The following is a 552187-nucleotide window of genomic DNA, read 5'->3' on the forward strand; positions in this document are numbered from 1 at the left end:
CAAGCCTGATCCACAAGGCCCCCAATACCAATATCCTGTTCCCAGACACCACAGGTCACCCTCAGAAGGCCCATGTCCATTCTCTGATGAGTCCCAACTGTTTTGGAGGCACAAGGGAGACCTACACAAGATTAGGAAAGGGGTCACAATGTTATACCTGGTTGGTGTAATTTAAAGACCTGGAGGAGGGAAGGGTCTGGTGGTCATCAAGCGACACACATAGCACTGCCTTGAGCATTTATGGCTTTCTTTTGTTAAAAGGGACTCAACTACTCAGAAAAGGAACTAATCATTGAGCTAGTTAACATTTTTCTTACCCAACTATTTGTTTTTGCTGCAACAGTCATCATTAACAAAAGGGCAATGCACCACTTTGAAGTGTAAATGAAAAACACCAGGTCAATATTCATTAGTTTTCCTGACGTAGTCATCTTTAATATCCTGAAATCATGAACATTTGTCCCATTGTCTCTTCCCTGCTTGTACTTTTATTTGACCCTAAGCGTACTAAACTTACTCTCATCGCGTTGAAACATGCTTAAGTTCATCAAAATGTACAAATAATCGATGAAAAAGACACAGACACGATGATATTTAAATATATAGATTTTATATACATATATTCATGTGGATTGCTAGAAATGAAAACACTATATTCTTACAAAGGAATGCTTCGGCACAGTCGTATTCCTAAGTTAAATAGTAATTTGATACAAAATTACTATAATAAATAAAACTCCTCTCATTGTTTTTATTTTATTCACACATACCAGTTGTACAAACAATAAATTACAAGTTCAGTGCTGTGTTTCTGTCGTTCAGCGAGAAGCAGGTTTCCTCCCGCTGGAAGAGTCAGAGGTTGAATGTGTGTGTCTGTGGAGTGTCTGAAATAGGCAATAGCTATGTAAATGATGGATTGTTTTCAATGTGTACATTTCTGAATAAATATGGTTGAATACTAACACATATATGGAAGGTCTATTCATTTTTACAAACATGTCTACATTGTGTAAATAAGTCTGAACGTGTGAGGGGAGGGGGGATGGACGTTATGAGAGTGGTACGACGTCACGGAGTCTGAAGGGTTTCTCACACTAGATGGGTGAGGTTTGCCACACAGGAATATGAACACAATTCCAGGAAGGTATTTTCAAGTCCGTTATGATTGCAATTAAGTTTACTTCCTGAGCTGAGGTAATGTCTTCAGTGAAATTCATTTGGAAAGAGAAGCCTTGTCTCGAAGCAGATGCGCATTATCAATATCCTTGATTAAATTACCAAATTAAAGGTGATACCAGAACAAAAAAGTCAAATACTGCTATCTAGTCAAAGCAGTTGCTTGCCAGGTGCCCTTTATCATCATTTGCTGTGGCACACTGGGTTTGCATTTGACTCCATGTTAGAGGCTATGACATTGTAATGTTCTTGCCAGTGTTGCTCCTTTTCAGGCATTTGGTCTATTTAAACCCCCCAAATCATAATCTGTTTGCTTACTTAATGTAACAGTGAGTGGACAACAAAACTTAAGACAAAACATAACATGAAACATAATGGTCCCACATGGCATATGTATGTCACGGCACTGACACAAAAGGATGTGACTCTCCGAGACGCCGGTGACTTAGAAATGGCAGTTTTTGAGAAAATACATTAGTTAGCGTGGATTTAAAAAAAAAAATAAAAAAATTCTAAAATGTGCTTTTTTTTTTTTTTTGCTTAAGGAACTAGTTCAACATTCATAGAAATGCACAGATTTGACTTCTTGCTCAGCGTGAGTAGAGAAGATTGGATACCTCACTCGTATATATGCCCGGAGGTAGCAGCTTGTTAGCTTAGCTTAGCATTAAGACAAGAAATACGGGTAAACTGTGGTCCATTTTAAAACTCTGATTGTAGTGGAAAACAAATAAGAAATAATGCTTTAATTAGTGAACTTTAGAGGTGTTGCAAGACAAGCTAGTTTTGTGCTAAGTTTATCAAACTGTATCTCATCATTAACATGTATTTAGGATTGTATTTAGGGGGTCAATCGTATTGGCCAAGAAAGCAAATACATGCATTTCCAAAAATGTTATTTTTTTTCTTCATTCAACAGCAACATTAGTTCCTATAATCAGAGGTCCCCTACTGATGGTCGGGCCTCTTGATTGTCCAAAAGCACAAAGATTTAAATAAACGAAATTTAATTTGTCCAAACAAAGGAAACACATTTTTTGTTGAGGGACTTGACCTTTACCAGAGTTAACAATATTCCTAATGAACCATCTAGTGGCACAGTGACAATGTTTGTATTGTGGCTAACCCAACCCATCAGTGTACGAAGAACATTTGAAAGCATGGGATGCAGAATAAGGAAGGGAACAAGTGATGACAAGAAGGAAAGGGATGAATTGCAAAGGGACAATGACTGAATTTGTATCTCTCTTGCTGTCGTTGCGAGTATCCAGGGCACACATTGTCATATTAGCATTGTTTCCTAAACTGAGAAACAAACAGATATTAACAAACACACACACACACGCACGCACACTCACAAAAAAAAATGTTTTCCTAGCACCAGCATAATGATTGATATAAGTGGAACTAAGAGAACAAAAATCACATGCACACAAAGACACGCTTACACACTACACAGGCGTAAAAATCAAGCATTGCCCCAAACCTGTGAGTCATCATTAACCTCCGTAAATGTTAAGGAGTGTCCCGGTTACGTCGAAACTTTGTCGGTTTCCAATAATGCCGTGCTGCTTTTTCTACACTGAGCACGTGATTATCAAATTCAGTAGAATCGATATTTGTGTCTTTGGGGTAAACTTTCTTCCCGAGCTGTTTCGGAGAGGAGGAAGAGCGCAAACACACAAAACTCTTAAAGTCGAGGCAGATAGGTAGCCCTGATCCAGAGTCATTACATACGTAGTTTCATGGTGACCTGGACATCTCAATCATATGTCTTCGGGAAGCTGATTGGGACTCAGATGGTAGGCAACCACCATTTAATGGAATGAAATTTAAAGGAGACACTTTTTGGTCAGAGTAGCTTTTTTTGTTACTTTGCCATTGCTACTAAGATTGGTTTGGGCCATCTAGTGACTCAGTGTTTCCAACTAATTTTATGAGCCACTCTGTGACTGAATTGTCAGAGATACAGGAGATCATCCAGGATTATGAAGTGTACAATGACGGCTGTGGCACAGGGCTACTGCACGGGCAGAAACAATGGCAAGATCAACAACGAGTGCTTCCCGTGGTTGGGGCTCTTGTCTCGGACACACTCATGACAAAAAATTTACTTGACTTTCAAATCCCCACAGTGATTAGAACACATGGAAGCACGAAAAGACACAAAACGCATGCCGTTACAGGGCAACACACTCCAGGCCTCCAATGTTTGGAGACTGAAGAGAGGACAATCAGTTATTGTCCACATAGAAATGACATGCAACTTAAGTCCTTAGCTTTGTCAGGGCGATACTCGCCACGTTCATATAGAAACTGTACTCCGTTCTACTTGTGTTCTGCATAGCTACTATGATCCCAAGTCATTCCTCTGGCATATAGTCAAGTACGTCCATGCCAATCTGTCTCTCAGTCTCTTTGTGTCTGGTCCTAGCGCTATCCACAAACATTCATAGTCCGCTTTAAGGTTCTACGTCTTTCCATTGGTCATCAGTTCATAGTTCTATATCCAGCACTTGAGACCATTATCAGATGTACAGACGACAACTCCTTCCTACAAATTGATCACTTCCTCTCCTGCCACCTCAACATTTCTTCACCAGGCAGTGTTTGAAGGCAGAGGGGCGGGCGCTCAGCGTACACCCTTTAGATAGTTTCCCATTCTGGTCCTTACACTGCACTGTCCGGCTCTGCCAGCCAGTGTCACAAGTCCTGGAGCAGGTCATCCAGGGCCCCGTTACCCACTGAGGACCTGGGGTTGGGGTTGAGGGACCTGGAGCTGTAGGTGGGCCTGGGACCAGAACATGGGGAGCGGAGGAAGATGTAGTAGTGCTACTGGTAGTGGTGGTTGTGGTGGTTCTCGTTGTGGTTGACACTGTTGTAGTGCTCTGCAAAGGGGTCAGCTTTGAATTGGAGATGACTTGAACTGACGGCTGCTGCTGAGCTGTTGCACGGGGCATGAAGAAGCTATAGCGGACATCCAGGGGCTTTTTAGCGTCTGTAGCTAGGATCTGGATCACCAGTGCTTCATGGAGAGCCCCGGGGCCCATGCTGTGGAGCCACTCGTCCCTCTGACTCCAGCCGCTGTAGTTGAGCACCGAACCGTTGAGCGGGATGATTGTCTCAGAGGTGGATATCATGAACTTGCCGTTCAGGAGGTACTCGCCGCTGGGCCGTCGGAGGGCCAGGTAGGCGGTGTAGCGGGTCTGGTCCTTGGCCTTGTGCTGACGAACCTTGATGTGAGTGGAGCCTGAGGGGATCTTCACTACGTCAGTGTAACCCTTACTATTTGTCAGAAGAGATAAAAATAAAAGGAGGTCAGATGAATACATAACAAATGATAAAAGATAAAATTAGCACTAAAGTTAGCTAACTGGTGACACAGTGTTAGCAAATTTAGACGAAAAGGAAAAGCTGCTAAATATAAACTGTCTCTGAGAAGCAAAATATGGAAAGCTTTTAGATTCAGCGCTGTTAAGTATGAATAAAAGGCCTTCTGCGGTCGTATTTTCAGAAATGCAGCACGGGAAATGCACAGGAAATGCACAAAGAATGCAGCACAGGAGCTTTACCACAACTTTACCACAACTTCAAAAGCCCCATAATCAGATTGAACAGTCACTTCATTTTCCTAAACTCCCTAACAAATCAACAATCTGGGCTGCGGTTCAGAGGTGTGGGACTAAGCTGTCGTATTAACTTGTTACACAAGCGACAAAGCTGGGGCTCTGTGAGCAAAAAGACAACAACCTCAACATACAAGGCCAAGACAGACAGTGAATAGTCGAATAGAGAAATATTCATGTGAATCAATTATTGTTCAGGCAAGCCTAAAAAGAAAAAAGAAGAGTTAAAGTAGGCTACGTCTCTTCATCCAGTGGGAGTAAAGGCTGCCAAAGAGCATGACACGTTGGATCAAGCCAGAGTTTTGGGAGCTTTAACTGTTCTTTCCACTCTACAGACATGATGTGAATGTGGCACTCGCACAAAGTCATAATATCTCTAAATATGATCCAATTAGTTTTTCATAAATCCTTTGCATGTCCACTCTGATGCAACCATACCTCTTCTTAGTGAAGTTTCCCACCACGCGCACGCATCCCGTGCTGTCGCCTCCACATATGCCACACTTGTCAAACTGGAGCTTGGAGCCGATGATGCCGTCGCAGCCCGTCCGCAAACATTTCCCCTTCACGCACACCGAGCTGCTGTAAGGACGACACTCCGTCCCGTCCACCACCTGAAATGGGACATTCACTACATCATCTCCTGCGTATTTTTCTCCACCAAATGCACCTTTGATGTGTAGCACACTCACCCTTTGGGAGAACACCACGTAGTACCCCGTTCCTTTGGCTCTGCAAGTTAACTTGCACACGTCTTTAGGGAGAACTCCTGCGTACTTAGGCACCCACTCAACGTAGGTCTTCACCCCTTTAGGGTCTGTCTGGGGGCCGTTGCGTACCTCACACTGCTCCTGGCGGAAACTCTTATCTGGAGAGAGGTCCCGTTAAAAGACATTTTAAATAAATAAACTTATCAAACCTATCATGATCTAGTGTGCATTCTTACGCGGTCACACTCACTTGACGCTGGGCATGGCGTGACGCTGCAAGACCGATAGATGGCTCTCTTCCCGGTGCAGTAGCGGCCGTTGTTCCGAGGCGGCGGGTTGTTGCACAAACGCTGGGCAAACTGCACCCCGCCTCCGCAGGTTCTGGAGCACGCGCCCCAAGAACCCCAAGAGCTCCAGCTGCCGTGGTTGGACGCCTGGAGGAGCGGAGAGAAGAGGGAAGATGAAAGAGGATATAAGCGTTGGTGGAGAGAGAGAGAGATCAGAGGGCAGAGAGGAGATGGAGAGAAAGGAAAAGAGATGAGAGAGAACAATTAGCGCTTATAAAACACTATGCTGAGCGGTTGCTGGATGAGCCACGTGTCACAGGAAAATCCCTTTGGAGAGAGGGAGATCTGTGATAAATAAAAACGTGGTATTCATTGCGGCGTGGAAGAAGGAGACTCCTCTCATGTGATAATAACTAAAGTCTGTTTAAGGCTCTCATTACGCCAGCATAGAAGGATTTGCGGTCTAACAACTCACATCCCCTTGAGCCTGAATGAAATTCTTCAGGTAGCATACTTATTTTTGAGTTTTTCCAACCACCCGTACACGAGTCATTAGTGATAAATATGACTGAATAAGTAACATTTAACTTTTTATGAGACAAAGTTGATTTTGTAATCCTCAAGTTCTGCAAACTGTCTTTGGAAACACAGTCTTTTCCATTTGGCTCTTTACAGCACTTGCACAGATGCTTTCCGCAATAAAACCCACTTAATCTGCAATCATGCCGCAAGAAATATAGAGAGGCTAAAAGACTGTGAAGTTTAAATTGGTGTGTTCAAGGCTGCTACGAGCGAGAAAAAAAAAAAAAAACTGGTCGTCACACGAGGCGGCGAAAATGGAGGGAGTCAGAAACTGGGACGGGTCCATGTGTGCGGCCGGCCGCCAAGGACGGATCGAGGCTCGTCATGTGACAAATAAACACAAAGAAAATATTCTTTCCTGACGTTCACTCCCTTTTCCTCCCCTCGCTACACACACACAGAGTGTCGACAGCCTGCCAAGAACTGAATTCGGGCCTTTAACTCATGAAGGCCAAATTCAATTTAGATCTGTTTGAGTAAGGTCGAGAGAACAAATAGCTCAGATCAGCAGAGGCATAAATAAGGCAGGCCACACGGTGAAGTCACATAAACAGTACGTCTTTGTCTCTCTTAATAAGACGTGTGTAGCTATTTGTCAAGAATCCATCCTTCTCACCGAGTAGTGCTTCTTGCGGGTCTTGTCCACGCACTTTCCCTGCAGGCAGATGCGCCCCTTCCCACACGGCGTCCCCTCCACGGCCGGCAGCTTCTTGGTCAGACACACCATCTGTCCGTGGCGAATCACGGCGCACCACAGCCTCGCGCACACGTCCATGCCCGGGCAGACCGTGTACTCGGGGCCGAAGGCGAGGCGGCACTGGCGGACGGCGTCGTAGCTCTGACCCGGGAGCTCCTCGGGGCCCAGGAGGGGCTGGCGGGGCAAGTCGAGGAGACACTCAGCTGTAGGAAAAAAAAGGAGGAGGAAGAAATATGAAGTAACCTGCATGCTCTCGGTGCTCTGCACAAACTAGGCCTGCATGACATATCACTCAATAAAAGTGCTGGAGAAGCAATAGATACTGTCAATCCTGAAATGACGCCGTTGATACATGAATTACGCCGCAAGGCATGGAATTGCTGAGGGGAAAATGTCAACAGCAGTGTTTTATGGCTGTCATGAATGAAACTGGAAAGCAAAGTATGCCTCATCCTGATCTCTGGCGGCAATTCAACTGCCCCAGTTAATAGGGGCAGTTGAATTAATAGGGTTAATAGCTTTGTTTGGTAGTAAACAGCTCTAAAAGCTGTAAATGACAGGTATCAACGATCAAATTCACATGGCTGCAATCTCTGCTGGCCGGGAAAAGTTCTCACCATTAGAAACTTTTACAGACGTTCCCCCCGAAAACCACAAGAACATTTATTGCTTTCTACACTTTCTCCCACGCTCACCGTTGCCGTCGTCGAAGAAGTCGGTGATGGTCGCGGAGGTGCAGCGGCTCCAGGGCTTGGAGGCGTCGATGGAGGTGAGTATGGAGGACATGAGGCGCTTGTCGCTGTTCACGCCGAAGCGCTCCTCGCAGAACTTGGAGTCGTCGTGGGACAGGCCGAGGAGGTGCCCTGGAGCGTAGGAATTAGCGGTAACGTGAGGATTGATGGGACTTGTCTCAGATTTGCATATGCAGCCAGAATAAGAACATAAACAGGTTCATAGGTGTATGACATCAGACATTACCCAAGTGATGCTTATCAGCGAGACAGTTGCGCTGACAGATGTGCATGCCCAAGCGTGTGTTTGTGTTGTGTGTGTGTATGTGTGTATCCATGCCTACCTATCTCGTGAGCGACGGTGAACGCGGCGTGAAGCCCGTCGTCCTCGATGACGGCGCAGCTTCTCTCCGGAGAGCAGATGGTGCCGACGTCCGCCATGCCCAGGGTGTCGCAGGAGTGGTGGCCGCAGAGGTCCTGGGCAAAGACAATACTGCAGGTTTAGCCTGTTTTAGGACTTATTTTGGTTGTTTTCTTGAAAGAAGCGACTTTGAGCTCCACCCTAGGATGAAATCACTCATAATTTATTAGTTTATTAGTCTAAAAGACACTGTAAATACATAACATCCCTCCAGATTCTTCATTACAGCTATACCTCCCAAGCAAAATGAATGCATTTCAAGTACTTTCTCTAAAGCTGTGCCATGTTTTTAGCTGTTCCACTCATTTCATGCAGTGAACCATCAAGAGCCAGATTTAAGCTTTGCCACTGCCCTGCCTTTCCCCCCTGCTGCATCTTTTTAATCAGCACTGGATGGTGATGCAGCTGAATTGATTTGGATTTTGATACCCGCTTCCTTCCTCTGCCTCCACCGTCCCTCCCCGCCTGCCTCACAACGTGCCCGGGTGCATATTGATCTCTGTTTTGATTCCCACACATGTCCATGCAGATGAGGCCTCTGGGTCTGCATAGCCTGTCCCCGCCGAGCCCACGGATCGATCGGCTAATCATACAGCCGGTGGACAAGCGCACGAGCCTGTGTGCGTAAAGACTAAAAAATGCACCAGGACGTGGTTTAGATGGAGTGTCTGTGTGCGGGGATAAACATCCATGCACGCCCGGGCCGCCATACGTGCACATACACACTCACGTCCCGCGGAGAGGATGAATCGCCGCGTTAAGTGGTGCTGACAGGCCTGCTGGGTCGAGTGTGAGAGGCTCTGTGGGGAGGGTGTTTACCCGTTCCGGGCCGATCGGTTTGGAACAAACTGCCTTGTGTTCTGCACTCTACACACACATGACTGCCTGGGTGGGACCATCTCTCATGCACTCAGACAACTAAAGGAATGTACATTTTTAAGCCGATTCCATACAATTGACAGCCATTCAGAGTGCAGGAAGACAGTGCACGCTTTCTGCCAATTGACTGCTGGATAACAAGCAGAGAAGAAAGGCCGAGACTGACTGCATGGATGGCTGCTGAGAGCCGTGCAGTGCTGAAGTTTCACTGCACAAGAAAGCCAGCAAGAAAGTTTATTTTTATCAAAATCTGAGCACATATCCAGAGGTTTGCCCTCAGATTTACTCAGTTTCTCCTTTCCAGTTTCCCATACTCTCTCACCCTCTTTACACCTCTCCCCGTTTCATTTATTTATCCGTTAATCCCCTCCCCAGACTCTAGTGTGAGAGCTGTTTTCGTTCCACTCTATCTTGTGTACACTGAATTCATTGCAACAACATGGTGTAATAGGAAACATGCGTGTGAAAAAAAAACTGGAACACCTGTTAGATTTTGACTAGTGACGTCTAGTGAAAATAACCCCGAAACTCGCCTTCTTTTTCCCACTGGTTAAGCTTTCATCCAGAACTGTTATGGACATGGAATGAAAGAGAAGGGAGGGAGGGAAAGAGAAATACATTCAGGAATCAGACGCCGGGAGGGGGAACGTAGGATTGGCGGAAATTAAAGAAAAGAACGGAGAGAACAAGGAGTTACAGTAATATTGGCAGGAATAACAGGAGAACAGGTGGCAAGCTGGCTGCAGAGGTCAGGAGACGATCAGGCCTGTGCTTATGTGTGTGTGTGTGTGTGTGTGTGAGGTATGAGACCACTTGCAATCTAAGCCAAGGCTCGAGTTAAACAAACAGCCAGCCAGACGCAGACACATAGAGAAGTCCCTGTGGCAGAGAGAGTTTCGCTGTGAAAACCTCTGCAGGCTGTGATTCCAGCGAAGCTAATGGAAAGCAGCCACTGCCTGGACAGCACAATAATGACTGACAGACAGCTGAACGATGACAGGCTACACATATTTATCCAGTGGTAGTTTTGGGCAGTTTGATGCAGAGAATAATATGTAAGATTTGTACAGTCGCATCACATAAGCAGATTTATTCTTCCTGCTGCTGAGACCTTGAGATGGTGACCTCAATGATCCGCCCAGCACTTTGATCCAGATGATATATGTAGTAGTGATGGAATCGAAATTTGGTACAGACCCAAAGGCTTCCCATCAGGATGAACTGAACAAACTTTCAAAATAGTGCCATCGCCAGGACAGAATATTCATTTCTCCAAACACTTTTGAATTAAAGTGTCTTCCAGCGTCTGTCTTGTGTTTAGTGCGAAGTAGCAGATGTTTGAACTAAGCTGTTCGGCCTGTTAAACATCAGTTTGTTGGCAACATTACCACTGATTCTTGCTAGCCTAGCAGTGATTACTTTCACTGTATTCTTCTGAAGATAAAGTGACCAAGTGGCAGCACGTACGCGCAGAACAAACGCGGCCCCAGTGATGATCCCTGGGGAACACCGAAGAACAGGAAGATGCAGTATTATACGCAACATGTTTGCCACTCGCACGTGAGCATAATGAGAAAAAAGCCATCTTTTAAGTGATCAGACATGGCTGATTGGATTGTACATACAAAGGAAAAAATGACTTTTCACTGGACAAAGAAAATAAGGCAAACACTAGCACATGTAGCAGTCGCAAGCAAGCACTCAAAGGACGTCAAACCATGATTGCAAACAGAAGTGTGCCTTAAATTCACTCATGCGTCACAGCGCGAGGAGTGAGGCTCATGTGTTGTTACAGAGCAGGCTGAACCCTCTGGCCAGTTGTCGACAGACCTCGAGGCCCGGGGTCGAGGACTTGGGATCCAAGAGCTGTCTGCAGGTTGTCAACATATGGCAGACGAGGTGTAGCAATGTGCGAAATGTCAAGGACATTTTAAACAAATTGAAGGACGAGCTGGGGCGGGGACGAGAGATGGGAAATGTCAGGAGAGGAGTCCAAACTGTAACCATGATACAACCACATGGAGGAAACGGACTAAGGTACATATTGATATTTAGCCTACATCTGAGAGCATTACATACTGTAAGTGCCGTTGACCTCTGTTACACTTTCCCATCGTTTGTTCATTTTTTGGCAGAAGCATTTTAATTTGCATTTCTGTAAATGTGCCACGTGTTCGCAATCGGGCTAAACTTCGACTGCAGGCCCTTTTAAAAATGTTCTGAAACTAATTTGGTGCACTAATCCACCTTCAATCCTCTTTTATCGTGTTTGGAATCACAAATAAAACCCCTTTATTTTCCTATTTATTCACATTTAATCTTCTCCGCTCTTTCGCTGTTTATAATCAGGCTTCTTTCTCTAATGAACCGAGCGTGATCTGAACCCACTCTGTTAATATTTACGAAGCTCAACACTTCACATGTATTCGTACACTTATGACCAAAACACAACCCGAGTTGAAAAGGTCAGGTGGTATCGCAAGTACCTGACAGTAGTGTCTGCACAAATATATGAAGCAAATGTAAAGGGGGAAAAAAAAAAAAAAATCAAATAGCAGCATGAACACACACATGTATGTCTCCAGAAGGTCTATAGAAGGGCTTTGTCTGCTGTCCAGAAATGTCCCCTCAATGTCTCCGTTGTTTTGTTCCGGTGCTGGTATGTGTGGAACTGGGTGACACCGCCACACGGGTCAGCTCACTGTAAGCACGGGGTGCTGGAGTAATTGGACCCGACCACAAAGAGGCGAGATCCCTCCAACTCGGTGCACTCCTGCCCTCCCATCTGGTGGGACAATGGTCTGTTCTAACTCCACGGTCACTATGAGCTGTGCTTCAGCGGACCTCAACAATCGGCCTCACAGTCGCTCCAAATCCACACATGAAAGAAGAGTCATTTTCACTTCTAAACTACTCCCTGGTTATTTGCTGACATCAAGAGCGACGGAATACTTGGCAGACCGTCTTCTTGTACACATTTGAACTGAGTCTACATCGAAGCTTGTCTTTCCACTGGAATAAAAAACTTTCCGAGAAAATAGTTAACACCTGCCTTGTTTATACACGTCTTTTTTAACTCAGAGTGCAGCAAGGTATGAGGTACCTGTGCCAAGCTGAGTTCTTTCTTAGCTGGCGTTCTGTCAGTGGAAACACTAACAGCTGCATTTGTTGGTAAAAGGACTTACTTCGCGCAGCTCTTAACATCGTCTGGGGATCTTTACTGACTGCAGCTCCGCAACAAAGCGAGTTGTCAGCATCTTTACGTTCCTGCATCCACGTGTTTTTGTTTTCGAACACATCTGCGAGGCTTGACGGAGCGGCAGCCATTCGTGCACTCGCTGATAATGGCCTTTAACAGCCGACGGGGTCAGAGGTCAAAGTTAAAGTGGAGGCTGCTCTCTTTGGCTTATTAAGATCATGACCCCCAAAGCCAGGTCACGCATTACCTGTGTGTTTATTCTGCATGCCGGCCAGATTAAGATGTAATTAGGCTACATTTGTCTCACAGAAATGCCACAGATATGGAGTAGAGTAGTTTTAGAGTAGTGTCGCCCGGAGGTCTGTACTGTGTTACAGACTGCACCCTCCGTTGACAGGTTAAATCGACAGCATGGCCTCCAGGTTCAATAGCAAAGCTGAGACGTGTGTGAAAGAATGCCTGGAGACAGGTTTATGAATAATAAATGCAGCGACAGGCGAGACGCAAAGATTGTCCTGCTGATGTGACTTTTGTCTAAAATGGTGCAGAAACTAGACTGGTTATGCCAAGGTAGTTCCTGTACAATGGAGTTGCATTACAGGTTCCAGAACAATAGCTAACATGTCTCACAGTTGATTCATGTCCAAATTAAAGCTGCATCGGTATCTGGATTTCTGTTTCCATGCCCGTCTGACCCTGCCCAACCTGCCAAACCCAACCACACGAGGATGCCACTTCCTTGTGCCTGCAGTCACACCCGTGCAGGTGCGGCAGCAATGGGGGTTACCGAGGAGCTGGCACACAGAATCTGTGCCACTCTGCCAGCGTGCCAACCTCAGGTATTCACTACCGGCTGCCCTGCCAATGCACAACGGTGCCAACTATCCACAAGTGCAGGAGATCCGATGTAACATCGGTGCTTGCTCCTTCTGCCATGACAAGACCTTGCATGACTTGAGCCCACCGCAATCCAAGGCGAAGCTATCCGACACGTCAACTGGAGCAAACCGCCATAAAGCCACACCCGGAGCGGTGAAAAATGCACGCGGATCTGCTGCTGCTGTTGCTGCTGCCCTGCGGCTTTGGACCAGGCAGTTACGGAAAGAGGAGGAAGAAGGAGGGGAGAGAAAGGGATGGTGAAAGAAGGGATGGATGAGTGTGGTCTCGGGTAAACGTATGGCTTCTCACAGGGTGGATGTGTTTGTTTTTCTGACAGCTCCCAGCCCCAGCTGACAGACACTGGAAAAGTAACTGGGAAAAAATGTGCAGACTGGAGTGATGAGAGAGAGAAAGTAGGAGAGAGGGGGGAGTGAAATACTTTGATGAGTACCTAATTAAATAGTATTTGAGGGGAGTTTTAGGGATATTTCTGCAGCAGCTGATTTTCAAACCTCATACCCCGGGAAGAATGTGCGTGCGCGGCCTCGGGCACGCGCCTCAGATCACAGACTCCGAGGCTTTGGCGCTGTCAGGGGACTGGGAGGGGGAGGCTGGAGACAGAAGAGCCTGCCTAGAAAAACACCAGGCGCAGGAAATACAGTTTTTATGGCCGTTTCACTAACGCAGCGCTGCATTACGCACGCAAGATTCAGCAGAAAGAAGGTGAGGAGAAAGAACATAAGGAGAAAGAAAGCAAATACTAAAAGGGGTGGGTATAACCAGAGGCATGTGGGAAGCGGTTTGTGCGTTCTTCACTTCTAATTGAGAATGATTCAAATAAGGAAATGGCTCAGAGTTTGGTAAAATGATCACTTTATGTGTCACTTACCTGCCGGCTCAAATGGAAACAACCTGGGCTATTACTGATAATATAGTGTGTCAGCTGTTTTCATTTCGCCTTGTGTTTATGCGCAGTGAGCCACCCAAGACGCAATACGGCATGTGCTTAGAAACAGTGAATCAGCTGCCACTGTTAAAATGAAAACAAACCGTGGCGTCACTCCGCTGCCTTGGCATCACACCGGGGCGCTAAGCTGCCTCTCCTCCTCTGCGTGGGAAGACAGACGGACCCGGCGCCTCGGCGAGAGCGCACGGTGATAGCAGAGGACAGGTGGAGGCGCGCAAAGCGAGGAGGGTTTGTTTACCTGCCTGGTGAAGAAGATGGCGACGTCGTGGTGGTGCAGGTGGTCGTCGTCCAGCGGGTTTTGCTGGTTCTGCCACTTGCAGAAGCTCTTCAGCGTCGCCGCCGCGTTCTTGGTGACCTCCAGACCCTTCTCCTTCTCGCTGACCGTGGTCACTTTCACCACCGACAGCCGGATGGGGTTCTCGATGCTGGCGTGCCCGTACAACTTGGAGGCGATGGAGGCCAGTGTGAGCAAATAGTGGTTCAAGTCCTTGCCGTATTTCTTGATCATGGTGTCATCCGCCACCAGGAGCAGCTCCACGTGCCGGGCGCGCGAGACTGACCTCTTGCGCCGTGCGCCAGGCTCTGGAGCTGGCGCTATGGCGAGCCGGCTCCACCATCTCCGCCCTTGCGCGCCGTGATCATCTTTGCTTTCTCCCTCTATGTCTCTTATCCCCTTCCCGCGACCTCCGTGCCGGCGTTTCCCAGCCGCATGCCTGCGTCCTCTGCGCCCGTCGCGCGTCCCACAGCTCTCTCGCCCCTCGCTCATCGCCTCGAAGCTGAAACTTTCGCGCGTGAACACGTGGAGCGCGCTATCCGCGTCCTTATCCTGCAGGGCGCGCACGTCGTGCTCGTGTCCCTTTGCCCTGATGATAGGAGTGATTATGTAGCGCGCGTGGTCCACCGCGAAGAAGCCCTCGAGACCCCCTCCACAGAGGTTGAAGACGGCCAGAGACTCCGGGTTGGAGTTCACTGTCCCGCGGTACGCGCACTCCCGCTGCAAAGGCGCAGGGCTCTGCCCCATCACTGCGAGCACATACTGGGGGCTGAAGTGATGCGACATCACCGACTCATCTCGCTCCATGTCCAGCTGAAACCGGCTCCCATTGAGGTACACCAGGTAGCCAACCTTTCCTCCTCCGTGGTAAATCCGGTCAATGGTCCGGACCACCCCGTCTGTCCTCCGGGCAGGTGTGAGGAGCGACCCGCTCGCAGGTGGAAGATAGAAACCCTGGAAAGTAGAAAGCCCGGCTCCCAGCTCCACGACGCACAGCAACAGTAGCCGAAACCAGAGCATGCCACCGGCCAGAGCACCAAGGAGCCGCACCATTGTTCATTCCAACCCGAACAACATGTATCCACTAAAACAAACCCGCACCAGGCGAAGAGAGAACTCTGAGTTTCTGCTCCTCCAAAAAGCGCATCCTCTTGGTGTCCAGATCCCCCATGCAAAAACACACAGTAGTAACCAACAGGGAAAGCAACAAAACCACTGAGTGAAGAAAAAAAAAATGGAAAAGAAAAAGAGCAGCAGAGAGGAACTGCGTGCAGGCTGGAGAGCACTGAGCTGAACTTGGAGAACAAAAACACAAAGTTTGCTCTTAATAGGACCCGGAGAGAAAAAGTCCTGCCCCCTTTGCGCTCAATCACCACTCCTCCACCCCCCTCTTCCCTCTGTCTCTCCCTCTCCCTCTCTTCCTCAAATCAGAGTAAAGTCAAGTGCTGGAGGAGAGAAACCTCAACAATGCTCTCAGCGGAGAGTTTCCCACTGGCTCAGCAAAGGAAAGAAGAGTCTGCTTGTGTCTGCAAGGTGAATCCCCTTCAGATGCAAAAGAGATCCGAGTACAGAACTGAGCCTCTAACTTCACAAAACATCACCAAAAACAAGTTCCTAAACAGCCACACAGGACCAACAGCGTTTATCTCCAGTCAGAAATGTCTCCATTGAACACCAGCCTGTTTTTTCTGCACTTTCTCCACTGTGACTCCTTTAATAATTGAAGGCTAAGAGTCTGACAGGATTTGGCTGGAGAGTTTCAGCAAACTAAAGGGGAATAGATAATTTATGGCCATTCCCGAATAAGAACTCTGGGAGTTCACCGTTCCCGACATTTAATGGTGTGTGTGAGAGCAGGAGGAGGAGATGGAGGAAATCTGTGAGTGTGCATACAGTAGGCGCTGTATTACTCCACTCCACGAAAAAAAAAAAAAAAAAGTGTGTGACTGTGCAGGTGTGTGACTTTGCCTGGAACTGCCCTGGGAGCTGTCTCGGTTATTTATTGTACCTTAAGGGAAGTGAGTGTGGTGGTGCCAACGGGATGTCATACTTGTGTGCTGAGAGGGACTTAGCCATGCATACTTCACTGATGGTGAAGTCACCGTGTCCCACTCATGCACAAACACAGAGGGCAGCCAACAGGAGAGAGGCTTTTTAAAAAAAAAAAAAAAAAAAGTCTTCAAAGACACTGCTCATTTGCTGAGTCACCTAGCAGCTATTACCTTCGCACAACACAGAGGGGGTTTTGGTGTACCTGCATGCCAAGGGGAAGGCCTCTCTTTGTTGACACGCAGAACCCGAGAACAGATATTATGTTTCAGCTTCGCCGGGAGACCATGTCGGCTCCCTTAAAGCGCTAATCCGAAAGCCTGAGTGGTGTGGGCAGCGCGTCGCACGGATGCAGAGGGGAGTGGGCGGGCGGGTTGGTTGGTTGGAAGAGCAGCCAAAAATGGGAACGCGGTGTGCTGCCACCGTAAGCCTCGGCACCCCTGTCAAATCCCACCGTGGTACGGCCCACTCACAAAACATCCCAAAGTCTGCTTTCAAACAAGCCTCCGGAAAAAAATGTCATTTAGCGGTTCCTCAACTGGGTGCACGCTGTCTTTTTGGATTTCACTTTCTGCAACCGATACTCGCCACAATTAGACACAAATAAAATGTTTGAGCCAAGTGTCGCAAAGTTGCATTGGCGGGGGGGGGGGGGGGGGGAGGGGGGCTTCACCTCATGACCTCGGTGTCCATAAAATCAAAGCTACGGCCCTGTTCCTCAATACTTTACAACACATTTAACACACAGCTGAAGAAAGTCACCACTGCATGGTGGATCCTCTATCAAGCTGAACTTCTCTCAAATCACCGATTCACCCAGCTGTTATGCAACGCATCTCCCAGCCCCACTGCTCGTCTCCTTTTCCCTCCCTGTCCTCAAGTCTCAACACCTCCCCCCCCCACGACTGCTTCTCCTTTACACCCAACTGTCAAGTGTATCGCCTGCAGCGAGGAGGCGGCCGTAAAGGCAGAGCAAAGCAGAGCTGTGTGTGAGAGAGGATGTTTGATCAGGACAGTTTGATGAGAACGTGGTTAAGAAGACAATCTGCCACCGGTATCTTTGAAATATATGTGTTGGAGAAATGTGTTTTTCCCTGGAGTTAATGAGACACAAGGCCAAATATGTCTCGGCAAAAAATAATAAAAAAAAAGGATTGTGATGAAAAGTGCTGCAGCTGCAAGCTAGTGGCACAGGGCCCGGGGAGATGTTAACTCTCCACAACATCTTTGAGAGCCACAACAACACGGAGATACACGCACGCTCTGGCTCCCATCCCTGCAACGTCCTCTCATCCCTCCCTCTTCCTCTTTCCTCTTTGAATCTCACACACCCAGCCCGCTTGGATCCTCTTTAATCCCCATCATCTGAAACCAAGATGTGTGCCAAAGCAACCATATGGACATAAACCGCCCCCGTTATCCACTCACACACACACACACAATCGCACAGTAACCCGGATCACACGTGCAAAGCATGCAGGGTTGCGCGTCACCAAAACAAGTGTGTGGACCCCGCGTGCCGAGCCACGTGTGCTGGGGGTCCGGCCCACTTTCCTACGGCGGCTGGGAGGGGAGGGAATCCAATACGGTTAATTGACGAGCCGAGCCTTTTACATAACCACCAGGCTGTGTCCAAGTAGTGGTGTTAGAATTCCCCTCGGCGTTATCTCCATGACTCCCTCTCTCCCTCTCTCTCGCTCTCTCTCACACTCTCACACACACACTCTCATCCATCCTCTTCTATCCCTTCATGGATGTTAAACCAGTAATTCCCATCAGGATGAAAACGCTTCACATGAAGAGAGCGGCAATCACGGCGCTTGTTCTCTGTTTAAAAGCTTTTTTTTTTCCCCCTCTCGCCCTTTTCATAGAAACCAGGTGCGCTCTCAGCATCTGTAACCACCACAGAGGGAGAGAGAGCAGCGTCTCCAGGGTGAACACAGGTATACCCCACACACACCTTCTCATTCAAACACGAAATGAACACAGGCACGGGCTGTTTTATCCACAATGTGTATGTATTCGTTTAGAAAAGAGATCGACAAACGAGAAATCTATTTTAAAACAAAGAGGCACATGTATACACGTGTAAACAGATGATAACACATTTGAATCCGAACTAAAAACTCTGTTCGAAAGACACGACAGGGGTTCAGTTTCTTAAATTAATCTCAAAGGAGCGTTTGAAGAGGATCTGCGTGGCAGCAGTTTCAAGTTTGCATAAGGAACTTCTAACATAATAAACACATCACACTTGCTTGAGACATGTTCTTCGTCGAGATGGATTTACACAGGCGCTCCCAGTTTAAAGTACATTCTGTCCTAAAGCAGTTAATTTCGTATCGCAAGCTAAACCCCACAGAGACCCTGAAAAAAATTTTAATAAAATTAAAAAAAAGCACATCATAATGAAAGCAGTTTGTAAATTATTAAAGCATCCTCTCGTCCAACACTGTAGTCTAATTGAGATTATGTTACCATTTTGTTTTATTTGTTTAAAGCTTTTTGCATCAATGGGGGAAAAAAAAAAAAAAGAGAGATTCATCACTTTTAAAAACTGTCTTAAAAAGCTACGGCATTTAAATGTTACAGTTCAAGAGAATCACAACGGAGTGGTTTTAACGTTTTAACTCAGGTGTACAGGATATATATATACACATATATGTGTGTGTGTATGCTGTCATAATTCTTTAGCAGCAATATTGCAAAATGCTGTTTCAGATTGTGTGATTGCATGTTTCCCAGCTTGATGAATTACAGTGCAAAGATGCAAAACTAATGCCTCGGGTTTTTGTAAAAACGCCACAGAATACGTCTACACCTGCAGCCGCCGAGCACCGAAACACGAACCAGTTACCGCGCGTTCCAGTCAGTTTGTTAAGTGTAGACTTCTGTCAGTAAATAAAAATAAATGTACATTTGGTAATGCAACTCATGCATCAGCTCCACTTGGTCTGGATGTAAGGCATGTTAGGAACCATTCGACCTCCGTGACATGACGATCACGGAGCACATACAAAAAAAAAATAATAATCCAGATAAAACACTTTGCATAAACGTCTAACTCATGGAGTCATTTCAGATGATAAATGCATACCAAATAAATCAACACACATGTTAAGTGGAGAATCAAAAGCTAAACGGACATGCTAACATGAGCGGAGATCTCTCAATCTCTCATAGAGAGTATACAGAACTGCTGGCAAACCAAGGGAACATGAGCTACGTGTTTAGCTGCACCCTGCGCAATCGATAGCCTATCGAGGCTGTAATCATGTGGTCCTCAAGCGCAGTGACTAAACCACTAAACAAAGAAGAGGCTAAAGATGTAAAGTAATGAAGTTAAATGGTTAAGATCTGGGAGTGTGTGCTATGTTGCAACTCTGGGAGCCGGGAACAGGGTGCGCCGCCGGTCTGAAAGGTTAATTAGCTAAACTGTGTCCCAGTTCAGGTCTGGACCCTCTTAGGAAGCATTTAAGGCCTCTTCACGACAAAGCAAGACAAATGGTGCATTCAGGCAGCCCTGGTTAAGATTACCAGTCAAGATATCTCAGTTCATGATATGAGTAGAGCCCGACTGATATATCTGGATATCTGGAGCTGATGCAGATACCAAATTATAACCAGGAATATATAAAGATGCAGATATACCGTCCGTTAATATTACAAGTAGAACCAGACTGATACCAGATCTGATATTGCAAGCTTCAATGACGTGGTAAGAGGGTTTTGTTAAATTAAAAAGGGAAAATGATGGGGTCATTGATTCTTTTTTTTGTATTTATTAATTTTCCAGCAACATATCACTGTGAAGGCACAGTTTGCTGAGAGGATTGTCAACAATGGCACCGCAAATAGATAGTATTCCAGGTTGCCAGTAAATGTATTTTTGCCCATTTGTTTTTGGTCATGTATAAAATAAACAAATGTATCTAAATATCTGGTAAAAACAGTACGATGAATTTATGTGGATCACCTGAAGTCTCCGTTAAATGGCAGTCCAGAGTCAGTTGATCATGGCCACATTAGATGGACCCATAAATCAAGCAGCTATAACATATTTAGTCTATTAATTTAACGAGAATCCAGACCCTCTACTGGGAGGCAGCAGAATCAACTCTAACCTCGACCCTGTTCAGCACCGACACTGACTGACTGACAGAGCGGCATCCAGTGTTACATTCTTGTTGATCATTATCAGGTCTTCTGGTCTTGGACGATCCTCACGATCGGCTCTTTCGTTTTCTCGGTGAGCAGCAGCGCAGGGCTGTAGGTGAGCGCTGAACCATTCAGCTGGAAGGTCAGCGACGAGTTCTTGGCAGGGCTGCACAGACGCTGGAAACGCTGCGGGGGATAAAAGGTTGCACTTAGCCGACTGTACGTTATAAAATCCTCCGCACATCCAAGGGTCAATTGTAGATTATAGGCAGAACATGTGCTGGTTTCACCTGTGGCAGGGTTCCAGGGGTGGTGACCAGGGCGTAGATTGCCCAGATGGGAAGCAGGGAAACGGATGAGAGGGTAAGAATCCAGCCAAGAGTGGTGGCCCAAACTGGAGCAACCAGTCCTTTCACAAGGTTCAGCGGAGACCAACGCACCAGGGAAAAAATAAAGGTAGCCTTAAGAAGAAGAAAAAAAAATGTCACTAATTAGAAGTTTTACATCATTTTTATTATGCCTTTAAAAATCAGGTATAAAAAATACAGAGTGTCTGTGTGTCTGTGTATTCAGCAAGCAGACGGTGAACAGCGTGAAAGCAGGTCAGCGGGGAGAGGTTACTCACAGTGCACACAGCGGGGGTCAAGTACTTCCAGCACAGCTGGAAGACAGGCAGGGGGCTGTGGCCGGTCATATCCTGGATGTTGGCACTGAAGCGCTCGGCTCCTGTGGCCAAAACAAGAGCACATTGGTCAAGGTTTGGTTGCGGTTCGGTTTGGCACCACGAATTTGGTGGCGGCGGCCAGCTTCAGTTAGAAAACATTATTTTTTTACCCCTGGTTTCACCACTATAGTGGAAAATACACGAAAAACCGAAAAACCCTGACAGAAGGTGTTTGCAGTAGTAACGGACAAAAAGTTGACAAGGAATGCAGCAAGCAGATTTAAAAACAGGTTTAAATTTCCGCTTGTTGAAGAGATAAAATATGTGTTCAGTACTTAGATCAAAGTCAATCTGATGATAAAAGTATCATGTGATGGAGTTGAAAGCTGCAAATCAAGACCCAGATCGTAAGGAATATATATTTTCTTAACGATAACTAATAAATATGAAGCCGTGCCGGAGGTGGTTCCTCTCTCAGCAGGAACAGAAAAGGAGCATGGGACTTTCACTGTCTGCTTTAATCATTACACAGAATGTGATTGATAAGTTTGTGGCCAAAGAAAAGAGTAACGCGGGTCCTTGAGTTCAGCTCTTTGAGTGATTTTGCAGGAAGTTTGAAGTTATCTTATGTGCTATTTCCATTGAGAGTAACAGAAAATTGCAACTCAGCACTGTCTGAGGAAACAGACATCGGACTTTGCACAATGATCCGCTACCTCCGTCTCGACTGATGGAGGTCAACACGGACGTGAGGGGTAACTCCAGTGGAGGGCGTTCCATGCATTATCACTATTGTTTGAAACACGACGCATAATTAAGTCCAAATGAAGCGCTGCCAGGCTCCTATTACGCAAGGCTCTCCGCTTGTAAACGTTTTTTTTTTTTTTTTTTTACACTTCCTGTTTGCAGGAGTTTTCACACATTCCTCCTTGCACAAGTCTTAGGACGCGTTGCGTGGCGCCCTCTTGCCCCATCTACTCATTTTTGACGCGGTCAGGTGACTGTGAGGGCACGCAGTTGCGGCACTTCTCCACCTCTATTTCACACCAGCTTCAGAGCCGTCTCCTCCAGGAGCCCGTAACCAGCGGCCCGGCAGTGTTACTTGTTGTCAAACTGTAAATTCCCACAGTCATAAAAAGGGGAAAAGGTGTAGTGAAGTCCTGACCGCTGCGTTACCCAGTCCATTTAAGGCTCCTCAGCTCCACGGCTGCCCCCGCCTTCTGCTGGGGGAACCATAAAAGCTGCCCGTCTTGGTTTTCATATGTACCCACACACACTCTCTGCATCTCTTCCCATTATATTTCTGGCTCTTAATTCTTTACAAGATATAAAGTTAATTGTCTAAATGTATGCGACCCGTTCCCACCCATCTCACATTTAAACAAATTGCATTTTTGCAGTATAGAGCCCAGTGTCTGGGCTGGGATAGGGGCTCCCTGGGGCCGCCAGCCTGAGACATGGAGGCGACGGGGCCCGGGGGCTGATTTAGGGCCTGCAGGAGACAGGCAGGGGCCTGGCTAGGAGCCAGTCTCCTTCCAACAGTGGGTAGCTGCAGCCATGTTAATATACTGTCTACCAAGCCCAAGAAGAATGCAGGAGGAGGGGAGGGAGGGCATAGGACTCAAGGAATTACATTCATTGACACTGAATTATTTTTTTAATATATTCGATATGAAATTACATAGGGATATTTTCTGATTAATACTAATAATAATACTGTCTGAGCTCCAAATAACTTCAGCTAAATTTAGAGAGTGGAACTGAAGAAGAAGAAGAGGGGTTCGTACCGTAGACCCAGCCGATGGCCAGAGACTGGAAGATGGAGAGGAGCAGCAGGCTGGTTCCACTGCAGGAGAAATGATCATAGATCTGGAACACATACAGGCCGCCCTGCACGGGTGGAGACAAACACAAACTCCATTATTCCTTTAAAGTAAAAACCATCTATCGTTCCATCCATCTATCTATTCTGACTGACCGGCGTGACCATGACCAGTCCGACCAGGAAGCAGACGACGCAGACAAATAGCAGCAGCAGCTCTCTGCGGTGGCCTCGTCTGATCACTTGAGGGTACAGGTCAGCCACCGACGTCATCAGGGCCTCCAGGCTCACGAACTGCGAGACAGGGCGAGTTATGCATGGCGCTACACGCAATACATCATTGCCATTTAAAGCGATTCGTCAAAGTCGTCCGCCGTCTACCTGCGTGTCCAGCCCCAGCATGATGATCATGAGGAAGAAGCAGACGGACCAGAGCTGGGGTAGAGGCATCATGGATACGGCCCTGGGGTAGGCGATGAAGGCAAGGCCCGGCCCTGAGAAGACAAGCGCGGCGTAACTCAAAACAGGAGTAAACCGTGGATTTGTTGGGGACTATTTTCAGTGGAGGATTAATACACAATCTGTTCTCTAGTGAGTTTAATGGAGTGTACACACGAGGCTGTTTGTGTGTGGGACGGACTTAAAATAAATCACAGTGCTTGTGTACTTTTAGTTTTTGGTGCTTTACGGAAAGTCTCGCCTATGGGCGTCTTTAAAAGTGCGTGTGAAAAAAAAAATTGGATCATCTGGCAACATGCTAACTACGTAGCTGGCTACACTGCTGCCTTCTCAAATGGCTTCCATGGACCAATTCCCAAGGTGCTCTGAACAACAAACCATCTGGTGCATCAGGTTACCAGTTACCAGACATGAGAGCATCTATCAGCTACAAATATACAAATTCATACTCAGCTACACCTAGTTTTTATAGGGAAGGAGCTCAAGGAAATTCTTGTTTCAAATGGAAACCCTGTTTTACCCGATTGGGCCACGGTGGCTATGTCCACGCCCTGCTCCTCGGCCATGAAGCCCAGCACCGAGAAGATGGCGAACCCCGCCAGGAAACTGGTGGCGCTGTTCAGGAGGCACAGCATGAAAGAGTCCCTGGAAGCGAACCCAAAAACAATACACGTGTTTCAGTTAAGCAGGACACAGCTCGGATTAAAAACATTTATCGCGGCGGTGTGGAGCTCTGCGCGGCTAATGTAAGCCAAGAGTCAAGCGCTTGGCTCTCCCTGCGAGTGCGTGGGAGTCCAAGAGTGTGGGAAACATGGCAGCGAGGGCTTTTCTTTAAGGTGTGGCTGTATCAGTGTGTTTTCTCTGTCCATTCCAGCCATTCCTTCTGGAAGCCATCTGACCAGTGGGAGCTCGCATCTAATATTTCACGTACGGAGTACGGTTAGTATGAGGCGAAGAGGAAGGAGCGGCTGTGTGGTTGCGTGTGTGACAAAGGGTCTCACTTATAGCAGTCATTGTTGTATTTATTGTAACTGCCCAGGGCGGTGAGGCTTCCCAGGCAGATCCCGTAAGAGAAAAATATCTGGGTGCCTGCATCCATCCATACCTACAGAAACAGAGAGAGAAAGAGAGGAACAGAGCGAGAGGAAAAAATTAAAGGACAGATTAGAGGCAACAGGAGCTAAATGACCTCCTTTATCAGTCTGCTCTTTAGGGGTAAAGGTTAGTCTTGCAAGCTGTTCAGTATTTACACGCTTGACAGAAAACCTGACACTTAATTGTGTGTCCTTTATCAGCAAGTTTACCTTGCAAACAAAACAAGGATTACCAGGTGGCACGGTAGCTTTCAAAGCTCCTAAGGCTGCAACCTGTTGTGTTTCCACTTAGGTGATATCTGGTGATAGATGGTTTAAAGTGTCTCCCTTTATTAAACAGTTTCCAAACAGGACTCTCGGACTCACCTGACAGCGTGGCCCCTCCCTACCTACAGGAGCATCCGTACCACCTGCAAGAACGACTAGAAGAGCTCCCGTAGCCTTTTAAACGTTTAGCCGTCTAAATATTTCTGTGTACCTGGGGGTCTGCCAGACGCGTGTGGTTGGGTTTGAGGTAGTAGACGATGCCCTGGACGGCTCCGGGCAGGGTGGCACCGCGCACCAGCAGCACAAACAGCATGACGTACGGGAAGGTGGCCGTCAGGTACACCACCTAGAAGGTACACACACACACGGAGCGCGGAGGGATGTGGTCACAGGAAGGAAGCGACTGTGATGTTCTTAAGACCTGTTGCTGGACGGAGGCAGTGGCACAGCAAACAAAAACGACAGCAGAGCCCAGACACTTGTTTCAAGTAGATTTATGTTTTGTTTCCGAGTGTACCACGCCTCAGGGTTTTGTTGCTTCAGAAGACGGAGTCCAAATAAAAAATGCATGTCACTGCTACAGGATACGGCCTAGCTTATTCATTATTAATAAGGGGTCTCTGCTTATTTTATGCTATGGTGAATGCTGTTTAGATCCATCAAATGATGTATAAGCCATTCGATTTAATATTAGAAATTCTTCAACTGCAACAACTTCACCAGGAATCTTTTTAGGATCCCCCAGAGCTAGTAAGTTAGCAAGCATCTGCGGCGTTGAATGTTCTTTAGTAAGATACTGTGAGAGATCCAGGAACATGGAAACACACCTCCACAGCTGCCCTCGGGCTACAATTCTAATTATTGCACATTATATTTTAAGTTGACACAGAATGCTAACCTCAGACGAAGACAGAAAACTAAAAGCTCTAGAAGAATGGCTCGGGCTTTTTCTTAAGGATGTCCTGATCAGTATCAGGAGATGGGTATCGTGGCACATCCAGGTATTTTTAAAACAAGCGGATCAGTATCAGCTGATCACCTAGGGAAAAGAAAAGCAGCAAAGTCATGCTTGCGCGCTTCCCGCTCACCTTTCCCGTCGACTTGACTCCCTTCCAGACGCAGAAGTAGCAGACGAGCCAGACGACGGCCAGACACAGAGCCAGCTTCCAGTTGATGGGACCCAGCTCATCTAAAGTGTTGGACAGACGGAGCACTTCTCGCCTAGAACACACATGCTGCTGTTAATGCCAAACTCCAAGCGGTATTCCCAAGAAGGCTTCATCAACGCCTCCATCAGTACTCTGAAGGGGCCACACTCACTCCCAAAACTCCATGACAGGGGAAGTGGCGTTCTCAGCCAGGCTGCTCGCGTTGGCCGTCTGGTTGTGGTGGTCGAACAAGACACACGACTCTGCGGGAGAACGCACACGGGATACAAGCTTTCAATTCCCATACAAAACTCCCAAATATTGCTCAAGCAGCAGCTTCTAATTTTCTCTGACCAGTGTTCCACGTGTTGTTGCAGTGCGACCACGGCAGCTCCGCCTGGAAGCTATACGACAGGTAAAAGAGAGCCCACGCCAGAATGACTATGTAGTACACACAGCCATGCAGGATCATCACCTGGCTGGCGTAGCCCAGACCTGCAAAGAGACACAAGGAGATGCAGGGAGATAAAAGGGCGTGATGAGTTATCACAAGCAGATCATATCTTAATCAGATATATACATAAACACATATAAATGAGCTTCAAAGCATCCATGCACACAGACTGTTGTATCAGATCCAAGTCACTTGAGTGTCTCGTGAATGGACGCTTTCATCTGTCACTCGACTGCCAGCCCACACCTAGTATATCTTTGTTGGGAATGAATGATAACCTCACGAGGCCCTGAGTGGGCTACAAAGTATAGGCTGTTTGTCCAGACAAATAGCTGCTTGTGGCGTCCGCTAATGACATTCAAGCCTTTATCTGATGGTGGCGTCCCAAATGCGAGGAATTCCCACAGAAGCATTTCTTTGTTTGTGCACAGTTATATCGAGCCCGAACACACGTGCGCCTGGGGAAGAGCTTGGTATTCTCAGTATGGGGCGCGGAAGTGGAGTTTGCGCCCGTGCTGAACCAGTTGCCTTCAAATAACCGGCTGTCGTAGAAAAGAGTGTGTGCATCTGGAGGCCATATGTACCGAGGGGTCGGGAAGAACATGCTGGCACGCTCATAATTTTTCATTGAACAAGAGGAAAACCATAGCTCCACACACACTCGTATATATTCTATTTACAGTGTGTTTGGCAGGCGGTCCAGCTAGCATGCTACTAGCCTTTCAGAGATCATTTTCTTCAGGGTAGCAAATTAAATTGCTCGCCAGCTATGAGTAATGTCCAGCTCTACCTTCAGTAACCAGCGTGGCAGGCTGACAAATTGTTAATGTCTTTTTAAGGAATAAGTACAACTTGCTGAAGTGCCTTTGAGCAAGCAAACACCGAAACAGTATCAGAGTTGTTTGAGGCTGCCAGAAAAGTGACTAACTGCTCTGTCCCAACCTTCTCGCCGCAAGGTCCCTTTGCGCAACACGTCTGTGTCGTCGACGCCATCTCGCTGCTCTACGTGCGAACGATAAACCTCGAGAGTCAGCTTTTAAACCAACATGGGTGAGAAGTCACAAAGAGATAGGAAAAAATCTAGACGGCGTGTTGAGAGTGAACTGAAATTGATCCAACGTATATCTTGTGTTGTCTTGTCGGCTTGTGAACCAAAATTAATCTTGCCTTTACAAAAAAGATTCAAAGCTATAGTGTGGGGCTTTGTCATAGGCAGGGTTTAACATCAACGAGGCATGTCTTTTTTTTTTTTTTTTTTTTTTCCACAACGATGCTTGTCTAATCACTCTCACTCCCACAACCCGGGCACAAAAGGTCCATACTGTTGATTTAATGTGTTTGGTTAGGGAAGGTTCTGAGTTATGGCTTCGTCAACCAATCACAGCTGCTGCTATTAAACATAAGGTTTAGAATTAGAGTCTCTGTGTATGCAACGCTGAATTTAAGAAAAGCCGTTTGTGTTCGACCTATTCTGTTGTGCCTATAAATAAATAGGCCAGGCAGAATGAAAGATCAAAGTCCTCTACAGTGCTTTAAGTGAAAGGGTGCATTAGGTTCATATCCAGTCAGTGCAGGACTATGGCACAGGTCTAATTTCCTTGATAGCTCAATGCATTCCTTCCCTCCCAATGTTTAATTGTCTAAAGCAGCTTCCATTCCTGAATGGTTTGGATTATCTGGGATCATGTGTACAACTTAAATAACTTCACACAGAGTTTAATTTCTCATAAAAAGGCATTGCACTGATCGCAGTGGGTTCTGTTTCACCGGCCGTAATTGCGTGTTAAGTTAATGCTTAACCGTGACCCCTTGTTTGGACGGCAACATACCATGAAAAACAAGACACTCGACCTCAGCCGTGTGTTTTTCTTGGCAGCCGAGGGGGCGTCTTGCCTCCTGCACTCTTAAATTGTTTTGATACACGGGCTGAGATTCAATATGAACTCCACATGCATTCGGCCGGCAGGGACTGCCAAATCTTCTGATTGCAGACACTCTGTTTATAGAGGTTTACATTGATGTGGACAGAGGAATGCTTTGAATGCTTGCGCCAATGTAGAAAAGGATTAGGAAAAAGACAAGGGAAAGTAGGGGAGAAAGGCAAAATCAGCAAAAAGAGAGTCCTGTAAAACTCCCCTGTCTCGCTTTACGTTTGAGTCTTCAAATCAGCATGAACATATTGCATTGATGAGAGAATGAAACAAGCTGACCTCCAAATAATGGGCAAATAGTCCTCCAGGCGCTGACCCCTCCCAGGCTGGTGTACTGTCCCAGTGAGGTCTCCAGGAGGAAGAGGGGGATGCCACATAACACCAGGAACAGCAGGTAAGGGACAAAGAACACACCTTGACACGAACACAAAAGGTGACAGTTAATAGATGCAAGAGGAAGAAAAAGCTAACAGAAGGCAAATAATGAGTTTTTCTCTTTACCTCCTCCATTTTTGTAGCAGAGGTAGGGGAACCTCCAGACGTTGCCCAAGCCGATGATTTGTCCAGCCACGGCCAGGAGGAACTCGGCCTTGCTGGCCCACTGTCCCCTGGCGTGCAGCCCGTCTTTGGCGGTTACTTTCCCACTGGGGAGGCTCCCTTGGGGGAACTTGGTTAGCAGAGAGTCGGCCTGGTGTGGAGGCAGTTGGTCGGCCATCACTGGTTCTGGCATGGGTACACACACACCCCTAAGGAAGGGGGTAGAAAAAGTAAACAAGGGCACGCTGAAAAGGATGGCACCAAGTGTATGAATCCATGGAGCGAGCTAGAAGCAGGAAAAAGTCAAAAGGAGAGAAAGTAAAAGAGCGCAAAACACGCACATATTCTCAGCGAGGTCTCGATAACATGAAGGCGAGCTTTTTTTCGGGCCGTTGGTTTTGCTACCTCACTTATCTTGGATGTGAGGCTCAAGGACGAGGTTGTGTGGGTGGGTGTTCTTTATCTGTTCTCTGCAGGACACTTAATTTGTCATTTTTAGCATGTGCATAGGGCAGTGTGTGTGTTGTCTCAAGAAGGTTCTTTCGTAAAAGTAGGCGTTTTTGTTCAATTGTTCAAAGCTTGAACTCCAGTATGTAAAAGAAATGTATACAGTGTACAGTGTTTTTACTATTTACTAATATTTTGGTCAGAAGTGGCTGAATTTACTGATAAAGCCGCTATAATGTATCTTAAATAACTAATTTAAAATATTTTAAAGATCACTTTTATTTCTTGTTATGTCGAAATGATTGAAATCATGATGCCATCTTTTCATTTTTATTTTTATTTCATGTTTTACCGTGATTTGGAGTTTCTATCATAAACAAAGCCTCACTGGAAGTCGGTTTTATAATTTCCCATCTTTAATGACAGAAAAGGAGTCCTGCCGGGGGCGGGGGGGTAAGACTTCCGGGTGTTACATATCTGAGAGACTTCTTGTTCTTTGCTGTAAACGTCGCGTAACCTCAGTCCCACTCGTCTTTTCCCTCCACACTGTCCCCTGCTGAGCCATGTGATCACATAATGCTGATATAACAACACACACCACCCTCTCTGACTCAGCATTCACTGTCCCTAGGTAAGCATAAGACAATTTAAAATAATACAAAAAATAGCGAAGAAGGGGACAAAGACAATGTAACGGCACACGTGCTACCTTGCTGGCTCCGTTACGAAATGTATGCGACTAATGTAACGACTTCACGTAACATTATCGGTGCGGAATTGAACAGCAGAGGCGTGATTAAGTCTCAGGATGCTCTGTAAATGATGCCGGAAAAAGATTTCGCTGAGACTGTACAGTAATAACCGCTTGACATGTCGTTTTAAAGGATACATTGAGGATAATTCAACATTACATCGCCTACCTCTGCGTTTCCTGTAGTTCTGAACACGGCGACCACCCCTCTGAGTGGGAAGGCAAATGGTTTAATCCAGGCATTGGGAGCTGCTACCCGGCACAGCTCCACAATCCAAATTTATACAGGGACTATGTTTGGGTCGAGTCTGGCGAATGGATGTTAACCGGCAATAAACAGGTTACAAAATGAGCCACAAGGCATCATGGGTACTGAGTTTTTTTTCTTTGTTGATGTTACGAAACTAAATTTTCTCACTGAAACACCTGCACCCCCCACTTCCTTATTATCCCCTTACAATATAAATTCATATATATTTAACAACTTTTCGCCAATCATTCCCCAAATGTGGGTTAGTGTGACTCCCAACCTGTTTACCTACTTTGGCCTTACCTATAACCGACTTTCCTGCCTGTCTTATCACCATTTCCTCTGATAAAAGTTCACAACCATCCCACTTGTTTGTCTGTGGTATTTCTGTCGCCGGTGTGCCAAAAGAAATAAAAGTCACCACACTTCCATTGATAGAAACAGTAACTCCACCATGCGGAAAAAAGGGCGTTGCAGGTCTAGCACTGCGCCTTTGGTGTTTGAATAACTTAATCCAGATCTAAATTAATTTGTTAGCACAGCAAATGCATACAATAATACACACAGTGATTGCAGCAGCAGACCAACTCACACATTACGAGGTAAAATTACTGTTTTTGTGAATGGAGTCTGGTTGTTTTTTTTGTTTTGTTTTTTATGTCGGCCTATTTTTAAGGAACTAAAATAAAATTTGCTGCTAACATAGAACACAGCGGTTCATATGCCACATACAACCACATTTCAAAGAAACCAGACCGTCAGTTTAAACAACACTGTATTGCAATATTTCTACATAGTCCACTAATACCATAAAAGACGAAAACGCGTACCTCAGCTTACATTCCTCTTTATCTACAGAAGTTGCTGAAGTTTGGTTGTTGAAATTTGAGGCGAACACCATAATTCAGCTCCATATTTTGACCTTGTTTTGGCGTCTGAACAATTCAGGCCGCCCAAAGCATGCAGCTCGCAGCGTGTTTTTTAACGGGGCTGTAGCATTACCTGCGTCTATTCAGCTGAGCAATTATAGCCACAGTAAAAAGATTAAAAAAAATCTGGACTTCATTCATAAAAATTCAACTCCACCGCCTAGACGTATTAGGTGGCATTACCAGGTGAATAAATCACATGCAGAATTAAAGGAGTGGAGGATTATGCAGCATGCATTGTTTCTCGAAAGAAATAGAAAACTGATTGGAACCACAATTTATGCAACAACAATAAGAAGCTATTTATTCACAAGATGCATGCATGCTCTCTGCTTTGTCTGAAATATAAACAGCTCTCACAACTTTCACTTTCACTCCTCGGACAAAGTCCTCTCCACCAATGTTTGTCTTGATTCATATCATGTCTGCAGTGTTGCTGTTGATTGCAGTTCATCTAAGGATTTCCAGAACAGTACTGTACATGTTGTCCTGTTTATAACGTCTGACTGTATGTGCTATCTGCTGACAAAGGTTTACGATTAGATAGTGCTAGCCGTATCACAAGCTGAGATTATAGGGGGGAAAAACAAAGATTTACAACACGTTTGAATGCATATACAAAAACACTGAATTGTCATTAGTTTTTGTCATTAAGCTCAAAAACATTCTTCTGGAGCACTGAATATATAAATGAAAATAAGCATTACCAAAGAATGTATTTGAGACGCCCACACCTGTACATACAAAACCCATCCCACAGACAAGCCCCACACACAAACATACATATCTCACTATGCAGAAATGCTAATATTGGCATGGAGACGTGGATATACACACCCAACAGCCATGTGTTTCCAAGTTTCTACCACAATTCAAGCCAACCTTTACCATTCACTAGCTTTATTTAACTCAAACAACTACTTCTGTTGTGTATTATACTGTTTCTTCCATATAAATGAAGCAGACATGTACCGCTTAAAAATTTCTACATGAATTTATGTCACAACTTACTTCGGTCCCTCTCATTAGTCAGGGAAATTCCACAAAGAAAATTAAAAAGTCAAGGGTCAAGAGCCAGGAAGTGCTAAAAAAAAGTCTTGCAAGCATTTACAATGTATGAATTCCTGATCGTCGTGCGCACTCCACACACACGGGCTCCGCTTTGCTTCCCAGGGGCCAAATAAAACCCCAGCGCTAAGGGGTCCTTCAATACAGTCCCCATTGTTCTATCCTGACAAACCTGCAGACTTCTGTAAATGTGGTGCCATGGCGTGTAACTCAGACCAGGCATGGCTGTGCGCAATTTCTAGATGCTTTATGGTTATTTTTATTGCTGTCTGGCATCCAGGGCAGTGGGTTAATGGTATACAGTGGTAAACATTGTGAAACACCAGCCTCCATCCTCAGTTACAACCACAAGGTTTTCAAAACTTTTAACAGGAAGAATCACTGAGGCAGGTTAAAGAGAGCGACGTAATACCAAATCCGGGTGCTCATACTCACAGAGTCACTGAGCAATGCAAATGCAAACACTCATAGAGGTAAGCGGCGGGTCAAATTACAGCAGAGGCAAGGGATTCATTCACAATCAAAAAGCTTTTGAATAGAAACCAAGAGTTTGTAAGCAAGACCATGCCTTTTGTAGTTTAAATAATGGAATCATTGAAGTCTTTTTTTTGCAAGTGTGTGAAACTGATGTACGTTTTGGCATTGGTTACAGAGATCATCTGGCAAGCTGAAGGACTCAGGTTCGCGACAGCATTCAGGAGTGACGTCTCCGGATAGATATCTCATACACGCCTACACAGTGAGCCAATCTGGTTGCTAGCCACTTGCTGAGCTGTAATGTTGGCTTCCAGAAATGGCTACAAGGGTGCAGGTTGAGATCAGTTGAAGACATGATGATTTCTATTCGATATTGTGGAACTACATGTAAATATCATGCCGCTTTAGGCAAATGCTGCAAAAATTTAACACTGAAAGTTTTATTTTACTGCCTTATGGAACATCCTGGTTGGTTACACAACAAGTGCACTGAGAGCCTGTGGCATGGTTTGGTTCGATGGTTATTTTTGTCTGATAAAGAGATTGGCTGATGTTCTAAACAAATTTCTGTTTGCGTATGGATTAAACAACCAAGATAAGGCAGGTTACTTTGTCGGCATAGCCAGCCACCATTCCTTTAACATACCGTGTCCTTCTGCTTTATTGGCTGCCAACAAAAGTTGAAGCCAAACCTGTAATCCTTGGCTTTCTTAATGAAAGCCCAATGCAGACAAAGTTTGACAGCTAACAAAGTATTTAATGATTTGTTGATTTTATGAAATAATCGCATGGTACCTGACAGGTTTTTATTCACAACCGATCAATTCCTGCAGTACGAATGTTTGACAACACAAGGCCAACAATCGGACAAGAATGAAATTGAATATTTGGAGGACAGTTCTGTTTTTGTTGTTGTTTCGTTTTGTATGTGCAACCTTCATGTCAGACCCACTGGGAGAAGCTAAAGTGGCCTCCTTCCCTCGCCTGAACCCTTTAAAAGCTGAGTGGAAAGCGGTCGACGTTGAATTCCTGAAACTCCTTCCTTGACTCTTATGTCCTAAATAGGTAAACATGCCTGTGGCTTCACCCCCTTCCCCTTCGACCTTCGAAAAAAAATATACCTTGTAAAAGAGGAGTCATTTAAGTGTAACATATGGCCTTACGTCCACACTGTACATGGCTCCACTGAGGTATGTGGTTTGCCAGATATTTGGTGCCGATAATGCTTCCTTTTAGATTTTATGGGAATGTTTTGAGTGGCAGTTCCTTCCACAAGTCTTTTAATCACAATGGGCAGTTTGAGGACTGTTCTCACCAGTTGTTACATTACTTTGGCAAATATAAAGTGTTTATTAGTATTTCTTTGCCACGGTTAAATCTGTTATTACACCTGCCAAGAATCTGACCTGGGATTAAAGCTGCAGGCCATTTCACATTATTTCTCCAGGCTCCATATGCTGGACCACTTACCTCAGCCATTCTCCAGTCAAGTTATTTTTACGTTGACTGAACAGTTTTTTGGTTTTTTTTGTAGCAACCGAATCAGTGCAATCAGTCAAATTATCTAAACACAGATTGCGAAGGAGTAAGCACCAGGTGGCGGACCCTTAAAAACGACGTCACACACGTTTGAAAGCTGTCCATCATAAGAATGGATGGGGGCTGGAGGTGGGGCGCAATACTGTTTGAAACCGGGGATAACAGCGTACATTTTTATAAAGACGTGGAGTGTGCAATGTGTTTGACGTAAAAAGAGCATCAGATAGTCAAGTATTTTGCAATAGAGCAATTTGTCAGTCACACCGTGTCAGCAAAGTGGGTGCAAATGTCATGGGTATGGAAATTTTTACAAAAGTACCTAAACACACCTTAACTGACATTCTGTCTAAACTGGAGACTGGACTTGAGTTTGAGAGATCTCCCTACCTAGGCTACCACATTAGACAAGCCACTTTTAAGTCTAAACATTCATCATATGTTTATTCCTGAAACTGGGTCTAAAGCAGTCCGACAGATGTATATGGATTTCTATGAACAAAGTTATATTATCACGCATTACAGTTAAAGGCCATTATCTGATAAAATAGTAGATAAAGTCTCTCAGGAGGTCATCCAATGTATCTCCTCGTCCTGTACTCACCTCGGTTTGTGGATGCAGATGCTCACTAAGCCTTCGAAGGTGGTGCTTTAATGAGCTGGATTAATTAAGACCCTGCTCGTCCGGATCATTTTACAGAGAGGTGAGCTTCGACCCTGTCTCTCCCTCAACCATCCAGCGTGTGCCTGCGACGGACCGGGCTCTCGGGCAAGTCTTTGGAGAGCAAAACAAACCCAGATTCTTGTGGTTCACTGATCCCGAAGCCGGCGGCTAAATCATCATATCATGGGACTTTTACAAGTCAGGACGTTGGACTCATGAGGAATTATTTTTACTTTAAACAACTTCAATGCTCAGGCAACATGAACAGTAGAGTATTTGTGAACAACTTGCGTTTCCAGAGTTATAGCAAAAACGTTGAATCCAACACCACTGGAAGAAACATGCAACATCCATTACATTTTACAATATATGATGCTGGATGCTAGCCTGATATCTGACGCATTTTATACTTTCAAATTTGTAACAAGTAAGTGGAGCAGTATAAACTCAAAAGTTGGTTACACTGATTCTGCAAAATGAGGATAAATCAAGCCTTTAGCCGGTAAGCCCGCTATTCAGTAATTAATCCATCTAATCTGGCCGCGGCTCACAGACCTTCACACTCCGAGCTTAGGCAGCCCCGGGAAGGAATGCAGCGTTGGATTATCTCAAAACATCAAATAATAAGCCCCCCTCCTGCCACCACTGACAGCTAATAGAAAGGCTCCTGTTTTCATCCCCGAAGGAGAATTAAAGAGCACAAAACTCTGTAGGAATCTGACTTTGAAGGCGCTGTTACGCCCCGGTCTAGGGGTTCAGGGAGGTAACATAAAGAGAAGGCGAGGAACGACATGTGTAGAAAACGTGAACAGTTTTATTAACACCCCGACGCACGACTAGTAGCAAGTGAGTTATATAAGTGCCACCAGCGTCAGGGTGAACCCAGGCCAAACCAACAAACAAAACACAAGCTATCTTGTTCTCGAACTACTAACTAAACCCCGCGTGCAAAACAAAACTAAGTTTAATAACCGTAACTCCCTAAACTAGCAAAAAGCAGGAGAAAACAGTGACGGAACAAAAACGGCAGGTCACCCCTGCTGCTTCGTGCAATTTCTCAAGATATTAATAAACTTACAAGGAAAACAACCAACCGGCTAACACTATGAGACACACTCAATTAACAAGACATATTAGGCAAAGTGGCAAACTTTCGACCGTTGACAGATGGACCGTTCAAATGGACGAGCCCTCCAGAGACCTCCGGGAAACCGCCACCTACCAAAGAAGATGTTCAAGAAATTGAAAAAAAGGATAACAAGAAGAAGACTAATTAGTAAAAACAAAAATGGAGAATATGCAAATAAGTCAACGAGGCTTGACTAGCACGTTGTAGCATGCATTCTGGTAAGTGTGTGGTGAAAGCTATGGGTATGTACACCAACAGGGGTGAATTAATAATAAGTAAGCTGGTGGAAAGTAAAACAGGAAATAACTAAATGAGTTCCCAAAAAAAACCCCAGAACGCTGAAATTTAAAATAACACGATGAGACCGTTTAAATGGACGAGCCCCCCAGAGCCCTCCGGGAAATCGGCACCTGTGAAAGGTCCTTAGAACTAGAGAGGTCTTACTTGTGAGCCCAAAACGGTTACCACGCGAGCAGGCATGTTCGCAATGGATTAAAGCTGATATTCAGAGTCAGCAAAAACAAAAAATCCGATTAATTAATAGTGACTGGCGCCCCACATACCTCCATTGTTGTGCACCTGACAAAGTCGTGGGGTACCTGGGAAGTAATTATATCATTACGGGTCATTGCTTCCATTATAAGCCGATTTGCCTTTTTCGTTACTGTGCTTTTGCTGACTTTGCAGCTCTGGCCAACGTGGTTTGGAATTCCGTAGACGGCCGGGTCACACACTTGGAGACAGAGACTCAATTGAGGTTAAGCACCACAGTCGGGGGCGTCTTAAGAATCTGGGATCTCTTTTATATTCTGCAACTAAACCTAAATGACATGGGATGATCTGATTCTGACATCTATACAATTCTTTGGTGTGATTGTTTTAGGCCAAATTCCCTCAACACCTTCCTGATATATTTGCAAGAATGGTATGCATATAAGCTCACAGTAACCTTGACCTATGACCTTTGACCACCTGAAAGAACCCAACTGGAAATCTGAAAGTTTTCTGAGATACTGGCCACGATCGATGGTTTAGTTATAAAAAAAACAAAAAAGCTTGGGCTGGGAATCTGAAGTCTTGATTTCTAACATCTTGGCCTGACTAAAATAGAGCTAATGACTGTTTTTCTGTGATGCTGTTGTTTGTTCTTCTTTCCAGATAGTACAGGGAAACTATAATAGGTCTGATCATTGTACAGATAATCAAAAAGGTATGATGACAACACCTAGCTACGGTAAAAAGTGTCTCTGGCACACATTCTCATAGATCTACTTCCGTCATAGGGAAATGACTGAGAACAATCAACCCTCTGTGAGTTTAACCCCCCTCCCCCCCAGCCTCCTGCAGCTACATACAGTTCATATAAACATCATAGCAGGTTTGCCCTATTGACACGCAGAGGATGTTGCTGATTGTTCAGTGCTGATGTGGGGAAACCAGGTCCAGCATTACTGGTTTCAGCGGCTCCTTTTAATTTTTCCTGCCAAAAAGCCATCAGAAAAAGGGGGCGAGATTGTTCAACGCGAGCCAAACTCCCGCCGCACGGCGATGACAGTATTGCGGCATTCGCCAGATCCGAGTAGCTGCCTCAGCACTGCGGTCGGATCACAAGAAAGAGTTGGAAACGTTCGCGGTCACCTTTGGCAGGCGTTTACAGAGAACGTGCGGCTAAATACGGACTGTAAATAAAACACATGTGCTGCAACACAAATAACATCCCTCTATAGTAGCACAGAGGAGGGAAGTAGGCCTATAAGTGAATAAATAACTGGCTTTATGTCAGTACAACAACCAACTGTTTCTACTTTCTTTGGGGCTTTGGTGCCAGGATTGCGTGACTTGGGTCATATCTAAACCTGTTATCGCCTGCATTGATTGTATGAGTGACTGAGTGTAAGATTATCTGGAAAATCAGCTTGTTGGAAATTTAGCAAAGACATGCATTTTCTTTTTTTTTTTTTTTGCTAACATATTGAGCATTAGATCTTGTTGTTTCTTCTTTAAAAAGCCTCATAGCATGGAAGGACGCAGTGAAACAGACGCCATCTTGATGACACTGCAAAATGCATTTGATCAGACTGCGTATGATGAATTGGAACAGCATTTAGGCAGCAAGAGATTATGATTCACAAGAACAGACAAGAACTCATATTTATATCCGCCCAACGAGCTACGCGTAGGCTGCAACCTGAAGGCAAAAAAAAAAAAGGCCAAAGGAGATGTTCAAGAAATTGAAGAAAGACTAAACAGAAAAGACAATATACAAATAAGTCAACTAGGTTCGACTAGCATGTTTGCATTCCAGCAAGTGTGTGGTGGAACGGTATGGGTATGTACACCAGCATGGATGAATTAACAATAAGTCACAGGTGCAGAAAGCTGGTGGAAAATAGAACAGGAAATAACTAAATGAGTTCACAACAAAACCCCAGAGCGCTGACTTTTCAAATCTATCTAACCATGACCACAACATGTTGAGGATTTCAGTTTTGCATGATGCTATCCTATTACTGCTGCTGTCACCATGACATGCAATAACTCCCATGTTGCTGTGTCATGTGGGCGTGGCATTGTGGTTACCGAGCTTCAGGAAGTTTTCCAACAACGCCAGCCAGGCCCGAGACAAAAGAAAGTAAAATGCACGTGAGGGTAAACAAACTGGCAAAGTATGAAATGCTTCTTCACACTAGTGTCATAACACGGTACATTTCATAATGATATGAAATTCCTTGGTGCCGTGAATGACAGCTGCTTCCACAAGCCGGTCTTTGTTCAAAGTGTGACACTGGAAACAGGTTTTAATTTGCTGTTACAAACTAGCTCACTGTGTTTGCATTTAAACCAGAAATTTTGCATCTAGAATATTAATCACGCCTTTAACAAATAACTTGCACCTATTATGCTGTTATATTCGTACACATCGAGTTTTTATAAGTGATAAACAGAGGACTTGAGATGAAACTTGACTCTCAGCCAACACCACATGCCACGATATCCATCGCGTTTCATACCACTTGTTTAAACACCTTGCACCCAAAAGCAGCAACTTGACTCTGTCTCTTCAGAAGTCTCAACAGGCGAAAGCAGCTCATCTTAACTGTGCATACGCGAATGAAAAAAAACAAAAAAAAGGGCTCACGGAGAGAAAACAAACGCCCGTAACTCACCTTTTGTGTCAGCAGGGCTCCTAGCGACGACTGACCCAAGGGCACTGAGGAGATCACAGGTGTATTGCGTGAAGGAGGAGGAGCAGCTGATGAGGAGCTTGTCCTTGTGGAGGCAGGCGGATTGGAACGGCTCGGGGCTGTTCAGCTCATTAATCTCTACAGTGACGGGCTGTGGATGACAAAGGCATTTTTCAGATGCACAGAGATTTTACACGTGCTTATCAGGAGGATTCAGTACTTTTTCAAAGTTACAGTACGCGCCGGACTGATAAGGCGAAGCTTTGATATAAAGAACAAAAAAAATAATAATCTGCTTTAAGGTGTGTCATCCTTTTGTAGTATCAGCCTCTTTGTTTTATGTGTATAAACATGTGTGGAGGTGTGGAGGAGCGTTGCCTCACTGTGTTGACGGAAAAATCCAGCGTTACATTTCACCCTTATCACACACGATATCTGTGATATCTTTGATATCTGCAAAGCGGCTGCATATATGGATTATTCACAGAAGATGGGTTTAAGGAAGTAGCATTTTATTGCAAAGAAACCTCCTCCTAAATTCCTAAATTCAAGTTTTAGACCTGCCGTGTTGCTTCTCTGTCAGGAGCGCACCTTAGCTTTTGGCAAATTTGTCAATGACAACAATGAACGCCCCGGAAACATAACACTGTCAGTCAGATATACCCCTTAATATTCCTACAATTACATTTTGTAAAGGGATTGCAATATATGTGTACATTCAAAAACTTTTTTGGGATCCAGGCCACAAAAATTGAGGGTTTGTTTCTCCTTCTGACCAGAAATGTCAGCTTTGCTTTTAGGCACGCATCTGTACTCCAGCCAAGCTGTTGGCTTGTTAATTTGTGTACAACGCACGGAGCAGGCCATAAATAGGAAAGAGTGTGTCAGAAAGAGTGGTAAACAACGCTCCTAAAACTAATTCCCCAGTGGCTCTTCTGGCAAGAGCATCATTTCCGATTAGAAAAACCACTTCAAAATACTCTACAACATATTTCAGATGTACTTACTTCTCTACCTTACTGAGGTAGCATTGCCTCTATGAGTATCCCTCGCCTGGTTGGCTGAATTCAGATGTTACTCTGCCAGACATGTAATTATCTCTTATATAGGTCAGTTGGCTAGCCCGAGCCACAACTAGATGGAGATTTTTACGTCATGTTAATGTGCTGCTGTCTGGCACTCAGAGAGGGAACCTGTCATTTAGGGCAGCCGGGACCTCAGAGCACCTATGTCAGGGAACAGTGAGTCACGGTGCTGTTTTTTGGAGGACGGAGACACCAAGTGAAGCCTGGGAGCTATATTTTAAAATTCCACGCTCTTTCTATATGAAACATCCACATTAGCCTGCGTGGTTGGCTCCCTGTCATTTATAGGCCTGTCATCCCGGTCTATTGAGGCATGTTGATGACCCCCCTACAGCTTCATAATCTCAATGTACACAGGCTGTCTGTGCTCACGTAAACACAGGTTTGTTATTTCACTGAGCGCCTCAAGCTTCAGGTGGAACACAAAGCTGGAGACTGTGTGTAGCAATCCTGAAAGAAAATGTCCCGATCCTGGATTAGCTTCTGCTGGCTGCACGAGCCGTCCTGGAACGTATAAATCACGGTGATGAGCAAGTGTTGGAAATCAGTCCGTCTGTCTGCTAGCGCTGCCTAAACCCTTTGGCTTCTCAGGCTGGAGTGAAGTGTGGAACTGTGTGTGCATGCGTGCCGCACACTGTGTATGGGATTGTAAAAGCCCAATTAGGCCTGTAGCTGTTTCACCTCGGTGGTTTTCTGGAAACACCCAAAAGAAAGAGAGAGATGGCGACTGATAGAAGCCAAAGCGGTCTGTCATTAAGAGCGCAGTTCAGGGAAATGTACTGCAGATCAACTACCAGACACGCTGTATGTTTTAAATATCGCTATAACAACAGTAAGCCATTTGGTGCACACGGTGCAGAACATTTAGTCTATTCCCGCCGCCTTTTCTTAATTATTTAAACTTTTCCATCCATTCCTGTATACAACATGAGGATGTTTGGAGTGTAGGCTGCCACGGCTTATCCGCACAGATAGACAGACAGTCCTGCTATTGGCTGCATGGAGCTGCATGTTACCTCGCTCACATGCTCAGGGACGACAGTGGGGAATAAGATACGCTATCATACTTTGGTCTGTTACCATGCTAACTTGTGCTAGTACTAAAAGTAGTGAAATCTTGACTATAAATCATTCAAATTCAACCAAAGGCGCATTCTCCGTGAATGAATCCCTGAATATAATTTCATGAAAATCCATTTAATTCGTTACAATAGTTCAATCTGAACCAAACTGGAGAATGGGAATGGAGATGTCTCGACTGTTAGCATGGCTAAAGCCGACTTTCTGGGCAGCAAAGACCTCAGAAGAATTAGGTCTTCCTCCGTCTGCTCTTCACGTCTTCCCCTCATTCCTGCTTGGCCACATAACGTGCCCTCTACTCTACCAAGTTGTATCGTCTGTTGATTTTGTCTCGGCATCAAATTATTTGGGACATTCCCAGCCACTGAGCCAGAGGTTAAGCTTTTGTGCAACGCGGGCTGTTGTTCTTGAGAAAGGTATTTTCCTAAACTTGCCCAAGGAGCTCAAATTTTTCACATGACGACAGTGAAAGGTTGCGGGTGGAAGAACCCTTTGAGTATGCGATAGATAATTCCTCTAATCTGCTTGAGCTGTGATACTTGAAACTGTAATTTGTGCTCGTATTGGGCTGCCTTATTTAACAGCTGTTTTTAGACACCCGCTATGTTTTTATATACCACAGTTGACCCATATTTGCCATATGGCCATACTTTCATAAGTAGCAAATGACTGATCTGAAAGCTCTTGACATTAATAAAAAACAAAGTGCAGTATGTAAGCCTTTATACTCAAGGTTTGGGGTTTTTGATCCCATTGAAATCTGCAGCAGCATTTATTTTATTTTGTCTGGCTGTCTGGTTGTTTAGGGTCACAGAGCTGGAGTCAGGACGGACAGACGGTGATGCAAATTACCGTCATGCCATGCGCTGCTGTAAAAGAACAAGAAAAACTAATGAAAAATATGTAGAGAAACTGGGTTGGTCAATAAAAAGGCAAAGAGGAAAACGGTGGTGAATGTGTGGTTTAGGTTGTTTGCTTCACACAGTGGCAAGAAAAGCTGTCGCTGTCAAATATGTGTTGAAGGATCTGTTTGAAATCAGTGTCGGTCCCAAACAAAGTACCGGCGAGCCCTGTGACGCCACAACAAGCGACTGCCAACCCATAATTTCCAATCTGGAGCTCTGAAATTATGAATTATTCTTCTCGTTTCAGATGAAATACAGGATTTTCCCCCGAAGAAAGACAACACAAGGGCCTCTGAATAATCAATATGTTTGTCATCTTGTTTTAATCATGTTCAGCGACCTCCCTTCCCATACACAGCTTCCAAAATCTTTAAAAGTCGGCCCAGGGATCGATAACTCATTTCACACTCAGGCATGTGGACCAAATTATCAACAAAGTGTGCAGTTGTGAAAGCACAAACAGGGATAAGACACATCATTTTAAGTTTCCCTAAAATTTGATTAGTGGCGTTCATGATGTCATGTACTAAACTTGTTTTATTTCCAGTTCCTAGACGGTCCAAATAATATTTAACAAGGAATGGAAAAGAAAAAGAGACACAGTGTTGGAGGATACATGTTATTTAAGTGAGATTCTGTCATTTTTGGTGTAATTACACCCACGCCCTTTTCCCTTCTGACAAGAGGCATTCCAGGCATCTTTGCTCCAAGCGTTTACTACAGTCCGACATGCTGTCACATTTCTCCCTATCTGATGGTTTGGTCTGACGCTGTCGGGCAGAGCCGGGAGCAAACAAGAACTCCCGAGGCCTGCAGGTGCTTTTTTGAGTTACAACTTCAGTCCAACGCACGCACAGCTGCACGTGCAGATGCAACACCGGAAAAGACAAACTGCCGAAAGACTTCAGATAAGAGATTAGTATGCCAGCGGGTCAACGACCAATGGAACTGTCTGATACAGATGACTGACATATGATGCAAATGCACGATTCCCCAAACATTTACCTAAAGGAAACGACTTTTGGGAGGTACAACCACCAAAGTCACCATCCTGACAGTGGGATTTGGGGTGGGAAATAAATCTGCAGAACATTAGGTCACATTAGGTTAGCTTTTATTGCAGGAACACTGATATTGCCTGTTTCACATTAATTGGATGACTAGTTTGCTGGACCCTCTACTAGCTATCTTTCTCATTTCCAGTGGCTAAGAAAAGAAGGCTTTGATCACGACGCATTTTGTTTTGTGTATAGTTTTCAGGTTTGTTTAAAGTTACAATACACTGCACGTGCATGAGTTTATAATTTCGGAATCCCTTGTTATTTCGTAAAAAGTGAGTGCTTCATTTTGGAAAGATCTCTGATTGGATGGAACTGTTGACGCTAGCTAACCAAGCTAAGACGGCAGCACAGGTCGGTTGAAATCAACTGCAGCTCAGTTGATCGTCATCATGCACAATGCACAGGCCTTGTGCTGCATTCCACAGCTAATGAGCCCCTTCAACCATTGAGTTAAGGGGCATAAATATATACTTGGACCACCAACACAGGAGTCAGATTTCTGTTTCATTCTCTTACCGTTTTAGGATTTATCAAATCACCCTGAGGTATTTGTTGGAACAACATGTCTTGATTAAATCTCAACTGCTCTGTTTTTAAGAGCGCTATAAATCAGTCGCTCTTCTTCTGTTGTTGCTTGAGTTTGCTGCCCCCGATGTTTGCTGGTGTCACCAACCAGGACTTGAACTCTTTTGATGACTCTAATTCATTTGTTGCTATGATGAAGTGAAAATCGGTGTACAAACTAGCTAGGACGGGCCCAGAAGTCATTTGCTCAGGGTGAAATTTTTTCTTAAGCCCTTGTCTTTAGAAGCAAAAGCTGAGATTCCTTCATTACGCCCTCCACCTTTCAACAACCACTTATTTAATAGAGCGGGCGGAGGAGAGGAATCTGACAGCGTATAGAGTTCCCGTGAGGAGAGGAGCCTCGTCTTGTAATGACACATTTGGATTCCTCAGCAGTAAACAAAAGAGCTGTGATCAACAACTGCCGTCCTGCTGCCAGAACACGACTCCAGTGTGTTAACATTCTTCAGGAAAATCTGCGGACTGTAAGAGGAGCCGAGGAGAGAGAGAGGGGTGGGCGCTGGTGTCATGGAATGAGGCATGTGTTTATGGTTTTTTTGGCGAAGGGTGAAGCCGACTTTTCGGACTGTGTGTGTTTTCAATCCCTCGCATATTTCACTGACTTTGTTGTGGAAAAGTTCTCTGAAGAAAAATGGGATTTGTGACCCAAGATGTGTTCATAGTGTGTCAAAGCAGCGAACTGTCAGAGGGCCGAAGGGAGGGTCCACTGCTCTGGACCAAATCTAGGCACATAACCTCATCATCCTCTGCTGGGACCTGTTTTATAAGAACCTTTGTGTGGTTTATTTTTGCCTTAATCCAAGCCAGAGTTGTGATTCATGAAAAGACTGAGGGTTTCATTTCAAGCGGAGCTGCGCAATAAAACAGTAACCTCCGTGCACGCTGTCCGCATTATAAAACTCTTTGTTCCCGAAACAATGTCTCTCTGGGCACATTTTCATCAGTATTTCTCTATAAAGGCAAAGTCTCTTTAGACTGAGTCAGACGGAGGACACATCATCACACCCGAAGAGTTCACTGTTCATTACAAAAAGATCAAACCCTCAAAACCACAGCACATAATCATCCAGTAAGGTAACATATGATTAATTGTCATAGGATAGCCAAGCGACACACAAACTTAAAGGGATAGTTTGGTATCTTAAAGGGGAACTACTGTTTTTTACAACCTGGACCTTATTTCTTGCATAAAATACGATCGTTTACTCACCCATATAACTTTTGTGTCATTTGCACTTCTTCAAGAGACCTACACACCCCGGATGATGTCTTCTGCTTTGTCTCTGTGCCCCAGTCACTCCTGCTGTATGGGTATACGCTGATCTAATTATCTCCTGAACGAGTGCAAATGACACAAAAGTTATATGGGTGAGTAAACGATCGTATTTTATGCTAGAAATAAGGTCCAGGTTGTAAAAAATAGTAGTTCCCCTTTAAGAAGACCAGCAACTCCAGTGTTCTGCAAGGTAAAAATATAGTTTTTATCAATTGAGTCTGGTGTCTTTGAATAGAGGGATATAAAGACATTAGTTCCTTGTCAAAAAAGTCTGTTTAACTGCGAGGTAAATATTCTAAATAAACTGTACGAGATTATTTTAAGTTGGTAAAATATGACCCAATCCGTCGCTTGGGCTACACGTCAGTACTCCTCGTGGCTTCCCCAAACTGGAGGTATGGACAAACAAGAAACCGCAAAGAAACCGAACCGTCACTTTAAAGGTACCCTGTGAAGTTTTTGACCACCGGTGGCGCCACTGAGCAATGTCCTTACAAAGAACTTGCACCTGAATGCACGTACACAAGTACATAATCATCATGCTTGTCTACTGATGGACTTTTTCTAGCTCAGACCAAATATAACCAGGACAGAATTTATATATATCATTCTGAATATTGTATTTGTACATTGGATTGTATATTTGGACATTTCTACCTCATTATACTTTATCTTTTTTTGTTTATTGTAGTCAAGTCATGCTGATTTGTCATTCCTCCTCTCTATGTGTACTGATGCTACTGGATACTGACGTTCCCCCCGGGATCAATAACGTATCCATCCATCCATTAAAAGACAAGACGTTTTTTGTAAAACACACTCAATAATTTCAACAAGGGACCCTTAAAGAAGTCAAGATAATAACAAAAGAATCAGACTGTTGAAATGTGCACACACTCTCTGCCACGTACTTTGATGGACAGGCACATCCGCGTTGAGTTAGTCCTCTGGCCCGCAGGCCACTGGAGCTTGGATAGATTTACAGCCGCCCCTCATGTCCCCTCCAGCATTTTCATTACCTTCCCCCTTTGTGATGAATTGCTCCAAGACACAATAGGCACCCGCTGTCCTTTGACGTGCTTCTCTCGCCAAAGTGATGGCACCCTTCAAGGCCGGGGGGAAATGGGAAATTCTGGGAATGCAGTGTTCAGTGTGCAGGTTGACATTTGGCAGGCTCTTTCTCAGATCTTTTGGATTCCATTTGATGCCGTAAATCTATCAAAGACCAGAGTCCCCGTAAGCTGCTTTGTCTCTGCTTTTCTTGAGAAAACAGAGCGACTGGCTTCGCCGGGGAAAAAATAAAGCAATACTTTAAGAAAATGATTGCTATAGTTTGCTCACCATCAGATTGACCTCACATGACGTCTCCTCAAAGAATCGGAGCAAATCTTGATTTTTCTTTTCATGGACGTAAGGGCCTCCTTCCTATCTAAGCTCTTAATAGCCAGTCAAATAGCATTCCTCCACATTAGCACTTCATAAAACCGAAAACGGCTTTTCTTGTGACTATGTGCTTGGTGGTGTTACCACTACAGCCCACATATGAAGACTTTGCTTCTAAATGGAGCTTATAATTACAGCAATTATATTGTGATCGGAGGCTTCGCAGCTTCAAAACTCTTTTATTCTTTCTCATCATGCATCACATCACCTCATAAAACCTATATATAGCTGCTTTGAAAACATGCATTATGTTTCCCTCATTTAGTGGCTGAAGCAAGTCATCTCGCCTGTTTGCTGCAAGCAGTGATTTGCGGTATGCTGCACTTAAAGGCTGAAAGAAAGGAGTGACGGATAGAGAGAGAGAGAAAAAAACTACAAAATCTGTGGATGTAAGGAGATCTGTCTGGAATGCCGTGTGAGAGAATGCATGACCGAAAACCGCGGAGGCAAACTCTGCCTCTGCCCTGCGCCTCGTCTGGCCCGCTCCCAAAACAACAAGAGCTTAGGAGACAGAGAACCAGACAGCGGTAGGAGATAGTGGATGCATACCCCTCAAAAATGCTGCTTAACCCTGGCAGCAACAAAAACAGCTTCAAACCCAAGAAAACATCCAGAGACTCCTCAGGTTATCAGCTATGAGTGTGCGGTGAAATGTTATCTGACAATTTGGACGGGTGGAATATGAGCCGTGGAAAATACAACATTGTGGATTTGCCTGAAGGGAGAAATTTAGCATTCTTCTTTAGAAAAACAAGGGTAATTTAATATGGTATTGGCCTTTTATTTGACGCTGTTTGTCTGCTGACATCCTACAGATTTCAGTCTTTTTAAATGCAGTGTTTCTTCCTCTTTCTCAAAGGGTGTGGTGGAAAGTTTTTGTGTCACAAAGTGCATCTATTTCAGTGCAACCCCCACTTTATGTTTAAACATACAGTTACAAGAAAACCTGATTTCATCACTTGTGTCCGTGCAGATAGTTTTGGTTTTGTTCATCCAAACAGTCATTCCAAAATTACCCGTGTAAGTGGGTTAAGTCTGAGACTGTCCTCCTAAGAAAAATGACTACTTGACTTCGGCAACACAGATGTGTCATGCGACCGCGTCGGAAGTGTTTACAGCTCAAAAGGAGGATGACGGCGAACATTTTCAGTCATTTCTGGAAAGCGCACATCATGTTTCAATTGGCTGGGTGTACTAAAAAAAAAAAAAAAAGAGACAGAAGTTGTTGTTGTGTCACGACTGATTGAAGAAGGAGGTAAGTTCGAACTTCAGCTGCCTTCTCACCCCCGAGCAGCTGGCAAATGATGCCATAAGGTGGGTGTTAATGGCAGATTTCTGGTTTTGGAAAGTTGGACAAATGGTCCAAAGCTGATCAACGATCCAGGCATTTAGTACGGAGGAAAGGGATTTGGACGCTTGACTCTTGTCTTCAAGTGTTAGAACAGGGTTATATGCTGACCACAGACTTTGCATAAGTTGCCTAAACTTACACAAATCCCAACCGCAGAAGCGCAACGCCAGTTTGTGACAGTTGTAAGAAATCCATCCATCCTGCTGGTACAATATGGTTAATTTCAGAGGAAGAAAGGGATTAAAGGACTATCTTAAAAACTGGACAAATGAAACCAAAACCAACTGCTTGGAGAGAGGTTAGGGGGAAATGTGTAGCAGAGCTAGAACCTCATGAACATAGGCTCCAAAGTCTGAGCTTTCCTGTGAGAAAGATCAGATGCTGTTGAAGTTAAATAATGTTTAGAAAGTCCTGTTGTTTCTCTCCCACTGTGGGTTTTGTCTCTAATGTTCTGGCGCTCCTTTCCTCTGGGAGGATGTTTGACAGGAAATGGAACTGGCCTGAATCCCATGCGGGCGTTCAGGCAGCCGCTTCCTGTGCCAACCCATGCCGAGCCGTGCCAGCTTACGGCTCGGCCCAGACCACCGTGAGAAAAGCAGCCTTGAACGTCCTCTGGGAAACGGGGACTTCTGGGCCTTCCCATCCCCCTGCCGCTGTCCCAAAATCAGTCTGCTGCGTCTTCATACATGTCCGTGTGAGTCTGTCTAGCAATAGCTGACTTTAAAATATTTAGACAGGTAAAGAGTTGAGGTCAGTGGGTGCATACAGCTTGAGGAGGAGGTATGACAGATAGATTAAAGATGTGGAAAACTGAAAAAGGATAGGGGGATGAGGAATGAAGGTGGCTGGTTTTAATCTTCTGTGACGTTTAATTAACATTTGTTGAAAGACAAAAGCGGAAAAAAGTGCTAGAAACCTGACAAACAAGACGGGGAGAACTGATAAAAAGGTGGAAGAGGCAGAAAGGTGACAGCGGGGGAGGCGAAGGGGAACAGATGGAGGACCGGAGGGGAAGAAGGCCAGCTGTGGAGGAGGAGGAGGAGGAGGAGGAGGAGAGCAGGAGCAGAGGAGGAAGAAGGGAGGTTTGGCGGTGAGGGTTTCCCTGATGAAGCACAGCTGACGGTGCGAACCTACAGCGCTCTCCTGACAGGCCTCACCACATCAACCCGTTGACATTATTATTCAGCTGTCCAGGGCCCGGGCCCACACACACACTCCTGACCTGCTGCACTGCACTGCACTGCGCCGCCAGCGTGTGTGATCCCCGATTCAAAGGCGGTGGAGGACATGCACGAAATGTTTACTCATCCCCCTGCAAACAGGTATCCACTCAAACACGCTGGCTGCTGCTGTCAACTGTCTTGGAATGAAGTCACACATGTAATCCGAAGCATGTGCATGAAGGTAGCCTTGTTATACCTTGAGCTTGGCATCGAGCAGCAAAAGGGAAGTGTTGCTATTATCTCGGCTGCCAGGCCTCATCCACTCAATTCCAAATGCGATGCCACCCTCGGTGTTTTGAGTTCTGGCGAAATTGAAATTACAAGAGAACCACACGGCGGTCGGCTAACATCAGCAGCTCTGCCTTTCCTCAAAACACCCTTTCTCATTTTGTCATTTCGTATTATTTAGCAATCAAGACGCCATAAATATATCTTCTCATCTTCTCAACACGCCCTTTTCAGCATAATGTTATAAATGTCCCGGCCTTGCCAATCAAGGAACATAGCTGTCTGTGGGGATAAGGGTCCCTAGTGTTTCTCGGAGAGTCTGGAAGTGAGCCACGATTGGGCAATCCGCATCCCTCTTAGTGTTAGATTCGCTAAAACACTTGGCCAAAAGCATTAGAAAAGGGTTGTGGTTTTGCGTTGACTTTTTCTAGTATTTAACCACAACCCCAAGTGCTTTGAGCTGCCTAAACAGAACTAGAACACATTAATCATCCTTCAGTTGCCGGGAGCGGATAACATACGGGGGGAAAAAAATGAAATACATTTGCAGATATGTTTAATATAAACATTTCACTGTGCTAAACAAAATAGTGAAATTCCGTTCACTATGAAACATATTGCAGATGCCGATTCCAGATGGCCGCAAACCAATCAGGAGGCGGGACTAGGAATGAGGTCTTCATCGTCCTGATGAAGGAAAAACAGTGACATGAAAAATGACGTGAAGCAGATGAGGCTTTTGCAACTCTGACAAATTCAGTCAGCGGCGTTCGACTCAAATTAGAGGGACTGATTTTCACACTACGCTCGCTAGCTCGCGAGCTAATCAGAACAAATGCTTGCGCTGCATTGCAGTTTAAGAGCCCTGTGTCTGAGGGTGGCAGCCATTGTGTGAACACTAGGTATGTAATGCAACAAACAGTTTTAATGGTTTGCAACATGGCAACGTCAATGTGCACTTGAGCAACACTTAACTGCGACTTTGCTGGGTCGCCTCATAACGTCGTGTCTCGTAGCGTGAACAAAGCACAAGACCTTTGCAGATTTATCATCAAGTTTCTGGAAGGTGATGCTGCTTTTGAGTTGTTCTTGCGTTACGCGAGCGTTTCTGCGAGATTAATTCCCGCTTGTGTTTCCACCACGAGGTCTGGGCCCAGTCGCGGAGTCCAAAACAGTCTGGTGCTGCGCCGCAGGTAGCCGGCAACATACATCACCTGACGAGCCATGTGAACAGTCAGCCCCCTTGGTAAACACTGGAGACACACACACACGCACACACAGATCACTCATCAGTCCTCCTGTCTGAAGACAAGACGGTTCAAGGGGAAGTTTTGTCTCAGATCAGCAGGGGGTTTGTCCTGTTTTGCCGCCCACTGCTGTCACAAGTGTCTGCGTGCGATGATGTGTGCGTGCCCGACCTCTGACCTCAGACCGTCTTTGTGTATAGAAGTTAGTTAGTGTCAGGCTGGAGGGCTGATAGAATGATGGATGGAGGCAAGCAGGCTGTTTTTCTATTTTGGTGCCGTAATGGAACACAGATGCACACACATTAAAAATAATTGATAAAAATGCACAGTTGCAAGTGAGGTATTACATTATATTCCTGGAATTTTCTGCACATAAACCTTTCAGTTAATGCTACATAAAAAAAAGAATGAACGTGCAATGTGTGTGGAGTACGTAAAACAGAGAGAAAATACAGTTTGTCCTTGGTGTCCATGGGCGTTAAGGGTGGAATGTTAAGCGTCTGTACTTCCCACAGCCTGGAACACACACACGCACCCTTCACACATACACATGTACGTATACACACACACACACATGCAATACCCTATAGGTGGCAAGTGTGGTGTGAAAGAGCAGAGGTGAAGGTCTCGCATTGCTTCTTCCCCCTCTTTGGGGTTTTCTGAAAAATACACACAATACTGCGAACCATCCATCAGTCCGCAGCCACCTACGTTTCAGCTCCGGCCACCTTTGAAAACACAAATCGGTCGCTGAGTAGTTTTGTGGTCGACGTTTGCGTGCAGCAAAAGGTCTGTCCAAATGCAGATAATGACTTCCTCTTCAGCGCATATTAGCTCATTTTGGAAAATTGTAAGCAAATCTCGGATGGGAAGCGGTGCGCCAAGACGTCAAGCTTAACGAGCTGAAAGAATGCATTAGATGAGTCAGCAATCGTGCACGAACACACGGACTATGAGGTCATATGCATATTTATTTAGAGGAAACATTTACGTCACTGCAGGTCAGTGTGAACAATAAGAAGGGCCGAGGGTTAATGAGCGTCCACGCGAGCGCACACAGGCTCCAAACACACACCGCTAATTTAGCTAGCTCAACGCTTGCCTTGGCTCTCGGAAGAACCATGACGGGATGACGCAAGAGAGCAATCAACAACTTCTGCCCATCGCTAGGCGACAGAACCGGTGAGGCCTGGTGGAGGTCTGGAGGGTGTGGGGCGAGGAAGCGGAAAGCTTGGAAGGGAGGGTCCCCCCCTCTGAAGGATCCTTTTAGCCGCAGCCAAGGAGATCCTTCTGCGGTCACACACACACACACACATACACGCATATATATGGAAACACACACACACACTGCACACATCGCTCTTCTCCCTCGGTGACAGCAGCAGCTTCCTCTTTCACACACACGTCCAGCCAATATCAATACGCCCATATTGTGTTTGATCTGCGTCAGGTCCACAGGAGAAAGGAAACTGGGAGCCCTCACCCTTTCAGAGGAATCGGCTCTAAATTTGTTAACAGACGTATTGCTCGTCACGCCTCATGAAAAGCCGCTCCCTTTGCTCTAGAAATCACAAAGCTGATTTCAAGCATTTCAACGTTTAAATTTAAATATCCTGACTTGAATAAACCGGAGCGCATTAAGCCATAGGTTTGAACGCATAAGAATAACATGCCATTCAGCATTCGTATTTTCCAATGAGTTGGGACAGCTCAGGCCTGAGACAGTCATCAATTAAAACCACACAGTTTCACTCTGAAAGCTGACGAAGGGGATGAAGCTGACATTTTACCTTATTACATTCCGTGTCAATCAAGGCTACATGACACCTACAGGAATGTTTAAGTTTGACCCGCAGCGTAGATGACAGTGAAAAATGTAGGTGTTTTTGGAAGGTCGTTCCAAACCTTCAACGGGGTGCTTTCTTAGAAAAACTCCGCCATGTGGTTCTGGTTTCGTCTTCTGGGAAGTGGCTGAAAACTATGCCGAGCGGGGTGTTCACTGGTGCTGACTGGTGGACTGTCGCGGACGCCAGGGAATGTCTCGGCGCTTTGAGATGCCAGCGATGATGCTGGCGATGATGGCCGCGCAGATGTCGCCCACGGTGGTGTTAGGTCGGTTCCAGGGTTTGGTCATCGGGGCAGAGATGCGAGATGGTGTGACCGATGTAATAAGGAACAGGTGGAAGGTGGGCTGTGTTGAACGTTCGAGAGCGTGCAACAAACTGGACGGATTATACGAGACAGAGGCAGAGGAGAAGAAGAAGAGGAGACGTTTTAATTGCGCAGGATGTGTCTTTGGATTAGTTCGCACCGCTGCTGGCCTCATTGGGTCAAGCAACCAAAGCCAGATCTGAAATGATGTAGTGAGGAGCTCAGGGTGGATGGATGGGTTGACAATGGACTGGACTTTTACAGGGGCACAGGCTGGCTCGAATCTAATCCAAAATAACTTTTAGCCATTTGATTAAACTGTTGTTTATACAAATAAGACATTTTAATTGTAACAGGGGATCCCTGCCTGCCTAAAGCTACTCTCACTTAGATTTCCATAAGATTCTCATTCTAGTGATAGATACAGTGATATGTGACAGCAGTCTGTTCTCTTCTCTTTCTTCTCCTCTGATTTCAACCTTTCTCCTCTCGTCTCTGCTTCTAATAAGAGTCAGAAGCAACACCACATCAGTCAAAAGGAGGGACAAAATGTTTTCCAGATGACGTTCGGCTGGCAGGTTGTCCGTCTTCTCATCTCTGTCTCTCGCTCTCTTTCTGCTCGTCTCGCCACGTCAGAGACGAAAAGAATGAAGCCGGCCCGTCTTCGGCTTCTGTCTGTTCCTGCTCCCCATCTGCCCGCTGGAAAACATCCGGCCCCCATTACCCACGTGCCTCGTCTTTATTTCAACCATTCATCATTTCTTCCCAGCTCCACGGGGTTGTCAGTCCTCCTGTCTGTTTTTTTTTTTGTGTTTTTGTTTTTTGCCGGCATGAACCACTTTTTTGATGCAACCCATCAGTCGGTACGGACTAACAGCTGGAGCGCGTTACGGCTCTTTATTGAGCTCCACAAACCATGCTGATCCAATAATGAAAACAAAACTCCAATTGAGTCTTGTATGCATTTTCTAAAAAGTTTCTCCATGCACTGATACCTCACATCCACAAACAAATGGCTTGTGTTGTCCAGTAGCACCTGTTGCTTCCCTTAGTCAACTAGTATTTCCATTCAAGTGTGTTTGCCCGTTACTAAGAGGAAGTTTGATACTTCCTTTCCGTTTTTTTTTCTTCCTGTGCGTCTGATCCTCTTTACGTCAAGTCCATGAGAAAAAGGGCTGAGCTGTTGGAATCGTAGGTCACATGACAAGAGCTAACCCGCGAGGACTAATTACATTGCATTACACAGGCATTACATGTAACACACTGCCCTTAATTTGTTTTACTGATGGGATTTCTTCAACTATACATGTGATCTTTGCTACAATTCATATGGCCAAGGCATTAAGGACGGGGTATTAAAAGGCTGCGTGTACTACGATGATTTAAAACACTGACTATTAGACAGAACATCTACCAAATTCCATTTAAATTCCACCATTTTTCATCCTTGCTTAACAGACAAATTGCTGCCTAACAAGACAAAGAAGGTGCACCAAATGTTTCCTGCCGGTCGAGGAGGCGCAGCTGTGCAGCAGCTCGGCCCTGCGCGGACTGCGGTTTCGTCTGGCAGACTGTTTTTGTAGGAATCTGAAAGGGCCAACGAGGTCTCTGGGTCTTTGAAAACTGGCGACCATTTGTAATCGCGCTTAATAGGAGGGAGTCTGACACGGGCAGAGAGAGAGAGAGAGAGAACAGTCATGCCGGTGTTTAAAGGAGAGCTCTGGGAGAGGCCATTGTCTCCCGTCGAGATAGGATCTGTGAGAACCTCCCTGCGATGGTAGCCGGCTGGTCGCAGAGATAACCCTCCACCCTGACCTCTGCATGGTGTTCGTCAACCGCAGGTTTTAACGCCTGGGCCGTAAACTACAATTCTGCTACGTCGAATTGGTTTTGGAGTCTGGTCCATTAGCAAACGTGGCATGAGCACATGCAAATTTAATGTATGTTCATCTAATATTTAGAAGACGGTTGCTCCGGCTGTCTATAGATCTGCTTCTTATTTCATGTCTAATGGTTGGGTGTGACTATGGCTTCCTCTGGTTTCAGGGTTTCCCAAATCCATCCTATTTGCAAATACAAGGTGTTGTGTTTGGTTTCAGAGGCCCTGAAAACAAATTTTACATATGAGAACTGAAGATCGCATATATGTGTGTGTAAGATCATATATGTTGAAAAAAAGGTCTGATGAAGATCCCATAGGATCGAAACGTTGCCTGTTTAAAATAAATAAATTGCACTTGGAGCATACACAGTGTGCAGACCTTTTTTTCAATATATATCCTTTTTGTCTAGCACCTGAACTATTTTATTTGGATGTGCGCACCCGGATCCACTTTAAGATGATATATGCACAAGAATATGTATACGAGTCGGTTAAGCTGAAACTTAGTACTGAACATTTAAGGGTGTGAGTCAAATTTTGGAGCAGACGTGCATACCTCTTCTAAAGATACAAGCCCTTACAAAACTTCTAATCAAAAGAGGCCATCTCAAAAAATAAATATGTCAGCGGTAATGCAACATGTGGTTCTTCTTCTGGACTTCTTCCACAGTTGGATTACATCGATGTGAATGTGCGCGTGTAACCTTTAATTCACACAGACAACCACGAGCCCCATCACCTGATGCAGCTTTACTCTGCCGCCATTGTTACCCTATTTTTGTCTCTCTCCAATTAGACATCTGGAGACGATCTGCACCCTGTGTGTGTTTGTGTCTGGCTAAATGCTGACGGCGGGGTTTTCAGCCGAGGGCAGACGGGGTTGAAGAGTGGGATGCTGTTAACAGGGCGACAGAGAGAGCAGAGAGAGGGCTTTCCATCCTTAGCGGTTTCGAGATGAGTCAGGTTGGTTGCTTTGGTCGTGTTTGAAGAAAATGATGAAAAATGGTTGAAAGGCTTTGATAGTCCGTGGTTAGCTGAAGGTGATTTACGTCGTCCCCCCCCCCCCCCCCCCCCCAATAATGGCCTCCTGTCTTTGAGGTATGCGTGTTTGCAGTTTTCGGCTGACAGTATACTTGCTTAATCACACAAATTCTTTTTTGATTGCATTAGCGTGTGGCAATGTCGGCCGCGCGCGCCAAACCAGCGTTCCCACAGCGTTACGCGGGGGTTGTGTAAGTGCAGCGGCGAGGGCCAGAGGACGAGGTCAGCGGCTGCAGCTGCTCGCATGTCCTCATCTCGAAGGCAAACATGACTTCACCACGAGTTCCGCCTCGCTTCGAGAATGAACTCTGAACTTCGCAGTTTAACGCTCAGATCTACCGAAATGTTTCGTGTGATGCGTCGTCTTGGAATTTTTTTTCTTTTTTCAGTGCCGTTCCTCTGGCTTTGCAAGGCTTGGACACACTCTTAATGAGGTGTTGGGTCATTTAAATTGCGAAATTGATTACAAGTTTTTCTGTGCCAGATGATGACTCCATTCCTTCAAGCTAAATTGGCTTCTAAATTAATTCTTCTTGCATAAGTAGCCTGGTCTGTAATTCCATTATCACCCCCAGTGTACGTACGTCCTCCCCACTGTCACGTTATCATTAGAGAGACACTCAATTTTACGTCCACCATAACCTTTCAGGCCTCGCCTCGTTTCCCTTCCTCCACCCTGAACTTGCAGTGATACTGTCCAGAGGCTGCTCTCTGTTTTTCCTCACCTCCCTTTAATGGCTTCTGATGCTCCCCAGCTTCCAGGATCGTGTTCCCACCCCGCTAATACCCCCTGGACGAATGGCAGGATTAACCAAACACGCCCGTTTGGACTTCCTCTTGGACAGCCACCCAAAATTGTAACGCTGAAACATTCTACTCCAATTAAGCATGGTAAATGTTCCCTTGTGTCACTGCATCAGCCTTGAAACTCAATATATTTTTCCGAAATCTTCACTCCGGGATGTTTTGGGTGTACTCCCACGCGTGGATCAACCCGTCAACTCCCAGGCATCCTCTCCATCAGTGCAGCGTGTCACCCCTTGACTTTGACTGTTTATTTTTGCTTTAAGTGGTAATTCCTTTTACGGACTTGGCTTGTCTACTTAAAGGAATGTTATTGGGCTTGCAGGTCAAAAGTTGTTTCTGCGTTTGACATTCATCAAGTGCAGTCGGGCGCTGTGAGGGTCTGGTTGTGTTTGTTCAAGCATTCTTTGCAAATTCAAAGGGAAATGATGCTAAAGCTGAAGATTTGAATTTTTCTGCACCTGGGTGAGGGGGGTGAATTGGGTGACTGTGTCATTTATGTCGTGCCGTGGTCTCTTGCGTGCAGGATCAGCGTCTGTAGGCCTGATTTAGCCGAGAGGGGGAAAAAAAGGCACTTCCTGTTGTTGTGTGTCTGGGTCTCACGGTCAGTGACCTCGGGGTCAGAGGTTGATTTCCTGCGACGGCCCTGTCTGGCTGGATGACAGTACAGTAGAGTGTGGAGGACTGGGCTGAGCGAGGACACTATTAACACATTTTTTATTAACAGAGTGGCTACTTTGCCGCATCCGTCAACGCGCTTACTCGGTGTGTGTCCGTGCAACAAAGACTGACGACAGGAAGAAATGTCAGCCAAAAACGGCCCGCTGCACTCTGACACACTGACACACTGACAGACTGGCACACTCACAGATAAAACGAGCTCCATGCACGCTCCGGTCACAGATAAATCATTGAGAGAGGACTAAAAGGACGATGAGCTTTTGGGGAAGTGGGTCAGTCCCCCGGGCAGGGCAGGGCAGGGCAGGGCAGGCGGACAGTCTGCCAGTGTAGCATCATAATCACCAGAACAGCCCAAACATCGGTCAGAAAGCAATCAGTAAAGTACATCATGAGATGTCTTAAGATGTGCGAAGAATATTGCATCCGATTATTCCAAATCTACGACTGCAGCAACATTTCAGTCAAGAGTGAAATGACATCCCGTCGCTACTTTTATCGAGTGTCTGGAGTTAGCTATCACAGCTTTCTGAGTTACTCTGGGTCATATTTTGACTTTGCTGACAAACGGATGTCTGTTTGAACGAATGGCACACACACACACACTCACTATCAATATCTCAGTGCCACTCTGTACTGCACAGAAGCATGCACGGTGACCCAGAACTGCAATCACTATCTCATTACAGTTCAAAGCAAACATCAGAGCGGCAACATGGCCGACGTCAGCCAGACATTTAACATCAACAACACCGCCGACTGTGTATAAGTGAAGGTCATGTGCACATGTCTTCATCTTTCGGCTCTTTAACATGTCAGAACGCATTTGAGGACGCAGACGAGACAAAGTCCCGTCTTTTGAGCTCAGCAGCCGAAAGAATTTGTCCTGATGACGCGCTGGTGGTTGCGGGCGAGAGGCGACGCGTTTGCTTACAGGAGCCGCTCAGTAGATCACTACGGCCTGCAAGGCGAGTGCCAACAGATCTCGTCATATGAAGCCAGGTCACAGATAATAGCTGCAGGCGTAGTTAACAGGGATAAATAAAGGCCAGCTACCTACATAACGTGGGCCGGGCACTAAACGGGGGTGAATAAACTCTCGGAACCCCGTCATATCCAGCAATCTACAAACACAATGTTTATTTCTTCAGTGTAATCATTCTGTTGCTTTGGATTACTCATCTAAATAATCACTGTCCTGTTTCAGTCACTGTGGGTGTACTGCATACATGCTTTGTCATCATGTAAACAAACACATGTTGTTGTATATTGTAGCCTATGCCTGCGAGTGTTTCACAAATGTTACAGTGAAAATGTTCGGTTGGATAACCTTGGGTCCCGGCATTCACATGGATGTTACTTTGGTAAGTACCACTCATGTAAATATTATTGCAGACCAAGCCACCGTCCTCTGGCCTCCCTCTACGGGGACAATGCGCCCGGCCACACTGCAAAAACTGCTCAGGAGCGACAAAGAGCCCGTTGATCCGGAAGTGTCCAGATCCCATCAAGGGATGCACCGGAACAAGCCTAATCCGCAGAGTCTCCACCCCGCTACCCACGGTTCCCAGTGCCAAACAACTCTACAAAACATCACCAGAGGTCCCGAGTCCAGACCTCAGCCATTTTGGGAGCACGAGGGAGACCTACACGATAATAGGCATTGTGGTTTAGATGTTGTCGCTGATTGGTTACAGATCTTCACTCTGCTGAAAAGATCTGACTGGAAAAATATCAACCACTGCAATATGTCTGTAGTAAAAGGCGCCAGCTTCATAAATCAGTCCCTTATGAAAAGGTCTCACTGTGCCATTCTTCAAATAGCATGTGTAGTTTATTAGATTAGAGGACTGTAATACATACTTCCATGGTCAGCCGGTAGTACACATGGCCGCAGATTAGCTTGTTAGCTGTAGGGCAAGACTGGAAGTTGGTTTACGGGGCCGTTATCAATCACTGTGTTATTAAAAGATACTAACTACTGACTAATAACCACGCTGAAGCTCTGTGCATACAGTATGTTTAAGGGACTCGACCTGTAGCAACAGGAAACAGATGCATTAACAGAGGTTTCTAGGATGATACCTGGACACATACATGATATATACCCTAATACAGATCTCTAACTGGTCAAAGTACGTATGTATAAACAAGTATATCGTACAGTATAGTATAGTAAGACCCATGTACACACACAGAGACCCTCCCTGCAGATGGAAAACTAGGAGTTCACCACATGCTGTTGAATCCTAAGTATTTGAATGCCAGGAAAAAAAAAAAAAAAAAACAGTGCGTTATGAAATCTGTCACCCACCGCGGAATCAAATCCATCATGTGTGGATTCTCTGAAGCAAACAGCAGGTAGTCACTTCTGCTCGGGATTCTGACGCCGGAGTGATTTATTTAAACATTAGGGTATCTGCTAAAGTGAAAACAAAATGAAATCAACCTGTTAAAGATTTCCTCCTTTCCTCCCTTTATGTTCTTGACCTGTCTGCTTGTTCTCCTCTCCTTTTTTTAAAATTTTTATTTCTTTGCACTAAAGCACACATACTTTCTCCTCTCCTCCTTCCTCCATCTGCTTTCTCGGAGATCGTATTAATGTTCTCAGGTTGGAATGTGTTTTTGTGACCCGCGGTCTTCGACAGAAAGTGTGCGCAAGTCAAACAAAAAGAGCAACGCAGCTGACTGGCCCACATACCGCGTGGTGTGTGCGCTCCCCAAAACCCTCCTTCCTCCTTCCCTCTCTCTTTTCCCCTCCACCTTCATCCTTTTGACCTGCTCTCTTCCAGCGCCATATTTCTGTCAATTTTCCTCCGCAGCAGGAAATCTAATCAAGCAGGGAGTGTCCTGACAGACCGTGGAGGGTGAGAGGTTAGTTGTGGCTGGCACTAGTAAAACGTCATGAGGTGGAAAGGGTTTGGAATGGAAGAGGTGAGAATGTGTGCCTCATATCAATAAAACTCTGCTACAGTTGTTAAAAGAAGTATTCAGATTTCTTTTTCCACAGTTTGAGGCCCATGTTCCTTGTCTATCAGTTCAGTGTCAACATATCGACTTATTCTCACTTAATGAGGAATTACAACCATTATTCTTTCCAATTTAGTGGTTTAGACCAGTCTGTGCAGGAATTTTGCCTAAATCTCAAGGGGTTTTCTGTGCAAAATAACAGTTTGAGCCTTGAAATAATGTTCAACATGCAGACACGCGGGATGTAACAAGAGAGAGCAAGTGTACGACTCTTTTAAAGTGGCACACCACCTCTTTTACATGCTGTATGAAAATCAGCCGTCACTAGGAATACACCACGCTCTATGGAAAACACAGGGTCCTCTGTGGTGGTGGTGAAGCTTTGTCAAGTCATCACAAACACCAACGGTTTAAAAAGACAGGGAGGATAATATACTGTATATATTAAAATAAATAAATAAATGAATGCGCATGTGCATTATGGGAAATGTAGGATTCAGCATTTTTATAGTTTGGCCTACATACAATCCTGGGAGTGCTTCTGTAATTAGCAAAAAGTTGGGATCTGCCATAGCTTGATTGCTCTGGTCTGAATCAGTTGATGAGTTTGTAGATTTGCTTTCCCATGCCTTTCGTTTCAGTTTCTAAAGGATCCCAATCTGCATCGCTGCAAAGGATGTGCGAACGTTCACTCTGCTTATTATATAGTCATACAAGTAAAAGCATGTATCGCTAAGAAAAACATGGCCGAATAGGCATCGATTGAGCAAAACGAAGGAGCTAATGGGTGAACCATTTCGCAAAAGTCGTAGAGGTCGGAGGGTCCTTGGGTCCCCACAAACACAAACGCCTCCAGAGTCTATCTGACAGTTTTGATCCAAACAAACTAAGGCTCAGTCCAGGCCAACTATATGCTGCAGATGATAAAGTAAAACTGTCCGTCCTGTTGCATCTGACTACATCGTTTGTCATTGCAGCCAGTTGAACCAAAACTAGACCAGGGACAGAAGAAATGCCTTGCTGACGTCTGCCTTATCAGTGTCTAATGCATGTGTACATTAATCACAAGCCTCTATCTGTGTCCGTCTTGTTTTTCTAACATATGTGCGGGTGTTTTTGGTCTCTGTCCTCCTCCTCCTCCCTCTTTGGCCCTGACAGAGATTCCTCCCTGTCTGTCAGCAAAGCCCCATTAATTCACACGAATTACTCCTGCACACACATGCACACACACACACACTCCCTTTCTGTGTGTGTCCCGCTCAAACACACATGTAAACTCCTCCATCAGCACCTTTGATTAAGGCTTACATGTTTGTTGGCCGACACTGATTTAAATGTCCTAGAAGTACATCCAAGTCAAACATGAACTTCAATGGATGTTTCTTTAAAAAACAAGCCACGGAGTGAAAAGGACACATTGTTACATCCTGGTTAAAACCATGTCGGTTAAACACTGCAATGAAAGGATGGCCAAGGTTATAACCCTTACAACGCTTCAAGTACAAAGTGGTGTAACTTCTGGAAGATTTTTGGTGGAAGCAGCAGATCTATGTCTCTTGGTTCTACGTTCAATCTGATCTGTTCGGCTGGTCCCGATCAAAACAAAGCGCGGAGCCAGACAGGCAGTCGGAGAGGTCAGCGCTCGCAGTGCGAAAACTTGCAGCCAGACACTGTATACCTCCCCCGAGCAGTAGTCGCTACATGACTTAGATTAGATGTTTGCGTTGAGTGACGGAGTTTCGGGTGAGGATAACACATGAAGAAGACAGGAAAAGAAAAAAAGAAAAAAAAACGATATGCACACATGTGACCTCTTTCTGCTAGCTCCACACTCTCTGCTTCTAATCTGTTCTCCAGACACGTCAAAAGGGAAAACAGGGAGCTGGAGAGAGGAAAAGTCAGACAACTGGAGGGAGATAGAGGTCCCCCGACTGAAATTATAGCTCATTTGATGACAGTGCTGAAAACATGTGAGCATATACTGTCAAAAATAATGTGGAACTGTACACTTAGCATAACATAAAATGGAATAAAATAGAATAAATTATGCTTTATGACCATAGTCTGTGTTCAAATGTTTCAGGCCACAAACTTCAGAGGTTTCCCAGTGATGTGAGCATGGCAAAGTAAATTCCAACTGCATACTGATCTCTCAAAACCTGGATGAAAACAACAAAAGATCAAGTGAAATAATCAGATTTTTTGTAATTAGATTGTATAAAGTGAGACCGTGTGATCTGAAGAACAGTGACATATGTGGCCACAAGTGGTATTACACCACAAAGGCACTTGAGTTAATTTCCGAGAATTTCTCCTTTACTTGCTGCCTTTCCCACTAATTCCTTAATTGTACATGGAGGCTAGTTTTCCATTGCAACTCGCTCTTTTTCCATTGAGTCAGTTTGGACTTTGTTCAATTCTGATGTGACTCACAGGATAAGCAACCTTTCCAATAACAGGTGGCCCCCACGACCTTCTCCTTAACGAGAAAACCGACACGAATATGCACAAAAATGTCCTGCACATACAAGCAGGTCTGCAGAAACATTAGCAACCACTCGTACAGTTTATATACTGTGGCCATGACTGGCACCAGATGATGTCAGCATGTGTGTGTGTGAGTGGGAAACACCAGACTAATCCTGTGGGAATAGCTGTCTGTCTCAATGTGTAACATGAGTGATGTCAGACTACTGCTGTATTCCCGCTAAAGGCTGGGAAAAGTGTGTGTTCTAGTGCAAAAAAGGTGTTTTCCTGTCTGTGTGTATGTGTTCAGGGTGGTGTGGGGGTTTGAGAAGACCTCTCATCAGCCTGTCTGCTGGCTGCAGGGAAATACCTTTTCACATTTAGGGAGTCTAAAGACACAACAAAGGTTCAGACTGACAACTTGCTGAATGCTCTTTTGGGTTTTACGTATTCGCTCCAGTGTATGTGTGTTTTCCACCGTGGGACGTGAAGCTTTAACCGTGTCCATTAGCTCAAAAATTTACTCGAGCAAAAAGCTGGGGCCTGCCTACAAAACATGTTTACAACTACTAATTTGCTTTGCCGTTTTGTGGGAAAGGTAATGCACCAAAGCCCAACAGCCACTGGCGAAAGCCAAAAATAACTTTAATAGGGAGTTTGTGTGTATAGCCAACACTAACTGCAGTATACCATCACAGCTTACTCTACTAAACTGGCTGTAATCTGAAGTTGTGGCAAGGAGTGATGTTTACCTGCTACAACACTGAGGCAATACTCAAGTAGAAGATGCTACTAACATGTGATGAAAAGTAAAAGACATTAAAAAGTCCAGTCCATGTTTTTAACCACCATGGCAACAGTTAATATAGAGAGAGTTTCCTTGCAAGCTGGAGGGTTGTAGTCATGGTAGCCTGCCAGCCACGGCTCTTGTTCATTGCTTTGTGGGACATTCATTTCAGATTGAAAACTGCAATATTTGCCTGGAAACAACATTCTCTTCACGCACTACTGGTTTAGGACGTCCTAAATAAAAGTCACATGCTGCTTTAGCGTACCAAAGGCCAGGCTACTGAACGTAGCTTGCACTGGTGCAAGTTGCTCTGTAAAAACGCCACCCAAACGTTAGTCGGCGCTGTGTCTTTTTTGCCAGTCGGGTTCATTTTTGTTTCCACTTTCAACAACAACTGAAACACCCTAACCCTAACATCAGAGAAATGACAAATGCAGTCAATTTTTGAACCGCAAAAGAATAAAAAGCAAGCTATCTAAATATAGCTCGACAGTACCCAACATGGATACACATAGCTGGTACCCCCGTCCAACCTTCTTCCATTAAAGGCTTTGGAAAGATTGTGCTTCTGGTCAAATATTAAGCCAATGCTGACATGAAGCATGAGACAAAATGTGTTTCTTTCTTTTCCTACTTACTTAACCAATCCAACATTTTATACAACGCATATTGGATAAAGGAGAGTTGTTCAGACCGTCTATCAGGTTTGTTTCATGCTGTATTTTTTTCCCACTTGTTAGGTATGATTCCTGCTTCCTCTGGCCTCGAGTGTGGAAACCTTGACAGTTTAATAGACAGCCACAGTATTAATCAGCGGAAAGATTTCTGCTCATTGATGGACTGTCTGGAGGCCACGAGCTAGCGCGCGGCTAACGCTACACTGGAGGAGTTTGGGGGATTCCAGGGGAGTAGCTTGCTTTCAGTTCTGCAGCTGCTCACTTACTCAACTCCGTCTGATCTCCCGGTGGACATGCAAACCAAGAAGTCTCTCCCAGCTCTTTGGCTCAGCTCATGGCATCTCTTTAGCATTTGTCTATAATCTTTCTGGCTATGTCTCATTTACTTTCGGTGGCTCTAAGTTGGTCAAATAAAAGCCAAGAAAATAAAAATGAATCTCTTGCTTGGTTTTGCTCTGTCATCTCTACTGCTGTTTTTACTTTTTTCTTTCTTTGCTTCCGACTTATTTTGGCTCCAAACCGCTGAGCCATATGTCTTTTGTGCTGGGTGTTGAGCTGCAGATCCCCTTCGATGTGGGTGAGTAGAGATTCCGTCCTTCTAGCTTTCCCAGAACACACCAAACCATATGTTTACTCCGTACTGGCAGTGGTGCACAGCAACATCTCACTGATTATAGTTTTATATACATTCTATGCACATATTGTTTATTTTATACATCTGGAATGGAGACAAGATTGTGACCTAATTTTTAACTGTAATTTTTCAAACATATGACTACAAACGGTGCTTTAATTGGCATCGCTGCAGTGCATTGATTGAATTTCCAGCTTCCTCCAGCTTTTTTTTTTTCGTTCACCTCCAGTTAGATAGCCAGGTCAGGAGCAGAAATCTCCGTCCAAGACTCTGAACCAGCAGCTGGATAAACACGACATCACAGCCGCGGTCTGTGGGGTGAGAGTAGGAGTGATCTTGCCCTTGATTGATGGCTCCTCTGTTAGCGGATCCCTTAATCAGCACGCGGCTGACTCACTCGCCTGCGTAGGACACGCTGTCAGTGTCTTCATTAGCTGCACCCACACTGTTGGAACTAACGCAAAGTGCACATCAACTTGTTTGAATAAGCAGAGATGTTTTCTGGCAGGATGCTGCTGCTGCAGCTCCCAACATTAATTGCTGTTGACTGTGTTTGAGCCTTAAAGTGGTGTAGCATGGAAAAAATGAAAATCAGTTGGAGAAACTATGTTTCAAGCATCATTTTATTACATGTGAGGAAGGATTACCAACTAAGCAAAGCATGCAAATGTCTATGGGACTTAAAGCTGAAGGTGCTATGGAGGTCCAAGCTTGTTAATTTAGTTTTCCAATAATGTAATTTGATGTCATTCTGAATATGCACAACGCAATGCATCTGGTCCACAGAATTCAGTAAAACCCGGGATTTTTTATTTTTAATTCTTAGTTCATGCACTACCTTCACATGGAACCATCATATGGTTAAGGTTAGTGAAAGATCTGAATTATTGCAAATAAACAATGATCAAGAAGGTACTTTCTGTCCTGGCAAAGGATGCTGGGATTTTGGACTTAATCACTAGAAAACTGAGCCATTTTCGAGCTAACTTTGTTATGTATAATTTCCAAGTATGCTTTAGAAATGCTGCAAATAAAAAAACAAAGAAAGCGTAAGCTGCTGATGTTCGTCAGAGGGAAGTATCATGTATGCTGCATTATGTGTCATTGTGAACAAGTAAATAGCAGAAGTAGAGGTTGCAAACCAAAACCCGGACAACGCTTTGAGGAAGCATAAACAAAATCAGTCATTTTAGTCATAATGACAGAGTACTGCATCACATGCACTAAAAAAAATCCCTATTTCATTCTTTCATGTCAGCTAGTATTAACCACGTTTATGAAGTCCAGAGACAAAGAGATGCAATGATATTTTTAAAGCACAAAGCCAAGACCACAGTAAGAACAAGGGCATCATAAACATAGTAGAAGTGGTTTTTCTTCTCTAGAAGTTAAATCTTTGCTATGTCAGACCAAAACCACCTCAAGCGAGAACTGGATAGTCGGACAACCAGTCAGAGCCCCTTTGTTTAAACAAATTCAACTCAACGGTGCTCGGATGATGTGAATGGCTATGTTACTCTGCTGCTTGATTCGATTCACATGCATACAGTCCAAACATACTGTCCAGAAACAATCGAATTATCACTTCTCAACCGATAACTTTCCGCAGCGACTCCAGACCAACTTTCCCTGACGACAAAAGATTTGTGGCTTTCAGGTTAGGAAATATGGCTACAGTCTCAAAGAGTATTTTTCCATACTTGTAGGCATTCTTGTCACCACATCACGTCCATTTCCAAACGTAAAACATCAACAATACCAATGAAAGGCTGATAGTAGATGATCATCAGGTGGCGACTGGGGCAGGAAGACTCTCAGGGCATTTAATAAACTACAATTAAGTTTTAGACAATTGGCAAAGTTGATGTATTGTGCATTTAATGGAGCTAATTAATTTGGGCCTGTACTTGTGGGACAGCAACTATTTATGATTATAGCATATTTACATTTTGCAGTAAGCTACTTTAAATGAATTATGGATATTGGCGATTTCCCCTAAAAAGCTTCCAGGAATTTTATGAGCTGCTAATATATAATAGCTGAGGCTCATTTGGGATAGTATTTGTGTGGAAATACTCCCACCCCAGCATCAGGTTAACCTGAGACACAGATGGGATCTTCGAACTGAGCCCGGCCCCCGTGTTTTAAACGACACAAATCTCCCCATTAAAAACCACCTCCTTGGCTTTGTGTGAATCGCTCCACTGTTACCGCTTTCACTTTTTCCTCCGGAAAGCCGCTTGTCCTTTGCCCTCCTTGAAACGTCGTAAAAGAATTCCGAAAGGGCATAAATTCATTCATTATTATGCAAGTTTCCGTGGCCTGCCCTAAACGGTTTGTTTAAACAGATATGCTCCTTTGGTAAACCTGAAGTCTTGACTACTGTACACAAGGCGGACATCCTTCTGGTGCTACAGTTTGCTACATACCCCCTACGTCTTATGTGAGTGAGCATTTTCTGCTAATTTTTACAGCGTGTTTACAGCGGGACTCCTGCGGCAGACGGGCAGCTGAGGAATGCGGTGTTTATAAGATGCTTCGCGAGCCAGGAGCTGTCGTATTTGACAGTTAGCTACCACTGCGTCGCATGTGTGTGCGAATATGCAGTCGACCTTGAGCGCTGCACAGTCGAAGGCGGCGCCTGGACCAACACTCGCCGGTGTGGACTTTCCATTCTCTCCCACTGGTATTACGGTACAGACAATTAACAGGGTAAGCAAGGAAGGCAGTACACATGAGGACAAATACAAGCTGAAATATTGAGCACCAACTTGACTTCCCATTAAACATCCATTTAGCAACAGCACAGACTGTTTACATGAACTTGAGCTAATCTCTAGGCATTTCCTTATAGCACTCAGGTGTCCGGGTATACATTACTCATATATGCTCTACAATGTTTAGTAGGCATGTAGAGATTTCCTGACATGAAGGCTTTTGGTGGGAGTGGGGGGCTGGCTGCTCCTACCTAGTGAGTCTCCTGTGCCCAGGACCCTCTTAAGCCACATCCTGTGAGACAGGACGTCCACTCTGCACAGGAAATGACCCTGAGTGATTGTTCGCTGTTCACAGAAAAGCGAAACAGTCGGCGGGAGCTGGAGGAAGTGGCGGGCGAAAACGAGGCAATTTACACAAAGGGTGTTAGAGGGTGGGTTGTGTTGTACATTTCTCAAGTGAATGTTTGCATTGGTGCAGGCATGGGACTGTGCCACTAATGTTAGCCTAGCTTGAAAACATTTTACTGCGGGACAATAGAACAGCCTATATCTGCACCTCTCGTATTTACTTTTGTCTCTCCGTGTTTATTCAATCAGATTTGTGAAGCCCTCAAATACATTTTTCAACTCTCACACACTTTATCCAGATCAAGTTTCCAAGACATTAGCAAACTAGCCTCTAATTGCATCTTTCTATTGGTTTTACAAGCAATCACTCTGTGTGGTCGGGTATTTATTGGCCATGCAGCTTGTGCCATGACAGATTGTCCTCCGTATACAAATCACAGTCAGAGACAACTAATCCAGCTGCCCAGCGCTCATTTGTTCGCATTAGAAGTGGGGCCTAATTCACACAAATGCAACATCTAGTGAGTGAAGGACTTAATCACAAATTCTTTATCTTAGGTAAAAGTCTGCAATCACGTTCTATTTGATGGTCCACTTGGGTTCATGGCATTTCCAGTTGAATCAGACAGTAAAAGGTCTTACAGCGGGCCAGCAGATGAATCCAACTATTAGCCAGTAGTTCAAAGGTCTGTAACAGATCTCCAAATGTCATCGTTTGTCTGATTTATTCTCTCACGGCTCCTCTGAGTGAGTCATTGGGGTTACAGCAAAGCTTCGCGCTTCGTCCCGGACACTGCTTCTTTTTTCCATCACTGCGCCCGCGAGCATCCAGGACCACTCTGAGAACTGAAAACGATACGTCGGTGACTAATGACTGAAAATCACAAGTGTGAGCGGGAGGGTGTGTAATCTAATCTGGTCTAATGGGAACCCTCCCATGGGACAAAGCCAAAATCAGCAGGTGTGTAAAACAGAAAAACAGAAATGTTTATCCCATTAGACCCTGATGGCTGAGTGACTTTGAATTCACTAAGGAGGCAATTAATGATGGGAAAAAAAAAGATTTTGTTACGCTGTTGTTCTCTCTTGTGTGTTTCTCCTTGTTGGTCCACAAGATTTCACATTATTTAATAATCTTTCAGTGTCACTATTTCTATTGACCCAGCTTCACCATAACTGACAGTGGAAGTAGTAAAACACAACCTATACAGCTGGAATAGACTAGAGCAAAGCAAAGTCTGTGCTAAATACACACTCATGTTAAGAGGTTGAGCTCAACAGATAAGCCAATGTTGACTTAACCCTTTCTCTGTGATTGCTTATATTGACATTGCCTCTGGCTTCTTTTGGTAGGATATTCCAGAAAGACTAGCTAGAGCTATGTCAAGAGCTAATAAGGATCCATGTGAATAAGCCTCAGTCTTCAAGCTGTCTGGTGTCTGATCTCGACGTTAAACCTGACATTGACATTTGACCTCCGATCTTTACTGTTCGGCTGGAGCTGGCCGGACGGCATCCTGGCTCTGTGACGCGGCCTTCCTTTTTAAAAGCCGTTTGTTGGCGGAGATGGGGTGTTATTAACGGCAGGAAGCTAAGGGGAACAAAGCAAAGTGATTGGACACGGTCTACTGGCACTTGTGATAAATAAATACCCCAGCGTGGCCTCTTCAAAGGGACAGCTCATCATAGTCACAGAGCTGATATGCAGGGTGATATGTGCACTTCCCTCTTGGATCTTTCTTGGTTTAACATAATTATACAGTATGTTTGAGCTGTATGCATGAGTTGCATGTGAATCTGACATCAGGTGGGTGAGGAATATCGACCTCGCTTTTGCATATCCCCTGGGACGGCCCACACAGCGTAGACACAGCATTAATCTTGCGGCGCATACGTGTAAGAAAGTTTGTCCCGCTGCTGCTGCTGCTCCTGGTGCATCAACTTAAGGATGATCTCACTCTTGGTGCGCGGCTTTGAAACACCCCGCTTCTAAGTCAGTACTGATGTGGAAAATGGAGGTGTCGGGGCCTTTAACACGCCATTAAATGGGCACCGGCTGAAATGTCAACGGTAAGGATTTCACTCGCACTCGCCTTCAGGTTGTTGTCTGCGCAGATTTAATTTGCACTGTGAAATAAAGCTCTAATTATTATGCAGGTCAATTAAATGGCTCTAAAGGGGATCATTTATGCCAGGAAAAAGAAATGAAATAGCCACGATTAAACATGATTGAAAAAAATAGTCATGGAAAGTAAAAATAATTATTTAAATTATTACACACGAATAAAACTATGAATAAAAACTACTTTGAAGCAAAGTTTGGGACTCCATTTGTCATATTTTACATAAAAATGTCAATTTTTAAAATAAAAAGGTGTACAAATTGAATAATATTATGAAAACAATGAACAGTAGGTTACAAATTAGAGACATCATATCAGACATATCAATTATGATATTCCTCTATTACAAAGATTCCAGCTAAAAATAATTTGCAGATTTTTCTGTGAATGTCAGTGTCTCTTTTGTGCATTTGTTTCTGAGACAGCTTTTCTGAGACCTCCCATTTTTCTTGACCATCTGCAGTATCCACTATTGCTTCCATTTGTTTTTCTCTTTTATTGCACTTTCTAAGTACTTCTATAAACCAGGAGGACACAGTTTCGCTCATGCTTTTTCCATTTGTTCTACGTTTCCCTTTCTAGGAACTGTGGGAATATGCCTTCGGGGCATCTTCATGCTGAAAGGGTGCTGATAACCCGTGATGTATTGCAAAAATAGTCCCATCTGTCAACTCCCAATCTGGCGCTGAAAACCTATCCCGCTGCACAATCCATACTTCTAATGAAAACTTAAATCTTTCCCAGGGTTCTCTGCGTACTGGAGACATACTCCCCCAAAACACAGCCCAGTACCACTCTATGGTATATGAACATTAATAGAGAAAACAAAATACAAACCATGTGCTTAAGGTACATATCCCAGTCCTCATGAGGCCACAGGTTGCTGTAACAGGCTAATGGAAGACAGACAGACAGGCTCAGTGGTACAATCTGAACCAAACAGCTGTATGTGCACTGAAGGAGCCAGTACCACCCTGTACCAAATGCTAACACTGCCCTGTAGGTCTTAATAAACTGTTGGAGAAATAAACTAAAACAAACACTCACTATGGAGAATTTCAAACAACTTAACGCCTTCCAAATCCAGCACATGTTATAATCTATATCCACCAACACACACACGCCATCTGTTTGCTTCAAATTGGCCTTACTGGAAACGCATCAAACAAACAACAAAACCCTCAAACTGAGTTTTGTTTAGTTTTGTTTTTTTGCGAACGTACAGGTTCCAGTTATTTTTATGAATATTCACACATCTGTGTTTCAGATGTGAGGGCTTTAAAGTAGCACAGAGAGAGAGATATCTGGAGAAAAGGTTAGCATCAGTGTCCACTGAGCGTCTGTTTAAGGCAAGTTAGAAAATGCGAGCATGAGATCAGACAAACCAAGATGGTTAATGTGGTAAATATTCCACTTGTCGTTGCAGCATTCTGATGCAAGTAAATGGCTTTAAATGGAACTTATGAAGTTGTGATTACAACATGGGAAGATGTGTAAAGAAATGTTTGGTATTCAGGTGGTAAACAGTCAACTCGAAGCCGCCGAGGCTAATAATTCATCACGCTAACGAGCCCGGAGACGTATGGCAAATGAAAAGGCGCGATGAAAAGACCAGTCTTTGATGTGAACGAGTTCAACTCAAAGGTACTCGGATGACATGTGAGAATATCTGTCCATCACCACGTGAAGCCCACCCAAACTATTTGATTGATCTGGAGCGACTCCAAACCAACATTCCCCTAAAAATCATGAACACGGAAAACGCGACTCGAGCTGAAGACGCCACGTCTCGCGCAGTGTTTCCCCCCTCTTCCGTTTTTGTCATCCAGCCAAAGCACTACAGCGCCACTGAGCATGATATAGTGCAGGGCACACACAGATGTTTTACACTTTAGCTCATGACTGATGAATGTCTATATGAAAACTGGATGTTAAAGTTTAGAGCACTTCAGTCTGTAATTTGGGATAAATTTGGTAATAATTATCTCATTCATCTTCCATTCCAAGGTAAAGCAGAAGTACGACTATAAATGTAACAAATGGGAGACTAAAACCTTGGCTTGGACTAGAGGATGGGTGGGGAAGTATCAGACCTGCTCTCAGTCGGTCCTCCTGCTCTCACAATTATAACCTATTACCTTCCCGTCCTCTCTCTGTTCCATTATGCCGTGAAACCTTCACCTGCACCACAGGCTCAGAACATTTCTGAGGTTTATGTCTGACATCCACAGGACATTCCCTGGCAGTGAGAAGCTGGCTCATCTGTGGGGAAATTACACCCAGTGGTTTGTTGTGTTAATAGATCTCGTAGCCCGGTTTCTCGGGGCGCAAACTGTGTGGTCCGTCGTTTCAGCTCCTCGGTCAGGTGTGGGCTGTGGCGTTATTTGTTAACTTTTCTAACTCCTTTGTGCTCATGTTTCGTTCGGGAATGCGGCAGTTTGTCTGTGACTGCGATTGTGAGAAATATTCCCATAATGAGTGCCGTACATTTAAATTGCAATTACTGCAACTAATGACATCAGCCACTCCCATGTTCTCTGGGATTCTTCTCCTTCAGCATATACCTTTAATTTAAGGCGTTTAACAAAGCTGCTCTGCTGTAAGAAGTGCCAGTGAAAATAAATCAGATTATACTATAGACAAAACATACCATGCACATAAGTCATGAAATGAAGATGCCATAAAAGTGAGTACACTTGCGTTGTCCTTTGTCCTTTGGATTGCTGATGTTAGCATTTAGCCCTACAGTGCCAATGTAAAGCCTTGCAAAACCACATGAAACAAACATGGCTTTACAAATCTTAGTTCTACAGGAAAATGTATGATCATAATTGTTCAAATTTAAGTAAGAATTCAAAATGGATTAAAGAGTTTTAAGATCACATCAATATATGATGCAGTGGCAAAAGTCCTGATGGGTTCCAGTGTCTGTTGGCGCAACATAAAGGTGGCTCTGTGAGTCTGGCTTGTTTTTAAGCTGCGGCACCGTGGCAGCGGTGACATGTTTAACCCTGGAGGACTGAAATAAACCTCTCTTTCAGGATGACATTTCAACCATAGTTGAGAAGTCTTTTTTTAGTTAATTTGCTTTCCTTTCAGAAGGCCAGACTAAATATGCCGTTATGTCATTTTGCATATTTCACAGCTTAATCACTCAGGTGCAACTCCTGGACCTTAATTTCTGTGTAGGTATTTTGGGTCTTGTAAGCTTCATGAAGGGGTGATTCTCAGGGTTTAAATACTCTGTGGACGTAGCCCACCCCAGTGAAAAAGATGCATAAAAGTGGAAACGGTGCTGCGTAAAAATCTAAAGATTCCGGTGTCTGCACATGACAAACATATCTTAAAGGTGTTTCCATTTGGCCCTGTGGTGTCACAATTTAATGTGAGACTGTGATTGTCTGACGGGGGGGTTTGCACGGAAGTACCAGGAGGAGCCATTAGACTTTTATGAGAGGAACTGAATTTGCAGTCGCCACGTTATTATCTGACACATTTCGTGGGAGCCGACTCTCAGAGGACAAAAAAAGCTGTTCAATAAGGGAGAGACACACAAGCAGAGAGAGGGACAATGTGGCTCTACACAGTGTGTATCCTGCACACAGGAAGAGCCCTCTTATAGAGTTAATGCACCCTGTAAATAATCTGAATAAGCAGCCTGTTTTACAGGGTCCCGATTGGCCTCCGAGCGGCTGCAAAACTTTTCCACAGTGAGAGCTTGTAAACTACATCATTAACTAGCCAGGCAGCTAACATGGACAGCATTGTTGTCTGTCAGGTAGAGAATATTTTTATCCTGGCCAAGGCCCTTGCAAATGGAGTTGCGACCTTGCTCGGGTGTTTCCCAGCCTTTTGTCCAATGCATGCTGGGAAACGGCTGCCACGGCACTGAAGGGGAATAAGCAGAAACTGAATGAATGGCGCATGGATGGAAAGTGTTTACTAGAGCTGATATTGATCATCCTTCCAGGAAGAAATTACTTCTCATTTAATCTACAGATACACTTCCTGCAGCAGGAAGAGGACCATAAAAGTGTGTAGTGTTTGAACTCAGGGCGCTCCACAAAGAGACATTTACATAAAGTGCCACATAAACCGTCATCAGACAGCGTCTTGTTTGCCTGTTCTCAAAGCCGAACCCTGCTCCGAGGCCAGCTAAGACTCAAGCTACCGCTCGGATCCGTTTGTGTCATCAGTGGGAGACATCTGCTGAGCATACAGAAAAGAGGCAGTGGGAGCAGAGTTCACCGTTACAGCAGGAGAAGCTTTTTACCCTCCTGCCAGCAGTGTGCCTCGGAGACAGCGCTTTCAGGCCATTCAGGCCTTCCTGTGAGCTTATGTTTTCACGATCATGATCTTAAGCTGCGTTCATAAACATACCTCCCCAAAGTGTTTTCCCTCATGCCCCTGACACAGCTTTCATCTTTGTTTTATCTGCTTTCTTCTCTTTTTTTTTGTTCCCCCTCACTCTGCTCAACTGGGTTAGCCAAGCGTTAACTATAATATGCATATAGATTATTATTTATGGTATACAATTCATAGGTGATAGATGAAGATAGAACAGATGTAAACTAATGTTTTTCTTAAAATCTCTTTTTGTTTGTTTGACACGTCCGCAAACTAGTATTAGTGTTATCATGTCAGAAGAAAATAGAGTGAATTAAGCTCAAAAGCTCTAGTTTTTAAGCACAGAAATGATCAGAGTTTATTTTGAATGGTGAAAATCTAAAAGCAATACATATCTGTCCCTGCAAAGAAAATAGCAGGGGACCCAGTCATGATCCTTGTGGTTTTTAAAATTATATGCATGTTTCTCAATATTCTGAATGCCTAACATGTGACCTTATATATATTATAGGACAGAGACCAGAGCATCATCTAATACTGTAATTAGCATAAGCGATTGGAATGATCTGTGTGGATAACTTGCAAGAGTGGGCTGGACATATAATTAGATCCAAAAACCTGAAACTGTCCTTTAACAAACCAACATACCAGTGGTAGAGTATGGAAATATTTGCTGAATTCAGAATCTTTTCATGCAGCTACAACTACAAGAGGAAACTTTTTCTGTGTTTTAAAATAGAAACCAACAAGAACTCAGCATTCATTCTGAAAACATTTTTAAACAGATTCTGGCGGTAAAATGCTAGTGAACTCATAAGGTGAGTAAAGCGAGGAGGACTAGATGATATCATTTCCCCAACTGCAGCTGTCCAGAAGAAGGCCTATTTACTGTAAACCCGACCTTGACAAACGACTGTCTAGATAATAATGCAAGCTCAAGTTATGTGTCCCAATAAATCTCCATACACTGAATATTTTCTTTCTTCCCTTACATGTCTACATCTACAGCGCTACCACTGTGACCTCAAATTACAGCAACACTCGAGCTTCAGACTCTAGTTTATTTATGCAGTGCTGCCATGACCACAGTAAACGGCACACTGTGCCTCTGCCTCTCAGCGGCTGACGGCTTTCTCAACAGGCATCTCGACAATCCAGCTATGTTTCACCGAACGTGAAGACAAGATGCCGTGATGCTTTTGGGAAGCCCAGCAAGCCGCCGTAGTCTGTAAGCTGAGGCCAAGGCCAGATCGCAGGCTGCCAGAGGCGGGGGCGTGGATTGCCGCCCCTGGCCGTGCTTGCGGCTTGCTGCACTAGCTGACCCTGTGCATGTGTGTGCATATAGCGATAATGACATATGCAGTCGTTTTGGTGCATTGTGTTGGGAGCCAGGAGGCAGCTGCTGATGAATGTGTTTATTAAGGCGGCACACAAGCTCAGTATGACACAAGAAAGTCTTGGCGGGTGAGAACATGTTTTTAGAGCATATGGACGGCCGTGCATGTGTGTGTCTGTGTGGACACAGTGTGCTGTACGTCTAGCAGCTCCCCCTTGGACTACTAGACACTGTTATTGCAGCTGCGACTAGCCCTCCTCCTCCTCGTCTTCCTCCCCTGACTAACACTTCAGGTGCTTTCCAGTCTTGGCTCTCCTCTTTTACTTCCTTCTTCTTCTTCTCTTTTCTTAATTTTGCTTTCTCAGGCTGCCCACCGTTGTTTTACCCCCCTCAATCCCACTTGACCAGACAGTCTACTGACTCCCTCATTAACCCCCTGCTCCCATTGGTCGTTACCAAGGCAACGGTCAGATTGAGTGGGCTTACCTACTTCCTGTGCGTTAAGCCAAGCAGTAATTTGAGGGTGCGTTTTGTAGGTATGACCCTGAGTATGTGCATGGGTGGGTTTTTTGCACGCATAGTCACATTTATATCCAATGTATGTTTTCTGTGAATGAGTGCTGTCATGGAAAGTGGAAAGCCACAATATTAAAACATGGCATTCCTCTTCTATTTTTTGCATTCAGCTTTAGTTTACCAAACTCCTTGGAAATAGTCTATCTTGAGCTTAAACTCAGTAGCAATTAACTTGGAATGTCAAAAGTGGAGGTTTTCCAGCTAAATGTTGGATTTTGGATAAAGCCTAAATGAGGCAAAGGGTTTGGCATCATGAATTAAAGAGAGGACATGAAAACTGAGATTCTCGCTGAGATGCAACCTTTAGTCTGGCAGTTTAGGTCAGCCGAGGATGCATATTTCCAATCACAGCCTGAATCATTTGGGAATTTTTGACTGGATGTCTTCTAGAGAAGCGAGGAAGTTACTCAACAACTTCCAAAGCACAGATTTTTTCCAGTCGCTCACATGCCTGCAATGTCTCTGACCTCTAAAAGTGCCGAAAACCACATGGCAGTGATTGACGAAACCAGAGGAATTTGAAAACTATCATTTTCCAAGTTGGGCATCCAAAGTAGGACAAAATGAAAAGAGGGCAAAGGACCAGTCTATTGCACTTAGTTTATCTTCATTTTGTTTGTTCTTATGATGTTGAAAACTAATTGCAATACCCAAAGTGCAGAAAACCCTATCAGGTGGATCACAGAAAACAAAACACTCCACTGAAACAAAGTCTTTAAATAAGATTTGTGCTGGAACTAAGTACAATTCTCTCACCTCATTTTGATTTTTTCCACTTGCTTCAAACAGAGCAATCTCTGAAAACCAAATATGAGATTAAGTGGCTTGTTAAAATCAGGCTCAGCGTATCTCCCTTTTTCCGCCTACCCTTCTATTCATTCGTCAGCAGGTTCAGGCCAGATTCCCAGGCTCTATCTTGCGGCCCTCAGGCTGTTTTTTCGGGCTTGGATGGAGCATTTAAAGCCCTTGACCTGGTGTCTAGTGGTGTGGCTGACCTGCTGGTGACCAGAGCCGGCGGTGAGGAGCTGCAGGGAGGCTTCGCCCTCGGTTTACCCTGACTAGGCCTGGGTGGGGCTCAGCTGGGGAGCACATGAAGGAAGAGTAGGTAGGATGGATTTTATGCACAAAAGCGTCCAAAAACCACAATATTTATGGTTGACTACGCATTATGGGAGTCTACAACTTATTATGAAGTCAGCGGTCACACATGCAGCTAAAGTTGGCATTACATTAAAAAAAGTAAAAGCGTCAAAGAGAGATAAAATGTGGGTGAAACAGCTGAGCTCCTTGGCCGTGGTCAGCTCGTGACTGAAAGTATGTCTGAGATGCAGCTGTTTCCGTTCAGCACATCTGGAAAGCACTACACACACACACACTCGCAAACACACACCTCTCTTGTGATAATTTGTAAGATATTGAATTGGCTCGCGCTTAAATGGCTCAGTTAATCAGCCAGAAACATAAAAGTGTCAAAGAGGCACGAGCCATTCTTCCATTGCCTCAGAAGAGCCTCCACAAGTTAAAGCATCGCCCTGTGTCATATGCAAAAGAATGTCATTGGCTTCAGAGTGGGTTGAGGTAATAACTTATATCCCAAGGCCTATAGAGGTAATTTGCCAGCCTTTGATCGGCTGAGGGAACTGTTTGTTTGTAGTTTCGTAGTAGTTTAGAGGGAGGAGACAGAAGAGAGAGAAAAAATGCCCAGAAGGCACCACACCTCTTCCATGAACAATCAAGCTTAAGTTGTGGGTGTTCACACATTTTAAGCTAACATCAACATTGGGCAATTTGTTTTCACTCACTGTGTATGGTCTTTCTGTTGACACACTTCAGCATGAGCTTCTGAGGCAGATTTATTACAATAATGAATTTAACTTTTCCTTTGTAAGTGGAATAACGTGATAAAAAGGCTCCTTTCAAGTACAGCAGATGAAAATCAGAAAGGGACAATTTAATTCAGAAGGAATGTTGGAACTAATTTATCACCGCCCTCAACTCCATCTTACTTTTTGTCGCCAAGCTTCATAGCTCTGCTTTTTCGCATGTTCCCGTTTCCTCGGCTTCAACAAACGTGACCAGCTCCTTATGTGTCTGGAGCCAATCGGGTAGCTTCAGGGATCAGTTCACATAAAGCACTACGATGAAGATTGTAGCAAAACTATCTGCAAATGTGTATTTAAATCCGTGTGTGTAACTAGATTTGGAAATGTGTAAAAAAAAATCTGTGTAACCAGATTTGCAAATGTGTAAAAAAAAAATCTGCAAATGCGTACACTGATCTGTATGCGTAGACAGATCTGTAAATGTGTGATCTGTAAATATCTGGCCTCTCCATTGGATGTGTTCTTACACGTGACTTTTGCTACACTTCTGCCGCGTCAGATCCGCAAATGCGCGCAGTGATTTGCAAATGCGTGTGGAGATTTGTCTGTGTGCTTCCGTAGCTATACAGCTACATACCACCAGAGGGCGCTAGGCTAGGAGGTGTTTCGGAAACCTGGAAAATGGACGAATCTTCTATCGACCCATGGGCAAGTAACATTTACATTTGCGTCTTTTAATTTTAAATAAACGCAAGAACAAAAATTTGTAATAATAAGACAATGTTAACACAAATAGTACTATATCATCACTGAAGGGGCCGCAAAAATGTAGGCAGCTCCTGCTATTTAGATACCATATTCAGCAAACACACTTAACACACAGCAAACGCTGTCAGTTGACACAAAATCAGCCCCTTTTATCAAGACATTTCTGCTAATTTCACAGAATTGAGAGACTTTGGAGAGATGTGTACATGGCAGTGACAAATGTCTTCCAAAGTGTTCTTCACACCTTAGAAGATGAAGGACATCTTGATCTGTCCAGTGAACTACAATTGTTCTGTTACCACTATGTCTTCATTCCACGGCTCCAGGCCTCCCTTGATGTCCTCCGTGAAGGGTGGGACAACCATTCATTGAAATCAGAGCAGAACATGTCACCCAACCAACTGTGGGAATTAGGACAACTGCAGTGTCCACTACCAGACCCTGATGTCCCAAACGTATGTAAAATTATATAATTCCTTTGCACTACAAACACATGAAATATTGGTTTGGAGTTAAGAGATTATTACCATAGGAGCTGCACATACCAGAAATCGAGTGGGAGTCCGGTGGCATTCACACTGACCAGAGACCTGGTATCCACGTGCCGGTCCTTGTGAGCCCATTGGATGAACAGGAAATGGAGTACCTCAAAAGATCAATAGATCCGTGTGCCCCCTCTGATTGTCATGGAATGGACATTTACATCACCACAGTTGAATGTGTGCAGGGTATGTTTAACACCAGATGAAGTTTCTCTGTTCTTTAACAGTCAGTCGTAAGAGAACTCTGGCATAACCATGCCATTGCTTAATCAGACCGGTATTCTTTACATGAAGTTATACCGTTTGCCTTTACATTTTTGTCTTGTTTGCATTGCGAGTCCATTTCTCTTGCTGAGAAAATAATTGTCACCGGGAAAATGGGAAATCTGGGCTTGGGCGAAGAGAGCTATATCTTTCCTTCCTTAACCTTCACTGATATAGCTTCTCGTTTAGTTACAACACTAAACTCAACAGAGGACCACGTAGATATCAATATATATTTTTAATTTAAGATCATTTTAAAAATCTTTGGTCCAATAAGTCAGACTAAAAGCGGTTAGTGCGCAACCGCAGACAGTACCAGGACCCCTGACTAGTTCCTCTGAAGTGAGTATGTTAAAAAAAAAATGAAATTTAAATGTAAATAATACAAACTAATACTGTGTCAAAAGCTCTGCGATAATGTTTTGGATAGATGGCAGTATCTAATGCGCTGCTGATTCCATTTATGGGTAAATGTAACGACTATCAATGCTAACGTTAATTATGTTATCTCACAGTTAATATAGAGCTACTATGTAGATCTGTAAGAAAATGTTTAGTACTTTGTCTCGTACAGAAGGTGAGAACTGACATGGATTTTTTTAATGAACTGTTATATCGTGATAACGACTTATTAATTCGTTATCTCGAGAAAACAAACTATGTGATTTGTGAATTTGCAAAACAATCACACACGTTCAGATAGGTCGGTACGCATTTGTGACCCCCAAAAGTCACACACAAATCGTTGTACACACACAGAAATCGTTGTACACATTTGTGAATGTCATGTTTCACGTGTGGATCATGGAACACGCATTTGTGACCATTTTGAGACTAATATCACTCCATACATTTGCAGATAGTTTTGCTACAATAATGGCCCCATAATAAACCATATAGGAGGACATGTATAAAGGCACGCGGATATCAAAATGGTTGCATATGGAAGTTCATCCAGTCCTCTTTTGAAGCCTCGTGGCACAGCAGAGTTTAGTTTAATAAAAGCAGCTGATATGAATACAAGCAGTGACCGCAGCTCGTTTCATTTACGGGGAGATTAAGACATGACGCTAAATTTGACGTTGTTGAAAAAAGGGAGCTGGGGTCAGTTCTGACGCATGTGGATACACTCAGAAATGGTGTACATAACCCACTGGGCATTATTCAAGCTCTTTGTCAGCATCTCTGGGCCGTGTTGTTTTAAACCTTTTGGCAAACGTGCGGAGATTTATGCCCTTTCAAGTGTTCCTTCCTTTGTTTCCGTCTCTGACAGGCTTTCTTTACGGTGGAAGGACTTATTTTTCCAAAGGCAGGACGTTATTTTCTTAAGAAGAGACACTGTATTATGAAAAGTCAACATTCCTGTAAGGAGACATTATTTTTTCCAGCATGAAAACGCCAAATAAGAGGCTGTTTTTTATTTAATAGAAGGGGGTTTCACAGAAGAGGAGACGATATTGCACAAAGGAAATGTCTCGATGATTCAGGGCAGTCACACGTCCACCTCCATATAATTTTTTCCCATGTGACATGTGGTGTTTAGTCAGTGACCACACGACAATACGGTCGAACCACAGTCCGACACATAAAAACCACAGCTACAAGGCTCATGTTGAAAAATGCCTTATATCAGGCGGTATGTCATCACTCGTCCTCCTTCATCACCACTGCTGCCGCTGCTCTCGACTCCCTAATTGTATGCGAATATCTTATTGCGTGACCTCCATGGAAAGTTTTGCTGTAAATGAATACACCGCACAGTTGCCAAAGAGGCACAAGGGACTGGCTGCTAACGGTGTCAGCTTACTATGCTGCTGCAGAATCAGATGTCCGGGAGTATTTCTCAAGCTACATGCGATACTGCGTGGCCTAATGTGGAATGTGTATGAAAGCCCTTAGACAATATCTCATAAAATGTATTTTAAAGCAGCAGCATATGATGTGTATAGTGGTCGGAGGGGGGGTTAATGTCAGTTTTAGTAGGTGGCTGTTTTTATGGATGTATGTCGAATAGTTGCTTTTGCTACTTCCTATCATGCAGCCCAATGAAAAAAACCCCATTAAAAGCACTGCCAACTGTGCAATCATCCATTCCCTGTATCCTGCTGGATACCAGATCCCCGGTGGGGTTATAGATCAAAATAAAACTGAAATCCAGACAAACACACACACACACCATTGTCCTACTAACCCACTCTGCAGCCTCCGTGCGCGTGCAGTCTGGGGAATGTGACTGCACAGCAGATCAGAGCCGACAGGCCTCGCAGCAGAACGGGCTCCAAGCTGCGAGGCCACAGTGAAAGACACGGGCCAGACTCAGACTGAGGAACTCTGACCAGGTTTAACCGTATAAAAAGACATATGTAGCGACCTCGCATCACTTTCTTTTTCCTTGGCTGCAAATTTAATGCAGTCACTGTAAGTCCAGCTTGAGAAATCGTTTCTCATGTGGCATGTCCATGTGTCAGTACAGTATGGTAAAAGTATTATAAAAACATAAAGATCATGCAGTGTGTCCATCCTTACCTATAACAGGCATGTGTTTCCCATCAGCTGAGGTATATATATGCACGTGAAGACATTCCTGCTTTGTCTTTGCCCCCCCCCAAAAAAAAAACGTCACGTGTTTGTGAGCATTGAATGAACCGGGTCGCCTCAAAGATTGCAAACAGTAGACGTGGCGTATTTGCTTGCTTGCGCTCTGACCAAAACAAATGCCATTCAGTAGACAAAGCACAGACCTGAGGAATTAAAGCAAATTTGGGTTGCGTTGAACGTGTTTGTCTCCTCAGCCTGTTTCTCATTTGCTCACATGCACGCACGCGACCTCTCTCAGAGCTCTGCCTCACATGTGGTTTTGTGATTATGTCCTGCAAGTATGTGTGATGGCACATATCAGGCTATGGACATCCAAAGGTTGCCTGAATGCCCTGTGTCTGGAGGTCACTTGCACTACCTGTTGATGTTGGATTAAAAAAACAAAACAAAATATAACTTTAAATGGGCATTTAAGTAAATCTAGGATAGGTGTAGGAATCTTTTAAACCGTTTTGGACTTTTGAGGTCCCACAGAAAAAGGGGCTTTCTCAAATGGATCACATCCCGTTCAACCAGATTGACAAAGATTTGACAAAAATCCAAATTGCAAAAACAGCCAGTCCTCTGATTTATTCTTGTCAAAGTTCAAACTGTTTTCCCTTGATTGACTGTCACCACAGACATGCAAACTCACATTAAAGCAATTACTCAAGGCCTGGAAAAATCATTCTTAATTCATTGATTGTGTCAACTCCTTTGCCAAAAGCGGGACAATTTCTGCACTTTGTGTTTTGGGTTACAAGAATATACGGGCTAACAGGTTCTTCAGCAACAAGTGCTTATTTACACATCAAACATATACAACATTAGCATTAATTTAGAGTTTGTTTAGTGGACGCAAAACAAACTTTCACTTTTAGCTCTGTTTTGGTCTCCACCAGCTCAAAGTATCGGCCTCTTTAGCTGCTAAATGCTAACTTGTATTATTTTTAGAGATATGTGTCTAAATGTCTTTTTAGCCACTGTTTGGGCTGTAAGCTAAGCAGGTGGGTCGGATGTTTTAGCTGAAAACACAATAGACTACGGTCGGCGACCAAAACCGAAACAATGAGCTAAAAACTAGACAAAGCACCTCTAAGACAAACTTTGTTCATACAAGTATTGCTTTTATCTAATTAATTCTGTCTTTTATTTTGATAAAACATATATTCCAAATAGCCAGAGGAAGGTGAGGTTGTTGATGTTTCCTAGAAACAGTGCATCAGAACATGCTGAGCTTGAAAAAGTCGCAGTAGAAAACATCTCTCCTCTCATGTCTCGCCAGCATGAGTCAAACCAAGAAACCCTGCCTGAGCCTGCAATAACACTGAAAAAAAAAATACCTTCAGCGCAGCAACGGAGGAAGGTGACGACCTTCACGGTGAAGAAAAATACTCTCATTCTCACTTCGCTCTTTTCCATTTCTTTTACCACGTCGTGTTAACGGTCGCGGGGGAAGAGCAGGGGGGCCGCTCCAAAACCAATAAACTGCAGCGTCTTCAGAAGTGTCCTGGAAACACGTCTTTCCAGAAAGCGAGAGAGCGGGACGACGCGAGAAGACGAAGTGTCCGCGCAGTGTAAACACAGACACGCGCCGTCTTCAGGTTTTTATTTACAAGGCTGTGTCCTGAAAGACAAACTACCTGCACTTTGGTGTTGAAAGAGACATATTTTAGCTTTTTGACTTGCATGAGTAGCATGAAAACAGACACATGCAGGGGCATACAAACACCTTTACACATAAACACCACCCACAGCCATTAGGTTTGCAGTCATACTTTCCCCTGAGCATACTTTCCATATTTTTTTCTGATGACATAAACCAGCTCAAAGGTGCATGTGTTTTTTTCATAACAACCCATAAGTCTTTATAATGTCATTACCCACCTATGTCCTTACACAAACAGAACCTCTAAATGTAACCCATTTCAAATGCATAACACTCTGACAGGAAAAAACACAAATCCCTTTCTGAACACACATCAAACTTCTCCTCATCAGTGACCACCTGGCCACTATAAGAGCCTCAAACCGAGGCGGTAATATTATTCTGTTCGCAAATCTTTCAGGAATTTTTTTTCCAACCTCGCTGTGGTCGCAAAAGTTATCTCGTAATCCTGCTCTTGTCCTGTCCAAGACTTCAGTCATCATTGTGGAAAAGCTTTTAGTCACAAAACCACTCTGTCAACCTGGAAAAGTAAACAAGACAATTAGTAGCTAAAATTCCCAGAAAGCTTCGCACCAAAACAGGCTTTGGCCCGACTCTGACCTGTGTGCAGTCAGACGATGACTGTGTGTATTTGTGGATATGTACGGCTGTTTTTGTATTCTGACGGGTGGCTCCGTGGGGGAACTGGTGACACACTGAAGAGCAGTTAGATCTCACATGGGGTCTTAGCAGAGAGACAGTTTCTGTGGTCTGAATCCCCAAGGCCCCAGTGCTGCTTGGTTCTTCCACTTGCATCTTCAGCTTTGACAAGCAAGGATTTATTCTGCATAATAACACACGGAGAAGTACCGTGACTTGTGACTTTTAAAGTTGCACAAAAACTCTTAGGGAGGAGGTCAGGGTGGATGGTTGGGAGTACAAAGCCTCTGAGTCGAGGTTTTCTGACCAACAAAAAACAAATGTTGGCAACAGATGTGGCAGATCATGGGTCTTTCCAGTTTGTAATCACATTAAAACCACTATAAAACACTATATGTACTAGCTACACATTATAAAAACAGTCTGCAATCTCCACCAAAACACTACAGAGGCCAATAAGGGTCAAACCACAGACAACAGTCTCTACAAGTAAAATTTCCTCCTCCATCCCCAGAGTGCTTATACTAAGGTTAAAAAGCCATTCCTTACTCCTCGCTCAGTCACAGCTGCAGCACTTGGACTCTCTCCAACGCTGCCCTCACGTTTGACAAATTGATACATCGCAGCGGAATCAAAACAAAAAAAAAAAAAGCTGGATGAGGGGGCCGCGGATTGCGGATCGCGGTTCCTGCGTGCATCTGATAAACGGCTCCCCACAGAAACGTACCTAGAAACACTTGTTACCACATCAACCGCTACGCCTTGGTTTTTTTTTTTTTTTGCTTTCGCAGCAGTTTTTCCTAAGCGCAGGGGCAACGACACATTGGGGCTTGCTGATCGGGCGTGACTGGCCTGTCATCTGTAGTAATCACAACCTTCTGGATCAGAAGGCTGTGCACATGGAAAGGATGGGAAAGTAGAGAAAAACACATGGTTTGTTCCTCTTTAATATTTCTTTACCATAATGTACTATAATATCTTGCAACCGCAGCCCCCCTCCCGACCCTCTGCCCAACTTGGCACGCATACATACAAAATACATACAGTAAAATATGAGCTTGAGGCAGTTCCTGAGACAGGGCAGGAAAGGTTGTGAGAGAAAGAAACAAAGAAAAGTCCAAACACGCACACAAGCAGAAACCCGAAACACATGACCTGTCAATTGTAGATGCGGTCGTTTTCTGTGGCATCATGCCAGATCTTAGAAAGCACAAACAGAATATGGTTTCTGTGACCCTGCACTGACTGACTGACTGACTGACCTGATGAACCGACTGTCTAAGCAGCTGCTGCAGGCAGAAAAAGTCCCATTTGTCACAGACCAGACATAAAGACAGAAACAATATATACCCAGACATACAGTACAACCATGCATAATGCAGACATGCACACAAACAAGGGACTCTCCTTGATGTGACACAATCAACAAAGCACCATCTGACCTCCAACTAAGGTAAAAGCTGTAATTATTGACATTACTGTCATTCAAGCCTTCACAGTTCAGAGACATTTCTCCAAACCTGCGGTTTGTCAGCGGTGACAGCTCGGGGTCCATTACATCTGTCTGTCTCCAAGATGGAGAGGACTGATGCCTGGACGACCTGCGACGGCTGTCATCTTGTCTGACCTCCGTGTCTTTCATCCTTCCTTTATTTTTCTTTCATGTGTCTTTGTGCTTTTTTCTTTTCACACAGCAATTTTGGGTTTGGGCCAACGGCTGAGTCACAAATAGTGATTGGTCAGGTACTCCTACAACTTTTCCACTTTTTAAAAAAAAGCTAAAATGCTAAAACCATTGTAGCTTTGTCAGTAAAGAATTCAAATGCATGTGTGGTTAGCGTAAGAAGCTAGCTAACAAACATCACTACCAAACCGAAGCACCATGTAAAACCAAGTCTCTGACAGAAACGTGAAGGCCTGGAATGGATAATCCAGGGTCACTGAGTGAGGTCCCTTCCCCCAAACGCTAGCGGCTCCCATCAGGTCTTAGTTTTTATGCTGACAGATTGACGTGCCAGACGTCCTCTTAGCATGCAGCTGGAAACACAGAACAACTCCCTTTCGCCCTCAAGCCCGGGGCAGGAAAACACACCATCGACTACTCTCCTGCCACGGGCACACACTAGAACACACAGTCTAAAAAGACCCCGATTCAAAAAGGAGAGCAGTGCTGTGGTGAAAGATTTGTAGAGGATGGGACATAATGCAAGACACTTGAAACATGAAAAGGTGAAAGCGGTTAAGAATGAAAGGGAGAAAAGAGAAAGGACGAGCCGGATGAAGTCCTCAAAGGTGACTGGGGGAATGTGGAAAGATGAGCCATGCAACAACAAATACACTGCATGTTTGAGGAAATAAAAGGGAGGGAAAAGCAATATCATCGAGACGAAGGGGAGAAACTAAAATAGGTCAACATGTTTCATCCTTTTATTTCACAGCAGGCTGTTTTGTTTCACCCCAGCTGAACCGAGAAAATGGTTTGGCTGCCTGTCAAACTCATTTAAACCCGAGGGTTAAACATCGTGCCTTAGGGGCAACTTAGGTGATAGGTTCACTATAATTCATTCACCTTTTCCTGGTAGATTTTTATGATTCAAGCATCTTCATTAAATAGTTTCCAGATTGTGTAGCCTACAGCTGAAAGATAAGTTGGTGCAAGCTCTCAAATCTTCTCTTTCCGATGTTAATTAAAACTAATTGCTCATGTTCTTTGACACTTCACATTTAGTAACTAAATGGTATTTGTCTACCTGTGCATAAACTCTTAAATGCAAATGAATGTGTCAGGTTTGTGTCAGGCTGAGCCATGTGTTTGGAGCCTAGAACAGAAAGCAAATACCTCCGAGAGCATTTTTTCTCATTTAGTGTCTTTATCAAGTCACAGCAGGCTCCTAAGTTGGAGGCGCAGCAGCAGAACTCAAAGAATTCTGCAGCGGACGTATTTTTCGACTGTCAAGCACAGCGAAAGGAGGATGATTTGTTTTGACGTTTATTAATAGCCGCCAGGGGTGGAAAAGAGGCGAGGCCGCGGCTGTATTTCTGTCAGGGCGCTGGAAAACGTCCGCCCACTCTCTAGTAAAGGTCGCGAGGTCAACCGCTCGGGCCTCGTGAACGGCCGTGAGGGATGTGCCGCGGAGTGGATGAAGAAGGCTGGGGGCAGTCTTATCGGCTCGTGTGAACAGAACGCAGGTCTGTTTGACGATTTCCATGAGGCAGATTTCAAGGGGGCTTAAGAGAGATTTGTGAGGACAAAGTCAGGTACAAGTCAGGCAAAAACATCAGCGTCCTAAACTTTATGACGCTCCATCTCCTAGGTGAGCTAACTGCCTAAAAATACTGATTATACAAATTCCTGACTCTAATATAACCTTAGATAGTTTAAGATATAGTCCAATTACAAATGTATCACGCACATGCAGTTCCAAGGACTGACTGAAGGGGCAGCAACAACCACCAAGAAACCCAGCACATGCCAACAATGGCAGCAAAGAAGATGACTGCTAGCTAGACATTTCATTGATTAGTTAAAGATTAAAAAGCGCCAATTTGTTCATCCAATATCGCAAAAGAAAAAAACTCTTGGGTGTAAATGTGTCACCAATGTCTAAGCGTTTTTGAGTTTTGTAACACTATAATGAGGAAGCAAGCGTTACACCTTACCAAACCCTGCTAGGGTGGATTCACCGGAATGCAGACCTATTTCACACTGGTTTATCAGCCAAATAAAACAATGCTCAGCCTCTGAACTTAACTCCAGTCAGCAGTCAGTCAGTCTGGAATCATCTGATATTCGCTAACATCAACTAATGGCATGGAAAATATGATGCAGCGAGCCAGAGTGGCTTCTTGCAGTTTGGGAAAAGGGGTTTTAGCTGCACATCTAAAGGGGGGAGAAAAAAAAGGTGTGAGAATGAGAACATATGAGCTCTGGACCCTTATATTTCTTCCTTCCAACCTCCCACCTGTTCTTGCATAGCGCACACACACACTACTACACACACTTCCCTTCCTGGACCCTAGAGCTTTGATCCTGAGCCTGTCTGCTGGTATGACTTGGCACATCTGGCACGGTGCCCCTTCTGCCCTCCACTGTGTTTTCCCCGTTAGAGGAGGGGAGGAATGGAGAGATGGAGGAAACGAGGGAGGAAGGCGAAGAAGGGGAGGGCTATAACTTTGCACCTGCAGCGCTCGAGAGCTGTCCGGAGGCCAAACTGTTGATCGCAATGCGGAGAATTTACGTGGAATTCACCATATTTCTCTCTCTGTCTCTTCTTCTTCCCAGGAGAGATGTGGCCTCGTTGGCTCCTCGTGATTTTTATGTGTCTGACTCACACACACATGCACTCGGTTCAGCTTTAAATCCCTCTCTCTGGGCTGCCATAAAGCCCACACTTCAAAGTGGCCTTGCTACCCACAGTCCCTTGCCGCTCTGACATCACTTGGTGCCTGTTTTCGCAGCTGCTGCTCCCAGTGCCAAGGCAGCCCACTCCTCACACTGCAGCTCTCTTCCGCTTCAGTGTGTGACTGAGGTGTGTGTGTGTGTGTGGAGGGATGTTTATGTCTGAGGGCCATGTCTCATGTATATGAAGGTGTATGTGTTGGCATGGTCACAGACGGACAGACTTCACATGCCAGGATGTTTTACAGAACATGCCCTTCAAAATAAAACGCGGTTCACCATCTTGGATGCAGCATTCATAGATTGTGCATGCATATGTATGTGTGTGTGTGTGCAGGCTTTCTTCATAAACACAGTGCCTGAACTTTGGGATTTTGGGGTTTTTCTCTTATAGTGACAGTTTCTCTTTCACATGATCCTCACAACAGAGCAAGATATAAACTTTAATGTCATGCAATTCTCTCAGGGAGTTTCCTTTTCCTCCACATGCTCACACCATGTGTAATCTAGGTTTCCAAAGCAGTAAACATAACAACAAACCATCTTGAGACCAGCTAGAAACAACTGTAGCTTCAGTTTGACCGGTTTTAACACAACCTGTTTAGGAAGGATCCAAACATTAAAAGGGACCTAAGGCAGATTCATGCTTCTGTGTCTGACGTGTACCACGCCAGAGATGTCACTACACTTTGCGGTGATGCAGACCGCAACAGTTGCGACTGATCTGAAAATACTTTCTCTTCTCTGTCTCTCTACAGCTGAACGTGCACAGAAAACTCATCCTTCTTCTAGCTCCAAAGACCCAAAGGAGAAGCCCAAATCTAGCTTCAACTTCGCAAACGTGAGAACACGTCATCGCGTTTCCAGTGACTCCTCCTCTTTTGCTGGCAACCAGATAGCCAGTGTTTTTTAAAGACAAGAAGAAAAAGCCATTAGACAAGACCGGAAGCCCTGTCAAACGCTGACATACAGCCACTAAAGTGGCTCCTCTTCTTCTGACTCCTTAAAATATAAACAGAAACAAACAAATACCAAACTGTTCTAAATATCTCGTAACGCTCTTCCCACTTCGACAGCATCATGACAACAAAAATGGAATCGCACTCCTCCGCTCCTTCCCTGCAGCCTGATGTCAGCGTGTGGACCATCCAGTCCTGTCATGATGGGGATTCCCATTATGTCACTGGTGCCTCGGGAGGGGAAGGAGGGAGAAAGGGTGTCGTCACCCCCCCCTCCATCAGATAATAGACCCCCAGAGGCGTCTGTCACATTGGAGATGCTGGCGTGACTTAGTGAGGAATGGCTGTCAGTTTGGCTCCTTACATCACTACAGTGGACGGTTACAGTGTTACAGCGAGGCTACGTCAGCGTGATGGACTGTGAGACAAGGCATTATGCTGAAGTCTGAGTGGTGCGCTCAGCGTTGAGGCATCTTTTGGCTCAATGCACAATGACAAGCTTTCATGACTCTTAGTGTAAAACAATAGTGACCCTATAAGAGTCTCTCTATGGGATGCTGTGGCTAAGATGAGGCAGAGCTCAATTATACCAGGGCATCCATTGTGGGTGATGAGTGAGGTCAAAAATGACGGACCAAAGGAAGTGTCCACGTGTAATATATCATTTCATTTAAGCTTTCTTCCCTTCTGCTTGTCTTCTTCACCATTTCTCAATGTGTCAGTATGTTAACATCTCCCCCTAAAGGCCAGTCATCCAAAAACCTTTTACTTTTTGATCAGATTCAAAGCTGATACGTGTGCAGGAAACACCGACAGACAGGCTTAAAGTGGCGGGAGTTCAACTTAAATGGTGGTAGGGGTCTGCTGCTCGGCTTTAGCTTGAGTGTGTGCATGTACTGGCAAGCACAGCCCAGTGGAAAATGCACACCAAAGTCTGCAGATTGTAAGTCTGTCAGTAGGCCAGTGAGGCAGCAGTCACAGGAAGCCCACTGGGCCAAGATTAAACCTCTCTTCTGTTTGCATGACTCCACAAAAAAGAATCCCAGAAGTGGATTCATGCAATTCATGCAATCCCGCTGCAAACACACTCGATGAACCCGTTCATTCCTTAAATAAATCAAAGTGCGCGGCCGTATGTCTCACAAAGTGCGTGCCGTTCACATACTGCAGCTGTCAGCAGATCTGGGAGGATCTATCTTGCAGGGAGCTCGCTGGCTTTGTCTGATGCCAGACCCATCGGCAGACTAGGTCGCCCACTTATTTACACATATTTACACAGCAATACATGTGGCATCTAAAAACGGTTTGGTTTGGTATACGTATTTTCCATCTTCCAGTCGTTTTTGTGGTTCATGGATCGGTTGGTAGGCTGCGCACAAAGTGAGCAAGCCTAAGTGACTGTTGGCTGGTGACTGTTGGATACAGTGTTATTGTTTTGCGGAGCTTGAATGCCTCGATTGAATTTATGTCTGTCATACGAAACATGACAAAATGAGCTGGAAATGCGACTGGCTGCCAAGATGTCCTCATGCAACTCACACTAGGAGGTCACATTAGGACACAAACAGACATGCTTTTGAACACAGCTTACTGGAAAGAGAAAGAAATCTCATAATTCATATTTTTAGAGACGCCATTAAGTCATCTGTTTGACCATGTGTCTTCAGTTGTCAAATGTGCGGCGTGACGTGGAGAAGCTAAACGGCACTTGCAGCTAGACGCGAGTGCAAACGTGAGACAGGGTTTACGGTCAGGTTCAGAGCGAAAGCAGACATCTCAGGAGATAGGAGTGGAGGAAGAGGAGCAGATAAGAGTACAGAGGAGTTCACACAGGAAGCCGCTCTGGATTTGGGGAGGATGGAAGGAAGGAAGGTCACGGAGTTAGCAACAGGCAGGCTGAGAATGACCAGGAATCAGAGATATGAAAGAAGAGGAAGGGGCTGACTAGAAAAGTAGATAGTAGGGTCTGTGCAGGGAGCAAGAGTCTACTGCTACTGTCTTACCATACTGTAGCAGTAAAAAGTATGGCTGCAAGTTATATTAAAAGTCATATATAAGCATAAGTCCAATGACAAGTCACCTATAAAACTGGTTAGAGTTGGTGTGAAATGTTTTCAGTCGTAGAGCAACTTTTACGTTGGTGTTTTGATGCATAAAAAAAGAATTAAGAAGGGAGTTTCTTTTAGTGACGGACTTTAAACAAAGATGACAGCTGGAGCTGCTTAGCACTGCCTCGTGTCATTAGGTTTACTCGCATTGTTTGCTGTCTGCAGTGTTGTGTGCAGCTGTGTGTGGCCTTAACTCCACTCACACACGCTGGAACCCTCCTTAAAATCAACGCGCACACGAATACACAAACTATAGTTGTTTTGTTTATCGACATTATCAAACACACATGTATTTTGTCTCATCATATCACGCTCTAGTTTTTTAGATCAAGGTGTGCTATTGCAGTGAAGCTGGCGCAAACTGCTGACTAACTTCCACCTGCAGCCAGACAGCTCCACCTGCCGCCCACCCTCCACACACTACCCTCCAGCTGAATGCAGCAACTTTTAGCTAACGCTGCCTCCTGCAGGTCAATCGAGGAACTGCAGATTCCTGCTTAGTCCAGTGCAAATGAACGCTGCTGTACAGGTGAGCAAACACCAGGGGGCAAAAGGGAGCTCGATGCCCAAAAGTAGGGCAGCCAGTGGTAAAAACTTTGTCCAGAGGCCTTACTTCACTTTGCTTTCAACACTTAATCTGATTGTGTGTGTTTCTCCTCTCTGATCATCTGTGACTGATGTCAAAGCTTTGCACAGCTGGATGCTTAGGGTTGTAAGTAGCGCCTAATGCTAGAGCTCTCTTTCCCCTTCTTAAAATATGTCATGGTAATTGATCTTAAGCCACAATGTAGCATGTAAGCACATCATTTCACATCATATCTGCACACTCTTCTCATCTCCCAGCTTTCGCCCCGGGGCTTTTCTGCCTCCATATCCTCAGGAATGTCTAACTGTGCAACCCACCTGTAGCACAGACACACACTCATGTAATAGAGATGCCATTGTCTTCTGTGCGATGCACATATAATCACACGGTATGACGCATTGCTCGAGGAAACGATATTGTGACAGGGCTTCTCTTCATTTGCTGGGCTCGATTCCAGCCTTCAGAATTCAAACTTTTGACGAGTGGCTGCAGCTCCGCGGGTCCCAAACATTCTTCGTCTCGTGCACATACACGCGAGCGCCCACGCTCGCAGCTTCTCACTCATATTCGAATGAGATAAAATTTTAATGACCGTTCTGGGAAAGCCGGGCATATTCCCACACACGCCGAGGCCAAAATACACACACACACGGCGGTGGCAGGTGGATGTTTGGCCTGAAAAGGACGGTTTGGGTGGGTGAGGCTTTAATGACTTAAGCAGGACAGATTGGAAAACCACACCCAGCAGGGACAGGAAAGGAAGGCCAGGGCAGCTGAAAAAGAAAAAAAAAAAATGGAGCCTCAAATGGAAGAAACAGGTGAGTTGCTGTGCGGATTCTTTTTGTGCAAGGTAATGACTGGCTAAAGGAGAAATGCTGGCTTAAAGGCACTAATAAAAAAGAAGGGAAAGAGGCTAATGAGAGGTCAACAGGATGTCACTGTTTTATATCTTCTCCTCTCCTTCACCTATCAGCTCATCAGTGCAGCTTTAACCTGCTGCAGCTGAAAGAAAAGGGGCTGTGCTTCCAAAATAAAAGCATATATACGCCTCTACAGGGCATATAGGGATGATTATATACCCAAATATACACACACTTATACACACAGTAGCATACATGCTATCAAAGCCCCTCATTGTTTCCCCCCTTATCACTTTCCTCTCTGCTGTTTTTCCCCTTCCTGCACTCTCTTACCTGCCCTTATCTCCTCTCCCTTTCATCTCGAGAGAGGCCTCCGAGCAAAGACAAAGAGAACAGAGGAGGAGGAAAGAAGGAGCAGCAGCAAGAGGGCATGAGAAGAGAGAGGAGACGAGGGGAGAAGGAGAAGGAGAGCAGGCCGCCTTATCTGAGATGACACACACACACGTATGTGCGCACACACAGGGGCCATTGTCTGGTGGTTTTGCTGCGGGGCCCTGTGATCACACAGGCTGAGACTGATGAACGTGTGGCCCCTCTTTTTTCCTCACTTCTCCTTTCATCTCCTCCCTGACCCGTCTCTTGACGCTCAAAAAGGAGCCCTCTTCCTCCGTGTCTCTCTGAGCTGCTTTAGTCCCTCATCAACAGGAGATTTCCATGTGAAAGGAAACAAAACATAAAATGGCATTAGCGGACGCCGGTCCCTGCTTCCAGCACTATTAGTGCGCATATTTGTAGCGGGGATGGCTCCAGTGGGAATCAAGGGCCTTGCTTTGATTTTGTTAGGGTCGGGGTTTGGGGTCTAGGTAACAAACAGCAATTAGTGACCAGACTGTAATTATGCTCACTAAAATCTGGAGATCTGGTAAAAACTCAAACAAAGAGAGCAAATACAGTTTGGGATCTAGTGAATTTGGAGGCCAGGTCAACACCTTATGCTGTTTTTCATGTTTTTTTTAGTTGTTCCTAAAGCGTTTTTGTGTGCGTGCCTCTGTCAGGCTGCATCCTGCTGGGGATGAACTAGCCTGGTTCTGATTGCCTCCGAGTTCTGCAATAAATGCAGAACAAGTATTAAGTGTTCATTGTATCATCAGTATTATGTAGATTAGTTACCAAACAGTCACATTAAATGCAACTTTTGTTACGCCAACCTCTCGGTATTCCCAGGGCTCACGTTACCTCACAAAACGCCGCCAGTCAGTTCAACGCTGAATGGATCGGACAGTAATGGATCTCATTCTGGATCCCTGAGAGTTAAAAGAAAGCCGCGGGAGATTGAAACAATGTTGGCTTGTGTGAATTCCACACAATGCTCCAGTTTGAAAGGAGTCCACAGGCAAAAAAAAAAAAATGGCACCCAACGCTTCAGTGTTTTGACGTCCGCTTACCCCGTTGCCATGAAGACGGCAGCACCTCCTTTGTCCACATTCCCAACGTCTACCGTGATGGACAGGAAGTGGCGCGGGAGGAATGTGCGAAGAGTAGTAGCGCCGAGATGTCCGGCAGCGGTTTGCGCCGTCCCATTTCCCAGCAGCTCCTGACCCCTGGGCTGCAAAACTGTAACCTTTCAACTCTGTTCTGACAGGTAGAGAGGGAGCCGTTTTAAATATGAAGGTGGAAAGGTGCTATGGATGAGGAGATGTGGAGGAGGAGGAAGATCTTGGGTCAAGGTGTCTGGATTTTTGAGGTGTAGATGAGATAATGAGCTCGAGTCTGTGTTGCTCCCATCAGTGTGTGCACCCCATCCATCTGCAAATCATCTAACTCTCATTCCAAACTGGTGCATACACTACAGGATGGGGAATAAATGCAAAATCTGTCTCATCATCAAACATGAACCACTCCACATTCTTCCTATTTCTCTCCGTCATTTCTCCACCTCCACTCCTCCGATTGGCGCGAGGAATGTGGCAGGAATCTCGGCAGAATGTTTTGGTATGCTTAGCCGACAAATGCCGGCGTTGCCATGGTGAGACGGGCCCCTTCCAAGCTCGTCGTTGTCGGGGAGCGCTGTGGTACCGCTGGTAGCGTGGAGGTAGCACCACTGCTTTAACAAGGCACTTGGAAAGTATGTGCGATCGTATGCTGTATGCACGAGACACACCGTCACCATGGAGACCGCAAAATGTTATGTGTGTGTGTGTGTGTATTGGAAGGTGGAAGGAACTGTCTAAGATTATGTAATCAAGTAATCTGACCTCTGACCTTTGACCTAAGCAAACTGGAACTTGTAATTTGGCAAATGGGCTGCATGGTACTTAGATGTATACCTGGGAAGTCCCATTTGACCCTTTGACCCCAAAAAGGTTGTATACACAAGCAGACACAGAGCACGACTGTGATGTCATTGCACCAGGTAAAGCCGTGTGAAGTGTCAAAGTTGCTCGGCAGCCTCTTACTTCCTTAAAGATTTGTGCTTTTCCCGAGAAGCATCTGGTATGTGCCTGCAATACTGCGCATTAGGCCCAGGATCCCCGCACTATCTGAGGTCAAAAGAGTAAATCCTGGATATCCCAAAGCTTGGCCAGGTTAGCGGTGTGCTTCTGCACGCTTGCACAATAAAGATAAAGCTGAAACTTGGCTGCTGATTAAGAGTTCCCTTTGAAAGCCAGGCCAAAAATATGCTCTGAGCGGGGATAAGCCTGTGACATATAGTTTTTGAAAGCCTCATCCTGCATTTAAAATCTAACCTGTGCATTACAGGTATTATAATATTAAGCGATAGCAGTTGAAGAATTAATTAAAGCACTCAGCTCCAGACCAGAAAGTTGCAGCAGAAGAATTTCTTGTGCCACCGGTAGGCCACTTTGTACAGTAGCACACAAATAAGACTGTAAACATGGTGCCTGCTCCCCTGCAACATGCTAAGAGTAGCTCAGTGTCATGCAAAGACAAAAACATGAACCCGTGCATAGAGATCCATCCATGTATGGTTGCACTGTGAGATAGATTGCATCTGTATGGCTACATGCACTGAACACACAGAGCCTACACTCCAGGTCCACCCCTTCCCAGAAACCGCTGTCCGTTGACCAGTGGCCCTTTGGAGTCTTCACACAACTCAAGCACCAGCGCTCGGACACAAACAGAAGAGGCAGGCAGAGAATGCTGCTTCTTGTATTCTTTTTGAGCCATGTTGACGATTCTCATGACAAAGTGCTAAAGTTGGCGCTGCTCAAACAGCCTGCTGTCCAAGGTAAATCTGCAACTGCCAATTGAAAGGCGAGGAGTGTTTGTTTTCAATGAGGCACCTAGATATGACTTGAGGGGTTTTTGCGGCACCGAAACGCGCATATATATGTCAACAGGGCTCGCACGTGCACCAGTATGGGCACACATGTCTGCGCATGTTCATGTGGGAACACAATACGTGGGGTTATTAGTAAGGAATGAACCGCTGGGAACCCTCTTCAGCGCCGGCTTCCACTTAAAGCCATCCTCAACAGAGAGGCCTCAGAGTCGCTGTCAGCCTCTTTCCTTCTGCGTTACCTGGATACCAGACTACTGTTTGTCTAACACTCCTCTCCTATAGGCTCCTCAGTGCTCCGCTCCACACAGGGGTCAGCTGGATTAGTTCTCGCTTATAGTACCTGTGTGTGATCTGAAATGCCTGAGCAAAGGTTTTTAGTCCGCTCTTTGTTCTAGCGCTGTTGATTCGAACCATCTTTAGCACACAGAGCTCCACAATACATACATTAACGACAGGGGAAAGTGTGCAAATGTACTTGTGTGCTGCAGTGATAGAGGTCTTCATTTACCTCTGCTGACGAGGCCTTCATTTGAAGCGCACTTCCATCAGAGGCAGGCCTTTATTTCTAATGACCTCTGTTTGAGAAGTATTTTTCCTATTCTTATTACAAGCATCAAACCTTCTTGTAACAATCTAATCTTGTACTGAAAACAAACCAGTTATTTCTACCAGGGCTTTTATTGTGAAACATTTGCAGGCGCACCATAACCAACAACAGCTGGACGGATTAAAGGACAACAAAGCACCCACATCCATCCATCCATCATCTAATCCTACTTCAGATGAGAAATCCAGAAGTGTTGAAAATAGCATAAATATATCGTTCAATTCATTCAATTGAATTAAACTGGAGGCAGCGTTCGGCACCAAGAATTAATCCAGCCTTGTTTATCCCTGGCCTGCTCTTGGGGGGGCCTGTATTAATTTGTTTGGTTTGCAAAATACGTAAAAAAAAGTTTTAGTTTAGCTTTCAATCGAGTGGAGTTACACAACTTTCCTGAGTGCTTTGATGAAAGGCAAACGTCAGAAGAATGAAACTTGAGCACATGTCAAACAATGCATAAAAAATGTGATAAAAATCAAGTTATACATATTAAAAAAAAAGAAAACTGTACCTGGAATAACCTTAGCCATGCTGGATTTTATGTATGTGGCTAACTTTAACTCTCTCCCTGTGTGATGTTAACAGATGTGGGTGAGACTGATCTCCAGCAGGTAGCTATGCCCTGGATGTGCCTCCTTTGTCTAAACCCTAAATGATCCCTCCTGCGAGCTGGCTGGTGCACCTGGCTGCAAGGCTGGTATGTTTCGGGGGCCTGCGTGCACAAATCCCAGGCCCCTGTGCTTTCTGGCCCGACACGCCCACTTGGGCAGCGGCGGCTATTTTTACTCGAACCCAAACACACCCGCACGCACACTTCAAACGGACTCGCCTCACATTCCACACCAACAAGCGAGCACTTTGAACGTGGCGCCACGGTGCGTCCTCGAGTGCTGGGAAGTCTATACGGACATCATCGCGACCCTCCGCGCCACTCTGACCGCGTCTGAAGCCGGCCCTGTCGACCTGCTGTCAAATGCCCGTCAGCACATCAAAGGGGACGGAAAATAGAGGGAGGGCCAAACTGGTGGAATCTGGATTTTCGAGAATTCTCTGGATTGAAAAGATAAATTCTCTGCCAAACCAAAGGGAGGCCTTTTTTTTTTTTGCATCTGCTTGTTGTGCAATGCATGATTAAAGCACAATTATATTTTACTCGGAAACATTTCAGTATTGCTGCTAACAGCCTGGCCAAATGACATAAATTGCACGTCACTAAAAGAACCCGTGTCGTAAAGATAATGACTCATTCCTTTTGGGTGATGGTCGCTTCTTATCTTTACCAGACTGTACATCCAAATCTACACCACGCATCCCGTCACTGGCTGTAGTGGCGTGTGTAATTTGTTTATTCTGGCATCGACAACCTCGGCTCTCGCAATGATTACTTTAAATGCATGTGCGTGTGTGTCTTGGCTCGCAGGTTTTCTATGAACGCCAATCAGTGAATTTCCAGTCTACCATCTAGACCCCAAGCATTCTGGTGATTTCAGATAATGGAGGTGACGCAAGCCCTTAGGCAGTGAGCGGTCTCAAGGAAACGGGCTCAATTAGGAATTCAGACCCTCAGCGTGAGAGGTTTATTACGAGACACGGAACTTCTCATGGTTTGTTCTAGTGAGAAAAACAACCCGAGATTGCTGAAGATCACTAAAATATGAAAAAAAAAAAACATACCATGATCACAAATGTCTGCTTTTTCATAGCATATCTCTTTCCTGTTGGTGCGGACATGTTTTGAGGGCGGCCTATCTGTCTTAACATTAAAACCTCGCTTTCTCATCTCCACATCCTTCAGACAGCCAGGGTGGAGCTCTTCGACCTCCTTTAGCTACGTTTTGGATTCTTTGTGTGCATTTCTGACTCTGAATTAATCTTGCTCTCCTTGGTCCTCAGATTCTCTACCCTTTTCATCTGTCTGCTCGCCTTGCCAACCACTAATCAGCCCCACACTCGGCTCAGCTCTGCCTTTCTGGCCACCAGCTTCACCCACCACTGTATGGTGTCCACTTACTTCCATCTTGCATTTGGAACACTTTGAATAAATCTGTTCCTATCTTTGGCTACAGTCTTTGGGCATTTGCACATTCTCCTCGTTAACTGTAAAATGAAGACGTTCTGCAACTTCATATGTTCTTGGTGAAGTGAGGTTTGATTTGAACAGTTACTGCTCAGAAAAGATAAAGCACCAACAATAAAGCAACCTGCCAAACTACTTGATAGAATCACAAAGCCAACACCCCTAGTTATTGTCTAACCCATAGACTGAACATAAACGTTTTGCCACTTCCTTGCATTGGACAAACTGACGCTCGTTTACTGGGGACATGGGTGGCGCCATCTTGCGTGTTTTGAGTCCACGCAGTACGGTCTGAGAGTGGAGCCACGCGGAGCTGCGATATCAATGACCTGACCACACTTCCTCCAGTCCTATGGAACTGCTTTACGGAGTGGTTGACATGGCAGATGGTGGTCGCCTTTATTTGCTTTGTCTTCACTTTTGAGGAGCTGCTCCGCCGTCCATCTTTATGCTGCCTATGATATAACCCCAAATCAGCTGGGTGGTTCCAACTTCAAGTGGACAACAACCAATATTTTGTCCTTCCCACAATGCTGCTGGCTTTGGGATTTGCCACATTGCCATTTCCAGTCTGAGAACCAATTCAGTTACATCATAGGACTCCAATATGCTGCGTAGCTCTCTGTGTTATATCACACATAGCAAACTGGGACATCTCCTGTTTCTTTTTAGTCAACGGACCTATCTGCTAAACACGTCTTAATCAGAATCACATTGAGGATTTTCTTCAATCCGAAATAACTTTCTGAAGTTACAACATTTTAACAACTAACATACATCTCCCATAAACGCATGGCATCAGGCCGCCGCATGCACCACAACCTGTAGGTATTTGTCCTTAAGCTATGGTGTAAATTGCTGCCATGTTACCTGACCGGTGACCCGAGATGGCCGACCCTGTCCCTAGCAGCCTCGACGTGTAGCTGCAGAACCTGATCTGGGGGAAAACTGTACGCTCGGGACTAATGCTTGCCCCAAGATGGAAGTGGAGATTGTGAGAATTACGACACATTTCCCCCAGATAATCCTACATCTGGATTAAGTCTCCATGCTAGATTAGTAACGCTCCAGTATAAATAAATACAGCGGGGGGGATGACAAGGGGCAAATCAACACTGAAAACACGTGACTGCAAACGGGAACCCACGACGCTGCAGTTGATTATTTTCTGGTTAGTCAATACATAAATATTGTAAAAATCACAATATTTATTTCATTAGCTCAATTAATAAATGTGTAATGGATTTATTGCCATGACAATTTTGATTCTGTTTCAAAAAGCTGTATCCCTATTGTTACCTTCCAGTAAACTGAATCATCTAAATAATTAGAAGCACGAGGACAGTAAAAGAAAATATTTGACTCCCTCCGTTCAGATCTCCTCCTCTCCCTGCCGTTTATTCTCTCCCCTCTTGGATCACAAGACTCTTTTCCACTCCATTTAAACTTCAGATTTAACCCCGATAACTGTTCTTGTTTAACGCGTCATTGGCGGTTGGCGGCACGGAGCTCCTTCTAAAAGCAGGAACAACAGAGTGGGTCGTCGGGAGTTGGGATGAGGCCCTTGCTGGCGCTCGGCCCCGCGGTTATGCGTTTTGGTGCGTGTTTGTACTCTGCGTGCTTTGTTCCGGCGTCAACTGGCACATTATGCGAAAAGCCGTATTTGATGATGTTCTCGTCTTTGTCATTTGTTTTGTTGTGTACCATCCCCTTGAGGCCTCCTTCCTGTCAGCCACTTCAGTATTCCCAAATAGGATCCGATTATTCCCGTGACACCACCGCGACTTGCACAATCAGCAACATCACAACAAATACAAGCCACTCAAAAACAGGAAACCCTGTGTTTTAATTGCCATCTGCCACAAAAGCTCAGAGGAGAGAAAACACCATTATAAATCAATCTGCCCTTTCCCAGCAGTTCGCCGTCGAGCCGCAGCTTTATACGTCCACGTCACCAAATTATGTCACGTCGTCTCCTAATGTTACTCCACTGCGCCGCAATCATTTACACGCGTGTGAGATCGTGACTAACCTTGTGTCAAGTCGGACACGAAAGCTGCGGCTGACCTTCGGCTGCCTGGCCCCCGGTCGGCCGCCTCATATCTGGAGGCGATGCGGCACGTTGTTTTCACCCGTCTGACTCCGACATGTGGTTGCGTTCGGGTGTGTTTTGGCACCGCTCGTCTCCTTGTTATGTCTCGGATGAGTTCAGCGCCTGCGTTTCAGACGTGTTCTTGGACATGTAACGTACGACGGCATGTGCTCTGGTCAGGCCTTGCTCAACACCACATGTCTCCTACATCTGCGTGGCTTTAAATTTTCCTCTTCCATTGCTTTCTTTTCTGCTCTCTTTTTTCCATCCTTATTATAATCCGTCCTCTCTCTGAGAGAGAGATTCTCCAAACAACTTTTTCTCAGTTCTTTAGCCCGAATATTTTATATTTAGCCTACTGTAGTACCCCTTGTTGTCTTTTTCTTCTCTCTTCTTACAGTTGTGAGTACAGCTTGAACTTGTTCTAGTTTGTAGTAAACATGTTATCACTCCCAGTCCCAGGCATCCCTCAGCCCCTTCCGCCGTCCTCGGGCTAGCAATCCATCTACGTCAAGGAAGTCACTGAGTGGCGCGTATGTGTGTGTGTAAGAGAAGGTTATGAAATGTGGAGAGGGTACGCATGGACTGTTTGTGGAGTGGAGGGAAGATGTAATAATTTATCGATGAGGAACAGCTTGGAGTGACTCTCTGTCCGCTCTGCTACAGACTGTACGTATTCTTCTTCTAAGCTTCAGCTGACTCACTGCCCCTGCACTCTGTCAGTTTGCGACCAAAAACATGTTTTGACTTTGAAGGAACATCTCTGTGTCTGCATGGGTTCGCACTGCCTCTTTAAATGCACCCTTAAAGGAAAGCTGTGGCCCTACTTTAATCCATTAAGGTGGCTATTGGCAGTTATGTAAGTCAAGTTTTAAAGAACGAGAAGAAAAACTGATTTACAGTCGGCCCCTAGCTCCTAGCTCACTGTATTCATATTTTATAAATTTGTCTTGCAGCAAGACGTCATCTTGAGATAATGTGTTTTATGTTTTTTTTTTTTTTTAAGTGCAGCTTAGTTTGTATTTCTGGTACAAAATGCGGTCTGAACAGACTCAACACTCGGTACTCAACGGCAGACACCTCCACCCGCCTGCTTATTTTAAATGATGCAAATCGGCTGCGTGGAGACGCTCCAGGAGATGGGGGAAGTCAGACAGCCGCCGCCAGTCGACGCAACTCTAAGTCCAGACATACGGACGTCATTCGTCAAAAGGTGAAAATCCATGTAAAAGTTAAGGAATGCATGTTGGAAAGCAACGAACATACAACATCGTGAAAACGTAACTCCTCTGTTCCAGTGAGTCTTTAAACGCCAGGTAAGGGGACACGCAAATCCGTACTGCACAGCTGTTAGTGTGACCTAGCTGCACAGGTAAAATAAACACAGCTCCATTAGTTTCTTCATAAGTTTGTTATTCAAACCTTTATCCTTTGCGAGTGACAATTACAAGACCATCTGCTAAAACATTGCTGCATACAAGCAGAACGAGTGGAGAAGAATCACACGGAAATATTGGACTCATATTCACGAGCAACCACAAGCTAATGCTGCTGTGTATTTTATTGCTTATAAAGTACACATTTTATTTCTAAGGGTAACAATGGGTTATTTCCTCTTCTATAACTCACTTAGTCTCCCCTAAAAATGGAATTTATATGCAGTTTAAATTCATTGACATGTTAGCTCAGCTATACTGAGTCTATTGTAAACTTTTCCATCTTGTGCATAGTCTTCCACGCTCATGAATGCTGCACAGTCTCAGCTAATGGCGACATTAGTTTTATATTCCGGTTCACACCCACTACCCTCTCTGGCTTCCATTTAGGGCCTCTTAATGGAAAGCGGCCACTACAGAGTGGCCGTGGGGTCTGCAACGAGGGGAGAAGGAGAAATGGAATGACGGTTTCCCGTACGCACTGCAGGCCATGCAGGTGTGACGCACCTGTCCTCTGAGACAACATTCCTCCCTGGAGCCTGCAGTCCTGCTGACGCACCGAAATGTTATTCCACAGAGGGGTGGACGCGTGCTTTTTTGTGTATGCTTGGGGGGGAGATTGGATGGCAGAGAGGGTGAGAGGGTGGGTGAGAGGGTAGGTAAGGGGTCTGGGGCTTTCCCATCTTTGAGGAATCCCATTTCCATAGCAACGATGGAAAACAGCAACAATGAGCTGGCTGAAGCCGGGTTGCCCCCATCAACCAAAACCCCCAAAATTCCCCCCGTTGTCAGCCTCCACATCATGCCCTGAACATGAGCTTGTAAAGCCTTGACCCCCTTTTATATTGTCCATGACATTATTGGATAGTGCATGTACAATGGAGCATCTGACTCACTGAGAGGCCGCGTACCGATCGCCAGAAAGATTGAGGTGTACCTGGTTGTGGTCCTGGTTCCCCTGGCAACCCTGTCCCAGGGGGCCCCGGAGTGTTTGCACTGCACACAGCTGTGTGACTTGGAGGAGCTGGTGTGAGGAGGGAGGCGGGGAGATGGGCACAAATGTCAACAACTTCACACAGGCTCCTTCTTCGACCAGTCACAGAGATAAAGACGGAGAAACAGCCTGCAGCAGAGCAGAGGTGCAACCCACATGCAACACTTCAGCATTTTTTGCTCCAAACACAGTACAGTGTACATTTGCTAAAAGCTCTGCTGATATTTATGCTTACTGCGCAAATAGCCTGGAGAAATAAATGGATGGGCTCAAGCTAGACCAAAGAAGTCAAATATTTGTAAAGCAAATTCAATTTAAAAGCTGTAAAGCTCCTAGCCTACTGACACAGATTTTGCAAAAGGCGTGACAAATGCACAAGAGACATAATGGAAACGTCGAAAGGCTTGGAAATAATGGTTATTTCTTCTTGACTATTTGACAAGAAGCACGCTCTCCGTCACACAATAAGCTAGCGGTGTACCGGGAATCGGTAACGCTGAGCTCATCACTTTGCAGAAACTTCATCCAATAAAACAATTTATGGTTTTCTGCTGATGTACAGCTGGCAGCCTGATTGCTAATGGGTTTAAAATGTGCCGTCTCTGGCCCGCAGAGGCTGAGAGAAGAAGAAGAAGAAAAAAAAAAAAGGGCTGAAGTTAGCGAGGAGCGAGAGAGTGAGAGGGAATTCTGATTTATGATCGCACCTTCGTCTCCAAATTTCAGCAGAGCTTTTAGCTCCTCTCAAGCCTCAAAGTGGTGTGATGTTGCAATGTGTCCAGATATTTTGACATCATTGCTTTCTTTGTGAAACCGAGGCCAGAGCTTCTGAAGTTCAGGGCTGATCTGTGCCAGTGTGATGAGCGGTGGGCCAAACACCAGCTGACTGATAGAAGCCTTTGATGTTAGCGAAGCGTTCAGAATGCCTCGGGACTTTTCTAATGGTAAGTGATGCTGAACCTATAGGCCACCCAGAGAGGGATACGCCTACGGGAGAAACTGATTTTTAAATGCATATGATCTTTTATTGTCCATATAATTGGCTTACAAACTCATTCTTTTGAGTTTAAGCAAATATTCAATGACGACGTTAATCTGTTAATGTGCAGCCAACGTTCCTTGGACAAACTGTCGAATAAGCATAAAGTATATGCGTCATTAAAGGTAGTCAGTTGGTTTTCCATAACTGCATTGTAGTTTGCATAAACATCTAAATACATTGATTACATTGATCTGTGTTGTAAATAGTTACCTGAGGCCCTAAATTATACACTTGCACACCTGCAGAAATGATCAAGGTACTCACTTTTTCACCCCCTTTGTCGCGTCTGCTGCTACGTTGGCGAGTTGCTACGACAGTGGAGCTCCCCGTGACTCATCACGGCGCGCTCTGTTTACATTCTGCCGCTCACGGCCTGTGACGGAACACAAAGATTTCTGGAAAATGAGGTAAATGGGAGCGGTTCGGGTGGGCGGGCGGATTGAGCTTTTACAGAAGGTCAAGCTGTATGTAGGTTGAGGGCTGCCATTGTTTATACTGTCAATCTCTTTGGTTATTCATTTTTACGAGGAGGCGTGTTGGCGTTGATGGGAGACACGTTGAAATTTTGAAATTGTGAAATGAGGGCGCCATCGTATGATCTTGGACTTTCCTACTCTTATTTTCTAACTTGCTTGCCGTTTGCCAGACGTAGTCCATCTCAACCTGGACAGTTGGAAGGAGTTGTCTTCTCGTGCTGTCAGGGTTTTAGATTTGGGTCATCAGTCATTAAAGTGGTTGTGTGCCGGTGAGAAGGAGGGCATGCATTTGTGGCCACTAACCTGTTAACCCTCGTGTTTACAAGGGCAGACAGATTTCCCACAGCCCACATCATCACGACCTTTGCCCTCAAGATTACGTTGTCAAGCTGTGACCTCACTAGTACAGAAAAACAATGGGTCAGTTGATTTGCTATATCTATATCTATATATGTATTTAAAAAAACAAAGACTGATCAAATACAGTTTCACTAGGACAGTCCGAGTCAGAGCCTGGTAAAGTTTGCCGTGGCAGTGCACTTAAAATACAGGAAACGATGACTTATTAGCTTGATGACACTACTTCTTAGGGCCTCAGGAAGTTTTTCCAATTACCCCAAATCTGTTTTACTTGTTACTGTTGTAGCAAATTGACCCTGAATGCCACAAGCATTATTACCGTTTCTGCTAAAGTAGTTTGTGGGAGCCTCGCAGAACTACGCACTGGAGAAAACGCTGATTTTCACACTACTTTTAAACTATGTGGCTGGCAAAATACTGTATTTTACTTGCCTGATACTAAAAAAAGGCCAAAAACTTTTATTACTGTGAGAATCATTGTAGCTTAGACTGATTGGTCCCAAAAAACACCATGGTGCTGCACTAAATACTCACTAGCACTTGAAAGAAGCTTGAAACAGTTCTCTACAAAAACATCATTACTGTTTAGATAATTCTGGCTAAAAACTACAAATTCCCATATAGCAAAAGCTATATTTGTCGTTCAAAAGTGGAAACTGAAAGTACTTCTGTTACCTGAGAGGCTAGGAAGCTACGAAGAGCTGTAAATCATCACACAGAGTTGGCATCTCCCGAATCAGTCGCATCAGTTTGGTCTTGGGTTTATTCATTCTAGATAATCGTTGGCATCGTTGGAAAAACATTTGTGAAAGAAAATTTGAATGTCGCTCCCTCCAACATGCTGAATTGGCTGAAAACTTGTCGACAGGAGAGCAGTGAGTGGCCGCTCACCAATGGCCCCGACAATGGAAAAAAGCCAACCTTTGGTTTGTTGTGTAGCTTCATATTACAGCGTGGCATCAACCTACTCTTATGCTCTTATTTGCTGCAAAAATGCCAGTGGAATTCCCAATATGTCAAACCCGGGACATGTTTTGTTCACATTTTGTGATTCAGTCGAGCAAACTTCCCTAAAACTATGAATCAGCATAAAGGCTTCTACATAATGTTCCCTATTTATGGCGTACAATGAATGTGGGCATGTTCTGCAGTAGCCTCACATAGCTTCTGGTAAAAATGGTATACAACGTTTCATTTAATTTCTATGTTAACACAAATCCCAAACCATCCCTCTGCGGTTGCGGTCAACATATATCTTTAAGAGTGAACCTTCCCTGCAGCCGGCTGTGCAGCTCTCGTGCAGGAGGGTGCAGGGGTCTGTAGCCTCTCCTGTGTCTGTGTGCCATTAAGATGTCGCCACTCTGGCCTACAAAGCCGCTAATAGCAGGGTCCTGAAGGAGGCTACTTTACACAGTGGGAATCTGTGGCCACAACAAGGTCACTCGTGGGTTTGGATGGAAAACACAGAGGTCTGCGTACCATTTCTGACGCCGCCTCTCACGTTCCAGTATATACCCCAGAAGAACGTGCAGCTAACCGCTGCAGGTAAACGTTCGTGATCGCCGATACTTTATGTGGTTTTAGTTATCTGTGTACGTGCGAGAGCGTGTACCTGAAGTTTGTGTTTCTGCTTGGATTACAGACAGCACGGAGAGGGCCTCACATCTGGCAGGCTGGCTGTCAGCCCACCCTAGCGATGGGCTCCAGTTGTGGCACTAGGCAACTGTTGTCAAGGGGAGGGGCCAACTGGAGCAGGACCAGCTGGTAATGTATCATCCCTCTGTCCCGGAGGGAAGCGCATCGAGCGAGCACGAGCAAAAGCTGATGAAACTTTCTATCACAACTGTTAATATTATGAGAGCTCCACCCGATATCCAACAGTTTTTCATGGCGCCGAGAATAAAAGTGGATTTTTAAACCACAAAAATAGACAACTAATACTTTTTTTTAAAAAATGTAAGATTAGTGAGAGTACCAGCTAAAGTCCTTGAAAGCAACGCTCAGTTGAGATTTCGGGAAATCCCTTCTCTTTGTCAAGACTGGTCTCTTAAATCCCAATTATGGAAATGAAAAGATACAAAGCTGCTGATGTGCTGGTGAGTCTGAGTGGCTGTGGCTGTTATCTAGACTTAATCCCTGGAAACAACAAAGGAACACTGTGTCTCCTCAGTCTGGCACCTAAGACCTACCTGGATGGGTTGAAGGAAGGGGGAGGAGAAGAGGTAGCCTCTAGCAGGAAGGGGTGGGAGAGAATTAAACAAAAAAAAAAGAGGAAAAAGAAGAGAGACTGGCAACAGAGAAAGTGAGAGACAAAGCAAAAGAGGAGAGCTGGGTTCAAATCGAGTCAGCACATGCTGGGAGATAGGAGACAGGCTGGCTGTGAGAGATTATTGTCACGTTAAAAGGACCGTAAAAATGAAAGAAACGGGTCCAACGGAGCTCATGGGTTCACGGCCGGGTTTACCTGGAGAGGAGGGATAGAGAGAATAGAGTTGGTGGAGAGTATGCTCGTGGGCCTCATAGCGGAGCTGTGTATCATTTGGAGTCGGCCTTTGTTTCCTTTTGCTCTGGAAAATGTATATATCTTCTGTCAAGTGTTCCGTGAGTTGCTGCTCTCTCCCATCCAGGTCACACTGTGATGCACGCATGCACAGGCACCCATAAACGCAATGATGTATGCACATCCCAGTCCTGCCAAGATACATAATCAAACTACTCTGCATAGACGTTCTTATGTTTTAGTCTTGTGGAGAGATTAAAGGAGAGAGGATAGCAGGCTGATAACAGCAGTGGAGAAGACATACACATAAATGTGCATTTATGCCGATTTTCAACCACAACCGTACTTCAAATACTCAAATACAGAGTTATATCAGTCCATATTTGCAATTTTGATTAACTGTTGCTTTATAAAATGTAAAAAGTTTGCCCTGTTCGCATGCCTAAAGCCCATCTTCATCTACTCATTTGTTGATTTTTATTTTTTCTCTTGGTTTCCTCTGGGTTTTTGTTGCTTTTGGCATCTTCTATTACTGGCAGTGTGGTTTCTGTCTGCAGGCCGTGAGCTTGGTTGTAAAAACCGCAGCATTTTTCTCAACCCCGATGCACCAGGAAGGCTCGCCCTGTTGCATGCTATCACCGTCAACCACATTAAATACACAACCGCTCACCTGTCAGTCCTCGTCCCAAAAAATCTGAGTAAACTATCCAAACGTGACGTTCAGTTTTGATTGGGATAGACAGTAAGGATGCATAACTCGTGCAGCCCACACCCAGCATGTGCTTGGACCAACAAACAGCCACACGCAACCGTCATTTCAAATCATACGGTTTTAGGCGCATAAACACGATTTAGCCCGCTAATTCAAACACAAACTGAAAAATGTTCCACCAAACCCCAAACCTGACTTGCACTCAAAGCCATGTTTACATGCAAAGGCGACATGAAATGTAGGTCAAACCAGAAAAGACCAAAAGAAGAGCCGCACGGCCCGACCCGCTCGCTCTGCAGGACTGATTTCGCCCCACGAGGAAGGGAAAGCTCCCAATTTTAAGATTGAACCGTCAGATTTTCTATATCAGTGAATGCGTTTCCAATGATGACTCACAACTTTTTTCCAATTGTACGTGGCAGAGAACATATCGCATTTTGTTAAATAACCGAAAGAAAAGGGAAGAAAGGAGGCTGACAAATTGGAGGCATGTGTGGGTTTCTGTGGAACTGGATTATGAAATTTCCAGACATTATTCACCTCCTAAATCTTAGTTTTACATACTTCGGTCAATTGGCAATTATAATAAAACCGTGGTCGTTGCAGTCAGTAGGCTAGACCGTTTTAATATGACCATTATTTTAAGGCCCTATAAGCAAATCTAATGGTATCAGACCAGCAATGATCTGTGTTATTTTTGCTTAGATATTCATTCATTAACAGAATATATTTATTAGTGGATAAGAGGACCAATGTAGCAGTGAAGAACAACCGAATAATCATGTAAGTAAAAGACCATATAATCATACTGACTTGCAGCGCTCCAAATATTTGACCAGATGCGGCTTGGCGATATTTTGTCTTTAATCATTATACCGCTGTCAAACTGTTTCCTCCATCTTCCTGCCTGTCTTGCTCGCTACATCTGGGTTTGTCTTTTCCTTGCTATCTGTAAAACCACTGGTGCCAGACAGGTCAGAGGGATTTGCAACCAGGAAAATCCTTAAAGACCTGATTTGTCTATAATTGTGAGTGATTCCTGGGCTTTAGTTTCATGGTGTTTACGTGGATGTGTGAGTTCAAATAAACAGGCTGTGTGAACTTTCTAGAAGTAAAATTTTTACACTGATAATCTGCGACAAAGAGAAATCTCATGCGCACGTTCTCTTGACGCAATGAGGAAACGCTTTTAATTAAAAACGCTCATGCCTCGCAATCGCTAAAGCACGCTTCGAGTGTCAGCGGTGACTCAAAGCACACGGCCTCCGCTGACTAATCTGCGCAGAGCGCTGCAGATGATTACGCTCGCCACTTGCAAATGCCATTAGATCTCTTCTGTGTCCGTGCCAGGAGGCAGGAAGCGGAGCCAGGCGAGTTCAGATGGAGATACCGGGGCCAAGAGGCACAAACATCAAGCCGCTGAAGTCGCTGAAGCAGGTCAACACTGAACGCCGTGTGCTTCTGCCTCTGGAGGTTAATATACAGTTTCGCTCCGTGGCTGTCTTTTCTCTTTTGACTGTCTCTCTCATCTGTTTCACACACAGAACGCGGTTACGCAACTCATTGGGTCATTGATACTTAGAGAGGGGCTTCAGTAGTTAAAGCCTTATGTAACATATAAGCACACAGAGGGATCACTTCTTAAAAGTGTCTCTAACAACTTGTACTTCTCCTATTTCTTGTAATAAGAAAAGAAATAAACAATAATTCCTCACAGAATCATGTGACCTTCCATTTCGCAGGATATCTTGGTTTGAATAGTCTGAACTCATCCTGCAGGGTGGTGGTATGGGAGCATATTAGTAGTAATGGTTGCAATAAAGCTGCAATGAAACTTTTTCCATGCAACATTTCAGCAGTGGTTTAGAAAAGGAGACGCAATAAATCAGCTACCATTTTTGCCTCAAACATTGCATCCACTTTCTTGTATCTACTTGTGCGTTTGTCTATCGCTTCAATTAGGCTCCATCAAAAAAATGAATAAAAAAATCTTGGGGTAAAAAGCCCAAGTGGCACACAAAGTGACACAAATATTTTCTCACCCATTAAAATAAAAAATTAGCTCAATTGAGCAGGAAACCACACCATCTGGCAGCGCTGTTCTCGCCTCCAGTCTTCCAGCTTGTTTCAGTTCTCACCATCCTCTTCCTGCACCCACCCCCTTCACTCATTTAACAATCCACAGCCAACATCCATCATCAAACCTCGCTCCATCAATCTTCCCCGACGCCTCCCATCCCTTCATCGTCCACCTAATCTGAGTAAACGTCTCATTCTGAAGTGGGTGTTGTCTTTGTTAATGGAATTAGCATGCTAGCCAAGAGGCGTGTGAACTCACTACAAAGGGTTCTCAAGTTCAAATGGTGGTAAATTCAGGGTTATCGATGTTAAACTGCGACTTCACATGCGCACATATAGATTGCGCTTTCATGCAGCTGGATTTCAATATCACATTTGCCTCTGCTCGAGGTCTAGAATCAACAGAGACATTTGCAGATTTCGCCATCACCGTCCTTGGCAGGCCTGCAGGGTCACCGGTGGACATACGACTCCGCTGGGCGTCCCAGTCCACCTGTAATACCAGACACTCCTGAATGCTCCAAGTCAGACGTTGAGTAAGATATCAATCCCATCCCTCCTTCCGCCGCGGCCCGGCCTGATAGCTTTAAATCATTTCCTGGCTGTAATGACTCCTCGGTGTAGCCCTAGGACCACTCGCACCTGTAATCCCGTGCACGTGTGTGTGTGTGACACAGAATGGCCACTCAAAAACTGAGGCAGTTTCGCATGAAGGTCAGTACTGCTGCATAGATTAACTGGAGGCATTTCATTTCATACATATATACAAGCCCCTTAAGGTCACAATGAAAATACAATAAAACACATGAGGGATGAGGAATGTGTGAGTGAATAAATGCAGATGACGTGGCATGTGCATGTGCATACGTGGTTTTGCAGATGTGTCTCAACACATAATGTTATATATTCTATAGCTTTCCAAGTTTGGTTGCTCTCCACGGGGGGGAAGCAGGCACGGAGGTGTTACATAGCAGCTCATAAGTTATAAAAAGCAATCATTTCTGCTAATGAATATCATTTTATGGTGTGAAAACTAGTGCGTGTCGATATGTGTGTGTGTGTGCTGATAATGCCTGCCGGCCCACAGTGTTCTGGCGCCAGTGTCAACATGTGCTTTGTAAGCAAGTGTTGAATTTGGAAACATGCATTGTTACTTTCAGCAGGGATTTGATTATGATGTGGTGTACGTATGAATGAGGAGAGAAACCGTGTCAAAGCCAGTTAAAGCTTTATGTCACTCTGCCATGTGCTTCGTGTTAAAGCCTTGTTTTATATTTTGTGGCTTTGTGGGATGGTAGACAGCTGATTCTGACTCCTCAGCTTGTTTTTAATGGAGTGTCGCTGGCTCACATGTCAGTTATTAGAGATTCGAAGCTGTTACAGGGTAGCTTTGATTATTGGGAACTGCGCTGAGTGACAGCACGTACTGTATGATGTGTCGAATGTGATGTACGTTAAAGAGCATCTTGTCACAATCCCGCAAATGATTCTGTGATTGTCATTGGAAGCATTTGAGTCTGGCTTTGGTGAGAAAGTTGTGTAATGCCATGTTTTAAGTCTGTTATCCCAGGTTGTAAATGTGCCAAAGGAAGTCAGACGCTATGCAACTTTCAAATATGGAAACTTTATCTGTAATTTTCTCACTTTTCCTGACTGAAATAACAAAACAGAGCAAAATCAGCCTGTTTCATGTACAGCAACAGTATAAGTATGGGCTCAACATAAAAAAAACTTGGTTCCCACATGCTCACCAACAGCCTGACACTGGCATCAGCCAACCCTTGGTTTGGCAGCCTTACTAACGGGGTCAAGCTGTGTGCCTGAAATATCAGAAAGATATTTCTTTTGTAATGAAATATATCAAATTATTAGAAATACATTTGTAGGACCCGTCTTCGGCGAATTTCGGCGAAAGTTTCAACAAAAGTTTCAGTTGCCATGGTTGAAAGTGAAGCACGAAGTAGAAACAATAATGAACCCGTACTGGCAAATAAGACACAGCGCCGACTAGCATTTGGGTGACAGACTGACGAGCGCACAATGGCTCTCACCAGTGTAGGTTATGGCACCTAGGTCCTCCAGTACTCTTAAAGAGCCTTAAAGCCCAATGACTTCTTTGTGATTGCATTAAAAAAAAAAACTTCTGTGGCTTCCTTTGTCTACACTAGGGCAGAAAAGTTTCTCCTCAAAGCAAGAAGATGTTCCTTGAACAATACCCAGCTAGCTTTTAATAAATCTCTCTCTGTTCTCTATTCAAAGAACACAACCACATGTAAGTTAAACATAGTAGCACTGACAGTAAAAGGACATTGTCAGCATTTGCGTAGTAGTGACGCCGTGGTCTGTTGCTCTTTGGCCGCTGCAAAGTCTTTATGACGCCAGTATTAAAACAGCCAAAGAGCTCATCAAAATGAAGTGCTTCCTGAGCTAATCTGACAGTTCTGCCATGCAGCTAGCACACTCAGATTCATCTCCTCATCCCATATGGTGGACAACTTCAAAGCTCTCCTTTTGAAGTGTGCCCTGACAAGCCTAAAGGCTCGTAAGTCTTAAAGAGGCTATTGCGAAGGAAAGCAAAGCAAAGAACACACTGAATGTACGAAACTGACTGGCGACGTAAATCTTGGTTGCGTTTTAAAACGAGAGCACTGTATGACCTCAGAAACACCTCTTTCCTATTATGACCTTATGTCATAATAGCGCTGCGAGGGAGAGAAAACGAGGGAGAAAAACAGGTCAGACTCTGCCAAAGCTTTATGTAAGACTAATGCTCACTGTGCATGTTCTTGCAAATTCCTACTCTGAGATATCAAACATATTACCTGAAAATGTAAACCTCTGCGTGTAATACATCACACCTGCTGAAGCCTTGCGCCTGAATATTCTGAGGCCTGTCAGAAACGGTGAATATCCGACGGTGTTTGACAGTTTGACCTGGAACCAGCTTGAAAAATGAGCTAAACACTGAGATATAAGGTTGCTGCGGCGGTGGCGCTTTGCCTACCTCGAGGTAACGAAGAATCCCATGATAATCACACATTCCTGGATTGATAATACCGCCATTGTGCTGCAAGACTTACATTAACACCCCCAGCTCATGTTGTCTTTTCATCTGCTCTCCCCACGCTGCTGCTGGACAATGGAATACTGTTATTAATCCTTCTGCCCTGGGAGACGCGCTTAATGAGCGGGTTTCTGCCATCGCCGCTGCCACCAAAACAGATCGGGGTTGGTAGGGAAACAAGACAGTAGTCAGGAGAGCTTTTTGTGGCGTTTACTCCCCTCAGGGCTGTTGAGTGAGGGTTTCCCCCGAGTGTCAGGCTGCGGTGAATGAAGTGAAGAAAACAGAAGTAAACACATAACACTTAAATCGTACACAAATCTGCAACTGCACAGCAAACACTTGACGTTGCACCGCGCAACCGCGTATGTAGCAAGCAGATGAGCTGTGCCGTTGATGAGCTTCTCCAGCCGACACGATGCAACCTACACCTGACGCTGCAACGCTGCCTGACAGCCTCTTCACCTCATTATCTCCAACAGGGAGTCTTGTGTGCATACGCTTTTTTTTGTGTGTGTGCAGAAAGTGCATACGCTGACAAAAAAATAAAGTGAGCCGACATTTGACAGGCAGCTTACATGATGCGACATGCGATGTGCAGACTGACGTCGCTGTAGGCGGCTATAAAGCTGCAGCTCCCACCGTTCATTCTGAAAGAACCTCCCAGTTTTTTTTCGGTAGCATCCATTGGTGAGCTGATAAAAATGTTTGCAAGTTAAGTACTGCAGACCTGCATGTGTCGTAGACTGTTTAAGACTTGTGCCTCTAGATTTAGACTAAAAAGATTCACAAAAAGTCCGATTTTACTTTGTTGAAAAGCAGTTATGTACAGATCCTGTCCTATTTATACGCCATTTGCAAGAAACAGATTCAGTTGCTAATGTGAAGTACAACATAAAGTATATACACTATGGAGGTTAAGAATAATTTATGAATGTACACAGACCAAATGACCATCCAGATCGGCTCAGTGTGCACAAATTCAGCCCCACAAGTTTTGAGACCGGGGCATTGGCTGATGTCTCCACTGATTTGATTGGTCACTATTTGAAAACCACACTCTCGGAGTTCTGTTATCTGTTATCATATGATCCACTTTTTGTTGGCTAATAAAAATCACACAGGAATAAAAAAAAAGCAAAGGGAGGATCGCCCACCCCTGCAAGGCCCTTAACACACAAGTAAATTGAATGGAGTGTCAGAAATGATCGGCACAGCCTACTGGACAACAAATGCTACACAAAAATGTACTGTATGTGGAGCTTGCACATTACTGAGCAGCCTGAATTGAGATATACTATTTTAGAACACTCCTGGTCCTTTATCATGCTTCCATTTGCTTGAGGGAGACCAAGTTTGATCAAAACACTTCCTTGTTTTTATCCGGTGTGAGTGTACACCCGACTCAATCTTCAGATTTGACATTATTCAAGATTAAAACAGCACACTAATGGAAAAAAAAAGTCACACGATGTGCCTGTTTACAACACTGAATTGGAACTTGCTAGCCAGCCCCGGCAGGCTAGTGCTCGTCGGTCCCAGAACTTTCTATTTTCCCCCACTGCTTCTCATTATGTTGAGAAGCCAGGCGATGACAAGCAGATATAAAATTTACGGCCGACTGAGAGCTCCAGTAAAACAACGTAAATATATTTTTGTGATCTTAAAAAAATACAGCTTAGACGTGTCTCAGTCCCAGCAACTTTTAGCCGACATATTTAGAAGTCCTTAGCACGGGAAATCTCAACGCAAAACATGTTTACAAGTCACCTTCAAAGTCGTGCTACCTGCCGTGTGCACGCATGCACGCGTATGTAAATGCATATAATCTGCTCATCTCTAGCATGGTCTGTTTTGGCTCGTCGGTTCACCTGCTCTCAGGCTCTTCTGTTAGTTTAAGATCCCTTATCTGCATGAGAACCGGCTCACACACATGCACCAGCGACTAGTTCTTCCATGAATGCACATGCGGCTTTCACTTAAGGTATAACAGAGTGTAGAAGGAAGGGTGGAAGATGGTAGGCTTAAGAGAAGGGGATAAAGAGGGGACGTTGTGGGGGTGGAGTATCCATCAAGCCATCAGCAGTGAGTGGGTTGAGGGAGCACCAGACCAACAGATTGTCTTGATGGATGGGCTCATATGTTCCTTGATAGGGGTAGAGATATGAACACACACATATAATGGCAAGACTCAAGCACAGAGGATGCAGACACTCAAGGTTAGGATGGGAAAGTTCTCACCATGCTTAAGCAGAAGGTTACGTAATGTAACACAGAATCTCTACGTGGACTCTTCACATTCACAACCTTAATCCTCCTCTCACCGCTGCTTCATAAATGCAAAAGCTGCAGAACAAAAAAAGACCTCTGTAGCTTCAGTAATGGGCCATAGAATGGGAAGAAGCTAAGAGAAGCTTCTATCTGTTCTGTGTGGTGTACAGGTGGTAACCTGGTTTATATAAATCTAATCCTCTTCATAAAATTTCAGCACAACAGTAGTAAAAACTTTCTAACATGCTGTTAAAAACTGTTGCGCTGCAGCTCAGTGGGTGGGCCGTGTATACACGTTACCGGTCAACCAAAACAGAAACCAGAAAGCTCAGAAGCTAATGAGCCTGAACGTATCAACTTTATAACCTGTTTATCTTTATGATACTCGTTAAGCTGTGAAAATAAGAACAGATAATTAGCTGAATATAATGGGAAGCTGTGAGGTTGCAGAAAGCTTTATAAACAGGAAATTGAACCTCTGTTTACTAGGTTTCACTTTCATGCACATGGGAATCAAGGTTTGCAGAAACCACAGTAGAATTTAAAGGAATAATGCTGCGTTCGAGACCATAGAACTGCTGTTTCGCAGTCTTTAAAATGCGTCACATATTCTTTTGCCTGTCCAACCCAATGCAACAGCTTTTGCTTAATAAATTAGTAAAACGTTAGTTACGTAACCTCGTCATTCCACCGCTATAAAACACTCGGCACTGCTGTGTGTGTAACATCAATAAAACCCTTTTTAATAGCACTCAAATGCAGGAAAACCTTCTGCTCAGACATATGATCTTATGAGGAGCAGCTAAACGCCGCACACACCCCACATTTACAGCGCACTGATTTATATACTGTCCTGAGGTGAGGTTGTGTAGTCCTGAAGCCGCTAACAGTTGGAGGTTGCCGCCATGCCTATATAAGGACAAACTCTGCTCCTGTAAAAGCCACTGCTGCGCTGGCAGGTTAATTGCATGTTCTGTTTAAAGTTTAAAAGTGCTTCTTTTGTGGTTAGTTTCTCAGAAAGGGAATTCACTCCGTCTTTTAAAGATATTTTTGCAAGCTTAAACAATAATACTGGTTTTGCGCTTTAAAATACTGGTGCGGTTCTAATTAGATCTAATCCAGACTCAGGAAGAAGTTTTTTTTAACCGCTGGTAATGCTCCCTTGTGTTTAAGAACATGATGAACCATTGTTTTTTCAGCTTTAACGCATTGCAACGTGTCGTATGATTTATGGTCACATGGCCTTCGGAGACGGTACACACACTGTGAATATATGTTCAACCTTTCACCGCCTATTCAAACTATCCCACCTCATTTGAGGACACTGAACATTGTTCTGTTTGTGTGTTACTAATTTGAGCCGAGAATGAGCTTGGGCTCCACAGAAAGCTCGTGGATGGGATGGGAGTCATTAATCACGATTCTGGCATTAGTCTGACAGCCAGGTGTGCCAGATTTAGTCATGTGTTGGACTCGGCAACAGTAGATACCTGTGAACCTGCATGAAGACGGGAACTGCGCTGCAAAAAGCGCTGATCATGTGCAAAGGGCTGCAGCCGCTCATTTGACAAACATCGCCTTGCATGCATTAGCCCTGAGCTAACCGCTTCCTGCGAAAACGGTGACAACTGCAATCCACCACTTGTTAGTTTTGGATTTCACACTCGTTTCACGGGCTCTGTGTGAAATGAGCCGCCGCATGTGCCGCCAAGTTTGCGGCCAAAAGTGCTCCATCAATCACCGATGGGCCCGTCCGTCCATGCATGTGAAAACAATACACAATAGAGCCTGTGTGCATGTGCTAAGCCACGCCCTCTCTTCGCTCAAGTGGTGTGATGAGACAGGTACCTAATGCCCCTATTGTCTTCCTCCCCACACACACACACATGCACACCTTAAAGGAAACGTGAGTCCCTGAGGAATTTCCTCTGTCAAAGCTGAGAGGTGATGAGCTGTCGGACCCAGGTGATTTTAAGGTGTGATTATGTAGGCAGGTAGAGGGAAAAGGAGCGGCGTGCACGTCTTCTTCTGCTCCGCAGCCCTGTGTGGTCCAACACACACACAACCACAAAACCCCCATCACAATGAGGCTATTGTCTGTCACGGACAAGCCTGAAACAGTAAGTGGAGAGCGTGAAACAATGTGAGGGGATGAGGGATAGGGTTGGGAAATAAATGACAAATGAAAGAAAGGTTGACAAAAGAAAAAAGAAAAAAATTACGCCTGCAGCGTGGAATAAAGTAGAAAGATTAAGGGCTGGGATGGAGACAGAGGTGGGATTATGACAGCATGGACAGTTTATTTAGCAGCTGCTCTTGAACGCTTTGTATAGACTGTACCGACTGAGTGTACATTTGGCTTGCAGACAGAGCTAATTGATAATGACATTCTGTAAATAAGGATTATACTGTACAAGCAGTTTGAACCGTGAAGCCTGTTTGCTTAGAAGACGTGTTCCAACCGCTGAAAAATGGAAATCATTGAGGCGGCTTTTTTTTTTGTTGCTTTCAGCGCACACAAAGACGAGAGCTTTTGCTTTCTTCATTCTTAAGTGCGCTCAAAAATCCTCCGGTAACCATGACATCATACCTGAGAAGATGCTCTTCACAAAGACGGAAGGTTTTTGCCGCATTAGCGTTCAGCTGCATCACCGCTGCACCCATAACAACATCAAAGATCGCCGATTTTTCTTTATTTGATATAAAACACTACGCTTTGGAAAATCTCAGCTGGCGTCAGCACAGAACGGTCAACAAGTCCAACCTGGCTACGCGGCATCCTACACATTCAAGGCTAAGCATGAATACTCCACGTGACGGTGGTGCTCTGTCATTATGATACTTCAAATGAAAAATTCCATTCATATATCACTCAATGAGGAAGTAATTCTTTATAATGACTGTGTTTAGTTGCTCTGCTTTAGGGTCTCAAAGCCAAAACAGTGCAAACAAAGCAATTGCCCATTAAATAGGAAGAGATAATGTTTTATTACCTGGTTTAATTACAATGGATGAAGGCAGGAAATCCCCCAGAAACCATGATTACAAAGCGTTCATCTTTCAGTAAGAGTTAATGGAAATAGCTCGGGTTGGGACGGCCGCATTCTCACAAATATATCACAACCACATGAATCGCTCCCAGACGCCATGGTCTCGACGTTGAGTTTTTCACTGCATTGCACGACTTTGATTTCATTTATTTTTTATTTTTTTTTGGCGCTTAAAAGCTTCTGTAACACTAGCAGATACAAATATCCAACAGATTGTTAAGTCTGCATCTGGTGTGCATGCAAATAGTTTGCTGCTGGCTGTAGTTTGCTGCTTAGCATACATATTCTCTCTAGTATCATGCAGGGTTTTGTACTGTACTTCTGACATGCGTGACTCTAGTTTAAGGTAAACCTCAGTTCCTTTGTTGGAACTATTATTACTTTATGCAGAAGAAGAAATGTCGACTGACTTTTTTGTAGTGATGCAAGCACCATAAATTTAATTATTCACGTCCAGCGCATTTGGAGAAAGGCATCAATCTCGGGACCAAATAAAACCAAAACCATCTGCACGGCTAGATACTACCGAGTCAAACACGCATAGCCCTCGTAGTTATGCCGTGCCCTAAATCATATCCAGCTAAAGTACTGCCCCCCCTCCGGAAAGCCACAGCTACATGAAGCTATGTTTGACTTTTCTTTTCGGATTTTCAGAGGCTACTCCAGCCAAGACTTTTTGCAAGAATATATATCTTGCCAAAGTTTGTCAAGATCAGGACTGCACTGTCGGGACAGGCTAACTAAGGAACTGTTTTGAGCTCAAAAAGAGGGGGTTGTCCAGATAGCTACCAGTGACAACCATAAACCCCCTTAAACCTATGCAGGCCTTACAGTTCATTAACAATACTCTGTAACTCCCCTTCTGTTTACCCTATGACAGATTTCACTAGTTTAGACTTGGGAGACAGCACACCTACGTCTGTACCTGGACACTGATCCTGAAGTCCTGAGAACATGACTGATTTTTTATTTTCTTTCATAGCTCATGTGTGCATATTGCCAGCCACTGTTCAGGATCAACTGGTAGACTGACCTGGTAACAACCCACGGCTCCTTTATGAGCAGATCAAACGCCCCTCCTTCCTCTTGACATCTTCTCAGTGCTGGATGAACCCGACATCCTTTTCTTTTTCCGGCTAAGACATTACATGCAAAGATCTTTAATCTTCACTGCAGCTCGTTTGCTCACTGCCCTCACTGTGGGATACAGTATTGATATAGGATTGGGGGAAGCTATTCGATTTAGTAAAGAGGCCATGCAAGCCTCTGACTCACTCTCACTAAAGAACCGTGCGGCCATTTGTCTAAGTTATCAACAGGCGAAATCCAACGCTGAGGTATGAATTGCACACTAATCCGGATAACCCGACCTTTTAAAGTGTCTGCTTCAGGTGGATTTATTTTGGTTGGCAGAGTTTCCCTTCATGCTGTCAGAGTAGTGACTTCATGCAGTGTGTTTTGAATAATGACTACATTCGGGGATAAGAAAACAACTAAAGTTCAAGCCTGTTCAGATCGTAGCAGTGAGCTAATAGCATCAAAAATAGATAATACAGCTAGGATGATCATTTTAAAATGGGCAACATCTGCACACTAACACCAAATTTAAACATCAGACGACTGAAGAAATTGATAAAATGTAAATTAACATGAAACTGAGGAACTACTTTCTGGTTACTTTCTTCAAATAGAAGGTGCTAAAATTAAAATCTGCCCTCGGCCGCTCACACTGCGATGAGGAAAACAGACTGATCACAGCATTAGAGGCCAGACACGTACAAAGCTGCACAATGCCAAGCAGCATTGGTCACACCTGAGAGCAAAAACCACACACGCACGCACACACACACACCCACACACACATTAACACACAAACAGACACAAACACAGACATAGACATAAATACACAGACACGCACGCGCAGCAGCCTCGTACACCAATGTGGGCACACAAAAAGCCATAGCTGACCAAAATACACAGACAGACACACACACACACACTCACTCATTCATAAACACAGACAGATATTCACACAGAGACAACTAGAGATGCAGACATGGACACGCTGAGCCCTCGGGGCATTCACTGTTATTTTTTCTGCCACATCGCTGCTCCAACTGTTTGAGAAATGAAGTCAGAGCGTCGCACCACCAAGAGCCAATTTAACTGTCCAGTCAGGCTTTTTCATTGTGATGGTCAGCAGTGGGCGGCGACCGCGGGCCGTGTGCCGACCAGCATGAAAGCATCCCGTTAGATCGACGTTAGCCGGAGAAGGAGAAGTCGCCGTAGCCGACACACAGGCCGGTTTAGACATGCTCCACTCTGCGGGCATAAATCAAGCTTAAGTAAACTTTAAGTCAAGAGGAGAATGAGTTAAAGATTTTCAGTGAAGGAAGATGCATCACATGTCTGTGGGCGAGCAAGAGGGACACGCGAACCCTTCGTCAGACTTGACCTATTTCAGCATGTTTTCATTCGGTTTAAGCTGTTTAGTTTATTCAGCCACCTGTCAGCGGGCGATTTTAGGCTTGATTTGTGGAGCTTCTTGTCCAGAGCTATTTTGCTACTTTGTTAAATTTAAAAGCGAAATGTTATGGGCCTGATGCTGGGAATACAAAACATCCGGAGGGATATGGGCGAATGCAGTCAACACAGTTTGATTCAGTGCAAACTTTCCTGGCTAATTGGATGCTTTAGGCCTGAGCGCATGCCAGAGTTAACTTGGAAGTTTCGATGTTACCAAATATGTATTTTTGACCCTACAGAGGAGCTAATGAAAGCGTTGCTAAAAGGACAATCCATAATGCCTTCTTTGAGGAGTCTGATCATGAAATAAGCATCAAAATACAATGTAAGAATCACAACATTTGCCCTAAAATGCTCTGGATACGTGTTACCTTTTGGTCACCAACACCACAAACTATGATGTAACCAACATAACAGTGTGACCCCATAGAAAGGACGGACAGAGATACACAAGGAAGGAGTTAGGAGAGCTTGACCTCAACCGCCGGCCACCCGTGACCTCCTGTGCCACGCTTGCTATCGCACACACAAGAACACACAGAGAAGACCATGGTAACTGTTGCTGTTTGGCTTTTTTTATTCCACACAGAGCCCACCACCACCGCCACCACCTCCAGCCAACCTTTGCTCCAGCGACTTCACTTGGTAACACATTTAACTTGATTTGATTTGATTAAATCATAATCGCCCTTTTCTTTTTCATTCAATCCTACACACAAGCGATCCATTACCTGCACTTTCTCTGAGCCTGTGTGCATACCATGCATGCATGCGTGTGTGTGGTTGCAGGCAGGCCCGAACCCTGATGAAATCACAGTAATCCCCGGGGCCGATAAAGCCCTGTTGGTGGCAATCCGGGAGGCCCCCAGCACCTCGCCACCCGGCCCAGCCAGGACCAGGCAGGGACCAGGAGCTGTAAGCTGCTTTCCCTGTGTCAGCCTCCACATGTCGCACCAAGACACAGCCAGCTCTGGTGGTAGCAGGCGGCAGAGGGCATGAACACAAACAGACTGAGGCACATGCATAGAGATACCGCGACAATAAGAACAGAGATGCAATTGAAACTACAGAATACAGTTCAGAATTCCGACGAAACTTTTAATGTTTGGGCCACTGTGTTATTCATTTTGCTTTGCAAGTTTTTTACTCAGGTTCAACCCTCACAAACCACCTTAAGAACAAGACCCTCCTCTCGGCACCTGAGCCTGTCTGGAGAGGATTTTATCACAGCCCAACAGTGACACCAGCAGGCAGAAATGAAGAACTGCAGGCGAAAATCTCTTAAGGTGGACCAGCATAGATTAAACAGGCTCCACAGAAAAAAAAGATATTGTATTTAGTGCTGAGGTGATACATTTCTCCACATAAAATAAATAAATATGAGGTTGACTTGACTTGATTTAATTATTTTTAACATTGCACTTTTAACAAATGTGACTGTGGTGTGTAATTTCTCCAAAAGAGGGAGGGAGCACCCTCAGAGGTGGTCGGGAAAGACAGTCAGTTTCAGTGGTCTCAATAATCCTCACACACAAACATTCACAAGTCCAATGGCCACAGGGGACGCGAGCCAAGCCGAACGTTAGCCAAAGCAAAGCATAAATATAAATGTATCAGCACACAGCACGCCGCCCCCTCAGAGTCAACACCACCCCCACAAGGTGAGGGGTGAGGAGCTACTAGGTCAGGTTGACATTAACCGGTCAACCTGAAGACACACTATGGGTGTAGGAGCAGGAAAAGTTCAAGTTCGAGACTCGAGGGTAATAATTAAATGGAAGATCAAGTATGTTAAAGAAGAGATCGCACAGAGGAAGAGCTGCAGGTTTACAGCCATACATGGCAAAGTCAGCATGAAGGAAAACCTAAAATAGGCACGATCCTAGCTTGTTTTTCCCATCTATGTACAGGGATGAAAGACCAAGATCAAGCACATCAGACTAATAACCTGAGGGGCCTGCGGGTGAGAGACAGAGAGAGGTAAAGAGAGCAGATTAGATAAAGCAGAGAAGTTTGGGGACACAATAGCCAGACGAGAGAGACGAGAGATAAGGGGATCAGCGAGACACACCGCAGGACCGGCGCTTTGACAGGAGAGGGGAACCTGCAGGGGAGTTTGGGGCACGTGCAAACATCAGATAATCCTACAACATAGACACACACAGTGCATGTAGAGTGCAAACAGAGAAGTGCTCCACACGCTACACTGCAACTTTCCATAAGTATTTAATGAAGGAAAATCATTACATTACACACGTTTAGGCTTATTTCTTCAGTGTATGCCACTGCAGAGTCTTCACCATGGCAAGCGTACAGCAGTAGACACACAAACTTCACTACATCGTTTGAAACAACACAAACATTTCTCTCCAGCAGTGCAGCACGCTCCACTGCCAGGTCTCAGCAGAAATATTAGCAGCAATTCATTTAGACAACACTGCAAACACAAAACACCAGGCCCCATCGGATGAGCTGCAACATTTACAGCCTGGAGCTTATTATTTCCATAATAACAAGCAATAAAATGAAACACAGACTCACCCTTAGAAGATCTGGTTTTCTTGGCAGCGTCGTTTCTGATTAATCCAGGCGCGGCAGTCGTTTCTGAGCTGGCGTCCACTCCAGGTGGGGCCGGGTTTTTGGCCTTCTTCAGGTGGAGCTAACATGCTAACATGTGCCTCAACAGAGTCACAGTGCTCTCACTTTGTCCTGCCACTTAATGTTTCCAGCCTTTTCAAAGAAAGGTCTTCTTTCTTTCTCTGTAACTAATGTTACACACAACATGCATGAAACGTTTCCAGGGTATTTATTATGTGAGATCTGAGATCATACTGATAAAAAGTCCAAAAGTTTATTTGACAGTTTATTAAACAACACGTCATTTCACTTTATGGCTCTTATTTCTTGACTGGTCAATATATTTTGGGCCTGTTATCATTATCTATAGAAAATGAACCAGAGGGATCGCTGCAGTGAGGCTGAAGTCAGTCATTGCAGCCTGTGAGTCTGTGCGAGGGAAGCATCTGTTGTCCTTTACTGCATATTTCTCTGTCTTTATGTGTGGTTAATGGATGACTGCTTGGCAGAGAACTGTTGTGTTTTGTCTCCCTTTCGCTCCGTTTAAGTGGGATCAAAACCAAAACAACTTAACTCAGCGAATCCTCTCGTCTCTACCAGCAACAATGCATTGTCTTTGTCCTCTTTCATATTTGACACAGATTAAAGTACTCTGGCTATGAAAAATGCTTCTCCTCCTCCGGGGAGACATGAGCCTAATGAAAACAGAGTGCAGGAGTGGAAAGATGAAGCGCGGGCCAAGATTTCAAATCTAAAGAAAAAGCTTGAACAACAAAAACTGATTGCAGTGCGATCACAGGGTCTGTTTGGGGTAGACCGATGGCTTATCGTGAATTTTAAAACAACAAGCAGCATAAATACAAGGTCGTACTTGGGAAAACTTTGTTTTCACACAGAACACAGCTGATTCATGTGATGACGGAGCTTCACTTCCGGCCAACGTCACTCCTCTCTTTCCCTCTTACCGGAAAAAGTCAAGTGATTCACAGATCACACCACTTCTGGACGGAGTTCGGGACATTCTGATTGGCCGTCAACCAGCGTCAAATCAGCATTTTGCTAACGTCACAACAAATCCGAGCCATCGAGTGTCTTTTGGACCAGAAAGCCAAATCCAGCGGCCAAGTTAAGCGGCTAAGATAAACAAGGATGAGAACTGACATCTTTCGAGAAATGGAATAGACGCGCAGCTGGAAGCCCCTGACCTCTTTCTGGTACTGTTTGGGTTTGAACATTGCGCCGTCTTCGAAACGGGGAGGTTTGATGACTATTATTGTTTCTCATAAAGTCCTTCGGGAGAATCAGGAGTGGGTCAGTGCCAATGAATGAAAACTTCACAGCAACTAATTTTCCCACTTCCATGCATGTCTGAGTCAAATCTTCCATGGCAGATTTCACTTAATGCATTAATCACTTGGGACAAAGCGGTAGGCCACGGCACAATTTTCAAAATGAAATTCCCAGTCACTTCAGAGTCTTTACCAGAACAACTTTGGGGCTTTCCTCAGAAATTCTGCTCATATGTTTTGCTTTGTCCAGCACCAGCATCGGAAGTTGTTTGTGAAGTAACTACTTTCTGTATTGACACTGGTATGGAGGTCAGGGTGGTAGATGGACTTGTAGTCCATATGAGTTTCAAGCAGGAGAATGCAGCCTGCCTCCCATCACAATTATTAGTAAATGTTCGTTTAGTTGCCTAAAATATGGCCTGAAATTATTTTAGAAAGACACATTTAAAAGTTCATGTATTTATCCTTAAAAAAAAAAGAAATTAGGATGGATGGTTTGGTCTCCAGAGATGAAAGAAAAGCTGTATCCTCTGCATCCTTAATCCTCATGACCGGCCAAGGCTTTAATTTAGCCAACTCGAATTTCTGCTACTGTTAGCTGGCTGGATGAATAAGCTGCAATTTAATACACCATCAATTACTAAAACTGCAGACACCCAACATAGTGAAGTCTAGGAATATCAATACGTACTTCAGATTTACCGGTAAACACATGGACATGATGTTCACCCTCCTTTCCTCTCCTTCGACATCCTCACTGACCACCAGCCTCCAGATGAGGAGATTTGTCTGCCACCGGGGTAAACAACCCTTCGTCTTCACAGTCTTTTCGAGAACAACTTTGTGAAACCGCGGACGTGTCAGCCCGTACTTCACCACACACACAACGCTGACCAAGCCGCGCTGTTTTTTCCAGACAACAACCTGAAGTGATTCGGAGAAAAAGATTTTGTATTCAGATGTTCGCAGCTGGTGTAAGCATTCAGAAAACCGCCGGGGTCAGAGGCCCGGCTAAGATCCTCAAGGGAACCATTTCTCTATGTGTGATTTATTCCATAACATAAAACAGCATGTTACTGAATACATCAATTCCATTTATGTGTCTTCTCTTTTTCAGTTGTTTACAGTGGCTAGCCCTTGTTGTACACTTATCCCGTACGCTGCCAGGCCATCACATGTACATGCAGGGTGTCTTAATGGGAGCGGAGCATAACAGTTTATGTTGGCCGGACTCGTCTTCATCTGCTCGCTTCCTTCTCGTGTCGAATTATTATTGGCCCTGTCAGCTCTCTTCCTCGTCCATCTCCCCCGCTTTCCTTGCTTTCTTTGCCCTCACGTTTTTCAACCCCATCTCAAATTCTTCATCTCTCTCTCTCTCAGCCAGAACTTTCCTTGATTTCATCTTCCTGTTTTAGCCCACGGATCCACAATGTCAACCACGCGGGACCATTAACCTCCAGAGCATGTGACTGTTCTATCAACAAGGCCAGCTGGGAGGAAGTCCTGAAGTGACTCTTCAGACTGTCAACGTTGTCTCTTGAAGTTAAATGCACACACGTTCAAGAGCCGTACATCCGATGTAAAGCCGAAGAGGCTTTAAAATGAAGGTCGTTATGCAACGAGGTCCACTGGGGTGAACTCTTACTGTAAAAACAGCCTCAAGTTCTGTGGAGTTGTAGGTGGAAGTGTGCCTGAGGTCAATATAATACAAAAAGGAAGTGAAACACATGGCTTCCAGAAAGAGAAGATGAAACAAGAGGGTGAAAAAGAAAGGAGGAGGATGGAGTGGGCACGCATGTGTGCGCTTTATCTTCTCCACTCGCGTGCACGCAGTGGCTCATTGTGGCTCTGTGCTGAGTGTGTTCTCTCGTCGTGTCCTCTCTCCCTGTGTCCATTATGGCGATAAGGTTTTCATTGAAGTGCAGCCAGCCCACAGATAAAGAGCCACAGAGGAACTTTCTGTGAACATGCCGCTCCTGCAGACCCCCACCACCCCGCCCCGCCCCGCCGGTGCCAGACTCCCATCAACATCCCCCCTGAAAAAAGAACAAAAAAAAGTCCTCCCCATCCCTCCAGTTTACATTTCTTTTTTTCATCACCTTGTATTCCTCATATTAGTTCCTTTGAGCCAAGCACAAGTACATTCTTACACTTCTGCAAAACTTCTTAGAAAGGAATTTAAACATTGCCTTTGGTCCTTGAATTAGGTTACATTCTTTCTTCATTCAATAAGCCACATTTTTTAGGTTTCAGGTCTAAAATTATTTTTCGCAGAGGCTTGCGATATTCAGCCTGGAGGCAAACCCTGCTTGGAGAAGACAAGTTCTAAAGTTTGTTTGATTTGGACTTGACATATGTCTGAATTAGACTAATTAGACCAATTTTTTTGGCTGCAAAATGCATTTTATGGTAGCAATCATTCTTAAAAGTTGATTGTTTTACTTCCTATGAAGCAGAGAGAGGTCTGATTTCTGCCTTCAGGGCCTCTTTTTGAAAAAATCATTTTCTACACTCGACGATACACACATGCTCCTGAGCGCGTTTAACGTTTGCATGACTAAAAGGTGTGCTTGGTAAAAGAAAAAGAAATTGCTATCGATTAGTCCTCTGTTGTCTATCTACTGTCTATAGATCTGAGAGGTGACCACGCTTGGGTAAACCCTCACAAACACTTTACACATCACACGTTTTCTTGTCTCAGTTGCCCGCACACTCACTCTTCACTCACCCGTGCTCATGCGGGCTGATAAGCACATGGTGCATTCACTCAGGCAATGAACCCGCCACACACACACACACACTAGAGTCTATCGGAGTCAGACGCATGTGTGTGTGTGAGAAGGTAAGAACTTTGAAGTGGTGCCTGGTGGGTTGAAGCCACACATTGAGGGCGCAGCGGGGAGGCTGTCGTGCCATGCAGGTCCTCCTCCATGCCTGTTTCCTCAAAGGACCCCAGAGAGCATTCCCTCTGGTGCTGTTTACCGAGGCCTGCCAACAATAAGCCTTATTAAAGCACTTAAGGCGGCACAAGAGCTGGACTTAATGTCACACACGCAGCAGGGGAACTTGATGTTTCTGTAGCCTCCATGTATATGGGTGTTTCTCATTTTCAGGAACAATGCTCTACAGAACGATAAGCGACGCTCTTCATCTTTGGAGAGGAAAGATGGCAACACTGGAAGCGTGTTGCTGAAAAGAGAGGTTGGGGTGGATGGTTGGGTCAACACTGCTCTCTATTAACCCCAGAAGAGGTCACACACATGTCTTGATCTTTGAGTAACCCTTTCACTTTGTTCTGTTGCCTAAAGAGAATTAAACTATATCAAGCTGGCAGATCACAGAGTCAGAGTCAGCATCCTTTTTAAGAGCGACCTAAATACAAGAAGCTGAGCGTCAGCGAGTCAGTAATTATCTGACATACATATACAGTCTATAAGATACGTGACAGGACAGCGGAAATCACTGACGCACATGGAAATCAAAATAAATCTAGAAAGGCTGCGGAGGTGTGATTCATGGCCAAGAAAGGCACCCACTCTGAATACGGGCCATCATGGAACCTATTAAAGCAAAGTGCAAAACAAAATTAAATCCACCAATTTAATTTTGCTCCAAAATCAACTTTATTCATGACTGGATTACAACTATTATGCCCCGGGAGAGGATTCGGTCTCATTCTGTCTCCTGACCACCAGAGACACAGTCCATAACGGGACAATATCTCCGCAGCCTGGGACTCATTCCCCGCTTTCATTGTTACTTAAAACTGTGACAACGAGCAGAAGTGTTGCTGGAACAGAAAACCTTCTCACATATGAGAGCTGGAGGAGTTTCATTCCAGCAACCCCTGACCCCCTTTATACACAGAATTACTCCTGGCAGGAACCAGCGCGGAAAGTTTCGGATACACAAGAGCGTTGTGAAACTTTATGTTATCGTCCACGGCATCGCACGTGTTTTAACTAAGCTCTTCCTGGGTGATATTAAAAAAAACAAAAAAAAAACTGATAAAACAAAAGGAGTTGTGACCCAGTTAGGAGTCTGCCAGCGCCGAGGGTTTGCTCTGGTTTTTATGTGTGTGGGATTCTCCGGACCAACGGGGAGCAGACGGAGAGAAAATCTGTGAAAGGGTCTGCTGGAAGAAATGAGGATCACCGTCCTCTGTGTTTGTCAACAAAGTTTCCCCTCCAGCTGTGATGCTGGTGTTAGCAGATTTTTCCACAGCTGTGCACCATAGCAGCACATAGTGGCGGCCAAAATCTTACCGTGCATCCGTGTCCATTTGCTAAATATATATAAATTCCATGTGTGACATCCTCAGTTTGGATTCATTACAATTTCTGACGTGTTTAGTGTGGAGGTCAGAGAGGTGAAGGGATCTTCTCCTAAAAATTAATCATGTTATAGTTGCAGCATGCACATGTACAGAGATAGATGTCGCTTCACGGTTCTGCAGGATTATCCAGCACCAATGTTCTTGTCAGGTGAGTTGGGTTTAAATACCATTATTGTGACCTTTCATTCATTCATTTTCTACAACTGCTTCTCCTCTGGAGGGTCGCGGGGGGTCTGGAGCCTATCCCAGCTGTCTATTATTGTGACCATTTGCAGATATCATCAGTCCAAACAGTTTGCACAAACGGTAAACAGGCACGCGCTCGGATATATCTCTGTTATCCATAAATCCATTAACTCGGTGCACATGCTCAGGCGGCGGACTCAAGCTCAGCGGAGATCTTTATTGTGCAAAGTGATCTCCCACTGGAAAGTTTGTAATCTGTTAACCAGATATTGCATTAACGGCGCAATGATTAGAATAATGGCTTCTCCGATTTTCTCTGGCGAATCGCACAAATTCGCGCAGCGCCAATATCTGACTAGCAAGTTTGCCAGTTCTCCCTGAAGGTAACGCAGGAACACTCAGATGTTTGGATTATTTGGTTTAGAAGTGGAGTAAACTTCCATTATTTTTGGACTAAATACATACAAACAAGGCCCAAGCAGATCCAAAATAACACCCTAAGAGTAACACAGCATGTTGTTTGTGTTCCTGAGAACTACCTATAATAACACCTGGACCTATCTTTAGTTTAGTCCACGGATTTACAGATCACATCATTTCCGTACTCGTAATCAGTCATACCAGGAAATTTAGAAGATCTACGTCAATGACGACAAGGTACGCTGGGAAAACGTGGGCACTCCGAAACATTCCCACCATGTCTCCATCACAAAGTAGCATCCAGAAAGCGCCGAGAGCAACGGAGTGATGATGCTAGAGACAGCCCGTGGGTGTTTTTTCCCCTTGTTAAAGTCACGCTCAAGTGAGGGGAGGGTAACTCTTCAAAAGTGGTTTTGTCATTTCTGTGGTCCGTTGCGCTCCGCTTTATTTGTTTCCCGTCTGAGCTCTTCCTGGCAAAGCGCGTAGGCTGCAAAGCCGTGGCCGCCGCGTGAACGCTGGTGGAGATCAGCAAACAATAATCAATATTTTTGCGTAAATAAATAACCTGATTCTCTTGGTGCTAGTTTGAAGTTTGCAACATACCGTTTCTCTGTTTACCGCCAAGGAATGGGACGGCCCGCATGGAAAAATCGTCAAAATTCTTCCAGTTAATCAAATTAGACAAATACAAATAACCTCCTCCTTTATTTAGATTCACTAAGTACGGTAAAGCCACCGTGATTGCATGAAATCTTCAAAGGGAGGCATATTTTTCCATGCTCGCCGGTGTCTTTGGCGGATTGCGTCGAGCCCTGCGCTCAGAAGAGATCCAAAATCTGAAAAAAAAATCCATGTGAATTATACCTGATGCTCTCTGCAAGCGTGAAAGGTGCACGGGCAGCTGCCTGCCATAATGTGTCCTCAGAAAAAAAAGCTGGGGTCAAATAGTGTTGGCTTTTGTTTTAACGTGGATGGAGCTCAAGAATGGAGGAATTTGCAGTAAAAAAAAAAAAGAAAAGACAGAAAAATATTGTTGACCTCTTGTCACTGCTATTTCCCACCTCCATTCACACCTAATCTTTAAAACTAAATAAATAGAGATCACCTACATGCGCCGTGAAACGTGAGAATATGAACATCCATAAATGGTAGCCATCCTATCAGAGCCAGTTTGTGGTGATGAAACAGGACGAATGTTGGATCCACAAACTGAAAGGGGGGGGATGGACCCTGAAGCATTTTAAGCTAGTCTGGTGCATATGGCAGCTATCTGGCTTAATTGCTAGGGATTTCCATTGCTTCTTAGCAGTTTAATCATCTCTCGTCGATTTTTGTGGGCCATCTGGAAATGATATGCTCTCAATTAAGTCTCCTCTTCCCTGTTCAAGGTTTTAAGACTTTCTACCACTTTGAAGTCGCTTCCAGGCCTACAGCAGACCGTGGGCTTTGCCTCAGCTTCACCTACGCGCGCAACGCTAAAACCCCGTCGGAGACGCAGGAGCTGCTGCGGCTACCACACATCACTTATCTGCCGGCCTAATTTTTCCTGCTCTCTCGCCCGGTCGCACTTTGTCTCGCGAAACCTGGTCCTCGTTACCCCTGAAAGTGGAAAATGGCGAATGATCGAATGACTGCTGGGTGAAATAAGGAGAGGGGCATTTTTTTCATTCATTGAGACTGACGGGCAGTGACGTTTCTTACAAATAAGAAGACGTCAGGGCTTTAGTCTGTTGCAGCAGCAGCCCTGGTTCTGTTGAGACCCTTATTTTTGCTCTATTTATTTTTTTTATTGATGTGATCACCTCTAAATCCCCTACGCAACCGATAAATCTTTATTTCGCTGTCATGCCAGCCAGTGTACGCTCATGAAAGTCTTTGAGAAAGTGTTTTGTTTTACACTTTCTAAGCCAATATGCCTCCAGTGTAAATAAAGGTGAAAAATGAGCATATTCCAATCTGCCACCCTGGAATAAGAAAATGAGACCAAACAACAAAACCCTCATAAAAATTAATTAACTTCACAAGCATGGAAAAAGTGATGGATGCTTTGCTTCGTTGCTTTTTAGTCTCCGGATCCTCGCCAGGGCTATAATTTGCATCCTAGCAGTGATGTTTATTTAGGAGCAGATGTGTGTTGTTGAAATCTGGGGCAATGCAAAGCTTCTATCCATGCGGTCTTCAAATCAATCGAGCCGGCGGCCTTGTTTTCCTTCTAAATAAATGAAAGTGTGCATCTGATGGCTTTAGCCTGTGCGCCTGTATGTATACACTTGAAGCACATGTGTGGGATGTTTGGGAATGTGGGAAATCAGACTTTTGGGTATGAAGTCACATGGCGAGCTGCTAGCTTGGTGATGGCGGAGGGCCAGTTTTCCAGCGTCTGATGAGAACCATGTATCTGGTGCAACACGTGCGGTGCGGAGGAAGGTGTGTTGTCAGAGAATACCAGCGCTGCTGCATCATCCCAGCCACTCTTCAACCACCTCATCCATCCCTGATCCTGTGGCTTTCTCCTCTTGCTTTATCTCTGTCACCTCTTCCTTCTTTATTTTCCCTCTCTCCGTACATTGCCTGGTGGGCTCCTGTGCATGTGTGTGTCCATATGTGAAGCTGAAAGCAGGTCAGGGAGAATCTGGGTAGGCTTTGTTTATGCATAGAGGTGAGCATGTCACAACAGGATTGAATGCTTCCCGTGGTCCTTGACACTCCGTAGGGCCCCCTGTTCCCTCAGCCCTCTGTTTGGATAAAGGGCCTCCCGTCCTCCTTTCCAGGGGCCCCCAAGCACTTACAGCTGAGATGCAGGCTGGAGTGATTATTTGGACGGGGAGACGTACACGTGCGCACCCCTCCCCTCACTTCCCCCCCAAAAAGTTTTATGCTTGCAAACTCACCAGCTCAGCAGTGTGTGTCCCCAGTCCTGGGGCCAGTTTCTTTTCTCTGTTTAGATGCAACAGACAAGTTATTGTTTATTTACTACAGGATTTATTGCTGCATAAAGAATTAATGAAGCTGTGGGATTACCTGAGTGAGTTGTAAACGTAAAGAAAAACGATCCCGTCGGGTTTAAGGCCCCAACACTTCTATGAGGTGTTTAATTCTCACCTTTTTTCATGTTATTTATAGCACTTACAGCTGTTTAAAGGTACAAGCTTCAACTGTGGCTCTGACTAACTGAGAGAAAACTTAAATAACCCGAGATAAATAGCAGGCTTCATTATATAGGAAAACAGGAGCCTATATATTTCACACTATAATTTATATATTATGATTGCAAGAAGAGCAATATATTTCTTTTATAGTTTCTGTTTTTCATTGAGGAGCTGAACTCAGCTGAAAACTTTCAGAAGCATCTACATGTATAAGTCTGCAGAACCAAACATATGCAAATACAAACCGTTGACTTAACATTACACTAAGCAGCAGGGCAGAGGAACGAGTAGAAACATAAAAGTAACATTACACTTGCTTTGTCCTGTGCTCGTTAAATCTCATAGGATCAACATTAAGACTCTACAGGACTGCTGCCAGGGCCTCGGAGTAACAGACAATCAAGAGGAAATCTTTTGTCTTTGCAGCGTGTTCCCACCACCAAGACTGATGTAATTCTACTTTAAGCCTTGTCTGGAGTATAAGGCTGGTCTGATTCGACCAGACAGTGGTACAACGGTTGAACTAAAATAAACCCTTAAATGATTACCGTTCAATTTAAATCAGTGCATTTATGTCAGCTGAAGATAGACATTTACTTTTTTGTTCTCTAACGGAGAGATAGGCCTACCCACAAAGCTTCATGTCCTTATGCTAAGCTAAGCTAAGCTAGGCTAACTCTCCTGGGTCTAAATTATATGTACATGCATGGTATCAATCTTTTCGGCTAACTCTCAGCAAGACACATTCATTTAGCTTACTCTTTATAATGACACTCACAGAAGTACATTATTTAAAGCAGGAGCTGGAGTAGCAATTAGTTCACTTTAAATGCTAAACTTCCTCTGTTTCTGCTTAGCAAAATAACACTTACAAGAAGTGGTTAGACTAGTTTCCCCTGAGCTCATACAACAAAGGGGTTACATTTTCATTTACGCATGCAGGCAAATTTCCACTCCAAAGTGAATATTTGTTGTGGCTGAACAGAGGAGCCATTTCCACACCACAAATAGTAAACAGTTGTTGAGAAAGTCCACTCCACACTGGAGTTTCACAAATCCTGGAGCGCTTTCAATCAGAATGAGTCTGAGGGTTAATCCTCAACAACACTTTGCACAAAGATGGATGAAATCTGGGTATCTGAACCAGCTTTTAGAATCATCAAGATGCAATAAATATTGAAAACAGGATCTTAAAACCAACAGCACTGATTTTAGATCAGGATTTTTGAAGTATTATGATATTATAATACTGAAAGAAAGCTACTTTTTCCTGAGTGACCCTGAAATACTACTGGGTGTCATTAAACAGGGAACAGAAAAAGTCCACCTGAGCCACTGTGAAAAGCCAACACGTTCCACAGATTCCTGCCTCGTTAAACAGAAAAAGAAAAAAAAAAAAGAGAAAAGAAAAGAAAAAGAAAAGATCTTTTGTGGATAATTGCTACCACATTTTCAAGACACACTCCAGGTCTTGGATGACCAAAGAGATCAGACAAAGAAAGAGTGACGGGTGAAAGAAAGGTAAAGCAACTTCTTTTTCCTATCGGTAATTAAAAAGCTTTAAACTTCAAGAGATTTATTGCCTGCAGAAGAAGATGTGAGTTTTATTCCTCTTATCTTCCAGCATCGTTGTGTTCTTTTCTTATCTTTGTCTCTCTGTTATGTGTCAGGTAAATGAAGGGATGTCCCATTTCAGACACTTAATGTAGTAGCCATCTGGCATCAATGAAACGGTTGCTTTGTGAGCTGGATGTCGCCTGACACGTCACGAGTCCGCCGCGTTTGAATCATGTTTACTGTCTGTAGAAAAGGCCAGTCAGCATAAGATGACTGCATCCTAAATCTAATTTCAAACAATGAAATCCTGAAGGGATTACGAGCAACTGTAAACACTGTCTCGGCGACGATGAGGTTGCAGCTTTGATGGACGACTTGCCAAGAAATATGACTTTGCAAAAGCAGCTGGGATGAGGAGCATTTCTGCATGTTTTAACAAATGTTTATTTTAAAGCTACACTGTAGAACTTTTGTCTCCCCCATCTGGCAGTGGGAGTAATTGCACAAACTCCGTAGATGCATAAGCATTATGTATGCATGTCTCTTCTCTTTCAGGGCTGTCTTTTTAATACGGAGCCTGCTAGGTTCAAAAACATTCTCCATAGATGAAGTTGCTGAAGGCTACTTCATCTATTTTGCTACAGCGCAGCTTTAAAAATGCTTAAGTAAAATGCACCAATACATCTTTCCTTCAAGTTGTACAGACACCTTTAAAAGCTTTTTCTGTGACACAACTTCAATGAAAGAAGATCGGTTTAAAAGTTGTTGCAGGTCTCCAAGTCTCCAAACCTATTGTGTATAAAATATAGATGATGTGAAAACATACACAAAGAATACAAACACACGTGAGCACAAAAACAGGATCCAGGTGCTTTTAATGCTGTCAGGTTTTCTGTATTGGTCGTGGTTATAGTCATCACTCTCACATGGGCTCAGAGGTCCTTGAGCAAATACCTCACAAAACCAGAAACTCCTCCACAGTCCATGTGGATGCAATTCTTTGGTATTTAGAGCGGAAAGTCTCCACAGGGCTACTGGAGAGAAGTTGAAATTAAAGCCCGTAGCGCGCACACACACACACAGCACATCTCCCGTGCTAATTAGCGGGTTACAAGTCCCTTGTGTCTACTCTTTGACGGCGGATAGTAAACAGAGGCGCTCTTTGTCGATTGATCTGCGCTTATTGTCCGTCAGCTGGGACGTGGGGTGTCTCTGGACATGTGGGAATACAAATTTGTCCTCTCTCGGCGCTTCAAAGTGCCCCCATTCATTCTGCCCCTCGCTGGTGGAGAACAGCGAGCCATAAACGAGGTTATATTCAGAAGATCAAACCCAGAGACAAAGGGAAGAAAAATAAAGGACGCAGGCACGTTGTGTCCATGAGCTACACTGAAATGTCCCTGAACTCTGGAGGACCTTGCTTTGATCCTATTTGTGCGAGCAGTCACCTGTCTGTGACCTTCTGACCTTTGCTCACAAACAGCTGTTTAGTTGTCAGAGCCCAGTCAATTTCTGTCTGTTCACCTAATCTATACCAGGCCTCTCCCTTGATCCCAGAGTCCACGGGATAGTCTGAGAAAACACAGAGCCGCTTCGCTGTGTCCTGCTTTGTCCTATTTACAAGAAGCCGCGAAAGGCATCCATCCATCGGCCCTGCCATCGGCCCCATAACTCAGCACATGGCCGGGGCGTCCAGTTCACTCCCGCCCCTCCGTGCCTCGACTTTGGCCATGTGCTGCCTTGTCCTCTGTCCCGTTTGGATCTCATGCATTCATGCCTCGCTCCCCTCTTTCATCTCGTCTCTTTCTCCTTACCCATTCTTCCATCCTGTTCACGCTGGCGGACATTTTGTCTGTTGTCAGATTCATATTCCAACCTAGATCCGGGTTTCCCCCGAGGAGCTTGCCCCCTTTTTCTCAATTTCTTTCCATCCGTGCATCTTGAGGGAATTCTTTTTTTTTTGTGTTATTTTCCTCACAAACAGATTCAGGGAGAGTCATTAAAACACTAGTAAATATTTTCCACTCCATAAAAAGAAATGAAGTTTTCATCTACAGTTTCTTTCCTGCAGGGGAGGGGAACGCAGTCTGATGATGCTTAACTCATGAGCGGCTCTTCATTTGGTGTGTGGCTGGAGACAGAGGTACCTGCCATGAATGAATGAACCACACAGAGCAGTCCTTGTTCCTGTAAGTCTGTGCATCAGCTATTTTTCTTTTTTTTCTTTTTAACTCATATTCCTGTCAGGGGCCTCCCATATGTGCTGCGCAATGTGTGCTTTGTCAAGGAGGAAAGAGGCCGAAAGAAAAAGAGATAGATCGTTTGGGAAGGTGCAAGCTCTCTCTTTTCACAATGCTGAGCCTGCATATTTCCCCCTCCGCTCGGGTTGTAATGGAAAGTGTCTGGATGGAGCTGTAATGGAACCTCAACAAATCTGACACATAAGTCGAGCCACTAATTGAAGGAATGCAGTCAAGGCAGAGCGGCGGCATTGTTTTTGACACTGAATTCAAGCACAGAATGGCTACTGCTACTTTAGCAATTAAGATAGCGTAAACCTTGGCAACAATAGACTGAGTAAAGGGATTAACCCGGACTGTTAGATAATGTTGCTCTCTGTTTAAAGTCATCCGCTGCGTGTTATACCTGCTGCCTTTGTGTTGAAATCGTGACTTTAGAGGAATGGGTGTTGGAGCGGTGTAACGGTTTCTCTGCCAAGCTCCACTTTGAGTTCAGAAACTTTCGCATTCCACCGTCTCTGCAAAACCCGGTGATCAGCCGTCCTCCAGCACTCACAAAAAAAAGAAAAAAAAGAAAAACGTGAGCTCTTTCTATTGATTTTACTTCGATCTGGAAGGTTATTTCTCTTCCCGGCATCCTTCATCGTGTAAAGATGTTGGCTCTCGGGGTGCCCAGCCGGAGCACACAGCCAAAGCTACGGGTCAATTTGTCTGTCAGTCAGGATAATAATAACTGCAGCAAAACTAAACATTGCTCCATTTATGGAGCGATCCGAGGCCGTGCTGTACATCCTCCCAGCTTGCTGAGACATTTCAGATGATTTCAGGAAGCTCTCATGTTACTAAACGTGTGACACTAACTTGTTGGGGTTTCAAATGAGGCCTCATTTTGGATCGAAAATTACTGCCCGAGTGGCGGTTAATGCAAGGCTTATAGTGCTACTCAGTGTCATGCAAACTTTCTGTGCTGTTACTTTAGGGATTCTCGAGGCAGTCTAAGAACGGGAACGTTCCCCGTTCCAACAGCAGCCCCTGATTATTGATCTTTGTCTAACCTTTGACCTCAGCTTTAGAGAAAATTAAAGGCTCCGAGCACCACTCAGAACAAGTGCTCATGTCTCCAAAGGATTAGAATCAATATCAGCACTAAGGTTCACAGACTCCAACGTAACGGAGTTATGTAAAAACTGAACAATCACCTTTTAATGGAGCAGTCCATTTCAAGGCATTATCTGATTTGCTGTCTTTTTGCATCATATATTAGATTAATACACAGCTGCATCCAGTTCTGCAGGCGAATGCACATTAAACAGAAATAATTCTTGACATTACTTTGCAATTAATTAAGATTGCATGCAGCATTACCTTGATTAAAACTACAGTCGTCCTGTTTTTGTTTGGTATAAATGTAATAATGCACTCTGATAATGATACGCAAAAATAGCTGGAGAAGAATGGACATCAGCCACAATCGTTAATGTCTATGACTTCTTAAGGTTGCGCAAAGGGCAAGATTAGAGTTGCATAAGATGTCGTGTAAAGTCTTCACAGTGGTCGCCGATTAAGATGTTGTATAACGTATCAAACATATTTGAACTAATGCTGATGCTTTGACGTTGTGGAAATGACGGTTCCAATTCTGCTGAGGAAAACAAGCGGGCCCATATGACTCCGGTTATTGCAGATTCTTGGTTCATGAAAGGAGAACTTTTGTTTCGCATTCTTGAACATGTTGGGTTTATTTCAACCCGCTCTCAGAGAAAATACACAGTAGGAGCCACGTTTCGGACAAGGGCCTCTGCTCTCTCGCAAAAGAAGACGTTGGCCAGCTTCTTGGTTTCTGTGCATGCGCCAGTTTTTGGGAAACATAACAAACTGGGAACTAGGAACTTGTAAATCAGTTCCACTTTTTCTACTGGTGTGCATGAGCAGTTTGAAAGTGACACAACTAAATCGAGTCCCTGGACCATCATGTCTAAAGGCATTTTCCCCATGTTTCCTGTATTACATCATTACATATCACAATTAAATTACTTTTTAATTGCTGTTAAGGTGCAGCATGACCTTGACACTGACCTGGAGTTAGGCCTGGAGCCAGAAACTGACAAAACTTCAGAGATTGCCACCAGGGGAGAATGATCTGTAAGACATTAGTCAATGGCTTAGACACTGTAACCGCGACATGAATCATTGACAGCAAAAGTGGGAAACAGATTATACATCATTACTGTATCTTAGTGTTGATTTGTATTTGCTGTTTTACAAGTCTAATAAACTTGTGTCTGGCAGACTGAGGTGCTCAGCTGGACAATATTTACCGTACATGCGGTCACTAGGAGACTCGGGGTGTTTCACATCCACCTCCGGAAAGTGTGAAACAATGACTGGAAGAGTCATACTGCCCTTTCTCATTGACCAAGGAGTTGAGACACTCTGAGCGGCTGGATGTTACTCAGCCCTCATTGCTTCCTCTTTTGTTTCCTGATGAGCCACATCATGCCTAATGAGCTTCACCAAAAAAGCCCCTTTCTCGTTCCGCGCTGCAGCCCCCGTCTTTTAGCCAGTACCGCCCACGGGGACAGTGGGCGATATCAGAGGGGAAGTTGTAGTTGGGCAGACAAGGCACTTTGTGGGCAGGGGAGAGGTATTTCCCTCAGGGTATGCCAAGTTCAGAGATGATGCAGAGATGATTTCACTGGGGGAAGTAACAGATTGGTCAGTCTAAGGAGGATTTCCCCTTTTTCTCTGTTTTCTCTGTATATTTTTTATCAAGAACCGAAATTTGAATTTGGATTCCATTTAAAGGCAACGTCGGCAGCAGCTGCATTAGCTGTGACTTGCACTGTGTGTAGTCATTCATTCCCAAAAACCCAGTCTGAGCAGTGTAAAGTCAAAAACATGGCTTTGATAAAAAACTGCAGCTCTTAATTACTTCAAGAAATACTACAGCAACCACTATAAAACTCTCTCCCCACTCTCTCTATCTCTCTGTCTCTCGCTCTGTCTGTCTCTAAAGGGTACAGCGGTTAGGTGACTCCATTAGTATTCTGACTTTCCCTGGGAAATAGTCTCATAAACAGCTGGGAGCCACAGCAGGGACCGGGAACACAATGCACAATGCGTGCGTGTGTGTGTTAAACTTTGATTTCATGTGCCACGACAAACCAGAGGCTTACTCCTTCATTACGCACCAACCAACGTACGTGCACACCAGACAGGCTCATGCCAAGTCACCTTTATTAACTGGTAATGTGTGAATGCTTGCGTTAATGTTATTTTCATGATGAGGCTCCCAGGGGTGCGCAGCAGGGCATCTAGTGTCATGGAGCACAACTTATGACGTAGTTAGGCAAAAGGCCTGCATGAATGGGTTTGAGTCACAAAAAAAAAAAAAAAAGAATGTCATAAAAAACGATGTGACATTTCCCTTCCAAATACCCACGTCATTTAAGTAATCATCTACTAGAAGAACTATTGGGTGCCCGGTTTACCGCTTCCTGTGTTCCGTGCCCCCGGGCAGGATGTGTGGGAATATTAGGCAACAAAATTATGGACCAAATTTCTTGGTAGGATTTAAGAAAGGTGAAATGAACATGGGAAAACCTATTACTCAGGATGTATTGGCAATACTTTCTTTGTCGTGTTGGCTATTTGCCACATGCAGACCCTGCAGAGTTGAATGATTCAAAATGTTCAGCATTGAGAAAATGGGAAAGTTGCATTAAAAATGATGTTCAGTGTCAATAAAAGAGGTATTTTGTCCTTTTCAACTGCGTATAAAAGATGGAACCAAGTTAAAAAGCGTCAAATTATCATTTTCTATTCTTCTGATCAAGCATTAATGATCCTTTTAAAAATAATTCCATAATTAAATGGATTTCAGGCCTTAAAGAGACTGATAGCAGTGTCCACCCCTCGCTCCACCCCATCTCCTCCTAAGTTAAATTGGCTTGAGGATTCACCGCAGTCTATTTCATGCTATGGGCGTCATGTTTCAACAGCGCTCTACAGCGACCATTGCCATTTACAACTTGGCGATATACGATATACGTTTCTTTGAAAACCAACTTTAGGAACAAAATGTTTGGGGTTAAAAAGAAGTTGAGGATTTATGGTGCCAAGTGTTCATTCAGACGGAGTCTAAGTGGGGATGAGTGGTGACAGCTTGCCCCTTGACTTGGCATCCCTGGTTCATGGATGTTTTGCCAGGTTCAACAGCAAGTTCTCTCGTAGGCCATTTGAGACATGGCTGCTTCTTATGTAACAGGCTGTTTTGAACCAAGCGGCTCCTGTTTGGCCTTACGGCTGGAACACAGCAGATCCTCTGGCTGATAAAGAGCGCAGCTTGAAAAGCCACAACATGATTTAAATGTCCTAAACGATACCCAGAAAAATACAGTTCAAAGAAAACAGCAAGGGTGTTTAGTGCACGTGTTTATGTGCAACCTTGAAGAGCATGCATCAGATATAGACAGTGACAGGTGGCAGGAACCTTAAATCATGATGGAGCTGCTCAGCTCATCTTCAGACACACGAAGCGCCCTGTTCTGAAAGGTCTGATGGACTCACTGCAGGTTTCACATTCCTCTGTCTTTTCCCAAAGTGGCCAATGCCTCAGGCCGCGGCAGCGGCCGCAGTTACATAACCACCACTAAAGCTGTATATCTTCTGACATATTTACCTGAAACAGCATGACCTCTGCTTCTGCTAGCGACAGCAGCAGCCGATGCCTGGTTTTCGTGAAAACATCCCTGCAATAAGAGCCTCTCATACAAATATGCGTTACCGGAGTTTTGGAAAAATAGCTTTTAGACACATTTTATTTCATTAATAAAACATCCCTGAGCTGTGCGGAGGGATGTTTATTCAGCTTTTAGGCACTCGACACTGAGCCTGTTGAGGTCTTAACGCAACACTGGTTCAGTTAATCAGGGGCCAGCAGCGCCCACTGACAGCTACACTCAGTTTGGGTTTACTACCTTCACACATACCAGGAGGACACAACTGACCCCTGCTAGTCTGCTGGGCACAATAACTCTGAATGCTATATGAACTTCTCCCTCGCTGATCCAGCTTGTCATCATTTAACCACGAAATATTCAATCCTGAGAAAGACAGACCACTCCTCTTGTAAAGTGCACGCTTAATTGTATTTTTTAAGTTGTTTTCAGAGGAGGATCATTATGATAGATATGTTTTGCTGTGCGAGATGCAGCTCTGGGCAGAACTCCGCATTCTTTCGCATGCTTCGAATTATGTGCGGTATTTGGAAAAAGGGAGCTAAAATATGTCCCCAGTGGTTCCAAGAGCGCGCAAGGGTATAAACTCTCACTTAGGAAAAACACTGAGGATATGTCAGTAAAAATCAGAAAGGAAGCACAACACATGGGGAGAGACAGCCTCGCAAGTTATTACCGAGAGGGAGGACGCCAAGTTAACCGACTCCGTAACTCACTCGGCCCTTGTCTCTCTTCTGAAGGGACGTCTGTGATCTGGTCTGGATGGAACCGCTGGGTCTATGAGATGTTTTCAAACATATAACACACTACCATCTGCATGGAGCCTGAGAATGTCTTCTCGTGAGCACGTTTGGTGATCCTCCTCTACGTCATCAGCCCACGCGCCGTGTCCCAGAGAATGCATACTTATATAATTGCTGTGTAAATCATGCCAATCAATTACCGCAGTGAGGGAGGTAAGGAAAACAGTCTGATGAGGCCCTCGGTGGAAAACAAGTCTGGTGGCACATATGCACATCCATGAATTTCACACTGGCACTCGCACGCCCCCGACTCACGCCAAAGCTCATGTGCAGACATGAGGCAGCATCACTCATCCTCGGCTCAGGACGTCCAGCCGGGTGTACGCTGACGTTAAAGTGTCTCCTTTTAATGCTGTTATGAATGGGGGTCGCCCCTTGAAGACACAAGGTTAAGCGGCTTGGGCGGTTCAGCGCGAGAACTATAATTTTTGTTTATTTGTCAGTGTTTTCGAGAGCATGCGTAACATTTAAGAGCACCATTACACATTTCTGTCAAACAGTGTTTGGACCTACGCAAGCAAGTGGGTACATGACATCAGCTCGCTTGCATAATTCTGAAACCACTCCCCCTACGTTACGCTACCGTCCCCTGCTGGGTCCCGAAGAGCGCTCCTATTCTCCTGCGTGTGAACTGCGTTATGTAATTGTACCGCCGCAGAAGATAAATGGTCAGAGGTAACGATGGGAATCTCTTGACAGTGTACGTCAGCAGAGAGTGAGAAACCCCAGATAGAGATATATGTGTGTGTGTGATGGAGGCAGCGAGAGAGGGAATGAAAACAGGAATGAGAGATGGAGCAGCTGTGTGGGCCAAAGAGGACAACAATGCATTAAAAACCACAGACTGAGATAAAGTAAATGAGCCGTAGCGAAACCAGGGACTTGTGTCTTTTTGACCAAGCGCAATCGACGTCATTGACAAAGCAGCGGGCTCAGAGAAAGGATTATCCACGTTTCGCTTGTCTACGATTAATTCCTCTCCTCTGCTCCGGGTTTCGTTGCGGTGTACCTTGATTGTCTGTACATTCTGGAGGTATCACACACTCCGCGAGACGTGCGCGCCGGAGCTAACGGGGAGTTGGCTCCCGGTTGGGGTTGTTGCACACACTCAGCACATCTCCTGCGAGCAGTCCAAGCCACGCATTTAATCTTGGCGAAGGGAGGTCTTTCCAAGAATGAGGAGTTATTGCTCTCTTCTGATGCAAAGGTTGACCCTTTTGACTCCGCAGCTTTCAACAATCAGTAAATCAGAGGTGAAACAAAGCAGGGATGGTTTTGTGTACGTACTACCGACATCCAAAGAGTTTTCTGCATCTTGATGGGATTTTACGCTCACATGCAAAGTTGCGCTGGTCCACTGGGTTTAAGAATATGCATGCAAGATTGAATTATGGCAAGGGTTAAGATTAGAGCTGGTATTCTGGGCTATGGGCTACATTTTTAAATCAGTTTCTTCCATTTTATACACTAAAAAGACAACTGAAGTGAGCAAAACCCCTTTTTAATGCCCTGCACTAGTTTGCTCTCTATAGCCCTTATTTGATCTGCTATTAAAATTTCTGGGGTTTCCGATAATAAACAACCGAATTCAAATGGTTGCACTCAGTCATGAGAGCAGATCTATAATAAATTGTTCCTCGCGACTGGCTTTGCACACAAGGCTCCCGGAATAACACATTTGAAATTTCCTCCCCACACGCTAGCGGCGCACCGGCAGCGAGTCACTGTCGAAGGGGCGAGCTTCCGATCCTGGAACGCCGGGCCTTAACACCCGGCCCAAGAATGCAAGGTGCAAGAGCAGCAATTTCCCCCGCTCGGCAGGCTGTCTTAACACGCCACACACACAGGCCATCATTACGGCTGCAGCACACTCCCACTGAGCTTGGCTCCAATGAACTGTCGAGCACGAGGAAGGAGCGGTGGAATGAAATAAACTGAAGATATTTGGTATCTTTTCTACTATTAGAGGGGGATGTGCATACAGCGTGGCCTTGGGTTTAATGCTCGTGAGCTGCATGAGGACAGAGTTACACTACAATATGTATCCAAACGTGATTTTCACATTGCTGTATTTGTCCAGGTGCGTAGCAGCAGTCTACTGGGCTTCACTGAAGGGGTTTATGGGGGGTCTCGTTTCTAAGATAACACGAAAACACAATTAACCCCCCGTGACACACGAGAAGCACTTCCTGAGCCCCAGCTAAAGCAGCAGTTTCTGCCAGCCAGCGCTAGTGAGGGGGTCTATTGTAAAAAGGTGTGTTTGCTTTGGCCTGTGCTCACCTTTTTGGCATGACCTCTCTCCCTCCTCTCGCTGCACACATGCGAACACGCTGGAGATTTTGCAGATGAAATCCAACCCCTATTGCAAATTACCTTTCTCTGCAAAAAAAAAAAAAAAAAAGAAGAAAAAAGGCCTTCCACCTCGTCACGCCCATCCCCTCTCCGAGAAGCCAAATGTTATTTTGCCGAATTTCATTGGCAATTTTTGGTTAATGCCCGCCCACCCCCCAACAAACCCTCCTCACACACACACACACACACACACACATTCCTGGCAAAGTGCTGTAAAATAAACGGCAGGCCACTAAATTTCAACGAGCCGAGATGGAGCGGGCGAGAGAGAAAACAAGCACGCGGCAGGCAGAAAATGGGCAACCGGTAGAACACAGGGCTCCGCTATTTGTTGTCACAGATGGCCGCGCTCTTAGTGGTTGATTTTCATCGCGGGAGAGCCGAGTGAAAAGTGAAATAAAAGAATCAATTGTGAAACTTGAGAGAGGTCTTGTGCTGAAAACACTGGAGGACTTGTCGGGGCATTAATGACAACACACGCAGATACCGTAGTTTGAAGGTTTCTACAAGCAGTACACAACTGATGACAGGTTAGGTTTCTCTTTCTTGTGTTTATCCCAAAGCGGCATCCTAACAAAGTGCCACTCTCCGAGTTTGCGCGTTTAAGCTGTTTTATGATCGGTGCACATCAAGGCGTCGGTGCCGAAAGCCGGGTGCTGCAGGTTTACAGTGAAGAAAGTGATGATCCAAACCATCCTCGGACCATGATTACATGTGACTGAAGCTCTCCTTTTGCTCAGGACTGCACTATAAATACCATATACTAACACAAAAAACCCTGTACTTGTGGTTGTCTGTGCTGTACAATCTGTAATCAAAGATCGGCCCTGCGGAAGTCGTAAATGCACACAAACACACGTGCATGCTTAATCTGGCATGTGTACAAGCGTACAAAAGTGGATGTTAGTTTGCTTTTCTTTTTTTTTTTTTCCACAAGAAGGATGGACGGGGAGGTGAGGCAATAGCCAAACAGCTGGCTGTGGCTCTTGCTAGCCTGGATGCTTCGACGGCACATCGCAGCAGACAACAGCTGGAGTTGTCACCACTCGGATACGCCACCTTCAGAGTCCAGCCACCTGGTGGGAAGCGAGAAGCTGGGGGTGGGGACAGGAGTGGGAGGGAAAGAGCCAAGTCCAGTCGAACCAAATTAATGTTTCATGCAAAAACACATTTAAATCAGTTATAAAGAAGGACATTTTTTAAACTGCAAAAGAGAAAAGAAGAAGTTAAAACACTGACTTCATATTTGTGCAACATGTCCAGATCATGAGGACAAATATTAAGAAAGAAGAGCAGACTCTAAATATGGACAATCCTGATCACGAGGAAATGACAGTGAGGATGATTCAAGAAGCAAGGGACAGCACCAACTTCATCATAGTGAAAAGCAGAGAAATCGTAAAAAGGCCTCCAGACTGAAGTTCAAGCTCCCCTCCTCTCGGCTCTGTGGTTACAATTTCCCCTTCTTTAGTGTAACCCAAGCCCAGGCATCTCGTATGAAAACACTCTATCTGTGGGCTTGGAGCACACTTTGACGTCAAAAGGGTTTTCCCGTGAGGCCGCGGGGACCCTTCTCAACAGCGGCGGCCCACGTCAACAGAGGTGAGCGCGCCAAATCGCTCCGGTCTGATTGCCAAATTACTCTTACGCTCAGGACGTCCCTCTCCTCGGTCCTTCGGGATGGAGGCTTTTGTTGCCAGGCACCGGTTCAGTGATGTAGGCCTGTGTGATTGTTATTTCCAAATCAAACATGGACCTCTCTGTGGTAGTGATCAGCTGTAGGATCTGTGTTTTATTACTGCAGCAGACCTTCATTTTATATTTTTTTTTCCTGCTGCTGTTCTGACTGAACACAGAATCAGTTTCTGTTGCAGATTTACAAAACTATAACCAGATTAAGTCACTTTTATTTTATACATGTGATCGTACAATCATAATACCGGCTGACCCCATGTTCTGATTGGTTTCTCAGAGCTGAAAAGATGCCTGTTGCTGGGTGAATATACTTTTAGGACATGCTGATCTCAGTGAAGATCCCCATTATCTCTGTTTTCTGCTGCTGCTACTGCCCGCACCTTCAAGCGTTCAAACTTTGATCACTGAAAAGTTGCCGTCACTGAATTCTCTTAACAGCGTGAAGAGGTCAGTAGGGGAACCCAGTGTCAGGCTGCTGGAGATTCACTACCCACCGAGACGAGAAACAGGCCGAGGAGAACATCAGAGGGCTGAGATGAAACGCTCCAAGCCCTCCTCGGTTGCTGTAACTCACTGATACATAATCTTGTGTTCTGGAGCCCGGGCCTATAAAGGTCAAGCAAGCGGTACAGGTAACACCTGTCCAAAAAGCAACAACATCAGCAAAACAACAACAACAAACCCTCATCCTCAGCAGCCCTCTCATCACCCCTTCATGCGGGGCTTCTTCACAAGTTGGTTGCGAATGTGGGAGGGCCGGTGCCGCTCTGTAATCATCACTGTTCCCTCCTAACAGACAGCTGCGTAACCAGGTGAGTTTCGGGGCTTTCATCCTAATGACAACCCCTGGCTGACTGCTGTCAACGAGGCTAAAGGGGCTTAGGGCCAACTGCAGCGAGGATTAGGAGCAGAACCTGGAACGGCAATAGGTTTTCCATGCAGCTTTTGGCTTCGTTACATAACAAAATCTGCCCTTTCAGAAGGGATAATTCTGCTGTAGCCACCGCCGCCGCTGCTGGCGACCAGTTTCGTAGTGATATAATCAGAAACGTCGAGGTATTTTCACGCCAGATGGACACAGGACCAGGTGCGCCTTGTGGAAACACGACGGCGAGGTGACTGACATCGAAAAACATACACAGCTGAATGTCAATATAAGCCCAGCCACGTGTACCCCATGTCCACACTCCTGCTATGGGCTTTCACATGTGGACGGAGAAGGAGTTAATAACCGAGCGGACGCACAAAAGGTCCAACACGTACACTGACAAAATCTGCAGGTGGACACAGGAAATTTCAGGAGTTTGCAAGTACATCCGTGCAGGTGTTATACAAGTGTGGTGGGTTTTGTTTCTCATACAGGTCACAGCATTCTCACAGCATCGTCATTGCTGAAGATTAAAATGAGGATCGCGTATCATGAACGTAATTAAATTCGTAGCAGAGTCCTCAGCAGCCCCGCTCTGTCCGATCAGTTCTGAACTGACAGTGGAACTTTTGCTTTGCTTGCTAATTTTTATTTTCTCGGCCCCTCTGCTGCTGACACTTTTAGGGGCTGCGGCTCACCGATCTTGACATTGACATTGTCCATGTGTCAGCTTAGTCCTCCCCCTCCTCCTCCTCCTCTACACACACACACACACACACACACTCCTCCTTCTCTGTCCAATTCTTGGAAGAGGCGCTGGGGGAACTGTGGACAGAGCGTAGGCCTCTCATTCACCGCCACTGCCCAACCTCTCCTGCAATTTTAACTCTCTGAGCTGATGTGCTGAACATCTTGAAGGCTAACTCCTACTTTTAGTTTATCCGTTACTCCGATTGAGAGACTATACACAAGATATGACCAATTTCCGAGTGATTATAGAAGTCCCACATCCCCCAGAATGCATTTCACCTTTCGAAATTGAGTGAAGAAGCACCTGGACTTGCTTTTAGCTCTTAATTCACAGAGCTACTACATTACATACAATGCTCCTAAGGTCACTTTCAATTGCTTTACCCAAAATGCATCATGTCAGACTTTTGGTTGTTTTGCATTCTGGTCAACTGAGGCTAGAAATCTATAATTCGTGAATACTTATCCACAGTCCTCGTCCCACTTAAATATACGCTGCGTTTAGAATATTATCACCACTTTACCTTTTCCAACAGGAGCGTTTTTATCACACTCTTCAAAGCCGCCAGACTCCATTGACAAAAACAGTAATTTAACCTCACAGAACACAGGAGATGCTGGTCTGCTGCTGTGTGACTCTGGAGTTTTAACATGTTAATGAAACGTTAACACATCAAAGTCACACAAAAGCAGCAGAGCAACGACTCCTGTGTCCTGCAAGCTAAAATGCAGGCAACCCCGAATGCGAAGAGGTCACGAGGAATTCTGAAAAATATATCTATAAATATACTATTTATGATTTATATAGTAACATTGTAGTCACTGTCCACACTCACACTGCTTTAGCAGCTGTTTGAACTCATCCTGACACGGTGAGGTGCCTTCCAGTAACTTTAGCTGTCCAAGCAGAAGGTCCAGAAGCAGCAGCCACATCCACCTGCTGATGAATCCATTGGAGCAGAGTCACAAGAGCATGTGGCCCTGTAGGGGGAAAAAAATCTGCTCTGGGGTGCAGACAAGGCTTAAAACTTCAAATTAATGTCGCTCGGCCTCAGCCAAACATTCACTCTGAAATCTGTGTTTAGTTTAATTGAGGATTTTTTAAACTTCATGGATATTTTCACATATGTGCACTGTAATCTTGATATTAGTTGCTTAACTCTGGCATTTTGGCATAAACAGCGGGGCCCGGCTCTCAAAAAGAACAGTCTGCTGCAAAAGCAAGACCTCAGTCTTTGTGATAAAAGAGCCGCTCCACACACCTCCATGCAGAAGAGATGAAACCATACTGCCCCCTAGAGACAAAAAGGAGAACTATTCTACAGCATGTTGGAGTCACACTAAATATCTTGTCAACTTTTGTTGAGTTTAGATTTTTTTTTGCATGCAAGGATAGAAAATGCCAAATTTTAGGTGTAAATATTGCTAAAGTAGCACCAAAGATTTTCTTTTTGAACAAACTTCAGTCAAGCAATCACGGAAGAATTCTTTCGCTCCTGCCTGCTGAACCTTAATTAAGATTCCAACACTCGTGGACATTCACAACATCCTCTGTCAAGCTGAGAAAACCCATCAAAGCATCAAGCAGCACGTTCTGATGACTCCTTCCAACTGCAGTCGTGTTTTACAAGGTATGCCGTGTGAAGAGCCTCTGCAGAGACTTTGTCATTGTGTTCCAAGCTTTTTTATCAACTTACTTTACTCCTGTAACAAAAGAGCCCGGTTCCATCCAACTTCATTTGCTATCCTTGCCCTCAACTGCGGCATTTCTTTAAAAAACATTTAAGGAGAGGAATGCAGTCTGTCTGAGGGCATAATTCTGTTGCATAATTACGTCTCGGCAAAGGATGCGGCGGCTTCCAGGGCAAAAGGCCGCGACAAAGCAACCGCCAGACTGAGGTTTATGACGCTTAGACTTGCTAATTAACTGACTTGTAGCTGCACGCTCAATGTCACACCATTCAGCCACATGTGGACTGAAGCTCAATGACGAGCAGAGTCATTTGTGGAGTCCATATAGTCAGGTTTCTTAAATTGAACCAGGCTGTATATAAATAACCATTAATGCACTGCCATGAAACTGGCAATAGTGCCCATAAAATCTCAAAACATGTTTTACTGTTCTAATAAATGCCCATCATGGCTACCACACACACTCACACGCATGCAAAAGCTTAGCTTAGCTTAGCTTCGCATGAAGACTGAAACCACAGCTGCATTTTTAACACTTACCACTTTATGTATCAGTTAATAAAACAAAACAAGGTATTGGTAGGCAGAGCCGGCCAACTCTTTGCCCTTGATTCCACTCTTGATGCCAAGCTAAGCTAATTAGCTGCAGGGGCTTTTCCTAAAGAAGGTAACTGCACGGATCTGCAGAATGAGGGCCTTTTCTTTTTTAACAGTATCATCAATATATCCCAAGCACAGCCATCCAGAGTTCATTACAGACGCATCAAATCATAACCGTACTCCAGCTGCTTCCATTGAAGGTTAAGGGGCCTGCATTTTGCAGTAGAACTGTTTACCAGTACCACCACAATAACCACGATTAACTACCATGAAAGCTCAAAACATGTTTTATACCCCTAATAAAGGGTCATGCGTAGCTGCCACACACACACTCTGTTCCGTGCAAAAGTCTAAATTGCTTCATTCAAAACTTGACGCCGACAGGCAATATAAAACAAAGATGCATAAAAACTTTTATAGCTGGCCATTAGCTGGAAACACATTGGCTGCAATAAGGGATGCTTCATTTTATTGCAAATTGGTGGAGCGCTCCATTGTTTGAGCAGCTTGCTGCAACTTCAGGCCCCTTTTGATTTTAAACTGAAATGAACATTTTTACAATTAGAAGAAGACGTCAAGCAAGTGGCAGCATCAGTTAGCTCAGGTTGAGAGGCAAACTGCAGCTGAAAGGTGCAACTGAGCAAAGCAGTAACCTCTCGCAGTGTAATGTCATGCATGTGGGAAAGGAAAATCTGCTTTTATAATCTTTTTCCTGGAGAGTCAGGAATCTAAAAGGAGAGGAAAGGTTTTTCTGAAGGTTCATCCAAAACTGCAGGAATCAAGTGGGCCATTCAAGCTAAAATTGCAGTTCCTTCTCCTCTTTGATCTGTCGTCAACTCTTCTGAGAGTCACACTTGGATGCCCCTACTTCATATACGCCTCGGCCTCGTTTTTATTACCAGCTCTTGTTTGTATCGGTTATCCTTTCGTCGATCTGTCCCTCCGAATCTTTCGTTCCATCTTTCTCCTCTTCTCTGCATTTCTGCACCTCTTCCCATGGGGTGAGTGGGTAGGATGTGACTGTTAGAGTCATAACAAGCCGGGGGAAACGAGTCAGACATGGGAGCCGGCAGAGGAGCCCTGCTGCTTCGCCCACCTTCTGATGACTTTACAACGTGACAAAAGCACTCATCCTTGTTTTACCTTGTTTTACTGAAGGAGTGTGCCAACATGCTGAGAAGCACCTAACAGGAAGTTAGGCAATTTGGTGAGGGGCTGGAAAAGAGAACTGAGTTGCAGCGGGTTTGCATCTGAACTTGTGCACGTGCTGCTCACCAAAATGTCCACGAAGCCTAACAACGCATCAAACTTCCTTCCTTTGGGAAAACTCAACATCCCACTGACTCACTGACGAGCTCAGCAGGCATCAGGAGCCTCCTGAGCCACAATTTATCTAGCTTTCTGCCTTTGTATGTAATAAGATATCTGTTAGCTTGTTAGAGCTATCTTGCCACCTGTCAGTTAAATTAGTGAACTATTAACACCAAAAGAAAAAAATGAAAGGCTGTCAGTTGCAAACATGCTCCTAAATTGGACCAAGGATAAAGAAACAGGTCCTGCAGCGGAGCAAGTTCTTTCCCCAACCATAAAAGATTTTTGGAAATACTTTCAACAAACAGATCCAATTGGGCTAGAAAAAAAAACTCTTAAATAAACACACTGAAATGCATACACAGTGCAACAAGAGCTTCTCCAGCGAGAGTCTGCTCACACTCTGCCCTCTGCAGGGGTCCTGCTGTGGTCAAGCCGGCAGCAGGAATGCAGACTGGTATCCCAAGGGCAGTGGGTTAAGAATCTCTCTGTCTGCCTCTTTTCTTCATTTTTCTTTTTTCTCTTAGTGCAGGGCCTTGGGATGGTGTTAAAACAACAAGGCTCTCTTAAATTAGCCCAGTGCGAAACTCCAATTCAGCGTTTCCTTCATGCTTCAAGAAAAGCTCTCCCTCTCTCCTTCCTTGGCCATGCGGGGGTCTTCTGAGGGCCGCAGCTATGTAAACCCAATCCCTTCAGCCGGGTGATGGAGATGGAGGCCTGACTGAGCTTGACTTTGATGGCAGTCGGCCAGCTGACCCACTTTCCATCCGAGTCCTTTGAGAGCTAATTTCTAGGTACAGGTTGCTAACTTAGTGTTACTTTAAACAATACTTTCAAGCTGTAGTCGGTTTAGCTGCTTTCCATTCACCATTAAACCTAACAGATGGCAGGATGTCTGTTGTTTTGGTTGTATTCATCCAGACTTTATGAACCCAATGCCCGGTTCTTGGAGCGATGCTAAGCATATTGTCAACCCATCAAAGAGAGAGCAAACCACTGGATCTGCGATTCTCTCTGCTCTTGCGAGTCTCCTGCCGTCTGTGCCATACTGATGAAGATTGATTTATCTGCATACCGTGACTGGGCTAAAACAGGACGCTTTTCAGGCTGATTTGCTTTACATAAAGGATTGATCCAGCAGCGTGCATGTGCGCACTGGTTTCCTCTTGGGTCTGTCTTTCTTTGTCTCTCACACAGTCGGATGCTGGCTCAGACTGCTCCAACTTTTTCCCAAGCCAAACTGCCTTTGTGGCTTCTGTATTATTGCCAGTCACCCACAGGCTTCTGACCTACTGACCGCGAGTCCCGTTGGGCTCACCATCATCCCCACTAATGACAGAAAGAGGTTGTGACCTTGACATCCAAATCCAAAGAGGGCAGATGCAACGATCTAGAGTTTTCCCAGAGTTCCTCCAAGACTTCTGATTCATGCTGGACGCCTTCCCTTTCCTGTTCCATCGCCCGCCCTATCTCGCCATCTCCAGGCCAGATACCTCTCTCCAGAGCCCTTATGTCGGGGTGAAACAGATACATTAAAATATACCGGGCGGTGTAATTTTCCAAGTTTGACTTCCCGGGCGTGGGCGCGACATTAATGCAAAGGGGGGACTGTGAATCAATCTCCACGGCCTGTCTCCTTGCTCTGACACAGAATTCTCATATTGCCAAGGCTCATTACAGGCTAAAGTAGAGGCAGCAGATCAAGGGAACTCCCCGGCAGGTTAATTTCCTCAACTAACTAAATCTCCTACAGCAAATGGATCGTCTTTCACTCCACCTAAGCTCTGGAGCTCTGAAGTCTGCTACTGAAACTCGGAGGACCTCCAACTTTTGCTTTGAAGTCTTAGAAATCAAAGTAAATGTCATTTGAGAAAGAATACCTTAAAAAGGCATTTATAAGGAAGATAAGCTTATCAAATGGACTGCAATTTCCTTATGAAAGATACATTCCACTATAATCTTGAAAGACCTTAGATTCTGAATGATCCCCCCTGTACTGTTTTAAATTGGAGCATTTCTCCATCACCGTAGCCCGTTTTGCTGCGTCACAGTGTGGTGCCCGTATTTCCTGGAAGCACTTTCAGCTATTGTGATGGACTTCCTGACCTCCCTCCCATATATTTTATGGCAACTCCGTAAAGTTTCATTTCCCGGTTCCTGACACACGCCCATGCCCTTTCACAACTGGTCGCGGTAATGCTGGGAATAATCAAGGTCAGCTCGGCCTCCACCTGGCGCCCCACATCTGCAAGGCTTTACACGGCTCGCACCGTCCCGTCTGGGCGTCCCAGAACAACAACCTTCCTGCATCACGAGCTGAGGCGGGGGTTAGTCATTCACATGTGAGATAAGGGAGGAAGTCAGGGCGTGCACAAGGGAAGGATAACGTCTAACTTCCTTACACAGTGAGGCAAGGTAACGTGCTGTTCTCACACATCATTATGAAGGTATGACAACTCTTCCTTCCTTACTGTCCACAAGTGAGTAATGACTGATGGGACAATAAAACAAAAATATAAAAGAACAGAATAAAAATAGAACACAAATGAATACAATAGGCTTCCAGAAGTCCGAGCAGGAGAGTTAACGTGAGGTAAATTGAACCGAATGGGCCATTCAGAGCGATTTGCACTGAAGGTGCTGAAAGCTTCTCTGATTTGCAGTTTAGCTCTCAGTCCAGAGAAACATCAGCAGCAGTAGCAGCAGGCAGTAACCCCAGGGTCTTAAAAAAAAAAAAAAGAGGTCAGCCTTCTGTTTGGATAAAAGCTTGCTCCAGCTGATCAATGCTCTTGGAGTAGATGGCAGAAGTGTGGAGATCAAAAGGCATCCGTTGCAAAAAAAAAAAAAAAAAAGACTGAAATCTGTAACATCTGAGATGTTCTTTTGAAATCGTATAACTTTCAGGCTTTATCAAAAGTGAAAGGACTGGCAAGTCTTTTTAAGAGTTTGAAAACAGCCAGAGAACAATTTCAAAGGCATGTGAGGAAGAGTTTTAAAGAAACTCCAGATTCTGCACTGCTAATGATTAGCATAAAAATATCTCTTAGCTGCAATTTTAGTCCAAATCACAGACAAGCCGAGAGAGCCACAAATTTAGCCCGGTGCCATCCATTCAACACATTTGGCATACTGTTAGTGCCTTCAAATATAACTTTCATAACGCTTATTGGTTGGGCCCGTGTGCAAGAGAAGCCAAGAGTCAAAGACGGCCAAAGTTCTTGGCTGGAGAGCAAATTCTAATTAATAATGCTAGTGGGACCTTTTTGACTCGTTCCAAAAGCAACTGATGACCCTCTGGCACCTTTTAAATATATTTGTCCTCATTTATTTCTTAAATAGAGGTGATTTTCCACATGACTTACACAAGAGGAAGATGAGGGGATAACCCATCTTACAAATTAACCGAAAAGGGAAATTTAAAAATTGCTAAATGTTTCTTGGCCTGGAGGAGTTTAAGAACTGTAATAATAACCCATGACCTTTTCTCAATGCTACCATCATGATGACGGCTTTCTCACACTGTTTACAACCACAAGCCATGTGCTTAACAGCAGATGTATCATGGTACATGTGGTTGCAAACATTCCCCTACATTGTTCAGCACTCCTGCATGGTGCTGAAAATGAACACAATCTAGATAGACAGAAATAGCTTCCATGTGTGGCTTATCTGTGCTACAACAAAACAGTGGAGCCAGGCCAGCTCTACTAGACTGAGATTATTGCTGACAATAACATCAGTGCAGTAGGTAACCAGGTTAATCACAATGGCCTATGTTTAAACTCCAGCAATCTGGCACATGACTGATGACTTAATGCTTCAAGAAGTTTGTGCACAGCCACTTAATCACTCCTCAAGCGGCACCGAAAGATAAAACGCCAGCAAATATTTGGGTTCTCAAACTGTACCTCTGCTGTGCCACACGCTGCCTAGCCACAACAGCCAAGGCGTTGACAGTCTTCCACCTAAATGCCATGTACTTCTTGGCATTGGACGCTAAGTAGCCCCCTATGCCAGCCCCTTGCTCTAAGCCTACTGGAAGAGAGCGCCCAGTCCGGTAAATGATGTCAGAGAAAGTGGCACCACCGGAAAGCAACAGTGAAACAACCGGGAAACTGACAGAGTCACCTGTTTCTCAACGTCACTCAACTGACTAATGCACTAATCACTTGACTCCGTACCATGTGGTCGATCACTTTAGATAGAGAGTGACGGTATTGTGGAGCCGAGTGTGCAGCCTCAGCATTTCACTTGGTACAACTCACATCCCACAAAGTTTTTCTGTTCTGGCAGCGCTCTTTATTTTCTGCAAATCCACAACCGACTGCCAAGGAGCCAAGACAAGAGAACCATCCATGCAAGTTCACATTTACTTAAGTCCTCTTAAGTAGCACAAATTTAAAACAGAGGGATTGAAGCACTTTAAAGTTTGGAGAGGTTGAGATCAAGGAGTCTCCTGTGTGGTGTAATTCAAAACTTAAAACTGTGACAGGAAATACAGTTATAGCTCCACCGCGACAATCAATGGGGCTGTAATTACCCTTGATGCAGCCCAGGAGTCGAGTAGCTGGCGGAAATGAAGATGATATAGGATACAGACTACGCACATGCACACACACTTCCTGAAAATAAGCTACGCCACACACGCATACGGACCGGAATCAGGCCCCCTCTACCAGGAACATCCTTCACTTGACTGGACAGCAGGTCAAGGAGCTCAGGTTTGATCTGTTTTGGTGACATGGTGGAGAAAGATGGAGAAAGAAAGAAGAGAGAGAGTGGCAGAAACAGAAAGGAGTGAGGGAAGGGCAATGAGAGGAACAGCTGTCTGGAGCTTCCTTTTTGGCTCTACAAATCCACCCCCACCCCCACATACATACAGTCATGCTCATCTTAACTCCATTGCTATGTCGAAAGACCTGCATTGTCCAGGGTGGGGTGACGATGGAAGGTAATTGCAATGACCCTTCGCTCGCGGACATCCTGCAGCTCTCAACAATCTGCGCCTTCCTGCTTTTTCATCTATCTCTACCCACCGCCACCCTTCACTCCAGCCCGTTTAGCGCAGGGGTGCCCTTCCATCAAACGGCTTCCTGACACATTTGTCGGTGGTAGAGGGTGGGAGTGCTGCACAGGGAGGATGCACTGGGCGTGTGGACACTGGAGGCATAGGGAGAGGGAGAGAGTAGGGTACTATAGCTCTATTTTGGCAACGGATGCCAAGGCCCTTTTGCTTTTTTTCCTCTCCTTCCTGTGGTTTTATGGCCTACTTACTGGTAGCAGACTTTCATCTGGCTATGAGAGGGGATCTCTGGCAGATCTGTTGCAGAGATTTTGACAGGGGCTCCAGGCGGAAAGAGATCTCCAGCAGGGTCTCTGGGATGGACCGGATGGCCCTGGGGGGCTTGCTAGTTCAGGGGGGGATTTAACACCCCTGGGTGGCCGATCAGGGCGTGAATATTAGGTAGGCCTGGTTGTGCAGAAAATACTGTGCACCAATTGCTTGAGGACAAATTTTTCACTGGAGTGTTGGACAATCTCTGTAGTTTCCTGTCGCTCAAAGAATCTTTGCCTTTATCTCTTTAGGTCTTTGGTAAAGGTATGCCTCCATGGGAGATGATTGCTACCTGGACAGCGTCTTGCTTCCAGGAGTGACCATCTCATGGCCCCTTTTGGGATTCAACATTTGGAGGACCAGACTCACCAGAATCTTTCAAAAACATGGCTGCTAAAGGACATAGGTATGATGGTGGTGGCAGTGAAGACCTACTATTCAATGTTGTGGAATGTTTTTCACATTCCTGAAGTCAGCTGACACTTTCCAGTTTGACATTTGACCTTCATTTTCACATATAATGCTGTCTGGACATGGGAATTTTTCCAACTCTTCTACCACTCAGAGACCACAAATCCTATATGCACTACACATGATCATAAACACAGGACGTGGATAGCATATCGTAAAGAAGGAAAGCAGGCAGTAACAGCTGGCCTGGCTCTGTCCAAACAGCAGCAGAAATCCAGCTACAAGCACCTCTTAAGCTCGCTAATTAACTCATTCACTTGTTTGTCTAATTCCTTTACGCAGTTCCAGGCGAGTTGTTTCCTAACTATATCAAACAGTGAGTTTTTGGCTTAGTACTCTTATTCCCAATGCAAAATAAAGCTTTTATGAGAGCTAAAAAACTTTATTTTGCCATGTATGGTATCATGTTTCTTTCAGGGTTTGGACAAAAACTCAGCTACAAGGAGAATAAACATTAGACTTAACGTTTACGAGGTGAGCAGAGACACGGCCCCAAATGAACGCAAACTTTGCTCTCAGTTGCTGGACGTGTAATTATTTTGCTGACACATATTAGCCAAAACAGCTTCATAAGGTGTATCAGATGTTGTTTTCGTAGCTTGTTGCCACGGCCCCCAAGTGGCCACTGAAATACTTTACCCTTTAACTGTATATTTTCCTACGTTCGCCCCGTTCTCATGCGCTGTATTCAACGCTCGGCAGAATCACAGAGGGGATGGCAACAGTCAACATCCAACCTTGAGCAAACTCCCAGAGAGCTTATAAAGTGCAAGTTAGTCGCGTAGGGCACCTGAAATGAATTAAGCAATTAGCTAAGCAGGGAGGAGGCTATTAAGAAGTTTGAAAGCATGCACTGAGTAAAAGCACCACACACGTCGAGCGGCTTCACCGAGAGGAAAGCTCTCAAGATGGCGTTTATTGCAAGGTTGCAGTTTTAGCTTTTTAACAGAAAAGCACACACTGGCACTTGTGCTTACTCAAGGCTCATAGGCCATGGACATGGGGGGGGGGGGGGGGGGGGGCATGAGCCTGCGACCCTTCAAACCACTATGCCACAACTCCCCCAAAGATGTATTCCTTTTTTCCTTCTCCTCTTTCTTGTCCCTGTGTGTACGAACGTACGGACGTCTACGAAGAACCCTGCCCTCCACAAGCAACACCTGCTTTGCACACATGGAACATGTTTTCCAACCTTGCTGAATTAAACCCGATGTGGAATATTCAAATATGCTCAAGTGCTCAGAAAATATCATCCAAAATAATGAAGGCGTCTATTATCGAGCGGTTCGCATGAAACAGCTGCAAAAATGGCTCCCATTGTAGTCAGCATGAGTTTCAGTCATCAGCGGAGGATGGGTTTCATTACAGAGCTGGGCCACCCAGATGCCAAACTGCAAGATCATGGAGTTTTGGACACAGACACGTATATGTTCTACAGTTTATTGTGCTATGATGTTATATCTACGATGACGTGTTGATGGCAGAATCTCTATCATCACCTCGGCTTATGTTCTCCATTTGCCAATCACGACAAGCTGATGGATGTGGGCGGCTAAGAGAAAAGAGGAAACAAAATCATGAGTTATTCGTGTGAATTGAACGGGCAGTTCTACATTTTTAAACTTAACTCACGAAAGGTTTAAATGACCGAAAGATCACGTGTGAGCCGAGCGCTGGTCAGGTCGGGGAGGGGGAGAAAAAAATGATAAGCCTTGTGTTTCTAATTTTGTGGAGTGAATATGTAAAGGTTCAAACCTGGGAGGTTGTGTGAGAGAACCTCTCTGTAGTCCCAGAGCCTGAGGCGAAAAAGTCAAGCGTGACCCATTAAGCACCGTGATCTGGATCACCTGAGAGAAAATGTGTGTGAAGACACGAGCCGATACGGGGAGAGGGAAAAGAAAGTCAAAGATAGACGGAAAGAGTCTGGTCCATGCTCTGAAAATCACACTGGGTTTGTTGTCAAAACATCACCGGGTCTCCATGTGTCTCTTGTGAGTCAGAGAAGGGGGAGAGTATTTTAGATGTCATATCTGTGCCGGTGTTTTCTCTTTGTCAACGTTCTATCGGTAAAATGTGCCGTTCTGCAGGCTCTCGCTTCGGGAACGGTTCGGGGTTTTTGACATTGATTAGCCGCAGCGTCTGGACCGAATAAGAGCACAGTGTGTTCGTGCAGTGATCCACCGCTACCTTTCTATGCTGGAATCAAAGAGGACGTAAATCATGATTTATGGTTAGCGGGGAAAGGGATCCAAGAAAAGCCAGAGAGGAGACATTTTGTTTTGGTTTGTGCAGCGTATAAAAGAGGACGATGACTTGATTCGCTGCAAGATGCTTACGTGGATGCATTTCACTGGTCGCATGGGTTCCTTTTTGGCAGATGGGAGACTATAATTGTTATGAAAGCATACAAAAAGTCTTTTAAGCAGTTGTTTCTACTTGCGTCTGATCTTTACCATTTATCAAAGTAAAGAGACAGAGATGGAGCTTAAAATGAGACGACCACCATCCAGTTAATATGCCGATAACTTGGAAATGCAGCTAACTTCGTCCAAAACTACTTCCCTCAAGCGCAGGAAAGGACAGAAAACAACAAATATATTACCTTCCAACAGCCGTTATTAATATAGCTGGTGGATGTGTTTTACGTTTTAAAAAACCCACTCATTTTTCTACATGTTGGTTTACACATTTCTGAGCCAAGGTGACACCAAAGACCTCGGCTTGATTTACAGGGGCACAGACAGGGCATTTTGGCCCAGGTTGTAGCACCTCGGCAGCTCAAGTTTCCCCCGTGGATGTCCAAAATAAACCGACGCTAAATTGTGATTTAGTGTCGTATTTACACAGGGTTTGACACACATTTAGTCAGAACCTTGTCAAAGACATCGTATCCTGCAAATCCCGCGCCATTCTTTTTTTTTTTTGTTCCCCCGTGATAAATCCACATCTTTCAAACCCCGTGCCACCAGTTTTTTTAATGACATGTAAAATTGGTTCAGAAAGCTATATTTACTAGCATTTTCCTGAGCATCCAACCTCATGTCAAAAAATCTTTCCAGTTAGCTCGACTGCGTAATGTATCATTAAAAACACACTTTTTTTTTTGTTCACTTTTCCATTTGACAGGTGTTTGCTTTAGACCTTGCGTCTCATAGACGTTTGGTTTGTGGTGAGCCCCTCTACCTCTTTGCCACTCGTTTCAACATATCCCCTGCTGGTATACAGAGTATAAACATTTAGAATTCATTGGGTAATTTTCCTGTCAAAGAGAGATTATGTGTCTGCTCCCCAACTCCCCCCGCTCTCCTCGGAGAAGTGTGTCACCAAAAGTGGATCCGAACAGAAACTAGATCACTTTTGTTTTTCTCAGCAGTGCAAATATTTTGGGAGTGGGGAGATTGGATTACTTTTTTTTTACTCTTTCTTTCTTTTTTTATTTAACCACCCATCGTTCCAAATTGTCGTATTGGAAAAACTCCTCCATGTGGAGTCTGAGCCAGGAAAGTTTTCCCCCCGAGCTGCAGGCTCGGTCTGTTTTTATGGTGCGCTGAGAGGCTAATTGGCTTTGCAGACGGCCTTTCCCCACACTGACCCACGGTGCTAATGGCTTCAGTGCTCATCCAGCAGTGACAGCTTCACTTTAGCTTGCTGACTGGCCTGGGAAAATGAGCGGGGTCAGAATTACTTAAAGCCTCGGATGTGTGTGTGCGCGGTCTGCTTTGTGTGCGTGCGTTCGTGCCTTGGAGTGGGCAGACAGGTGAGGAGCTTCTACAGTGACTCACCAGGAGACACTGGATCCAGAAATCTGCCTCAGCAGCTTCTGGAAAAACGTCGGATCACGTTTCGACCTGATGCACTTGCGAAGGAAAGGCCAAGCGGGATCAGAGTGATGTTTTGTTAAGCCCTTTTCGTATTTCACTTGTCACTTTTGCATGTCTTTGGCTTTCTGCACTGATAGAAATGGATTAGTGTGTTTCGGGTTCCTGACAGATTTGAAAACAAATCATTTCCAAACCACCTACGTGCAACTGAATCACCCCTCAAGAGACAGACCTTTACGGTTGGGGAAGGAGCTCATTTTTATTTTATTTCTTTTTGTTTCATTTAACCTACTCCCACCTGCATGGCAGAGTACTTACATGGTGGTATTTAACATTAATCCTGAGTGGGAGTCAAAGCTGGGCCAAATCACATAGCATCAGCAAGGCCCTGTTCACACTTGGCAATAAAATGCATCTTGGGTGATCACAAGTGGACAGCTCTAAGAACATCCGTTCACACTTCATGCAGTGGGCATTAGGATCCATCAGTGGAGTGGACACATTAGCGTTAGTGATATGCAAACCAGACCAGCTCCAAGTGGGTTCTGGGTAATCAGCTCATATTTCTTAGGGCTGTCCATTTATGATCAGATCACCCAAGAAGCGCAGGACCGTAGTGCTGATGCCACAAAATGCGATTACTAAAACCTGCCATTATCTAAATTAGCATGCCCCACTGAGTGTGATGGTTGGGTGGGAGAACACGTGAGAATGCCTGTGACTCCCTCCCCACCAAAACACTGCAGTGGGCAGAGAGTGGGAATCAAAGATGGCCTCCGCAAATGAGCTGTGACCTGAGGCCGCAGCAAGGTGGGAGTCCCATGAGGCAGCGTGGGCCAAACGAGGGCAGGGGGAGGTAACTTGAGACGGTTGATGGGCGGGCGTGCGGATGCAACGGACTGAGGACCACTGGGGTTTACACAGAGATCCAACGCAGGGCAGACAGAGAGAGAAAATGTGTGTGTGTGTGTGTGTGTGTGTGGGTGTGGGTGTGTGTGTGTGTGTGTTAATCCAGCCTGTCTGCTCTCAGACGCTCTTGTCTCTGGCTGTGATCGCGTAAAAGTAGGTCACGTTTTTATTGCGTTTGATTTTGTTTTGTCAAAGCCAGAGGGTTTTGGTTACCCAGGAGGCTTTAGGGGATGGACGGCGAGGAGTCCCCGGCACAAGACTGTGAAGAGTACATAAACAAAACACATGCGAGAAACTCAGTGATGGTCCACTTGTGCAGGAGATGTACTCAAATAAACTTTGCATACCAGAAAGAGTCATTCTCAGTTTTGAAGCTAGTGAGGAATTATATATTTAGCTTTCCAGATGTCTAAATTTACACCCTTGAACAAACAAATGAAGCCCGTTTGTTATTTTTTCCCATAAGAAATTAGCTAAATTAGCTTTTTACATAGAGCTCAGCACAATCTATTGATGCAATGCACTTATGCAATTTGTGAAAAATTCAAGAAAACACCCACACGCTCGGCTAAGGTCATAATTCTGCCACAGCAGATTTTGGAAATATGCTCGTAATCTTCTCAAATAATTTTTCTTTTTTACACAATCGCTTGATTGTGAGCTTCGCCCGCAAACCTAAAAATGGAAAGATTATAAACTTAGCCTGCACGTCAACACGCTCCTGGGGCTCTTTCTGCAGCTCTGTGGATACGCTCCTTTCTAATCGGCCCAGTCGGTGACTCCCACCAAGGTGTTTACATGAGCGCAACATAAAATGATCAGATGATGAGTTGCGTTTGCACTCAGCACCGCAGTAAATGTTTCGCAAAGATGAAGTTTGACACTTTGATTGGTTTAGTGTTGTGGTTTCACACTGAAGCAACAGGATGTAAAAGGATATACACAGATAATATTGAAAGATAGTTGTCCTGAAAAGATTAGGTTTTTGGAAAACAGATATTATTTGACTATAAATATATGTCAGGAGTACGTACTGTAAGTACATACAGCTGTGCTTTGGACCAAATGCTAATATCTTGATCCAAATGCTAACACTGATAATGCTAACCATTTTAGCTATCAAAATATACATCTGTTCACATGATTGTGGTGCACATGGGTAAAGTTAAGGGTTCTCCAAAAGGTATTACAACCAGATTTCATGCCAATCCATTTTATAGTAGTTATAAGCTTGGTTGTTTTTTTAATTTTAAGCCTTTATTTTGATAGCTGCTGGTGGAGACAGACAGGAAGTAATGGGGTGGGAGAGAGGGGACGACATGGAGCAGAGTGGGCTGGCTGGAATCAAACCTGCACCAATAACAGTGAGTGGCTTTCGCCTTAGTGTTACGGGGCGCCCACTCAGCCAGGTGAGCTGTTGAGTCAAGGGGTGATGAATTTGTTAATTAGTTGTTCAGATAATGTAGCTAGTGGACGACAACCCAATGAATCAAACTGAATGATATCTCCAGACATGCAAGCTATCGATACTGTACATGCATGCACCTGCACACACTTGCAAAGAGTCGTACAGTATGTGAGGCACCGGGTCAGTGTTCACTCCGAATCCCTCACTTTTTCCTGAGCAGTGCAACCAGCAGCACTCATCATCAACACCAGAGCTTTTCTACACTATTTTCCCTCATGATCACCCCAGTATTGCTTCACTGTGTGTTTACCAGGCCTGCAGACGTCCTTTCCAGACAAAAACCTCCGTTTCCCAAACATTCTATTTGTATATTTTACTAACAGATGTGTTTTATGACTTTACCTCCTCTCACTATCTGATATGTTGAAATTTCCTCCTCTTGTTTTATCTGTTTACCCGACAGCAAGAGAAGGAGAAATTAATTTCTGACATGGTTCCACGTGTCCTGTGAAGCGGCGTGTCAGTGTCACGTTTCAAGCAATATCGTCTGAACAAGACGTCGTGTTCCGGTGCACGCCGCCGTCAACTAAGAGGAAGAGGTGGTTTATTTGGCTTGGGCACATATATCCACATTTACACGGTTGCAGAGACCCACACATGACTAACAACACTGCAGCAGAGCTGTGGTAACACTTCCTCAACTTCTATGGGGGAGAAATTGTTCCTAACAGGCCGATACACGCGGGTCTCTCTATTTGGGTCATCTGGATGTGTGCACTGATGCTCAGGTGCACTCAGATCCCTTCTGACAGTGTCTGTTTCTGATCACATCTCTTGTGAAAAATTAAAAGAAAAAGGTAACATATACACTTAAGGGTGCTGGTATGTTTTCCATCGGTCCTCTTTGATTCGTGAGAGTGATTTGTGTGAAGTTTTTATGGACATTTCAACATGAAACTGTAATGAGAACAGAACAAGGAGGCATGTAGCGATAGCAACAACGCAACCGGCTGACGAATGCATCTGGACTACTTTATAGTTTTATTTCAAAATTAAGTACTTTTGTAAGAGTTGTCAAATATCCCACTCAGCCACGAGCAATTCATAATGGAAAACACGTGTTTTGAGCACAAAGCATGTTAGATTGACATCAAGCGGACTCATTGGTCATTTCTAAAGTCTGGGTTTGGGGTGCGTTCAAAGATAAGCCTGACACGTTTGGTAGTCTGCAAAGAATTTGAGATCTTGTATTGTTAATAATCGTGGAGAGTGGGAGTTAAACTGATATGTATCTTTCCGCTTTAATTCTGTTTTGGTATTCATGAATTTGCTGCTGTCGCCTCACTGTTCGGACCAATCCAGCAGGCACCTAATCGGATTTTAAGCATTGTTAGCTGCATGGCCACTCGAACTCAAACAATGCTTATGTTATTATATTTTAAAAAATTAGGACATGCTCTTTTTTTCCCCCCACCCCAAATCTCTAAGCCTGAACTTTAACTAAATGCCAGATTATTGTGTAATGTGAGCAGTTTAAGAGACGATAATAACGCATGTGTGCCCATACTGTATGTGTGCGTCGCTTATGTCCACTCACGTGCATAGGGGCGCCCGGGAATATGAAGCAGCACTGTAGTTTAGTTCGTGCAGACGTGGCCCTGACCACCTCTGAAGCCCCAGAAACTGTCCAGCTGCTTCACACTGCTCCACATCTGGGACGAGTCTGTTAGCGGTTAAGATGTGAGCACGTGCACAGTCATAGTCCCACACACTCCCAGGCACACAGTAAATCCTCTTACACATCCATACATACAGGAGGCATTTCCCAAAAAAAAAAAAAAAAAAAAGCCTACCTCAGCGATTTGCAATTGTTTTTCTACCGCGGCCTTGTTGTGGCCCGTGACCTCCTTTTTCAATTCTGTAAAACGTGAACAGATTTCAAGTGGAATGGGGGTGAATAAACACAGCCTCTCTTCTTCTCTCTCTTTCCCTTCACCTCTTTCTTCTTATACAGCTCCATTAGTGTTTGTCTCCAGTAAGACTGACCCACTTGGCAGGGAATCAACAGTGTGGTTAGAGCAGGATAAACACAGAATCCCTAACCCACACACATGCCTTTCGCAGATTGCCATCGGGAGCTTTCAAATTTAAAAATTCATATTAAATGACATTTGTTCCTGAACCAGCAGTTCCCCTGCGCTAGTAAACACACTCACATCAGACGCGCATACATATCTCCTATGAGTTTGGAGCAGTAGTTCCATCAAATAGCAAATAGCAAATTTAGCCTCTTTAGAGCGTTTATTTGATTTTCCAAGAGGTCAAATGAGGTCAAAGCTGGATCACAACATGGTTTAAAAGGGTTGCACATCTCTGCTAAAATTGCTAACAGTTAGCAACGCAATGACTGTAGTACAGCTAATGAGTGTAGCACTAGGGTTCTGGCTAGTTAGCATATCCTGGCTGGCCAGCGTGCTAGTGTTATTTATTATTGTATTTTAGTTTTCTTTGTTTGTTTTAGTATTTAAAGTAAGTGTCAAAGGTCAAAGGTCACCATAAAGTGAGACTACCACTATGCAGTGCCTTTGTTTTCCTCTCTTGCCTCTTCAACAGCCTTTGGTGTACATAAAGCATGACTATCATCTTTTATAAAGCATATCAATACATACACACATAATATAAAGTGTTAAAGGCTAAATAGTCATAAAAAAGTAGTCCTCTCAGGTTTTGACGTTGTGTTTTGAGTGCGTGAAGCTCTAAAAAAAACACAGTGCAGACACAAATCCACTGCGCTGTTATCCACATGGCTGCATTCTAGTCTTGTCTAGACAAACACACACACGAAGACACGCTCGGTTGCACAGACAGACACCGACACTGACTCGCTGCTAACTGGATGCACAAGCGCACGTGAATAAATTGATACGTGCGCACACACCGCCGCCGCCGCCGAGCTGCACTCGCTCACCCTCTCATCTGAAGCACGGGGCGCCCTGTCAGCGTGTGAAATGAGCTGGAAAAGAGCAAAAACAAGAAGAGTATAAACGGTGGAGAGGAATTCATCAAAAATCTCCCAAAACGGGCAAATCCCTGCCCTACAAAACCGCCCCGCGGCGGCGCACAGCCAGAGGCAAGCTCGCCTTGCAGGAACGCAAATACTTCTGAAAATGATCAATGTGGGCACTTTGGGGTGAACTTGTCTTCCTGAAGGCTTGACAGCTGACTCATAACTGCGAGCGGGTTGTTGGCCTAATTACAGTGACTTGCCATATGCTTGGAGACGGGGGAACGATACATCATCATTGGACATATGAATACAAACATCCATGTGCACGTGCGAGCATGCACACCGAGGCCAGAGCTGTGCCACACTGATAAATCTAAATCCACAAGGTGCGTTGCAGGAGGTTTTCTTGCCTGTCACATAACATTCAGCTAAGTCTGTATGCAAATATCTGGCTTCATAGGAAACACTGTGTGAGTGTGTGGGATTTTTGGGCCTATAGGGTTGTTTTTATTCTAGTTTACAGCCAGATGGGTGCAGCTTTACTCAAAGGACAACACAATGAATCCCAGAGAAGTTTCAGCACTCCCCAAAAAACTCATTTGCAAGTAATTTTAGGAAAACTTTTTTGTCTGAATCTGGTGCTGGAATCAGGTCAAAACTAAGCAAGAAGTGACTAAGTGTGGATGAATTAATGAATGAATGAAGCCGTTATATTTCCGCTATTCTGGACGTTGTGTGTTCGCACAGGAGTCGCAGCCGTCCACCGCCGGGCCCCCGTTCCTCCTTCAGTTACACTCACGCAGCGGGGTTTTGTTGACTTTGGTCGGTCTGACGTTGTCGCACAGCGGGAGCGCTGCGCCTCGTTCGCGCTCATTTCGGGGTGGAAAGTCACTGCCGTCTTCCTTCTTGAGAAAGGAGCCAAACAGGAATAGGTGATCCCTGCTGCCAGAGACTCAAACCTAGGTTCCCCTCAAAGCCAACCCATCACTGAGGACAGCTCTGTTCTCCTGTAAGTCAGCGAGGGCATTTGAATTTCATCCTATAATCCAGCAGAGTAAAGCTCTCAGTTACATTTTTAAGAGCTCCAAACCCCAAAACCTTGATTTGCTGGGATTTAGTGATTGGAGATGGATGCTGGCATGTAAACACCATAATCTGTTCCCAATTAGTTGTGTATCTGTAGTCTCATTCAAACCATTCTCTTGATATGTATTGGAGACTTGTGGCTACCTCTGCGAAGGGGATGTGATCAAAATGAAAAGCTAGAATGAGATCGAAACCTGTAATATAGAATGGTGAATTATTTATGACGGAGCAACCTGTGGCGAGGCCCTCATTTCCATCTCTTAGAGTAGGTCACATTCACAGGGCGCGTAAATTTCACACACATTTGTAGGTCAGTTATGTAGGCATGGAAAGGAGCGAAAGAAAAACAGCCCACATGAGGCGGCCATGTGCCAATCTTGTAGAAAAGCCACACCGTCCTGACTGGAAATTCCCAACTTGAACTTTCCATGGAGGGTGTGCGGCGAAGCACTGGTGCTCTTGGTCTTCACCTTAAATTGGTTTACGCTAACAATATTAGACAAAACCGCCAGTTAAGCGTGCCAAAGTGTAACCTTTTTTTTTTAAACGGCAGCGTATCATTGTCAAATTAACGGTAAGGCCTTGGTGAAATTTCCGTTAACAGACAAAATGTGAAGCCCCCTTTTTCATGCTGGTGACTGTGCTGGTGCGAGCATTCCTTAAAGGAAAGCCTAATTTCTCATACTGTTAACGCTGCTTGTTTTTCTTTCTGCTTTACTTTCTTTCACCCTCTTTTAGGAGATACAGCAAATAAGCAGTGCCGTGCATCTGCAGCTGCCTTGGTCCATCTGTGGTATTTCAAAAATATGGGATTTGTGACATGTGGGTTATTAACATCTTACTGTGCACTCACATGCTCCTTGGAGGGTTTAATTTCTTGAGTTGGGATGTTTTTTTGGTGTCTTCATGTAATTTTAAGTCAGAATGTGGAAACAACATGGACGCTACAAACAAGATGTGTTCATTTTTTTGCGTTTCCAGTATTTGTGTAACGAGGATATCAGAAGCCATGACATTCGATTAATCTCATAGACTGTATAAAGTAGAACTCCCCCTGGTGGCTGGCTGCAGTATAGGTCATAAGCTCCACCCCCTCCATGTTAGCGGATGGGACTTGGGCCGAACTAAAACACTAAAATACATGTCAAACTAGTTTTTTTCAAGGATTATTTCTGTCATTTTAGGTAGTTAAAATAATGTTGATGCATGTTCAAGTGTCAGTTTGGATAAGTTTCAGTTAGTTATTTGACACTATAGAATGGTGACTACCAGTTGCCATCCTCATCGCACCATAAAGCATCTCGTTGGACCGTATAATCCAACATTTCTTTGTAAATTGGTGGAGGTAGAGCAGAGCGCAGTATTGATTAAACTGCGGCTCCACGTGTCTCCACTCTCGGAGACTCTGGCTCCAAACATGCACGATGGCGCCACCTGTATCCCCAGGAAAATAGCATCAGTTTAGCCAACGCAAGGAAGTGGCGACACGTTGTCCATATTTATATACAGTCTATGATTCATCTCAAATATGTGGATGTTAATCATGAAATATAGTTTTGGTGTAGTATTATTCCAAGGTCACATGAACTCACCCTTGGTTCAGTGTGTTAGCATGCTACCACTTGGTAGTCATTAGCACGGCTGGAGATCCATCTGAGCAATGATACAGCATCTGTAGAAAGATTTTTAAAAAGGCTGAAACAACATACTGGTAAAATAAATAAATAAATGGTAAAACTTGACATAGAAGCTAAGTTTTACATTGAATTTATGGAGAAATTAATATGTTTCTATCAACAAAATATTATTTTCAGATGTAAAATTGGCTTATACAATAGTTTAAAAAAAGTTTTGTCTTGAGTCTAGCACGAATGGAAAGTTGGACGTTCATAACACAATGATTATCGTTTTGGCAGCATGAATGCACTCATTGAATTTCCTAGCAGTCTCTCTATTAGATTATAAGATATTTTATATGCGATGTAGACACAAGTTCAGGGGGGTCAGCGAAAACCATTCTTGAGCCCGGGAATATCCAAAGAAAGTGGTCGTCATGCTCTGAAATTTGGGCAAAAAAACAAAACCGTGAACATGACAGAAATCAGTGTTATTAAAAATGACATTTTCAAAAGAAACTCTAGAAGAATAGAAAATGTCCAGCTGCAAGAGGAAGAGAAAGATCAAGCCATGACCTCTGATCTTAAACCTTTGATGTTTCCGTTATTGTGTTACTGGATCGTACCTGTATATGATATCCATAAAGGGCCTCAGAAGCCTGACAGAATGATAGTCATGCAAATAATGATAAAAAGGCAGACAGAAAGGAGGGGCGGGGGAGTTGGGTGAACTGTTCACACCAATTAAGCTGCTAAGCTGGTCTGAAACCGTAGACAACACTATATGGTTCAAGTTTATCTCTTTCCACATCAAGACGTATTCCTTCATGGGGTGAGGAAAATGAAGAGGACAAGCCGATCTGACCCAGTTGTAGAGAACAGAACATCACATCCTGACTGTTTCTGACCTCAAACATTCGCTCGTGCTCTCCTCCCTGGAAAAAAAAAAAAGAAACGTTTCAGCTACAGAGGCAAAGCGATCAGTCTTAGTTTGAAGCTGGTTGGAGTAGGAGATGGCTGTAGCCAAATTCAAAGTGATAGAGTAAGATTTTACTCCTCTGGTTGGTTTGCGCATGCAGACAGCTGCAGACACACTTACAGGCTTCCACGTATTCTCATTACCCAGGCGCAAAAACAAACCTAGTGGTTTGGTTAAAAAGTATAAATCAAAAACGACGTCAAGGCACTTCATCCGCACGTGTTTAACCGTAGCCGTAGCAATTAGTTACAGCCAAAACACATAAAGGCCGATTACTGGTGAGAAGATTCATCAGACCTGACGGGAAAACCGTTGGGACAAAAGTGATAATGGAGCAGAGAGTGTGCGGAGAAGCATGAGGGTATGATTAAGAGGGAGCCATTGTTTTTATTGGTGTGCTGCTGAATGTAGGCCAAGTACTGGCTTTATGAGATCCCATCACGCACACACCGTCAGTATCCTAATGACCCCTCACCTCCCCCACCCTCTCCTCCTATCAGTCTGCTAAGGCGAAGGCTGACCCTAACAGTCTGCAGCTGTTTGAGCCTGTGAGCCCAAAACAATGAGATGAGCCTCACATGACAAGTTTAACTGCACAGAAATCTAGGCGAATAAACACACGCACATAAATACAGATGTACAGAATGATGCTGACAACTGACTCCTGCCAATCAAAGATATGGGGATAGCATGTCTGTATTAAAATGATTAGGCTGGAAGCCACACAGATGATGAATGTACCAAGCAATGATGCAGCCTATGCCAATATCACAGTGCAAAGGTGCTTAATAATCTGGACTAACATACAGAAGCCCTGGGGCCTTATGGACGATGGCCTCATCTACAGTCTGAACTATTTGGCTGGGGAGGTTCTTGTGTTTCAGAGGTGGAGGATGTTTGTCTGCAGATTAAGAGTTGATCCTACTGAGGTTCTGTCTGAGATTTGAGCACAACAATATTAATTTCCTGAAGGATCACAGGTGTCATTCCTTTTGTATTATTCCAATTATTCCATTTCCATCTTAAATCAGCCAAAAAATACCAGACAGCCTTATTTTTAGCTTTAGCTTTATTTTCATCCAAACCAGATGAGACAAAATGCTGGATATTTCATGACAAGCGTGGATTAACCTGCAATGTCGACTAAAATTCTGGTTCATTATTGGCTGAATTCACCCGATATCACACATCTGGGGCAAACATCAAATGACGCTGCATCCTTCCAGTTTTCTCTTTTATGCTTTCTTTCACGAGGGGATTTTGAGCCCATGCTCTTTTGATGGAAACATGTTTTGTCTTTGTTTTGTGTCCGTTCAGTCTGCCACATTACGAGAAAAGCTTGGGTTTTATGACTGTGGGTTTGCAGTCAAGTTGAGGTTAGAGGCCTACGGCTCTGAGGCTCTCGCCTCGGTCGCCTCTTTTCATGGTTGACTTTTATAGGAGGCTTATTAGATTGCCCTGGGACGCTAACTGGCCACAGACTGACACCATGACTGGTCTGCTATTCGCCAGGCCCGAGTTAAACAACTGAACAAAATTCTTAGCGTTTGTTTTAATCCGCTTTGAGTAGCAGATGGGTGGGGCTTGCCACATTAAGACAGTTAATTGAGACTTGCATTCTTTTCTGAGGAATAACTCTCCAGAATTTCTTGCGTTTTCCTACAAGCCAACACCCAGAAACATACAGAGGATATATCAGCAAGTCTGGTATGTATTCAGTTCATTTGAAAAGTAAGTTGTAAGTTGTGATGCAAACAAACCAAAGGAGCATTTAAGGGTACTGATGGACACCTGACTACCCCTTCTGACAGGGAAAGTGCCATTGGAACTAGGCTATTTGCAGGAGTCTGAGTCTCTTAATCAAATATGCAGTTAGTAAAACAGTGATGTTTGTGATGTGAGTTTGAGTGACAGAATGCATGAATAGAAAAACACAAGGTGCAGTACAACCAAACCAGCCCAAACCAAACCAAACCAAAAAAAACCTAACCCAACCCAAACCCAAGCCAAACCAAACCAAACCAGAGAATGTGTTCAGACACCTGTAGATATAGGTTAGCAATCACATCAACCCAGGTGTCAGCCATCACTCCTAATGAACCAGTTCCCTACCACCAACAAATGAGGACGCTGGTTTTTAGGCCTGGAAGATGTCACACTTCTCAAACTGCTAAAATATGTACTTATATGCAACCACTTGTAACATAAAATTGCAAACTTGCAACTTACCGTCCTTTCTTTTAAATTTTTATTTGCTGGAAAAGCTGTTAATAACTTATATATATATATATAGACTGCAGCAAAGAGAATGAACTCTCAGTGACTCTTGCTGGTGCCTTTTATGGTAGAATTGGAAAAATGATTAATATGGTAAAAGTGATTGGGCTAAAACCTTCCACCAAGCCGCTGTGTGTTTGCCCATCAAAGGAGAAAACCAGCAGTCTATTACAAAATGTGATGCTGAATGAGTTTTCTTTTTTAATTAACTTAGCTCAGTTATTGATGTGTCTGCGTTGAGGCAGCAGCAGAGTGGAAGAGTAGAAGTGGTCCCCAGTGGAGGAGCCCACAGGCTAACAATATGAGATTGAGGCTGAACCAAGCAGCCACCAGGTGTGAATATGGATGCGGGTGCAGCTTCTCCCCCATGCTCTACCTGTCAATAACAGCGTCCTCTCATGTAAAACACACAGGTTAAAGAGAATAAACAAACATGCTTACAGCTGAACTAGTGCACATGTTTACTCTCGGCTTGCATGAATCAGCAAGTTTCAACCATCTGCAAAGTTTGACTCATGTAACGATGATACAAGCTGAAAAAAATCTTGCAGTCCAGATGACCCTTTGTGGTCCAGAAACTGACACTAAAATAAATTTACTGCAGCAGGACGAGGATTCGCTGAGGCTTTTGCTGTACTTGTGGTGATAAAATCAGTTGCTGACTTGCCATTTTCTTTGCTCTTGATATTCATCACTCATAAAGATGCCACTCTGACATCTGAGAAAAGCAATTAAAGTCGGGCGGGCGAGGAACTAAACATCCCAGTACGATCAGTCTCCATCAGCGTCAGTGTCGAAGGAAGCTGGGAGGACTGCAAATCCTCTTGGCCCTGGAGCTCGTATGCCTGGTGTGAATTAAAGTGACTGATCTCGTTGCTAGTAAAACTCAAGAATGACATTCACAGTAACGAAGCCCCAAGTGTGACCTACAGTCACCACAAAAACACACCAAAAAACAGCATCTTCTGTTCTGTGTCTGACTTAAGTGGCTCAGTATGCAAAGTAAGGACCATGTGTTTGTGGTTTGGCGTCTCTGCTTTTACCTTCACTGCTGGTTTGCTTTTGGGCAGCATCTGCAGGGAGTTTGTTTAGTATGATTATGTGTGAAGAGCAGGGGCTCGATCTCAGAAGGACAAAACAGAGGTTGAGGAAAAGGATGGTTGTGAAGATTTACACTGCCCTCCAGTGGAAGAGGGTGGAAATATGTTGGGGAAATACAGTAAAGGGGAATGAAATTTCCTTACTGACACTACTGAAATATAACTTTAAAAAGTTCAGCATTTTCAGCAGCTTTTGATTTTATTGTTTTCTTATGAGCCAGGCTAGTAGCACATGCTAGGCTAACGTGAAGGCAAACGTTAGCAGGCTAACATGCTAAACCAGGATGGACTAGCTGAGCCTGAAATAATTATAGCTATTATACTTATTGTTTTTAATTTACTTTATGTTATGTATATATTTACATTTAGTGTCTTTAGTGTTTAGTCTTTAGTGAGCAGTTACTATTCAGTATATAATTCTCAAAAAGGACCCAAACAGTTGAGTTAATTCTATGTCGTACTCAGTGTTTGTGCTAACAATCCCTCAGCGTGTTGCTACTCAACACCTGTAAGTGAGGGTGCAGATATTACAGTTGTTATAAGTGGCCAACATTTTATTTCACTGTTGACTTCATAGCTATATAGTAAACTACTTAATTTATACATGGGGTAATAAGTGAATGATGAATAAGGAAGTGATTCCTAGCATGCAAGATAGCCTACTCACGTTAGCATTTAGCTCCATGCACAAGCTAAATGCAGCACACAGCTGCTACTATGGCTGTAGCAACAATACTAGCTATCCACCAGTGTAGAAGGCTATGTGTCAATAATATCTGTGCTAAACTAATAAGAGATTAGCCTCATGAGTTAGATGTAATTGCTAAGCATGGTGCATATACGTCAATTAAGTGTAATTAGTCCTGTTTTGCTGCTCCTTTTAAGTTGAAATGTGGCACATTCATTTCAATAAATGGAGATTTTTCTTAATTTCCTCTCTGGACACTAGAGGGAGGCATTACCCCTTAAATCTGCATGAGTGGTCATTTTTGCTCCCAGCTCTGTACATTCACTGTTTAAATTTGTGAGCCTGAAAGCCAGCAGACCTGGCTCAAATAGGCTAAGTACCAAATGTTCATCTTAAGATATATTTATGAGTTGCTTTGTGTTTTCCAGATCCTGATGATGTAATACATAGTTTTTCATATGGATATCTGCCTGAATAAAGTGCATGTTCATCTTTTCCTCTCTTTGGCAGGCTCCTTTCAAATGGTGCCACAAGCACAGTAAAGCAAACACCTCTAATTATTTGCACACAGTGTTTGCTCTCCGTCTGAGTGCTGTGCTGCAGTCTTTAAACTGCACAGTAACAACCTTGGCAGGATCACGAGGAGCTGCTGTAATTTTCAAATTTCTCCACCTGGGGGAAGTAGAGAACAGCAAGAAAAGTAAGAACCGATAACTCACAATAAAAGAACAAAAGCGGAAAATATATGTGCTGGTTTTATCAAGGTTTTTCTGGTAATTTTCCATTACAGGTGTTGAACACAAACAAAATGCAGAAGATGGCAGACTGGACAACAGATGTGTAAGTTACACGCCCGTTTTTGTGGTTGCTGCATTCTGATTTGTAAGTGGCATGTGGTGTGCTCCTTCACACACAGAGAGATGTTGTGTCTTGATTCTTTACATGCACATTCCTAATGCTGCACAAGTCATCGTGTGTACTGTCACATGCAGCATGTGACAATAAGGATCGCATCTGGGAAAACTTGGCAGGGGAAGTGAATGAATAAATCTCCTATCATAGTGGAAATGACATTTTTCCTCCCAGTAAGCCTGAATGAAAAGTCTTCTTTAGCTTGACCAGCTGAATTTATCGATTGCTATTCCCTCCAGGTTAAAAGTCTTATTGGTGTAACCTCCTTTAAGTCTTCCGTCTTTCTGTTTATTTGGCGTGTTTGTTCTGTCTGGCACTCAGGTCTCATCCAGTTCTGGGTGTTTGTTTTGCACTCCATAGATCACATGTCAATCAAATAGTTAGAGTTTTATGTAATCAGGTTTGGTAGCTATTGGCGATGTCCTTCATCGCACCGACGCCTCCGTATTCGCTGTGTGCCTTGTGTGTGCAGCTTCTATCAAACTAAACACTCACTTCATTTAGTTCTATTCAAACTTGTCAAGTAGTGTAATGTTCTGCTATTGTCCATTAGAGAAAGGTGTTTTCCCTAAAATTAAGCCACTTTAAACTCAACAGTCAAATAGCCTATTAGTCAGTAGCCACACATTCCCATGGTGACGAGCTCAGCTCAACTGGCTGTTTGTGGGCAGTACAATAGGCTCTGATTGCATATTTGTAACCATCCACAGCTACGCTATTTTGACCATTTTAAGTTCGTCATATACTTTTTGCTCTCTTTGCTTTTCATTACAGTAAAGTACAGTACACAAAGCACCTGGACAGCAGTTGATGTCATATTGCAGCGCTCAAGGATTTTCAGTCCTGCAGCTCATCTGCAGGCGAGATTATCAAGCCTCATTAGTAAGAGTTATATGTGTAGGAGCAACCTCCGGAGACAATGCCTTCTAAAATATGAGTTACGGTGTGAATATAAAGCGCAACTGAAGCTCCTCTTTGCTTGACTGACCTTCACTGGTTTTATAGTGTGTTCCATTCAAAGTTGGAAGTCAGAATTTCCCTGTTAAAGTTTCTAATCTCCTTACTTTCCAGGTGCGCTACGCCAAACATTAACCGAAACCCTGGCTGGCCGTGACAAGGCTTTTGGCCGGTGATACACAATTAATACATAGATGCATATAAGAAACAGATGAAGAAAAATGGTGCATTTTATGTTCTTCTACTTTGCTGTCTTTTAATTGCTGGTTTATTCTTAATGTGTACACCTTTGTGGGGGCGCTGTAAGGTAAGATGAAGCACGACACCGGTTTGAGTGGTGTGCCGCTGCAGTATTTTGTGTACAAGGTTGGAAAATCTCAACTTCCGAGATGACTGGAATTCAGAAAGCTGACCACACCCAATCAGTGATGCTAGGTGTTGTTAGAGCTTAAACAAGACTGAAGCAATTCATTATACAGGTGATTTCTACAGGTTTCTAAACATCTAAACTCTTGCATCTAGTGCTATCATGAAGATGGCACCATCTGGAGCTTGTGAAATCTGCCTGACCAAGAGTGACAAGCGCGACTGTGACTTGGTGAGTTACAGTCCAGTTTCTTTTATCTAAAACAGAGCAAGTCTGATTAAGGATGCAAACATTCTTCGTGCGTGTTTACTCCTGTATCCCTTCAAGCAAGAGTTGTGGAGAATTTAAATTTTTCCAACAACGCTTGGAAAAACTAGAATCTGAAACTTTTCTCCAATAACTGTCGGCAGTGACTATGTCAGCAGTGTACAACATTTATTCTCAAGCTCACTGCACTGACCACCCACACATCAGCTGAGTTTCCCCGGTCACTTAGCTCTATAGGACAGGCATGGACTCCTGGTGACTTTTGTTGTGTTTTGCCTGCAGTGCCTCTGCAGAGAAACAGCTATAACTAATTGAATTATGGTATGTATTTTGACCCGGGATGGTTCAAAGTCTGCTTTCATCCGTCCTGGGAACAAATCACAATTTCCTCCAACCACCCTTACATGTGACGGGGGAAGGAATTCCACAAATCAACTCCTCCAATGTCCTCACAGCGTACTTAAATTACGTTCACATGATAATAGAAACTTCATTGTTCATATGTGTGAAACCTCTTAAAGGCAATCCTCCTCTTGGACTACTGTAAGCGAATTAAAGGGAATTGACCCCAGCCCTGCATGGTACTGCTGTTATCTTGTGATAAGCCCTGATACAAGCACTGTTTCCCCTCCTCAGCCTGCGTGGAGGTGTGAGAGGGGGGCCCGATAAACCCCTCTCTATTTGCTTTCCCCTCAAAGGGACTATGTGAGGAATGCCGGGAATTTAACTGATCCTAAAGTGTCCCGGTATGGCTCCCAGCGCTCCTGCCCGCTCACGTTCTGGGAACAGCCGAGCTACCTGAAACTGGACACCGGTTGACCACCCTGCTGTGGGAAAGCGGGCAGAACGTAAATACATTCAAGAAAATGTCTCGAATAGATTCCCAGACCCACTCGTGGAGTGGTTAAGATCACAGTAAATATCACTCGGCTCACCTTGGAATTCAGTATACTGACAATATTGAATAAAGCATAACTTGGAATTTATTTTCTGGCATCCTCTCTTGAGAAACACAATACGCCGGCTCTAAGAGCACAGCACAATAAACTAAAGCATGTGTTTCTCAGTCATATACTTAGCCTGTGGCATAGATTTCTTTTTTTAAAATGGGGAATATATCCATCTCCAGACCAATATCAAGTCCCGAACAAAATTAGTTTGGAGAAAGCCGACACCCACCCACTACTGAATAAAAAAAAAAAACACTTAAGTTGAACACAAAGCCACAGATGATGAAAACTGGGCACCACATTATTCCTGCAATGCTATGCGGTAATGTAATGGAGGCTCAGTTCAATAGAAAACCTCAAGGCTGCGCAGTAGTTTGGATTTTCCTTGAGTAGCCTGCATAATAGCTGAAATAATAGTTTGAAGATATGCCTCAATGACGACTGAGAGAATAGGTTTTATCCAATGTTCATCGATCAGATAGGTTAACTATTTTGCATCTAAACATGAGAGTGAAACATAAACGGCAAACTACTGCTACAGGAATTAGATTCTCCTGCCCACTGCTCCAAGCTTGCTCGCTACTATCTGTGTGTACAAACTGGATGTGTATGCAAATAAAGCTTTCAATCTATAATGAAGAATCCATCTATGGGGGTCATTAATGTGTGCCCTGAGTGGTCATAAAATCTAATCCAGCAGCTGCAGAGACACTAAATATGAACCTCATATTGGTGGGAAAAGAAGAAGAGCCATGGGAAATTTTGGAGGCTTAACCCTCTGTGGGTCGTGAATGTCTTGTACAAGATTTCATACCTTTCTCTGAATGCTGTTTCCTTTTTATTTGAAGCATCAAAAAGCTTTTCTTAGACACTTCCTAGATTCAATTCTTCAGAGTTGGTGAATTCATAGAATCTTTGTTGCACCTTCGCTGCTCCTAGTTGCTATAACTTATAGGTGGTTTATGCTTCTGCGTCAATTTGATGGCGTAGCTACGGCGACAGCGCAGAACATATGCAGACCCCACCTCGCCAGAAATGTGACTACGCACCGCGGCGACGCAGACCGCAAGAGCAGTGATTGGTCCGCTTGGTGGTAGCGTGTTTCCACTTTGGTATTTCCAGCTGTTTCTCCGCCTCTGCAATTTTCGAATTGATTGTTTTTGATCAGTAAAGGCAGAGTACATCAGGGAAAGGTTAACTGAGGAATTTTGCAAAATTTCTGCGAAAGTTTCACTCGCCGTTGTTGAAAGTGAAACAGGAAGTAGAAACAAAAATGAACCCGACTGACAAAAAAGACACAGTGTCGACTAGCGTCTGGGTGGTGTTAGTAGGTTAGGTGCGTAGGTTACGGCGCCTCGGTCCCGCAGTACCCTGAATTAGCCATTACTCCATTCTGTGGCAGCATTTGCTCCCCTCTTCAGCCCTGGTTAAACAATCATTGCCCATTGATGTAAAACACATCTTTGCCCATTTACCAGCACTTTAATGTCACGTCATAGAAACCAGATTTAAAACCCTGGTACTGGGTAATACAGAGAGATTTACAGGCATTGTGTGTAATCATTTGGCAAGAGGTTTAACTTTACGTAACTTTAATTCACCTGTAAAAAGTCCCACTCTGTAGCTTTAAGAGCAAGCTCTGGTGCTTTAAGATTTTGTTCTTTGGATTCACAGTTGGTGCTCTCAGCTTGTTCACATGCTTTGAACCTACTTTTCTCCAACCCTCTCTCAGTTCCCTTCCTAATCATTCCTTCTTGCTTCCTTTCTAAAGTTACGCTCCTGTCACACTCCTGTCAAATGAGATTATCGCTCCATCTTGGCCTAAACAACAAAAAAACTTTTTCACGCACCTCCACCTCCTTTTTGACCTGCGCACCAGCCTCCTCATCGGGTCACGCTTGCACAGGGATGGGTGGGGGTCGTCGTAGCAGCACAGGAGAAAAGGATTGTGGGAAACTGTGGAGAGGCCAATAAGAGCCCTCCAGACGGATCGCTGCCGGGCATCGCAACCCACCTATGACTGCTCTTCAGCCGTTGCCTTGGCAACAGCAGCGCTTGAAGAGAGAAGATCCTGATTTTCTAGCGGAGAAGTGTGAGTGCCAAACTCCTCACTGTTGACCTTGAGACTTCACAAAGGGGAAGAAGCACATGTCATGACCTCGAAGTTAGATAAAGTTAGGAAACAAACAAAACAAATCTGTACTGGCGCAGATGCTATATTGATTTTTTTTTATTATTATTCTACTCTGGCTTACATTTTAAAATAATCTTGGAAAAACCAACAGTTCATATGTGTGTGTGTACATGTAGGAAAGGTGAGAGTTAGTGTGTTAGGGTTTTCTATTCTGTGTGTGTGCATGAGAGAGAGAAAGGAGTGTATGTACTGACATGTTTATGTGTATTAAAGAGAGGTAATGCGGAGGGATCGGCGTGGGTGGAGCTTGTTCATGTTTATTCATAGCAGTGTTGATCTCTTCACAGGTTTGGCTATCATTTGCTGTTTTCTCCCATCTCTGCCTCTCTGTCTGTTGCTCCCTCTGTGTTGTTTTTTATTTTATTTATTTTTTATTATGTCACATCCTTTTATTTCTCTCCGCTGCTCTGCAAAGCGTCGGAAAATTATCTCTCTTTTTTCAAACACTCTGACTCTGCTGTTTTTTTTTCTCACACAGGTGTGGGTTGCTCAATAGGGGGGAGAGTTGTACAGAGCCTACACACACATGCACACATTTAGAAGTGAGTCGTGACCAGCGTGGAGTTGACTCTGCAAGACAACTGAGGGCTTAAATGATCTCGGACTCTGGTTTAGAGCGAGTACAACATACAAAATGTCACAGACGAATCATTACAGGTGATTAAGTCATTTAGATAATTAATATAACGTCACACTGACATCCCTTTCTCTATTTTTCCTGCCTGATTTATAAGGTGTTCTGCAGTTGTGGCACAAAAAACAAGTGTTATTTTAAAGCAGCACTGTGCTACATATACTGAGCAGTGGCAACAGCGGCCTCTGTGGCCACAAGTGGTAATTACAGGGCACTGGTGCATGAAATTAAATTAATTCTACATTCAAGCAGTTAAATGGACTGGAACGCAGCCTGTTTGTTGTTAGTTTAAGAAAAAATAGTTGCTTTACATCTGTTCCTATGATGGATGGGGTATGAACGCTACTAGTATGTTTCTGTGCTCTTCAGTAGCACCAGATTCTGGTGAACATGGAGAGATTATTGGAATTATTGGAAAAGTAGTCCATGTAAAGACAAGGAAAATGAGCAAAATGGCAGTTTATAATATATTGTGTGGAGCAGCTTCTGATTTTTAGAATAACTTAACTGTTTATCTGTCATTATCTCTCACAGTATTTTTGCATAACTATTTATTCATGGCTGCCTCCTTTAACCGTTTATCCTTTCCTGCTCATAGTGATCTAAAATGTATGGATCTCAATCAACGCTTGACACGGTAAGGGTTTGAACCCATTCATGTGCTAGACGTCTAAATGGAAACGTCAAATTTGTGCCATCGTTCTGCACAAATCGCCTCCCTAAGTTGGACTCTTTCTCCAGTACTTTGTCAGTGTTGATCCTGTAAATTCACTCGGCTTTCCGACATTTCGCCGACTTTTCCGACTTATTCATTTTTCTGTCATTTGCATAACAAAGTCAGCCGTTCATTCACCCGATATGCGGGCTCTCACTGATTGTTAGGTAATGTGCCACAGCCTCAACGCCCCGGCTTCAAACCTGATCTGAAAGCAGCCTTTTCTTCTCCATCACCTGCCTCCTCCTCCTCCTCCTCCTCCACCACCACCTCCTCGTCCTCCTCCTCCTCCTCTTTACCACTTCCACCCACGCTCAGCTTTTGTGGACTCTTGTCCTAAGTGAGTGTGTTCGTGAGCGTGTGTTTGTGTGCCATTTTATTATGACATTTTCATGTTTTTTTTTTTTTCTATGTATTCCTTTGACATATTTTGCTGAAAGAAAAAAGAGGAGCCCTTCAGCCTTGAGCTGCACAGGTAGAGGAGGAGATTTTTTATTTTATTTTACAGTTTGCCCACAGAAGAAAAACAAACATGTTAATTATCATCCCTAAAGAAACAAGAGCTTAGATTTGATTTACCAGCTTTCCAAAAAAACACATAATTTTGATGCAAATATACCTTCTGAGTGGGCGTATATCTCCTCACCCTCATCCAAACAAAGAGATATTGGCAAGGTTTGAAAGTTTAAATCACGCGGACTTTCATATGATATTTTTTGTATTTCTCGCGTTTAGTCTTAACATCATAACTGGCTGCAATCGAGTGGTTTAATTCTCTGGCTAAGGCGACAGTGGACTGCGTTTTCTCTGCAACAGACTCCATGCAGGAGAATTAACCAACCAATTTCTGTACAGCACAAACACACTCGTCTCATCAACGGGATTCACACTTGACTGTTGCCATGGCTCTGCGAATCTGCCAGTGTCTATCCGTCAAGGCCAGAGTGTTTGACAAAGATATTGTCTGGAACGATGATTCACTTTGCACTCAATAGGTGGGATTTGTGTGTATCGCTGCCTGCCTGCCTGTGGGTGTGTGTGTGTGTGCGCCAGAGTGCAGACTGTTTGAATTGGTGTCTGTCCCCCCTATCAAGGGAAACAAGTATATGAAAGTTCAACACGATGTCGTTCTCGACAAGCAGGAGCTCCAATAAAAGAGGATTAGCCAAGGATTTGGCCTTCGAAGTTCTACTGTTCAGCGAGGTTACCGCTCAATACACATAATTCACCCAATAACACATATATATATCTCGGCACGGCGGACACATTTCTATGAAGTGTTAAAAGTCTCAACAAATCAGTAGTTTTTTCAAATTTCTGTACATCGTTGAAAACCAAAAAGGAACGTTTCCCCGTTTTCCTCACCAACAAATTCACCAGACATCAGATTGACTTAGTAACAGATTCATGACATTCTCGGCTCCACGCTGAGAATCTTAACTGGCAGATATGAAATGTAGCGTTTCTTGCCTTTGTTGTAAAGGAGGCAACGTGGCTGTTCGTTGCCAGAAGACGCCCACGCGGCCCATGTGTTCGTGTTCGCCTTCTCTTGTACACAAGGCACACATAAACGCTTCGATATACATAAAATTCATAGCCTGCTCAGAAATGAATCCATCTCCACAGTGGGAGGTGGTGATAAAAGGACGCAGTAAAAGCACACATTATCTATCTATCTATCTATCTATCTATCTATCTATCTATCTGTGGGCATAAACTGTATAACAGATACAGTTGCTTCCAATACAGTTCTTGTCAGAGGGTTGAGCAGAATCTGAAATAACCAACAACAACTCTGTTCTAACTGTATTACAAAAAAAAAAAAAACTGCAGAGGTTGACATTGCTTCTTGCAAAAAAAAAAACCCTGCAGAAAAACCTTCTGCCCAAGGTTTAAACCATGAAAAAAAAGTTTTATCCATCACTGAAAAACAGAACAAAAGCCTATGAAACAGGATTTTCAGTTTGTCTTTAAAGTCTCCGTGAAACAACTAGCAGATTAACGCGCTTCCCGTTACCACAGAGCTACGGAGCCCGCCTCCCAAGGCCTAACCTGCTGTGATTGGTCGGCTTCAGTTGACTGACAGGGCCCCGCCCGTACATTTTCGAATGTAGGGGCATGGAGCTGAACCCAGGGGAAAGAAGTGATGCAGGGGGGGATTAGTAACCACCCCGTTGTGCAGGATGAGTCATCAACATTTTCAATTCATAAATGAATATCCAAAATACCATAAATAATACTCTTTTTTTTTGTCATCTTATAATAACTCTTAAACATTGCTCTCAAACTTTCAATCAATCTGCATCAGCTGAAAATGAGGAATGGCACAACTTATAATAGAGGATTTTGTTAGATGGTAACTAGTTTCAGTCCTTGACTGAGCAGGCAATAAAGACAACATCCCTCACAATTTCGCTGCATAAACTTGAGGTCATGAACTACCGCTCAAGTAGCTTTGGAATAAACTCTTCACTGGCTCTGCATTGAAGCTGTTTTTCGTCAATAATTATTCCTGCTCGTGTGGAGTGTTTTCAAAGCCGTTCAGACTCTTTGCTAAGTGCCTGTGTCCTCCCAGCCTATCACCGCTGCTGATCTAAATTGTTTGCTGCTTTTCAATTAACTTGCATTTATGCATGTTTTTCATTTTAGACACTTAAATCCAATTAAAAGGCATAATTTCCCTACCTGTATCTCAGCAATAGGGCCTGGAGCTGATGGTAAATTCCAGTATGTTTGTGCCCAGTCTGAACAGCACAGGTTGATGCGTCTGATCCTGGTTAATGTTTAATGCTTTGACTCTCACTTAGCCCCTCTTTTCTGACTCTGCCCATGAGGCTTCGTATCAATAATAATATATGCTTCATTTAAAGCTATAACACCAGATGCTGCACAGGTTTGCATAATAATGAAGAATAACTGATTCCACTTCTTGTAGAGCTCACTAAAACAAAACTAAAACTTAATTGTTTTTACATATATGAATATTCCTCGCAAAATCTTGGAAAACAAACTATCTTGGTGCTGACTTCTTGCACAGAACAGATGGCATACTGTAAAAAAAAAATAAAAATACTGTTTGTTGAATAAATATACACAAAATGTACAGATTTACATAAAACTGCTTTTCCTCTTTCCGCTTTCAGACGAGGCACCGCGGTTAGAAAAAAATGAGGCGAGAAAAGGTGACGCAAAGAAACTATTGTGGTCGTAAACTGTAAATCCTAATTTATAGCTGACGAGATTATTTTGGATGTGCAACTGTTGCACCTACAGCAACCCAGTGCTAAACCTTTTGTGCCTGTCTGCTGGTCCACAGTAAATAAATATATTTTTTTTGCTGCTAAATTCTACATTATTTATGAAAGTTGCAAAACAAGTGTAAGAGCCTAGAGTCATGCTAGCAGCTCTGTAAGGCTGCACATAGGCGCAGCAGTTATACTGCATGCACTTCCATCTAACAGCCTGTCATTAGCATGCTGAAAGCATATCAACACTATTTTCCATGCAGTTTGGCAGGTATTTGAGCAAAGTATTGGATACATAGAGTTCATAGCATTACAAATCAGTTGGGACCAAAGTGGCGGACCAGTCACCCTTACCCAATGCTTCAACCATTTGAAGGCAACATGAAGTCATTACCAGAATTTATTATTTTTTTCTGTACATTGGTTGTCATATGCTGCCACTGCTTTCTGTACATCCTCTCTCTTCCTGCTTCTTTAAGCACTGATTGGTTAGAGGAAGCTTATGAAGCCACAAGGGGCGGCGTGACCGTCTCTCTCCACCAGCACCAACTTAAATCTTAAATCTGTGTCTGTAATTATTACTGGAGTTTGGAGGCACCAGCAATTCCGTTTAGTTCATTACTTTGGGGGCTCCCATCTCTTATTTCCCCGTGTGTGTGTGTATGTTTTGTAAGTATTACATTTCATATTATTAAGCTTAAACTGCAGCAGGCCACGGGCCATCTCATATGTTGCGTTCGACTGGGACAAAGTTTTTAATGCACTTGGTTAAATCCCAGCGAGTGGAAGTCGTTAAAGGCATCGCGCTCTGATTTCTGGCATGCCATAATTTGCAAAGTTTAGCTGCATTAGTCTGTTTGAGCTTCATCTGACCCTCAAACCGCCTACAACTGACTTGCAATGCTTTCGTGTTCTGCTGTTTCACTCTGTAGCATGCGGGGTGGCAAATGCACAGAGCATTACTAAGGCTACAAGAGCCTAGAAGTTTAAATTACATTGTATTTGTGTGAGCATGTGTGCATGCTGCTGTATTTACTTGCTTCAAGTCTGTTACCTGCATTTTATACACAGAATGATAGTGATTGCATGTTGGGTTTTGAATGCTTCCGAAGCGCAGGTGACTTGCAGCTCAGACCTACTATACCTGAGCACTGTGCACAACGCACAGCAGCCATTGCATGTTAATTTGAGCTATACTCCACCCTCATTATCAGCATGTGAGCTTACACAACCTTCTGATTGGTTTCCCCATTAAGCAAAAGAAGCGGCTCACCTGTTTCATCTTGGAAGACTAACACCACCACGTCTGTGATCTGTCACTGATTCCAACGGCCCCGTCGATAAACTCAGGTGATGATGAAACGGTGGAAACAGAGGAGGAGATTTTAAAGCTTTAGGGTGCAATCAAAGACAAAGTCCTCCGCACAGAACAAAGAAAAGTTCGATCTTATTTATTTACCTGAGCACTCGTGTTTGAAACTGCTTCCTCCGAGGTCAGTGATCACCTATTCACCGTGACTCATTTGCCTAAAGCACACATTCCTTGAAAGTATGAACTCCCGTTAAAATGAATGTTCCTGCTCTCACACTCGCACCCACACAGTCCTGCCTGCCCACACACACAAACACGCATACAAGGGCGTGCTTGCACGTGTGAGTACATACACCGCACATGCTCGCACACCTACAAAAACACGCACTTGCAGACTTGTGTGTGGAAGCGAATGCTGTTCATGCATGTCTAGTAGAGTTGAGCTATGTGGAGAGGATCTTTGATCTCAGCAAGGCAGCCTACCAGCTTCTCCACTATTTGCATTTAGTCTCCTGGGTCTGTTGCCTTCTTGGCCCCTCACCAGCTTCAGATGCAGGTTACAGAGGTAGCCAGAGGGAGATTCCCACACATTCCTCTTTGCGAGAGTGTGTGTTTAAGGTTGCGTTTGTGTGATTTTGTGCGTGCACCAGCCTGTGTTGTTGTAGGCTAAGAATATAGCCGTGCTGTGTGTGCGTAAGAGAGAGAGAATGAAGAAAGCGGCCAAGCGAGCATACCTGGGCCAGCACCACATCAAAGTGCAGCAGCCTGACAGAGCGAAAGAGTGAGTGAGAGACTGAAAGAGAAAAGCGAGAGAGAGGAGGGGGGGGGGCAAGCTTTGAATAGAGGAAGAGAGAAGGAAAAAGATACAAATAGGGAGAGAGAGTGCGGACAAATAGAGTGAGAGGAGAGGGAGAAAAGAGAGCGAGGCCTCTCCAGGAGGTCACTGAGTTTCTGGATCTCCGCTCCTTTTGTCCCACACCACATTCCATAGCAACAATCTGACCAGTCAGCCAGGGAGCCGCAAAAATGAAAAGAAATATAGAGGACAGAAAAAAAAAAAAAAAAAAGCCCACCTCGGACTGGTATAGAAACATTTGCTACTGGGTGGTTTGCTGTGCAGTGCGAAGTCGGTTTTTTTTTTTTTTTTTTTTTTATTGGTTTATTTAAGACAGGGACCATGTACAAGGTTCATTAATTACGCGAAGTAAAAAGATGGCTTGTACCAGATTATAGCTAGGAGCTAATTTCCATCTGCAGTCCCTGGGCAGGTAAGAAGAATAATATAAGGTAAAATGGAATAGGAATAACAGGCATGCACACACGCGCACACACACAGACACACACACACACTCAATCAATTAAAAGTATACAGAATAATGATTAGTGCTGACAAGACTGATTACTTAAAATCCATTTTTTCACTTCATGTGAGAAAGTACGGAAATCTGTAACACTTTTTAGATAACTGGGGAGAGTGTTCCAGGCTTTAGTCGCTTTAAAAGAGAAAGCTGATTGCGCAAATGCAGTTTTGTAGCCCACTTCCCAAAAGTCATAATCATTTTACAAGTGGAATTTAGATTAATAATTTTATGAATTACTTGTATCTCCCGGTGCATTTAAGGGAAAAAAGATGTATAATATTACCTCAGGTGTTTAAGTTGGAGAGCTTCATCATATGAGCCCTTAAACCAATTATGATCTTGGGCATATTGCCATATTTAAATGGCCAGTAGGAGAAATAAATAAGCCTGGTGCAAAAAACTGAAATGCATGGAATGTAAATATAACTATCTCTGCATGAACCTTTAATTCATTGCAGTGAACATATTACCCCACAGAGACCATTTCCTACACCAGTCAAACAAATCAACTAGGTCCCACTAGGAGACTCTTTATTCTGAAATAATTAAACTGCATGCGTTCCATTACGTGTAAAATCTCTGGTGCGGCTTCAAACTTGAACCTCACACACTCTCAAAATCACTCAAAGTCCACGTGAAGCACGGCGCATGGTTTAGGGAACTACCAGACGCGAGATGCAAAATAAATCTGATTTGTTGTTGAGTGAAGTGGTCCTTTAAGCTGGTATTTTCAGCTATGCAAATCAGCACGGCCTAAACACAGGAATCCTAGAAATTACCTATTGCTCACTGATTTCAACACTCTTAATGCATTTCCCCGCTCACCAAAGTCAGGGAGTTCGCTCTTGTTCCCGTCGGTAATTTGAAATGTAATTACCCATCATTTCAGAGTGCTTCAGGATCCTGACACCTACATCTCCCTTTCTGCCTCTCTGTCTTTCTTCTCTCTCCCTCTCTCTTCCTGCCTGTTTTTATATGCTGGTGGAGGATTGTGTATTTTCCACCCCCGCACATTTTTTTGAGCACTACCCCTACCATTACCTATGTAAATGATTCGGGCTCAGACAGGCGGTTTACACAACCACCTCTCCTACAGCATGACTAAATGAGTGCTTTTACATGCAGACAGGATACCGGATCGTGTCCCTGTCGAGGTTATGTTCAGGAAAATCTGTTTACGTGCATCTTTCTATCAGCAAACATCCATGTGTGCGTGAATGAGCGCGCAGCAGACGCGTAGCTTCTGTGCTATTAGTAAAATAAGCTATATTTCTTTTGAAAGTTACCACTTATTACTTCGTAAAAGTTGTAAACGTCTTTATTAATGGCTCCATTACTTTTACAGTTTAGATTAACTGGATTTTGAAATGAAGCTTGAAGGAGACATATGTAATATGCAAATGTGACATGATGTTGTGTTGCATTATGGGAAATGTATGTCTTGGAGCACGTCCCAGCTTACTGGGGAGTAAAGTGAGGATATCTCTAGCTTCTCCCGCTTGGATTTTGGCAATTATTATTTTTATATTAATCTGTTTCCCAAAGGTTCCAGTATTTTACAGAGTAGTGCTTTTAAACTTTGGGGCTTCACGTTTGTGAATATTTCTTTTGACTAGTGCTCATTCATTCTGCTCAGAAATAGGGCATTTATAATGAACTGTCTCACTTTCTAACTCCATTTGCTTGCATCTAAAATAAAATCCAGTAGCTTGAAAGAAAAAGGGGCGATGGTGTGGTTAGTTAATGGAGTATCAGTGGGTGGCTGTGTGTTATAATATCACTGTTTCAGGAGAGTCTGCTGCTGAGGCTGGAGTGAATTTACTGTGGATTTTGTGCTGGAGGAGGGAAATGCGTAAGTAATATTCAATGTTTTTACACTCCAGCCTCATTTTCAACAACTGCGTGGTATTATGCATATCATGCTTCGCAAAAACCAACCTTTATCTTCACACACTCGGCTTTCAAGATGAGATATTAGTCTGGAGAGCGTCCACTGAGAACTCCAGATCTGGTTTACTAATGAAGCCGGTCCAGGGTCCGCAGCCCTGTGGGGTAGCCGGGGGCAGAGCTGAGGCCAATATTACAAGTGTCCTCGCTGCGAAAAATCACCAGCCGCTTTAATTCAGTACCTAACACTACCTGAACCAACATGACCTCTCTGAGTGCCTGGCAGTGATCTTAATCACAGCAGAAATTGAATATCAGCTTCCTGTGAGCGTGGCTGCAATCCGGTCACTTCTGGCTTTGATCAGAGAAACTGTTCGTTTTTATTTGGGTACACTTTGTCAAGCATATTTAAAAAGAAATATAGTATCAAAGGGAATACTTGGGTACACTTTGTCAAGTATATTTAAAAGGAAATATAGAATCAAAGGAGGTGCATACCTTCCCATTCATGTTATGATTTATAGATGTATTGTCACGATAAAGCGAATGTGTATCTCTTTTGTGCCCCATTCATCAGACCAACACCTGGCAACAAACCAGCATACAAGATACAGTTTAAATCCGCGATCTCCAGCAGCGCGCGGCGTTAAATTGTTTTCAGCTTTAAAAGGCACGCATGAGTCACCGACAACCTGCAGACTGTGTGCTTTTCAAAGCGTCCTTGCTTTTATTTACGCGTTTGCATTCACCTGCCTAATGCGTGGACACTAAACAGTGACAAAATGCGACGCTGTCAGTCAAGTCCAGCAGCCACATTTGTCTTTTTCATGGTAATAAACAACATGACAGAGACAATTATACTCCAATTAATCTATATTTGAGACTGAAACTAATCAACTAGTTAAATTAAAATGTCAAATTCTATTAGATAAGAGTAAAGGGGTGAAAGATTTACATTTATTTTGAATTATATCGAAACCACAAGTTGTTCTGATTATCCAGTTTGATATTTAAACCCTAATAAATGTCCCCAAAATACCAAAAACACAAAGTGATTTTATAACAGGCTCATATGGTATGTTTGTTTTTTAGCTTTGTGCATATGCAGCAGCCAAGCTAGCTTTATGGACTTGAGTTCTCTCTCATTTTATAAAATTTTATTTAGGTTTTTCGTGGATCTGAAAGCGCTTAGTAAAGATTAAAATGCTTATGATTCCATTTCTGGTTGTTTTGGCGTCTCTGCTAAGGACCTTAGACATTCAGAGGATACTTGGCATAAAGCTGCAGCTTCTTTTTTTATCGGAAGGTGCCATTTGAAATGGGTTGAGCGTCCGGTGACAAAGCCTCCAGAGCGCCTCACTTTGGAGGTTTATAGACAGCAAGGTGGAGACCCTGAGGTAGATATACATCCACTGGAGGTGGACAATATAACTCATCTGGCTTAGGATCCCTCATGAGAAACAGGGAAGCATTGCTACTGTCGAGAAAGTGGCCATAAATGGATGGATGTAGGGTGGATTTGGCGACACCTGTGGTCACTGTGTTAATGTCACCTATTTGTCCAATAACTTGGAGCACGCAAGTGAATCTGAATAGAAACTTTTGCATCTGTTTACATCTCGTGATAAAAATGTGAAGAATAACACATATAGAGGTAAATACTGAGTTTAAATTAAAGTAAAATCCGCCAAAGAATAAATGACAGCAGAAAATCAAGAAGCCTAACCCATGCTGCATGGACTTTTTCAGTTTGCATCCGAAACCAACCCTTCCCTCTGCTTAACCCAGAGCTGAAATGGCCCACATCTTAACAGCAGTTCGGAACATGATGCAAAACCCCTGTCTACGGAGTCATAGTCCCGTGTCTTGTGTACTGACCTGTCCACCAGAACCCCATCCGACACGATTCACATCCTCATTTCATGGTTTAAAATTAAAAAAATATAAATAAAAAATGCCATGCAGGCTGGAATTGTGTGTTATCTCTATGTAAAGGTAAATTGTAGGACTCGTGGCATCATTCAGCCTCCGCACAATTACAGGGCTGCGCATTTCAAACTGTCCTTTGTAGCGCTGGCAAATGTGCATAAGACTGTAATTAAAACTAAAGTAGCTCCAAGTTCATTCCCCCCGCTTTTTAGTATTACCTCCGTATTTGCTTGTGAGCGCTCATTATTATATTGTTTTTGAATGGCGTCTGTCACCTGTCAGTCAGCCTCCCTTACCTGTTCAGCCATGATGCAATGCTGCTCATTATCCAGCTCCTATATACGCTGCGTCTGCAGGAAACACAGAACAAAAAAGCACTTATTTAATTATTTTTTTTAAAACGTAACAAATAGTTTTTTAATATAATAATAAGATTTTAAAGCTGTGGGTGCTTGTTTGTCTTTGGCTGCTCACACTGGGTCAACGTGTAGCACTTTGGGGCCTCAAACCGGTAATTTCTCCGCCGTAATTAGATTTAACCCCTCGTGATGCTGCCTGCTGAATCGCCTGCATTTATTCTCATCTGATGGCTTCTCCGCCTCACACAGCAGCCAGCACAGGATGGATTTAGATCCCCTATTTATAACCCTGTTGCAGTGCAGGTTGTTCGGATTCTCTTAATTTAAAATTAGCTTGAGCTGCTGATGCATTCAAACCCAAGTGTTGAGCCGGTTCCTTGAGATCTGCGTGTGCCGTGTCATGCCACAAAAGAAAAGGAGCAAAAGTGAGCATTGCTGTTGCGCTGGCAACATTGCAACAAGATTAGCTGTGCAGAAAAGTTGCCGGATAGCCTGTAGCTGCCTCCTCAACCGCAAAGCCACCTGGTTATGCATGTAATGGATGTAACTACATCCAATTATGTGCTGCGCTGTGGGAAACGAGATGAGTCACAGGTGTTCAGAGCTCTTTGCTGAGGATGCTTTGCTGCCCTTCTTAAGACACCCCCCCCCCCCAAAAAAAAAAAAAAAAACTCCAGGTGACACTGAAATGTGGACTTTGCCCTTAATGGCTCTACTGTGTGTAGGTGTGTTCGCACACATGCTCACAATTGATGCGTAGGGGTGTGGAGTGGTCAACTGATGAGGCACTGTGGAGGCTGAGAGCTCTGGAGAGTGGTTGTGTGGGTTGGAAGCCTCCTCTCCTCGCAGCGAAACGCACACATACACGCACACACACACAAAGCCGGGGGAGGTGGAGGCAGCTCGAGCTTGCTTCTGCCGGCTGTCCATTGATCAGTGGGGAGGTTTGGTAGACTTAAAAGATCAGTGTAGAGACCGGTGGAGAGCAGAGAGAGGGGATGGAGAGGAGAATGCTGGGAATACAGCAGAGACAGAGAGAAAATGTGAGAAGAGGGAGGGAAACAGCTTTAAAGGCAGAAAGAAGCAAAGTGAGTGAAGAGACAAGAGGTGAGGGTGAAGGGGAGGGAGGGGATAAAGAGGCACATCACGGCGTCTGGGGTCGCCCTGGCTTTTAACAGTCTGGATCTTATTGGTAAGCACTTGATGTTTCTGTGTTTCTATATGTGATGTATGTTCACATACCGCCTCGGTGCCCATTTGTATGCCTGCCCGTGTCTCGTGTTGCCCATGCTTCGGTGTTGAGCCACTGCAGAGAGAAAGAGAGAGAGAGAGATGTCAGGCGTTTGTCTTAACAGTGCAGCAGCAGCAGCAGCAGCAGGAGTACAAATCTTCCTTCCACTGCAGACAAAACCATTCAGTCTGTTATCTATTCAATTAAAAACAGCAGTGCGCTCCTAAGTGGCGTTTCTGCTGCTGCTGCAGGATCCATTCAGACCGTGCGCATGGGTTTGGAAAAAAATATATATATTTATCGCACACGGACTTGCTTTCATTTTCAAGTTCTATTCCCCAGATGCAGCTCGCAGCTGATTGATGTCACGTAGCAGTGACTGATTCGTTTCATCGCATCCACACATTCCTATTAAATCACGTCGCACAACGCACACATCCCTTGTGCTTGCAGGTCATTCTGAACAAAAGAAATCAGTGTAGTCACTCGGGCACAGTGATTTCCTCCTGTTCACAGTGATTCATATAATGTAGCTAGAACTGCGGTTAGAAGTGATGCAGTCGGTGTTATAAACACAGGTTAAGCCGTGAACTGTCAGATGACCCCGAGAGACTCACCCTTCAGGACTCCGACACAGTTCTGTTTTTCATTTTCGGTATCATTTAAGTTGCATTTTGAGCATCCTATTGAGAATACCGAGAAATGCACACTTCTCCTGCTTGTTTCTGATTGGCTGAGCTACTGTTAAATATCCAATAAATGCACATGTGCAACTGCAAAAAAAAACCCAAAAAACTAAAATGCACCAACCAGAGAGATCAGTGCTGATGATGCCAATTTTTTGTGAGGCTTAAAATCCTTTTCAGATAATGTTGTTTTAATCAATAGTTTATTTTAATGTCTTTTCGTTCTCATACCTTTCTATTCAATTGCCTCATCTTCCTGGATTTTTTTCAGTGACTTCAATAATAGCCTATTAGGTGGAGACTTTAATGGAGTGACAGTGATTTCATGCAACATTACCTCTGAGATCTGAACATCTATTTAAGCCACTTGTAGCTTGTGGCACTCTAAACTATTCCCACTGTTCTTACATCGGGGCCCAAGAGAGGTCCCCGGACCCCAGCTTGTGCACCACTGAGCCAGGCAGCAGCTGAAGAATCCCCCTTATGATATGGAGGCAACACGCGTTGACGTGTCGCGCTGCGCTTCCGACCACTAGTATCGGTATGCGTCTTGTGCACACACGCACAACGCTCTCGTGGGGACATGCGGCCAGCAGACGCAGCCACGGTAAGTGGAGCCAGTTTTCATACGGCACTTTATCTCTAAGGGAGGGAATAGCAACTTTCTCCAGCCTCGGTCTGTCCTTGTTGTTGTTGCCCGTGTTGGAGAAAGGGAAGTTTAACAGACTTTTTCTCGTTCGTCGGAACCACTCGCGCCGTTCGCAGCTTATCCATGCAGATTGCGCAACGCGGCGTGTGATCGGTCCGAAAAACGTGAAAACAATTCAGTACTATTGTTTTTATTTAACACCAGTGTCGTTACGGAACGCTTACTTTTACCAAACTCCACCTCATCATCTTGGTTATGCTTTGCTTTGGCCATGCGGGGCTTCTCCAGAGAGCACATTTCAGTCCCTCCACTTGGTTAAAAAAAGGGAGATTTTCACGCACCAAGTGTCGTTTTTTTTTTTAAACCCAAAGCCACATCTACAGCGCGGCTGCGCGTCCACTCGTGTTTTTCTTTTTCTCAACTTCACTGTTTCTCTTCTTTAAGGACCAAATGTGGTGTTTGGTCCCGTGTGTGTGGGGGGGCAATGCGCAAAGTGTGTGGTCTCCAAGCTCTCCACCCCCGCAGAGACGCACGGCTTGCGCGCACACACACACACAAATACATGCGCGTAAATGCACACGCGGGCGCGCTCACACGCACACAAGTTCTGTCTGCCTTGGATCGGGCATGGATGTCTCTGGGTCTCAGGAATGCGCCCGGCGTTTTCTCTGTATTTTTCACATTAGGAGCAGTTTGGGAACCGCTCTCAAAGCTGCTCTCAGAACCGCTGCCACCAGAGTCGGCAGTGTGCGGCAATAACGCGCAGACATCCGGTCACAGCTTTCATAATAAGAGTCGGAGTAACTCGCAATAGTAACGCAAAGTAAACCCAGTTTTCATTTTGTGGCACACACATATCGCATCCATATAATTTATTAATAATTTAAAATACGTCCGTGTGTTGGGTTTTCTCAGAGCGCTGAATTATTGTTGAACCTGCATCACGTCTGATCCAAATGTTCGACCAATTTTAACACTGACTCAGGTTATTTTCATCATTAGAGATGCTGAAATAGAATAATTGGTGTTTTAACTTATCCTTTCAGCCCTAATATTGGTTATAAGCAATGACAGTTAGTATTTTAATATTATATGATCATTTACGTATAAGTAGGTTTTTCTGCATATTTTAATTGCTCATCAACAAATGTGCACAACTTTAGGTATTCTGTATTTAGTTTATTGGATGACTTTGGTTCAGTTTTTAAGATTCAACAGAGCAGACTGCTTTTATTCTAAATTCAAATGGCATCCAGCTTCCGGTTTGTTCCTAGTGAACTTCTGGTGGCTTAATGCTATGGAGGAAGGGGGGGGGGTAGCCCCTGCCTGGAGAGGATAGAGGGGGAAATTCTTGTGTTTTTGGTATGCGATTACCCAGCGGAGAACCCATGACTGAAGGGGAGGAGGAGGAGAAGGAGGGGGGGAAGGAGGGGGAGGAGGAGGACTGGGGTTGAGTTTAGGATACATTCCTTGCTTTCCTCTTTAAGGTAACCACATTATTGGAACTGCTGACATGTTGCCTCCTCACATGACGCCCATAAGCTCCCAGCTGATGCATTACAGCCGGACCAAGTGGTCAGATGACCTCAGCACCGAATCACACACGGATAGCGCAGGAAGACTACAAATCCCAATCAGAGACACGACAGTCAAAGGTCAAATGATTGCCACCGTAAACCGAATATTTGATTGAAAACAGAGCATGATCTGAAGTAAATAAATCCTCCCTTGTGCTAGTTCTTCATTGCAACTTATGTCTACTCAATCTTAATGGGTGGGATGTGCAGCTGAAACTTTTATCTGGCGTTTTCACATTAATAAAACCTCTCTGTTTAGGTTAGCCCAATTTACTGCATTTCATTTTCCAGTAGTTGCTGCGAAGAACAAGCTCTCCGCCTCCAAACAGACGCATGATTTATTCCCACACAATATACTCTGAAAACTTGATTTTATTGTAAATATCCAAAGGAAACAATGAGATAAGATACACGACGAGGGAAATTTAGCAGGACTCCATAGCCCTCCTCCCTTCTCTGACCCTAACCCTCTCTAATAACTTGTGTGCAATCCCTTAAAAGAAGTCAAATAAAAGTTGACTGCATTCAATTCATTACGTCTATCAAATTCCTTTTACTGTTAACAACATCTGCCTACAAGCCCTCAGGTGGTCACACACACACACTCACTTTCCCCGGCCCGACGAAGCCGTCAGAAATTCTGAAATTACATCTGACATATTAAATGGGGCTTGCCAGATTTGCATAAAACCAGCGGAGCTCTGCCTGTTCTTCAGCATCTCTGTCGAAGCCATAATCGCCCACTCACTAACGACAATTACTATAATGGACTGATTGTTGGATTATACCACCAAAGTGGTTTTAGCGCACATCTGCATAATTGTTCTTAGCATATACGCGCTCGTGGGCTCTGAGCTGCCATTAGCCGGGAGTGATTGAGGAGTAGTTTGACGCTTGAAGAACAGCGGTAAATTGTGTACCAACTGCGTGGGTGCTTTGAGCGTCTGCCGAGTCTGTGCTGGATGGAAAGGCTCTAAAGCATTGTCTTATTAAAGAGCAGATCTGTTGTAGAGATCGAGCAGCTTTATGAGGGGGTGAATCGCGGTGCAGGGTTTAATCTCAGGGGTCAACTTGTGGGCACTTGCGCGAGGTACTAAACCTACAATGTGCAGTGCTTCTATACTGTAAAGGTGAAAGATGAAACTGCAACTGAAGGTTATCCAGGTAAACATTTAAATGTTGTAAATAAGCCAAGGGCCAATCACTGGTTAGATGCTTATCAATGCTGCTACTGTCTTTCCAAGTTTGAAACTACATTTATACACCTGAAAATGCATCAGCCCTCTTATTTTTACTAGTATCATCTGTTTTTACAAATGAATCCATTAAACTGTTGGTAAAGTAATCACTTTAAATCAAAATATCAATACTTTTACGTATTGGAAAACATATGCCGTCATTAAATATCAAATATTACTCATATATATACATATATATGTGATTTATTGGACAAGAAAAGCAGGGACACAATATCGAGATGCGTTCCTTTGTTCAGCTTTTGTTAAAAATCACATTAGTGAAACTAGCGTCACATGACCAACAGATGGACAGACACATCCGTAGTACATGGGGGACTGTAGCAGCGTGAGCCAGATCAACAGCTGAACCCAGCTTTCCACTCACAGTCTCTGTATAAACATGCGGCGAGGCTTTGGGAGGGGGGCCCAATAGGAGCAGCAGCGAGGAAGTCTGTCCGACTCTTCCCTCCAGCAAAAAAAACAAAACAAAAAAAAAAAACTGCTAATTTCTTAATCAGATTCAGTGGTGAAGGACTGAGGCGGCGCGGGGGAAGTTATTGTCTGTGCCCAAATGTGTGTAGCGACACCTGAAACCTGCACTGTTACTTCGTGTCCTTGTGTCTCATTTCTCATCTCCTGAAAGCTGGCCAACATCCCACACACACACACAAAAAAAAAATCACAAACCCGTTTCCTCTCTCCTTCTCTCTGAACAGCACTCTGTGCTAATTACTCCCCGTTGCCATGGCGATGGGTAGCACCTCATTTTTTTTTTTTATTTTTTTTTTTGGTTATCTTGGATAGCCCATCACAAACATGCCTCACATCACATCATTCGATGCAGGCAATGGGCCTTGATTTGGTGGAGGATTAGGATTTATTTGGACGTACAAGTAAGAAGAAACAAATCTTTTATTTTGGAAATAATTCACCTTTTTCATTTTCATAATTAGTTACTGAACACTCATCACTCATGACTTGCTATATGCAACATTTCCCAGAATTCTTTTTGTCAATTGAATATATGTAAGTGAATAGACATAAAGCAAAAGTCTTGCATTACTTACATGTCTGCAGTTAAAATAGACCTTAAACTATTTTTTAAACAGAATTAAAGATCTTACAAACCTGTTTTCTCCAGCGAGCTCAGTCATTATGGGTCCATCGTGGCACAATTTTCATCATGAACAGTTTCCGCGTTTTAGTTTTCATCCAGCCTTCAGGTTGTAAATATGTGACATCTATTTTTTTGGCCTTAAGCTCTCGACAACCAATTACCCATAGCTGTGTTTCCTCAATGATAACTTGGATTTAACAGAACGGGCCATTCAGTTAAAAAATATTCTAGGTTTGAAAGCAAATTTTCAGGGACTAGTTATATCCCAAACAGGTAAAATCATGTCGTAGTGATTTTAAATTTGTCTTGAAGAAACAAATGTAATATGTGGTTACTGCAAACTATTAATGATTAACTGTTCAGGGAAAGGCTATGGAGGTCCAGTGCCGTAATAAAAAACAAATGGTTAAAAAAATAAATTATACTTTATAAAATGCTCCAGAGATAATATTAAAAAATAAATGCAGGATTTAATTAGCTTCTGTATTTATTCCCATTTTTCTTTTACTTTCTCGTTTCCTTGTCTGTTTTATTTATTTGCCGCTTTTTCAATTAACTTCATTTTGTATTCATTGAATTTTTATATTCACAAACATATTTATTTCTTTTTACACTTCACTTTGCAAAAGATTGTCACAGAGTCAACTTTTTATCTACGTTTGCACTCGTTTTTATATTTTTGTGCATTTAATGGAATATAAATTCTATATAGCTGACACCTTTGATCCTCCATAAGAGGTAGGATGTTAACGAATGAGTCCCCCCCCCCTTTCCTCCCTCTCCAGAGCTATAGGCCTGCGTTCTGGATGTCACACATTAGGCTCCACATAAGTGAGTTGCTTTAACACAGTCGCACTTTTCTATATATAGACGTGTAAGCCACGACCGGGGGGGGGGCTAACTTTGAAACGGGTCCAAAAACTAGCAGGGGTGGTAATTGCAGGGGAAGAAACAACAATGGACTGCCTTTGAATAAAACCTGGGAGAGAGGGATGTAGGGGCCGAGAGAGTGATAGCCTGAGAAAACAAAAAAAAAGGGGGGGGGGGCGTGGATTATCACAGTCCGAGTGGCCCTCGGTTCATTACTTATTAAACACACAGGAATGCGATGTCTCTGTGGCAGGATGAAAGGGACGGGACTCTAAAGGAAATTGAATTTGACTCGCAGCTGCACAAATTTAAGAAAGAGACTTCGTGGAAGTGATTAACATCACTGGAGATTAAGTTACCAATGTGCAGAAATATCAGCAATAAAACAGTGAAAAGCATCAGTTTGATGTTTTTGGGAGTGACATCAGTTTGTAGCGTCAAAATGTGGTGAAGATGTGTCGCGCTCAATAAAACGTGGGCTTACACCCCTCCTCTTTGCGCATGCCTTAATACCACATTATCCTCAATGACCCTGGGTTTTATGAATGGGCAGCAGGAAGCCCTGCCATTGGCTTGGAGCAGCAGCCAATCGGGGGGGGGGGGGGGGATCATTTGCAACAGAGGTGGGAGTGGATGAATGGACAAGTCAGACATTTTTAGAGGTCAGGGTCCGGTGTGTGTTTGTAGGTGTGTGTGTGTGTGTGTGTGTGTGAGTTTCACATACTGACCTACTTGGTTTATTGCAGGCGTCTATACATAGCTGTGGGAAACGTAGGCAGACAATCGGCCTGGTTAAAATTAGCAGTCAGGGCCACCTGTCTGCTTCTCACAAAGGCGGAAACGGCAGGCGGATGGAGGGATGTAGGGGACATCAAGGCAGGAAAAAGGGGGATGAGGAGGTAGGGATGGAGGGCATTGATCACTCTACTGGTTTAACTCCTTCTCACTTGTGCTTTCTCTTCTTTTTTTCCCCCCACTGCAACACAGGGAGACATTGTTAGGCGGCTGGGATTTGAGGAAAGCGGATGGGGAGCAGGAGAAGGGAGGGTGGGGGGGTTAGTTGGTGGTCCGGGCCAAGCGGAGTTCACATACCACACTGTTGGAGCACTGCCAGACTTCACAGAGCATATAGGTGGAATATATGGAGTTAACTATTCCAGCTTCTCTGGGCCTTGATCTCATTGAACACCTTGTGTGATGACAGAGTTCTGGCCGTGGATCGCTCTGCTCTGCATGGCGTGCATGCCAAGATTGAACCATACTGTATGTTAAAGAAAACAGAACAATGATGAATGGAGGCAAAGTAGAAGGGGGGGAAAAAAAAAGACACTACTTTGCAAATAATTACACATCCACTCCTCCCCGTGAACACTTCCTTCCCCTCCTCCCTTTCAGCGTGTCACACTGCTGTTAGTGTATCGCAAAAGTCAAGTTTCCTGCCTTTGTCGTTTAAGACAGCCAACAGGAAGTCTTCGTCTTCTTGACTGACGTTCACATTAAAACTGGCATCTCGTTTCCTAGAATCACGATTTCTCAGCCCACACTCGGTTTTGTTCCTGAGAAAAAGAAAGTTTGTGGGTGGGCAGTGGAAAGTGTTTCAAAAAAACGCAATTGCACAACAGCAGAAGTAAAAACATACAATATCATAGGCCTGCAGCGCAACATCAGCACTGATTTATGACCTAAGAATTGTTAAGTTCTCACCTTAGTCTATTTCTTTTCCAGATCTCCACCCAGAAGAGTGAACAGAAGATCAGGAGAGGTGGAGGAAAAGTCCTCCAGCGTCCATCTGTAGCAGGCAAGATGGACGCCAGCGACCAGACTCAGTCGGCCATCTTGTTTTCAGCGTGGGAGCAGAAGGACTGCGAAAGGGAGAAATGTGGAGTGAAATTTAGCCCCTTCCCCACCATGCACCCAAACAAATAAATGTTGTGTACGAGGTTGCATGAGCAGAGCTGTGCTAGCAGTTCTGTGAGGCTGTATTCAGACACAGCAATGCTTAAAGCTAAACACTAACAACAGCATGCTAACACTCTTTTGGCAGGCAGGCTACTGTTCACCGCTAGTGTTAGCATGTTAGCGTCTGGTAATTTGCGCTAAATAGAAACACTTTATGAGCATGCCATTAGCTTAGCATAAATATAAATGTAAATAGTGAAATGTTAGCATGCTGACATTTGCTAATTGGCACTAAACATAAAGCCACTTAGCATGTCTTAGTGAAGTTATCCTGAAAACTAAAATTGACTGTAAGACGTCAGAGCTTATTCATATTCTCACAAATTTATGTACTAACAACATCCTTTTACAATTATTAGTCTGGCTTAAATAGTCCTGGAGCAAAAATAGTCAGTTAGCATCTTTGCAGTGACTATGTCCTAGTGGAGTTTTCCCACTTTGAGGCTTTGTTATGTGAAAACCAATAACTACATCCTCACCCTTGATGTCGCAGGAAGTGTGAAAAGGCTTGATTAAGTCCTGCTAAAGGGGAAAATTGACTCCAACAAACAACCTTTTTACACATGTTGCAGACAAAGGAAATTGGCAGGACATTTATGAGTGAAGGTGCAAGTGGGAAAAGGGCTTCTGTGTGCTGTATTGTTACTGTTAGCTCTTCCTCGTACGTCTGTTTAAGTGCATTCATTTCATTTTGAATCAGAGCAGTTACAGTGTCGTATTTTAAGCTCGCCAAGGAGGATGCCACTTCACATTAACATCCTCACCTGCACCGGTACCAGCGGCGGCCTCGGCGTGAAGTTGTTTTCCCTCCTCGTCATTTCCGATCTCGGCTGGATTGCGGCAGCTGGGCCGCAGTTTTTGGCTCCAACCTGAGCTGCAGAGCCATACGGCGCCCAGCGGTTGCTCAGTAGTCAGTGTAGATCCTGTGGGGCTGGCAGCAGCTACATCTGGCTACTGGGTCTCTGCTGACAGCCATGTTATTGACACAGACTATGAAAACTGTTTCAGGTTTTATTCCTTTTAGGATATCATTAATTTCCTATTAGTCTTTTCTGTATTTTTCAAACCTACCCTTGTGAGCCTCTCTCCCTCTGCTGCTTTTAAATGTCTAAGAAATGAATCAAATTGTCAACAGCTGTGAAGAGAAAAGCCTCCAGTGACATTTCAAATAAAAAGAAATCCATTTTCTCAGAAACTCGGTAAGACCTGGACCTGGCATACAGTGTAGGATTCTGTGTGTGTCAGTCTACAGCTACATTGTCTGCTGGGTTTCAGGCCTTTACCCAATTACTGCTTTTTCTTTTTACCGTTCAAAAAGTCACAGATGAACGCGGTGAGAGCACTGCGGTGTGTGTTCGAGGAATCAGAAAGCGTGGATAATTTGACAACTTTGTGTTTATTGACTCATCATAAAACATTCTTCAAACAATAAAACAATTTTAAATGTCCGTTTCTGTACAATGCTTGCTAAGCAATTTTATTTATATATAGAAAATGTAAGAGGAGTCGTGTTAAAATGACAAAACTCCTTCAAATTTAATGGCAGGTACTCTGGAAAAAATAACAGCATTCCATCAACAAATATTTTCAAGCAATAAATATGTATTTATAAATAGTGTAAATTTACATCAAGATTAGAAACGAAACAAAAAAAAAAAATCACAAATTAAACTTAATTTCATAAGTCTATGTGCAACCCATTTTCTTTGTGACTTGGCTAGTAAGTAGTTTTTTTTTTTTTACTATTTTTTAGATTTTTTTTTTTTTACCTAAGAAACAAAAAAGTCATAGTTTCGAAAAGAACAAGACAAAAACGTAAAAGCTGTAAAAAAAAAAAAAAAAATTAAAAGAAAGAAAGAGAGAAAAGAAAAATCACCTAAACTCTTCACATTACAAATTTTTTTGGGAGATTTTGCTGTCCAAAGAGTCTTAAAATTACTATCTACCATAGAAAAACAGAGGCTAGTGCTCCTTAGAAGGAAAAAAACAAAGAAATCTATAAATCAAAGCCAACATTTCATCCTGTTACCAGAATAAAAAGTGAGAAAAAGAGAGAGAGAGAGAAGAGAAGAGAAGAGAAAGGGGGAAAGGGTTGTCAAGTCAGTAGTCTTTTACGGGTGGTGTTGCCAGTTGTGACAGTTAACAAGTATCTACAAAACATTTTCATCATTAAGAATCCCACTCCTCCCCCTCGTCCCCCCCTGTTCCCAACCCTATTTGATTGAGTCCTCCATTAAAACAGGGCTGAACCATTGTCTGCAGAGGGGGCTGGGAGGGGGGAGAAGGGAAAAGAGAGAAAAACGAGAGTCCTGTTACTGAGCTAGGTTGGCGCCCCCTTCTGGAAGGGCCCCAGCGCGTCAAACAGGTTGCATAGACAGACACACTCGGCCGCCTCAGCCTCCAGCCGTCGCTATGGAGACCAGCCATACGAGAGGGGAGCGGTGGTGGGCGACGGCGTGGGAGACGGCCTTGGCTTTCCTGAATATCAGAAATGGTCCGTGTATGTAGATGTGTGTTTGTTTGTTTGTTTGTCCGTTTTTTTTTTTAATACAAGTTCCTGTTAATGGGCTTCATGGCTCCACAGCAGAAGAAGAAGAAGAGAGAGGGGTCACCTAATGTCAAGATGAAGATGAATGAAGAGGAGGGGCCTGAGGGGAAGAGATGGCACAAGAGGATCAGCAAGGACCTTGAGTTGATCAGCACGGGCCTCTGCACCGATTTAAAGTGTTTTTATTTTCACTCTAAATACATAAATATAGCTTTTATTTTTATGTATGTACTGCAGGTATGTAGTTTATTGGGATTAAATGATAGGAAAAAAAGCTTTTAATAAATGTCCGGTATGTCAAACTCTCTGTTTCGGTATCATGTCAAGAAAAACACCCCTTTCACCACCTTACATACGTAGTGTAAGATTTTCTGACACAGATAATACCGGTACTGAGCATTGGTCCGATGCCATTTTACGTCAATGTGAGGATGACCTCTTATTAGCTGGAGGAGTAGCAATAGCTGCATATTGGAAGTACTTTAGGATGAGAGACGATATCGGCACGTAGCCAGACATCAGTCTTTTGGTTTGACATGCCATTTAAACCGGAAAGCAGTTCAACAGAAGTGATAGGAAACCTGGTCTTAATAAGTGAAGACAAGTGGCCTGTGATCATTTATGAAAGTTCAAACGATTCCCGCTATTAAAACACTGCTATTTTCTTTCAAATTTCGAATCGATAAACGAGCCCCGTGAGGCGCATCTCTTCTCTCCCTCAGCGTGAAGACTTACTAATGTGAACTGGTCGTAGACCTGCATCAGGTCCTCCATCCTATGCTGCTCCAGCACCACAAAGTCGTCCAGCGTGGCGCTGCCTTTCCTGGCGCAGTCCTGGCAGTGGACCACGCACTGCTTCTTGGACAGGAGCTCGCGGCGCACAAACAGCAGGTTGAACACCTCCACCTGCAGTGTACACACGCACATATATATATACACTGATTAGGTACAGTTGTGACTCATCAGAGAATGGACATGGTCCTTCTGAGGGTGTCTGTAACAGTGGGGTACCTTGGGTTAACCCCAACCCAAACCCTAACCCTGCATCCTGCTGGGGATGGCTGCTGCCATCAAGGAGTGTCATTGCTATTGGGTGGGGGTGCCTGGTCTGCTTTAAGTGGGTGCTACTTGTCTAAGTAACATCCACATGAATGAATGCCAGGTCCAAACGTTTCCCAGCAGAACACTGAATTGCCACAGGATGGTCAATGTTATTCTCTTCTCCTGTCTGTGGTTTTAATAATCTATTATACTGCGGCAGACACATGCTGCGGCAATAATGTCATCTAGAGACGGCTCCTGGAACAACTGGCCGCAGACGTTTAATGAGCTGTGGATTATTTTCTATAAAACAGCTGAAAGCCCTGCATTCAAAAAAAGCCATTAGCAGACCCGTTAATTAACTGAAACAAAAACTGAAAGCAACAGGCAATGATGCAGTAAAAAAAAATATCAAGAGGACGGCAAAGTTGCTTTTAACTCGAGACTTTAGTTAAACTAGATTAATAGGTAAAATGTCAAGGCTCACAGTTTGAGGGTGAAATACAGGTTAAAAAAAAATCTAAAAAATAATGCAGCCAGGTGTCTCATCGCTGAAAGGCAGCATCCGTTTTTTGTTTTTGTGAACCCTAAATTGCCAATTATTGGACTGAAACCAGCAGAAAAACAAAATCAAGGGACAAATGGATCTGGCTCTCGTCCAACCCGTGGGGTGTAGTAATATTCCGGTTGTGAGCGGAAACACAGGAGACAATTATTTTCTTGAAAAGAAGTGTGAGCTGCCAAGCAAGAAATGTGAAATCCTGTTAAAATTCGCACCCCCCGACGCCGAAATGTTCCCGGTGCGTTCACTGACCTCACAGATGGTGCAGTAGTGGGCCGGCTCGTCCCTCGTCCTCGGCCTCAGCACCGTTTCCTTGCCGGCCGACGCCAAGGCTTCCTTCACCCACTGGCACTGCTTCAACGTCCGCAGCAAGCAGTACCTGAGACACACACACACACACACACACACACACACACACACACGTATCAGATAAAAAAAAAAAAAAAAAAGGCGAGACAAACTAAAACAATCAGCAAGGAGTTATAATCCCGTGACTCACTTGATCATCTCAAACAGCTTGTGGTCGGACACTTTAATGTTGCGTGCCATGTTCCAGGAGAGGTGCACCATGGGAACCATGGACTTGACGCTCTGGAGCTTGTTCCACTCGTAACGCTCCACAGCCAGCTTGTACTGGTGGGCTAGAAGAGCAGTTTAAAGATTAAAGATAACCACTCTGCAACGCATACCTGATTACCAATCATTTAAAACGTCACAGCAAACCTCAGCTCATCGGACAGACTATTTATTAAATAAATATGCATGCTTTTCTAGTTATATGCGCATACATTTGTCCTTTTGCTGCATTAAAGCAACATTACGTAACAGTTTTACCTTCAAATAAACAGAAATTTTAAATAAACAGTCGTACGAGCAGCGAGGAAAATGGACGTAATTAAAAAGCCCCGCAGCAAGGGACTGCTTTAACAAGAAGGAGACGGTGTGGATGAGAGCAGAGGAAGGATAAAGAAGACTGATAACCAGGCTGGAGGCTCGGGTAGAACAGGATAAAAGACTATTCTTTCATTTTGAGCAGCTCCACTCTGATGCCTAAACACGGATCTTTAATCTCTTCGATCTGAATTTCTTCTAATTAGTGATGAAAATGTGCATTTTAGAGAGTGTCATTAAGGCTATTATTTTCACCCACGTGCAAGCAGCAAAAATATGCATGCACGCACATTTCACCCACCTGACCTACTGTTATATCTCAGAGGGATTTGCATTAGACAATATTCAGATAACTTTACTCTGAAGAAGTCTGGGTTTAAATAAATTAACTTAAAACTTTTTATGGTAATACTCTGAACACAGGCAGCTTTATTCCTCCAAACTGAAACATAAATGTCTGCTAATTGGTGCCTGATGAAAACTCGCATTTAAGAGATTAGCTAGCTTTTTCCTCAATGATTTTTTTATGACCTGGCCTGACCTATCCTTGCATATAACTGATAATCAGAATTGGCTCACTACAAAAATTTAAAAGTTTAAAGACAAAAGAAAACGTACCGGTGAGAGGCCCTACGTTCCAGGCGATGTTGTTGCACCAGCCGATAGCCTGCACCCAGTGGACGGTGCCCGTGTTGAGCCACACCAAGTCACCTGGACGCTGAATGAACCGATAGACGGGCACGTCGGCCTCGTACAGGTCCTCCAGGTTGGGCCACCACGAGCCCATCAGGAAGTTGATGTTGTTCCTAGTAGGGCAAAGACGTGTGATGAATATATGAACGGAAGGAAGAGAAGGGATCAGACCTTAAAAAAAGATACTCACTTTTCACAGAAGTTGCTCATCACTCCCCAGTAGGGCTCTGGCACAGCAAACCATTCACAGTCTCCCGGTCCGATGTTGATGTTGACGGCGCAGAAGTTGTTGTGCTCCTGGTGGCCTGGTATCCTGCTCCCAGGCACCTTCATGTACAGCTGGACCGTGTTCATGCCCAGGATGGTGTGGCCAACGTGACTGAGCAGGTTGCCGGCGGAGACGACCCGAGCGAACGCCGGCAGTTTGCTGAGCTCCTGGAGCTGCTGCTTCCACCTGAGACACGGTGGACACGACGAGACGCGTGAGCACAAACGTTTCGAAGTGTCTTTAAAACGAAACATTTCAAAATAAAATAGATGGCGTGGTGATTAAACCTGTACTCACTTCCTCTCGTCCGACACGTCGATGTTGGTTCCGAACTTGATGTGTTTCAAGGGTCCTCTTCGTTTGCGAGCAGCACTTAAAACACACAAAGAGTTTACAGTCATTCACGTGCATTAGAATGACTGCATTTATAATAAAAATGCATAATTTTGCACGATATTCAGCAAAAATTTCAGTATGTACCTCTCTGCTGACGCTGGCTCTGCATCCGAGGGCTCCTTTAATGCCTTCTTTTCGTTCTCCTCCTGAAAAACAAAACGTACGTACGTTCAGCCAACTTCACACCACTGCTGAGCCTTTCCGCTCCATCAACAGATATCCCTAGCTCTCTTGCACATTCTCCCTCAAAGACAAAGCCTAACTAACCCGCAGGGATTCCTGGAAGGAGGCAGCCTGGTACTGGGCGTATTTGGCGATGGTGGTGTGGGCGCGGGCGCTCTCGCAGCGCCACATCTTCTTGGTGCCGGTCGGATCCCAGTTCTCGTCGGCGGGCTGAGAGAGCTGCGTCCAGACCTCCACCAGGTGCTCCGGGTTGGCCTCCACCAAGGTCTTCGTGGAGAACAGACCCAGGTCTACACAAACAGAGAGGGGAACAATTTGAATATTTATATTTCTGTGATTGATAGACATTTAAAAAAAGGAACTGTAAGCAAAGCATTTACCCAGTTTGAGTGCTCCAGCCAGGCCTCTGATGACGGTGACGGGGTTGGAAGGGTTTGTGCAGAACTGGTGCAGAGGGGGGAAGAACGCGTCCCTCTTGTTCTCCAGCTGGTCCACACAAGAAACAGGAAGTTGACGGTTATCAGTTCAAACTATCACCACCTGCTCTTATTTGCAAATGTGCAAATTAACAGCAGCTTTCTTTCTTTCAGGTACTTACATAGATGCTGGGCGTGGGAGGGTTGAGCTTGTCTTTGGGCAGGGCTGGTGAGGGTGGAGGGGGCAGCCGGGGCGGGGGGCACTTATCAAGGAGGATGCTGCTGTTGGACAGACCGTTCTTCCCCAAGTTTCTGCACAAACAGAACGCAGAACATGTTTTTTTTTTTTTAGTCATGGCAGCAATGCAGAGTATAAACCACCAACGGCACGGCTGGCGGAGAAATAATAGGCAATCGAGCAAATGGATGAATTTATACGGGTGGTTTCTGCATGGCAACAAGACTGCCCAGTAGCCTTCAGTGTTGTTCACCGTTACATAATCATTTTTTGCTCTGGTTGTGTAGTTGCGCCGCTATTCCACCGGGAGGAGACATGTTCAAAGCAAACTGCACACTTCAACTGATCAAGTAAACTCAGCTACAATTTAGGAAAACACTATTTAGACGTATTTCTATCAGTTATTAAGACAACTTTAAATGCACAATATAGTCATTTATGTCCCAACCTTACATGCAGCATGTGACTGACAACAGCCCATTTCTATTAATCTAACCTATTTCCATTTGTACCTCAAACAAGCTTTTTAATTCATTAGTCGTTGCCAGAATCAACTTGAGCCATTCATGAGTCCACTGGAAGTTACAAAGTGACTCAGAGAATTTGCCTCATGCCAGAAATCTGCTGTAATACTGATGAACTTAAAGCTCCATCATGGCCTGACTGCGTGTCATTGTGCCTTTGTCAACAAAACAATTTCCCTGCCAGGAAGAATTAAACAGGACCAGCAGGGCACCGCCTGATCTGCAGGACACTGCGATGCCAGTGGAAAACAACACGGCATTTCAATCTCACCTGCAGGCCTTCAGCACGTCTGTGGAGCTGGGGTAGATGGATATCGACGATGAGGCTGAGGATGAGGAGCTGTGTCCGTGCGGAGGCGTAGCTTTGAGACTGGTGACGGCAGGTGGCTCAGCCTTCAGCGGGCTTTGAGAGTCCTCAGAGATGCCTCCTTTGCCGTTACCATTGACGGCGGGTGCAGCAGACGTGGCGGTGGCGGGACTGTGAGCGCCTGTTTGGGTGTGTTCTGAGGATTTGGGTGAGGGTGTGGCGGTGGATATGGCAGAGATGGGCGAGGAGGCAGCTGAGCTGCCCTGTGCGTGGGGGGTTGGGGGAAGGACGGCCGGGTGGATGTTGTTGACTTTCTTATGGGAGTCGGGCGTGGCGGATGAAGTCCCTTGTGACGGCCCCTCGCTCTCCTCTGGGCCCTTCCCCCCTGCCAGCAGGGCAGATAGCCTAGGATTGTCTGCGCTAAGGCTCGGCTTCTCGCCGCCTTCTTCCACCTTGCCGCCCTCCCCCGAGTGGACGTGATTGGCTAGGCCATCTGCCTGCGCCATTTTGCCATCAGCTGACGGCAGTGGCGATGGTGTTTTACCCTCGGAGGCACCATTGCCGAGGGATGCGGCTGCCGTGTTGCCATCTTTGGTAGCGGACGCACCGGGTCCTGCTCCACCTGAGGTAGAGGAGTGGGGGAGGGAGGGAGGGGACGGGAGGTGGTTATGAGGCTGCTGCTGTGGCGATGGGGCATTAGTGGAATGTCCAACCTGATTGTTGGGGTGCACAGGGGCAGAGGAGTTGGGGGTTTGAGGGTGAGAGGGGGTCCCCTCACTGCTGGAGCCTGTCGCATGTGGAACAGACCCCTTCTGAGGCCCCTGAGGAAAAAAGAGTGCAACTGTTATATAGCAGAAACACGTGGAGTGTGTAGATACCGAAAACTGTTGTGACTTGTATGTGTATATGTTTTGGCTCTGTGCCATTAGAGATGTGTGTAATGCTTCCTGTACACTTTCATTTTCAGACGTCACGAGAAAGACTTCACAACTCACTTCGTGACTTTTCTCAATGGTTTCAGTAAATATACAACAGAGCCAAGTAGGTCAGAAGGATAAAAGAGAATTATATTAATTACCTCTGAGCAACAGAGAACTTGCCAGAGGAGATTAAATGTGTGCATGTTCTGTGACAGATGAGCTGTGTGTCTAACCTGAGAGGAGTTTAGGTGCAGGGCCTGGCGCGGCGTGGCGTCCTGTGTTTGCGTGCTTGTGCAGGTGTGAGGTAGCAGTGCTGCGTCGCCGCTGCCGGCAGGTTGCAGGTAAGGCACGTCTCCGTTGGGTCCTGTGGCCGCGGGCCCTGGCTGATTATTACTACTACTGTTACTAGTACTGTTACTATTTTCACCCACAGGGAGCGAGTCCGAGTGTCCGTGTGTCCCGGGGCCTACAAGCCCGTTGGCCAGCGGCTGAGGCGGGCAAAGGGGGCGGTGGGGTCCGAGGTTGGGCCGCGTGGGGTGGAGGCTGGGGTTGGGGGAAGGGAGGGAGTTGGCGGTGGGGCCGTTGGGAAGAGAAGGGCGCACCTGACCTCCTGAGGCATTCTGTCTCATCTGTAAAAAACAAATGGGAAAAAATTTAACCTTTATTTCAATTTCATATTTAAGAGTCTGTGAATTATTTCATGTTAGGGTGACAGATGGTTGCGCTGAACCGCCAAAACACTAAAACACGTTCACATTCTCACCTGTCATGCTGAAAGTTCTCCGCACTTTCTTGTGGTTTACCACGTGACGCAACAATTTAACGCCTCCGCGCGCCTCGACACACTATGAAAGGGTTTCGAGAAGTCTAGGCCTGGTCTTCATAATACCGTGGCCTCATAAATCATGCAGTGTTTACACACTCTGGATTAGCGAGTTTATTTATTCTCACTTGCCGCTTTAAGCCTTCAACTACCCCGTGCGCACGTTTATAGAATCTCCACAGACAATGCATGAGGAACAGAAGCATGGATCTATAGGCACACATGTCTGTGAAAAGAGAGTGCGCATCTCTACGTAAAATATTAATGCCCTGTATAGTGCAGTAAATTGATTTTAAATGATTTAAATCCTTGACTATGAATCATTCAAAAGGTATTTCTCTGTGTGAATACATACAAATTAATCAGACCTAACCCAAACAGATGTATGACGGTTTGGTTGAATCTTAACCACGCACCACAACTCTGAGGTGTTTGCTCTAGATTAGATTTTTGATTTTGATTTTTCGTACCTGGTGCTGGTGCTGCTGCATTATGGCGAGCTGAGCCTCCAGCTGCTCCAGCATCTGTAGCTGTGGTGGCTTCAGGTTGGCCCGGTTACTCCGCAACTGTTCCAGCGCCTGAAAGGGTACGGTGTAATGGTGTGTATGGTGACCTCTGCTCAGATCACACATGACATAAGCTGAATAATATTACCAACCTGTAACTTCTGCGGGGAGAGGTACCAGTTGGGGACTGGCTGCTGTGCTGGATTACTGGCCCAAGGTTCAGCCTGAGTGGCGAAAAAACACATTATGATGACTGAAAAGTCAAAAAACGAATCAAATGCAAACATGTAATGCCGCTTACTATAAAGTGGAACAGCTTTACTTGCACTAATAATCAGAGCAGACAGGCCTGATTGGTTCGGTACAAGAAGATAAAAGATTCTTTCTACGTGTCTGCTTCATATGAGGTACAAATCAGGTGAATATTTTACAGGAGGGACAGAATGATGGAGGGAGGAAGTGTGAGAAAACATGAATTACGTCTTCTACTATTAAATAAATTCTGTGTTGTCTTCTTTGTCTGTTTAATTCAGGCAGATTAGGCTCTCCACAGCAGCAGATCCACTTCATGCATGTCAAAATAAGTCATATTTTGATTGATTTGTTGGGGCAATCCGAGTCATTTATCGTCCATTTAAGAGCGTCACAGTTACCTTGGCGGGACTGGAGGCTCTCCTCCTCTTGGCTGGGCAGGACTGGTCCTCCGCTTGGCCCAGGGAGCCCGCGTGAGGGGGCAGAGACTGACCTGAGCCCCCGCCCTCTGCACTGTGGTTGGGCTTACAAGCCTGGAAGGGAGGGGACGGAGGGAAGCGCAGGCAAGAGGAAGCAAAGCAAAACAAAAATGAAAAATAAATGGGGAAAAAAAGCCAAAGAAGAGAAAAAGGCATAAAAAAAGAGAGGAAAACGGTAATGGGGGGGAAAAAAGTATTTATCAGGAGGTAAAGCGGCAAAGGGAGAAAATAAAGCACGGCAAGAGGGAGGAGTCATGAAGACAGGAGAAGAGAGAAAACAGAGCAGAGAAATGCTGTGATACTGTGTTGTAGCTTGTAAGACACATAGAGCAAAACATTCCTGTGTATCTGAAGGTGTCGCATCAACAACCGCCCCTGGGGCGTTTCTCCTGTCGTAGAGGAATGCTGGTTAAAATCCCTCCCACCTCCCACCCCACTTACAGCCTCTAATCTGCAAACGTAATGCTCGTGTCATACGGCCGAATTCGCTGTCTCCCTTTGTGCACCGTCAGACAACGCGAGCCAGGAGCGCAACCTTTACAGCAAAAGGTCACAGCACACCGACCCGACAGCCTTACTGTGAGCGAGGGCATGAGTCAGATGTGACTGCTTGGAAATTCAGTTTGACTGGAACTCACCTGTTTGCCGGTCACGCTTTTCTTTGTGTTATCAAATTTGAAATTGTTAAAAGTCACATCTGAGCCATGGAGATCATCCATAACCGTTTTCCAAATCATTCGCGCCGGAACTGACTCACCAGGTCAGAGGTCTTACATGAATATATTCCAATGAATATCGATTAATAACACGACAATGATCACACACAAACATGGACACAGCAGAGCTACTGAATGGTGAGCATGGTTGAATGGAGTGGCGGTGAAACACTAGGGGGCAGCGGCTGCGGACGACTAAGGTCAGCTACTCAAGAGGGGAGGAGGAGGGGGGAGGAAGATGGACAGAGCCGATGGGAAGCCTGGGTAATCGCTACGGCAGCACGACCTCACCGATCACACTGGTGCGGGGTCAAAGGCCGAGGAAAAGGCAGAAACAAGTCAGCGAGTGTGAGAATTAAAAAAATAAACTCTTGACTTGGGAGTAATCTCATCAGAAGTCTGAACAAAAGCAGATTAAGAGCGGCGTGGCGCAGGTTCAACAACCTTGCCGCCTTAAACTAGATTTGTTAATTAACTGTAGAGAGAGAGAGAGAGAGAGAGAGAGAGAGAGAGAGAGAGAGGGGTAATCCTGAATACCACATTAGATTAAAAAAGGAGGATTAAGAGAAAGAATAATTGAATAGGTAAGAATTAACAAATGCCTTTGTTGATTTTTTTTGTTTTGAGCGTGATGGGTGAAGTCGAGTGTGCTGTGGGAAAGAGAGGGAGTGCAGGACTGGGTAACACTTGGCCGGACCTCTGCTCGTTCAAATCGGATGCCGCGGAGCAGCCCGACAATATCATAGTCGCCCAATTGAATTAAAGCACGGTGAATGGCTTGCCTTCTCCGTCTGTCACGGTGAAGCAGGAACTGTCAAAAGTCTCCAATCTGAGTTTTTTTTTTTTTCTTTTACCGTCGGCCTCTCTTGACATCTGTGTCAGGCAGTGTGGGAGTTAAAGCTCAAGCGTTACCCATCGCTACGTTCAACAGTGCATGCGCGTGTGTAGACCTGCAGGTATGTCCATGTGTGCATTGCGTGTTTGAGTGCCCTGTGTGTCTGAGTGTGCACTCAGTCAAAGGGGGAGGGAGGGAGGAGGTGAGGAGGAAAAGGAGGGGGAGGAGGAGGAGGAGGAGGAGGAGAAGGGGGGTGTAAATTGCTCTATCTGGTCTCTCACCTGCTGTGGTGCACTGCTCAGGCCTCCCTGCCTGGAGGTTAGCTCAGCTGGGATTGGTAGACTCCATGCCTCCTCAATAAGAGGGAGCATTTTACTTTTACCCTGTAGGCTACTGAGCTGGGGGTTACTCAACTGAGCCTAGGGGAATGGAAAACGACGTGAAAAAAAAAAAAAAAGAAAAAAAAAATACGATGACCTCAAAACAAGGAAATGATCAGCAATGGTAAATAGGTAGAGGTTATAACACAAGTGAGGCTAAGTCGGAGAGTGATGTGTGTCTTTTCCAATTACTTTGGCTGCATGGTCTGGCTTTTTATCAATCAGCCACACAAGGAGGCACTTGAAATGACATTCAGCAAACAGTAATCCCAAACACAGTCACAGTGCCATTAAAACAAGCCGCTGAGCTTGTCTTAATGCCGTGAAACTTTTGCTAACATCACTGGTGGAAATGTAACATTCCTTACATGCATGTGTAAAGGAAAATGCATCGGACAAAAATATAGATGAATAAGTCAACGCATGAGATACGGGGCCTGTTAAAACCCCAGTTTTTGCATCTGCGGGAGGGTAAGGGCAACTGTTCTCAACTATCATTAGCCTCAACTTGAATCACTCTCTCTTGTAAGGACGAATTAATTAATTCTCAAGGGCGCTACTCTGTTTGTTCTTCCTCTTCCCCTTATATTATATGCACAGGACCTTTACCCAAACAGCTAGGCCTGAGGTAAGGTCTCAAGAGAATAGGAGGTGTAAAGGTATCCTCGGGCACCTCAAGGGATTGGATTTTGGATTCAATTTCTCCCTTTTGGTTCCTCTGAATTCAGAAGTCTCCTATGTGATTTGCTCTAATCACATCCCAGAAGAATAAATACATGGGCTAATTTATTGCTGCCTCGCGGGGACATCAATAAAGAACAGCAAGAGGCAAAAGTAGTAGTACAGAAGAAACCTCATAAGACCCCATGCTTTTTCTGGCTATGAAAGTTAAAAAGGGAGTTTTAAGCCACATTTCCACCTGCAGGAACTTTTCCCAGGAACCAGGAACATTTGGTGGTACTCGGTGAGTCTCCACTGCTCGGATCAGGGTCTAAATTAAGTTGTGGTGAGTAATTATTTCACCCTAGAAAAGGGTCCCAGCTCAAGGGCTTGGACTTTTTGACAGCACAGGAACTTTGGGGGCGGGGCTTGCTGAGTATTTGCAAGAATTCGTCTACAAGATAGCTCGTAGAATCCATTATTTCAAGGATTTCACGCGTTTTAAATCGTCTTTTCTACTACTGCTCGACTCTTTTCCAGCACTGACTCAATGAGCCCCAGTTGCGAAGTGTTACATAATGTTATTGTTGCCTACCGAATTACCGCCACCTACTGGACTGGAGTGGAGCAGGCGTGCTGCGTTTACAATGCACGTGTAAAAATAGACACCTTTTCAAACATCAGCAAAATATTTGAAGGTCTTCAGACTGTGGTGGAAACAACCAAAAGTCTGAAGGAACCTTTTCGTTCCTTGAAAAAAAATAATAAAAGTTCCTGGGACTAAATGCACATTGGGTGGAAACGTGACTTTAGGTTTAGGAAGGTTCAGAAAAGGGAGAGGCTGCTAATGTCGAGGGAACGGACTAACACCTTACACTGATCAAACTTTGTTGAATTGCATTTTCTTTGCTGCATCATTCGCTGCCCACAAAGCACATGATAACACACTAAAACGGCTTTTGGGGAGGCTCTGTGAACAATCAGTCCCCAGCTGATCCAGGTACTTCCAATGGATTTGTGTCTCCTACATAAATTCTGATACCTTCTCAAGTTTGTTTAGGTATTTGAGCTGTCAAATACGTCAAATTGAGCTGATCCACAGAGTGCGTAATAAAAAAACAGCAGCCAAAGTATCAGTTAATGATACCTGTTCTCCTCTTAGACTTTACATAGAAATTACACAATGTAAAAATATAAGTTAGCTGTGGTGAAGGTCAAATAGCCTTGCTTCTAAGCTGGCAACAAACTATCTAAGGCACATCCCTACTTTTAACTCATATCCACACTGTTTTGACCTTCTGTATCTAACATTTTCTTCTTTTAAGTGGTCCAAGTGAAGCTGCATCCATCCACACAGCCTTCGCATGGACGACTCCTGCCTGAAATTCCTCTCTCCACCCACCTGCAGGCATTTGATGCGGTGGGTTAGCGCGGCGGTGTTGGTGCAGCCCTTGCTGCGTGTGGCGTTGATGTAGCACTTGATGGCGTCGTGCGGCTGGTTGCAGGACTCGTACAGCGTGCCCAGGTCCATCCAGGCGGCGGCGTGGCTGTGGTCCAGCTGCACGGCGCAGATGTAGGCCTGCAGAGCGTCCATGGGCTGGTTCTGCTGCTGGTACAACACACTGAGAGGGGTACGCACAGAGGAGGGAGTGGAAGGCACCAGAGAAGACAACGAAAATATACAGAAAGAGGGATGAATCAGAGGAGAACAAGGTTAATTGGAAGCGAGGGGCAATCAAAGAAAAGCTGACGTTAACTTTCACGAAGGATTCTTACCCTATAGAGCACCAGGTATCTGCACTGGCCTCAGATTTGTCTATGGATTGCCGATAGGAGATGAAGGCGTCCTGGACCTTCCCAATACTTGAGTAGCACCTGTAGGAGACACAAGCTGTCAAGTTGGGCTACAAGCATGGAAAACATAAAAAAAATAAAATAAATAAAAAAAAAAAAAAGAGAGAAAGAAGAAATTAGATCTCCTCTCTACACTGCACTATTCTTCTTGCCAATTTGCACCAATGTGCTCACAAGGTGGTGTGTGCAACATACCTGCCAAGGAAGTACCAGGACTGTCCAGAGTTGGGATCGGCCTCCAGAGATTTCTGCAGACACTGGATGGCATAGCTGTCCCTGCTCGATCTGTCCCCGAGCTGTTCCACCGTGTGATGCATCCAGCCTGGAGGAAGTCGAACACATCAATCATTACATTCGGAGTCGGAGTTTGAGATTTCACAAGTGCAGTTTACACCCAAGCGACTGTGCTGATAATATCTCTGGTGAAGCAGAAGAGAAACTGCGGTGATATTTCTCGGTTTCGCAGGAATAGAAAGTTCCCCTAAAAACTTTATGTTTTCGACGAGGACAACTTTCACGCTTTCGATTGTTTTCGGGCAAATCTTACCTAGCTGCTGCAGGGTAGTGGCCTTCACCTGTGCAGGAAGATCCTCCGTCTGCAGAAGGCTTTCGTAAGCCTCCTTGGAAGCCCGGTATCTCTTCTTGATATGGGAAGTAGTTGGGGGCAAAAGAGAGTGATGGAGGATGAAGGGTGCCAAGAATTGAAAAGAGTGGGGGAAGGTAATGAGGAGACGGAGGAAAAAAAGATTAGAAATTATTGCAGTTTTTGCCAGATGATATATTTTTTCCATCACTTCAATGTGCAGCATACCAAGATATGAATGCCCAAGTACTCATATTTTGCACGTAAAGATTTGCTGGTCAGTGGCTGCACACGTTATAAGGCGACCACTGCAGCTGACACAGCATCAAAAACAAACAGATAAAAAAAAAAACGCAACACATTAGTCGTGAAGCGCTGCCGCTGCTGCTGCTGCTCCCCGTGCTGGCGAGAGCTACTGTACCTCTCCACATAAAGAGAGAGAGAGAGACCACCAGCATACAAAAGAGGGGGAAGACAGACTTTCTTGTTTCCGTGGCAACCCCGTCGATCGGCTGAGAGTAATCTCCTATCCCCTCCCGCGCACCACCCACTCACGCACCCTCCTCAATTTGTTAGCACCTAGTTCTAAATAAATAAATAAATAAAATAAATAACAGGGCTATCCCCGGCGTTTAGACGCGCTGTGATTTTACAGTCCTCGCCGAGCTTTTGGCCGCACATTCAATCAACATGCGGCACTTACTCTCACATTACACGAGACAAAAACATATGTGCCCTTGGGAGCAAGCGCAACTGAAGCACAGGTTAAGGAAAAAAAAAATAATTTAAATAAAAGAGCAAGCACTTACCTGAATCTCATATAAATGAGCAATGTGGAACTGAACTGTAAAAAAAAAAAACAGAAAAAAAAGGAGAGAAGAGGAAATGTGTTAGAGGTTATTTCACGTTTAAGACAGGTTTCACCACTTCATCTCAGAGTCTGTCCTTCCTCATTGTCTTTTTAAAGTCTTTGGAAAAGTAGTGCTGTGAAAAGATAGGTGTCAGAAACCCAAGGTTGCCTGTCTGCGTTAAGTGTAACAGACCAGATAGGTAGCTGTGCTCCTGGCGGCACCTTCCTTTGTCTGGAGCGCTGCAGTGTCTGATCTAAGCTGCCTGAGTGACTCTCAGCAGATGGAGGGAGAGAGAGAGAGAGAGAGAGAGAGAGAGAGAGAGAGAGAGAGAGAGAGAGGAGGGAGAGAGATAGAGAGAAAAAGAGAGAGAGTGAGAGGAAGAGAGAAAGGAGGGGGGGAAAGATGGGGGCTGCCCTTGCTACGTATGTGTGTTGAGTGAGAGCGGGAATGAGGGGGGACACAATGAGGCAAAGGCAAACAGCGAGAGGCTGGGCAAAAAAATGGATATTGCTGTCGCCAAGGTAACAGGTACCGGGGCGGGAGACATGAGATGGCAGCAGCATATTAAATAATACCAGTAGTCTACCTAGACTGAACCGAAAGCGGCTCAGCACGCACTCAGAGCAGAGGACATCAGGAGAGGTTGTTTAGGGAGAACAATGCAGATGACTTTTCCTTTTAAAGATGAACTGGTATTTTGCAGTTGCTTTTGTCTTTAATTAAATATGCAACTGGCATACCACAATTATAGAAACCACAGCGCTAATCATTTGTGCTTAAATAAATGCAAATATTGTGCAAAATAAATAGTAAAGGTGCTTACTTTCAGCTTTGGACAAAGTGCAGGGGTTGGAGTCAATCAAAGCCAGCTGAAAATGCTGAGAAAGAACACGAGTCGAAATCATTAAAAAAAAACAACAAAGAATGAGTAATTTTCTCACGGCTGGCTGAATTTACAGCAGCACATTAATCCCTTCAACACACACAATAACGCTCCATTCATCAGCAGCAGTTCAGTCAGTGAATAGAAGCCCCGTCGTTTTTTATGTCCTGGCTAACCTTGATGCACAAAGCTACTTCCTCCATCATTAGCAGGGCTCAGCAGTGGCGCTGAGCAAAGAGAGTGCTTTGAGCGAGGACGCACCTTTAGGCTTGACTCGTAGTCTGTGTTGACCTTGAACATGAGACCCAGGCGTAGGTGGATCTCCTTGGCCCGGGAGAAGCCCGGGTCGATGTACAGCACCTCCTGGAATGCTTTGATCGCCCTGCGAGGCACATGAAGGAATCGATGAAGGAAAAAAAAATAAAAATACCTCCACATTCAAATTAAAAACATAAGCAGCACATCCTGTTAGAGGTTAGGGATCATGCTGGTGATGCTGCATGGGTGCAACCTTGAACTGAATACTAAATATAGGAAGTATCCGGTACGTCATCAGCCTGCTTGCTTCACAATCACAAGTTATGGTGCAATAAAAAAAAAATAAAAAATGAGTGGCAGAAGTGAAGTGAAATGCAGAAGTGCTGCTATTAGAAACGCAGCTATCAGAATCCAAACAGAGCCTTTGATATTTTAATAAATGTTTATGGACGTGCCTCTCGAAAATAATTTACGACTGGAGTTTGTCTGCAGCCAGAGCGCAGCGGCGTTTTGCTGATGCTTGCACCTCTGCTCTTTATCTGGCCAGAGTTATGAGCCGATTCTTATTGGCAATTCAGCCACAGCCGAGACTCCTCCGGTTGTGGGGTTACTATGGAAACAAACGCAGGACGGCTACCCTTCAAAGCCTTTCTGGGAACAACACGCACGTAAACATACACAGATTACAACTGAGCCATGTAATCCCCGACTTCGCTTTCGCAGATGCATCGTAAAGTGTGTGCATTACAACCGGGGCTGCTTTATTGTTGCATTAAAATGCAGTCGCCATTCATGACGTATTCAGGTTCTGTGTGGTATCAACAACAGGCTCATCTGAATCCAGCTGGAAATGTGCACCACACGTTGTCACCTTTCTTTTACTGCAGGAATATTTCATCCGTGCATAACACCGCTCGCCGTCTACTCGGTTGTAACTAAGCTCCAATTTCTCCTCTGCTTTGTGAAAATCCAGACCTTCCTTTGCAAATAACCAACGTGTAAAAATCCCTGGTTTTGGTGAGCAGGTTGCCTGGCAACTGCTCCCAGGAAAGACACGGTGAAGCAACGGAAAAATGGTTGTCAACGGTTTTTGGCACAAAACAAACAAATAGATTTATATATATAAGCTTCTTCTTGAGAATTGCCACGCTAGCTTTTTCCACTCTATGCTAAGCTAACACGAGAAAGTAACTGATGGCGTCAATGAAGTAAACCATTTTGTGTCAGCCGAGGACACATCACAAGATTTCTTTTCCAGATTTCACCCATAATTCACAGTTGGGCAAAGTCTGCACCAGTCTGCAGTAGTTGGGGACAGTCGGCATGGCTCGTCGGTACAAAAATCTGTAAGTATGTGAGGGGGTGAGGATGCAAACCTGCAAGTGTGTTAAGACTCTTTTAAAGTACTATGGGACATAGACGTTGTAACCTACTAAGCCATTTATACTTATGCACTCATCAGTCTGACTTGCTCTTCAAAAATGCCATCCAATGCTAGTTGGTGCTGTGTCTGTTTTGCCAGTTGGGTTCATTTTTGTTTCCACTTCCTGCTTCACTTTCAACAATGGCGACTGAAACTTTTGCCGAAATTTCGCCAAAGACAAGTCCTACAGACGTTTGCATCTCCGAACCTCCTCAGTTAACCTGTCCACGATCTGTCCCATTTTTATTGATCAAAAACAATCAATTCGAAAATTGTGGAGATGGAGAAGCAGTCGGAAATACTGAAGTGGAAATACGCTACTACCAAGTGGACCAATCACAGCTTCAGTTGCTTTTCTGCGGGTCTGCGCAGCTTCTGCATCAACTTACTGCATAAGTCTGAACCACCTATTAGGATAACAGACCTGAACTTCGTCGCAGTCGATCAAACATGTTTGAATTTTTTGAGCCAAATCTGGAAGCATGGGGGAGTGTGAACTGATCACCGACCCAGCTGCAAACAAGTGTGGCCAGCAGCCAATGAAAAAGAGAGGGTGGGACACAGGAAAGCAGCAGCGATATCAAAACAACAACGGCGAACAATGAGAGAGGGAGAGTGGCGACAAAGCGAACCTGGACCACGGAAGCGGGAAAGAGATTAATTGACGTGCGGCAGGAGACGTGGTTGCGGTGCACGCTGCAGCTGGCGACGTCGCGAGAGTTTGCACAGGAGTCCAGCTGTGAGAAATATGTGAAATGAAGAAGGTTGGTACTCACCACTGAAAGGCATTATAGTGGAAGTAGACCATCCCGAGGCCATACAGAAAGGCAGCATTCTGGGTGAGACGGAAATCAAAAAGATTCATAAGTTCTGCAAAGTTTTCCGAGATCCGAGATCACACAACCCCTCCGACTAGTAATAAATCTCACCTCCAAGTGTCAACTTAACAGAAAACAAGTTCAAAATGACGCACATGACACCTTAAACCACATGTTACATAGCCTTTTACCCAACTGAGACCATACATGCTTCCTGTGTATGAGCGAGTGGACTTACAGGGAAAAATGACAGATTGCGTGCAACTGACTGGAGGTGAGAGTATCACTACGAGAATGAGAGCAGTGGGCATGTGCGTCTTACCTTCCAGTAGTCCGACTGTAAACTGTAGTACCTCTGGTATGCTGATAATGCTGTAATTAAAATGAGAGGAAAGCAGGGAATTAATTAAAAGCCAGTGCATACATTTAAAAGGAGTTCGTTCAACCAAAGACCCTCTGAACAAAAGCGTGCGAGCGAAGGACAATTGTGCAAAACCACTTGAGTGCAGGTGAAGAGGGGAGAGATGACTCACCTTTCGGATAATCCTCCAAGAGGAGGTTGAAGTGGCCGAGCTGGCAGAATAACTCCGGCTCCACTTTGCCCTCGGCCTTAAGGATGAGCGAATCGTAGCAGCGAACAGCCTGCGGAGGACACAAAAATAACACAGGCTCAACTCTGTGTCACACATGCGTACGAAAAGGGGAAAATAAAAGAGCCACGCAACCAGCCGTACACTGCAAATAAGCTGCAGCGGTGGGAGAGAGGAAAGTCGGAGGAGAACCAGGCAGGAAGACAGCAATGTCACACAGAACTTTTCAAAGTCACAGCAGTGGCTGACGTCAGCCCCCGAGTTCTGGCCAAGCCGACTCAGATTCTTTTCAGCAGATAAATATCAGGCCAGGAATAAAGCTCGCCGTAGATAAGGACTTCTCCTTGCAAGGTTTTTTTTTTTGTTTTTCAGTCTATTACAGATCTTCCTGTCCTGATAAAGCACAAATATAAAAAGCAGCTGGTTCCTCTGAGCTGGAAACACAATCAGAGCTAAAAGGACCACCTCAGTGTTTCATTTAAAAAAAAAACAAAAAAAACACACATTTAACCCAAGTCTGGTGCATTCACTGAGCCTCGGCAGAGACGCCCATCAACGTTCATCCCTACTGCCCAAAGACTCCATTAGGCTTTCTCTTTGTTGACATGGCATGCAATTTCCAAAAACAACTAAATCACAATATCGCTACTGATTTCCTGAATCTATTCGAAACTCCATACCATTTCATCTCATTGTACGGACTTACAGCAAGATTTCTAACAGGAGGCTGCAGGAAAGGACGCGTCCTTTTAAAAGATCGATCTAAGGACTTTATGTCTCCGTACTGGATCTTCTGAATCAAGATGGATTTGATACGGATGACTGATTATTCAAAGCCAGGCCTAGTCATCTTCCGCTACACCAGGGGTGGGCGGTATACGAGTGCTTTCATTGTGACAGATTTTGCAATATGGCCAGAAAACCCTTTTGTCGTAACATGCTTGAGGCACATCTACTTCTCGCAAGACTTCATAAAGTCACTCTCCCTGGTTACACACAGGTTATGTTACCCACAAGGTCACTCTTGTTAAAGGAGGTCAAGTTAAGGAGCCACAAAACCACAATCCATCAGCGAAACTGAGTGGGGCGTCTAAACCGAACGCTACCAGACATAAAAAGAGTTTCTTTAGTTATAATCACTGCATATCTGAAGGGTAGCAGAGGGGGCACTGAGCAGCACTGGTTGCGGCATGGGCAGGTTTTTTTTGTGGAGAATTTCAGACGCAACTGTCAAATCAGCTGTTCCGTCTTTCATACATGCCTCAGATCAAAGAGGGCGGCTCAAGTGATGGGGCCGCCGCTGAGCTGAGCCTATACCAGAGGAGTCAAAGTTGAAATGGAGCACATGCTGGCGTTATCGCTTTCTGCGCGAGGGGCAAACAAACACGAGCGTGACCGGCCGCCGGCGCTCAAGTTACCCTGCAGCCGCGCCGAGATCGCATCAAAGACGCCGCAGCTGGTCGGCAGCGTCGAGCGGCGCTCCGCCGTCCGACGCCGACGAGAGGCAGCTGCACGAGTAAGCGAAACTGAGAAATGACGTCTGAGATCACACAGAGGCGGGTAACGTTTCATCTCTCACGTTTTTACTGACAGTCAAACCCAGACCACCGCTTTTAAATGGAGGGGAAAAAACATGCCATTTCCAAGAAGGCATTACGTAACCAAACACATTTATTTAACATGATATTTAATATACTGTACTTAGAAACCTTTTCAAGGACTTGGGTTGGCACGTCAACAGGTTAACATAGTCAATTAAAAGTTAATATATACACATAAACAATCAATCACATGTTGACAGAGACTGGAGAATAAATGTACTTTCACAATGTGCTGACTGGTTCAGCTCTACACATGGAAGAGGAGGCGTGCCGTCTCATTCTTGCTGAATAGTAGACCATCACCGTGTTTACATTCTTCCATTCATCCTGAGCGGGTTCGCAGCGGAGGTGGGCTTGTTCCTGGGCGCGTTGGAGAGAACCAGCAGGCTCATGCTTGCTTCCCCACCATAGCACAGACGCATAGCTTTATTTCTGAGTAGAAAACTGCATGTTGGTGCATCCACAAAATATGGATATGCTGATTTAACATAAAAAGGATGGACTACAGCCACCTAGGCAATAACAGGCGTGGAGATTTTGCAGGTGTGTGGTAAAACTGAGGCGTACAAGTGAACGTTTGCCTATAACAATGTCTGCGTTGGCGACAACGGTTCAGTACACGTTCTTCCACGTGGAAGTAAAAACAGCAACACCTTCAGAGTTTCGCTCGGTCATCACAACAGTAATTTGCTTTACCAAGCGTGCATTCAGGCTCTGTGGGAAAACTGCATCCACTTTCAGCCTCGACGCCTCGCGCCAGTTTCTGCACCGGCCCAACAAAAATGCCACACCCTTGTCCAAGCTTCTCGTTGAAGGCAGGACTTCAGCGAATGTAGGCCAGCCTAGAAAATAAACATCTTTTCAGACGTGGACCGAGACAAATCCTGTCAACACTGCGACTGACATTACCGGCAACGGCACGTCCTCATGAAGAGTTCAGAACTGGGTCAAACACAGTCTACCTCGGCTGTGTTATGCAAGGAACTGAAGCCATTACTAAAGGGGTATGATTCAACCTTGCACGTGTAATCATGTGTAGTTTACATCTCATTGACATATTTTGGCCTATACTATAGTTTCTGTTGTATCCCATTCATATATGTTGGTGTTTAGGACAATTGCACTTGTAGCAGCAAACTCCTGTGTCAAAAACTGTCCCGTGCAAATGACCTTTCTTGATTATTTTGGAGCTGCAGTGGTGAGGAGTGCTCCTAATTCCTAGCATACATGTCTTTTGGTGTGCGCTGCACGACCTGGAGGCAAAACCCAAGCATACGTGAAAAGAACATGCAAACTCCACTCAAAAAAATCAATTAAAACGCAGAGACGTGCTGCTAAAACACTCCAAGGAAATAAAAACAACAAGACACCCACGCCGAAAGCTTCTCTTCCATCGAGTTAATTCAGCTTTGACTCACTGCTACCTAGTTACCGGTTGTGATACAGTGACCCAGTTCTGTCAACGCACCCCGTATCCGCGACCAGACAGAGCAACAGTGCAGCGACGCGGCCATTACAAAGTGCCAGACAGGGCTACCGCTCAAAGCTAACGAGATGCGACTGGCAGTGGGAGACGCAAAAGAAACACGTCAACGCCTTAAAATGTTTACGTGAAGAATGTGACAACGGGAGCTCATGTGAGCTGAGAGCTTTAAATGATTCTCAGGAGACTCAAGCAGGGAACACTGGCGAGGTTATTAGCTTGTGAGGACGAAGTTGTTTTCAAGCGCCGTTCTCAGGTGAGACCACAAGAGAACAAATGTGATTCAATGGGTGACAAATGCAAACTCTTCACTTTAATGAAGCCAAAAAGAGACATTAATAACATATGATACATTCCTTTTTATCTGCAGAGCAAGAATTACATACGACTATAATTTCTTGAGGAATAACTTTGTGTTCTGTATCATTTTATCGTCTATTATGCATTTACATTGCCCCCTGAATATCCTAATTATGTGTATTTGCATATTGGGTATGCTTTCTATATTTTTTTCTTTTGTAACCTTACCTGCAGCTGAAACAAGATCATCTCAGTGGTTTTCATTTTGTCAATACTAATTCAAGACACTAAAAAAAGAACTAATTACATTTCTCCAATATGTGACACTTTAGTAAGACAAATGACGACTGATACATGCACACAAGAAGTGTGCATCACCGCAAAAGAATCCACTGTCTCTGCTTGGTATTATGAGGTCAGTAATTAGAGGACTTCTTGTGTTGATGCAATACTGAAGGTCAAGACGTTGCTCGTTGATGTACCCATATTATATCAAGTCTGGAGCTGTGGGGTCAACAGACTAGAGCTGCTAAAACCTCAACATCGATGTGATCTCTGGTACTGACTGCATAAATATTTGTGTGGGATATGTCGCAATGTTTACATTCATCCCCAATTATGCTGAATCCAGCAGCGAAGCGTGCTGCAAATGAGACCCCGGCTATCAAAAAGTGCAGGTATTCTTTAAACTGAGACTTAATGGAATGGACGGCACGCGGCACAACTGCCACGTACGAGCAAGAGAAACCGTTGAGACAGCAGCGTATCTGGACTATGACGTTCCTCTGATTCTTCTTCTTATCAGCACTAGCCATTGACGTAAAATCATTCTCAACATTATGTATGATAAATAATAGAAACATATAACAAACAGCACCTTTCCTAATTAGACCCGCATTGTATAAACACTTGCTTTTATACAGAATGGTATCATTATGTACATGTCGATTTGAAATCTCCATTCACAGGTTTCATGTCAAAATATGTCATTATAAGAAAATGTTTCAATAAGAATTAATGGTCGTTATTTAGCAGAGTAAAGTTAATGAACTGCTCAGAGACCTATAGGAGCTGTGCGCATGTACTACACCAATCGGACTGTGACAGGAAATTCGGGCAGCAGATGTCTTCTGCGGATCAAGGCCTGACTTATGACACTGTCAAATTGCACTGCCGGCATAACCCGCCATCGGCAACGCATTCAAAGGCATAAATCAGCCTGCGTAACCAGTGGCACCAAAGAAACTGCACAGGATACGTGACAGAACAGACCCAAAGCGGAGAGGGTGGCTGTGTCGAGAGGCTTTTTTTTTTTTTTTTTTTTTTTTTACGACCGTGTACCAAAACAAAGCATGCGATTGCACCAGTGTAAAATCCAACTACAGAGCAGCATACACTCATTTGCAAATTCACTAGGTAGACCAGTGAAAACAAACGCTATCCAGTATAACAATCCTGCACTAAACCACCCCTTCATGACTGCAGTGTCAGAAAGGTGGTAATTCAACAGTTTGATCATTTTATGGTGCTGTTAAAAACAAAAGCGTTTGTTATTTAGCCTATCCCACTGACTAAAATGGGGTTGCTAAAATAATAAGGAACATGTGTACTACAAATCACCACACAGCTCAATCAACTACTCTCTCAGTTATTTTAAACAAATGCTGAACAACATAACAGACATGAAGCTAGTGCATGGCTGTTAAATTAGAACGCATGTGTACCTAATAAATTGGCATGAGAGGGTATGCACCAAGCTCTACTTTAAAACACAGGTGCAACACTGATTGCATTTGCACGTATGCCTTAGCAGGTGCTTTCTGCTGCTCCTGTGCAGCTACACGAGTAGTTAACACTTCCTAGGTATCCCACACCACCTAGCGAGCAGATTCGTGGACGGGCCCCTAAAACCACGAGCTGTCAAAACAGCACCATCTTCTCCACACCATCCACAGTGCACGATGCATTGACAGGATTTGTGTGTGTGTGTGGGGGGGGGGGTTGCTCTTTGTTAGCACGGCGATGGGTTTATGTTCAGGTGGGCTGTTTGGCTCTCTAGTCCGAGAGCACATGCAGAGCCAAACAGGGGCGAAGGAAACTGTAAACAAAGGACCGTGACACCACCTAGGCCAGAGACGGGAACACATCTTTGCAAAGGCTCAAGAGGACACTCGACGCGCACTTTAGCCAAACAATTCGGAGAAATGTGGTCACATCAGATCGGTTCTATAGCCGTCGGTGTCACTCCGCCATGTCCCGCCATCTTGGACAGGCAGCCAGCCATTAACGTTACTTGTAACGTTTGTCAACTCGTTCAAACGGACCCCAGTGAGCAGAACACGTCCCAAAAGGGGGTCGATTTGACCGATGCATTGGCTCAAAACAGCCCGTGAGAGTGTGGCTAGGATCGGATCACTGCAAACGCCACCGAGCACTAGCTCACCAAATAACGTCAAGCTGTATTTGGTGCACCCCGAAGACAACGTTACTCCCACCAACGTTATATATCAGCCATGGCCAGATGAGGGTGTATTTAAGGTTAGATGGGACAGTCCGATGGTTACGATTACATAATCACACAATGACATAAAACTTTCCTCATTAAAAGTGCAATGTTTCCAGTATGTGCAACACAAAAACCGTGACGACGTTATGTTGTTGGAGGTACACAAGGATACGCTGTATGGAATAAGCTATCCTGCTAACAGGGAAGGGCGGTTGCCTCACAACATTAACATATGGTGAAGTTATCGGGGTAGTTACACGAAGGAAACCACAGCTATCTACACATGCAAACGACACGGGGTAACAGTTAGCCGCAGGTGCAGGGGTCGCCGTTCATCTGATGAGGGTAGCTAACTAGCAAGCTAGCTGAGAGGCTAACAGAGGGGCTGCGGCTAGCTGGCCTTGGTCTCCATAGCGAGTGGGCCACTTGCATTCAGACTGGCTTGCGACTTGGAGAGCAAATTCACTGCCGTGCATGATTGTCGGCGGGTTTACGTGAGTTCCGTGAATCGGGGCGCTGCTCGATTGTAAAATACACCCATGTTAGATGTGTTACCTTCATCAACAGGGCCTTCGTTCTGGCGCCATCTTCATGAAGCTTCTGAAATCCAAACAGTGAGCTGCAAGCAAGAAGACAACATAGGCGGCTCAGTATCACTTGCAGAGCGGCTCGGGGACATTTTCGACATGCAAGGGGAGAAAACAATTAATTTGCAAACTGTGCGCTTGTGTGAGTGCACGGGGTTGCTATTCCGACCTGTCGATCCCGACCAAATTGTCCCTCTCCTGGGCTGTCAGTGTCGGATAGTCCTCCTCTGTTTCACTCGCTTTTCCCGCCGCCATTTTCTTTCCCTCATCACCACTAGAAGAAGCCGAGCCGAGACTCCGAGCAGCAGCGCAGGCAGCAACGGCGACAGACACACCGCACGATTGCATGGAAAATCGCGACGCGGGGACAAGCGGGTTGCTCCGCCGAATCAAAGAAGGAAAACTGAAGAAAACAAAACGATCAAAAACTTTTTCCCAGGATGAAAAGATGCGATTCGATATAGTAAATCCTTTCGGGGGGGACAGAAGCGCTCTCCGGGTAGCTCCTCAAACGTCACATTTTTCATCACAAAGTGATATTGTTCCGCTGTTTGTATGTGAATAACTGACTACAATATCTAAGATGTGAGTATTTCACAATAAAATGCGTTTCGGCCGCGAAGATAAAGTTGTTACAATTGTGTCACCCAGCGAACCCACGCGCCGCTCTAGCCACGCCCTCTCCTCCCTCTTCAGCCAATAGGAGCGCCGCTATCCCACCATATGACTTCCCTGCTATATCATTATTTTATCCTAAATATTCATATTTTCATATATCTCTTACACCCAATCTATCCGAGAATCATATTCAAAATATGTAGTATCTCCCAAACACATTAACTAAAGCTTTATTTTTCTAAAGAATTACATAATTGCCACGGTAACGCGTCAACTCATATTCAGTAATCTATATTGACATATTAAATTGTGTGTCAGTTTTCTCTTATTGACTGGTTAAAGGGTGACTGCAGTGCACCGGTCCTCACGAGCCTTTCCCACCACGCAAGCTATTTGCATGCAAATACGATATCTTCCTCATACGCAGAGAAAGTTGCAGCGTTTTGGCAATAATGCTGCCAAGTTGCTGAGCCTAATCAAGTGAGATGAAGCATTTTCAACTGACGTGGCAGAGCATCATAAAGTGGGCGTGGCCTAGCATTGTCAACATCCTGGTGACATAACTAGCTTTTTCCAAAATGGCGACGGCGGACCAGAGGGAAGGTTAGTGATTTTGTTTGTTAGAAATACCGGGTGATATTACCCTAATTAAAACCTGAGGTATATTTTTTGCACCGCCGGTATTTAAAGTAAGGGATGGTCTTGAATTCAACGCTCATAAAACTCTATTAAGGGGATTTTGGTGTGCATGATATGGGATGGGGAGCCATTTGACGCTAGCGTGCTAATATTAGCATCCTTTCTCATTTGCATAGAATTAAGATCATATGAGCCAAATAGATAGGTTTGAAGAGTTGCTGTGAAATTTAGTGGTATAAATATTAAAATATAGGGTTCCTACAGAAACTGAGTTACGGTTTAAGGGTTTTTATTGTCCTTCCAAAACGAAACGAAACGAAAGTACTGAGGTTCAGTCACAGCACAATAGACAGACAAGAAGGTAAATGATAAATCAAGCAGAGATCAATAAAAGAAACTAAACTATCTCAAAGCAATGATAAAAACAGCAGTGCAAGTAGCGTAAAGTGGGTATCAATACATAAATATGTGTGTAATTGTACAGATATTGCACATGATAGCATTATTGCACCTGGAACACCTATGAGTCTTAACAGCTTTTGGAAAGAAGTGAGTCTGATGGTTCTGTACCTGATTCTGTGCAGCCTTCATCCTGAGGAATGGGTGGTAAACAGTACACGAGCGGCGGTGGAAAGAGTCTTAAATGAAATGCATCCATAATGTTTGCGTTTTTTTCAGCGCAACGGCAAAATTAGGGTGTTGGTGTCCCTTTATGAGCTTCCTCCTCACTCACAGCAGGTCAGGACGACCCAGAGAGTGAAGATGAGGTCTATGAGATTGTGGACCTGACAGAGTACGCCCGGAGGCACCAGTGGTGGAGCAGGGTGTTTGGGAGCAACTCTGGCCCGATCGCTGAGAAGTATTCCGTGGCCACGCAGCTCATGATGGGAGGGGTGACTGGATGGTAAGTACACATCTTTTATTTGGTAACACTTATGGATCAAATGAGATTATAAGATAATCTCACATATTGCTGCTCTTTCAACAATTATTATATTAATACATTGAAGATATTAATAGTAGAGTACACTACTAGATGGGCTGTCAAAGCCAAAATGTGACTCAGTTCTTATGATGTGAAAAGGTAGCGTTTTTTAAGGAGGCACCCTTTGTCTCAATGCACACAGGTGTGCTGGTTACGTCTTCCAGAGAGTTGGGAAGATAGCAGCCACTGCTATTGGTGGAGGATTCCTTCTTTTACAGGTGAGAACAATAATAATGTGTTCATGAAAGATAAGACAATCATTTATTGATCCAGCAGTGGGGAAATGTAGTGTTACTGTGACAGAGGGCATAGAATCGTTAACGAACAAGATCAGTTCATAAAACGATAGTTGTCCGATTGTGCATTGTTGAACTCGTAGGTGGAACCCATCAGTAAAAGCAATCATTCTGAATGGCTGTTCAGCTTAGTGAACCAATGCTTGAGAAGAGAGTCATACTCCCCCTCACTCAGGCACACAACATGTGTGGCAGTTAGTAGCGGTGGTAGTCTTTGTGTTCAGACACAGGTGACGTAAGGAAACGCCATAGTCCTCTTTCTTCGCTGTTCCCTCTCCCTGATGTGGGTTTGGGTCTTTAATTTACATTTTGTCAGCTTCACTGAGACCCGAAGATGCCAACTACACAGCGTGGTGCTCAGCTGGTCCCCTCTCTACAGCAGAAAGACCAGCATTGTGTGTCAGCTGGCACTACATGGACACAAGCCATCTGGCTGCTTATGGGGCATTGCAAACCCATCAGTGTGTTATTTTAACATTCTGTTTAATTGTGACAGCCATATGACTTGATTCATAGACTGGACACGTAATATATAGTCGAGTTCATTTGTGAGCAATCGAGAAATGTGAATAGTGCCAATAGCTTGAGCTTGTTTCAAGGTTTCATTTGTTGAACCATTACTTGATTTTTGCACCCTGAAAGAAATTTAACCATTACCTTTTTATGCAGTCAGGGTCTCAGACAGAAGGGTTCGTATGAGAATCTATGTAGGTTCTGATGTCTTCGTCCCCTTTCCCTACAGTTCGCCAATCACAGCGGCTATGTGCAAGTGGACTGGAAGAAGGTGGAAAAGGACGTAAACAAAGCAAAGAAGCACCTAAAGAAGAAAGCAAACAAAGCAGCCCCTGAAATAAACACATACATTGAGGAGGTAAAGGTACCTGTAACAAAGCTTGCTTTTTCTTCATGCTTTGGCTTATGTTTGACTGAAAATAGCAAAATTTAAATCTTCCTGAGTTGCATGTATGCTTTCTTTACATTGCAAAATATATATTTATGTGCAGTTCATTGCACAATGAAGATTAAAAAAAAAAAAGATAAAAATATATTATAAGTCTTTATTAATAAACTAATAATAAATGTATATATTAATGTTAGGGTGGGGAGGTGTATTTCTTATCCATAATCCAACAGGCCCCTCTAGTGTGCAGTTTGTGATACTACACCCAGTAACTGTGACATAAGCTAGCTCAGTTGAGATGATCGATTTGAAAACCTGTGCAGATGTTTTTTGGTGCATGGAGGTACTAATCTTGAATATCCTCCTTCAGCCAGTTAAAATAAAAATAATGCTGGTTTTAATCACATTCCTTTTCTACGCAGGCCACAGATTTTATAAAGAGGAACATCGTCTTGTCCAGCGGGTTCGTCGGTGGCTTCTTCCTGGGACTGGCCTCCTGAAGCTGCTGCACTCACAGCGCATGCAGTCTCCACTTACTGTGAATCACATCCCTACATAGGTCACTTTGCTCTCCATGGCTTACCTCTTGGCCCAGTGTGTCTGTTGCTTCATTTAACGAAGTGAGCAAGGGGGGGTTTATGTTGGGCATTAAGGCATGATCTGTTGTGACAGTGATATTAACTGTGTTAACATTATTCTACTCCCCCCTGTTGTAAGTCGATCATTATTTCCATTTGAGTGCACATTCTGAAGAGTGAATGGTTTGGTGGTTGAGGAGTTAACCTTGATTATGTTGTGAAGATCTGAGGGACTCATTGGCTATGTTTACATGGACTTGAATATTCCACTAACAATAGAGTCCACAATAGAGTCTGTGGAAAGAAAATAATCTGTTGTACTTCCTGTCACTGGCAGAAATACTTTTGCATTTTAAAGCAAGGCATCATTTTATTTAGCGTCCATGTAAACAGTTGAGTTGGAATCGTTATCAGAGTGATTACAGTCAGGCTGAAGAAATATTGTCCAGGTATACGTAGCCATTCAGGGTCCTTTTCAGACTGCCGAATACGTCAAGCTGCCACAAGTTAGCACAGATTCCTCTTTGCTCTGCCAAAGTCTGGATGGTCCCGTGTGTTTGCCTGCTGGATCTCAGAAAAAAGTTGGCGCGTGTGCAACCATTGTAAATATATATATATCCAACCCCTTTCTCTTCAGAGCTGTAAATACACACAAGAGTAAATAATATACAAACAACAAGAGAGTGGGAAGTTAACACCAACCCCCGGTCTAGTGCCAAGAGGTATTTCTTTTTGTGTAGCTGTGAAGTTAGTTGGGTTTACATGCTGTTTAAAGCCTGCAAACACAATTCAGCTTTGGTCACACTGGCTGGGGGATATATAGAAGGTTTCCTCTCTGAACAAGAGTACTGATTGATATCCATCTCATGAACAAGTTGATGTTAAATCTGAATATATTTTATGCATCACAAGGAGTGTTGCATAAAGATCCTTTATTCTCATAATCTCCAGCTCCACAATGCTGTTTAATGGCAGGATGAGCATCTGCTGAACACTAATTACCATCATCACAAGCTGCACACCAAAAGAGACACCAGTCCAGCCATTAAAGAGCATAATGGAGCAGCGATTGTGACTCCTACACCCTCACTATTGTCATTGCGCATTTAATAGTGTCAGTGTAGCAAAAACAAAACAGCAGTGCTGCAGCATCTTTAATTATCTACATAGGACTTCCTCTCACAGGATCACAAGTTGCTTACTTTGATTTAATTTGCCTTTTTCTATCAGTGCAATATACAGAAATATTTTGAGTGTAATTTTTCTTTGAAGACCTTGTCTCCTACTGTTGTTTTGTATTCTCATGCCTCATGTTTATTTTGATAAGCTTATCTGAGCTGTTGGAATTTGTGTCTTTTTGCAATAAAGTTGCCTGATTTTGTTCCGTAACAAAAAAGTGGGATGATTATTATTACTATTATTACTAAAATTAGAAAGAAGTTAGAAAACTAATGGACTGACTATATATTCTGACATTTAAGCTACTGGTAAGACAAAGCCTCACAACTAAACTGATTATTATTGATGCCATATTGTGCTTCAGTCGTCAGCCTTTTCAAACTTTTATTTACAGCTGAATGACAAAAATATATACATGCACAGGTAAATATATATCAATTTTTATATTAAGTATTTACAAAAGGACGTGGCCTCTACACAGTGGAGAAAATGCTTAAAGAGAAAAACTAGGCTTTTCCTCCACACTCATAATAACACAACCTCCTAGGTTGTGTTGATGTAAAAGTTCTACTATGAAATGAGAAAAAAGCTCTGAAAAGAGGTTTAAAAATGTTTGCTTTGTTGGTGTAAAGTCATTTTAAAAAATTAAAATCCACGTCTGGTATTTCCTGCTGCTGAAGAGTCCGTTCTGTCAAACTCAGATAGGCATTTTGAGGAGAGCACACTCTGTCAGTAGTGTCAGGGTAGTGATCACATATCTGCTGTTGGACATCTGAAACAAAATGAAACAAACATTAGTAGTGTCCTCTGTGTTTGTTTGTTTTTTAAATCATGATAAGAGCTGTGAGCACCTTAATCTTGCCGCTGAACTTTGCTGATCCCAGTGCTGTGGCGACCTGGTTAAGACTTCCCGCAGACAGATCCAGCCTGAAGTGTCTGTAAAAGTGGCTCTTCAGCCCCTGCATCAACCTCATCACCTCCTCAATGTCAATACTACTCGCCTCCTCCGCTCCCTCACTCGCCTCCGTCGAATTCTTTCTCACGCTGCTCCACAGCTCCCACACGTCGTTAGGGTTAACCGCGTATGTGACTTGGAGTGGTGGCACAGACGGAAGGGTCCAAATCATTTTGAGGTGCTGGATGTTGGACTCCATGTGGCAGTTAGTCCATAATGCCACTAGCCATTGAAGGCTAGTGTGGCTGATTTCTAAGGGGCCAAAGCAGCAATCAAATGTCTGCTTGAACCAGGATTTGACCGAAGAGGTGAGACTTTCAGACCCACTGCTACCAAACAGAGGTAGACAGGTGAATTCCTTGGGAAGGGATTGCAAGTATTCAGGGTTGCCATTGATGCAAGAGAACCAGCCGCTCCAAACTGACTTCTGTGGTTCATCCTGCTTTGCAAACAATGGCTTTGAAAGGATCTGCGATTGGAAAGAAAACAGATCACATTGTTAATGAGCTCTCCTTTGTCCAATCAATGATGTGGATATAATTAATACAGTCAAAATATACCTGTATGAAGATTGTTTCAGGATCATTATCTGTCGCTGCCATCCCTCGTACCACTGAGAAGGACACCCTGAAGTTGCTCTGCAGACCCTCCACCTCCACTGCCAAGCCTTGCTGCTTTTCTGCAGCAATAAACGCAGAGAGCTGCCTCGAGTAGCTCTTGAGCTGGGTGTGTCTGAAGTGGCAGAGAGGAGTAACGTATGACAGCTGCCACTCCGTTTTCACCAGCAAGGCCAGGTGCTCTGGGTTCACCTTCTCCTTTAACAAGGAAAGGACATGATAGCAAAGTGGAAAATGAGCATGCAGGTTTTGATCAGTTTAATGAAATAAAAAATACAGGCAGCAATTGACTGGCATGACTCACATTGATGCTGTGTTTCTTTGGGGCCCTACGCTTGGTGTTGAGCCTTCTTGCTGTGAATCCTGGAGTCAGACCGAGCCTTGAAGCAGCACCTAAGCTGTGGTATGACTGCCGGTAGCTCTTACTTTTGCTCCTCCGCTGAACTGCAACGCTGGTGGAGGGAGTCCTTGTCTCACTGAAAAATCCACACAGAACATCAGTTTCCTTTACTCTTCAACACCTTTCCACTGCTCTAGACACTACTGCACATTGTGCTTTGTAAAATCTTTCTCACAAGCTCAAATCTCATACTTTTATGGACTCATGTTCTAATTTATCTTTTGAATATAGCAACTGCAGCAACAAGCACGTAAACATTAGAGCCCTGCTAACAGGCTAACTGCTAACAGAACATAATAATTTTATAATTCATAGATATTTAAAACAAAACAGCAAATAAAATCACACGTAGTCCGGAGTAGTAAATAAAAAACAGATTCAGTGTGCATTCCCTTTTGTTTTATTTTGGAGGAAGACCATTATGAAAACGGAAGAACAGTACGCTTTTAGGTAAATAATGTCTGGCCGAATCAAGCATTGGAAGCCTACAATTCTTAAAATGTCTTAAATAACATTATATCAGAGTCGTACATTTCATAAAAAACAAAACACCTTAAACTACTTGATAAGTAAATGTTATTTGGCTTGACGGACTATTCACATGGACGAGAAGAGTACATTTGAGCCCTAGTGGCGCCGTAACACAATGCTGACAAGATTATGCTATATTTGCAATCGCAAATGCAAACATACTGCAGAAAAAGAGTACCTTTAATATTAAATAACATTAAAAATAAAGAGTTCTACCTGTTGGGAGGTAGCTCCATGTTTGCCGTACCGACCGAAGCTGAAAGAAACCGGAAACAAATTTGAACATCGCGCTTTCCCAGGAGTCTGCGCGGTTGAATTCAGCCAATCACATGCATCCAAACAGGAAGTGGGAGTTTTTGATTTATTTCGTTCAACTAAAAAACAATTATTTTCCACAATTAACAAAGTGTTGAACGTAAAAACACTGTATTTTATTTTTGGAAAGTTTTGCACTAAATTAATTTAAAAATACAAATTTAAAAAAGTTAGAACCATCCTCCATAAATAAATAATATTTAGATTTTGGAAGGGGCAATCTTGTATTTAGCAAAATAAAATGTATTGCAATATCAAACTTTCATGTAACCAGCAAACCCCCACACATAAAACACTGTTTAGTAAATAAAATACTATTTGCTCCATTGCATTTTATGCTTTGACCATTTTGAGTATTCTGAAACAAATCCACTTCTTGATTTCAGTGAATGGACACTTATCATTGCACTAATAATACATTTTTATTGTTGCATGTCTGATTAAATATAATTTTAAAAAGAAAGAAAAAAATGACTGGCACTTAAAAGAACAACACCTAAAAGTCACTTTGTGTCTTGTGTCTCTTGTAGATTATTTTTCTCAAGGGAAGAAAGCCTGACACCACATAGCAGTCTGAGTACCTGCTGCTCCAAACGCTGTTCAAACTATACCGAGAATGAGGTAATTAATAACACAATATCAATTTATGGCAGAGGGGAAAAATCTGTCTGACAGACTGTGTATCCCCCTATAACTTTTGCTATGATTGAAGAAGATCCTCCATAATGCCCAGAGTTATTATACATTAACAGAAATATGTCAAAACTAAAACACCTAATTATATGCTTTTGGTAATAAGGAGGGGATACAATTTATGGCAGAGGAGAAAAATCAATCTGACATAATCTCTATGTTTGATCACTACAGACTGAAGATAAACATTGAATTATAAGATTTTTTTAAAAATAAGGTCACAGAGGGGTTAGCTGTGAGGTTAAGTGGTGAGAGTTTGTGTAAGTCTGAGTAATTCTTGTAAGTCGGCGTGACCTCCTCTTCTGTAACAAACATAAGCGTGTGTGTGTGTGAGTGCATATTTCGATAGCTACTCGTTTCACATGCAACCACTAAAACCATTCCCCTCCCTGTTACCATGGAAACAGAGCTCTTTTCTTTTTTCTACGCATGCTTTCTATTTTTTTTTTCATTTCATTTCCTCTTTTTCTTTTTTTCTACCATACACGTTTGCTCATGCTTACTGTTTATACTCACGTTTATTCTAATGCCGTGTGTGTGAGTTTCTGTGTCTGTACGTGCATTTGTATGCTTTGCATGTAACCGTGTGTTTTGCATGGAGGGCCGTTCGATAGCAGACAGTATGATGACCACATCAGCAGCCAATCGGATGATCAGTAGCTGCTGGTGGGCTTCAACCAATGGGGGGAATCTTGCAGATGATGAGCGAGAAGGGGGGGTGGGGGTGCGGCGCCATGGAAACTGCAGAGAGCGCCTCGAGAGAACAGCGCGCTCTAGTGGAACCAGAAGCCTTTGTTTATCTTCATCTGCATGGATTGTGATGGATTGTGCTATTATTTACCTGACTCCCGAGTCAATATTTTAGTTACTTTGTGTCTCTCATCAGCGATGGAGATCTACACGATCTGTCTTCAGTTCTCATATTTTACCAAATACATAGGGCCTTCTTTTAAAAGGCATTTCACACTGCTAGATCAACTATAACTTGGCATTAGAATTTAGGTTTTTATAAAAATACAAGAATACATTTTTTACCACCTCAATAATGCAAATACTGTTTGTCTTCGTTTTTTTGTTTTTGTTTTTACACATTTAAAATTCTTGCCTACATATAGTATGTTTGTGTGAAAAGCTGAATTCCTCAACTAGAAAAATAATATGGGTCGTGGTCATACTCTATGAAATAACACCGAAAATTAATAGTATACTTTGAAAAAATAATGTGAATAATATATTTAGGTTACTGATGATGACAAACAGGGTAACATTAAAGTTATACTATTCCAAAAATATTGCATACACATTATAAATTCTGCTTTGTTTTGCAAATATATTAATATAGAAATTAATTAGATATCAAAATCTAATTTGGATGTTTTATTTAAATTTTTGGTTAAATTTGTGGTAAAATGTGTTTCGCGTCCTTCGAGTACAGTCAAAATGGAGTAATGGGAGATGTACGATTCCTGTCATCACCTCTAGGGGGCATCGCCGACACATCCCCGCTTGTTTTTCCACACCTGAGGAAATTCCACCTGTGTCTCTGCACCTGCCACCTGCACCGAAGAAAATCCTGCAGCTGCAGAAAGATTACATTAAAAAAAAAAAAAATACTTAATCCTAATATCACTGCACACTAATCGTCTTTATCGCAGTTCTCAAGAGGGTGACAAAATGTTGCCTATTTCCAAACAGAAAAGGGGTTAGATTTGCTAGACAATACATTATATGCAAATTCCTTTGAGTGTAATATACACACATGAACCTTTCTGTCAAATTAATGAAATAATATAAAGCTGAGGAACCTCCCTAAGGGCCCATAGGAATTTGGGAACCAGAGAAAATTGCTGTACTCCATCTTTATACTCTGAAATATATCAGTTTATTGGTGTGGCTGGCGGCCAATATGTGGTGAATAAGTTATTATAATTTAGAGAGGAATAACCTGCATGTTAATGTGATGGAGATAAGAAGGAGAAAAGGCTGACGTAAGGTGATGAGGTTTGTCTGGTTGACGCCTGCGCGGGATTCACTGGATGCAACCGTTGGAGGGGATTAGGAAACTGTTCCTAAATCGGACCCCCACCTCCGTACGCCATCTTGGCTCGAGCGACGCTAAGGCTAGAATCTGGTTCCACTCTCCCTGGCCATTTCGGTTCTGCTCGGACCAGTTTCCTGGACGATAGAGGGAGGAGCCTGGCATTTCTGGAAGTCGGAGAAACAGCCAGTCAAAGCCAGCCAGCATCTGAGCCAGCGTAAGAACTGGAGCAACGGTGGAAGCGAAGGGGTCGGCTGTGTAGGAATATAATTGAAATATTCCCAGGCACGGACGGTGTATGCAACAGAGCAGTTGTGGACATGACGGTCTTCCATTTGGGCTCGGGGAGCTGAAGCATACTGCAGCCAGGTCACATTACCGTTTTTTTCTTCGGTGGGATAAGCCATCTGTGATACACTGGGTGTGCACAGCGCAATAACGGCGCGAGCCAACCGGTGATTCCATCGACAGCTAGCTCCGTATTAACCCAGCTAGCCAACCGTTTTTCGAGAGCCCCCGTTAGCTTGCGGTGAAGGGAGCATCTTTGTTGGTGCGGGAAGTGTCCACGGATGCTGCTGAGGGGAGTCGTGTACCAGGGAATATTCGCCAGACAGATACAAAACCGAGGCATGCAAAGAGGGGTGTTTTTCAGCAAACGAGCGAGGAAATCTCCACGCCCTGGGGTCTGGTCTGTGGCTACTATTTAGCTAGCTCGCTGGCTAGCCAGCCTACCAGGAGAGTAGCTCAGGAGAAGGTGGGGCCGCGGAGTGACAGCTTCGGACGCCAGCTAATGTGGCTAGCCGGCTAACTTGGACTCTCGAGAGGCTGCTGGTTTTTCCTGTCTTTGACATTGGGGGGTTTAAATTGCCAGGAGTGTGCAGTGTGGCACAGTAGTAACCGAATTTAGCGAGCCCAAGTCGCTGCCATTAATCTTTTCCAAACCCGTGTGGGTGGGAAATCTTGTGTAGAGCATCCCCGTTTACCTGTATGACCATGGCGGACGACGACGTGCTTTTCGAGGATGTCTACGAGTTGTGTGAGGTGATTGGCAAGTAAGTATTGACATTTAACACTGTTATTGTTTGTTTTATTGTCGGGGTTTTAATTTTGGGATGTTGTACATTGTCCCTGCATTTTGCTCCTCACAGCACAGCTGCAAGGGCCATGCTTAATTAGGCTGGGTGTTCCCATGTGTAGGACCGTCGTTTTTTAATTTTGTTTTTTCAAGGGGAAAGTTCAGTATGTGACAGGTGCTATTTAATTGCACAAAGGGTTTAATAACACATAATGTCATATCAGGCATTTTGTTTCAACAACTATAACATACAGTTTTTTTCTGTATGTGTGCACCAGTTACATTTAGATCAGAATGAGTATACAATTATTTACTAACAGATTGAGTCTGAAACAGTACATGTGGAGTAATCACCTCGCCTGCAGACACGATAGGATAGGATATTCCTGCCCCATAATCCCCCTGTTTGACTCCTGCCACACCTGCATATAATTAAGGGCAGACTGGCTTGCCAAGCTCTTGGTGAACGGGTCACAGCTATGGCTCACTTTTCAGTGTCACAAAACAGGAGCCTGGCCGGAGCACAGTTTAAAAACGAGCAAGGGCAAAGGTTTAAGGTGCTGTGAAAATTGAAAATTACATGTGCATGTTTGTTCTGTGTGGTTAGACATGGCGGGAAGGCTGACATGCCTGGGCTACCAGTTAGTCCCCTCCCCCCTGCATGCTACCCTCACTGGAGGTCTGAGGGTCCATTAAGTTTGTTGAAGGGAAAAGAGGCACATGCTCTTAAGACCCTCAGGCCTAGTTTTTTCTTTTTTATATATATATATATATTTAGAGTTGTTGCCTTGGTTACTAATAGATGCTTGGTCAAGGACCTTGAAGTCCTAGAAACGGATACAAGGAGCTGCTGGTGATTGCAAACCATACATTTGCATTGTTTTGTCGTTTGACAGTGGAAGTTAGTACAGGAAAGTGGGAAGAAGAGCCTCATTTTCATTTAATGTTACTGTCCAGACTTGGGTGAAGCATTTTTATAATGTATTTAATAGATGATGTGCAAAATGTGCTTGTGTCAGCCTACTTTTCAGTGCCTGTGCAGTCTGTGTCACAAAATAAAAAGCTAAATATAGTTTTTAGTAACCTCAACCGCCGCAAACACTGAATGAGTGCATTGCATATTTGTTCAGGTATGGTCACACGGTCTAGATGGGCCGGTCAAAGAGTAAGACATAACATTAGTGTTAAAGCTTTGGTTAAGAAGTGCAAGGCCACATTTATATTCCAGAAAAGACCAGAAAATCCCTCTCATCCAGGCAAGTCTTTTGTGAAACTACAGTTGATGGATCAAGTGTGTTGAGTCCTGGTGTCTTGGGATGTGTTGCGGGAAGAGGAGGAGGAGGAGGAGGAGGAGGGGCGTGGGGGGTCATTTTTCCTCAGCCTCGAGGTGGGAGTGGAAGGGAGGCTGAGGCAGATCAATGGAGACAAGTGGAGTTGGGAATGTGATGGCCCTGAGGCTAAGGGTATAAATAATGCCAGCAGACATTGACTGCAGCACTCTGCCATCTCCCACTTTGTTTTTAACCTCATGTTTTATTGTCAGCTGTACCTTAGGTAGTGGACAGCGTGGCAAATAGCTGAAACACAATGAGTGGATATTGCTCCCTTATTTGTGCATTGGTGTAACATAAGCCAGGCCGTTTAGTCACATTATATAATAGATTTATCGGATGTTAATTTGGCAGCTCTTTATGTTAAATGTATTGATAATATGTTGTCAATGAAGGCCTCCTCTATGCTTTCGTTGCGTTTTATTTCCACCTCATATGTGACCGCAGGACTGAAACTGATAGTTATGCATTCGTTCTGAACAGCCAGCCATCATTAAAATATTAAATTATTTATCTGTTTTGTTTTTAAACCTGACACTGAAGGGTTTCATCAGCTGTGACTGATCAGGGCCCACTAATTAAAATAATTTGTGAGTGGGTGAGACAGACTTAAACTTTGTAGTTATTAGTTTGTGCTCTACGAGTTGTCATGGTGATTTATTTCACATTATTGGATGGTCCTTGTGCTGTTGTACACACACACATGTCTCCCACTAACCTTTCACCTCTGCTCCTTTCAAACCTGTACATAAACCCTTTTATACTGTCCATCGCTCCCTCAGACTGCTATTGTTGTCCTTAGAAGCCGTCTATTGTTGTCCCTGATCGGATTGTGTTGAAGGACAGCCCGGCTGGATGGGATTGGGAGCGCTGGAAACTCCATCACTGTCCAGTAATCTTCTCCCGTGAATGCAGGTTTTATTATTCATGTTCAGGGAGGTTTCTACTGAAAGACGAGTCTTTTTTCTGTGTGTGACTGTGAATTTAGGTGTGATTTCTTTATTTTATCTTCTCGATTAGCTTTTATTAAGTTGTGTCTTGTCTCTGTGATGGCATGGTCTTTAGAGCCAAAGTCAAAATATCTGAACTTTTATTAAGTCAGACCTCTGATCCATCAGGGTTTACAGTTGCATGGCAACAGTAACAGCTGCATATGACTGTGTAGCATTGCCATATGTACATATATATATGAGTTGTTTTTGATTTTTCATGTGTATGTTCATTCAACTCTCCTGTGGGTTACACTAGCCCTGTTTCTGTGGAGAAATATCAGACGGGTCAGGTGTCAGTTGAACTCCTGACTAGATTAACTCTGGTGAAAGGTGACACTTGCGTAGGTGGCTCCACGCTGCTGTTGACGTGCTCATTGTAGTTTACATAGTTAACCTGTCATAAACGCACTGCAGTATCCACAGGCCTGTTTTTTTTTTTTTTGGGAGATTTCAGCTATAGTCAGAGTGTTGGCAAAGCACCGAGGCAGTTTAATCCGTTTCTGTCTGTAATGATTCTGTTTGAATAGGACTTAGGTTGTTGAGTAGCTCTATTGGAGTCACAGTGCTCTTTATTTCGGCCCTGGGGTGCTCATTAGAGCCAAGGATATTGGGATGTGCGACTCACTCCGAACCAATGAAGTGATCAGTCCTCTGGCTTGTTCTGAGCTGGATAATTAAATTGCTTGGGCAACATTTAGATTTTAAATTTTCATTGATTGTTTTATAGTTTTTAGTGCTCTAATGATTCCCTTTTCCCCAAACAGATGCAACATTTAGCATATAAATCTGAGACAAAATACTTTGCTGCAGGAAGGCCAAATTGTTTAGCTACTAGAACCATTTGCCTTAGATGCTTTTAACTTAATGTAATTAATATAATAGTTTTAACTTGTCAGTGTTAACTTTGCTTTAAGAACTTTAATTGGGTTTAACTAAGAAAAACTATCAAATAAATAAAAATAGGTACATTTCCTGATAATCAGTACATTTTAGAGTTTCAAGGTTCAATAATAAAAAAATATCTTTACATAGTCTAAATCATATATGCTTTTCTATGATAATTTTCACACGAGAACACAATTCCCTGTGTTTTCCAACCAATAGTCGAAAACCAAGCATTGTGTTTTAAAGTAATTATAAACAGAAAAGCTTCAGATGCTCATATTGGGGAAAAGAGACTGCTGGAGTATCGGTGCACTTGTTTATTAATGCTCAACTAATCGTTAAATTCAAAATCTAATACATCTAACGAGCTTGAAACCACATGGAGGATTGTTTTCTTGCATTGATCTCTGTGGTGATTTTTATGGGCATAGTTGTTGTTTATGTAGTTTTGAATTACATGTGAAGACACCTATATTTCCTCATGCATGTATATGGCTCAGGAGAGCTGGAAAACTCAGGGTTCAAGTCCCCAGCTTGGCAACCATCCACTTCTTTGTCCTGAAGCGAGACACTGCTGCAACCTCCTGCTGGGATCAATAAAGTGTCACATTACAGAATGTGTCAACTTGTCACCAGTTTTGCAGAGGAAAGATATCAAGAGAGAGAGCACTGTTTGTGTGACTAAAAAGCCATGTTGTCAGTGGTTTTCAGATTGTTTTTAGGTTGTGCCAACACTTATAGGCTATAGTGTTAGTTGTGCTGTAATCTTAGTTGTTTCCTTTCACCCGAGTGTGCTCCTTCTCTCTACGTTAGACCCTTTTTGCTGCCCACACACAGCAGATCAATAGTTGTGAATGGAAGTTGAAGCTTTCTTTCAGACGGCAGACACTGCGGGGAGGTTTAAACAATCCTGGATCCCCTTCTGGCTTATGTAGAAGAAAGGATATTTCTGCCAAAAGCTTTAAAAACCTCCTGAGGGTATCTCTACTCTGAATTTCAGTTTGTAACTCACTGAATGTTAATTTCTCTGCTAATATTCAAGCGGTTGTTTCTCTGATTTGCATAAGGAAGCACTGTGAATTATTGCAGCTCAGATGATGGTTCAAAACACGTTGAACTTGTTAAATGTGCTTAAACTCAGTTTGGGCAGCATCACAAATAAAAGCTACCGAGGAATTTGTTGGTTGGAATTGTATTGTGAATTTGCTTGATCACTTGGGAACTCGTTTCTCTGTTGAAATCTGAAAAGTATAAAACTGTGTGCTCTGTCGATTTACAGGATTTGCATTGAAATTGGTTTTCTTAAGACGAGATACAGTTTACCTCACTGGGTACTAGAGCCCAGGGTTTCAAACACTAGTCGTTAGCTAACCTGATAATCTCATACAAATTATGTTTGTAGCAGCTGCACTTTAGTTTTGCACTGTTTGGGATACAGTAGCAGAGATTTATTCCATCTGCTGGCTGCAGCGAAAGAGCAAGGTACTGCTTTAAGCAAAGGTTGTTGTTCTCGTGAGAGGAGTACTGGTAATGTGAGAGTCTACAATGACCACAGATGTGTCCTGTCCCTGTTTGGGAGACAGGAAAAACAGACACCTGAGAGAAAATTAGATTCCTGAGGAGTAAGGATGTTAAAATGTTCCTGACATCCAGTCTTTGATTTCCATGAAGAAGAGAGCTGGAATGAGCCAAGGAGCAGACTGTAAAGACTGCCACTTTGGGCTAATGTTTGATGACTGCCGCTGTCGGATGTGAGCCATGTGTGGGCGTTTTGTATGGAGCCCACTCAGCACAGCTGCGGTGATGTCAGTATGGCATGCGGCTTCTCTGCTTCCTCACACTCGGGCACACACACAAATGCATTCACACACACACTTTTGTACTTCTATCTTTTTGAGGACACTCGTTGACATGCTGTATTCCTGCCTAGCCCCTTCCCAAAACCATCGCGACTAAATGCCTAACACCTAATTCTAACCTGATCCCATGTGTGAGCCCTGAAATTGCTTTCTGAACGCTTGTCGGAAAGGATTGAGTTTGTTCCCAAATGTTACTCCAAATGTCTACAACTCAAACTGGTCCTCAGAAAGATAGCTAGCCAGGCACACATGCACACTGCCTTTGTTTCTTACAGTTACTTTCTCTCTCACAATAGCTGCTTTATATGGCTGAATGGTCATTAATTTTTTTATTTGAGATGATGAGATGAATTTGTTCACGATTGATTACATTATATAGCAACCAACCGCCTTTTTCTCCTGCAACACAGCTAATGAAAAACTACACAAATTGGGAATTGATTCTCCATGGAGCCGCCTTTGAATTGACAGAAGAGATTACAAATGAGGTTGATGCATAAGATGTGGCAGGTTCACCCAACCCCACCTCATTGCTTAATGGCCGTAATGACTTTTATTGACATTACTTACATCATCACCAAAATGCCCTTACCCTCTCTGCAGTCATTTGTTTCCCTGTGGTTGCATTCACTGGCTTAACTTCCCCAAACATTCACCAGTCAAACACACATGTGAGAAATGGGGGGATTTTCCCGTACTCGAGCACCACCCCACACCTCCCACTTCTTAATGAATAAACACAGCTGCTGCAGCACCTCAACCCAAGAGTGCAAAGGTCACTGGGGTTGTAAGATCCTTGCGGACTCTGAAGGGAGTCGTGTTGTGTTTTACAGTTCTCAGTGGGCACATGCTGCCCACAATTGTTTGTATGGGTTAATAATTACGGCAGATGTTGGAGACAAATGTGAGAGCCAATCAGCTGCAGCCCACACAGGCGCTTGAACTAGATTGCTTTTACCGTTTGTTTGACAGTGACTTGGTCAAGCAAGTTCATTCACTAATTCATTTAAAGTCATGCCTGGTAATGGCCACCACTTTGCCTCAACACATGGGTGTTAGTGTGTCTGGGTGGGTGTGTGTTGCCAGTAGCACTGATTACAACTCTGAGGACTGTAGACGTGGGAGATGTAGAGACAGCTGTAACACTGCAGGGGTGTGTGACTGTGTCTATGACTCTCAGTGGACCTGGAGTAGGAGAATGTGCCTATTTCCACCACTTTGTTACTGATTTAAAACAATTACGATATACACGTGTGAGACTACTGAAACACAAGGTATTCTAGCTCCCATGTGGACCTATATATATATTTTACTCCATGCAAACATATTGGTTATTTAAGAAAACCCATCCTTAAAAAAAGAGAAATTTATAATTGGCATTAACAACCATGAATTGTATGCCTCAGCACCTGAACCAATAAAAAATATAGGGGAAATTAAATGGTCTAAATGTACCTTAATTGATTTAAATTTTTAGCTTTAGCTGCTAGCTTTAAGCACATTTAAAATATTATTACAAAAGATAAATTAACCCTAATGTATTATTAAAAGTTAAGTCAACCCTGCAGTGTATAATGAAGCCCGGTGTGCCAGTTCTGTAAAGACTGCATCGTGTTTGAGCCACAGTTGATTGTCATGCACAGTGGACCCACTTCTTCCAAGTCCCAGCAGACGGCTCCTCCTTCAACCCGTTTGCAATTATTTCTCCTATGTACGGTGCTGTGTCAGATGATTTATTGCTGTACCAGTCCCAAATCACACTTTCCAAATCCTCCTCTTTTTTCGTACCAATATTTCTGCCTTGGTAACCAGCAGGTGTGAGTTCATCTGGTGTTTTGGGAAACGGATCTCTGGTGTGTGTGTGTGTGTGAGTTTTAAAACCAAAGCACGTGTGTTTATCATGGTAATGATGGGGGACCCTGGCAATAATAATGTATATACTGTTTTTACTGTCTAGATTTTCTATATTGCTATTTTATACTTGGTTAATTTTATTCTATTTTCATACCGGGACCAGAGTAACTAATTTTATTCCACCTCGTGTACCAACATGTGTTGAAATGACAGTAAAAACTCCTTGAATCCTTGAATGATGAAGACCTGTCGTGTGCCATGAGAAATGTCTGTGGATGTATACAACAAACCAGTGTGTTATTCATAAGCAGTGTTGTAATGATTCATGTGATGACCAATAAATCTGTTAGTCATTTGACAAAAAATGAATCAAAGATGACACGTGATTATTAGTAGTTTGTCATCCATCAAGGAAAATCATATGTTCTTTACGTTACATTCATTTATTCTTTTGTTCTTAGGTGGGATTTCCAGCAGCTGATACCCAACACCTGTTTGGATTCATATGAATTCAATATTTTGGCAAGCATTTTAGCCCACTTTAAATTAAATTGAATTCTTTCTGCAAAAGAAAGTTTTGCATGGAATAAGGCTGTTAGCTTTGTGTTCAGTGACTATCTCAATAAAATGTAAAATTGACAGCATGATCCTTTTACCATCATTGAGATTACATCTGTTAATATCTGTCAATTATTGAAATTGTCTTCTTATAACATCAGTTCTGTATGTGACTTAAAATCAAATACCTGGCAAGGAATCTGCCACCCATTGCTGAACCTCCCTGATCATCTTTAATACGAGCTTTTAGAAATTGCTGTTGGAAACGGGTCTGGAAAACATGTCTTATAGCTTGACATACTGAAGGCTATAAGTGGAAACACAAATTTGAAATATCTGCCATTTCCTTTTCCTAAATATAAACAGGGTTGTGTAGGTCTCCCGAGCACAGGTCTCTATAATAAAGCTTTTATTTTAGCTTTTTACAGCTGTGCTGCACCACTCTGCTCTATAATTCCCACTGGCATGAGCGTGGCGACTATGAAGCGTAACTAACCACCCACTGTAAATCCAAAATGTTCTCAGAAACAACGCCATGTTTTGCTCATTGCACTAAGTTGGTGTGTGTCCATGGTTTAATATTTAGGAATCATGTACAGATATTTATGCACTTGTAGGTTTCTATGACTTGAGTGTGTGTGTGTGTGTGTGTGTTGCAGGGGTCCCTTCAGTGTGGTGAGGCGCTGCATCAATAGAGACACGGGCCAGCAGTTTGCTGTAAAGATCGTTGACGTGGCCAGCTTCACCTCCAGCCCAGGACTCAGCACAGAAGGTGAGGAACACCGCAGACATGTTGTGAACCGTGGCTGCAGATAAACCTTAGTGTTTTGTTATTCAGTTGGAAGACCTGGTAAGTGGAGTCAACAAATGAAGGACTTAAATGCGCAAAGAAAACGAATGGGTTTCTTTGCTGTTACGCAACCCTTGTTCTCTTTTTTTGTGAGTATATCGGGAAATATTGTAAAATACTGTTTGGCTCAGATATCAAACACCAGCATATAATTTCATTCTCACACATAAATAAATGAGGCACAGTGTCACACAGACTGCACCAGTTGAGTAATATGTTGGAACTGCATGTGTTTGCCTGTGTGTGTGTGTGTTGGAGAGACATAGCGTGCAACAATATCTCACACATCGCCGTCTCTATCTAACCACGTGGGTTTACGCTTTGTCAAACAGGCCTGTGTGTGTTTGACTAAGAGGAAAAGGGAGATCATAGGTGTGTGTGTGCGCGCATGTGTATGTATGTTGGTGGCAGTGCTGGCGTTCACTGTGTGCCATCTGCGATGCCACAGTCAGAGATTAGCCTGGCAGCCAATAACAGCAAGACAAGGAAATAACCCAAGGGAGGAGAAACAGTAGAGAGAGCAGATTTACACCTCTTTTTCCACGACCAAAGTCCACGGCCTAACTAAGCTTGTTACTATATTTATTCACCAGTACATTAAAGTGTTTTTCTTACTTCAGAAATATTTGAAAGATGGTTGTTAGTCTCAGGCATGCTTCGCCCTGTGGTCACTTGCAGCAAGAATGGTACCGTTTAGCTTGCCCATAGTATATATGATGATGAGGATGTCCAAAAAGATGTGGAAGACTTTTGTTTCAATAGGTGGTGATAGGTAGTGTTCATGGAAAACTAATTCTGGTTGCACCAAGAGTAATTACCTGTATAATTCTTCATATTGATCAGAGCTGGCCAGATCATTTCACAAATCTGAGGGTGTTCTGTTCAAGGTCATTTCACATCACTACACTGGATCTTTTGGTCTGTTTATCAGAAATTAAAGGCAGGCTTTTAAGGTCTATTGGGGACGAGTATTTTTGTTACTCTTAGATAATAGTATTGGCAATAATTTACACCACATTTAGATTATATAGAAGCTGCAGCCAATCCAGAAGTGTCTGCTTAAGCTAAAGAAACTGTGAATTTTGTTTTTTTCCTGATCATTATTAATTAATGCGATGACATGTATTGCCTGAAATTACTGAAACATGCCAGAAGGTTTTCTGACATTTTTGTGTGGTTAATGACTTAAGAAGTTAATCAGCTGTTCAGTCTTTTGTTAATTATGTTTCTCAGTCAACTAATTAGTAAATCGATTAATTATTCCATCTCTCTAAATCTAGTTTTCACAGTCAGTAATTATAGATTTGCCATATTTTCCATCATTCATCACACACACCATTAAACCAATATATACAGTAAGATTCACAATATTCTATATCCCATGTTACCAAGCATATTCTTCTTTTGTCCTGTGGTCAATAATATGTGAAATTATAAAAATCATAAGAAACATAACGAGTTAGTCATTCAGTTAATATTCATATATAACCCAACATAGGCATTTCTGACATTTTTAAAAAGTTGGGAGAATAAAAAAAAGCAATGTGGCCACTCATAGTGTCAAGGTAGAGAACTGGAGTGCAGCCAGAGTGCTTTCCTGAGACCACATACCGTAGCTTATTAAGAAAGACTCTGCATCAGCATAAATGTGACTGAAAAGGAGACGGAACTGCAGGTTTGCCGAGCTACAAGCTGAGGGACAGACATTTGTAGCTATGTGTGAATGTACTTGTGTGCGAGCATGCAAGAGGAATAAATGAAGGAATAAATGATTAATAGCATAATTAAGACTTTGACAGTTTTGAATAAAAGCAAAATGACCGAGCGTTCGAATATGTACAATTTCATAAAGATGGATGTGAACTGATGGACACTCAATTACCATCAAAGCTTTATGGTTATTGAGTTTCAGGAAAAATACAATAGTGCAATTTGCAATATTAGTTGGATGTGTATTGAAAGTTTAGCCAGTGGAAATATTGGAAAAGTAATTTATCAGTAAGAGCGTGACGAGCCATTTGGACTTTTCAGTGTGATTTCTGCACTTGAGTTTGTCAGAAGATAAAATGGCAAGATTGCTTCCTTCAGTCATGGCGAACTTCAAAGTGAAATTATTTAAAATTACATCACAAAACCGAGCCGAGTCCTCTGAGGAAGAATTGATTTTAAATGGCGCTGGTTTCATTCAGACTGTTCCAGGCCTCTAACGCGCCCCCCCCCCTCCTTCCTCTGTCTGAGTGGTTTCGTCGTTGCTGTGTAGACACTGGGCAGCATTGTTGAACTCAAGAATAGATGGTTCGACGAGACGGGTGAGGATGAGTGTAAAAAGGAGAGATATAATGGAAGCAAAGAGACAGGAGAATGGGGGCTCTGTAGTGGGGACATGGTGCCATTTTGCTGTGTTGCATAATGATACTGGTCTGTCACGACACAAAGAACATACACACAAACACAAAGAACATACACACAAACACAAAGATCAGTACACTTGCAGATGGAGAGTGGAGTGTATAAATGAGGTTTTTATGGACTGAGCAGCCCAGCATCACATTGCAGTCAATATTGTCTATTTCCTTTCCTTTAAAGACAGAATGCTGTCCACTTGTCTTTCATTCAGTAAAATCGGTCAAAAAAAAAAAAACCCACAAGGAATGCCACACAGTCGTGTTGTTACTTGTATCTGCAGTGTGATCTGGATGTAGTGATAATAAGAGGGGATGATGTTGATGACAGTGAGCCAGATGTGCAATTAAAATGGTTTTTCTAGTGGTACCATCTGGTGTTACTTGCTTTTCTGTTAGAGACCAGCTTGTTTATCCATCAGCCCAACTCTCTCTGCACTCTGTTTATCAAGAAGGGGACCCCCCCCCCTCTCTTTATTAAGTGTTCTTTATCTCCCTCTGGTGGTGAAGTAGAGACCTTTTGGGGTGCGAAAGGAGGAGGGTGGCGTGCGTCACCTAAATCTCTATACCTGTTCCCAAGGCACAAGAACAGATTTAACAAAGCATCTCAGTGTTTTTGGTTTACGTATTTATTTGTTAGGCATTTTTTTCATCATGTTACTTTCTATTTTTTTACAGAAACACTAAAAACATGGTATTTTTTATTTATTTTATTTGCAAAACAGGAGGTATTGAAGCCTTCCAAAACAAACTGTGCTTAGATTATCTGTCATCCACTAAAAGTCCCTGTATGGCCCAGTAGAGGTAACACACACTTATCTGAAAGCATGAAGACTGAGTCTGTTTTAATAAATGCACTGGTTTCTTGAGCCTCCCAACAACTGATTTATTTTCGCTTTAGGTCCATATACCTTTACGCTTGGGGTTAAAGTCACTGTAGCAAAAACATGACATTTTTGTGTGGTTTCTTCACAACCTCACAACCTGTAACTGTTACAGGTTAGGTGAAAGGTGTTAATTCTCAGATTCTCAACATATAGTTATAGTTACAGTGTAAGTATATTTGCACTTGAGGTAAATACTAATTGTTGTGTATGTGAACCGTGTCTCACCATACCTCCTGTCAAATTTCTGTCTGCCAGATCTGAAGCGAGAGGCCAGTATCTGCCACATGCTGAAACACCCCCACATTGTGGAGCTGTTGGAGACCTACAGTTCTGATGGCATGCTTTACATGGTCTTCGAATTGTAAGTCGGCACGGCGTGAAAAAATAAACATGGTTAAATTTGCTTTTTTTTTTTTTTTCTTTCTTAATCAAGGCAGGAAACACCTTAAACCACCATCACAGCTGCTGATGAGTCTCACATGGTGTTGAGGAGATATAGATGCTGGAAAGTGTACAAATAACCACAGACTAATTGTGTCTGCAGCTGACAGATGGCCATTGCTGATAATTTCGTATCAGTCACCAACATTATCCAACCCATCATGTTTGTGGCTGTCCTTTACTGACACAATGTGTGTGATAAGCGTTTCTCACTTGTATGTATTTGAAGATAAATCCAGTCAGGGTCATATTAATGGTATATTTAAATATGTTTGACAGGGGTGAATAATTAAACAGATTAAGAGAAGGCTAAACAGGCGAACACAGTCGTACAGAGTTTAACAGTACAATAATAAAAGAATGAGGATGTCGTTATCTGAAGTATCGGTGCTCGAAATAAAATACACAGGACACATTGCAGGATCAGGGAACAGGGAACAGCCCCCAGCCTTTGTCATTAAAATAATTTTCTTGCCTGGTTAATTAGTTTTCTCTGTGTGGATTTTATGTTTTAAATCTGTACCCCCTGTTCTCTGGAAAACCTTTCCAGAGGATAGAGGCTGAAAATGCCGTAATGAAAGTGGAGAGCCTTTATGCAAGTGACAGCAGGTCATGAAATTGCTCCCTGATTGACGTCGTGTTCTTGGCTCTCGGTTTCAACAGCTGTTTTGTGCGCACAGCTTCGTCTGTTCGCGTGTAAGCTATTACCTGTTATTAAGAGATAATTTTAACTTTTTAACTACTTCTTCACCTTTATCTTAGTATGGATGGAGCAGACCTGTGTTTTGAAATAGTGAAGAGAGCCGATGCTGGGTTTGTCTACAGCGAAGCAGTGGCCAGGTAGGACACACAAGTTTGGAACAAGTTTACAACTTTTTAAATATTAATAAAGCTTGGAATAAACAACAATTTGCAAATGCCATAAAGGATTTCTCTGTTGTCTTGTTTTTTGCTTTCCGTCCATTTAGTCACTATATGAGGCAGATTTTGGAGGCACTTCGGTACTGCCACGACAACAATGTGATTCATCGCGACGTAAAGGTGAGATCTCCATCATGTGCCCCAGACTAAACCACTGAAACAATCAAACACGTCACTTGGCTGACAGCAGAGGGCTGGATATGTCAAAACCATTTGCTTATACCACATATTCTCAAGTGACTGCCTTTGAGAAGGTTATTTTCCCTGTATGTGGGAAGATAAAGGTTAAAACCATTACACTGTAACAAGATGCCTCTGCCATCAATTTTTGCTCTTTTGATTAAGTTGTAGTTTTCTTGTGGCTCTTTGAACAAACGTGTCTTCGGACAAACCACCTAGAAGCAGTTTGCGACTCAGCAAGATTCATGTAGCTGTATCGCATGACCTATAGCCAGATTAGCAGTAAACAGTGATTCCAACAAGATTAGCCATTCAACACGGGTGATTGACACTACCAGGCCAGATGGAGTAGTCCTGAACCAGGCATTTGATCCACACTGCATCCAAAGCTATTAACACAGCCTGGTTGGAAAAGGAGTTGTATTTCACTTCGAGTGCCTGATCCCTGGGTATTAATACAATCAGGCCAACTTTAAGAGTGTAACAGATTTTCACCCAAGTCAACAATTCAACACAAACTTGGCACTGTTTATTTTCTCTAGTGTACATTGTTTTTAAGCAAAGTGTATGTTTAAGCAGAGTGTGAAGAAGGAAGCACTCAGTTCTGCATTTAGGTTTGTATCTTTTTCCTCCATAACATCATTATATTGATTTTACAAATATAGTTTTCAATGTAACAACAAAAATATTTAACAGTGTCTATGTACACTCAATTATGAAAATACATATCTACTTCTTTGATATAATTTCTAAAAACATTTTCATTCCGTTTCATTGTATACAAGTACTGACATGCAATGGGTAACACAGTTTTTTTTACAAAAGAAGTATCTGCAGAAGTACTTTGATAATTTTTACAGAAAATTATCCAACCAGTCCACATGATATTGGATATTTTATTTTATCCAATGATTCCAATGTTTATGCTTACTTGAGTTGCAGTCCAAGTGTGATCACTGTAGGGGAAGGTGTAGTAACTCATATGCGGCGCAGGTTGGAGTTCATGACGCACACACTGGTTCTGGGGGTGAGGGAAGGAGTGTTTAAACCAGAGCCGGGTAAAGGCACCGGCATGGATGGCCGTCTGAACTCGGTTGTCGAGCTGTTGGATGTTGCATCTGTGAGGAAGAGAAACCGGTTGCCTAATTGGTGTCCTAGTGCTCTGAGAGCGGTCTTGCGCACAGAGCCAGATAACAGGAAGTACATAACAGGGTCCAAACAGCTATTAAAGGCAGAGAATAACAGCATCACCTCATTGGTATGGTCCGCCATGTACACGTATTTACACGATATTGTTTCGCTGAGTTGGGTGTAGATGTAGATGGGGCGAAAGGCGTGGTAGGGTCCGAAGCAGATGGTGAACAGAAAGAGAACAAAGAAGGACTTCTTCGCAGTTCGTGCATATCTGTGTGCATTAGGAAGGTCCGGCTTGTCACGGGACACCTTCAGCAGCTGGCAAGCAATTTTGGCATAGGAGATGACGAGCATGATGAAGACGAGCCAGAACAATCCCACCAGCACTGCGTTGAAGTATGCTTTCCCTTGGGCTTTACGTCGTTGCTTATACTGGAAGCATTGTTCATTGTTCTCTCTGTCTTCTGCTGTGGCGATCATGGGCACCACCGCCATGAGTGACAGGCCCCACAGAGCCCCACATGCCACCCAGCTCCAGGGCTTGCTGTGGCCCCACAGCCTCATCCTTAAGCCTCTCCGTGCTCTGCCTTTCCCCTGCAGCCTCAAATATCTGTCCAGGCTGATGAGACCCAGTAACACAATACTGATATACATATTCATGTAAAACAAATTCCCCACCATTTTGCAAGCTACAGATCCTAGTACCCACTTATTTCCATTAACATGGTAATACACTCTGAAGGGCAGACACGCCAGGAGGACCAGATCAGCCACTGCACAGTTGATGAGGAATACCCGCACCGAGTTGCGACTTGAATGCAAAAAAAGAAAGACCCACAGAGCGAACAGGTTACCCACAAGCCCAAAGATGAAGAAAAGGGAGTAGCAGATTGCAAGTGGCAGACGGAGGGCCGTATCATCCAATGAACACTCTGTCTGATTTGAGGAAACCGTTGAAGATGTGATGGAGAAAGAAGAGGCCAAAGGAGAAAAAGGATTGTTCGACAAAAACGATGGCGTAGAATCGGGGAGGACTGAAGTAGAGTTTGAAAGAGGGCAGTTGGACGAAGCAAATGCTGCAAGAGTTGATGTGATAGAAGAGGTAATAGACTGCATGGTCATTGTGGTGAGGAATTGACGACTTGAGGGGTGTTAACCATCAGGTTCTGAGAAAGAGATAAGAAAGTCACGTATTCAGTTCACAGAACAAATAAAAACAGGCATAACCTTAAAGGCTAAACCTGCATTTACGTACGTTATGAGTAATTTACAGACAGGTGAGTAATGTGTATATGGTAGATTTAAAGGTCACATGAAATACTCACTGAAGAGGAATGGGACAACACACGGCTCTAGAAGGAGGGTGTTGAACTTTCTAGTTGGTAACAGGTTTCCCAGTAATCCACGGTTGAGTTTCAATACATGAACTCACACAAAGTCACGCTTCCCCTGATACACACAGATGTGTGGGTTAAAGCTTCTCACTCACCAGAAATATTCCTTCCATAAGAGATTCAGCAACGCTGTAGTTACAGTGTGTAGAAATGTGCAAAGAAGAGCGAGAGCAACACAGTCCAGTGTGTGTTATCCTCCGTCAAATTTCCAATTTCCTTAAATACGACCTGTAAAATCAAACTGGTTTTAGTTGCAAGTATGATAAAATTACTGCCCTTTTCTTGAACAGTCTTGTCTCGCCATCTTCACCTTTTGCTGAAGTCTCGGACTGAGTCATAAATCCTGAAGACTTGACTTGTTTCACATCTTTTTCACCACATTTGCTCCTCCCAGTCCTCCCTTTAGCTCTCTATTCTCAGTTTGCCGTCAGTCGTCTTCAATCCACTCTCTTCCTCTCGCGGATTCGACAGTTGCTGAACCTCTTGTCTTGCTTCTTGTTTTCTCTCTCTCTCACTGAAGCGCTCTAATCTAGCACCTCTTAGTCCTCACCTTCCACGCCCCTTACCTCCCCCTCTTATGAGAAATGCAAAAAAAAAAAAAGTGAAGGCAGGAAATGAGCCCACCACAACGTTCTTACAATTACGCTGAATTTTTTTTCCGCAGATGAGAGTGTATGCACTCATCAGTATCATTTCATAATCTATGCCACTGTGTGTAGAAAAGATGGGTGTTATTCTGAACATGTTTTTGCAGCACCCTTGTTGATCCTCTCAGAAAAAAAGAGCTTGACATATTGTACATATTCACACATTGTATTTTAAACAGCACCTATGAGATTATTAGACGTGCTTCACGTTGTGTGTCGGATTTGGTGTTTACTAGGTTTGTGGTCTCGTGATAGATGCCACTTTATTAACACAAAATCCTGGCAGGAACAAAAGACGCTCCACTTGGGGAACAAGACCCTGCCAGCTCATCAAATGTGGCGTCTGCTGACTAGCTTATTCAGTGATTATGTTGTTTTAGCGAGTCATTCAAGTATTATTCCAGAGAATTGGATATTAAGTAAAATGTAATAATAGTATTAAGTAATTTAGTACACCAATTATTTTATTATACCTTGCATAATAAAAATGAATGTTATATAAATTGATGGGATTACTTGAGAAACACTGTTCTCACCACTTAGATGCAAATGCATACTGAAACAGAAAAAGGGAAGATTCTTGATCATATGGTTGAGGACATGATTGACCACATATCCGAGTTCTTGCCTTTCTTTGTGTTAGTGCTCTATTTCTAAAACGTATTGGTACTACGTTTCATCACAAATGTGTGTCATACGTTGAATGTGACATCCCTTTTCACTGGTGAGTTGGATTCAAGGCTTTGCTTTTTTTGCGCACAAATTGCAATGTGAGAGCAACACTTTGACATTTAAAAAAATCATGACTCCCATTAAATGCACAACATCCTGCATGTACATTGCTAAAATCCTGGGGTGATATCTATTTCCTGTCTGTATCAGCATCATAATAATACTGTGGTGACATTTGCTTGAGTGTGTCATTGTGAAACTGAGGCTCACTTGCCAACAATTGAACACATGGGATCTTGCACTTTTGCACAGAAAGAGCAAAGCAATGCTCTGCACAGAAATTGTGAACTGCAATGATTCTTCAACTCTTGACATTGCATTTTATATGATTTAAGGACTGTTGGGGTGGTTTAACCTAAATCCACTAGCTATTTTTTTTTCATGCACTGTTTGACATGTCTCTTGTATTCCTCACCCAGCCTCATTGTGTGCTGTTGGCGTCAAAGGAGAACTCTGCTCCAGTGAAGCTGGGAGGTTTTGGAGTGGCAATACAGCTGGGAGAGTCTGGTTTAGTAGCTGGAGGTACAGGACAACACTTTACCTCAAAAAACAGAAAACACACTCTTGCATGCCTTCACACTACACCTGTGCATTTACACGTGAGTTATAATTGGACTGTTATAAACCCCAACAGATGATGCCAGTGTAGTTAATTTGTATTAGAAGATTTATTCCCACATATGGCCACAAGTTGTGTTTGTAATAAACATGGTAAGGATAAGATCAATATCAAATTAAATGTAAATTCCAAAGGAACTGAGCAGATTGCATTATAATCAGGTCATCAGTTTTTTTTTTGTTTTTAACCTGCTGTTAAATGACTGTGGCAACAAAATGAGCAATGCTTTGGATGCTTTACTTTGTTACCACAGTCCAAATACTAGCCAGCTGTGTAATGTTTCTGTAGTATGCATTTTAGTTAATAGAACGGCAGCAACAAAATAATAATAATCACAAAACATTGTTTAAGTTCATCTGCAATACAAACAATGCTATACTAATTAAATATCTTAAATGTGCCTCTTTGCCTTCTGTCTCCAGGTCGAGTCGGTACTCCCCACTTCATGGCCCCAGAGGTAGTCAAGAGGGAGCCATATGGCAAACCGGTGGATGTGTGGGGATGTGGAGTCATCCTCTTCATCCTCCTATCTGGCTGCCTACCTTTCTATGGTACCAAGGAGCGCTTGTTTGAGGCCATCATTAAGGGGAAATACAAGGTAAGAGCTGACTGACGAAACACCCACACTATTCGTCAGTGTACACGCAAAAGGTCTGAATGCCTCTGCTCTTTGCCCTTTATCTGAAGATACTAGTAAACCATTTGTTACTATGCTGCAGTTTTTGTCAAATTCAAGGTAGAGCTCCTGGATTTTAGAGAACTCAGCTAACTCAACTAATGAGTGCACTGCATCACTTCAGTACTGGTGTGTTGTTGCTGTAATGTTTGCTCTGTAGAGCTAACACTAAATCAATTTCTTTGCTATTAGAAAAAGATCAAAGATGCTAAATATTTCTTCTGTTGTGGTCTTTGACCAGCTATTCAAACCTGAGTGGGAGGTGATGAACAACTGAATAGCTGCACAAAGTACAGAGATAAAGGTCTGTTAAATTAGCTGATTTCAGCGGAGTGAATTTCCTGCTTGGTGTGCTAATGTGTTGCAGATGCAGTTGCAGCAGGCAAGTTGAAGGACGAGTTATCTTCCATCAAGTAGCTGCTAAATTCACACATATAATTTTGAAAAATATAAACTATTTCACAAAACTGTTGCTCATTTTTAGGTACAGTAATGCAGCTTTATTTACAAAGCACACTGTTAAGTTTCCTTTATCTCTTCAACCTTTCTCATTTCTTACCAGCTGACCATGGCATCAATCATTACTGTGGTCCTTGTTGCTTCACATGCTTCTGAAAGTGTATGGCTGTTCTCCTTTGTGTGTGTGTGTGCGTGTGTTTGTGTATACAGATGAATCCACGCCAATGGGCCCACATCTCAGAGAGTGCCAAGGACCTGGTCAGGCGTATGCTGATGCTGGATCCTGCTGAGAGAATCACTGTCTACGAGGCCCTCAACCACCCCTGGCTGAAGGCAAGATCACACACAGACACACTCGCACTCATTACGGCTATCATTTAGTGTCCTCAATACATTCAATACAGCTTAAGGGCTCTAACTTTGTTGCTAGATTAGAGAATTATTGCTATATTTAGAAAGTTATCGTCATTGAACTTCCAGTTTTTGTAATCACATATAATATTTCAAAACCAAGAAAGAGGCGCATAATGTGATATTGGGCGCCTTTTGTTTTAGAAGTTGTCTGCTAACCACTGGCCTGACTGATGCTGACTCGAACATATTTCCTTCTGCTCGGGACCACAGCTGTGCTTTCACATCCGTTTGACAATTGCTTTGTTCTGTCTTTTTTTGTGTGTGTGTTTTGCCTCGTGTTTGTGGTTTCAACAACTGCAGGAGAGGGATAGGTATGCCTACAAGATCCACCTGCCTGAAACAGTGGAACAGTTGAGGAAGTTCAACGCCAGGAGGAAGCTGAAGGTCGGTACAGTATAGATGCAAACCTCTCTGGTGCAATAATATCCGAGATAAGAGGAAATGTAACCTCTTGCACACTATGCAGCTGTATGTAATGACCCAGATTAATATCTTGGCACACGTTTTCACACAGAGTTTACATCAAGCATGCCTTCTTATGTGCTAAATGTGCTTAAACCTCGCAACACCAATGTTTTATTCCTTCTCTATCCCTCCCAGGGTGCAGTGCTTGCTGCCGTTTCCAGCCACAAGTTTAATTCCTATTATGGCGACCCTCCCGAGGAGCTCCATGACTTCTCAGATGACCCCACCTCCTCAGGTACACTAGCCTGTTTTAAATGCGTTTGTAACAGAGCGAAGCAGTTTTTCACCCTCTCATTGTGCATGAGAGGGTAAGCAGTTTGAAGAAGTGAAATGGCAATCATTTGGTGAAAGATTACTAAATTGTTTTGTATAGAAACTTTTCCCTGCACATAAATATCCATGGGGTCATGTTAGGTCAGTGATGAAATATGTATCTCCAACAAAAAAAAGAACAATCAGGATGTTCACTTTCTAGCGCAGCCCCTTCTATTGTTGTTTCTATTCTGGTGTCTAAATGTGACAACTAGCGGTCTGCGAGGAACTTCCTCCCTTACAAATATGACAAAGGTTGCCCAATGCCTTCACTTCTCTGTCTCATTCTCACATTTTCACTTCCTTTAATTAGAAGACTCTGGGCTGTAACGGCCAATGGTTATCAGTGCATGGTAACCGCTTGTGTCCCCATCATAAACACCAGAAAATGAGCAGCACGTCTCAGCATCAACTAATGAGTGTCAGTGAAACGAGCTATACACTGTATTTTATACGCAGTTGCTGCAGCCACAGATACTTGTCTGTGTGCTTTCTGCTGATGCCGACAGTCTGTCGCAGTCATGCTTCCTGGTGACTGGTTTATTTTTGACATGGAGTTGTAAGACTCCAGACATGTTGCTGATCATTGACTTGACTGTAGATCCCTGCAGCATCTTCTAGATTTGGCCACTGCACTTTCTTTATGTTCCCTCCTTTTACTCCCTACCTGCCCTCATGCTTCTTTACTCTGCAGCCCCTTTCTTTCTTTGAGGGGTTGAACTCTGCATTTGTAGTTGCTGTAAACCTCCTCTAATCGCTAACCTCTCTTTCTTTGGTGGTGTTTTTTGTCTGCTATGCTCTGTCTAGGACTGCTAGCTGCTGAAAGTACGTATCCCCCTCCCCATCCATGGATTCTTGATGTGTGATATCATCATGCCATGACTTGCTTTTTAGTTGCATACTTCCTTTCAGTGTTAAATGATGTGGACATTGATCTGTCTCCCTCTTCCTTTTTTCTTTTAAGAAAACCCAGTTCATTTGATGTGTGTACTTTTTATTCCTAATGCTTCCTCCTGACTTGTAAACACGACATTCTGTTTACATTCATATTCATTACTCCAACCACTAAGCTTTGAAAACTGGTTATAAGCTTGTGAGATGAACAAACCGTTAAACAAAGAGGATAAGATGCTTAAGTCCTGACTAACAATGGGTTTCTGTTAATAGTACATATAGAATACCATAAACCTAATCAAGCTTTAATTTGGCCTTCATATATATAATTGTGTGCAGAAGTGTTGTATCTCTCATAAATGTTCAGCGATGTGTTTGGTAATTTGTGTCCATCAGTACAGTAGTATGACTCATAAATGAAAACAGAAGCTTAAATGTGTTTTTACACATATTTGTAATTGGGACCATTTTCAGTTCATCTTTCAAGTTTACTTGTTAAGTGACCAAAGCAGTCATTCTTTTAAACTCCTAGAAGATCCTTGTGTCAGTTTAGGGCTAAAGAAAAATTCAACCATCTCTAAATTTGGCATGATTTCTTGTTTTTTTAACTAGATTCTTGGTAAGCGATAGACATCTTGTATTTTTTTATTTTTTTTTTAATTGTGGGGACTACACAGTCATAAAGTATCATCTTATCACCCACCACATTAAGTGGTAAGATGGAGCTTGTGGGTTCAAATTTATCACAGTCAAACATTTACACTACTTCCCTTTTAGAGCTTTGGTTCTCCATCTTTTCTCCTCACCTCACCACTTCTTTTTTTTTTTTGACTTGTATGTGGTGAAAGTCCAGTCGATGCCAACTAGTCGCCGATGACATCACTCATAAAACCACAGTAGAAAATAATGCTTTGCAACAATCAAATCTATATTCTTAACCTTGTGGCGTCTCACGCAAAGGAAGCTACGGAGGCTTTTCTGCAAGTTTATTGAAGTTTGAACAGGGGCTACTGTCCACCATAAACACTGTCGCCCTGACACATCAAATATGCGGTTCTTGCTCGTCAAACTTTCAGCTCTATAACTTCCTCTCCAACCCCAGCAACAACGTCAACTAGTAGAACACAACGGTACTGAAAATAAATTTCAAAGTAATCTGTGATGCTGAGAACAACCAGCTCATGCGCTACATAGTGTGCGCTGCAGATATCTATAGCCTACAGAAATCACCACCATCACTAGCATTTAATGGGACTCTACAGTGTGTTATAAGAAGTACTTCCACACACTTGATGAACCACTACTAGTTTGCTGCAATGACCGACTGGGCTCCTCACCTGTCTTCTCGGAGGAGTCCCGTGTTGTTGTTGTCACGTGATCGGCGACTAGTCCACCTGATGCTTAAAGCGTCATGGCACATCTGTGAAATCGACCAGTCTGTACAACATAATACATGCATACATATACCATGTTTACTTATATTACATATATTTCACAAAGACATGTTAATTTGTGTGAAGGCTACATATCCCTGCATTTCCTCCTAACCCATCATCCACACTGTGACTTTCTGAAGTGACTTTCCTCTGACGTTTTATTGATGCCTTGTACCGCTGTTTCTCTGGTTTTGCTGCATGTGTGGGCGATGCAGCAGGTACTTGGGGGTTAAATCGTTCTGAGTGTTCGTATGTGTGTTTTATGTCGTGACTTCTGTTGTTTGTGATCCTTTTTTTTGTGTTATTTTGTGTTTCTTGCCTGTTTGTGAATTTGTAACTGGTCGCCTGTCGGTGGGTGAATGTGTCTGTCTTGTTCAGTGTTTGCATCTGCGTTGTGTTGAATGTCTGCAGGGACTGCTTGGTGTACTTGTGAATGTTTCTCTGTGGTTGTGATTCTGTGCATTTCGGTGTATAACTTGTGCGCGTGTGTGTTCAGGGGCAGTGTCGCAGGTTTTGGACAGCCTAGAGGAGATCCATGCGTTGACAGACTGTAGTGAGAAAGACATGGACTTCCTGCACAGCGTCTTCCAGGATCAGCACCTCCACACCCTGTTAGATGTGAGTAAACTACAGTGTTAAGAACGCCCACTCTGTAATACTAAAAGTGCCCAATAGGTGTCATGATATATTGCTATATGCTATAATTTTCCATTATAAAACATCTATTGGCGATTCTGTGCACTGTGTTTGGATTGTACATTTTTGCTTGAATTATCATTTGGGGCTAATTAGATGTTTGTTATTGCCTGTCGTTTCAGCTTTATGACAAAATCAACACCAGGTCGTCCCCTCAGATCAGAAATCCTCCCAGCGATGGAGTGCAGAGAGCCAAAGAGGTGATGAAACTAAATAAAGGGGCATTTTCAGCTGAGGACACGGATTTTCAAACCCTTTATTTATACCCAAAATGTCTTTCTCTTGTATTTTTTTTTTTCCTCACCAGGTACTGGAAACCATCTCCTGTTACCCAGAGAATATGGAGGCCAAGGAGCTCAGGAGGATCCTCACGCAGCCACACTTCATGGTGGGATATTCTAGAAACACACAGCAACATACACAGTTTTAAGAATCTGGCGGTTTTGTCTGTGCATGTGGAGCATGCTTGTTAGTGTGTGTAATTACAGCCTGCTGTGTTGGAAGCAGGCTTCCTTTGACAAACCACATAACTCCCTCAGTCACAAAGCTGCTTAGTACCTGAGCTTGGTGAGCCCTCGGGCAGGGATAGATAAACCAGAAGAAAGAGAGTAGAGACTGAAGCATTAGGGCTTCAGTCTGCTTACTGTGTGGATACATTAACATTCACCATGTTTGCCAAATGAGTAGTGGCTGAAACATACCAGAGGCAGACAGATGGGGACTGTTGACAGACATGGAAACTGAAAACTCAGACAGAGGGAATCAGTGATGACTTTCATGCAAAGGTATAATATGTTGTAGAATTGACTCACCTGAATGAATATGGCTAGTTTGGTTGACTGTTTTTGGATGCAATAGTTTAGTAGCACACAGGTTCTGCAAGATCAGGCTTCTTTCTTCTCTTCTGTTGCTATGTAGATGTTCTTATTTAAACTACTGTCAGTGACTCTGCAGCAGCAGCCACATGAAGGGTGATGCTGAGTATTACTTAGCTCGGTTAGAAGCACAAGAAGTGGAGGTGTTTCCTTCTGCTGATTCAGTCTGTGACACTTAGTGGAGCCGTCACGCCTTAGGTTCAATCCAATTAGGCTGTGCTGCTCTCTGACCTGACTGGCTGGGTTTTTCATCCTGCCACAGACACTTAACACTGCTGCTGGCAGAATAGATGTGAAAGGATTTAGCATGGTAGCTCATGATGAAAAAACATGTCTCGCTAAACATTTTCACTTCAGACTTTTTCATATGTGCTGTATGGCTTCATTTATGAAGGAGAAATGCAGGCACACCTTTCTTCCTGTCAGTTATCGACTTGGTCTCCAGTCATTTTGTGGAGATTCAGTGCACAACACTTTTTAGTCCACTGTAATTGCTGTGTAAACATGTTAACAGTTATTCTTCTCAGCCACTCTAACGTTTGCTGTAAGTCAAAAGCCTTTAGTGCAGCTGTTCCCAATCACCATGACTGTCAGGCATCATCAGTGTACACATCGTTGCTCTGATGAGCAGATGTGATCATTTGGCAAGCTCAGCTGGTAGATGTGTTTGTAAAATGTTGTGTCAGTGACATGATTAGTGCCCAAAGAGGATTAGTGTAAGCCACACTCTTCTGCCACACTTCAATGCTGGCGTTATCCACACCCCCACACACACACACACACACACAATGATTCTATGACTGCAACCATGCGCCTTCCTCCTGACTGGGATTTGGTGTTATTTATTAGATTATTCACAGGCCAAGTTGGGATTCTAGTCACAAGTCAGATTTTCTGCTTTAGCACTGACATCCAGAGCAATTGCAATGATTTGGGGTTCCACAACCAATGTGTGTGTGTGTGTGTGCGCGCGCAACATTAATATATTTTACATGTATTTGCATTTTGCGCTAGTGGATCATAACCAGGTTGTAAGTAGAGCTTGAAAATGCATTGTCACATAGCTGGCTGCTGATAGTCGCCCCTGCATGATGGAGCCTCCTCCACTTTGCTGCGTAGAAAACATCTCCAGTGGGATGTCCTTGTCATGCCAGTAATGGTAGAAGCACCAGGACCATCCACATTAAACTTTTTCTCGTCTGAAAAGTGTAAGAAGGTTTTATTCTCTATGTCTGTCTGGTGCTCCCTTGCAAAGTCTGAACAGGCAAGTTAGTGGCATGGGAGGAGATGTGGCCTTTGTGTTTTGTTCCTGAAGCCATTCTCTTGCAGATGCTGTCTTATGGTTTTATTGTGTTGCAGTCGGCATCAGTAAGGGCCCTCATTTGGGTTGAGGATCAGTGCAGGTGAAATTCTTTGGGTCTACCACTTGACCTTTTTGTTCCATAACTTCAGGATCTTTTAAGAAATTTAAAATGACTGTAAGGTAAGGTAACTTTATTTGTACCCAAGGGTAGATTTGGTTGCAGGTAAAAAGAGTGGCTTTCTTACACACACACACACACAAATAGAGAACATTAACGACATTGACAGAAAACAGTGACATAACAGTGGCAACAGTGCTCCAGACATAAAACTATAGATAAAAAGTATACATGAATGTTATTAGTTTCAAAGTTCAGTAAATAAAAATCCAGAATAAAAGTCATCATAGCAGATACAAGAGCTAAACCAGATTAAATAAATAAATACATTAAGAAGGCTATGCAGTCAATAAGTTAAATAAGTTAGTGTGTAATCTAACAATAGCCTAAGTGCTATTTAACATTCTAATAGCTGAGGGAACAAAACTGCTGTATCTTTTAGTTTTGCATGATTAAGGCATTTTGTACCTGCGGCCTGATGGGAGAGGCTGAAATTCACCATGCAGTGGGTGGGATCCATCCTCTAGGATAGACCCAACTAGCCTCTGTACCTGCCTGCTGTGTAGGGATTCCAGGTTCAGCTGTGGCTCTCCAATCAGCCTACTGGCCCACCTCACAATTTGGTTCAGGGAGTTCTTATTTTCTAGGGGTAAATTGCTGAGCCAAGACACCAGGTTAAAAGAAATGACCGATTCTATGAAGCAGCGATAGAACATGGTGAGCATCTTTCTGTCGATGTGGAAGGAGGACAGTTTCCTCAGACAGTATAGACGCTGATTCCCCTTTTTGTACGCTGTCTCACAGTTTGCCTCAAAATTTAATTTATCGTCAATGATAGTCCCAAGGTATTTATATTTATCAACACACTCTACTGTCTGACCCTTTATGCTGGTGATTTCCTTAGCCCTAGGGAGTTTCCTAAAGTCGATACACATATTTTTTGTTTTGGAAATGTTCATCTGTAGAAAGGACCTGTCACACCAGTCTACAAAATCCTGGACAACTGGGCCATGACCTGTTTCATTTCCTTGTAGCAGGCTTACGATGACAGTGTCATCTGCATACTTTAAAATATATCTGTCTCCCCTGCTGCTGCGGCACATGTTGGTGTAAAGGATGAACAGAAGAGGGGACAGAACACAGCCCTGAGGGGAGCCAGTGGAGGAACATATCTGATCAGACAGTGCTCCATTGACTCGCACTCTCTGTGTTCTATTAGTTAAAAAATCTAAAACCCAGCCAACAAGATTTTTACTGAGATCGAATTGCTCTAAAAGTCTTTCTGTTAAGATGTGGGGTTGAATTGTGTTAAAAGCAGACGAGAAATCTATAAATAAAAGCTGATCATGTGTTCCCTTTCCTTCCATATGTTTAAAAAGCATGTTAATCAGAGTGACTGTGGCATCCTCAACACCTCTGTGTGGCCCATAGGCAAACTGATATTGGTCAAGATCGGACTCTGTCTTCATTAAGATTACATTTCTAACCAGTTTTTCAAAAGTTTTCATGACAGTAGATGTCAATGCAATAGGCCTAAAATCATTCAGTGCTTTGGGGCAGCTTGTCTTGGGAACTGGAACAACTACTGCATCTTTCCAACATTTTGGGACATGCTGAATTTGTAAGGACTTATTGAAAATGTAATTAAAAATTGGACAGAGTTCTTTGGAATGCAGCTTAAGCAGTCTACCACAGATATTGTCAGGTCCATAGCTTTTATTTGGATTTATGGATGAGAACACTTTTTCAACATTTCTCTCTTCAATGCTAAAGTGGTTCTGGTCAACTAATTTATGATTGAGTTCCTGTATTTCTGTACTGAAATCATAGGTGTCAAATCGGGAGAAGAAATTATTAAGTGCATTTGCAAGGTCAAGATCTGCATCAAAACCTTCTAAAGTGACAGTGCTTATATTTTTTGAGTTACTGATGCCTGCGATGACTTTCATACTTGACCACGCTGAGCCCAAGTTGTTTGCAGCCATTTTATTTTCCAGAATTGTTTTATAGTCTTGTATAGCCCTTAGAATTTCAATTTTCATGTCTTTTGTGGCTGTATACAAATCAGAAGCAGTCCCATGTTTGAAGGCAAGTTTCTTAGCCTGTATGCAAGATTTGACAGATTTTGTGATCCATGGCTTGTTATTAGGGTACATTTTTACCCTTTTGCATGGTATGATCATGTCTCTACAGAATGCGGCATAGGAACATGTTACAGCGGCTAACTGATCTGAATCTCCCCCACATGCCTCTATAAACATATCCCAGTTAGTGCAGTCGAAACAGGCCTGTAGACACTGCACAGACTCTTCTGTCCAATTTTTAATGTCCTTTGTAGAGACCTTCTCCCTCTTCAGAACAGTTCTGTATGTGGGCATGAGATGTATGCAATTGTGGTCTCTGTGGCCCAGGGGAGGTAGCGGAAGTGACTTATATGCCTCCTTTACTGACCCATAGCAAAGATCAAGAGTCTTATCCCGTCTGGTGGGGCAGGTTACATATTGGTGAAAATTGGGGACCGACTTCTTTAGGGAAACATGGTTGAAGTCACCCAGTACAAAAGCCGGGGTGTCAGGGGAGATAGACTGCAGTTTTTGTACTACGTCATACACAGTTTTACAAGCAGAGGGGGCGTGTGCTCTGGGGTGGATATACACAACTGAAATGAAGAGCTGGGGAAACTCACGCGGTAGGTAGAAGGGGCGTAACGACACTGATAAAAGTTCCACATCGGGGGTACAGATGCGTTCTCTCACTGTTACCGAAGTGCAGTATCTTTGGTTAATATAAAGACATACCCCTCCTCCCTGGGTTTTTTTTTGGTCACCTCACTGTTCCGATCTAGGCGGTGCGGTACTCCAAAGCCACTGATCCTCAGGTCTGAGTCCTGGTCACGTTCGGTTAACCATGTCTCCGTAAACGCCATCACACAGCAGTCCTTGTAGTCCTTTAAGAATCGGGCATTCCCCTGGAGTTCATCAATTTTATTTCTTATGGACTGGACGTTCCCCAAGATCACTGACGGCAGCGGAAGCCGGTTAGGCCGCATCTTCCTCAGTCGTAGCCGGACGCCTCCTCGCTTTCCCCTTTTCCTTCTCCTCTTTCCCCCTGTTTCTCCGTAGATGTTATCATCAGGATATCTTCGGATGAGACCCGGAATCTTTAGCGCGATGTCTGGGTCTCACAAAGTTGAGTTGCAGCAGCTCACTTCTGCTGTATTGCCTCCTGGCCGGGCAGGCAGAGATGTTATCCAGGTACAACAGAAGAAGTAGCAAAAATAGCGATACGACGCAAAAAAGATCCATGTCGCTTCAATCAAAAGCACCGTGCCCAGTTAAAGTCACTTGGGATCGTATTATCCCAGACACAACAGATGTAAAACAATAAAACACGATTAAAACATTTAAAACATTGACAGCCAAACTTTTTCCTGCCGGTCGCCGCGTGCGCATGCGCCCATGCATACTGTAGTCTTCGCTTGTGCAGCTCAACAATCGTGCCACGTTCAAAGACAGAAAGCCTTTTTGCTTTTGCCATCAGGAGGTCATGACGATGTGAATGTCTCAAAGGAAAAGGCATGAAAGCTTTTTTTTTTTTGCAGATTGTGCCTTTTTAAGACTGAGGTGTTCAATTTTTGATCAGCCAATGAACAGCCTGTTTCAGTTTAAATGTCGTTTTCAATAAATCGCCTTCTGTTTTGGCTCCAGTTTCTTCTTTTTTTTGCATTTTGAAGCTCTATTTACAACATGATCATGATCCACAAGTGCAAAATGCTAATACTTGTAATTTGTTCCCCAGTCTTAAGAGTTTGCTCAGGAGTGTACTTTGCAGTTGTTTGCTTGTCTTAAACATAGACTGCATGTGAAGATGGATGATGTCTTCTACATTTACGTTTTTGTTTTTACCCTGGAAAGCACCTTGTGCACCATTGGGTGCTGGAAGGTGCTGTACAAATAAATACTGATTGATTGATTTAGTGGAAACATCTCTTCAATAGTCAAAGGTGTTAGCGTCTCCTGTGTTTTTTTTTTAAGATGTAAGGTCCTTCAAGGTTCAAGTTGTTTATTCTCACTTCCACAATATGTTAATAAAAAATACAAGGATGAAAAATAGTTTTTCAAGACGTTAACATTGACAAAGATAATAAGTACTTCTACCATTGCTGCCACAGTACTTTTACTACTGTAACTACTTCTACTACAGTATATTGTGATGTAGAATACTCTGATAAACTATGATGTGAAAACCACTGACATGCAAGTGAACATTGACCCCCAAACAAATACTGTTACTGCCATTATTAATGCGTAGAACTCTACAGGATAAGTTAAGTAGAAAATAGAGCTTTGCAAAGGTGCTGCAGATGCCTATAGTACAATTTATATATACCACACAGATGTTGTGCAAAGGTGATACATGCAAATGTCTTGAAATTAAAAGTTGCTTGTACTAATATACTTGCATATGCAGGTGTTTGTGTGTGTGTGTGTGTGTGTTTTTGGAGTGGAGACAGTGTTGAGAGTTCTGATGGCCCGGTGGTGTTCTGTTGCGGATGCTCCTGAACCTTTTACCTGATGGCAATAATGAGAAGATTCAGAGGTTGATGATGCTGAAGGCTTTCCTGATGCACCTTGACCTGTAGATGTCCAGAAGGGAGGGGGATTGGGAAAATTGGGAAGATCTAAGAAAGAACTGACATGTCTTTGAATAGCTGAGGCACTCTTGATTTGGTTCTTATGACACTCACCACATTTAAAATACAAGACTGAAGACTTGTTGACACATGTTTGATTCTTCACTGTCAGTGATTGTTACAGTCCAAGCCTGAAATAAAGACTAAAAAGCTGATATGTGGTCAGATAGCCCAAGCTGTTAGAGGACTCTTTGGTGATTCTAAGGACGTGGTTTCAATTCTTGTGACAGCCAGTGAGTTTTTCAAATATGCAATATGTCATGGATAATTTGGCGGTGCAGAAGCTGTGGATTCAAATCTTTATGGAGTCCACCACCCAAAGTGAAGAGTCAAATGTGCAAGACATCACTGCTGCTCTTGTCTGGTCAAATGGCGTGGCCTGTTAGGAGACTGCTTGGCGCTCTGGAAGTCATGGGTTCAAATCTTATGAGTGTCAGTGAATTTTGAAATGCAACACTCAAAGTGAAGAGTCAAATGTGCAAGACATCTGTGGACCACTTGTCTGACTAAACGGCGCAGGTTGTTAGGACACTGCTTGGCAATCTGGAAGTCATGGGTTCGAATCTTATAAGAGTCGGTGTATTTTGAAGTCCAGATTCCCAAGTGAAGACTTAAAAGCGTCGAGAAAGAAGGTTCAAGTGCAAAGGGTTCTCGGTGGCGTGGTGGGTTAGAACCGCGGCTGGAAGTCGCAAGAGATTGGTTCGAATCCCACCCGGTGTCGGGGGCCTGGAACCGTTGGGGCCGCTGCCCCTTCGCGTTTCCGGGCAGCAAAATTCGGGGGTTATGGACCCCAAATGTACCACCGACTGGAGTTTTACAGGCAGATTTGACCCTTCGAGGGCCTGGAATCTGCCAGATTATCCGTGACATATTGCATATTTGAAAAATTGCTGCCTGGCAACACCCTAGAATCAGGTTCTTGTGACGGGAACCTGCGCCTCTTTGATTCTGGGGGGGGGGGTCACCCAGCGAATTTTTCAAATATGCAATGTCACGGATAATCTGGCAGATTCCAGGCCATCGAAGGGTCAAATCTGCCTGTAAAACTCCAGTCGGTGGTACATTTGGGGTCCATAACCCCCGAATATTGCTGCCCGGAAACGCGAAGGGGCAGCGGCCCCAACGGTTCCAGGCCCCCGACACCGAGTGGGATTCGAACCAATCTCTTGCGACTTCCAGCCGCGGTTCTAACCCACCACGCCACCGAGAACCCTTTGCACTTGAACCTTCTTTCTCGACGCTTTTAAGTCTTCACTTGGGAATCTGGACTTCAAAATACACCGACTCTTATAAGATTCGAACCCATGACTTCTAGACTGCCAAGCAGTGTCCTAACAACCTGCGCCGTTTAGTCAGACAAGTGGTCCACAGATTTCTTGCACATTTGACTCTTCACTTTGAGTGTTGCATTTCAAAATTCACTGACACTCATAAGATTTGAACCCATGACTTCCAGAGCGCCAAGCAGTCTCCTAACAGGCCACGCCATTTGACCAGACAAGAGCATCAGTGATGTCTTGCACATTTGACTCTTCACTTTGGGTGGTGGACTCCATAAAGATTTGAATCCACAGCTTCTGCACCGCCAAATTATCCATGACATATTGCAAAACCACATAGCCTGTTTGCTTTTAGGACGTAACTTACAAAGCTGACTTTGGTTTTTTTAAGGGAGACAAACGTTCTACCTTTATACTGTGCCCAGGCTCTACTGCAGACCCACGATGTAGTGGCCCATGAGGTCTACAGTGACGAGGCGTTGAGAGTGACCCCCCCACCTACTTCACCATACCTAAACGGTGACTCCCCCGACAGCACTAACGGAGACATGGACTTGGAGAACGTCACCAGGGTCCGTCTGGTCCAGTTTCAGAAGAACACAGATGAACCCATGGTGTGTAGACCAATGTTGATGAAACGTCAACATTATTTCACTGTAATTCAACATCTAGCTATGCCTCAGTCTACATGTGGCAGATAGCATTGTCCCTCTTTCTCTTCTAGGGCATTACTCTGAAAATGAACGAACTCAACCACTGTATTGTGGCTCGCATCATGCATGGTGGAATGATCCATCGACAAGGTATGTGTCTGATATGTGTGAAAGCCTGGGGTTTTTCTTGAAGCCTCATTCACTGTTGTCATCGTTCTTCCTTATTTCTACACTTCAGGGACTCTGCATGTCGGGGATGAGATTAGAGAAATTAACGGCATCAGTGTTGCTAATCAGACGGTGGAACAGCTCCAGAAGATGCTGGTAAGACATTTGCATTCAAGTCATTCACACATAATTTGTTGTTAGACATTGAAATGCACAAATTTACACTTTCTCTACAGAGAGAGATGAGGGGTAGCATCACCTTCAAAATTGTACCCAGTTATCGCTCCCAGTCGATGTCCTGTGAGGTAAGAACCAGGAAGACACAACATACTGTTTTCCATATTCTACAGGGCCGATTAACTATTCACTTTGTATGTTCCGTTGTAGAAAGAGTCTCCAGACTTGTCTCGACAGTCCCCTGCAAATGGTCACGCTAGTGTCACCAGCTCCATCCTGGTAAGTCTCATTCTGAAATAGCAACGTGCTAGTGAAGGAGAAGACGTGTTAAGCTATTTTGTCATCCCATCTAGGACCTGCCAGCGACGATCCAGCCCAAAGGCCGTCAGGTGAGATGTCTTAATACTTACAGGACAACTGCACTCCTCCTTTGCTACACTCAAACTCCAAACAAGCACTCTTTCTTTCCCATTCTGTCATCTTTGTTTACTTTGACTACTGCTCTCCAATGTAAGGCCTTAACTCCATCAACATTGGAGCATTACTACACGTACATTAAAATATATTTGTTGACTGTCCTTTTTGTCTGCTGCATGCATGTTTATCATGCCCCAACATCACACACACACGTATGAAATGCAGTACTTACACAGAGTAATAGTGTCCCTCATCACACCTCCTTTGTTTTTGCCCCACAACATTTTCTACTGCATGATATATGTGTGTGTGATGCTCTCAACCCCATAGATCTCCAGACCTGCTATCCAGGACAAATTGTCCATCAAGGTAAGATGTATCTAAGTGGACCCCCTTTGTAGAAGTAGATCCTCCCACCCTCTCCATCGCAAAGTCATCGTAGTGGTGTTTAGATTCCGTGCTAGCTATCAAATCTTGGTCTACATACTGGTTTGTCATCGGACATAAAATGCACATGCAGACAGACTATTAGATCAGTTACTTTCTGCTCTTCATCAATGGCTGTACCTTCTCCTGCTTTGACTCATAAAATGTGTATTTCACTGTTTACTGACAAATGACAGCACCTAATATTGTTCTTGTCTCACTGTCTCACAGATTTACGTACGAGCTCAGTTTGAGTATGACCCGGCAAAGGACGACCTCATCCCGTGTAAGGAGGCGGGCATCCGCTTCAGGGTGGGTGACATAATTCAGATCATCTCCAAGGACGACCACAACTGGTGGCAAGGAAAGCTGGAGAACACCAAGAACGGCACGGCAGGCCTTATTCCCTCACCTGAGCTACAAGAGTGGTAAGAATGCAATGAAGAGTTTGACAGTGGCTTAAATCTGTGGCTATGGCCGAGACTGTGAACCTTATTAACAACCTTTCATTATAATGGCTGAGAAGGCAATGTAAAACCAGACACTCCTGCCAGGATTTGAACCTGGTACTTCCATCTTGCGATAGATGTGTTACCAATATACCACAGGAGTTCAGGAATGACTTCACATTGCTTGGCCCACTCAACCATGCCAGTCACAGTCATAGCCACAATGCTAATAATAAACAAAGTACATTTAATTATCTGTGCCGATGCACTAGCTCCCTCCCTCCCTCCCTCTCCCCCTCCCCTCTCTATCTCTCCCTCCTTTCTATCCCTCTCTCCCTCCCTCTCCTCCCCCCTCTCTCTCCCTCCCTCCCTCCTCTCTATCCCTCTCTCTCCCCCCCTCCTCTCCATCCCTCTCTCCTCTCCCCCCTCTCTCCTCTCTCTCCTTCTCTCCCTCCTCTCTCTCTCCCTCCCTCTCTCCCTCCCCCTCTCCCTCCTCTCTCTCCTTCTCTCCCTCCTCTCTCTCTCCCCCTCTCTCCCTCCCCCTCTCCCTCCTCTCTCTCTCCCTCTCCTCTCCCCTCTCCATCCCTCTCCCTCCCACCTCCTCCTCTCCCACTCCTCTCCCCCTCCCTCTCCCCTCTCTCCCCCTCTCTATCTCTCCCTCCTTTCTATCCCTCTCACTCCCTCCCTCCTCCCTCCCCTCCTCTCCTCTCTCCCTCCCTCCTCTCTCTCCCCTCACCTCCCCCCTCTCTCTCCCTCCCTCCTCTCCTCACTCCCTCCCTCCCACTCTCTCCCTCTCCCCCCCTCCCTCTCTCATCACCCCCTCCTCTCATCCCTCTCCCTCCTCTCCCCCTCTCTCCTCCTCTCCCTCCTCTCCCCCTCTCTCCTCAAGCTCCCTCCTCTCCCCCCCTCTCTACCTCCCCTCTCTCCCCCCCTCCCCCCTCTCCCTCCGTCCCCCCCTCCCCCTCCCTCCTCTAGCTCCCTCCCTCTCTCCTCTCTATCCCTCCTCCCCCTCTCTCCCTCCTCTCTCCCTCCTCTCCTCCCCCTCTCTCTCTCCCTCTCTCCCCCCCTCCCTCCTCTCTCTCCCCCCCTCCTCTCATCCTCTCTCCTCTCCCCCCTCTCTCCTCACTCCCCCTCTCTCCCTCCTCTCTCCCCCTCTCTCCCTCCTCTCTCTCTCCCTCCTCTCCCCCTCTCTCCTCTAGCTCCCTCCTCTCCCCCCCTCTCTACCTCCCCTCCCCCTCTCTATCCCTCTCTCCCTCCTCTCCCTCCCTCCTCTAGCTCCCTCCCTCTCTCCTCTCTATCCCTCCCTCCCCCTCTCTCCCTCCTCTCCCTCCCCCTCTCTCTCCCTCTCTCCCTCTCTCCCTCCCTTCTCTAGCTCTCTCCCCCTCCCTCCCATCCCTCTCTCCCCCTCCCTCATCTCCCTCCTCTCTCTCTCCCTCCCTCATCTCCCTCCTCTCTCTCTCCCTCCCCTCCTCTCCCCCTCTCTCCCCCTCTCTCCCTCCTCTCTCTCCCTCCTCTCCTCTAGCTCCCTCCTCCCCACCCTCTACCTCCCCCTCTCCCTCCTCTCTCTCCCTCTCTCCCTCCCTCCTCTCCCTCCTCTCTCTCTCCCTCCCTCCCTCCCTCCTCTCTATCCTCTCTCCCCCCCTCCCTCCTCTCCCTCTCTCCCCCCCTCCATCCTCTCTCCTCTCTCTCCTTCTCTCCCTCCTCTCTCTCCTCCCTCCTTCCTCTCCCTCCTCTCTCCTCTCTCTACCTCTCTCCTTTCCCCCCTCTCCCCCTCTCTCCCTCCTCTCTCTCTCCTCCTCTCCCCCCCTCTCTACCTCCCCCCTCTCTCCCCCCTCTCTAGCTCCCTCCCTTTCTCCTCTCTATCCCTCCCTCCCCCTCTCTCCCTCTCTCTCCCTCCCCTCTCTCTCCCTCTCTCCCTCCCCCTCCCTCCCATCCCTCTCTCCCCCTCTCTCCTCTCTCTCTCTCTCCCTCCTCTCCCCCCCTCTACCTCCCCCTCTCCCTCTAGCTCCCTCCTCCTCTCTCTCCCTCTCTCTCCCTCCTCTCCCCCCTCTCTCTCTCCCTCCCCTCCCCTCTCCCTCTCCCTCCCTCCTTCCTCTCCCTCCCTCCTCTCCATCCCTCTCTCTACCTCTCTCCTCTCCCCCCCTCTCTCCCTCCTCTCCCCCTCCTCTCTCTCTCCCTCCCCCTCTCCCCCCTCTATCCCTCCCCTCTCTCCCTCCCCTTCTCTAGCTCTCTCCCCCTCCCTCCTCTATCTCTCTCTCCCTCCCTCCTCTAGCTCGCTCCCTCCTCCCCTCTCCCTTCTCTCCCTCCTCTCCCTCTCTCCTCTCTATCCCTCCCTCCCCCTCTCTCTCTCCCCCTCCCTCCTCTCCCTCCTCTAGCTCCCTCCCTTCTCTCTATCCTCCCCCTCTCCTCTCTCCCCTCCCTCCCTCTCTCTCTCCCTCCTCTAGCTCCCTCCCTCCTCCCCCTCCCCCCTCCTCTCTCTCTCCCTCCCCCTCTCCCCCCTATATCCCTCTCACCCTCCCTCCTCTAGCTCTCACTCTCTCTCTCTCCTCCTCTAGCCCCTCCCTCCTCTAGCTCCCCCTCCCTCCTCTAGCTCCCTCCCTCCTTTAGCTCACCTCCTCCTCTCTCTCCCCCCTTCTCTCTATTTTTCTAAATTTTCTAGTTTACCTTGTGTTGTTGATTCCAGGCGCGTGGCATGTATAGCTATGGAGAAGACCAAACAGAGCAGCAGGCTAGTTGTACCTGGTTTGGCAAGAAGAAGAAACAGTACAAAGATAAGTACCTGGCCAAGCACAATGCAGGTAAGCAAGCAAACACTGCAGAATAACATTTTTGTATAGGGTCGTTCCATTCCAGTCCTGTGGTGCTAACTCACTGATGATTGTGTACAAGTATTTCTGTACTATTTCTATTCAGATTTCTATTCGCATCTTTTGATTCGCGTGTTAGATTGTGAAGTGTGTAGGAGACCATAATCGTTAAATCTAGGTCTCGTGGCTAATGTGGTTTTATAATGTGTCTAATCACATAGCTTATCCAGTATGTGTAACTGTTGCACGTCTGCTGTGTTTTCCCTCTGACAGACTCTTCTAATGTCTCATTTATAGTGACTACAGCTTTCGGTGTCAACAAGTTTTGTTTTTTTGTTCAATTCTTTTATGGTGTCTTTTTTATTAACCCTTCCGCTCCCGCCCTTTGTCCATATTTCATGCTGTCTCTTACCCAATGACATGGCTGCATGTAAGTAACTCCAGCTGATGTGTTTTCTACCTTCTCTCTGCTTTCACACCTCGTCTTTTCCTAATGTCTCCTTTTAGATAGTGAATACTTCTTAATAGCTTAAAAATTATCCACCCTGTTACGGCTACATCTGTTCTAACCCAGTGTTTCTCTTCTGCCGTGTAGTGTTTTGACACTAGACCTGGTGACATATGAGGAAGTCGTCAAACTGCCTTCATTTAAGAGGAAAACACTGGTTTTGCTCGTGAGTATGGTAACGTGACTTCCGCTTTGAAGCAACAAATTAAACACCACAAAACAGCACCACACTCACACTCATGCTCACGTTCATCACACACACTGAATCAGGTTTTTCTCTTCTCTGTCTCCTTCGATTCAGGCGCACATGGCGTTGGTAGGAGGCACATCAAGAACACGCTCATAACCAAACATCCGGACCGCTTCGCCTACCCTATTCCTCGTAAGGACACACACACACACACACACACACACACACACACACAACTACAAAAGAGTGATAACAAAACCTACAGACAACCGAAACATACCTCTTTATCTTGTTGGATCTTGTCCTTCTCTTTTCATTCATCCGTCTGCTCAGATACAACTCGGCCTCCAAAGAAGGACGAGGAGAACGGAAAGAACTACTACTTTGTGTCTCACGACCAGATGATGCAGGACATCAGCAACAATGACTATCTGGAGTACGGTAGCCACGAGGACGCCATGTATGGAACCAGGCTGGAGACGATCAGGCAGATCCATGCCCAGGGCATGATCTCCATCCTGGATGTGGAGCCACAGGTAAAAGGAGTCAGTGACAATTTCATAACATATTTACTTCTATCACATTCTGCTGACCATTAATAGTGTCAGCAGTTCAGGTAAAAGAACGACAGAATCTAAGTGAAAATGTCCTTTTTCCCTCCATCAGGCATTAAAGATCCTCAGGACAGCTGAGTTTGCGCCCTATGTTGTCTTCATTGCAGCTCCCACCATCACTCCTGGCATGACTGAGGTACAGTAACACATACTATGCTTCTTCTTCCACTCTTCTTTGCACATACTCACTAACACTCACATGTATAACACGGTCAAAAGCAACCATTTAACTACGCTATCATTTAACTTCTGTTCTTCTGACACCCCTTTGTTTTGCTCAGTGTTTCTCTTAACTGCACATGTCCTGTTTGCTTTAAGCATGTTTGTATTTTCTTTGGCATGCACCTTTTCATTTGCACCCAAGATCCCAAAGTGGTGCAAGAAATTGCCTGTAAGTACTTGTTTAGTGGTCTGAGTGGAGCTCGTGTTAGGAGGTTGTAGAGAAGCACATCTGGCTTCTGTGTTTGTAGAACTAGCTTTGTTCACTCCTATTCCCTTAATTCCTCTAATCCCTGCGATCCCTCTAATAATCCCCTTATTTGGGTGCTTCCTCATTCGTGCGTGGTTGACTCATCTGGTCCAAATTACATGTGTCATCTCCCTTCATCCTGCAGTGTTCTGGGATAAATGTTATTAATGTATATCTGATCAACACAATACGACACAGGTTCTTAGATATTTTACATTTGATCAGTACAAGAAAGGGCATGTTTACGTTTAGATTCCTTGAAAATAAAATCAGTTTTTCTTATATTCAAGAAGAGATGAGAGAAGTGTTAACTTGTCCACAACTACTGCTCTACTGCTTCCTGTCTGTATTTATAATGTGACGAGTTTCTCTAATTTGATCTCTCTGAACTCAACAACTTAACAAGAAGTAGTGTAAAAAAAGCTCTGGCCTAATTCTGGACATGTGTCGAACATGATCACAGAACTGTTTCACAAAGCGAGCCTCTAGGAAAATCACACCAGAACAAACATGTAGCGTTTTTACTCCAGTCAAAGCCAGTCATTGATCTTGCTCTCTTCCTCGCTCTCACACTCCCAGGATGACTCTCTTCAGCGGCTCCAGAAGGAATCAGAGATGCTGCAGAAGACCTACGCTCACTATTTCGACCAGACCATCATCAACAATGAGATTGATGACACCATCCGCCTGCTGGAAGAGGCTGTAGACCTGGTGTCTACCACTCCCCAGTGGGTTCCCGTCTCCTGGGTCTACTGACACACAATCAACGGCAATTTGCTCCTCACTCTGAACGATCCATCTCCACCTCTACATGGAATCTAAAGCCCCTTGCAATCATGTCTCTCATCAGAACATTTCTGTAGATAAACTGTTGAAAAAGAGGGAAATGAAGAAACTAATGACTGATGCCTCATCACAGAGACTTCATCCTGCCCCTACCCCCGTTTTCTCAACAGCCTCAAAGGCATATTGTTGTGTACATATATACATATATATATAAATGATAAAAAATTAAGTGAATATGGTTCTGTCCTCATATAGTTGACAGGTGGGGAGTGGCGGGGCAGTGTAGTTGATATTTTGTACTTTTCTTTTGTAATCGATGGATGGATGGTAACATTGGAAAGGCAATAGTGAGCATGACCAAGCAGTCTTATGAAGGTGCCTGTGTGTGTGTTGACCTTTTAAGGCACTTCTTGTGGTACTCTGTGTCCTCTTCTCCAACACCCCAAATCTCCTCGGCCACTGTGACAAACAAGCCGAAACTCTGAAGCACATCAGAAGCTGCTATAGTGGCGACAATTAACTCCCTCAGCTCCAAATGCAAGTTTGAGTGAAGCAAAAAGCACAGGAAACTTGGCAGTTTCTTTCTCCTTCCCTCCCTCTGTCCCTCTGTCCCTCAGCCTTTAATTTATGCCACTGGCCCTCTGTGCCTCTCAGTTTGTTGAAGGAGCACACTGCATCCCTCTACGCTGTCTTTCCCTGTGTCGCTGTAGCCTGCTGTTCTATGCTTCCCTTCCCAACCTCCAATGGTCTTTGTTTACATCTCAGTTTGCACAAAATGGACAATGAAGAAAACATGTACTGCATTTTGTCACCTCAGTTTTTCATTTTGTCTTGCCGACCCTCTCTCTCTCTGGCTGTCTTTACCCCACTCCCCTTCTTCGCACATGAAAGCTAATCAGTGGACCTGGGACACTATAAGCTATGAAAAAAAAAAACACTGACATTCACCACTAAACATGGCTCCTGAGCCGGAAGACGACAACAACAACGACGACGACAAAAAAGAAATAGGAGAAAAACTGCCTTATCAGAGCCTCGGGGGAAGAAGTCGGTAACACCTATGCACACCCCTGGTTTCTGCCAGGCAGACCGCCACGATAACCGTTTTCTTCATCTGAGATAGTGAGCCATGCTTGTTAAAGCTGAAGTGTTCATAGGAATGTTTGTGTGGAAAGATAGGGCCTCATGTAGGTGGGATACAGTCCTAGAGACGCCATTTTGGAACTGTTAACTGTTGTCTTTAAAAATATAAGGAGTACTCTTATGTTGGGGGGAGAGAAAATAACAAAATTTTGTGTGTAAATGTTTCAATGGTGCGTACGTCATATGAGTGAACTACCAAGAGCCAGTGTATATTAACCCTTAAAAGAAGCTCAGTATGTGACATAACCTCTACAAGCTTTACCAGAAGTGGCACAGAGCTCTCCCGCCTACAGTGGGTACTGCACATCAGATGATGTCTCAAGAAAATAAAAAGTTGACAAAAAAAAAAAGAAAAGAAGTTTTAAACTGTGGTGCGGCTGCTGTTGTGCCACTTTGAGTAAAGTGTTTTCATTTCAAGTCCTGTGTAAATTACCTCTGCAAATGACAAAAGCAGCTCTTCTGTATGAAATGTTGTTCTTTTTTTGTTATTTCATTTTTAAAAAAAATATATTTCCTTTTACGTGTTTAAAGTAAACAGCTTGGTCTTCCTTCTCATTTGAATTAGAATTTGCAAACACACACATATATATATATATATATATATATATACACATATATAAGACAAAAAGGTTTTTAAATCAGTGTAACACAGATAATCTCAGGACACTGTCTCAGCTTTTCATGCAGTAAGTAGAAGATTCGTCTGTTTTTTATTTGTGATCCTATTTAATGAAGAAACTCCCCTACAAAATCTTCTCTAGATTCAATGTCATGCCCAGAAGGAAAGCATTGTGAAGGTCTACATAAAATCACATGCCTCTCATAAATAACACAATATGGCATTGTTAAAGAAACAATATCAAGCTTAGTTCAGATAGATAGCTGTGGGGCTAATAAACTTATTTCTCTTTGTCTGTACTGATCTAAAGCATTCGAGGACGTAGCTGTATACATGCAAGTTAATTAAAATCATTGATGGTAGTTTTATTCAAATCCATTCAGAAGAAATAAGAAATTGAATGTCCTTGTTTATTTCAACACTATTCACAATCCTTTAATGGTACTAAGCAATTTAAGTTATTGGAGAAAACTTAAAATGTTTGGGCATATTTAGAAAATTGCTCCATGTACTGTCAATTAAATTATTATAATTATTGCTCACAGGATTTATTTAAATTTCAAAAGCTGTCCCATTAAATTGGATGTTTGTTCTCCGTCTGTCTGAGACTCTAGTCAAAACACAAGGACTACGACTAAGTCTGTTTAAAAAACACAAACACACACACACCGCCCTAAAAGCACAACGATAAAGAACGCCTTAGTTCACAGCAAGTTCAGAATAATGAATATCAAAGCAGCCGGCTGAGCTTTGGTCATCAAGGACACGCTGAGTGTTTGCCTGCAGGCTACAGCTTCAATCCAGTAAGTGATGTAAGATCCTGCATAATATGAGCCGTGCGGTTTGGGACGCTTCAACAGTGTTGATAAAACACGACAGCAAGCGCAAGTCAAACACTCCCTGAGAGCTGCTACAGTATAAAAGTCAACAGTGTAATTACTCCCATGGCCAGAGGGGGGAGACATGGAGTTTAAGCTTTAAATTAATTTGTACAAATTCCTCTAAACTAACTTTTATTGTTTAAACTGATAGTAAACCATATTAAATCACCAATTTGAATTATTAGACCTTAGTTCACCATCACCATTAAAGTAGTAGTTATAATTTTCTTCACCTGGATATCACCTGAGCTACTGTACTAATAACTGAGCAAAGACAGTGGCAACATAACTTTATCAAAAATGCTTTACCTTACTGACTTTCAACACAGTATTTCAGACAAAAGAGATGCTACTGGGCTGCTAAAGTTTGACTTGTGAGGAGCTGTTTTTGTACTTGTCTAAGTTGTGATTCATCTTTGAATTAGCAAAGGCTCACAGTGCAGGATTTTCCCTTTGATTACTTGAAAAAGGTCAGCAAACTGCCTACTGTGTGCTCTCGTATCTAATGTGTTAGTCTTTCCACTCTATTTAACAAGTGAGCAAGCCAATCAGTCCCGGAGAGCTTTCAGCAGAAGATCGTCCTATAAACTGGATATAAAGACGAAATCTGAAACGAACTGAGAACTTCCTATGTTTTGATTCAAGGCTCTTTTTTTTTTTTTTGGAGCTTGTTTAAGTGCAGTGTGAAAAGGTGCAAAAAGCCCAGATGAATGAATCGCAACCCTGAGAAATACAGAAAAGGATCATTAGCAGCGGCTGCGATGAAAAGCGCCAGAGTCCTTCAGAATTCAGCATTTTATTCAACCCACTCTGATGATCTCTGTATAATCATCAAGGTTTGTTCTTGGTTCAAATTCAGACGTATGTTTTCCTGCTACACTTGGTTACTATAGAAACAGATTCCTGTCCAAGGAGAAAACGTCTGGCCTTGTCAGGTAATTACACACCGAGGGCAGCTTTCCCTTTATGCTTGTGTCAGTCTGCTGCTTTAAACAATACAACCGAGGGAATGGAATCAAACTCTAAACGCCTCTGTTGGAAAATAACTGATCAGGTGTGATTAGTTTCAGCCTCAGAAAACTTTTTACATTCCTTTAATGCGTGACAAAGTATAAAACTTTGCTTCAGTCTCATATCTGTTCTGACTCCCAACTCTTGAGAGTATTCATACTTGGATCAAGCAGATAACAACTAACTAAACACTGACACAAACCTGTGCAGCCTGTGGTATGATGTTCATTTGAATTAATGAAACTTCTTTCAAGTTAACAAGAGTCTGTTCTGTCCTCTAAAACACACCTGCAGGAGTTTGCTTTGCATAGAAAAACAAGTCTTACCACACTACACAACACCTCGACACCTCAAATTAAACCTCAGAGACTGAGCAGAGGAGACAACAAGCAACATATCATCCCTATGCAAAACACACATCTGATGTTTCTCAATGAGGTAGGGCCCCTAAATCTGGTCCAGCTCAGGGCCCCTCTTGCCAGATTTTGCTCATTAGCCTACAAGAAGCTGAATCTGAATATCCCATCAAGCCAGCTGCAAACAGCAGGAGCACAACTGGAAGTTGACTGGATTTGATTTCAAAAATAAAGCTCAAAATGTCAAAATGAAGTCACAGGACAACATGTACTTGACTCTGTATTGATTACACTCACAAATATACTCACAATAAATGACCAGTAGTTCAAATATAATATTGTCCCAACTAAATAACTTAACTGCATGAGATATACTATATATTTAAAACTGGAGAGGATATTTTACATTAAAGTGAATCATATTCTCACGTTTTGATTTGCCTGTTGCTTCGTTGCTGAGCTTTTATTGTGGAAACATGAACCGGATGTAAGCTGGGCTGGTCTATAAATATGATGGGGACGATATTCCCGAAAAAAAAGCTCATAATCGATGTGTCCGCTCCGAGCAGCCATGTCGTGCTGCGAGTGCAAAGGCAGTGAGGACACGGGGCAGGGCAGCATCCTCTACAGGATCCTCAACAGGGGCGCTCTGAGCCCACAGGGACGCACGGAGCCAGCCGCTGCGCAACAGCTCTGCTCCTGCGCTTTCAGCAAGAAACTGGTGGCCATTCGGGCTCCACAGTTAGTTTTCAAAGCAGCCTCAGAGGTGCTTGTGAAAACTTTCCGGTTCGTGAAAAGTGTGCCGTGTTTTCGGGGTTTGCCGGCGGAGGACCAGCTCCGGCTTGTGCGCAACAGCTGGGCGCCGCTGCTGGTTTTGGGCTTGGTGCAGGACTCCGTGGACTTCGACACGGTGGAGACGCAGCAGACCAGTCTGTTACACAGAATTTTAACGCACCACAAAGACGGAGATGTTCAAGACTCCGGGGTGCCCGTCGGTGATGTGGAGGGCATCAAAATGTTTCTGGTTAAATGCAGAAGATTGAGGATCAGCGTTAAAGAGTACGCGTTTCTGAAAGGAGCGATACTGTTCAGCCCAGGTAAGGATCGACACATCTACAAGAATACTGTCAGGTTTACAACTCCTGCACTAATTAAGGTCATCAAGAGCAGCATGACTGATCAGCATCTGTTTCAGTGACAGAGCTGGAGTGTCGGGACTACATCCAGGAGCTTCAGGTGGAGGCTGAGCGAGCGCTTCATGAGCACGTGAGGGCGGTGTACCGAGGTAACGCGGACAGGTTGGGCAGACTGCGCGTGGTCCTGAACACCCTGCGCTCCGTGGACGCGGACGCCGTGGCGCGGCTCTTCTTCAGACCGGTGACTGGGAGCAGCAGCAGCAGCAGCAGCAGCACGGAGGAACATGTGCTGTCTATGTTCTATGAGAGGTAGAGGAACAGCCGAGACGTTTGGGACTGAACACGTGTTCATTAAAAGCCTGTTATGTATTTAAACATCTGTCTGCGTTTTAAATCAAGTTCATATTATGACTATTTGTGTTTGTGTGGAGACAGTGGGGAGCATAGATCTCCCGGGGTCGATCATCTGAGGAGCAAGAAAGTTCACACCATAACACACTCTGACTAACAGCTCCCCTCATTTGCATAGTAAAGTAGAACTGCAATAAAACTGGAGAATATGACATTTAATCAATTCTGGGTTATATTATGTGGAAAACGGAGAATAATACAAAGTCATCAATTTATAAATAGGCAGTTAATAGGCGTTTAATTTATTTTTGGTGCATTTACTGGCATATAAATGTGTTCAACTCCTAATATTTTTTTTCTTATTATTACAGCATTGACTCAAAGACCTTAATAAAAGACTGAGTAACAATGAGAAAGACTATGATCACTATAAATCTCTGGTAAATCGCAGTCCTTATGCAGAATTGCCCAAAAGCAGCAAACACATCCTCTGTCGATGAGGTGGAAATCTGACTGACCAACTGAGACAACATGGGAAAAGCATATGCGCTCACTTTACATCAACTCACATGACAAAAGTGCAAAAACCTGCAGTCAAGCTCCATTCATTCCTCCTTTCAGCCCCACAATACCCATCAGTCCTCATCCAACGTATCGCAAACATGCAGCTCAAACCGTTTCATCCATTCATTCATAACATGCACTGCAGCTGCAGAGCATCTGCCTCCAGAGAACAAGGAAATGAGACCAAAGACAGAAGCCAAACGCAAAATACGAATCAATAGGCATCAGCTGAACTGCCTCTAGCATTTACATGCATTTGAAAAAGTTGCTCAAAAAACAAAGCAAGAGTATCAACAACAAAAGCCAAGTGCATCATGAATCAATAAGCATCAGCAGCAAGAGAACAATGCCTCATGTCATCAAACGGTTGCATCCAGAAAACAAAGCAAGAGAATCACGATCAAAGTAAAGCATGAAGCAGTTCCTACCATTGATGATCTGCTCGACTGGTGGAGACGATAATCCATCGCTTTCTGAGAAAAAAGAAAAGAAGCACATATATATTAAAAAAAATAAAACCTGTCAGGTGATATAAAGCATATTTTGGCACAAGTGAAATCTGATTGATGTCATATTTTTCACAGCTCTCCTCCAGCAACACCAACAAAACAAGTTAGAGGTGTCAATTAAAGCAGGTGCTAGCCAGGCTACCTTATAACCCACCTGTGGTTTGGGTTCCATCCTTTCCTCCTGGCAGACTGAGTAAATACGATTTGCGCTCAGCAGGAATCACTTGCCGCCTCGTTTCATTAACAGCTGCGCCTTCTCCTGCTCCCATGTGTGAGGTACCTGGGTAATACCAGTCTGAATTAAAGCCCACATAATGATACAGATTATCCCTCTGGAGGCACTGCACATATTGTGAATTAACACTTTGGGTTGAATCACCTCCCGTGATGTGCACTTATTTGTCTTAGCGTGAAGATTTGTTCTTTTATTTTTAAAAAAATACTAATATTGGATGTGAGTGTAACACAACAGCCTGTATTGAACCACCCTGTGTGTGTCTGCTTCTGTTTTGACAAGCACTCAGTTTAAAAAAAGTGGCTATTGACCAAACTTGTTATGATGAATTGAAATTGCCAAATAGCCTATTTTTTGGGCTGCAGCTTACAATCGTTTTTGTTATTATGACTGATTCATGTGGCAATTAAAGCCAACCCTTACCAGTTCCCAAGAGGTGTCTCGAAATTGATGCAAATCAGGACAAAACTACAGCCAGGCAGCATAGTTTGATGAATACAGTCTGAATACTACATGAAATAGATTGTTAATGTCCTTATAAAAACACAGAAGCTACACTGAATGCAGATTGTACAACGTCTTGAAATATTCCAGTAATTTAACCTGTACTTGAAATTTCAGGGACTTCTTCACCTGGAGCATTTCAATCTTCAAGGCTACTGGCTCTGCATTGTTAAAAGTCAGGTATCAAACTCCACAACTTATGACAATGAGCAAATGCAGAGCACAGCTTCTGAGCTTCTTCTCTCAGGGCTTTTCTTTTCTCTGGACACAGACTTTCAAGGTAGACATAGAGATATTAAGCCTGGCCTTGAGCTTTAGCGCCACAATCTTCCAAGCATTTGCATCTGAGAGTCTAACACGAGCTAAGCTTGTCTAAGAACACTGTGTTTTTTCTCACATACTGCACAGCCTGTGGGCTTTGGCTTAGAACATCAGATATACGTGAACTCCCCACAAATTGATCTATAATAAATAAATAGCTTTATAACTGAAGAGTTAAGATATCTGACAGAAATGTGACAGATTTGATACTCAAAACAACAAAACATCTATTTATAGTTTCTCAAATGTGACAGTAAGTTAAATTGTTTGTTTTTTGGATTTTTGGTTCAAGAAAACAAGGTGTTGGTTTTGACCCCAGCTGACATTAGGAGTAGGAAATTTCATCACAAAGCTAACTAAATGAAACAATAGTCTAGAGGGCTAGAACAAGTCAGTTTCCAGCCATCATTTCAACACTTTTCTTCATTAGTTGCATTTCTTTCTAAAGAACACTCTATAAAAGGACCGACTTTGCATAACAACATTAAAAAATTTGTGAGTGTGAATGGTTGTCTGTCTCTCTGTGCTAGCCCTGCGATAGACTGGTCCAGGGTGTACCCCCACCTTTTGCCCAGTGACAACTGGGATAGGCTCCAGCCCCCCCTCCTGTGACCCTCCAGAGGACAAGCGGTTACAGAAAATAAATAAATGGTTTTGGATTTCAGGTTGTCAGCTAAGGATTTCCAAATCTATTTTAACCTTTTCACAATTATATATATCTATATATATCTATATATATATATATATAAAAGTTCTGTATCTTTGACACTGGTGTTACATGCATGACAATTCTCTAAATCACACTGAAATATTTTTTAATAAATTAATCTGAGGGGTGGATTCCTGATAATAAAGTGTTTTATCACTGTTTAAGTTTCAACATCCGGGGATTTAAAGAAGCATTTACGCATTAAGAAGAATTAAGTCCAGCACTTCATAGTCAGTGTGTAGGCCTACTTGAAACAGGGTTTATCAAAAGTGTCTGCTCTAACTTATAAATAAAATAAAACAGCACTGCAACACGACTAACTTTAGAGGAGGGTAAATAACAAGTTTAGACAGTGACCCGTCTATTCTCAAGCCTTTTATCTGCAGAGGCTTTTTATTGTAATTAAGCACACCTGGTGTGTTTTCCGTCATTAACGGAGTTTTTCATGCAAGTCTTTTTTTCTGAGAATAAACTAAAAACTAGCTCAAAGTCGTTATTTTAAGTTAATAGTTTGCATTAAATGCTTCCCTTGAGATGCGTTTCTAAAAACATGTCGAAACATTTATATTTTTAACAATTTGTCCGGCTGCACACTTCAAATTCGTGTATTCTCTTCATATCCGAAGTTACTTTCATGCCATAACTTCTAACATAAATAATTAGCTTTTAAAATGTGTTTATAAAGTTACAACTACTTTAACAAAAAATGCTTACCTTATTAGATAATGATAAAATACAGTAAATCCGAGAGGCGCAGGTGTGTTGGAAAAAAAAATCAAAGTAGCGTCTCATTTCCCACAATCCCTTGCGGCATACCTTATGTTGCTATTTCCGGTTATGAATTAATCAAATAGACCTTTACCATTGACTGTATTATACTGACCATTACCCATGGAAAGAGACAAAACTTTTATATGTCAATGGAAATTAAACAACCATCATATATATATTATTTATAATATAAGAATGCTATATTATTTAATATTATAATCACATATAAACATCAATGTTGTGTCAGCAGACTAAAATTATTTGCAGACCATGTTGCAGATCCATTGACCACACAAATGAGCAGTTTGATTCTAACTGTATAGACAAAGTTTTATAAGCTAACTTGATGCACAGTGTGCAGCACAAATTAACATGACACCTGTCATTATATATTCATCAGGTGCTTAGGTGTGTTATTTATAAAATCCCAATAAGTTAAAATGCTCGTTTGGGAGCTGTAAAAGGGGCTCAGTAAGTAACAGCAGTGGTTTATCTAGTAGCAGTGCACTGCTTTAAAGGAAAAAGAGCAGAGCGCCATTCATCACAATTATAGGTTTCAAATGGCAAAAAGATTTCAGATGGGGGCAATTTAGAGACGATGTGTGTGATTTTTATCATGACTGAATGATCTACCCGTCACTGCACTTTCCCCATAATGGCTCAAATTGGGTGCTATCCTCCCAGCATGCCTAGCGAGGGGCAATCTCAGCTGAGGTGCAGGATGAAAAACGTCCAGCAGATGACAGCGTTTCACTTCGAGTTTACTGAGGTGACCACCTTTCTCTGTCTATCTTTTCATGGGAGAAATTTAATACCTCTTCTATTACAGTATTTGTTATGGATATGTTATAGATAAACCAGCTGTATCCACAGTCAAATCAATACCCAGCATCCACCTCAGTGCACAAACATCGATTCTATTCTAAATATAATAAATAATTAAAGATGGAGCCACTCTTGCAGGAAGTAGCCGTAAATTGAAGGGTTCAGTAAGTGATCCGTGATCCATGGCTTCCGTGCACACTCACATGCCGGCAATTATGCCGTACTGAACCGTGGTGAGTTCAGAATTACACTCTGAACTCACACTCACACAGCCTCCACAGCCACCTACCCGTGCACAGACAATTGGCCTGGTTCTTGGAGTGGAAGGCATGTCACAGGGGGCACAGAGCTCCAAGTAACAAGGCCCCGTGGGACGTGGTATACCTGCCAGAGTGAGTAATACTCCTCAACAGTAAGTGTGTGTGTGTAGGAAGAATAAACCAACCTCCTGCACACGTACATGTACACTCGTAGCCTGAACTGCTCTCACCACTCACCTCCCACGTCACATGCTTTGGTTCAGGGAGCTTATTATGCTGTGACACCATAATGAAGTGAAAATGATTTCTTTTTCTTTTTTTGGGAGGGGATGGTTGGAGCTTAGGGACTACCCCGTTTCACACAAACATTTGCGCACACACACACACACACACACCATATGGCGTCATGTCATCTCAGATGAAAACATCTGGGAACATCATGCTCTCACAAGTTAAGAGTAAAAGTGCAGGAAGCAGCTGCTTGACTTAAGGAGTCTGACTCATCTAGTCTGGCATATTTTTTACCTTCTTCATGCTGCACTCTGGAAATGTTCACTCAGCTGGTCTGCGAGAGAGAAATATTAAATCCAAGTATCAGTCTTTATATAGTTTATATTACAAACACGATTACAGCATCAAGAATGAACACAATTATGCATTTTTTAAAAAGGATTTTGTGGTTTAATAAGGCGGATAATGTGCTAGACAACTTCTCGGCCTTGCACAGATTTTTCAGACAAGCAATGATCCAGCACATTAGACCCCATAAAGGTGCAATTTGAAAGGATCAACTGAATGAAACTTCAACCATATATATTTTTTTGTCTACTTTGGACTGAGCCAAGCTAAGACCAGGGTCCAGTCTTGTCACTAAGCTACAGCTACATATGCTATTAGCTTGCAATTGTGCAACTACAACTTCACAAGCTTCTCTGCATTTAAGTAGAGCACACTCAGATATATATTTTTCTTTTTGCACAGCAAATTTAAAAGGACACACTATGGGCACAACACACTGAAGCATGGGAGGAAAAAACAGTTTATCTGGAAGTATGCTGAAAGAAAAAGCATCACGTTATCTTAGAGACAGTAGCTGTGACAGTTTTCCTGAGTAAACTCACCTGTTCTTTTCAATGGACTTCAAAGATAAACCTTCAGTTGTGTTCCAGAAACAGTCTGACTCAATTTGCATGGTGCACATAAATAACAATATCTGTGCCAGCAGCATCGAGGTCAAACAACAATCAGGACGTGGAGGATTTTAAAGTGTTTCTCAATGCATCGACTCCCCTGATTTAGCCTTATTCTAAAACGAGGCCGGGCTGATTCAGTCTGAGTGGAATAAGGAGACTTATTGATTGTTGTTTCAAGGTTTTTACGGGAGACAAGAGAGTTATGGCGGTTGGGGGGGCTGCGCCGGCTCTCCGCCAAGAAAAGGGATCCGGGCCTCGTCAGCAATCTGCGCCGCCGCTCCATAAACAAAGTGAGCTGGGTGGCGTTTTTTTTTTTTTTTTTTGAGCAAACAAGTAAAGCACTCTCACCCTCCACACACACAGCACACACAGGGGCAGAGGAATACCATTACCATAAATGTGGTTTTATTAATAATAACAGTATCTCTTTTAATGAACATTGCAGATACATAATAGAAAATAAATCAGAAAACAGGAGAGACGTCGTCTCAAGAGTCGTGAAAGTGCCTGGAATAATTCTGTGCTATATATTGTCATTGTTATCATCATTATCACCGTTCTCATCAAAGCCATGTCACCAGAAATTCATCATGAAACTAAAGTGTGTATCGTCCCACTTGGAAAAAGGTATTCACACAGCTTCCCAAAGCAGGAGAGCTGGCGCCAGACTCCTGTCGACCTCCGGTCAGTATTAGTATCTCCACTCTGAGAGGCCCTGTGAATAATGACCACTGTTTTCATGAATATGGCTCGATTGTCTTCATCTTTATCATGTTATTGTCTCGATTATATTTACACAATGCCACATCAAAGAGGCACAACTAACTCTTCTTGTTCGGTGATGGTGCTCTTATCCATAAACGTTTCGTAGGAGGGAAAGGTGAGGTGGTTTCGTAACGCTATTTTCACTTATTGTTTTCACGTTTTTGCATATTTTACGGCACTAAATGAAACATCTGTGAGATGTCGCAGGTATTTTAGTATGAGGTTAGTTTCTCAAAAAATAAAAAATGGTATGGCACAGGTGCAGGAGGCCGCCTCCACAGGTCAGAGTGGATATGAGAGAATAGCTCTTTGACTGGGTGTCACTGTACTGATTGTGATGGGAAAAATATTAGCTCACTTTGGTCTAAAGTAGTATTTCTATTGTAGTTACATATTCACCAGGATTTCATTTGTATTTTTAAATAAATTCTTCTTATTTGGAAAGGGTTTCCTTCTTAAAGGCTATGATGATTATCGGTCAGTAGGTCAAAAATATAATCCTCTATTTTCATGTTAATAACTAGTCTTTAAAGGTGTTTCTTGACTCATTTTGGAGAGAAACTCTCGAGCGTATTTCCTAACCGAGATGTGAAAGCCCTGTTTTATTCACCCGAGAGTGTAACTCAACGGACCAAACCACTTCTGCGGACGAGGGGATGGCGAACGAATAACAGCGCTGTCATTTAAGAGGAAGTGAATAACTGAGATAGCGGTTTAGCCCTGGACAGCCTCGTTTGGTCCTACAGAGGAGACCAGTAAATGCTTCAGGTGATAATGGATGTCATGGCTTTCTCCTCCGTCTGCGCTGACATCATCGATAGCTCCGTCCTCCTTGTATCGACTGTGAATCGCTGCAATGACTCTGAAATCAACAAAAAAAAGCCTGCTGAGCTGCTATCGGCGGTGGATTTGAAAATGTCAAAACTCCCCCTTTTTAACGATGAAAACACAAACTTTTTTCTCTTGCAGTATAAGGGTAAGACATTTAGTGAATGACCTATCGTTTTTTCATGAGCTATCCACATAACAAAACATTGCTCTTTTATTTTATTTAGTTTTTCACTGTTTTCACCAATTCCTTCTATCAGAAACTTTATAGGTATAACTTCTCTAAGCAAATATCCCTCGGTTACAAAAATAGACTTTTCTTTTTTCATAAAATAATACACATAATTACTTTTCAGTGATATAATCATCTGTTAAGGTAAATAGCAAGGCTGTTTTTTTAAAAGTAAATACTGTGAGAGAAACAGAGATGTGAAGCCTAGCACCATGTTCTTCATTTCCCCCCCTTCACACAGTTTTCCGAAAGACGTTCCATCCATTTGGGAAACCCATCCTTCCTTCTGTCCGTCTTTCTGTCGCTCTCTGGACTCCAAATTTTGCATATTCCGGTTGAGCCCCAGATCCTCAACCCTTACAGCAGCCGGTGGAGCTGAAACTCAAATGCAAGTCTTACTCATCTCCAAAAAGGCTGTGACTTTAACCCCTTCCCCGCCCCACCCCACCCCCAACAAAACGCCCAAAAGCTTTATAAACTACACGAGCCAACAAATTAAGATAAAGGTAACAACGGGTTTAACCGACACATCTCACAGGCCATTGCTTCACTTTTGTACAAACCGAAACAAAAGAAATAATAATAATAATAAAAAAAAAGGAGTCCCAACTGATGATAAAACATAAAGAAAGAAACAAGTCCCAAACACTGTTGCTACAAAGAATTAGAAAAACTTATGTACAGGACCCTGTATTCCTTGACTCTCTGGGTAAATTATCATAAGTGTTGGCTTGTGTTAACGTGAGTGTTTATACAGGCATACAAAAAGAGTTCTCCTTGCTTCTTTTTTGTTGTTGTAGTTGTTCAGTTTCATTAAAAGCTCTTATTGGTCAAATATTTGCCACCATCTTCTCCAGCTTCAGTTCTCCCAGTGTGTCTGATCCCTCCCCCTCTGCCCCGATCCCTCCCCCTCCCCGCCCCGATTCCTCCCCCTCCTGTCTTTTCTTGGTGCAAATTCAACAGCAGCAAGTAGCTTAGTGCCATTCGGGTCCATCTGGCTCTGGTGCGTTCAGGGTCCAGGCTTGAGTCCTCCCTGTGATGGACATCATGTAGATCCACAGTTTACCCTGCCCGGCACCGTCTCTGTCACCAGATGACACTGGATATACTGGTCTCTCTGGGAAGCAGCGGCAGCATGGCGTTGTTGCCGTGGGCTTCCTCTACACTCTGCTGTCGTGGTGATTTGGACTGCGGCCGCTGTCCGTTGATGAGCGTCATGGGGATGTTGCAGTAGGTGTGCTGGTTGCCTAGCGTGGAGAGTGGTGGGAGCGTGCCGCCTGGTGGCAGGTCGTAGTCGTAGCTACGGTAATAGTGTTTCTGCCTCATCTGGGTGTGGCAAGAGTTGTGAAAGGTCGAGCGCAAGTCCGGGTGTGCCGTCGCCATGGCGGTGGAGGTGGCTGCTGCCATGGAGATGGCCGAGACGGTCTGGAGCTCGCCGAAGGGGCCCTGCTCGCTGACGTCCAGCACCTGCTCGTGGGAGATGCCCAGGGACTCCATGCGCTTGAAGGGCATCTCGTAGAGCAGCTGCTTCCAGAACTTGGAGTTGAGCTTGTTGCTGGACGGCCCGCGCCACTTGATGACCGTCAGCATCTTGATGGTGTGTTTGAGGGCCTCCACCTCCTGGTAGTTCATGATGCCGCGCAGTTCGGCGCACTCGATCAGGATGACCTTGATCTCGCCGGTCACCAGCATGTTGCGCAGCCTGGTCTCCAACTCAAAGATGCTCCACCCCCTCCTCAACACATAGCTGGGTGTCATGACGATAATGAGACGCTTGCTCTGGTCCACACAGCGCGCAACGTCCTCGATGTAGGCTGAATACACACACAGAGATAGAAAGAAGGATGCATTACTTGGATAGATTAATAATACAAATAAAAGCATATTTTCTGTTTGTAAGATTTCTCCTTCTATTTATCTATCTAGATAACTTTAATTGTACAGGAAATTACACAGAGCTCATGAAAATATGATGAAACATATCACACAGGCTATTTGAAGAACTCCCTTGGTCTCATCATCTTTTATCAAAGTCAGATTAGCATTTAACAAAAACACTGCTGTTTGAAATGAGATATAAACCGAACATCTGAGAAGTAACACTAAATCATTTCCACCATCTGCCATGGGAATAATCATATGTAACACGTGTGATTATATATTCTGATTTAAATAAACAGCCATTAATTGAATAATAAGATGTACAGACAGTAACAAGAGGAAAGGGGGTCGATTGGTTTTTACACTCAACACTCAAAGCCAAGCAAGACACCTGTCAGCTGAAAGTAAATTAAATTAAAAATAATAGGTGTTTACAGTAAATACAGTATCGTGTTCTCGTCCCTACTGAGTACCTGAGCTGCTTGTGTAATAATGAAGGTGATTAAATGTTTCACCAGGCCTCATCATCTTTTCCCCAAGCGTATTAACGAACGTGCGTGAACAGCTAATGTCTGCTTTTAGGTCAACGGAGACAAAGACTGAGCGACTCCTCAGCAGCAGGTAGACGGGATTAACTGGGCTTCACTTCCCAATGAAAGCTCCTGACCCTCTTATGTGCGTGTGAGAAGAGAAAACGTGAGAATGTGTGAGAATAATACCTCGGCGAGTCTGCTGGTCTTTAAGCAAACAAATGCCACATTTCCTCTTTGACCTCGTCTCCGTGAGCTGCTGCTGCTGCTGCTGCTGCTGCTGCTGCTGCTGCTTTCATGTCTGTCTGAGGCTGCTCCGTGATTAAACTCAGAGCTGAAGTCGCGCTTTATTTCAACGTGACAAGTCCGTCTCTTTGCTTGTTTGGCAACTGGTCCTCCGTGTCCCTGATGCTAAAACTCTCCTATGAGGTCTGAGCCTGCCCTCTTTCTTTTTCTCTCATCATGAATAAAACAAACAGGGAATGGATAAATGGATACTACATAATTAGCTAATGAGCTGTAGCTTCATTTTATGTTTTGAATTGATTGAATCGAAAGTAAATCTGCCCTCTGTGGATGGCGTCCGCAAACGCTTTATAGCTTTATAGATTACATTCCTCCTTTCAGAGATTTCACAAGCTTCACAGTCAAACCGCTGCACGTGTAATAATTGAATCGAGACTGCATAAAAGCTAAATCAATGCTAAATTAAAGCACACGGGGCAAAAAAAATACAAAAAAGGTTCTCAAAACTAAAATTATGTGACATAATTTGCAGTGAGTTTTGTATTTAAGCATGACTTCCTACACAGGACATTAAGCACAGTGTATTCCAGTAAAGCAGCAGCTACACTTTAGTGACCCATTTAATTACATATTGAACTTGTGTGCAAATAACTTCTTTTTCTGTTTGTAAGACATTAACATGTAATTCAACAGGCAAAGTATTTCATTTCATTTTTTTTTCTTTTCTTAAACCTAATTCGAGCCTGTCATTCCATACTTACTAGACTTATAGCTGCAAGAGGAGATTGAGACAAGATTTGTGTGTTTTGCAATAATGTGATGGGTTTATGGCTGATATTACCCTAAATTTCATGTGCGTTGTACTGCATCTGATTGTCAGGTTGGTGATGCCACATGTAGCTCATAAATTACATCAACTTAAGACACAACAAAGCACTTTCAATCCATCTAATTCACTAGTCACACCATTAAAACACCAAAAACCTTAGTATTTGTTCTTTAAATCATAAAAGTCACCTTAGAAGTAGCAATCTATGCTTCATAGATCAGTAAATGCTACTTGGTAAGAAACTTTCAAGCATAAATTAACTCTGTGTCGGTGTGTGTTGACACGAGCGTTAGAAATCTGGGGAAAAAGTACCTCTAAGTAGTCTTGTGTCATCCTGGAAATGATCATTGGTGAAACCTAAACATAGATATTTACATTCAAAGTGTGAGCAAAAGATCTGCAGAACATTTGTTTGCATTAGAAATAAATACACAGTTTCTGTCAATGTGGGGACATGGCTCTGGCATAAACTGTTGTTTCTCCACTGATGCTCTGCGGGCGGCGGGTTGTGAAACAATAATCGCGTTGACCAGTTTATTCCAGTTTAATATGGGACATGTAGCATAAAAAGAGCAAAGAAAAAGCCTTTTGTTTTGGTGCTAGGAGTTCAGCCAAGTCTTACTGCTGCTGCAACATGTTACAAAATAAAACAATTAATACGTAAAAAAAATGTATCAGAGTGGAGAGATGCTTAAAATAATCTAGCACACTGTGGAATTGGCAGCTCTGGAGAAAGACTGTTTGCACATGCTTAAAATCCACATGGCCGAATTGTGTTTATCTACAGCTACGGATTATTCTTTATTATATCAACTGTTGAGATGCTTATACATTCCCATTGGGAGCTAAGTGTTTATACATAGAAACAATAAGCTGGCGAGCTGTGCCACCGAGCTGGAATTGAAAAATCAGAAGTACTTTCCTCTCAATCTTTGCATTTTTATGCCATTTTCCCATATTACAAAAAGTCCCCCCCTTCTCCCATATGAGCACATAATCACAGCAAGGGATTCAGTTTATAACCTTGGCACAATGCCACTGAGGAGATAATTAGTGATGGTGGTATGTGCAGGAAGACAGGCAGATGCAAGTATTCAAATGGAGGCTAATAACATAATGATATTATCAAACTCATCTGTGTGATGAGTTAATCAAAGATAAGCACGGGGCATGGCGAGAGGCTTCATTAGAAATATACTGTGGTAAAACATGCATTAATGTCCATGCATAAAGGGATTTTTGATTGTACAGCTGACATCATTACACAGCGGCATGCAGAGGCACAGTTTATACGGAGCTGGATCAGAAACGTGGACTGTAATAACAGGCCTGGCTCCTTCTGCTAATTATGTTGCATATGTAATGTAGGTTATTATGCCTCCTACAGGCTTTCACTAGAGCACAGCGTGCATTTTGAAGACTACGAGGACATAAAGAATGAGTAAGTTCACAAGTTCTAGTGTAGGTGCAACACATTTTGCTTCCAGGTCATGGTTTTACCCAAAAAACACAAGCTGAAACAGTTGCCCTTGTTTTAGGTTGTTGTACTGGATTGATTTACTGCACTAATGGGAAGTTGAATTAATGTGGCAACAAAAAATGGTAATAACTCATAGCTAAGTGACCAATAGTCAAATTGTTTAGTAATGATTCATGAAATGTAATCACTTGATCTCTACTGCGATGTTATACAGTACAATATGCTGCAAGGAGGAGCATTTACATCAAAGCCAGCGTCAATTTCAGAGGCGCTGCAAAGAATACCAGTTTAAAGACCCCAAAAGGCTCTTATTACTGTTCTTGACATAAAAACTCCTTGAATAGGAGCATGAATTGTGCTTTATTTGTGTGTTGAACCCTTGTTTTGGAGGTGATTTTAGCAGCACTGAGGGCACAGACACACTGGTCATGTTCAAGATGTCAGTTTGACTTGAACGCAACTTCTCTACATCTTTAAGTATCTATAAAACTCCTACATTTTAAAATACTGTGTCTGTGTGTTTTTGTGTCATTGCTTAAAGTTGGTTTGGTTGGAGTTGCAGTTGAAGAGGCCGAATGTTTCAACCATTCGTCTCCGTTTAGATATGTTTTGCAACCACACACCTCATTATGTGCACTTTGTTTACTATTTAACCACTTATCTTTTACTTTTAGCACACTTCTCAGCTTCTCCCGTGATAAATATTGTTACATGCTTGGCACATAATGCTCAGGTTGTGCTTCGTGTTTATTTTAAATTGGTTACTGTTCACTAATGTATTGCATGTGTGTAACGTGTCCCCCTTTGTATGCTAGATGCTCATCAAGCAGTAAAGATAAGTAAAGACCAATAGTTGTGTCTGAGTAGCTGCTAATGACTAATACTGATCCACTTCAGTTCAGTTAGAAAAAGCTGATTTCATAATCAAATGAAAACAATGATGCTCTTAACACGTCCTTGTTATGCCGCAACACAAATGCATAACAGAAAATGGCAAACAAGGCACCACCACCGCACTGACAACAGCGACACGAGCAACACCAAGCGACAAGACATTCGACACAACTTGACATCGCCGTGAGAGAGAGAGCTTACTTCCTGTGGGGATCAAGTCCCTGTCTGGAATGAAGAGTTTATACCCATAATGCTTCTCCAGCACGTCGGGGAGGATCTCCAGGGCAAAGCGCTCCTCCTCTCGGGTCTCCTGGCTCCACTGGTCCGGGTCCACTTTGGTGTAGGACAGGTAAGCATCGTAGTCCTTGTTATCTGCGGAAAGAGTTAAGAGACGGTCACTGAGATGGAAATATCTCCTGTTATGCATCAGACAACTCAGTGTGCTATGTTGCCTTTATTGTTCTCTTTGATTTAGTTTCAAAAATCAAGTCTTGGTCGGAGCACGCTGAGTGGAAACACAATATCTGTTCTTGAATCCTTGCATGGCCTCTTCAATGGCCAATAAAAGCTCCCAAAACCACTTTGCTTCAATTAAATGTGTGTATGTTTTATGATTTTAACATAATGTTTCCTACCTTGGTCAGCAAAGTTATGCTCTGTTATACCCCTGATGCTCACAATCTATTTTCATTTTGGCGTACAGAGAGCTATTCATTCACTGGGAGACTTCATTGAGACGGGACGCCTCCATTATACCGACCTCTGGGCACCTCTGCCCATCTGAGTGCTTTTCATTACAGCTCCGTCCCCGCTGACGAATAATGTTGCCTTGATAGCTACTTTGCCCACTGCAGGCAAAACAAATTAGACTCCAGCCTGAGCTAAACGCCCAACACTGCCTGCTAGGCCGGCACATGGCGCGGCTCCATCACCCACATGAAAGCTCTGATTGATGATGGATTTGAAAGGACTGAGCTGAGAGATGGAAAGTGAGATGGGAGGGAGGACTTAATGTCTTCTTAAGCTAAAGCACTAGAGCACAATGAGTCAGGAGAATGAAGATAAGGAAGTGAGATAGCGTAGAGCTTTTAAATAGTCCTGGGATGTCTTCTGGTGCGCAAAAACGCTGGGATACAATGCTGCTTTAGACAACTACAAGTTTGTGGCAACTGTTTGAGAAGATCTCTTTCTGCTTCGTGTACCCTCCTGCAGGAAGGCTGGTTTGGTGTCATCTATCTTGCTTACTCATCGTCCACACTTACACAGTTTATTTATTCTTTTAAAACCCAACTTTATGCATTTTGGGCTTTTGTTTTCAAATGCAAACAAAGTTTTAGTTCACTGAAAACATCCTTTCAGGGTGAAGTGCACTATTATCCTGCTGGGGATGGCTGCTGCCATCAAGGAGTGTCATTGTTATGGGGTGGGGGTGCCTGGTCTGGTCTAGGTGGGTGCTACATGTCTAAGTAACATCCACATGAATGAACGCCAGGTCCAAAAGTTTCCCAGCAGAACACTGAATTGGGGTTGTCAGTGGTTTTAATGTTGTGGCTGATCGCTGTATGCGATATTTTGGGGCCATATTATTCAAAAATGAAAGTCACAGACTCTATGTGTTTCCTTATTCACTCAAATTATCATATCCGTGCTGCAGAAGGAGGGAAACATCAGAACTGGGACAGCTGCAGTGTGATCACAGCCTTTGAGGTAAACTCATTAGAGACGCGAGCAGAGTTTGGAACTATGAGTTTCTGTTTTCATTACGACTCCGGTCCCTCTGCTTTATAACAGCCACCTGCAGTGCGGCAGCCATGTTTGAATGTTTAAGACGTTTGAGATGGGGAGCTGAGGATGGCAGAGTCAGGTTAAGGGGAAGAAGGGGAGAAAGCAGATGTGTTTTGGATCCTCAGTACAGCATCCCGGGCTTTGTGTCTTTTAATATCCTCTCCGTTTTACACTCCAGCTTCTCTCTGGGCTGTGAGACTGTCAACAAGATTCACTCACTTCCCGGTGGGTAATCTTGATATTTGGCAAGTGCACACCACTCTGATGTGACACTGTGTAATTAATCTAACTTGTTTTTATAACGTGCAATTCATTTTACAACATCAGGGACATGTAAAAATAATTGAAATGTAACCTCATAATCACTTAGTATAAGTAACTCTGAGGCTTAAATTCTGCTTCACGGTGACATAAATCTCCCTCTCTGTTTTTTTTTTTTCTCTGGTAGCCTTTAAACGAAAGCTGTGTAGGCAGATCAAGGGCTATTTTCGAGGAGATGATTCACTCGTGTAGTGAGAAGCAGAGAGGAGGGAAGAGGGAGAGGCAGAGGGTGAATCTGAGAGGCGGAATGACCTCCAGTCTTGCATCTTGAGAAGTCAGTCCTGACAGGAAACGGTTGAGGTGCATCTGAACACACCCACAAAGTCTTTACACTGTGCCGTCCCACATGAAGCTGCAAAGGGAACATCTCTGGAAGCTCTTGTCCTATGTGTGTGTGGAGTGAGGGAGAGGGGCAATAGATGCATGTATGCTCAGAGAGCCTCCAGTTAGATTGTGAACTCCTGAACTCGCACTGGAGAGAGCCAAGAGAGTTGGAGGCGTAATCTCTGGGATATATCTGGGCTCCATTACATTTAATGGAGGGGAGATTGGAACGTAACACACATACTTAACTCTGGAGCTACAAAAGCACATGGTGTGGACTGCTAATGAGTAGCTGAGCGCTTTTTTTTGCCCAAAACATAATGTTTTGTTTTTCCCTAATTTAATTTTGCCAAAGCTTGCGTCAGACAGAAGAAAAGCATCTGAGAGGAATTTAGTTTAGAAATGGAGCTGGCGTTTTGCTTCTGCGTCCAGTATCACACCCTGCGCTCTGATAACACATTTGATGGGGTATACTTGTCGACAGTTAATTGCACAAATGGGCTAGACTAAATATGTGACGGCTCTCTGAGTATAAAACAAGATAACTCAACTACAGACATCACAGTTTCAGCAAAGACTTGAGATGTATCACCGCAAATCTCCCCCAGATGAAATTAGCCAATATTATTTTTTTTAAAATTAAAAATGTGGTGTGAATAAAAAAGCAGCAACTTCCTTGAATTTGAGATTACAAACAGGCAACTTTCTGATCTCTGCATCTTACATATTTAAATTAAACAGGATACATCACTGTCCCCGTGGGTGCGAGATGTGAAAATTATTAATGTTTAATATTGCCAAACTGTACAGAACATCGACGGAGCCTCATAACTCAACGCCGACATTCGTATTTATGGCCGAGTGCTGATGAGCTCCCACCTCGCCTGGCTGTTGTCATCGTGAAGCCTATTATTGATTCCACTGACACCCACACAATGCGACAAGTGAGCGGTCTTTAACTAAATTGCGCCGCTGACAAATAGCTGACAGTCCATCCCATTGTTACGTAAAGCTTACTATTTTACATCTGCCAGAAGAGGGAGGCAGACGTTCAATTAGCACTTCGAGTGGTCACAATGAAGCAAGCACTTTCTTGGCATCGTGTGCAGTACTGGTGAAAGAACATCTCCGTGCGTCCTGGCTTAGGGCCTTTTATTGATAAAAAAAATAAATAAAGAAATGTGTGTGTGCAACTATATCTCACAAGCAGCTATTTTGCCCTGTCAGTGCAGCAGTTACCATAGAGATGGGATCTCGGTGTTAACCACCTCCTGCCATTGCTTAGAGACTGTGTTGGTTCCACTCGACTGGCAACCGTTTCCTGATTGGAAATCCGTTATCCTACACCATTCACCTGCGGTTCACTGTCATTGGAGCTCATACATGACGTGCAGGGTGCAGGTGTGGGCTCACTTCTGTGTTCCAGAGGTGGCGGCGAGGAGATGTAATCGACCGCGGCGTGGAGGAAAGTATCAGGGCTCTCCTGAGAGCTCCGGAGGCAGCGTGCTGTGTCTTATTGAACCTGATCCCCTTATACCGGAGAACAAATTGAAAATCTGTTTCTCTCTCCAAGCACTCACTCGGGTGGCACAATTAAAGGAGACAATTGCTGTTTGGCATTAAGTTCAAGGCCCGACATTTATTTATTTATTTTTTATTCCTTTTTTCAACACAACCGCTTCTGGGACATCCATTACGGGAAAGCTTCCCTTTTTCAGGGTCGGAAGTCCAACGTAACCAGAGGTAATGACTTTCAATGAAATGTCTGATGCAGCGGCCGTCACTTTTTACCTTTTAATGCACATAACTCTCTCGCTGTCTCTCTTTCCACTACATACAGTCCCTCAGCTTCTCTGAACTAATCTCATTCCCCCTGAATTCATTGCAGAGCTGCTACTTGAGAGACTCATTACAGGGGAATCAAATTAAAACTTGCTCCTTGTCTCAGTTTGATGCATTTTTAAGCCAAGACTCATCCACCAGGTCCAATCAGTGTTTTTTTTTTTCTCTTTTACTATTGCTGATGGGGCCTCAGAGTTAATGTTTTTGTCTGGCACAGGGGGCTGTGTTTTGCCTCACTTTATGGAGAGCGTTCAGCAGAATATATTACCCTGTCACTCGTGTACTTACTCATGTGCAGTTTGCATGCAGACATGAGAAATCACCCACACAGGCAGCGCACAATCACAAACCTCCTGTGTCTAAACACATCCGTCTTTCCTTAAGAATTCTCATCGGCAATGTCTCGGTTTTCTATGCAAACAAGTATTTTGCAGAGTGAGGAACAAGAGCAACAGTGGTTTCCTCTTTTCACAAAAACTGAATTGACCAAAAATGACAACACATTAAAATATGCATATTAGCTTTTACCAGCTTTACACAGCTGGCAAGTCTCGTATTTGAACTGCTGCGTGCCAAGCACTTAAGTAGGACTTAAGGCTATTGTCATGTGGGAATAAATTGTATCTTTGGCTTTTCTATAATAGATTTTTCTTTGTGTGATTGAAGCCATTGAGACTTGATTGAATAAGAGAGGCACAAAAATCTGATGATTTGCAGCTCTTAAACTCCACCGTGGGCTGCTCCAGAAATATCTAAGTTAATCAAAAGTAGTGTGAACAGCTCAGGAGAAAGGGCCCTAACAATTGGGTATTATATCACTGAACACTTGAATCCTAGTAGCTATTAACAACATGGCACGATGGGTGCTAGGTGATGCTTACAGTGTGTAACCAGCATCAACTGCTATGGCAGGTTAGGGAGGCCATGGCTGTAGATGGCAGTAATGCAAGGTTAGCTAGCATGGCAGCAGTTGGTTAAATAGTCAGATATTTTAAGTATTTCGTCTTAGCCTTGTCCTGCCTGAAAGACATTGATGAACTACATGCTAGTTTTGATGTAGCCTATCCAAATATGAGGTCTCAGGAGAAGACTGCATTTTTTTGTGGCTATGTTTGAGGATTTAACTAGAAAAAAAGTGCACTGCAATTGTACCAGAAACGTGTATACGTTGTACAGTATATATATACATTGCATCTTTACACTAAGTACTTGTACTTGCATGGAGTTCACACTATTATTTTTGTCCGTGTTTTCTTTCTATCCAACAGACAACCAAAATGTGCCTAGAAATACAAAGCACGTCACCGGCAGCGGCTGCATTCAAAGTGTTTAAGCGATCAAGGCAGAATTTTCCCTTTAAAGCTAAACTGTGCAATGTTGCCTGTTGGATGCTTTGAAACGCTGCCGGAGGGAAGTGTTTGAAAAATCCAAACTTCATTACCCAGAAGCCACGCATTGTGATGTCAGGAAGCAGAGCTCGGCATGAGCATTATTACAAAGCTGGCTTGTGATTGCAAATATGAGAAGAAAGGAAACCACATCAAAGATTGGCGAGTCGCTGTTTAGGGGACAGTTTACTGAATATTTTGCACGCAATCATTGATCTAGCTCTTCCTGTGGGTTCCTGAAAATTTTTGTTAAGGGTCTTTCTGATGCAGCTGTATGTCATTTATTTAAACAGGCATATGTTTACACACGAACTGTGTCACACGCAGCTGTAAGATATGAAAAATAGTCCAAAATAAATATGTTTGCAGAGGAGCGCAGATCCTGTTTAAGTTTAGGAAGTTTGCACAGTAGCTTCACGTGATTTAGAAAACATCCACCAAACAGCCTGTAGACCGTAGTATCACAGATTATCCTGTGAGCGCGGGAAATAAACGACCTCTCATCTCTTCTTACCTCCGTCTATATCCTCGCTTCCAAAGTGGTTCCTGTAGAAGAGCATGAGCTCGATCCTGTAGCACTTGTACAGCGTCACCAGGCAGATCAGCAGCATCAGGATTGCTCCCAGACCTCCGGCGAGCTCCACCGTGTACATCAGCTCCGCTAATATGTCGAACACGGCAAGAGGAAGAGAAAACCAGAGACTTTAACCGAGAAAGCAAGCATCCTGATTGATCACATGAAAAAAGGTGTTTATGGAGCGTGATTTGTTTTCTATCAGTCACATTTACGCCAAAAAAAAGGAACAAAAACCTGTGTGATTGTCATTTGTCTTCCTTGATGTGTCTTCCTTGGGGGAATAGATAAGGTTTCCAATCTATTCCCTTACTTTGCTAGAAAGAGTCAGCATGATGATCAATGTATTCTGCAGAACGCCTAACCGAATTTGTGTTTGATTTCTAGCCTCTGTGTTTTGAAAGTTTCAGAAAAATAAGTTTAAGGAAGCATTAGCGTTTAACATTCATAGGCAGTTTAGCTGAGATGACTTCTTTTTTTTTATCTTTTCTCGGCAGACACTTAACGCTGTGAGACTACATTTACTCTCATCCTAAGATTCTACAGACTCTTATTTGTACTCCATCTTATTTCTATCGTAAGAGCAGGTTGACATCGCACAGCAGAGCATCAATAGGTAATCAGTCGAAAAGGTAATGCACGATGTTGTCATGATGTATAAGAAAAGACTCCATGTTGTGAAATGCATTTGCCGAACCTCCATTTGGTTGAAAAAGGGGGGTTTTCTGCATTTCTCGTGCATAGTCTATTAATTCAGACTATGTTAGTGTCAGCCCTTCTTGTTTTTCCGCTCCGTCTTTTCACAGTGTGGCTGGATTGGATCCAGATGACATAACTCAAACTGAAAGTACAACCGCTTCTGTACCCCATGTCATTTAATGCCTCCTGGCTCGACTGGATTGTGTATAAAAAAAAAACCTCACACTGAGGCAACTGGTGCGACAATAGCAGGTGACAGAGCAGACTGCCACGCTTATGAAGATGGGTTATGTGTGTGTACAGGTGCAGAGAGGTAAAGCTCCCCGACTGTTAGTTGTTCTTCAAGCGATCGAAGCGGTCCACTCTTCCCTCCATCCGTCTTCACTGCAACCTGACACGAACTCATAAAAACATGAAAAGGATCGGAGGAGGAGGCCTGATTCTGAACTGCTGCACTTCACTTTTGATAATTCAGTTTTAAGTCGGGTGAATTTGGGTTGAAAAATAATCAGATGCCAGTGTTACTTCACAAAACGGGACAGTGTACTCATCCATTAGCCTTCACGGTCTAATAAGCTACCTTGAAAACCAAGTCGTTTCTTTGTCTTTTCATGATCTTGTCTCTTTTTCAAGGCTTTTTTTTCCTTTTTAACAGAGTTTTCTGTCGGATGTCACTCCATCTTTTGCACTTCAACATTTCCTCCTGGCTACGCCTCACAAAATCTGGGTGGTCAGCCTTCATTGGTTGACTAATGGACAACAGTAAAAGGCTGGACTTACTGCAGTGCTGCACACACACACACACACACACACACACATAAACATGGACGGAGAGGACTTGCGTGCATCACCATCCATCACCGACGCACATTTAACCTCGTTGGAGTGTGCGATGCCCATCCCACTGCAGCGGCCATCAGGCTGACAGCTTCCATGATGAAGGATGATGTTCTAGAGAGCTAACGAGCATGGTCCGTGCCGCTTCATCACGCCTGTCCGGCCACGACCTTCAGCCAAACTCACGGACGGACGTATGCACGCGTACGCAAACAGAAAAGCAAACAATCTCAGGGCAGCATGAACACAGGTCCCCCCGCTGAGCCTCTGATTTTCTCAGCTTAGTTTCTTTCCTGCCAGCCACGGGAATCGTGCTGAATAAGTTTACTTTTCAGAGAGAGATGCTGCGGCTAACAAGCACTGCGAGAAGCCGGATCCAAATAACCCTATTCTCCCTCACTTCCTCTCCACCTCTGCTCTGCCCTCCCGCCTTAGTGCACACTGCTTCTCCGCTCAGATATCTGGACAGTATAACGAGCAGCTGCTTCTCAAGCAGCAAAGATTACAGTCGAGGAGGCCAATCCTTCTCCGCCTGGCATCCATATTGTAGCAGTGCTGCAGTGGGACAGATTAAGACAAATTAGCTCCTGACGACTAGAAGGCTGGATTTGATAGAGCCACATGGCATCGGGCAATTCATCAGCTTTTTCTCTCCCTCTATTTCTGCATCTCTCTGTCTAGGGACGAAGATGAAATTATGGTAAATGTGCGAAAGCTGAGCCTGCTGCTCTTCATATTCGCACATCAAGAATTGAAGTATACAGTAAAGGAAGCTATTTACTTTGATTGCTGCCTGTTATCCTATGGAAAAAAAGTTGCTCAGGAGCACAACTTCTCGACTACACAAAGTTGTTTAAGAAGTGGAAATAAGGACGCAGCGTCACGCCAAGATACATACAAGTGAAGACATATTCTGATTGATGGCGTGTGATTCAAAGTGTCTGCATGTGTGCGCGGCCCAGAAAGAGAGGCGAGCAGAGTAAAGATGTGCTCAAACTGAACTCAAAATTCATTTGGTGTGCTGTGCGCTGTTTTCACGGCTTCAAGAGACAAGTGCGGAAAACTCTGACACATTTTGAAAGGCAGTGTAAACACTCACTGGTCTTGTACTGCACCCACACCACAGATTCAGAGGAGGGGAAAAAAATAAAAAAAACATCCCAAAAACATGGAAACAACTTGATTCCTTGTACTCCCGCAATCCTGCGAGGACTGGGCTAATCTTCGCCAGTTTATTCCGAGATTCGACTTTGCAGCATAAACCCCTTTAATATAGCAAATGGAGGGGAACTGGGCTGGCATCAAAGCTGGATCCAAAGCTGCAAGCTTAAAAGAGAGTAGAACTATCTTACTATGTAAATGTATTCATCACTGACAACTTTTAAGGCTACAGAGACCCCCCTAGCCTCACTAGGAAAAAAAAAAAACCTCACTTACATAACCACACTGGAAATTCTGCGCATCTCTTTTTGAAATCAACACGGACTCAACTTTCAAACACGCATCCTCGGTGAGGCAAAACCTCAAAAATGTTTGCTTGAATAAAAAGACAGGGAGGAGGGACAGAGGCAACAGAGATGTGAACATGTTTGAGTGAGAGTTCGCCGATCAAAGAGGATTTGTGGGCATGTGCGTGCGTTGGGAGAGGTCATTTCCAGACAGTCAAACAGCTTGTCTGGCATCATAACACGGAGAGCTGCCTCAGCCCGAGAGCAATTTTTCGTTCACTGCAAACTAATGCTTCCTCAGACCGGGGTAGATGAATAGGCTTTTTACACTATCCACCATAGTGCCCCATTTTTTTTTCTTCCCTGAGGCGGGACACAACTGGTCAATTCCCAGAATCCCGCGAGTAGTTCTTCTTTGTACTCCGTAAAGTGCTTCAGGAGATTCACTTCATTGTCGGAGTGAAGGCCTGCGCTATTAAATTGTGGTTTTCACCTCCAAAGTTGTAACGTGTCATTATTAAATATCAAGGCTTTCCTATTCATCTGTGAGATTTATGGTAAAATACAGAAAATGCTTTGAATTCATCTTATAAATGAATCCATGTGCTCGTGTGCTCGCATGCTTGGCTCACCTTTCTTGGTGAGCTGGATATTAGCCTGTCGCCGCCCGTTGCCGTTTTCCACATAGCAGGAGTAGTTGCCCAGATCGCTCTCCTCCAGAGAGTCGATGGTCAGAGAGATGGAAACCTCCTGCTCCCCTAGGTGCTCCCGGATTGTCCTGCAGGGGACAGCAGAGAGCGTGGAAAAATGAATGCAAGGATGCAGAAGGTGGCTGGTGCACATGAAACCTGGGCTGGAAGCAGGGTTTGCAGTGAGCAAAGACAAGGCATACAAATAGTTTATTACCAAAATGGGACTAAATTTATAGTCATGAAAATGTATTCCACATCATTCAATGTATCGCTTGATAGTAAAGTTTATTTTTAGGTGGTTCACTCTGTAATTGTAGCCACTAAATTTAAATTTAAAGCAAATGTACAAATCTGTATTTACATTGGAACAATTGAGACAGGATTCACAGGTAAAGCTGAATAATCTAGCAACGTTTAAGATCATTGTTTTGGCTTTATGATCGTCAACTTTATTTTCACTTTATTATTTCTGTTTTCAGCGGAAAAAGCTGAAACCCACAGTGCTCTACTGGAATTGCACCAAATAGCAGAGCAATTTAGTGGAGCGTCCAGATGCAGCAGGACAGGAGTGAGAATTGGATTAACATTTCCCTTGCGGCAAGGCATTAACGCCGAAGCAGCGGCAACGTAACTCTGCTGTATGTGTAAAAAGGCGGCAATACATTTTAATACATGCACAATTAAAGCTTGTTGGGCCGCCTCCAAATGTCCAAAACCTTAAACTTGCATTTATTTGGTCACTTGGCGGCAGCATGACAAGCTGACAACACAACATCTGATATATCTATACACAGAACAAAAATATCACCCCATTGTACATGTGTTCCTGTCTCATTAATGAATGAGTGCACTGTTCTCTCTGTGTTCGGCTCTGTAGCTGCTACAGGTTTCACTCTCTACAGGAGCTAGCCTCTGCCTTTGTCTGATTTTTCTCCGCCTGTCGAGCAGCTGGGTTTTTAGAGCGGATTGCAAAACCAAAACAAAAAGCCAAAATGCTCTTAAAAAGGCTGAGCAGAGAACAGGCGAATGGCACAGTCAGATGACGTGGGTTTGTCACAACACCAACAGAGCCTTTCACGCTGATGCAGTGTTAATGTCAAGTACTAATTGCAGCAGCTTTAAATGACGGGAAAAATGGTGACTCACCTGAAATATAACAAACAAAACATTCATGCAAACCTAATTTGCCGAGTCAAATATGTGCATCTTTTTACATATATGGGAAATATATATCTGATTCTGATCATCAGACTGCCTTCAAACCTTAATTTTCACTTCATTCATTTTAAGAAATAGAAAGTGTTTGTCATGTGTGGAAAACTAAATGTGGTACGCTTTTTGAGCCCACTCTAAAGTCGTCCCTGTCTGATTTGGATCCAGACAGATCAGACAGCGCTGGATCGTTGGGCTGATGAAAGGATGATTTGGAGTTTGAGCCAGAGACATGTGTTGAACATGAAGTGTCTGATGGCGGCCAGCCTCTATCAATTAATCAGGAAGGGATGACTGATTCATCACTGTTCGCCCTAAAACTCTTAGTAGGTCAAATGAAACCAACATACAAGCTGTTTGGTGAAATCTGCCTTCAAACATTTCGCCAAAATAGGAAGTCTAACCCACTCATTACTGACTGTGAGGTGTGCAGCCTTTGTTTAAGAAGCGGGATTGAAAAGAAGAAGAAAAAAAACACATGCAACAGAAAAATCACAACATCAAGGATCAACGTGTACAAGTGAATTTTAAATTTTGCAGCTATACAAGAATTGGCAGAGTTGTGCTCTGTGACTGCAGATTCAAAATAACAATGCTAGTTCAAATGTTCTGAGTTTGTGTCAGAAATAAAACTAAAGTCAAAAAGTCACAAGTAGAAAGGACAGACTCTTAAATAAAATATGGATTTTATTCTGACAAAAACAGTTTGCCCCGAGGAAATCAGAGTTTTCTCTACACCATGCATCCTAAAATCCATAAATCATGACCTTAGATTTACAAGCTTCCATCTGAGTCTGAGACAGACATAAGCTATGCACTTTATAACTGTATAATGTAGCTTTACACCTACAGTACCTTCCCCACGTCATAAATATGCAGGTAACCACGCTCGACAGGATGTTGGTTTAATCCCAAACTCTGTAATTTTACTCGCACTTGTAGCAGCTCTCCCTTTTTTAGAGGTGACATCAATACAACTAAACTACACAAAGGTAGGAGCCGGCTGCCCGTGACTGACAAGGAGCCAACGTTGTATGAGTCATGACACATTTCCCCCATGAAAAATACTGCTCTGTTGACTTCGCTGAGGCTCTTGATGTTGATTGGTTGTGACATGCTGGTATGGGGATAATAGTGTGACTGTCACGATGCACTACGGCGCCGACCTATCACACAACATTTTGCCAGGAGGGTTAGTCAGGGAAAAAAAAAAGCTCTTTTGATGCTTTTGTTATAAAGAATTCAGCCATTTTTCTAGAAATCTGTGTCGTACATAACAAACAGCATGCACAAAGAGGAGAAACCAATGCTTTTATTGTTTGATCACAGAGAGTGAACGCTATGATACGTGTTGTCTTTTTCTCTCTTGGCAGGATGTTGTGTTCATTAGCATTAAATGGATTTTATCAGCCTCCTCTCCATTATCAGCATCTTCCCCGTTTAAATGAGGCGAAAGAACTGTGTCATATTGTAGTTATTGTGCTTTAGTGAGGAGCACCGACAAAAGCCAACAAGCCATCAGGAGGAGTTGACACCCAAACCACTCAAAATGTCAAGGTACACTTTAAAGGCGCTCAAACAAACTAAGCACTTCTCAGCAAAGCTCCACTGCACAAGAGCCTGCCTGCCTGTTGAATAATCTACATTAGAGTCAACCCAGGTTAGAAATAAGATAATAATGATAGTATGGCACAAAATATAGCCCCTCAATAAACAAATCAATAATTGAACCGTGGCGTAGTTAATGTGAACTGAATCTGGTCAAGCTAGTGCTAAAAAAATGCTAGGCTCAGTAGTGACAGAGCAAAACTAGTGCAATGCAGCCTTTTCCAGCCAGTTGCAGTAACATTACAACAGAATCAGCTAAAACAAACACATAGCTATCTTCTACATGGCAAAATGAAGACAAAAAAGTTGGTTAAACCACCCGTAACAAACTCCTGTGACAAAAGAATAACAAAGAAAACAATGACGGTTAAAAGAGCAGAATGTGTCCCGCTGGGCGGCTGTGCAACAACAAGGACGATGTATGAGTAGATAATCTCTTTAAGGTTACAAAAATTACAGGCATTTCAAGCCTCAGGTTTAATGATGCATGGGGCTAATTGTGCGAAAAGGTGCGAGTGCCACTGGGGCATTCATCTGCCGCCTGCTTCCGGGCATTTGAATATGAAAACTCGTCTAAATTTTTGTTGATCAATGAATGAACTAAACAAAGAAGATGTGTGCAGGGCTGGGGAGATAAAGACAAACTAGAATGCAACCGCTGCTGCCATGGCAATATCTTGCATTAGCTTTACAAATAGCCGCTAATAACTGGTATCCCACTTAGAAAATATCACGCTGCAGTGAAATTTACAAAGAAGAACCATTAGAGGTAATCATTTGTAGCTACGAAGACTCACTGCCTCATAAAAACTAATAATGAAGTCGTAGTTTTTAAGATGCTCTTCTACGTAAAGGTTACTTCCCGGGGTGAGGGTTGTGTGGCTGCGCGTGTGAGAAGGAAATGAATGTAGTCTTTTAATTCTTGTGAGCTCATCGCTCTCCATTGTGTAGCCAGTCAGGCAGAGGCGTGGGAGCGTCACAAGGTTGGCATCCAGATCCGCGCTGATGGAAAGAGATGGCAGCCATATGTGACTAAACACTGACTGATCTGAAACACTCCAGGTGCTGGAGGAAAAAAAAATCTTTGTTTACAGAAAGACGCATGTCCATCTTACTTGTCAGTAAAAGCCCTGAAGCATGGACAGAGCCAAACAAACATCCAGCAGGTTGATGTGTACAAAAGTCAAGGGCAGTGGAAATCTGGTGCCGTGTTGCTGGATGGAGATGACTCACTGAGACGCTAACACCAGACAAACACGTTCAATTCAATTTCACTACACTTTCACTTCACTTTAAAATGTGAATGCTGTTTTCTAACTTGGGCACAGGCTACTAAAACCAACCTGAGGCTCAAAGTGATGGAAACTACCCAAAACCAAGTCTGGGAGGCAGTATTCACTTCAAACTTAAGCAAACATTACATATTAGCCTGAAACCTTTTATTGGGCAAATACACATTTCATCCCATAAGCACATCTAAGCACTGTGATGCATCTGCCTCATATTATCTAGTTCAGTCTCTCCCAGTGCGACACCTGAACTTCTGAACCCCGCCGTGTTTTCATGCTGCTCTTTTTTTGTCTTGGCCGGCTGGTTGCTTGATAATATTTTTCCCCTGCTGCCTGCGCTTCTCCTGGTTACACTCCAAAGGTTGATTTGAATTTGATCCGACTCAAAAAATGAAAAATTGCACCCAATGACAGATCGCCCAGCAGGCATCAGCTCGGAGGTGGCTTTTGCGTGTGCCACGGTGTTGCATCAGTTACCGCTACAGGTACTCCACTTTTTAAACTGTCTGGCCAAACTTGTTATGGATATGATACCGAGCAGAGCAGCGATGAAACCACATGTGTGCACACACGCATGACCTCTCCACATATAGCATATTTCTAAATAAATGCCCAAAATACTCCTAATATGTTGGGGTATTCTAGGGGAGCTTCAGTTTACAGTTTCTGTTTTGACTAAATAGTATTGCTGTCAGTTAGACAAGACACATCAGTGCAGTAAATAGCCTGGCCAGCCTCACTCTGTCCGACCACTAACACCTCAGAAACTTCAATAATTCACAGTTTATGCTCTTTAATCTCTACCAAAACCACGATTTTATGGATGTGTGGATAGAGGTTTCACCATAACATTTTATATTCCTCCAATCCAGCAATGGGTTTCTCCATTAAATCACCAAATGCTATCACACCAACAAAAGTTTTTATCGCTAGACTTTCATTATTAATGTGAGACTGTTCCGGGCGGTGCTGAGTTTGCAGCGCTAACAGGCAGTGGAAGTATCGCTGGACCTTGTAAGTACCCTGATTTCCCATGAATATATCTGTAACAGCATTAATTAGAGCTGGAAGATAAAATGAAATTTTACACTTGAACTGCTGCTCAAAAGGGTGCTCTATGGCCATACACCAGGGACTGAAACTTCTTCTGGTTTAAAACTTCTGCAGCACAGCCTTTATGTGTGAATTCTGCGCTGAGACTTCACCTCAGAGATCCGCGTAGTCTTGTGTTGCAGCCACACATTTTTATATCAACCCTGAATCTCAGTGGTGAAACATTGTGCCAAAAGCTCCATTTCATGTATTACAGGCAGCCCTTCAGGGAATACTCCTGTGTGATTAATTTCCATTTCAAAGCTAAAAGCTCGTGGAACGATGTCAGGGAGTGGGTTTGAAGTGGTGCACATTCAAATGGGAACAAAATAAAAAATAAAATAAATAATAACACACAGAGGGAGAGAGTGTCACACAGTGGCACACAACAAAAATATGCATTTCAGAAAACTACTATACGCACACGAGCCTCTGAACGTCTGCGCCTGCACACAAAGTAGCTCAGGGTCACAGTTTGGATTTCGTAGCTTGGTACCTCATTTAACTATCGCATGAAAGCAAGTTTCCACCCGCACATGGTGCAGTTCTCGGCGTTTCTTTCTTCTCATCTTTATTGTACCACCTACCCAATGCCGCCACCTGCCCCCCCCCTCCACCTCCACCTCCACCACCACCCACTTAAATCCTGGAGGCTCTAATTGGCCTGGTGTCCTTCACAACGGAGAGCGGCGCTGAGAGCTGGATGGAGCGTGCTAGCAGGCTAATAGAGACATCTCGAAATGCCAGGTCACTGACTGGGCCGCTAACTCTCCTCCCAGCCTTGTCATGGCGCTTACAGTTAACCTTTTCATTAGACGGGATTTGTCGACAACAGGGATTTTGTAGTCACACGTGTGGTCTGTCAAAAGAGTACAGTGGAGCGGGACATGAAAGGTTGTGTGATGTGTTTATTTTGGTTCGTATGAGTCTGTCCTAATAGTTAATACATTATTCCCTCTGTAGCGTGATGAAAATCCATAAACCATAATAAATTCACAAAATTAATGCGTGGTTTTGACACGATGGGAGTTTTTCAGCTATCACGACCCAGTTAATAATTTAGAGTAGTTTTTGTTTCTGTGCTGTATCCAAATCGCCTTCACACACACACGGAGAACCACAAAATTACATCTGCCAGCGTCACTGTTTTAATTTCTTTCTCCCACAGTAACATCCCAGTTAGCAAATATCACCTTCTACTGCTGCTTCACATTAAAAGCATTCAGCTGGTGTGGATTTTATTGTGAAGCACTCACAGAAACTCTGGTGCGCTTTAAAAAGGTAAACCTTGAAACTAAAACTATGCACGGCTAGATATCAGACGGATCTTGTTTCCTTAGATGTTAAAGCCGATACACCTCCTTGAACTTTGCCTTGTTTTCCAAATGCCCCAGTGATGATAGCAGAGCAAAAGAAACACGCTCTTGAAGATTAAGCATTTCCCCTTCGCTGCTAAAACTTTTTATCGCATTTTTCTAACAACATCTGGGAGGTAGACACCACACCGCTGCACAAACTCATTGCATTCTGTGACTAGATGTTAATTTTGAAGCACCTTTCCTACTTTACATGTGCTGTATATTTGATTTGTTTGTAGTCTAACGTCATCAGACAGTTTGATCTTGGTGAACCTGTCTGGGTGAATGTCTTTTAACTCACTAAGGGGTCCTCTATTGATGATAAGGACTGATTATTCTTTAAAGGAGGACGCTCCAGCTTTTGATCGACCTTCGCTGTCTGAGGAGCAGCTCATCATTTTGAAAAAACGGTGTTGTTGTAATGTTCTGCTCTCCACCGAATGGGGAAAGTGTGACCTTTTTCCAGATGGCCTATAATAAAGCGAAGAACAGCTACTCTGCAATTCTGGCAACACATTACACCAGTTAATCAGTAATAAAAGAATGGCCCAGTCCATCAAACTGACAGTACTGTGAGTATCACGTATAAACTCATTCGACCTGTTTGTGTCGGCCTTGTCGTTTTGTATTAGGGACATTTTGAACCCACTCAAACTGCTTTAACCTAACAACTCTTTAGCGAAGCCAGCGACGTATGCTGTTGTATTTTTCAGAAAGTAAATAAACTTGTCATCCAGCTGAAAGCACCATGCGAGTGGAAGTGTTTTCTCTACAGTCTGGCTGCTCTTGATCAACTTTTATTATTCATGGCAAGCGCCGGTGTTTCAAACACAGAAGTACCAAGAAGCTGTTCCCTGACACAAAGCTATATGAGAATTTTAAAAGGCTCACTGTAAGCGAAAATAAGGATTCAAATGTGTGGTTGAAAAGTCTCTACTCTAAACTGGAGATCGCAAGTCTGACCTCCTGAAACTTAAAGAAACCGACATTTTCAGAAGCGTGCGTTGCTTCTCGGCAGCAACCCCTAAAGGAAGAGGAGCCATCCGATTAAATTGCATTGCTGGATGGTCAACCAGCTTCAGGTGGTGTGTGCCTGTGTGTGTGTGTGTGGGCGCATGCATGTGTGTCTGGCCGTCGGGTTTCCACCTGACTTTGGAACAAACAGTTTCCACTGATAAGCGTGAGCCAAAAGATGGAGGTCACCCAAATGGAAAAGAAGGCTAACGCGGGCATTCGGTTGGAGTTTCCATCTGTTGTGCTGCTCTGCTATTACTGCCTCCACTTATATTTCACTGATGGAGCAATGCCTGAACTGTGTATTTATAATCTACACAATAAAGAATGCATAGCTATCTGCATTATTAAACAGCCACATAAAGCATTCATGAATATCATTTATACGATAGCTCGGTAGAGAAAGGTTCCCTTTATAGTTTGGCGTGTTGATGTGTGGTCGCACAGGTTGCGGTAACTGGGCTTAAATAGGTATTTACCAGATCAGCTCTAGGGCCCCTTGCTGCTTTTAAATAAATTAGAAGTAGCTTACCTCATGAATTTGTTATAATGTTTTGTTCAAGCTCTGCTGAACTGGTTTACTCATATTCAGATCTAAAAAATGATATAACTGCACTTTTTCTGTTTTCTTTCCTTAGTAATTTAAACAAGTCCAGACACACACGCAATTAGGCCAGGTCATTGAAGCATTGCATCTTACTTTATGTCGCTCTCTTGAACCCGCTCCTCGTCCAGATCCTCAATGAACTTCTCTCCCTTCATCCAGTAGATAAGAGGGCTGACGTCTCCACTGTATCCAAAGAATGCTCTGCATGTCAGGTTGACAGGACTTCCTGTGGGACACAAGAGACGAGAAATGAGGAATTATTTTTTTTTTTTTTTTTGCACCACCAACAACACAAACATCACTTCCAGAATGATCTGAGCGGCATTCATTATAGGACGAGTGCTGATTAAAATTTCCTCGTTGAACATGTGTGCAGCAGAAACAAACCCAGGTACATTTATAAAACAGAAAACAGAAGATGACATTGTTTGTTTTGCTACGCAGTGACCCAGAGGTGGTGATAACGGATTATATCTGATGCCGCTTTAACAAGCACCTGCTCTCAATGCCTGGATTTACACGTACGTCCTGTTATTAAACCCAGACTTCAATTTTTCACCCTTCAAAACTCCACAACAGCCTCCCCGATTCCATCAATCTCCACACCATTTCTCTTCCTCCAGAGGTGCCATCTTAAAACCATCGCGGACCCTTTTAAATTCCCTCGACGGCCTCTTAAATTTTAAAACACTCTCTTGAACCCTCTTTCACACCAACTTTGTAACACTGCTGTATCTTCATAAAAGCTCTTATACTGTTCAACAGTCTCACTTCACCGCCACGTCCTACTTTTAAATTTCAATCACACTATATTGCGGTGAGCACTTTGGGAAAATTTCAAACTCGGGAGCACAGAAGAGCTTTAAAGGACAGTGATTTATGCTGTTAATGAATCCATATAACCTACTCACAGTGAACACAGATTTCTCTTCTGTTAGCAGGCGTTCTGATTGCACATTATTGACTCAATTATACTTGTCCTCTTCCTGTGATAGGGAGATGACGTTTTCCTTTGCAGGTCTATGAAACTAGACTGTGATTAAGTCAAAGCTTCATTCATAGCTGGTTCTCGTAACAGGTAGCTTTCTTTGGGGAACAGAAAGTAAAAGGTGTTTATTGCCAGCAGAAATCAATGCTGCAGCTCAGTGGCTTGATTGAACCCCAGTTTCATCGTAGCAATTCAATCTGTTTTCAAGGGGAGTGCCCAGTAATGGTGAACATGCACAGTGTGTCACAAATTGCGCACTTCCATGTGTGCACTTGGCATTTTGAGTGCATTATGCATTGAAAATGACAAGCATGGAAACATGCAGTGCACTCAGTACTTGGATGGTATGCTCATAAAGGTCAAAAAGGTAGTGAAATAGTGGACATTCCTCACTCTCAGCGGTTTCTATCTTGGCTTTGAAGCAGAAGGACATGGACTATTAACCAGCTCCTGAAAATTTTGAAAATGCTGGGCGAACACCGTACCATACAAATGTTAAGTTACATGTGTCTGTTGAGTTAGTCGCTAGCTTTATAAGTAAAAGCTAAAAAATGCTGAATAAAGCTTAAGGAAACTGCAGAGTGAATATTCTTTGTGGACGTATCATGACAAGCAACCACTTTCACGAGATAACAAAAAGGAAAGATGGGAACTGAGACAAAAGCGCTGAAAGAAATTCCAGTTAGCTAATTAAAGTCTGTAAAAAGATTGAAAATTGAAAGCGAAGAGTCAGAAATCAACTAATTTGAAGTCATGCACAGACATAGAGTCCAAGTGATAATCATGAGAAGAGGGGGATGAGATTGTTCACAGAAAACACATATCAACACTCAAACCCTTTCCTTCACATCAGCAGGAGCTCTTCTATCTGCTCAGCTCATTTGGAACGCAAGTCCTCTGTGACAAACCCTCTTTTAAAACCGTTTTTCTCCCTGCTTTGGATTAGAGTCCTCTCACTCTTATCACACAAGCTGCAATCGAAGGCACATGAACGTGAACGTGTGGCCTGTGCTGTGGAAACGGGGAGGGAAAATGGAGCAACATCATCAAAGTCGGGGGAATGACTCTGATCCATACAATAAAGATCCCAGCGATCAAGGAGGCTCCACCAGCTGTGTGTCCAGGAAGGCAAAAAGGTGATTCAGCATCTCTTCATTAGCTCTACTTGCTCACTGGCCCTGTGGCGAGGAATCAGACGTCTTTGAGATGAGAGATAACTGTGGCATATAATTGGGTACTTGCTAGTTCATAGATAATAGGGATTTTATTTTACCAAGGCCTGCTCTAATTCGGCCCTCTAGTGCAGTCTAGTGCACTCAGATGAGAGCTAAAACATTAACAGGAAATATCTGGTTTGGAGATATAGAAAAGGTCCTGAGCTGGGGGACAGTTTTGCATTTTGTCTTCTGGCTCAAAATATATATATATTTTTTTTTTCCCGCTGCTGACATAGAGGATGTGTACGTGTGTGTACAAGAGATGGAGATAATGAGCTTTGTCGATGCTGGGATCTATCCTGGACCACACGCACACTGTATAGTCACACATGCGCACACACACACACACACACACACACACACACACACACACACACGCACACACACGCACACACACACACACACACACACACACACACACACATGTTGCTATGCCTCTCAATACCACCAGGGGTCCCTCTGGTGCCACAAAGCAGGAGGGCCAGCGTGCTGGAGAAAACAACAATACAAAAAAACTAAATACACCATTTTGACAGGTGCAGACAACAGTAAAAGGAAACACGGATCCTTTTGTGTGCCACCTTTGATGTCAAGAGGCTTCACCCATGTATCTGAACAGCATGTTCTGTTGTAGCATTGACAGCTCCACTGCTGTGCTGACACCAGCCGCAGTGTCACTCTCCAAGACTAACTCCAAGGGACGCTTCGTGCATACGGCTGCGTGTTATTCCCTTAACGATGGCATGTTAATTTGTGCCAGCTTTACTTTGAGCAGCCACGGCTGCAGAGGCAGAGGTAATGTGCTCACTCTGGGAAATGCACAAACAGCCATGCAGGGATTTAAGTACACAGATCCTAACATTCAAATCCCAACCTCTGGTTTTGAATGGGGGTGGGGGGGCTAAAGTGAGTCTTAATGCGATTGTCTCCTTTCTCTTATCTACTTGCGCCTCTGGAGCGCCTCTCTTAGTCACGTCAGCAAAGATTCCCGTGGCTGAGCAGGCAGACCGAAAGCTATGAAACCCTGAAACATCACTGAGGAGCAGGAAAACAGGGAGAGAAAGAGTCAGGCAGAGAAATGAGGAGTGCATGTCTGCCTCTCTGCGCACGTGACGCAGGTACAGCATGAGAGTAAATGGGCATATGGTCATGTCTGAGTTCATGAGAGCGGGAAAAAGGGGAGGGCTAGAGAAAGGACACACACGGAAACCATTCTTCACGGTGAAGACTTTCTACACTGAGTGAATAGAGCATCGCGTTGATCTCGTGTGTTGAAGATTACATAGATTACAGATCACTGTATCTGCATGCACTGTGTGCACCATCCATGTCGAGTTAATCTACCAGCATTTCCCATTCAGATCCAAACAATCAAGCTCTTGAGTGGGGAAGCCTTTTGTTTTCTTGCTTTGTTTTTTTTTGCTTTAACAGACTTGAATTAATTAAGCCCTGCAGCCAACAGGAATAGTACTTCAGAGAGGGAAGCTTTTCAGAGTATTTTTTTTTATTTTTTTGGAAGGACATTTGCAATCTTAACTGCACTAAAGATGTTTAATGTTTTGTTGGTGAGATGGGAAGCAATTTAGAAGCTGGAAATTAAAAACAAATAATGCAACACATGTACAGTCATCTGCAAAATGGCAAGATCACTGTGTAAGACATTTGAAAAGTATTACTGCCTTGCTGTTGCATGCCCTCCAACACTTTACCTCACTGCACTTTACATCTGTGTCCAGACTCCAAAAAAAAAAACATCTTTTCTCATTAAGTGTATTCAGTTTTGTTTTTCTTGCATAACAGTTTCTCATTGTTCTATACAAAGCACAGAGGCTCGCTGAGTGATCTGATAACGGACTCGACAGACACCAGATCTCAGACTAATTAAACACCTATGGATGGTGTTGGATTGCATTCTTCACCAGCCTCATCAAAACACAAAGCGAGAGACTATGTTTTGGCGGAACGCTGTTCATACCACCGGTACACGGCAATGACTGGGAGAATATAAGCATGCAATCCTAAGACCTCTTATGATGTGTTTTTCCTTTTAATTCGCACACATCTATTTCAGGGTAGGATGTTAAAGTAAATCCTCCATTAATAAAAGCAAAAAATGCTTGGGACAGGAGTAACAGCATGTGCTTTTAAAGCACACACTAAACCCAAACCCCTCTTTTCTCCTTTGTCCATCTGAAATATAACTCCTTCTATTCTAATAAGTTCTTTCTTTAATGCAACAGTCAGGGCTCTACATAAAATGAAGATTGCCCTGCTTGCTTGTGATCAGCAGGATATCTGGGCCGACAAAAAGCCCCGAAATTGAATCAGTAGTTAATTGCCGATGGTTAAAGTGGGCTTCCCAGATTCAGCGGGGCATCAGGGCATCATGAATTCATGAAAATATTTTTTACTGGCTCTGAATAAGAAGGATCTTTAGCTTTATCATCTGCTCCATCATTCAGCCAGTGAGGGGTTACAGCAGTGACAGAGCCCTGTAATTGTGGCGTCTGGGTACCCACTCACAACAGTGTTGCCAGATGTGGCGGTTTAATTGTCTCTCTGTACCGCGTTCACATTGTTTGGCTTATTACAGCCTAAGCCTCTCCAATCATGCATTTTAAGGCTGTCACTGACTGTGCTTTGTTCGGTAGTCATTTAGCTACGTCCCCCTTGCGTATGGTCAATCTCCTGTTATTCATACTTGGCAATGCACCTCATTATCACTAAGCAGGCAAACTGCTGCCACTATTCTCCTTAATTAATGCAGGTAAAGCAGACATCAAGAGACACAATACAATGTTTGCGCTATTCTCTCTGAACTCTAAAAGCATTACAAATTTCTCTGCTCTGCGCAACTTTTGCCGTTGACAAGTCGTGTCTTGAAATAAAATAAGGCAATACAGTTGAACAGTACAGGACAGTGGGAAACAAACACGCCGGGGGTTGGGTTTGGTAACGAGTCCACTTCGAGCCTTGTGAAACAGAGCATGACATTTGTAAAGATCAACACCCACTCTCTGCATTGATGTTCTCATAATACAATGTTCTTTAGCACAAAACCTGCGTCTATTATTGCCGCCCAATCTAGTAAAGAATCATTACCACTGTTAAACCCTGTGTTGCTTATAATCTTGTGTGGAGAAGTCACAGTTGAAATCTCCTAATGAAAAGCTCATTAGACATTAATGAAACACTTAAGGGGTGCTTCACAAAACATTAGAGAAATGCCATGTTGAATGGAGGAAACAAGGTTGTAGCACAATTAAAAAAGCATCAGATGATGACAGCAGTTGCCATGTCAACTCGGAAGCAGATGCTATTTTTGCTAGCAGTTATGTGAGGCGTTGAGAAGTGTTTGTGTTGTGCATATTGAGGCTTTATTGGTTTTTCTTCGGTTTGCATCAGTTATTGCCACCGTTTCCTTGGTAGCACCATTTTTCCAGTTAGGTCTCTCATCCATCTTGTTCCTAATCCAAGTACATTTCCCCAGACACATAAAAACATGTCCTGCCTTTCGGAAGGGCCCTGTCATTTATAATGATACAGCAGGATTGTTAGTTTGAATTGCTGATGCTGCTGTTAGCAAAGAATTTAAGAGTTCCTCAAGGAAGGAGAAGGTGGAAAATGCAGGGATTGGACACCAACAGGACCTAAAGGATCTCTGGGCTTTGGTACAGTGTTATGCAGGCAGAGGAGGGACTCCTGTCGGGCTTAGCGCACAAGGACAAAGCTGTGTCGAGAACCCCTAAGTGGCACCATGTAGTTTAGCTACTGATGGAGGGGCAGAGAGCCGGAGAAAATGTAAAGTAAAAGAGACTGATATACAATGTCAGGGAAGAAGAGACCGATGGCACTAAATAGTAGGTTCCTCGAGGGCTTGCTGGGTCACCTTTGAAGCGTGCCCACACCTCCAGCAGTCCCATTTCATAGCGGACGCTCCCTGTGGTTAGATGCTCAGCTTGGGCCTACTTCAGCAATGTTTTCAATAAATTTTCTTCCTTGTCCAGGGGATGTGAAGTGTTCTCTGTCTCCATGCAGCACAAGTAGTCTTTTACTTTCCTCCAGAGTGCTGCATGACTGCAAACCAATTCCACAGCTGTTAAACTGAGGGTTTCTGTTCAAAAAGTCTCAGCCTTGCTTATGTACACTTGAATTTGCTCGTTACTGATGAAATGTTATGACTCATGGCGGTTGCCATGGCTGACTTTTAGGATTTGCAGAATCTATCAGATGATATTTATAGCACGAGTCTGGCTCATTCAGAGATGTGTTACTCACACCTACACACTTAAAGAGGTCAACGACAGTCCCAGTGAAAGGAGTCACTTCATGTACATAAACCCAAAAACTAAGCTTTCATTTTAGAGGCTCTAGAAGGAAATGTTCTTATGCTGGGATCAGATTAAACAAAGTCATTCATCATCTATAGTCACTCTATTTTGAGGATGTGTAAAAAAAATGCCCCAATAAAGAAAAATAACTGCGCATCCTAAAACTAGATACGGAAAACGACATGGAACAAAGACCCTCGTGGATGCTGAGGTCCATCATGGGCGTCTAAAACCCTTTGGCCACGAGAGTGCCATGCTTGGTTAGCCTGACAAGTTAGGCCAACCAACTTGCCAACCAGCAGAGATCCATATGTTATGATAGCATGGCCATCTGACATTTATGATCTTGTTTGCCGGAGAATTAAGTTATTCCTTAAGTAACCAAAACGACGGCAGCTATCATTTTGCCGTTTTTTATTGCATGTTCATACAGTATGTTCAGAGGTTCAGCAAAGTATCGATCGGTTGTACCTTATTGCTGTAGAGTGGCCCCATCAGTAAAAAAAATAAATAAAAATCTAGTCCCTAAATGGTCCAGTGGAGCAAACTCACTAGGAAAGATCAAGACAGCTTACTGTGCTCAGTGAGCGAGAGAGAGAACGAGACAGAGAGAAGGAGTGGTGAGTAGAGAGTGAGGGAGCACTGCTATATCCATACCCTCTCCTGGGGAGTCCATGTAATGAAAACAGGACACAGCAGAGTGGTCGGGACTGTAGGTGAATTTCCCAGCGTTGCAGGAGGCACTGTGTTGGATATCTGCAGCGCACGTGAGCTGAATGAACAACGAGGTCCGGGCAGCAACTTAACTGAGGCAGCAAGTGAATGAGTGGAACAGGTTGGAAAAAATAAGGAGGAAAAGCTGTAACTTATCACTTCAAATCTAGCTGCAGAAGGAGGGGAGGAGGGAACGGAGCAAGTCAGTGTTAGTCGGGTTGGAAATGATTGCATCACATTTCTCTGGGGAGAAGTGAGAAAAGTGGAGAGTACATGTTGGGAGCGGGCTGATCTAGTCGTAAGGATGTATGTAGTGAGATGTTCAGTCAAAAATGAATGCAGAAAGAGATTTTTCTTAAAGGTCCAACGCGTAGGATTTAATAGCATCGAGCTGTTGGTAGCAGATGAAAACCAACTAAAAATATCTCTCCTTCCGAGTGTGTAGTAGATTCTACAATGGCTCCGCTTCAACATAGAAATGCAACAAGCCATCTCCAGAGTTTGCAGAAATACTACGACCTTATTAACATCGCGGTGCAACATGACAGATTCTGTGGAAGGGGAGCCCTTGTGAAACACAGTTGGTAGTTACAGGTGACTACACCACTAATGAAAACATGTGAACCTCACAGAGAAAGCCTTCTTAATAAGCCTTCCAAGTCAAAATTTTAAATAGGTTAGTTAAGAGTTTGATGCAGGTGAGCAGCAAATTAACACAAATGTATGCAACCTGCTTAGCATCAAATGATTAATGAACAACAATATTTGAATATCTTAAACATGTATCTCCAGTTGAAGATGTTTCGCAGCATATGCATGGGTTAAGGTATTAACTAACTGTATAGCTATAACTCCTTTTTCCATGTTTGAAAGGAACACAGTACCAGACCATTTCCCATTCATCACTCTCTCCTCTCCTTTGTCTTCTACCTCACCTTTCCGCCTTCTCCTCTCATGCCTCCCAGCGTGTCTTAGGAGAGTTTTGTGCATAAACAGGTTCCTATAATGAGTGCCGAATCAGGACAGGGACAAACAATAGGACTGTGTGACAGAGGGGCCGGGAGGAACAGAGCACTCTGCAGGAAGGACGCTGAGGGAAAGGTTAAAGCTCTGGTGAGAGCAGGCATCATCTACACAGCATCCTGCTGCTTTCTCCCTGTCCGTCATGTTCACAGAAAAAAACACACTGTGAGATCTCTGCCTTTGTGTGCGTGTCTGAGTGAGGGCGTGTTGCAGGCAGGATAATTGGAGTGATTTGTATTTCCTGTTCTGGTGTCCTTCCAATTTGCATGACCATATGGAAGTAAATAAATTCATGTTCACATGTTCAAAAAGGGCACGCAGGGATTCCAAGCCATTTGGCTACAACGATCACGCTCCAGAGACGATGTAAAACTGATAATGTGCATTTGATAAACACGCCGTGGTCAGAAAACACATTTAAAAACCCTCCATGGATCCATCTGGACGCATTTCCATAAGATTGACACAAGCATCTGGGGACGACAAAATGTCAGCATGATAGGAAATATCTGCCGCGGAAAAAAAAGGCGACAAGAACTCTCCTCGGGGGCGCTGACATGTCTGGTTGAATGGTGCATTTGCAAAATAAAGGATTCTAATGTTTTAAGGTCAGAGTGGGTCATCGGAGCGTGATTGCTGAATGTCAGATCACCGTGGGAATTAAATTGTAGTCTTGTCAATGGCTACCCAGAGCAAATAACCTTTGAGACGCACTCTCCAATGACCTGATCTATAGGGAGAACTCTTTTAATGCTATAGAACAAACCCTCCATGGTTTACCCTCTGATTATTCAGACATACATCCCAGCACCACACTGTGGATAATCAAATTGATTTGCTCGTTTCCTCCCACGACTCCTTACTGCAGTATATTTTCCTTATTAAGCACTCTGGTGGTCTGACGATACTCTTGCCATGTTGCAAGGAGTGGACAGTGGGGTCAGAGGCATGATGTGAACTACATGCACAGATACTGGAACCAAGCAATTAGATGTGCCGTTTTTTTTTTTTTTCCTTTTTGCAGTTGCTTCATAAGACGTTCAGGCGCAGAAATGTGGTTTGATCTTAACACAGTGAAGCAGTGTTGTGCTGAGCCTGCTGTGACTCCATTTAATTTAAAGTTCTTCTTTATCAAGGCAAGCATCTCTGTAATCCAAAGCTGCTTTCTCTCTGATCCTCTGCTCCAGACTGCAAATACGCCCGCCTGTATCTGTGGTGTCCCGATGTCTGTGAAGTTTGTATTCACCACTACCCAGCCGTCGCTTTATTATCCCCGCTCTTCTCTTCTAAAGGTGACATTTGTCTAACTGTTCAATCCCTCTAACGCGGAGTGGCGCAGTTTGGGACCTATTCAGCTTTATGGTGCCGCTTTACAGTAGGTGTGCCCAGAATTTCGAATTCAGATAAGAAATGGTACATCTTGGAGCTGCTGGGCACTTAAACCTGCTTTCCATCCATTTAATTAAAAACAATACAATAAATTACAAGCAGTGCTATCAAGATGTAGGAGAGAGGGAGAAGAGGAAGTAACTGGAAGCAAGGTAAATTACGACCTGAAGCCGGAAAACATTTTAAAGCTGGGGATATCATGACGCGTGCATAAATCTAGGCGTGCAAGTGCTGATGTGTCAATCATGCACTGTTCACTGAAAGGAAGACTGACAACCAGCAGAGATCCATATGTTATGATATATTCCAAGCTGTAAATATCATAGAAATTCAAATTTGTGCACGTATGATGCCTGAAGTAAAACTGTGTGGTCGGGAACAGCAGAGAAACACAGTCACTAACGTCTCTTATCAATGCAGGTGTGGTTCAAGTGACAGGAAAATCACCCCTTCACTACAAAACTCAGCAAGCAAGCGTTTCCTTTAAGCAGTTTTAAGCACAGTGATCCGTGCTCGTCACCAAAAAAACCCTGTCACTGCGTGCGGCCGTCGCATTTCAGCACAAAAACACACAGACAAACATCTGCTATAATCTGTAAACCAACAGGCACATTTTAGGCTTATTCGCTTCATCCACTGTTAGACAAGTAGCTTCTCTACTGCAGAGACATGAGAGGAGCTTGTATAATCCACTGTGTGATCAGCGCTCTGTGATAATCCACAGAATATCTCAATATTTAATAGAACACATGTCATGTTCATTGCAATGGTTTCAGTTGAGGCCGAAAAAGAAAAGATTCATTTGCTTGACTTAAAGGGGCACTGCACCCATTTCACACATCAAGGTCAGATCATAAGAAGTATTAGAAGCCCGAGAAAGCAGTTGTGTGGTGTCTTCTGTGGCTGTGGAGGAGCTTTATCATGTCTGACAAAATAACCCCGAAGACATCATGGTTGTGTCAACACGGTTAGGGCTATACATTCCTGAGGGAACAAGTTCACAACTTGAAAAGACATCGTGTTTACCAGGCAGGAAAACGTCTAACAAAATATCCTATCCTGTTGTGTAATGGGAATATGACGGATGATCTCCGACCGAAAAAATGGCAGGATCTCTATATTAAACATTTTCTAGATAAAACATAGTTAAAAAAAATATGTGACTGAATAATAAAAGCTTATCAATGTTTCCTTCAGCTGACGTTCAATATTAAGGCCTGAATGTAAGTGACAAGCATGAGAGCATGGGAATAACTGAGGTTAGTGATTTATTTGTTTTATGACTTTGTCGTGTGTGTTTGCTGTATGAGCTGGAAATCAGTGGGACAATGAGTGTGATGGAGTGTTTACATGATTGCATTAGTCTGTTATTAGTCCATGCTGGCTGCCAGTGCTTACAGTGCGCCTACAGTATGTGTGTCTGCGCATGTAGCACAAGGGGGCGGAGGCCGACGTGAGCGGCATACTGATGAGTTCCCAGCATGCGCAGATCAAATTACACAATCTAGTCTTTCTCTCTCTTCCCTCGTCTGTCAGTCAGCCTCGCCTTTACCCTGCTTCTCTCTCTGCAGGTAAACAAGCAGATGTTCCTGTGATACAGAGTGATTCCTAGAATTCCTGATGACCTGAGCAGCTTGCCTTGTCGACAGGATACCTATCAGATGCACCTGCAGGTTCCTCAGACAGACCTACATCTGCTTAAATATTCACTCTCTATATATAAACACTAGGGGCTGAGGTAAATCTACAGTATGTGTCTTAACTGCCAACCCTGAATGGATGAAACACTGTACATGCTGTTGTTACTAGTTCATTGCACAACTTTTATTTTCATCTTGATTATTTCTATGCAGTAGTTTTTATTTCAAAATTCAACTTTTTCCCAAGTTGTTTTCTTTGTTTTATTCTATTTAATGCGCTACCATTATTTTACTTTGTTGAAAGGGGCCTCGGCACAAGCGTGGAACCCCCCTGCTTCACTGAGTCTGCAGGGGTTTATACTTTATGGGCCTGCTGTTAGTGCCACTGGCACAACTCACTTACATCACTTAGACAAATTGATTCAAGGATGATATATATATATCAAAACTTTAAGAGAGAGTTAGATAAAGTAAGAAGAAGGGAGCTAGGGAGCTAAAAGAGTCTCCAAACGCAAAGGAAAATTGGAGCCAATCCATCTTGTATATGCTGGATAAACATAGATAGGAGCTCGCTCTTGTTCCCAGACTGTCTGCTTTTGTTTTTTAGAGTCACTGCTGTACAATATTTCCGTTGGTGTCGGTGCGGTGGCGTACAAAGTTACCGAAGACCATAACATTTTCCTAAAGCTAAACGGGTACTTGTCCAAACCAAACTCCTCTAATGAGACACGGACCTGATGCCTCCATTGCCCCAACTGCCTATGAGGACTTTGTTTGCAATCCATCGAGGCTGAGTGACTGACCTACAATGCCTTCTCGAGAATCCGTGTCTCTAACAAAAAATAAAAAAGTTGGACATTATTCTAAAAGAAAGTTGAAACAAGAAGGGATAGTGTAAGAAAGAGAGTTAAAGAAACGGGTCGATTACAGACAGAAAGAGAAACAGACAGCGAGAGAAGAAAGTGAATCATAAAACACAGATTAGGCTTCTTTAACCAGAATCTCTGATATCACATTCTCTTCAGTAACACTGATGTGCAAAGTGAAGGTAGCGTACTACTGAGTCTCTTCCTGCACTGCTAGCTGGTGTACAGGGATTTTTGTTTGAATTGGGACTGGGCACTGACAGACAAAGTGTTGTTCTGAATGCTGATTGGCTCAGCGCGGGGCTGAACACCAGGTCTAGGTCAAACGCTATCAGAGGTGAAGCGCAGCAGGGTCGACTGACCCGCAGGCATTGGGAGTGGAGTGGAGACGGAGATGAGATGTGGCTCTTCTTGTGGTTGTGCTGTGATAATTTTTAGAAGTGGAGTGGGAACGAGATTATGAGTCACCTCTTCATGCGTTGATAGGATTGGAGGATGCAACTAATTATTTTAGTCATAAGAAATTTGCAAAATAAGATGGATAATAATAAAATAAAAGACATACAAGAGTCCCACCATTTAAAATATATATTCTTAAATATTTGCACACTAATATTTATTTTGTTTTACAATACTGATGCTGGACTGTGGCCTTAAAAAGCTACTAGCTTATAGATTGCATTTGGGAGCCCTTTTGATGGATAAGGAAGAACAGTTTACAAGCAATGAAATCAAGAGGCTAAAGTAGCACGGTGAAGCCCTGAGCTGCATGGCTGCGAGGCCTTGCTGGAGGTGGAGGTAGCGGTTGGCTGGGGGTTAATCTGAGGCTGGGTAGTGAGGCAGTAATGCCAGGGCTCATGGGGAATTACTGGGGAGATTTGAAGGAAATCTGCTGGCAGCAATTTCCCTGTCGCTTTTATTAGCCTAGATGTGCAATTTGCTGCCGGCTGCTTTAATATGACAGGCTATGTCTTCCTTGTGTTTTTACCCCAGCTTCTCTCAACACACACATATGCTGGTTGGTGATTCAGGTTGAGCACAGTAAGAGAAAAATATATGCCACTCTATGCTCATTTTATAATACAGTAGGATACTGTACTTCCCCCCCCAGGACAGTTACTCATTTGCTTGTCCTCTCTGAGGAAAGGTCAAAGGTACTGGGATTAAGTTTCTTCCTTAAAGGCACTTTAACAGGGTGAGTTCTTCCTTTGTTTCTAGGCCACCCCGCTGCCTCACAACACAGCCTGTTTGCCTGTGTGTGGTGACAAACCGTATCTGTACCAACCCATATCCCCCCTAAGGGTGCATACGCACAACAAAGCACCCTCCGGTAAGACCCTGTACTAGCACCTAAGCACATATTGTCTATCTTCCTCTCACACTCACACACAGACCGAGTCCAGGCCCACAGGCTCTCTGCTGTTTAGTATGTAAAGGATACAGAGGTGACCAACACTGAAAAACACACTGACAACATAACTCTTTACGGCCAATTTCAAAGGATCCTTGTCAAAAATGGATGTTAAAAAGCTGCAGACTGGCTCCACGGAAACCAGTCGTGACTGTTGAAATAACATTTAGGAACAGTTTAAATATTGCTTGGTAGGAAAGTCAATAGTTTCAGAAAGAGATTCATGCTGGAGCTTAATTACCAAGTATTGTATCTTGCTGAGCCCTTGAACTGAAGTTTGTTTCATTCAGAGCAAAGCAAATCAGACTGGAGTGCAGTGAATGATTAGTTACGCTTAATGCAGGGGGTGTAGACTAAGAGTGCAGCATCTTTGTTCTGATTGCAAAGACAAGCAGCAATCTCAAGCCTCTTTGTGTCCCATTAGACCGGGATATAAACAATATTTCATTTTCTACAAAACCCTAAAACCTCCAACTTTTGCCTCTTATTACGAAGGGAGGCTACTCCACGAGGAACAACTGCCGGGAAGCCGACAGACCCATGAGAACTTCAAGAATAATGTGCGGGAGCTGCGCCAAAACAAGTGGGAGTGAGGGTGGGAGGAAGAAGCTTATAGCATAGCTGCATTTCAATCAACAGAGGCTTTGGGTTCTGATCCTGAGTTAGGAGCTGGTGTGACTAAGTTAAGGTAGAAAAGATGATGAGCAATATAGATGACACACATATCAGTTTGTATTTGTATTGCCATTCAAAAGCCACAAAATGAAATGTAACTCTTAAGATGAATCATATTTGGTGAATTATGTCAAAATAAAAGGATGTTTTGAGAGGACTAAACTGTGTGTCTGTTTACTGTTACACAGTAAATGGTCTGAACTTACATAGGGCTTTCCTTAGGAGTAATCTCAGTGATTTACAACACACACATATCAACTTCATATTCAGTGACTTGCCCAAGGATGCTTTGGCACGTGGAGCACTGTAAAGCATCCATACCGTCTCTCACATCCTATTCCATCCTCTCCTTGGCTCCATTGCAGGTGCACACACCTCAATGCACATAACCACAGCAGATACGGAGCATGTCAGTGTAATATTGTGTGGGAGGAGGCAGACAAAAGACAGATTCATGGCTTGTCCATCTGTCACACACTGCGTCTTGGCACTAATTGGATTTTCCAAAAAACTTCGGGGGGAATATTGCGTGTCATTGCTGTGTTCCACCCATTTGTGTTCACTTTACTAACAAATCTTGATTTAATTAAGCTTTTATCACGATGGCAGTGGATACTGTCCGCTTTTGGAGGAGGCAAAACAACAATGTGCAATTATGTGAGTTGGTGATAAATTCAAACGAGGGTGCCAAAAGCATAACTGGCACCCAGCGCTGGGCACACAGCAACAGCAAAAGAGGCCTCATTGTAGCAGCTCTGAACCGACTTCATATGTACCCTTACAATGTCTCAGATGATGTGTTTGTGGGGCTGTATCTTTATACTGTATCTTTCCCAAGTCTGTGCCTTTGTGACTCTCTGCTACTCTGCAGGGTGCCACCTCGCACGTCTGGCACTTGGGAACAAAACATTCAACAAGCAAGTTGTCTAAATGAGAGGGAACCAATTAAGAAAGCAATGGGGGGTGAACGCAATCAACGGCAACATGTCAGCCATCTAACCTCATCTTCAAAGCATGACTGGGAACAAACAATTATTAAAAGAAAAAAAGAAAGTAAAATCTAAATTATTGTGTGTTTAATTTTTGTGATGAAAGAAAACTTGAGATAGGATTAAAAGAAGTACCCAACTACATATGAGAACGCAACAGCTGCTGAGATGATGCCATGCAGTGATGGATATTTTTTTATGGCTGGCATTGGATTCTGCAAACAGAATGTATAAGAGAACACAAGCTAAAACATACACGACTCTCAGTGTGAGTCAAGCGTTAACTGCTTTTTCTGATGGGATGCAAGAAAAAAACATCAAGCGGTATTTCTCACCAAGGGATGGAGCTGTACCAGAAACCAATACAGTTTTCGACTTTGCTTACTTCACAAAAAGGAAAGATTCTCAGTCGAGCAGATCCATGTATTCACTCCCCCTAATAGTTGATTATTTTTTTTTTTCTTATTTGGGAGTAAAACCCCTGAGGGCTTGAGAGAAAACTGCCTGTCTGGCATTCTGTGGTCAAAGTCTTGGAAAATGTGGTGTTAGAGGAAAAAAAAAATTGGAGAATCACATAGAGGTTGCATACCTTGAGGGACAGAGCTAATGAAGCAGGTAATGAACGAACCTGCTTCCTAAAACATCAGCTAGCACAGCTGGAGCATAATGGACTGCAAAAACAAATGAGTCACTTATCAGCTAAGCCGTGTCTCGCCCACCGATGTTGTTGGCGTAAACAGCAGAAACTATTAATGTCCAACTCATTATAAGAAAAGACAAGTAACTCTTTGATAAATGGAAGCAAAGGAACAGATGATTATTATAAGTTTAGGGAGTCTTTTTAGATGCTAATGGCAAAACGTCATTTTTGATGATGCTCTGTTGGATTCGTGTCTGCTCACATTTCTCAACTTTGTCTTCACCCAGGAGCATGGATTTAATTGTTGGGATTTGATGATACTTATATATCAAACATCATTAATTATATAAATGTGATAAATTATTTGGGGGATGTGTGAGAGGTAGATTAAAAGAATAAATGATCCAAGTTTCCAAGTGTCCAACAAACACCTGCTCCTACACTTTTCATAATTCAGTTTGACACTGGCTCTGTAAACAGCCATGTCTTTCAGTTTGTCATGGAGGCACATAGACTTAACCACATCCCCCAAAGAGCCACAGAGCACATTATGATCTGAAAACAAACTGCTCCTGCGTGCTTATTACGTGTCCACGTAAAAAGGCTTGTCAGACTGAAGTCTCAAGTTTCAGACAGAAAGCAGAGACAGTACAAAAAAAAAAAAAAAAACAGGTCGATTCATCACGGGTGAAATGGAGTGGCAGGTGGACTCCCTACTGGCCCAGTCCTGTTGTCCTCTGGTGTCCCGCTGCCAGCCTCCCGGCCTGATCTGGCTCACCAGTCTGTTCCTCTACTGGCCCCTGTTACGCCCCATCAAGCTGGGGAGCCACAGCCATGAGTCCCAGCGTCAAACACCCCTGTCTGATGGATATATGTGTGTATGTGTATAGCTTTGGACCTTGAGGGCGTTTCCGCCTCTATCAACACAGCCCCCACTGAGGGTGACACCTGCAAATAACAGTTTAATAGCTGAGTAATGTCTCCGGCCTCCTACCCAGCTGTGCCGGGGCAGCCTGGTGGGCCATGAGGCGATTGAAAAGCCTTTTGCTCTCTTTAGTGTATACATGCAGACAAGACCATGCACACATGTGCACACGGACTGGATATGTTTTTATGCAGACACATAATCACCGATGTGAGCTGATAAAACAGTCAGAAGGCTGTAAAACTGGGGCAGAAGTGCCAGCAGCCGGCCAAAGAATGGGCTTATACATCATACGTCTTCATACTCCACCTGCTCCTGACGCTAATGTTTTTCCTTCCATTACAGGTATGCGAGTTCACTAGAGGGGGAATGATGCTGTGCAGCGGGTGCTTGCATTCTCAGACTTTGCAGTCTCTTCAGAACAAAGAGCTTTACTGTGGCAGCTAACATAGTTGTTGCTTTTTTCAATTGAATCTATACATTTTATAGAGAAAAAATATTAAAGAAAAATGATGCTGCCTGCGGTGAGTATTGATTCTACAATCTGATGAAATATTCCTATCAATCAGGCGACTGATTATCCACCTAGTGAGATTATCAAATAGCCTAAGTCAACTGCACACACACGCAAGAGATGCCAGGCAGAATAAATATCTGAAAGTATGACATTAAAGATCTTTAATTGAGGCATGTAAGGCTGAGTATAGTTTTCTGTTCAGTTTTTCTTTGCATGCATGGCTGCATCTCTAAACACCCCAGTAAAGGCAAAAAAATATATATTATCTGTGTGCACACAAAGTTTAAATCACCCTCTCTGTCAGCTAGTGAAACTTAACTGGAGAATATAGTGTCCTGGCAGACAAACTAAAAAGATAACTGGAACACCAAACGCTCTGTGGAAAATGGGGCATAAGTAAAGATGTTGCAGAGAACCTGCTAGAGGCTGAATGCAAGTAATAATAAAAAAACAACAAAAAACAAGTTATGAGACATAAAAACATAGTTAATGGCTTTAACGGGAAGATGCAATTTTCAAGACATCTCTGCACAGATGATTATAAAAAATAATACCCAGGTTCTGTTCTCCACAATTCACGCTCTTTAAATGAACATATGGCATTTTTTCACCTCTTTACCAGACAAAATCACTTATATAGGACGTATTTTAACCTGACTCTCTTCCCTCACATAAACTCTAATGTGTGTAATTTAACTTTTCCTTCTCAGTGAATAAAGCAGGCGCGTATTCTTTAAGATTCTGCTCTCACAAAATAAGAAGACACAGTTACTGATGAAAGCTGCCGTTCAGCCACATCTGTTGTTCCACACACAGCTGGAATAGATGCTTTTCGACAGTTTCTATCATGTTTTATACAAATACGGGCACATTTGGAGTTTCTTCTAATAATACTCATAATTGCCTTCTTCTTTGTGAGCTCTTTATGGCACCGGAAAAGATGAAGGAATCAATAAGTTAAGTGCTGCGTAATTAGCTGTAGGTCAATGGAATTAACTTTGTTTTGATTTTACCCAGTAGGGATGGCGTTTTGATGGAGCGGTCCTTAATCAGGCATAACTTTTAGCCTTCAAACTGTTTAAAGGTGAGTTACATAAAAATTCTTCCCACGTACAGGTGTCACAGGTGGTCGAATCAGCTATAGAGACAAAATCTGCTGTAATTATTTGAACAAACATAAGATAAGATTTGATTCGCTTTTGGAGCCAGCTTCAAGTGGCCATTTGAGGAACTGCAGTGTTAGGCAATTGACGCACATTTAACAGAGGCTGCAGCTTGATAAGGAGCAAGCTGCTCTTATCAAGAGAACTTAAACGAGTATGTAAAGGATTATATATATATTTTTTTGTAATTATCCAGACTGAGAGGAATGACACTTTGCACTGACTGACGCATTTCTGCTCAGTCCTCCCCGCATCACATGTTGACATATGAGGATTTATTCCTGAGGTCTGGCACTGTCATGAGGATTCACTCTGACTGATAATAATAATAATAAGAACATGACTCATCTTTCTGTATGCGGGATAATGGGCTCTCTGGCATTTCCTCGAATAATTTGTGCCTTTTTTCAACCAGTCAAGCAGACCTCAAACCAAATAGACACAATGCTGGGTTCACCCATCTCTCGCCCAGCACATAAAGAATACCAGCTTAATTGTTACAGACAGATGGATGGCAGGGTCACAGCAGATGCACGCACTTAGTACTAAAACCACCACCGCAGCACTTGATCTTGATGTTCTTGTAATGCTAAAACCTCAGAGAGTGACAGCGGTGAATAAGATGGGTGAGCGGAGAGAGGAGAAGATAACATTCTGGCCAAGCACAGTAATTAGCGAGGAAAAGAATCAGTAAACCGGAAATGAAGACGAGGAATGAAATAGATTTGATAGCTAATCAGAAAATCTTGTGATTTCCTTGCGAATGATAATTACCCCCCTGTAATTTCTCCAAGCTGCGTGCTCCTTCCAAACATCATGATTATTAAAAAAAAATGAAGCAACAGAGAGACAAAGAAGGAGTGAGAGCACTGCTTTACATCTATGGCTGTCAGTGGGAGCTGAGTGGCATTCATCCTCCCCTTTGCTTTCACCAGCCTGGTCAGTAAATCACTGTGTCTCTTTCTTGCCTTTCCTGCCTTCTGCTGAGGTCAGCTACGAGCAGTCCAGACGTAAGGAGGAGGCATCCATCACTCCTTTATACGTCCAAAGCTTCTGCCGCTTAATGCAGCCTGAGATGGAGCAAAAGACAATCCAATCAGCCAGCTGAGATTCAATGCAGCCACGTTCCCGTGATTCCGCTATTTTCAGACTCAAAAGTGCAGACAGTTGCAGAAAGAAGCTTTTAGAAAAAGAACAGAGAGACGGTAGCTGCACACAGCCTGAGTCGATACATTTGGGGATGGATGCAGGTAAGTATGGGCGAGTTTAACACAATGTTTGTTGAGAAGGAAATAATTTCCCCGGAGGCCGTTCTTTAAATAGAGTGCGACTCAAACATAAACACAAAATTGATGAGCGTTCTCATCATGTCATGTTAAAGAATCCCCCCCCCACATCAGGGCTGGAACTGGAACAAGATAAATTCGGAGCCATTTTCTGGAAGCAGCCCCTCGAGACTAATAGGACACTCTCAGAGACATTCTGAGCGAATTAATGCCCACTGCATTGTCGCCCTCATTCTTCATCCCTTCACTTGTGTGTGCATTGTCAAAATAAAGAACATAGGCGTCAGTGTAAACAATTATGCTTAGTGGAGACAACAGAGCTGAAAAGAGGCTATTAAGCTTGGTTTGGTTTGCAGAGATAATCTCCTATCTCCTACCCTCAAAGTTGATAGTTACTTCACTATCTATTGGGTGAGAGGAACAAAGGACAATGAACCCGAAGCTCCTGATCACAGGCGATCTTGCATGACAGCTCTGCAGCTAATAGGGTGTACTCTATGTGACTGGTTGAATATGAACCACGGCAAGATAGAAAAGCGCAGATTATAAACGACAACTGTCAATTGCAATGCCGTTGTTGTTCAGAAACAAATTTCTTGCAGCTCTTTTTTTATCGTAGCCACCTGTTGGTTAGCGAGCAACATTTTTAATAAGCGTACCACATGGTTATCTAAGATCAACCTGAATGCACACTGAATCAGCGTGCATTCATCAACTCTGACTTTCAGAGTGTAGGAGTCAACGAGTGGAGTGTGTGGAGGTTGATTCCGCGTCCTTAATGAAAGGCTCCAAATACAAACAACAATGTCAACAATCAAACATCATTTTCGGTCCTTTCTCTCCCTTTAAAATTGTAATATGGGTTCACGCTGAGGGACAAAGTTTGCCTGCGCGCATTTGTTTGTATTCTGCAGCGAGGACATTAAGATTCAAATCATGCCTGCCTCCCATCTTGATAAATGGAAAGAGTCTGCAAAAACTTCCCTAAATGGCCCTCTGGCATGGCTGGGGAATAAATTGAGCTAATCAAGGGTAGCCTCACAATCACTGCATCCACAAAGTAATCAAAGAGTTGAAAAGGAAACACACTGTGCATGTAGATGTAGGTGTGTGTGTGTGTGCAGATGTGTGTCAGAGTCAGTTTCAAGATGTCTCCTTCTCTGGGCACTAAAAGCCACTTTGGAGAGTTGTGGCCATAATTGGAGCTTTTCCTCCGTTTGTTGTACGTGTGCGTTGTCACGGCGTACGTAAAAGCCTTTCTGTCACAGCTGCATGGAGGCAGTAAGCACACCGTCGAGTGTCTACATTAATAACCACCTCATTCAGCTGACAGGCCGCTCAGGGCGACCCCCGGAGAAATGTAGATGTGCGCACCCTAGGAGAAGATGCATGGTAAACTAAAAGTTGACACTCAATAAAAATGAGCTCCGCTGCTCAAATGGCTTCTTCATGTCAGAATGAAACCTCAGTGGATACAGACAAATGACTGAGAGGGAGATGACTTTGCAAAGTCACAGTGAGCTTAACCCTCCCCACTCCATCCCCACGCGGGTTATTCTGTTCAAAATGAAACGAGGCCAAATAACAATCTATTCCTCTGGGACAGATGACCGTGGAATAAAGCCTGGGATTTGGGCAAAAGCAGCACACCTGGTTTCCTTGCTAATGGGCACACTCGCACTCCCTCCAAAAAGTGTTTCCTGCAGCCAATTTGAGGACTGGCGAGGATATTCTCAGAGGTGGCAATTGCAGCAAACAAACAGTGAGTGTGTATTGTGTGTGTTTCTTTGACTGCTTCCCCCTGTGGAGATGGAGCTGAAGCGTGATGGATAACCGCTCTGGCCGGCCGCTGTTCTTTTCTACAAGCCTGGGTCCTGTCCCAAAGGAGTGGCCACATAAAACTAGGATGGGAAGGCAAATTCTACACAAATTCAACTCGCTCCTCTCGTCCATTTTGAGAAACAGGACTGAATGGTACTTTAGTTTTGACGACAAGTGTTCTTTTTACCTAGTATGCCATCTTTGTCCAAAGACTTGAATTTGGTGTAAATACGCGGAAGAAAATACTTAAAGCCGGTAATTTTAACAGACACAAGACTCTTCTTCATCATTCAGTGGTTTGGGTGCTGTTCCAAATTTGCACACACACTCCACACTCGCTTTTAGTGCCCTTACTGATCACCCACTTTTAAGCGTCAACTAAATATGCAAGTCACCTTCTCAACTGTCATCAAAAAACAATCAGTTCCACTAAACCAACAGGCAGTGCTCAGCTGCCGCATAATGGAAATGTGACATTGAAGTCCAGTATGGGAAAAGTCACAGGAAACTGAACCAAATCATGCTGTCTGGAAGGAAGGACAAATGCAAATCTCTAATTTGAAATGGAAAGTATGTTTCACCAATGACGTCAGCAGACTCCAACTTTCAGCCCCTGAACAAAGGCAAATGTTTAACAGCATTACCTTAACCGCTCTTCCTCAAATACTTTCAGCGTCACAGCTGGGGACCTTGTATGTTACGACTCTGTGCCACTAAAGGGCCCAGATGGATCGAGTCAAGTTGACTTCCCGGGAAACACGAGGACATAAGTCTGCATGTAGTAGGAAAATAAAAACCCTGTTTTTCTTTTGTCTCATGCTAACCGAAGTGGCCTAAGTGCTCCGTCAGTCTCTTGAAACAGGAGCTAGAGAACAGCCCATTGATGTAATGGTTTGATGATGGGAACATTACTGAGGAGACAGAGAGAGGCTTTTGCAAAAACGCAACGGGCCATAATCCCCCTGTTTGTAACAACATGAGGGTATATCAAGACAACGTCGGACTTGAAACAACTCTCCCGTCTCCTCCCTCTCTCAGTGAAGTGCTCTTGTAAGTGGTCTGAGAATGGAGGGAACTGAAGCGAGGGAAATAGACTTGCATTTGGAAAGGAATTACACAGATATCCTTCTGGATATCCACTGTTCAGAGGGCAACCAAATCTATGTTGGGATTAAACGCGATGAACCTTTACAAATCTCTTCTGAATGTGCCAGTAGTTCTTTAGATTTGCTTTTCTTTTCCCAGAGTGCAGTTGGATAATTTAGAGTGTTCCTATTCACAACCTAATATATCACGCTTTCATACGGAGGAGCATTGATAGTCAGTGGCAGACCTCGGGAAATACAATTTCCTGTTTGTTTGCATTACTCGATAAAGAAAATGAATGTGGTGTGCATTGTATTTGATTTACAATGAATAAACCGGACAACGATCGGCACAAACACAATCGTACACACACACACCTGCAACTCACTGACCACTTTTGATTGTTCACATTCCCCACCTCCGCTTCCTTCTTTTGCTTCACCCCTCCTTCACTGACACTCGGTGCATCTTATCTGTGTCGACCCATGCCTCCTCCTCTCACACACCGCTGCTTCTCCTGTTAAGAGGCGGGACCACTGTGAGTGAACAGGCCCTTCCTCTGTGCGGTGCTGATAGAGCCTTAATCTGAAGACTGATGCTCAGGAAGAGGCTGATTAAAGGGGAACGATGAGAAAGAGGCCGGGCCTTATCACGGCGGGTGGAAGCATCGCAGCTCTCCGGGCTAATTGGCCGGGGAGCGAGTGGCCAGCTGCTGGGCAGAGATTGGGTCACCTGATGGCTCTCCTTTCACACTGTCACCGGGTGTACTTCTACGGACTCTCTCCCTTGAGTGTGCTCCCGTTTAATGAACTCGACCTTGTGATCCACTGAGTTCGCTTAAAGCCAAGCTCCCCTACCCCGCGTGAATGTAATTTTTGAACACTCGACTGGGAGGGAGGGAAGGGGGGGTGATAGCCGTCCCGGAGCTACAACACAAGGTAAAAGGATTAATTGAGATTAACAATAGAGGCTGGTGAATCACTCACGGGATCTCTGATACAAATGCCTTGTTTACACAGGAACATTTCCTCATGACACCCCCTTGATATTTGCGCAAAATTGCTGAGATAATTTACCCTGCTACAACGTGTCCAAACCTTCGGGCCTCATGACAGCATGGGTTTGGACAAGAACTAGGGCAAGAAATTAATTACTTTTTCTTTTGGTTTTCTCCAAGCTGAGCTCTGTGTCCTGCAACTAAGAAGCAAGAAAAATATAAAAATGGGAGATTTCTATAAGATGAAACAGATTCATTTTCTTTTATTATATACTTAATATATAATAATGTAATGGAACTTGACTAATTGGCTATATTAAAAGGTATTTGTGGTAATTTCATTTTCCCTTAATGTATGTACATTTTAGAGATATGGGAGTATTTCTTAGTACATCCTCTGCAACTCCTTGTGTTTTACTTTCTGGCTGCTCATGTATAATTAGGCCTTGAGAGGAGCGTACAGGACATAAAATGAGAAAGCTTAAACCTCAAATGAGGCGAGGAGCTCTGTTCTACATGCCACCAGTGTGTGAATCCCGGCCCCTTGTCGTGCCTCCACCCTTCCAAACTGCTTGTATTAGCATAAATCTCTTGTCAGACAGCCAGCGGGATTCAGCAGAAGTGTGACTGGAGAAAAGGAAGGCAAAAAAAAGAAAAAGTAAAAAGAAGAGTGCTAGACCAGCATCAGGTCCGAAACTAATTTCCCCAACCCAGATCTGCACCACAAGCAGAACGGATGCAGAGCCCCTTAAAACGTGCCAGGTTCAAGCCCATTTCAATATTCGCTCTTCAGCAAATCTAATACCTGTGACATTAAAATAAAGCTGCTTTCGCCGGATTTGTGGTCTAGCTTCCCTGATAAGATCAACAGGGCAAGGCAACACTTGAATACTGACAATGAAAAACTGCCTGTGAGTGCACTTCAAATCCAAAGTGAGACCAGGCACACATGCCCCTTGAACACACAATTTTGAGCGTAAAATCCTCGCTGACGGCTTGATCGGTGAACTGATTACCAAGATTTTGTGCAACGAAAGGTAAAAAAAATTTAAATAATACTATAAAACAGTGAGACGCAAGAATACGATCACAGATGTATGACCCAGCTACCTCAGAAATCATGACTGACATGTGAGAAAGGTTAGATCACTTTGTGACGTCTGTGTCATGCTCGGTAAGAGGCTTTTTAACAACCCATGCTTTTTGCGTGAATATCTTCCATGATAACTGCTGAGTTTGAATATTTTTCACGCTTCTTCCGACGATATATTTTAAGGCAAAGACCAACAATTCCCTGGTTGCTGTTGAAAAGTGCAAATCAGCAGGAAATCCAGAAAAAAAAAGATATCAAAGATAAAGCTGCCAGAATTCTCTGATTTAACAAGCACGCTGCTCTATGTACCCTCTCACTAAACCTGAGTGATAGCTGCTGAATAAAAATAATGAAAGACGTGGGGATATCCGCAGAGGTATATGTGTCCATTTGGTATGCACCGAGGCACTCAGTGCTCAAAAGAAATCCCACCGCACTCTTTCCACACCACACTTAGATGGAACAGTGTATTTTTACTCACTGTTCGTGCCTGCAGAGCTTCTTTTATGGTGAGGATAATTGAGTCTATAAAGAGAAATGCATCACCTGAAAAGCAGCGGAACAATTCATTACCTGCCATGTACTTTTCCATAAATTCGCACACCAACATGTTTGTTATTTACCCAGGAGTCTGTTTGTGAATCATGAATACCAAGACACTTTAATAATGTCATTTGACTTTCTTTATATCACTGTTAGTGTTACAAACTTTAAATTAATTCTTGAGAACGCATTCAAAAATAACAGTGGTATAATTAAGGCGAGCCAATAATATCGGATCCGTTAAAGCCCCGAAGCTTTAGCTGGAGTGATTGAGAGACACTGAGTGAAATGTCTTGATAAACTCAGTGTTTAAAGTTTTTCTGACCTGAGGCAAGTTTAATCACTACACCAGGAGGGTCACAACACCTCTTAGATCAAAGTTTTTCATCTTCTAAATGTCACTTTTGTGGGAATTGAAGTGAAGAAAAAGAAGAAGAAAGGACCAATGTAGATATGGCATTATTAGGAATACTAAGATGGAGTTAAAAGCTGAGTTACAATAGTTTTGTAGAGCTAACAGAGGAATAGTCATTCAAGGATTTATCTGTTCCTTTGGAACGAGTGTAGCGATGACGATGATGACCAGTGAGATTTAAAGTCGCTATGAAATGGCTGGCTGAGGTGCTACATGGTGTAGGTGTTGACCTGGCCTCCAGATTCGCCAGATCCCAAACTGATCAAGTATCTGTGGGATGATCCACAGAGGCCCCTCCCTCAACCCATAGGACCCAAAGGCCCCCCACTAACAACAATCTGTTGCCAGACACCACAGGACACCCTCAGAAGGCCCATGTCAATTCTCTGATGAGTCACAACTGCTTTGGAGGCACAAAAGAAACCTACACGGTATTAGAAAGGTGGTCATAATGTTACCTCTGATCGGTGTATGTGTGCATGCGTGTGTTGCACAAATTCAGGAATTTCTTGCTCATCCTTCACGAGAATACCTTTGCTGCACTCCATAATCTCTGACATCCTGCAGGATGGAACTGGCTCAAACTATTCAGGTTCTTTCTTCACAGACAAAAAGAGAGAAAAGCAAGAGGATGACAAACCTGGCACCATAAACCAATCACAATGGCTGACTGTCACAAATGACTTTATGGCTACTTGGTTTTGTAGTTTGGCTTCAGCCCGCTGATACAACAGGACATTAAATGATGGTTTACACAGCAGAGAGTGAAAAAACTGGCTCTGGTGAAATGAGCATGTTTTGCAGGAGGATGACAAACACGCGGCAAGAATTACAGGGGCAGAGACACTAAAAGAGACAGACATTAAGAATTAGAGGTACACAGAAGCTGAACGAAACAGAAAAAAAGAGAGAGAGAGAGAGAGAGAGAGAGGGAGGGAGATGCTTTGCGTGGTGTAAATCACAAGGCCCGAAGCATGGTGCCAGGCGTGCCAAACAGCTGTTTGGTATGCAGTGTGTAAAGCCTGTTCTCTATCGGAGCTGACATCCCGGGCAGAGGAATTATGATGAGAGATGATTGTATCATGACTGTAATTGTAAATGTAAATCCTGCAGCGCGGGCACTCTCTTTTTGTGCATAACGATGAGTTGCCCAAACAAAATTTACATTCCACTTCATATCGTGCGGCGACTGCATTACTTTGACAAACAATAACCATTGACAAATGAATAACATAAAAGGAGATGATTAACTCCAGAAAAGCAATCTGGCCAGATAATTTACGCTGTGCTCATGTGCCGAAGCTTCCCCTGGCAGGACTTGTTTTTTTTTTTTTTTTTTTCTTGTGTATGTATGTGTATGAATATTGCAGCAGAGATTTATATTGTGAATAGTTAGCGTGCATGAATACCAACACATTCACTTGTCTTTGCCATTAGAGCACTTCCAGTCTCATATTAAAGCTCATTTTTCTTTTATTACAGCTGAAAATCTCCTAATGCCTCGGTTTTAGTTTAGCTAAAATGAAATGCCGTGCGTGATGAACAACTGCTGATTCCTCTCGTGAAACAAAAAACAACATGTGCCACACTAATTACTGCAGTGTAATCACTGGCCGATGGTGATTATACATATACACGGACAGAATAGAAGGTATGGTTTATCCCCTTCTGTATGGACCCCCAGAGGCATCCATCTCATGCAGGCAGGCGAGCAAGGAGACTCAACGTAGCGCTTGATACAGCGACTGCAATTAGCATTCACAAATAGCTGTGTTCTCCTGCTCATTTTTCATCAGCTTAAGAGGTAAACGAGCTAACAAAGTTGGCTCAAATTAGCCTAATTAAAGAAACTAATTGATCCTCTTCTTTTTATATTGCTCTTCGTGTCTGTGGAGGATTGTATAAACGGTGCAATAGACTTCTGACAACCGCTAATGTTTCTCAGGCCGTTGAAAATATGACACCTGTAATTCTAGCGTCACTGCTTTGCAAGAATGATCAAGAAACAAAAAAAAAACATTTAGAGTACAAACTGTGCTGCCCCTTTAAGAGGAAGGGGGATTGATTAGGCTGACGCACAGTTGGTCCGCACAGGTATGCGGCACTTCCTCTCTAGAGACTCAGCAAGCTGTTACCTCCAAACACGATCCATTTCTCTTCTCGCTGTACCTTGAAAGGATATAAGTCTGTGAGTAAATATATGAATGTATATGAATTACCTGCCTGACTTACCTGTTACGATGTCCCGTTTTAGTTTATAGTTTGTGTGTAAAAGTTAATAGCGCTACCGATGCTAATGCGCTAGCCCGTGAATCGGAATTACTATATTATGTTAGCATCGAGCTAATCGCTAGTTATTTACCACTTTTGTTGTATGGAGTAAATAATAATTTGATTTATATTTGTATGTCGTATTTCTGAATGTATTAGATACAGACAATAACGAAGTATGATATACCATTTGCTTTTTTCTATGTTTTGTATTGCAGTTTCACAGTTCTTCTTTAAGTAAAGCATCAAAACCTTCATTGAAGACTGCGGTGTTTTTCTTGAGAAACTGTTTAGCTGTCTGCCAAGCCAGAAGTCAGCTTTATTCTGGCGAGGGCAGAATAGTGAAAAGACTTTCGCCTGACGGGTTACCTACAGAGAGTGGATCTTCGTGGAAACACGGTCTCTTCCTGACATTAAAGCTACAAGATGGAGGACAATGAAGGCACATTTGAGACGAGGTCAATGTGTTCCAATACTTCACGTAGCAGTCAGCGTTCAACAGCCAGCACAATTGCAGCCAGGGCACGCGCTAAAGCAGAGGCTGCACGTGCAAAAGCATCATTTGCACAAAAAGAAGCAGAAGTGATGAAAGCACAAGCATATGTTGAAGAGCAACAACAAAAGGCTGCAGCTGAGGCAGCCAGAAGGAAAGCAGAGCTACAAGCTAGCCTGCACACACTAAAGCTGGAGAGTGAGGCCGCAGCAGCCATCGCTGAAGCTAGCGTTTTGGAAGCAGCTGAATATGCTGAACGTCAGTGCATTGAGAATCCCAGACCTGAGCCTCATCAAGACTCAAAGCCACCAGAACCTACAGCAACACCAACGCGCCAGCCAACAATGGACAACGGTGAGAGAGCTGAAACCATGGGGGAAGGTAAAGACGAGCCAAGTGAGGTCAGCAACTGTGAACTCAGCTACTATGACTTACCTCCTGCTCAGCAAACATTCAGACAGGAGGATGATTCAACTCCATATCACCATCACGCTTTCACTCAAGGTGTATCTAGGATGGGCTCTGTGAAACAAGAGCATCCTCACAGTTCCAGCCATCGGATGCAATACAACGCAAGACAAGCCAGCAGTAGTTACCAACCTCCTCAATCGCAGACTGGTGCTACTACCAGAACCAACGAACCCAGTTCATCATCTGCAACTGATCTGGCCAAGTGTTTAATACGTCGAGAGGTGATAAGCTCGGGCCTGTTGAGGTTTGATGACCTTCCTGAAAATTACTGGGCCTGGAAGGCATCCTTCCACAGTTGTACAGTGGACTTAAACCTGACAGCGAGGGAGGAGCTCGATCTGCTGTGTAAATGGCTTGGGCCAAAATCATGTGAACATGCAAGGAGAATACGAGCAGTTCACATCCATGATGCAGCAGCAGGTGTGACTATGATATGGCAAAGGTTGGAAGACTGTTATGGAGCACCTGAAGCGATAGAAAATGCGCTCCTCCAGAAGGTGGATGACTTCCCAAGAATCTCCAATCGAGAATATCAACGACTGACAGAGTTGGGAGACCTTCTCTTGCTGCTTGAAGCTGCTAGGGCGGATGGATTTCTACCTGGCCTCAACTACTTGGACACGTCTCGAGGCATCACTCCAATCGTCCAGAAGCTGCCGTACTCCCTGCACGACAAGTGGGTCTCTGTAGCATCTCAATACAAAGACAGATACCGTATACCATACCCACCTTTCTCCTTCTTTGCCAAGTTTGTTTGTGATCAAGCCAGAACACTCAACGATCCAAGCTTTGCTCAACTCACAGGTGGTTCGAGTGGGGGAAAAGCGGAGCAGTCCTATAAACACAACATAAGAACATCTGTTTCTGTCAAAAAGACGACGGTCGCAGCGGACTGTGACATCAACCAAAATAGTCCTGCAAATAAAATGATGGCTGATCCAGATAAACAGTGTCCACTCCACAACAAACCTCACCCCCTTAGGAAGTGTCGCAGCTTCAGGAGCAAATCTTGGGATGAGAGGAAAGCATATCTAAAAGACAAGAATATTTGCTATAGGTGCTGTGCCTCAACTAGTCACCTAGCTAAAGACTGTGTAAAAAACATTCAGTGCAGAGAATGCAGGAGCGACAGCCACCTAACAGCATTACACCCAGGGCCGGCTCCATGGATGACATGGAGCTCTGTAACCAAGAGAGATCAAGGCGGGGAGCAGGATGAAAGATTCCTTCAAACTGTCACATCGAAATGCACTGACATCCGTGGATCGACAGTTAAGTCAAGATCATGCTCCAAAATATGTCTTGTCAAAGTGTATCCAGCATGTCAGAGGGAGAGGGCGGTCAAGGCATATGTGGTTCTTGATGAACAGAGCAATAAGTCCCTGGCAAAATCAGAGTTTTTTGAACTCTTTGGTATTACAGAGGGCACGGCAGCATACACCCTGAAGACCTGCTCGGGAGTCATTGGAACCACAGGGCGGAGAGCTAACAACTTCATCATGGAGTCGCTAGATGGTAAAACACACATACCACTCCCCACTCTAATCGAATGTGATATGCTTCCAGACGACAAGTCAGAGATCCCCACGCCTGAGATTGCCAGACATTATAAACACCTCAAGCGTGTTGTGGACATGATCCCAGCTCTCGACCCCTCCGCATCTATCCTCATCCTGCTCGGCCGAGACACGCCAAGGGCACACAAGGTTCGAGAACACTGCAATGGGCCCCACGATTCCCCCTACGCTCAGCGTCTCGATTTGGGCTGGGTGATCGTAGGAGAGGTATGTGTTGGAAGGGCCCACAAATCGGACTGCGCCAACGTCTACCGAACTAATGTACTGAGTAATGGACGTACATCTTTTTTTGACCCTTGTACCAACAGTATCCACGTCAAAGAGAAGCCGGATATTTCAGTACATCGCCATCACTTTCCAAAGGCTAACGAGTCGAAAGACTTATTTGATGAAAAAGATAGCCTTGGCAAAGGAGTTTTCCAGCAGACACCAAACGATGATCAACTCGCCATGTCTGTGGAAGACAAAGCCTTTTTGGAAATAATGGACAGGGAGGTCTTCATGGATGACTCCAACAGTTGGGTGGCGCCCCTACCTTTCAGGGAACCTAGGCGTAGACTCCCTAACAACAGAACACAAGCAGTCAAGCGTCTTGCGACGCTACGCTGCATGCTTGAGAAAAAGACAGACATGAAAGAACACATGATAACCTTCATGCAGAAGATCTTCCAAGCAGGTCATGCCGAACCAGCCCCACCACACAGTGAGGAACAAGAGTGTTGGTACTTACCAATCTTTGGAGTTTACCATCCACACAAGCCAGGCCAGGTACGAGCAGTGTTTGACTCCAGCGCCAAACACGGCGGCATCTCCCTTAACGACGTCCTGTTGAGTGGCCCTGACCTGAATAACACACTTTTGGGAGTCCTTACTCGTTTCCGTAAGGAGCCTGTGGCAGTGGCAGCGGATATCGAACAAATGTTCTACTGCTTCAAGGTCTCCCAGGAACACCGCAATTTCTTGCGCTTCCTCTGGTTTGAAGACAACGACCCTACTAAAAAGATCACAGAGTACTGTATGACTGTACATGTTTTTGGCAATAGCCCCTCTCCCGCTGTTGCCATATATGGATTGAGGAGAGCAGCCCTGCAAGGTCAGGAAGAATATGGCACTGAGGCAAAACAGTTCGTTCTTAGGAACTTTTATGTTGACGACGGACTTACCTCATTCTCCAACGACGACGATGCCATCCAAGTCCTGAAAAAGACTAAAGAAATGTTAGCTGACTCAAACATACGACTGCATAAAATAGCATCCAATCATAATGCAGTCATGGAAGCATTTCTGCCTGAAGAACGTGCTAAAGAGCTGAAAGACCTAGAGCTAGGTGTGGATCCTCTACCCCTGCAGAGAAGTTTGGGTCTTAACTGGCATCTTCAGACTGACAGCTTTACCTTCCTTGTCTCCAGAGAGGAGAAACCATTCACCCGTAGGGGCATCCTCTCTACAGTCAACAGCATATTCGATCCACTGGGATTTGTTGCTCCAATAACAGTACAAGGCAAAGCTATTGTCAGAGATCTGTGCACAGAACATTACGACTGGGATGCTCCAATACCTGCTGAAAAAGAAGCTCAGTGGAAATCTTGGAAAGACTCACTCAAAGCTCTCGAAAAACTTCATATACCAAGACCATACTTACCTGTCTCTTTGCTATCTACACAACACAGGGAACTATGTGTCTTCTCTGATGCATCAACCGCAGCTATCTCTGCAGTGGCCTACCTCAGAGCCGTCGACGATGAAAGACACAGTCATGTAGGATTCTGCATGGGGAAATCGAAATTAGCACCACGTCACTCCCATACTGTGCCTCGCCTGGAGCTTTGTGCAGCTGTGCTCGCAGTCGAGCTAGCCGACATGTTAGTAGATGAGCTAGACATCAAGATTCACTCAGTAAAGTTCTACACCGACTCTAGAGTTGTGCTAGGCTATATCTACAACACCAATCGGAGGTTCTATGTGTACGTCGCTAACAGAGTTGCACGCATCCGGAAGTCATCACACCCAGAGCAGTGGTACTTTGTCAGCACGGAACAGAATCCTGCAGATCATGGCACGCGACCAATACAAGCTGCACTCCTGGAAGAGACAAATTGGTTTCCAGGACCATCCTTTCTCAAGAAAGACGATGGAGCTACCCCTACTCACTCGGACTCCTTTGAACTTGTTGAACCAGACACGGATGCAGACGTGCGTCCATTGGTTGCAACATTTGCTACAAAAGCTTCTACAACACTACTTGGTTCACACAGATTCACACGCTTTTCTAGCTGGAAAAGGCTGACAAACGGACTAGCTAAGCTCATTCAGAAGGGCAGATCCTGTGTTACAGCTCCGGAGGGAGATACGCAAATAGCAGATGAGCTTATGCAAGCAAGAAAGGTAGTTGTTCAAAACATGCAGCAGGAAGCCTTCAAGAGGATTGCAGGAGCCTGGCCAAAGGAGATATCGTCTCAAAACACAGTTCTCTCCAGCATCTCGACCCCATCTTGGATACAGATGATGTGCTAAGGATTGGCGGCCACCTGACATCAACTGCAATCTCATGGGAGGAGAAACATCCTATACTCATCCCTAAAAAATAGCCACATTGCGACCCTGTTGGTGCAGTATTATCACAAGCAAGTTGCACATCAGGGCAGGCACATCACTGAAGGAGCCGTCAGGTGTGCCGGACTGTGGATTCTGGGAGGGAAGAGACTTGTAGTCAACATCTTTCCAGGTCAGGACAATAGGGTCTGTAAAGTTGACATCAGGATTGTTAAAGGTCATTTCCCCAAGGTATATTCAAGACCCGCCACAGATCTAATATTGCTACTTAAAGGTACATAGTGGTATAGTATTATACCAGACGGGGAGTGTGCTGCCCCTTTAAGAGGAAGGGGGATTGATTAGGCTGACGCACAGTTGGTCCGCACAGGTATGCGGCACTTCCTCTCTAGAGACTCAGCAAGCTGTTACCTCCAAACACGATCCATTTCTCTTCTCGCTGTACCTTGAAAGGATATAAGTCTGTGAGTAAATATATGAATGTATATGAATTACCTGCCTGACTTACCTGTTACGATGTCCCGTTTTAGTTTATAGTTTGTGTGTAAAAGTTAATAGCGCTACCGATGCTAATGCGCTAGCCCGTGAATCGGAATTACTATATTATGTTAGCATCGAGCTAATCGCTAGTTATTTACCACTTTTGTTGTATGGAGTAAATAATAATTTGATTTATATTTGTATGTCGTATTTCTGAATGTATTAGATACAGACAATAACGAAGTATGATATACCATTTGCTTTTTTCTATGTTTTGTATTGCAGTTTCACAGTTCTTCTTTAAGTAAAGCATCAAAACCTTCATTGAAGACTGCGGTGTTTTTCTTGAGAAACTGTTTAGCTGTCTGCCAAGCCAGAAGTCAGCTTTATTCTGGCGAGGGCAGAATACAAACTGTTGATACCAAGGTGTTCTTTGAGGAGCAATTAGTTTCACCGCCACTGTATTTGGAAATATACTCAGACATCTGAAACTCGATGCATGGCCACACACTTACTAAGAGTTAGTATGAAAAATAGGTTTTTCTGGAAGGATTTGAGAATTTTTGGGAGAAAGCTGATGTCATTTCATTGCTTTAAATAATCCACTTGTTTCTCCATCAATTAAAAAGAGTGTATTTGTGTATTCTTTGGTTCAACTTGAAATCGTCGCCCAATGACTGCTGGGATATGCTCCAGCCCCACGTGACACTCTTGAGGACAAGCATTTACGGAAAATGAATGAATTTGAATTTGAACTTGAGAACTTATTTAGTTAAGTATTTTAATCTTACTATCCCAGCAGTAAGTATTACAGGGCAAGTAATCGATTACTGTGAAACGCTCAGGGGGAAAGGGGACAAAAAGGATGCTTTCCGACAAAATCTCCAGACTGGCTATGTCAATGCTATCTATCACAGTAGGCAAGAAAAAAAAAGAGACCTATTCCATTTGTCCACCTTTCTTTCTGTCTATGTCCTTTTCCAAATAAGTGATTGGCAGCTCTGGTTAACTATGTGACCCAGAGTCCAATTACATGGAAGGGTTTTGAAGTATATGAGTCTGATTACGGGCCTATCTTCCCAGAAATAAGGACTCTGTCACCGGGGAGCTCTGGGCCTCACAGAACCAGCCAAGCCTGGCCGCGAACCAGAGAAGTATTCTCTCCTCTGTCACTTTTCATTGTTGTGAAGCGGCCGCTCTGCATGCGAGCAAAGCAACCTGCAAAACAGGCAGCGTAGCAGAAAATGCAAAGACGCAGTCCGTTATTTACATTCATCAGACACATGAGCACAAGCATGCACACTCTTTTCTCTCCTTTTCAGGTGACTGCACATGCATGCATATTCGGACATTACGCCACCTATTTTAAACGTGAATAAACTGCATTCCAGAGGAGCTCCATCTCACTTCCCCAAACACAACATCGAGTGAACACAAGCATTAATAATGCAGGATCCCATCACAGTGGTTAGTCTTATCTACTTATAGAAAATGAAGCCCATAGCATACTGCACCATGAATACTAAGAAGCAATTATTGCTCTCAGCTGTGGTGAGCCCCAAATTAATGAGGAAGCATTAGACAGTGGAGGTTTGGGCAAAAGAATCTGAAGGATAATTTGTTTAGAGCGTGAGGGGAAAAAAAAGTTTACTTAATTGTAATCCTCTGGTGAAGCTGGTGCCAAGGTAAATGTGTCCCTAATAGAAGACTTGCATGGAAATATATATCATTTACCAGAGAAATATTGATTGTCCTCCAATTAGCATGCTAATATTGCAGTGAATTTTGCAATCATCTTTTTGAAAAGTCAGCCAAATGTGTCCTGATTTGAATGGTTGCCAAGAAAAAATAATATATGGTGCTGACCTGAACATAACAAAAGCAAGTTTGCATGTTTGAGAACACTTTCTTCTCCTCTAAATGACAAGATAATGATCACTTGCACCTTCTTGCTGACACACCAGTCAGCCTCTCAACTGTGAGAGTATCCCTCCGCACTTGTACCACCGGGGCCACAGGAGGGTGACTTTCAAGTGGGGGCATCGAGTCAGGGCTAAAGCCTTCCTCCGAGTCCCCTGGCTCTAAAGCTTAGGCTGCAAAAAAACGTATCTGTGTATGAGTGTATGTTCACGTGGGAGGGGTGTGCGCTGAAAGGTCAAGAATCGGCCCACATCCTCCCTCAAATGGAGGAGAAGAGAACAGAGAGCTGGGTGCTATTTGTGGGTGGTTGACTGTAGAAATACAGTAAACAGAATGACAGCATGCCCTATTCTCAAACTTATGTATTTGCAATAAACATCCATGCAGCGTCAATGTGCCTTCATTAGGTTCCACAAATTGTGGGAACAACAATGACCTTGGACATTGTTATATAAGTGCAAGAGGAAAACATATATTGGATATACAGTGATATACAGTATATATTATTACAGTATATATAAGTTTTTATGTTAATAGTTCCAAGGGTCCAGTTGCAAAACACAAAACTACTTTACATTAAACATGAGAAGTGAATAACACTGACCATCTTGTGACAATACAACGTTTTGCTGGGTAACATTTGAGCCTGGCATCTGTGTGGATGGTACTTGAGACATGTACCACCCAACGAGACTAGACCAGACACCCCCACCCCATTGCAGCAGGTTGCAGCCAGACACAAGCACATACACACACAAAAACATGAAGAACAGCACAAGGTGTTGACCTGGCCTCCAAATTCACTAGATCCCAAACTGATCAAGTATCTGTGGGATGCACTGGAACAAACCTGATCCAAAGAAGCCCCTCCCCTCAAGAACCATCGCCTCAGAACTGTTTTGGAGGCACAAGGGAGACCTACACAATATAAGGCAGGTGGTCATAATGTTATGCCCAATTTAGTCAAATGTAGCTCATTTCTTATAAAACAAATCAGTGAGTCGCAACTTTATCTCAAATGTAATTTTCCACATACACTGTCCTGCGGCTGTATTCATAAAGGTGTCTACATCTGCAGCTGTAAACAGTCCATTCATCACCATTATATTGCAGTTAACAATTAAGAGTCTCAGTAGGATATTTCAGTACCTTCAACCCTAAAACTGAAACTATCTGCATAACAAAATAGGATATAAAATACGTTTGTGACCCTTTAAAACAGAAGCCATGTCCCCTTTTGTTCAAACAGGGCACCTCACATCAACACTTACGCCGTACAGTAAAAACCTCTGCTGACCTCCTGCGCTGCTTTGCCTCACATCTCACAGCAAATGGTCCCATTACAATAATCTACTTCCTCGTGAGCAACTTTGTTTTTCTCGACTCTCGTTGTAATCTCTGCAAAGCAGACTCCTATATCAATGCCACCCTGCATTACCACTAACACTCAACAGTGCTCTGGTAAAACATGAAATATAGTCTCATAAAGGTCTTATCAGCCAGACAAGTGGGCCTAAGAGTTCCAGACGAGTGCGCTTAAAGGCTCACGGTGAGTTTAAAGGATTTAATGATGTCTGGCTTTAGAATAATTTAGCTGGATGCATGCTACAAGACTCTTTGGTAAGCAATTAAACACTTGTCCTCCAGTCCGGTGGCCAGGAAAAGTTTATGGGGAAATACAAATATAAAGAAATGCCACTACATTTTCAAAATCCTTTCAAGTTTGTGTTAGATAGGATAATTCAGTCTAATATGAACCCAGATAAGGCCTGTCTCACAGGATCATGTTTTAAATGAACTGATGAAGAGCTGGAAAATAGATCTGGACAGAAAAAAATGACAATGCTGATTTGTTTTAACTCCACGCTATAATGAACAAAGGACTCAGTTGGCTTTTAATTTAGCACATGAGACACCTTTTTGACAACACTCAGCCTGATTAAACAGTGGACACAAACTCGGCTCCCGCTGTCCAACGGTTTTCTGTTTACCTGTCGTCCCAATCCACTTTTATTCATGTGGATTTTTCCAATAATCACTAATGTTTGTTTATCCTTTGCCTTACCACCCGCTTCTCCACTCAACAGGCGCTATTCAATCAATTCACCACGAGGCAAATTAAAAGAAGAAACGCAATTACTGTTCACCGGGATGATTTCTACTCCTCTAATGGTTTGCTTTCATCCACTAATAACAGTTAGGCAACAAACGCAGACGTATGGAGATTATTTTTGCATTCTTCAATAGATACAGGCACTAGTCTTTAATCAGCAACATAGGCACCAACATGACTAAGCACTGACAATGAAGTTACAAGCGTGACATTACAAGGTGAGCAAAACAACAATTATATTGCATAATTAAGGTTGGCACAGCATTCTTTAGATAGTCTATTTTAAGGAAAAAACAAGTCCAGTTTTAGCCATGGCCTCAGACTGTGGCTGCCAACGTCAACAATGTGACAGAAGAACTCAGGCTGGTAAAGTTGGCTGAAACTCCTTGGCACTGCAAAGCATCATTAAATGAGACCTTGATCAGTTTTTAATGCTACTGAGAAACATGGTCACAGACAAGGAGTTCTTATATAAGAAAATTATAGAGCGCCAGTTAGCTCCAATGAGTCAATTTTTTTTAAGGTCGGTTTGTAGTCAAGTCAGTGTTTTTATATACATTTTTTACATATATCTATACTTGTATGCCAACAATGGCCTTTTTTATTCTCCAACCTGTGCACAGGACCTACAGCACAAGCTCATGTATGGCCTCATTCCAGAAATAATGTCGTCATCTTCATCAATTTCTTCCCTGCCCAAAGTCATCGGCAATGGTGGCAGCAGAGCGTCATCAACAACAGAGAGCAGACCTTCCTCTGCGCTAAACTAATGGCTAGCTTTTCTACAGAGCAGATGCTGAATGGTGGGGAGTGGAGCTGACCATTCAGAAAAGACATGTTTATTTGGGAGGAAGGCAGGCTTCCTAGCGTTCTGTTTTTACAGATATCATTTAAATATGCGTAAGGACAATGCACTCTGCTGCTGGAAGTTTCATTCATGTATAATTACTCTGTGCATAATGAGGAATTTGGTCAAATTTCACAATGCTGCTCAGAAAACTGAAAAACTAGTTCACTTCTACTTAGAGCATAACTTCACAACATTTCTACACCCAACTACACTGGTGGGCATTAAAGTTTCTCTTTTGCTTGAGCCTGAAAGCTAACAGTGTTCACCAAATGTATTCGATGTATCAATATGGATTTACATCAAACACCTAAGGCATTAAAAAAGGTGAAGGAAGAAATCAAAAATGTACAAAGAGCGACTTTTGACCAAGAGAAGAAGTCAAAAAAATTCAGTGTGGTATTCAATATAATATTTAACAAAGGCACTATTGGAAGGTATGGACAGCTACGGATTTCACAGTATTGATTTGATAAATAATAATGACAGAAAGTGTCTGCTGCATTACTTTTTGACCGCACTATTGCCAAGTCATTCGATAAGGAAAACAGTCTCCTTTACCCTCGCCCAAATATTGCACAGGACCCTTTAACATCCTGCAATGCCCCTCAACTGCTGCAGGGAGATCATCAGTGGTAAACAATGCAGGACTTTACTTGTAAAAGTCAGTTCCCAGGGGTGAAGGTGTATAACTATGAATGTGAAGCAGGATGTTCCTGAAGAAAGGACAGCCTGAATACAGAGTTGGCCTCCAGAATCAATGACACACTTCAGGCCTTGGTGTTCAATGGGATAGAAGAAATAATAGGGGCCGAAGGAAAAAGCCATTCAAACAGAAACTGTCCTGGTGTTTCTACTGGGGACAAGAAAGCTAGACGTATTAGCAGGCTTGTACACTTCTGCAGAAACAGAAGACATTTTGCAATAATCTTGGAGAACATTGGTGAGCGAAAGTTGTTAGGTGGAACTGGATTGTTTACTATAATTTGCAATAAAACATATCACAGCTTATTGGGCCACGATTATCAAATTAGTAATTTTGCACTGTACTTTCATTTCACAAAAAGAGAGAATCAAATCAAATTAGACATGCTACGTAGAGTTTGGCAGAGCAACCTCAGGCACTGCTGCACCCCTATCCCTGTGAATTACTGTGTTGTTATACCGTAATGCAACTGTAGTGTGGACTGCATTAGCCATGAATAAGCCATTTCCCCGTGGGCTACAAGATCATAACCTTCCTGCGAAACCCAGGGATAATCTGAATTTTCTGTCCTTGGGTGTACGCCGCTCAATAAAGAAGTCCTTCAAATTCTGTCAATCTCTACCTGTGGCTATAGAAAATGCAACACAGTTATCAAAGCCCACCATAGCTGCTGCCATTGAACCACACACCGACATCTGTTTTTTTTTTTTTTGTTTTTTTGATGTTGAGCTTTGGTACAAAATAAACTCACAGTGGTTTGAAAATGGTGAATCTCCTAAGATCAACAGCTAATCTAAATGAAGGTTTATGCTGCTGCTGTTGCTCCTCAGCGCTTGAAAAACTTGTGCAGGATTTGTGACCTCATTAAAGGGTCAATTTGTAGTTCTTGCTGGCTGTCCTGCTTGTGTATTTATGTTTTATATATTGGAGTCAGTGAGCCATGACCTTGGCACAAAGCTGGTGAACTCTGGATTGAGCTGCAATTCCCTGTTAGTCACAGCAGGATGGTGGCGCGGAGCTGGCTTGATGACCTGGATGCCAAACGAGGCGCTAAATCAGGAATGATGTGCGTAAAATGTGGCAATGTATTGAGAGGCACGCTGAACTGCACCAAATGAGGTGGAGTTAGATGTCTTTGAAAGAGGAAAGAAACACTGGCTGTATAAAAGAAGTGGACAAGGCCTCTGGGTCGGAAAAGCCAAGGTTGACGCTGTGTATGCCTGCATTCTTTCTAACAACCAGTAGGGGGCAATTGATTTCACTTCTCTGTGTTGTTAGTATTTTAGTGTACTTAGCATTATGTTTGCATAAAGATATCTTCTTAAGCATTTGGTTGCACTAAACTACACAAAGGAATCACCTGTTCAGTCAAAAATCAGAGATGTAACTTGCAATTCAAGCAGTAGCTAAAAAACTTCTCTCCAGCTCCACCCTCTTGTCCAAATATGGTAACTTCTCGCTTCAAAACACCAAGATGGACAATGCCCAATGAAAAACATAAAGCAGTTAGTCACTTCACAATGGCTATGTCCATTTTTTTAATTCGAAGGAACGGCCTTTGCATGATGACATGAACACAGACACGAGGAATTATCCTAAGTCGGCTCATTTACTCATAATATCCAAGACTGACAGCTGAAACCTTGACAAGGTGAAACAGATCACACATATGTCCCAGGAGGTCCCGGTAAGTATAGTAACACTGATGATCGGATCAATCTGAATCAATACCCACAATGTGCCTCGTTATGGTCCTCTCATTTAATCATTGCCTATTTTCATCTTCAACGTGAACCCATAATCGCAAATTTCCTGCGCCGCAACTTGATTAACGCTTAACTTTCCTCCCCCTTGTCACTGTCTACATCAGTCGCTATTGTGTCCTGTGACACATGCACCCGGCTGACCACCTTGAATCGATAACCTTGCCTGTGTTTTAGCTAAAGTCGTGGAGGCTGTAATGATGTTTAACAGCCCATTAAGGTGATGGAGACCTCCACTACGGTGTGGGTGACATGTCAGGATCTTGCTGGGATTGTGATCACCCGAGGGAGATCATGTTCATGCAGGCAAAATGTGCTTTACATATAAGACGAAATCTTTCTAATATATCAAATAATTGCATAATGTTTGTCAAGCAGAAAAGTAGGGAATCCTTTGCCTGCATATAACGCACACAGTGTTTAACATGTATATTTAGCACCTCATGAAAGCTCTACCCGAGCTGCAGAGCCAAACAACTCCTGGCTAAGTTTCTTTTATCTCTGCTCTATTGTTTTGTGACCTCGGTTGTATAAGAGGCTTGTTCTCTATTGTTTGCCTCTGCGGTGAAATTGATTAACATTGGGCTATAATTGCAGCAAAGATTTGAGGACAAACATTGGGCACCATTATCTTTCACACTGTGTGACAAAATGGAGCCATAATTACTATCAACCGTTTCAGAAAACAACGCGTCTAAATCCAGTGGAAGTGCAGTCCATTAAGTTGTACGCGCGCTTGCACTTGCATGTGTAATTGATGATTACCCCTTCCTGATCAAAAGAGACTTAATGTTGCTGCAGATGGCAATAACAGAGGAGGAAGGAGAGGTGGGAGAATGTGAGGCTGCATGAAAGCCAAAGGAAAAAGAGCAAATAAAAGGTAAAGTGCACGCGAGGTCCAAGTGAATATTCATGTATTTAAAATGATACACTTTGTCACATGTGTGTGAATGAACCTGGTTATTAAAAGGACACAGATTCTGTTGCTACTCATTGATTATAAGCATCCTGTCTGTCTGTAGTGTCCCGTCTGTGTCTTTTCAAAGAGATACACACGAGGAAAAACCTACTTTTCTTGTTGAGAGGAATGAGCTTGAATAATGACCTGCACTTATTTTAACAAAAAAACAAAAAAGCTTCAATTTAGGTTCCACAGATGTATGCATACGCAAGCTTGCATACAAACACACGTACATATTGTGCATTAATATACACCACACACAGTTTACCAGACTACACAACATCAACTAATCCCACATGACACAAATACATCTGGCCGACAGGCAGATTTCACAGCCTTCAAAAGCTTCACTGACGGGGGAAACACTACAACACGCAGTCTTTGGATGTTTCTCTGAGATTTAGCAGCCAAGTAACGCATAAATAGCGCTTATTTATTTCCAGTCAACAGAATGTGTGGGTCAATACGCTACAAAGCGTAAACCAGACATAAACAGCAAAAATTTGAAAGGGGATGAATGCAGAGTAGCCACTACGGCGCTCATGCATTCCTGCAGACACACACACACACGTACAGTGTATAACAAACACAGACAAAGACGCTCGGGCTGTACAACGTGCCGCTCGTTGCCTTTATGCGGGCTGACACACTCGTTTCGCTGCTTCAGGCGCTGACCGCATTTCACTATGAAAAAAAAAAAAAAAAAAAGATCTCCATGGCAACAGCTTCTGCAGTTTGTCGGTTGTAACGCGTGTAATGACATCATCCGACAACGTGGATCAGCGATACGTGTAATAATAGAAAAATCCGGTGCTCTGTTCAGATTGGAATCAAGCCAATGATTGGGATGTTATTAAACAGCATCTGCATCTGCAGTGGTGACGCTCATCATGCCTTTGCTTCCACCTTTAATTCTTGCAGGGTCTCTCTGCTCATAGTCTGGACTTTGGTGTGGAATGCATGGTCAGTCGACGTGAGATCAGGAGATTTGGCCAGTCAGGGATATTCCACCTCTCCGTCCTATACAGCTCTATTTTTAGACGGGCTGCCTGATTCTGTGTACGAGAATGCAACTATAGTTCTGCATTCGTCTCGTCTTGTTGCCTCAGTGTGCAGCAAAATCATTAATAAATGCAAGTGCCCGTCATAACAGGGGCCATAACAGGAGCAGCCCCATGATTGATGGATGAGATGGTGCTTTGGGTCATCAGCTGTTTTTTTTGGTTTGTTTTGTTTTTGCCTTCACATGCTGCCCTTGCGATCAATTTAGACGGACGTTGATTTGTTCCAACGGTCAATAAGACTAAGTCTGTATTCTGCTGAAATCCTTTGAGTTTATGGTCACGATCGCTGACAAGGGAATGTGTTCGCCTACGTCCCAGAGAGGGTTCCTGACTTGCAGAGCAGACATCGAGAGGATTTTCTTCACCGTGCAAATGAATTACCTCTCACCCACAAGACGTCCCCGGTCTTCCAGGACATTTGCCAGTTTCTATTTTTTTCTTTTTTTTCCTGTGCGCATTCATTTTTAAGTATAAAAATGCTGATATTAATCATACCAATCACACCAGTCTTTAACTGTTGAAGATTAAAATTATTATTATTTCAGTCTTAAAATAAGTATGAGGGCAGGACATCATTTATTTGTTTTGCAACGACATGGTTTCCCTGCGTACCACTGTAGCCTAGTACCGATACAACAATTCCTTTCACTTGCTGGATCATCTTCTAGGTGTATAACTGTGATGGGAACCACATTGCAGGTATACATACAGAGCAATGGTGGTCAAAAGCTACTGGAAGGGGAAATATACACTGTATAAATATACTGTGAGAAAGGAGCCTTTAATGTTGTGATACAAACATGGGCAAGGCAGCAAAAGGAGAGCTACACAAGAGGGAGCATGGATAAAATGTTGGGAGAGTTGAGATGAGAAGAGTGAAATATGGCAGGGAGGGAAGACAGAGAGAGAGAGATGCCACAAGCACGAACAGATGGCTGAGAAGAGATTCGAAAAAGAGCGAGATAGTGAGTGAGGGAACGGTAGGCAGACAGAGAGAAAGAGAGGGAGAGAGAGAGAGAAGGGGAGAAAAATCTGGATCAGGCTGAAAAAGGCCTCGAGTTCACTTTGGGGAATGCAGTAAGTAGGACAGGCAAAACTTAAATTCCAAAAAATGAGACCCAAAAATAACCCAAAGGAGAACAAACCACTCAAGCCTGGGAGCTATGCTAGATGGTCAGTCAAAACAGCGCTGCCTCGCCCACTTTGAGGAAGCGCCCTCTCTTCCACGATTCATAATCTACCTGAGGAAGAGCACAAAAGGGGCTGGAATCTTAATGGTAATCTATGCAAATTTACCTATGGGGGAAAATGACTGCAACAGCAACTAAATCCTAAAGGAGGCAGACTGCAGATTCATCCATATGTATGTTAAAATAGAGCTTCATCATTTACTGTATATAACAGGGGTGTCAACCGTACAGCCTCCGGGTCAAAACCGTCCCACCAGAGGGTCCAATCTGGTCCCAGGGTGAATATGCAAAGTGCTAAAAAGACATTAACTGCACAACAAAACTCTGCACCTATTCCTAATTTGTTCACCAAGGGTTGCTATGTTTAAGAGTTGCAGACATATCACAACAATGAGGCCAGAACTAAAGTGTAGATGGCAGCAATGGGTTGAAATTGCCAAAATTTCCCCCCAAAAAATCACAAAAGGTTTTGTAAAAGGATAGTTCATTAATTGTAAACTTTTTCATAATGTACTCGTACATCTTTGCACTAAAACAAAAGGAAACATATGTTGTTATTTATGGGTTAAACCCATTAATATGTAGGAAATGATGTGGGTTGAACCAATGTTGTAATAAACCCCCAAGGCCAATAAAAAAATGAACCTGTCTGTCCCTCCTATCTCCACCCTGCATGCTCCTCACTGCTTTACTAACGTGATCTCTAACCCCGTCACCTCACTCGCACACATTCACACATAAGGCATCCCAGGAGGTAAGATGCATCGGCCTCTCCTCCAGACGTGGGAAGAGAGCATAGCAGCTGGCAGATTGACAGCTGTTGGGTGAGCGTAGATGCTCTCCGCGTTGTGCTTCCTGACAAAAATGATGATGCAGGAGATGCGATTCCGCGGGCCGTCTCAATTACAACGGAAACCCAGCGGAGCCCGGAAAAACACGTATGAGTGGCACGATCTAATTCGATTCAGTGTTTGCCGTGTGTGCCTTTGGGGATGTGTTGGTTCTGCCTTTGACCTGATGAGTCATTCACTTCTGTGGATATAAAAAACAAAAAACAAAAAAAACGATATGACCTCGTGTGTAACGTGGTGCATGCCCTTGATTTCAGTGCCCTGAAGAGAAGGTTTTTGAAGATAGTTGCCCAGTGATCAGCATGTAAAGTTTGCTGTTGGTTGGTTTTATTCCAAACAAAACTTTCAGATCACTATAGATGCTTGTTAAAATTAAAATGACCTTGATTCTAATAGAGTGTGCCCTGAGCGCTGCCTAAACTCAAGCTTAAAACAGTATTATTTCAGTCAGTATCTATGAATGGGAATAACTGTTACCCAAGGCCAAACACTGGGGACTCAATGAAAACTTTTTGCAACACACCGCTTTAAAGTATTTGTTTTGGTCTGAATGTATAAAACACAAAGAAATTGCGTGCACCGAGCTGCAGACTTCACCCAAGCAAAACATTCCACCTTTAACGTCATGTTTTTTAACTTTTTTTTTCCCCAGCATGACTGACGTTTAGCTGACATTATTACCCACCTTTAGAAAATGAGCGCCAGCATTACCCGGTAAAGGCCAAGTTCAGATGCTAACAATCATGACAACCGGTCAGAATGTGTCCAGTGGACATCCTCGCTGACAGGGGAAATAAAATCAATACAGAAAAAGCCATAAACTATGGTCAGATTTAGTGAAATTCTGGGAAAAAGAGGCGTGCTACTGTGTCATATTTAGCTTCCTCTCAGTCAGTTGTCAGAAGAGCGGCCTTCAAGCCATGCTGAAACTATACACGTAGAGTGTAACAGCAATGGTTTTCTCATTATGTCAACCAGCGACACTAAAAGTGATGCACTGTGTTAGTGTTTATCAATATGGTTAAGTAGCTACATGTAGCATTGCTCTATTATTCTCTTTTCTGTGTTGGAGCTAGTCCAGCGTGCAGAAAGTGGACTCCATTATATCTAATAGAGTTTTCTACAGACCCCTGTATTTAATGGTGACTAATGAACTATAAGCCATAACTGAACAAACAATGAGCGCAGAAATTAACATAACTTATTATCTCTATTAGTCCTTCGGCGATATATGTGGCATCAGCTTAAAATGTTATGAGCATGAACATAAGCCGGCAAAATCCTGCACAGCTCATAACCCCCGGCAGCCATTGTACGCTGAATGTGACATGTTTGTCAGGAGCATCAGGGATGGAGACCACAAGCCTGGCAACACACTGAGGACGCCTAAGGACACACAGACACAATTTACAGTTGTGACAAGGGGAAGGATGAGTGGATGCTCAATGCATTTGCTCTTTCTAATGGAAGGAAGTATGAGGAGAGTGTGTGTGGATGTGTTTTGACAAGGGGGGTATATACAATGGTGGAAGCACAATTATTCTTTCTATACACATTAAAATATGAGTGCACACTCATACTTATAAAAAGCAAAAACGCATACTGGCACAGAGAGTCAAACAGATATGCTTCTCTTTCTCTCGGCCCCTCTAGCTCACACACACTTCTCCTTTGCCTCGTGCTTTATTAGCTGATGAGTCATATCTCTGGGTCTTCTAAACTGGGACAATCCTCGCACTCAACACACATGCACACAGTTTGTACAATAGAGCACCAGAGAACATGCACACACACCGAGAGGGGCAACTTGGCAGCAACCAGTTCCACAGCCTGGGGACTCTGAAGCTGCCTGGTGTTGATAGGTTAGTGCAGTTTTTCTTTCACACATCCCTCCAACATTTGCTGAATATCAGTGCAACCTGTTCCTTCCAATATAAATTAAGTTTATTCTGGGAAAACTTCAACGACCACTGTCCGGAGTCAACTTATTGATCATGTTAATGGACTCAATATTATGACACAATATTTAGGCATACATTTGCTTTTCCTCTGGAACTGATTTATTTATGATAATTTGATGCCACTTTGAAATCTGGTTGTCTACAAAAGCAAGACAGCTTGGCTGATTTCTACTTTCTTTTTTTTTTCTTGCCAAATAAGCTAAACTCAAGATGTTTGTTGGTGTAATTTGGGGTTGAAAGCGCTGGCTTTTATACTTTGTGGCAGGGCAGTTTTGCACTTTGGCAGCCCCAAGTGGCAACAAGAGATAACAGACTTTTTTTAAAAAAATAAAAAATTGGATGCAGTGATGCCAGGAAGGGAGGGAGACTCCTATATGCTAAATTTACTCTTCTAAGTGGCTGCTAGAGGAGGAGATGGTGATGAAGAAGGAAAAAAAACCTTGGCAGCACAGTGAGCCATCATTCTGGGTGAGTTTGATTCCTCTGTGACTGCTGGTGGTTTGCGGTTTGTATCTTGCTTCAAAGTTTTCTAATCTGTCAAATTGTGTGTGTGCAGCGCCCGACAGAGCCGATACTCAACAGCTACATCTTGAGCCAAACACTCAGTTGAAGCAAATTTACTGAATCTCTGTTCAGGCTGATAAAGACAGGCATACTTTCACCTACAGCAGTGACTGATATTTACATAATGTTGGTCACAACATCCAAGCAACTAATAATGCAAAGTCACAGGAGTGGCATGAAGTAAAATAGAAAATATAGTAATTTATATGACTTTATTTTTACTTACTTATATATATTTTCACATTGATTTTATTTTAGAGGTTGCACGGCCATTTTTACATATAAAACTTGTCTGTTATGTAAAGCAATCATTTACGGTGCAGCGTTTAAAGCAGCCACTCATGACTGAACGTAGACAGCCTTTTTCCATGAGGGGGGAACAAGTGCTCCAATCTCACGACTGTTGCCATGACGACGACCTTTAGCCTAACCCTAACCAAGTCAATTTATTTGGCTAATTTTGACCATACTGCCTTCGAGGGAGCTTCATTTTGAATGCTTCGTGTGTGTCGCATTTAAAATTTTACAATACATCCGTCAGGGACATGTTCAATGAAAAACATTTTAAAAAAAAAGGCATAGTCTGGTCCTGTATGTGACATTAAACTGAAAAAGGGAAGAGAAAGGGAAATAAAATCCTTGAAAATCCTTTATTGATGCCTTTTCAACTTATTAAACCACCAGCTGCAGCAACTAATGGACCAGGGACCCAACGGTGCACAAGACTTTTAAAGAACACTTTGTCTTAGCTATGTTGCTGTCATAATTGAAACCAATATCAGTACTGTGTCACTGCATGGAAGGATGCTCGATATCTTGCTCTATCTTCTATCAGGCCTGTGGTCGGAAGGGAGAGTGAATTCTCTGGTGTGTGCTTGCCATAGAAGAGAGAGAGGCTTGCGTGTCATGGTTAGCCTGAGTCTCGGAGATTAAACCTGCAGTGCTGCCAAGACGGCTGGCACAAGTAGCTGTGGTTTCCCTCACTACAAACCAGGAAGAGAAAATGAAATCTTTCTGACAATAAAACATTTTCTGGGCACTTTGGTTGCATTGTTGAGAACATTCTGGTACCTTCCGAAAGGAAGTATGCTGAACAGCGAAGTAACAATTTTGAATTTCATATTGGCAAGTGTGTCCTGTGACTGTCACGCAGAACGCTCGGGGAAGAACTGCATACTCATAAGCTGCATCCCAACTGTATGACAATTGATTAAATTCCAGCATTCAAAGAGGGGGGAAAATGACAGCTAACAATGCCAGCTAGCATGCAGAGTTACATTGCTCTTTTTTCATGCTAGAATGGGGTGGATATAAAAGAATTTGTTAGCTGACAATTGATTGTGTTTGTCAAATGATGGCAGCTGTTCCCACGTTTATTTTTGAACAATATTATAACGGCAATGTTTTTGTGCTCAGGACCATCAGATTGACTCAGAATTAGTAATGAATATGATCTGGGAGTTTCGTTACAAGTGCATCACCTGAAAACTCTGACCCTGGATTGAACGACAGGCTCTTCACATTTGTTGAAGTAGTACTACTAACTTCGGAAATTATCCACATATGAGGACTACAGCCAAAACATTGCTACTGCTTCATCATGAACAACAGCGGAAATATGAATGAAAATCAAGAAGGCTGGGCTGAAACATATTCGATATGTTCGATAGCAGAAGATGCTATGAGGACAATAACTCTCAACAATATACATTTCTGTTGTACTTTATTCTATTCTAGTCTGCAGAGAAGTCAGGACCTATCTGAGCATGTCATAATCCTCCTACAGCTGAAGAAAAAAACACTGTTTCTTTAGCCAAGCTATAGAAACAAGGTGTTGCCTGACTCATAGCAGTTATGAGACAAATATCCACAACATTTCATCTGACACATCCCTATTCCCAGTAGCACGGCCGCCCACGGACCAAACAAGAGGACCACAACTGTAGATACAATAGACTAAGCAAGTGAAAGCTGTATCTGTGTGGTAGAAGACAAATCTGATCATGTGAGATTGCTTTAGCACATACAACTCCCCTGAGGTGACAGTGTGAGGTGGTAAAAGCTGCATACGACCTCTGTGTGTGTGTGTGAACGTGTGAAGCATTAGCTCATGTTTCAGCTGTCTTTAAGAGTGCTGCATATTGTGCGTGCACACATATGTGTCAATGTGTGGGCAGCAGCTGTAACCTGACTTCTTATATCTGAGCTCTCATGTGTTCTTATGTGGCACAGGGCGAAGTTTGCTGCCACTGTCAGCTCCCTCCCCTCCTGACTCTCATCCTGGCCCACTAGCTCTCTGGCTGGACATCAGAGGACGCTCCATCTCGCTGTGTCTCCCTCACACACAGAAAAGAACACACACACAATCAGAAGTTGGCCCAAAAGACCAATGTGAGACCAAAGACAGAGGTGCTGAGGGAGCATCGTCCAACCAAGGTCATGCTCCGGGCGGAGAGGAGACACTGTCATCTCTGTCCAACCTGGACGTACTGTCACATAAACGCAGCCAGAAGGAACCCAATATGGCCACCTGTTTGGCTGAGAATACAGTGAGGGCAATTAGTTCAACCAGGAAACATACATGCTCTGCCAAAGGAATGATGATGAGGGAAGAGTTTGCAGGGTTTGGCTTTGGGCTGTGTGTTTTGCAGTGGAACTAGCTTTGCAGAGGAGCCTGATACATTCCTAAAATATATAAACCTGTAAGCTACCCTGGTTCTCTTTGCTGTCAGGGATAAAAAGCTCAGCATAATCTATAACTTCAGACACAAATGGCATCAAACAACATACAAAAATTAAGTCAGCAGAGAAAATGAATGTCTTCTCCGCCTGCTAGCATTGGAAGTTTTTGAATTGTGGCTCACAAAAAAGCAAAGTGAGCCACCGTGTTGAGGTTAAACTGAGGGCTAATCTAATGGCTGTAAAAATCTCTGTGCTTAACTGCCACACTAAAAGGTGCGTTTAAATTTAAAGCAGGTGGCTCTTGGGTGCCAAGCTGTCACGCAGCGCTGAACGAGATGCAAAGTGAGCCTTGCTGCTGTTGGTAATCCATACGCTGGTGTTCGAATGAGATTGAATATCAGACGAAGTCTATCACTGCAACAATGCAGATGCTACTGATTCATGACAGCACTAGAGGGAGACTACACAAAGCAGAAACGAGGCAGTGTGTATGTGCGTGAATAAGATGCTTTTAAATTTCAAATTCTAGCTCAGATCTGAAGGAGACAGCTGTTGACAGAGCAACAGCTGGATGGGAACTGCACTGGATGCACATCGGCTGCAGAAGCACAGGAGACATGAGTCGGTGAAAGACTAACTAAAAGAAAAATCCAGTAATAACCCCAAAAACCTTGTGGCGCTAAAGATACACCGCGCTGAAACAAGCCCCAAACCACTGGAGTTAACAATCACAGAGCAGAGGGTTGTTGTACAGAAACATAAAGTGTTACACACACACCTACTGCAGCTGGGACAGCCTGAAAAGGTAGACCACAGTTGTTATATTTTTACAGTGCTAAGAAGCCAACATGACTGCAGTGGTACCTCACCTATAAACCTGTGCAATAAGGTTTTTACATTTAAATGTCCGGGCGATCTTGAAAGACACTGAAATGCTGCTCAAAAACCTATATAGCAGCAAAAAACAGAGACATTTTAACCAGTGTTCTGCTGTACTGAGTAGCCCTAACAACAACTTTGGGCAGCTCAGTATGCTGACAAATTACTTTTGTACTTTACATTTCTGCAGTGCACCATCTCGGTCCGTGCCTTTAAGCAGAAAGTGAGGAGGTCAGAGTGACTGTATTGGTTATGTAGCTTGTACCAGGGCTTGTGCTGTAGTTGTTTCATGCAAATACTGCAGAGAAAGAATAAAACAAAGAAAACCCTTTGGCACTGGATGTAAAGTGATTTACAGAAATCTAACTAGATCAGATGAAATCTAACTTTTTATATTCAGTTACGTGCTTAATGTGGTAAATTAAATCTCTACACTGAACTTAAACATCCATCATGAGGCTGAAAAATCTTTTTATCTTTAATTGTTTTCACAGTACTTGTGCAAGGGTCGCGACACACCGAGCCGCCTGCCGACCGTTTGCTGGTGTCTGGCAGTCAATAAGGGATCGTGACCCTAGTTTTGGCAGTGCATCCTGTTCCATTTGCGACTTGTCAGACCTTTGACAGTGGCTTTTCAGCCCATTTAGCATGTTGAATCAACTGCAGAGTGAGAGACATCACTTTGACTGCATGCTCAGCTTAGGTAGCCAGTGACCCAGAAAAGAAACAGAGGTTAAGGAAATAAACAAAGTCAGAATAGCATCCGTGGACTCTTCAGTTTGAGAATGAGTTACCTGAACATTTAAATACACAAATCTCGGATGTATAAAATATAGACAAACTGATCAGCAAATTTGTGGAGATGCCATCTCTACACAATCTTTCCAGACAGTTCTATCTACCCTGCTTGTGTGTGCCAGCGTGCCATTGGTTGTAGTCTTAGTTGCCTATGTCTGAGGCAGAAAATTACACTTGAACACACCACAGATGGCCATCATTGCTAACATTTCTTTGATGTTGCTCCGGTGTGGCCCAGCAATGCCCAAGTTCGCAAACTCCTTCCATCAGAGACGAGTTGATTGCCGATTACAAGTGCCCATTTAAATAGCCTTCAGTAGGATCTCACCTCTACAGTAATTGTGATATAAATAAATCATCTGGCTACATTACAACAGGTGAGATCACAACCTTGTAGTCATCAAGTTTTCTTCTTGACCTTAGGGTGTATTTTAATGTTTCATGAACAGCATCACTGATCTGCTAAATTATGCAAGCCTGACAAAGGCAGAGGTCTTGTGACCTTCCTATGTACTTACATGCACTCTTAAGCCAATAAACGTAAATATAGAAAATGACATCAAACCAGAATTTCTGTAAACTACACACCAAAGCCCAATTTATGATTAATAGGTCCACCCAGAGATGGGATGCATCGCTGGCACAGACAAGATGCAGTATATCTTAATACTCATGCGCCCTGGCCGGTTCTTTGATGCTATTTTCTGCTAAGGGGAGCAAATGCCTTCAGTCATTTTTCCTCTTAAGTTTGCAGAGGCAGGTACAAGGCTGCAGAAGGGAGCCGGTGACAGGAAGCAGAGCGGGGCCACGGCCAAGGTGAGACAAAAGCTTGACTTTTGAGGTTAGTCATGATCTGAAACACAGTATCAGCCCTGCGGTCACGCTCGAGCGGATTTCCTCAACTATTGAGTGAAATTAGCCTTCTTCGGTCCAGTGGGCCGATCAGGTCTTGTGACTGTCCCTCTCATTACCGTTCTTATGTAAAACACTAATGGGAGCATCCCTTTGCCAAGACTCCCTTCCAATCACCACCAGCAACCCCTACCCCTTCTAATATGACAGTCACGATTTATATCTCTACGCTGCAGGGCATATTAACCATTTGGGACAGTGCGCCGTCTTGTAACCACTTTCATCTGTAATAACCCAAGGTAAGACACCATCATATTTCATCCCCTCTGCGAATCTTAAATGATCTCGCTCACTTTTTCTCCCTTCCCCTGAATCTTGGCCCAAACTCCCCCTACCTCCATTTCTCTCTCTTTCTCTTTCCTCCTCTCTCTCTTCATCTTTATCTCACTCTGTCTTCCCCTCCCTCCAGGGCCTCGACTCATCTGGAGGCTTGCCAGGAATGCAGATAAGATCACTCACAGATGTACAATAACTTGAGGGGAATAAATATGCCCTAATTGAGAGAAATGATGTAATATTGATCCCAGGGCCTCTGAACCTTTGGCAGAATCCTGCCGAGCCTGTGACATTTGGAGGGATGGCTGGTGTGTACATGAGAGTGGATGTGTGTGTTATTGGGTGACGTGAGACTTTTTTTTCTTTTTAATACAAAAATGCGTCTTGCGATGTTTCCCTGTGTGGAGAATGTACCGAATGCGGTATTGAGTGATACTTTGAAGATGTGTTTGATTTCAACACAGCGCACAACACAAAGTATTTGTGTGTGTCGTCTGTAATCTGTAATCCATAAAGTCTGGTGAGTGGCCTAAATCTGGCTCCATGCTGTTTCTTATTTAAAGTCAATTGTTTTTTTGTTTGACATGTGCTAGGATGAGTTGAGTTAGGTGTCATCTAAAGGCGGTACATGCTTTCTATGTTACAAGTAAGGAAAACCAAATCAATAAACCTACTCGTGATCGTTATGTCTTCCTGACCCCTTGACGTTTACACCCATTCTCCAGGAACCTTGGTGTTTACCTTGAGCGTGATCAATTACACTGAAGCATGATGTGGCTTCATCCCATTGCAGATTGTCAGTAGGAGAACAACCATGACATCAATGTTAATCATTAAATATTGAAAAAGGGGACTAAATCAATGGGAGACGATCTCAAACAGCACAACGTTAGAAGATAAAATCCATGCACCTACAGGAGGAAATCTGTTCCTGGATAATGGGATGATCAACATTCATAGATTGATAAAGTCAAGTAAAGGTTATACAGCTCTGAACCATCTGTTGATGCGAGTTCCCACATTCCATCAGTGTGAGGAAATTTGACATTTCGTCTGCTGTCTAAGTGCAGTTTATCATTTCTTTGTACTTTGTTTCTACCGAGGATGTAAAAGAACTGATCTGAATTCATCAAGTCTCTCAGTTTAGATCCTGAGCTTAATGAGAGGGTATGTCAGCTGAGAGGAAATGGGAGCCACATAGCAACCTGACCTGCACTAGAATAAAAGTACAACCTCATCATTACCAAATGATTGCAAATTCTAATTTGATGTGGCCACAGACTTTCAAGTCGATTCGTGATAATAATAGTTTTGTTCTGACTGAGGTACCCCCAGCTCATGTCATTAGACCATGTACATCTTTCCAATGAGCGACTGAAGACCAATTTTCAGTTTACACTGTTATTATGCACCAACCTGAGGAAGCCTTTGAGAGCGGCGCAGGCTGTCAGATTGTTAGAGGCTAAGCAGAACAAAGGGATTTTGAAGAGGTTATTTTTTAAGAAGTGTGTGATTAAAGTAATGCATTTTGTACTACTCTTTAGTGGTTACAAATGAATATACTGTTTATACTATCCTATTCAAATGCCTCCTCACTTGAGTGCAAAGCAGAACCTGGTGAAAAGTAAGTGCACCAAAAGGACATTTATGAGGTAGAACACTGATGCTAATCAATAAGACATTTGAATTGAACCCAAAGATATTGGATGAGGTTTTTGTCAGTTCTCTGTGCAAGCCAGTCATGTTGTTCGACATTAAAAACACGAAAGAAAACACTATTAATTGGAGGTAACGGTACATTCAGAATAAGCTGCAACCTCTTTAGCTGCAGTTCTTCAAATGGCCACTTGTGGTTGACTACAAAATGAAGTTAATACTCATAGTCCCAAAGGTACTCTAATTTACAGCAGAAATAAACATTACTACAGGAGGTTTTTGTCTCTGTATCTTATTCCCCTTTTGCTGACAACAGTACGTGGGTAAATTTTCAAAACTGAGGCTTAAATTATACCTAATTAAGTGTTGCAGCTTTGAGTGACAGATGGTTACCGTCACAGATCTCTAGTTGTCTGCACAGGCATCACACCCACGCCTCAGCTGTATGTGGAGTGTAACCACCTCTTTAAATTTGCCAGAGTCGAGCAATGTCAAGATGCCGATGGCTGGAGACACCGTTGAGGGGTGTTTGTCCATCATTAATCACAGTCCACGGTTAAGGCAGAAGCAAATGCTCGATGTAGCATGACTGACGGATACAAATTAACAAGTTAATTAATGCACATCCATGGGATCCAACCAAATAATGAAAATGAAAAAGTCTATTATTAAACACAGTCAAGACAAAGACACTAATTTTTTTACTAAATGGAAAAAAAGCCTGTGTTTTTAGGTATTATAGAAATGTATCCTTGACCTTTAACACATTCCTGTGTTCACAGTTTGTTGCTTAAGTACCTTCCACTGAAAACCACAAATTCACCTTTATCCCCTCAGGGCTCCCAAAAACAACATTGTGGGAAACAAAGCAAACCACAAAACGAGGTTCAACAAGACAAGGCGCTTTGGGGGAAGAAGTGAAGACAATCAGTTCAATTACTCAGACACAAAACAAGTGTCGAATTCCACTGAATATCGCACAGAGTACCAAAAGGTGGATTTCTTCTTAAACTGAAGTGTTCATTTGTGAGAAGAGGTTAGAAAGACTTTAGAAAGAAGGCTCAGTCACCATCGCCTTGTTTTCCCTCTGCTGCAATTTCAGAAAACCTGCTGCAGTGTCGTAATGTCAAGTGTCAGGGGATGAAGTGTGATATCCCAAGGAAGGAGGCACTAGAAAGGGATTGAAGTTTTAACAGCCAATCAAGATCACAGGGGAACTCGCTGGGTATTCCCAGAATGAGCATCACAAACTGAGTGGCACAATGGCTGTAAATTCAATCTAAGCCAAAATAAAATGTCAGGATAGGTGGGCAAGTAAGGTTGCAATTGACGTGTTAGCCCTGCATGGAAAACAGCACGACAACAAATCAAACCTGCCAGCAGAAGCAGCAGCACAATAAAGCCCAAAGAAGGTGGTGTTCAAGAACACAGAAGTGACAAATGCAGTTTCATCCGCAGTGATTGGACAAGAAAGCCACAAACTTGTTCATGCATTAAGGAAATTAATCACCTCATTGTTAAAGTGTTTACAAGTTGTACACATTAGTAGTCTACTAGAAACAAATTTGTCTCCTTGGGCACTGAAGACCATTATTCCTCATGTACACAAGACAGAGTGAAAGACTGGCAATGTCAGACTGAATTACAGACCCTAACTGTATGTGCTCTCTATCCCTCCAATAGTGGAGAGACATGCCCACCAAGGGCTGAGAAGAGCGTTTATGCAACACGTTTTCAAAAAGCATTCGAAATTTGAATCAATTATAACAGAGGAACCTCATCCATCAGGAGAACAAGTGCTCGGGCCATGGATGGAAAGTATGTGCTGATGAGTTGGTACCCCTCATTTTTACAGTTCCTTCCTTCCTCTCTCTCACTTCTTCCCTTGAGTTCCACAACAAGAGCGTGAAAAGCGTCTCTCCACATTTTGCCCTCCCACAGTCCTGTCGCTTTCCCCCCTCTCACCTGCCTAATTAACTGTCAGCAGGGGCCGTTTGTGCTTCGATATTTCACGGAAGAATGAATATTAAAATTCCACCAAAACTGCCAAAACCCCGAAAAAAAAAAAAAAAAGTATGCTGAGTTTGACTGGTCTCTCAGTGGATGACAGGAACACACTAGCCCAACGCTGAGAGGAACTGATAGGAGCTTGTACAGGCAGAGAATCAAATAGGTGTTCATATATTATGTACACAGAGCTGCTGACTCTGTGTAGAATATAAAAGGGTGTAGAGGTGCAGGGAGGACCATGAAAAACATGAAAATACAGTAATAATAACAAGGAAATCGGGGCATATCTTCCCTCTATTATTGCCTGTTCTCACAGCTATCAGATAATGGATTTTGAAAATCACCCTAATCCGCAATGAAAACTTATCAGATGAAAAAGCCAGAGAAGCTTTTATCCATCATCAGTTTAAAGCTACTGTGATTTGCGCCTATTTTCTGATTGCCACCTTTTACCTCTGCGAGCCAGTTGTGTTCATCGCCCATGACAAATTCACTTCAAAGGAAGCCTCCATCATGACCCATTTTCCCTTCCACCAACAGCTGAGCTTTCACCCAGTATGGCACAAAAGCAGGAATTTTCCCATGAGCTGCTGTGTATCAAAAGCCGGTAACAGAAGAGTACGTTTCTGTGTCAGCCGCGTGAGGCAGAATTGGAGGCAATCACATGAAGAATTGCTAAGATCATACACTTGGGGATGATGTGAAGAGAGATGAGGCATTGATGCATTACAGATGAACGGCCCCACCTGCTTACATGTTACATAAAATAACCAAAATACTTGTGGTGAGCGAAGAGGCATCCTTGGGATTGGAGAATAAACAGCGGACATGGCTTTCATACCCACTCAGTCGCTTTCTTTTTCAAACACAGATGTGGCAAATGACTCATCCTGTTTTTCTTCTATCCTTCCAACTGAAAACTCAAGGTCCTTTCACAATAGGGAGCAGAAAAGAGACCTGATTGAAACTCTTGTACTGAGCACTGCTTGGACTACTCTAAGTCATATCTGTGCAGAACCAATCAACAAATGCCAAGAAAATAATGTGGAAGATTAGATTTGGAAAAACTCAATTATACTCAATCTATCCAAGATAGTCTTAAATAACAGCTGGACCCATATGTACTCTATGACAAGGAACAGCCACACCAATGGTTGTGTGTGTTTGTCTTTAATAAAGATCTGAACCTAGAACGTCTAATCCAAAGCATCCAAGGCTTTTCCATCATACTCCCAGTTCCTGTCCATTCTGTTTCAATTGCTATAGTTGATCCTCTCTTCAGTTCTGGGAAACCAACCATTCCTCCCGGTGGATGTAACAATAAGGCTTCCAGTCCACCAGCACAGGAATGTCGGCTGACACACAGTTGACGGAAATTTTCAGTAGAAACTACAAATTATCATGATTATTCGCTAATAACATTCAACACCACACTTCCATCATAAACACTCACCAAGCAAGGAACTGGAACATATTATACCAGTGAAAACAAAGCCACTGTTAAGTAGAACAGGACCTACTTGGGGGGATTCGGCTTCAATTGACTGATCTAGAAATCCGAAGCAATGCCATTGAGACGAGCAGGCATATGCCACAAGTATGACAATGACAGAAAATAAGCGATCGCTGTGGGGAATGAAACATGTTTCCTTACCTATTGCCATCTCTATGATGCTCATTTGGCTCTCTGAAGGGAAAAGGATTTTTGGCGGCTTGTCTGTCAGGGGAGCTGTGAAAAGACAAACAAAAAGAAAGAAAGAGAGAGCACATTAAATTCCACATCTTTCTCCCTGGTGGGCTGTGGGAGTATGATTTATTCATTAAAGACCACAATAAAAGCTGCATTAAAATGGGAACAAATACATGGAAATATAATATTTAAAGAGTGGACAGAGAAGAAAGGGATAAATGACTATGACTCTGAATTATCCATTCAACGCTTTAAACATCAATGCACAAAGCTGCAGCTGCTTCAGTGCTAATGCTATTCCATCCTTGTGTAAGTGATGATATGCTTTGGCATGGACTGCTATACAAACCATGCTGTATACGAAGTAGCTGTGTAGCTACTCAACCATTTCTGAATATACAATATACCCTAAGGTAGACATCATTCACAGCTGCAGTGGGCACAGGACGGTGAAGCCACAATCTGCTGTTGGTGATGCAGGCTTTTCAGCTTTGCACAGTTAAAATGATTGGAAAAACGGAGTTTTGCAAACGCTTATAGTATCAATGCAAAGGCAATACAAAACCTTCTGGTTCAAGCAGTGCGATATAAACTGTCAATGGGTCTGTCATGAGCAACTTGCTGATTTAAAAGCATATTACAGTTACGTCAGAACAGCCTTCGTCCCAAATCCCTTCGATATACACCAACTCCAATTAGACAGCTGCTGAGTAACAAAAGACGTGCACTTAGAGGCTCCTCATTATAATGATTCCCTAATTGGTTCTAGCCTTCAAAGTGGCATCAGAGAGGTTTCCTATCGCTGCATGCTTGGAAATACTCAAAGGTATAAGGCTTGTTACAGTACAAATGAGCTGTGGTTTGACTTGAGCAGTGATGGCTGGACCAGCCGGACCTGGAAAATCTGCGGTGATATAACTCACCACAACATGTTGCATGCATGCATAGCTAAAAACAAGTTGGCATTTGAACAGAGAGGACTTCAGTTTATCTTTTTTTTGAGTATTTTCTTAACGATTCTTTGTGGGCTTGCAAATCTCCATTTGGCCTCCGTGATGGTGCTGCACATGGCAGCTGAGAGCTTTATGATGCAACTGCAAAACCCTTGAAATTAAATTTTCACTGCTGTGTTAGATGCCGCGGGCAAGATTCGGTCTTGACGAGGCCAGTTAAAGGCTTTCTATAAGTAAATTGTTTTGATTTAATTATTTTACGTGGGTTTAAAGACCAGGAAATTTTTACATCATGAATTTTATATCATAATTTGGTACATGGAGGTTCCTTATTAATGTCAAAGTCTTCCATCTCACAGATTTACATTTGCAAATAATCAAGCATGTAATGTAATGTACTTGGTTTAAGTTTCGTAAAAAATCACTGGTTAAATTCTGAGAAAATAAAAACAAATAAATAAATAAAATGCATTTTCCCTACTTACAAGTTTTCCAATTCTGTTGTTTTTTTTTCTAACTAATGCGTTTTGCACAGCTGCTAAAGGTTTTTGTCTGGTAAACATGGTTCATCCGAGGCATTCGAACAACAGCTTTTCAGTCTGTGTTTGCAATGCAGAAGCAACAATCATATTAGAAGAATGGTGCAATAAATGTTGGAAGTCCGCACCTCAAAATGTCAAACATCACTGGTGATGTGCGAATGTGATTTTTTGCCGGGTCTTTATCTGTTTGTTTGTGTGTGATTTCAGAGGAATTCTGCAGTAATGTGCTGCATTGGCTTCCATCCACTGACAGATAAAAACATATAATGGTCTTAAATAAACAGGGTTCCCACTCCTAACCCGAAATTATTTTCCAGGACTTTTCCAGGACATTTTCAGCTGCTACAGAGACAGGTTATCATGTCATACACTAATACATTCCCCTGTCCCGCTCATTCTTTGGAATGATACTAGCGACACTGGCACTTTTCAACTTACCGTAGTCCATAGTTTTGTCTCCAGGCGCGGAATCTGAAAAGTCGCTAAAGCCAGAAATTCTCTGCTAAAACTAGCGACAAAATCAAATTTGATTTGCTGGTAGTGTCACGTGGGGCGCTGCGCTGGCTAGAAGCAGAGAAGCTCTGTGCCGTATGTTGCCCAGAAGACATGCATGTGCATAACTTTTAACCCGTTTGCATTCGCTCAGAAGGTAGGGGGAGGATAAATAATTTTCCAGGATAACTTAATAATTTCCAGGACATTTGACCTTTTTCTCATTTTCCATATGTTTTCCATGACTGGAAAATTGGTCAATCATTTTCCAGGTTTTCCAGGTTTTCCAGGACGCGTGGGAACCCTGATAAAGCATCAAGCAGTTTGTTGAGACTAGTAGCAGGTTGTATGTAGAAAAAATGCCTATGAGCTCATTAATTATAACTTTAAAATGAACGGCAGCGAATAATGCTCTGCCTGGCGTATTCTAATGCAACAGAAAACAAAAAAAAAGAAAAAAATCTCATTACCTTAATTACCTTTTTCTTGATGAAATATGCACAGATTATTTGGTTTCATGATGACATGAAAAGAAACGTGAGCTTTTTCCGCACTGACGGTTTGTCTTGGCAAGACACTGCTGAATTTGAAGAGAGAGGGATCTGTGCACAGGAATGTATTTATAGTAACATGAAAAGAGAACTCAGCTGGGGATACAAACATCAAACGTAGAGCCACAGCTCATGCATATACTGTGAGAATGAGTTTCAGACTTATACATTATGTGTTCACGTTATTGGTGACTGCTAAAGCTAGAATATGACGTGACAATTAATTCCCAAATCAAATGCTACGGCACCACAGTATGAGTGAATTCTATGTCAAGCAGATATTTCAAGTAGTTTTTCTTTGGATATTTCATTGACCGAGTGTTACATTATAAAGAAGCACTCCTTGCAAATGCCTCCAGTTGCACCCTGAGGTAGGAAAGCATGATAGCGACTACTGATTGCCAGGATGTTATGAACAGGGAAAACTGAATACATGTGGCACAGGTTGGTAATAATCTTAAAGCAACACATGAGCAACAACCTACAACAAGACGACTTGGGTCAGAGGCTCCACAAACAGCAATGTTACATACAGTATGTGTAACATTGCTGCAGAGATATAGAACACATCTTGCAGAGTTTGTTGACTGTGCCGTAACCCTGAAGCCCCTCTTCATTCAAAAATATATGCTGCTTATTGTTGCTGCTCCTCCATTCCTTACAGAGACCAGTTATTATTTCTGTAGCTCCACGAAATTCAAGTTGTCACTTTGGAAGGCCCTCTATGCAGCCAGAGCTTGGCCAAGCACTGGCATGTCGGAAATCTTAGCATGAAACCAAGAGTATATGAAATATACGACTTTGTCATGGGAACTATTGTAGCATGCAAGCACAGGACACTACACTGGTATAAATATCCCACAGTGCAACGCACTAGAGATGAAGCTGGTGGGTTATGAGCCTTCAACCGCCAAGGAGGCGGAGGAAGTAACAGGATAGTTCCCCTGAGCAGTGCATCTAAAAAGATAAATACTACTTTAATAAATTATGTTGATCCAGAGTATACATCGTGGATGCAGCACATGATTAATAGTTACAGATCATTATACACTAATGAAAGCTAAATTATGAATGCTATAACCCATTTCTGTGAACAGGTCCCCATAAATCCTACACTGGAACTTTAAATACTGCTTTTACCATGGTCCAATGTGAAACCTTCCCTGCGTCATGTGGAAACCCCATTCCTGTAGTGCACATGCTGTGAGCATATTGTTTGCATATTCATAGATTCATGAAGTCCATGAATTAAAATGGTTAATTAAAAAAAATCCTATCAGACGCAGATTATTATATATAACAATCAATTTTTTATGTTGCAAATATGTCTCGGGGATATCTTAAGTAATTTACTTTACATTCTACTCATAGATAGTTTCACTCCAGCTGTGGACAATGTAGTTATTTTAGATATGTTCTGCTGCACCCATTGAGTTTCTGATCTTGTCACGGCTCAGGAGGCTTCTCAGGCACATGCAGCCTTATTCTGTTAACACACACAAATGTTGCTAATGCAGTTTCCACTATTTCACTACCTTGTAGCTGAGCTGTTAGTCTCCCATGACCTTTACCTGCGTTAGTTCCAAGCTTCGGGATGTCATGAACGGGATTAATCTATTGAGTGTCAGTTGAAGGGGCATTGCATGCTGTTCACTCGCTTGCCTTGCAATTAAAGCTCAGATGAGAGATGCTTCTAAAAAGAAAATAAATCCTGCATTCACCTCAATTCAAATGCGAAGGCTAGTTTTGAAGTGCAGGCTGCCCTGAACTTGAACAAGTTGAAGGTGAAATCCCAAACCTGGAAGGTAATCAAGGTTCTGGCATGTTTTTAACAAGCTCAGAGAACATGGGGTGGATTCTTGGCAAGTGTGGCATCATTTTAAAGCTAAGGGTAACAAAGTAGGAGAGCGCTGTTTAACTCAAGTAGAAATACTGCCCTTCATCCAAATCAAGGGCAGGCTGCTGATATGCTGTTTGTCAGTGGGATCCGCCATGCTGCAAGGCGCGAAAACACACATCCACACACAAACACACAAATTTGAGATGCATTAGTGAAGCTGGCTGGTCTTCAACTACAAAACCATGATTCTGGGGTGGGTTATTATGAGTGGGAGTGGGCAGGCTTTTCGTTAGAGGGCTGGAGGCACATCCAGCTTCTCCTGCACACAAACACACACAGTATGAGCCCATTACACGCAGTCACGCACATGCCTTCGTGCACACATAAACAGTGATGTTGCTATCAGCTGGGGAGAAAATCTTTAAAGTGTCCCTCACAGGTCCTGTGATCTGCTCTCGCTGTGATCACATGATGATGGATGGAGGGATGGAGTAATGAAAAAAAGAAGAAGAGAAAAAAAGACGTCGTTCTCTCCCATTAACTCCACCATCACCTTTTCTCCCTTCACCCGTCCGTGTGTCGCTCGGTGTATTTCTTTGTCGCTCTGTCTGTCAGTTTCAGTCGCTCTCAAGGGGTGAGAGAGAGGGGAAGATGAAATAGTGGGAGAGGAGGAGGGAGGGAGGGAGAGGGTTGTGGTCCTCTGTTCACACCTCATTAAAGACCACTTCACCAGACATAGATTAAGAGGAGTAGCGTGTGTGTATGTGTGCGCATCTGTGCGAGTGTTTGTGAGCTTGAGATCGTTAAAGGAAAGATGCAGTGTGAGTTCCACAGCGGAAAATAAATGAAAGCAGTTTTAGAGCAACTTGAGAAGCAAACCTTGTTAGTCATACATGTACAAAAGAAAAAAAAGAAAAAATCTTTCCTCTCCCGGAGTCTGCCATCTTGTAAATTATATCCCTCTCATGGTTTCCAGATTTTTCAGATCATTAATGCAGCTGGACTGAAAGTATTCTTTTTCTTGAATGTGAATAATGCTAGCTTGAATAAAATACGTACAGGCATAAAAACATCAAATTGTGCTGACATGAAAGTGATGATGACAAGCTAATTATTCTCAGTCACTACTTCAGTAAATAGGGCAAACCTTAGATAGAACTTGGCAAAGGGAGATTTCTTTTCTAGTCCACTGAGCTCACAGAAACCTTTGTCTGGGCTAGGAGCGAAAAAGCTAACATTCAAAGCTAATACGCCAATAACATTGCATACGGCTGACAAAGAGAAAATACACATTATTTGAGAGTATGTTGAACAACGGGACTAGCCAAGTATCACATTAATCGAGCGTGTATACATTAGTCAGAAACTGCCTAGCTAAATGAGTTTAAATGGCTTAACTATTGTCCACCAATCCATGTCCTTAAAAAAGACAACAGAGCTTGAAAGTTTGTCCCTTTTTCATAAACGACATTTGACATTTCAGTGTGCGAACCAGTCCGACTCAGGGCCGATACATTAACAGATATGTCATTAAAGTGAAGACTCGGGGACTTCAATGTGTTGGATAAGCTGGTGACAATGTCTTTAAAGTGGACTGAAGCCGAAGGGAACTCCGCAGCACTGGGAAGGAGAATACATTTGTCAGCAGCTGTCAGGGACTGTTAAAGTTTTTAAAAAGTAAGCAAAGTCCTCAGGGTGGAGGGGATGAAGGGACCAAAATTTTTATAAAACCAGCAACCTGAACTCATTAAGTCTGTCAAATGTAAATTCTGCTAATAAATAATCAAAATAAAACACAATCGGAACAACACTAGCACACACTGCAAATCACTAAACTTACTGTTCTGTATTTGGAAGTATTTATTTGACAAGCCATCATCGTACTTACAGGATTTTACCGTGCATTTTTATTTTTCGTGAATAATGAGAAATAAAAATGTGGGTTTACTAGTGAGTAAACCCACTGTAAGATATTAATGTGACCTCAGCTCAAGGAAATGTGCTTTCATTACCACACAACAAAACTGCTTAACTGCTTTTTCCAACAAAAAGACGCTACCAACAAAGCTGGCAGATTCGTTCAGATTCACAGCATTCATGAGGTCAAGGAGGCTTGCAGAGATTCAATATGAATGCACCCTCTTGTGAGTTCACGTATAAAGGAGATGGAGTTTAACCACGACGACAACAGAACTTGATTTAGATTTCTTTCAAGGCAATCAGTAATTTCAGGTTTTGGTACTGATACTGCACTCCATCTTGGCTTTAAGCGACGCACTTGTGGCTGACCCACCAGTGTTTCCTCACAAATATGACAAGAACTACCTACCAACATTTGGTATTTTTTACATTTAAACTGATATCTACGACACAGTGGACTGCAGAAAGTGACGGGATTGGAACGCCACCTGAATCCACTGCATCAGTAGCCGTGGACTGTCGACTCAAATGATAAAGACCGTAATTGGCTCAGTCCATGTCAGCATATATTTGTGATTCTGCAAGTGTTGCAGAATCATTCCAGGGAATAGGCAAAATGGCCAAAACACATAGACCGATCAGGCATAATATTGTGACCACTGACAGGAGAAGTGAATAACATTGACCACCTTGTGACAATTCACTGTTCTGTTGGGAAACTTTTAGACCTGGCATTCGTATGGATGTTACTTAGACATGTAGCACCCACCTAGACCAGACCAGGCACCCCCACCCCATAGCAATGACACTCCTTGATGGCAGCAGCCATCCCCAGCAGGATGCAGCCTGACACAGACACACACACAAAAACACTCACAAACATATGAAGAACAGCACAAGGTGTTGACCTGGCCTCCAAATTCACTAGATCCCAAACTGATCAAGTATCTGTAGGATGATCCACAGAGGCCCCTCCCCTTAACCCCCAGGACACAAAGGCCCCCACTAACTCAGAAGGCACAAGGAATGCCTACAAAATATTAGGAAGGTGGCCATAATGTTATGCCTGATTACTGTATTTGAAGAACACAATAATTGCCAATTTTCCACTGGACTTCCATGTTAGTGCAAAATTGGATGTTTTATATGATTTAAATATTTCTTGTGAGTACATGTGACCTACCTAGTTACCAATTTTGCTGCTTGTTTAATTTCATTTCATCTGATTTAATTATCACCACCTGCCATTCAAGCTCCTCCTCAAACCTCACGGTCGACCTCCTGCCAGAATGTCCTGCTTGCTTTAGGTCTGTACAATGCGCATGTTGCTGGAGTAAACTCAATCCGCTGTGCTCCTGGAGCCATCCTCCAGATGATGAGTGCTTTGCGACATGGCATGTTATACGATCGGAAACATCCGTTTACTGTGGCTGCGAACACGGTCAGCAACATTATGGGTAAGCTGTGGCTTTCAAATGGCTTTGAGGAGCCTACCAGGCGGCGTCTCCCAGCACTATTACATTTCTGTCATGAGCTTGTAAACAAAGCAGGATACACCGATGGACTTCTTTAATTAACTACCGTCCACATACTCACTAACACCCCATTTTCTACTCCAGTTGTGATGACGCTGCTCCCACTGTAGCCTCATTTTCTTGTTGTGAGCAGGCAGGCGTTCTGTTCCTATGAGTTCTGCAGCAAACCACTGCTGCACTTTACTTTCATCTTATCCCCTCTCGCTTCATTCATTATTTTCACCCATAGAACAGATTCTATACCACATCCTGTAGTGACTGAAATAATCTAACGGTCAGTGGTTTCTGTGATGCTGCATCTACCACCTCTAGCACCAACAAATCGTATCACTCAGATCAAATTGTGCCATGCTCATTCGTAACATGTGGTTGAAATGCAGCTTAGCGCTTTGTTGACTTGCATTCACTTGTTATGATGGACTTTATGATGTGCGAAAGATAAGCACTTTGTCTGAAAGAGGATGCTGCATGTTGAAAATCAGCAAGATGCTCTGGGAGACTCCCCGAGATGAAATGGTGATATTTGAAGGCACTGAGAAATAAAATAAACCATTGGCTATAAATGAACCCTAAAGAAATGGCACTGCTACGCTCTCCGAGGATTCTTGTTGAAAAATACCAGTATAGAAACCCTGCAGGAACTGCACATAATAAGGGTATATTTCTTTATTGAAAAGGGTGTTGTTTTAGAAGATCCATCAAAACAATTGAATATGAGGGGGCTCTCAAGATGGGACAATACATTCAGGGGAAATCACATAAATCACATAACTGCAGGCATTGGGAGTAACCGGAGCCAATTCACTCTCCGGTGAACAGCTTTGAAAAAGAAAGACACTCCACATAATTACTCACAATGGTCATATGTGGTACACGCTGGGATTTTTGCTATAATGAGATGTCTTCTTGAATCTGATGCAGATTAAAACCTGGAGCTACTGTAAACATTTGCCCCGCTGAACAAAAACTATGCACACATGGATCACGTGTGACCGATCATACGTGGCCAAGAAAAGAGTTGCCTGTTAATTAGAAAGGCCTGTGCTCATTACTCAACCGAAGGGTGATGTGTTTCAAGCGGACCAGCCTTAAATATTCCAAAGGGGAGGAGTTGAGGATGAGTCAGAGAGGAAAGAGAAGGTGGTGGAAAAGAAGCAAGAGATGTTGGGATGGTTTAAGGAGTGGGAGAGCGAGCTGAGATGAGACAGAAGCTTCAGACGTGGAGAAGAGCAGCGATGGACCTTCAACATGTGAAGATGCAGCTGCTACTTAACATGGAAAGCATGTGTGTGTTGTCTGGGGATAGTTTGGGGAGGGAGGAGGGCGGGTAGGTTCCCTGTTCATGTTTGCTGACAGGTTTCTTGCTGATTGCTATTCTGTCAAGGCCACTTTCCCTGAATCTCAAATAAGCTCTGCTGAGTAAAGTATGGTGAGTAAACTTTGTGACGAATATAATTAGCTGTGGTCAGTGGTTTCCAGTCCTTCTGTAGTGTGAAGATATTTTCACATTCAAAATTGGTTGTAGTTGTAGTAACCAGACATGCCAGATGGTTTGTTACACAGAACCATCTGGGAAGTCATCTTTGGAAACAGGAGAGGGCAGGTAAGAAAAAAACACTTGGCAGGTGATGGGACGAACCATCTGTCTATCACGGGATAACTTCAACAAACCATCAAACCATATGACCTAGTAGGAGAGTGGCAAGAGGAAACACAACAAACCACAGTCTGAGGAGCTCTGAAAGCCGGTAAGCATTCATAGCTAGCTTTGTAGTTAGCATGTCAGTAGAAAATTCATTCTGTCTTTGTAGCACATGAAACACTGCTATAGCTGCCAGCAGTTCTTCACAGACCGAGTCCACACTGTTGTGCATCAGGAACGTGGCTCGCACACACATGGGATGTAACTACTGAATTATAACCTTAAAACATCACAATTCATGTTAGTCTAAAATAATATGGAACTTAATTTATTTTGAAGAATAACTGTTTTCATATTTTCAAACACAGCCCTGGCCTCTTCACCTCATAGCAAAAAGTGATTTAGAAAATTATTTCACACTCAGATAACATAAAAAACATTTTGATCCCACGGGGGAAGCTCCTTTGTTTTAGCATGCGGACTCACATGGCTTTGAACTGTTGCATAGCAACAGATGCACATGCTTCTCTATACATGCCTCTGTAAAGAGTCACAAGCGGAAAACAGAGAGATGCTAGCTGATATGGGTTCTTGCAGGGGTCACAAATCATATACGATTACATAACACCTGGTTTGAATGTTGTCCTTTACAGACACGGAGAACATGTGACTTTTGACTGAGGCGTAAATGCCATGTGGCCTTCAGGGATGATGACAAGGCAGCGGGTGTGATGTTGACCTCTACATGCAGGTTATCAAACATTCTGGATGATTAATGTCATTCAGATGAAATCCAATATTTCCAGATGAAAAAAAAGTGAAAATATCAAACACAACAGACAAGAGAGAAAAATGTAATAAAACAAGGTCCAAGTAATTACCATGGTCACGCGGTATCACTGGATATTAAACCATTCTTTTTCCTGACTACTGAATTTTCACTCTCTTAACATTTAAAGGCTCTAAAATATAATCTTAGAGTCTTTAGTGTGAGCATAGACTAAGGGGATGGTCGTGGATGGCTCAGGAGCACTAAACCATGCCACCTAAAACATTCACTACAGCTTCCCCCCTCTGCAGGTGCACCGCATACCTGCAGGCTGGAAACAACCGAAAACCAAGTCAATTCAGACACTGAATGGAAATAATTTAAGAAAATTCAAGAGGCGGTTGTTGAACAGAGTGGTCAACTCAACATTTTATGGGAATAGTTTACTCAAGGCAAAGAAAAACTAAAGGAGTTAAACGACATGCAGAAAGCAGATCTAGAATATGCTTGGCAACGTAATATGGAGGCCGGCAATTTCTATAAGGCAGAGTTGAGGAAAAATGTACTATTGATTCATACACTTTCTTCCACATACTGCGTTCTCAGCAAGCATTGCTTGCCGTTTGTCTTAGCTTTAAATCTAACTACTCGACAGGCAATACCTATGTACTTCCCTGTAATTAAAAAGTGAATTAATCTTGAGCACTGGCTGTCATAAATCCCCCCCCATTTTTCCTCCAGCCTGCTTTCTGGTTCCCCTCAATAAATATATTCAGAGCAATCAATAGCGGTATTACTATGTATATATCGCCGTGGGAATCAGCTTGGCAGGTTGCCTTTGGCAGTGCTACACTTCCTGCTTTGCCCATGTTATCTTCCAAAATGGCTGTCTCCAGTTCTATATGAGGACTTGGCTGCTGTTGAGGGGACAGTGGGAGTAACATGTGTGGGAGTGTTTGAGCAAAAGGGCAGTTTAGTTGGAATTTGATTTAAAAATGTCGAGAATAAGTTGAAGAAAAAAATAGAATTTCAGCACCTGCCTGCGTAGAAGCACACCAGAGAAGGAGAGATGGGAAAAGAGCCTGCTAGTGTGACAAGTTCTGCTTACTTGAACATTTGAAATAAAGTGAAAGAAAGTTGCAATTAGGCAGATGTGTAAACCAAGGCTGTGTGCTGTAATTAATCATGATTGTGTTAATTACACTTTGTTTTTTCTCCATAATGAGGACTAAAAGGAGACAAACACCACAGAAAAACACAGAAGATGAAGGATTCCATGCCAAATGACACTCTACAGCCTCACAGCGGCTATATTGAGATTTTATTTCTGTGGATATTAAAAATGCCACTTCTCTCCCCGTGGCAAATAAGTTCTTTCTCATTCCAGCTACACGAGCATAGTGAATTATTTCTTAGCTCCGTCTGTAAAAACTTGTCTTTTAAGTCCATTATTTCTCTATTTTTCATAAGCAAAGCCTTGTCTGATACAATCTTTTAATTAAGATTGTACAAGTTGCTTCCTCCAGCTCAAAAATAAAAAAGATTCTTTTAGTGTTACAGCACAGTTCCCAAGGACACATTATAACATCTTTGTTTAGCTTGGCAGATCATTCATCTTGCAGATCGCATCTGCAGTGAGGACTCCATTTTATTTACCTCCGCAGCAAGTTCAAATTACACTAACAGCATATACTGAGGATAACATGGTGCTTCAGAGAAGCTGTTATCAATATAATTGCACATTCAAACTTATTATGGATTCAAGCTTGGCTGAGCTTGATTTTTTAAATTAACTGTCTGTGTCACAACCAATTGTAAACATAATAAACTATATTCCCATTATATGAGTGCCTTACTGCTCAACAAGTTCCCCCTCCATTCTTCTATTCATTCACAGCCCAATCAAAGTGATGATGGGTAATGATAGTTAATTGTGTTGTTAGAAATCACAACAGAATAATTAGAAGCCAGAGAATTCATTCTTCATTCAACAAGAGCTGTTGCAATAGTGGCAATAGCACACTATTGCTATTCTAGGGCTAATAAAATACTCAACATGTTTCAACTATCAGGGTGACTCATAGTGTCTGTCACTATTGCAAATATCACAGAAATTACCCTCTTTATATGATATACAGTACATGCAATGTATGTTTGTGTAGCACACAGTCCATGCTTGATAAATATCAACTTTAAAATGAATAAACTAAGAAATATAGTCTACCTGCTAATATCATCAATCAGTATGAGCCAGTTTGTCTGGTTGGTTTATGCAATTAGGGGTTTCACAACAGAAGCATTATAATAAAAAATAAAATGTGAACTATGAGCGCTTTTATTTATTTTTTTTAACTGCCCTAATAACAAACAAAATTAAATGGACATCTAAGCTGCTATTCACAATGAAACTACAGGATAATTACAACAACAAAAATCCATCCAATGTGATTTATTCTCAGCAAAACTACACTAAAGGCAAGTACACACACAAAGCCTGATGAGTTACGTTTCAACTCACTTCCTACAAGAAACATTAGCAGTCAGATATTTAGCCAATATGATCTAAACCACACTGGAGGTGAAATAAAAAGTCAGCATGCCCAAAATCCAAGAAATGCCATTATTAATGACAGAAATGATGATCAAAGAAAAAATAAGGCCCATATGTTAATAACCCATTTTCCCCACAGTTAGTCACGGTTGGCAATTTGGATTCGTCTTGGAGGAAATCTAGAAAAATGTAAATCCATTTAGAAGGAATTGGGATTGTTGTTGATGACCCCATTTCTGTTATCAATAATATATGCCTTCGACAAAACAAATCACGGCCAGGAACGGTGGTGGTTCTCCTGGTCTGGTATTTCTCTTAGCACCGTTTAGACTTTGACTGCAGCAATCTATCCAATCCTTTTGTGTTGGTGACCACTGTATAAAATCCATACAGTGCTTCAGGGCATGCTTAACTGTGACTGTAATGCAATAGTTACAAGATGCACATAAATGTTATTGCTGTTCCAACAGAGATCTGTAACTGTTTCTCCACCGTCCAGTCTCGGCAAATACAACCAAACTGGGCTTTAAAACGTTCCAGTCAAACAAACTGGATTGATCAAATATTGGCACTCACTGGTTTAACATCATTAAACCAGTGAGCGTGCCCATAAACAAGGATATGAGTGCCTTTAAGTAAGAAAAAGCTCTCAGATGGATGTTACATAAGCAAAAAAGAAATCCTTAACTAGGCAAACTGTGAGGAGGCCTGTGTGACATAATATTATGTACAGTAAAGCAACCAAGACCTATTTGTTCCCTCACACCTATGGTGTAGAGGCTGATAATCCTCATTATTCAACTTTTAAATGAGAAGCTACATGCATTAACTGTACCCAGAACATTGCACACTGACCCTGCTTCTCGAATAATATTCTAACATCCTTGTGCAGTATGACTAATACAGTTGACTGACTCATTCTGATCTATGCAGTGATAGCTGAGCAGATACCATCTCTCCCACTGCTCTCTCAGCCTTGTTCCCTCGCTGTAGTTCAGCCCTTTCTTATCACAAAGACACACATCTGACCTTCCATGCAGCCTTCTGGCTAAAGACCAACACGTGAACCTGGGCTGTCTTTGATATTCTCTTGCATCATCTCTGTAAGCTCGAAATGACACCACGACCCAGCAGGCGCATGCTTATGACCCTTCAGTAAGAGCCAGTACCTCCTACTCAATCCATCCGACCTAGGTTCAAGGGACCAATACCTGATTTAGACAGGCTACGAATAATATTCGGCATGATGCCCCGTTATTGTATTTTACTCCACTTTATTGATGATTTTATTGCTTTAATGCATCCAGATACTACTGTGTTTTTGACTTTGACCCACGCAACCAGCCTAACTTTGAAGTGATGTGTTTAGGGAACATGGTTCATTTGCAGCTACAGACTCAAACACACTCTCCCCCTCCCCACCAATCACCACAAGTGAATTCCCAACCCGTGTTTGTTATTGTTCACAAAGATAATATCACTCATCTGTGAGATGATCTGATGCACATTTCTTTACAATGCAAAACCCACTAATCTCACAATGTAGCCATAACTGCCCTTGACAAGACAGATACGCACTGCACTTGTTCACGTTGCGTTGTTCATCTATTTTATTGCAGTGCATTCTGGGCCCGTGAATATGAATAGCAGCATAAAAATCAAATGTGACTTGATTAACGCCAGCCCACTGTTTAAACCCCTTCCACAAGCTGCTAAGTGCTCCCTTGTATGAGTCAGTAACCTCCCACGCCTCTAACACACAGCCTCAACCCTTTCAAAACACACAGACTCTTTTTTTTTTCCTTAATGAAAACAAAGCAGTTGGCATAGAGGCTTCTCAACAATCTATTTATTGTTTGTTCTGTTCACACATTCATTCCATTCCCCAAACAAAGTGATTAAAAAAACGTGTCTATTTGACTTTAACTCTATTCCAACCTCCTCCTCAGGTTGTTGCCAGTGGCCTGTTTAATTCCTGTTTGGTGCCATTTCTGCACAGTGGCCCCCTATTGCCAAGCTATGAATCCCTCCTCCCATCTTCGCCACCGTGCCTCCCGTGCCCCCTCCTTCTCCCCTCCCCCACCACCTCCCCCTCTTCCTTCCTCTCAACCCCTTTGCCAGTGGCCCTGCAAATCTCCGGAGGCAGGCAGTGCCAAACGTTCCAGCTGTTTAAACAGGTCAGTGGTTGGTGCCGGGTGCCAGCAGGGGTAGCTTTGCCATTGTGGTGCCCTACATCGCTGGTTTGTGCTCCCCTCTGCTGAATCCCCAAGGGAGATACGAGGCCCAAACTGTACTGGCTCCCAGCAGAAAGATGCCGGATTTACATGCATTTTAGACATTTATTTTTTTTTGTTTCTGTATTGTTGAAAAGAGGATTTAAAACGATCAGAGCTGTGTCACATTGGCATGAAAATGCACTAATTTAAGCAGGCAGCGTAAAAGCACTGAGTGTGCAAAATGCTAGGACAGCCTGCTCTTTCCATGAACCAGAAGGATCCAGGTGAAAGAAGTGAACTGTTATTGATCTCACCTTTTAAATCCAGGGGATATGCAATATACACAAATGAAGGGAAGAGAAAGAAACAGTTAAACAAGATTTAAGCCTCTGGAAAAATGAGGCATGGTTTCTACAAAAATGGACTGGAACTCACTATAAGCGAGTCATTTGTATTTTTTTTTTTGTTGTTGTTAAAGCCACAAGTAGAAGACTGGGAAATTTCTATACCCTGTACTTTCTGTTCCATTCTGTCAAATTTTGAAAGACATTTGAGAGAAAACGTCTGCGCACTTTTCTCCTATCTTTAAAAATACTTTCTCAAACAGTGTTTCTTTCTGTAAGGTCCAGGTCAGGTTAATCTGACACAGCACGTTATGCAGAAAACTCAGGGGCAGTGTGACTTTTTGCTGTAAATTCACCAACTTTTATAATCTAATATGAAATATAAAGGTAAAATGTTTTAGGTATGGATTAGAGTGACAGACGAGAACAGTATCAGAGTTCAGTGTAAAGGCTGCAACTCCCATGTGTAACTGCAAAGCAGCTCTTACATGTATTTAAGATCAGTCCATTGAGATGCACACCAGTCGAGTCCTCTCATTGTAGAGTAACAGTCGCTCATTAAAAGAAGACCTGCTACCCCCAGGGGCTCCAATAGGCCTAGTCCACAGCCGACTCTTTGTCTTGTCACAGCCTCTGTGTTTTAATGATGGCTGCAATTCCATTTAGGGGAGTTCACAGTCATGGCTTACTATATGTATGCATTGCCTCCTATGACAATAGTCTGTTGTGAATCGGTGCAATTTACTTTTTTATTATTATTATGTTACGCAATTGCCAAAAGAAGCCATGGCCTGGAAGGAGATTTGTAAAATAATAATAAGGGCACATTTTTACAGATTTCTAGCTCTGTATTTCATTGCCCACGGGGGGAAAGGAAATGCATCCAAGGACTGAAGAGCCAACATGTTGCCCAGCAGAATTAGGCAGTAACCCCTGCAGGCCAATTAGTACAGAACAGTACTGCATTTATGTTATGAGATCAGATCTCTCCTTCAGTTATTTTGACATTATTTTCCACTTATTAATGAAACGAAATAAGAAGAAAGATTTATTTGTCATAATGAATATCTCAATACATCTTTTCACATGTTTCTTGTATTGTGTATTGTGATCTAGCTCTTTGAAATGTTTCTCATTTAATAAATTCTCATGCAATAAATACCTGGAGCTCACTGTGTTGATCACAATGAAAATAAATTCATTCTAATTCACAAGCTGCATCAGGCCAGAGCTACAGAAACGCTTCTTCTTAACTGAACAAATTCCTTGTTGTGTTTGTAGTGGCCATAAAACCAAACTAATAGGATAAAAGAGGCTGAAAAAGGTCCACAGATCAAAGAAGCACTTAAAGAAATAGGTGGTTCAGGTTTGTCACTCTGTCCATTGTTATCCCGTGCATCCACTGTGGGTCACTGACATATGACAACATGATTGCACAAACTCAAGAAGGAAGACAAATCAAAGGACTTCCTAATGCCACAGCGGGAGGCATTTAGTAGTAATCATAGGTATGCCCCTGTATGTATTGGTAGAGATTCAGTTAGTTATTGAAATTACAATCTGATTTTATTTTTGTTATGATTATGTTCCCGATCTGTCACAAAGAAGTAGAGGAGTTTTATGTAAGCCAACAACTCCACGTGAGCTGAATATGAATCAAGAATATTTGAAGAATACAAGTGACTCCTCATTGAGTAGATGGAGGTGACTTCTTGTTCCAGCTCTCTCTCTCCCTCTCACACACACACTCCTCCTCTCTCTTACTTCTGCATGTGGCAAACACATTTCGCCTACAGACACAGCTGACCGGCTACCCCTTTCCCGCTCGTGAACCCGAGCCACTCACCCACAGACGTTCCACATCAAAGTTAATTTCCGAACTTGTTCAGATGATCAAGCAGCATGTGAGTGAGGTCTTGGTCCTGCTGACCTGTCTGATGAGGCTTACTGCTGTGCACATTGCACAGTGACACTGGCATGGGCAATCAGCACAGCGGGGTGCGCGCGTGAGTGTTTGCAATTTTGCCTAAAATCGGACTTTACGCCTTCATCACTGCTAAGGATGACAGCCTCGCTTCTTCAGGCCAGAGCACAAGATCAGTTTTCACCCTCACAATCAATACGCTGCCTGTGGAGTCCGTCCAACCCACATACGTGGTAATGACCACTCATGGTGGGCGGGGACGGCAGTTCCAGCCCGGGTGCAAGATTTTAATTGACTGCTTTAGCTGTCAAGGAGTGCAGAGACTTTTTGATTTGGCCAGACTATCACACAGCGAGCCTTAATTGGCCTGCGGACAAAACATGAGGGAGACACATTACTTGATGTGCTCATGCATGAGCCACCTCAATTTATTACAAAGACGTTGCAATCTGAAATGCCATTAAACTCAAAATGCCATTAAACTTTAAAATAAATTAGCTGCTGATTGTGTTATGAGGCTCTTAAGTACTCATCGCTGAGTCCTGCATGTTTAATGGTTTTAATGTGAATCATTCTATTTTGTGTATATGCAGGTGTATAGTGGGAAGCAGGGCAAAGAAAAAAGAAAAGGAAACGGGATGGCAGGTGTAAACAGCTTCTCCTCTCATAGTAGAAATGCACATACTAGTAAGCCACAGAAACCTCCACTTGGAGTAAACCTTAATGCAACTTGTTGACAGGAAACAACCTCACCTGTGAAACACACATCACTGAAGGACTCAATCTTCATCATTGCTATTACATCCAAAGACTAGATGGGAAGGAAACAAAAACTAGAGGCACAAAGAGAAACTAGAAAGTATCTTCCGTCACAGCTCGCATGTAGCAGCTATTACCTGTGTGAGACCAATAAACAACAGCTTTGATCTTGGCTAAAAATGTCTTTCCTCTCAGTTTGCCATTTATCCCAATTACAAGTGGGACCAATTGGAATACACAGTAAACAGCTTGTATGTACGACGCACTTAAAGGTACAGAGAATAACACAAATCTTCTGATATAATTATAATATTTATGGCTCACTTCAGTCGTCAGAACCACTTCTGAGGCGCTAACTCTTAAGCTGGTGGAAAATGGCTCTAAACTGTCAGCATCATTCACCATCCATGATTTTCTTCTCAGTCTTTCATTGTAAGCTTGTTTATTATTTTTTTTCTTGAGCTATCTCATAAATAAATAAAAAGCCTTGCAATGCTGCAAATATGCCCCGAGTCATTGCTCTGCCTCCGCCCGCTCCCCCCCTTTACCCCCGTCCTTTTAAACTTCAACATAAGCCTGCTTTAGTGCCATTAAAATAACTTGTCATGACAGTGTAGCCTGGGAGCAGTGCAATCAATTTCCATTACATCAAGGCCCAACTGGGCATCGCCACTGAACTAAGCGCTGGTAAGCAATCTCCCTGACCGAGGGTGGTTTGTGTGGTGGCGTGTCTGTGTGTGTTGGTGTGTGAAACAGTGAGGATGGGGAGGGAGTAGGGAGCAAGAGGATTTACTTGACGTCACTAAAATAAGCATTTTTTTTGCCTAAGTTCCCGGTTTTACCAGTAGAGGGACTGAAAATAAAACACATTCTTTACTTAGAAGTCCGTATTCATATGTTATATTACAGAAAAAGGTTTGGTCATGTTACACATAAGGAGGCAATCCTAACTTTCCATAAGTACATAACGTGGAATTATCTCCAGCCCAGACTCCTCGAGGTGCAGCGAGTCTCTCCCTGAAGTGATTTAGAATGCACCTTTTGTAAAAGACCAATCTGCAACTAATTAACATCAGAGTAATTTATGCCACAAAATTGATTTTTGCTCACTATAAATTATGCAAGAGTCCCGTCCGCTGTCCCTTCCCACCATCTTATCTTGCCGGCAAAATCAAGAGGATTGACACGTGGCTGAAGTGTCCTTGATGCGGCATTTCTACAAACTGTCAGAGGTATGGCAGGCGGGAAAAGAGGGAAAGAATATCTACAAGGCTACAGACGTACGTACTCGTGGCCTTGAGAGGAGCTATAAATCTAAAGTCACTAAAAATCAGCCCAGCAACAAAACCACAGACACACAAATAAGTGGAGAGCGTATAAAACCCCATGCTGCACAAATCCATACGTGCCATTAATCGAGATGTTGTTCCTTTTTCAGTTTAGCACAGGCAGATATGTTTAAAGGTTGGGCTAGTCTATAAATCCTTAAGCGATGCTGGGGTTCTTCATCTCTTATTAAGATCTCTTGCTCCACACCACTGTGGTGTGGAATTACATTAACACTAGTTTAGCACAGATTTTCACATCTCAAACGCTAAGGCACTAAGTGAGCGCTAATTAGTAGAGTGAAGGCATTAATTATGTAACACGTCATCTTAATTAGCAATCCCAGATGTATGGTGTGTCAGAGGAGCATTTGTAAGCACAGTTAGCTAATTGATATGCATTTGACAAGATGTGTGACAGCTGCAAAGGTGACAGTTGGTTTGGGTATCCTGAATCAGTGAGGATACAAATTTGCGTGTACTTTTAAAATTTTTATTTGCAGATTTGCTCATAATGTAAGGAAGTATTGATGTATTGAGTAAATAAATACATATGTGCTGTAGAAAATTGTTGCCTAGTAAGGTGGAATACATTTATTTTAATTTTAAAAATAATCTTCTGTAGTTCAGTTTATGCTGTCAGAGGAAGCAGAATTCTTCAAAGCACTTGTCAGATCATGAGGAACATGTCATATAACTTCCCACTGTTAGTAATTAGGTCCTTTAAGCTCTTGATTCCACTTTTATGCAGGGATTATTGCCAGGGCTTCTGTCTTCCTTCCTAAAACGAAACCCAATCAATGCGCTGCAATGTGCAGCGCAGACACAGATCACCTGACCTTTTTGCATTTTTGCACCATCTGTTCAATACAGCGTCGCATCTGTTGCTTGGTTTCACCTGCTCCGTGTAGGCCTCGTCTCTTGGGCCTCAAAGTTTCAGTAAATATTCTCTCAAAACAGGCAGGGTTCAGATTTCTTTATAGAGGCTGATTTGATCACACGTTAAAAAGACCTGCACAAACGAGGTGCCATGAGGGCATAAATAATGAGCACTAACTAAGTGCGCCTGCTTTTTCTCGAGTGCCCGTGAGCACCACGTGGAAAGGTAAGAAAAATAAATAGGTAAGAAGACAGTCAAATGATTTGTGCTATGCCTTTTCAATGTCTGAGCTAATCTTTTATGATGCATGAGTTTGCGACTTCAATGGGCTTTGTAACAGATCTTTACAATATGTCAACATGCAACAAAAGTGCCTCAATAAATACAGCGGCGTCACCAGGCAGCCTGTGATAATCTTATCTGCCAGATAATATGTACTGTACGTCAAAACATTTAGAATAAAAATGCATTAAAAGCGCCAGTCCACCGCTGTTAGCCCTGTGTCCTAAATCTTGTGATAAAACACCAGGGGAGATAGTCCTTTGTTTGCTTAAAACAGCATTTGTGCCCAGAAAGTGCCACCTCATCAAACAAGGGGACACTGATCAAAGTCATCTCACCTTGAGGAAAGCTGGCCAAGTCAAACTAATTCCTGGAGCTCTTCCTCTGCAGTTTGTTCGTGGGGCTCAGATCTGCCAGGACGAGCCAAAGAAAACAGGCATCCTGGAATGCGTTGCCAATTACCTGTCACTGTTTCACAGAAGCAAACAATACAAACACAGCAGATGACCTAAGGATATGGAAGAATACAAATGTAGGGAGACAGATTTCCCCAAGCCCTGCATCCATGAATATTTTATCTCACGGATTGAGTCAAATCATTATGTTGAAACCACCTTTGCCTGCAAATCAAAAAACATACTTGACAGCTATACACGTATTTCAGAGAAATTATAGCCTGTACTGATACGCAGTAACCAAGTAACCACTCCACTCTGAGAACACCGTGCTCTGCACATGCTTCATGCTCTGATATTTTCTCTCCTTTTTCGCCCACTTCCTCCCCTGCTGTAAGCTCGGCAATCACATCTCCTGTGTGCTGCTCCTTTGATGGCACCAGCAGGTGGAAACCCACCAGGATGCTGAGTGTGCACTACAGTATACACACACACACTGCTGCTGCTGCTGCTGCTGGATTGATCAGAGCACAGGGGTGAGTTGACTCGCTGGGTTGGGTAGCAATGGCAGGGGAACGCATAACAAACTGGCTGCCAAACCACAGGGGAATGGGGGCATTGCCGAAAACAAGGGAGTTATGGCAAACAGCTGGACGCAAAGGAATGTCACAGCCTTTAAAGGGGAGTGATTGATGTTATAAAATCTACAAAGTAGGATGAGGGAAACAAGTGAATAAATGCTTTTTTTTAAACTAACCTGATTTAGCCAGAACATGGCAAGAGTTAAATCAGCTGGGCTATGGCAATTAACAGTTCTGTATAAAACAGTAGATTGCTAAAATAAGTTGTCAATCAATCAATTAGTCGATTACAAGAAGAATAAAGGCAATTTTCATTGTTATTATAGCAATAATAGTAAATGTTATTCTGTGTTTCTACTGTGGCTGAGAGCTCTAATGGCTGGGCATGCACCCTCTGAAATTAATGCTACAGGTATGCAAGATGCACATAAGCAGTAGGGGCAGTATGTGGACATGAGTGGTGGGAAGTTTTTCGAAGACAAGCTTATAGACCCAAGTCTGCAATTACCCGTAATTGTGCGACGTGTCAATGCTGCTGCACAGTGACAAATACGCTTGTCAAAATAGCCGGCAAGAGCTCAGTGCCACAAAAGAAGTCGACATGGAAACCTGCAAAAATAAACGGAAAGAAGTCACAGGCCGTTACACTTGTGCATGTCAGAAAAACTTGGAAAAACGGAGCGAGGACAGTGCTGATGGTGTGTTTTGTACGCTAGCCATCAGGAGCCTGAGCTGACCTGCAGTGGCACATGTTAAATTCCAGCTTGCACTCCTTGCAGCATGTTGTCCCCTCCTTCTCACCCCATTACTTCCTGTTTCTTTTCCGTCTTTACTGACAAACTATCCAACAAAGGCCAAAAATATATTCTGTTCCTTCTACAGTACAAGTACGTCAACAATTATCTTCACAATGCAGCTGGCTGCCTACATGAACACAAGGTCAACGTTCAAGAACATCTCCAGCCTAAGAAGTCGTCACCAACGTGACAGCATGTGCATCATTTAGAAAATGAATGCTTGTTCCACCTTAGTTCTCCATACCATAATTATCTGCTACCACTACTGTGCGTGAGACACAATGAGAAAACCTAAGTAGTGATTTAAAAGTGTTGTCATCTGTGGCAATTTTATAAAAGGAATGTTACGTGTGATTTAGCAAAAAGGCAAATGTTAATGAGCCTCCATGGAGAAGGCAACATTTCACTGATCATCCTCAAAGCGAATCTGTTAAAAATGTCTCCAGTTGAAGCGTCTTCTGCAAACTAACGCGGCTCTGCCGAGAAATGTATCTAAAAATACACTGACCTCATCAACCTAAATCACAAATAAGAACTTTAACACAAAGCGCGCTCATTCTCCGGCCATAAATGAGACCCAATTATGTCATAAACCCAAATTAAAATTTTGACGTACGGTACGGCCAGCGGAGGCAGACAGCGAGAAATGATCTGAAGCTGAGCAAAATACAAAACTTCCTACTTAACAGCGGGGAATGAGTGAGCCGGTGCGTGACGCTTGTATGAAAACAATTTGGGCCTAACCTTCAGCTTATCCGGCCATTAATGAAATAAAAGGCTGGTCACATGACTTACAGGAAATTAATTTTAATGCTGCCATTTAAGACTGCTGAAGTGTGAATGTGCCCAGTGCATTTGACTCTTGCTGTTGGATTCCAACAATTAATCTCAAGCTACGCCCTATATTCATACAGTCTTTGTTCAGGTTTTAACTGCGCGATAGATGGCAATAGATGGCTCGGGTGGCGAAATGCGACACTGATTTCTAAACGGTGTTGACCTTTTGCAGCAAGACCCTCAATTTGGCACCAGAGTTGACTGTACAATTTAGTGGGTGTGAGCAGCAGAAGAAGAGAAAACAAGCACTGTCGAAGTTTTAGACCTTACATTAGTGGCTGTAAAGGAAAGCCTCAGGTTCTGACTGATGGTCTCAGGTATGAGAGCGTGGCAGTGGTGGGACATGGCAATTGAACACTTAACTAAAAATAACTTGGCTGATAATAAAAACAAAGCAAGTGGAATACAAGCCTCTTATGTGTTGCACTGCTTAATAGAGACTGTGCCTCATACTTTAAGGTTAAACACAATTTACTCTTAAAGCTGCCATAATGAATATTTTTACAGCAAATTAAAGAAGCATCTGTTTGCTAACATCTCAGCTAAAGAGGTGGCTTCATGTCGATTGTGTTTGCAGGTTTGCTCCTGCTACCCACAACAGGACACAAATTAGTCAAAGCCGTGTGTTTCCTTTTAGCTAATTAGCAGATTCCTTGTTTTTATCAAATACAGCTGGCAAAAACCATATTCAGTCGTAAAATAATTATTTATGAGCAAATTACTGAGCAAATTGAATACTGGAAATACCAAGTCAAAAATTTATATAAGCTCCACTACCCACAGTTTCTCTATTCAGTATGTTAACTGCAGAGCACTCTGGCAGGTATGCACATGGATATTATATAGGACATCAGGAACTATGTTGTCATATTATATTAATATTACCGCCATTTTACTAGAGGCTAGAGCAGCTACGGATATATATCAGATATATCAGACCAGACCACCTTCTTTTATTGCTCTATGATCCAGTTCTGATATTAAAATGCCCACTGAAGGGGCCTGTTGATAGGTCCACTGCAGACCAGGAACCACTTGCTTAGTTTTCCTCCTTCTAATAGATCAACTTTGATGAACAAATGTTACAAATACAGGGGTGTCAAACTCATTTTAGTTCAGGGACCACATACAGGGCAATTTGATCTCAAGGAGGCCAGACCAGTAAGATAATAATCTAAAGTCACGTCAACTCCTGATGTTTTTTCATTGGTTTTAGTGCAAAGTAAGTATGAAATTGAAATTTATTAAGACAAATGAGTGCAATTTGGGCACAATACTGTCTGCTGTTTAGTCCTGGGACTCAGTGTTGTGTTCTGTCCACTTCTCTTACTAAAACGGTTGACCAATTAGGGATAGCAGTTATTTTCATTGAAAAATTGCAAATTCATGCTGCAGGCCAGATTTGACCCTCTGGCGTGCTGCTTTTAGCCCGCGGGCCGTATGTTTGACACTTGTGGCCCACTGACATGGGCAGATAATCTGTTATTCACTTCACCAGTGATTAGGACTATCAGTCATAATGCTATGGCTGATTGGTGTACACATGGACCTACTGACTACATTTGGCCATATTGTCTGTCTGGGTTGGTTTATAAAATCTAGCATAGAAATACATTATGACAAAGCTTTAATTTAAACATTAATCTTCATTTATGTTCAGTCCAAACTGCTGAGATTAATTTATTATTAATTGTTCCATTAATGAAGAAGCTGCGAGCCTTGTTTATATTAGTCTTGGTACAATTGCTGTGCATAGTCATCGCCGAATGAGATGGCGACGACTTATTACTCTAAGTCTCTCTCATTCTGTGCTGTATTTGCGGGCAAGACATATGTGTCACTGAAATCTGTCCTCTCCCTCATTTTCCCTCATGGCACATAAAAAAACAAGGCAAATGCGTTAAGTAAAAGGCAGAAGGCAAAAATTAAATAAATAAATAAATAAAAAATAATAATTTCCTCCATTTCCACAGCAACCAGATGTTTGAGCGACAATCTTAATTAATCCACTGAAATCCCACTGCGATGGGATGTGTGGCGAGGACCGCACACATAGGGACCTGTGTCATTGCTTCAGAGCACTGTGACGGTGTGAACATCATAATGTCAAGGGCATGACAGAAAAATTAAATGAGCCAAGCGCTGAGAGCCACCGAGTACCTGTGCGCAATGCTTAAAGGCCACTTCTGCAAATTCACACCTAATTGCAATGAAACAAAAAGTCCAAACAGACGACGCTGCTGCAAGTTAACACTATAATTAATAACTCTCACTCTTAAAGAGTCGAAAATGCACCACAGTAGGAGCCAGAGAATTCAAATCACAGCAGACTTACAGAATAAGCATTGTTATTCATAAGTACACTCCCTAATAAAATGACACAATACCAAAAGTAATGTAAAAAGAAAAAAGGATGCAACAATTAATAATCCTCATCGAGCACCTGCTGATTACAGGGTGTATCAAATTCACAAGAAGAAAAGAACTACTCTCTAAATCCACTCAGTGCAATCGTCTTTTCTATTCCACTGGCACCTTGGCCAGATTAATTATCTCCCATCAATTAAAAGGACAAATTATACTCCAACCTCCTTCATATTCTAATGAGTCAACTCAGGGAGGGAAGAGGAAATTGGTAATGGCCACCAAATGGTGCTGGCAGCAGGAGATATACCTTGTAGGATAGCATTATATATGTAAACCGTTTTGAGGAATTACAAGGACATATAGGCTCTGTTCAAGCTTTCCTGTTCACAGAATGAGTTCTTACTGTAAATGACTAAATATCTGAAGTTATTTAAAGTCTAACGTTAGAGTTCTTGCGCCACAAGCTATTCACGTCCCTCTCACTGCCCCCCACTAAAACAAACACCACATTTATTTTTTCCTTTAGCAAAACTAAAGTCGTTCGGCTGCTCCTGGAGCACAATAGACTCAACTGAAGTATGAATAAATCAATATGTTTCAGCTGTAACATTCGTCGCGGTGACAGGAATGCATATATTACAGGTAACAACAGGCAAAATATGCCAGGCCAGGATTTAAAAAAACAACAACTGTGATTTCAATGTTAAAGAGAAAATAAACAAAGCCTCTGATGTCTCTGTTGAAGGGTGCTCAAGGTATTTAAAGAGTGACAAAGCCCACTTATGGAGGAGAAGGATGCGTGCAGACTGGGATTCGTGTCCTGTACTGGACGATCATCTTTTCATAGTTGACTTATTATTCTCGTTTTGGATTATTAATTTGGTTAGGCACAAAAACTACTTCGTAAAGTTGATAAAAAGATCATGGTTTGCATCGCTAAACATGTGACAAGGTAAAGCTCTCCCATCTGCTACAAGCCTCACCACCATTTTCCTGGCTACCGCGGTCACAAACCTGGCATAGCTACGTAAACACCTGTTGTTTGAAGAGCCCTGACAGTTTAGCCGCGACTGCTAAAAGGCAGCAGACTTTGTCGCCACAAAAATAGTGGTCTCAGTTTAGCATCTCTGAATATTAAATCCTAACTAGTACACATTCCAACCATGCAATTGGATTTTAATATGCTAATTAGGTATCTATACATATTAGATAATTAGGAAAGCCAAAGGCAGACGTACGCTACGTTTTACTAATCTCGTAGCTGGAAATTGCAAGAAGATAATCGCAGTCAGTGGAGAAGCTTGCTAGAGCCAAAGCTAGCTCTGCAAACATGTCAAGTGGCACCTCATGTTTCTTCTGAAGAGATGAAGTTGTCGTCTCATCTTTTATTTTTTTTTTCTGGACAGCTTGAGTTAAGAGGAAGGGGTGAGGTATTGTGATCTTTCAACATGTTGGGCAGATGTTTTCTTTTTTTCTCAAGAATGGGACCAGACAGAGTAAACTGCATTTACATCTGGCTCTTATCATAATGCAAGCCGGACAGATGTTGGCTGGCAAATCGAATTTTTAGCATAGAAGTCTGGTCTTATTCTGCAATTTTCTTATCCATGTAAGAAAAAAATAAATAGGATCTGTGTTTCACAATGTCAGCAGAATAAAATAAAATGAATCCAGCATGATCTTATTCAAACAGCATGACATTTGTCTGTAGTTTTCTGAACCATGCAATTAATCTTACACGTCGTTCTGGAGTTTGTCTTTACTTGTCACTCTGCTTTAAAAAAAACTCAGTGTGAAAGCAACGATGAGCCTCGCTCTCTGGTTGAAATTCCTGTTGTAAACTTGTACTGCACTCCTGTTAAACTTTATTGTCTACATTTGCAGAAAACAGCCCCTAGCTTACAAATGTGCCACAGAAAACACAAATCAAGGGAAACGTTGCCGTCATTCAAGAGCGGTGGTTGGGCTGAGAAAGCAAAATAGTTCTTTTTCATTTCCAACCAGTAAAGTTGCTGTGCAATAACATTCAACAGTAAGCAAGATACTGAAATAGCATGACACTGTAGGGCAACAAACTACTGGAAATTGGTTTTGAATGTGCCAGACTGAATAGACTGTCAAAACAAGTTTTCCATCAAGAATTGCTTTAAGCCACAGAGTTAACAGTATCAGGTGAAATGCTCTTACTTAAAAGACATGTAAAATATGAGCCACTTTAACCAAGAAGGCAGGATGATCGTTTTCATCCTCAGTCATTTTGGTTATTTACATGCAAAGCATTTCTTCAACCAGATACACTTCACTGCGTTCTGGTTCAAAATACAAAAAGCAGGTTAAAAACATCAGTCCCAGCTCATTAGCTGCAGCGACAGTCTATTTTACACACTAAAGTTGCTGCTTCCCTGTAAATCTATTTCATCACCCCCACTCTTTCAAATTGTGGCGTTTAATCTAAGACATCAAACAGTGCACCTTACAAAGAAGTCATAAAACCACAAATTTAATTTAAAAACAAACTGGGTTCCGATCACCCAGCGAGGGAGCTCATTACGATTTTAGTAGTGCTTGTTATAATCAAGTGAAATCTGACCTTTTGTCCCGTTGGACTTCTTTCAGAGTGCCTGCAGACTGTTTGGTAAAAGAGGGGCGCGGGTTTAGGGATCGTCTGTTGATAGGTTGTTGGTAATATTGCGTAAAGATTCATGCTTGTATTGTTCATGTATTTCATCACAAATCAGAAGAAAAAACATTGCACTACTACTGGTGACAGGGGGAACTTCAAAAACTAGGATTTAACATGCTATAGTTAATGGCTCATGTTTGCAAACTTGTCCTTTCTTTGTTAAGGTGGTGGAACAATATGTTCGGCTCAATTGTGATGCTTTGTTATTTAACTTGTTCAATGTCATACTTCTTTTCACTGGCCTTCTAAAGGGGAACATAATGGGGATAAATAGCTGACAATTTCCTGAATAATTCAATAATCCTTAACATGATTAATTGAAAAAACTTGGGTGTTTTTCTCACACAAATAATGGAAGAAAAGAAACAGTGGAGGAGAGTGATATAACCTGAAATGGATGATAGCATGGAAGGCTGGTGGACTGAATACGTAAGTGACGCATCAGGATCATGAAAGCGTCTACATTTGCTTGTCTAAACTAAAAACAAAATGCACAGGGTTTTTTTCCCAAGAACAAAATCACCATCCTTATAGGACGTGAAATATTTCTTGTGTGCACAAACAACAACAACAGAGAGAAGGAGAAGAGGACAGATCAAAAGAACTGGATAGTTAGAATGATTGGTACAACCACCAAGACGGCACAAAAGAAAACACCCCGTACAAAAAGTCCAAACTTCTTCAATCAGAAAGAGAAAATAAATAAATCCAAAAACTCAGCAGAAAGCAATTCTGTCTAAAAGGGAAGCAGTCAAGCCAAAAGCAGAGTGAACATCGGCATTGCCTTCCAAAGATAAAAAACACTCCAAGTTCGGAAAGAACAATGAGTACTTGTATCATGCTTTGCAGCCTTGAGGCAAAATCAGGTATTGTAACTTACAGTAAAGGTCAGGCTGGGGTGAAACTCTTCATTTGCATCTCTACATCCAGAAAGGTACAGTCTGTGACCTACTGCGACTATGAATTAGTAATTTTCTGCTCAAAACGTCCTGCCACTTGATGGCTGTCAAGCCTGGACTCTATCCTACTGGGTGAGAGTCAAGGTACATCCTGGACAGACGATCAAAGGGCTAAAAAAAGAGGCACATTCACACCTACAGGCAGACTGGATGTGGCAGAAAAGCCTCAGACACTGGTATTTTTCTCTCTAAAAATCATAAATGATACTTCTACTGTGATGGCCCAATAATCAGTCATCTTTTGATGTTCTGTTCTGTTTTTGAAATGCTCAATGTCTCCAAAGTAGATAGAGAGATTAAGACTATTCCCCCAGGATGACATTTTGAGGCTGGTGAGAATATGATGTATGACTTTGCTCTGCCTTCAGTGCCTTCAGTGGAGTCTCTCTTTGTCTCTTTCAAGCTACTACAAAGTGTAATCAAGTGGCTGTTGACGGCAAGCACTTTGCCTGACCGTCACACCACGATGATAGGGATGACGACGGCAGCCACACTGAAACGTAACCGCTCCTCTATCCTTCCCGAGCCTCCTCTCTTCTCCCTCCGTTTTGTTTCGGCCTGCGTCATCCAGCATTTGTTTGTATCCTTGCAGCCAAATGAGTCACAGAGAGGAGAAGCTGTGCTCGTGTGAAATTGTTCAAAGCGCAGGAACACTTTCGCTCCAAAGAACACGAGCTCCACTTTTAAACGAGCATTTTATACCGGCGCAGATCAGTGGCGCAGTATCATTTTAAATCCAGCGAGTAATATCATTTTTGAAGATTCATTATGTTCAAGAACTTAGAAACGGTATGAGATCTAACATAAGAGTCAAATACATAAAACAGTCCGTGCTTTTCAAATAGAAAATTTAAAGCTGCTATTTATTGGTGAGAAACGTCACTTGGGAAAACTTACTCCGATCGCATACTAGAAAAAGAGATGTGTATAATTAAGCTGTAAATTTGGCGTTCTCCCTATCCACGGTGCCAGCAGAGTCAACCTTGGCTGTGACAGTGTCACTGACAAGCAATCTGTCACCCACTTTAGGTTCAGGCTTAAATATTTCAACAGCCTTAAGGAAAAGTGCTGAAGTAGCTGTGTGTGAATTCCATTCCTTAGCAATTAAAGCAGCCCAGAAGTCACCAAGACAGCGATGCTATTGACAGCAACATTTTGGGGGAGAAAAAAGTGCAGGGATCAGCTTTAAACAGCTAAATTTTTAAGAAAAACAACCTGAAGCAACTGTTTTATCTCAGTGTACAAAAAAAAAAAAAAAACAGATCAGTAGAGAATAATCACTGAACACGGTGCAGAGAAGCACGAGCAACAACAAGGACATTTTGAGGAATTGTTTTTGTTCAGAAATGCATTCATTTAGCCATTAACTTTTGTTTTCGCTGCAGAGGTCTGTTCTCAGCAAACACCAAAAGAAAACACCTTCAAAAAAGTAAGCTGACACGACTGCAGTCGAAGAATTCCTAGTAGAAGATGTGCAGTGTTTTTTTTTTACCTGTGACTGACAGCTCAGTAGTCCTCCGTACCACAAAGTTCCCAAAAGGAAGTTCACAGGTGTAATTCCCAATGTCATCTTCTCGTACTTCCTTGATGGACAGAATGTCTCTCCTCCTCTCAATGGTCTGTCTCCACTGCTTTGGCTTGCATTCCTTTTTTTTCCAAAATAAAGACAAGGGCGTGAGGATAAAGCAAATACACTGCAATACAAGGCAGGTTTCCTTCAGGTCATTAGCAACTGAGAAGAAATGTCACACTTTAGGTTTAGGACATGGGATAAATAAAAAAGCTAAATGCTTTCAATACAGATATTGTACAGAATCTGCATATCAGTACACAAACTTGTTTTAAATTGTAAAGTATAAGACTGAATGGCTGTGCATTTATCATTCTGCTGTACTGGATTAGGCTGCACCACCTATTTGTAAAATCATTATATTTATGTGGAGATTCCTTCCTAAAATTTAAATAACTTCTTAATGGCTTAGACTTCCTAAATAACATCTTTAGGGCTGCCCAATCAGAGGCAATCAACTATGTAAACAGGAAATCAGAAGCTTTAACCCAGCTGCCAAAAAACTGTAATTCGAGGCCAAATCATTACGTTTTACAATCTGTAGGGGGAAAAAGGTTTGTTAATTAATTTATGCATGCAAACACAGAGAGTACCCGAGTTATCTCCATGTGGAGCAGAATAATTGGCAAACATTGGTCACTCGGTCTCCTGGCATGTTTTGTAATTTGTGGAACATTATGCGATTTAAAAGCGTCTTAGATTACATTGTTGCTAAAATTTGCAGTATCAGAGGTGTTTTCTTGTGCAAGCTGTTATTATTAAGCCCTTAATCTCTGATTAATAAGTGTGTCTGAGTCTAGTCAAGGCTCAATGTGTTTTGTCTATTATTCTATCTGTCTTTTGACACTTGCAACTTAGTATATAACTCTAGTTTATATCCCCATGTCAATGGACAAGAGTGGAGAAGACCTCAAACTGTGAACCACTAACATGGTGTATCCTATAGGTTTCATGATTTATTTAAATGGATCAAAGCTTGACTGATATGTGTCCAGAACTATGGAGGCAATGGTGTCTTACAAAACAACATGAATACAGTGAAAGAGTGTGTGTTTGAACGAGAGACACAAAACTAGGTGCTCTGTATTGGCCTCACTACTGCATAGTGTGGGATTGACTATTATTTTTCAATTTTGCAGGGTGTGTTTGGATTCTACAGCAGATCATCTGTGAAATAGGTCCTATACGAGCATATATAGGAAGCAGTACAATGTGTTAGCTCAAGGTGAACACTGAAGGTAAGACTTTATTGACTGATTGGTCTCATTCAACTTTCAGCTCATTGATTCAAAAGCTGGGAATGAATAGATGGAAAGAACTAGACACCAGGTGGACACATTACACATTCGGTTTTGTAAAGCACTCATATTTTCTATCTCTACAGTGCGTCACATTTAGGTTGTGTGTAAAAGTATGGACTTTCTGAAACAGCCAGGGACTGTGAGATTTTGGGCCACCTGAGGCAAAGAAAACTGGGGCACACTGCTGTGGGTTGGCCTCCGAGAATTCAATCAGCTCGCTGACAATGTGAGAGCCAATAACTGGAGGGTGTGGAGCCCACAGTCATTATCTGCTATTTTAATTTGCTTCCGCGGGGAAGCGAAGGGATCTGGCCACCTAATCCAGCACACTTTCACAGGTGATGAATTGGCCCCCAAGCTGCACCTCGCAGCTCTGTCAAAGTGGCCTGTCAGACATGGGAGGCTCGCCTGGGTCAGTTACGCTGTTGGCCTCAAAAATCTCCATGTGGACAAAGTAAGATGGGCACATGTTTGTTGGCTATATATTTATTGGGTAGATTTCACAACTGAAACAGGAGAGGATGAATCTAATGCTAATTAGGCCTGGATATGACTGACATTAACTATTCAAATAAATGACAGAGGTTCTATGAATAATATTGTGCATAATCAAGAAGACGTCTACTTGAACAAAAAAAATCTTACCTTATACCACACAATTTCCGGTTCCACCCCTGGCTGTATATAATCCTCAATGCCTGGGCAGGTGATGTCTTTGCTTTTGCTTAGCTCCGCCTTCTCAAAGAACCTCATTTTGGAGTTGTAGCACAGGTCTGTGTCGTTCTCCGCCACCGTCAGAGACATGGACACCTTCATGCAGTATGTCGAGTTTCTGCAAAAACAAAATGAGAAATAGTTTGTATTGTACTGAAGTCCTGTAGTAAAGAAAAGCAGTCAACCTGTGGTCTGTCCTATGGAAGACTCTGCAAGGATTTTAGATTCTATGTGAACCAGGAGCCAAAAGAAATCTCCTTTGGAGAGCAATTAATCATTTTCACAATGTCAATTTTTTAAGGCAAAACTTTCCTTTCATGCAAAATCACCGTCTTCTTAATATGGACAGATTCACACAGTGTTTTCTCACCCATTGACCAGTAATGGACGATGATTCAACCTCTCCAAGCTATTATTATAGTGTACACGTGTATGTTTGAAAGACAATGTGGTAATATGAAGAGACAGCACTGAATGTCAACACCAATTGACGATTGATTGGGCCTTTTTGTTTTCACGTGTTGAGCAGACGCAGTGCCAGCTAGCAGAAAATTACTTGCTACAATTGATGTACTGTAACTGCTCAGGTCATATACATAAAGAAGAGAATTTATAACTCGAAGGAGAGGAGGCGTAAAATGCAAGATTACTTGTAATGTTTGGGGACTATATGCCTGCCTGCGTCCACATACTGGTGAGTATTCATCCACGCTGGAATAAACATTTAATTTTACTGCTTGGCATTGTGGCACACCTTCAGTGATTTTTGTTGCTCCCCTGTTGGGAGTCTTTAAATATTAAACCAGCATTCTGCACAATCTTCCTGGGATCCTGATCGGATCTATGCCTGCCCTGGAGAAGCAGCCACACGAGAGGAAAAGATACAGCTGCTAAGCATTTGCAGCGATCCTGTTTGGGTCATTAATGGGACAGCGATTTTGAGATTGGATCTGCTGCTTGAGTAATTCTTAACAGAACACGGGAATCAATGGACAAATTGATTCACTGTGAAAGTTGCGCTATTTGAGGGAGGGGGACAGAAGCAAAGGTCCTTGATGATCAATGCATTCAATAAGAGCACCTTTTCTTTGCCCAAACTGGCTAATAAGACTGTCACAATTGACAACTACTCCAGCCTGACTGCAGCAAATCCCTGTTGGTTAAAAGACCAAACAAATTGGCAGTGTTTAGGAAAATCTCACTGCTAATTTTCTAACTAAAGCTGGTTACACAAATTGAGCTGAACCAACAAACAATTACAAACATGTTAAATCCTTACATAATTGCAAAGCATTAGCTGCCTCGTGGATTAGTACAACACACACTGGTCTTCGCCACAGTATCAGCAAACAATCCCTCGCCCTTTCGTGCTGCCCAACACTGCCTGCGTGCTCCTCTTAAGTGTGCCATTTTCATGAAGCTCAGATGCAAATGTGACATGATGTGGAGATTATCCCAGACAACTTCTACCAGATGGACACCTGTGCAAATGAGATCCCACGGGTGCGCTCTCTTCCCTGTTAAATATTCTGGGCAGCACTGATAAACTCGCCGGCTGGGAGAGAGAGAGAGAGAGAGAGAGAGAGAGAGAGAGAGAGAGAGAGAGAGAGAGAGAGAGAGAGAGAGAATTGTGTCATCTGCTCCGCATGAGTGATCGATGGTGTGGGCCAACACTTTGTCCTACGATGTCTTTCCAGCATTTCACATCCATCATGATGCCTTTTGAGCCCGAAGAGCCGGGTGATCTTTTGACTATTCACTCAGCAGGTACAGTAAACAGTAATATTCATGAGGAATGAGGAGGATGTTCTCCAGAGACTTAATTGTATATACTGTGCACCGAGCATTCGTGGAACTCTGCGTACTGCACATACAGTGGTAACAAGCTAGGTGTTACCATGGCATTAATGGGTGAGGGTGTCTGTCAAATGTGTCAAACTGGAGGGGATATGCAATGTCGTGGCAATGATAGATAGCATCCTGCATACATCAACTCAGAGAAGTGTCAGCCTGACAGCTATGGTATACAGCTGGAGGGCAGGCAGAGGACTTGAAATGCAATATGCAGCAAATTCTATGAAATTATGGGCAATGGTCAGTTGCTGAAATGATTATGATTGGCGTAGTGCAGAACATACCACAGTATCTCCTTACTGGAATACTCTCTTGGGATTTTGCACTGGTTAAATTTATAGGTCAACCTCCTAACCATCTAATGTCCCGTATGGATTTTTATTTTATTTTACTGACTGACAATGGATCTACCAAACCAGAGTGTGAAACAGAAGGAAACCTGCCCTTTAACTCAGCTACCGTTCCATCTGATATTAAATAATGGGTCGTAGAATTGATTTGAAATTCTCCTGAGAATCCAGGGCACCTGTGGGGAAATTAATGAACTAACTTAATGAATCTCTTAATTAAAATAACTCCTCTCTAATATAAATTGGATGATGGAATAATTGCTGATTACTTGTTACAGCTGACTTTCAAGTAACAATGATGTTCTTGGAGAATTGTGTCCGTGTTAAAGCAGACGTCACAAGGTAAGAAGTCCAAAGGTCCATTAAAGGTTACCTCACGACAGTTTCATTACTGGGCAGAGAAATTAACGCACCACATATGTTAACCCCTTGGAGAGTTAATAAAGCATGCTAACCTATGCCATACAGTAACATTTAGGTCTTACCATAGGATGTCACATACATTTAAATATAGATGAGTGACATTTACCTGGGGCTACTGTCATGAAATATACATGTTATGTTGTAATCAAGAAACAGAGATGCATAGAATTCTAATATAATGCTCTTACTGTTTCCTCCCAACACAATGGAAGTACTTATTACCTGTAACTACGAATCTTTGTATATTTGTTAGCCGAGAACAAGCCCTTTATATTTATATGTCCTCCATGTTGAGCCACTTACAGTAGACAAATAAAACACTGGCCCTCGAGAGGCCATTTTGTATTTTTACATTAAAGTGCCAGCCACTGTAAGTTCCCTTGCATGTCTGGAAAGGTAGGTCTACTCAGTTTTACGCAAAGATATTGATATTGATATTGATGCAGAAATGCCCGTTGATTGGCAAAAGATGCAAACCAGCAGAAACCAGACCTGCTCTGTGTTTCAGTTACTTCTTGCATCTTCCTCAGGTATTTTTCCAGTGTCCTGTCATACGTTTCACCTCAATTCAGGCTTTCTCTGGGCAAATTGGCATTTAATTACACCCGTTTGCAACGTCATGCCATATCTACATTATTGTGTCCTTGTTACTGTGGAGGGATTCACATCACAGTATATGAGTAAAGTCACCCCCATCTGATTGCCTCTTGACATGATCTGATCTTAATTTACAGGTACACGGTGACATGCCTGCAACTGGCTGAGAATGTCGACCAAACCTACGTCAAGATGTGTAGAGCAGATGTGAAAACAGCTCAGATCTTTCCTGAGAGAGTACAAACTCAGCAGTTAATGGAGTCTGGCACGACTGGATGCGGCAGATGTAGCAACGGTTTTAGACGGGCAAGAAAACATCCAGTCAACATCAAATAGAGACAAAGACAGGATCAAGTTCAAACTGTCACGAGCCTGGGAAAAGTCTGAGTAGTTAGAAGACAATGAGACAATGAGACTGGATTCACATCCTACAGTTCAGAGTACTACAGCATGGTTACAACAGCTTCCATGACACATGTTGTGTCAACCCCTAGTAGTCTCGCACTGACTTCTCAGACAAGATTAACCCAGACCAAGATAGAGTCGGCCCAGTTATCCTAAATCAGTATTTTATGGACCCTGCATTATTTATAGCCAGAGCGAAGGTCATAGTGAGCAGTGGGCTCCTACCTGTAGCGCCCGCTCATAACTCACCTGTCAACTCCAGCACCAAACGCAGGATGATTAAGCACCCCGGCTCCCCAAATCTGACTGTGGTCCAACTTGCTCCTACTTAGCCCCTGTCTGAGAGTGTCGCACTTGTCCGCCGTGCTGGAACAACCGACTCCTTCCTCAATTACAAACTGCCCGACATTTCTCTCTCTCTCCTTTCTTCTGCTTCTGCTTGGTCTCTGCCTCTGCCTGCCCAGCCGCCCTTTTCTCTCTTGTCTTGTAGTACACGATTTCTCAGGGAGGAACACACACCTCTGCGGATAATTTAGTTTTGCCACGCTGTGAAAAACACAGGCCTGCATCTGTCTACACACAGCATCCGAGGATGCACAACTGTAAAGTCGTACCTAACACCAATACAGCTTTTATTTACAAGACCTGCTTCAGTATGCAAAGAAGTGAAATTTGATACTGCTAAGTCCCTAAGTGCCTATTTTTTGTCGATCACTCTTGAGTGGACATCAATTAAACCTTGCATACCCAGTTTAAGTATTCAAGTAGAAATATTTTTGTGTGCCTCTTATTACTTAACATCACATTTAAGATGAAGCGAACACCAGGAGCACCAAGGCAGTTTAAGAACCCCTAAAGCCCCTTGACAGACCCCACAGTCTTTCCACAACCCCGCGATAAAACGTATTATCTAAATATACCCAATTCAAAAAATATCCATGTGCAAAACCAACAATTTCCACCCCCCCAAAAAAAACAACATTAACCAAAGAATTATTATGTCCCAAAGAGTCTAAGAATTCCTTCAAGCCTCCCCCTTGAGTAGTATGTCTCAAACTGACAGTAGCACTTCTTGTGTGCAAACGCATTACTCAGTCATTTCCTCGTCGATGCCTTCAGGGAACTCATTTTCCATTCCACAACACCCCCAACTCATCTTTATGCGAACAACCTGATTTCATAACAAGCATAAACAATTTGTCTCCATTGTATTCCCTTCTAACTCTGTCATGACCTTATTCATTGGTCCCCAGGCCCTCTGGGTGTAATGTACGAGCAGCTATACTGCTTTGCATATCAAATACAAACTAACCATCTCGTACTGTCAGTGCTGTTGCCAGAATGGGCTGTTGCACTCAGGGTACGGGTTGCATTGGTAAGAAAATATAAATAAGTCATTCCAGAGAGAGGACTGTGGTGCTGCTGGATGTCATTATGGTTTTGGAGGAAATAAGCAGTTTTGTTTGGGAGGTGTAAGTGAGAAATGTTCCCCGCAACTGGTGAGAACATGAGTCAGGGTGCCTCTGAAAGCTATCATACTTTACTGTGGACAGGAGATGGATATATACTCATTACCTATTATAAGAAACAAATGCTGTACTAAGTGCTTCGTACAGAAACAATTAGTTTGTGAGTGATCTGAGTAAAACGTAAACAAAATTAATATTGTCTATAGAAAACTATGGTTTAATCCTGGAAGCCTATTGATATAATGCTTTTCTCTCTATGAAAGTAACACTAGTAAATGTTCGGCCAATGAGAATTTGGTTGGACCATGTGCCTCGACCAATCATTTGCCAGCTAACAGGGAGACTGCAGCACTCCTTGCTAGCCTGCTAAGGATACACTACATCCTCATACTGTAAGACAACTTTGGAGTCACCTAAAACATACATACAACTCCTCACAGCTAAAATGAATAGCCACTTCCATACAGTACTCGTTAAAGCAAAAGAGATAGAAAACGTGTAATAAGTGTGAATGGATGACTTGTTCAAAGCAATTCTAACTGCTTAGTGAAACATATTGAGAATTTACTGTCTTGCTGCACTAACTAAATTAAATGATTGCCATAGAACATTGTTAGATTAGCATGTAATGTGTCAAATTGTGGGAAATACATAATTAAATGACTGAGGGGACAAAAAAAAAAACACATTTATTTGTGAGTGATGTCAGTGTGTCTTTGTATTCCTCAGAGATATACATAACCTAACAAATTAATACATTTGCTGTGGAAAATGAATTACTCTATGACAAAAGCCAGTACAGTAGTAATAATACCTTGTCAAGTCATTCACAACATGTGGGAACAGTAAAATTTAAATGAGCTCTTTCAGTTTTATGAAGTTTTAATCAAGTTTCTGTCCCCGGTCCCAAACGCTTTCCCATTATTCTCTCACCCCTAGGATTCAGCGGGGCTGTGTGAGTTCTCCTCTATATCACCGATTGAGTGACAGCTGTGGTATTGCAGATGTCTCGCTTCGAGCTCCACAGTTCACAATCCAGTCGGGGGGAGGGAGCAGAGGCAGGCAGGGGGGAAAGAAAAGTTGGCCGCGGTGCCAAAGTGATTGTGCTCGGGGAATGGTATTTTTGACATTTGTCTGGCAGATAAAAACCACCATCAGATATGAGGATGAGAAGGTCAGTGTCCCTGCTATCAGATAGCGACGGCTTGGCATCTTGTTTGATGACTTCCTCTGCTCAGTGTGGACCAGGAGAGCCAAGAGGCTGGACATATGGGAAGGCAATGCTGAGGCTGGGACTGAATAAAATCCCTTAGTTTGGGATGGGAAAATATTTTGCTTGGGTACTATCCTGGTGTGTAATAAAACTCAGCTGAATTGAAATAAAGAATCTCCCTAACAGTCTATTGCATTTGTGTTTAGGATGAACAAATATTGATCCTGGGAATGAATAAAATCGGTCATGTATGACCTTCTGCAGGACTGAGTAGTCATGCATATTGTGGTTTGAGTCGAGAGGTCTCCCAGAGCTAAATCTCCAGAGGCAACCTTCTCTCCTTTTGCTCCCTGCAGCCAGGAGCCATTTGAGCTCGGCTTAATCAAATGGAATCGAGCGTAGGACAAATGTACAATCAGAAGTAGCATGAAGGGCATGCAGTGGAATTGGCTGGGACTGTAATGCATGCACATGGCGGATTAAACTTATATTATAATTCCTACAAAGAGAACCAAAGATACATCAAAATGAGAATATGTAGAGCTGGTTAGAAATAGTGACATTAGATTTTAGGAATGCAGTAACCGTTGGGATATTCAGACATGCACTTTTTTATGTATTTTTGTGTAGATTTGAAAGAGAGCTGTAACCTGATTGGGACATAAAGAACACAAACATGTTTTGCAGTGGCTTTAGTTGGGATATAGACTATTCAAAACGCTGTGTGCATTAGAGATTATATCTGTAGGCTCAGTGGTTTATCGCATATATGATGGTCTGGGTCATAAAATCTAACTTTCTGATTAATGACAGATTGAATGGTTGCAGGGGTGGGTGAAATAAGAGCCTGCATCATTAATGAAGAACATATTAGCTAATTACATTCTCTCAAATATGAATTTTCATCAAGCACAGAATAGCAAACATTCATTATATTAATTTGGAAGTACTAAGTACTAAAGATTAGGCTGTTGTGGAAATAAATGTGGCAAAACCAAAACCAAGAAATGTATTAAGTCTTTCACTTGGGTTTTGTTCACATCTGTGCCACCCAGCTAGAGTGTTACGGAGCTGCTTTGCTCCTCCACAGCATGATAACCACCTGGAGCCGGGGGTTGATGCTCCATTGATTGCATGTAAATATAGACGATCTGTGACGTCACCCATAGGATTCCTGAAGAGTGGTCGTGTTGGATGAGTGGATGTGGGTGGCACCGGCTGTCGCCATCATGGCAGCGCCTCACTCCACCTAATTTCTGGCTAGTTCACAATTGGACAAAGAGCAGGCACATGATGCTGGTGGGTGAAACGATAGCTACAGAGATCAAAACTGCTTTTGTACCAGGCAGTAAAAATGTTTATTTCTGCCGTAAAATTGGGCATTTTAAAATCTACGGGGATTGACTTGATTTGATGCCAGCCTGAAATGGGCCATTTGAGGAATTGCAATTTCTGGCATTTCATTTTTCAGCCCCTGAGGTTGCTGCGTCGTTAATCCAAATACTAAAATACCCATGTTAGATTCTGCATGAGTAGAGAATATGCTGGAACTGAAAATGTACATCTTATGGATTGATTCAATGTTTGCTATGTGGCTCTAAAAGCAACAGTATCAGAGTATGTAATAAGTGATTACTAAAGCATTACTAATGCATCTTTAAATGCACCAAGTCTAGTGTAACAGAATGACTATGAATCCAATCCATTAACTAAATGTATGGCAACATATTCACACACATGTGCCACAAGTCCTTATTATACTGTTTGTGAATCATGTTTGTTGGCAGTATAGCAGGGGTTGATGACACTTGCTGACTATAATGCACAAATGGAAGAAAAAAAAAGCTTCAAGCCATTTACTGCCACATTACTAACACCAACACGTCTCTAACTCAAGCTATAATAGAAGAGTCTGAAAAGGGATCATTGAAGAGAAAACAAACAGATTCAAAAGTTGCAAACAAATTAGCGGCACTTTGAATACATTTCTTTATCCACAGATGAAAGTCTATTACTATCCAAAGTGGTTTCAAGAGCACAATCTTCTTCGACACTGCCATTGTAACATCAGACGCCCGCATTGAATACCTGGCAAAGTTCACACAGCCACATCATGAGGCTGAATAACACACAGTGTGAAAGGTGGCCAAAGCCCAAACAGCGGCCCATACATCATCAGACAATGGCTGCTGGAAACCAGCCTCCGCTAAAGCACATAGAGCCAACTAAAAGGCTGTCCAAACACTGTGTCGACAGTGCGGTCTCTCTATACAGGTGTAAAGAATACTGAATATAGGGGAGCATCATCAATAACCCCTGGCTGGTGGACGAAGCCGCTTGGCAAATCCATATCACACAATTAACTAAAACCCACCTGGGCACTGAGAATAACTGCTGCCTGCATTTTGGCATCAGCCCTCTCATAACCTCTTAAAGTAGTAATGTTGAAGATGCTCCCTTCTTCCATCAGTCATTGCTATAGTGTATCTGTAGTGCACTTTTTAAATAAACCATTGCTTCGGTTTAGCTATCATGGTCACGTTAACATGTCAGTGGGAGGGCTCCAGGGTTTACTACTTGCATAAAAAAACAAGTATCTCAACAAATATTGGATTTCCATAACATTTTGTGCAAATATACATGGTAGCTCCATCTGCAGGTCAAAGTCTAATAACGTATCTTAAAGCCAAATGAAGTAAGACCAATGACATTTCCATGAAGCCGCGTGTTTTGCGCTGATTTGCAGATACTGGCATTTTAACATGCCGACCTACGACGCCAACCACGGTAAACACAATGCCTGCGAAATCTCATGATTCTAAAATCGCCATTGTGAGCGTGTTACCACACTGACATTAACATTTAGCTCAGAGCGCCACTATGCATTAATACAGCCTCACAGAGCTTGGCTCGGCTACAAATCACAAACTCTAATGCATTAGCTTTCACGTGCTTGGAACAGTTAATGTAGCCTGAATTGGCAATGTGTTGCATTTCTAACCCTCCTCATGAGATGGCTATCAAGAGCAGCAAATCTTGCTAAGTTAGTCAGGGCATTAATTGTCATAAAAGCTATGTTTTACTTTAACATTGAAAGTCAAGAAACCAACCAAGCAGTCTGTCAAGGTCTCAGGTCAAAAGAAAATGCAATGGCAATCGTTTTTACGCGTCAATAACTTTCTATTTCTTGAACAGCTGAAAAGTGAGATAGCAGGTCAATAAACGGAGTTCACTGAATATACAGACAAGCTGGTGAAGTACAAACCGTTGTGAAATGTAATCTAGCCCCGTTAAAAAGAAAATGGATTCCAGCAACAAAGACATGAGGGGAGCTGTGAGATTTTATATTTAATTATTGTTATTTTCTTTTATTGCAAATTTGTTGGTGGCGTATTTTTAATGTTCTGTATCTGAAGAACATTTTGCATTAATAAACATTCACCAGGACTTCACCGGTATATCTCAACCCGGCAAAGATATGCCACGTGGCCACAGTTAACTGATCGTCTCCTGCCAGGTAGCTTATAACACAAACACCATCCTTATATTATACATCATCCATAACCCCTGGCAGCACAAACTGTCCCTGCTGCTCCTTAGTCTAGTGTCTCTCATTGGCTGTGACAGCTGGGCTGGATCAATTGGACAGGCCCTGACTGGGGCTGAATGACAGAGTGTTCCAGACGGCCCATTCTGACTGTCACTTCCCTGAGAGATCACCAACCACTCCTGCCCACGAATACTAATACAGTCAACATGGCTGCAGTCTGGGACAATTGGGAAGTGTTTTTTCTAATGTGCGTGGTTTCTCTGTACACGTTGCTATATGTGTGAGTTGCACGCAAGCTTGAACTGATGCACACATACACATACACACCTCCTGCTTTGTTATCTCCCCCCTCCCAGTGTCCTTTGCTGGTGACAGCCCAGGAATGGCAGGACATACAGGAAACCCATTAATAAGCCCGGGACAGTGGCAGCGTGCCAGCACTGGTGATCGGGGTCAAAGGTGAGACATTATCTACCTGCCAAGAAGTGGGATCCTTCCTGAGCTGTTACAGCTGTCCTTAATCTGACACTGTAATCCCTGCGCTTTCCACAGCAATCGACGTGCTTTAGATGTGTGCGTCTGTTCCGTCATTTGTATGTTCACGACTGCTGAGTGTGTTGAAGTGGTGCGTGGTTACAACTGCACTTCTGCCAGCTAGGATTTGTGCAAGAAAGAAAACATCTATGTATGTGTTGATTTAAGACATTTAAGAAACTTGATGGCATTTAAACACTACTGAATAATTACAGTGCAAATGCATTGTCTGACGTGCTGCTGTTGCATCACAGGCAAGTCTTTTTGTACTGAGATGGAAAACGATAGAAAGACAAATATAAATTCAGTCAGCTGCACAATGTCTGACTTGTCTGATTTCTGTATAGTGGTTTGACATTACCCGACAATGCAAATATTTATTTATAGATGTATTTAGACATTTCTATATCTTTCTGTAGCTTCCAACCAGTGTTCTTAAAATCAAAGTGAAGCGTTCAAGTTTTGGTCAAATTCAGATATTCCCAAGCCCTTCTACAAAGGTTTTCCCATGCGATCTTACATATGTTCTTGCGTAATAATGCTACCACATAAAAACTCCATAGCATACATAGTGCCTCTTAATGACAGAGAAAAGTATACGCTGATGACAGCCGTGGTCGTAACACAGATGTTCACATGGACTCGAATTTGGAGGTCAAATGTTACGGTGACCTCACAAAATACATCGATCGTTGGCCTTAACTCAACATGCAACATTTGACTCAAATATCTAATACAACACAACCATGACGTGTTGACATTTTATCTCCAAAAGGTCAAAAGCAAATCTTCACTACAGTCAGGATTTCATGAGTCAGGACAGACATGGAAGTAAACTGCTATTTGACAGGTTGGCGGATGCTTTTAAGAGGATTTCTCTTAACTGTGTGCCTATTAAAATGAGCTTCCAAGCATTTGTCACTCTCCGTGTCAACAAAGTGCATGTGTGAGGGAGGGGAGGACATCAGCGCTCTAAACTCGGTGACTGTTTTATTGCTAACTCAGTGCATGTTCATTTGAAAAAACTGGAAAAAGAAAGCAGATTAATGGTGTTTCTTCAACCAAAGTTGCTCGTTCACTAACAACCATCATGCATTGCACGCGACTTGAATAGACTTAGACCTTTGTGGATTAAAGGCCAATTGTCCACACAGCAGTCAATGTGCAGGGGACAGTCAATAAGTGAACAATGAAAGAATTCACACAGGAGAAGCACCTTAAGATTGCTGACAGGCCAAACATAACAACTCCATTCTTTTAGTATCAGATAGGTGATTAGACAGATTACACAATTGTGTTTATTTAAATTGTAAAAATGACAATCTGCAGAATGACAGGCGGAAAGTATGATTTTACCTCCACATTTTAACACCATCTGACGCAGCAGAAAAGTCCCAATTCCAAACATGTCTGCTCCTGTCATGCTAACCCTAGCAGCTTTTTCTCGACTGTCCCGCCTGTCAGGTTAAAATAGCAGGAATTAGCAACTTTATAATGCTAATAGGCTTACAGAGACTCCTGCAGCAGTGAGGGGAGTTAGCAGTATCCTCCAAGTACCCGGATGGTGGCGTATACGTGTGTCTTATGTCATTGTACAGTAAGTGACAAACACGGCCACTGCAGATGTGTTTGCTTTGCATATGCCAGAGTACCTTGGGGTATTGCATCTGAAACAGCTGAGCGCTGACCTCGATTTGACGCTTGGCTCTGCTCGTCTGTTCCCTTCCACTCATGTACTGTATGTGGTGTGAGTGTTCCCCTTATCATGTGTCTGCAATGTGTGTGTTAGTGTGTGTGTGCATAATAAAGAATCCAATAGAGTGAAAGAGACAAGCATGCATGTTGAATATGCTGAGTATGAGAATGTGTGTGTTTATGCTGCTTTCACATACAGATTGGAGGCACATTAAGTTCCTGTCAGTAGCAGCTAATATCAGGGGAGCAGGGAACTGACGTGTCGCATTTGTGTTGGCCTGTGTGTGTGCTAGTGTATGACAACGCCCTCTGACACCCTTAAGTGCAGCTGAGCAGATACACAAAGATGTGACAGGCGCAGGCATACGGTTGTATGTCAGGAGGGAGGTAGGCCAGAAGTGCAGAGTCACAGGGTGTAATGTGACGTATGAAACGGGGTCAGACAGAGCATATTTTTATGCATCTGTCTGAATCATACACACACACACAGAAAAATCATTTCTACAACATCAGATTTTGTCCTATTTTTCAAACAAACGACAACATGTAGTGCTAAAACAAACTAAACAGAGAGATGACTCAAAAACTATTAGCAACCTGCCTCTTGATTAACAAAGCACTTGAAACTTGATGATTTGAATTGGAGGTAATTGTGTTTATCTGAACCCACATTTTTCCCCCAGCTGCTTTTCATACTCAAACGTTTGCTGAGTGAAAAACTTATTAAGATATTTTTGTTTTTTTCTTATCAGTGCAGATGTGTCATCATCTGCATTATGCCACAAGATTGCCAAGCTGTTCACAAAGCATATTCTCTGGCATATTCTAATTCACGGAGGCAGTACGGCGTACTGATAAACATATCTGTTAATGCACCACATGTGTAACATCTGCCTCTGACATCGTACTAGAACTGAGAGGCATGAGCCAATGTGATTTGAACGTTGGACACGTTTCCATTTGATATTGCAATATGGCATGTTTAATGCTAAAGACTGTGTTATAATATATTACAATGAAGATGCTAGTTTCACAGTAGAATACTGGAATGCCATTTTAACGACAGAGATGTGAAATTATTCAAACTAATTTTGCATTTCATTTAATATGCACGGGGAAATGGTTAAGTAAACCGCCTAAAGAATGAAAACAACTATGTACATATTCTCATTTTCAGGATTTTTATAGTTGTGTTGGGGCTTTATCCACAAAACGAATGTGGAAAGATTATTTCTGATGTTGACTAAGGACAAGGCGTAGCATTCTTAGATCTACTAATCTCTATCAATACTTGTTTTGTGACAATAGCCTCGTGAGAGCTTATAGTGACTGGGATTGAATTGTTTTAGCATTCTCAAGTATGAAATGTATCCATTGAGAGATGATTTATTGCGCCATGATTCATTCGTTCCACCACGGACTGCTCTACTTCCCCGGGACCCTTCATGTTTCAAACAGTGAGGCTCCTCGACTAAAAACACTGCCAAGACTCTAATCCAAATGTGCTATGTTAACATATGCGAGCGCTGATCATCTATAGGAGCCGCGCTCTTGAGACAAAAAGAGACGAGCAATCCTCTGATTTGGCTGCGGTGACTGGGAATTGAAATGAGTCACGGCGACACAACGGCTCGACGCGGTGCGGTGTGGTTGTAAATTATGATTAATCCAACACATTGTCAACCTTTGAGCAAAAATTAGGAGAATGTGAAACAAACGAGTGGGGTTACAGGCGTCAGGTTGCAGCCACTTTCAGGAGAATGGCTTAGTATTTAAGAAGAGCAGCTCAAGTGTTGCTACTCCTGCAGAAGGAAAGTACTTTGGAGTGTCTGTCTTTAATCTCTGACACTGAATATATGCATACTGATGAGCCAAAACATTATGGCCACCCTGGTCAGTCTGTAGTGTGACACTAGCACGGCCTCCAGACATATTTCTGTAGCATATGTATGTTTTAGGAGTTGGGGTTTCTGGCCCCAAGCCCAACCTTCACCCATTTCTGGGTTCGGGATTGCTTTGGGGTTGGTCTGTTAGTCCCCTAACCTCTAGTCCTCCAGGTAACGGATTACAGTAGATAGATAGATAGATAGATAGATAGATACTTTATTAATCCCGAGGGAAATTCAAGCATCCAGTAGCAGTTACAAACATTGAACATAAAATACAAAAGCTAAATAAAAAATAGAAAGTGACTAGAAATAAAATGTTTATACAACTATAAACTATGTTAAAAATATAAAGTGACCTGTTAGAAAATATAAATATAAAGTGACCTGTTCTTATACCACGTGAGACCAAACAGGTTTCGGGTCAAGTACAAGCTGTCTCGGCACGTCAAGCCCGGCAAATCGGTTTCCCCAAGAGAAAACATTTCATACCAGCAGCGCGATCCAGACATGGCTTCTTTAAATTCTTGAGAGGCCAGAATAATTTGATCCATGTCAATCCCTCTCAACTCTTAATAGCTGCCTATTTCTCTCACATCCTTACTAATGACTATAAGAACCAATTGTTCAGATAATGTCTAACATATATCAGACGTATGTAAGCCAACACCACTGCAGACAGATTCTACTTTTAGTTTAAAAGTGGTGTAAAAAAAATAAATAAATAAAAAAAGCAAAGTCTCTTTCCCAGAATCCATAGCTCAGTCATCTGGACAGAGGCCTGGGTTTATTATTGTGACTCCACTCAACAGAACACTCAGTATATGCTAATACAGGACTATAAATCATTCTAATTTGATGGTCCCATGTGGTCGATTTTGATGCATTGCTATGCACTTCAGAATACTGCATTAAACTAAACATGTGAAACACACACACGCACACACACACACACAGCATCCAATAAAGTAATCCTCCCCAGCCTTTCAAGCAGGCCCTTCCCCCTGTTAAAAGCCACCGTATGCTGCTGTATAGAGCTGACTAATGAGCCAGTCAAGAGAAAACGCCCTTTACCTACAAGGTTAATAAGTTATTACTATATAATCAAGCGTGTGCAACTCTGCACACTATTCAGTCTATATTCTCAACTCAACTGTTACAAAACTGACAGTAAACACGTTGTGACAAATGAATGTTTTTCATTTTAACTTTTATTTATCGTGGTGTTCAATTAATGTAGCAGACGGATTTCATTTTCTTTTTTAAATTCAAGATAATGTGCTTGCCTCTGGTATGATGTCTTCAGAGGAGGCTTGGCAAATTGGAAAGTGGAAATTCATTGATATGCTGATGGTGACAAATGGTAAAATAACAGTGTGATAGGTGTCACTTACCGGAGGAGACCCACCATCGGCGGGTTTTCACTTCACGATTTGTCAGCTGTGTGAATTAAATTTTCGTTTATCGTTTATAAATTAACAATCATCCATCATGAGTCTCACTCAAGTGACCTTATGGAGATAAGATGAGCAGGGCCTCTGAGTGAAAGAGTAAGCAGTCGCAAGACATGCAACTGACTACCATATAATGTAGCAATTCCCGCAAAGCAAACCCACAATGCCTCTGGTTGACCACACAACAGATACAGGCCAATCAGGCATGACATTATGACCACCTTTCTAATATTGTGTAGGTCTCCCTTGTGTCTCCAAAACAGTTGTGACTTATTGAAGAATGGACATGGACCTTCTGAGGGTGTCCTGTGGTGTCTGGCAACAGGATCTTGATAGTGGGGGCCTCTGTGGATCAGGCTTGTTCCAGTGCATCCCACAGATACTTGATCAACACTTTGTGCTGTTTTTCATGTTTTTTGAGTAAAACCATTTTTGTGTGTGCCTGTGTCAGGCTGCATCCTACTGGGGATGGCTGCTGCCATCAAGGAGTGTCATTGCTATGTCTGGTCTGGTCTAGGTGGGTGGTACATGTCTCAGTAACATCCACACGAATGTTAGGTCCAAACGTTTCCCAGCAGAACACTGAATAGTCACAAGATGATCAATGTTATTTAGTCAGCTAAGTTGAACTTTAAGTTAAACCTATACGGTAGATAGGTACAATATGAGCCCAATGTTTAGTTTGCTATTTGTTCCCAAAGATGAATAAAAATGGATTAATGCTGATTAATTATCATGCAAAAGAAAACAATTTCCTTAAGTCTCTCTTATGTGGGAATTCTGTGATAAACATCAATCTAAATGTATGAATTCAGACGTTTAAAGATGTCATCTAGGGCTTTAGGATTTAATTTGCAGTTCTTCTGTTGAAATTGGCATATTTAATAATAAATTGATCACTGGCGCACAAATCAGTGTAGCGTTAAGCTGGTGTTGTACATAAAGGACTGAGTTTTAAATACTTGAAGTGCAAAGATAAAAAAATAAAGTATTAAGAGGAAAAGTAGCTTGGTTCTACAATGTAAGAACTGAGCTAAATTTTGCAGAAAGCCAATACGGGCAACAAAAGTCCACAGAAATGCCAGCAGACTGAAATTCTCCATGGTGGAAAAGTGCTTTGCATTCACAACTATTGTTATTTCTCCCCATGATGGGCAAATAAGTGTTACCCCTTAATTTGGTTCTGAATGGTGGAGACTGGCGACAAAGCAAAAGTACTCGTCCAAATCAAATCTCATGGCTCTACTTTCTGCCTGATTACACAATAACTCTGAGCTGACTGATTGTCTACCTCCAGAAAATGCTGCCAATGTCACCGAATAGAGAATCGTTGGAATGGCGCTGCCCGTTTCTATTCACGGCGGCCACCACAGCAAAGGGGAGAGTGCTAATGGTGCTGAATAGTAATGTCCAAACCCTCTTAGAATTGAGCTTGTGAAACACAAGGAAACCTGCGCTGAATGCAACTCAAGAGCACATTATTCCTCTTTTCTTGTCTGTGTGAGAAATGTCCTAAATCATTTGTGCTCAGGGCAAAATATGTATGTTTCTGCACATTCTTCTGAATTCTAAAAAGATTACACTCCTATCATTCAGGCAGATGAGTTTCAAAGTTCCCCTTGTTCCTCGAATAAAGAATCAGTCAGACTCCAAGGTAGCAGTGGTCGTAGTGGCCAGAAAGTCAGAAATGTAACCACATTACAGAACTCATAAACTAACAATAGTGGGCATGCAAGTGGAAAAAGAAGATAACACACATCTCTTACTTATTTTTCTCTGCTGCATTTTCCTGACTGAACAGTTATTATACTCTCACTCCTCATGTTTTTGCGATTTCAGAAAGGACCTGTGAGGGCTGAAGAGTTATGGATTCACCAGTTGCACCTAATGGCTTACTGTCCCCGAGAGGAGAGTAAAGAAATAATTTAACATATAAAGCGAAGCAAAGGGGCCTCGTACTGTTAGACGACTCTCCGTGGACCAAGGACCAGTGCTCTTTTGGCCGGAGATGAGAAACTTCATTAGAAATCAACAGGGGAGGGCTTTCACAGAGCTTTACTCGTGCCTACAGGGTTCCAGACAATGTTATTTACCCCGTTTATTTTACAGACATACAGCTGGCAAAGTAAACCCAAAATGGTGGAGGAGTTTCTCATGAATGCTTGCCATCACTGATGGCAAAAACAACAAACTATTTAGATTTATAGCAATGTCTTCGAGGTAATGTTGGATTAGAAAAACTCACCTTAATACACAGGAATAGTATCCCACATCATCCAGCTCTGCTGGTCGGAACCATATGGCATCCTCCTCTTTGCTCATTCTTGTGCCGTCAAAACTGATGGGTTCCTCGAAGTCCCCGTGCCCTGCACTTTTGTACCACATGAGGCTAAGTCCTGTGCTCTGCGCATGGGTGTAGTTGGCCCGGATATATCCATAGAATAAAGCGCACTTAATCCGTACAGGTTCCCCCAGAAGCACTTTGTACTTCAGGTAGTCCACCGACCAATCTGTGCAGCCTTCCACTGAAAGGATAAGAGAGAAAAAAGGAAAATTAAGCAAGCAGTTCTTGTGTTTACAATGTCTTCCTTTAGTTTTTTTCATAAAAACACACAAAACAAATCAGTATACATAAAACTTTAACATATGTCACAGTGAATTCATGGATAATTTAAGCAAAACAGAACTCCAGTCTTAAGTCTTCATTTATGTTCTGGTGAAGTGTTTTATTGCCACAGTATCATCTTGATAAAAATAACCTTAAAATATCAATTGACAGATTTAATTATTGTTCCCTGCCTTCACCTACAAACATTACTGTATTTATATTTAACTTGTGTCACCCACTCAAACATAAATTGATTTTACATGCAATAAACTCTGAAGAAACCACCATCAATATCCTTTTAAATGGCAGTGATGGCACTTAACTACATTTGACCTGAGAAAATTAGAAGCTGCTGCGAGTCTGGATTCATTTCCTAAAGCTATCAGACTATCCTCCGCTCTCAAATGCTGTCATATAAATGGAAAAAGGAACTTGTCTCATATTGTGCCAATGCAGATGCCAAGGCTGAGCAATAGAGGTCTCGCTGTTAAGACATCTAATAAAGCCCACCAACTGCCAGTCAAGAGAAGTTATGAAGATTGAATAATAATTGCATTATCCGTGCAGAGCAGACATATGGATGCCTGGGATTCTTAGACTTATTTTCCAGCTTCAGGTGTATATGAGATTCATGAGAAACATCAGATATTAAATTGACACTTAATCCCTGCCAAGCTCTTGCGCATAGGGGAAAAGTCGCACATTAAATACTGACACCTAGGTTGTCGATTGAGAGCACAAAAAAGCACAGGTACAGTGAGAAACCATATGTGATTTTTAACGGTCGAGTCCACCCAGGAAATAAATGACATTAAACGACTTTATTGTCACCTGTGGCTGATCTAACAAAGCAAGATTAGAGGTTTAGCTAGGTAGCGACCTTCTGCTCGAACTCTGAATTTCTGGTATCACAAAATTGGCTCACATCTTACTGAGGAATAATCACCATGGTAACCTACACTAGCTGCTCCCAAGCAGGTTGTACTTCAGGGTATCAGATCAATGCAGGCACATTAAAAATATAGTATCTCACCGTAAAGATTTATATTTAAAACACAGCAAAAGCAACTAAACTTGAGTTTTTGTCCATTAATGGGTCATGAGAGAGCCATTAACACATTACCGTTTTATAAGTTTAATCTTAAACATCTTTCAGTCACACCCAAAGTAAAGCTGCTGTCGGACCATGTGGCGTACAGATACGGTTTAAGTCTCAGAATTAATGTGACTGGTCCACAGTGTGGAAGCTTACCAAGCCCAAGTTCAAATTTGATAACAATGCTGATAAAAATGCATATTTTACATATTTTAGAGGCTTGTAGATGGTGCAGATGTGTAGGCAATACACCCAGGAAGGTTAAACTGAACAACATCATGCAATTCAAGTGAGCATTGGGTTGTTGACAGGCCTTAGTCACGTGAGATTCAGGAGGTTACCACCCAGAGATGACGTGAAATAAAAACCCAGGCTCTGTCATTTAGAACAGAAGATGCCATTTGGATAAAGGGTGAACTGTCTTCAGGAAAACTCAAGTCCAATTGTCTTTGCTCTATCTTTGTCTTAAACATCGACCATGACCTGGATGACTGAGAAACTTCATAAACAAGATTTTCCAAGAGACTTTATACAAAATGTACCAACAACCAAGTGAATACTGTATGGTGTAAGACTTACGTCAAATTTCGGTGGTTCTTAAAACAATTTAAAAGTCTATCTCAAGTCTTTTCTGTCAATAACTTTCTTTACAGAGCAGTTTCTGTCTTTTAGATATCTATGCCAGCCTTGGATATTATATATATATAGTGCTGCATATCTTATGAAAGAGATTAAACCTACTGAGTTTAAAGGGTTTTAGCAATTTTCTACATACAGAAGATTCATCTTTATTAAAGGTTTCTCTGCTTTTTGAAGACACTACCAAACCACCATTTTTCTATCCGAGAAACAAACCGTGTCCTCACTGAATCAAAACCAAGCTCACTGCCTACTTCACCTTCCCCCATCCATCTTTTCCCCTTCCTGCTCCTGATATTCTCTTCCTTTACAAACAGCTGGCGAGCACAGCTGTCTCAGACTCAACAGGCTTCGCTAATTGAGCTTCTATAAATGTTTTATTTACCAAAAGAAGAAGCTCGCCCGCCAATCAGCGAGGTGTGGATAGTGCGGCAGGCGTTGGGGGTGACTGTGGGAGGGGTGCAAGCGGGGCGACAGATTAACCATGCTGATTTATGTTATTGTACTGCATTGCGTGGGGCCATAAGGGTCATGCCGAGGATGGCACTGGTGTACGCATTACGTGTTGGGGAAGATGGAAAAAGGAGTAACAGTGAAAATGATGACAACATAATGTCTCACACACATTTTCCAGGGCAGCTGCAGCAGAGTTTGATAGCGGAAAATCCATCACCAAAAACTTGCAGTAACAGATTTGGCTGAGAAAGTTCAATAATCAGAATATGGGCGAGAAATCCATGACTGAAGACGCAGAAATACCAATATCCTCACAAAAAACTTTGATGGAATGTGGAAACAAGGCATGGATTTTAAATATTCTCTCCAGGTTTAGTCAAAAACACATTAAACTCTACATAAAACTGATAAGAATTTGTGTTTGATATGGTTTTGTCCATAAAAAAACTAGTTATAAACTAGTATTATATCTTTATTTTAGAAATGTGTGAAGAGAGTGGCTAGGAACACGAGGCTAATAGAGGCCCAATTGGTCATTTTTTATTTTGCCTTGGGTGCTTTAGGAGTTTAATCTTTCCATGCTTGACTTCCTTGCTTGATAGGTGATTCATTTCCATAAGCTAGTTGGTATTCAGTTCTTTTCATCCACGTTGTCTTGAGGTTATTGAAATAAGAGAAGAAATAGGGAAATTGTCGGAAATTGGTGCAACGACAGAGAAAAACACAGCACTTTGTCGGAGACTAGCTCCGGAAATCACTTCAGCACTGATCCAAAATTACAATATACAGCCTTAGAATATTTATGGACCTTTCCTTTCGTTGTATTCAATGTAAGAGAGGGGATAACCCAAGAATATGATATTATAGCAGCACTTAAGTCATTAAACAGTATATAAGTATGCTGTGATTTATTACCTTTTTATCAAGTGCAACTCATATCCCCAAAAGAAAACACAGTCAGAGCCTGTTTAATCTAATAAAATAAAGTCTTATTTCTTGCTTCAAAATGGGAGTGTCAAGCAGACCATGTTAGACAATTTAACTGAATGCAAACTGAACGGACTGGAAAGCACTGATTATACTGTTCAAGTACCAAAGGGTTCAATTAATATTTTCAATTTATCTGATAAAATAGAAGATTCTGTGTATAAATACGGCCAAGCAAAGTATGGCAACACTGTGTTGTATCAGTTCTATCTCCAATCCTTAATTAAAATGCTATTACTCCTGTCATTTCTCTGTTACGTAGATTTGACAGTTCATTTTTTATTTTTTTTTGTACAGTTGTCAGCAGTGGCAAATCTGCAGCACGTTCCTGATCCGAGGCTGAGAACACTGCGTTCTCCCTCGAAACCTCCTTTTGATTTCCTCAATTAAATGTATCTACAGGGAATCACGGCGATGGCAAAATAAACCGAAAATTACAACAAAGAGTGACTAACTAGAAACAAAATGAAGCAAACAGAAAAGCCGGAGAAGGCGGCGTGAGCTGCCCAACAGCACAATCGCTTCATTGTGGTTAACTGTTGCTATGGCAACGCGGGGTCAACCTCTCGCTTATCTAGAACTTGCTAATTAGTTTGTGGACGATAATAACTTGAAGGCTTAAGGTAAGACAACCACAGCCAAGACGGTTTCACTGCAAATTATGTGTCCTAATTGAGACTCTGAAGTGTTTTACTCTCGCAGCTAATAAAAAACAGCGGGAGAGTGCGAAAGGTCAGCAAGCAGCAGCAGCAGCTCCAGTGCAGATTAATTTAGCAGAAGCATACATGAAGACATGTTTCTGATAATATATGTAGTATATGTATATCGAAATATGTTAAGTCTCACAAAAGACAAACGCACAGTTCATGCATACTGCAGATAAGAAGACTGGTATCCATCCCTAAACATATTCAGCTGGCCCAAACCAGAAGACTGAAAGACAAATTTACTGAGAAGTACTTTCAGTTTGGCTGCACAGACTGGATCTGGTAGCAGGAAGAAAAAAAAAAAAAGAAAAAAAATAACACAGTAAATGCTTCACTGCCAAACATCAGACAGCCTGGCTCTGTCATTGCTTCTCCCATCAGCGCTGCAAATAAACACTCAGTCCACTCTTTTTTTCTCACAGCACAACACTTTCTCTCTTATTGAAGTAAAATAATGTCTCGCAGAATACGAAACAGGAGAATAAACCGTCGCAAAAGACTTGATTTGATGTCGTCCCAGAAGCAGAGCTTAGTACAGGAGATGATATCAAACCGGATGGGGAAAATAACTGGCAATATCTGCTTCAGTGAAACATGAAATAACATGCACTTAAATAGGGAAATTACAATTTTTAATGAAATAATAAAATGATTCGAATACTAGTGTGCATCTGATAAAAAAATACGAATCAGATAAAGATTTTAATTACTACTGAAAATATACATAACATGTAACATTGGGTCTTTCCAACAGTGAAATTAGTGCGAGATTAAATATCCTTTTAAACCACCCTAAGGCGTTCAATTATTGCACTACGTTATGAATGCAGGTCCAGTTCAACTGAGTTGTTAAAAAATAAAAACAACATAAATTCTAAATGAATTCCTCTTTAAAGTTGAACCTCAGCCCAACTGTTTGAAAAACCTTCCCGTATTTATCTCCAATACTGCCACAAGGAGCTTGCCAGCGTCTGTACCTGTTATCTTCCACCTATCCTCAAATTGCCCGTTTCAGACTTTTGACAGAGGGTTATCGTTCATTTCAGTAAGTGAGGGTAGGGATTCTGCATAATCTGTTGGCAGGAAACAAACATGGTACAAAGCCTAATTGAACTCGATTAACATTTCCCTGCTCGCCAGATTTTCATTCTGCTGGATCACAATTGGTGAGGGAATTGGCCAATCTGCTGAGTGATAATAACAACGTCGGCAGCTCTTCTGCATCTGGGACCGTCGTGAGCAGGGTTTGCGTCTGAGCTACACCCAAAGCTCCAGTGACCCATCAATAAAAAGGAGCAATTCCTCAGTGGCTGTCTCCAAGTGTGTCCAAGGTCCCAGCAATTCTGTTCGTCAGCTGTAAAGACGGTAACCGGTAACCGTCAGCTGTCATGTCTTGCCAAACGATCACAGAACAAATGTTTGCACGTCACTCTGCATGGAAATCAGGATTTAATAGAGTCGCATTCGGTGACGCATCGAAATGGTGTCTTCCAGTCGTATTCTGACTTAACCACGCCATTAAACAAAGACAGGGCCATTTGTCAAGCCTGCCTTGTTTTTACGTTAGACGTGTTTGTCTCATTTGTCCGACTGTGTAAAAGACTGGGACCTCATTTATAAAAAAGGTTCTTATCCTTGTAACCAAAACCAAACCAAGGGTAGGATTTATATGAAAACCGTTTGAAGCCAAAAGTAATTGGATGCATAAATGCATCTTTCTTCCTATTAAAAAATATATTTGCAAATGCAAATACAGGGCATGGGACACAGTAAAATCAAGGTTACGTCAAAGAAGACTTATACAGATGCATTTCCTCTCACTAAAGCATAATTTCTTGTTTTAATTTGACCCTTGCTTTTAAAAATCCGCCTCAAGGTATTTTCCAGTTAACTACAGAAGCAGTTTTTCTGAATTTATTATGCATTACTGTGTGTATGGATTTATAGAAACTTCTTAGTGGAGCTTTTTCACATTTAAAATTGAGGGCACGCTAAAATAAATCTCACGTGGAATTGGCTGCTGAAAAGACGCAGTGGCAGATGCGACCAATACGCTAGTAAACATGCATGAAAAAAGCAACTATGATCTGGTTTAAAGGGCAGCGTAATAAAGCTAAACAAACGTTATGTCACCGTGTTCCTTCTACATTTTACTGTCACATGAGGATGAGCACGAGGCTCCCTCTGGAGACGAGGTGATCAGCTCATAAATTGGGTTACAGGTCTGCTGAGGGGTAATCGTATGCAGATTGAGTCAGGTCACCACAGAGACTCCCACAAAGTGTCTGTTCTCTCATACACACTCAAGGAGAATACTATTTTTCTCCATAAAAGCCCCAGTGTAATTCAATCAGAAAAGCATGCATGCATTAGGCCGGGTTGATTGAATAAACACAGAGGAGTCTGTACTCACATCTACACACACACACAATCTATGAGGTGACACGACATCAACCTTTACTTGCCCTCAAGAAGTGTAGTGTCTTAGCTGGACACGTTCCAGGATCCCTAAAGGAACTTATCAACTTCGCAGCCACTTTTGCCAAAGGAGGGAGGCGTGGGGGAGAAAAGATGTCTTGAAATCTTGACCTGCCATTTTCCACCTTGTGAAAACGCTGTCGCAGCAGAGTGGGTCTCAATTAAGAGGAAAATAGCTCTGATGTGTGGGAAAGGTAACCTCTCGCCAGCCAGCGTGCAGGGGGAGATTACCTGCATGATTGAAGTACCTCCAGCAGGTTGAAAAAGAGAATGAGTCATCAGCCAATAAAGCAATCAGCTATGGCCCTCTGCATGCAAGAGTATGTTCACACAAATAATGTATGTGAGCGCTCACACACACCATAGGGTGTCTGGAACAATGACCAAGACTATATAAGTATAATGCATGAGCGGGAAGTAATCATAAAATTGTAGGAGGGAAATTAGGAGCTGTATACTGCTCGTGTAATGGCTCTGCAACAATAAGGAACTGCAAATGCTAAAATGACCACAGTTACGGGCCATATGGTGATATAAGGGAGAGGCTACAACCACCTGGGCGTGAGCAGCGGTCTATAAATACACACAGCTAGGCAGAGCAAGGGAGGGAGAAAGTTAAAGGGAATTGTTCAACATTTTGTTAATAAAAAAAGTCAGCTTTGTCTACTTTGATGGATAGACATGAGAGTCTTACTGAGCAACTTGATTCACTGAAAAGGAAGTGAATAAATCTATTTCTTCAAGTTAAAATTAAAGAAACTCCAACGTAGCATAATTCTGTCATGTCCTATGGAAAAAAAAAAGATTTAATGTAGATGAAAAGATTGATATTTTTGCGGGGTGACTCCATCTGTCCAGCTTATTGAATGATTGCAGTGACATTTACCTCCCATCCTCCTCCCTGTTTCTCACGCGCAGATGAAACAGTTCTATCTCTCCCCGTCTACCCTGCACTTTACTCTCATGACACTTCATCTTCATTTGTCGTTTGTCTCTCTCCCCCCAACTCCCTCTATTCCTTGACAGCCGCCGGGCTGTTATTTATATGCACATACTCATATGTGATTGGGAAAAGGGAAAAAAAAAAATCTCTCTATATATATATATATATAAAAAAAAAAAAAAAACACACAGTTTTTCTTCCTATCGCAAAATAAACGTTTGCCCGCAATCTTGCTGGCTTTCCCCTTCTGCATCAGATTCGGCTCTCCTGATTGGACATGGCCTCCAGAGAGCGCCGGGCCTGCTGTCTCCAATCATGGGTTAAATGCTGATGGGGACAGGAAGCACAGAGAGGTAGCTGATGGGAAAGGGGACGATGTCGACTTTGCCAGGGTGGACCCTTGCAGTGAAGAGAATAAGGAAAGAGGTTCAGGGGAAAGTAAACACACAAACCCGCACGCGTGTACAGCTCAGAGTAGAAATTATTCAGGTGGAGGAGAAGCTGTTCTTTCTGACTGTCACAGTTTATGAAAGCAGCACACGTCTGAACATATGGAGCGACATCAGATGCCAATCACCAATTTTCATGTTCAATTTGAACTTAACTGAGCCATATATATTTCCGATCTTGTCTCCTAACATGTGCACGGCCTTTAAAAGTTTGCAAGATAAGCAATTTCCAATGATCAAGCAACTGCTAAGCGATTTAGGCTGTCACATCAGGAGCGTAAATTAAACCTAAATGTGCTGAAAATGCAAGAAAATAGGACACGGCTCCAGTTGTAAGCAGCTGAGCCTTACGAGGTTATGATATGTGCTAAGCTAGTTATTATATTCATTTCAAACGGAGGTCAATGATGCTTGACGAATTTAATTCCTATTTGAAATGTATTTCTGATGCAAACTTCTGCACAGGGCAGTAAGACGACACTTCTGTGCCTTTTCTGCACTCTTCACAGACTCTTCATTAGCCTTCGCAGACACAGTCAAGCTGGGTTGCGCTTGTTTGTGTTCAGGTATGGCGATCATCACTCTGTAGCCAAATCCAAAAGGCCTCAAACTTTAATAGACCTAGAAACAAAGCAACAAACATACTCTAAATATGCAGTGAACATAAACGTTTTCAATCATTTAGTAGGGAGCAGGATAACAAGTAAACTCGTAACTCCCCAAGTAGTTCTGCACTGAACTGCAAAGAAACAGTGGCAGAGCACATGTGTCTGTTTGGCTCTAAATAAGTGATCACGCTCAACAGAGCACATAAAGTTTATGAGGAAAAACTCAAAGTATCCTATCATCCCATAGGATCATCTCAGAGAGAGAATCTGTGATGACTTCTACTCTGACTTTAAGGGGGTGATTATGTCTCCTGAACAGCATTTTGATTCTCCTTGGCAATAGCCGAGCTACGAAAATGGACCCGTATCCATATGTTTACTCGCAGTTTGCGCCTATTTCACAGAACAATTTGACAAGGAGCAGATGTAAAAGTGATCCTGTTATGGCTGGGGTTTCTCCTCCAGAGATAGCACTATATAATCAGAAAATCATCCTCCTGTTTCCCGCGGCGCCAGTAATCCTCTCATCTAACAAACAGCCTTGGGAGGCGTCGAGATACACAATATAAACAATACCGACTGCTGAAAAGAAGAAATAAAACACCACAGTGCTGCATTGCAGACATGACGGCGCACATAGGACAAGAGTGTGGATAAGACGCTTCTCTTTTTTTTTTTTTCAAAACATTTTCACCCGCCCACACAGGTACAAAATACACGGAGAGAACACACACACACGAAGAACGGGCCGCACAATCCGCACTGCCTCCGCTGGCAGCCCTGTCAGCCTGTTATTCTGTGCTGTATCATGGCAATGTGGGTGCGCTAAGCCGGTGACTCAGACCCTCGCCGGTCCACTACAGACACCGACACACCATTTGGGCGTTGTGCTCCGGTGCCCCCGCGAAATGAGCGTTGGTGAAAATAGAGCGTGCCCAGATGGATAGAGAGCCTTGTCACATCAGCCTCTGCGCCAGCCGTCTGTGAAATGATAAGATGGCAAGAATATGTAACAAAGCAAGCAGCGGGTACTGTCCTGATGGGCGCTGGTGTCAGCTCTCATACGTCAACTCTGACCTTATTTTTTGTCTCTCATTTTTTCCCACACTGTTAACTACCAGAGCATCATCTTCTCGTCTCGTCGTTTTTTTTTCTTTTTGTCTTTGTACTCTCTCACTCCTCCTCTGTCTCGCTATTTTACCCTTCCTCTATCTCCAAGCTATTCAATTCTTGAACACAAGAGTGGGAGGGTGAGGGGAGGTTGTGCTGGTGCTTCAAAGAGAAAGGAAGAAAATTATGATTGAGAAATGATTCAGCAAGGACAGTAAGGTCCACATGAGGCACACAAGTAAGGGTGACTGCTGTAAATCACTCGAGGCACTCGCCAATAATTCAGCTGTTGTGGACAGAGAGTCGCTTTCCTCATAGATATGTCTTCAAGGTCGAGTTTATTTCAAAAACAGACAGAAAGAAATTCAGGAATACTGAAAGGGATTCAGAGGTTAGCCAGGGGAGCAGGAGAATGAACCATTTCTGCCAAGTACACACAACCTGCACATTTGCAGACACATAAAAAACACGCAGACATTGCTGCACCCTTCAGTGTGAACAAGAACGTACGCACACATACTGAATGCACTTTAGCGACACACACACAGGCAGACAGGGATCCAGGGAAACCTAGTGGCCTGGAACAAGAGTAGAGCCAGAGCGTCCCATTAGAGGACATTACTGTCAAACACTGGAACGAAAACTACCTGCTGTACACTGATTACCAACCTACCTCCTGCTACAATTCAATTACAAACTGGATAATATGATGCACTGCACTCACTGACATGGGGAAGGGATGACAGCTGGTGGAGATGTTTCCTGAAAATGCCAATACACCCCTCCCCACTCTCACATTCCTGCACTCGAGGTGGTATTTTTGGCTCCATTTTGACGGCTTTCGCTGATTTATTTTTTATTTTTTTGAGACAGGTTTTAGTTTGCAAGTGAGTGGCAGTTTTCAAAAACCCAAATGTCAGCACTTGGGGGTTATTTCAATTAGGGTATGTAGGATAAGGTAAAAGCACTCCTCAGGCACTTTATGGAACATGATCTGGTGTGATTGCAGGTGACTTGTGAGAGACACATGGCGGTGGGCCCAATCTTGTGTGCATGGGGAACTTTCCCCAGGAACTAGGAACCTTTACAGGTACTCAGTATGCAATTTAAGTTCATATTAAATAAGTTTACCCTCCAAAAAAATCAGGAACTCTCTTTTTATCCGGCAGTCAATCTCTGAGATAACTTGTAAAACCTGCCCGCTTACTTTAAGTATAGCATTGCAGATATTCTGAATCTGCTTTGCTACTGCTCTCTTTTCCAGTGTTGACTCAATGACCCTATTTGCAAAGCAGCAAATCACTATAAACAGCAGCGCAGCTAGAATCTCCTCCATGTCTGTCTCTTTATACGGCACTATTGTTGATGTATGGTCTCATGCAAGTTGTTGTACGGTGGAGTAAAGAGGCCCGGAGCGTAACTTTCTCAAGATAGTTCATCGCAGTGGAAACATAAAATGAATAGTCCTTGATAAAACTTCAGAGTCACAGTCTGACTTTGCTACCAGAGACTGTATATGAAAATGGATGAACCCCCATCGACATCATCAATAGGATTCAGCTATGGCTTTGAAATTCAGTGTGATGGCTCTGAATGTGGCCATATTCTGTGCGTGCTGGCTTTATTTTCCATTTCTTGAGGTTGATGCTTTGCTGATACTCCCCAGGAGAAGATTGGAGTTATCAGTGGCATGGGGAAATGGTCAATCTACATTGACGGGGGAAATGGGAAAAGTGTAGGAAACTGACAGAGAATGCAAGCCATCAAAAGACGCTGCTGATCTAGTTTTCTCCCCAGCCTGAAGACAACTCTGTCTTAAGTTATCAGGAAGAGATTCTCCTGACGTCACAACTCCAATTATTCCGCTGGAAGAAAGCTGGTCTGCAAATCACACATTCACTTATTCATACTGCAGATCTTGAAAGACAAGTGAGTCATTTACTGTACCAGTCAAGCTGCAAGCCTTCAGAAAATGAATTATTAAAAGTCGGTTTACGTGTAAGCTGCTCCAAAATGTCTCCAAAAACCATCTCACAATTACCATCCCAAAGAAAGTACAGCAGAATAAAGAAGGTTTTTAGCTGCACTTGGTTTTTTCTTGGAATAAATAAATAAATAAATGAATGAATGAATGCAAATTCTAAATGAACAACATTAAAACACTGCAATCTGCGAGCTGACTTGTATTTAGGTCAGAAGCTCTTTCAACTATGAAAGTAATTAAATAAGAGATGAACACAAGCCCAATCTGGTCATTTTGAGCTACTTTTTTTTTGGTTATATAACCATGCAGGCATACTTTGAGCCCCGCACACATATGCACACACAATCACAGCTATATGCTCCACTTATTACACACATACAAAAACAACTCTCTGAACACACAGGCTGCAATTCCCTTATCCCTCAGCCAAACGGCCGATAACAAGCAGTTCATTTTCCTGATTCAAAATAAGCCATCCTGTTCTGCTCCAATTAGAAGCTTAGTATAAGAATTCCATTAGTGCTGCTCCCCATCTGCACCCATCAATGCACCCATGGTTCACGCAAGGTGAGTGTGGGAGTGGAGGGGTAAGGGGGCAGGTGTGGGTGCCGAGGTGCATAACAGTTTAAAAAATGTATTCATGCACAGTGTCAGCAAATTAGAACCTTAATGCAAATTGAATTTACAATAAATCCACCTCGAGGTGCTGCGGAAGAAGAAAAAAAAATAAAAGAAAGAAAGAAAGAAGAAGCACAGAAAGGGGAAAAAAAAAGGCCAAGAAAATGAAAATGGAGATCCTGGCACTATGAGCGTACATTTGCATATACATAATTAATTAAACTGGGGTTCACTGATGTAGATGGATGACCGTCTGAAGGGAAATCGGGGGAACTACTGAAAGTAGAGCAGTGCTAAAAAGGTTAGAGGAAAGGTGATTCTTATTTCAGGGAAGGAAATAATCGCCAAAATTCAGCTGAGTGATCCATCAGTACATGCACACTGTACTGCATTAAATATTTTAAATATGCCAATTAGAGGTACTCACTCAGTCTGCTTGACAACGGCAAAACAATACTCAAAAAAACATGAGTGAAAAGACATGGAGGACTTGTTCTGACGACGTAACAATGGGTAATCCAGTGTAAACGAATTAGCCACAGAGGTGGTCGAGTACACTAAATGAATGCAGTTGTTTCTCTGCTGTTCACACCGGCTCTCTCATTTAGTAAGTGCTCCCGCTGTAGCTGCTGAATGTAGGCATGCTGAGATGTGAGGCCTTTGAAAGTGTCACCAGCTTCCAAAAAGACAAATGAGGTGTATATATTAAAAAAAAAAAAAAAAAAAAGGATTACTAACAAAGGAGAAGGAGAGAACGTCGTGGTATTTGAGAGTTGATGGCTGTGAAATTCCCCTCAAAAAGCCACACATGAAATTCATTAATGCAGTGCCGCTTCAGAAGGAAACATCAAATGCACGTCGCATTAAAGTGCTGCGAACACATCCAGGGTTACACAGTCTGAATTTTCAGACCGGTAACATCACAAAAACAAACAGTCATTGTCAAACATCCTGCATTTTACTGAGCCGTCCTTCTGATATGTCATAATTAAAAGTGTGTTTTTCAGGAAGATTCCTAAACTATTTTTTATTTTATTTTCAAAGAGCAGTCAAGAGCACACAAACCTTGAAGCAAGAAAAAACAACCATTAATAAAAAAGAAGGTGTTTTGGCGTTCAGAATTGAATACCAGATGGTTGCATCATCATCCTTTGACCATCTTTGAAAGTAACATGAGAAAGATTTCACTTAACTTGTGTGGCTAATAACGTAATCTTTGGGAAGACAAAACATTCGGCTACTTCCTCCGTTTTCTCCTAAGCTATTTCAAGAGACAAATCTGAAACGGGGGGCTAGAGGTCAGAGTAAAACAACTCCAACTACAGTGTATCTGTGCAGTAGGTGCACTGGATAAAAAGCAGTGGCTCTGATATTGATCAAATGCTAAGACTCGTGCTCGAGTATATCAATCAAACCGAACCGCTCTTGAGCCATCAGTAGTTAAGTGTGCCTACCTGGACTGCAACTGCAACACATTTTAGTCATTTTTGATAACGCTTTCGGCATGAAGAATCTTTTTGTTTTTCTTTTTGTAATCTGCAGCTGTGTCATTCATCCTCCCGTGGCTTTCCCTCTGCCGGCAATCAAGGAGGCAGTGCCCTTGATCAAACTTTAAGAAAAAAAATTCTTCTATTGAGATGAAAAGGATCATAACTATGTCAAAGTGACACTGAAGGAAGATATGCAGTGATTAAAAAGGGGACATCACTGCACAAAGATTTGAGAGAAACGAATTATTTCATAAATTGCATTGCCAGTGTTGAGTGTCTGGCTCTACGATTCATCTAGAGGCTCTTTAAACTCTCAAATAAAACAACTGACAAAAAATGTGTCTCTAATTCATATTATCGGGGGAACTTTTGAACCGGAAAGGATTCAAACCTAATCAGGATTTAAACAAAAGTCCTAATTGTGAGATTACTTCACAAATCCGTCTGTTTTCCCATTTTCTCTGTCAGATCTGTCTGTCCAGTTTTAAGTCACTGCCAATGAAATTAAATAGAGGAGTTGTCATTTCTTTAAAATGCAGCATCAGTATTTTAATAGCGAATTTTTCCCCACAGTGTCAAATAAGACAGCTGTCATATTTGTCCTGTTACTAGTCTCTATATTGCTGAAAACTGACCAAACAGACAGATGATTCTTGGTTTCAGTCTCAAATTCTGTTCCAGTGTCCTTGACTAAGTCACACAGCTGATATTTAGTGGCTAACCATGACCTCTGACCTCTCTTTGAAGGGAACCCCACTGAAATGATGTATGAAAAAGCAAGGCATAAGGTACAAGGAGGAAAGTAAAGTTTGTTATTTGACAAAACGCTGGCGTCTTCTGTCATTCATCCTTCCCCTTTCCATCCCTCTCTTTCTCTGCCATCTTGCTCAGCAGGAAATTATCTAATAAAGCAGAAATGCCATAAAAATAACCTTAAAAACCCCTCAGTCTGCCAAATTCTGACACCGGCCCAATTGAGATGCCATCATAAATTCTGGAGTCTGTGATTCTTTTATAGACAGTATGGGAAGAGGTGAGCTAAATGGATGAGAGAGATGGTTGCCAGTAATGTATGAAAGAGGGGGGAAGAGGGGGGAGGAGAGGAAAGAGAGGGAGAAGAGACAGATGAACGCAGACTCAAAGACAGGCTGAGAGCCCATCTTCTAACAGTATGCATATTAATGCAGCACTGCGGAAATCCAGCCAGCCAGGCAGCAGCCAAGGTCACCAGAGATTACCAGGACCGTGACTAAACAGGCTGGCCAATGATTACTGAGGGCATCCTCTGCTCCTTTTCCCATCAGCCTACCCATGCGTACTAGCAGCCCTTCACCCTCGCCACCTTTCTCACCCCGCGTCCGTCAGCGTCCAGGCTCAGTCCTGTGGGTGATCGCTAATAAAACAACAAGTTGCCTCTTTCTTGGTGATCCGCAAGAGTAGGAGGTGGGCTGAATTCATGAATTTTGATCAGGGAGCACATAATACTGGGGGTTGTGATGATGTAACAAGACAGAGTTTCTTGCCTCCCTTAGCAGTCTCTCCTGCTGGCACCCTCTCCCTCCCTTCCTCCCTCCTCTTCCCAGCAGCAGAGTGGGTGGGGATGTCAGAAAGGAAGAAGGGATGGAGAGGGAAAAGGGTTGGTGACAACCAGAGGAGTCTCTGGCCACCGTTAATCCCTTCCCTTCATCACTTGCATTAAACACGTTAACGAGCTATTTTAAGCTAACATGTTGCATTAATGTTCAATGTGTCTGTTCATCTGGGAAGCTGGTTAGGATAACACACTCACTGCATATGTCATAAAGCATTGCGGGGAAAGACCTGCTTGTAAAAGAAGGAGGCCATATCAGAGTTTACAGATATGCTCTGAGATTGAAGACAGCGCATCCACAACTCGAGATGAACTTGGAAGCACCTTCACTAGATCACAAACGCGATCTACTCGCACGCAGACGCTGTGATTGGAGTGCTGCTATAAAAAGCTAAATGTGCACCCACACGCACACTTACTGACACACAGACTCCTGCACGCACACACACTGGCGGAGTTTCTTCAGACATCCTCGGAGCACGACACCCTTTCGATTAACCAAAGTTTCCTGCTGAGTCGGAATATACGGCTCCTTGCCGAGCAACTACTACACAATCGATGCTACACTTTGATGATCTTCTAATGAAGGCAGTAAACATGCAGATTAGAGACTGTCAGTAGGCTTTCTAATGCTTTTCTCCTCCCACTTTATCTACTAGCCGCTATTTGGGAAGCCACTGAGTTCCTGAGATAGATTGCGCTATTAGTCAAAGTAGCAAAAAATAGTTTTGGGATTATTTATCTTGTTAATATTATGCAGAAAATGACAGAAAACTATGGCGAACTAGTCACTGTCACTATCTGAACGCCCATTAACTAAGGCTGTATGCTTGCTCGGGACCTTATTTTGCAATTATAAACACATTTCTAAATAAAAAAGAAGGGAGCTTAGTGAACTAACCCTGAAGCCAGAACCACTTCACATGTCTAGGACTTTTCATCTTTTAAAATAAGTCTTAATTTTGTGCTTATAAAAGTGCAATTTATAACCATGCACACTGCAGAGGAACACATTTGTTGCTCTCCACTGAATGTGTCATCCTGTCACTCCTAAAACCTGCAAGTTTTTACAGGCCTACGTAAACTTGACCTTTAAGGAGACAAAAGTGCATGCAGGTAAAATGACGAGCGACGTCAGTGCACTTCAGAACATGGAAACTGAAGGATCTTGACAAGTTTAACGACTGTGTGTGCAGTCACCCACTCAAGTATCAGATTTTATATAGCTTGTGTTGTAGTGATAAATGCATGAATCAGTAAAACAGTAGTTTGTTCACACTAACACCAGCTGGTAGACATTTCGTTTCATTAGCATTTTGTGCACATTGTGTCGCTGATTGTTTCCCCCTCCTGATGCATAGCGTCCTGTCTCTGTAGGTAGCAGTTTCAAGACTTTGTAGGCTGGAATACTGATCCTTTATCAGAGCCAGTAAACAGTAAGCCAGTATTAGGAATATAAAATGACCCAGGTTTGAGTCGTACAAAGTTATTAATGTACGTCTCTATGGGATCACATCCTGAGACAAGTGATGTGTTTTTATTTAGCTCGTCACATTTAAGCCGGGGGTGCTTGTTGCTTGCTTGGGGTTGACCTTTGTGTGTCTACTTCCAGGTTGAAGGGATTCATCTGTCATTGCAGTATAAATAACCTCACTATCACAGCCTACATGACCCAGCAGTCACGTGTCGTCGTTTTTTAGCTTTTGTTGGAGGGATTTTTGCATGTGATTTTCATCACAGAATTTGAATTTAGGGACGTACCATTTTCTCAAATAGGGTTCTCGCGACAGTATGATAATTATAATGAGGTCCTGCATTATATTTCAGTTTAATTTCTTATCCCATGAACCCTGTAAACAGCTTCTCAGATCAACACATTGACAAGTCGAGTCGGCGGTAACGACTCCTCTCTTTTTTTATAGGAATTAATCTGTCTCGCAGAACGTTCATGGAGATAATTAACTAGTGCTTTCATCTTCATTTTAACTGGCATGTTCATTAACGGATTTGCCGTATCCGGTAAGAAAAGACACCTAATGTTTCTGTTAATGAAAATAAACAAATAAATTACTTGGACCAGAGGCAATCAAGGCGAGGCTTTGGCAGGGTGACAGGTATCAAGGCACGCAGAGCCGGCTTCATTAGCTGAAATGGGGCAATCATGTAAAGATCATGCAGGCGGCACGGACGTAATGATCATGATAATGTCAGCTGGCAAATAATAAAATAAACAGGTCCTTAAGGCTAGGCAATCGCCAAGGTATCAAATCTTCTCGCCATTATTTCTTGCACATTTTGACATGAAGTGATAATCATAAAATTGTTGCTGTTTTACTGCAGTATTTGAAGTGTACTGACATTATGTAGTTCACCATGTCTTAGACAATGTTCACATCTGGTATTAACATGCATCTTGGATAATCCATCCTGAGTGCTAAGCTCCAAGTGCAAGCATTCACACTCGCACACTCGTAACCCTAACCCTTCTTGTGTCACTGTCTAGTCTGCTGGAAATTAGGAAGAAGACAAAGAGGACATCAAACCAATAAAAACAGAGGGACAAAAGATAATACTGATGCATTTTCAGATGCCGATTATGTACTTCCAATTACGCAGAGGACGTCAGCTGAGCAGGCGTTCATTAAATGTACTGTAGCCCCGGACACATTCTTTTTCGCACTGCTAAAATAACGTCACTATATGGCGCAGCAATCAGACATCAATGTGTCTTGGGTGCGTCCACACCTCTACTTCGAGCTGTCCACTCGCCTCAGCGTTTCAGGAAAAGAGAAACTGCATTTCTGCATTAATATTCCTCGGGGGAAGATTTATAACCAAGGAAAGGACAGTACTCTTAGGGAGTTAAGAAAATAAGTCAAAGTGTTTCTGGGTTATACCTCGTCAGATGACTCATCCACCCTCGGTGCGTGTTCAAAACTCAATATTGGCTAATGGAACCCAGCTGTCAAAGATCCTTAATCTTTCTGTCAGCAAAGTGGATATATTCTAAGAAGGGAGAACATATTCCCCACATTTTTTTTTCTCTGAGTAGCTTCTACATCTTTGTTCAGTCAAAATGGTGTCTGGAATATCATATTCAAATATGCATTGTTACATCAGCAGATAAATAGGCCAGATTTTGTTTAGTTTTGTTGTTTAATTTCTTTCCCATACATTTTCAGCAGGTTTTTTTTTTTTTGTGCTGATTTCTGTTTTGTGCCTCCCACGCATTTAAACGTCTTCTCCTGCTGTGAGAAGACTACATTTTACGAAAAAAAAAAACAGGGTCATCTCATGATTAAAGCACAAACTATGCCTCTAACAGAAATGGGAAAAAGCTGGTGTTTATGCGGTAAAGTCCCCTTCTTAAGATACTAACACAAAAAAAACAACATAAAAATACCATTTTAATAATAAATCAATGGACAAAAGACAGAGATCTTGTCATGCAAATGTATATGTGCAAATTTAAGGCTGGCCTTCTTCTATATTTATGTTATACTGTATGTCGTGCACTTTTAAATGGGCTGCTTCCTGTCTTCTCTATCCTGTGTATGGCACTCTTTAAACAGACCACCAGTTTCCAGTAAACTTAACTGGGGACTATTTTCAGCTGCGGATGAATACACACACAGTTCAACAGCATGCATCTTGTAGGATTAACTTAAAATAAATAATAAATAATAATAAATAAATAATTTCCTATGTTAATAGTGATGAAGGCATCCATGACACCCAGTGGACTGGTATGCCTCACTGACAGCAACAATATTGAGACAGAGCAGCCAAGAAATGAATATAAAGAAGACATAATTAAACTTAAACAACGTTTTTACATATAGAGCATTATTCTTTCGGTGTGTATTAAAACTGCATATTACTTTGTTCAACCTGCAAACGATCTCAGTGCTAACAGAAAAAGTTTGTGTACCACTTGGTAGGTTTCCCTGTCACACTTTTAGATAGCTTTCCTTACAAAGGCACTCTGGGATACTGGCTTATCGCCTCCTGTCTCATCCCCCTGCCTCGTTCCTTCTCTCCCCTCCCTCCCTTTCCTTCTTCTCTTTTGACTCCTCTTGCGTCCCTCCCTCCTCCCCTTGCTATAGCTGTACACTGTATTTGCATATCAGTCGCTGAGGAGCTGTTTCTCTGGTGGCAGTGGTTGTCGCCCTAGAGTATTCTTGTCTGGCATCACAACACAACTCGGAGATCAGAGAGCAGAGCACTGTGCCTCTTAATGGGAAGATCTCCCCCCACAGGCTCCTCCACCGCATTCATTCTCCCCTGCTTTCATTTAATCCTCTCTCTTTGCCTGCTCCTCTTATTTTTTTTCCCTCCTCCCCCCTTTTCTCCAACATGCTTTTTCCTCTTCCTTCCGCTCTCCCCTTCTGCAATCCCCTCTCCTTCTTTCCTTATCCTCCTCTTCTTCTCCAGTGCTCTCCATCTCTCTGAATACTCTCTTAACTTTTATTACCCCCTCTCTTTTCTCTTTTCTGCTCTCTTCCTCTCGTGTGCTTGTTTTGAACACACCAGAACCAGGACATGGGTCTCTAGGGGTGCCGGGGCTTCTTATATAACATAATAAAAAATTCACACTATGCATGTTCTTATTATGGAGAGAAGACGACGACGAAAGAGGGCGGAGAAATGTGGTTTGTGTGCGGCTGCAACCACAAATTAAAAATAGCTTAGGAGCGTAGAGAAGGGGTGGGGGCATAAAATAAAAAAAAAATAAAAAAAATACAAGTACAAAACAGCCTTCAGTGCCATTTTGGCAGCTGAGATGTTAAATCTTGCTACTGCGCACAATCAAAAACAAGCTAGCCAGCTTTTACCCGCCTCTGAAACTCAGTACAGGAGAAAGGAAGCGCTGCACAATTCCTTTTCATATTTACCACTACATCTACATAATGCATAGTGTGTTGCACGGCGCAAACTCATTTCTTCCAGATATTACTCCTCGGATGGAAGTTTCCTCATGAAAAAACAATACAATTACCATTCAATTGATGCCTGTCACGCCACAGCCCTATTTCCACATAATCAGTCATCAAAAGGGGAGTTATTGTGGAGGCAGGAAGGGATTCTTCACAATAGTCCCCTCGTCAACAGATTCTGATACAAATGTCAAAACAAAGAAAGTTGTGCGCCCCATTCAGGAGGCTACTCAGTTATTTATTTTTTTTTCTGCTAGGAATAACAAGTTGAAACAAAATTGCACCAGCAATGGAGTCATTGGTCATTTTCTTTTTTTTTTTAACGCAGGCGTGTAATGCAGCTGATTTAAAAGCCATAAAAGCCTGTTTACCACTGCTATTCACAGATCATCTGCAGAGCATGAATTATTAATCGACCAGTGTGTCTCTTACTCCCTTCTCCCTCTTCCTTTCTCACTGTTTAAAACGCTCTTCCATAATGTCATGCAGAGGCATTAGTCATTACTCAACTATCTGCTCGGCGGCGGAGGACTGCGGGTTGAAACGTACAATGTGATTTGCTGTTGCCAAATTGTTTGATCCTAATGAACATGTGCAAGGTCAAGTCAAATAAGATGAAAGGAAATTAGACAGTTCAATCCTCTCAAGTAGTTTTTTTTTTCTTTCTCTGCTCCGCTTAAGGTGTCCGTCTTTCAAGCTCAGTGCGCACACAAGAAAATTCATCTTCCTCCCTCGTTCTCAAATGTTTCTCACTTTTTGTCAATCTGTGTTTTTTCTTTAGTCTCTTGGGTAGAGGTATGGCCTGCTACAAATGTGGCCTAGCATGGTTGTTTCTCTGCAATGAAGCCCTTATGTCTGCAGTGTTAATGAGGAATTATCAGAAATTAATTAAGATTAAAAAAGGTCCCAAGGTGAAGGACTTGCTTATTACAGTGCCATGTAAATCTCCTATAATCCGCTAGCACGAGAGCTAGCCCAACACTGCAAAAGCTGAGAAAATGCAAAGCAAGACTGCATTGTTCGCTCAAATCCGCTGTTCATGTAGCCCACAGAAACATGTACAGGACACATTCACACATGCAATAGCTTAAACACAGAGACTGGACAAGTACACGCAGGTGTCACATACTGCACTCGCTATACAGATTCATAACAGCGAGACATGTGAGGAGAGGCAGCTGTGGGACGGTGGGACAAGCCCCGGTCTTTTGCGAGTGAACAGGTGAGGAGAACGGTGCCGGAGCCGGATTACACAGTGTCACACAGGGCAACAAATCCCGCATTAGTGATCCATCCTGCGCCGTGTACTGATTTGTTGACTAATGGACAAATGCCAATGACACATTTACCAGTTGCCTTCCAGCCTGGGTCGTTTTCTGCTTCTGGTGTTGCTTGTTTCAACATGCCAAAAAAAAAAAAAGGTCACAGCGCAACAGCTAGATTGACGACATCCTCGTGCAGTGCTTTTTAACTACACCAGTGCATGCTGGGCGTCATGTCAGGGGCTTTCCTTCCAAGGTGGGTTCATCATTACTTAAAAGTGAACAAACCCGCTGCGTCGCCACGATGGACATCAGCTCAAGGTTAATCAGTGCATGAGAAAAGCAGCCTTCCCTCGTAATAGGGACTGCTCTTGTTTCTTCTCGACTGGTGGCACATTATGTGGTAGACACCAGTGGAGCAATGTGACAGTTTACATCAAACATCTCTGTCTCACACATCATGCATCTCTGGGGTACGGGCCAAGTCCCGTCGAGATCTGGATGCCCGACATGGAGTCGACAGCAGCTCAGGCTCCAATCACACAACAGAGTCATCTTCACGCAGATGCAGGAACACACTGACACAGCAGTACTCTCCATAATAAATAGGAAACGAAAGCATGAAGCACTCGCTGGCCGGCCTCTAAAAAGTTCAGAAACAAAGTCATCTGACTCTTGCTTTTTCTTGCTTTGCATCTTAGGAGGAAGATGACTGACGAATGTTAGGAAGAAAAAAATGACATTTAAAGACCAAACCCTGGTGTACACCTTTGAAGTGCTCCTATATAAAGGATACGATGTCAGGTTTCTGTTCAGGAGCCTTCCGAGTTCAAAGCTGATGCCCTTTTTTGTTTGCAGCGCAGCAGATTTATTCAAATGAAGCACACCTGTCTGACTGAATGCAACCACCCTAAATCATTTTTAAAGGTCGTGCAGTGAGTATTAATACTAGCAATTAGCATCGCGCAGATGTCAAAATACCCTGCATTCAATGTGTTTTTCTGTCTACAACATATTGGACCTTTTCACTCTTTTGTGAGGCTAAATGTCCCGCATAACTATGCAATGATATCAAAGTGTAACAAACAGGAAGTTGCGTGACTTCACTGGACTGCGGCATGGCACAACTATCGAAATATTCTGCATACCGGTCTTGCTGCTCTGACACCCCAATAAGGCTTTCATTATGAAGGGGAAGCATTCTGTGAGAGTGGGGAATACCAGAGCGAAGCATGCTAAGCCTGTTGCTAAAATGGCTGATTTTTTTTTTTTAAAACCCCCCCTCCCCCAGTTCTGTTTTAGGAAGCAATCCTGTGTTTGGAAATTTGCATTTCTTTGCAGGAGAGACTCATTAATTCGGAATGATTGTGGAAACTGTGCCATTTGTTCCACTCTTGTGACTTTTAATGCACCAGAGACGCAGGGTTGTTGCACACGGGAATGATAATCAGAAACCACACTGTAATTCTCCAGTTCCAGCAGCAGATTTAAGTTGTCGCACTCTGGCAGATGTAGACATATGCATAAGTAAAATTCAGGATTAACACTGGTCATCAATGCACTTACAATAAAGAATGTCCAGTCATTCATTATTGCTCCTGAAGCTCCAGTTCTGCTCAGGAATTTCAGAAATTATTATAATGGAAGTGATGGTTTCGGACATTTGGAGCACCTACGGCCACCAAGGTGCCAAGGTGATGTTTGCTCATATCCTAAAACTAAAATTCACAGCAATAATATAATAATAGCACCCTCTTCTTTTTGTAGAAATGCACCTGTGCAAAGTAGACCAACAAACTGGACATTATTCCCATGGTATACTGTGGAGTCACAAATTTGTAGGGCAGTGACACATTTTTTTTTCATCGTCACTCTGCACTTTAAGGATGTTTACCTCCAGATGTGAACTTTTTATCCATATTTTTCCAATTGGATTGAGCACCAAGTCATTGGATCAGTTTATCTTGAGCTAAAATATCAGCAATAACATGGTATCATCCACGCTGATGCTCTGCGAGGACATGTGCATAGACATGCACATGCCAAGAAGCATGTCACATGGATTGTTGAGAGAAAAAAATAACTTTGGTTTCCTTGTCTGTATATTTGAAATCATTGCTTGCTGTTCTAAAACTGGGGCACATGTTTAAAAATGGATTATAAAGCCTAGACTGGTCATCCAATATGGATGTGAACCCTTTCAAAGTGGAGAAAAAAAAGTGAAGTGAAGTGAAGTGTTAGGTTTAACACTATTTTGTGTGGATTGGATCATATGTGTGTCTTATGGCAGGAGCCAAAAGCTAAAACCAAAAAAGTGTGTCACATCCAGAATGCACACTGCACCGTCCCAAACTGCAGAGCTTTGAATTTCTGCCAACAGTAACCATTTAATCTTAGGTGTCATCAACGCACAGTAAGGAAGCGGAGAGGCCACACAGCATCTGTATCAAACCGATTTACACGCAATCCTACCTGAGCTGAAAATAGCTAAGTGAGGCACATTTTGCTGCTTAACTAACACAAAACAAAATATTCCACATATTAAGCTTTGGTATAGGTGGCAAGTTATCAAATTACCTCGGCAGCCTGACTTTATTTTAAGTCGCTTAATATTATACAGCAAGGCAAATTGAATAATGCGTCTGTTTGCATTGAACTCGACGGAAGCAAAAGCCATTTATTCACAGCGCATAAAAGCAACCCATACTCTCTGTGACTAAAGTGGATGCTTTCATATGGACAAGGGTGCGCCGGACCTTTTCTGGAAAGCAGACTTCTCCATTACAATACATGTATACTTGGTTAGGCTTTTGAAAAGTCTATGAAAACTTAATGTGTTGGGGAACAGGTACTCTGGTCAGTGGAGCTTGAACAAGGTGGTGAGTAACACGACTCTCCTTAGATATATCCAATTTATTTCCAAACGGAAAACACTGCTTAACCCTCTATAACTGGCAAAGGGCAACATAAAGGTTAAAAACTCTCTACCTGGTACTTTAATGGAGCTTAAATAGAAGTCAGCCAGCTTCTGGTATCCTAACCCAAGACAGTTTGATTAAGCAGGAGGATTTCAGCATTTTCGTTGGCCCTGATCCATAATTTAACTAAAAGCTGATTCAGAGCACACGCTAAGAACTCTGTGCAAACTTTTATTACTGGTACACAGCATAAGGGGATGTTTTCACCCTTATTTTAAAAAATGCTGAATAAAGTTTTGCTTGGTCATTAAAATTCTGTTTTGTAGAGTAAACAAAACGCCTCGGCCCTTAAACAGTTCTCCTCTTGCCAGGCAGCACTGGCTCTGCCATGTTGTAGGCTAATAGAGGAGTAAGTGTGTGACATTAAAGAATATAGCGCCGGATATAATCGTCACTGTCACAAATATACCAAAATCGCACCGCAGCCAAGACAGGGCGGCATTAAAGCGGTAAACAAACGCTTTCACCGACTCGAAATAAAAATGCGGATTCACTGTACTCCTGAATTGTTTTTTTTTTTTGCAGACTCTGCAGGTGTGTGAAAGATTCTCTTTTTTTTCCTGGGCCATTTAAATGAATCAGTGTCATGCATGGCCGGCGCCATCAAGACTCGATGAATACTTTTGCACATGAAAAGTGAAGGTGAGGGAAGAGGTGGCGGTGAATCCATTAGCCTTGCTATGTCTCACTGAGTCCATTGTTTTATTCTGTTTCCTGGCAGCCCAGGATTCTCCTCTGCAATGCCGGAGAAGAGCGGAGGGACCGTGAAAAGCATGAGCTTGGACCACACACAGATTTGAATGGGAGAGCAGACCAAATGAGGAAATGAGGGCTTGTTGTGGTTGTGTGGGCTGGTGTGTATCTGTGTTGAGAGGGGGTGGTACTGTAAATCCATTAAGGACTGAGGTCATCGGTTGCCATCATACTTGATTTATTTGGCATTTTTATTCCATTGGTCATGATAACATTTTTCTATGAACAACAAATAAAATTTGATCCTGAACTGGTTTCATAATGCATGTCACGTGAATCTGGCCCAATAATGACAGAAAATTTTGCTGTTTTTTTTTTTGCAGGTATTCCTGGCACTGTCTCACCCTGCACCTTTTTCAATTTGCATGAGGTAGTTTCCATGACTAATCCAAAGCAGAACAGTGGGAGGCTGGCCAATCAGAGCAGACTGGGCTTTCTTGAAGAACGGCCTCGATTGGCTTCCTGTTCTTACAGGAAACATGCAAATATGGGAATGCAAATAGCACTCTGCCAAGTCTTTAATGGAAATTTCAAACAAAAATCTTCTCTGACACTATGCCACCTAGTCACTTTGAAAGCCAGTGCAGGATCCTTTTTAGTGGAGCACGAGTGGGGACGTCATATGAATGGGCATGTAGTGCATGCAACTTTTGAGTCGAGTTTGTATCCTGTCATAATAAAACACCTCTCACAGACATTTTTACTTAATCCTCGATTTTGCAGAATTGACAGATATCAGTGTTCCTTTAAGTCCAATCGAAAGTAATGGATTTGTTTTTCCTACTAACCGGATGATTGGATCAACAACCTCATCTAAAGAAGCTGACAGTTTCTGTTTGATGACCATTAAAGAGGTTTAAGTTGAAAACCATCAACCAACAATATATGAGTGAAAGACTCCATTTAACATGAACCTATTTTTGGCCTATATTACACCGTAGCTCCAGCTAATGTTAAATGGGAAAGATAATTAATTAATCTAAATTATAATCAGCTACGCAACTCCTGCAGGTCTGCGAGTGGATCAGTTCAAGTGTCAGATGGACTGACTATCATCACCTCAAGTCATTTCTTTGCTGAGCTGAATATATGCGTCAAAAAAAAAAAAAGATTTTCTTTTTCTCATTTAAATTGAAACTGCCCACTCACAGGTGTCAGCAGGCATCTAATCCACAGCAGTAACACTTACCACACATTTACACCCTACCCTCCGACTGTGATTGTGGTCATTAACAGGAAAATTGCTAAGAAAACTCCAGACTGGTACACTGGGGCAGCTTTGTTCTAGCACCCACTGTGCCAGGCTTTAAGGGGTGCTCTTGACATTTATACTCAGCTGAAGCACTGATTGCAAATAACGGCATTAGAGCCACACGCAGATCAGAGATGGACGAAGTTAATGATAGCAACGTGGGATAGAGCATGTTAGCGGAACGTTTAGGCCTTCAAAATGTCAGGGTCATCAGGGAAGAAAGAGGGTGGTTGATAAATATCAGATACAAATTCAAAAGAGGTAATGAGAAATATTCAAATTAACACAAAACTTTCACAAAAAAAAGACTCTTATAATGATTCATTTGATTATGAATTCAGCAGCAGACAAGACAAAGTCGTTCAGCACTGAAGGTATTTGACTGAATCAATTATTCTGTCACTAGCCGCTGTAGTGTAGTGACGGTGTTATGTGGTTCTTCATTTGAGCGATGCTCTGTTGCGCTGTGCGCACTAATCTATTCAGCCATTTGCTGCAGTCAGATGTAACAAAATGAAGGCCTGATGAGAACAAACAGGCGAGGAGTGTGACTTGTGGAGCGAGGGAAAGGTCAGCCAGAGTGATGAACTCTTCAGGTCAGGCAGCATCAAACTGAGCATTGATCACTCCTGTATGGATCCGTCTAATCAAGCCGGTGTCTTTGCTTAATAAACCTATTTGTCTACAGCATTGCCGATGTCTTTAAAAAGGCGGGGAGGCAGCCTCACGAGGTAATAAGGTACTCTGTAGGGCCGTATGCACACAAACACACACACACACGCAAGCCGGCCATTGTCCAACCTTAAATGAGGCCTGCAATCCGACACACTAGGCTTTACTGCTGAAGACTGCGGCTGCAGGATGGGTGTCGCAGTCCTAAATGAGTCCAAGTGCCCAAATGGGAAAACTATGGGTCCTAAATGAGGCATTACTAAAAGAATTTGGATTCCTCCCACTGCACACAGAGAGGCTGGAAAATAATATTTTATTTAGAGTTTAATTGCAGCTTCTGGCCCTGAGTGCCCCATCAGACAAACTATAATGGAATCTAATATGATGGAAATGGTTACTGTCTTCGCTCTGCTTCTCTGCGTGATCCTGGAGCAATTGGCACTGCAAAGATTTATCCTTTTCTCTTAGAGAAGTGAAAAAAAAAATATCTTCCTTGCACAAAAGTGAGCGGAGCACTAACTAGACAGATATACTGTTAAATTCCAGGGGATTATTAAAATAGCACTTTAAACGGTGAACTGTAAACGGTCTAAGCATCATAACAAGAGCGGTAAAGTTGGATAAAAAGTGCTAAGTAATGCAAATAAAAAGGGCGAATGAACATTAAAGTTTTCTATTAACACACAGGTCAAAGATGCTGTGCGTTCTGCAGTGCAATTAAAGGTCAACTTTCTTTGAACACAAATACAGGAAGTTATTTGTAGCTGACAACATGCTGCAGCTTCAAATGAAGAATGAGGTATTCAAGCATAAAAAAACATGCTCTCACCATTTTATAACTTTTTCTAAATGCAATAAGGCACCATTAGACCATTTGTACCTGCATTTGAGTCCCTTTGTAATTGCTTCCACTGACTAACTGCTGGAACCGTGAGCCAATTGCTCAAGAACCGGGGCAACCCATGTGACTTCTCTGCTCATTATAGCAAGTCTGACTGTGAAGCCCTAGAGTTTCTGTCACAGCAGGATTTGTCATGGGGCTAGTGTCCAGTTGCCTCATTTCCAGCTACAGTTGTGAGGAATTCATCACAAGCATAGCCTTTGACTTCACCCTTTGTTCGTGAGGAAGGAGTTCGGATAAAAGGATAAAAGGGCAAGCGCATCCAGCATCCTGCAGGCCCGGCCAGGATCTCGACAAAAGGATCTCGAACTCCTCAAAAGGTCAATGTTACAAAAGTAACATAAAAAAAGAGTGTTGTTTCGACAGCGCTCTTTTTTAAAGTCAGTCTCATCCATTTTATTCATAAGAGAGGAGATAACAATGTAGAGAGACGAGACCGCCCGAGAAGCGATTGTCAGGAGGAGGGAGGCATGCAGCAAATGACATGACACACTTCTAAAGGCATGCCGGCGGAGACAACAAATCCACCCACATCTTTATCTGTGATCAAAGGAAAGATTTATGATTCTCTGCATTTGTAGTCAACTCTTCTTCCCCCTATCTCCCTGCCTCCTCGCACATTATCTCTCCGAGTTAGGGCTATCAGAATGAATTTGCCAGCCGACATTTTTGACCCTCCACCAACGCGTGGATGAAATTTCCCCAGAGTGACACTTTCATCAGGCCACTTACTGTCTTGACCTTCTGCAACTTGTGCCCTTTCTGTGGTATAAACATAGCTAATGCGCGTTAGCCCCAGAGTCTCGAGGGTATCTATCTCACTCCTTGCTTTGGACTGACTGAATGGTAGTAGCCATTTTGCATGTTTGCACGAACAAATATAAAATTCACATCATATTTATGTAACTCACAATCTGTTAAGATCCATAACTGCTCTAACAGTCTGTATTTTTGCTTTGAGCTTTCTGAAACGGTCCAAAGTATATTTTGTGTCTGAATCTATTTGAATCTGATCCCAGGATACTGCACTTTAAACATTACTACAACCCAATAGTCCTGCCCTTAAGACCTACGATGGAGCAACCCATCACCTCCCCCATTACCACCAAGGTGGGAGGCAACATTCAACAGAGGGGGTCCATTTTTCACCTGTGGCTCTACTCCACCACCCCCAGTGTTTGGACTGCAGGGGATTCTGTCTTCTCCACTGTCTTCATGGGGCGTACATACTGTATAATGAACATGCTTCATATTGATGCAATCCCAGGGTCAGAGTCTTTGTCTTGCAGCTCTCATCTCAGTCAGTGGTGTCAAACACTGCCATTTTGCCAAAGTCACACAAAGATACACACAAGGTACGCAAGGGTGAGCAGCTGACTCCAATCTTAACCCACGGCAATATTGGACACCATGAGACACTACCCAATTATTCTGTGCTGCCCTTGTCGCTGCTGCTGCTGCTGCTGCTGCTTTTCAGGATATGAGACGTTTTCCTTCTGACGTGGTCTATTTTAACCGGAAACCGTGATCCTTTTCTAAACCTAACCAAGTAGTTCTCTTGCCTAAATCCTGCATCTAACCATATAACGTGTGAAAACAAAACTCAGTGGAAAAATAATATTCCCACGGACAGGATACACACCCCAGTCTTTTGTGTGAGAGACATGCGACTTATTGTTGCTGTTTCAAAGTGGAAACCTGATAGTTTGAGAGAGCTAAAGACACACATTCAAAAGCAGCCCACGTCGCCCTCATCAGAGTTTAAATCCAATACACCAGAACATCTTGCTCTATATCAACCATATTATCGCTGCTGTTTGAGAGTTGCCCTTTCCCTTCATGGACAGAATAGCTTACCAGAAAGAAATGCATTAGCACAGCTAATAAACTACTCGGCTGTAAGAAAATTAGAGTGACACTGCACTGTCGTTATCTTAAGTTTATTTAAGGAGGCAGGTTGACTAACAACACGCTTTCATTCACAGTGACAGCCTGGCAGAGTTCCCGCAGAGAGAGGAAGGTTTGCAGGCTGGTTGTACTGTTGGGCTTAAATGCCCAGCTCAAGAGCAGGTTGCTGTTATAAGCTGCTCTTTCGTACCTCAGTTATAATTGTCTGAGGTATGAAGGGAAGTCTGAATTTCTCAAGGTTCTTGCCTGCAGAATTTGCTTTCTGCTTTGGGGATTTGAAAAAGCCACTATTTTAACCACAAATACACTTCCCTTTCCATTAGGCTATCACTGCCCTAAGACTTCATATTGGTTTTCAAGCAGACTGGAACCAATCGGCCCAGCAGGAAGCATTTCCCAAAGCCAGTTCCAGACTATCTCTGTCTCACAAATAGCTCGACAATCCTTTATATGTTCCTCCATTGCTATACTAATATTGCAATTGCATGTTCTTGCAGTCGGGGCATGCATGCTGTACTCCACGAACATATGAAAAATATAAAGAGAGATTATATCCAAAAACAAGCTCAGATAAAAAAGAGCCTTCACTTATGTACAAAAATATACCATAGGGTGCGCAACATGTCTCACATGTCATTATCGGCTGTCAAATAACACTACACAATTTAGTGTTTGCCCAGTGTTCCTCTTCATCCACATTGTCCCTGGGTTAAAAAGCCATTTTACACGGCCAAGGCAGGTTAAACCTGATTCTAACGGGGCTGGCTTTGTTCCAGAGGAGGGCTGGCCTCAATTTCTACAGGGTTATCATCTGAAAACGGAGTAAACCCAGGGTTAATTGTTGTCAGCGTGAATCAGGGGTTGGAGTTCAAAATGACAACTGCATCACATTTGCAATCTCCAGTTAAACCTGTTAAATTAAATTTGTCAATGTGCTTTTCGTTGCAGTATCGAAAGCTCGCCTCTTGCCCTTCAGATACTCTAGCTATGGTTAATTCAAGACGTTGTGTTTACTCGTTCCTCCAAACAGGAATATTAATATTCATTTATATATTAATTGTATTTTTAAGAAGTTCATGTAAGTCTCATTTGTCTCCAGGATGTGTGTTTGAAGTTTAGTCTCAAAGTACAACACAAATCATTCGTTTTGTTTTTGAATCAATGGAAAAAATGAGAGGATGGTCTTTTCTCATATTCTGTGGGTCATTAAACACAGCAAGAAGTTGATTTTACAGTAAATGAGATGCAGGCTTTTCTTTATAGTGAAGTACAGATATGAAGCATATCTTAATAAACTAAAATGACAACAATACTAAACTAAAATGATGACAACATGTGTGGATACATGATGGATCTGGGTGAAACTGGGGCTTATAAATACATCTCAAAAACAAATTTACGTTAACAAGCTAAGACACGGTGGAGACAGCTAAGACATTCTCAATAACCAGAGAACACAGTATGGAGTTTGAGGGTATGATCAAATCAAAAAGTGAATGACAAGCCAAAAAATGAAGTCTGAAGATGGTAGAGGAAAGGAGGCTTTTGTGTATGTATGTGTATTTCAGATGTTGCTGAGTTAGCTAGATGTACTGGCAGTGTCGGTGCAACGACTCCCCCAGATGAGCTATACTGCACAAATCTCTCGTAGAGAAGGAAGTGTGAGTTACTTTAAATCAGCGCTGCAGATTGTCAGGCGTGCCGAGTGCAGCAAGGATGAACCTGTGAATGGAAAGAAACTCAAGTGCAGAGGAAGGAATGGAGGCTTGATGTGTGTATATCAAAATAAACATTTGACAGATTGGAGTTTCAGTTATTCGAACATTTAGGAGGCAGAGGTGCAGGATGAAATAATATGACGGCTTTAGTTAAACCTTGCTGAGCCACAAAGTTGGAAAACTGACAAACAAATCACATCCACCAAAAGACAGCTAGCTTGACATTTAACTTTTGGGGATTCTGATGTTTTAAAGTCATTGCAGCATTAAGGCAATTTTGGCTTTCCCAGTGAAAATGTTCATCAGTCTGGCTGAGGAAGTTGAGAAAAGAAGCTGCAGATCAATAGAGGTTCACCACTAAGAGCGGCAGTTACTCAGTCAATAAAATAAAGTAATGTTTTGTTACTGAATTAGACTGTTTCTTTGTCCTCAAAGCCACAGCATCCAGTTACTGTATGTGCGCTGAGGAATTATCCCGTTAATTTGGTTTGCTTGGGCAGTTGACTACCCTACCATTTAAGCTGGGATGAAATTAAATTACAACAATGGCCCATTTGATTTAAAGCCACCGGTTACAAGAATCAAACTGGAGAAAAAAGTAAAAACCTGCTGGAATTGAAGCATGGAAATGGACACATGCGATGTTTGAGATCTGTGAATGTGGCAATTCAACTTTCTGAAAATGCAGAAGTGAACAATTATTCCAAAAGGTTAGAAATAATAGGAATATAACAAAGATATTTCACTGAAAAATGCAGTGTTACTACTAATAAAAGTCAACTTTAATATGCAGATACTCTGCAAGGGCATGGCTGAGAGATACTGACAGTACTGCAATCATAGAAATGTACTGATATATTTTCACATTAATCTCTTGTGAAAGGTCTACATAGAAAAAATTATAATAAAAAAACATGCCAAAGCTAAGAAAACAACCACCAAAAAACTGAATTAGTTTAAGCCCATTTTTATCAGACTCAAGCAGTGCAACCATCTTTTTTTAATAGCACAACTACTACCTTAGGTTAAAGCAAATCCTGAGTGTATAAGGTGTGTGTTAAAGAGGTTAACCTGAAGTGCTGTGGGTTAGTTGTGGTTTAAAGAGGATGTAGCTGTGAGAAGTGGCCTACAGAGACCAAAGCGCTTAGAGCGAGCATTTCAGATCTAGATGGGTAACCGAGACTGTCAGCGTAATGACTGCGCATGTACCGTCAGCGTGCACGGATGCATCAGTGTAACTCGGAGCGCGTTAAGTGCGCGACTGTCACAGCAAAGTAAATGTGTGACTGTCATTTGGACAGCTGAGACCCGCAGCGTCCTGATGTTTGCACAGCCGCCCACTCCAATATGTCTGCAGAAGCCGCGAGAAAGCTGCTCCGAGCAAAGAGAAAAATATTCAAGAGTAATGTTTTCCACGGGCAATGATCCTCGTCTTTTTGATAGCTCAAACGCTCAGAAAGACACACACGCTTATAGATATCTACAAATATATGTGTTTTGAGGAGAACACATGAGAAAGTACCAATAGATATGAGCACACAGCAATTGAAAACAAGTGAGCCTTTACTCACCTAAAGTATTATTTTGAACAATTTGAGTCCAATTTTGGAGAGGTTATCATTTTCCTCCACTACGCCTCAAGCAAAAAGACCCGTGTTTTCACTCTTCTAGTCTTATCTGACATCTATATACTTTATTATCTGACACTTGCAGCTGTACACTGCCTTTAAGGAAGTGAGCTGTTCAAGAAAATGAACATTTCTGACTCGGGGCCTTTTTGAAAGCAATCACAGCGAGCATAAATGGACCACTGACCTCTTTAGCTTAAGCCAAAGAGGTTAATGCATTGGAGATGGAACCCTTCCAAGCACTAAAGTACAAGAATATTTTGTTGAAGATTTACTTTGAACACCTAAGCACACCACCAATAACACCTTCGGACCTAGTTATCTAAATTTTGAAGAGAGTGCTGTTGCCACGATAATGTGAACATATTCAAATTAGTAAAGGCTCTTAGTGCCTCTTTTAAAATTATGCATGCATTCACAGGCAAAATACTGTAATGTAGAGTACTATTAATGACCTGCAGCATACCTTGGTTCACCTGAAACAATAGATAAGTATAACAGAATAGTCCAAAAAGTCTAAAAGAAAGAAAGAAAGGTTATTCCGGCATGTTTTTTTTTGTGCCAAATTATATATCTGAGGTTTAAGGACAAAAATACAATAACAATAACAGCACAAATATGTTGGAGACTGTTAAAAACACACTTTACAGTGAATTTAAGCTTCCATGCACAGTGGACTCGGAATACCACTCAAGAAACATTTCCATCACCGGAGAGAGCAGCAGGGCACACTTGAAGGGGATCACTGAAGCAGGAATGAATATTGAATCAAAAGAGGCCCATACAATAGAGCTCTGCAGGGTCTGTGACAGGCAACAAGCATATAACCACAGTGCTCCCTAATGTTTAAACTTCAGGAACGTGGGAGGGATGAAGGATGCAGTCGGATGAAAAAGCGTGAAAGCGTGTGGGAAGGGGTCGTGGGTAAGTCCAGATGGCATTAAAACGACAACATGCATATGTGCGGGGACAGGAAACCCACAAAGACAAAGATATACAGGATAGAGTATAAACAGGGCAGGCAGAGGGTGAAGCTCGGCTGTGATTGGCTGAGAAAGGAACAAACATGAGCACTGTCCCTGGCATCTGTGTGTCTTTGGTGACAGGAGAACCGCTGCCAGCAGCAGCAGATGAGGGGGTTGCTGGAGATGTCACATATACAGCTCTTTGTGCAGTCGAGAAAAGGCCTATTTGTCGCCGAGGAACAAGGTTTGAGTATTAAATGTGCAACTTCGCAAAAAGTCCACAATACATACTAGGTTAGACACTTGCAAAGGGTTTTAGAAGAACATTTTCCTTTCATTCCTGTGTTTGTTTTAGTGGCAGCTGTCAAATTTGCCAGGAGATATTGGCCTCTTTGTTTCCAGATTTACAGGCTTCCCTTCATGGGAAAATGTCAAATATTATCTCTCACTCTGTGGGGATTAGTGGAGTTGTGCATAAAATGAGTCACGTCAGTGCATAGTGATATCTTTACATAATTTAGGATACTCAAGTATTCTGTTTGTTGACTTGGCCTGCATTTACAACAATCCTTATGAGGTTATATTCAAATTATTAAAGATATGCTGATTTTAGCAGAAATATTCAGGCATGTCATCACTTTCTTACATTGTTTGCTGCAGCTCTATGTTTCAAATATTGTTTTGTGCAGGACGGGACCAACAGTTGAACAGTTTTATAATACGCCATAGGGTGAAACAGAACAACTTCAGTTGCATTTTTCTGCTTCTAACAGCAGCAACTAAAGATTTAGCTTGAATATGTTGAGCTGTGTGTTGCACTTAATGTGTGGGTGGACAAAGCAGCAGTGACGGAAAAAGTGGGGGAGGAGAATTTTTCTCCGCTCAAGAAGAGGTAAGAGATGACTACATTGCATTCCGAGTTTCTGAGGCCACTGTTGGTGAAATAATTGCCATCTTTCTAGTATAAATGACGCCGGTGCAAACTGTTGAGAGGAGTAAGAAGCCTCTGCACTTCAGATGTGAGCTGAAAACGCTGCCGCTTCAGTGGAAATGACAGGACATAACGTAACGCTGCATGTTTGGACATATGTCCACTTGAGGACATATACACAGCTGCTGATTTATATTCACTGCACTGCCATCAAATTAAAGCTCTTCCACGAAAACTTTGAAAAACATATTTAAACTTAAAAATAGATCTTCAACTTTTCTTTTTTTCTTTTTTTTTGCAGTCAATCCAGATACACAGTGAGTCTTTTTATTATTCATTATTCCACAACTTATTGCCAAAAACCCACAAAGCAGCATTATTAATCTTGAAGAGGAGGGTAATTTATTTTCTCTGGCACATAAAGATAATTAAGCAGGATGGAGGATGGGATTTTGAGCACACTCGCTTGTTGCCCTCTCACATGTCTTGGCATCATTCGTGCACACTTTCAAAAGTCAAAATAGTACTCACCCATTCAACCATCGCCTGTTCACATGGAAAGCTGTAATCTGCATTATGTAGTAGTACAGTTAACATACATTTGACTGAGAATGGCAAGGACATAGAGTATCTTGTAAAAGCCATGCCTTCATTGTCTGTTTTAGACTTCAAAACTCATTGTTTCAAACGACACTTCTGTGTGCTCAGTGTATGACTCTGCCTGTGTGGGCATTTTAGGCTTTCCAGTAATTCCACTTCCACTTGAATTAACCTTCAATTTTCTTTCAACCTGCTGAGAGACCCTCTTAGAGGAAAAACGAGAAAATAAAACCTAGATTCCGAGCTCTGGCCACTCAGGCTGAAAAGCAGGGCAGTCAACAAGTTTGTCATAATGGGATCAGCATGATTTAAGGCCGACACCAAAGTGCGCTGTCAAACAAATACTGTACATGAGCACAGACTTTCAAACACCAGACAGGCTGCCACATCTTTCCAGTGTAAACCTTGTGTCTTACCTGGCATTTGCAGCTAAAGGCATGTGCAATATGTAATGTGCTATAGAAAAGGTGGACGTTTCATTCCTGTGTGCAAATTTAATACTTAATATATTTAAATGTCATAGATAATACATTTACTTGTCATTTATTACACTGGAATCTGCTATGACTACATATTTTCTATGTTTATAGCCTTGATAACTGTATTAGTAATGAAAGCATCCTGTTGATGTGCTAAATTACAACATTAAACATTACAATAGTGCAACAATAAATGTCCACATCTATTTTATATTCTATTTTATGACAATACTAATCTATTTATGTGAATTTTGTTAAAATGTGTGAGAAACTGTGTTATGCAGATGTATTGTCCAAAACTCACACACATTCAAAATAAATTAGAATCAAGTTTTGTGGAGGTCTCCCTTGCTCCTCCATTAGCGGGGGGCCTTTGAGTCCTATGGGATGAGGGGAGGCGCCCCTGTGGATCATCCCAGATACTTGATCAGTTTGGGATCTACTGAATCTGGAGGCCAGGTCAACACTTTGTGCTGTTCTTCATGTTTCTTTTTTTTTAGTTGTTCCTAAACCATTATTTGTGCCTGTGTCAGGCTGCATCCTGCCATCAAGGAGTGTCATTGCTATGGGGTGGGGGTGCCTGGTCTGGTCTAGGTGGGTGGTACATGTCTAAATAACATCCACACGAATGCCAGGTGCAAAAGTTTCCCAGCAAAACACTGTATTGTCACAAGATGGTCAATCTTATTCGCTTGTCCTGATAGCGGTTTTAATGTTGTGGCTGATCAGTGTAAGTACGCCTCTATGCCTGGAAATTACTTGCCCTGATTTTAGCCAGAGAGATGGGATTCTCATGAGATAACATGGGCTAATTTTTATCTCAATAAACACACTGAGTAGGTGGGTAGGCAAAGTGCAGCACAGTACAATATGATCTGATTATTGTGTCTGCTGAGAAAACACCGCCAACAAATCCTTCACAACATCTTTAAGGTTCCATTGTGCCTTTGTTTTTCATACTGAGGTATCATAAGGTTCCTATCACTGTCAGTGGACATGCAGGCAGAATGCTGGGTGCACTGTCTGCCTGGGGGGACACTGACTTCCCTGCAGCCGTTCCCTGTCACAGTAGCCCATAATTGGCCCCCTGCTTCTCACCAGAGAGTGCGTTCGTGTATGTGAGTTGGTGCGCATACGTGTGGGCGCCTGCGCGTTTGCCTGTCAAACTCTCGGATGACGCACAGATCCATGGGCACAGAGGAGCCCTGAACTGCTATGAAGACATTCTGTCAGCTTAGAGATGCTGGGAACTGCTGAGATAGTTCAATCTGCAAGCTTTTTCACAAGGTTAAAGTTGGGGATTTTCGGGAAGGATGTGCCATATCTGATCGCAGTGGAATAGTGCAGAAATAATAGATGTATGCTGTGAAAATGCACTGCAGGGAAGCGAGATTTGGCCACAATGGTAGAAATGTGATACAGAAGAACAATTCTTTGTTATCGGTTGAGAACGTGGGCTGTAATGCAGAATGAAGCAGTTCATACTCAAGTCGTGACTTTAATTCGAGGCGGGTTTTCACAGTGGAATATAGTGGGGATATGGGGGGCAGGACTGCGCCTCCATGTAAACAGGGTTGTATGAGAGCTTGTACCAAACACAGGCGATAAGAAAGAACAGCAAGCAGAATTCAGGCTGGATTCAAAAAAATGTGTTTCCTCTGCAGAAAATACAAACAGCCCATTAAGCTCCAACCAAGGAAAATACTTTGGCACATTAGGTCTCCAGAGAGCTTGAGAAAGTCTGCAATAAATCCACACAACACCACAACTACACAACATGAACCAAAACATGTTCCAGCCAAAGGGGGTGGGAATCGGAGGGCAACTTATCATATGATATTTAATACTACTTGCTGCAAATACTGACTTTACAGGCTTCCATTAGCCTGGTGTGTGGCTTATAATCCAATCTAATCTGTCACAGAAGACACTGCAGGATGTAAATTATTTTGAATGGGTCACAAGCTTGATTGGGGACAACAAAGACACTGAAACGTCACCTTCTGGTTTGCAGACTACCGCAGAAAACATTCCTCCACCCCATTGTCCTTTAGCTCAACTTATGACACTTTCTGCCTCCAAATAAGCTATGATGCATCCTATTTAAATGTATTACCTAACCTCGCACCTATTTTATGGCCCTCATTGACCTTAAGTTTTATGATACTTGCACTGGAGTATTTTACAGTCCAAGCAAAATATTTCAGGTAAAGCGAGAAGGCACTGAAAATGAAAAGGACAGTGCAAGCAGACGGGAAAAATGTTCTTACAATTTAAGAAATATTGTTTTTCCTCCCATTCCACGTCTCTACACGTATCGGTCCAATCTGTTAGCCTTCTCCTCCCCGTCCTCCCTTGAGGTCAAACATTGGAGGTGCTTCTCCGGTTGACAAGTGAGCCCCGGGGGAGATGCTGGTGGTAGAGACTCTTGTAGCAGACACCTGTGATGTGTCCATCCTCTGGAGAGGAGAGACTGACAGCGAGAAGACCTATAAGCGAAGGTGCTGTCAGATTATGCGGGAGAGCCCTGAGGAGCAATGCAGCACAGGGGGTGGGTGGGGGGGGGGTCATAGGAAAGAACGTGGCTGTACGGGTTTAGTGATGGCTGCTGTTTATGCTTGGACACTATGAAATGGCATATTGTCTCTTCTGTGGTCTGTATATTTTACACATTACAGATCACAAACATACATCTGTACATGTGTTTGTGTGCAACAAGGACAGGCAAGGACAACTAGAAATCGTGGAGGAGTAAAGAGCGATAGAGGCAGGATATAAAGACAAAGTGAGTCATCACAACACTAAAATTTTACTATACCTCAATCTGTACTGGTAAGCACATCAGGCAATAATTTTTACAGGACTGTCAACGTGGCAGCATCAGCTTAGTGAGGTCGATACAAAATTTAATTAAGAAGAGCGTCACAGTTATGAAGAACGCTGCTCCGTTTGGTGTCGGAGGGCCGCAAAATGTGAACTGTAATTGTGCTTGATCGCAACGATTTACATTAAGAGGCATATTTTGTCTCTGTTTGGTGCCTACTGGTCCCCTCACTTTAAGAGAATTAGTCAAGAAGTAAAAGTTAGAAATCAGCTCCATCAACTAGGGTATACTTATGTTTGTAATGTTTCTGGATCCTACTTCTGACCTCATTGCACAGCTGTTTTTGGTAACAGGATGTTTTAAAGCGATGCAAGTATTATTGATGTGTGTTTTATCAGCAGCAGCCATATCCACTGCCTGCTGGTACGAGTCTGTGGGTGGCTCTTTAGGGTTCACGGGCTAATCCAAAAGTGCCACTGCACAACTCACTGAGAACTCCTATGTTACTCTGCTTACATGATGAGGAAACACAACGTTCACTTAAGGCAAACCCCACCTGATTATATACATTTGTTAATTATAAGCAGAGCTTTCATTTATATCTGTAATCGAAACTGATTTTTCTGCAAGGTTGCTGGAGCTTGAACTCAACTTAGCGCACTTGTGTTTATCTGCAAGAATATATGGATAAAAGGACTGGATGTTAATTCATGTTTCCATATATTATAAAATATTTATTTATATGTATTTCCACAAGTGGTACTATACTGATTAAACCTGAAAATAAAGTTGTTTTTTTATCCCTGAGTGGATTTTATTGGAGACCTGAGCTTTTTTTTCTCTTTCTCGATGCAAGAACAGAACCAGAACGTCTTTTAATTAGCTAATGCAGGTTAAGAGGAATGATTTACATTATGTTTAATGCACTGCCAATCATCAGTGATAGTGCTAGGAGTGCGCGGAAGGAAACAGACAGAGATGTATGAGATGCAGAGTAGGCGGACAGAGGAGAGGATGAGAGCAATTCAGAAAGAGACATGCTGGAGAAGAGGTGCATAAAAACAAGATGAGAAAATTACGAAGGTAAAGGAAAGAGGAACAGGGACACTCTAAGTGACCAAAGTGAGAGTGGGAGCAATGGGGCGAGAGTAGAATAAGAGAGAAAGAATTGGTGGGGGGGTACAGGCACGGCAGAGATCACAGATTTGCACGCAACCTCTCTTTTCAGCTGACACAGGGAAAAAAGCTCAAGTGTAGATTCGCATAACGAGACCACTGGACCATCATTAAAATCCAGAGGCCGCAAGACAAACCAAGCTCCACCTGACTGTTGGCTGGTGTTGCCCCCCAGAGAAACGCGCCTTGTTGAACCTGCTCCTCTTCTGTCAGCACTTTCATAAATAATTCACAGGGCACTCTGGGGCAAGAGAGCCATAGAGTGTATAGTGCCTCTCCCCTGTCTTCCCCTGCATTCTTTTATTGCCCTGTATTTGCACCACACAAACAGGATGCGTTCATTTACATAGGAAGACACCTTAGGAAGACACCTTAGGGTGCAGGTCATCTGAACTACCCATTAAGAGGGAATTTAAACAACGCTGCGCTGTGCTGTCAGACATCTGTGATGTAGTTTGTTTTCATGTGTGTTTATTACAGTAATGTAGATGTAGGAGGGACCAATATCTAGCTATGCTTCAAGAAAAAAAACATCACTAGTCTGAACAGAACAGAAAACAGAAACAAATAACAAATACGACAGATTAAAACGGAAAGAGAGGACAATAAAAAACTATGATATTAACAATGTCAATATTTCACAGAAGCTATTAATGCATATAGTGTATTTTTAACTTCATTTTGACAAACTGATCAAAACTGTAACAGACAGTTCACTCAAAAACTGAGTCATTTCTGGGATGTGACAAGTCACAAATGTGATTGCGGAGCTCTTTGTCTTTTATTTCCTCGCCAAAAAATACACCCGATTCCAAGGCAGCAATTATTCTTATTTCAATGATGAAATTTATGAAATGTGAAGCCGCACTTTGGTGCTGCGGCAATCCCTCCGTATTTTTAGATAAGTCAAGAGGTTGCCCGCATTACTGCTGTTTAAATGTCAATAGGATTAAAAGGCATCTCTCCGAGTGCTGATTGATGAGTTTGTGGTCTAAGGTAGAAGGAGATGAGTTATACAGCTCTCATTACATGCACGTGAAGTTCAACTGCTTGGGTGATTATGCAGAATCTTTGAACTTTGGGGGGACTTCTGTTCCAGGTAATTGAAAACTCTAAGTCAAGACTCTGAGAGAACAAACACTGGCCTTCACGCAGCCATCCGAATACCATATGAATACCATACCAAGATCATAAAAAGTATTATTTTCTTCTTATTACTCATATAATATCAACCCAGAATCAGTTAGTTAGTAACATGGAGACCCTCGAGGGCCTTGAAATGGCACTCATTACACATATATATTCAATGTGAACTTCCCCTGCATGAAATTAAAGTTGTAGCTGTGTACAGAAAGCTTCGTATAAATAAAAAGATAACCCAAACAGCAGTATGCATAATAAACTAAAATTGAGACGTGTCGAGCATCATTGAACTAAACACAGTCCTTCCAACTTATATAACACACCAACATTACTAACTCCTGCTGAGACAGACACCTCTGGTATTGTTACATTACACTGTATGGCCATAAGCAGTCGTAGAGGCATTAAGAGAGGGAACTGGAATCCGTATCAGCATCTTTAATGTTATTCCTCACCACAGACCTGGTTGGCTTCTCTTGCATGAATGCTTGTACCGCAAAGGATGAATTCACAAATGTGTATAACGCACACAAACTACGCCCCCGTTCCATTTAGAATTTTTACAACCTGTTTACCCCGCACATTTTAGACACTTAAAGACTTCAGCAAATACATGTCAGGTTCAGTTTTATCGTTTACCAATCCGTTCGGCGGAAACTGGGTCATGTGGAGCCAGAATGGCTTTATCAGATGAGAAAGTTACTGAACCGTCCTTCCTCGCTCTCCTTTTTCCAAATGCACACCTCTTTTTTCTGCACACATTCGCCAGTCTCTCCTTCTCACCGACCCACCCACTACCATCACTCTTTCTTCCTTCATTCATTTGTCCACCATCTTTTTTTTTTGAGTTGAGTTGTCCCGAGATGAAAAGTAAAGAAATCTATGACATTTGTGTCCTGCAGCATTACAAAACAAGAGGTTTTCTATATCAAAACAGAAACAATGACTTCAGCATTGTTGAAATCATTATTGAGATAATTTAAAGGACCTGCATGTAAAATCTAGCAGCATCTAGTGGTGAGGTTGTATACTGCAACAACTGAACGCCCCTCATTTACCTCTCCCTTTGAAAAGTGTGTTGGAGAAACTACAATGATTCTGTGTTGTCAAATATCTATAACAATTAGGCATCCGGCATCCAGATCTGACTAATTTAATCACAGTATATGATGAAATGATACACCATTTAAGACAGAGGAACAGGAAATTACAGGGACTTACATCTGTTTCAGCTTGAGAATCAAAATTACCCAGTCCTTTGGTACTTTTTCAGTGTACTTAAAAAAGAAATAAAAATCCCCCTGTGTAATCAACAACCACTTATTCTTGCCTGTGAGAAACTTTGTTTGTGTGTTCTGTAATCACAGAGAGTGACGCACACTGTGATCACTAAGCACTGAAATTTACATATTCTCAGTAACTCTTTTTTTTTTTACTAATCATTTATCAAACTGATGAATGGCTGTCATATTACGCAATTTGTAAAGGCACTTCACAAAATGCCTGATTCCTTACAGCAGCAACTGTTCAATGAGAAGTAGGGGGTAAAACCAAGCATTATTGGTGAGTGAAAGGTAATTAGTATCGTGGCGTTCTGAGTATTACAAGTGCAAAAATATGTCTCAGCTGCTAATGATGAGCTGCCGAGAGAAGAAGGCATGGTTCCTTTGCTCAGCTATTAATAGGCGGGAACAAAGACAAGAATTAAGGCAAAAAGTATGAAATGAGGTGTTTACAGTCAGAACACCGGTGCCTCTGGTAACATGCACACCCCAGATAGCAATTCAGGAACTTAATACTAACAAGGTCAACACGCAGATACACAGCACTACTTCCCCTCCAAAGTTTATTGCAGTAATGCATTTAGACATCTAGCCTCGTTTCTCCAATATGAGCTCATATATCCCTGTACTTGAAGCCCCAGGGAGCTGCTGCAGTTTACAAATCAGTGTTCAATTCTTTCAAGGAACCACGCGGTGTCTTCTCTCATCAGTCTCATGCTTTTAACACAACAGTACCAGCCATTACTAGTACATTTCTATGTACAATCGACACAGCCTTGTTAGTTATCAGGTCAGAGGTCTGAGCAGACGACACAACTGCAGTAGAAACCAGGCAAACAGCAACTGGGATTTGGTCTGATTTCACGGTAGAGCAGAGGTGACTGACAACTTGTAAGATTCATCCCCGGCGCATGCTAATGGAGGCTTGGAATGTGGCAAAGAAATGAATTGGGTCTTATATGGCTCATGTTTTTTGGTGAATTGCTTTGAACTATTCTTAAAAGAAAATCCCTCAAGTCACGCTGTGAATATTTGCAGTGGCATCAATGATTTTACTCAAGTGCAGTGTAAGAGTTTTCCCATACGCCTGTTTTGATTTGCTTTTTTGACTTTGAAAGGAAAAGAGGACTGCCAGGAATATCAAAATATGCAATTAAACTTTAATTAATTTGCAAATATTGCTGAAAACAGGAATCAACAAAACAACAAAAGTCATGATTTACTCAAAGCTGTTTTTTTTATAGAACGTTTGACCGTATCAGACGTCTTTACCAGATTCCCTCCTTTAAGGCAAACATTTAGGAGAAGTCAGAGATTCACAGAATAATGGAGGGTCTGAATGTGTCAGCTGCAATAAGATATTGTGACACAATAAGAAGGTCCAGACCACGGCTTGAGTGCTTCTTTGCTTGAGGTTGTGGACACAATAGAGGCAGATGATACAGATATTTCTAGAAATGATGTTGTGAGTCCTTCCACTTTCAAAGTCTAAATGAATGCATGAACGCATGGTCACTAATGGATGTTTCAGTCTCTGGTTGCCTAGGTAACCCTCTTGTATATTTCCCAGCTCAAACAAGCAGAACATAAAAAATAATAATAATAATAATGCTAAAATATTACTAGCATATGGACAGAGCTAGCTCATCTAGCTGTCAACAATGCAATGTGGGTTCAGCTGACGCGCCAAGCCTGCTATCCTCACGTTGAATTTGATGCTAAAGTTGTGGAGAGTGTTTCCTTACGGGAATCGTTTGGGGAAATCTGTACTTGCATCATCCATTATTTCATGGAATCAGACATCAAAGCTGAAGCTCAAACTTGGTACCCACAAAATGTTTTTTTTAGCTGTGTACTCTGTGAATTTCAGTAACATTACATGTGTACGCCCCTGTAGGTAATCTAGTTGCACCCTCTTAAGAGGGTGGAAACACATTGTAATTCACATTTCATCTTGCCACACACTGGAGGACAGCAACCCCCGTCTGCATGTCTGCAAGAGAAAACTTTTTGGATGCCATAACAGATATAATTGCCACAACTCTTAAAACTGCCACGATGTCTTTAAGTTCAGTAAGTGAAAAGCAAACAACTACTCCTCCAGGGCAGCTTCAAACTAAAGACTATTTCTTGACAACTGGACTGTTTTTGCCCAATGGGTGGAAAATCCTTCAGGCGAATCCCTGATCCTCCTTATCTCTTCTCTTAGCCTCTCCAACCAGGTCTTATCTCCTCCTGGACAGTAATTAACAGGAATTACACAGAGCTCCTATCTGCTGAGCCCACGTTGTTTCCGCAAGAGCCCTTTCCCATTTAGGGCCTGTCTGCTGGGAGATTACCACTGGAGAAGGTCTCCTCGATCAGGAGGTGCCACACAACTGCCTTTTTTTTTTTGCGCCGAGCTCAGTCAGAGCTATGCTTACCAGATAAAGGCCAAGTTGGGTGATGGGAGGAATTCCAGTAACATCTCGCACTTTGTATTGACACGCTAATTCAACAGTCACTGCCATCTTGTTTGTCAGAACGGACAGAAATCCCCATCAAGAAAGAATATAGTGTGCATAACATAACCAGTTATTAAAACTAAGGAATGTCCACAATTACAATACATTATACTTTAAATGCACCCCATCACGATTGTGGAGATATTGGATGTCTCAGCAAATGTAAATGTACTGTTATAATGATGCTTCTATTTATCACTTCCAACTGTGTTGCTTTATTAATAGAAATGGAAACTTCAAGTTAAAACTAACTGTGCAAATTTAGGCACAAAGAAAAAATCTAATGAAAATATGGACAGTGGTCCACAACACATCTCCTCCACTCTCTTATCTCTCTTATCTCTCTCTCTCTCTCTCTCGTTTTCTCTGAGCCTTGCACACTCTAAATGTTTAACAGGATCCTTGAGAAAAGCCTCTCCACTTCTGTTTCCGTGGCAACTGGCATGCATTGGAATTGATGACATCTCCTGATCGCCCACTTACTTTGCACTAAAAATGCTCTCCCAGTGAACTTCGCCAGTGCCATTTCCCTCGCAGAAAGATGACGCCACTTTTCCCACAGTGGAGTGGAGATGGAAAGGAGAAGAAGGCTTTCCATTTGGCAAACAGGCCGAGTATTCTGTTCTGTCTATCTTTAAGCACCGGTAAAACTTAGGACATTATTTCAGAAGAGCGCCAGCAAGAGTTCTTTAAATAATGTGCCAAGGAAATGAGCAACAGAAATGACACTGGTCAGTCGTTCCAACTTTAAAGTTTTGGCCATAACATAGCCTAAGAGGGTCTCAATAATTCATAGCCTGCAGCGTGTCGTGTTATTTGGAAACCTATATGATTCAGGGTCTCAGCATGGATCATTATCCATGAAGATGCACCTGCAAGCTGCAAACTTACTTGAGAGAAAGAGTCAAAGTGTTATTATTCGGGCCATCTAGTTAATCTAGTTAAACGCTCTTGTCTAACAGTGTACCCATACCACACACTTTCATTCTCTCCCTTAATTAACATAGACGGGCAGCTAGACAGCTCCTGAGGCCAGAACCCGTACCAAGACCGCTCGCTGTCACCTTGTTACCGCCGTAATGGGTTCAGACGAGGTCCCCCTGACACAGGAGAGAGGGGAAATGAATTCATGAAGCCCAGCGTCGCGTACTTTCCACTTTGCTTCTTCACCCTTTGCCCTTCCTCCCTTCCTTCCCACCATCTCTCCACCTACACATCCTCATTTAAAAGGGACCACACAACAGAGGCAACATATTCGACATAATCACACTGTACGCACCAGCAACCCAATGCACAATTCATTCAGCTTCATTAAAACTGCACGTGCGCTGACAGAAAATTAACAAACACATTCCTAGAGTGTCCATTAAAATCTATTCATTAACTCTGAGCCACATTTCATCCGCTGTTGGTTTTGTTTGTACGTGTTTACAACTCAACAATAAAAACGCAAACACTCAAAAAGCATTTGGTGAAGTCAACAGCATCAAGGCGGCCATGGTGGCTTGTTTAAACATTCATTCAAGTGCTACCACCTTCGACAGACAAAGGACTGCAGAGGCAGGGCGCTTTGTCAAAGAGCTGGATGTCATGCATGTGGGCAAGAGGCAAGACACTGCGCTGTCAACCCAATTAGGCTTCTCAGGCACACACTGACTCCATTCTGTAGGCTTGAAAGAGGTCAAGGAACACATAAAACAGAGCAGTTTCCCCGGCTCGCCAAACACACAGACCTGCAACGTTTGGATTCATTGACAGACTTGGAGAGAGACTGAAAGGCAAGAATGTCCTTTATGCTAAAGTCATTAGGGCTGGATGTGTACACAAAACCTCAGTGGGAAAATGTGCACACACTGACCAATTAGGACAGGGAAAGACAAGCAACAAGAGATAATTGTCGTGACTTCCTTTCAGTTAGTCATGAAACAGAAACTCGACAATCACTCAAGGTCACTGCTGGAGCATTACTCTTGTTTAAAGTAGCTTTAAAACCACCAAACAGCTAATCCTTCACTGGCACAAACAGTGCTCCAAGAAAGTGTCTTGGATGCTTCATTGTTCTGATTATACATTCAGCGCGCTAATTTGTTTGTTTAATCCAATTATTTGGTGACTCTCCATTCTGTAGATTTCTCTATTTTCTTTATCCAACAGTCAATAATCCTTAACCCCCCTCTGAGCCAGTCGGAGACTCTGTGAATGCCCACTGGGTTGTCAGCCCTGAGCAAATACACTCTGATCAATTGTACACGGTCGGCATGGACACTTGATTGGATAATCTGCACCTCGCTGTCTCAACATGTGTGCGTGCTCTTCGAATCGATATTCCAAACAACACTGGTGTGTGCACGCTGAATGCTGATTTAATAAGTGTGGTGGGTTTTCGATCTAAATTCGGTGTTCTTTGTTTCAGAATAATCAAATAGTAGACTTGCAGACTTTGTTAAAGAATAGGTGAGTGTGTATTAGCTTGCTTTTATGTATGCATTTGTCAGCACACAGTGTGAGGGGTCACTTGAACAAGCAGCAATGTCTTCCTCGACACTGATGCATGGGTCCATCATTAGTTAGCCTGCTTTTTTCAAATGGTTCAATGCTCTGACGCGTCTACAACTGCAGAGGTAGCCCACACGCAGAAATTAGGTCATTTAAATCACTCAATTATAGATGTTGACATTGCATGCACATTGTGTGACTCTAATGCCAGGATCACAATTCCATGATATCAAATATTTCCTAATCCCCCACCCCCCTCCCCACCCCCCTTCACTCGAGATCAAAAGAAATGCTGGAATTGCTTCCCATGGCACATTTGAAACGGTTTTCTGACAGTGTAATACCAAAGTCATTTACCCGGCTGCTTTTGGCTTTTGCTATGAATTGCAGAGATGTCGTTTTCTTATTTTGTTTGATGTGCCTGAGCCGCGCAGACAGAGTCATCACTTAAATTTTGCCATTTGGCTCAAATGGAATACTGACACATGTCTTTGACTTAAATTAGTAATACTGAGTCATGTTATTGAAACCTAGTATTTTCCCTGCATGTACTGCTATAGTCCACATGGCTACGCTTCCTTATTATCATCCATAGCTGTCTGGATGTTGTTCCTCAGTGAAATGTTAAAGATCCTGAGAAGTAAACAAGCTAACAAAGTTGCGAATGTTTAGCATCACCTTCTGGTAGAGATTTCTGCTATGCCAAACAGTCTCCTTCCAAAGCTTATCTTTTATTTGCATATTAAAGGCAACTAAGGGCGCACGTAAAACTATAATCCTTAGCTGTCCTTGTGTTTTTCAAGACCAGGCACTTTGGTGCACAAAAAAAAGCGACAGAGAGCCTTAGAGAGCGTTGCAAACGGGAAAAAAAAGAAGCCCTTTTCATGCCTATATCACACGCTTTTAAAATCACTGAGGGTGGCATGCACACTGAACATTACAATCAGGGTATATTTGAATTTCAATGCGGTGCAAATGAAAGATGTTGGAACTGGATTTGGAGAGTTTTATTTTGAACTGCCGTGTATCAAGGCTGGAACTGGGACGGATGACAAAATAAAATATTTAAATAGAACGGGCATTAACTGCTTTGCTTTGTTTCACCTTTTCCCAGCTGCTACAGCCAGATGTGATTTAGTTAAATGTAAAAGGGAAAAGATCACAGGTTGAAAGTGATTTCAATGGTTTGATGATTGCCGATAAATAACCACCGTAGTCCCTTTTAATTAACTGTCTTTGCAGGTGTGGAGAAAATGTTATGGTCTTTAAGAAGGGGGTGTTAATCATCGCATTTTTTTGATCTGTTTCTCCTCCATCATCTGATTTGTTGATGGGAGACAATAGCATCTCCACCACTCATTAGGCGCTATGTGAATGAAAAAAAAAACATCTTTTGTCAAACAGCAGCCAGCAGACTTCATAGTTAAGCTAGGGGCCTCATTACACACACTCAGAGGGCAACACTTCAAGAATCAAACTTAATTGGCTGCCTGAACATTGCATTTTTATACAGCAATTTATTTTAAGTGTTTTTGATGTCAAATGATATACGGGGGAAACTTCCGTCTGAGGCTGAATGGAGCAGGATCAGTCTTATTATCCATTGGCAAGCTCGAACGCACAACACGCGCAAAGGTCACGGAGAGAGAATTTTTAATCCTGTTTCTGAGTGAGATTGTGAGCGAGGATGTGCTGAGAGCGCAGGAACACTTGGGATAGCGAGGTCGTGGCGTGCCGCGCTGATTGGCTACTGGCAAGACAAAGTGATATCTGTGGTGCCTCTCAGTTAGCAGAAGATGCTAATGCAGTCACAATAAATGCACAATCTACAGTACATCAGCAGCTTTAAGCTAAAAGTCTTGTTTAGTTTTGGCTCTTGAGCCTCTCCTGTAACAACAGTCACTCCCTCTCATCTGCTCTGTTCAGATCAGAGATCAGGAACAAATCGCATGCAACCCCAGGATGGAAATCTGCCGTGTTTGCTTTTATTTACGTTTCGCACGTTAATGGAATCTAATCGTTTGAAAAGGCCACCGGGACCATAAAAGCATTTCATGGCTGTTTGATCCCCAGCTGAGAACTTTGCACATTTACAGAGCTGGCCCTATATGTCATATAAAAACAAATAAATTTAGACCACTTCCTGTAAATTACAGCTGATGATGCCCGCTGCTTCCCCTCACTTCTTTATACTCAGAAAAATGCTCCTTATGCAGCAACTCTGTACATGTTTCTTCCAAGAACGCAGAGGAGCTCTGGGAGATGGCTGCGTAGTGTCATGCCGTGCTGTGATTGGCCAATAAGAGACCAGAAATAGGCTTATCCCTGAGAGATGCCTTGGAGATGACAGAGGAACTTAATTAATATGTAGAATTTATTGATCATTGCACTGCAGGGAAATCAGCTGCCATCTTATACTATTTTTTGGACCCCGGAGGATCATAAATAAAAGGCCTTAAATATTTCAACCATGCATCACATCAAATGCAAGCAATAAAACATGACAATGAAATATGAGACAGAACTTCACAATAAATCCTGCCAAATGAAATTACAAGGCATGCATACAGGGAATAGTTGAGCAGAATTTTGAACACAGTGGTTTTTTAAAAGCAAATCTGGAGCGTCTTAATTAAAGTAGTGCACACAATAGGTGCTTTGCTGTGGATTAAATGACATACTTTCCTATGGGCGGAATACCAGGTAATTCCCTGCTAATTATAATAAAAATGCTAAGCAGGAGGGTTTGAATGGGACCTGCTTGTATCTTTAGAGTAAAGAACAGTGTTGAGAAAAGCAGCCAAGGCCTGGAGAATAGAGTCAACCTGGTTTGTTTCCAAAACTCCTGCAGTGCGTCAGTCTCCTGCAACCAACAAAGGCATACTCCTCAGTGAGCGAGCTTACATCCTTTCTCCATTCCAAAAAAAAGGGGGAAACTGAAAAGCCCCAAACTTGGCAGGACTCCCTTGAGACCTGTAAGGATTCACTGCGCCTCCGCTTGTTGCCGAAATAGGTTGATTGTGCTTTGACCAGTCCTAGTTTGACTAAAAAAAGAATAGGGAAAAAAGGAAAAACTGAACTAAAGAAAATTTACAAAGAGAACAAGAGAGTAGTGTTTTTTGTTCTTAGCTGTCACTGAGCGATGGGGAGACTGAACAGGGAATCAACACTGTGAGAGAGGATGTGTTGAAACTTTCCAATAAAGAAGCATTGAAAAAGGCCACACGCTGAGTGCCTGGCTGACGCGAGAGAGCTTGACAGCCTCATCAAATGCTACGTTGTTGGGAGACTTCCTGCATTCACAAAACTTCACCTCTCAAGCAACCTCAGGCTCATTGTGCAGGGTAGGGCTAATTAAAAATCGCAATTCATGCAGTTTCTTTCACACTGAAGGCAGGAAAAGGCCACAAACTTCCCATCCAATCACATTACCCTTCATCTGAATTTTTATTTAGGTCCCATCCTAACAAGCAAATAATTGGTTCACAAGGTCAACTAGGAGGCAGAGAACTAGTCATCTCCTAACACAGGAATGAGAACTTTTCCCCCCCGATTTGTCCATGTTAACATTGCGCAGATAATCTGTTTACACCTATTCTAAACATGCATCTTGGTACATCACGTTGATGTTGCTTTACAATAGCAATGATCATATCTGGGTTATTTTCATTTAGTTTCAAAATGTGCACTGTGAGGGTAATTTGGGTGTTAAAGTAACAAATGAAATGCATCTGTGGTTCAAAATGCAGTTTCATGCTTCGACCCACTGCAGGAAAACATTTCTGTGCAGGAAATTCAATTCAATTCACTCAAAAAGGTCAAAAGCGACCAATTATTGTGCAGTGCAACATCTGCCTACCAGACTGCATTCAGACTCCATTTCTAACTTTCATGTTTATTGCTTACATTTGAAATATTTAATATTCCTCCTCTTTCCCAATCGAGAATTACGGAGGCTGAGTTGGCCTTTATAACTCTGATGATTCTGATGAAGACATTCACGCAAAGAGCAAGCTTAAGAGCATCAGACGAGTGAAGCCTCAAGGAGATGGATGACATAGCAACAGCAGATGCATGAGGACCCTGCACTATAAATCCCCTTTCACTTGATTTACTCATCTTTCATCCCATCACTTTAACAAACACACCTTCCTTAGCATCCCTGCACATGGAGAGAAACCTCCCCACACGGATATATTAAATATGTGGCGTTATGGCAACAAAACACTGCACTGTACTATGTGGAAAAGGGTTCAAATATTTCACCCCAAGCTATCAATCAAGAGAAATGATCCAAGTAAAGTTATACGTTCTTGGCTATAGAGTGCATTCTTAAGTGTGATGTAGCTGTAAAGATGTTTATTTATATGTAAAACTACTTATTGGAAATTAAAGTCAGCATTTACATTTATTTGGAAATGCCCACCGTTTAAGATGGAAAACCAGCAGGTGAAGTATGAGGCTAAATACAGAGGCTGATAAAGCTGGAAAATGACAAAAGGCAGTGTTGCCATGCAAATCAATAAACTCTCCTCAGAAATCAAACTTAACTGGGTTGCATCAGCTCAAAACAAAGTTAGTGCAACAATCGATAGTGTTCGGGTGACTCAGAGGCGGAGACAAGTGTAAATCAAAGTACCAGTCTGATTTCCCCAAATGATAAAAAAAAACAACTCCAATACTTGTCTTTTTTTTTTTAACAGGAGGAGGATCTGCTCTCTCTTTTCAAGCGAGACCTTTTATCAAGGGGAAATGTGAGCTATCATTTAGCCCAATCTTGCTCCACTCAAACAGACACTGCAGGTGTGTAATTTAAAGGTGAAGCACAGAATTTGGTCTGCATATAAGGAGGGGGGGTACTACTTTCCAATTAGGCTTACAAAAAGAAATCACAGATGCTGCTGCAGAACAGCATCTTTACAAACAGGCTAGGTTTTTAGTAAAACAACCTGCTGGTCTGATTTTGTTAAAAGCTACTGATGATTATGCGATTAGGCCTCAGTAAATAGCTTTAATTATGACTCCCCCGTGTTTCTGTCTGGCCTCACCAATCGACAGCAGCTATAACCCTCATTTTCTTTAAACAGAAGGTTGAGGAGATATACGTGAAACATTACGAAAGGTAAGACGATGAAGACAAATGACAAACAGATCATCTCAATTGTGAAAAACACATAAACACAAATACTGTGCTAAGAGTTAAGACGCATGGATAGGCACGACGCAGAACGAGAAGGATGAATCCACATGGATTAATTGTGCAGAGCAGCCTCAGGTTAAATGTGTGATATTTTTGGGTACAGTCCCATCAATGCCTTCAGGCGATTTGCATAGTACTAAGAGACTGCAGCAGATTTTCCCCTGTGGCTCACTTTTGTGAGAGCCAAGCAGTCAAGGGGAATTAAAATAATTTCCGGGACCATTTCTGTTTGTGTCCAAATAGCCCTAACCTGGTTAGAAATGATATTTACTTTTCATTTTCACTATTTTTCTTTTTTTTTTTTTCTTTTAGAGAGTTAAATTTCTCCCAAACTCATCCTCCCAAAACCTGAGAGCCAGAGTTTCTTAAATTAAGCAGTGGCCAGCCTTCTCCATGTTTAAATCCTCTTTTGGACTAAAGCTCATTATCATCCACACATATAATCTCTCAAATTGGTACCAAACGCCCTGGCTGTTAAAGTGGGCTGCATAATTTGCTAAGGGAGCCTGAAATGAACGTATTATCTTTCAGAGAGAGAAATATTAGAAAGGAGATAACGCTATATATTGCATTTAATGTTGAGTGCCTGCAGACAGTTGAGGTTCCAAGACAATGAACAGATAAGGGAAGCACAACACCTGAAGGTGGGGAAAAGTGGATGCAATTTACTGAGAATTTGAATGTTTTTTCAACCCAAAGTTTTCTTCTAGGAGATGTTTAGCAATGACTTGATTGACAGGTGTCTGACCCTCTTAGCGCCACCCACACTTCCATCATATTTCCCAAGTCTGGATTTCAGTAAACCCAAATCCAATCAGACTTCATCCACCCATGCAGTCAAACCGAATGCATCAAATAAATAGCTGTAATCCAATGCATATCTGATTCACACACATCAGCAGTGTATTGAAGCTTGATGCACCGCAACCTCCAGTAACCATATCTTCACCAAGCTGCAGTCCTCTACACCCTTTCCTGGCATTTTTCTCAATTGCTGTGGTGTTGTAACATTATTCCAGGTCAGCAAACAGGCCACAGAGGGACTATTCTGCTCATAAATCAGGTGATTGATCGTCATCCATTTCTCACGGAGGGGCCGTGGCATGTGTCTCCAAGCCGGAACACATATCCATAGTAACCCCTGTTGTCAGGAAGCCTATATCCGTCACACTTGTTGAGTGGCTTTTCTCTCTTTCTCTCCCTCTCTCTCTTTTTCTTTCGGGGCAGCAGGAGGGAAAACAACTCCATGTGGCAAGCCATTTTATTTCTAATACCATGTGTGTGATCAATCTCCCCCGCTATGAACGGGCGGTGCAGTGGAGGCAATCATTCAGCATTTGTGACAGGTATGTGGTATTGACTGAAAGAAGATGAACCGCGGGTATGCACGCGTATGTGTCTCCGTACGTGTGCCTGAGACACAGCGAGACACAGGGAGAGAGGGCTTCCAGTTTTCAATCCCGAATTCCTCAGTTTGTTTTGAAAAGTTTTACAAACTTACGTTTTTACATACCAAGCCGCCATCACTGACAACCTCAAGTGGAGTATTATTGAACTGGTTGTACTAAATTTATTTTTGACATTTAGTAGTTTTATGTGTAGAAACTGGATAAGACGGACACATTGGCAAGGGTTGTGTCTACTTCGGTTCCCTTCAGGATCTTTGCTGCCAGCTTCCTGCCATATTTAACATCCCTTAATATCAATTGCAAAGTCAAGTTACGTGCTATAATTGAATCTGTGCTATGCGCTGACGTCCCCTGTTAGGAATCACTGTCTTGTCCAATTAAGAGCGGCCTTATTATTGGCCAAATTGTGAGCACCCCCATTAATGCAGCGGGGAAGAATCTAACCTTAAACTGATGTATTAATGTTGACGTCCTCCAAGAGTCGTGTGGTGCGATGGGTGTGAAGACTGTAAATTTAATTGACTGTCGGGATGTCCTTGGTTCTGCCTACTGCAAGAGTGGAAGAAAAAAGTGGCCAAAGAGAAGGAAAAATATATACAGAGGACCTACTGTAGCGGCAGTAGATAAATACAAGGGGAGAGACAGATGATGAGCGGCTGCTCTCTAATGGGAACCAAGGCCTTGTTGGGGTGGTGTTTTATTTACAGCTACTCTTCATCAGAGTGACAAGCCGGGCTCTCCGACCATCCTTAATAAAAAAGTTGAAGCGGAGAGGGGGTTCTGTATTCTATTTCCACATGTGAACACATTTCGCAAACTGTCTTTCTACATATGCATGAGCAACAGAGTGATGCATTCACAGCGAGTGAGTGTTATGGGTAATGTATTGCTGGAATTACTGAGAGACTGTGGAAAGGTAAGCATCATTTGTCAGGGGACTCATCAATGTCTGGTGAAAAAATGGGGACTAATGACTGTACAGCAGAGAGGAGGAGAGAGGCTAAATTTGTCTCAATCAATGTCAAGGAATATCACTGTGAATCTACAGCTGTCACGAGTGTTCACTGGGGGGGGGGGACATGTGTTAACAGTTTTGTTAAGGGGTGCCATTTAGTGAATACAAAACAGAAATGTTTCCTGCTCTGCAGCGGACAGAAAAGCATTTTATTTATTTATTTATTTTTTTAAACATGACTGTTGAGAATAAGAGGCTGGAAATGGCAGTGTCCCCTTTTTGGATCAATAATCATTATGGCAGCTTTCTTTTAAAGGTTGATGTCAACCACAATTGATGAAATAAATAGATGTAATCGCATCATGTAGCTATAGCATCTCAAGCTATAGCTACACAAGACATATATGAAACACGAAAGACATGAAGATCTGAAGATTCTGCACGTCTAAAAAGGAAGGAATCTTATTGTCTGATATGCTACTTAGCGTGGGCAAATGTCTAAGCAAGTATTTGGGCATTGTGGGCAAAAGACAGCAAACGCAGTCCTCCAAACAGAAAGTGCATTTTTGTCAGACAAGCTGTAAAACTGCTCCTACATAAAAGTGAATCCCTGTGGATAACAAAAACTCCCGACGCCTGGGAGAAACAGGTAGCTGCAAGGAATAAAACTGAAAAAGGATGTAGCGGGGGCCTCTGTGTAACGCAGGTAAGCGATGATGGCCATGAAATATCTTTGAAACCTGCAGTATATAGGAAATATTCAGCTTGCGTACTTGCTTTTGCAATGCGAGTGTGTGCTCTTTTTTTTTTTATTCTATTCTGTATTCAGCGCTGTCAAAAGTCATTCTCTGTAACCTCTGAAGCTCATTCTCACTCTGATTGTAATCCATGTTCAGAGGTGCGAAAAAGAATAAATGCATAGTTATTACTTCAGAGAGTCTAAAGTGAGACCTTACGTGATCTCTTGAGTTTCTGTTTCGTATCAAATAAAATGCAGCGGCGTGGTGCACAGAAAGAGGATTTTACTCCATGCAGCTCGCTGCCAAATAACCAAACAAGCACTTTTTGGGATTTATCACACAGATCTCATAAGCATCTATTATATAGTACCATACAAGTGGCCAAGAAGGGGAGCTGACTCTGTGTTTAAGACAGTAAGAGCACCACAAACCATTTTCAGACAGCACGGTCTAAAATCTTTAAACGACCAAGGTGAGCATATATGAGAGAAGTACTACAATGAACGTAGGCTATGTCCACTCAAGTCATTGTCCACGCTGACCTTCTAATTTCCATCATTTTGCTATGCACACTAAGTGTGTGCCAAAAGGTGGAACAAGGTAACCTCCCTTATTCGATTTTTTTCCTCTTTTAAATGTCAGCTCTTACTGCGGGCACTCGAGTGATGAATGAAGAGTTTTGGAGGCGGTCAGCAGCCTGTGACCCTACCTTTTTTATCAGTCACTGGTGCAAATTTTATTTTATTTTTCTGTCACCATTTTCATTTCCAGGAGTACCGCAAATCTTACTGTACAACAGCAGTATTGTACTATTGCACTAGAGGAAAAAAAAAGAGATTAAAATTATTGTTGAGCGTTGAGCCTTGCTGAAGGCCAGTTTCAGAGTAGCTGTGTCACTCGTTCCCTTTTTTCCCCGCACAGAATTCCCCTCTGGGAAAGCTACGAATCCACTTCTCGAAACTACACACGTCTGCCATCACCGATCTGTTAAAATGCGATGTGTTATTCTGACCACAAAACACTGACAGCGATTTAACTGGGAATCAAAATCCCTGGTGTAACCGCTGAATCCAGATTCAAATTTGTGATTTTTTTGATCAGTCTAAACCTAACAAAAGAGCAAGATCATTATTTCTGCACGCATCGGTTTGCACTGAAAGGTCAGAAACTGATCACCAGCATCAATTTGTACACAGACAATAGACTCAATAAACCAGAATGCAGCTATAAGAGTCTTCATGTCAGATAAATGGCACGGACTCCTGGGATAAATTGTACATCATGGACTGAACATCCCTTACTGACAACATGAACAGTGTATCCAGGCGTGGGTTTTACTTCAGCATCTAACTTGATGTGCTGTATTAAGCAGAAATATAATATAATTATTCTGTTCGCCCAACCATTCAGGCCATATCAGCATTCTAACAAAGAGGAACCACAGCAGAGGACAAATGGATATACTCTCCTACATATGCATGCTGAGGATTAGTATAGCAGATATGCATTGTATGTTTTTGCACCGTTCCACCCCGAGTGCAAATGCCGACAAAGCATTACTCAAAGACGAGTGTTCTGAATTTAATAATCTACAGATAATAGCGCATGCAGCACTGCACAGGGGGTTCCGGCATTTGCTTGTGTGGGCCGGCGAACGCAAGTGAGACTGTGGTTTCTTTCCTCAGGGACAATGAGGTGGATTCATAGTCCCTGAGGAAGTAAACTGAGTCATTCGATTTTCTTCAATGGGCTGACACATCGATTTGATGGTCTACAGGCAGTGGCATCTGAAGGCATCTTGTGTTATTAGAGACTCAATCATTCGTTTGATCAATTCTAACTTGGATTTCCCTACTGCGGAAAATAAAAAGCTACGTAACCTGACTGAAACTTGATTACTCAGCAGGACACGTCACATGTACAAAGCAAGTAGTGACAGGTTATCCTTTAGAGAAAGGCCATATTTCATTTGAAGTATCGGGTTTTAAATGAGACTACAAGCTTGATTTTATATAGTCTGCAATAAATGCCTGACCAAACAAACCACACAAGTCTCATAAACAAAGGAACCTTAAACCCTGAAAAACGTTTCTTTGAAAATATACCAGCCACTGTATCACACAGGGACACTCACCTCCACGCCCCTGCTGCTTTTTTTTCTGTTCTATAAAAATGAAAGCATTGCAATTTCAAACTGGCTTTCATTGCCCAGAATCCCCCCCCCCCCCCTTTTTTTTTTTTTTACAGTGGTGCTCTAACTTGCAACCAGTATGGCTTCTAATAAAGCTGTACAATCTAAAAGGGAAGGAACAAAGGACGGGGGTCTGGCTCGAATAGGGTGTTCATTTATCAGTGGACACGTTTCAAATCCTTGCCCCAGGCAATGGCTCGTGAAGCATCTGAAGAGATTGCCCGTAGGGACTTCTGCAGGAAAAGCAGAAACCCCTTTGATGAGCCTTGGGCCATTCCTGCACCTGCGTCTGATATGCATGGGTAAAAACCCAGACGCAAGCAGCCGCTGGATAGTCAAAAGAAAACTGACTGGCAAAAGAATTCCTTTCTGTATGCCAGTCTAGATGTTCCTCTAGCTTGCATCTATCCCCCCTTTAGACAATAATTATTCCTGAGTTTGGAGAGGCATGCAGTATTCGTGCAAAAGCCATGTCGATGCTCCTACAAACACCACAGCTACATCCTTGGATGCAAAGTGCGGTATTGATCCAGGAAGTAGCTCATTCACATATTCTTTCATTCATGCATTCACTCGCTCACATTTAGCTTCTGCACATAGGGACGGATTTAAGGCACGTGGATGTCAATACACCGAATCAAGATCACTGGCTTACTTCCTCTGTGCAGTCTACATTATTACAGAAAGGAGAATCCATTCATCTAGTGGGTGTCTTTTCTCATTTGAGGCAATTAATTTAGTCAAAAAACAAAGAAATCAAAAAATGAACGCATCCTTGTCATCTACAACACAGTGCAATAAGATCGTGCCATGCAAAGATGACATATTCTCTGTTTGAACTTCAATCTGACCGGTCAACAGTCACGATGCAATGATGTGAGTGAGGTAGAATTGATTTTGTAGTCATTTTCCTGTTGTTGTTCTTTCGTTATAAAACAAGATTGCAGGAGAAGAAGATAAGACTTACCCGAGCCTCTCTTCGACACCACTTTCAGGCAATGGACCACAACAGCATGAAGCAGGATCAAAAGAGGAATGGGAGCTTTCATTTTTTTACCAGTCCTACAAGGAAACAAAAACTTGAGTTATAACATGATACTGAGGCAAGCTGTGAATACACTGAAACCATGAAAATATATATATAAATAATAAAAATAATAGATGATTCTTGAGCTGATGATTACTGAGCTTCTACAAGCCTTGATGTCAGCTGGAGAAAGACTCCTGTGAGCAAATTTTGTTTGTCTGCCTTTGCTTTATTTATGTCTCTTCAGAGACTTACTGTATAATCAGGGCGAGTCTGTTGATGATACAAACGTCAAGACACATTTCTATCAAGGCAAACTTCCTACAACATTCATCCTGCTTCTCTCCCAACCAACGTGATATAATCAGGTGCCCACTTAGATCAGGGTATCTATCTGTTAACATAATTGTTTAGGAAAGCTGTATGAGAGGTGGATAACAGTGAATTTGCCTTGATAACTACTAAAACTGTAGCTTGTTGTGACAATCATGGTTATGATAATAGGAATAACCTGACATTTCAGTTGATGCCAGTCAAACACAGTAAGTTCAAAGCTATCACTCTCTACGAGTTCATATACCTGCTTGGATCTATGCGCCTGCCAGGATGATGAACACAACAAAGACCCAATCAAATGTCACTGTTATGGGATATTTTAATGTAACATTCAAAAGCCGTCCGTGTCATGCGTCAGTTAAGAAATGGCAGCACACTAATGGCAAACATATGCTCGAGGTAAAACAGTACCTTCACGTTTATCCACCTGTCCGGCTATTTTTATTTAACCATTTTTCAATTGTAAAATCTCCCTGTTTTTAATCAGTTTATGCCTTGGTCACAAAAAGGTGTACCTGCCAACTTTCCCATTTTTTCAACTAACAGCACAGATCCATAAGTTACACAGAATGCACTCAACACAACCCATCTATCACTGCAATCTGGCAACCCAAAGAGTATGTGCACAGCGGCACGTGGCACAGGCAGGCGGGCTGGCCGGCGGGTTGAATACTAAATAAAATAACTTCATTTTTGTTAAGCCCATCAGGGCAGAAGTTGTTCAGTCAGTTATCCAAATATAGACATTTTGGCCAACTGCAATCCTAAAATTACAATTGGGGGTTGCCATTATCTTTGTCAAGCTTTGAATGAATGTTTTATTTTTCTGCAACTTTTTTTTCCCCGGTTTCACCCGTACTTTAACAGCGCTACCCCATTTTGTTGTTTCTCCCATAATTGGCATGGCCCTCAAAAGTCTAAATAACAATAGCCAATCAACCAACTCATTCAAAGAGTGTGTGCACAGTCACTTCTGAAATTAGCTCCAATGAGTTATGAGTCACTTCTGTTTTAGTAATGTACAACTTATTAAAGTTAATTCTGTTTGTTTATTCTTTGCCAGCAGCTACAAGTATTCCTCAGCATTTCACTTGCTCATCAAATTCCTCCATGTGACGGTACAATTTTTGCCTTTGTTGGGCTTCTAATGAATCTCCTTGCTACAGGCAAAAGTGCTATAGCTGGGCAAGATGCCCATGTAGGCCACAAGGGCACTTCTACTGACATTTCAGCCACGACAAAGATTCTTCACATAGATTCGACAAAGCTGCATCAGAAATCCTTTGAGGAGAAACTCTGAAAAGCCACAATAACCCTTGAGACACTCGGAGCCATGTGAAACTGGCCAGCATCCAGAGATGGCGGCATTGCCGTGTTCTCCAAGTCAAAGGCCTATTGTCGTCAGCCCTCGCCTTCCTGCAACCAGTGCCACCTCAGAAAAGCAACACGCCACCACACAAAAATGTTATCTTTTTAATTAGTTTTCCATGTTGGGTGCAAGTCTGCAACATTAGCACAAAACCCGCCGTCTCTTTCTTTGGTTTGAACACAGCGGAAATGACTGAATCACCAGTTCTGCTCAGTATCCCTCCAGCCCACAGTGATATCCTGGACGGCTAAACATCAAAGCAAACACTGAAAGGTTAAGAATGTGCTCTTGTGATGCATTGTAATTAATTTTCGTCGTCGATACTGACTATAACAATGAGAAAATACCGCAAGCCATCTTCTGCTGGGTAGCCTGCTCTGATGTTACACTATGTCTGCAATGTGGGCACGGAGTGGAAACTGGAGTGGATTATGGGATTAAATATATTTAAGAAACACACATGAAAGCATGACAGTGCTTTGGTATGAGCATGTGAACAGACATAAAAAATGGTTTCCCAAAGCTCAAGTTTTTAGTTACAGTAGTATGGTATTTGTATCTTTTCATAGGGAAATGAGAAGTATGTAAGTATGTAAGGGATCAGAGATGTAAGTGTGTGATATAGCAACATACTGCGCATTGTGGTATATCAAAAAGAGCAAGTTGATATGTGCGTAATACAGAAATAACATGACATCAAACGAGAAACTAAATGTTCAAGTAGTTCAATATTAGTCTGTGTCAGATGTGAAGCATGTAGAGCGAGGTTGGTTGAGATCGTTGACGTTTGACCCACGATTGACGGTGCAGTTTAGGTGGTGGTGGCGAGAAGTATTACAGCCTGAGGTAAGGAGCGAGCCCTGACTCCCGTATCTCCTGCCAGACAAACAGCAGAGCGAACAAACTCAGGCTTGACAAGACAATAGCTGCGTTTTGATCATTTTATGGATATTCTGAAGTACCGCATAGCATAAGAAAGATGACTGATCACCCCTTCTAGAGAATAGGACACAGTCTCTCCTATGTTTGTTGCTCGTTGTTATCCCATGGATCCCTTGCAGTGTGAATGAGAATTACTTAATTTCTTTGTCTTCATTTTTGAACAGCCTGAATAACGGCCAATACTAAATGACAAAAAAGAGTAGATACAACTTGACCGTATAAAATTAAAATTGTGAAGGCCTCACCAATGCAATTTGGATTCTTCTGTTATGTTTTACCTCTTCAGCTCTGTTTATTGCAGTCATGCAGAGTATTTGCCTATGTGGCCATAAGCTGACAACACCACTCAGCCTAGTTTTTATTCGCTCCAAACCAGTCGTCAGAAGTGCATCCATTTGCACTTCAAAAGTTTGCTCTAATTTGCTCCACAATTACATGGAAACCCAGCTACTGACTATAATTTCCACCTCTGGACGGGGATCCAGCCATGATGATGTTCTGAGTGTTATTCTCCACCAGGTGCCAGGCTGTCATGTGGCCAGTCGGGAAAGTTTTGATTGTACCTTTGTAACGATGTGGTAGAACCTGGAGCAGACAGCACCTCTGTTTAGTGGTGTTTTGTGGAGCTGTGTCTGTCAATCCAAACAGTATGTAGTGCGAATGTCCAGAATCCAATTACAGAAGGCAGTTGAGCCTGTCAAACAACAATTCGGACATGGGTGCGGTTATTTTTCTAAGGGATACCATCGTCTGTGGATCTTGCCACACTCAATGCAATCTCGTTGGGGATCTTTGACATGCTGGTGATCTGAGTTCTAAAAGCACTTCATAATAAAGATGGGGCACCACAGGTGGGTAGTCATTGGGGTAAGATGGTGCATACGTCTTAAGTACAATGACAATCATTGCTGGTTTGCACAACAGAGAGGAGAGAGCACAATTAGCTTTTTTGCTCGAGGGGTACGTGTAATATAAGCAGACAAGACAAAATGTAAAATGCTAAATGCTCTTAGCAAAAAGAAAGCTTCACCTTCAGCCTAAATGATGTATTTCTCAAGACATTGCTGAGATCAAAGAAAGCATAAAAGGTGTTGAGCTCATCTGGCAGCCAGGCCTCTCATGTACTGACGAAGGCATTATTGCTTTTGCAGTCCATGATTCCCCCGCAACACGTGAGCGGGGTTGTGATTTGCATTGAGGTTCGATCCGAGACTCTGATTGATGTTCTTGCTTTGTGGCCACGATGGCTGCTTTCTGGCCCGTTATCGTGGCGTCGTAACAGCTCAGCTCTCAACAAGAAAGGACCCTAACCCGAAAGATTCCATCGGTTTTATCAACACAGAATTATCAGCCGATTCATGATTGACTGTTTGATGTTTATTCCCCTTTGTTGGTCTCTCTGCTAAAAACTGTTTCACAACCGATTTCAGTGATGACTTGAATCTGAATAAACCAGCGAGTAAAGAAAGGGAGAGCGGTCTGATTATTTAAGACAGCAGCAGAGAAGGCGTTCAGCCAGCAGGGATTGTTTTAATACAGTGCCATGATTCTGCAGTGTTTCCACCCAAATCCAAAATATGGCCAAGGCTGTGTTTTACATCTTATTTTCTGATTATGACACTGATTTGGGTGCATTTAGGAAGATGGCCACCTGTATGAAGACAGCTAGTCAAGGGCTTATCAAGGTCAAACACTCAATTTGTTATCAGTAATGATGAAAAGGGTATTAAAGTATTATTGTCACTATCATCTTACTTTCTGACACATGGTTATTAGCTAGTGAGAAGTGAAAGATTCAGTGCAGCTGTCTAACTGTCAGAGATATGATCAGGAACACAATAGACCAGATAAAAGCAAGAAGAGTTATCCCCCCCTCAGTAAATGAATGGATACTAGATGTCCAAGGAAAATATGAAATCTTAGAAAGAAATAGTCCTCCCTTAAAAATCCTACTATGAAAGCTCATCCTGTCAAGCATCTCATAGCGCACCATTCTTTAAGGAGAAGCTCATCCAAAAGGTGCTGTCACCTGCCTCTCATTCTTTGATTGTTTTTTCCCTCAAGCCTCCACTTTCTCCCCTCCCTGACAGTGTTTCCTCCTCAGCGGATTCATCCAAAATTCAATTACTTTCGAGGAGGGTTCAGCAAGAGAAATGGGGCACTCTCTCAACACTCTCGGGGTTCTGAGTTAGCCCCGAGGAATGCATCTACCTCTCACACTCGCACGCAAACAATTTCGGCAATCTACGACTTAGGCTCCACCGCTTTACTACAGCTCACCAGATGGCTATTGAGATGATGATTTATACAGATCTCTCATCTCAGGTCTCTCTTGCTCTGTCACACATTTTCTCGGGCTGTTCACACTGAAGAACCCGGCGCTCAATTCTGAACCAGGGCCATATCTGACGTTTCTGGATGACTGTTCATATCTTTGTAGGATGCTTCCCAGACACCAACGGGAACTGACAGAGGGGAGGCAATAACAAGCATCCGTTGTTGAACAAGCTCTTCTCTCAGGTTGTTTGGAAGACATTTCAGATCTGTAGCTGGGAGTTTTGATTGAACTGAGGCGTAAAACTTGGGACATTGTGCTCGTTTTTGTTCTTTCATTGTGGAGTCTTCTTAGCCCGGGCAAACTGCCATGAGTGCCAGAAATTATGAAATCATTGCTCATTTTTATGGATCGTGACTGGTAATGTGGTTGGTTTGGTAACAGCTAGCAACACCCCTGAACTTAACCCTTAAATGATTATGTTTCACGTGATTAAACTCACACTACGTAATAAAAAACTTAATTACCTGTACTGTAACACTTTCGGTTGCTGTATGAACGTACATCCTTTGTCATTATCCCCCACTCGCTCTCCCCCATGTCACCCCTCTGCCCCCTTCCTCCTACCTCCAGTTGGAAAATTGATATGTACTCTGCTTGGCGAGTTATTAACATTTCTATTTGTGAGAAACACTTTTCTAGCCCTTACACCCTTGGCTGACGCACACGGACACCCACACAAGTCTGTGCTTTCCTCACTGAATTATTCCATTTTAGATTATCTAATATCCCTGCAACCACAAGCCTCCATGTTCTTGACATGTACGCAGTAAATGAAAGAGAAAAAAGGGGCCATTTTTTGAATTCAATCAACGTCTCTAAACATGCTAAACGCTATAGTTGCCCTTGAATAAATGGTTGCATTGTGCACGCTGTTCATTTGCTCCCTGGAAACAGCAGAAAAGAAAGAAGTACTAAGAACACAATCAGGAGATGAATAAGAAACAACCAAATACGATATGTACAGCAATAGCGTCTTTTGGTTCAGATAATGGAGCTTTTCAAATTGCATATTTATGTGGATGTCTATTGATACTGGCTATGTGATTTAAAATGTGAAGCTGTTAGTAGTTAACAGTCAAGCTACAATACATTGCCACAGCTTGCTTTATTTTCAGCATGGAGCCCCACTGCAAGGATATTAAAATGCTGAGGCCACAGAGTCCTAATTGATCCAGCACATTCTGTACAATACAGCGACCAAACAGCAGTATTTAGAGCCCTGGAAACAAGAATGGGTTGGCACGTACCCAGCCACAAAGAGATTTAGAAAAACAAAAAAAGTCTATGAGATGTAGGTGAACAGAAGAAAGTTAAACATATTTTATCTTGTTTTTTGAGCACTCAATACTATTCTAGGTACGATGGACAAAATTTTAGCCTAAATCCCTTTATTTGAACGACGATGAATGATAAGAATTAATATTAGCTTTATCCACTACAGCGACTACAACTACAGCAACTAAATGCTGTTTCATTATACACACGAAGCAGGTAGTTTTTCCAACACCTGACAAGTCAGTTATATTTTATCTAAATTAACTGTCTGCAGTTTAAAAAAAGGACAGCTTTAGAGATACTGTAACATTATGATAACAGCTGTCTAGTTACTAGCTTGCTAGCAAAATCGGAAAATAGGGATCTCTGTCTTTTGGGGTTGAGAAAATCTTTTGTCATTTGCTAAACCTTCATTCAGTAACTCTACGGGAATATGTGCAATCAAATGATCAAGTAAAAGACGTCCCATTTGGCCTTGACAGTTAAAATGTGAGAATCCACCTATGTAGAGGTGACAGAAATTGCTTGCCGAGGATAAAATATGGCACATGCACTACACTATGTCTATTTTTTTTTTTTTTTTTTTTTTTTTTGGTCTTTGGAGCTGCTAGCCACCAGTCAGATGGGAATTCTATAGACACTAACAACTGTGCACACGCAGGCTCACGCACACGTCTTTGCTGCCACGTCCAGTTCTTAGTGTCATTCCCTGAGCTGCCTGCTAACTAGATTCTTTATCCTGCCTGGCTGTCGGGGAAATAAGGATGACATTAAAGGAACGGGGCTCTCTCTTTGGATATTCCAGGCTAGGGCTAAGAAGGCTGAGGGAGGGCCTGCTGGAGTTACGAAGAAGGAGAGGTGAAAGGGGAAACGTGGTTGAATGAGTGCTAGAAACGGGCTGAGAAGAGAGGGTGAAGAGAAAGCTGCCATGACAAGTAGTATCATGAGGTGGTGCCAGACTGAACACAGAAGCTGACAAAAGGGGAATATTTGGTAAACTGCAGACTTATGTGCAATAATTTACATCATATTAATGAACATTAGAGTCTTAAAGAGTCTATAAAATGTGTCGGTGTGATCTGAAACACGAAACAAATTTATAGCCCCTGCAGTGCAAATTTTGAGGCATTAAAAGATGTTGATTTTTCAAAATAGAGACAGTTATTAGGGCTGTCACTGGGGTTGTTTGTTCTCTCACAGCTGCTATGGGCACTAAAGCAGCTCTTCAAACTGTCTAAAAGTTTAAAATTAACTCTGATGGAGTACAAAACAGCGCAGTGATGATTCACACGCTGGTATATTAATACTGATGAGGCTTTTAGCAGAACTCTTTGAAACAATGCTACCAGCCTCAAAACAGACATTTGTGTAAACACGAGGCACGTCTTTTTTCAAGATCATAGAGCATGGGGACTATATTGCTTGAAGGTCCGATGTGTAGGATGTAGGGGGAACGTATCGAGAGAGGACCTTTCGCATTGTTAGCGGCCAACATAGTCTCCCCTACACGCTTGGAAGGTGATCGTAAGGCGAAATGCAATCTGTAGTCTCACCACTAGATGCCACTAAATCATACACACCAGATCTTTAAGCTGATCTGCTCCCTTTATATCATTTGATGTCTCATCCATCAACTTTCCTCTTTCCAGCTAGTTATGTGAGCCAATCTGTGCCGGCTGCCTTGGATGAAATCTTTCTCGCAGAATCCAGCTACTCTGTGAAACTCAAATGAATGTCTCTCGCTCGATGTGTACCGCCAATGTCAATCTAACTCTCAAACACGGTCAGAGATCAAGGACTGAAATGGGATTCACCTGGAGAGGAAGCTTGCTACACGAGCTGCTGAATGACACTTGTAAAACGTTGTGCTTCAGGGTTATCTGAAGACTAACATTAGCTTCATCTAAGTATAGCAGCAGCAGGAGCAGGTGTATTTGAGGGAAATGCTAAAAAAAAATTCTTCAGGCTTAGGTGGAGACTTTCAATGGCAGCGATTAGATATTCACGGGCTGAAGCATTTCTCTCTTTATCTCTCTCACACACAGCCTCAAACACACATTTTTACTCAGCACCTAAATTTAAATCTGTGACACTGAGACTGATCTGCTGCTGAACCGATGAGTCTCTAGCTAAATCTACAGTATGCTAATGCTATGGAGAGCATCAAAGTCTAAGTTCTTCAAGGAGCTCTGACTTAAAGTTAAAAAAAAAAAAAAAACATTGCATATTTTACAGTGTACCAGCAGGCACAGATTTCATTGGATACGTCTTTTTTTTTTTCAAGCAGGATTGTTGACATCCTATAATACCACAAAGCAGCTTTTTACAGATGAAAGAGAAATATTAATAGCGATCAATAAGATGCATTACATAAATGTTCCTTAAAGTAAAGACCTACAAAGATTTTGCAGTTTGCCAAATCACTTAAGCCGAATGTACTGAAGCAGCAGAACTGTGGGCTGATTTAAGGGGGAATGAAAGAGGATTGTCAGATTATTAACACAAGTTAATAAACGCCTACCCTACAACAACTATAATCATTAAGGCTGCTAAACATTTATCTTACAGATTTATTTTAATCAAATCAACCACTTGGAAGAATCAACTTGAGCCAAAAGCAGAGCGCACAATCCAGCCAACAGCTAAGAAAGCAAACAAAGCCGTGGAAAAAAAACGTTTGTTCAAACAAACAATGAGCTTGAAATTGTCCGATTGATCTGACTTTGTGTGTGGAGGGTGTATACTGCTTAATCATGGATGAATGCACAACACTGAGGATTATAAGTGATGTACAGCGCGAGGCTTTAATATGCAGTCTGTTTTTTTTATGTCGAAATAAAGCAAAACATACTTTCCATAGGACAAGTGCTTCAACAGCAGTCAGCAAATATTTGTTTATATTATATACCGTATATTCCCAGGTACACAAGTACACAGAGTACACACACACACACACTTAAACCCATCAGTCTGAAAGCGATTCGTCTTCAGTGCACATTTTCTCTGAAAATGTCGCTCACACGTCTGAACCAAAACAGCCCTGCGAGCAAAAATAAACTTAAGGGCTAAGGCGAGCAGACATGCTGTAGCTACCGCTGAGAACCCAACGCCACAATGCAAATAAGCTCTCACACAATAACAGACGACCCACATCTCCATGCTAGGCAGCCGAGATTCAATATCGGAGGACAAGGAGTGCTGCGTCCCCAGGCCCTTCTTGTAAAGTGGCCCATAAATCAAGAACCCTGTTGAGAGCCGGTCTCTGTGGGTCTGGTCCAGGACTGTGGAAACAGAGCTGTGCTCTGGCTGGGAAAAAGGCACACCCGCCAACCCCCTCACCCCCCAACCCCCCACACTTGCAATGCAAGGTTTATCTTAGCAGCATAAAATTATTACCATCATTAACCAAACTGCAGACTGGAATTGTTTAAATGAATAGATGATGCTGGTGCTCAGCGATGAATGTACCAGAGGTATTACTTTAGCCGAGCCACATTTGGGGGAAATAGCTGCAGGGTTACTTTATCTGTTTAATTCTTACATCGCAATCAGCAATGATAGATAGAATACCATTTTACACTCTCAATGGTCGATCTATGTAGATTGATGGATGAGGTACAACATCATTGCAATGCATTTTAAAGTTTTAAATTCCCTCAAATGACATGCAAAAGGCTAGTTGGGAACAAGGAGAGGTGTAAAATAACATGCCAAAACCAAAAGAATATGTACTCATAGCACACAACATGACTTGGTTAGATGATAACAGAGTGGCTAAATGTTGGACACGTGGATGATAAATAATCATCTCAACTGTTTTTGTTTTGATAAACTAACAATCTATATTACAAAATGACATACTTGTCATGGTGATACATTTTAATGCTCAAACCGCGTAAAATGTAATGCAAAAAGCTTAAGAAGTGGTTAGGGACTGGGATAAGTGGCACTTCAAGTTTAAATGGCCGAGATTAACCTATTGTAAATTCTCAAAACTTAATGTTTAATAATTTAATTGAGAGTTTCTAACACATGACCAATAATTTTAGTAATTACTCGCATTATGTTGATTTAGTAATGACTTCAAAAGACTTATAGATGCATTGTAAAGTAAAGTGTGCACAGTTTTCTGGTTCAGGGCATGAATTTACTGAAATGCAGGGCTCAAAATTAGCACATTTGTTAATGCAGTGTAGTGGCAAGAAACAAGGAGTTGTTCAGATCCAGTCCACCTGGACCACCACTATACTTAACAGCGGGTGGAAATATATGTATAAAATTAGCTGTAAACACTATGTTGCCCCAGGTCTCAGCTGAAGTGGTTAATGGGAAATGAAAAATAAAGAACTGCTAATGAAGCGCTCCTTGATTTCACTCACTATTAATCCCTTGACGTAGCTGTTCTATTTAAGCTCCGGCCTGGCTCAGAGGAGAGAATTTGGTGCAAACCATCTCAGCGTTCCTACTGAGGCTATCTGTGTGTGCATTCATATCATGTATGCAAATAGGCCATATCCATGACTCCCACTCAAGAAGATGCTCTTTATAATAGTATGAGCATCTTTTTTTCAGTGAATACTCAAAAGCCGTTGCAGACACCACACATCCTAAATGGGCTGGTAAAAAGGCTCTGCTGAATTCTCTGAATACCTCAACACCCTCCACTTAGAGAACAGGTCAAAATGTGAATACAGATTGGTAGTTGTGATGGTGTTTTGATAACATCACAGAGCTGCGTTGCATCCAGTATGCAGTTAGCCTGCAAAATAATTTAGTCCGGGGCTCTTTTTTTCCTGCCAACTGGCGTTTTGTGTGATTTTTCATCTCCACACCAACGTATGGAATGTCACAACAAAGCCTTCATGAATGAGTAAGCACAGATCCGATGAAGAGAGGAGGGGAAATGGGAGGAAAAATTGCTCATTTTCCTTCCCCTGGCATGCAATTTCCATCCACTATCCACATCTCTCTAAAAGCTATCTAAAACACATCAACTTCATCTTTCTAGGCTGGATGGGTCTCACAGGATCACCTCCAGACATGGCGCAAAGACAGTGGGCCTGAAAAGAAAGGATGAAAATAATAATTCTGTCCTCTTGCTTATAGCAATGGGCTTCTCATTTTACTGCTGATTAAAAAGGGGGGGAGGGCATTCACTTTGAGCGTCACTTGCCCCTAGCAAAGAAAAATACCATATATTGAGGTAACTGATCATGTCTTAGATAGCCTTTTCATCAGAGAGAGCACTACACGAGTATTTCAACACCTCCTTTTTCATTTTAGTCATGTTACAATTGACCAGCACAACGTTTTAGCTTCGGGGCACACTACACTGTTGCTGACCTCAAGTTCTTTTATTTCCTACTGTAACAAATGGGAAAATAAATGCTTTAAAATTGCATTTGATTCTGGTCAATTTATGCTTTGATCGCCCCCGAAACACACACATACAAAGCTTGAATTTGTTTTTCACGAGCAATGTGAAATGACAGTTTGAAATAATGCCATCTCCATCCTTTTATCGGGGTATTATGGACCGCTCTGGTAGAATATGAATGCCATTATATGCGGAAAGTAAATAAAGCTAGCGTTGCAGCAGCAGGCACTCATCTCAATTCATACATGAAGGCATTCATATCAAGGTCTAAAAAAAATAAAAAAATAAAAAAAATGAGTGACCATGAAAATGATTTGCAAGCAAGGATCATTCTTTATTATTCCTCTACGGTGAATCACAGCAGGAAAGGGCGCACCCAGAGCACGACTGCCACAAAGTAAATGGAGGTCCAAATTTTGAGGGCCACTTATTTTTCCATTCAGCTGGGTCTCCATTCAGCATGTTGTGGTTCTTTGAAAGGGACTTACTTCCACAGGAGAACTATGAGGGAACAAAGCATGATTCTTCTGTTGATAGTGACATGTGTTCTAGAAAAAGGTGAAACCACACGGGAACATACCAGCCATGATGTTGGCCATTGTACAAATGAATGAATTGACATTTCTCCTAATGGCTAATTCAAAAAATCTCATAAATCAAAGCTGATTGATGCAACAATCATTCGGAAAATATCATAACGCTGTCCAGCTCAACGATTTACAGTACTGGTCATATTGGCCTAATAAATGCTGACATACCTCAAACATACTAAACGGACAGCTCCAATTGTTTAAATGGGATGCCAACCGTGCTGCCAGATACAGCTGATAGATTCCAGCCTGAAAGCTGTTCAACACCCACCATCATGTGGTCAAAACGGCCCAAAATATTAGAATGATAGTTTGTTCTTTGACCACCTAGATTGCTTACGCTAGTGCACAGAAATCATCCAGCAACAAACCACAGCAGCCGACCACCACAACTACTCATATTTAGCCACGACAAAGCCATTTGAGGACATTATGATGCCCACAGACAAAGCACATCTCTACTCTCTAGACTCAGAAAGTAGTACAGTCATGCATGCCACCTGAGCCCTGAAGAGTTGAATTTGTTTACAACCAAATGGCTCTGGATGGTTGTAGGATTAACCAACTGTGTGCAGAAGTATTTTTTTTCTGTATCAGTTAAAACACCGGTGTTCATCTAAGAATTGAATTGGGCACCCGAATGGATTACACAATACATCTCAGGGGTCTACAGACAATTAGGTTATACAAAAAAAAGTGAAACTACAGAAATTGTGCTACAAGTATATAGGCACTATATAGTTCTAACCCATTAAACCAAACAGGCCACATGTAACCATATGTATTTCCATCTGTATTCTGTACTCTTGATTCTCTTTTGAATGGGCGAGTCAACATGCCCAGACATATTGTTATCTACCTGATCTACCATACTTGTCAATTCATGACATGATGGCTGCAACAAAAATAAATAGCTCTGAATCAGATCGATGCCCAATGATTGCGATGGAAAATGGAACGAGGCACGGGGAAAGAGGAATCTCATCTTCAGGGGAATTGGATTTTCAAAAGATTTAACTGAGAGCACGTCTGTTATGCATGTAGTCCGCAGCTTCTAATACTCGGATTTCACAACAGTCAATAACTGTGCGCAGCAGTGCCACATATTGCAAATATTACACATTTGCAATATGTAATATTTGCACAAATGCAAATGGCCACACACATACATAAACACACAATGCTGAATCACCTCCCGGTATTTCCATTTCCCCTTGAGTCTTATTAATGTCATTTAATAGCCATGATTGAGGCGGCTCCCACTCAACTTCCTCTCCAACATTCTTGCTCACAAATCCTCATCAATTGCTCCAATCACTCCTCACACAGAGCCAATATTCTACGGTGAGACAACCCTTATTTCCCACCGCATTAATGAACTCTTTCATTTGAAAGCCTTTGACTGTCCGCCCCTTGATTGCAAAGCCAAGGCCAATAGGCACTAGTGACAGCTTCTTGAAAATTAAAAGTATCAATCAAGACAGGAAAGGGGGAAATGTGTGATGTTTTCAAACCCTCCTGTCTACCAGAGAGAGCACTATAAGCAGAACAGGGTCAAGTGGTGCTTCAAAATGCTTGACGTGGGTTTTTTTTAGCTCATTTTAGTGCAAGATTTGTGGAGTTCAAAGATTAAATGTCAGCTACTCGAGGGAAAATTAGTGGATCACATTCTGAGCTTGATAATGATATTTTATGAGATATTGGGCAGGTCTGCATATCACAAATGGCAAATAACTAATATAGACTAATGTACACTGTGTTCAAATATTTTAAAACAAGGTTAGTAGTCGAGCCTGGTAATTCATCTGTAGGGTTTATTAAGACAAGGAAGCAGTCAAATGTGGCATGAGAGTTAAATTGCTTTTACCACTAATGAAGGATTCCAAATGATTCCTAAAATAAACCCACCAACGAAAGAACATCTTCAGGCGCACATTAGCAGCTGCACTTAATTCATCATGGTGCAGAATAGGAATTCAATGCTGCTGGGCAAACTTGACCAGCATAAAAAAGTGCCAATGCTGGATGACATAATCTCTGTCTAAATCAATTTCTGTGTGAGAGCACTCGACTCAGCTCAATATGTAGCTGCAGGGCTTCCGTTAAGTGGCCGCTGCCACTTACCTATTAATTCATGTGGTGCTGTTTGCTCCTGTGGCAAGCACAACCCCAGATGTTGGCAATTAATACAGTAGGCTAGTGAGTAAAACTATAACCTTAAACCAAGAGACAATGTGTTACCAGACTCAAAAGATTTGAAGGAGAGTATGAGATTTTGGAAGAAGCTTTTTAAAACGGTGAGTACAAATATTACTGGGGAAAAAAATAAAAAAAAGATATACGACTGCTGATTATAAGGTGTTGAGTACCTGCAGGCCTTGGCCTTAGGAACCACTTAAAAAAAAAAAAAAAAACACTCTGCAGCAATCTTTTCTCAATACAATTGTGACATGCAACTTGCAAGGCTAGTATCTTCTGTAACTCTTCCCGAGAGGCAGAAGGGAATACTTTAAGCCATCGTCTGCTCTAACTTTACATCAGTATCACTTCCTGATTCCCAAATATGTCTAACTGGCAAACCCCAGTCTGGTCAGAGCCAGAGTGGAGATCCAATATCCATCTGGACAATCATAAGCCATCATCCATCCAAGCAAGGGAGGGAAGCAGGAGGAGGGGAGAGGAAATATTAGCAAATACTGAGGAGAAGCACACAGCTGACTCGCCAAGCAAATCACTCAGCAGAAATAATTTGAAATAACTAAGACCGGGTTCTTCTCGCCTCCTTCTCGCCTCCTTCCGCACGCGCACGCGCTTTGAGTGTGCATCAACCGACACACGATCGTGCACTTGCACCGGCGCGCATACACAAACGCGCACCGCTGATGCACCGGAGCGGTATACAAATACTCACATGAAGAAGAAAAATGCATGCGTAAAATTAACAGTTCGTGTCCACTGACGCACTAATCGCTTGGCTTGGATAAGTATATTTTCCCCTGAATAATAGAGGAGACTTCAGCAGCACACTTTCACTGCCGTACTGCAGCCGCGAATAGTTGCACTGAGGAGGTTCCGGAGGTACTACAGCAAAAAAAGAGCGACTCGGGTTTTATGCGTAACTGACGGAAAACATGTTCCCTCCAAATGCGCATTTAAGTGTCGCATATTAGCAGACTGTGAATCCAATTGGTAAAGCCCGTGGATAAGTGGCTGATGCTCATCTGAGTATATGAAATGCAGTGCCAAATTCATCGTGGGTGCCCACAAACAGAGGGCAGCATGGTCCAACTTTGACAAGGTAAAAAAAAGAAAGAATAAATTTAACTTACCCACAAGCAGTCTCCAAGCGATAGCGTACACTCTGCTGTCAGTTCAGATAGCCCCACACCATCACGGTGTATCAGAATCTGTTCTGGTCTACAGAGTAAAGCAGAAACGTTTTTTTAAGGATATCCAGCTGTGAAATAGTCCACTTCTCCAAGAACGCAACGTCTGTCCCAAAATTACATATTGCCAGTCCTCGCTGGCGCAAATCAGAGCGCAAAAACACCTGCAGATAGTCACTTTCAAACAGCGGGGAAGAAGGAAATGAAGAAAATCATGACAGTGATTAGGGAAATGGTCGACGGAATCAATGAAGGACAATATCAGAGGAGGCAATTAGTCTGATTATCCTATTAAATCAGTTGCTCAGCCGCTCACAGCCACACAGCCCCGGCAGGTGAGCCCAGCGACTACACGAGCGCAAATTTCCAAAGTGATGTGCAGAAAAAGACACATCAGATGCCTCTCTCTCTCTCTCTCTCTCTCGCTCTCTCTCACCTTCTCTCCCTCTCTCTCCCAGTGCCGCTGTAACAACGCGAAATGTGTCAAGGGAACATAAGTAGCACAGAACACGATAAGGATTTACAAAAAAATAAAAGCTCACAAGACGCAAGCATGCGTTTGCAGTCCAAATCCCCATCACGAGGATTGATTTAAATATAAAATTCATCAGTAAAGCATCATTAAATCATGATGAGTTTGTATTTACCATAACGACATTAGTAGATCCTTGCAGCATATTGGCGTGGGTGTATATTTGGCGCTGCTTCACTGGTACGACGATTCCTTCTTGGATCGCGGTTCAGTACAGCTTTTATTTTGAAGAACTCCTCAAAGGATGCAATTTTCTGAATCGGTCTAACTTGACACTTTTAGTCCGACCTGCGTTCCTCTGGAGTCCCCATCCTCCACATCGCGCACTGGCGAACCGTTTCTAATGAAAGGACGTTAGGACGATCGTCCACATTATGCGCCCGTTTCGCCAAATAAACACAAACTGTAGGACTTACTTACCGGCTTACACTTTGGAGAAAGGCAGACAGGCAATGCTGTGCGGTGCAAGTTTGAGGATAGGCGCACTGCCGCCCCATGGAAATAACAGAAAAGATCTGAAATGCACTGTAAAAATGTCCTCAAGTCTAAACACTTTGTTATATAATAGACGTCAAATGGTAAATGCTATGCAGATTACACAATTCTCATGTCATAGGATCCTCAAACAATAAAACACATTTCTCTAGAGCAATAATGTGAACTCGGAGGGACAGTTTTCTTGCAAAATTGTGCATGATTGTGAGGAATCCAAGATGTTGTGTCCAGACAAGAACATCATTTATAGTGGAGAAAATAAATTGAAGTAGAAACACTCCTGAAAGACCGATTGTAAGAGCATAAACACCCGGTTATTTTCAAAACAGCGTCAATACAGAAATCCACAGGGTGTTTTATTGAATTTTAGATGAACTATTATCAGACCAATGCTGCAGAATAATTTAATATTACTAAAGAAATCAGGCAGACCCAAAAACCCATTTAACTATGCACAGTAACTATGCATGACCTAGCACACACCTTACCTTCATTTGCAACAGAAAATGGTCTAAATGCTATGCTCCATTACCACAAAATTAGAATTTTTTTTCTTGTCTACTTCAGTGGGCTTATAAAGGCGCTCATGTTTTTATTATATTTTGGGGGGAAAAAAACATGACTACACTGACAAACGTGTCTCTAATGAGAATTTTAATATTAAAACAGAAAATAGAGATCTTAGTGTAGATCACTGTGCAGTGTATCCACGCCCGACGTCAGTATTTGTTCGTTTGTATCATTATTTATCGCCATCTTTTCCTTGTTCAATATTAACTACACACTTAGATGAATGTGACAAGGCAGCTGAAAAGCCTGACCGGGTTTCAATCAGCAGAGCTCAGGTATTACGAGTATTTATGAGAAACCAAAGATTCACTTCCAACAGGCGAGAGACAAAACCCTGAATCACTAAAGATGATGAATGGACAGTGAGGATGCTTTGCCTTTCTTCCAGAGCTGCAAAGGTGTGATCTAGATTAAAGACTTAAAGGTAAGCGGGCCAGCCAGGACGTAAAAAAGAGACTCGTTTGATTTCCTCCTCACTGGGCTACCCCTGTCAAGACTTTGGCCTCTGGCATTGCGCTTCTGTGAGGTGAATTTCGATGAGGGGAGGGCTTTGAGGAGGAGACTGAAGGAGACTCGGACTGAAAATGTGCACTTGTGAGCTTTCTTTGTCATATACAGATCCTGACGTGCATAGAGGTTCCTTAATGAGCGAAGGAGTGGACAAACACTGCATTGATTCCCCCTTCTATTCGAGGTTCGCGTCCGCAAATGCCCTCAACTCAGTCAACTGTTTAGTGGGGGTGGATTGTTTTTAAGCATCGTTTTTCTGCTGATTTGAGGACGTGGTGACAGCCTGGGAGCGTTTTGATGTTGGAATAAACACATGGATGCAATGTGACAGACAAAATTCATGGACAAATTATATGTAATGTGGTATAATGTTAATTCTTGCTCATTTTAAAGAAATGGAAATGGGTCTGAATCTGTTTAAGGCTCATTTAAACTGTGGATTTGAGGTGAAGTGAAGTTCATCTTCTCAGTGTGGAGAATTTTGGAATGAAACTCTTCATTAAGTTGGTGAAATATATGTCTTCCATAAATAAATACATCAAGTGTTATTTTCTTATACAGTGGGTACTTTGGTCGTCCCTGAGTAAAAAGAACACACATGTGAAACACAATGGACAACGGCGAAGGGATAGCTCCATTCATGCTTGTTTCACTCTGAAACATTTGGGGTGAGAAATACACAAGAGGGTTTCCTGGGCAACCGCTAATAACCAACTGTCGGTTACAAAGCTATGTGCGATTAGCTTTATATGTGGATGGAGATTAAGAAGCTGCATCCTAGAGACTGTTGCTGAGGCAGGCTAAACATACGTGGTGAACAAATGACACCACATGCAAAAAAGTGAATAGGCTACAGATCCTTTTGAAGCTGACTGCCTTACTTTTAATGCTGGATATATAATTTTCCTTGTGTGCTGACCTGTAACAATGGTGGTGTTGGTGCCACTGGGTGAGCAGTCACTTCTGCAGTTCTTGCATCCGTCTCTGACTATGAATTAGAATCTGACTAATGGTTTTTCTGACTCAGTTAATTACAGTCTGAACAATATGCGATGAAAGCTGTCTCAAAAATCATTCCCCTATTCACTATTCCTCACATAATAAACAATCCTTTAGTGTAAAATGACCTGTAAACTAAAATCCTAGTCAATATTTTGCACCAGATGCAGGGACTAGAAACACTAAGTGAAAGAAAACCAAGAAATTGGACATAGAAATAAAATGGTGGAAATAAATTAGCTTTCATTCACAGGAATGGCCCTGACATGTACATCGTTCAGTATGAAATATTTCTCATTTGTTCACAATGTGAAATATAAAAGCAATGTTTGTTAATTAATTTATACAATGGCATTTCCACAATAGCACCGGTATGTGTAGACTTACCTGTGGACCGAGCAAAATCTTTACAAAGTACAAACAATCAACAATATTTTCCCATTAAAGTTAAGATTTAAAACTACAAGTTGGAACTACTTTGCTGAAGAATTTTTTGAGTCACTTAGATTGAAAACAAAGAGGCCATCTGTTGGAATATTAACACCGGTCAGGTATAACATTATGACCACCTACCTGATACTGTGTAGGCCTCCCTTGTGCCTCCAAAACAGTTGTGACTCATCAGAGAATAGACATGGGCCTTCTGAGGGTGTCCTGTGGTGTCTGGAAAAATAATGGTGTTAGTGGGGGACCTTTGGGTCCAATGGGATGAGGGGAGGGACCTCTGTGGATCATCCCACAGATACTTGATCAGTTTGGGATCTAGTGAATTTGGAGGCACACCTTGTGCTGTTCTTCATGTTTCTGTGAGTTGTTCCTAAACTATTTTTGTGAGAACTGAAAGGCTAATTAGTAAAACAATATGGGCATTTTGAGAAATTAAAATGTGCCCTGATCATTTTCCAAGTGAACAGACATGCAAGAACCCACTGCAGCAAATTGTAAGAAGTCATGGCCATATGTGCCTGCCTTGCTTCCTCAACTGCATCAGGCTCATTTGAATTGGGGGTAATAATCAGACATCACTTTGCGAGATGGACTGTTTTCAGAGAAGGCTGCAGATTTAATTGGGGTAATGAGGTCACTAGAGGAAGCCTCGAAGCCCTTCTCCAATTACTGCCTACCAAACACAGAGTTGCAAACAGGACTGAGCAGAGAACATCTCAACATGACAAAGTTATTATAGTGTAGCACGGAGATTAACAAAGCGTGACCCTTCCTGTTAAACAAATAACGCACGTTTTAATTTGTTCCTGTGGTTGAATAATGATACAGAGGGAACAAAAAGAGGCCACTCATTTTCACGTGCGCCTTGAACAGAGAGCAAGCTTAACTTGCACACACTGTAGTCTTCCTCTAATTAGAGTTGCAGAATTTGCAGTGAAAGACGATATAACCTCTCATGAAGATGTTGCATGTGTTTTTTTGGAGGGGATGCCGTCACGCAGTTGATGCATAATTCACCGCTCATCCCTGATTCAGTTCAGCTCCCCTGAGAGGATTTAATGGGATATGACTTCATGTAAGTTTGAATGTGATAAACAAAATCCAGTGCTCCAAGTGAGGGGAACGTTTTAGGGAAGTCTTTGCGACGTTTTTCAGTTCATTTTGACCAATACAAAGATTTTTACTTTGTAAACACAAACCTGTCCAACATTAATGTTCAAAGCCAGCCAAACATAGATGAATGATTTTTCTAAGTCAACAGAGGGTTCTTAGATGTGGCAGCAGCCTCGCTTGCATGCAGTCTGTTGCACATAGATCAGTTTGAAGTATTGTTCAGGCACAAAGTGGTGAGCACAGTCTGTCTCTGTGTCTCAAGGCAAAGCAACGCTTCAGGTGTTGCAAAGTCACAATAACCTCCCGCTGCACCAAACAACAGGGGACCAGACAATTTGCACACGATGGACGCAGATTTCTCTGACAGGGCAAATCTCCATGTCGGGACTCCCTTTATTGTATACTGCATGGTACATTCGACTTCAGAATGAGGCATTTATACGAACATTTATGTTTTGTTCAAGCTTGCAGACTGTGACAACAAAAATAAAAACAGTTCAGTGTCGAGCTGTGTTAGCAAACATATTAAGAGTGACAAAACATATTTTGTGGTGTACGACAAAATTCCACCCAGACCAGGTTTCCATAACAGCACTCTTTCTAGGCTTGTGCAAGTAAGAAAAGTCACTGAACCCACTTTCCTAAAATAAATAGTTACATGCTCTAGCTGAGGTAAGTCTGTTTGCAGATATTTTTAAAGTCCTCCTGGCCTACATCTGACAGCTCAGAATGGTTATTCTTGTCAGGGAGCCGATATTGACTCTTAATTCATTTTACTCTTGAGCTTATCTGAATGGCCTTGACCAAGAGAACTGAACAGAAAGAATACATGTCGGGAAAGACGTCTACTGCGCCAAATACACATGCTCAATACCAGGAAATGCATGTTGTCCATCCTCTTAAAAGAGGACACTGTACGGGTAGGGAACCTACCACTTCCCACTAATTCTTTGGGACCTTATTTCAGCATGGTGTGCAAAAACTGACACTAAAACTGATCAAAAACGTACAATAAAGTCCCACTGGAAGAGGTGCGCTCTCTATAAGACACTGGGTGGTGAAGTTACCTGTGATGAGTGAAGTCCAGCAAAATATTACACTGCTCTATAGTTTTGTCACAGAAATGGACCATCCTGCTTTGCCCGACCTAAAGACACATAAATCCAATTTGGTTTCACACTAAATTAAAGCTGTTACCCAAACTCCGACGTGACTTTAGTTCATAAACCGTGGTAAACTTTTAATTGGGCTGCATGAATCTAATGAAAGCAATTCCAGAAATGCAAGCAAATAAGTGTTTTGCATCATAGTTTAAACTAAAGAAAACAAACTGATGGTGGTACAGCCCCCCTCCCCCCTCATCCCACCCACCTTAACTCCATTCTTCGCATGATGGCATGAAAGGTCTACAAGCAGTTGAGAGAAAGCTGCTGTGCTTAGCTGGGAAATGATAAAAGCACTTTCTTTGACTGCAAGTGTTTGAAGTTCGCTCCACAGTTTTTTTTCAGTCGCTACAGAAGCATACAAGCTTTAGAGGAAAGGAATGGAGTAAAGAGTGGAAAGAAGGATGAGGGACCTTAGAGAAGACTTTATGGTGAGAAGTGATCTACAGATGAGGTCCTTTTCTAATCCATGTTGCTGGCTGTTAAGACAAGTGGCTTCAGTTGTTTAACCGTAACCTCAACCCTGTTTAGCCTCATGAATACTGAAGTATAATCTAATTGACACACGTTGAAAGTCAATGTGTAAAATGTTAAGGAAAAGAGTAGCACAAAAATCTCTCTATTTCTGCTGTCACATGCGCTCGAGTGAACAAACTACATGGTCCGTCCAAAACAGATTTTGCAAACACAAGTTGAATCTAAACAGAATTCTTAGAAGTCTGTCGGCTTCTAATCGTATTTTGATGATGTTGCTCGAGAAGAAAATTAGGCCGTACGCATGTATCCACTAGGGAGGCAGAAATGAGCATGGTGATCTCTGAAGCAATGTGAGCTTAACATCCTTATTCAAAGAGCATGCCCAGCATGACATGCTGTTTAAAAAAAAAAATACTAGAAATGAGACAAGATGCAAATCATTTGAAAGTCGCAAATTCTGTCATTTAAGTAATATAAAATTTTGTGGTTACTAAATAAATATAGATTTGCCTTATTACTTAGAGGCTCCTTTCACTTGTGCTATTGACTCTTGCATGGCTATGTCTCTCAATATCATGATGTATTGTGCAATCAAATCTGCAAACTAGCCCAGCTGTGCTGCAAGCAACGTAGAGTAAACACAAATGTTATAATGCTTACTATAAGAGTAATAGGCCCAATAATTGTTGGTACAGAAATAGTATTTAACTGTTTGTGTAAAATAATTCATGAAATTAATTTGAAATATGTTTGGAATTATTCTTGAGTTTATTTTTTAATGCTTTAATACATAATATATATATTTTTTAAGTGTGCATTGCCACCACTTCCATGTAGAGTGCACTGGGTCTACGTGGCCCCTGTTAAAAGCAGGGTACGTGAGATATGGATGGTTAGGCAGAAACAACACTGCAAGCCATCGTGCACTGAAGCTTTAAATAATGTCATCTTATCTTTGTCAGAGCCTTTGTTTCTAGAAAAAGAGTCAATGAAGGACAGGGCATATATTATTGCCTGTGTTACATGGGTCGTAATCTTTCGAGTCAGCCTCTTCAAGCGATCACACGTCCAATGGAATGTGAAACACGCCCGCTCTGATCTATCCACTACATCCTGCAGATTTGCCTGAAATGTTGTTTAGCCGGGTAATTGAGTGATATGAATAATAAGTAATTCCCGGTGAGCTCTGTTCAGCTTTGTAGTGGTAACCAGGCCTTGCACTTTGATTTATGAATGATGCATCAAGAGCTCCAATAAAGATATTCAGAGTGCCGAAACAAAAAGACCCCCTGCCTTCATATGGACATCACGCTTCAGTTAATTAATGGAAATAGACCCAGGTGGTCCATGTGTGCTTGATGTCAAACCTTGGATCATATTTGAAATGTGCACCCCCAAGACGTATTAAGAAATATTCATTAATAAGGACGAGGGATGAGTCGGGTTGCAGGTTAAATGTGAATTCAAGGAAATGATGGGCCACTATACTAAGACAACAATAAAAGCCTTACTGGAGTAGAATTACAATCATGTAGGAATCTCATGTAACTAATAATGACTAAAAACACATTGTGCCACCCACACAGCAGGCACAAGAGCTTCTCTTACCCTATACTTGCCAGTGCTAGGACTCAACATAGAGGAGCGCCATGCTTTCATCCAAGTGTGTGACGTATCGGATTATCCAATTTAAAATATTATGCAGGGCATATATCAGCCTGTCAGAGATGAGTAAGAGCCGCTGGTTTTTTGTGCGGCATAAAAGCAGAGAGGTTGGTATATTATCAATTTATTTTGGGAATGCCATACTGTAAAATTGTTTTTGCTCTTAAATAGAGTCCATACGTGAGAATGTGTTGTCCTACTGTATGTATTCAAAGTCAAAATCATTAAAATACTGTACACACGCCGTTTATCAGCCACGGACACACAACACGGTCCCAGTCATTTTAAGAGAGAGAACCAAATGTAATCTTATTTTTCTAAAGACATTTGATGGATGACTAACTGCACTTAATTAAAGAGACAGCAGGAAAACCTACTGCAGGAGTTTGATAATGGACTTGCTGGGATTGTGAGGAAAGCCCTAAAGTGAGGTGTCTGTTTGGCATTAATTATCTTTGACTTACTAATGAACCCGTAAACTGATGTGTCGCCACTCCAAGACTAGCTTAACAAAGTAATGAATTAAAAGCCACTAAAGAAGTAGCCAATGTTTGTACGCCCCAAAATCTGTGGATAATACTTAAAATTTCAATCTTGGTTAACCCTACATAAGTGGTAGTAAGAGTGAACAGTTTAATAGTTGACAGAAAACCCTCCTTCAGCGGCTACTTTGATAGAAATCTAACAGAACAATAACTCTTTTGGATAGACAGCGCAGAAAAAAACCCAAAGCCACACTATTTAACTCGTAGTTAGAACGTTTTTTCAATCATGTCATGAGTAACCAGAGTTTAATATGATGCTGCAAAACAGCACGTCAACATAAAAGTTCCCTTGCTGTAGAGTTGGAGATGCAAAGCTTTGACTTGTCAACCAAAACCTCACTGTGGCTGTTGATGTGTACATCCCTCCTTGAAATATCTAAAACTGATCAGATATTTATAGTCAGAAACAAAAAAAGCCTTTGAAGTGGGAAAAAATATTCCATTTTATCTTGGTTGCGCTATATAACGCAACTGGCACTGATATTAAAAATGCCTTTAAAAAGGATATGGACGAGTCCAATCCTCCGCTGCCCCCTAAAGACACATCAAGTGGTTGTAGAGTACATAGATAATGAAATAAAGGTCCTAAAATCCATCTTGTTTATGAGAAATCCAGAGTTCAACATACCTCTGGAAAAAAGCATTATGGTTTTATGTTAATTTGTACATTATTCTGTTTGAACTGTCCCTTGTGAGATGATAAGACACATAACCAGTGATGTCCTGTCCTGATAGCAGAGATATGCATGTGCAGGCAGAGTTCTAGCTGTATTGGAAAATACTGTTAACAAAGAGCCACATTCTTATTTACGTTGTGCCGGGACTGCGGTGCAGCAACCATTCAAGCAGCTGCATCTTCCACCACTTCCACATTCACTTAAGCACTCTGGCACTGCCATTTATTTAACACTTAGTCAAAAAGCCTTCATATACACAACAATGAGTAAACTCCCAACCTGTGACTGTGTCTCCATTAATTATAGCTTACATAATGTAGCACGTGATAACCCCATTATTCGAAAATTATTCCACAAGGTTGAGCGTAAAACACTCTCCTCTGAACTACAGGGCCAAGTTTTTTTGTTCTTTCTTTCTAATAGTTTCTCGGCTCATTTGGACTTTAAACTCATGCATTTCTAATGAGGTGCTTTTTATGTTGCTTGCAACATCTCAACTAAATCAGAATGCACCCAGCCAACCACTACCACAGTCTTTTCAACAGGAAACTGTACATCTTGAGTGTCATTATTGGATGTCTTCACGCAGGGAGAAACTTTGTTTAGGTAAAGGGTAATGATCATGAGGATACTTTTTCATTGCAGTTAACTTAAAAAAAAACTCCAAGCAGTTCATTTTGAGGGAACTGTGTCTTAAAGGGAGTGAAATCCTTTTATACACAACACTATTGCTGCTGCCCTTGAAATAGAAAGTTCGAGCAGTAGAACAAAGCTTTTTATGACAATTCCCAGGGCTATGATTACAGATAAGACTCCCCTCAGGCGACTCTAAGTGAAGGGCGGATGAGAAATAGAAGCCTTGCATGTGGTCTAATTACAGGACAACTAATTGGTTATAAAGCCAAACCCAAAAAGATGACTTCTTTGTACGTATACAGTAGGTCATATTCATACACAAATGGAAAGATTGACTGTCTGCAGTGCTTGTGCTTATTCTCCATATCAAGAATGGCTCTATTCATCACTTCATGGCAGCACTTGGCAGAAAATGGCGATCAGTCTCTGATGGCATGTAACACAGCTTTGGAGAGCCATCACGCTAAAGGCCAGGTTTGTTTGAAGTTCGCTTTGCAATGCATCAGTGGCGATGACCTAGATTTCCTATCTCTCGTTCCTCCAAGAGTACAGCGACAGACAGCCTCGTTTCAGCCCTTTCCATCCTCTAACTATGTCAGCTCGCCTGTAAACATTTGGCAGAGAGTCACATCACTGCGTCTTCTCGTTTCCCCACAGACGACTCCCTTTTCTCGGTGTCGACTCTTGACTCCCCGCGTTCGTCCCCTAGGATTGAGGTGTAAGGCAGAGCAACGTTTTTCCCCCAAAGCTAAATGGACACAGTACATGGCGGTATAAAAGAGACATAATGAAATTAATTTACAAATTGACCTCTCCTGTCAGTGACAGGGCATGTCTCGTCATTTTTCTTCCAAAAGATACGTGCACGCGGTCTCAAGATTTTGCAAAGAAGTTTTTTTTAAAGCCTTTGGGGTAATGCTGAGGAGATCTGGGTCAGCATGTGCCTGTTTTTTGGCCTTCGTCCCTGAACTTCCTTTGGGGATAGACCATGCAACTTCTGACCCATGAAACACACAACAGGTTAAAACCCATGTGCCTCCAGTGCTGAACAACATGGCCTGTCTGGCTGTCTTCCTATCTTTCTTCTCTTCCACTCATTTGCTTTCTTGATGGGTTTGACTCACTGGCTAACAATAAAGACGATAAGAAATGTAAAACTAGCACCACTGGAAGACAGCCTCGTGCCTCTGAGGTAAGATGTTTATTTTGACTGCAACTAAAAGCAGGCGCTGAAAAAGAAACAGGCATTAGCCAGCCATCTTTCGCTCATTTCCTTGCATCCCTTCTCCCTCTCCTGTCTCCTTCCCACACACCCACAGGGGACAGTCGTCAGTGCAGAGTACACCACAGTGAAGGCACAAGAACAACACTGAAAACTGCTTCAGCTCAACAGCAGAGTCAACAAGCCAGAAAGAGCGTTTTTAATTATGCATGCTGCGCAGCATAACATAGCCCTGTCAGTCAGGGAAATTGCACCTTCTTCACCATTTCTCCCCAAGTCTTTTGTTGGTTTCCTAGGTGACCGTGTAATCTGACATCATTAGACAAGTACAGTATGTTAGCCAGATATGCAGGTGCCTCGTTCCAAAATATCCACCCTACTCCCGCTTAATCCTGTCACACCAACTGCCACAACCACCCCTGACTGTGTGCTAATTTTCATTAAAAAAAACAACTCTGTCAGACCTCAGGATACCAATGAAAACATAGTGTCTCGGGAGTGCAGCGAATCAATGTTCATGAAAAAATCCACCGCACGCTGTAGCCTGTGTGTGGGTTTGAAATTTGGCTTGGGTCCTGGGTATTTAGCTCTTACTGCTCAGCTTTTTAATATCCTCCATGTGCAATGGGCACAAATTTAAAAGAACACTGAAAATGATGGATTGCTCAAGTTCTTCAGCAAACGAAGAAGCACTAATAAGAAATTCTATAATGCAATAAAGTCAGATTTCCAGTCTTTACAAGTTTCTTAAACTAAACTTACACTAAGGAGTCAATAGAAACTCAGTGACTTTTTCTATTTTGTGATGTGGACTAATTGCCCTAAAATCAGAGCCTGTAGCACTTTTGTTACAATCAATTTTTCACATCAACACTTTCTCCACTCAGTCTCATTGGGAATAACACCCTGATTGGATAATTCTGCAGCACATGATTTAGGTCCAAAGTTCACTGGAAAGTAGCACTGCTGTCATTTATTTTTTTTTTTTTGTTGTTGTTGTTTGTTTTTTTCTTGTTTATTCTTTGAAAATTTAAATTTTAAGATAATCTGCATAGGGTTGGGGTCACTTACACCAATCAGCCACAACATTAAAACCACTGACAGGAGAAGTGATTAACATTGACCATTTTGTGACAATTCAATATTCTGCTGGGAAACCTCTGGACCTGGCATTCATTCATGTGGATGTTACTTAGACATGTAGCACCCACCTAGACCAGACCAGGCACCTCCGCCCCATAGCAATGACACTCCTTGATGGCAGCCACCATTAGGTTTGCCATTTATGTTTGCTAAAAAAAAAACATGAAGAACAGCACAAGGTGTTGACCTGGCCTCCAAATTCACTAGATCCCAAACTGATCAAGTGTCTGTGGGATGATCCACAGAGGCCCCTCCCCTCAACCCATAGGGCCCAAAGGCCCCCACTAACAACATCCTGTTGCCAGACACCACAGGACGCCCTCAGAAGGCCCATGTCCATTCTCTGATGAGTCACCACTGTTTTGGAGGCACAAGGTTAGGAAAGTGGTCATGATGTTATGCCTGATCTGTACAGACAAGAATCCCAAACAAATCACATTACAACATAGTATAGCACACACATGCAGCCAATCATCACATTCATATGGTAGGGATATGACTTCAGTTTAGTTTAGCCAATCAAATCCATGTGGTTTATGTGGGAGATAGATTGTTGTCATGGTTACAATAACTGAACATATATGCTCCTGCCCATAGAGTATAGGAGACAAAATGGCATAAGGAATGCAATTAGAAGTTTCATACTTTACAACTCACTCTGACTTCTACTGTGAGAGATTATGTAGCCCTGTACCAGTGTTACACTCCTTTAAGCAATGCTATTAGAAAGAAAAAAAAAAAGTTCACTTAGGTCATTTTAAAGGATGAGTCCCTCTGTGCTCTTTTTTTTTTTTTTGAGATTTCCAAATGGAACTGACCACAATGACGTAAGCTCGCTGACAGTGGTGAGATTAAGTGGGTAATAGGAGAGGGCAGAGCATATAGTGAATGGCAGGAAGAGAGGAGTATGTCTAATGTGGCGGATGGATAATGCACAATTTTTAAAGATGGCAGTCATAAAGACACACTACAGGGTTTATATGCTTTTTTTTTCCAGATGAAGAACATTTCAATATAATGTAAAATATGTCCAAAAGACTCTATTTGTCTACGCCATGTTTTAATACCTTGAAAAAGACTGACCACCTCCTCTAATATTTAAGTGTTATTGCAGGAAGTACAGAGAGTAAAATGAGAAACAAAGAGGAGCAAGTGGGGGAATCTCTCCTATCAAAAGCTCTGGTTGGTGCCGTCATAAAGGCCTGCACAATTCTGACCTTTTGCTTCCAAAGATGACTGTCAGGCTGAAAGAGAGATGAAACACTGCGGCTGGTTTGAAGTGTTTACTACGCTTGCATCTGTTTGATGAAGCATTTGCAGAAACGGCCTTTGATACATGAAAAATAAAAGTAATGGATGATTTTATTCTTTGAGAATCAGTACTTTGCGACATGAGTGAAATACGTTTGTCAAACTCAAGTATTTTCTTTCACAGTAAAGCTTCCAACTGACTGTATCAGCATTATTTGCATGTCCTCAGAAATAGTTTGTTTGTTAAAAGTCTTGCTGAGTTTGTCAGACTTATACTCCATGTCTACAGAAATTACTGCTTGTTTCTTCAATTGTAAAAATGATGATTACATGAGAGGTACAAAATGTGGCTAAGACTTATGTCAGGCCCTTCAGTTTTAATGAGAATCAGATTTTAGGGCTATGGTAAAGAAGATCAGGGAGAGGAACGGCACGTCTTATCTGGTCTTGATCATGACACTCTCTTCTGTTGAAAGATTCAGCCGGCGCTGCATGAACATCATCTGACTCTTCATGCACAAACTTAGATGAAATATTTAACTGGATGTCTCCACAGAGTTTCCTTCCTTGACTTAACAAGCTACATCACCACACAGCAGTTTTTCCTCTTGCACAATTTGTACTGACCAGTTCAAAAGCAACAATACTCAAGACTTTGCAAAATGTTCTACTTTGCAGAAAGAGGTTATCATCCTTAGAATCATTTCTTTTTAACCACTGACATTTTGACAGGTGCGGTCTACAACAGTATCAGTAATGCAGAGTGTGCAGCTGCGTCAGACCTTCAGGCCATTAGTGGATCCTCTTATATCACATATCCTTTGAAACACAACTGTACCAGTTGAACAGTGGTTGAGTTATTGCGGTCTCTTCAATGTTCCCTTCACTAAAACAGAATAAAAATGTTTGTGTAAACTAAACAAATAATTATGAACTTAAATTCGGCATGAACATTCATTCATTCCTTGTCTTTTACCTAACCTAGTCTATCACAGTGCCATGAACATATTTCTGCATATTTTCATGTTTCCTATAAAACCAGAGTTAAGGCTCTTTTATAGTACTGTGGGACCCAGAGGTTGTAATCTTTGCCTGTAGCCAACGCCGGTGTGAGCCTTTTATAGTTGTGCACTCGTCAGTCTTGCTCGCTCAAAAACACCACCCAAATTCTAGTCATTTTTGTCGGTCAGGTTCATTTTTGTCTCCACTTCCTGCTTCACTTTCAACAATGGCGACTACAACTTTCGCCGAAATTTAGCCGAGGACATGTCATACAAACATTTGCATCTCCGAACCTCCTCAGTTAACCTTTCCTCAGTGTGTCCCATCTTTGTTGATCCAAAACAATCAATTTGAAAACGGAAGCCAGAAATACTAAAGCGGCAATACGCCACTACCGAGAGGACCAATCACAGCTCTTGCGCTCTGCATTGCCGCAAAGCATAGTTACATTTCTGGGGAGATGCACGTCAGCTACGGCGCTAGGGTCAGCGTTGGGGTCTGCGCTGTTGCCGCATAAGTATAAACCGCCTGTTAGAGATGCCAGAGCTTGGCCTGAACTGATACATGTTTGACTCCAGAGCCCATGTCTGAAGTCATGCTGGTGAAGGAAGGACGCACTGAAAGGGAAAGAAATGAACATTTTAAAAAAAATCAGTACATGCCCCAACGTGCAGGATGACTGATTGCGTTCCAGGAAATGACTAAAGTACCATTAAAAATAAAACGTGAAGCATTACTTATTTGAACTATAAGCTTCAGAACTGCAGTTAATGGAATTGTTAATGTTTTAGGGGAGGCCTAACCTACCCATATCTGTCCAAAGCCAGTGTAAATGTATCTTATTAAAGGTCGAATTACAATATGCAACCCTCCTGTAGACTCTTGGGTAAGAAGCTGTTGCACATATTGTGCTACCGTCACTCTTGTAGATAAGAGGACAAAGTTGGCAGCACCTCCTCAGTTCACGGATGATAAGATGGGCTCACTGTATTCTTTGTGGTTGCAGGCGTCAGAAATACAATGCCCAACATGGAGACATTTGTTGTATCTGTGTTTAGTATGTTTTGGCATTACATTTTTGGAGGCAGATGTTTACATACAGCATGCACCTTGTGCCTGAAATATGTCCGCTTTTGGTTTTTTAAATCCCTGCTGATCCCTTGCATCCTTATGTAGCCTAAAAAACAAAAAAAAATAGACAATAAACTAGACAATATCTACCAAAAAATAAATAAATGTGGACATTCATTTATTCATAAAAAGGTTGTCGATAGAAGAGCATTGAATCAGCATTGAACTTGAGGAACAAGAGAAAAGAGGCCTGCAGATTTTCTTTTTCTTTTTATCTACTAAAATATTTTTTTATGAGCACTGCCATCAGAGAAATGCTACCTTTATAAACTGGAGCATTTCTTCTGACTGAGTGGTCTTGGCAAACTGCTATACTCTGAGGATCTTTGCTTAACACAAGGGTAATGCTCCATAGTTGGAAAAAAGACTTTGTGTCTCATTTCTGTTTAAAATGAGGTCATTAGAACGTTTAGAACATTTTTCAATAGGCACACAGTACTGACATTTATAGTGACTGAGGCACATACTAATAACACCTGTCAGCTGATTCAGACAAATGTGCTCAGGACTACTGTACCTCCAGCAGCCTCTATTCAACCTTTGGAAAAGTTGGCTCTGCTGCGATCTATCAAAAGCAACTGTCTCCTCAGAAAAAAATTAGACACATGTAAAGAAAATGTCATATTTTTTCCTTTTTAAATGTTTTTAATCTAAAGTGCATGGTCGTTGAATGACAAGCAACAGTCAAACATTTTTCCAGTCTGCTGAAATCAAACGATAAACAAGGTTAGCACTTTGTTTCCAGGGAGATGAATTTTTTTTTTTTTTTTAAATGAGCACAAACTAAGTGTGTTTGCAACTTGAATATACTGTACATGCAATACAATGACACATTTGTTGGTATATTATTACAGCTTACATCTTTTCTCAGTTTCTAAAACAGAAATTTGGGAATTTGTAAACAGCACTGCATCCAATTGTGTGACATATAGATTAGATGTGACACTTTCCTATGTGCTGTTAAGTACCAAACATATGTATAAGAAGTACAACCACAAGCTATAGGCTATGAATGTAACATGGGCACTGAGCCACAGACTAAAAAGAACTGAATAAGTCTCTTGTGTTGACAGTTCAGTAATGTGATGAGTAAAAAAATAGCCTCAAAGACTTTCTGCAAGCAGGACACTTTTATGCTATTAATGTGGCTTCTAATTAGCCATCTCTCTTAAAATAGCATCTTAAATGTTATTAGGTTCAATGAAGATTGATCAAATACAAATTATTCCACCTTCCGTGGAGCCCGTCAGAGAATCACAGTCTTGGTGCGAGGCCAAGTTACACCCACTCATCTAACTTTCAGCAGCATCTCGGACAGAGCTTTCTGAAGCTTCTCTTATCTTTATTGTCATTTTGCTGACACAATTCCCAACTCAGCACAGGTATGGTCCCGGATTTGCGGGTAGCGAAGAATCCTTACAAAGCAATACCAGCCGCAAGAGTTCACAGGGGGGGCGGCTCTAATGATTCACAAACTTTTTCAAACCTATTTTGAGGCAGGTATATTTTCAAAACGGTAAACTTAATTTATCCATGCAGGGCAACAAAAGTCATGTCAGGCATGATGTATAGAGCAACACTACTTAATACCTAAACACACGGGACTACCAGACATCAGGACTTCATTTTAAAAGAGAAGCAATAGTTCGGATGTTCTTTTATTTGATATTGTGTGTGTCTCTCTACACATCTCTCACAAACTCCAGAGGGATTATTATGAGTAGTCAGTGTACAGTTGTTTCACTATAGATTCATTTCCGTGGAACATTTCATTTAATCTTTACAACTCCCAGGAAAGACTGACTTTCTGTACTGTTATTTGTTTCTTTGTACATACAGAACATCTACGGATACATACTCAATTTATGATTTTTTTTTTCCTATATGCTTACTTGCTAAGGAGGGAAAATGGAAGACAAAAATAATATTTTTTTTTTGGAGAGACTGAAAGGGAGACAGTGGCGCCAGTCTGAGAGGTATAATATAGTGTACAGTGCCATGGGTCTTTGAGCCACATGATATATTAGACAACAGTTGAATGTGAGGTTCCACCTCCAACAGGTTTTGCCCTCCGACTGAAAGAGGTCAGTATTAAGGATGGTTTCTGCGATAAAAATAAGTGTGTTAGTAGTGAAGTATGGAGTATGTGCACTGTATGTTGTTTTCATTGCCTCTACAAAAGGAACTGGAAGATGGTTTTGCCTTGAACTGCTTTTGTGTTACTTGGTCATTGGCAAGATATATGGCTATGTTTACTAATTAATAATCCTAATACCTCAATCAGAAATGACAAAAATCTCAAAAACCTTCCCAATGGGAAAAGACGAGCCTGACCCAAAGGAATGATGGTCTGGTAGAAAAATAATAGCGACTAATATCCATGTAAAAACTTGACCTGATTCTCTCTGTTGGTATGAATCCATTTTGTTGTGCATGTTTGCCCCGTGTGGGGTAAACATTGGGGGGGGGGGGGGAGATGATAGAGAACGTGGGTCTGTCTTCATTATTTTCTTATAAATAACTTTAATCTGGTCAATAAAGTGTGCAAAAAAAAAAACGTTCTTCATGCTCCACAGCAGCCAGAAGCATTAATGGTTTAGAGCATGTAACTACACATATCTTAGCCGATCATTTTATTGCGAGTCCATGCAAATCCTTTATTGAAATCTCTAATCTATCTCTAAGAATATTGCCTGTGTAAATTCAGCCACTCATTCTTTGGAGATTTAATCTGGTATGCACGACAATAGAGTGCTGGGCTTTTGACTTCATCTCTATGATTTAATGCAAATCCTGGGCCTACGATAGGACCTGTGTGGTTGTTTCTTTTAGTGTGGCACATAACCAGTAGCTTTGCAATGTGTTAGAAACCCCGCAGGAATTCTAGGAGTAATGCACACATTGCTTATTAAGGTCTAGAGCCAACACGGCCGTGGTCTACCTCTGTGTTTGCCATTTGAGGTTTTACAAAGCTACTGAAGTCCAATATCCACTCTGATCAACATAAATGAGTTCCCGTACCACTGAGGTAAAGACAAAATCACACTGTCAACAGTTTTTCACCAAGACTAATTGTTCAGTAGAAAGTAGCGGCAGTGAAAAGTGGGACATGCTGTCAAAATGTGGCAAATAGAAAAAAAGCAAAAGCATTTTCTGTTCAAAAAATGTTTTCTGTTTTTTGGTGAACTGAATCGTTGCAGAATTTTATTGAGAGATAAATTTCATTCATTGTTCACTAAAAGAAAAATGTCTTTTCAGTCTTTTCTGTTTTAATGTGTGTTATTTCTAACCCTAATAACATTAAAAAGCTACCTGAAATAAATGCCCACGTTGATGTTTCTGAAACAGTGTGTTCTGGGACAGTATTTTACACTCCTCGATAACTTTGTGCACGGATGACATACAACAACAGGTAAAAACACTTTGAAGCTAACTTCAAAGTGTGAACCAAGAGGATTTGTTCCAGCTTACATGCTACTTGCCACCTTTCCTGTCAACTTCAAGACATTTACTCACGATCAACATCTAATGTCCCCTGTGATACAAGATGAGAGCTTACATGGAAGCCTCTGTTAGATAAAACAAGGCGTGTTTGTTAGTGAACCGCTAGCGCCTGCTGTGAATTCAAGTTGCTTTTCTAATTATTCCTTAAACTAAAGGGCTGAGGGCTGGCTGTAAGCTATGAAAGACGAAGAAACATTACAGAGATAATCTTGCAGATTACAGTTTTAATGGAGACTCCCGTAAAAAAATATTAACCTCATGAGCTGTGTAAAACCCCTAGCCTTAATGGCTTTTATTACACGCGTCCTTAAAATGCAGTTTAATTTGCACTACCTCAAAATGTAATCAGCAGAATAATCACAAATCCACGCAGAAGCTTATTATGAACATTTATCTGTGCACTTGGGTTTTCACACTAATGATAGCTGCCTCTTCTTAAAGGACACGGAGTAAGAACGCACGTGAATCAAACAGGTCGGCTCGAAGAAAACATCTGATCAATAATCCACTCTAAAGCCATGCACTTCTGCTGTTAGCCTAACGGGCAACTGAGTGAGGTTGAAAATAGGGGAATTCTAGGTAAGCTCAAAATGAAAGAGGGAAAAGGCGAGTGGGTGGGAAATCACATAGATCACTGAGGATGAAAGGAGAAACCATGGAGGAAGAAACGTGATGCACAACATCGGGGTGAAATATGTCTTCTACATGCTTTATCAGAAGACCTCCCGGTATCTGGCAGGTGGCACTATCTCAGCTGTATATATTCCCTCACAAGTGTACGCTGCTGGTGCCGACAGACAGATTGTACACTACAAAGATGCCCATGGTTTATAGTGTTGTAACAATTTTGTTGGAAAAATCGCACAACCGGCGCCAGAAGAGCAACTTGACCTCAATCTCTGTGTCTTCTGAGACACACTACTGCGACTGCACCTAAAATGTGCCTAAAGCTGCCAGTTCCTTGAAGGACGCTGATTTGTTGGAAACGCTGTGGTTTTGGTCACAAGTGCACGTGAACAGGATCTCATAATCTTGTCAGAATCCAAATGTCTCGCAAAGGTAAACTTTTGGCAATAATATGCATCTTTACGAATTCAAATAACAAGTAAATCCGGTAAAAGTTGGATGAGTGAAACTGACAAAACCTGGTGGTCAACTGGTAGAACTTAAATTAAGAGGCTGTTTGCACGTTTCATCCATTACTCAACAGAATTTGTCCGAATGTAGACTTGATGCACACACCTTTATGCAGATGTAGCACATTTATACTCTCTAAAACAAGGTATTTGCTAAATTTCTAAGGGTAAAAGGCTTTCCTAAACACACTGTATTTCCTTGGGTTAACTACTGTTACATGCTTGATTAAAGTAACAACCAAGTCACTACTTCTTTCATTTTGAAACAATCCATACATGCTAAAGCCTTACTGAATAGAAATTGAGCAATGTAAAATGGCATCCGTGAGCTCTAAGTGAGCCAATCTTTGGTGACAACAACAATCAACTGTTGGCATTTTGTGATTTTCAATCTGTGATTTTGTTTTCCATTGCAGCAACCTCTATGAAGGGCAGTTTTTTTATTTTTTTTTTCCCCATTCCCTTTCCCCCTAATATCATTCAGACGATGTCTTTGTTAGAGGTGTCCAAGGGCAGAGTGGGAATATGTGACCCTCTCTCCTCGTCTTCAATGGAGGGTTGATCTGCAGCACTGTTGCCAGTGTCAGATGCCAGCACTGATAAAGCCAGAGGCAAGATGGCAACTGTCCACCCTGGAGCCTGCATTTTAAAACCTCATGCCTGCAGCTTTCAGATGGACACAAAACTCTATCTCAGCAGGCTTTTTAGTCTTCTATTCAAAGTCTCTCGATCAATTAAAGCAATTGTCAGAATAAAGCAAAAACTACAGAGGTTTGATAACATATCATTTTAAGTCATATTTCAAAAACATACGTTAAAATACCTTAAAATCTCTGACTAAAACCTCAACACCAACTCTGTCACACATGAGCCACTGAGTAAACACCCTGAACACGCCCGCCAGCTATGTTTCATGGTCTCCTCCACTCTCAAGATTGCAGATTCTTTATCTGCAAAAACCACCTGGGAACTTGACAAACTGCATCAGTTACATCAGACGCGATTTGATAATTTTGCCGCTGAATTGCTTGACGTGTCATTTAGCGATAATTACAAGAAAATGCAGCTGGGAGAAAGCAATACCTTGGTTTTCCAATGCGGCACACCTGCAGAAATTCAGAGCAAGAACGACAGCTTCCCGGTGTATAAAGCTAAACTAACGCATGCAGTCAAAGTAGCCAAAGCTAATTATCAGTGAGGTTACAGATGCATCTAGTTATTTTATCCTATGTGGCTCAATACTTTTCAAACAGCTCAAACCAGCATTTAAAAAATCTTCTCCCAGTTGGAGGATTTAATAAAGCCGATGGGAAACTTCCCTCTGGCACTGAGCCATCTGCTTTTGACACAGCAGCAATTAAGCTGCAAACTAATAACCCTGTCTCAAAAGCTTGAAGGTTAGTCATTTATGATCTGTTTGCGACTGATTCTAATGTACCTTACAAAAGCACTGTCACTCATAAACCTGTCATTTTCAGTACAGTGAGCAATAACACCTATCTTGTCTTGAGACAGCCATTAGATATCATTATTTCTGGTCTGATCTCGGTCAAGTGAACACGGTATTTCTTCCACCAGTGACCTTTTACTAACTGTAAACTGAACTTTAACACGAGGCTTATTCTGCTACAAGTTAACGTGCTACATTTATAACACTGAGATTAACATTACACAGACTAAAAACTAAGCAAAACCTAATTGACTGTTATTTAACCTTTGTGCTTTCACTGCATGAGCCTCAGCCTCTTCAGAGTGCGTGGTCACCAAGCAGTGATTCAAGTCCTGAGAGATTTAAATGTGTCTCTTGTTAGTGGTAGTTAGTGCGGTTAAGCTGGCGAGTGTTTTCTACCTTCTTCTTTGAACTTAATGGCCAACTAACGCTGTGATCTATAATTTATTTGCTGTGATGCCTGTGTGCACACAAGTGTGAAGTGGGTGTGTATTTTTGTTCTTGTTCATCTAATTTTGTGAGGACCAATTAGAGTTTTACACTTTGAGATTGAGAACATTGGAGGAAAGATATTTTCTCACTCTCTATTGTTTCAGTGTTGAAACTTGGTTTTGGGCCACAATTCATAGGTTACACTGTGGAATCATGTCATTAAATCTCCTCAGAGATAAAGGTATGAGTGTGTGTGTCTAAATAGTGGAGGATCTTTGAAAACTACAGCCTGATAGTCACGAGGGGCGAATTAAAGGAGGTCCACACTTAAAAGGCAAGTACATAAAGCGTAGTAAACCCAGTAAACCCATAAAACACGGGGGGAACACTGACTAGATTTATTTCATTTTGGAGATGAGGGTCAAAAATATTTTCAGAATTCTTTCAAAATGAAACCTTGAGATTTCAAAATATAGAAACTGGAGGGTAGTAAATAGTGGTAGGCACACCGTCAGTTAGACCCTGCTTTTTAATCTGTTTTACTATAAATAGGATAACAGATCAAATCTAAATAAATTAACAGCTAAAGGCTATGTCCGCTTCTTTTAAAGTCTATGTAGGAGATGCCATCTGCTGCAGCACTCCTTGATGAAGCTCTTTAGGGCTCTGCCGGCATATTCGGCGCTGTTAATAAACTGCAGAGTTAATTTGGGAGTGGTTAAACACTGCAGATTCAGCCAATTTTGCATATCAAAGTCAATGCAAGAAGAGGTAGCTCCGTCCATAAACTAGCAATATTTTTATTTCATTCTGAAACATCTGGAGTTGAAAATATGCAAGAGAGTTACCTAAGTAACCAAAAACAGAGCAACCAACTGTTGGCTACAAAGTGAAGTGATTCCTCTTTCATGATTGCCTCTTAAATGCATGTACTGGGATATCTTTCTCTACACTGTCACATTCTTCTCTGGATATTACTCCCTCCTTTGCTTTGGATAAGTTGTATAATGTTTATACTTCGTCCTAAAATTCCTGCTTTAATCATGTGGTGAAATTACACCAACATGCAGTCTGTGCTCTGATATAAAAAACTTTTAATGCCGTTTTGTCACTCTGTGTCGCCAGATCAGAAACTGGCTTGCATACTAACTTTTGAGTATTCAGCAAGGCAGTGAAAAGTGTGACAAATTAAACAAATTAGTTCTCAATACAACGTATAGCTTATTGCAATTTGTCCCGCATAAATTTGTTGGCGATACGTTTGAGTGTCTTTTGTGTATTTTCTCTTATCTCTAACTTACAGATTTAATTACCCATGTGAGTCCGTGTGGAGTGCACAATGCAGAGAGGCGGTGCATCACTTGTGCTGGTAATTATTTCGTACATCACTGAGCTTGTAGACAACCCACTGAAAATGTAAGCAGCATCCGTGATGACAGAGCATCAGCACTGGGCTGTTCTGGGCTGATTACAGAGTCTCAGGCTTTACGATGGAATAAGCAGAAAGGAGGAGCATTAGCCATCTTGACATAAAGGTCAACTTTGTGCTTACAGTCCAATGAGTCACATTTTCTTCCAACTCACTGTAAGTTCGGCTTTAATGAAAGTGATCCCATCAGCTCAACGTGAGCTATTTAGACTAAGAACATTAACAGAAGCTGTGAAACCAACATAAACACCTGCAATCTTTTGTCAAACTAAAATAAAGAACAGGTAAAAAAATGTTAGTCGTATTTCGCTCCAGGGGTTTCAGGGGTTTGTACATAAATAATGTTTTCCAAAAGCAACCAGAGGGAACTGAAAAGTCAACTACATTAACATAAGAAATTACGATATTGTGGGAAAAGCAAATGTTCACATTAGCATGAGAAGTGCAGAAATGTGTAAAATAACTTATTTAATCTGCATTAGTCCCTCGGCAAACAAGCCTTATTTAGTGACTAATAACAACAAATGAAAGACAAAGGAAGTCTATTAAATCAGCACATTAGTAAAATGTTATTGACGGTATTAACGTGCATGCAGACTAAAACAATGTGTCCAGTGCTGCACCATCTTTACACTTTCTGAGGCTGATGCTGCTCGAACAAGCGAACGCACTCTTGTTGAGTTAGAACAACCAGACACTTAAACAATCTTTCAGTCTGGTTTAACAGGTTTGCAAACCCTCAGAAGTAGTTGCTTTATCTGCAGCCACAACTGACTTACCTACACAGCCTTAAATATAAATGAGCATTTGTTCATGCAATGATGATTAGACCTATCACTGCAGGTACATCCGTCTGTATTTTGCAGAAGAGCGGTGCGTTATATTTCAAGTCTGTGTCGTCATTCCATCAACCACCAATGAATGGCTGCCAGAGCCAAGGAGGGAGGAAGCTGGCATAACGATGAAGAGAGAATAACCATAGAAACTAAGAGTATGGCACAGCCTATGGCAGAATGCATGAGCTTTACGAATGCTACGAATTTACTGTCTCGAGCGGTGAGGAAGAAATAAATAGATTGCAGATACTCTCTCATCTCTTAGTTGGTGTCTGTTTTGACAATTTCAAAAGATGGTAACAAGATATAAGTAAAGCTATAAGTGTTTCTTTCCAATCTTCCAAGTCTCTTTTGCAACATAGTGTTTAATGCAATACTTTCCGGAACTTTTTGCCACAAACATTGGCCTTTATAAATATTAATGTTCCTTTGTGTAATCTAAGATAAATATGTCAGTGTTGTCTCCCTAACAATCCTTATTCCGCATAATGAGATGCCTTACTTAGGAAAAGGTCTCAGAACTGGCTGGTCATGCTGAGCTCTGAGTGCCGGCCAGGTGTCATCGCTTCACACCAGCGTTCGGAGACAAGACCCCCTCCCTGTCACCACCTGTTTTCATGCGTTTCTCTCCCAACTGCTGTTGAGGATTATCAACAAAATGTTGAAGAAAATTAAAACGTTTTTATTTTCCTCCTCCAGAGTTCGGAATTACAAGAATTTAGTAACGCGGTAATTTCTTCAGCACAATGCACTCAAGGTCAGGACTAACAATTAAAAAAAAAAAAAAAAAAAAAACTTTCTCACGCTATTTCAACAATTCCAAAACTTTGTCCAGTAACTAATTACAAGCTGTCATCAGCTATGTCCATGGGGTGGTGAAATTATTAGGTAATGTGGTACTGTCATCTGGGAAGAGAAGACGTTGCAAGAAACAATGTGCTCCGCTGACAACTGATTATCGTAATTTAGTGAAGCAACATTAAAAAAATCTATAATAAAGGTTTACCAAAGCATTGCACGTATTACATTTACTGTTTTATCCAGATTTTCTTACAGTAAAACGTACAAATTCCTCTATCAAATCAATTGTGTTTGTTCTCATTATCTCTAGACTCTCAAATCTGCCATGTATGTAACAGTAATAATGATAGGTGTTATTCTAAAGCACTTTTTAGCTATAAGCAGTTATACAGTGTTTGCACGTTCTTGATTATCCCTCTCCAAGGTGATGCGCACATCGTGTAATTACCGTACACCCACAGACGGATGCTCTGAGTGATCAGACAGATCTTAGAACCAAATTAGCCTTGCTCATTCCCTGGAAGATGAGGGAAAGATTCTGCAGGTAATGTTTTAAGAGCTGCCAAGTTGGTCCTACGAATAAGAAGAGATTTTCAAACAGTTTTTAATCGGAAAATGTTAAGATTCATCACAGACCTTATTACCTGCATTATGGCAATCATCAAGTTGAATACGCTTACACGATGCTACATGATGCATTTTGCCAGATTAGGGGTTCAAATCATGCAGACAAGTCAAAATATCACAGACAAGATTTGGTGGATCTTTATCATCCAGTGACACTGAGCATGCACTCCTATCTTTCTGCTTTTGGAAGTGTTCCTGGTGGTTTATCACTGCCAGTCTGCAGTCATCAAACTGTAAGCCTCACAAATGATTAACTTTCTAGGCTTGTTAAATACCAGGTTTCTAATCAATGTTACCAGCTGCTCCAGGACTGTTATGCCACGTGGGAAGAGCTTAAATGAAAAAAAAGAAACAAGTGCTTTTTCATTCAAAGCTAAACTGAAAAAAAAAAATAACACTTATATAGCCATGAAGTTCCCCTTTTTATGACTATGACCACAACTTGAACAACTAGATGGACCAAGTGAGGTCGTAGCGCTAATTCTAACTCTGCTTCAAAAATCAGCTAACAAAAAGTTAGTCGTGCTCTCTCATGCTCTTTGTCATTAAGAAAACTGACAGTTACAGTCCAACATCATTAATCACTTCAACTATTATATTGTGGAACTACTTTGCAAACTTCAATGAGACCACCAACTGCAAAGCTCACAATCCACAAAATCGTTTAAGTGTAATAAACAGCAATCAGCAGAGCAAATATATCAAAATGGAACAGGGCTGAAATCAAAGATGTCTATTTAGACTTTTTCTCGCCCTAGGTAGCATCAGAAATGGCTCATTTCACCATGCCCTGACCAGCTGTGCCTTCCAAAGTAGATGAAAATTAAAAAGATGTGTGATCCTTCTCAGAGATAACCATGTTAGCTCGGTGATTTTGCTTAGATTTCTTTCTTTTTTTCTTTTTAATTCTTTTCAAAAATTTACATACTTGACTCCAGAATTTGATTTGGGTAATTATAACGGAGAGTGGGAATAGAACAAATTTCCCTCTTGCAGTCTGGGACTCGAAAAATTATAATTTTTACATAAAAGTCTTGCCTCTGAAGCTTAAAAGTAAATACTCATTTTCAAAGATTTCCTTTTAACAGCAGTGTGCCGTCTCTGCTGGTACACGTTATTCTCAGCTCTTCTCATTGTTAGCGGAGTCATTATGCTCTATGTGTTGAAAGAGATGTCACACCAAGACAGTTATTGCCACAATTCCTGCACATACAGGGTGTTGTCACTCCAGTGTGGCCAATTATAAAGTCCTGTCATTGACCATGATGGATATATTAATACAGGGGAGACATGCTCCATCCAGATCTGAACTCCAACACCACACATCACTTAAAGTCCCATTGATTCTGCCAGCAGTTCACTGCCAAGGTTTTTATTTTTGGACAACTCAAATTAGCAGATATTCATCATCCCTATTACTGGCATCATTGTTATGCACTTATGAGATGACGTATCAGGTCAAAATTATCTTAATTGTCAATTTTTTTCTGATTTTAAGCAAGATTTGCGTCAGTATGCAGTCAGCAGTGCATACAGCCTACATACGACTACTACATACTTGATATTGCTGACTACTGTTAACTTTCTGGTTCCGTCTGCTCACGTGCGGAGGCTCCTGTGCATCAATTTCCTCGCATTTTATGTCAGCTACGAAAATAATTGATTCCCTGAAGACAAGGAGCCGCAGTGACTGTCCACTTCAACATTAAAAATGAGCGGTAACTTGATCAACTGTCTAGTGGCAGCGGGACTACTTTGGAATTGACCCTCGGAGTGTGAAATGCTCAAGGCTTTAAACCTAGTTAGTCAAATGTAAAACTAATGTTCATGCTAATCCAGCTGGTTCAAGTCCCAAGTGGACTATAAAGGAGAGGAGACGAAGGGCATTCAAGCATATTTTCCTCTCTCAAGTCACCTATACTCACCATGTGAAGCTGAATTACTGCAGTGCAGCTTCACATCTCAATTTGTGTGTGTGTGTGTACTTAGCGTGGGCGGCCACCTACGCAAAGATATGAAATTCTCCTTTGTCAAAATTGGAAATTATAATACATTAGATGTGTCTGCTGTTGCCTTTAGCACATTCTGTACAATTGATGTGAAACAGTCAGAAAGGTGTGTGGGTAGCGCATGTTTATTTCATGTGTGAAGACGTGGAACATGGCTTCCGTGTTTTGTATTCAACCTCAGTGAAGGAAAACTCTTCAGGTGCTTCAGGTAATTGTTTAAACCCCACTGTGTAATGTATATCAAGCATTTCAATTAGATGGAGATCATTTTTAGTTTTCATTTTCTGCTGTTCAGTTAATACGCTGTAATAACAGTACCTCAATCTAATACATTAATTTAACTCAACATTTATCAGTGATTAAAAGATATTCCCTTAATGAAAACATTTCTATCCTCCCTCTCTGGTTTTAATTTCATTGTTCAAACAACGAGCTATTTCTGTGCCCAAGCCCACCACTTCTTAGATTACAGTCAATAACAGTGAATTTCCGCTCTGCTGGGATACTTTTATTGTGTCTCCATTTTGTCTTCTAAAAATATTCACCTCATGATTAAAAAGGTCAAAACGTGGCACTGCAGCTTTCACTGCTACTTAGAAAATACCATCTTCTATTTTATTACAATGACTATGGCGTAAAATTTTCTATTTATTTATTCTACCAGCAGAAGGAGCATATTAAAGCTCCTGATTCCGATCTGTTGCAGACCTAACAGGCGTGTGCACTCCTGAAGAAATTGGGTGTTGGAGAAAGAGGACGGCGAGCCCTTCATAAATAACAACCACAAACTCTCTCAGGGAAGGACAGCCAACGGATAAAATATTAGTCATAGAGGTTTGATCAAAGGTAGAGGTTAAAATGGATTTCTGGCATCACAGTGCCATCAAAAGAGCAAAGAAAACTCTGTGGGGAAAGGAGATTCTCTTTGTCTCAATGAAACATTATTGCACAAGTGCTGAACCAAAATAGAAAGCAGTTTGAAACACCTGAATACAATCCAAAGTCATGTTAAATGTATATCACTCAGGAGATATGTTAAAAAGTGGAAAAAAGAACTAGAACTGCACTTCATCAAAAATATATCCAAGACATAACGTGACCTTTTAATAAAAAAAAACTACCAACTAGGAAATGAGATGAAATTCACTGATTAAATATGCATCTGTCAAACTGAAATAACATTTTAATAAGTGAACAAGCCACCATCGGTATAAACTGCGCAATATACAATAAAGAAATCTGCCTTTACTTTCAGTTTGGAAACTTACCAATGCATACTGCATGTAGAGTGATTTAACAGGCTATAATGTAATGTTTCTGTCATACAAGGCTGCCTTTGCAGCGACGAGGAACTGCAGCGTATTCCATAATGACAGACTCACTGCCTTAATACTGCACTCGAAACATCCTGGCATGACTCAAACAAGACTCACAGGTGTGCACTTCACACATCATCAGGCCATCAAACAACATCATCATTCTGTGAATGTGAAAGTGTTTCGGAGAATCTTTCCAATGGCTGCCCGTCAGGTCTTCTCGGCTGACTAAAGTCTAGTTGAGGATTTAAAAAAGGGGAAAGGTAACAACCCAAATAGAGCACAAATGGATTTTTGCTCGATCAAATATGGATATCTAAAACTGTCATGCACCCTGCGACTTCCCTCAGTCTGTAGTAGATAATTATGATGCTTTTATTCTGCTCACTGTTCTCTTCTCAGCCGTTATTAATCCATTTTAGAGAGAGGACATCATGACAGATGGGATATTTCTTGTGCTCATGTCCTCCCACTCTGATTGCAGCGACCCATCCATTCTGCCCAGGGGGCCATATGTGCTGTACTCCTCCTTGAAGGAGTGCAGGGAAGGGGCATGGAGACACGCCAGTTCACAGTAGCTTTATTTCCAACGCAATGCCAAAGACGGGCTATGTAGCCGTTCTAGGCAATTAACCGATTCTTCTCCAGGAAGACGTTTCAAGTTTCAGATTGTATTGCCGCAAAGATTGTGTTCTGTAACCTATCCAAATCATGTATCATTTCAGTGTTTTGTTGCCAGAAGCAATGGTTTACTGAAGCACACTGTATTGACCTCAGTCCTGACAGGCCCCACAGTGTTTCCTGTGAAAAATGTCTGTTGGCAAGAATCCAGGGCTGCCCTGTCACGTCAGAAAGAGTTTTTATGGACCATTTCCAGCAACATGTGCCACTTCTTTCGACCTCAGTTAGTCACCTCCCCTTGTCAGCGCTACCCTGGAGTGCTGCTATTGAAGGGACAGTTGTCCTGGTAGGCTGTTACCTCTGACGTACACTATCTTAGGGTGAAGTGGAAATAGCGAAAGAGAGTCTGAACTGGTACATTCAATACTGCAAACTGGAATTAAGTAAGCAGGTCAAAGAAGTGACACTAAGTCACGTAAGTACAACTTGGGCTTCTACCAACTTACTGTTAGAAATCACACTGAAATGTACGTCCCACTGAAATATTGCTCTTGCTATTGAAAGTATCTCTTTGGCTCTGGCCTCATAACTAACTTAACATCCAGAAAGAACAGCTTAGATCCTCAAAAAGAGAAGCTAATACTTCAGTAGGGAAACACTGCACCAATCAAAGACATAAAAGTATAGCTACCAAACACTGAAGCCATTTCAAAACCAGACAAACACACATGACCCCCTGGTGGTTTTTCAGTTTCACTTCATCAAAAGTGATATGAACAAAACGATCCAGTCAGCTGGGTCCACTGTATTAGATGCGGTTCTAAAATGCATCAAATGTAGTTCTCTTTGTGGAGCCTGCATTGCCACTGGCATTTGGATTCAATTCACCGTTCAGTATAAATGAATCATACTGTAATAATATCAACGATATGTCCTGCTATTGTGGCTTCGCATAAGTATAGGATTTTTAATGACATACATTTGACTGATACAGCACAGTGAGTGAAGAACTGGTCAGATTTTTTTCTGGACCAGAAGGTGACAGTTATGTAAATGAAGCATCCTAATCTGTCAGTAGCACTCCTCCAGGATGGATATTTTGACAGCATGACAGACTTGAGCCGTCTATTTTTGGAGATGGCTTCAACTGTCAGAAACACTGACTGAACCGTCTTGCAGCTGGAGAAAGATTACGTTTTAGGGCATATTCTTATTAAAGCTTTGAGAGTTTGATCAATCAAAGAAATGTCTTTTCTTGCCTGCAGCTGATGATTATTTTCTTTGATTGACTTGTTTATTGAAATGCAAACAAGGTTAAAAAAAAATCACTACATTTTTCCAAAATACGATCAGACGGTGTCCACCAGGAGGTAGATAATCTGTTAAGGCAGGCTGAAGAAGCAGCACCTGGGAGTGTATTTGGGTTTTGAGTTGCACTGAAGACACATCACAAAGGATACACAGAAGGCGAGATACCTCGGAGCCGAGAGACTGAGAAAACTGAGTTTATGTCAGACTCTACCGCAATTGTTTATAACCGACAGGTACAGTTGGAGCAGCTCCAGAGGTATTTCATAAGAGCTTGCCTGGTCAGAGAGAGCTGAATGCAAGAACTATACACCAGCAGTGATTCAACACCAGGACCCCTTACATAGGAAAGGTTCTCTTCACCAGATACACTATATTACCAAAAGTATTCGCTCACCTGCCTTTACTCATTCTATGAACTGAAGTGCCATCCCATTCCTAACTCATAGAATTCAATATGATGTCGGTCCACCTTTTGCAGCTATTACAGCTTCAACTCTTCTGGGAAGACTGTCCACAAGGTTGAGGAGAGTGTTTATAGGAATTTTTGACCATTCTTCCAAAAGCGCATTGGTGAGGTCACACACTGATGTTGGTCGAGAAGGCCTGGCTCTCAGTCTCCGCTCTAATTCATCCCAAAGGTGTTCTATCGGGTTCAGGTCAGGACTCTGTGCAGGCCAGTCAAGTTCATCCACACCAGACTCTGTCATCCACGTCTTTATGGACCTTGCTTTGTGCACTGGTGCACAGTCATGTTGGAAGAGGAAGGGGCCCGCTCCAAACTGTTCCCACAAGGTTGGGAGCATGGAATTGTCCAAAATGTTTTGGTATCCTGAAGCATTCAATGTTCCTTTCACTGGAACTAAGGGGCCAAGCCCAGCTCCTGAAAAACAACCCCATACCATAATTCCTCCTCCACCAAATTTCACAGTTGGCACAATGCAATCTGAAATGTACCGTTCTCCTGGCAACCTCCAAACCCAGACTCGTCCATCAGATTGCCAGATGGTAAAGCGTGATTCATCACTCCAGAGAACGCGTCTCCACTGCTCTAGAGGCCAGTGGCGGCGTGCTTTACACCATTGCATCCGACGCCTTGCATTGCACTTGGTGATGTGTGGCTTGGCTGCAGCTGCTCGGCCATGGAAACCCATTCCATGAAGCTCTCTGCGTACTGTACTTGGGCTAATCTGAAGGTCACATGAAGTTTGTAGCTCTGTAGCAATTGACTGTGCAGAAAGTCGGCGACCTCTTTGCACTATGCGCTTCAGCATCCGCTGACCCCTCTCCGTCACTTTACGTGGCCTACCACTTCGTGGCTGAGTTGCTGTTTTTCCCAAACGCTTCCATTTTGTTATAATAGAGCTGACAGTTGACTGTGGAATATTTAGGAGCGAGGAAATTTCACGACTGGATTTGTTGCACAAGTGGCATCCTATGACAGTTCCACGCTGGAATTCACTGAGCTCCTGAGAGCGGCCCATTCTTTCACAAATGTCTTGTTTCACAGTCTGCATGCCTGAGTGCTTGAATTTATACACCTGGGGCCAGGCCAAGTGATTAGAACACCTGATTCTGATCATTTGAATGGGTGAGCGAATACTTTTGGTAATATAGTGTACATCCAAATCGTACTGTTCACACTTAATGCATCACGCAGGGAGGTAGTTTGAAAATGCATCACAAGCCTGGGATTATCTTAACCATGTTATACATATGGTTTACACAACGACAACACTGAAAGGCCAGTTTTTTTTTTTCTTTTTTTGCAAAAGTAAAATGACAGGCAGTATAAATTACCTAATTTCCAGGAGCACAACACCCCCTGCAAGTTTAACAATTAATGCAATGCTTTTGACAAATTACCCTCTCCATAAACCCCTGGCAGAGGTGGGCTCAATAGAAAATGCCCACTGGATACGTTGAGTGCACCGTTAGAAGCAACTTACAGTTCTGCAAAACAGTCGTCACTCACAATTACTAACATGTTTACTGGCAATACTTTCGGTATGCAAGGATTTCACGCTCCACTGAAGACATTTTCTCATCACTAGTCTACAAATATCCATTGAACCTAGTGTTCACACGTGCTGACTAAATGCATATGACCCAGCGATGGTTCTTCTTCTCCCTAACAGATGCAGAGAGTGCAATTACTGCTCACACAATTACAACTCCTCACAGTGCACAGCAGGCCATCGGGTTCACAGAAAAGAAGGGATCCTCTCTGGGGCGTTTTAAGCTGTCAACATGGAAAATAGTGCATGTGAACTTTAATACTAAATGAACTTTAATACTAAATGATATTTTGGTGTATGATTGACAGCTGCATAAACTGTGCAGCTAGTTTACGAATATTTGTAGCTAGTATAAAAAGTAATTTTATCATTTGAATTTTCATACACACGCAAATACTTCTGCAGTCTCCCGCAGCAGTCGTCACTTTGACAATAAATATTAATTCTGTTCTCGTTGAGCTTTGAAAGATTCAGGGCTATTTTGGGGTTTTATGGCGAGGTTCTCAGGTGGAAAATACTCAGGAGGAATGAGGCTTTTTTTTCCCCACATGTTATTAATCAAACCAACAATGCATCCAAAAAAGCCACTGCCGCAGCATGTACTTTTTTGCTCCTCAACGACACTCCGCTGACCAATTTCCCATCACTTGCTCTGACTCACCCCATTTTGAAGAAGCAGCACACTGACTTTATTACCGCGGCACTGGCAGACAGGGACTCATAAAGCTGACGGGTGTGATAACTCGTCCCCTACCTTGTCATGGCTCCGAGAGGAGGATGGAACAAAGGTGTGATGGAGAAGGGCATGAAGCCATCATCCCGCAGTGTGCTCAATGGGTTTTCCCAGTGACACCCTGTCGCTCCAGATTTAAAGACTGAGGGGAAGGCCCAGACAGTGATGGGTGATGGAGTGCTGGAGATGCAAACAGGTCCGGTGTACTTTGGTGTTTACGTCTCGCTGTGCACATCTCATAAGGGCAGTTTGTTCTCTGGACTGAGGCACCTTTAAGAGCTTAAGGTGAAAGGTGTGTTGATGCTATTTGGCTTTCGTTTAAGCCCTTTCTTTCTATCTGGAGACAGAGTGTAAAGTGCCAACATTTTTTTTTTTTTTGTTTGTTTTTTTCATATTTATGTAATAAATTATAAATTATTGCTCTGTGAGGATGAGTGTACAACAACAACAAAAAAACGACGCTTTAGTTTGGTCCAAAAAATTGCTGCAAGATTTCAATGGGTAACATGGAAATCCACGTATACATGATACGTGTGGAAGAAAGTGAGCATATGTGTATGTAAGTTCCTGCATACTGTGCAATCGTTACTTTAATTCAGACTATTGATTTTAACCCCAACAATGTTTTCTGTTTCTGTCTGCCTTATATAAATAAACTTGTGTGATTCTCCATAGAGCTTACAGGTCACAGAATTTTGAATAGCTGAACAGTTTAAGAGGTCATCACTGGTGGGTGGCTATCATCTGCTATTCACAGCTCTGTAAGTTTGCTCGGGGGTGCTGTCGACCTCTGCGCTGACACAAACTTATTGCTGGTGTAAATCACACTCCAGCCACACACCACTCCTGCCCTCTTGCCATGAATATTTAAACAAGTATACATACCACGCTACCCTACATTGTCTGGAATATCACTGCTTGCCTGAAGTTATATTGGAATTGTGCTTTTGTCTCATGAAGTGAAACTTTGGACATTTTTATTTTCATTTTCTCCACATTGCGGACGCATTCTGCACATTCAGATGATATAATAGGAAATGTCCAGAAGAAATACGTGCTTTCTGCACTTGACGTTGTGTCTGTGAGGTTAGCGAGGACGCAGAAGTGACGGGGTGTATCCACGCTAATGCATCTCTGCTCACAGACAGATGACACACCTCCAGACCTATCTGTTCATTTACCTCCACAATCAAGATTCACGGCTCTATTTTCCACTGCCCTGTTTGCCAGAGGTGCTCTGTTTTCTTCAGTGTTAAATGAATTAAATTGGCGGGCTGCCAAAAGCTCTGCTCATTCCACATACCAGATATAGCAGCGTGTCTGGGTCTCGGGTATGTATAGACAAAAATTTGGGGTGCGTTCACACGTCGCCTGCAGCTGATTCAAACTGATGGATTTTGGTCTCAGCGCTCCGAACTATGACCTCTATTCTTGAAGGTCCAGCTGAGTTTAATGTCATGACAGTAAGAAAAAAGAAATACATTAATACTGGCTTTACGCTGTAATTACCAAAAGCATTACCTTTAAATGCCAGTGCAGATTCCACACTTGAATGCACAAGAAAAGTTGCTAAAGAATGTAACCGTGATGAGCACAGTTGCTCTTCTAAACGAGCTGCAATAAGCCTCTCGCCTGAGAAACAGCGAGCAGCAGACAGCCGAGCCTCGGCTCTGCATGACTGCCTCTGTCAACGGCAGCATACGGAGGCATGGCGCTGGCCAGGTGGCTCTTACATCTGGCCCATTAGCTCTCGACCACTGCAATGACTCTCCACGCCACTGAGAGCCTGTTGAAATAATATCATCAGGACCTGGAAGTGCCGAAGGCCGCCTTGCCCATTGCCTGCTCAGAATAGTGAGTCATGGCCACACTCTGAATCTGACCTGCCAGCTCTGACACCACATCGGCTCCTGAATGGAATATCTGGCCAAAGCGTTAGACCCCTGCACTGTGGAACTCAAGTTTAATGCAGTAATAAAATATGAATTTGGTCTTGGGTAGATTAGATCAAGCAGAAATGCCTTACATAACGCTTCTCTTAGCTCGTTACTTAGATTAATTGTCGTCATCACTTGTTGCCTAAACCGAAGAGTTCAGATCAGCATTTTGTGCCCCTTAACTACATTTATTTATATTCTTTTATGTATTGCATGATTGCATCCCAGTGTCACAGCTGAACTACTCTACCACAATTATTCAATAAAATCTACTTCACAGGCTTCAAGGCCTCGTCTTTGGTGCAGCAACAGTTCTGTAGTATGTTCCACTTAGGTGTAGCAGCTGTGTTTAAATAATGTATATCTCTGTCTGGGACCTCAGCCGAGATAATCTAGAGACACGCCTGTCTCTTGTGAATTGTGTATCCCTGTCAGGTCATGCCAGTTAACGTGAACAAAATGGCCAGGTCTTTGGCCTTTACTTTACGGTCTCCACTCCCCTGACTCTCAGGGACAAACCCCCACCTCCAAAAGCATGCCTCTTGCCCTGAGCGCTGCACCAAGTGACACATCCTATCCATCAACCCGCTGCACTGCAACATACAAGGCAAAAAAGTGCAGGGATGGCAAATTTTTCATGCATATGATATTTGGGCTACGGCACATCCGCCTACGTTAACCCAGGAGAGAGAGAGAAGAGGGGGAAGGGGCTTTGAAGATGGATTACCAGAGCACGTCATGAGAGAGGCTGCTATGAGCAAGCAGCAATTTCAAAAGAAGGCACTCAGAATGAGTAGAGTGTGGGGGAAACGAATACAGATGCTTATTTGGTACGAGGAGTTTATTTTCATGTCAACAGAACAATACTGTGTATTACTGCTGTCAAGTACTTTAGACCCTGAGATAAAAAGGCACCTTTAGTTCTCATAAGAATAACAAAAAATGATGTCTTGGCCTTAAATTGAAATTACAGAGCCACTCACATGTTCAGGGATAAGTGTTGATAACACAGATGAATTTTTGCTTTCCTCTATTTGGTTTTAGCAATCACTTTTCTCACAGCGAGGCTACATTTGGCATGTTAAAAATGTGCACTTCAGTGCCGTGTTTTATGACTGTAATTCTATTGAGCGAAAAATTAAATGCATAATTCAGCATTGAACAGGATGCCCAATTCATTTTATGAAAAAGAACACGGGCCAAAGAAAAAATAAAGGCAATCTTTAGACTGGTTCTTAATTTATTGTGATGGGTACCACAGGTAGGCTTGAAATGTTGATCGGTGTTATTACTGTTGGCAACTTGTCTGTAAAAAACAAATAAAATGTTGCAAAAAATGCTTTTTTGTCCTTAAATGACAAGGCCTTGCTGATGAAGTTGCTCCTAAATAAAGAGGGGACCGCGTAATGAATGACTGGGTCGCTCTCTCTTGCCAAAAACTACATTACAGTGCTCCTAATGGTTTCCCCCCTCGTCTGAATCAAACTATCTGCAGACGTGCTCCAAGCCAGAGTGATATAACCCCCAGCAAGGAATTGTGGGAGGGAACCAGAGAGAACGAGGGCAGGCTAGAAAAGGGGAGAAAAAAGGGCCTACCAGATACATGACCCCATTCACAAACCACGGGCAGGGGCAGCCATTATCATAAGCCGTCTGAAATGAACGACAATCCATCACATCCAAGGTTAGCAGCTCTCATTGAGAAGTGCTTTTTCACCTCAAGGACAGCATGTACTAAGATGCTGGTAACAGCAATATGATTACATAACTTTGTAATCTCAACAAAACGGATGTTTCATCTTCATCTTGTTTGAAAACTGAATAAATGAGCCGCATATGCATTCACAAATTTACAACCACTACTTTTTTTTAATATCTCTATTCCCGGTGCTACTTCAGGTCATGGTAGATTCAGTGTTCATGTGTAAAGGGAGTCAGAACGCAACAAGTTCTTCTGTTTTTTGTTTGTTTTTTTCCGGTCACAAAGTCAAACTAAGATAAGCAAACATACTTAAAAAGATTTTCTCTAGCTTTGACCCTATAATATTGTTATATGCTGTAATAAGTTGGCAGAAAACAGCAGTTTGTTACTCGGACGTTGTCGTAACAGATGAGGAGGAGAAAACTGTATTCAGTGATTTATAGCCAAGAAGTTGGCAGCGACTGAAGCAATGGATGGGATGGTAATGTCTGGTAATGACCACTCATCATATGCTGCACATAAGTTATGACCTGAACTCCACTGAGCTACAGCGTGATTTTCCTTTCTCAGATTTTGTAGATTTTAGAAAAACTGCAGCCTGAAAAAAAGACTGATACAACTCTGAGGAGCAGAAAAGTTTTATTCCGTTAATCAACTTCTCAATTTTATCTTGCGACCCTTACGGCTGTCCTGACCTTGAACTGTTGCCTAAAGCTGCAGAAATTTGGAGCGTCAGTATGAATTTTTATCTTCAGCTCGCATTGTGGTTTGTGTAAATGTAATACCAGGCCTCTAGCTCCATGGGCTTTGAGTTTTTTGCTAAGTAGTATGAAAACATGAGGCTTTAAAACTGTCAAAGTTACACAAGTTACACAAATCCTGTCAACAAGTGATTATGTACCTACCTATATGCCTACAGTCTATATTGCCTCAGTCTGTTCTCTTCTTTCAGTGCTCTCCAACAACTAAAAGCCACACCAGCTCTGGAGTATCCACAACTTTTCTCGGAAGCCTCCTATGTTGCATTTTATTCTTGCTGACCTCCACAGACCTCATCAGCTCTTGCAAACATTTACTACTAGTTCACATGAAACACATTACTACAAATGTGCCAGCGTAAGAATGTCGCCGCAAGCAACTGATTTAAAACTTATATTATTGATGCTTGTTAGATTATACTTGACTCCTAGGTCTGATCTTATTCCAAACTGTAAAATTCCTGAGAATCGATTATTACCTCAAACAGCGACATAAGGTCAGGTTGCACATTTTCTCGGACGCAGACCTTCCAAGGTTATTTCAGTGCAGGACTTGAGCAGTGTAAATATGTGGGCACATTTTAAATTAGATGATGTGAAAGATTTTATATAACCTTGGTTGGCCTTGGTGTTGCTGGCTCTCCCTTTGGGTATTATCATTATTCAGACTTCTTAGTACTACTTTCCTATTGTGTGATGACTGTGTGCCCCTTTATTTATTTATTTTACATTTTTCCCACTGGTATAAACTGGATGTGGCTCACACTTATTAAAGTTAAACTTCAAAATAGCTCAGGGTTTTCTTATTTTTGTTATAAGGAAACTGTGGCTTGGCTGGCGGTAATAGTAGCATACACCTGAGAGACTTTGCCAGTATTTTGGCATTTTTAGAGCGCAATGCCGTTTGAAACCTAACACACCAAAGAACGGTAGATGTTCAGAAACTGACAATGTGAAGGGACAATTTTTAACCTGGCGAGTGGGGTATAAAATTGGTAGAAGACAATGCATGCGAAGACCATCCCTGCCAGAACCGAGTGGTTTGTCATTTCAGTCAGACAACTACTGCGAGCTCAGCAAGCCAAGCCAAACCCCTGCAGCTCATTACAGCACAGTGGACCGCTGTAGTTTGTCCAGCGAGTCAGGCTGCTGTAGATCATCCTTTTAAAATTGGCCCATTGTTTAAAAAAATAAATAAATAAATCACCTCAAAAAACACCTGAGCACTCCTAAGTCACTACAGAGATCCAGAAAACTGAGCTCGCCTTTCTGTTGGGTCCACTTTTGAAGCCCTATGGGAGTTGGATCTCTCCTGCTCCTATCTCCCACATGCTGCATTTCATTCGCTTTTCTCCACACACCCACCCATCTAACTGTAATGTAGCCCCATGGGACTATCAAGTGCATTTGGGACTCACCGAATACATGTAGCTTCCTCAGGTCAAGTGCTGACACTGCAAAGCGAGAGTTCTGCTTCCTTGCTTGCACTATCATCATTTCTATTTCCTGAGGTGGACAAGAACAGTATAATTAATATCCTGTGACAATGTTTTTTTTTTTTTTTTCCTTCTCATATTTTACCAGCTAAATGAAAAATTCCAAGTGTCTTACCGTCCACACAGTTTGAAAGTTCCTCGGTGGAGTCACACTGGACAGCTGCGGCGTACTGGAGTTCTGCAGAACAAGTCAAAAGTATCCATCAATATACACATTTTTGACTCATCTCGCAGAGCCTTACGGCAATGTCAAAACCTGATAATAGAGGTCTGCACATGGCAGGCCAGCTCTGTCCCACCAGATCAGCAGCAGATGTTGGTGGCAGATTTTATTTATTTTTTTCCTCCAAGGCTGTGGGTGTGCAGCTTGTCATGTGACGGACAGTCTAATGTTTGAGCACAAAAGTGCCATTTGTGAACGCCTGTCACGCTAAAACGGCATTTATCCGAATCTTTTGTGAGTTGTGTCTTTCCAATGTGAAACTATTTTGTGAAATGAGCTGGAGGACAGAAGATTGCAGATGTGAACAGCTGTGATGGAGAAAGCAGCAGGGGCAGGTTTCATATCTCTTTAAACTTGAAACTCTTTCATACACTCTCAAACCTAATTCTGGTTTTTAGCAGGTTTTGTGTTTGACATTGTAAAATGTACTAAAAAAGAGCTGGGAACTTTACCCTTTTACATAATTCTGATCAATTACAACCAGATGAGACACCTGTGTCTGTGTGTGTGAATACATGTGTCAGCTTTTTACAAACATGGCATTGGGTTTTCTTAGGGCCTGATGCTACTTCGTGTTTCTTCCATATCTATAAGGGCTGTGACACACTGGCCAGGCCAATGGTGAGCATCTGTGAAAGATCGCTGTGATTGGCTGCTTAGTTTGAGTGAAACCGTGCATGGAAAGACATTCTGAAGTGACGAAATTTAACAAAACGAGGTTAAAAGGACACGCAGGGTATCCACCTCATTTTACATATTTATCTAATTTCAACATCCCAATACACTAATGTTTTCATGATGACAAGACTTAATAAACTAACTTCCTAGCCTCCTAGCTAATACTGCCTCTTCCGAGCTTTGAATGACAAATTTAGACTAATGCCACCCACTGGTATGAAGAGTTATTTCCTGTCATGCAGGTGCAGAACATATGAGCCCACGGGTCACTGGCTGTAGCAACAGCTTATGCTTAACATGATTCATTGTGTTTTTTCCTCACAGAAGTCCAGCTGTCAGGACTGTATGACAAGGGCCAAAGCCATCACAGAGCAGCTTAATCCAGAAACCAAAGATGTGTCTGGTTCTGCAGACAAGCTGTTTAATGTTGCATCTTATGTATGTTAGATTATGCACCAGAATTCACCTCATTCAATAAATTAGCATTTCAGTAACAGTGCATTAAAAACTATGTTAATGAAAAAAGTTGCAACCCTTCACTGCTGTGTATTTTCATGCAATTTCCTGTGATCTTGTGTCAGACACACGGAACGATCCCCATGAAGCCTGTAAATCTCACTCCCAACAGAACATATCTAATCAAGTTTGCTCTGTCTGTTTGTTTCTGCATTGTTCTGCCAAGACAACAGAGCAGCAGGGTGTCCTGGTGATTAAGGAGACCGCCCTTCAACTGGAGGATGCCGCGTCGGCTTGGCAAGCATCTGTCCCGTTGCTGTGTGTGTGTCTGAGCACCCTCCACCCACTCAAGGAGGGTCTGTTCTCTGTGCAGCCTGGGTTGGATTTCCATCAGGGTCTCACAAAACTTTGGGGAAATGAGCTTGGATGTAGATTAAGGCTCTGCAGCATTTCTGTACACACGATACACGAAAAACTCCATCTATTCAGGCCACCCTGAGGGTTGTATTATATGAAAAAAGTAACTTTTGGTGGATAATCAGCCCAAATCTGAGAAGATTTTTGTCTTATTATTACATGTGACTGAGAAATATACTCCATCTTCTTGACTTTCACAACAAGTAATCTAAATAATACCTTTCTCTAATTAAAAAAAGGAGAATCACAGTTGTATCACAGCATTGTCACATCAAACTATATACCTGAGGCAGCTTTGTGCACATTAGAAGCTTTCTTCAATTGCTGAAATCATAAATGAAGCAAAATGAAGGAAAATCAGGCCGATCTGACCGGGAAAAGACTGATGGTGGCTTGTTAATTCATAATCACCCTGAATTAATGATTGAGAGAGACTGAGCGGCGCGGGGCATATGGAAAAGAGAGGGCTGCAGATGCTCCCCGGCGCCTGGAGGGGCTTCGAGCAGTGGGAGCGACTCAGTGCCTTGTCACACACAAACATGCCTATATGTGTGCCCATGAGCACAAACTCACACACATGCACAAAGACACGTGGATAAGGAAATTATTTCAGTTTTGTTTAGCATTCAGATCGCATCAGTCAATTTTTTTTTTCTCTTTAAATCTTTGTGGTTTGGATGTTGATAGCTCGAGGGAGCTTGAATAATAAAACAGATATTTACTCGTCCCTGGATAGTAAATTGTGGAGGGAATACTTGACATAAGTTCCTTTCATTTCTTTTCCCTACATCAACTGAACTAATTAAAAAAAAAGTTTATACTTGGAACAGATTCTTTGACGATTTACCTCAAGTGCCTTCTGTACTTCAGCTACTCATCCATTCATCCCATATCGCTAAACTGGATCGCAGCATGGTAAACAGACGCCACAAGTACAGACCACAATTGAAATGAAAACAGCCTCCTCTGAGAATCCCCCCCGACGCCTGAAGCGAAAAGCGGAAGGTTTCTTTTTCTTTGACCAAAAGGATTATCTGGACAAGCCACAAAGAACTCTCTGTGGATTCATTTCTTGGTCTGAGAATATTGCACATCCTATCTTCTGACATACAATATAGCCAAGGGATGCTGGAATGAGTGTCCAGACTGCGGCACTGTGAGCAGTGTCTAACTGTCTGCTATCAATATGTACAGCTGGAGTTAAAAAAGGAGAAGAAAACCCTTCATCCCTCCACAATAAAGCTGCGGATGGATGCCTTGCTGGTATTTTGTGAAAATGAAAGATTGCAACCTCAAGAAAACTGCCAGCCTTCTGAATCAGGTATGGATTGGGGGTTTGGGAGTAACTGCTGGCTATTTTTACTTCTTTTGTTTTCAACTTGATCTGCAACATCAAAGCTTTCCTTTATCATTAGTGCATCAGCTAGTCATAGAAAAATTGGAAAAATATCTATTTAATGCTGCCCAGAAACAAAGAAAAGCAATGTTTTCAATGTACACAGCAAATACATCACAACAACAACGCTCGCCAAACATACAATTTACAAGTTGTATACATTTTTGCAATTTCCATTCATTTTTTCTAATGAGTTTGAAAACTCAAACCAAAATACATTACTGAACATATCCTGGAACACTAGAAGCTTGACTTTAATTATTCCCACCTTCCCAAATGCACCTCGACTCCAAACACTGCAGCAACTCAAAGATCTCGCCCTATTGAGAGGACGCCACATATGGGGTTCCGTCCATGTTGGTGCTTCCTACTGGTACATTCAATTCTGCCTCCTAACAAATATGCACTGTAGGTAGACAATTCAGTTTGAGAAAGACTAGGAAAGAGTTCATAAGAGCAGAGGAGGTGGAAATTGGTGAATGAGGCAATTTTCCTGATTGAACCTGCTATTTTGGAATGAGACATTTAGCTGCTATTGAGACAGAATAAAAAAGAAAGTCAACTCGTACTTAAACATGCAATTTGAGCCAATTGGTGTTCAGGGCTAGCTCAGATTTAGTGACGCCTGCTTTTGAACACTTAAACCTAAACTCCCTGCTTAGAAGCAACAGCAGCGGAATAATGAATATGTCATTGGAGTCGCCATGTGAGTTAGCACAGAGTATTATGCTTGAAGAGGATTTGTACTAGTACTGCACATACAAAAAAGCCCCTTAAGCAACACATTTTTAGCACAGAAGGCAGATCTGATTAGGAGTGGATTTTGATATGTATTTGTGTCTTGACAAATCCAGCGGGGCCAAGTGTTATATTCCTTTAGGTTTATCGATGTTTGTTTAATTTCCATAGCTCTGCAATGTGTTGATTTTGTTAGCAAGTCATGAAAATCTGGATTCAGCCGAGGGTCACTTCTCTGACTCACCATATTGCATTTAAGTTTGCAGACGTAAATGCTGCTCCTTTCAATTTTCTCTGCTGCTCTGACTGCCGTGCACTCTGCTGACTACGCCACTACCGCTATGACTGTTGGCTGCTGTGATATATGCTGCACTCACAATAGAACATTTAAAGGTAACCTGTGGGGACCGACAGTATTTAGAGCTGTACTGCTTTTGGCGTGTGGGTTCCTGTTTTGGTCCCTGTGGTGGACATGTGGCAGGAAATGCTGCAATATTATGTAAGGAAGAAAATACATTCAATGCTGGACATTAGAAACATAGAAAATATGTCTTTGAATATGTCTTTGTAACACTTTGTGCAAATCGAATGTGAATTCTTCTAACCCTTATATTACATGTTTGCAGTTCCTTTTGCCAAAAGGGACATAAAGTAGCTGCCACCCAGTATCTCCAAATCATAATTGCCAATAGAAGTCTGACCTGACTCCTTATTTACACCCCAGATACGATCTTACTCGTCTCTTCCTTCTTCCCACTTTAGAGTCGATGACGAGCCTGTTAACACCACAACTCTCCCTCTAACTTCCTGCTGTGTTGATATTAGGACCCCTCTTTAAATAACTTTATTTTTTTTTTTTTTTCTGAGCTAAACCATCCTGATCAAAACAGGAGAGCCTTCATCTTAATAGAATAAGATGAAGGTAGAGAATATTTGCTGATGCTCAGGTCTTTTTGGAGACGTCCGTCACCCCCTAACCTCTCTTTGATGATACTTCTCCTTTCAGCAATGTACATATTTGTCCCTGGTTTTCTAACTAGCACAAAGTACTTACATTCTCGGGTTGTAATTTATTTTGTAAAGTTTCAAATGTATTTTTAGGCAATTGCTGGAATGAAGATTCAATAAAGTGCAAGCAGAAACACCAGCTCAGATAAAGATAAAGCCGTAGGAATTGGTTCAGCAGTAAGATGTATGTAAACTGCATACATACATACATACCCTGCACAGTACTATCGTTAGATTGTATGCGTAAGTAAAATGTAAGGGGTTATGACCAACAAGGCATCTGTTACCATGAATTAATAGACAACGAGCCACAGGCAGGAGTTTGCCTTCGCTTATGTAATAAAATGTTAATTTATATTCTCATAGGTTTTGCAAACAAAAACTGAAGTTTTTCACAATCCATAACTCAGTCAGGGCAACACCCTTGGGTATGATAAAAAAGCTGGACCACTCATTATCATTCCATAGATTTCTAATGCCCCACAACCCTAGAAACATTAAGTTCAGCAATGAGCCAGAAAGCTAACATTATGCTAGCGAGAGTCAAAGCTGGTAATGCTGCGTACAGTTGCCAAACACCAAACAGGAACTGGCAGCATTTTTAAGAACAAGACTTGCTAGCTATCAATCAAACAAATGACGGGTCACGTATCCTGCAGCTTGAAGTCACAAGTTCAGTAGCAAATGGGATGTGAGGAGATCGATTGTGTGATACAAACAAAAGAAACTGCCATAAAAAATAAGACTCAATAAATACATTTAATGCAATAAAAAGTCCCCAAAAGAGATCAATTGCTTAATTTTAAATGTGTTTGCATATGCATGTAGCAATGTATTTATTTTTGTATTTATCTGTGTCCTCCAAACTAAAGGAACGCACTCTAAATGAGACTTAAATATATTGTAATTTCTTTTCCATTTAAGTTATTTTTAATGTCAAGATGTGTGTGGAACCACTAAATAGGTGGATTCACCTATACGCTGGTATTTCATTAAATGATGGTCCCAGTTTTACAGCCGATTAAAGATTCCACACAGACAAAACAAATGTATCCCCATTGTTCGCTTTGATACCAAGTGACCTCAATAAATGTTTGGTAAAAAAGCTCTCTAAAAAGGCTGAGAGAGGAAAAACACATACACTCATTCTATAGTGAGGGTATTATATTATTTCTTCTTTTATTTTACTCAACCCACTTGAGGTCCAACGCATTAATAATAGGTGGGTCTATAATTCATGGTACATTACAAATAAACACCCACATCACTAGATAAGCACTATTTTCCAAGTGCCAACTGCATACAGCTTGGTTTTAGGCAGAAAAGCCACTTAACCCAAAACAGGCTGTGGGAATAAAAAATAGGACTCTGTCAATCTGGGAGGTATTTGTATTTGGATTCATTCACAGATCCCTTTGTATTACTGAAGGGATATTATGTTTGTTTAAAGCTACGTTTTACCACCAATCTCTTGATACACCGTGCAAGACTGCGTGAGATTTAAAGGATGGTCAGTGGAGTTGGAGCTGGCGTTTCTTCATACATATGCTTGCATGCAGATGCTTGTTTGTGTTCCCTAATGGAGCATGCAAATACAGTACGCTACAGTAAGACAGGGAGCTACTGATGCTTGAATGCACTCATGTTGTCTCATTGTAGCAGCTGTATTGCTCTGCATTTGTGAAGCAGCTGATTGATGCCACTCATTCCGGCTCATTATTACATAAGCGTGTGGCGCTCCTCCCTCTGCAGAAAACAGGAATAGCAAAACGCACTTAAGTGTTCCTTCAGAGAGGTAAACCCACAAGAGCACGTCAGTGGTCGTTTGGCATGTTTTCTCACTACTGTCCCTGCTCGCCTCCGAACACAGATGGAGATTCATCTGTTGCCTGTTCCCTCTTGACTCGTTTTCCTTTTCTGTTCCCATCTTCTTACCTTTCTCCCCCCACCACCTTCTTCTCTCTCAAGAGCCTGTCTGCCAGCTGAAGCCCTGTACCTCACCGCACGCTTATCAGACAGTTTATCCTTTTCCTGTGGGCGCCGTCCTCCATCTGTGGCTGTGACAGCCAATCGCCACACCGAGGGTCCATTCCAAAACGTGATTTAGACACCTGGCCTTGCCAGCACTGCTCTATCACCCCCCTCTTTCCCCCTCTCTCATGTGAATTTTTTACACACACTTGGTCCTTACATTCCCTGACTCACGCGAACACATGCTCAAATCAGTTCCCTTTCTACATTCTTCATACCCTTACATACGCAAAGGTATGGTTGTCAAATATATATATATATATATATATATATGTATGTCATTAAAGGGAAAGTGAATATACTGTATTAAATGCAAAGCGGTGGAATAATAGGAAGGGACTAATGAATAGGCCCTGTGTTTACATCCCTCACTTCTCAGGCTCTCCTCCGTTAATAGCCCGGCTACAGTTGTATCGCTCAGCATTTGCAAACGTCCTCGAGAGGTGTGTTTGTTAATATTTTACTCAGAAGGGAGATTGTAAATAACACGCAAGGCATTTGCAGAGAACAAGTCGAGCAAACAGGACACAGAGCGAGAGAAGGAGGAAGAGACTCAGAGAATGAGAGAGAGAGAGAGAGAGAGAGAGAGAGAGAGGACGGCTGTCTCAAGGGTGTCAGCCACAATTGCTTTCTCATTTTTAACTTGTCAAGAAGGCTTTATCTGTTTTATCACCAGTGGAACTCCAAATGCAGCAAAAGGCTAAGGCAGCTTGACAGAGCAAATATGGCTGTTACAAACTTCAACGGGGCAGTAGGAGGAGATTAAAGAAAAAATGCCTGTCGTGCATCAGCTCCTTCCCCAGCTCCTCAAAGAAAAACAAGAAACAAATGGAAGAAGTTCCAATCGTAGCTTCACCACGTTTGTTCGGCAAGGTTGCAGAACTAAAAAAATAGAAAAACTGTGAACAACCTGGCAGAATTTAAATGGAGTGCTCCCTGTGACAAACAAATAGAATGAAATAAATAAAGTAAAAACGGAGCCAAGGTTGAAATGCACCTTCAATCCCAGCACAGCAGGTGAGTGAGAGATAAACATTTGTGCAAAGTCGGCCGGGTCTAGTCAAGCGTCTGCTACTCCTGGTTCATTTGCAGTTGCCAGCGATGTGTTAAATGGCCATCTGTGATGGGGTGAGAGCCCCTGTAATGACTTCCTGTCTGGGAAGGAAGACTGGCGTGCAGGGAGGGCTGAAACACAGAATCCGTTTGAGAACATGAAAGGTGCAGTTGGAGATGGACAAAATGTGGACGTTCATGCTTTTCTTTTTTTTTCCGTCTTGCTCGTGTGGCCCCTTTGAAATGACACGAATTCTCAAAGTGTTAAAAGTTTAAAAGGGTGGACGCTGATAAAATAAATAATTTATCTCCTTATATTGCAAATGGACACACTCAAACGGCTTTTGGAACTTATTTCACAGCTAATATACTGAGAGACACCGTAGTAATAATACCACGTTTTAATTAACTTGGAGATCGGACTGTGTTCTGCCAGGTACATCTTGATCAGAACATTGTGCGTATGACTCTCACACAATGCCGAAGTTCTGGAGAAAAACTGTACCCTGCCTACAAATGAATGCAAGCTACACAACTCCCTTTAAAGCAATGTACAAGTTAACATTTCGAATAAAAATCAGTGACAAGCATAGATCCTACTCAAGGTGATGCCTCTGCAATCAAGTTTATTTGGAGTGGCCATTTCTGTCATGGAAGACCCCCTGAGGACTACACATTCACTTTAAAAGCACTCACCTCTCGGTTGCATGCCAAGTCAAAGTTTACATCCAGGTTATTAATAACTACACGAGCGACAAGACAAATATTTTGCCCGAGTCCACCTCTGGTTGGTATTCTGGGGGACATTTTTTGTCATACATTTGTTAAATTAATGTTCTGCTTCCTTGAGAATTCAACTTGCTAAATAATTAAGCACAAGTCCAAGCGTGCGCTAACAGGAACTGGCAGCTGAGTTGGGGCCATATTTTCCACGTTCACGTTGCACTGATTTCAAGCTCTCACAAAACATGACATTGACTAAATGACAATCTATCCATAGCGGTTGCTGTCCGATCGATTGGTGCTGAAACAGCAGGCCCTACGTGCGGTTCTGAATCCTGATCATTTATGTTGTGCCTGCTGTATTTCAACTTCCGTTATCTTTTTCAACATAGAGTCAGTCTTTATTTATAGCTTATCCATGAACTCAAGTTAATTTATTCATCTCTAATAGAAGAAGAATGTAATATAGGCTGTAATGTTTCAGTTGAATTTGATTTCCACATTAAATTGAAAGAAAGGAAGTAATTTACTCCTCTATATGCCTGACACACATGCACAGTTCAACCCATCCATTTGTACACACACACACACGCACACAAGGGTTGTGAGTATACTCAGAGCAGGGGGCAGTCACATGCATCGCCTGGGGGAGCTCAGCAACAGATGCCAAAGGAAAGCTCATTCACTACACCACTGAACACTTCTTCCCATCAGTCCTGGGATTTGAACCGGTGACCCTCCAGTCCCAGGCCCACTTTGCAAACCACTTGGACATTTGCTACGTATAATGATGCTGTCTCGGCCATTAAACCTTGAAAAACACACACAATTTATGAGAAATTGTGCATATTTTACGTGTATTTTTAGGCAAAGTGGAAGTGATCACTATACTTCATGATTCCAGTAAGAATTTTCTCGTATAGAGGACTACAGATAGGGAGCTTAATCCCAATCCAAAAAGGCTTACAAGACCGAATGCATGCATCAGAACTGTACTTATAGTGCTCAGTGATGTCCAAGCCTTTTACTGTAACCACACAAGCTCCTTCTTGATTATGATTCACCGTTTTATGATAAAATACACAATACACTGTATATTAGTATTCTGCAAGCACCCAGAAGAAATTACCCAAGTGCTTAGGGCTGAATTAACTCTTAATGTTACCTAATATATAGTTTTCACCAGGCGCAGGTTATTGAATTCGCATGAGACACATCGGCAGTTGTCATGAACAAACAAAGCAGATGCTCGGCTAGGTTTGCTATTTGTATGTCCATTCCAGCTAACCTCTGAAATGCAGAAGGTCTCCCCTTAGAGGGCATTTGCGGCTGCATAATTGCCCGTAATCATCTTTTCACCCAGCTCGCTGTGTAATTTTATAGCTTGACAGCTCTCTACTTTTGTGTTCTACTTTCAGCACCATCAGCACTTCTGTGTTCAGGTTCTGTGGCAGTAATTTAGCTTTCACTCCAGATCTTTCACGCCTATCAGAGTGACTCATGATTCTAAATTTAAACAGGATCGTCGCTATGACTGAGGAAGATGGACGACACGTGTAGGCTCCATCTCCATGTGTAGTGTTTGTGGCGTCTTTATTAAGTTATGTATAAATAGGTTCACCTGAATTTACTTAATCACTTGAACTGAAAGCATTTTCTACATGAGGAGTGCATTTAATGAACTTTAAGGGAAGCAGGCTCAGGGAAACACTGATCATTTTTATGTTCAGTATTAAATTAATACTGCCAGCTTTTTGATATTCCCATACAACAACTTGAGCTTGCCAAAATAATGTATATGTGTTCTCAGTGTGCATCTGGCAGCACAGCTGAGGCAGTGGGGTGCATCTTCTGGCTGTCTGACGCTGCCTGCATGGAGTTTATTCCCATGGAAAGAGGGAAAGTGAGGACAGGCGATGGCCGCGAGCGATTTCCACTCAGCCATGAAAACAGCATCGCTGTCCCCGCTGCTTGCCTGTCCCGTAGTCTGTCACCAATTCAGACTGAGCTAACGACATATGACCCTGGGATGGCGTCCCTCAGGGCTGGTCAGTAGCTCGCCTCTGTCATTTTAAGACCCCGCCACCCATTATTACACAATCTACGGCTGTTGCCTTCCAACCACATACACAACATTATGTAAGAACACAGTGAACCCAGATGCTCACCTGTCTGGCTACTATTACAGCAATGTTCTGGGTAATCTCACAGGGTGATGGCAGTAGGAATTTAGATGTGTTTTTTGATGTGTTCTCTGACACTGTTCCTTATTTATGCACCCTGTTTGCCTGAAAGCAGCTTGAGTTCAAACTTTTCTCACTGAGTTTAACTTTATTTAAAAGGGGCAATTAGGCAGCTTCCACTGCGGCTGAATTTAAATAAAAATAGCCAATGTGACGTGCAGTGATTTAATCAGTAAGGACACCAACCACGCTCACAGTTGTGTTTCAAAGTCATAAATAAGAAGATAGGTTTGGGGCATTTTTTTGTCTTAACTCCTCTCCTTTGTGGTTAAAAAAGTTATTTGGGACATCAGCCATGTGTCAGCTCATTTAATCAAGACAGCAGTGAGTCATTAACCAGACTGCATGGTTCAAAGTATACTTTCAGAGACCAAAGGTTACAATCCTAAG

At 42.9% G+C, this 552187-nt stretch overlaps 9 protein-coding genes across 13 annotated transcripts; 3 read left to right on the forward strand and 6 right to left on the reverse strand.

Moving 5' to 3' along the window:
- Positions 1–633: 633 nt before the first annotated feature.
- Positions 634–15627, reverse strand: adamts5 (ADAM metallopeptidase with thrombospondin type 1 motif, 5 (aggrecanase-2)). Its single transcript, XM_084574836.1, has 8 exons — positions 14393–15627; positions 8154–8286; positions 7774–7941; positions 6998–7281; positions 5763–5946; positions 5495–5670; positions 5241–5416; positions 634–4461 (listed from the first exon to the last, which is right to left on the reverse strand). Exons 1-8 carry the CDS (start codon positions 15479–15481, stop codon positions 3762–3764), a joined length of 2910 nt encoding a protein of 969 aa, XP_084430962.1. The 5' UTR covers positions 15482–15627; the 3' UTR covers positions 634–3761.
- A 2849-nt stretch (positions 15628–18476) lies between these two features.
- On the reverse strand, positions 18477–30665 carry LOC311509006 (sodium- and chloride-dependent GABA transporter 2-like). Its single transcript, XM_084574018.1, has 15 exons — positions 30379–30665; positions 28976–29220; positions 28754–28888; positions 26444–26584; positions 26262–26352; positions 26030–26162; positions 25153–25287; positions 24582–24685; positions 24101–24225; positions 23503–23615; positions 23278–23415; positions 23087–23189; positions 21261–21361; positions 20926–21096; positions 18477–20821 (listed from the first exon to the last, which is right to left on the reverse strand). The coding sequence occupies exons 1-15, from the start codon at positions 30450–30452 to the stop codon at positions 20675–20677; spliced, it is 1956 nt and encodes a 651-aa protein (XP_084430144.1). The 5' UTR covers positions 30453–30665; the 3' UTR covers positions 18477–20674.
- Positions 30666–203303: 172638 nt separating this feature from the next.
- LOC311509220 (lysine-specific demethylase 6A-like) lies at positions 203304–229947 on the reverse strand. 3 transcript variants are annotated; one of them, XM_084574321.1, is made up of 29 exons: positions 229471–229943; positions 229270–229333; positions 222768–222876; positions 222557–222606; positions 222193–222251; positions 219997–220117; positions 219676–219730; positions 218811–218845; positions 217966–218059; positions 217614–217740; positions 217341–217439; positions 216967–217186; positions 214806–214943; positions 212896–213027; positions 212395–212466; positions 212207–212314; positions 211147–211542; positions 209958–210814; positions 209107–209236; positions 208889–208994; positions 208593–208798; positions 208410–208471; positions 208227–208301; positions 207852–208115; positions 207587–207774; positions 206577–206718; positions 206330–206456; positions 205210–205380; positions 203304–204574 (listed from the first exon to the last, which is right to left on the reverse strand). In XM_084574321.1, exons 1-29 carry the CDS (start codon positions 229647–229649, stop codon positions 204545–204547), a joined length of 4416 nt encoding a protein of 1471 aa, XP_084430447.1. In that variant the 5' UTR covers positions 229650–229943; the 3' UTR covers positions 203304–204544. The 3 variants fall into 3 exon arrangements, with proteins under 3 accessions (XP_084430447.1, XP_084430448.1, XP_084430446.1); XM_084574322.1 differs by lacking the exon at positions 214806–214943 and having other exon boundaries at positions 229471–229942; XM_084574320.1 differs by lacking the exon at positions 203304–204574 and having other exon boundaries at positions 204581–205380; positions 229471–229947.
- A 425-nt stretch (positions 229948–230372) lies between these two features.
- Positions 230373–234715, forward strand: LOC311509223 (FUN14 domain-containing protein 1). 3 transcript variants are annotated; one of them, XM_084574326.1, is made up of 5 exons: positions 230373–230522; positions 231297–231462; positions 231686–231761; positions 232582–232716; positions 233163–234715. In XM_084574326.1, exons 1-5 carry the CDS (start codon positions 230498–230500, stop codon positions 233238–233240), a joined length of 480 nt encoding a protein of 159 aa, XP_084430452.1. In that variant the 5' UTR covers positions 230373–230497; the 3' UTR covers positions 233241–234715. The 3 variants fall into 3 exon arrangements, with proteins under 3 accessions (XP_084430452.1, XP_084430451.1, XP_084430453.1); XM_084574325.1 differs by having other exon boundaries at positions 230377–230522; positions 231294–231462; positions 233163–234713; XM_084574327.1 differs by having other exon boundaries at positions 230383–230522; positions 231294–231462; positions 232582–232710; positions 233163–234703.
- Positions 234716–234886: 171 nt separating this feature from the next.
- Positions 234887–237262, reverse strand: cenpl (centromere protein L). Its single transcript, XM_084574324.1, has 5 exons — positions 237217–237262; positions 236374–236545; positions 236013–236267; positions 235349–235921; positions 234887–235269 (listed from the first exon to the last, which is right to left on the reverse strand). Exons 1-5 carry the CDS (start codon positions 237234–237236, stop codon positions 235195–235197), a joined length of 1095 nt encoding a protein of 364 aa, XP_084430450.1. The 5' UTR covers positions 237237–237262; the 3' UTR covers positions 234887–235194.
- Positions 237263–240244: 2982 nt separating this feature from the next.
- LOC311509071 (peripheral plasma membrane protein CASK-like) lies at positions 240245–281770 on the forward strand. Its single transcript, XM_084574119.1, is given in 29 exon segments — positions 240245–241098; positions 249260–249372; positions 252995–253100; positions 253943–254020; positions 254149–254221; positions 258608–258710; positions 259230–259405; positions 260153–260275; positions 260657–260740; positions 260957–261056; positions 263960–264081; positions 264282–264359; positions 264467–264547; positions 272854–273042; positions 273153–273231; positions 273320–273405; positions 273486–273554; positions 273637–273705; positions 273780–273815; positions 274174–274212; positions 274501–274697; positions 277402–277433; positions 277436–277516; positions 278121–278123; positions 278126–278199; positions 278334–278415; positions 278557–278759; positions 278890–278973; positions 279886–281770. Coding segments are annotated over 29 exon segments (2802 nt in total). The 5' UTR covers positions 240245–241033; the 3' UTR covers positions 280063–281770.
- LOC311509100 (putative G-protein coupled receptor 34) lies at positions 254815–257253 on the reverse strand. The gene is made up of 3 exons (XM_084574152.1): positions 257120–257253; positions 256741–257037; positions 254815–256581 (listed from the first exon to the last, which is right to left on the reverse strand). Exon 3 carries the CDS (start codon positions 256535–256537, stop codon positions 255260–255262), a length of 1278 nt encoding a protein of 425 aa, XP_084430278.1. The 5' UTR covers positions 256538–256581; positions 256741–257037; positions 257120–257253; the 3' UTR covers positions 254815–255259.
- A 2903-nt stretch (positions 281771–284673) lies between the features above and the next one.
- Positions 284674–285602, forward strand: LOC311509037 (nuclear receptor subfamily 0 group B member 1-like; the record flags this gene model as incomplete). Its single annotated transcript, XM_084574077.1, has 2 exons — positions 284674–285199; positions 285298–285602. 2 exons carry the CDS (start codon positions 284674–284676, stop codon positions 285549–285551), a joined length of 780 nt encoding a protein of 259 aa, XP_084430203.1. The 3' UTR covers positions 285552–285602.
- An 8789-nt stretch (positions 285603–294391) lies between these two features.
- On the reverse strand, positions 294392–485680 carry LOC311509213 (interleukin-1 receptor accessory protein-like 1; the record flags this gene model as incomplete). The annotated part of the gene is made up of 10 exons (XM_084574313.1): positions 485468–485680; positions 426077–426356; positions 408333–408519; positions 406309–406462; positions 375637–375711; positions 317349–317481; positions 309016–309161; positions 305340–305486; positions 299367–299537; positions 294392–295119 (listed from the first exon to the last, which is right to left on the reverse strand). The coding sequence occupies exons 1-10, from the start codon at positions 485547–485549 to the stop codon at positions 294392–294394; spliced, it is 2103 nt and encodes a 700-aa protein (XP_084430439.1). The 5' UTR covers positions 485550–485680.
- Between the last annotated feature and the right edge of the window lie 66507 nt (positions 485681–552187).

The sequence above is a fragment of the Chelon labrosus genome, assembly GCF_963514085.1.
Source record: "Chelon labrosus genome assembly, chromosome: 24".
Taxonomy (NCBI): domain Eukaryota; kingdom Metazoa; phylum Chordata; class Actinopteri; order Mugiliformes; family Mugilidae; genus Chelon; species Chelon labrosus.

What these genes read in the sequence shown, in the direction of transcription:
- adamts5 (XM_084574836.1), bottom strand. Translation starts at nt 15,481, where the DNA reads ATGGTGCGGCTCCTTGGTGCTCTGGCCGGTGGCATGCTCTGGTTTCGG. An exon ending in CTTCTTCGACGACGGCAACG is followed by an intron (nt 7,282 to 7,773) that starts GTGAGCGTGGGA and finishes TTTTTCCTACAG; the next exon opens with CTGAGTGTCTCCTCGACTTG. An exon ending in GGAAACTTCACTAAGAAGAG is followed by an intron (nt 4,462 to 5,240) that starts GTATGGTTGCAT and finishes TCTGACAAATAG; the next exon opens with TAAGGGTTACACTGACGTAG.
- LOC311509006 (XM_084574018.1), bottom strand. Translation starts at nt 30,452, where the DNA reads ATGCCTGGATTAAACCATTTGCCTTCCCACTCAGAGGGGTGGTCGCCG. An exon ending in CTGCTACAAAAATGGAGGAG is followed by an intron (nt 28,889 to 28,975) that starts GTAAAGAGAAAA and finishes GTTCGTGTCAAG; the next exon opens with GTGTGTTCTTTGTCCCTTAC. An exon ending in GGCCATCGGCTGGGTCTACG is followed by an intron (nt 21,362 to 23,086) that starts GTACGAACCCCT and finishes TTTTGGCCACAG; the next exon opens with GAGCCGAGCGCTTCAGTGCC.
- LOC311509220 (XM_084574320.1), bottom strand. Translation starts at nt 229,649, where the DNA reads ATGCAATCGTGCGGTGTGTCTGTCGCCGTTGCTGCCTGCGCTGCTGCT. An exon ending in TACAGTCGGACTACTGGAAG is followed by an intron (nt 222,252 to 222,556) that starts GTAAGACGCACA and finishes CGTCTCACCCAG; the next exon opens with AATGCTGCCTTTCTGTATGG. An exon ending in ACCGCATCAAATGCCTGCAG is followed by an intron (nt 214,944 to 216,966) that starts GTGGGTGGAGAG and finishes CCATTCCCCTAG; the next exon opens with GCTCAGTTGAGTAACCCCCA.
- LOC311509223 (XM_084574325.1), top strand. Translation starts at nt 230,498, where the DNA reads ATGGCGACGGCGGACCAGAGGGAAG. An exon ending in GAGGATTCCTTCTTTTACAG is followed by an intron (nt 231,762 to 232,581) that starts GTGAGAACAATA and finishes CTTTCCCTACAG; the next exon opens with TTCGCCAATCACAGCGGCTA. An exon ending in CATACATTGAGGAGGTAAAG is followed by an intron (nt 232,717 to 233,162) that starts GTACCTGTAACA and finishes TTTTCTACGCAG; the next exon opens with GCCACAGATTTTATAAAGAG.
- cenpl (XM_084574324.1), bottom strand. Translation starts at nt 237,236, where the DNA reads ATGGAGCTACCTCCCAACAG. An exon ending in CTGAAACAATCTTCATACAG is followed by an intron (nt 235,922 to 236,012) that starts GTATATTTTGAC and finishes TTCCAATCGCAG; the next exon opens with ATCCTTTCAAAGCCATTGTT. An exon ending in AGTTCAGCGGCAAGATTAAG is followed by an intron (nt 235,270 to 235,348) that starts GTGCTCACAGCT and finishes ATTTTGTTTCAG; the next exon opens with ATGTCCAACAGCAGATATGT.
- LOC311509100 (XM_084574152.1), bottom strand. Translation starts at nt 256,537, where the DNA reads ATGACCATGCAGTCTATTACCTCTTCTATCACATCAACTCTTGCAGCA.